This window comes from Notechis scutatus, chromosome 2 (assembly GCF_049901735.1).
Source record: "Notechis scutatus isolate UNSWTSFEM ecotype Mainland chromosome 2, rNotScu1.2, whole genome shotgun sequence".
Lineage (NCBI taxonomy): Eukaryota > Metazoa > Chordata > Lepidosauria > Squamata > Elapidae > Notechis > Notechis scutatus.
This window is the reverse complement of record NC_142010.1, coordinates 32,800,625-33,302,211: the sequence shown is the minus strand read 5'-3', so window position 1 is coordinate 33,302,211 and position 501,587 is coordinate 32,800,625. Positions and strand designations below refer to the sequence as shown.

The following is a 501,587-nucleotide window of genomic DNA, read 5'->3' as shown; positions in this document are numbered from 1 at the left end:
TATTTTCCTTTTTCCTTTTGGGTCAGTAAAAGAAAGGGATAAATAATGTTTCGGTGATTTTCCTTTGTTGACCATATTGTGCTGCATTGGATAGGTGCTTTCCTATGGACAAAAACAAAATGTATACATAGGATGAATAAAATGAATTTTAAAAAAAAGTATATGGTTGTAGCCCTATTTGTTCTTGATAAAGAAAATAAATGTCGACAGTACTGGGTAACGCAATCAAAATTCAGGGATTCAGGGTCTGGATGTCTGCCAAGATACATATTCCATAAAGGAGAGCACCACGGAAATCCATGCAGTCAGAATGACCGTGTGGCTGAATAAGTGACCCTCATACTGAAGTTTGTTTTCAAACATCTACATTCAATGTGGTCTATCTATTCACAAAGCATGGACAGACTCAACCATAGTTTCAGTTGGGAAACTGAGCATCCTAGACCAAGACCAATCCAAAACCACTAGGGAATTCCTGGAAGCTTAGCATTCAGGCATATCAGCCATCAATAGGCATATAGAGGTGAAACACATTTACAGACCACTTCAAAAGAGGCCATAGAAAAGCTAAGGAGGAAACAAAAAGGCCATGATACATCCTCTTTAGCAGCCAACATCCAGATAAGCAGGGATTAATCCCCAGCAAACAAACAAGCAAAAATATTACCCTAATCAAGTAATTACTGAGGACCCCACAGTTCTAATCTGAGTTGGAAATAGCGAAACAAGCTACTATTGATAAACAAGGAGCAAACATCACTGCTGATATTACTTAGTTGGCTAATGAAACATCTGCAAGCAAACAAACAAGCTCAGAGACCATTAAGGTCTCCATAGTTGAATCCTGAGCTAAAAATACTCTTTTATTGGTATCTACATTCAATGGGTGATAGTTGGGAAAGAATCAGTCTTGAGGTAATAGGGAGAAAAACTAGCAACATTTAAGTGCTGTATGCTACATTTAAATGTTGTATGCCTAAATCAAGCCTGAATAGCAGTATCCGCAGAGTCTAGTCCTTTTTGGCCTTAGGAGAAGGAAAGGCAATCCATATACAAGTTATAACCAGGGGTGGGCTTCTCCCAGTTTGGACTGGTTCGGGCAAACCCCTTGTTCCAATGATCAGCTGGTTCCGAACCAGTTCGCTCTGACGAGCATATGGGCCCGCCTGCCCCGCTCTTTCCTGTGCTTCATGTCATTTTGATAAAGCACAGCTTATTCACGCGGCAGAGCGGTCAGCTGTTTTCTTCAGCTGCAGTTGAAGGTAAGTATTAGCTTTTTTAAATGCGGAGCACACACACACACGAGGCGCGCCCTCACCGAACCCGTTGTTATACCAGTTGGTTATAACACTACAAGCAAGTAATGAATTGGCTTGGACAGGAGGAGGGGAAGAAACAGACACTCTATGGGCAGTCATGAAGGGACGAAGCAACACCACTAAAACTCTCGAATAATGCTAAATTGGATGGTATAGTTAATAATCTAGATTTAGTAGATACAGAATTTAAAAATATTGTGATAATTTAGAGAACGATGCTAGTGTATCCTTCTCAATGCTAGAGTAGCATTCTCTCCATGTATACCCAGAGACCTAGCTCTTTCAGCAGGTCTCGGAGGCAAATGTGTTATGAAGTGTTGCCCTTGGAACACATTCTTCTGTTTGAATTGAGGTGGTTAATTGTCCCTGGCATAGAACTGCATGATACGTGTTTTGTTCTCGTCTATATTCTTAACGTTATTTTACAGAATAACCTCTCGGAGTTTGTTACAAGCGGAGCAGCTATATAAAATGCTAAATAAGAGTGCAATGTTAAAGCTAGCAATAAGCACTGACATATCCCATACATTTCCATCATTCCCCTTGAAAGAATATTTCCTGAGCTGCATCACAAATGGCTTTTGAAGTGAAAGGAGGCCTAATGTTCCCTTAGGCATGTGGAATTAATCATCATCATCTTTGGAACCAAGCCTAATGTGGGCTAAACGTTTCAATTTTTTTAAGGTTATACATGCCTTGTGGGGGGGGGGATTACTTTTCCACTGTTCTATTTTCTACTCTAAGGGTGTCCATTACAGACCTCTAAATTTGCTAGCATTCTATTCTGGAATCCATTTGTTAAAGAACAAATGATGATATGTCATCCGTTTGCCATTCATTCAGATTTGTAACCATTAGTGATAGATCAGATCCACTTTAGAAGCATTTTTTTTTTCAATTTGAACATTCTTCAGTTGCTGAGTTTCAGTCCCCCAAATCCCCCACTCAACATGGTTGCCAAGCATTCTGGAAATTGTAAGCATCCTTCAATAACCAGGTTCAAAAGTTTATTTACCTTTCTCCAGAGGAAGAAATAATAGCAAATCTTTCTTTCCACTGAGGCCCGGTGGCTCAGTGGCTCAATAGACACTAGAGAAAGTCTGCTCTGGACGTTAGAGTCTTAACACCATGTGACAGGATGAGTTCCCATTACTTGCAGTTTGAAAATATGTAAATGCAAGTACATAAATAGGTACCACTTCAGTGGGATGGTAACAGCGTTCCGTGTTTCACTGCATGGTCTGTGCTGAGGCGTGATGTTATGCTGGCCGCATGACCACTGAAATGTCTTCAGACAGTGCTGGCTCAGTGGCCTAAAAACAGATGAGCGCCACCCTCTAAATTTGGCTATGACTAGTGGAGAAAAGCCCCCAGAGATTCCTTTATCTTTCCATTAGGGTAAAACAAATTCTAAAATTCTGAGTTCTACAAAAATATTAAATGAAGCTACGTCCAAATCTCCCTGGCTTTTCCACTCTGTAACAGCCACTAGGCCTACCCTTCCAATTTCAACAATGCTGATGTCTTTTTTTTTCTTTCTTAAAGACAACCAAAATGTTGGAATGCATTTCTTTGTTTAACAAAATGCAAAATTAGGATTGTCGGATTGTGGAGCAGAAGACTGGATCCTTGCAGAAAATACAGGCTGGAGGGATTTTCAGTTTGACAAGTATGAAATAACTTGGGTGTTGCAAGGGAAGATATTAGAATTCTGGCAATGCCTTCCACCCATTTCAGCTCCACTACGCTAACAAATACATATGTAGAGATTTATAAAGGAAGCAAAAGAGATGGATGTAAAAGCAGCTGCCCTCTGGCTTCAAGAGGGTTTATATTCCTCCTTCTTGTCTCCCAAATGGCCTTTCTGGGCAATTTCCTGCTACACATGGATTAACTCCCTCATCCCTTGTGAGTGTTTATTGGCTAGGCTGAAACAACTTAAGGATGGATCACCTCATTGATCATCATAAATCTCAAGTAGAAAAGCAAAGACGTTGAAACCACAAGTCACTGGAAGTTCTTACAGCTCTCTCTGACTCCTGGATAACCTCCTCGGTGCTTCTTTTAGCATAGTGTCATGGTTTCGCTACTCTTCCAAAGAAGTGTCTTCAGTAACTTCCTGATAAATACCGGCAGAGACCAAAAGTGCCCAGAGGCATGTGACATACAGGTAGTCTTCAATTTAACAACCAGAATTGGGTCCAGAATTTCCTTTGGACAGTTGTTATGTGAGTTATGCACAATCAGTGCAACTGGGAAGTGAATCACACAGTTAATAAGTAAATCCAGATTCCCCATTAACTCTGCTTGTCAAAAGCCAGCTGTGAAGGTCATAAATAGCAATCGTGACCCTGGGACACTGAAACCATCATAAATACATGCCAGGCTCCAACTGCCCAAATTTTTATAGGGATACTGTGATGGTTGTAAATACGAAATCTAGTGATAAATACAAGGACCGGTCATAAGTCACTTTTTTCAGTGCCTCTGTAAGCAACTTGGAATGATCACTAAACAAACAGTTGCAAGTTGAGACCTGCATTCAGAATAATGTCTAAATTCTGAACTTTGTGTTTGAAGATCAGTAAAATACAAAACTAAATCATGTTGAAGAGAATATACACATGCTTTATAGGTCTTTGAGTTCACTCTCTGTAGGGCTGTCTCATAGATGCACTGATCATATGCTTGGAAAGAGATACTGGACAGAAGATGTGTTAACCAGGAGCACACATAAGTCCTGATTTATGTTTTTAAAAGTACCAGCCAGGCTGTTCACTATCATGTCTCTCCTGCAGCACAAGCAAAATGGCCGCAGAGATTCGTGCCTTGTACTTGGAGATAATGTATACCCAGTAGTCAAAGAGGGCCAATAGGAGCTGGGCAAATTCTAGCCCCTGATTGCATTTACATCACACTCTCTGCTGCTGCATCAAGAGAAGATGGAAGACATCACTCTAACATTAGATAGTCACCCCTGCTATAATAGAGATGAGGCAGCATCCAGTTTGGGTTGCCACAATGTAAAAAAAGATGTGGACACTCTAGAAAGAGTGCAGAGAAGAGCAACAAAGATGATTAGGGGACTGGAGGTTAAAACATATAAAGAACGGTTGATGGAAGTAGGCATGTCTAGTCTAACGAAAAGAAGGACTAGGGGAGACATGATAACAGTGTCCCAATATCTCGGGGCTGCCACAAAGAAGAGGGAGTCAAGCTATTCTCCAAAGCACCCGAAGGCAGGACAAGAAGCAATGGGTGGAAACTAATCAAGGAGAGAAGCAACTTAGAACTAAGGAGAAATTTCCTGACAGAACAATTAATCAGTGGAATAACTTGCCTCCAGAAGTTGTAAATGCTCCAAAAATGGAAGTTTTTAAGAAGAGATTGGACAATCATTTGTCTGAAGTGGTGTAGGGTTTCCAGCCTAAGCAGGGGGTTGGACTAGAAGACTTCCTTTCCAGCTCTGTTATTCTTTTCTATCCTGAGGACCTTCAAGAATAATTAGTGAAGCATCTTCAAAGGGCCATTAGGAAAGCCTATAGATAACCTCTATGTATCTGAGAACTCCCATCTTGCTGGACAAGGTACTTGAGAAGATGACGGGTAACTAATTTCATGCTGTACTTAAAGGATACAAATCATCTGGGACTGGGTCTAGTCCAATCAGATTTCAGACCATATTTTAGCATTGGAACTGCATAGGTCATACTCACAGATCACCCATTCTAGAGAAAAGACCGTGGAAGTTCAATTCTTGATCATCCTATTAAAAGTTTTGAAAGTATGACCTTATATTAGCTTTGATTGAAACCCTTCCTCCCTGGATAACGCATCAGAAGCCATGACAATGGCTCTTCAGTCAGTTCCCTTCCAAGAAAGCATTTAACTAATAACCATGTTACTTTTAAGCACTTTTCCAAAGTAGGACTATTTCACAGGAAAACACTCTGTAAAGGTAGTAAAGAGGTTGGCTTGTTTAGCAAGCTTCAGTCTCTCAACCCAAGCTGAATTACTGAAATTCTGTAATGCAATCTCTGCAGTTTTGTGAGAAAATCCAAGGAACTTCCTGATGCCCTCCAACATTTTCTTTATCTCTCCTTCCAAAGATAAAATCAATCCTGTGTGCCTGCATACAGATCAGAGCCTAATTTATAGCCATTTTATAAGAGTCCTCCTTATGAACTCTTGACTGCAGCAGTTTAATTTTAACCTCCGTGCTTAGTGTATTTGCTCAGGCAGGCAGGAACCTCGACAGTCATAAATTTGCTTAGCTATTAAGTCTTTAGATTATGTTGGCTTAAATAGTCCCTGTTTAACCTTACCTTGCCTTTAATTTGTGGGTTTATCACTTCTCACTTTTGACCATGGTATCCTATTGAGCCAATAGCTTAGAGCTGCAACAGGAAATCCCGATCTTCAGCACTTTCATTCCAGCTGCAAAATCAGTGCCAGAAGGAGTCATTAGGTAAATTAACCTGGCCTCGGGATTGTTAGACCATAGCTTAAACAGGAGTGTATTCAGTCACCCTTGTTTATGAAGTCACTAAATAAGGCTATCAGGAAGCTTGGGGTTTATTACCTGGCTAGGTGATAAGTGCATGGGAGAGTGGAGTTTTGCTAGTCCTTTATACATAATAGCTTGGCCTGCCCGCTTTGGTTGCTATGTGCTTTATTTCCTTAATTGTTCTTCCCTTTATCTGATGCTCTTTCCTGCTCTTTGGTATCATGAAGAAAGAAACCAGACATCAAGAACTCATAGTTCAACCATGAGCTAACTAGTTCCAAAGGTACTTTTCAAAAAGGCAAGTGGACTTCCTCAGTCTTTCCCTTTGAAAACGTTTCTCATCCAAGAAGCTTTTCCAGTTCAAGACCAAGAAAGTCCACTTGCCTTTTGGAAAACCACTTTGGGGACAACCATGACCTGGATGATTGAGAATTTCCATAGACCCCTAAAAGTTAAAAAAAATATATTCCGTACTGTTGATATTTCTGAATAGTCATAGGATTTGCAGAAAGTCATTTGAGACAGGGAAAAAAAGTACACTTGGCATTAGGTTTTGTTGATTAATGTAGTTTGCTGTTATAGACATGGCTAGCACTTGTTAAGCTGGTAACATAACAAGCTAAGGCTAACTTTATTCTGTACTTTACTTATGCTGAAAAATGCTGGAAGTCTGCTTACCTACCTTTTCTTTTCCTTCCCCATTTTCCAATCACCTTTATTTTCATTTGCATTTATATAATGATGATTTTAATAAAATTCTTGAAATAGAAAAAGAAATATGAGATATAGTGGATTTCATTATAGTCCATTCCATTCTTTTTGTTCTGGGAGAAGGAAAAAGGCTGATCTTTTCCTGAAAAATGAAAAGTGTTTAAGAGCCATAAAAATCCCCCTCTTTCTATGACTATGACTCAGCTGTTTTTCTTTTCTTTTCTGCCTCTCTATGGGTTTGTAATGAGTTCTTCACCATATGTATCCATGTGTCTTCAAGATTTAAGACTGTAGCTTCTGGATTCCAGTCCTACAAACTTTTCTCACCATATGTATCCATGTGTCTTCAAGATTTAAGACTGTAGCTTCTGGATTCCATTCCTACAAACTTTTCTCATTCACAATTAAGAGATGGTTCTTTCAACGGGCTTCAGATGTGGTGGAATGTAGTCTGGATTCCCATGAGGGAGGGACTGCATTCCAGAGGACCAAGAGATAGCGAAGTTTAGGTGTTTTGCTTGGGAGAAAGAGAGTTATGAGGGCTCCTACCTAGAAATTCTCAAAGAATATCTTTAATGAAGTAAGAAGTCTTTACTTCGCCAAGATTTCTGTCTATAGATGAGGAACAATAAAAGAAACTGCTCAGAGACAACCTTGCATGTCTTTCTCGGTTTTGAAAGCCTGGCATACATTGCGCAATGATATTAAGCTCTTTCCTTATGAGCTGAGGTGGCACAGTAGTTACAATGCAGTATTGCAGGCTAACTCACTGCCCATAGCTAGGAATTCAATCCTGTCTGGCTGAAGGTTGACTCAGCCTTCAATCTTTCTGAACTCAGTAAAATGAGGAGCAAGATTGTCGGGTGCAATATGCTGACTCTGTAAAGTGCTTAGAAAGGGCTGTAAGGCACTGTGAAGCAGTATGTAAGTCTAAGTGCTATTGCTATCCCTTTCTCCAGCACATATTCTGCCTCTCAAGGGCTAAAAGAATTAGAATTAGAATTCTTTATTGGCCAAGTCTGGTTGGACACACAAGGAATTTGTCTTGGTGCAAATGCTCTCCGTGTACATAAAAGAAAAGATACATTCGTCAGGAGTCAAGAATCATCAGGTACAACACTTAATAATAGTCATAAGGTACAATAAGCAATCAAATCATACCAGGAAACAATCCATATAAATTGTAAGGATACAAGTGACAAAGTTGCAGTCATACAGTCACAAGTGGGAGGGGATGAGTGATAAGGAATGATGAGAAGATTAACAGTAAGAATACCAATAGAGGGAGAATATTTGAAGCTCAGGGTTGAAATGAGGGTTCCTTGGTGCTCTATGAGCTTGGTTGTTTTCATGCAGACATTTCATTATCCAAACTAGGTAACAGCATTGCTATCACTGTTGAGGTTACCTAATTTAAGTAATGAAACATCTGCAACAAAACAATCAAGCTCAGAGGACATCAAGGACCCCTCTATATAAGAATAGTTTTGTACTGGTAATCCAAAAATGTTTTCCTTGTGACAGCCCAATTTTGGGAAAGGTTTTGAAGGCCACGTATTCATTTTGTTGAGGCCAGGTTACAGAAGCACTTTCATTCTCTTCAGCCAGCATATAACCTTGGAGAATTCTTATTCAGATGACCAGCCATGCTTACCTTCCAAGCTCAAGACAAGCCAAGAAGGCCATCTGCTGAGAAATAAAGGAACTTGCTGAAGATGACACCATCATCAGGTTATCTTTGCCCTTCATTGGCTGAAAAATATTTTTTTTTAATATAAATTTTATTTGGGTTTTCACAAAAAAGTTAACATAATACAAATAAAACATCTTTTTTTGAGAATAGATTATCACGGGTTGTCACTTCTTCATACAGACTCAAACTCAATTTCATGTTCATCTTTGTGTTCTATTCCATATCTTATTACTGTTTAACATTTTCTACATAGTTTTTCCCATCCTTTTCTCAACTTTATTTTTAATTATCTCATATCTCAATTCAAATCATTATATTTGTACTTTTGTCTGTCCTGTTTCAATTTCATATTATCTTTTCTCATTAAACAAATTTTCCCCTGTAGTTACTAATTGGAGTATGACACCTTTATATCTTTTGATTTTGTCCATTCAACTCTTACTTAAACTTCAATTTATACCTTTAAGATTATAACATTCAATATAATACATAACTTCCAATCAAATTCTGCTTGGTACATTCTTAAAATACACACTATATCCTTAAAAAATTATATATATATATATATAATTTTATATTATAAAGTTGCTACAACTTTAAAAGCACAACTATAATGACGTGGGAAAATACCCGAACAAAGCTGAATACCATACATGTAAGTACCCGTGAAAACTTAAGAAAACATATACATATATATGTATATATTTGTTTTCTTAAGTTTTCGCGGGTACTTACATGTATGGTATTCAGCTTTGTTCGGGTATTTTCCCACGTCATTGTAGTTGTGCTTTTAAAGTTGTAGCAACGTTTTGGCAGAATCTCATCTGCCATCATCAGGCTTCTGTATTGTGTTCGTCTGTGAGTCAGACTTTTACAGTGCACGATCGTGGATTTCAGTCCGTCGCCGAAAGAGCTCAAATCGGAAGATTGGCTGAAAAATATTATGCTTCCAGGAACAGGAAGAAGACCAACTCTCTATGGAAAAAATAGACATTAAAAGCCTTCTGCAGGGAGCAAATAAAAATAATGAAAGCCTAGGAAAAACGAGGTGAAATCTTGAAAAGAAGCATACTGCTTCCAGCTATTTGGGACTGAGGCATGTTATCCAGCAATCTAGGAAATATCCAATTATAGCTTTAAAAAAAAGAACATGACCTTTATATTAGATACACTTAGAAGAATGTCATGTTCCTTGGTGAAATATTGAAGAGTGTCAGGCCATTGTTAAACTATAGTAAAGGAGTATTCTTAGCTTTAGAGGAGGAGCGGGAGGATCAACACACAAGTAGATTGAAATATTTAAACCACAATCAGGAAGCTATTAAGATGCTATTAAGCTGAGCTAGTCACCTGGTGATTGCACAGAGACTTCTGCTTCAACCCACAATGACTGTAAGGTTATTATGAAATAATCATGCCAATAATGTGAATGATGGAACTTATGTCTAAATAACACAATTCAGAGACCTTTGCCTGAGAACATCTTGACTCATCACTGACACACAAATCACTCCTTGGACAGTCAGGAAGACTCCTTTCTCAGCCACAAAATTAAGAGATAATTGCAGAAGCTAGTTTCCAAATCCCAAAAAAGATTGGGAATGTAACGTGTGATTAATAACTTAGCATGAAGTCAGAATGAAGGTTCTGATGGCTTACACAATGAAGTTCAGTATGATGGAATAACAGGTGGGAGACCATTAAAGAGAGAACCAACCTAGAACTAAGGAGAAAGATCCTAACAGAACAATAAATCAGTGGAATAGCTTGCCTCCAGGAGTTTGGGTGCTCCAACACTGGAGATTTTCAAGAAGAGGTTGGACAGCCTTTTGTCTGGAATAGTATAGGGCAGGGTTGTCAAACTCAATTTCATCGAGGGCTGGCTCAGCATTGTGGTTATCCTTTGGGGGCTGGAGGGGGGGGAGGAGGATGTGGCTGAGGTGGTCACAGCCGACTGGGCATGGGCCAGCTTGACATCACTCACATGGTCCCCCTGTGTTCCCCTAATCCACAAGGAAGAGGAGGAGAAGGTGGCGACCAAGGGGTGACCAATGGATGAGGCAACGCTGACCAGCCATCTCCTGTGTGCCTGTGCACCTGCTAGATGGTGTGAAGAGTAACACAGGCTGGCCCCTTACAATTTCCAGGATGGCAGCATGGGCCGGATCCAACCACGTCATGGGCTGTACCCTGCCTATGGGCCTTGAGTTTGACACCCCAGTATAGGGTCTCCTGGTATAGGGTCTCCGTAAGCAGTGGGTTGGACTAGAAGACATCCAGTCCCCCAAGGTTTATATATTTATTTTTATTTATTTATTTATTTATTTGATTTGCCAATTGTTTACAAGATAATAAGTATAAGTGTATACATAGTTGTGAATACATGAAATGGGTACATATAAGAAAAATAAAAGAAGAATAAGAGAAACAATAGGACAGGGACGGTAGGCACGTTGGTGCGCTTATGCACGCCCCCTACAGACCTCTTAGGAAAGGGGTGAGGTCAATAGTAGACAGTCTAAGGTTAAAGTTTTTGGGGTTTGGGGAAGAAACTACAGAGTCAGGTAGAGTATTCCAGACATTGACCACTCTGTTGCTGAAGTTGTATTTCCTGCAATCAAGTTTGGTGCGGTTAACCTTGAGTTTGTATCTATTGTGTGCTCTTGTGTTGTTATGGTTGAAGCTGAAGTATTCATTGACAGGTAGGACATTGCAATGTATGATTTTATATACCATGCTTAAATCAGACCGAAGACGGCGTAATTCAAGGTTTTCTAGTTCTAGAATTTCAAGTCTGGTGGCATAAGGTATTCTACAACGAGTAGAAGAGTGGAGAACTCTTCTTGTGAAATATTTCTGGACTTTCTCAATTGTGCTAATATCAGATATGTAGTGTGGGTTCCAGACTGATGAACTGTATTCGAGTATTGGTCTAGCAAATGTTTTGTATGCTCTGGTTAGTAGTGTGATATTACCAGAGAAAAAGCTACGTAGGATTAGGTTAACAACTCTTAATGCCTTTTTGGCTATGTAGTTGCAGTGAGCTCTAGCACTTAGATCATTAGAGGTGAGTATTCCAGGGTCATCAACAAGATCTTGACTATTCAGCTTGTATTTTATTTTCTGATTTTTTTTGCCAATATGTAAGACAGAGCATTTATTTGTTGAGATTTGAAGTTGCCATTTGTTTGATCATTCTGATACATAGTCAAGATCTTTTTGTAGAGTAGCAGTATTGTCTGTGGTATTGAACAGCTTTATATCATCAGCGAAAAGAACGCAATTGCTCTTAATATGATCACAGAGGTCATTTATGTAGAGTGTGAAGAGAGTTGGTCCTAGAACACTGCCTTGGGGGACACCACTATTGACAGGTACAGAATTTGATAGGACACTTCCAATTTTGACCATTTGTTGTCTGTTTGCCAGGAATGCTTCTATCCAGTTATTCAGTTGTCCAGAGATACCATAGGATTTTATTTTTAGGAGTAGTTTGTCGTGTACCACTGAATCAAAGGCTTTACAGAAGTCTATGTAGATTGCGTCTATTGCTTTGCCCTGGTCGAGTTGTGTCGTCCATATGTTTTTGCAGTGTAAGAGTTGCAGATTACAGGATAGTTTTTTTCTGAAACCAAATTGTTTATTGGAGAGTAGGTTGTTTGTCTCTAAGTGGAGGATGATGGATTGGTTAATAATTGATTCCATGACTTTACAGGTGACGCAGCATAAGGAGATTGGTCTGTAATTTTCAACTAGGCTTGGGTCTCCCTTTTTGAAGATGGGGATGACTGTGGCTTGTGACCATAGGTTAGGCAAGGAGCTGGTCCTGAAAGATTTTTCAAAGATTATGCTTAGAGGTTTGGCTATGGCAGTGGATAGCTTTTTTAAGAAGTAGGCACATATTCCATCCGGTCCAATAGATAGAGATGGTTTTAGATTGCGTAGTGCTTTTTCAACATTGTCTTCTGTAAAATCGATATGTATTAGATCATTGTTGTTATCTGTGGTACGGCTAGGAAATACTGGGCATGATCCATTGCTGTTTACAAATACTGAGCCGAAGAATGTGTTAAAGAGGTTGGCTTTAATGGTGTCGTCGTTGCAGTCTTTACCATCAGGTCCTATCAAGGGTGGGATGGACCTTGAGTCTTTTAGTTTGTTGTTTACAAAATTGTAAAAAGCACGGGTGGAATTGGTGCTTAGAAGGTTTTCCTCTTGTTTAATGTGATAATTGGTGCATTCGGTCTTTATCTGGTGGCATAAATTTTTGTATCGGCTTTTGAAATTGGCAACGTGACCAGATTTGTTTTTCTGCCAGAGTGTTCTCTTTTTGGATTGAAGTTTCCTTATTGTTATGGGTAATCTGTTTTTTGTTTTGTTTTGGGAGTTGTTGTTGGTACATATAGTTTGATGACTCTTTTGACTTCAAGTAAAAATATGTTGTAATGGTCTTCAACAGTATTGCATCCAGTGAATAGAGATTGCCAATCAAGGGATGAGAGATCGTTGTCTATAAGATCATAGTTGCCTTTTTGAAGTTACAATTGGGGATTACATCATTGTGGTGATTTTTGTGTGGGCGTATGTTGAGACAAAAGTCAATCATATTGTGGTCACTGCTGGAAAAGGGTTCTTTAGTTTGTATTCCGTAAATTAAATTCAAACTATTGCAGAAGATGAGATCGAGGCAGTTGTTTAGTCTAGTGTTGTTGGTTACTAGTTGTTCCAGTCCCAGATTTGTAATAGCATTGTAGAAGGTTGTGTGTATGATTTCAGTTGTACATTCATTTAGGGTCCAATCAATATGAGGTAGATTGAAATCACCAAGAAAGATAAAAGGGTATGGGCAGCCCATGTTAGTAATGTATTTAGCTTGTTTACATGTTCGATATCATAATCAGGTGCTCTGTAACATAGTAAGAATCGAATTGTGATATTTAAGGATAGTTCACAGATTATGGTCTCAGGAAGAGCAAGCTCCTGGGTAACTTGGATATTTTTTAGATGTAAGGACTTTTTATAGAAGATAGCAACACCACCTCCTCTATGAATTTCACGATCTGATCGGTAAACATGATAGTCCCTTACTGTGGTAATGGAGTCAGGGAGAGATGCATTGAGCCATGTTTCACAGACAAATATAATGTCAAATTTAGCCAAATTTAGTAGGAGGAAAAATTCAGGTATTTTATTCACGAGGCTTCTTGCATTGAGTAGTTTGCATTTAAGGCCAGTAGTAGTTGGAATTGAGGTAGTTGGGGCGTGCATGCCTAGTCTTGGGTGATGGTGGATCGGTTGAGGTAGGGTTGTGGTTGAGGGTTAAAGCCAAGTTGCGTGTTGTGTGGCTTACTTTTGATACAGTCAGCATGGTAGTCAATGTACAGGTCCTTCTCTCCATTGTCTAGATGTTTTTGAGTTCAGTGCGGAGTATACGGGAGCGGGCACGTTGCTGTATGGTTAGGTCAGGGCGACAACGGAGGTTCTTATGGTTGGTGTTGGTTTTGCGAGTGAATTTATAGTGTAAATGAATTTATGTTTGCTTGATTCATTTTTGCAAATGACCCTGCACAAGCGTGGGGCCACAGAGCCGTCTCTATTTTTGAGCTCTCGGTCAATGGGAAATGTCAAGTATTTCATCAGCGGAGATGGTTGATGCTTGATAATCGCTGATGATGTTTCGGACAGTTGTGATGTCATCATTGACATTGATGTCCTCTAGACCAAATAAGATGGCATTTGGACGTTTCCGTTCACGCTCAACGGCTTCTCTGATGAGGATTGGGATATCAATATTTGTCTGGGTTGTGTTTATTTGTGGATTGGATTTTGGATTGGGTTGTGGTTGTTGGGTAGAAATGTGGTTTGTAGCTATTGGATGTTCAGGTTTTTTGCGTTGTGTCTTTTTTTCAAGGTTGGATATTCTTTCTTTTACGGCATCCAGGGATGCTACTATGGTGTTAAGGGATGTTTCAATGGTTTCGATGGTAAGGGATGTTTCAATGGTTTCGATGGTATCAACTCTTTCAGACAGATCCAGTTTGGGTCTGCATGATTTGCAGAAATATGGAAACTCATTGGATGATTCTAGGTATTGAATCATTTGCTCAGGTAATCCCAAGCAGTCATGATGAGCGTATTTTTACACAGAGAACATTTGATGGAGTTTTCATTATCCTTTAGATTTTTGTAGCATTTAAGGCATGTGCAGGAGTCTTGTGGTTCATTGGTGGGGATTATCTTCTCTTTAGGTTGTGGTTTGGCATAGGATTTTCTTTTTGGCATGGTAGGTTTGTTAAAATAGTACGTAGATTGAATTAATTAAAGGAACAATTTTGGGTAATCTATATAGCCAATATTACATCAAACAATCAATTGCAGTAATCTCTCTAGTCAGATAATATTCCTGAGCAACAATCAGCCTAATCAATTAATTACTCTAATCACTAATCAATTAATTACACTAATCATTAATCACACTGTTCATTTAAATTCACTAAATCATTGATTTTACTATTCAATTAAATTACATGAATTTTGATCTTTTAAACTAGTCAGTAATCACACTATTTGCACTAAACACTCTAATCACACTAATCAATTAAAACAATAAATCAATTAAACCATTAATAAAATATTTTATAGAAATTGATTATCTAATCGTTGATATAGGTGATGAGGTAGAAAAGTTGTAAGTTTTGAGGTAATGAATTAATCAGTGTTTGATTAAAGTAATGAGGTAGTATTAAGAGTCTGCAAGGAACGGGTTAATTGTTTTACTAGCAGCTGTAGTTGACTGAATTAGAGGAATTTATTGCTCTTTGAATAGCAGATGCTATTACTCTGTAAACAGGAAGTTGTAACACAATGTTCAAAGGGTTTTTATCCGAGTGAAGGAAAGGGCTTCACTTCTAAGAACAGAGGAAACCAACTATTCTTCTCTCCTTTTTGCAAGCAGACTTTGATTCAGCAGAGACAAATTGAACAGCTCACAGGAGGCAACAGGAAAGTTTTTGTTTTTGTTTTCCCTTGATGAATGAGATTTCTGGGCCCCTCCTAGTTAACTGAATACACTTTCAAAGTTTGTTGCTTTTAAGAGAAAGAGGCACGTCTTGCACTGGCAATTCGAACAGTTTATATTTTTACTGTGTAGACTCAGATTTGTATTGAGCATTCACTCCTGGCTTCAATATACTTCTGCTTCTATCACTCCTGGCTTCAATATACTTCTGCTTCTATCACAGGGAATAAAATTGCTTCCAATCTTCTCAGGAGTTCAGTTATAACAATACTTCCCTACTTATTGGAAGTCCAAAGTTACTGTCCTTTTAAAAGATGGAGTCCGGATTAGCAATTTGGTGAAGAGAAAAGAGGGAAGAGGGAAGTGGGGGCGGCAGGGAGGAAGCAGTCTGCTTCACACCCTGGCTGCAAACTTCTGAAGACAGACTAACAACTCCCAGTGCTCACCGCCCTGCAAGGATGGGATGAATCTCACCAACTCACCGCACTCCAAGGATGATCGTTCTCTGGGCTGGGTCGCTCCTGGGAAAAGTCGGATTCCCACTCAGCAGTCGGGGAAAACTCTCAAGTCGAGGGAAAAGCCACAGTTGGAGCGCTCTCGCTCAGCGATCCTCCCAGCCGGCGCTCCTCGGGTTTTCTCCTCGGCTTTGCGCCGAGCCGTCCCATGAGCCCGAGGGCTAAGCCGGGAAGCTGCCAAAAGGGCGCTGAGCGAAGAAGACTCGGCTGGCGGCGGAGCGGCATCCTCGGCCGGGAGAGCCACGAGGGCCGGGATAGCGGAGCCTTTTTCCTCCGCGGGCCCCGGTGGGGCGAGCCACCGGCTCCTCCTTTCCGTGGCCTTCGGGGAGGCCGAGGCCGCCCGCAGAGCAAGAAGCCCCCGCTGCGCCCGGCCGGAGTCTCCAGCCCGAGACGGGCAGCACTTCCGGGCGCGCGGCTGCTGCTGCTGCCCTCGGATCCGGCGCTTCGTCTGAGGGGGGCTCGCCGGGAGGCGCCCTTTGGCTCTGCTTGCGCGGCCCGGGACTCTGCCAGGCGCCTCAATCGGCCGCCGGCCTCCCTGCTATATATTCATATATATGCTATATGTTCTATATTCAATGTTCTAATCCCTTTTCCTTTTGCTAACAGAAAGTTACTACAGTGATAAAAATGGAGAGAACCATGCCTGTGTTACCTTCAGCTCCAAAAACAGCAAAAGTGAATCCATGGGCAGGTTTGGGCTTTTCTACAGATACCACTGTTCAGATATCAGTTGCTTGAAGTGCCTGAAATGGTCAAATGTCAGAGACACAAGTACATGATTTGTTGATGGAGACACAGTATGGGCATGAAGTCTTCAACTTACATCGCCATTCATTTAGCGATTGTTCCAAATTAAAGAAGCACTGAAAATAGTTACGTACAACTGGTCCTCACACTTACAACCGTTGCAGCAGCATTCCCATGGTCACTTGATCATAGTTTGTGTGTTTGACAACCAGCATGTATTTACAATGGTTACAATTTCTTGGCATCATATAATCACCATTTGCAACCATTCCTAGCCAGCTTCTAACAAAGAAAGTCAGTGGGGAAGCCAGATTTGCTGAACAACCATATGATTCACTTAACAGCTGTGGTGATTCACTTAACTATGGCCAAAAAACGTTGTAAAATCAAACACTTAACAACTGCCTTGCTTAGCAATAGAAATTCTGGTCCTAATTGTGATGGCATGGCAAGATAATAAGTATAAGTGTATACATAGTTGTGAATACATGAAATGGGTACATATAAGAAAAATAAAAAGAAGAATAAGAGAAACAATAGGACAGGGACGGTAGGCACGTTGGTGCGCTTATGCACGCCCCTACAGACCTCTTAGGAAAGGGTGAGGTCAATAGTAGACAGTCTAAGGTTAAAGTTTTTGGGGTTTGGGGAAGAAACTACAGAGTCAGGTAGAGTATTCCAGACATTGACCACTCTGTTGCTGAAGTTGTATTTCCTGCAATCAAGTTTGGTGCGGTTAACCTTGAGTTTGTATCTATTGTGTGCTCTTGTGTTGTTATGGTTGAAGCTGAAGTATTCATTGACAGGTAGGACATTGCAATGTATGATTTTATATACCATGCTTAAATCAGACCGAAGACGGCGTAATTCAAGGTTTTCTAGTTCTAGAATTTCAAGTCTGGTGGCATAAGGTATTCTACGAGTAGAAGAGTGGAGAACTCTTCTTGTGAAATATTTCTGGACTTTCTCAATTGTGCTAATATCAGATATGTAGTGTGGGTTCCAGACTGATGAACTGTATTCGAGTATTGGTCTAGCAAATGTTTTGTATGCTCTGGTTAGTAGTGTGATATTACCAGAGAAAAGCTACGTAGGATTAGGTTAACAACTCTTAATGCCTTTTTGGCTATGTAGTTGCAGTGAGCTCTAGCACTTAGATCATTAGAGGTGAGTATTCCAGGGTCATCAACAAGATCTTGACTATTCAGCTTGTATTTTATTTTCTGATTTTTTTGCCAATATGTAAGACAGAGCATTTATTTGTTGAGATTTGAAGTTGCCATTTGTTTGATCATTCTGATACATAGTCAAGATCTTTTTGTAGAGTAGCAGTATTGTCTGTGGTATTGAACAGCTTTATATCATCAGCGAAAAGAAACGCAATTGCTCTTAATATGATCACAGAGGTCATTTATGTAGAGTGTGAAGAGAGTTGGTCCTAGAACACTGCCTTGGGGGACACCACTATTGACAGGTACAGAATTTGATAGGACACTTCCAATTTTGACCATTTGTTGTCTGTTTGCCAGGAATGCTTCTATCCAGTTATTCAGTTGTCCAGAGATACCATAGGATTTTTTTTTAGGAGTAGTTTGTCGTGTACCACTGAATCAAAGGCTTTACAGAAGTCTATGTAGATTGCGTCTATTGCTTTGCCCTGGTCGAGTTGTGTCGTCCATATGTTTTTGCAGTGTAAGAGTTGCAGATTACAGGATAGTTTTTTTCTGAAACCAAATTGTTTATTGGAGAGTAGGTTGTTTGTCTCTAAGTGGAGGATGATGGATTGGTTAATAATTGATTCCATGACTTTACAGGTGACGCAGCATAAGGAGATTGGTCTGTAATTTTCAACTAGGCTTGGGTCTCCTTTTTGAAGATGGGGATGACTGTGGCTTGTGACCATAGGTTAGGCAAGGAGCTGGTCCTGAAAGATTTTCAAAGATTATGCTTAGAGGTTTGGCTATGGCAGTGGATAGCTTTTTTAAGAAGTAGGCACATATTCCATCCGGTCCAATAGATAGAGATGGTTTTAGATTGCGTAGTGCTTTTTCAACATTGTCTTCTGTAAAATCGATATGTATTAGATCATTGTTGTTATCTGTGGTACGGCTAGGAAATACTGGGCATGATCCATTGCTGTTTACAAATACTGAGCCGAAGAATGTGTTAAAGAGGTTGGCTTTAATGGTGTCGTCGTTGCAGTCTTTACCATCAGGTCCTATCAAGGGTGGGATGGACCTTGAGTCTTTTAGTTTGTTGTTTACAAAATTGTAAAAGCACGGGTGGAATTGGTGCTTAGAAGGTTTTCCTCTTGTTTAATGTGATAATTGGTGCATTCGGTCTTTATCTGGTGGCATAAATTTTTGTATCGGCTTTTGAAATTGGCAACGTGACCAGATTTGTTTTTCTGCCAGAGTGTTCTCTTTTGGATTGAAGTTTCCTTATTGTTATGGGTAATCTGTTTTTTGTTTTGTTTTGGGAGTTGTTGTTGGTACATATAGTTTGATGACTCTTTTGACTTCAAGTAAAAATATGTTGTAATGGTCTTCAACAGTATTGCATCCAGTGAATAGAGATTGCCAATCAAGGGATGAGAGATCGTTGTCTATAAGATCATAGTTGCCTTTTTGAAGTTACAATTGGGGATTACATCATTGTGGTGATTTTGTGTGGGCGTATGTTGAGACAAAAGTCAATCATATTGTGGTCACTGCTGGAAAAGGGTTCTTTAGTTTGTATTCCGTAAATTAAATTCAAACTATTGCAGAAGATGAGATCGAGGCAGTTGTTTAGTCTAGTGTTGTTGGTTACTAGTTGTTCCAGTCCCAGATTTGTAATAGCATTGTAGAAGGTTGTGTGTATGATTTCAGTTGTACATTCATTTAGGGTCCAATCAATATGAGGTAGATTGAAATCACCAAGAAAGATAAAAGGGTATGGGCAGCCCATGTTAGTAATGTATTTAGCTTGTTTACATGTTCGATATCATAATCAGGTGCTCTGTAACATAGTAAGAATCGAATTGTGATATTTAAGGATAGTTCACAGATTATGGTCTCAGGAAGAGCAAGCTCCTGGGTAACTTGGATATTTTTAGATGTAAGGACTTTTTATAGAAGATAGCAACACCACCTCCTCTATGAATTTCACGATCTGATCGGTAAACATGATAGTCCCTTACTGTGGTAATGGAGTCAGGGAGAGATGCATTGAGCCATGTTTCACAGACAAATATAATGTCAAATTTAGCCAAATTTAGTAGGAGGAAAAATTCAGGTATTTTATTCACGAGGCTTCTTGCATTGAGTAGTTTGCATTTAAGGCCAGTAGTAGTTGGAATTGAGGTAGTTGGGGGCGTGCATGCCTAGTCTTGGGTGATGGTGGATCGGTTGAGGTAGGGTTGTGGTTGAGGGTTAAAGCCAAGTTGCGTGTTGTGTGGCTTACTTTTGATACAGTCAGCATGGTAGTCAATGTACAGGTCCTTCTCTCCATTGTCTAGATGTTTTTGAGTTCAGTGCGGAGTATACGGGGCGGGCACGTTGCTGTATGGTTAGGTCAGGGCGACAACGGAGGTTCTTATGGTTGGTGTTGGTTTTGGCGAGTGAATTTATAGTGTAAATGAATTTATGTTTGCTTGATTCATTTTTGCAAATGACCCTGCACAAGCGTGGGGCCACAGAGCCGTCTCTATTTTTGAGCTCTCGGTCAATGGGAAATGTCAAGTATTTCATCAGCGGAGATGGTTGATGCTTGATAATCGCTGATGATGTTTTCGGACAGTTGTGATGTCATCATTGACATTGATGTCCTCTAGACCAAATAAGATGGCATTTGGACGTTTCCGTTCACGCTCAACGGCTTCTCTGATGAGGATTGGGATATCAATATTTGTCTGGGTTGTGTTTATTTGTGGATTGGATTTTGGATTGGGTTGTGGTTGTTGGGTAGAAATGTGGTTTGTAGCTATTGGATGTTCAGGTTTTTGCGTTGTGTCTTTTTTTCAAGGTTGGATATTCTTTCTTTTACGGCATCCAGGGATGCTACTATGGTGTTAAGGGATGTTTCAATGGTTTCGATGGTAGGGATGTTTCAATGGTTTCGATGGTATCAACTCTTTCAGACAGATCCAGTTTGGGTCTGCATGATTTGCAGAAATATGGAAACTCATTGGATGATTCTAGGTATTGAATCATTTGCTCAGGTAATCCCAAGCAGTCATGATGAGCGTATTTTTACACAGAGAACATTTGATGGAGTTTTCATTATCCTTTAGATTTTTGTAGCATTTAAGGCATGTGCAGGAGTCTTGTGGTTCATTGGTGGGGATTATCTTCTCTTTAGGTTGTGGTTTGGCATAGGATTTTCTTTTTGGCATGGTAGGTTTGTTAAAATAGTACGTAGATTGAATTAATTAAAGGAACAATTTTGGGTAATCTATATAGCCAATATTACATCAAACAATCAATTGCAGTAATCTCTCTAGTCAGATAATATTCCTGAGCAACAATCAGCCTAATCAATTAATTACTCTAATCACTAATCAATTAATTACACTAATCATTAATCACACTGTTCATTTAAATTCACTAAATCATTGATTTTACTATTCAATTAAATTACATGAATTTTGATCTTTTAAACTAGTCAGTAATCACACTATTTGCACTAAACACTCTAATCACACTAATCAATTAAAACAATAAATCAATTAAACCATTAATAAAATATTTTATAGAAATTGATTATCTAATCGTTGATATAGGTGATGAGGTAGAAAAGTTGTAAGTTTTGAGGTAATGAATTAATCAGTGTTTGATTAAAGTAATGAGGTAGTATTAAGAGTCTGCAAGGAAGCGGGTTAATTGTTTTACTAGCAGCTGTAGTTGACTGAATTAGAGGAATTTATTGCTCTTTGAATAGCAGATGCTATTACTCTGTAAACAGGAAGTTGTAACACAATGTTCAAAGGGTTTTTATCCGAGTGAAGGAAAGGGCTTCACTTCTAAGAACAGAGGAAACCAACTATTCTTCTCTCCTTTTTGCAAGCAGACTTTGATTCAGCAGAGACAAATTGAACAGCTCACAGGGAGGCAACAGGAAAGTTTTTGTTTTTGTTTTCCCTTGATGAATGAGATTTCTGGGCCCCTCCTAGTTAACTGAATACACTTTCAAAGTTTGTTGCTTTTAAGAGAAAGAGGCACGTCTTGCACTGGCAATTCGAACAGTTTATATTTTTACTGTGTAGACTCAGATTTGTATTGAGCATTCACTCCTGGCTTCAATATACTTCTGCTTCTATCACTCCTGGCTTCAATATACTTCTGCTTCTATCACAGGGAATAAAATTGCTTCCAATCTTCTCAGGAGTTCAGTTATAACAATACTTCCCTACTTATTGGAAGTCCAAAGTTACTGTCCTTTTAAAAGATGGAGTCCGGATTAGCAATTTGGTGAAGAGAAAAGAGGAAGAGGGAAGTGGGGGCGGCAGGGAGGAAGCAGTCTGCTTCACACCCTGGCTGCAAACTTCTGAAGACAGACTAACAACTCCCAGTGCTCACCGCCCTGCAAGGATGGGATGAATCTCACCAACTCACCGCACTCCAAGGATGATCGTTCTCTGGGCTGGGTCGCTCCTGGGAAAAGTCGGATTCCCACTCAGCAGTCGGGAAAACTCTCGAAGTCGGGGAAAAGCCACAGTTGGAGCGCTCTCGCTCAGCGATCCTCCCAGCCGGCGCTCCTCGGGTTTTCTCCTCGGCTTTGCGCCGAGCCGTCCATGAGCCCGAGGGCTAAGCCGGGGAAGCTGCCAAAAGGCGCTGAGCGAAGAAGACTCGGCTGGCGGCGGAGCGGCATCCTCGGCCGGGAGAGCCACGAGGGGCCGGGATAGCGGAGCCTTTTTCCCTCCGCGGGCCCGGTGGGGCGAGCCACCGCTCCTCCTTTCCCGTGGCCTTCGGGAGGCGAGGCCGCCCGCAGAGCAAGAAGCCCCGGCGCTGCGCCCGGCCGGAGTCTCCAGCCCGAGGCGGGCAGCACTTCCGGCGCGCGGCTGCTGCTGCTGCCCTCGGATCCGGCGCTTCGTCTGAGGGCGGCTCGCCGGGAGGCGCCCCAGCTCTGCTTGCGCGGCCCGGGACTCTGCCAGGCGCCTCAATCGGCCGCCGGCCTCCCTGCTATATATTCATATATATGCTATATGTTCTATATTCAATGTTCTAATCCCTTTTCCTTTTGCTAACAGAAAGTTACTACAGTGATAAAAATGGAGAGGACCATGCCTGTGTTACCTTCAGCTCCAAAAACAGCAAAAGTGAATCCATGGGCAGGTTTGGGCTTTTCTACAGATACCACTGTTCAGATATCAGTTGCTTGAAGTGCCTGAAATGGTCAAATGTCAGAGACACAAGTAAATGAATTGTTGATGGAGACACAGTATGGGCAGTCTTCAACTTACATCGCCATTCATTTAGCGATTGTTCCAAATTAAAGAAGCACTGAAAATAGTTATGTACAACTGGTCCTCACATTTACAACTGTTGCAGCAGCATTCCCATGGTCACTTGATCATAGTTTGTGTGTTTGACAACCAGCATGTATTTACAATGGTTACAATTTCCTGGCATCATATAATCACCATTTGCAACCATACCTAGCCATCTTCTAACAAAGAAAGTCAGTGGGGGAAGCCAGATTTGCTTAACAACCGTATGATTCACTTAACAGCTGTGGTGATTCACTTAACTATGGCCAAAAAAAGTTGTAAAATCAAACACTTAACAACTGCCTTGCTTAGCAATGGAAATTCTGGTCCTAATTGTGATGGCATGTTGAGGACTACCTGTTAGGAATGTAAGTCACCTAACAGTTATTTGGGTTGGAAATATATAAACTAGGATAGACATTTTAATACTATGTCTTTAAGAAAATGCTAAAACTGTAATTGGGTGTGGTTTCTCAAACGGCCATAAGATGGAGCCAGAAACCTGGGTTATTTAGTCTCAGTGTGTGTTTGAGTCTCTATTCCTTCTGTTGGAGAGAGTTGCCGTTCCTCCTAATGACTGTTACTGATCGTTGATGTAAGTCTGTTACTGAACTGTTTTTGATACTGGACTTTGATATTTGGATTATCCCTGAACTGAACACTGACTGCTTTACCTGTGCATGACTTGGACTGCTTATCTTGAACTTTGCTTAAATGTTTATTGGAAGTAAAAACCTACATTTACTGTACAGTGTATCTGTGTGCTGTGTGTGTGTGTATATTATTCTTCACTACTCTCACTACGTCTCCCTGTATGCGCTCATTCTCCTAACAGGGAATTACCTCAACACTACCTATAGTTCATTGGGAAGTTTGACCGCATCTGGTTATTGATGTCATCCTCTCTTTTAGCGGAGAGATTGCGTGACTCCACTCAGATGCTAATTAATCTTCTGCATTCCCCATCAGTGTGTTGCAGCCACCCAAAAAAGTTCTAGGCTGCATAAACAGAGTGATAGAATCAAGATCACATGAAGTGTTAGTACCACGTTATACTGACTTGGCAAGGCCACACTTGGAATACTGCAGCCAGTTTTGGTTGCCATGATATAAAAACAGATGTTGAGACTCTAGAACAGTGGCGTCAAACTGGAAGCTGGTGGACCGGATGCATCACGCACAGGCCACACCCACCCCAGCTCTGTGAAAGCAAAAAACATTGTGATATATCACATGACATCAATGTGACATCAGAATTTGACATCCGTACTCTAAAAAGAGTGCAAGTAATATCCAAAATGGTGATTAGGGGACTGGAGGCTAAAACATATGAAGAACAGTTGCAGAAATTAAGTATGTCTAGTCCAGGAGTGTCAAACTGGCAGCCTGTGGGCCAGTTGTGTCATGCACAGGCCACACCCACCCCAGCTCTGCAAAAGCAAAAAATATTGTCATATATTATGTGACATCAATATGACACGGTGAGTCAAAAAGAGGGCTATGAAAATATCTACAGACCTCTCACATCCTAGACATAAATTGTTTCAACTCCTACCCTCAAAACGACACTATAGAGCACTGCACACCAGAACAACTAGACACAAGGACAGTTTTTTCCTGAATGCCATCACTCTGCTAAACAAATAATTCCCTCAACACTGTCCAACTATGTACTAATACTGTATTACTATTATTACTCTCATCCTTCCTAGTACCTATCTCTTCCCACTTTTGACTATTACTGTGTTGCTTGTATCTTTACAATTTATATTGTTTTATTTGTTTCTTAATATGATTTGATTGCTTATTAGTAACCTATGACTATCACTAAGTGTTGTATCTTATGATTCTTGATGAATGTATCTTTTCCTTTATGTACACTGAGAGCATATGCACCAAAGACAAATTCCTTGTGTGTCCAACCATACATGGCCAATAAAGAATTCTATTCTATCTATCTATTCTATTGACTAGACACCTGTGGTCTAGTCTAATGAAAAGAAAGACTAGGGAGTGACATGATAGCAGTGTTCCAATATCTCAGGGGCTTCCACAAAGAAGAGGCAGTCAAGCTATTCTCCAAAGCACCTGAGGGCAGGACAAGAAGCAATGGATGGAAACTAATCAAGGAGGAAACCAAGCTAGAACTAAGGAGAAATTTCCTGACAGTTGAAGAGGAATGGAAAAGCTTATCTCCATAAATTGTGAGTGTTCCATCACTGCAGATTTTTTTAAGATTGGGCAGCCATTTGTCTTAACCAGTGTATGGTCTCCTGCTGCTTGAGCAGGAGGCTGGATGAGAAGACTTCCATGGTCCCTTCCAAATCTATTATTCTGTTTTCTATAATTGTGCAGCACTCGAGGGGGGGAAGGGGAACTACAAGGTGTGGTCCACAAAAGCAAGATGGTAGCTCTGGTGGGTGTAAAGTACATAAAAAAAGTGAGGTGGAGCTTTGATCAGACTTTGTAGCCGCCATTTTGGCTGTGAAGACAGACTGTGGATACCCCTCAACTCTGATTCAGTTTTTCACTCATTTGCTGCTGATGACTCTTTCTAAGCTTCCCTCGCCTGCTGTGTCTGATTTTCCCCTTTGACACTGTTCTGTGTTGCAGATGGATTTTTTTTTCCTCCCTCTTTTCAGAGAACCAAAGAAATCCTCTCTCAGCAAAATTATTTCCTTGTTCTTACTCATTATGATGAACGGCTCTGGATGACTTCAAAGGGATTAAATGACCACCGAGCTGCAAATGTTATGGACACATAATTTTTTAGTTATATGCCAAAAGTTAGTAATGCTGATTTCCTTTTATTTTGGGAGGCAGTCCAGAATTGATTATTATTATCAGCATCTGTTTTTATTCACAGTTTCAAATTTTATAAAAACAGACATTTCTGCCCTTCCTGCAAACCCTCATCTCGTTTTCTTGTGTTTTAGTAAAACACAAGTGAATTTATCAGTAACTATATGTTTTCTCCAGATTCCTTAAAGAGAGAGAGAGAGAGAGAGAGAGAGAGAGAGAGAGAGAGAGAGATATTCTGGTGTAGTGATTAACGTCAGTAAACTAGAAACAGGGAGAAAATGAGTTCTAATCCTGCCTTAGGCATGAAGCCAGTTGGTTGACATTGGGCCAGCCACTTTTGTTTTGGTCCCAGAAAGAGGCAATGGCATACACTTCTGAAAACAGTGCCAAAAAACCTGCAGGGACTTGTTCAAGATGTCAGGAATCACAACTAACTTGATTTCCAATTTTTTTCCTACTTTGGCTATTTATTTAAAAAATGTGTACATTTTAGCAGCTTGTATAAAAAGAAACATAACCGAACAATTTTTTTCCACCCACCTACTGCCACCTATTGCTACAATTACCTATCTTCTTAAAGTTCTTCACATACCTGAAATTAGCTCCTAATTCAGGTGACAGATCTGATGGGAAATAGTTTGTGTCATTTTCATAATGCCATCGTGATGTGTATAGCCCTTGCCCCCTTCAAACTTCATGGCTTCTCCAGGGCTGGAAAGCAGTAATTGACCTCATAGGCATCATGATGCCATCATCTTGGAAATGAGGCCAATGATGTAATTTGCATTATTTGTGCAAAGATGTCAAGACACATCCTTGTGGCTTCCACTGAGCAGCTATGTGAGGATCCCCAGCGCAAACATTGAAAGGTTATTATACCCTCCAAGCTCTCTCTCTGGTTTGATGTCTGACACTTTCTGTCCAAATGCAAAATTGGGCAAGTTCTTTATTTTTTTTTTAAAAAAAGAAACATAATACCCGCTGGTCCTAGTGTGATTCAACGGTTGGGTGGGATGGGGTGTGTGTACAAAACTGAGAACTGGGAGATCAAGGTTCTAGTCCATAGAAGCTCAGCGAGTAATTTTCAGACGTTCATTCGTTCTCATCCCAACTTATCTCCCAGGGTTTTTGTTCTGGAAAAAAACAGGAGGAACAGATGTGTGTTCCATCTTAAACTCCTGAATTACAGGTAGTCCTCAACTTAGGACCTCAATTCAGCCAAAAAAAATTCCATTCTAAGCAAAACAGTTTTGAGTGAGCCTTGACTCATTTTATGACTTTTCTTGACTCAGTCATTAAGTGAATCGCTGCATTTGTTAAGTGAGTAAGATGCTTGTTAAGTGAACCTGGCTTCCCCATTGACTTTGCTTGTCAAAAGGTCGCAAAGGATGATCACATGACCCCAAGATACTGCAACCGCCATAAATACATCTTGGTTGTGAAGCATCTGAATTTTGTTCACAGGACCAGCGGGATATTGCAATGGTGTTAAGCGAAAAATACTCACTTTTTTTCAGTGAGTTATAACTTGGAATGGTCATCAAACGAGTGGTTCTAAGTCGAGGACCACCTGTAAAGGCAGGATGTAATTTCAAAAAGTCAATACCATCTTGTTCCATTTACAAGGCACTCCCCCCTCACTTTTCTTACCCAAAATTCAGAAATCAGGCGAAAACTGTCTCAGTCGGTGGGAACAGGGCCTGCGCATAAGGCGGCAGCCCAGGGCCAAAGCGCCAGCAGAGCTCCAGAAGGTCAGGGAGGGTGCTGAAGCAAGCCGGCATCCTGCCTACAGCACCCATGCCGGCTGCCCCTTCCCCAGCAGAGCTGGGATGCCACCGCGTTTAAGTGCCGGTAGATGCCAGCCTTCTCTCCGGTGGGCCTGGGCAGCTGCTGGAGACAGACTAGTCCATTTCAGTGCCAGATGCTTTTGCTTCCTCCAAGCATTTCTTTGCCTACCTGATTTCTAGCTCAGTCACATTTGTCCGTTGGCGAGGGCATCTGGGCAGTGGTGGGTGGGGCATCCTCTGTGGCATGGCGCTGCACTGCAATGGAGAAGTGGGCAATGGAGCGGCTAGTGCTTTTCCCTGCTCCTCCTCCTTCCCTCATGCTAGCTGCTCCATTTCTTGTTTCTCCATTGCAGCACAGCACCCAGGATCCACTTTGATAGTGTGTGTGTGGTGGGGGTTAATTTAACAACCAGTTCGCCAGGTTTAGGTTGGCTGTCAGTTCTCCTCTCGACCCCCCCCCCCCATGTATAAGACTCCATTGTTAGAGAAATATTTTAAAGAAAAAGTATCGTCTTATTCACGGGAAAATACGGTAAATTAGTACATAATGCCGTGGCCATTGAAAACCAGAACAGAATAGTAACTTTCGAGTTTTTCCAGCTGTGCTTGCTGAAATGTCTCCTTTTCCGGCACTGTCCAAAGGCACAACAGATTTACTTTCTATTACATGCGGTCATTAGATTTAATAGCTGTTCCTTCCCTACCAACATCTGTATTCCAAGTTGATCAATTATGCACCTTTAGCTACTGATCCAGTAAATTGGAGTGAAGGAGATTGATTAATGCTCACCAATGCTTCAAGCAATCAGCTCTGATCCATGATACCTTAGACAGAGTTCATGAATTTCGACGTGAAGAGCTTACAGATTGAAGTGGAAGTACCTCTATGTATACACACAATGTTCAAAGGGTTGCCCGGTCCATCAGCCCTGCCCTCCTCCATAATATTCCAAAAAGTCCCACCACTTTTCAAGATCTCAGAGGATGTAAGTATGCATGCATTTGTATATGTGTGTGTATGTATAGATAGTAGTCCTCCACTTACAGCAATCCACTTAGTGACCATTCAAAGTTGCAACGGCACTGAAAAAAGTGACTTATGACCATTTTTCACACTTATGACCATTGCAGCATCCCCATGGTCACGTGATTTACATTTGGACGCTTGGCCATTGACTCACCTTTATGACGTTTGCACTTTCCCAGGGTCAAGTCATAAAAGTCATAAAATGGGGCAAAGTTTACTTAAATTTCTCACTTAGCAACATACATTTTGGGCTCCATTGTGGCCACACATTCAGGATTACCACTAGTGAGCACAGTGAATGGTTAATATCTGATATATAAGGCTGCAATCTTTTAAAAAATCATGGAACTAATATTTTGGTTTTATTTGTATTTGTTATTTTACCTTTATTATTTGTTTATAAATAACTCTAATGCTCCTTCCTCCTTCTATTTTCCCCATAACAGCAATCCTATGGGTTGGGCTGGGAGGAAGCAATTGGCCCAAGGTCACCCAGCTGGCTTTCGTGCCTGAGGCGGCACTAGAACTCACAGTCGCTTGCTTTCTAGCTTGGTGCCTTAACCATAAGATCAAATGGAGACAGGACACGAATATACAATATGTTGAAAATGCCTATGGAGCTTCTCAGTCATCCAGATCATAGTTGTCTCAAAGGTGCTTTTTCCTTCAAGTCAACTGGACTGTCCTTTCACTTCATATTGTAGAAAGTTAGCACCCACCTCTCTCCTAGAAGAATGAAATGTTTTGAGAAATATTAAAAAGGCAGAATATTATAGTTCCCTAAAGGAGAAACATGCTCTTGGAAAGCATCCCCCATCTTTCTTAATAGGTCTAGCAGAGCTGGGCCAATCTATTTACAAGGCAAAAGATGTTCACTTGCAGGATGATGGGATTATCCTTCAGGGCAAAGCCATTCAGCCACAATAGGAATTACCCAACAAGCCCCTTCATTGCATCAGCAAGCTTCAACCAAACCTGGGGCACTGACAGCCTACAAAGCAGGCATGATATTCCCCTCTGAAAAAAAAATTGGGGCCGGCCAAAAGAGACCCCCCCACCGCGCGCCAAGAAATCGCTGCCCAGCTCCCTTTTCCTGCTGCTCAGCGGCCTCCGCTCGCACCGCCCGCCCGCCCGGGCTCCGCTCAGGTATCCGGCTGGGGCTGTCAGGAGTTGCTACCGCTGGCGCGGCTCCGCGCGGCTCCAGTCCCGCGTTGCCTCGGGAAGGGAAAGGCAAAACAAGGAGCTGCTGCTGCCGTTGCAAAGCGCCGCCGCGGCTCTTCCTTTTTGCCTTTCCCTTCCTGAGGCAACGCGGGACTGGAGCCACGCGCCAACGGTAGCAACTCCTGACTCGGGGCCTCCGAGGGGAGGGGAAGGAGGAGAAGAAGGGGGGGGCGATTCCCAAAAAAATCGGAATTCCGATTTTAATCGGAAGAATATCATGTCTGCTACAAAGTTAGCTATGACCCAAGTTAGCTATGACCCCTGCATAGCAGTGGTTGGATTCAAATTTTTTTACTGCCGATTCTGTGGGTATGGCTTGGTGGGCATGGTGTGGTTTGGTGAGTGTGGCAGGGGAAGGATACTATAAAATCTTCATTCCCACCCCACTCCAGGGGAAGGATATAAAATCCCCATTCTCTCCCCACCCCACTAACCTGCTTTCCAGCTCTGCTCTCCTGTACAGGGCAACAAAAGAAGACCCAGCCGATCAGCTGGGACTCGGGAAGCAAAGAATAGATGTGGGCGGAGCCAGTCAGAGGTGGTATTCCAAACAACTCAAAATTTCCACTACCGGTTCTCCAGAGCTGGTTAGAACCTGCTGAATACCACATCTGCTGCATAGCCCCCTGGGAGTCTGACAACAACCAATAGAATACATTTCTTGCACAGGAACAAGAAGCTCAAGGGCAAGACCCAAGAGAGGATATAAATACCTTTCTCTCTCAATTCCATGTGTTCAGCTACCCAGAATCACATGCGCTTGGTGGTCCTGTTCACCATTAAACCATCTTTCCAATCAGCCCACATGTTTCCAGTGTCTTTCTCCCCACTTGGAACTGAACCAGATGGATACTTCTTCTAACAATAGGCTTATATTTTATATGTTCAAATGCTTATATGCTGAAAATTTATTTTAGCAGAAATAGAGTCTTTATTACGGCATACATTTTCACAAAGCAGAATCCACGTGACAGCTCAGGGCGTTATATTTTTCTCTTACGCCAAGTAAGTTCCTTGTGTGTCCAATCACACTTGGCCAATAAAGAATTCTATTCTATTCTCTTTCAGGTGCTACAAGATGCACTTATGCTGTGCTTGCCAAAATGTTGAAATATATAGCTAAGCATTTATGTTAAGTGACACTAGGGGGCAATAAAGATCTGCTTCTAATGCAAAGAGGACTTCAGAAATGCATGATACGTTTTTCCGTTCAGGGGCACTCTTCCTGAGTTTGGGACCCGTCTTTCTCTTTTATGAGTTCCAGAATTAGGTTTCTGGGCCTTTTTATCCTGATCTGTGGAAACCAGCTAGGAGTTTTAGGGCACACCAGTGTATCCTCCTCCTCCAAATGTTTATTTTACAGCCCAGCCCTTGCTTTTACAAACTCAACAATAGATGACTATAAATCTCACTCAGTTCCCTAGCAACTAACACAATAAAAATCTAAAGGTTAGGCAGAGAGAGGTTGCGTGGTAGATACATGGGGGCTGATTTCTCATTTAAGTTAGACCGGCCAGGGACATGGCATGAAAACTGGCAGAAGTAGATACTGGACCCTGTGTGATAGTTAGATATAATTATATCTAGCTGGTTAATTGGAAGCAGAGGATACCAGCATGTGAAAACATTGTTCCTCTCTCTAGCTGGGAAAATGAAGGGAATTGCAAATATTTTTTTATGGCAACCTAAGCAATGAAATTATATTTGCTGCCTTGAGTTATTTGTAAAAATAACAAAGGTGTGATAAAAATCAAATCAATCAATAAATAAAATTAGGCTGGTCCGTAGCTCACCATTTCAGTCTGTCTCCAGTTGGTAGGTTCTCTGATGACGTTCTTATAATGCCTTTGATCTCAACATGGACTTCATCCATTTTTCCCCTTCTTTATTTCTCTCAATCTTGCCACTGTTGGAAGAATTATCCTTCTGGGTTCAGTTCCAAGTGGGAAAAAGACACTGGAAACATGGAGGCTGTTTGGAAAGATGGTTTAATGGTGGACAACAGGACCACATGGCTTGGAGCTCCAAAGAAGGAAGGATAATCACATGCTTCAAGATGTTGGGTGAAGAAAAAAGAGAAGGGGAGGGCTGAGATGCCGAGAGTCCCTTTTATACCCTCTGTTGGACTCCACCTTTCCTGTTTCCTGTTCCTGTGTAAGGAATGTATCCCATTAGCTGTCAGAGTCCCAGGGCCAGGGGTCTTAGTTAACTTTGTAGGCTTTGTCTGGACCACATGGCTTCACCTGAGTGCTGGCTGATACAATCTTCCCAGGCCAGATGGTGAGATGGGCAGAGGCCTTTATTATGTAGAACAGGGGTCCCCAACCACCGGTCCGCGGACCGGTACCGGTCCGTGGAACAAGTCCTACTGGGCCGCTGGCTTGCTGGGCGCCGCCATCTTTTGATGAAAAGTGCTTCCGGTGAGCTTTTCCGGGTAGAAAGCTCACCGGAAGCACTTTTTCATCAAAAAGATGGCGGCGCCCAGCTAATGCCGGTACCGGGCCGCGCCATAAAAAAGGTTGGGGATACCGGGCCGCGGCGTAAAAAAGGTTGGGGATCACTGATGTAGAATACTCTAGCCTAGGCCTTAATGGCTCATTAGCAAAGGTGGGGGGAGCTGAGTTTCTGCTTCTCTGAGTTTCTACTTTACTCTTTTTAGAGGAAACATTCTGTCTTTTTAATATTTCCTAGGATATTTCATTTTTCTCGGAGAGGGGTGAGTGCTAACTTCCTACACCACCATTAGGGTAAATTAACGTGGTCATGTTTCTCTAGAACATCTTATACTCATATCACATGCCTAACATCGCATCAAAGGAGCAGCCAGTCTTTATTTGATCTACCATAGCAGTGATGGATTGGTTCTTCTTATATGGTCCATATTATTCTCAATAACCATCTCCAGATCCACAATATGGAATGGAATGGAATAGTTCATTGGCAAAGTATGATTAGACATACAAGGAATTTGTTTCTGGTGAATAAGCTCTCGGGGTACATGCAAAACAAAAAACGTAATAATAATCATAATAATGATACAATAAGGAAAATGAAGCCAATTAGGAAAAGAATTCAAATGCACAGGCACCTAATTGCCTTCCAAACACTGTAATATAACAGTCTTGGATACATAAGATTGTAGGCTGAATGGAGGTCTTCCAATCCAACCCATTACTCAAACAAAAGACCCTATACCAGCGGTCACCAACTGGTGGGCCGTGGCCCACTGGTGACCCATGAGAAAATGTTGGTGATCTGCAGAGAAATGTCACCCCCAGAGCACCCCCCAAAGCAATTAATCCAGGCTGCACAGGAACACAAGGCTGCGCCGCCCACATGGCCCGCAGGAACCCTCCCCGTCCACTCACTCCTTACCTGGTAACTTGCCTGCTAAAATTGCTATTTTTTCCTTTTTCCGACTATCATCTGTTCTGCTGTGCCGGGAGATTTAGATTAGCTAGGAAGCAGGAAATGGTTGGATTTCTTGCTTTCTAGCTAGTCTTTAGATGAGCCGAATCTTCCTTAGGAGTGAAGCAGTTCAGACTGAGCTAGCCGATGGCAGAAACACAGATCTCTAAGTGAATCTGTGCTTCTGTGAGCAACTCAATCTGCCTGCCTGCTTTGCCTGATTTTGAGTAAAAGTTGCTCTTTTTTATAAAAAATTCAATATTTATATAAATATTTATAATATTTACATACAAGCCATGCCCAGCCAGTCACATGACCACCAAGCCACACCCACAAATTAGGCCATGCCCACAGAACCAGGTAGTGGTCCCCGGGATTTAAAATTATGAGTTTGGTGGTCCCTGAGGTCCAAAAGGTTGGCGACCCCTGCCCTATACCATTTTAGACAAATGGTTGTACCAATCTCTTCTTAATGAAAGCCTGCATCTTCTTACTCTTAGGATCCAGCTTTCGTAGCCATACTTTACACTAAAAGGGTCATTGCTTTATTCTGATCTTTGTGATTACAGAAATATCAAGGAATAAAAATGAGATGGAAAATCTAATCCAATCCCCCGTTCAATACAGATTATGCAAAGTTTTTCAGACAGATGGCTAAAAAAGCCTCTATCAGAAAGCTTGCACTGATGGGAAACATGCTATTTCCTGAGGCAATATGTTACGATGATCGACAACTCTTACCATCAAGAAATTCATTCTAATATCAATTCTAGAACATTCTCTGCATTACAACCCTTTAGATTCTGGAAGGTACTGTAGATTGCTATCATATCTCCCCGCGGTCTTCTCTCAACTTCCTTCAATCAACATCCATCAAGTTTCTTTAATTTTCCTAAGGCTGGTGTGTTCTCACTAGCCTGGCAACTCTGTTCTGAACCTGCTCCAGTTAAATAATTCCTTTTTGAGGAGTCCTTGGTGCTCCTTGAGTTTGATTGTTTTCTTGCAGACATTTCATTATCCAAACTAGGTAACATCATCAGTGCTAAAAGTTTGTACAGATTCTCAGTCATTCAGGTCATGGTTGTCCCAAAGGTGCTTTTGTCAGGAGGCAACTGGACTTTCTTGGTTGTTTTTTTTCTTTTAAGTCATTTTGCTACTCATCCAAGAAGTTTCTTCAGCTCTGATAGGATAGTGGGGAATGGAAGATTTATACTCCTTGCAGACAGCTGACCATTTGCATCCTTTTGGAGTGTCGTTGAAGCACTTGGTTTATCTGTGTCCTCAGGGTCACCTGAGTAGTGTTCCTGGTTCCTGTAGTCTGCAATTTTTTCTCTGGAAATCCATTCCTACTCTCCCACCATTCAAAGAGTGTCCATCCCAAATTATATAACTAAAAGTCTGTAGAGATTCTCAGTCATCCAGGTCATGGTGATTCTGAAGACACAGATAAACCTCCAAGTGCTTCAATGACCCTCTAAAAGAATGCAAATGACCAACTGTCTGCAAGGAGTATAACTCTTCCATTCCCCACTATCCTGTCAGAGCTGAAGAAGCTTCTTGGATGAAAAGCGAAATGTCTTCAAAAGAAAAAACAAGAACGTCCAGTTGCCTCCTGAAAAAAGCACCTTTGGGAGCATCAGTGCTAAATTCCTTTTTAATGATTCCCTTTTAGACTAAGGTACCCAGAATGATACCTTGGTCTTAAAGGTACTCAGACACACATGCTAAGTGACACCTGCTCAAAGAGAACAGAAAGAACCTCTGTGATCTAGGCCAGGAGTCTCCAACCTTGGCCACTTTAAGACTTGTGGACTTCAACGCCCAGGAGTTGAAGTCCACAAGTCTTAAAGTAGCCAAGATTGGAGACCCCTGGGCTAGGCTCTAGGCTCCTTTTAACACAGCTCCGATAAATGGCTGAAAAAGCACAACCCACCTTAGAGTAGTCGGTGTCCTGTACTTTGGAATGAGAGAGGATATATCTTGACCCACTGTGGGGTACACTTCCAGCTATTTTGTGACTGCCATCCTATCCTATTCAGTTTTCTTTTCTTAGAGCTAAACATACCCAATTCCCTCAGTCACTCCTTGTCCGACTTCCATTTTGATCTCTCAATCATCCTCATATTCATTCTTTCCATTTGTTCCAGATCTCTGACTTTTTATTAAAATGTCATAGCCAGATCTGGGCACAATATTTGAAGTACAGGCTGAATTATTGCTTTCCATGATGTTGAAATTATCCTTTGATTGATGCATCCTAAAATTGCATTTCCAGAGCCACATCATGCTGATGACTCACATTCTATTTGTGACAAACTGAAATCCCAAGGCATTTTCAGATATACCCTCTTAATTTAGTTCAGAAACACCCAACATAATACTTGTGCATTCGATTTCATTATCCCAAGTGATGATCTTCACTTTTGCCTTTGTTAAATTTGAGTGCTACACTCCACCCATTTCATTAAACAATCAACAGTGTTTTGATTTTTCCTCCTGTCAGAGGGTTAATCATTTCATCCAGTTTTGTGTTACCTGGAAATTGGATAAGTATTCCCTTCCTGACTGAAATTTTCAGAAAGTACTTTTGTCGAGGTCAGGATTGATCCTCTGGCCTTCAACTTGATACCTTAGTCCAGTTTCATGATGAACTTTATGACCATCTGTGATTGGTTTTTTAGCTACCCATAGGCCAATGAACTAGAATCACTCTCTGTACATGTCTGGTTTGCTATTAGCATGTAATCGGGTAGTTTGTTAAATGCTTTTGTTGAAGTCAGGATGTTATATCGACAGAATTTCCATAATCTGTCTAGGTCAAATAAAAATGAAACAAGGTTTCATCGGTCTAGCAAGATTTGCTTTTGAAAAATCCATAGTGAATTTTAGTCATCATTGATTTTTTTCCCCAAGATGTTTGCAAATTGATTGCTTTATTATCTGTTTAGAATCTTCCCAGGTATTGATGGTGGACTGACAAGTCTATAGCTTTTTTTTTTGTCTTCCCTTTTGATGATGGGGACGTTTGCCCTTCTCTGCTTGTTTCCTAGGATATCAATATTGTTCAACAACGCTATCAGCAGGTTATCTCAGTACTTTAGGATGCAATCTATCGGCAGTCAAGGTCAGTAATTTCCTGACTACCTTTTTGGTCAACTTGGAGGTAGTATCTTGCTCCTCCTGCTTTTTCCAATTGCAAAACACCCACCCTCTTTTTAGGGAAGGTTGAAGCAGAATAAAGGCTGAGTAGTTCAGCCTTTATTTGGCTTCAACCTTCCCTAGGGAACCATGCATCATTTTGGGACTTAGTGGCTCAGTGGCTAAGACGCTGAGCTTGTCAATCAGAAAGGTTGGCAGTTCGCCAGTTCGAATCCCTAGTGCTGCATACTGGAGTGAGCTCCCATTACTTGTCCCAGCTTCTGTCAACCTAGCAGTTGGAAAGCACATAAAAAATGCAAGTAGAAAAATAGGGACCACTTTGGTGGGAAGGTAACAGTGTTGCATGCGCCTTCGGCATTTAGTCATGCTGGCCACATGACCACGGAGACGTCTTCGCACAGCGCTGGCTCTTTGACTTTGTAACGGAGATGAGCACAGCCCCCTAGAGCCAGAAACGACTAGCACATATGTGCGAGGGGAACCTTTACCTTTAGTTCAGCCTTATCATCCTTAGCTAATACCTCTTTGCCCAATCAACTGGTGGGCTATTGGCTAATCAGCCTTTCAGACTTAGATTTACAAAGAAACTGTTTTTCTTAATGCTAGAATTCTTCACTAATCGAAGCTCATTCAGAGCTTTACCTTCCTTGGCATTTTTACAAACCCAAGTCATTTGTCTGTACTTTTATTTGGTGACCTGGCTTTCTAGCCATGTTCTGTGTTTCCATTTGGATTTTTTTATTTTCACTAAACTTTGTTTTTAATTTATTTTTCCTGTTGTCTACCATTTTTTCCCGTTAATGATTATGTTTTCAGCTATTTTTCCTCAACTCTCAGGCATTTTTCTCCTTAGCATTTCCTGGCATAGTTTTCTACTTACCATGGCGTTGAGTTTATCAAATCTTCTGAACTCTAAAATGTGTGCCAAACTATCACCACCCATAATATTGTTTGTGGGTGTACCCATATAATATAAATCCATATAATATTAGCCAATGGGTGTCCATATAAGATTGAAGAGAACTCCAGAATTATTTAGCTGCTTTCTTCCAGAGGTGGTATTCAGCAGGTTCTGACTAGTTCTGGATAACCAGTAGCAGAAATTTTGAGTAGTTCTGAGAACTGAAAAATAGCACCTCTGACTGGAAATTTTACAGTACCCTTCCTCTGCCATGCCCACCAAGCCACGCCCACAGAACTGGTAGTAAAAAAAATTGAATCCCACCACTGCTTTCTTCCACATGGGTAGAATTAACTCAAGGATGGGGGAACCTACAGTGCCTTCTTCCATTTATTCATTCATATCCCATCTTTAGTATTTTTATAAACAATTCAAGGTGGCCAACATACCAAAGTTACCTTCCTCCTCCTATTTTTCCCACAGCTACAACCCTGAAGGTGAGTTGGGGGAAGAGAGAGAGGGAGAGGGAGAGGGAGAGGGAGAAGGGAGGGGGGGGAAGGGAGAGGGAGAGAGGGAGAGGAGAGAGGGAGAGGAGAGGAGAGAGGGAGAGGGAGAGGGAGAGGGAGAGGGAGGGAGAGAGAGAGAGAGAGAGAGAGAGAGAGAGAGAGACTGGTTCAAAGTCTCCCAGTTGACTTTCATGTCTAAGGTGGGACTAAAATTCACAGTCTCTTGCTGATTGGTCCAAAATCACCCAGGCAACTTTCATGGCTAAGGCAAGACTAGAACTCATGGTCTCCTGCTCTCTAGCCTGGATGCCTTAACCATTATACTAATCTCTCTCTCTCTCTCTCTCTCTCTCTCTCTCTCTCTATCTATCCTATCTATCTATCCCTCCCTCCCTCCCTCCCTCCCTCCCTCCCTCCCTCTCTCTCTCTCTCTCTCTCTCTCCTCTGAAATGAAAGCAAGACAAGTCAAGGGCTGATTGAAATATCACAATTTTTGTCTCTCTTCAGATGTCAGAGTAATTAGAAGTCCCCTGTCACTATTACTGCATGCTTCATTTGAAAGATCTGAATTTTGGTTTTGGAAGGAAACATCTACAACTGCTCCCTGATTGAACAATCAGCAACACCAACAACAGTACAGCTTTTATCCCAACTTCCCTGTTCTGTCTTCACTATACGTTAGTCTGTGTGCAGCTCAACATGCAGCTAAACCCACCTATCCTCCAATAAAACAGACCATGTGGGTAGATCTGGATGCTTAATCTGTGCCACAGATTAAGATGGAGTCTTCTTTGTGCTTCTGCCTTTTCTAAATGCTAAAGGAAATAGAGACTGACTTCCCAGCATGCACTTGTTTTGAGAGTACAGGCTGATGGATAAAGAGGTTGGGTCAGCTTCAAACAATATAACTGGTATTTGCCTCTCCAGCCACTAGATGGGGCTAGAGAGCAACAACAGTATATAAAAGTTATATGCTGGGGCATGATATTCTCTTTATTTGAATTCAAAATCTCAGCAGGACCACCAACTTGATCCCCACAAATTCTCTGCAGGTGTTGATATTTGTAGCAATGCTCTCCCCATTTCAATTCTTCCTACGCTTTTTAGACAACCTGTATTCTTCAACTGCTTCATTCCAGGCATGAGCAACATCCCACCAGGTTTCAACTGTACCTGTTCAATAATGTTTATCTTCTTTCTGTAAGCATTCTAGTTCCTATTATTCCCTATACTCTAAGCCAGGGATGTCAAACACAAGGTCCGATCAGGCCCATGGGGCTGTCCTGAGAAATGTAAGTGTCACTTTGGCCCGGCCTACCCACTGCAAAAAGGAAATGTGCCAGCAGTTTGGGGAGTGGCTTCAAGCTGGCCATGCCCACCCAGTCATCCATGCCCACCTGGCCCCCTGAGGTCAACCACAGCCCTGATGCGGCACTCAGTGAAACTGTATTTGATATCCCTGTTCTAAGCCATTGTTACCAGTGGTGGGATTCAAATTTTTTTACTACTGGTTCTGTGGGCGTGGCTTGGTGGGCGTGGTATGGCATGGCTTGGTGGGCATGGCAGGGGAAGGATACTGTAAAATCTCCACTCTCACCCCACTTCAGGAGAAGGTTACTTCAAAATCCCATTCCCTCCCCACCCCACTAACCTGCTTTGCAGCTCCGTTCTCCTGTGCAGGGCAACAAAAGAAGACCCAGCCAATCAGCTGGGACTCAGGAGGCAGAGAATAGATGGGGACGGGGCCAGACAGAGGTGGTATTGTGAACTACTCAAAATTTCCGCTACCTGTTCTCCAGAACTGGTCAGAACCTGCTGAATACCACCTCTGATTGTTTCTCAACTTTGGCAGCTTTAAGATATGTGGACTTCAATTCCCAGAATTCCCCCAGCAGCATGGAATTCTGGGGGTTGAAGTCCAAACATTTTAAAGATTGAGTAACACTGCTGGTAAGCCTTAGCAGGTAGACAATGGTGACCATGGATTTTATTCATCAATTTATTCCCAGATTTTCGAGGGATTCTTTGGCCTTGTGTTTCATGGTGAACCTAAGCTTGCTAATTCTTGTCACACACTTCCCTTTTCTGAGGTTCTTATTCCCAAATTTCCATTTCCAACTCCTATGGGGTACAGCTTAAAATCCCCTTGACCAAGTACGGTACGCACCAGGCAAACACATTGTTCCAATTCTTATAAAGCAAACACTTTGCAGTGAACTGAATAGATGATCGTGAATATCCTGAACGCAGGCCTTTTAATCTCGCTCATGGAATAAGGAAGGAGTGGGAGAGAAATAAGTGCTGCCTTTTGTTTCCTTACCGGTACAACTTAATTCCTTTGGAAAACAGAAATGGAAAACAATTGTGCCAGTTGGATGCTAACAGCATGAACTTAGTAGGCTTCTTCATCAAAGAGAAGAATTCCTCCCCCCCACCTCAATATTGAAACAGAGAGTTCATGTAATAGGTAGTTTGGACTTTTATTTACAATATGGATTCAACAGTAATAGGTTTTTAAATCTATATTCTGTTAGAACGAGAATTTTCCATTCCAACAAAGAGCACCACAATGCAGCTTAATTTTTTTTTAAAAGTAGATGATAGCCCATAGCTGATCTTGGATGATCTAAGAAAACTAAGCTGGATCAGACATGGTTAGAAATGGGATGGGAGGCCACTAGGAAATACCATGTTTGTCAGCGAAGAAGGAAAAAATAGTCTCAGAAGAAGGCAGTGGTACTGATTCCATGTTGTTAAGAAAATAGCATGTCCATGCGCAGAAATTGATAAATTAACACTGGAACTAAAAAATAAGAGATGAATCTGAATATTACAAAGTATGGGAAAAGCTTTACCACTGGTTGGGAAAAAGGAAGGACTTAAAATTTAAATTAAAATAAGATAAGGATGTTAAGATGACAGACTAGGAATATATAAGAATTGTTGATCTTGATGTATATATTATGTAAATATGTATTATTTATTATCCGAAATAGCTATGTAAGACAACTAGATGTGTCAGGATGATTACACCACATTCAATGTTTTGAAATGTTTTTCTTTTTTGTTCAATAAAATTGTTAAAAAAGAAAGAAAGAAAGAAAGAAAGAAAGAAAGAAAGAAAGAAAGAAAGAAAGAAAGAAAGAAAGAAAGAAAGAAAGAAAGAAAGAAAGAAAGAAAATGGCATGTCCACATAGTCAGCAAAAATTAAACTTGAGTCAGGGGAGACTTTAGCATTATTTTATTAATCACTGGTACCATTAGAAAGTCAAAGATATGAGTGTTCTCCATGAAAGTACGGCTCAGGAACTGTACTCGCTACTCAAAAAGCTGGGTTCACCTATTACCTGAAGCCTTGATGTAGTTTGTTGAAGTAGCATGTAGCATGAACCAGGCATTCTGGTTTATAAGCTCAAATTTGTTTGAAGTGATAACCAAATCGAATCATCATGAAAACGAACTATACCTTAGCCCAGGGGTGTTCAACTCAATTTCATTGAGGGCCACATCAGGGTTGTGTTTGGGTGGGCATGGCCCAGGTGGGCGTGGCCACCCGTCATCACTCGTGTTGGGGACACCTGTGCTGGCCCAGGTGGGGCTGGGAGGGGGGGGTCCATTGTCTCCAGCAGAGGAAGGAGAGCCCAGGGAGAGCTCTGTTTTGGGGCTCTGTTTTCGACTGCGATGGCCTCCTGCGGCCTTCTGCCAGTGAAAACAGAGCTCCTTCATTGTTTCCAGAGGGGCCTCCCGGGCCAGATCTAAGCATCTCACTGGCCGGATCTGACCTGCAGGCCTTGGGTTTGACACCCCTGCCTTAGCACATGACTGAACCCAGTTAAGACAAAGAACATAATAACAGCTTATAGTACAGAAGGTTACAGGTGCCACAAAATCCCTAAACGGGCATAGTCATAAACTCACCAGGAACTGAGCATGGCTTGAAGGAGATATTACCATTTTATTGCTACTTTGATATATTTTTTTTAAATGTTGTTTCAATTTGTCAAACTGCTGGCTTTAATCAATAAGGTTTGTTATTACTTTCCTGCAGCACTGATTCTGCCTGACCATTTCTCTCTTTCTGGTACCACAGATTAGAAGCTAAACTTTCATTACTAAGGTTGTGGACTTCCACTTGCTTAGCTGATTAGACGCCATTGAGTTGGAGATTTCAACCAAGAGATACTATTCAGAAAAACTAGTACACTAGTCATAATTTTCTAACCAGCACATCTATCTGACAGATAGGGTGATTAACAATTTCATTTGTTAATTATTGCTTTAATGTATGTTGTATAGTATACATTAGCAAAATCCCTCTATCAAATCCCTCTAAAAGCTGAGGTGGCAACTGCTCCTGGCTACAATGAAATCAAGAACTTTATGGGTCAAGTAATAAGTAGACATGACTTCACAGACCATTCCTGTAGCTTTCTTGCGAATTATATGGAACTGATTTGCCACTGCTTTTTTTCAGGGATTTGGTTGGTTAGTTTATCTTCCAGTCTGTTCTATAACCCTGGAATTTCCTGATTAACTCCGACCGATAACTAACTTAGCATTTCAAGATCACCAGCTATTTAAATACCACTCAGCCATCACTAATGTGGTATGATGTCCTTCCAATCATCATTTAACAAACTATATGGGTTCCCCTTACTTTCCTCATGCTTGCTCCTCCCACACCCCACCAATACGCTCCAGTGGGCTTCCAAACTTCCACAGCAGGCATTGGTTTTTAATTGGGGAGGGACAGTACATAAAGGATATGTCAGCATTCTGAGTGATGTACCCACCAAAGCCAGAACTCCGAGGCAGGTAGATTCCTCAAAGAGCATGTTTATTGGACACATCATATTGGCACAGCTAGTGAAAACCAACTCTGAAAGTTTTCCCACACTTGTGACATAATTAATAGAACAACTGTCTCCCCCCCCCTCAAGTGTCACAGGTCACATTGTCCAATTAAGACATTTGATGAGTTCCTTGGTCATTCCTCTCATCATCCAGCTGCCATCTGTTGGGATGACCTTGGTTCCCACAAGAAAGCTTTTTGTTTTGACTGCTAGCCAGTCCATCTACTTCCCACTCCTTTACCCATCAGAGTTCGTGGCAACTATGAGGCAGCAAAAGATGGCTTCATCCAGGTTCACATCAGAGTTGACAGGATGGAGGAATGGAAATATCTGCTGCAATAGACTATCCATAACTGGAGACCAATGCCAATACAACTCAAAATGTAACCATCATTTTGTGAGCTTATTATCCAGAGAACCAACCTAGAACTAAGCAGAAATTTCCTAAGAACAATTAACGAGTAGAAGGGCATGTCTTCAGAAGTTGTGGGTTGCTCCATAACTGGAGTTTTTTTTAAAAAAGAGATTGGACAGACATTTATCTGAAGTGGTATAGGGTCCTCTGCTTGGGTGGCTGGTTGTACTGGAGGACCTCTGGGGTCCCTTCCAACCCTGTTATTCTACTCTGTTATTGTTATTCTTCCTATGATCACATTTATCCATCCCATCAAGCCCATATAAAGTCTGGAATGGTATAAGATCTCCTGCCATGTCACTAGAAGACGTCCAAGATGCCTTCCAACCCTGTTATTCTACGTTCTCTATATAGAATGTAGAACTTATTGCCTGACAATGCCTTGACAAGCTGTTTAGCAATGCATTTTGCCCGTTTGATATACTGCTTGCATTTGAAATCTTAATCTTTCATTCTATTTCGGTAGTATGTGTTGGAATAGATTCTGAAGTACAAGTATCTGCGTCACAGCTCTGTAAAATTACTAAGGTAGCTGAACATCTGAATATCTGGCAATTGGGAAGAAATAGAAAAGCTCTTTCAAGGTTTCTTCTGTCTTTACCTATCTGTCTTTGCATTACTGTATTCCAACACAAAGCATGTGAGAAAATATATATATATATCAGTCCAAGCAATACAGGCTAGTCAAGTTTATGTACTGGTAAAGTAAATCAAACTGGTGAAAATCAGTTACCTAATGAAATAATTAAAAACACACACACACACATTTTTACAGCAAATGAAAATTGTACTAAGAGCCTCTCATGCGACCCCACCAAGAGTTAGTTAAAGTTATAGTTTTAAGGATGACAGAAGGGAAGATAATATTTAGCTGTAATTACATTTAAACACTAAATCAAATGTAGTTTTGTGTTTTTTTGCCCAGCCCTACAATTTTTGGAGTACAGCCCTTAATATGTGATTCAGAAGATGTGGGTGTTTTCAGCCCCACCATCTCCATGGACATCTCCCACTTTTACAGGCGTTGGTTTTTGTTTTTTTTTCTTGGTGAAGCAATATAAACATGCCAGTTGGGTTTTGTTGATTTGTTTGTCTTTATTAGAACAATTTACATGCTGTTCAATTTCAGAAGACTCCAAAGTGACTTAGTTAAAAACAAAAATCAATTAATACAATTGCAGATTGACGCATCATTGCTCCACGGTAACAGCATGAACTTAGTCAGCATCAAATGCCTTTCTGAGGAGTCATGTTTTTACAGCTTTCCAAAAAACTGTAATAAGTAGGGGGTGTTGATTTAAATACTTGTAGATAAGCTCCTCCAAAGGAAACTCAAGCCAAGAATGCTTGAGTCTGGGAACACTGGAATTCTTCTACAAACTCTGTCTTTTAGGCCCTACTGGATGGACAGATTCAACTTGGAGAACTTGGACAACAACAGGCACCTCCAGGCCCTAAGCCACAAATGGCTTTAAAGATGAGAAATGGGACCTTGACTTGACAAATGAAGTTCCTATAGTTTTAAAAGGGTGATCAACCATAATTACATTTGCTGCAATCCCCGCATCAGCAAAAATATTCCAGATGATCTTCAAGGGCTTGTAGACCACATTATAATAATCCACTGTAGGGGAAGATGAGGCAGCTTCTGCCTATCTAATAAGAGTTGTTTGAGAAGACAACCTTCTGTTTCATCCTTAAAGCACTGTCATCATTGGAGACTTTGCAGATGAGCCTTGGTATTTATTTATTTATTGTAATACTTGAACTACCTAATAGTTCTATGGGTGGTTTATAGAAAAGCACACTGCTATTTGAAATAAAGGCATGGACCATAAAATCAAAGAAAATTCAAAACAAAAATGCTTTGGTTGAGTTGGTAGAAGAGTTCCCCGAACCTTATGATACCAGAGAACTTTGATTTGCTTTCCCTAGGAACAGAGTTGGAGGCAGTTTGGAGTTCCTGGTGATCATGACAACTGTGGACCCGATCCAGATCAGTTAGGGTGGTCCCACATTAGATTTAGTATTTGCTTTAGACTCAATGGCCATGTGATCTGGAGGTGGAAGAAGTGGTGGATATTCAGATTAGCCCCTGTTTGTTTGCCTTTATTGGCCAACTCCTTACAATAGTGAAGAAGGACCTCAGCAATTGGTCTGTCCAGGATGAAACCCTTTTGAGTTTCAGAGGGAATTAGGGGTTGTTTTTGAGGTTCTGATGCACTGTTTGGCTGGGAGCTTAGTGGAGCAAGGGAAAGCGAAACACTGCATTGGACTGTGCCTATGTGGATACTTGTGGCTTTTGGGAAGCTCCCTGATTTTCAGAGGAACCCTGGGAGATAAAACAGCACAAGAGATACCTAGAGCATCAGTGGAGGAAGACAAAGGGGAAAACCAATAGAACATGGCTAACTTGCTTGGATCCACTCCGAACTGGAATCTGGCTATGTGGGTCCTATGAAATTGGCTGAAGAAAAGTCTATGTTTGGCCCTCTGAGCTGGGTTGTTGTCTTGAAAATGTTTCTTTACCAAACCAGATAACATCACCAGTGCTGGTAGGGAGTAGGGTTTGCTCTCATTTTATACCAGTGGCTTATCCTTTCAGTTTTGGTGCGAGTGGTCTTGGCAGTTACTTGATTGGGCTGTTGCTTACTATTAGCTCATTTGTCTGAGTTGGTGGTTCCTTGATTGGGATATTGTGTGCTTCTTGATTGTTGGTCTACATCAGGGGTGTCAAACTCAGCGCCAACGTGTCGGGACCGAAACAGGTGTGCCACTTGACATCATCGGGACTTCCCCTTGCTCAAAAACCAGGTCCTGGGGGCTTTATTGGCCACCTGCACATTGGAACCAGGATATTTACCTGGTATTTAAGACAGACGCATCTGGCCCATGGGCCGGGATTTTGACAGCCCTGGTCTACACTCTTTATCAAGAGAGAACAGGTCCTTGGGGCTTTAATTGTGGCCACCTGCACATTGGAACCAGGATATTTACCTGGTATTCTAAAAGTCAGAAGAACAACATCTATCCATCCGTTCATCCATTCTCTTATTTCAGCTTGCTTCCTTTGGGGTGGGGGTGACTCTTCTGGATTAAGGGGCAGGGGAGACCAAACAGAAAAACCATCCCATCAATCTAATACAATCCTGAGCTGGACCAAGATGGGGAATTGCAGAGAGAGGGAGAGAGACGAAGGAAGAAAACGGATGCTGCGGTTGGACCATTTGTGGCAAGCCTGCATAAAGGATGCCATTCATTCTGGGCTGGAGTGGCAGCTGGGCTCATACAGTGCACTCAAGCAGTAACCCAGATTAAGAGAATGCAATAGCTAGGCTCCCATAGCATACTATTGTGAACTTCTAGATCCCATTTAATGTACGGTAATGTGCAAACTCAACCAGCATGTGAGAATGACTGAATATGAACAAGGCTAGACCCAAAGGGCTTTTTCAGGAGGCAACTGGACTTTCTTGTTTTTTCTTTGAAGAGGTTTCACTTCTCATCCAAGAAGCTTCTTCAGCTCGGACTGGATGTTAGGGAATAAAAGGATTTATAGGTCATTTGCAGCCTTTTAGAGGGTCATTGAAGCACTTGGAGGTTTATCTGTATCCACAGGGTCGCCTGAATAGTGCCAATGGTTCCTGTAGTCTGCAATTATTTCAGGAAATCCTTTCATACTCTTACATCCTTCGACAGGTGTTCATCCCAAATTGCATAGCTAAAAGTCTGTAGAGAGTCATTCAGGTCCTCTCCAGACTTGTGCTAAGCTAGACTAAATGGAGATAGTACTAGGGTACTTTGTGGCTCAGCAAGTTGTGTGTGAATTGAGCCAAGTGCAATGAGATCTAAAGCGGTTTATTGAAAGCCCAGTGTGTTATAGGGACATAGCAGTGATGATTTGCTAACCCAAAATTAACAATTGGGGTTTAATGAGTTGTGTGGATTCACCTAGTAAATACAGGGATTGGAAATAAATGAGGAGGGCAATTTTAACCTCTGAGAGGTGAGAGTGGGGAAACATTTATTAGGGTTCCCAGATCGCTTTCTTTCCACTGCCTCTGTGTCAGTTATCATTGGCTGACTTCTTCATCGCTTTGGGAAGCCAGGGGCTTTAGTAAACGGGAGAACTATTATAGCTTCCATCATTTGTTCTATTTCTCCGAATTAAAACGCATCGATTCATTCGATCGTTTCCCAACGCGCAATTATAGGTTTTTTTTCCCCCCTTTACCACGTCCCATCCTCAGGGATTGGCTTCCATCGCCAGCCCCGTCCGGTTGGGTTTATGAAGGGAAAACAACAACAACCGCGCTGAGATTGCGCTACTGAGCGAAACCGGCAAGCCTAGCGCAGACCTAGCCAGCAGGCGGCTGCTTAATTAAGGCCGGGAGGGAAAGCGAAACGTTAAGGCGCTAGAGCGCATGAAGGAAGGAGGGAGAGAGAGAGAGAGAGAGAGAGAGAGAGAGAGAGGCGCGGGCCCAGTCCCAGAGGGAGCCCAAGACACGTGAGGTCAGCAGGCAGCACGAAGCCATCCCGGGGCCGAGGGGGAGGGGACCAGTCGCCCAGGGCTGCGCGGCGGGCGAGTGGAAAGCCAGCACGTCTCTCGAGCCTCCCCGGCTAAGACGCACCTCGCTGCTTCGCCGCCCAAGGGCCAGCCGGCTTCCTCGAGGTCTCCCACGCTCTCGGGGGCGACTCCCACAGCCCGCCGGCGTCCCACCCGCCAGCTCGACGCTCGCCTTTCGCCGGTGAGGAGCCGCTGCCATGTTCAGCCGGAGCTCTCGGAAGCGCTTCTCCAGCAAATCGGTGAGGGACTCCTCCTTCCCCCCCCCCCCCACCCGGGCGCTTGCTGAGGGGAGACGCGGGGCGGGCGGCGGCGGCGGCGGGGTTGGGATGTGGCGGGGAATCCCCTGTTCCTCAGCCACGCGTCCCACTTGGCGGATCGGCTGCCCTTTTCAAACCCCGAGCATTGTTGTCTGGGCACCTTCGGGACAGGACGCTGCCCTCCCTCTCCCCCTCCCCCTCCCCTAAAGTCATTAAGCGGGTCACCTCATCCCTCAATAGCGAAGTCAAAAGCCCGTTGACTCGCGACTCCCTTTATGCGGAAAGAATCGCGCCGGGGTCTCAGCTGGACACCCACCTGAGCCCAGTGGGCTCTCGGCTTCTCCCCTTCTGCCTCCCTCACCCCTTCTCTGGAGAAGGCCGGTTCTCTGTCCCCCTGTGAGCAGTTACTCCCTCAGTTTACCTCTCGTGGAATCAACACATTGTTGCTGGGTTTTATTGATTTATTAATTTTAAAAGATCTCAGGTCAGTCTAGCTCCCCCCAACCTTTTCCCTTTCGTCAGTAGGCAGGTGTCATCCATCATCTGCCGGGGTTCTTGCAAGGAGAATAGGCTGCTTTTCTGTTATTGATGGAAAAAAATTTTTTTCTTCTTTTCTTAATTGAAGTTGACGGCCTTGGGGGAGTTGAAAAGGGAGCAGCCTTGCAACACCTGCAGGGACCAGTGTCCGGGCTTTGCGCTTCACAAATGGAGGTAAGAAAGTGCACAACTGGTACACACAAAGCCTCCCCCACCCGCCCTTTTCCCGGAGTTGTGAAAACAAAGAAGGGCACACCCACTCTCTGAAAAGAATAAGGTAGGAAGGAGGGTGCTTGGTGTGCTTTAAATGTGACAAACCCCCCCCCCCCACCTTCCCCCCCCCCCCAGTGCACCAAGGAGGTTCTTGGTTGGGTTGTTATTTTTGCAAAGTCAGGTTATTCAGCCTTCGGAAATCATGGACGAGATTGCTCAGGCTTGTGGCTTTTGTTTTAAACAAAGTTTCCTGCGACGATTGGCTTCGTTTGTATGGCAGGCCTGCATAGGCAACCTGTGGATCTTCTCTAATTTTACCATTGTGAGATCTGGTATTTACTTGTGACTTCCTTCTAACAGAAGTTCCCAAATTCGAGATCATTGCAACTTGAATAGGTATACTTGAGACCTGTCTGCTTCAATTTCTTTAAAAGTTCACTTCCTTCTCCCCTCCCATGCTTCAATCACTTTCTGGGTGTCTTCTCCAAATCAAATGAAAGTCCTTGTTTTGGATTCTCTTGGGTGTCTTCTCCAAATCGGATGAAAGTCCTTCTGTTTGTGGAGGCTTCTCTGGATTCATCAATTAAGGATGTTCTCTCCTTCCGTGTTTTGCAACGTTGGGCAGAGAAGTACAGAATTGCTTCCCTCCCCATCCCCCAACGTAGTTCATGTTCAGTCTGATGAAACAGGATTTTGAAGGAGAAAAAAAAAATAGAGTCACTAATCAAGGAGAGAACCAACCTAGAAATAAGGAGAAGTTTCACGACAGAACAATTAATCTCAGTGGGAAGGCTTTCTTCTAGAAGTTGTGGTGAGTGCTCCAACACTGGAGATTTTTAAAAAGAGGTCGGACAACTATTTATCTGAAATAGTATAAGGGTTAGGGTTGATCAGGGGGTTGGACTAGAAGACCTCCAAGGTTCCTTCCAACTCTTTTATTCTTGGGTGCATTTTATTGTATGATAGCTAAATGGTGTGTCATCTGTCTATAGGAACAATTTGGGCTATTCTATTCTTGCTAAGGAAGAGTTTGACTGTCAAAAATGCTGAACAACCACTCCTTTTTCTTGAGAAATTTGAAGAAACTGGTACTTCCATATATTTTGGACATATTTAGAAGGGCCATTTCTGCCCAGCATTAACTTTCAGACCTTCACTTTTGCAAGCCTAGTTATTCCTTAGAAGGCTAAAAAACATGAAGGTTGCAAATGTGCACATGGGATCCGTCTGGGTTTGCAGCTCTCTGTAAAATACATTTTCTTTGGAAGCCAGATTTGTCATTGGGTGGTATGTGAAATATTTATCAGGTTTTGCCCTTTACAATAGTCAAACATGATCATTCACCTGCCTTTTGACAATGAATTTAAAGCCCTTGAGCATTAAGGCTACAGTGCTAATGCTGCTTGAATTTGGAATCAATTCCAATAGGATTTCTGAATGAGTACTGGTCAGATTTCATCCAGGAGATGAATATACTTCTGCCACAGGAAAGTCACACTTTCACATTGTTTTTGTCATATTTGAATCTATTATTTTGAATAGGTTGGCATGTTAGGAAAGTGCCTGGAGTTAAAGCTAGTAATCTCTTTGTTTTTCATGCCTTTGGTGGGATAGTGTAATAAGCCATTGAACCTATAGGTTCAACAGTAGGATATTTGAAATGGTCCTATCCTGTTTAAGGATTATTAGATCCTCTAAGACAGGGGTGTCAAACTCACATCATCACGGTGTTGTCATGTGACGTATTGGGACTTTCCCCCCCTTCGCTAAACTGTGCGTGGGTGTGGTCAGCACATGACCCATCTAGCCCGTGAGCCAGGAGTTTGACAGCCCTGCTCTAAGACATTGGATTCTCCTGATTATAGAGAGATAGAAAGGCAGGGGTGCATGGCCGTAAGTACATGTGGCCCCAGTTGCACTAGCAATTTTCAGCCTTGCAGAGAGGTTAATATGATTTAGTATTATTCACCAGTTTATTCCATCCTTTATCTGACAGCTTAAGGTAGCACACATGAAGATCTCCCTTCACTTTCCCTCCACAAGAATAACCTTGTTGAATAAATTGGTGTTATGAGCTCCACAGCTGAGTGAGATGTGAATCTTGATTTCCAGGGCCTAGTCCATTATAATAAATCACTCATTCCCTGGTCACTTCTCACCTGGATTACTGCAATACATTCTACATGAGCTATCCTGGAAGAGTACCTACACAGAAGCTACCGTTGATTCAGACTACAGCAGCACAGATAGTTCTGAAGGCCCCTAGGCTGGTACATGTAGCCCTACTGTTACATGAGTTGCACTGGCTGCTGATTGGGTTCCAAGTCCATTTCAAGGTGTTGGTTATCACCTTTAAACTCACCCCACTCATTCTGGCAGAAGGAGATCACTGACACCAAGTTGGGGAGGAAATTGCCAATATGCCAGAAGATAGATTCAGAATTCAGAAAGATCTGACAAACAACCCCCCCCACAACACCCCACACCCCCCCCCCCCCCCCCCCCCCCCCTTTGACAGACTCCCCCCCCCGAACTTATGTTGCATGGACCGTTTGATTATATATATACCTTTCGGGAAAAAAAACTATTTAACTTCTTGTATTTCTTTTTTTCCTTAGTATAACCCTACCACCCCCCCTTCCCCCCCCCCCCCCCCCCCCCCCCACCCCCCCCCACCCCCCTCCCCCTTATTTTTTTTCTAATCCTTGAGCATTGGGCCCTATCCAGAAAGGTGCAGTTCAGTGGTAAGAAAAGTAAGGTCTTATACTTAGGCAGGAAAAACCAACTGCACAGGTACCAGATAGGCAGTACCTGGCTCAGCAGTAGTGTCTGGGAGAGGGATCTAGGTGTCTTGATTGACCACCCTTAAGTACGAGTCAACAGCGTGCTGCAGTGGGTCTAGGACAACTTGCTGCAGTCAACTTGATGTGGACATCTTGCTGCAGCCAGCCTAGTGTGGCCATCTCCTCGCTGTGGACAATCCATACAAAATAACTCAATGTGATAAATGTTATCCAATGTTTCTTCTACATTGTTTCCATTTTTTTTCAATGGAAATAATGTCAAAGAAGCAATGGGGGATAATATTGCATTGAATTATTTGGCATGGAATTGTTCTGCAGCGAGTTTTCCCACGGAGAGTTTGCCATGATGTTTCCCATGGTGAGTTCGCCATGTCTTGTGGCAAGCTGGCCACAGCAAGATGGCTGCAGGGAGATGACCATGCTGGATTGGCTGTAGCAAGATAGCCACTGTGAGTTGCCCACAAGAGATGGCGGTGTTGAGTTGGCCAGGCAAAATGACTATGGCCACAGTGAGTTAGCTTGCAGTTAGTTGCCCCATTCTGGCTGCAGCTGCCCCAGAAGCCAAAACATCAAGTTCTAGGCCGCATCAGCAGAGGTATAACATCAAGATCTCATGAACTGATAATCTTGCTCCACACTGCATGAGTGAGACCACCTTTGGAATACTGTGTACAGTTCTAGTCACCATGATACAAAAATGATGCTGGGGCCCTAGAAAGAGTGCAGAGAAAAACAGCAAAAATGATAAGGGTTCCAGAGGCAAAATTGTATGATGAATGGCTAAGGAAACTAGGTTTGTCTGGCCTGACTAAAATAAGGCTTTGGGGTGACATGGTTGCAGTCCTCCAATGCTTGAATGGCTGTCACAGGGAAGAGGGCGTTGATTTATTCTCCATAGCATCTGAGGATAGACCTAGAAGCAATGGCTGGAAGCTCATCAGAGGGAGATCCAATTTGGAAACAAGGAGGAATTTCTTGACAGTGAAAACAATTAATCAATGGAGCAGGTTGCCTCCTGGAAGTTGTGGGTGCTCCATCATTGGAGGTTTTCAAGAAAAGATTGGACAGCCATTTTGTCTGAAATGGTATAAGGATTTCTGCCTTGGGCAGGGGGTTAGACTAGAAGACCTCCAAGGTGCCTTACAGCTCTGTGCATTCTACTGTGGATCCTGTCAGTCAAGGAATTTAGGAATATCTTGCTGCCAGTGGTGAGGTCTATCCCCATCCTTCTAGCCTTCAGGTAGGGCCTTAAAACTTGACTCTGCCAGTTGGCAGGGGCCCTGACTGAGAGGCCTCGGGCTGTGAATGATTGATGCAATGACAGAGGTTTTTTTTTTTAAGTCTGTATTTAATCCTTGTAATTATAATTGTTCTTATATTTGGAATCATTTTTCAATTTCTATTTTCATTACATTGTAAGCCGCCTAGACTTGCTTTACATACGTAGTGAGATGGGTGGCATAGAAATTTTATAAATAACTGAACGAGAGTAATTCTATCTAATTGCATTTTTTAAAAATGAAATTCTACTTTAATTGCATTCAAACTATATTACATTATAATTATTTTTTTGTCTTACCCCTCCCCATTTCTTTGCAAGAACCCACCTACTTAATTGCACCATGGTTCTCACATACTCTTGGACAAGAGAAGGTTATACATCACAATCAGTGGAGGATTCCTGTTTGGTCAAGCCTCACCTAAGCTAAAAGATCTTTGAAGCTTTGCTTTGGTCTTCCCACTTCCTGACTTAATTGTCATTTTGCCTAGAGCTCTGCCTTAACTTCCAGCTAGTGTTTTCTCCTAAATACCTTCATGTTTCTGTGCACAGGCATGTCCTCGCCTTCAGTTTTATTAGAATGGGAATCTCCTCTAGCCCTATCCCATATTCCTCCCTTTCGTTGTGCTTCAACACGGACTGTGTGGGTGCATTGGCAGTTGATGTAAAAGCTTCTATTCACTTCAGGCTACAATTCCTACTTATCATATTTATCAGTCTTTCAGTAGGACTGCACTTTTGTAATTGTGCTACTGGGCGAGACTTTAGGTCTAATGTTTTTCTTACTCCTTTTTTTTTTTTCCATAGAGACATGCCATTCCTTCTGTGCAGATCAAAATGCAGGCTAGAACACCTTTTACAGAGGTGGAAAATAATGAAATAATCAGAATAACTTTTTCAAACAATCTCTCTTTCTACCTGTCCGTCAGAGGCCAAAAACGTTTAATAATTATTTTTATATAAGAAGATAAATATGATTTAACGTATCTCAAGATATTTTATATTTTAAAGGGTATTATTTTAGTGGTGAATAGATATCATTAGGTTTTAGAATTCATTGTGGCAAATAATGGAAGCATTATTTCCATTATATTCAAGTTTCCTGATTTGGGTTTTCATTTTAAGTAATTTGTCAGGGTTTCGACCAATGCCCTAATTAAATCATGAGCCTCAAGCCAAGCTTCAAAAAAAATTCCAGTTATTTATTAGGAGCTTCATGTCTGCACAGACCAAGTGGAGCCAACTCTGACCTCAGTTAATGAGCACTTTGCCTCTGACCCTGTTTCCCCCTCCCCCCAAGATGTGTCATCAGTCACATTCCCCAACGAAGCAATTTCACAGGTTGTAGAAGTCACTCCCTCGAGCCGCTGTGGGTTTCTGTAGAGATGACCTTGATGTGTCGGCTGGAATGTGCTTTATTTTGACTGAGATGCAAGTTCCTTGATGCAGCTGTGAGTTCAATTCTCCATCCCCCTTGCCTATGGCAACTTGAGAGCAGGTCAGGGATGCTTCGCGAGTTGACTTAATCATCCTCTTCTTCAATTTTTTATGAAAATTGACTGGCAGTAGCAGTCTGTATGAACTACCAAATCCAAGTAGATAGCAGGCTAGATTGGGAAGGCTTTGAAAAATTGTTATAACAAAAGACCACAACACCATTCAAATGCTGTGTTTAGAACAGCTGGCAAACATTAAATGTTGTTTCTAGAATGGGACCAAACCAGAGTCCTTTGCGTTCTGAGCTGGAAAAGGCTGCTTTGATGTTCTAAACATCTTCAGCTTAGATTACTTTTGCTCTCTAAGGAGAATAATTGTAGCTCAGGGTTGAAATGAGGGATCCTTGGTGTTCTCGTTTGGTTGATTTCTCAAAGGTTTCATTACTAGGTAACACTATCAGTGCTAATCTAGCAGCACCAGCACTGATGATGTTACCTAGTTTGGGTAATGAAATGTCTGCAAGAAAACAACCAAGCTCAGAGAGTACCAAGAACCCCCTCATTTTGTACTCTCTTGTCCATTAAGACAAATAGCAATTCTCACATACTCAAGTAGGCAGGCAGGACTTGCTTACTTGCATATGTGGGAATTGGAGCCATGCCTTTAGCCCATTACAGGTCATTCTTATGTCCTTGAACTTTCCATTCGTCTCGTTGGAGTACAGTGAGGAAGAAAGCATGGAGGATCATTGCTTCCTGTGACTTGGTTGAACAAGCTAAGTTTGGCAGTACCTAACTGAGCACTGAGAAGGTTCTGGGCAGTGGGAAGGATGAGGGGAAGATGAATTCCAAATGTACAAAGACAGAAGATCAAAGCCTGTATACTTCAGTGAAGTTGTTGGGGGCCTTTTTCATCTTGGAGTGTCTTCATCTTGGAGTCACCCTGTATCTTTGTGGGTAGAAACAGATATGGCTTTGTGGGAGACAGACAGCATAGGAAGGATGAATGGAATGCTATAATGTGAACGCCAGAGGAACAGTGGAGACATGTGATAGGAAAGGTGGGAATGAGTGAATGGGAGTGAAATTACTCCAAAGACACAAATACTGTATAAACCATACCTTTTGAAATGCTCATCGTCATTAATGTCGACTTATGTTCCTCAGATGTGGGCAAGTAGGGTCTGGGTGGGTGTTGCTATTTTTGACAAAAGCTGCATACTCTTTACAGTTCTATTAATATGCATGACAGAAATAGAAAATAGAACAAAATAAAACCAAAGATTTCAGGGGAATGAACAGCTTCAGAGAACAAGACTAGATCAGTTAACCACTGGGGCTCTCACGCTTGATTTTCCCTCAGTCTCTTATCTGTACAGTTTTGCTGTTAAATGTAAATTGGGCCTGGGCTTCAGAGATGGAAATTTACGGGATACCTTGGGGAGATTAGAGTTCCAAAGCCCACAATACATTCAAAAAGCAAACCATCCCACTTGCTTATGCAAGCATTTTGCATTTATCATCATCATGTAGAACCTTATGTTTTCTGATTAGCTGTGATTTCTGTTTAGGAATGAGCTGGGAAACCCTGATATATCGACCTGGTAAAAAATTGCTTTCGGTAAAACATTAAAAGGGCTATTTAAAAGTAAACTCTGAAAATTGGAGTCTGCTTTGATTGGACCCTTCTGCTCTTTTTTACTGCTTTTTAAAAGGAAAAAAAAAGGATCAAATATATTCTTTTCAGAGAGATACATTAAAAGCATAATTTTCTTCGGTTCCTTTTTTGAATAGAGCCATTAAGACTGTATCCTTTGTGTAGGTTTACAACATGTATAGAAATCACTCTATTCTTCCCTTAAATTGTTTTTCAAATGTTCTGAAAGAACAGTTCAATTGGGGAAAAATGATCTATATCAAAATTGATGGGGAGAATCATGTATAATCCCATGTTATAATCAAGTTGGACAGGACCAGCAGCAGAAAGAATTTCCATTTTTTGTTTTCCCTTCCATTTCTGTTGCGCTTGCTATTGGTCTTACCAAAATATATTTTCTTCCAGAGTAGCCTGTAAGAAGTTGGAATGGTAGCAAGGTAGGAGAGAGGGCTGAGGCAAGGTGAAAAAAAGGACTAGGGAGTGACATGATAGCAGTGTTCCAATATCTCAGGGGCTGCCACAAAGAAGAGGGAGTCACGCTATTCTTCAAAACAGGGGTCTCCAACCTTGGCAACTTTAAGACTTGTGGACCTCAACTCCCAGAATTCCTCAGCCAGCAAATCTAGCTGAGGAATTCTGGGAGCTGAAATCCACAAGTCTTAAAGTCGTCAAGATTGGAGACCCCTGCTCCAAAGCACCTGAGGGCAGGACAAGAAGCAACGGGTGGAAATTAATCAAAGAGAGAAGCAACCTAGAACTAAGGAGAAACTTCCTAACAGTCAGGACAATTAACCAGTGGAACAACTTGCCCACAGAAGTTGTAAATGCTCCAACACTGGAAGTTTTTAAGAAGAGATTAGATAGCCATTTGTCTGAAGTGGTGTAGGGCAGTGATCCCCAACCTTTTTTATGCCGCGGCCCGGTATCCCCAACCTTTTTTATGGCGCGGCCCGGTACCGACATCAGCTGGGCGCCGCCATCTTGTTTTGATGAAAAAGTGCTTCCGGTGAGCTCACCGGAAGCACTTTTTCATCAAAACAAGATGGCGGCGCCCAGCAAGCCAGCGGCCCAGTAGGACTTGTTCCACGGACCGGTACCGGTCCGCGGACCGGTGGTTGGGGACCCCTTGTGTAGGGTTTCCTGCCTAGGCAGAGGGTTGGAGTAGAAGACCTCCAAGGTCCCTTCCAACTATTCTATTCTATTCTATTCTATTCTATTCTATTCCATTCCATTCCATTCCATTCCATTCCATTCCACTGCCATAATTTACCATCAGGCTGTGATGCCCCAGAGTGTAACACAATCGTAACAAAATCCAAAATGTAAATAAATGTCCTTTAATGCCTCCAACTTGGCCCCACTGTTCAATAATACTCAGTTGCAGATAAAACTTACTCAAAAATAGCCTTCAAAAGAAAGCAATACAGTCCGAACTTAATGAGCAGATAGAGGTGAAATAAAAAACCAAACAAACTACAATGATGAAATTTCCACAACGGAACAGGAGAAATATTTACCAAATTCAAGGAAATAACAAGGCACAGTCTGTTGGAAGGACACCAACCAAGATAACTTCAGACCAAAATAAAACATGCTTTGTTTCCAGTGTTTGCCAGTACGTGGGTCCAAATTCTTATTCAGTTATCACAGCTGCAGCCCATGAAGAGGATCAAGGCCCTCTCCTCCCAAGTAGACCACGTCTCTCCTTTATCCTCTCCTCCCTGCATGCCCTAGGATGGATAGGGGCTGGGCCTGGGTCCTCTTCTCACTGCTCAGCCAGCCTCTACCCTTCCCCAGCCTCGTCCACAACCTCTGGAGCCACACCTCCACTCCCTATCTGCTGTTCCTCCTCTCCCTCAGAGTCAGTCTCCAGGGGCATGACACAGGCCCTCAAGAAAGACGATTGATGACGATTGATGATGATTCTTCCAAGGGGAGGTCTTTATTGTTTCCATGCCTATAGATAGAAACTTGCTGACTAAGCACTCTAACTATGTGCATGTACCATATACTCTGAGAACTGTTAGGGAGGATCTGTCTTCACCCTCTTTCTCTCACATGTAATATCTGGACAATAGATGCAAACTCAAGGTTAACTGCACCACACTTGATTGCAGGAAATACGACTTCAGCAACAGAGTGGTCAATGTCTGGAATACTCTACCTGACTCTGTGGTTTCTTCCCCAATCCCCAAAAACTTTAACCTTAGACTGTCTACTATTGACCTCACCCCTTTCCTAAGAGGTCTGTAGGGGGTGTGCATAAGCGCACCAATGTGCCTACCGTTCCTGTCCTATTGTTTCTTTTATTTTTCTTTTATGTACCCATTTCATGTATTCATAACTGTTAAGCCTGGATTCCCCAACAGGTGTTAAGGAAAACAAACTAAACAGAACGTGCAGCAAAGTCAGATAGGAAGACAGGTAAATGTGTGAGATAAGTTTTCTCGTTAACACGCAGTAAAAATACAGATACGCTTGTGCTATCAAAATTATAATTTATTCCATTTAAGAATTATAGCATAGTCAAAATAAACAGTCCATTAGTCATATATCAATTTCAGTCAAGTCTTGTCAGGGATACTCTATTTGCAAAGTCCGTGTTGAATAGCCAGTGTCAGTACACATATAATAAATCTGTCCAAAACTTATCTTCTCTCCGTTGAGAAATATCTTCAAAGTAATCCAACACTTCTTCTCCTCCCCGATCCAGCAAGAACGCAGTCTTCATTAAGCCAGCCAGTAAGAGCCAGAGAGTGCCTTGCTGCTTATATAGTACTTTTACAGCTGCACCCTTAATTACATTCCTTTAGCTTAAAGTCACATACACTTTATGTGACAAACCATGATTCATCGTTTTATTATCTTTACCCAAAACAGTTAGGGTAAAACAATGTTATCCCTAACAATAACTATGTATATACTTATACCTATTATCTTGTAAGAGATTGACAAATCTGAATGAATGAATGAATGATATTGATATTGAAAGACATAATTTGTGGGATGCTGTAGATCAGTGGCTTGAACAGCAGTGAACCATATCACCTTTTGGTAACTATTTTGCAGGAAGGCTTGGAATCACCAATGACATTGAAATTTACCAGGTTAGTTGCCCTATCCAAAATTATCACAGCAAGTGCAGGAAAAGAGAAAATTGGACAATGGGTGGAAAGTATATTAATACTATCCCAGCTATCTAAATATATCAACGACATAACAAAATATCAGATGAAACATCTGATCAATGAGTTAGAATTTCTGTAGACCACAGTCATTTTGTAGCCTGCCCTTGTTTCCTTACAATGGCTAGGTTTTGAAACTTATTGTGGTCCAAAATCTGCTATTGGGAAGTAGGAAATAGAATCGATCACATGACCTTTCTCCCCCATCTGTGCCAGAATTGTCAACTAGATAATTGTCAACTAGAAACAGCAGTTCTGCAGAATCTCAGGAGTGCTGATCTTTTCCAGTTCTGGTACCTTAGATCTTTATCCTTGGATTCGCTATTTGTTAAAGTTGGGCCCTTATTAATACAAAGCAGAGGGGCCCAAATCTGTCATCCTAGATCTTCCATGCAGTCGTGACTCTAGATGGCTTGGCAACCATCAGGCTTCCATTTGGATTAATTAATGATCAAATTAGGCAGATTGCATAAATCTGTTTTCAGCCTGATGGTAGCAATAGCAATAGCACTTAGACTGGTATCAGCCCTCTCTAAGTGGTTTAAAGTCAGCTTATTTTCCCCAATTATCTGGGTCCTCATTTTACAAACCTCGGAAGGATGGAAGGCTGAGTCAACCTCGAGCCAATCAGGATTAAATTCCTGGCACTGGGCAGAGTCAGCCTGCAATACTGCATTCTAACCACTGCAATGGTATCACATCAGTATAACAAGAAATAAAGAGGAGATGGTGGAAAATTTTCTGGAAATTTCCAGAGTTTCTCATTTAGTCATGCTACTTTAAAAAAAATAGTTTGCATTTCTGGAGGTATTTTTCATTTTTAAAGCTTTGATCTACATTTCTGATACATTTAAGGTAACTGAACATATATTCATGATGTACCTATTTGAGGGTAACTTACCATTGTTTCTTAGATGTCCATCTTTAAAAGTAAAAATAATGTGATGTCTTTCAATGGTTAAAATAGTTGTTGTTAGTCGCGAAGTCGTATCTGACCTATCGCGACTCCATGGACCATGTTTCTCCAAGCCTTCCTGTCCTCTACCATCTTCTGGAGTCCATTTAAGCTCATGCCTACTGCTTCAGTGACTCCATCCAGCCCCCTCATTCTCTTTCGTCCCCTTCTTCTTTTGCCCTCAATCTTTCCCAGCATTAGACTCTTCTCCAGTGAGTCCTTCCTTCTCATTAGGTGGCCAAAGTGAGTTTCATCTTCAGGATCTGGCCTTCCAAAGAGCAGTAAGGGTTGATCTTCTCTAGGACTGGCTGATTTGATCGCAGGAGTCTTCTCCAGCACCATAGTTCAATTCTTTGATGCTCAGCCTTCCTTGTGGTTCAACTTTCACAGCTAAAATAGTTAGCTTAAAACAAATTAAAATAGTTACCTTAAAACAAGTTGATTAGAATCTAGAACATGCTGGAATTTGTACACACATTGTGGGTGAACGGAGTCCTAATGTTGTGCATTTTGAAATCTAAAACACTTGTGACTACAGTGGAACCTCAGATCACGAACCCTTCTGACCACGACCAAAATTTCAGAAAATGTTTGCATCTGGTTGCAAACACATCTTCGGGTGGTGACTAAACACTGCCGTGGCAAAAAAAAATTTGTCCGTGCATGTGCAGTCAGTCTTGCTTCCGGTCACGACCAAATCGGGTTGCGACTGAAGTCCTGCAACAGATTACAGTCGTGACCGGAGGCTCCACTGTATTTCATATCAAGCCCATGGCGAATGTGGCCTTATGGAATGAAATGAAATTCAGCCAAAAAATAAAATAAAAAATTGGGGTGGGATGGGGGTGTTGCTGTGTTCTAAGCAGATCTGTTTTGCATTAAACTGCTAGCCATTCAGCTTGTTAACAAGCTTTGGTCCTTAAATAAAGCTGTCACGGAAGCCCAGTGACTGAATAGCTATTAGGAGTGCTTTTTTGCATAATGTCCTCCTTTCTACACTAAAAAAAAACCCCAACCCATAAAAAGCCCTTCTCTAACAAGGGAATGGAGAAGGGGATTTATAGCCTGTCCCTAATGCAATTAGAATGAATAGCTCAGCCTTTAAGGGCAAACAAATGGAAGAAACAAGCTGCAACTGCCACCATAAAAGCCTTTGATTAAAATCGCCTTTTCGGCAAGATCCTGCCTAAATGTACAAACAACTTTTGGATAAGCTGTCCAGTATTCTAGGAAATTAAATTTTTTTTTAAAAAGATATATTTTCTCATCAGTTTGCTGTGTGTGCACGCATCTTGGCCCTGGATTGTATATTTTTGCTCTTGCTGGGAATTTTGTTGCTATAGTTTCCTCTTCTCTTCTCTTCCTCTTTTTTGTCAGTAGCTTAAAATATCAAAATAGTCTCTTTAGTGATGTATAAGAATCCCATTAGAGTTCTGTTTCCCTCCCCTATGGGTGGTTTCGGGGGGGGGGGAATCTATGATCTTCCTTCCTCTCCCTTTTATCGCATTTTGATGATGTGTCACATTTGTAGGTTCTTACTGTTCTGTTTTATCTTGGGGAACTTGCATCTTTGGTTTTGAATAAGTATTTCAAGAGGGTGATTTGAATAGATCTGGGCCGGAGGAAATTGAGCATGCTTAAGCAGCCCTTCAGCTAATTTTCCTATCTTTTCATGTTTCGATTCTTGCCTTTGGGGCCTTTGTATGAATGAATGTTACCCTGTTGATCATGAATGTTCTTGGGAACTGGAATGTTCTTGCAATCCTGTGCCTTCAAATTCAGATGCTGGAATTACAGAGATTTTGGTTTTAGGCATATTGCAATGAATGTAATTAAATCAAGAGAACATCATGGGGGAAAGGTTTATATTTCTGGGTTTGAAATGTTTGTGCGAAGACCAACATTAAATCTTGACTTTGACTAAAGAACCAGTTGATCAAGTACAGTATAAAGTGTTATCCATATGGGATCATATATATATAGGTGGACTTGTGTGTCTCAGTGGATGGATCACATACATTTCCAAGTACAGAATGTTGAATTTTGTGCAAAATTCTGATTTGAATTCATATGTTCAGCTCTATTTTTCCAGCTCCTCAGACTAACAGACTTTATGACTAGTTTTGAATGATGTCTAGTTTTGAATACTGTTGAATGCTTTTGAATACAGCTACATATGACACTTTATCACTGGTGGGTCTATCTGTCTGTATCTGGTGTGTTAGGACGTAATGTATTTTCCAGTTTTCTTCCTGTGTGTCAGAGGCTTCTCTTTTCTACCTTATGTTAAGAATATTTTAGAATTTCCATAGAAATATTTCCATAGAAATATTATTCTACAGTTTCCCCACTTTTGTTTTTAGAAAGTCCCAAGGAAGACTAGCCTCATAATATCTTCATCTGGGATTTGATTGAAGAATGGAACCCAGGAAAGGCAAAATATTAATGGAGAAATAGTTATGCTATTTTACACTCATCCACCCACACCAATAAAAACACATCACAAAACAAAGTAGAAGCAAGCATTTATATTTTAGATATTTTTATTCACCTTTATTATCATTTTGATAGATAAGGCAGCTAGCATATTAATATTGGGTTGAGAGAAAGTGAGTGGCCCAAAATTTCAATAATATTCAGCTGCTAAATTCATTTGCTGTTTGCTTCGACTAATACAACAGGATTTTAAAGCTAAAAATTAGCTTCCTTTATAAAGACATAAGACATAAGAATTTATTTGTCATTACACTCGCAAGCGGGTGCAACGAAATGAGGTGCTCTTCCACAAAGTAAAACTGGACAAACACCACTAAAAAGAAAAAAAAAAGGTTGTTCTCCAGAAAAAAACTGTGAAAAAGTAAGAAAAGTTCTTAAGTAAAATTACCGGAATTAACTTAATTTCAGTTTTTTATATTTTTTCCCACACCCTCAATTATCTGTGGTTGATTGTGGCTTTTAGAACAGGTTACTTAAATTGCTTTGGTTTAATTTGATTTAATTTAGAACAGATGTTTAATGTTTAAAAATACAGCATACTTTGCCTTCAATACCATATCAGATAGTGTATTGGGGCCAGATTTGGTACATATTTCCAAGAGAATGTTCTTGTGATTTAGGATGTTGTCTCTGCTTTAAAAGACCTTCTTTTCCAGAAGAAGATTGACTTCCTCAGAATAAAATGCAATAGATCTTTTCTGGTGTTTCACTTACAATCCGTAGAGTTCCCAGCGGGGGGGCAATTTGCCAATAGCTGAAATGTATTTTGATTGAATGTAAAAAGATGCATATGGTCTGCTGTGTGTGTTCCCAAATTTCTCTCTAATTATACTGTAGACATTTTGGTAATATTATTTTCTGCAATTTTGAGGCAGATCATATTAGCATACTCAGTAGTGGGATTCATTTTTTTTTTACTACCAGTTTTGTGGGCGTGGCTTGGGGGCGTGGCAGGGGAAGAATACTGTAAAATCTCCAGTCAGAGGTGGTATTTGCCGGTTTATTTATTTATTTATTTATTTAATTTATTTATTTGATTTGCCAATTGTTTACAAGATAATAAGTATAAGTGTATACATAGTTGCGAATACATGAAATGGGTACATATAAGAAAAATAAAAGAATAAGAGAAACAATAGGACAGGGACGGTAGGTAGGACGGTAGGTAGACGGTAGACGGTTCTCTGAACTACTAAAAATTTCCACTACCGGTTTTCCAGAACTGCTCAAAACCTGCTGAATACCACCTCTGTGCATACTGTAACCAAAGTAAAAGCCCTGAAACTAGCTTAAAAAAACCACATAACCCCGCCTCCTCTCCAAATGGGATTTCTCTCTAAAAGCCCAAAAGAAAATTTCCCCAAATTTCATTTGTGTTCCTTTTCTGCTCCAATGTCCTGTCCATCACCTTTACACACCCAAACCAACTTAAGTGTGTCTCACAACTACCAAATATAGTCCTCAACCTACAACCACAATTGAGCCCAAAATTGATGTTGTTAATAGCAATAGCATTTAGACTTATACACCGCTTCATAGTGCTTTACAGCCCTCTCTAAGCAGATTACAGAATCAGCATATTGCCTCCAACAATTTGGGTCCTCGTTTTACCCACCTCAGAAGGAGGGAAGGCTGAGTCAACCTTGAGGCTGCTGAGATTCGATCTGCCAAATTGCAGGCAGATGGCAGTCAGCAGAAGTAGCCTGCAGTACTGCGCTCTAACCACTGCGCCACCGTGGCTCTTCTCTAAATGAGAAATTTGTTAAACAAGTTTTGCCCCATTTTATGACTTTTCTTGCCCCATTTGTTAAGTGAACCACTGGTTGTTCAATTAGTAACATGGTTGTTAAGTGAATCTGGCTTCTCAATTGACTTTGCTTGTCAGAAAGTCGCAAAAGGGGATCACATGACCCCAGGATGCTGCAAGATCATAAATGTGAATCACTTGTCCAGCATCCAAATGTAAATCACGTGATCATGAGGATGCTGCAACGGTCACGGTAAGTGTGGAAAATGATCATAAGTCCCTTTTTTCAGTGCTGTTATAATTTTTAATAGTCATTAAGTGAACTGTTGTAAGTCAAGGACGATCTGTGTATTATTTTGTTTCTCCAGAAATTCCTAGCTTGAACTTTCTGTTTCTTTTGTTGATGACACGCTTCCCTCTATTAGAAGTCTTGGCTGGATTAATAAACAAAATGGAACTGTTGAATTTGATTCCAGAGGCCAACAAATCATGGTAGCTCTTTCAAAAGTTCTCCAGCAGCTAAGATCAATTGCTATTTTGGCAATGCAACATTCACCTTTAAATATGCAAGTGCATTTGCTGTGTTAGAGTTATTACTTCCCAAGGGCTCTGTCACTGTGCAATTCCTAAAGGTACAAATTTTAGTGACGGGTAGCTTCGGCTACCATTGTTTGATTTTGCAGTCATTCAGCAGCAATTGCTTTTTATTTTCTATTTTTCCCTGCAGAGGACTTAGAGGGTTTTTAATTATTATTGTAGGGCAAAAGGGAAACAAAAGCACAAGTGTATCATGCATTCTTTGCACATGACATATACAAGGAGACCCTGTTTAACTAAAATATTTGACTAGTTCCATGTTACTCTGCATTATTTTACAAGGAGTTAAGAGGCTTTGAAAAGACCCTTGATTGAATTACTTTTGAGATCAATTGTGCAAATCCACAGCTGGTGTCACACAATGGATTCAGGAACATTACACCAACAGCCTCTTAGTAAACATTTGGCACCTTGAATTTTGCCTGGTACTTAAAATAAGGAGATAGAATTCTTTCTCTTGTGTTTGATGTCAATGAATGTTCTTACTGTTTGAACTTACCTTATATCTGGGAATGTACTTTAACAAAGAATAAATAAACAGAGCTTTCCAAGAACAGCAGTTCATGCCACGTGTGTTAACACTTTGGGTGTGGAAGAACATCCGGAGCTATTCCGACATCATCTGCTGCTGTTCCCCTGCTAGTTTAAGCTTCCCTCTCCCTGACTTTTCCTTATGGCAAGATCCAATTTCCTAAAGATCCCAATCCGATAATGATACTTCATTTGCCTGCATGAATCTGTCGCAAATGGTTGAACTACAGTTTCCCTATCTCTTTTCCTTTCTCCAGGCTTAGCTTTAAATAAAAGTATCCAGTGTTATCGGATATTGTTCCCTTTACTGTTGCATCAGTAGGATGATCAAATAAGGGCTTCTAAAATCCAGACGATACCTAGACAATTAACTATCGACTGTCATCTGGATTTTTGCTGCTCAGTTCTGGTTAGCCTTAGCTTACAAGGTTCTCGGCTTCATGGTCTCCTGTTTCATCATTCCTTGCTGTTTGGTTGACATGCTGAGCAAATATTTTTGGTCAGTGCACAGCTTGGGAGACATGAAGGCTTATTATGGGTGAAGTGTTTACCGTATAAACCCACCACCACCACGTTGGGTATCGCCATTAAAAAATACTTGAGCTGCTCCAAGTTATCTTTTCTAGCCCTGTAGAAGTTCTTGACGGTTCCAGTTTGACTTTGTCTTCTTTCTGGGCAGGCGGGCAGACTTCCAAACAAAGCACTGAGCTGAAGCCACCCACCATGGCCCTCTGTGGGAAACAGGAAGATAAACAGAGCCTTCCTGTTCCTGCTCCATTCTGTCCTACACATATGGGAGCCAGATTATCTGAAGGCGTCAATAATTGGATGTGGAAGGACATGAAAAATCAATACTATATCTGATTCTAGAAAGGTTTGGCTGTAGCATTAGAACACCGTGACCCATTTTTGTTCCTGCAGCTTCCAAAGCTATCACCCGGGGTTCTGTGTTTCACTGACTTGTGAAAAATACAGATAGAGATGTTCATCTTTGGATAAGCTTATGTACCTCCCACGGATTTAATTATCAGCTGTGAATTCAGGCCATGCTAGATTGGCTTCCCAGATACTAACATGAAGCTGTAAAATCAAAGATGGGAAATAGGACTAGGTCCAAAACTTGGATTATTTCTCCTTGCAGGGGAAATGGAGAAATGATCCAAGTTTTGGACTGAGTCCTATTCTCCATCTTACAGGGTCAGATGACTTTATTCTGGATTGGGTGACTGGAATGGAAGTTCAAGTTTTCCTCCCTATTATGCCATTCAGATTTAGAAAAAAGTTGTTTCAGGAAGGGGGCATGTGGATAAGGAGTTCCCCTTTCTAACTTGGTGCCTACAACCATGAGTAAAATTGATTTCATTTCTTGGTTTCCCCTTCCGCCTTCCCCTCTGTCTTTTCCTTCTCCTTCTTCAACCAACTAGTAGCTGGAAGGTGCCAGTTCATCTCAATTGGCAAGGTATCTTCTGCCAGTTCCAGTTCCTGCAGAGAATTGACATATTGAACTAAATAATCTGAGCTGGTATGAAGCAGTTGCCAAGTTCGCGTCTCTGTGTGTGAAATTGGTGTAGCGTCTTTGAGTGAGAAGTCTTTCTAGGAAAATCATATTCTTAGCTAGGAAAAATCCTAAGATCCATCCGGAATCAGCAACTTTTTAAAGCTGGAATATATTTTCAATGCCGATAAGATAAATTGGCTGCAATTAGGAAATGGCTGCCATGACAGAAAAAAATAATAATTGCCATTATAGTATGGGTAGTCACAAAACCCCTATTTGCTAAAGAAGTCTCCAGGATGTGTTTTTTGGGGCCATTCTTGTAAGTAAATATGACACTTTGATTCATTTTGCAATATCTCAGCTTATTTCGTTATTTAAAGAAGTTAAAGAAAAATTTGCAATAGGTATATATAAATCACTGTGTGATTTTCATGCTCAGCCTAAACACACAGAGACACATTCTTCATTAATACGTTATGGAGTAAGCTGTATTTCACTTAGCTGCCACAACATACTATATGGGAGATTCACACATATTGTTGCTGCTGCTGCAAAGATTTAATAACAATTATTTCTAAAGGGGAGGATTCCAGTCACTGTATAGGAACACAGGTTTGTTTGTTTTTTCACAAGAAAGGAAAGTTAAAATATATCTTGGTTGGATGAACAATCTCTTAGCTGTGTAGTTCTCCAGACTCCAGGCACTTGTTTGACCTGTAGCTACTACACAGCCTATCAGAGGTGGTATCCAATCCTCCTTCTCTGTTCCTCCCCCATTCCAGAACTTAACCAGCTGTTATGTGGCCATAGAGGCACAGCTGTAAGCAATTAGAAACCAGTGCAAGCCCTTTTCCCTGATCCTCCTTTCTGCTCCTTTCTTGACACCAACCTTCTGCAACTTATAAGAAAAGGATAAACAGGGGTGCCTAGTGATCCCATCCGCTAGATGAAAGTGTTCATGCTGGGTTGCAGGCAAGTCACATAAAGGACACTCTTTACTCAGAGGGCCTCTGCTTAGTAATTCAGGGAAAGTGCTCTTTTTTTGCATGAGATGGTGAGACAATCTTATTCATTCTTCTGGATGTGTCTGTACAGATAGAATAGAATAGAATAACAGAGTTGGAAGGGACCTTGGATGTCTTTAGTCCAGTGGTCACCAACTGGTGGGCAGGGGACCACTGGTGGTCCGCGAGAAAATTTTGGTGGTCCACAGAGAAATGTCCCCCCCAAAGCAATTAATCCAGGCTGCATGGGAACACAAGGCTGCGCCACCCACATGGCCCGCCCACCCGTTGGCCCCCACCCTTCAGCCAAGTGCAAACCTTACCTTGAGTAGAGCCACGCAAGCTGGAACTGAAAGGGAAGACCAACAGCGGGGGAGGGAAATCTGCCGTGGAGTGGCTTGCTGACATTAGTGGGAAAGTCAGCCCCATATTCTAGAGCTGCAGTAGTCACAGGACTTGCCCTTTGGTCATCTCGGAGCAGCTCCTCCAGTGCATGGCAGGCCGGTGCACCCGTGTGGAGGAGCAGCTAATTTGTCCTAATTTAAACCTGATGTCTTTCCTCTGTCAAATTCCTGGAGAATATTGATCTTGATTCCACTAACGTGAATCAATTCACCAATGTGAAGTTGATTGCATATTCAGGAATTAGACATTCAGATAAATGTACTGAATTTCACCATTGGGTAATACAATAATAAATGGTGTTCTCTGAGCTTGGTTGTTTTCTTGCAGAGGTTTTATTACCCAAACTAGGTAACATCATCAGTGCTGGTGTTGATAGATTAGCACTGATGATGTTCCATTGGGTAATGGAACCTCTGCAAGAAATGAACCAAGCTCAGAGACCACCAAGGCCCCCTCATTGCAACCTTGAGCTACAATGTTCTTTATTGGTACAGTAATAAATGAATTTAATAAATCATACCCTTTCCAGCTTGAGTTTCTTGTGAATAGATGCTCCATCTTATCTACTCACTGATCATCCTGGCTGAAAATAGAGGGGGTTATAATCCAAAATATTTGGAGGACTCAAATTGAAAAATCTGGCTAGCACTTAGCTTCTGTTTAAGGCATATTAATAAAATTATCTCAATTACCAACCCGTCACTTTAATAAAAGATTTCAATCATCAAATCAGATCTGAACACAGCAATATTTTATTCCTTTGATATTTTGTCCTTCAGGTTTAATTTTAAAAAGGCTGACATAAAAGCGCAGTTCCCACTTTCATTTGAATACTGTGTTGATGGTAAGATATCCATGGTAGCAGTAATCATGAGGAGAATCTAAAATATCTCTTTCTTCCTGCTTCTTCTTCTCTTGTTTAAATTGCCTCCTGAATTTTAATTGTTTGCTTTCTAAACGAGAATGCAAACTTTACAAGCCAGCCCTGCAACAATGAGAACAGCCAAGAATGTTTATGTGGTCTTTAGGGTGATGAGAGTGTCACACATTTCTCATGTTATGTTCTAGGATGTTCTCATTTGGATTTGCTGGAGAATGAGAGAGAAAAAGGCTGAAGTCCTATGTCTTTAGCAGTAGATCAGTTCTGGTTTTCAATGAGGCTCCCAAAGGAGTGGGGCAGGCAGATTCTAGGTTTATGACATCTATTTTCCCTTTCTAGTTCCAAGCTTCACTCAAAAGGTGCAAAGGAATTGCTCAGAGCTGATTATGTATCCTATTCCATGAATATAAACTGGGTGGATTTCAATTACCTTCTCAATGTCTGAGCTACTACAGATCGTAGAGGTTAACCTACTTCAGAGCTAAAGTTCCTATCATTAATCAGTTGGGAATTGTTCTACTCTGTATCCTCAGAGGGTCTAATTTATTTGCTGCCCGTCTTTGATTTATATTGATGAGATGCCTATGAAACAGATCTTTTAAAGTTTCATACAGCCATTTTAAAGATGAACAGAATGTTTTAAAAATCCAATTAAGAACCCAAAGTTGCAGTAACTGGCATGCCCTGGTCACCTCGTGACTGGATTATTGCAATGGGCTCTACTTGAGGCTGCCTTGAAAACCCCCCAGAAAGCTGGTTCAAAATGCAAGAGCATGAACAGTGGTGGGCAATTGTCACCCTGTCCATCACTGCTATGGAGCTGCATTGGTTTCCAGTTGGCTTCTGAGTACAATTCAAGGTGCTGCTTATTACCTATAAAACTCCATACGACATAGGGCAGGGGTGTCAAACTCGATTTCATTGAGGGCTGCGTCAGGGTTGTGTTTGACCTTATGGGGCAAAGGTGGGTGTGGCCAGGGTGGGCATGGCCAACTCAATGTCACTCATGTCAGGGATGTCTGTGGTGGCCCGAGCACTCTGCCACTCTGCCGGGCTCCCGAGCTCTGTTTTCAGCTGTGATGGCCTCCTGCAACCCACTGCCAGAGAGAATAGAGCTTGGGAGAGCTGCGTACAGCCCTCCGGGACTCCATTTTCACTGGCAGAGGCACTGTGGCCCAGTCCAGGGTGACCCTGTGGGCCAGTCCTAAGCACCCCGTGGACTGGATCCAGCCCCCGGGCCTTGAGTTTGATACCCCTGACATAGGGCCTGGATATCTGAGGGACCATTTATTGCATCTCCAACCGTTTCTACTTAACCAGGAAGTACTGGCACAATAGGTGCACTACAGGTCCTCTCTATTTAAATGCTATCTTGTGAGACTGAGGAAGTGTGTGCCTTCTGTGTTACACCCTTCACCATCTTATGAACAACATCTCCCTCCCCCAGAGATAAGGGCAGCATCTTCTCTTAGGATTCCAGAAAACTCTGAAGAACTGGCTTTGGTCACAGGCCCGGGGTTAATATATTGGAGGCATTTTGTGCATCCGTCTTGTTTTATTTTGTGTCTTCTGTGTCTTCAGGTCTGTGTGGTTTAGGTTTATCTGTTTTTAAGGAGGTTTCTTTTTTGGGAAGGGACTGTACACTGCTCAAAGTTCTTTGAAGTTGAGTGGCTATAATAAATTTTAATAATAATAAATAATAATAAAACCCAAATCTGCCAAAATGTCAAAGGAATTAAAAATACCGTTCTTAATTTGATTCTGAAAACAAGAGTGCAGGCGATATTTTTGTTCACTGAATATAATTTTTAATTAAGAATTTTGATTACAGCTGACTTCCGGTTTGAGCTTCTTCAGCGACAAACCGAAACCTCGTCTCTGCGAGGCTTCGATCCGTGCTCGCCACTGGAGCGCCCCGAGCTGGCTGGTTTCGGGGCTAAACCACCCTGTAGAGGTGGTGAAGAGGGGGGAGACTGCCAGCATGGTTGAGGAGAGCCGCATCTCTCCTCCCCAGCTGGCCATTACTCCCTTTCCTGAAGGCAGTTGCAGCGGTGGTCAGAAATGGCCACCACAAAGAAGAACTCAACTGGAAAAGAATGTGCAGGAGGAAGATAAGAAGAGAAAGTTTTGGTTGACCGGGTCAAACAGCCAAAGCAACAAATAAGGTACCCTGGAATTGAAACTGTTAAAAAACAATAACATTGTTCCCTAAGAAGATTTTTAAGCTGCGAAGGAGAGAGAAAAGCGAAAAGATTTGGTTTTCTCCTTTTCCTATACTGACAGCTAAGAGACTTAAGCAAGAAATTGAAAAAAAAATCCACTTTGACATCAATAGGCATTTAATGCTGAAAATAAAAAGTCAAAGGGATAATAAAGATTTCTGGATAATTAAAAGCTTTTGAAAACAGGAAAGGAGAGAAAAAGAATACAAGGGTAGGATCTGGAAGGGAGGAGACTGCCTGGAATTAAAAAAGAACTTACAGCAAAATCTCAACAAGACTTCCAAAAGATACATTCTAACTGAAATATTGCAACAAAAACCCCAGGAAGAGAAAGTCGAAAAAGAAATAAGAAGATATAACTCGGGACTATCTGGATTACTTGATGATTTCTGGATTCTTGGTTATTGTTTTGAATGACTAAAATCAATCGGGTGGTTGTTTAAAACTGTTTAAAATGGCTTTACTTTTAGAAGAACTGAAAATGGAACTTAAAAAGTACAAAGAAGATGCACAAAAAGGGAGAGGTTCTTTTGGCTTCGTATTTCAGTTTTTAGAAATGGAGATTTGGAATTATGAGAAACAACAAGAAATGCCTGCAGAACAAGAAGATTGTGACAAAGAAGAAGCCATCTTTAATGAACAAGTAATCTTAGATGGGGGGAAAAAAGGAAAGGGGGGAAAGAGAATGGAAAGTTTAAGATTGGGAAAAACAACTCCAAAAAAAATAGAGTGAAAAAATAAGTATAAAATCAGAAAGCAACAGAAGAGGGAAATGCAGAAGAGAGAATTAGAAGTAGAGAGACAAGGGGGTAAAAAGGAGAGGGAGAAGATGAGAGGGAAGAAAGAAAGGAAAAGAAGTTATAAAGGACAGAAGCAAAACATAGAGAAACAGGGCCTATTTAGAGAGAATGGGTGAAAACTTAACGGAAAAAGGGATTCTGCAAAGGTACATAAGATAGTATGGTTATATTAGAAGCAGAAATAATTTTAGAAAATATGAAACAATGTATGATTAAAATGTCTGATAAAATAGCTATTGTAATTCAGTGGAATGCTTGTCAATAAATAAATGTAACAAAAGATATATTTAATGATTTATAAAACATGTGAAGAGAAATAAGGGAAAAATTAATTATGGAGATTATATGTGTCTTTAAGGAAGTATGATATTTAATTGAAAAGAAGTGTTAAAGATGTTAAGATTTTAATGATTATTAATGATAGAACTGAACTGGAATGGAATGAGGGTTTATAATTACATATATTTACAATCTTTCTTTTTTTAAAAAAGAATATAGTGTGTATTATAAGAATGTGCCAAGCAGAATTCGATTGGAAGTTATGTATTATGTATTATATTGAAGGTCGTAAACTTAAGGTATATATTGAAGTTTAAATAAGAGTTGAATGGATGTAATTAAAAGATATAAAGGTGTCATACTCCAATTAGTTACTACAGGAGAAAATCTGTTTAATGAGAAAAGATAATATGAAATTGAAACAGAACAGACAAAAGTATAAATATAATGATTTGAATTGAGATGAGATAATCAAAATAAAATTGAGAAAATTAAAAGAGGGGAAAAACTATATAGAAAATGTAAAATAGTATAAGATATGGAATAGAATACAAAAAGGAGCATGAAATTGAGTTTTGTGTCTGTATAAAGAAGTTCAACCTGGGACCATGCTATTTTTAAAAAAAATGTTTTACTTGTATTTTGTGTGTGAAAACCCAAATAAAACTTTATTTAAAAAAAAAAGAATTTTGATTACAATCGTAACTGCTTGATATATTTCTTGAAAGGGAATGTACTATTGAAAAGCACACATCTTGATTGGCTATTACTTTAAATAGGCTATTTAAAGGATTCATAGATGATATTAAGAAACAGCTAAAAGCTTAATCTATATTTGAACAGACTCTTAGGTCTATGGAGATTCTCAGTCAACTAGGACATAGTTGTCCCAAAGGTGCTTTTGGGTTTCCAGAAAGTCTAGTTGCTTTGACCTTTGGAATATCTGAGCTTATTACTTCTGGGACTGCAGCATGCTTCAAGATTTTATATTTTTGAAAATCATCTGAAGATTCCAGATGATTTTGAAAAATATACATCTCAAGTAGACATTTTAGGCTAAGGAAAAGGAACATCTTTCAGCATAGTAGTGCAGTTTAAATGTGCTCCTGGATTTGAGGATTGTCGCTAATATCTGACAATCATATATAGATTATATCCATTTTGAACTATTGCATTGTATTGTTCTAGATGCGGATGTTTGGAAGTAAATAAAATTAGAATATATCAGCAAGTGCTTTTAATTTGAGCATGCTACTTCAGCCTACTTTCATTTCTTATTAGTTACCAGGTCCAGGTAAGAAAAAGAGATTTTTTTAAAAAAATTTAACAATGTAAATCAGGGGTGTCAAACTCATGGCCTGCAGGCCGGTTACATCACATACTGGCCACCCTCACCCCCATTTTAGCGAAAGGGAAAAAAGTTGTGATACGTCACGTGATGACAACGTGCCGTCCCAAGTTTCACACCCCTGAGGTAAATCATATGACTCTAGAACTCTCTTCTTCCACAAAATTTTACCCAAATTTCTTTCTCAGAAGTGTAGAGCATTTTCTATAAAAGCCAAGCCTTTTATTTAGGTGGTTGGCACCTAAATAAAAGAAGCTGCCTGCTTTTCTTGTTGATGGGTTCAGACACCAAACTGAGAACCAAAAGGCACTTGTAATACTGGAAAGGTACTTTGTGTTTCTATTTGTTCTTGTGAATTCATTGCTCTTTTGAAGAACAGAACGGGAGGTGGGAAGAATGCTTGCCAATTTCCTTTGGCCGAACAGCACTATGTTCTTTCTAAAAGTATTTTCTGGAGCTAAGAGAAGAATGAGGTTGGTGGGAGGTGGATTTGAAGGGGGGGACCTGTATCAGCATAGCATTCTCTCTCTTTTTACCAGCAGGAGTCTCTGCTTGATTGTAAGACTTTCTATTTAGGATTAAAAATGGTGTCTTTGTTCTATTGCTTCCTTTTGTGTGTGTGTGAGTGCTGCTTTAATACTGTAGTTTTATTATACAATAGAGTAAAGCAAGTCCTTTGAAAGGGAGGGTGAGATATATGGTAAACACTAGAAACAGAGTTGGAGGAGTCTCTTAAGGTCATCAAGACTGATCTTCTGCTCAATGCAAGAATCCAAAGTGTGGCATTTTGGACAGATGGCTGTCCTACCTCTATTTGAAAACATCCATTCATTGAAGGGAAGCTCACCCTTTCTCTGGGTAATTGATTCTATTGTTGAACTATTCTATGAGCCATGCTGGCGCAGTGGTTAGAATGCAGTACTGCAGGCTACTTCTGCTGATTGCTGGCTGCAGTTCAGCAGTTCAATTCTCAGTGGCTCAGGGTTAACTCAGCCTTCCATCCTTCTGAGGTCAGTAAAATGAGGACCCAGATTGTTGGAGGCCATATGCAAACTCTGTAAAACCGCTTATTTTTGTTAGGGATTTTTGTTAGCTAGAGATGATCAGCAGTATTTTCCAATTCATGGAAAAAAATAAATCCATCTGGTTGCTAAGAGTCCACAATGACTTGTCAATATATAATCAATCAATAAATTTTCCAGTAAAAACTATAACTCCTAAAACTTTTAGTCAACAAAGCAATTTTTAGAATTTCAACTTGGGTGAAAAGCATCAGCCTGGGGAAGGTAATGTAAACGTAAACTCATTTTATTTTTTTCTTATAGTAGAGCTAGTTACAACTAATAGTAGGTGATCAACCTGTTAATGAAACACATAATGATCATTTTAAAATGTGATTAAACTCTTCATTTAACCAAACTTAGGTTAGTGGCTGCAACTGGCAAAATCTCTATACTGCAGTTTTGCGTATGTATAAAACCCTATTTGCTATTTTACACACAAATAAAATATGCAAACTGCATATATGCAACATTTGGATATACTGTAATGGATCTTCTGCTTTAACAGAAGATATATCACCATTTATTTTCTTATAGCATTGTTATATTTTTATTGTAGTTCTATAGTGTGTTTTCTCTATGTGAGCTGCCAAGAATTGTTTTTGATTGCATCCTAGGCTACATTAACAGAGAGATAGACTCAAGATCCCGTGAAGTGTTATTACTACTTTATAATGCCTGAGTAAGACCACACTTGGAGTATTAAAAAAGATATTGAGACTCTAAGAAGAGTGCAGAGAAGAACAACAAAGATGGACTGGAGGCTAAGTCATATGAAAATCAGTTGCAGGAATTGGATATATCTAGTTTAATGAAAAGAAGGACGAGGAGTTACACAGTAGCAGTGTTCCAATATTTGAGGAGTTGCCACAAGGAAGAGGAGGTCAACCTATTTCTCAAAGCATCAAAGGGTTTCCAAAGGGTTTCCTGCCTGAGCAGGGGGTTGGACTAGAGGACCTCCAAGGTCCCTTCCAACTCTGTTATTCTGTTATTCTTTCCTTTTCTTTCTCAGGGCGGGGAGGATGTGATATTTTCCCCCTTAGTAATAATTTTAAAAAGTATTTACTGCAGAATGCACATAATATTCCTAGTAACAAAATTCTATCATAAAAATTTTATTAAATTTTAGCAGCTTCCCTTGAAGTACCATTACTTCTGCCTATCCCTTTGTTGCTTTAATACTTTTCATTCCTGTAAAACTAGTATAAATATTAGTTCTCTGTAAAAAGGAATATTTATGCAAGTATGCACCAGATGGCAGTCTACGATGCTTAACTGAATGTTTTAATGCTTTCATTTATGCATATAAATAAAATATACAACTATAAATAAAGTATATGGATGTGGAACATAAAATTCCTTTTGAGGAGAGACTTGGGCCATAATTTCTCTAGCTGGTTTAATGACAAGTTGTGCTTGCTATTGTTTAATTTCCTCTATTGGGAAATATAAAATTAACTCTAAGTTCATGTACAAAGAGGTGGATTTAAGAGCACTTACCTATTGTACGTGTAGGAGCTATATTATGCAATCTAGGTGGGATAATTAATTTGCTACTTTACAACAAATCAGTGTATGAAATTAATAAAGGTAATGTGTTCCTGTTGAACAATAAATAGCTCCAACCAGATGATACGTACAAGGAAGCCATCTGGGGAAAACAATATTAGTGCATATGCATACACATACAAATGCAAACAATTGTAAAGGTAACAAAGAAGATAATTTATTCCCACGTTTTCTGTGAGTTTTCTTGATGGGAGGGTCTGCCCATATTTTTATACTCGTCATAGTAGGAGCCCTTTGAGTTAGGTCGTCACTGATAACTCAACCAGGGCCAGAGTCAACAACAACCTGGTCAAACTATTTATTGATTCAATTATTAATGTCTTCCATTTGTATTTTCCCCATTGAACTGGGGAAGGTACAGAGCAAGGTACTGAGAAGTACAGAGCAAAGCACTTCCAAACAAACATTTCTTGGGTGGATTTGCACCCCACTTTTCAGTGGAAGTTATCAGAAATTCTCAGCCTAAAATAACATGAATATAATATAATTCTTTAATGGCCAAGTGAGATTGGACACACAAGGAATTTGTCTCTGGTGCGTAAGTTCTCAGGATAATAACCAACCAAGCAATAACCAACCCAACGTAGGAGGAACAAGTTATTACCGTATTTCTGCTCTCAACCTCACTCTTGTATACTCTCATACACTAATTGCAGAAACCACAGTCATTTTCCTAAGTGGATATTAGGTTTTAGAACACAGAAATTCATAGCAGAAATTCATCATTCAGCTGCACTTTGTTTCTTCAGTTGAAGTGGCAGTGCAGAAGATCATTTTTATTTCAAGGAGCTTAGTGGTAGATTTTGATTTCTCCTTCTTATTAAGAAAAGTCTGGAAGTTTAGAGCTCATTCCGTGTGTGTGTGTGTGTGTGTGTGTGTGTGTGTGTGTGTTTTACTCTTGTTTACTGAATAAAAGAGGAAGAGGGGAGAATGCTCACATAGCTGCAAACCTGTGAAAATCTCAGACTTTTGGTTCCCATCCCAGAATCATGTGCCACCTGGTTCAAGGCCAGGTCTTGCAGTGTGGTAACCATAGCAGGGCCATGATGCCTTGGGGTCAGGTTTTAATAAAAAACCTTGTGATGTTCTTGTTTATTGGGAGCTTCCCAAAACCCAACACTGGGTGCTGTGGAAATTGGCTGCCCTTGAGGTATCTCTGCTGTTGTTATTAAGGAGCTCTTGGCATTTTGTAAGAACCGGTAGTAAAAAAAATTGAATCCCACCACTAGGCCAGGGATGTCAAACTGGCAGCCCGTGAGCCGGATGAGTGACGCTCAGGCCACACCCATGCCAGCTCTGCAAAGGCAAAAACTTGTGATACATTACAATACGTCACGTGATACGATTGAGTTTGACACCCGTGTTGTCGGTTATCATCTTGCTTGGTATGCATGCTGTTATGCTTTTAAATCTGTTTGCTTGAGCTAATAATAAATTCAATTCAATTTATTGCAGCCAAAGATCAGTACATTGAGCTGATAATAAAACTTAAAATCCCTTTATTTTTCTGGAGTGTTTGTTATCTCTGGATCCAAAAGAATCATTTGCCTGGGCATCTGATCATTGCTCTGACAAAACATCATTTTAACATAAATGTTGTATTGTTAATTCTGAATTTCATTTTCACATGCAGGCCAATTATAGTCTTAAATCTAGATGGCTACTTATTTCTTAATACAAGTACAATCCAGTAGTATTCATGGGGGGCGGGGAGGATTAAAATATTTAAGAAAATTGTCACTTTACTGTAGTTGAAGTCTGGCCCCATTGTACATGCACACATAGCCATCTTGCCACTAAGTTGCCTCTTTTTACACATATACACACAAAAAACCATACACATATACCACGAAGATGTTGCCATCACCATTATTAACCTAGATATTTTGCTAGCTGTAAGGCAACATATAAACTACCCAGACCTGTAATTTGATTTTTACCAAGGTCTTATTAGTTGGTTGTAATTAGTAGTAATTATTAATTTATTGATTTTACATTTCAGTAAAAAAAAAAAAAAACAATGGGGTAAATGGAGTGTACTCCAGAGTTACAGGAGGGCTGAGAGATAGCAAAACTTGGAATATCTAGTGGGCAGGAAGAGGTTGGACGCTTCCTAGTACATCTATACTTATTGCAGGTAATTTACTTTAGTCTGGCAAGATTCTGTTTGTAGGCCAGGGCAGAGGTGGTTATTCAGCAGGTTCTGACCAGTTCTGGAGAACCTGTAGCAGAAATGTTGAGTGGTTTGGAGAACTGGCAAATATCACCTCTGACTGGCCCCACTCCCATCTATTCTCTGCCTCTCAGCTCTGAGTCCCAGCTGATCGACCGGGTCTTCTTTTGTTGCCCTGGACAGGAGAAGGGAGCTGGAAAGCAGGTTAGTGGGGTGGAGAGGCAATGACCTTCCCTCGGAGTGTGGTGGAGGGTGGTACAGTATTCTTCCCCTGCCACGCCTACTAAGCCATGCCCAACAAGCCATGTCCACAGAACCGGTAGTAAAAAAAATTGAATCCCACCACTAGGCCAGGGATGTCAAACTGGCAGCCCGTGAGCCGGATGAGTGACGCTCAGGCCACACCCATGCCAGCTCTGCAAAGGCAAAAAACATTGTGATACATTACAATACGTCACGTGATACGATTGAGTTTGACACCCGTGTTGTCGGCAATCAACAATAAAGGAATTACTCAGATGCAATTCCATGTGTTGTTCTTGGTTCTTTGGACCTAACAATAGCTCAGGGCTTTAGATGTCCTCGCAGATACTTTTCTTCTTTTATCAGAGTTGTGGGAGGATGCCTTCTCTTTTAAAGTGGTGTTAGCTTTGGCTGGATATGTTGCTGATATGGTTGTATCCTATTATTTCTTCCTGAAAGGGCATTCAGGTGGCAAGTGTTGATTGGATCATCTGGATCTGGATCGAGACAGAACTATCACAAGTATTGTACAGTTTGCTCTCCTTCCTGCCAAAGGAAGTTGAATGGTAGTTGTAACGAAAACAGAAAGTTGACAGAAGGTTATACTTTTATTTCAGGGCCCTCTTATTTAACCCCCTAAATTGAAACATGGCATTATATTTTCAAACCAACAAATTTTATACACGTTCCTGAGCTGCAGCTCTCTTCATCTGTTAAATCTGATGAAGGAAACTACAGCTCATGACAGCTTATGCCTTTTAATAAAATTTGTTACTTGGAAAATATGTCGCAAAACTCCTGATTTTCTGCCACCATAGATTAACATAGCTCTCCTCCTGTCAGGACCCAAGAACCAAGAATAATATGTGGAGTTGCTTCAAAATGTTTATTGTTTTTCGCATTTAGACATAAAGACAGCTATCTACATGACTATAGATGGGGAGGCGTGGTTTTAAGGCTCCTCCTTCCAACCAAATTTTCCAAGCTCCACTGGTTCTTGCCTCTGGGAACCACCCCCGCTCAGGAATCCAGACTATATTTACCACACTTCTAATTTGTTTGACTAAATCATCTTTTAAGCTTAGTACTGTAATAGTACTGTAATAATCCACATTTAAGATCATTCATTAGCAATGTATTAGTTATATTTCTTTCCTTATTAGCACAAAACCAGCAAGATGCAATTGTCAGTTGCACAATCACAGGAGGCGATACCCAAATCAAGGAAACTCACCCTCCTAAAAGAAATATCCAAGGAGTTTGTGTGTATATCACCAAACTAATACTGAATTGTTATAAAGTCCAATAAAAATTAACTGGTGATAAATATTCCCTGCTCACATCATGCAAGTTTAGCAGAGTAACATGTGGAGGGGATGTATCTTCAGAGCAATTACTTATAATAGCAGGGAGGAAAATACTTAATTTGTTATCTTAAAAAGCTGTGAACATAAGAGTGATGAATTAAGTAAGCCTATTGAGGGAACCTAGCAGAATAAAGAGTTTTTAATGGCATTTAACATTTGAATTCTGCCTTCCAAATTAACATTACTGTAAGCCAACTGCTAAAAAAAAGTCACCTTGGAGAATTCACTTCAGTGAAAACGATGCATAATTTCTGAACTTAATCGCATCAAAGGTGTTTCTTGTTTTCTCAAGTTTTCTGCCTAGTCTGTGAGGTTGGGTTAATTTAGGTTTGGTTCACCGGCCATACAGAACTATGATTTGATGTTCTACGAACAACTCTAGAAGAACCTTCCCTTCTTTAAAAGTGCACAAGGATTTCTTCAACTCCCTGGACTTGTTGCAAGCCGCTATTTTCCAAATGTTTGAATTCTGATTCTGCGTTTGCCCTGCAAACAAAATTGGAATTACTCTAACCTTTGGAGAAAATTTAAAAATATTATCCTGTCTCAAACTACAAACAATAAATAGAGGAGTATTCAACATTCTTGAATAGCGACTAGCTCTGACGATGTTCCTTAGTTCAGATAATGAAACGTCTGCAAAAAAAACCCAAGCAAGTTCAGAGAGCACCAGTGACCCCTCATTTCAAACCTGAGCTACAAATATTCTCCTTTATTGATACTCAAGATTCATTTTTCTTACAAGGATAAAGTAAGAGAATGTATGCCTTCAATATCTTGTCAGATTTTATTTGTTTATTTATTTGGGTACCAAGACATCTTGCTTTGCAAATACAAGTAATCCTTCACTTAAAACAGTTCATTTAGTGACTGTTCAAAGTTACAACAGCCCTGAAAAAAGGGACTTACGACTAGAGGTGGTATTCAGCGGGTTCTGACTGGTTCAGGAGAACCGGAAGTGGAAATTTTGAGTAGTTTGGAGAACCAGCAAATACCATCTCTGACTGGCCCCACCCACATCTATTCTCTGCCTCCTGAGGCCCAACTGATCAGCTGGGTCCTCTCTTGTTGCCCTGCACAGGAGAACAGAGCTGGAAAGCAGGTTAGTGGGGTGGGGTGGGGTGGGAATAGGGATTTTACAGTATATCCTTCCCCTACCACACCCACCAAGCCATGCCTACTAAGCCACGCCCACAGAACTGGAAGTAAAATAATTTGAATCCCACCACTGCTTATAACCATTTTTCACAGTTACAACTTTTGCAGCATCCCTAGGGTCATGTGATGCTTTGCAGCTGGTTCACATTTACGACAGTTGCTGTGTCACAGAGTCCTGTGACTCCCTTTTACGACCTTCTTACAAGCAAAGTCAATGGGGGGAAGCCAGATTCAATTAATAACCAGCTTACTAACTTGACAAGTTGCAGTGATTCACTTAACACCTGTGGCAAGAAAGGTTATAAAATGGGACAAAACTCATGTAACAAGTGTCTTGTTACATGATGATAATGATAACAACAGACATTTTGGGCTCAATTGTAGTCATTAGTTGAGGACTACCTATATAATTTTCTCTCCTTACATGGAAACTTCTTTTGTTTAATTTTGAAAAGGCTTTGTTGCTTCACAGAGGGTGAAAATTAAAAGTGAATGTGCAAAATGACGGCATCAGGTATGATGAGATAGCATTAATCTGGATTTAGTAACACAATACAAAGCTGTCGTTTTGTGTTTTAGTCTTCATATACGGCATGCATGGCTTCCCCAGTCTCCTGGTTTCTAAGATAGCAACTTTAACTATTACACCAAACTCTTGTGACAGGACATAGTATTCTGTAGTATAGCATTGTATCCAGCCAGGCAAGAGGTGGGTCAGCACATATCAAGCCATGACTGAAGATTGTCATAATCCTAGTTGTTCTACAAAGAACTTCATATTTTCATTTTGCCAACAGCTGTACAGAGCTGTCCTGCAGTTTGATGCAAGACGCCATACTGTTTTATTCAAGGTCAGAAAAGCAGCCTTATTCTGAACATGAAATATGCTATTATTTGTCTTTTGGACTAATAACAATCCAAAATGCTGCAGACAAAATGTTTTGGCAAAAATTCTTTTGATGAGGGAGAATTAACCCTGTATTTAGCTTTTCATCTCTATTCTGCCCATGACATAGGTAGGGTAGGTAGGAAGGTAGAGAGTTGATTGTTGAGTTTTGTTTGATTTTTGTTTTTAAAAATCCCCTATATTTTAGAGAAGGGAGTTGTAGTTGTTAGGGTTTTTGTTTTTGTTGTTGATGTTTCTTTTACGAGTAGCTATGAAATTGTTAAAATGCCAAGTTCAATTTTCCTTTGCAATGGTAAAATTAGCCAGAATTCCTGAGGTTCCAATATTATACATTCCATCATACATTTTATGGCTGAACTATAAACATTCTGAACGAAATTTTAGAATATTAACCACTTAAATGAAATGAGTTTGTCACTCAGGATTTACAGATCTTAGCTCTTCCTTACTGACTGTCATTTAAGCCAAATACTTCTGGAAAGGTAGTGTCAATCAATATTTTGAAAAGGTGCTAATCTTAAACAAGACTGGAATAAACAGATGTTTCTTCTAAAATCACCATCTTATCCTCATTTACTTATCAATAAGCCCATTTAACCCAAAGGCTTCACTTTTTAAAAATATACCTGCATTGTTAATTTCATATTTCCTCAGTGGTATGTTTTACTTATTTTTTTATTTTATTGTTGAGTTTTAAAGATTATTTTGAGAGGGTTTTTTTTAATGAAGAACAGATTTGACAGAGATGGTAGGATATCAAAACAATGAAACATTGAAGTAAATAGAATTGAGACAATAAGAAATGGGAAATTGTGTTTTTATATTGAAGTGAAAAGAGGGTATCAGGACCTTAGGAAGTCTGATTAGAAGAAATGAATTTTGAGGAGGGATATGAAATAAATAAAGATGGAAGTCACATGGAGACATTTTGTGAAGCATTCCATGCATATATAGCTAAAGAAAAAGATGACCAACTAATTGCTTCCTACTGAATCAGCAAATGTTGTTCGAGAAAAGAATTATAATGCATTGGTTTCCCAGGGAGACAACTCAGCAAAAAAGAAAATAGGGATTGCTAATAGGAGTTTGATACCAGACCTCAATCTAACTCTCTCTAACTGGATAGTGCAAGGAAGAGAAGAGAAAATAAGATGGACCTAAAATGTTTGTGGTATATTTATGTTCTTACCTGAAAATTATATGGTATAAATGTACAGGGAAAGCCAACATATTGCAGTACTTGGGGAATAAAATAGGATTGGAGCAGCAAGTATCTACATACCAGTTTATAAGAGAGGACAGAGATATTGTGGACAAAGCAAAGGTGTACAAAAGCACAGGAAGCAACTCTCTGTTGTGGCCTGCCAGCAGCGAGCAGAGCTGGTGGAAGACTCGGACAGTGAGGAGGTTGGAGAGTAACATGGGCCAGTTCTGGAGTCTGGGGAAGGCTCTGATGAGGTCTCTATATCGGAGGCAGAGATGGGGCCAGGGCTGTCCGACAGTTATCAGATGCCTTTGGAGTCGGAGATCAGTGGGGCAGAAAAACAGCTGGAGCCTGTTCCGATGTGTGCATGCGCAGAGCTGCCAGGAGAAGGGAACATTTAAGGAACAAGGGTCCATTCAGGAGTAAAGGCACAAAAGGCAGTGAATGGCCCCTCCCATAGGGAATAAATAGGAACGAAAGGGGAGTGGTGTTTGCAGGAGACAATTAGTTCATTTAATTAGTGTGAAGATTTGTTTATCTGAGTTCGTGACTCACAGAGACTCCTTGCCAAGTATTTTCTTGTACAGCGTTGCGCTTGGAAGCTATCAGCCTGGCAACTCTCCAAGCTTGATTAGGTCTGTGGTTGCAATTCATCCTTGAAAGACTGTTTGCTGGGACTTTGCTGGATGTGAATGATAGGAATTCACATTAGCCAAATAAAAAGGGGTTTTGTTGGGACAAAGAGTCTGTTTCGTGATTCCTAGGTCAGAACACTCTCTGCAAGGAATTCAGAGAAGCAAATCCAGTGGATGAGAATTAAAATCAGAAACATGAGTTCAGAGGATAATCTTTACCACTGAAACTCAGAAACACATTTTAGCCCTCAGAGAAGAAATAGGATGCAAGTGTCTAGGGAAGGGGAAAAAAGTTAAAAAGAAGATGAGGGGCTGGAAACAGGAAAAGAAAAGATGCAGGATTTATGCATTGCAGCACCATAGACGAGCACAAAACTGCTGAGTCTATTAAAACCACTCAATTAAGAAGTTGGAAGAACTTTTGATTGTAAAAAAAAATCACTTTCATTGTCTGTGTACTAATGCTCAGAGAATGTAAATACCCTGATTAGAGTCCTTGGAAATTGACTTGGTTTATAAATCTCATAACTAAGTAAGTAAGAAATAAATAAACAGGAACAAGATGCTTGAATTATATGTTATATATTAATAGGTTCTTATATGTTAATATATTAACAGGTATAACTGAGAACAGATGGAATGCTTCTTGGGATTACAACATTGCAGTTGGAAGAATATTAACCTGTTAAAAAGGAAAAGAAGCAGTAGAAAGGGAGCAAAAATTGCAGCATGTTGAAAGCATCTACATCTTCCCACAAACCCAAAGGGGATGATTTTTGTGGCACTAATTGGAGCATTTGGGTTAAGAAAGGGGAAAAAGAAATAAACACGTTTTCAGAGCTTTCAAACAAGGCATGTCGTAGTAGCACTGGGGGTGAGGGTTAATTACTCCCAACATCTTTTGAAAGACACATATTGCCAAGCTTGATCCTCTCAGGATCATCTTGTTGACAACTTCCTTATTCTTCAGAGAATAAAGGAAAGGGAAAACATAAGGTGTTCAGCTATCCTTGACTTGATCCTAAGCAAGTAAGTAATAAAGCAAAAGCAGTGGGATCCTTGGAGGTTAAAAAAAAACCCAACCCTATAATGCTTGATATTGTAGTCAAACACATCAAAGAAACAGATGTTTAAGAAACGCAGAGCGGTAATAAGTAGAAATACGTGGCAGGAGAATCTGGTAGGAAAGGGGCCAAAGATGGATGAGAATCCCCCCCCCCCGAAAAGATGCTAAAAGCATAAAACACAAAGAGTTTCAATAGCAAGGAAAATGGAAGAAGCAGAAAAAGCCAATGTGGTTTTTTTTTAAAAAAAATATTTATTTAGAATAATATATATTACAGTAGCTCGATTTTGGGAAAGCTGTAGACATAATATATCTTAATTTCAGGAAATCATTTGGCAAAGTAATCCATGATGTTTTGACTGGCAAGCTAATTAAATATGGACCGTTAGGTAAATCCACAGCTCAAAAACTATTCCAAACATGCTTGTCAACATAGTTCTTTGTCTAATGGGAGAAAAATATCAGAGCTGATTTGTGTCCTGAGGCCTGTTCTCTTACCGTCTCAGAGAGCAGGGCATGGAACACTGCTCTTTATGTTATAGGAAGATACATCTGGACTGAATTTTCTTACATAAGAACAGTTCATTATGAACCAATTATTGAGTGGTACTGTAACAGTCTCTGATGGGGATGTTTCCTCCACTGAGCAAAAGCTTTTAGACACGATCATTTGAAAGGACTCCTTATCCAACTCCGCAGTTCTGGCACCGTAGCCGCCTTCAAACTTTTTCATGGATGTGACACTCGTAACAGTAAATGAATTTCCCTTCCTCCAGCTTTCTAAAGTAACCATGTTTATGGAAGTTAGAAATGCCCCCGTTTAGAAATAGAGAACCGTAATATTTCAGGCTATTTCAAAAATGCCCACAGTGGAGAAATGAAAGAGAATCGTAATATTTTTAGGCCATCTCAAAAAATGAAACTTTTAAGGGTCTTTCAAGAAGAACACCTTATGCTGCTGTTATTTATAAACACCCATTTACTTGGGTAATAGCCGAGTTAATGGAAGCTTTGTGCAGGTCTTCTGACCTCTCCTAGCCAAGAATGTGCTTGTGCCAATGTCAATAGAAGAGGATTACTAAAATACACAGTTAAAATATTTTACAGTATTACATTGTAGACCACCAGGCAAAGTTACTGCATAAAATTGGATATCCCTTGCAAAGCTCATGCCCCTCTTCAAGCAGCGCTGTTTAAAGGCTTTGCAAATGAAACATGTTACAATAAATTCACCATAAGGTTAAGATGCTGTTTAAACATGCGTGTGTGTGTGTGTGTGTGTGTGTGTGTGTGTGTGTGAGAGAGAGAGAGAGAGAGAGAGAGAGAGAGAGAGAGAGAGAGAGAAGACCAATTTATTGTAGCCCAAAGTGTTTTTGTAAAAGAAAAGAAAAAGGAATTGAAGTTGTATGTCAGGCTTAAAAAATGTACTTTTTCCTACCTTTATATCCTGGATTTCTTCTAAGGTGGCAACTATGGGAGGTTTTATCCCGTGAGGTGTGTCGGTTTAAAGAAAAAGAATGGACCAAAGCCCCTAGTGAAATCCATGAGTGCATGCTGGTAGTCCTCAGTTTACAACAGTTTGTTCAGTGACCGTTCAAAGTTAGAGCATCACTGAAAAAAGAGTCTTATGATCCTTTTTCATACTTATGACCATTGCAGCATCCCACCATGGTCCCATGATTAAAATTCAGATGCTTGGCAACTGACTCATATTTATGACCATTGCTGTGTCCCACGGTCATGTGATCTTCTTTTGCAACCTTCTGACAAGCAAAGTCAATGGGGAAGTCATATTCACTTAACAACCATGATACAAACTTAACAACCTCAGTGATTCACTTAACAAGTACGGCAAGAAAGATTGTAAAATGGGGCAGGGCAAGACTCACTTAATAACTGTCTTGTTTTGCAACGGAAAATTTGGGGCTCAATTGTGGTCGTAAGTCGAGGACTACTGTAGTCCCTCAATTTCAGCCCAACATCTTGAGTGGAGTTCAGAAGTGTCCTATCACAACTAAATGGATGTCATGCCCCGTTAGAATCTGACTCCAAGTGTTCTGACCCACGCCCTTTTCCAACAAATCGAACACATTCCAAAGGGAACAGAAACCTTGTAATGCTTCTGCAAAATAATTAGCTGTGATAAGCACAAGCCTTGCCAAACTGTGCAAGTCTTGGCAAAAGATAACAGACAAGAAATAATTTGCAATACAAGAATCTTCAAATACAAACTCAGGATACTGGAGTGTCCACGAGGCTGGAGTTTCAAAACGACTTTGCCTGCTGCAAAGAACATTCGTTTCACAGCTGGCTTTTGTCTTCTTGAAGGAGGGGCCCTTACCTTGCAGCCTTACTCCCGAGTTGCCCATGCTGTTGTAGCTGCTCTTTCCTATGAGCAATCCTGCATGCACAGGCTCCTCGGGAACCTCCTCATCACTGCTGCCAGCCCCACAATCTCTAAAGGCAGCAGTCCACTCCCTAATGGTCCTGACCCCTCATCTGAGCCATCACTGCTGCCGGCTAACCACAATGCCACAACACTGAGGGAGAGGAGGAACAACTGACAGGGAGTGGGAGTGTGGCTCCAGAGGTTGTGGAGGAAACTGGGGAAGGGCACAGACCAGCTAAGCATTCAGAGGAAGACCCAGGCCCATCCCGTCTTCATCCTAGGGCACGCAGGGACGAGCGGATAAGGGAGAAACATGAAAGGCATGGTCTATGGGGGAGGAAAGGGCCTTGATCCCCTTCATGGGCTGCAGCTGTGAGGACTGTTTAAAAGGACAAACTGCGCATGGGCCAGTGCTGGAAGCAAAGCATGAAAATATTTCTAGTCTGTCAGTTCTTATCTGAGTTCTGGCATCCTTCCCAGTGTGTGTATTTCGATATCTGTGGACGTCTTCAAGCCCTTATCCTGCCTTGTCTCATTAATTCTTCAGTGTGGTTTGTGTTGTTTTTTTCTATTTATAATTTATATGTATTTTGAGTTTGAACGGAAGTTCTTCCTTTTCGCAACTGTTTGTGGGGGAGTTTTGTCTCCAGTCAACGATAATTGGACCTTTAAAGCCAAGTTGAAGGAATTAAAGGGGACTTACCTGTTTTTGTGACTTTGTTGCTTTTGTATCCCACCCTGGGTCATCACAACAGATCTCTTGCTGCACTGGTTTCCAAATTGTGGACAAAAGTGAAACAAGATGCAATTTCAGTGCAAATCTCACTGATGCCTCAGGTTTTAGTACAAATAGTCCTCGACTTATGACCACAATTGAGGCCAAAATTTCTGTTGCTCACTGAGACAGTTGTTAAGTGAATTTTGCCCCATTTTACGACCTTTCTTGCCACAGTTGTTAACTGAATCACTGCAGTTATGAAGTTAGTAACACGGCTGTCAGCTTTCCAGCAACCCTCCATTCTGCCCAATAATTCCAAGACAGACATCTTCTCAAAAGTTCCTTTTTATTTGGATAGTAAACTGGCACAACTGTGGAATCCCGAATCTGAACATTCTGGGCTTCCTTACAAAAAAGTAAAACTACAAACTCCATCCCCTGCACCCATTACCACATCACATGGCCCAATCACCATCCATCCCAAGTTAAGACTTCTCCTCAGTTATGCGCAACACAACCTGACCTTGAATCAGAAAAAGAATGTTGTTTTGTCTGACTAGATATACTCCAATAAATTCCCCCCCTCCGCCCTCCAACTTTCCCAGGCTCAGATGTGGCAGCGTGGGAGCATCTAATCTCAATATGGCTTCCAAAGCTGACAGCAGTTGTTAAATGAATCTGGCTTCCCCCATTGACTTTGCATGTCAAAAAGTCATATAAGAGAAAATCACATGACCTCAGGACATTGTGACTGTCATAAATACATGCTAGTTATCAAGCTTTCGAATTTAGATCACGTGATGATAGGAATGCTGCAACAGTTATAAGTGTGAAAAACAGTTGTAAGTCACTTTTTTCTGTGCCATCGTACCTTTGAATAATCATTACACGTATAGTTATAAGTCAAGGACTACCTGTAATACTATGCTCTCAGTTGCCTTTTTATCAGGATTTCAACTCCTTCTCTGAGGAACTCTTAAATGTGCACCTCAGCAGAATTTGTTAGATAAATTTAAATTGCTATGGCTTCTGCTACACTCGATGGCTGAAGCAAGCTCAGTGCTAACAGTTTTTATGTTTATAACCTTGGCAGCAGATGCAATGGAACTTAAATGGATGACAGAAATATTTCCTTTGAATCTAAGGTTAATTTTGCTTTTACGCTTTTCTTTAGGAGATAATTTTTTTGGAAAGATTGTTGAATACATTTTAAGTGAATCAGAAGCTTCTTTCTCTGTTCCTTAAATAACAGAATAAAACTGCCAAACCTTAGATTACTTCCTTGTGTCGATTATAGGAGTTTCATGGGTTTTCACAAGATGCCAAGAATCTACCAATAATAGTTGTTTAGTTTCCATATAGATGGAGAGTTTGTTCGAATGATATCTGGACATACGAATTGATTATGTGCCAGTAAGTTGGAATGGACTCTTATCTAAGCTTATATATATGTTTTCTCCATGATGATTTATCCCTAACTTTGCCCTTCAGGTCTTCCAACAGTGTATCCATCGCAGTGGTAATTCAGCCCAACCACCATGTAGCTATATTGGAAACATATTGACTCAGGGGTGGAAAGAAATAAGGTAGAACTTGGTGATTCGGGAAAGAGTCTGGAGAAACTGAGTAATTTGAGGATCTTCAAAGGAGTACTTGACAGTTTTATAATGAAGTAGAACAGTTTTTGGATCCTACTTGCAGATTTCAGTTTTAATGGTGAGCCAGTTAGTAGCATTTGGGCTAACAATACTTCTTGTATTATTCCTTTTTTCTCTTCCAGAATGGGCAGGGAAATCTTTAAGGACTAGGAAGCATAATTATTATGTTTAAGGAGATTAGGGTGCTGGGGAGAGTTCCTTGGACTGCCAGGAAATTCAATCTATCATTCCTAAAAGAAATCAACCCTGACAGTTCTTTGATACTGAAGCTGAAGCTCAAATACTTTGGCTACTTAAGGAGAAGAAAGGACTTGTTGGAAAGGACCTTGATGTTGGGAAAGATGGAAGGCCAATGAGATGGTGTCATTGATGCAATGAACATGAATTTGGGCAAACTCCAGGTGACAGTGGAGGACCAGAAAACCTAGCGTACTATGTAGTGGTGGTATTCAATTTTTTTTTTACTACCGGTTCTGTGGGCGTGTAAAATCTCCATTCCCTCCCCACCCCACTAACCTGCTTTCCAGCTCTGTTCTCCTGTGCCGGGCAACAAAAGAAGACCCAGCCAATCAGATGGGACTCGGGAGGCAGAGAATAGAGGGGGCGGGGCCAGTCAAAAGTGGTATTTGCCAGTTCTCCGAACTACTCAAAATTTCTGCTACCTGTTCTCCAGAACTGGTCAAAACCTGCTGAATACCACCTCTGGTACTATGGTCTATGGGGTGGCAAAGAGTTGGACATGACCTAATGACTGTACAACAGCACCAAGCAACAGGAGTTTGATGGCTATAGTGAGTAGAGCAAGGATGCAAGATGGGTGACATGACTCCAATGCATGTGAGCAGAAGCAGGATTTTTTTAAAAAGCTGGGTTTTATATATATATATATATATATATATATATATATATATATATATATATATATATATATACACACACACACACACACACACATACATACATACATACATACAGTATTTGTTTTTATGACTATGTTAAGGCCAGTTTGGAGTTTATATCAGAGTTTTTGTGTGTCTTATCTCAAGATTATTAGGAAATTCTCCCCACCCCCTTTTGGAAATTGGGAAAAATCTCAGGGGTTGTAATAAAAACTTGAAAGAGGATGTGATCCTAAGTGTTAGCTTGTCCATATTTAATTTATAAAAATAAATTTGCTTGCTCTTTGGTCAGTCAGAAATAGTTTTACTGCAATCAATAACATTTATAATATATAAATACATTTATATATAGTATATTTATATATAAAATTATATTTATTATATAATATATAATACATTGGAATAACTTGTAAAGGCTTAAAACATTTTTTTTCTTTTGCTTGTACAACTGTTGCTGCTTCCTCTTAATCAGAAAGCAACAGTCTTTGGATGAGGCTATAGTTATAATCTGAGAAGTGAAATAGCAATAGCACTTAGACTTATATACTCTTCACAGTGCTTTACTGCCCTCTCTAAGCAGTTTACAGAGTCAGTATATGGCCCCGAATGATTTGGGTTCTCAATTTTACTGACTTGAGAAGGACGGAAGGCTGAGTCAATCTTGAGCTGGTCAGAGTTGAACTCCTGGCAGCGGTCAGAGTTAACCTGCAATACTGCATTCTAACCACTTTCACCACCTTGACTCATAGTTTTAATATCTTGGCTTGTTCCAAAATTCCTAAGTGTACTTTCCCAGTTCAGACCTTTTGCAGAAGGCAGTATTTGTCTGTCCCTTTTTAAGCAACAATATTCTTAACTGAGAAGTATTGATTCCAGGAGCCACAGAAGTTACAAAAATAATAGAATGCATTGCAGTAATGCCAGGAATTTACTGTTGCTTTCAACCTGGAACAAAGAATTCAATCAACCCCACTGTAGGACCGGCGAGAAAAAAAAAGTCTATTTTTTTTTTAACAAAACAAAGAAAAAAAGCTTGACAAGAAAGGAGTAAAGTAAATATCTGAAATGTAACTGAAGAGTTAAAGTAAATAATGTTTCCCTTTTTTGTGCTTCAGAAAAAGTAAGAAAAGGTTGATTTCCTCCCCCCACCTTTTTTTTTTTTTTGCTGTTGAATTGGGCTACGAGCCAACAGAACAAAAACATTTCTCCCAACACCTAATGAGAGAAAAAAATTCAGTGCAGTCCTCTTAAATGCACTGCTAAGGGAATGAAGAATACATTCTCTGCGCACCAGCAGTGTACGTGTCACAGATTTTGACTGTACTTGACCTTTTTAGTGTGTAGGCAGATAAATATGTTGATGAAATTTCACTAGGGTATTGAGTGCCAAAGATGTTCCTTGCCAACATTTAAAGTGATTTTGTTTGGAGGATGGCAGTGCAAGAAAATAAAGCAAGCAAGCATGCAATACCGTTGTATAATTTTATCATTTAGCCTAAACAATGCTGGTCTGGCATCTTTCCCTTGTCTCTTTTCTGTGCTCAGTCACAAGCCATTTCAATTATCTTTAAGAAAAGGGTAGTAAGAAAAATGAGGCTGCCTATGTGTCATATCCGCTGCTAAGGGAAAAAAAACCAAAGTTATTAATAACCAGAACATTTCTTTAGCATCTGAAGTTTACTGCAATGCAAGAATACATTGGTACAATCTACAAGGAAATTGTTATTTACTAACTATTTAATCTGTTTTTTTTTCAAAGTGTAAGCTGTGTTGCTGTAGAATCTGTAAGTTACATTATGGATCTCAAAGTTCTGACTAGCCCTCATACAGCTTGTAAAGAATCAAGTAGATAATCTATAACAGAAGCAGGGGTGGGACTGGCGGCTAAAACAAAGAATGGTTGCAGGAATTAGATATGCCTAGTTTAATAAAAAGAAGGACTAGGGGGTGACATGATAGCAATATCCCAATATCCAAGGAGCTTCCACAAAGAAGAGGGGGTCAAGTTCAACCTATTCTCCAAAGCACCTAAAGGCAGGACAAAAAGCAGTGGATGCAAAGAGGTGAGAAGCAACCTGAACTAAGGAGAAATTTCCTGACAAAACAATTAACCAGTGGAATGACTCGCTTCCAGATTTTGTGGGTGCTCCAAAACTGGAAATTTTAAAGAAAAGATTGGACAACCATTTGTCTGAAATGGTGTACGGGGTGGGAGTGGAAGATCTTCAAGGTCAAGGATGAACTTCAGGACTGAAATTTCTACAACCAGAGGCACCCATTTCACTTCTTTTTTTTTTTTTTAAGCAAGTTTTATTAATTTCAAAAACAAACAAATCATCATCAACCATTACATATTTGAACCTTTTTCCATTATAGATTTAACAAGTCAGATAAAACCTTATCTTATACAATACATTTCTATATTATTTCATCTATTTCTTTCTGACTTGATTATCATCACTCTCTTTCTATGTTTCTACAAGGTTTCACCAATACTCTCAAAGACATAAACAAACACAAACATACATATAAAAAATCTTTTAGTAAAGTAACTTGGCCCCAGGTACCTCTCTTTATATGGGCTTTAATTATATTCATGCTCATCTTACAGATCATTACCTATTTTATTTACCATTCTATATCTTCTATATAAACTTCTCCACACATTTCACTCTTCATAATTCTATCTTATTCAATCCATCTTAATTTAAATCATTATATTTGTATCTTTTGCCCATCCTTTATTATCCCTCTATCTCATTCCTTATAATGGAAAAAAAAAGAATTTCTCCTGAAATCACTAATCAGAGCATGATGCCTTTCTATCCTCTCCCTAAATTAATTAGATTAACATTTAAAAACACCTAATACCCAATTTGATTCTGCTTGGTACATTCTATCTACTAATTTTTACTTTTAATAACAATAAAAACAGAGTAAAAATCAAAAATGTTTAAATACATAATATCCTCCTAAATACGCAGTTAAATAATAAAACTAAATAATAAATCTTATAGCATTCTCATTGCCTTTCCCTTCAATATTTTATTACATTTTAAAAATCAATCATTATTAAACATTTCAACATTTTAATTTCTTATTAACTCTTAAGCCATTCTAATTTTCTATTTCCAATACAAATGTTACAATACCATCTTGTGTACCTTGCAGAATCTTTTTTAAGAAAATTTATGCTTTACCCATTATCCCTAAAAAAGATTCCTCTTTTCCCATCTAATTTTAAAACTTTGTGGCTTTTCTCCGCCTTTCCCCTTTCTTTCTTCCCCCACCAAATCTTCCTACCCCCCCTTCTTCTAACCTCTGTCTTGCCGGCATCCCTTCTCTGTTGTATTCCCTTTTTCTCTTGTTTGCTATCATTGTATTTATTTTGCATCATATTTTTCTCTTTCCCAAATGTTTTTTTAGATCTTAAGTCCTTCATTTTCCTCGCTTTCTTCCTTCCTTCTTTCTTAAATGAATTCTGGGATTCATTGAAGATGGCGTCTTCATCTTCTTCTTGTTGTTCTTCAGCTTCCATCTGTATTGTCTGTTCATAGTTAACCAACGCCATTTCTAAAAAAAGAAAAGCTTTTTCCATACCATCTTTACAGGCTGCTTTTATTTGCTCATATTCATCCCTCAGTTCCTCAAAGGAAAAATCCATTGTAGATCTTTTCTTTTCTTTTTTTTCCCCTCTTTCTTCTCACACCAACCAAAATATTCCAAAAGAAAAATAAGACAATCCCAAGGTCCACAATCCTCAATCAATCCAAGCCAAGCCAAAATTCCCCCTTTCTCTTCCAGGGGTAGTATCAGACAAAGAAAAAAAGAAAATTCAAATCTGTATTTTGAAGCCTTATTAAGATTTTATTTCTGTTTTCAAATCCTTAAGGCATCTCCTCCAACAAAGTCCAACCAGATAAATATATTTTTTGTCCTCTCCCTTCCAACTTATCCCAAAAAGCTAGTTTTACCTGAAAAAAAAAACAGGTTTCTCAATATCCATTTATTAATTCCGTCGGGGGGGAGAGTAAACTTTCCTTTCAGCACCTCAGAATTGCCGCTTATTTTCTCTTGTGGAAAGAATCACCCAAAAAGCCATCATTTTCAGGAATTAAATTAAATATATCTTAGAGTCCTGGGTCAACCAAGAAGACTTTCACTTTTAAAAACTTTCTCCTCTTCCTCCAGCACATACTTGCCCAGCTGCCGGCTTCTTTGTGGCGGCCATTACGGACCGCCGCTGCACCGTCTTGGTAAAGGGAGGTTCTGCCGGCTAGGGAGGGGGTCTGCAGCACCCCCAAACCTTTTCCCGGATCCCCCCTACCTTCAGCTGCCCCTGCAGGGCAGCCTTGCTCCGCACCCTTTCGGATCGGAGCCCCAAAAACGGCTAGCGCGGCAGGGATCACGCAGCTTCGCGAATCCCTACCGCTCGCAAAGCCGACAAACCGAAAATCCAGGCACCCATTTCACTTCTAATCCCTCCAAATGAGCCTACGGATCCCATATGGTGAAGCATTAAAGGAGCGTCGTTTCCCATTCTCCAAAAAAAGGGGACACTAATATTGATCCAAACCTCCACTGTGACCTAATGATTTCATTCACCACCCCATGCTGCCCCAGGAACCTTCTTCTCCAAATTAAAGTATATCCCATTCCTTCTGAGATATACACCCTGAATTCTCATTTAATAAACTTGAAGGTAGTCACATCAAATATCAAGGTGGAATAGTTCCAGGTTAAAAGGTTTGGAAGGAATGCAAACTTTTTTTTTTAATTCACAGGAACTTTATGATATAGCTAGGTAACATCATCAGTGCTAGTCACCCAGGGTTAGTCTGGTCAACTTGTCATTATTGCTAGTGACAGCTGATTTTACCTACCTTAGTTTGGGTAATGAAACATCTGCAAGTAAGCAACGAAGCCAAGGACTCCTCATTTTAACTCTGAGCTACAAATATTTTCCTTTATTGGCATCACCTCTCTTGCAGCCTTCAAGGCAGAGTAGTAGTAGTAGTAGTAGCAGTAGTAGTAGTAGTAGTAGTAATTGTGGAAAATGCTGGTATCCCCGGTCAGCAGAAAACCTGCTGTCAAGGCTCCAACTAATGAACCCAAGTAAATCAGAACTCAGAGTTGGCTTCTTCTCAAAGATCTTCTTTACTGAGTACATCATATTGGCAGAGCTGCAATGGAAAACCAATTCTAAATCTTTCCCACAGTTTCAGCATAATTAAACTAGGAAGTAACCCCACCCCCAAGTGTTACAGGTCACGTTGGCCAATTGGATTAATTTTGGCGGGCTCTTCAGGCACTCCTTCCCCAACCTTATCTGTTGTCAGTAGAGATGACCTTGGTTCTCACGAGAAAGTTCTCTGTTGTGTCTAGTAAGACTTTCCAACCTCCTTCCCACCTTCCCTTTCTGTGTAGCAGCCAGGTTTGATTTGAAGTTGACACCTCTATTAAGTTGTGGTTTCAGGTTTAGAGGTCTTAAACATGACACAGTGGCAGGCTTAAGTCCCAACATTAAAAAAAAAAACCTATGGCTTAACTAACATTCTATTATTATAAGTCCTAAGTTGACTCATTTGAATTAACTCACTTCAGTTTAAATTAGTAAATTTACATTCTTTGGGTTTTTCTTCACTGATTAATAGATAATTATTTTTGCCAGACTGGTGTTATGGTATAGTTGACTTAATTTTACTACGGAATAATATATATGAATTCAGTCACTGGATTTTTAAGCCATGGTTTATATCTTTGCAATCCCCATGTGAAGTTGAAACTGTTCAATTTTTTTTAGCAAACTATAGTTCTAACGAACTATGGCTTCTTGTGTTAAGTGAATTGATTCACCAACAAGGCAAATTTGTGCTGTATAGTTCTTTTGACTTTCAGAAGTTAAACTAAAGAGCTGTGAGTATACTTTTTATGAGCTTTGTGACATATCTAAATGGCCTTTTGTGAAGTGAGTGAAAAAAGAGTCAGATAATATTTTGCCACTTTGTTATTTTAAATGGGGAGTGGGGTACACATGCCTGTCTGAAGACATTGCTTTAGCTATGAGATTGTTGTGACCCACCTGCGGCTGGTGAAGCTAGCAGCAGAGTCGAACAGCGAGGAGGTTGGGGAGGAACCTGGGCCAGTCCTGGAGGCTGAGGAAGACTTGGATGAGGGATCTGCTTCAGAGGCAGTTATGGGGCCAAGGCAGGCTGGCAGTCATCAGCTGCCTCCGGGATCAACAGCAATGAGGCAGGGAAGCAGCTGGAACCAGTTCCCAGCATGCACAGAGCTGCCAAAAGGAAAGAACAATTACAAACTCAGGGTCGGCGTAGGAGTAAGGTCACAGGTGGACGATGAATGACCCCTCCCATAAGGATTAAAAGAGGAGCAAAAGGGGAGGGTTTTTTTTGCAGGAAACAATTCGTTTGTTCCATCATTGTGAAGATCTGTCTGTGCATCTTAGAGATTCTGTGCTAAGCCCTTCCTTGTCAGCACTTTGTTTGGAAATATTTACCAGGCAGCTTTCTAAGAGAGATAACGTTTGAGCTCCTAATTATACCCTTGAAAGACTGTTTGCCAGGCCATTGGCTGAATGTGAACGCAAGAAATTCACATTCGTTTAATACAAGGTGTTTGGGACAAAGAGTCTGCTTAGTGCTTTTTGGGGAAGCCTAGGACAAAACAGAGATATGCACACATGATTCATATATACTGTTGCCAGAGAATGGGCATGTCTTATGCTTTTTACAGGTAGTCCTCAACTTACGACCATAATCGAACCCAGAATTTATGTTGCCAAGTGAGACATTTGTTAAGTGAGTTTTGCCCCATTTTATGACTTTTCTTGTCACATTTGTTAAGTGAATCACTGCAGTTGTTAAATTGGTAACATGGTTGTTAAGTAAATCTGGCTTCCCCCTTAACTCTGCTTGTTAGAAGGTCTCAAAAAGAGATCATGTGACCCCAGGACACTGCAACCATCGTAAGTACGAACCAGTTGTCAATTATCCAAATTTTGATCATGTGACCAAGGGGATGCTGCAACGGTCATAAGTGTGAAAAATGGTCATAAGTCACTTTTTTCAGTGCTGTTGTAACTTTGAATGGTTACTAAATGAACTGTGGTAAGTCCAGGATTACCTGTATTCTGCTTATGGTAGGTATGCCTCCCAATTTGCTTCTTAATACCTACCACAAAAAAAGAACAGAGAAAAAAAATCAGTTAACTTCAAGTAATGCTATACGGTCATTTTAATGGCCTTAATTGCTTCTCAGTTAATCACATGAATCAGCTATTATACTGTAGTTTTATGAATTAATTGCAAATAACTAAGACTGCTCTTTAGTTGTTTCTCTTCCCCTGTAAATTAGTGTCCATTAAAGGCATAATTGCTGATAGCTGGCTATTAAGTATCCTATAATGTTGATAGGATCCAAACTGAGAAAAGTGTTTGGCCGTTACTTGTTCTTAATGAGTTGGGCTGCAAAAATACAGATGACCACTAGACAGCAGCAAGAAGACACATAAAAACTTTTTGTAGTTCATACCTTTGTGCCAGAGAACAGGATTTCATTGTTATAGGGTCCAAAATGAATCAGATGCAATAATTTCCCTTAAATAAATTCATCAGAAGTGGATGATACCCACTCTGAATTTGTTATTGGAGCAGTAGATATCTGAGGACAGGTAACCAGTGTTCTTGTTTAAGATAGTCTGGATCTTCTGACAAAATTTACTCAGCGGTTTAGTTGCACAGCTACTCCGAGGAATATGCTAAGCATCTGTCAGATGAAGTAGCTCAAATTCTCACCAAGTTGGACTCTAGCCTTAAAGCAGAGGTGTCAAAACTCAATTTCATTGAGGGCCGTATTGGGGCTGGGCAGGCATGACTGACTGCGTGGATGTGGCCAACTGGCTGGGCGTGGCCAGCTTGACGCTATTCAGTGGGCGTGGGCAACTGGATGGGCGTGGCCAGCTTGACGCCAGTCCCCAAACTGCTGGCATGTTTCCTCTTTGCACTGGGTAGACCAGGCTGAAGCAACGCTGGTCCAATGTTTCCCCTTTGCACTGAGTAGACTGGGCCAAAGTGACACGGGCCAAACCCTTACATTTTTCAGGACAGCCCCGCGGGCCGGTCCAATCACATCATGGGCTGCATCCGGCCCCCTTGTGTTTGACACCCCTGCCTTAAAACATATCCCATGGAGGCAAATGAGGCTTCAGTCTTGCTTAATTATGTAGGAGTAGCTTCAGCCCGTTGGTTCTAATGAAGTAGACAGGATTCTTGGGACAACTTGCTCAGCCGCAAATCCCTCTTAGTTGGCTATCGATTTCCCATTCTTTTTGTAAAAAAAATATATCTGGTGATGGAGGTGATAGAGTAGAACTGTCTGGGGAGGTAAATGTGTATGTATTTTACTATACAGACAGTACCATTGATAGCCATGAACCTGAATGATCTGCAGTCATTGTGAGATTGCAGTCAATATTAGCTAATGTGCAATGAGGATATAATAGATTTTGCAAATGGGGAATTCTTCCTTGAGAGAGGGGGTGGTTCTACTGTAACTTAAACAGGCGATAATTCACCCACTTCTTTTTTTTTTTTTTTGAACAAATTGTATTGATTTTAAAGACAAACAAACCATCATTAACCATTGAATACATAAAACCTCTTTCCATTATTAATTTTACAAGTCAAGTAAAATATTATTTTATACAGCATAATTCTGTTTTACACCATTTCGATATGGACATATAAATATCTCTTAGCAAATTTCTCATTGTTTCTCTTTTCGTATTCAATTTCATTATTATTATTATTATTTTCTATATTTATCCAGTTTATAATCATCATCTACATTTCTCTCTGACTTAATTACCATTATTCTCATCCAACATTCCTCCGAGGTTTTATTAATTCTCAAACAAACGTGAACACACAAAACACAAAAATATAAAACTTCTTTTAAGAAAGTAGTTTGGCCCCAGATTACCTCTCTTTATATGGACTTCAATTAAATTTGTGCTCATCTTATATACCATTACCTATCTTATTTACCATTCTATATCTTCTATATAACTTCTCACCGCTTTTCATTCTTCTTAATTCTATTTTATTTAATTCATTTTAATTTAAATCATTATATTTGTATTTTTTGTCCATTCTTTCCAAATTATCCATTTATCTCATTCCCTACAGTAAGAAAAAAAGGATTTCTCCTGAAATCACTGATCAGAGTATGATGCCTTTCTATCCTCCCCCTAAGTTAATATTTAAAATAACACCTAGTACCCAATCTGATTCTGCTTAGTACATTCTACCTGCTAACCTTTAAAAAGAGAAAAAAATAATAAGTCCATACTAATTAATATAATTAGGTAATAAATCTAAATGTTGAATCTTATAACATTCCAATTATCTATTTCAAAGAACAAATGCTACAATAATAAGTTTATAGTAGAATCAAGACAATAGTCAATTAAACCTTTTAATTAAACTCAATATTTTAAACATTCCTTTTAATATTTTATTAGATTTTAAAATCTGTCATTACTAAACATTTCAATATTTTAGCCTTTTATTAATTCTTATAACATTCTAGTTTTCTATTTCTAATACAAATACTACAATACCATCTTATGTACCTTGCAGAATCTTCTTTTTTAAAGAAATTATACATTACCCTTTATCCCTAAAAAAAATTCCTTTTTTCCCATCTTGTTTCATACCTTTGTGGCTTTTTCCTCCCTTTTCCCTTCCTTTCTTATCCCACCTGGCCTTTTTACCCCCTCCTCTACTAACCTCCGCCTTTTTAGCTTCCCCTCTCTGTTGTATTCCTTTTTCCTTTTGCTTAATAACATTGTGTTGATTTTGCATCTTATTTTTCTCTTTCTTGAATGTTTTTTTAAGTCTTAAGTCCTTCATTTTCCTTCCTCTCTTTCTCCTTTCTCTCTTAATTAAATTTTTAGATTCATTGAAGATGGCGTCTTCTTCTTCTATTTCCTCCATCTGTTGTTGTGTTTGCTGATAAATAGCAAGCGCCATTTCTAAAAAAAGGAAGGCTTCTTTCACAGCGTCCTTGCTTTCTTTCTTTATTTTCTCATATTCCTTTCTAAGTTCATCAACAGGTAAAGCCATTATAAATCTTTTCTTTGTTCTTCTTCTTAAAGCAACCAAGATGTTTCAAAAGTTAAAACAGTTCCCCAAAGTCCCAGAGACATCAATCAGTCCAGACAAAGCACAAAGTTCTCACTTTCTCTTTGGGGTGGTATCAGTAAAAAGGAAAAGAAAAAAAGCCCAATCTGTATTTTAGAGCCTTGTTGCAATTAATTCTTAGTCTCAAAATCTTCAAGACATCTCCTCCAGCAAAATCTTAATATATTTTTTTTTGTCCTCTCCCTTCCCACTTGTAACAAGAAGCCAAGTTTTTACCTTTTATAAAAGACAACAGGTTTCTCAATAGCAATTTGTTGATTCCACAGGGAAGGAGAGTAAACTTTCCCTTTCAGCACCTCAGTTTTGCCGCTTGAAATTCTCCTCTGGAAACAAAGTATCATTCAAGGAGTCATAGTTTTCAGGATTAGACGTCTCTTAAAGTCCTGGGTCAGCCAAAAAAACTTTCTCTTGGAAACTTTCTCCCCTCTTCCTCCTGCTCAGTCTTACCCAACTGCCGGCTTCTTTGTGACGGCCATTACAAACCGCTGCTCGACCGCCTTGAGAAAAGGGGGGTTTTGCCGGCTGGAGAGGGGGTCTGCAACACCCCCAAACCCCTCACCAGCTCCCCCTGTCTTTGGCTGCCTCTGCGGGGCAGCCTTAGCCTCCAGATCCGTCAGGATCGGAGGCACCAAGACGGCTAGCGCCACAGGGATCGCGCAGGATCGCGAATCCCTGCCGCTGGCGAAGCCGACAAACCAGAAGTTTCCGATAATTCACCCACTTCTGAGGATGCCATTACTAGACCTAATCATGATGGATAATTTCCATCCAGCCTCTTAACCTTCCTGTTTTAGGAAAGGTCATGAGAAGGTAGGTGCTTGTGTGGTAGCTCCATAGAATCCTGAAGGAAATAGATTGTTTGAACTCCTTTCAGTTGGGATTTAGATCTGAATCTGGACCAAAATGGCATTGATTGTGCTTATAGATGACCTCTGGTGGGAGCAGGACAGGGTTGGTAGGTTCACTAGTGTTCTTCTTCATCTCTCAGCAGCCTTCAGTACCATTGACCACAGTAACTCATTGGACAATCTTTTGGAATTGGTGGTGGGATGGCATGGTTTGCTTTCTTTGGAGCTGGTTCTAGTTGGTGTTGATACAATGGGCAGAGTCTAATTTGCTGCCCCTGCATTGCGATGTTCCACAGAGACATTTCTACTTGTGTTGAACATTTAACTTGAAGCCACTGGATGAGGTCATCATAAATAAGGCTGCATAAACAGAGGGATAGAATCAAGATCATGTGAAGTGTTAATACCATTTTATAATGCCTTGGTAAGGCGACACTTGGAATACTGCATTCAGTTTTGGTTGCCACGATGTAAAAAAAAGATGTGGAGACTCTAGAAAGAGTCAATTCAGCGTTGACTTGAACAATCATTGCAAACTAGAGGCCACACAATTCCATTACAGCATATAGAATTTAACAAATTCCTTAACCTATAAAATGTTGAATGCAAGTTTTTGATTTTATTATTCAATTTGGGTTGGGTTGTTGAAGCAATGGTATAAATAGGAGTAAACCTCTACTCTTGCCTTAGATTGAAGGTCTTTGAAATTATTGATTTCCCATTCTTTTTGTAAGTAAATCTGGTGATGGAGGTGATTAAGATGAACTGACTGGGGAGGTAAATATGTATATGTTTTTGTATACAGACAATACCATTGATAGCCGTGAACCTGAATGATCTATAGGAATTGTGAGATTGCAGTGAATATTAGACAGAGTGCAATGAGGATATAATTATATTAATGAATATTAATGTATTAAAGACCAAGTTGGTTTTGTTTGAAAGGGAAAACAGAGTGAACTAATTACAAACCATATATCAACAGTGAAAAAAACAGAGCAAGTAGGTGAATTTGGAAATGGAAGGGGAAATTCTAAGGTGTATAAATGCTTATATGAAGGTAGTGAGGTGGTTTGTGCCTGTTGTGAGGAGTTGTGTCAGAATAAATAAATATAACTACATGAGACAATATTTCTTTGCACCAGAAGAAGCACAGAGCAGAAAAGCACAAAGAATTGAGAGTTGATAAGTCAAGAGAAATATAAAAGCTGTATGCAGTGGGAATGAGACATTTAAGTAGTGTGTGTGTGACAAAGCAGAGTTAGTATAAAAAGAGTGGGTGTTGTGTTACTTTTTAAAGTAAGGATGGTTCAATGGACTGAGTTACAAGATGCAAAATGCATCACATTAGGCATAATCTGGATTGCCTACATTGGGGTTTTTGGGCTAAATGATCTAAAAATTCCTTCTTCATTTCTGCTCCTGATTATTTAAAACGTTATCTTCAGTAATTGCCAATTATCTGTGAAGACTACCAATGGCAAATTTAATCATGATTGTCACTTCCAGGGATAAGGAATTTTTTCAGAAAAGAGAGAGACTAGAGAAAGCAATTATAACACTGCTCAAGCAGGGACGAGAAACAGGGTTGTACATTAGTTGTACTCTCTGTTGATGTCATGAATACTATGAGGCAGTCAAATGGATGTCTGTCAAAGAAAGAGAAATCTGAAAAAATTAGAATACCAACTACATGGAAAATGATTTCCGAGAATCGACAGCAGTCAATCCATGGAGAATCTCAACAGAGTGGAAGTCCTCTTCAGTTGATAGTATTGCTTATCCGTAGAGGAACAATGCGATGAGAGAACAAAGTTGCCATGTTTATTTCTCCTCCCCTCCATCTTTAGAGTTTACCGGTCTCTCCAACCTGTGAACGAGGCTTGTGTGACCTTGCATTGATTGCCTCTGTATTGCTTACAGTCCCACACTTCCTAATAAAGCCTCTTGGATTTTTTCATCTCTTTTCTAGATGAGAGCCACGATGACTTGCTGATAAATTTGAGTCATACCATCCGAGCCCTGTTTGATAGGTACCCTATTCCCTTTTACTTGGCTTGTTGTTGCATCCTAATATGCTGTTTCCTCTAATAGCACACAAGAAGCAGTCATTAGTAGAATAATAAATATTCTCTCCCTCCCCCCCCGCCACTTTGAGCCTAAATGCTCTTTTGCTAATACCACCCCATGATTAGTTTCAGGATTGTTTAGTGATTAACACAAGAAGGAAAGACAAGCCTCTCTTCCCCGTATCCTACTCTCACCCTGCCAGAGAGCTGCAGCGCTGTGATGGTACTACTTTAAAATATGACTGTTGCTGTTCCTTGCTAAAACAGAGCTGGTATCTGTTGCTATAGAAACCAGCAAACTAATTATAAGGAGCCTGAGTCAAAGAAGGTAATAAGTCAGCCTACCCTTATAAAATATATATGAGAGAGAATAGGCACAGGTCACAAAGATGATGAACCAGGGATGATACTGAATTCATTTCAGGAGTTTGGCATGTCGTGGCGCTTGAAGAAGACACAAAAGAGAATTTGGAGGGGAAGCAGCATCAAGACTAGCTATTCATGTGGAAGTGATGTAAGGACCAAGAAGGCCATGCTTTAGAGCAGGGCTGTCAAAACTTGTGGCCTGCGGGCTGGATGCATCACATCCTGGCCACGTCCATGCCCGGTTTAGCGCAGGGGAAAAAGTGATGCCGCCATGACGACGTGTGTTTGACAACTCTGCTTTAAGCCCCACCTGACTTGATGCTGTAATCTCCTCTAGACAACCCTTTGTCCATGCAAGGAGTGTGGAAGAGTAACAGTAACAGAAGGGCCCTGTTCTCAAAGTTAACAGCTATGGTTGTGAACAGGATCACAAGCAAGGTGACAGTGGAATGGACTACAAATATCATACTGAAGGCTCTCGGGAGAACTGCTGCTGCTGCTGCTCCTCGTCCTCCTCCTCTTCATCCTCTTCCTCCTCGTCCTCCTTCCTCTTCCTCCTCCTCCCAAGCTAAAGGGTGTTTTAATATCATGTGGCAAGGTATCATTGGTATTGAATATCTGTATTTCATCTGTTGTATTATGTCAACTTGATCTGCCATGATGTACTCATCTAGCCCAGAGGTCCCCGACCTTTCTGGTTTTGCAGGAGAGGAGATGGTTTCATGCATGCGCCTACTGCTTGCCCAAATAGAGCTTTGTAGGTTTGCCCACCACTTGTGTGGCACAGTTCCCAACAGTGCGTGGACCAGTACCGGGCCGTAGACTGGAGATTGGGGATCAAGCATCTTGCTGTCTTCTTTCTGCATGTTGGGAATTCAGTGTCTACAGAAGGATCCAGAACAGCACTTGACATGTGCTACACAGCAACAATCTGGTCTCTGCCATTTGAGGCTCAGTCCTGTAACCTCGATAGATAATGTCGCTATCTCTATGCTATTGCCAAAGTAAGAGGTATGTTCTTTAAATGCAAGTCTTGGAAAACCAGCAGTACATCTTTGGTGTCATCAGTTCTGGCACTGTGCGTAATAAGTACAAATATATTCACTTGGTATCAGAGAGCCGCTATTTGTGAGAACATGACCTTTCTCCATATGTCTAGACTTCACTGGTGACTCATGAAGGGATGAGTCCATTTCAAATGTTGGTGTAAGTATCACCATGTATCAGTTTCATCATGAAGAATAGTTCTGAGTTTCTGGAAACAGAATTCAATAATACATTAACAGAATGACAGAGTTGGAAGGGACCTTGGAGGTCTTCTAGTCCAACTCCCTGCTCAGGCAGGGGACCCTATACCATTTCAGACAAATGGTTGTCCAATCTCCTCTTAAAAACCTCCAGTGATAAAGCACCCACAATTTATGAGGCGAGCTGTTCCACTGATTAATTGTTCTAACTGTCAGGAATAAATAATCTTGGATGAATTTGGTACTTAGCTAGTAAATAGCTATTTTAGAAGATTTTTTCAAATGAAACATTATCAGCAAGAAAACCACCATGCACTAGTCAACATGATTTATTCACACTTCTCCATCAGCAACAAAATAGTACAAAACAGCAAAGAAGCTGTAGCTGAATCTGTGATTTTGCTCCACAATTTTGAACAAACCAGATGCTTGTGGGGAAAAATTATGGTAGATCTGTCATTAAAATAGAATCAAATTGTTAACTACTTTGCCATGAATGTGTAGCCAAGGCACGCCTCAGCAACAAATCCGTGTCAGCAAATTAATGTAACCAAAAGTAGAATGAGGTATCCACAATGGACCTTCCTTCCTAACAGACAGGAAGCAGCAGGTGAAGCTAGGCAGAATCACCTATACAATTAACACAGGGCCCCCCCAAGGCTGTGTGCTTTCTCCACTTCTCTTCTCCTTATATACCAATGACTGCATCTCAAACGATCCATCTGTTAAAATACTGAAGTTTGCACATGATACAACAGTGATTGGTCTCATTCGAGACAATGACGAATCCACATACAGATAGAAGGTTGTACAACTTGCTTCGTGGTGTAACCGGAACAATCTGGAACTGAACACACTCAAAACCATAGAAATGGTGATAGACTTTAGAAGAAACCCGCCCATACTACCACGTCTTACAATACTAGACAATATAGTATCAACAGTAGAGACCTTCAAATTTCTAAGTTCTACTATATCACATGACCTAAAATGGACACCTAACATCAAAAATGTCATTAAAAAGGCACAACAAGGAATGTTCTTTCTGCACCATCTCAGAAAGTTCAAACTGCCCACGGAGCTGCTGATACAGTTCTAAGAGGAATTATTGAGTCTATCATCTGCACCTCTATAACTATCTGGTTTGGTTCTGCAACCCAACAAGACAGACATAGACTCCAGAGAGTAATCAGGACTGCAGAAAAAACAGTTAAACTACCAACCTGCCTTCCATGGAGGACCTGTATACTGCAGTAGTTAAAAAGAGGGCTGTGAAAATATTTACAGACCCCTCACATCCCGGAGATAAACTGTTTCAACTCCTACCCTCAAAACGAGGCTATAGAGCACTGCACATCAGAACAACTAGACTCAAGGACAGTTTTTTTCCCGAAGGCCATGCTAAACAAATAATTCCCTCAACACTGTCCAACTATTTATAAAGTCTGCATTGCTATTACTATTAACCTTCTCATCACTCCTTATCACCCATCCCCTCCCATTTATGCCTGTATGACTGTGACTTTGTCGCTTGTATCCTTACGATTTATATTGACTGCTTCCTAGTATAATTTGATTGCTTATTGTACCCTATGACTATTATTAAGTGTTGTACCTGATGATTCTTGACTCTTGACGAATGTATCTTTTCTTTTATGTACACTGAGAGTATTTGCACCGAGACAAATTCCTTGTATGTCCAATTACACTTGGCCAACAAAGAATTCACCACTGGGTGTTTTTTTTCTGATTCCGCTAAAAGGTAACAATGCAAAATGCTGCACTAAACTTGTCTTTTTCCTTGACCCATGGTTATACTTCTTCTCATGAGAGTTTCGTGGCATTTAATTGGTCTTTGTGTCTTTTAATTGGTATGAATCAGCCAGGTACTGAGACAGATTTGCTAGATGGATCCAATTTTAATCCAATCACACTCTTTGTACAACATTTATTTTGTAGAGCAAAGACACAATGCTGTTTTGATGTATTGAGTTGAAACAATCAATTGCCTTTATTACAAACACTCTGTTCTTTCCAGAAAGATGCACATTGTTCAACAAGAGATTCTAGTAGATAAGTCAGGATTTGAGGACACCTGTGATTGATGCTTATAGGTCTTCTGTTAAATCATTTTGGGTCTCCTTAAAGCAGTAATGTGTAAAGGAGTGTACGTTTGAATGGAGTTGAGCTGCCCTATACCTTTACAATATTTCATTGTATTATCCGTTTTATTCTCCCATGAGCTGTTCAGAGCATCCAGTAGTGGGAGGTGCTTCAGTCTCTGCATGTCTAGGCTGGGCTTAATTTCTGGAATGCTCCTCCTCCCCCACGAGACTCCTCCCCAGCGTTCCCCAGTTTTGGCTCAGCCTCGTGAGGGATAGCCAGTGCTTGTGATTCTTCCTTGGCCGAAACAGGAAAATTCGTTTCTATTAGCAAGTTTGAAAATTGACCAGTTTGTCTGTAGGACTCTTTAGCCTCCTAATCGCATTACGATCTCTCGACATTGGCTCTTTAACATCAGGCAGTCAGAGATCACTCGCATTATAGGGAAGCGCTGATTCGTGCCCCGAAGCGGAGGGAGGGAAAGAAGATAACTCCCTGGACCCGACCCCCATTGGCGAATGCCTTAAATTATTCACGGACCAATGGGACTCCTCGACCTCTGATTCCTGGGTCAGAGACATGATTAGATTTGGCCTTGCGCTGGAGTTTCAATCCACTCCCCCAGATTTTTTCATGTCATGCCCTCTCTCCAGAGACCCGGTTAAACGTAATCTCATGGAAACAGCTATCCAACACCTACTGGACATACGAGCCATCCAGCCAGTAGCCACCAACCAATGAGGGCGAGGTTTCTATTCACATCTTTTTGTTGTTCCCAAAAGTTCGGGGCGGTGGAGAGCAATATTGGATCTGAAACGTCTCAACCATTTCTTAGTATATTGCAAGTTTAAAATGCACACTCTGCAATCTATCTTACTTTGCATCAGAAAGGGTGACGTCCTTACGTCCATAGATCTGACGGAGGCGTACCTACATATTGCTATTCGGCCTTCCCACTATAAATTTCTGAGATTCTGTTATAATAACCACCATTTCGAATATGTGGCCCTTCCTTTCAGACTAGCTTCTGCCCCCAGGACCTTCACGAAGGTTCTCGCAGTGCTAGCTGTTCATCTCCGTGATATCCCCATATGACTCCAGTGTTATCTTGATGACATCTTGATTTTGTCATCTTCCGATCATCAAGCAGTCAGAGATACTCAGAACACATTACAATCCCTACAACAACACGGGTTCTCAATAAATTGGAAAAAGAGTAATTTAACACCATCGACTTGGTTAACCCATCTGGGGGCAGTCATAGATATGGTGGAAGGCAAAGTTTACCTGTCACCAGATAGACTAAATAGCATTCAACAATTAGTTAAGGAGATCAGGGGTCTTAAGTGGGTGTCCCTAGCTGGACTATCAAAATTGTTAGGCAAGATGATCTCATGTATATCTATCATCCCTTGGGCCTGGCTCCACACTAGATCTCTCCAGTGGTTCCTGCTCCCGTACCAGCGTTCCGGCCGAAGCAACTCCAAATACAAGGTCAAAGGTCCTCATATCTCTCCTCTGGTGGACCAGACCAGTCATCAACAGAGGTTGCCTCTTCAAAGAGCCACACAGACTTACCATCACCACCGATGCCAGCCTGTTTGGATGGGGAGTGCACGTTCAATCACTCACAACCCAAGGCCGTTGGTCAGCCATAGAACAGTCGTGCAGCATAAACTGGCTGGAGCTTCGAGCAGTACACCTGGCTCTCCGCAGCTTCCTTCCACAGGTACACAATCAGCACATACTAATATTGACCGACAACGTAACAGCCAAAGCTCACATAAACAAACAGGGGGGCACACAGTCGGAACATCTCATGTGGGAAGCGGAGCGCTTGTGTCGTTGGGCAGAGAGCAACCTACTTTCCATCAGAGCAGAGCACATTTCGGGCCTGTTGAATACACAGGCAGACTGGCTAAGCAGGGCCACGATCGATCAATCGGAGTGGCGCCTCCATCCGACCCTGTTTCAAGAGGCGGTCAGGACATTTGGACAGCTGGCGGTGGACCTGTTTGCTTCATCCCTCAACGCTCAGCTCCTGAGATTTTTTTTCCAGGTACCCCTTGCAAGGAGCGGAGAACTTCAATTTGCTCCGCTGTCGTTGGCCCCCGGGACTTCTGTATGCATTCCCGCCACTTCCACTGCTTCCCAAGGTCATCCAGAAACTGCTAGTCGAGAGGGCGGAGCTGCTTCTAGTAGATGGCCTTGGTTTGCAGACCTCCGCAGTCTATCCTTATCAACACCATGGAGAATTCCGCCAGACAGGGTTTTGCTAACCCAGGGACGCCTTCAACATCCGGACCCTCAATGGTTGCACCTGACCGTCTGGAGGTTGAGCAGAGACATCTGAAGAGCGAAAAGTTTTCCAACAGAGTTATTGCCACCATCCAAGCTCCCAGATGCCCCTCAACAACTCGCATTTACAATGCCACGTGGTCCAGTTTCTGCAAATTGTGTACTAAGTCTCAAACTGATCCCATCTATCCATCAGTGGCTCAAATCCTAGAGTTTCTACAAGAGGGGCTTGACAGGGGATTATCACCTAATACATTGAAAAGGCAGGTGGCGGCCTTGGCATCGGTTGTCACTTCTGAGGGTCTACTGTCTCTTTCTCATCACCCACACATACGGAGTTTCCTTCGAGGAGCCACAAATTTACACCCGCCAGTGGTTCACCGTTATCCCACTTGGGACCTTAACAAAGTCCTCGTTGCACTCACTAAGTACCCTTTCGAACCCTTGAAATCATCAAGTCTCCAATTTCTGATGTATAAAGTAGTTTTCCTTGTAGCGATCACTTCCGCTCGTCGTATTTCGGAACTGGCAGCTTTGTCGATCAGAAAGGACCTTTGTGTCTTCCATTCTGACTAGGTGGTCCTTTGTCCTGATCTTACGTTTATTCCTAAAATTAATTTGGCGTTTCACGGGGCATAAGAGCTGATACTTCCTAACTCTTGTACCAGGCCATCTCAAAGGTTGGAACTACAATGGCATCGGCTTGATGTGAGGCGAGCATTGCAAATATATATTCACCGCACAGTGACTTTAAAAAAAAAGGAAGCTTTATTTGTGTCGTTTCAGCTAAACACTCAGGGATGCAAGGTCTCATCTTCCACAATAGGCCGTTGCCTACGGGCTGCGATAGTGAAAACGTATCAGATTCAATCACTACAGGTCCCCAGGGGTATAACAGCTCATTCAACAAGGAGTGCAGCAACATCGGCAGCATGGGCCACTCAGGCACCAATAACTGATATTTGTCGAGCCGCAACCTGGGCCTCTCCATCGCCCTTCATTAGGCATTATAAAATAGATGTGTTTGCATTCACTGAGGCCTCCTTTGGCAGAAGAGTTCTGCAATGGGTCCACAGGGACCAGGAGGGGACTCCACTCCAGATGGAGACCCTCCCATAGGACAGGCCAAGCTTTGGTATGTCCCACTACTGGATGCTCTGAACAGCTCATGGGAGAAAGGGCGTTGGTACTTACCTGACACGCCCGTTCTCTTTGAGCTGTGAAGAGCATCCAGCCCCACCCCCTTTTTTCCCATCTGGTGGGGTCCTGTTTCGGCCAACGAATCGGTAAGGCGTTGAGGGCGAGGGTGTTTATTCTCTCATCTTCGCCAAAACTGGGGAACGCTGGGGAGGAGTCCCGTGGAGGAGGAGGAGCATTCCAGAAATTAAGCCCAGCCTAGACGTGCAGAGACTGAAGCACCTCCCACTACTTGATGCTCTTCACAGCTCAAAGAGAACGGGCATATCAGATAAGTACCAACGCCCTTTTCAGTCTGCCTCTGGTGCTTAAATAAACTGGATTAGAAGAATGCAACTAGAAATGATAACATCCTAAGAGAAGCCACAATTATTAAGTGCCTAATTCTTTCTTCTTCTACAGAAGCATGGGCTTCCAGTTTTCAACTAACCATAATCCCAAAATCAGGAATTATGGATTAGGAAGAAGTTGGTACTTAAAGCCACAGTTCTTACTAATTGCAATTTGCCGTTGTTTAAACCATTTAGGCAACGTGATTAGTTTAAAATCAACATTTGTTTAAATTCTGACTCCTTCTCCCTCCCCACTCTGGCTGTAAAAAAGAAAAGGACATGGAAGCTCATTAGAGTAGCAGAAAACCTGGTTCCCCTTTAAATGTGATTCTGACTTCTGAATTTTAAAATCTTGCAATCAGGGACGTGTTATTTTTAATTTTGGTTTGGTGCCTAGTGAATTTAGTTGCATTATAAATATGGCTCACATAATCATATATGAATAGATGCAGTGTGTGAATAAACTATATACAGCTCCCATCAGGCCAACTGCACTTCTAGAAATAGGAAGTAAATTAAACATTTATACATTAAATATTAACATATAAAAGTAATGCACGAACAATTGATGCCTAAAGCCTGAGAAATAAAAAAGGTGAGTTTCTTGGCTTAAATTATATATGACCAATCCTTTTTAGAAATAATTCCTCCCAACATCTGGCTATCGGAAACTCACAATTATAGCCTTTCAGAATCATGTCCTTCAGATGTTGTTGACATGTAATTTCAATTGTTGTTGGAGGGCACAAGCTAGAAGAAGGCTATTTGTGCTGTAATTTTGGAAAATAAAATTAGAAACATCTACTTGTCTGATCTTTAAATTACTGACCAGGTAGTATTTTTAAGGTTAGCAATGCATAGCTTTGAATCCATGTAATTATTTTAACTATTAATTAGTAATTATTGATACTATTAATTAGTTACATTAGGTCTGGATAGATACTTGAAATTAGTTTAATTTATTTGCATTTAGTCAGTTTTCCCCCTTTATGCTTTATGTGTGATGAGTTGTATCCACTGGTTACAACAACAAACATTAATTATTGTTTTCATTGGATAATTGGAATAACTTCTCTGTTTGATGATTGATGTACAGCTAATGTGATAATGGAGCAGGTTTCTCTCTTTTTCTTTACAATATCCTCTTCTGTCAAGGAAACTATTAGCGAAACAAGTTTGAATAACCTGCAACATGTTGGTACAGATAGTTCTTGACTTATTATCATAATTGAGCCCAAGATTTATGTTGCCAAGTGGGACAGTTAAGTGAATTTTTGCTCCATTTTACGCCCTTTCTTGCCACAGCTGTTAAAGTGAATCACTGCAGTTGTTAAGTGAATCTTTGCTTCTCAGAAGATCACAAAAGGAGATCATATGACCCTGGGACACTGCAACTGTCATAAATACGAGTCAGTTGTCAACCATCCTGATTTTGATTGTGTGATCCTGGGAGATGCTGCAACAGTCATAAGTGTGAAAAATGGTCACAAGTCCCTTTTGTCAGTGCCATTGTAACGTTGAACAGTCACTAAATGAATGTTTAAGTCAAGAACTGTCTATAATCATTTTGGATGTAACATGCAATGTTTGTGTCAACTAAAAAGATACTCCTTTGGTCTTTTTAGCTGCCAGAAAAAGGGAGTGGGGGAAAACAAGGCATTCCTTAAATGCCTAGATAATCAACTCTGCAGCCCAAAGTTGTCGGAACATAAGAAGGTTATTGGAGAGCATGATGGATGACTCTCGGAGACGGATGTGTCCCATTGGAGAAGTCACATCCACGGGGTGGGGGGAAGACCAGGGTCAAGGGAGAAATGTATGATGTAATTTAGTATCGGCTGCACCCAGCCATGCACCAACATGGCAATTTCTAATAAACCAGTTTACTTTTTCTGAGATGCAGCTAGAAACTTTTGCTTTGAATGAGGGTGGATTTGTTGTAGCCCTGACAGTTTGCTTTGCAACATTTCAGAACCAAAGCTCTAGTTTTGTACCTGATTTGAGACGTGAAAAGAATCGGTAGCAATATTCACTCATCTTCTTACCTTCCCATCACCTCTAATGTTTCTAATAACCCCTTCAGAACAATTGGGGTGAATTCACCTTTTAACCGGAGTCACCTATGATGACTACTTACAAGGCTAAAGCCGGCCCATAATGATTCAGTCGCCTTTGTCATTTCAGTTAAAAATAATAATAATAGCACAATACAGCCTTTGATCTCTTCTCTAAGTACTGCTCTTCAGTTATATACTTTTGGTCTTTAGCAGTAATAGTACATATAGAATGTTGGAGGCATGAACTCGAGGCAGGAAGTTACAAATTTCTTCTCTCCTGCTGGAAATTAAAACACCACTGACATTTTTGGTCTTATATACAAAGACTGCTATCATTTATCCAGGAACATGTAATTGGTGTTGAAAAAATATTTAAACATTTGGGACTCATAAATATAACAATATAAAATATATCTTATGTTTATACATATTTCACGCTCTATTTATATCTGAAGGTTAGCTTCCCCCCCACACTTTAAAAAAAAAACTTTTACATGTTTTTCTTGGGCTGAGTCAACCATATGTTACAATCAATGAAGTTTGCCAGTGGTAACATTTACATCTTAATAAAATGGTGGGTGAGTAGTAAAAACAGGCTGATTATATCCCTCGAGTGCACTGAAGCTATGGATCCTTTACTCAAATTGATCTCTATTACAGATTACATCAGTTATTGTTCTGTTTTATTTATTTTTTTCCTGGCTGCTTCAGCTGCACATTGCCACATTTGGATGGACCTTGCAAAGGTCTCCTTCCAAGGAGTATTCAACACTTTGTCCTTCCAAAGGGACGTTCTTAGAAGTAGCCTCCTATGAGGGACAGGAAATAGTCTCCCGCTTATAGGAAGAGAGCAGGGGTAGGATTCTACCAGTTTGCACCTATTCGCTAGAACCAGTTGTTAACATTCTAAGCAGTTGGGAGAACCGGTTGTTAGAAGAAATTACTGGCCTAATCCTGTAAGGAAGGCAGGAAGGAAACATTCTGGCGTTGCTTACAGAAACTGCCTCTCCGTTAACCCTTATTACATTCTTGGCAGGACTAGACTTCCTGTCTCAGGAACTTCTCTGGAGTTTTTTCCCCCTCCTTTGCTGGTACTTTGCTTGTGTGGAGTGACCATTTAAAGTTACACTGGCACTGAAACAAGTGACTTATGACCATTTTTCACACTTACGACTGTTGCAGCATCCCCACAGTCATGAGAGGCCAGGCGAGGAGATGTGTGCCTCGATGTGAGTGATGTTGAGTTGGCCACGCCCAGCCAATAACATGACCACCAAGCCATGTCCACCCAGTCACATGACCACCAAGCCATGCCCACCAACTAAGCCACGCCCACAGAACCGGTTGTTAAAAAATTTGAATCCCACCCCTGGAAGAGAGACATATGTAAGTTCCTTACATTTATTTATTCATAAAATCTATATGCTGCCCAATTCAGTGTTGCAGTAACTTGGTGTGGCTTACAGAAGATAAAAGAGTTTATACAGTACAATTAAAATGAAGAAAGATTAGGTAAAGATCAAAAACCAAGAGGACAGACAACATGAGGGTGAGGATTTTCTGTCTATTCTATCAGCTGCTCCAGGCCAGCCAGCAGAGATAGGTTTTAAGGCTTTCCAGAACACCAAGAGAGTGGTGAAGATGGAGGAGATGAGAGTAAACTCATCTCCAGTGGGACAATAGTCTAAAGCAGGGGGTCTTCAAACTTGACAGCTTTAAGATTTGTGGACTTCAACTCCCAGAATTCCTCCTCCAGTCATGTTAGCTCGGGAATTCTGGGAGTTGAAGTCCACAAGGCTTAAACTTGCCAAGTTGGAAGACCCTTGGTCTAAATGACAGAGGCCACAGCAGAAAAGTTTCCTGGACTCCACCAGCTGAAATTCTGAAGATCTCTTCCTTAAGGATATGGGGATCTGTGGCCTTCCAGATATAACTTTCATTAATGTCAAAGAAGCAGCTTTAAATTTCATCGGACACATCAAGAAAGTTCTCCTATATAAATTATCACCAACCATAGCTCTGACCAGTTTTCCTGAAGAACTTAATGTCTGGGTAAGCTTCCTTCCAATAGTTTGGCCCTCAGTTATGTGGTGCTTTATGGAAAAAAAAATTGGGCTCAATTGTGGTCGTAGGTCGAGGAATACCTGTAGTAGGTAGATAAGTAAATAGATACATAGAAGAAGGGAGAATCTTTCTTGCTCTATCAAGACATTTTCAACCCTCAGATAAAGTTTTCATTCAGAGCATATTTACTATCCCTGACAGTGTTGTTGAGTTAAATGGGATCCAGAAGGGGGATGATCAATTTAGCTATTCTATTTTATTTTATTTTCTATTTTATGATTTTTCATACAACTATAGGTTATTTCTTGAAGTTCACACAACCATAGGTTATTTCTAGGTCTTAGAAACTTCTCTCCAAGGCGTAATAGCCAAAGAATATTGTTTGGCTTCTTTGCTCAGACCACACTTACTGTTAACTTGCCTGGCCTATATGTTTTAAGAAACGACTGGGGGAAATTGAAAAATAAAACCTCTTGAATTCTTCAGAATGGTAGCCTTTGATTGATTACTTTAACTTTGCTGTCTGGTTCAGAGTAAGAAGTGATGAGAGAATTATTATTGTTGTTTTGGTGGACCATGCTATGCTAATTGTTTTGGCCAATCCTATGCAATTGGATAGAGTTGGCATGCTTGGAGCCACATATTTCATGCCATCTGATGAGACCAAGGAAGTGGGCCTTCTCTGCCATGGTTCCTGCCTTTGGCAAAGTATCTCTCTAGAGATATAGCCTTCACCCTGCTCTCCTTTATATGAGCGTTGAAGATTTGGCTCTTTTCTAGTCTTTGGGCTAGAATAAACAGATGGCTCTTTGAAGATGTCATTTTGTTGGAAAAGCGTAGCTTTCTTCTTCAGGATTAACCATCATTCTTTGTTGATTGGCTTGTTTCCATGCTTTGTTTCTTGTATGCCATCCAGAGTTTTCTGGAATTGATTGGCCTTGTTACTATTATTTATATATAAAGAAATGAACTGAAATTCAGAGATCTTTGCTGATTTGCTGCATCTCTTGATATCCTTCTGAAATATTAAATTCAACTCCCTTAATTCCCAGGCTGAACTAATACAAAGTACTCTTCAGATCTACCAGTTGAGACAAATATTCTTTCTGACTACTATTGATTTAGGACAGAACATAAATCTTAAATTGTGCCCAGACACTGACAAGTCTGTCTATGTAAAATAATTTTGATTAACTATACAAGAAAAAAAATCTTGGATATGCACTAATATCTGCAAAAAACCAAAATAAAACCATAAAACTAACAAATCAAGTGATCACTTAACAGGATGTCCAAGGTTGGACAAGCTGATAATATCTATATATTTTGGACCACAAAGGCTCATAATTCTTTGCCATTGTCAGTGCTATCAGGATTGATGGAAATTAAATTCAAAACAGTTGGGAACACCAAATGATCTCTTACACAGAGAGGAGAACTTTATCATTATATTATGTTATATTCCTTCCCTTGAATTTCTGTAGGCGAAAGTACCAGTGCTAGTTTTCTAGAACCAATGCTGAGGAACTAGAAAAGAAAGAGAAGGAGAGAGAGGGAGGAGAAAGGGAGAGAAGGGGAGAGGGAGAGAGAAAGAACTATTTGTCCAACTAACCATTAATTTTGTAGGTCTTGGACTCGGGACAGGGAGTTTTGAATGGTGGCAGCCATCTACAATTGGGCTTTTTTCTGTAGCAGTATGTTGAAATACGTTCATATAAACATTTTATAATTTCAGAGATTTGGCCAAAATACATGACTGCCTTTGTTGTTAATTTTAGACAGTTGTATCCATGTTATGTTATTAATTGCAGTTCCATTGCTTCACTTTTATTTTTAGTTTACATTTTGCCATTGTATGGTATTTACAAATGTGATTTTACTTATGTACTAAACATTTTAAAAATGAATTACGGATTTTTTTTTTTAAGCTACTGCTTTGCTTCCAACAATCAAGTCCTTTTTTTCTGATTTTTTTTCTTTCCTCTAAAGTAATATTGGAAAGCGGGGAACAGTCAGATGCTTTTTAAGATCGATAAATTAAAGAGCTTGCTGATAGATCATACAAAGAAAATAAGAATTGCTCATCCTCCAGCTCAGCAGCCATCCAAGTAAATTATACATATATACTCACACAGAGAAAAGATCCTTCAACTGAAGAAGTGAAAATTGTACCTAATATTTGAATTTAGGTAACCTTTCAGTGAATAGCAAGCAAAAGCTTTTTGACTGTGACTCATCCTCAGTGGCAAAGTGTTATTGTACGAGTGCAAATTAATGGTAGACTGGAGATGGTCAAAAAGGGGGGGAAAAAGGCCAGTTCTAAAAATAGCAGCACTTATTTCCATAAAGCTAATAGAAGTATGATTTTGGATGTTTATTCCCACTTCAACTTCAGAAATTGAGGTCATTGCCCAGCAAACTCCCTCCCTGAGAATCAGGGCTGGGCACTGGAAACAATGCAGAAGAAGAGCTTCACTTAGTCATTAAAGGTGTTGCTTTCCATAGAAGAAGCTCCTGCTGCTGAAAGATTTTAATGGATAATTTCCTAAGGACAATTACAGCCATGGATGATGGAAACCTGTAAAGGATTTCCTGAAAAACCTGTGTTGAGCTGCTATAAGATCCAGAGCAATTGTCTTTGGAGATTCTCAGTCATCCAGGTCACAGTTGCTTCTTCAAAAGGCAACTGGACTTTCCTTGTTTTGCTTGAAGACATTTCGCTTTTTCATCCCGAAAGCTTCTTCAGTTCTGCCAGAATGTCCTCAAGCAAAAACAAAGAAAGTCCAGTTGCCTGTTGAAAAGGCACCTTTAGGACATCCAGAGCAATTCTTCTGAATAATCTTGGAAGCATTGCTGAGAAGGTGAGATAGTTTACTGAAAGCCTATCGATTAACACAATAAATACAAATTCCTAAAGACATCTCAGTATTTTGCTTTGAACTGAGAAGCGCAAAATGTTTGGAGCGCATACATTATTTAGGATTGATTGGTACATTAGCCTGGGAGATGTTGCATAGATGAGTTGATATTAAAGTTCATGAAGATCAAACTCCTTAATTATTGGTTTAAAGGTGTGAGTAGTCTAATAATGACTTTTTAAGACAGTGCCTTTCCCGTTTATTTGAAAGAGGAGCTATCAAAAATCTAAGAACATTCTTCATAAAACCTCTTTTGATAGTTGATCTGTATGAAGTATGGAGGATTTTAACATGGTGACTTAAGCTCATACTTAGCCTACAGAGGCGTTAGTATGTTCATGTCAGGTATTCCAAACGCTTTCAGAAATGAGTATTTAACCCAAAGCTTGTTTGTATTCATAGATAAGTGAACTCCAGTAAATACAATGGTACCTCAGGTTTTCCATCTTTGTGAATTTGCGAGAGAAAGCTTGCTTATTCCATTGAGTTACATAAACTTAAAAAAAAATGCAGCAGTAATCTTGGGAAGGGCATAGGTAGTTGTGATTAAGCAGCTGCTGTTTAGACTTTGCCTAAGAGGAGATAATGACAAGAGTTGTTAAAAGATGCCATTCACAAAGGGTGGGCCTCAGGCTTGTTCACAACCCTTTCAATACACTCAGTAGGTCTGCATACTCATTGCTGAATCTCTGGGTAGGTTTGCCATCATTTGACTCCTGCCCTTCCGGAACCATTTCAATCACCAATCAACACTCATTTACTTAAGAATGGGAAGTGGAGATTGAGTATTTTTCCCACAGGTTTGACTGGGATCATCCATTGTCTTTTGATCCTCCTCTTCCGTAACTATCAGTGCCTTACAGTAGCCCGCCTGCCACTATTATTTTAAAGGGAAAACTGCCTTGAAAGTTAAAGTTTGAAATAATTTCCATTTATACATATGTGGCATGGGAAGACTTATTCAGAATCATTTAAAGTAATTTGAACATATCTATGTAGCTTGCTGACAACAATATTGAAAACATTTTAGAACTGGATTAAGATTTTTTAACTTCATTTACTACTATACTGGTATTCAATCATCCAGTTATAAGCCAGGTCTAATCATAATTCACTATTTCAAGCTCAGCCATAGCCTATTTAAGGAGTGCCATTGATTGTATCTTCCCTGTAGATTCTAATTCCTATACAAATATTCCAAATATTAATTAAATTTGTATGTCACCCATTTCCCTTACAAGGTGACTCTGAATCAGGGGTATCAAACTCACGGCGTCATGGCGGCATCAGGGGACATATTGGGACTCCCCCCACCCCCTTGCTAAACTGGGCGTGGGCATGGCCAGCGGACCGGGAGTTTGACTGCCCTGCTCTAAATCAACTATGGATGGGATATTTCTAAATCTGCAGTTTTCTGCAAATGGGAACTTTGTAATAGTTTCTCACTGCAAGCTTATTTTTGGACACCCTCATTTATCTGTGGGATGCTCTCTGAACTTGGTTATTTTATGCTGGTGTAGAACTGATTATGTTACCTAGTTGAGTTATGAAATATCAACAAGAAAGCAACCAGAAAGAACATCAGTGATCCCATAGTTCAACCCTAAGCTACAATTATTCTCTAGCTCAGCATTTATATATCTTTTATCCTGCTTAATATGCAAGCAGCAGTCTAAATCCTGTTCATATGTATGTAGCAACTTATTACTTGTAATGGATAAGCAGAGGAATGGGTCTGTAAATATTATATAGTAACTTCTTTATTTAAACCACTTCTTCTTGTTGTGCCATATCCGTCATCGGTCCTTGGTGATCATGTTGGCGATCCTATTTTTTATCAACATTTAAACCCCTACTTTGTTTATTTTATTTATCATCAATTTTATAATTTGATTATAAATTGTAGAATTATAAATTTATTTATTTTTATATAAAATAATGTATTTATTAATCTAAATAAATAAATGTTTACAAGGATCATAAAGATAAAATGTATCTGTTCTGAAGTCTTATCTAAAACCCATAGATAGGTTGGTCACTTCAGGAGCAAAAACTCATAGAGGCTTAAGGCTCTCTAATAATAATTAAATATTTGCAAACTCAGTTAAATCCATCTCCCCCATTTGACTTGCAGCCCTGTATAATTCCCTCCCCTCCATCCACTTAAACTTCCTATCTACACCCCAATCTCCTGTCGCATATTTAATTTATCCAGTCTTTAACATGAGCAGATCGTTTAATTGTTGGCACTTCAGTGTGGTTGGGGTAAACTCAAGACAGATGGTACTTCAGAATGGACCACACAGGGAGAATGGTTACCTTGGTCTTCTTGGTTTAGCTGTCCAAGCCCTCAGCACAGGAAAGAGGGACCGGCTTCCTCTAAAGAAGATAGCAAAGTTCACAAAAATAAAAAAAATGAAGAAGCCAGGAATTGGCAGAGATCCAATTGAATCTCTTTCTGCCTGGCTGAGGATTAGGATTGTTTTGAGGAGAGGCAGAAGGACAAAGGAGCCTGTAGCTGAAAGTAAACCAAGTTTCTTGGTGCTTAATCTGTTAGTTTTGAGAATGTATGCATTTGTAAAATATGTTCATCCCATCTGGGATTTGCTGAATCCCTCTGCAGTATATCTTTGCTGTTGACTTCCTGCTATCAGAACTTCACAAGAGTCCTACTGATATATCAAGGGTGTCTCAGTGAACAAATAATATCAAAATTTGGTGCTTGTTTCATTTATTTCGTAAATGAAGTCACCATGAGCTTGTTTTCTTGCAGAGGTTTCATTGCCCTAACTAGGTAATATCATCAGTGCTAGTAAGGAGTGCTGTTTGCTGTCAGTTTATATTCTGGTATCTCTTGCCTGTCTGTGTGGATGGGAGGCAATCTTAGATATTCTTTGATTGGGATTTTACTGATGGCTGTTTCACAGTGCCTTGATCGGGGTATTATTTATTTGATTGTTGGTCTGAAGTTAACCTTGGAGTTCATCTATGCTGATCTGGGTGCCGATTACTGGTGGGGAGGTGCTGGAGTCTTTTTGCTCTCTTTTGGGTTGGTTGCTTCTTTTTCATAGTCTATAGATGTTGTTAATGTCTATGTGTCTGTGGATGGTTGATTTGTCAGAGTGCCAGGCTTCTAGAAGTTCCCTGGCATTTTTGGACTTGGCCTGGTTGTCACATTTTTCCAATTGAAACTATGGCTATGGTCATTTCATCCCTGAATATTCTCCTTTATTGGAAGTCACCTAGCATGATGTGTTACTGTGACAAGACATTTGCCTCCTTAAATCCAGTTTTAGCTACAATAGATACATCCAAGGTCTTCCCACAAAAGATGGTCAGCCTTTTTTTAAAGAATAGAATAGAATTATTTATTGGCGGAGTATGATTGGACACACAAGGAATTTGTCTTGGTGCAAATGCTCTCAGTATTTAGTATAAAGTAGTATAAAGAAAAGATACATTCATCAAGAGACAAGAATCATAAGGTATGACACTTATTGATAGTCATAGGGTACAATAAGCAATCAAATCATACTAGGAAACAGCCTTTTTCACTGCTGTGTAGGAATTTGGGTCCATTCTTCCATAACCATCCTGGTGTCCTTATTGAAAAGGTAAAGTGAGCACATTTTGTTTATGCGTTTATTAAATTTGTAGATTCTCAGCAGTCTACCACACTGGCAATAACATAAGCAATCCTAATTAAGACATCCGTGGTAAATAATTTAAAATTAGATTGACTCATTAAACCAAAACAAAATACATGACTCACTGAATCAACAAAATATCAGCAACTCGATCCCCAGGAATGGTCGAATAAAACGTATTTTTCTGAACATTTTGGAAGGTTAAAATGTTGGGGCTAAGTTGGTAGTTTCTAGTGGGAGAATATGCCATAGCATAGGCATACACTGGGAGGAGTAATGCTTCTGAGCCTTAGCTCCTCTTGAGCACCCAACAGCAGCATCTTCCAGGACACATCAATTAGCCCAAATCAGATCCAGATTTTTCTCCAAGAACATCAAGTCTAGTAGGGTTTATACCTAAAACCGGCACTTTGAATAAAACACAGAAACCAATAGGGACCTAGAAGTGCAGGTAGAACTCACTCATTGTGTTCCATGCCAAACGAAGGCCATTTCAATGTTGGTGATCAGCTGTAGTCTCAAAGGTGCTTTCTCAGGAGGCAACGGGACTTTCTTGTTTTTCTTTGAAGATGTTTCACTTCTCATCCAAGAAGTTTCTTCAGCTCTGACTGGATGATGGGGAATGGAAGGATTTATGTTCCTTGCAGATAGCTGGTCATATGCGTTCTTTTAAAGAGTTGTTGAGACTATTTGGAGGTTGACTTGTGTCCTCAGAGTCACCTGAATATTGTAAAAGTATGTGGAGCCTTCTTAGCTGCAGGATGTTTTCTGACCTGTGTCCATTCACTGTTGAAGACAGGCGCAGGCTGTTGGGGATCAGTATGTGTTGTCTGCATCTCAAACTGAAGTGCAAATGGCTCCTGTAGTCTGCAATGTTTTCTGGAAATCCATTCATACTCCTGCACCATTTGAAGGGTGCTCGTCCCAAAGTGCTTAGCTAAATGTCTATGGAGATTCTCAGTCATCCAGGTCACAGTTGCCCCAAAGGTGCTTTTTCAGGAGGCAACTGGACTTTCCTTTTTTTTTCCTTTGGAGACATTGAATGAATTGTGGTAGGCCAATAATGATAAAGTCTGTGTCATAAGGTTTTCCAGTGATAGGTAAGGCACAGTAATTGAAACTGGACAAAGGCTTCCCTGGTTGGTTGCCATATGGATTAAGAATGGTACGTGATGGAGTAAAAGATGTATGGGAATATGTGGCATGCTCAGTCAGTGGTTTGGTACTGAGTAGATTAATCAGGCAAGGATATGTGATGACTCTTTGTTTTTAATATATGTGTTGATAAATGTATAGGAATGTTTGTGGTAATGGTAGGGATATATTGGAAGGGGATTATGTATTTGGGGCAGATAAATGATGTATTCAGGCATGTTGCCATGATGGCAAAAGGTAAAAAAAAAAAAAAAGGAATCCTACAGGGACATGAAATCTAAGATGCAAATGACACTCTGGTTTAAAATTTGATCTAAAATTGGCTTTTAACGAGGGATCTCTAAGCCTTGCAAATAATTCTGTAGCTTCCTAGATTAAAAAAAAAAGCCCCACAGAAATGCATCTGTGTTCAATCTTTAATCCCACCTGTCATTGAAAGAGCCAACACAAAGACAAAGCAATGGGTTTTTGAATCAAGCATATGGAGAAATTGGCTTTCTATATATTGTAATCATTACTGTACCAAGGGTCATGAGAACAGCTGATGGGCGGATTCTGAAAGACCTCCTGTATGGAGAATTAGTGCAGGGAAAGCGCCCTAGAGCAGGGGTCACCAACCTTTTGGACCTCAGGGACCACCAAACTCATAATTTTAAATCCTGCAGACCAGAGACCCTGGGAAAATCCCCCCAAAAATCTGTAGGAAAATTCCCCACCGAGTTTTCCTACTGATCAATCATTCTTTTTTTTGGGATTGCAGAATACCATCTCCAGCTCCGTTCTCAGGGAGAGAGAGAGAGAGAGAGAGAGAAAGAGAGAGAGAGAGACTTTTGGTTTCATGCAAGGAAAGCAGCAGAAGTCTTTCTTTCTCTTCCCCAAACTCGGCCAGAAATGAGTCTTTATTGTTGTGAGACTTGTTGTGCTGGCGCAGCCTCTTTGAGAAGGATGCCTTGCAGGGTCCCAAAGATTCATCTCTGGTGGAGTTTGGGGGACAGAAGTAAAGACTTTTGCTGCTTTCCTTGCATGCAGCCAAAAGCAGAAGAAGAAAGAAGCAGAAAGAAGCAGCCCGGTGGCCAGGCAAGGCCCGTGGGACAAATGGGGCAAGTTTCCCACTCCCCTCACTACCTTGTGCTGTTTGCAATGCAAACGATGCAAGCCTTGTGTTCCCGTGGGCCAGGTGGGTGGCGCAGCCTTGTGTTCCCACGCAGCCTGGATTAATTGCTTTGGGTGGAGCTTTTGGGGTGACACTTCTCTGCAGACCACCAAAATTTTCTCACGGACCACCAGTGGTCTCCGGCCCACTGGTTGGTGACCACTGCCCTAGAGGGAGACCACAGTTGCGATATAAGGATATCTGCAAGAGGGATCTAAAGGCCTTGGGAATGGACATCAACAGCTGGAAAACCTTGACCTCTGATCATTCAGCTTGGAGGTTAAAGACGCAGCACAGCATTCTCCAATTCGAAGAGACACTCCTTTGGCAGGCTGAGGCAAAGAGGCAGTCCCGGAACCAGTGAAAACTGGAGGCTGGACAGGTAACAGACTATATCTGTCCTCAGTGTGGAAGGGATTGCCACTCTTGAATTGGCCTTTTTAGCCACACTAGATGCTGTTTTAGGACCTCTTTTCAGAGCACGATACCATCGTCTTTTGAGACTGAAGGATGCCAATATAAAACAAGGGTCTGCTTGGAAGTCAGCTGTTCCACCTAATTATTTTATTAATACCTTCTGTGAGCTATTTTGGAGAACCTTCAGAATGCCAGGATTCATAAGTTACCATCTATAATGAAAGAAGGCCAGTTCACTAATTCTCAGGTTCAAGCTGCCCTTTATCCATGCCCAGCTGGATAGATCAACTGAGTCACACACATTTTGTTCTCTTGCCTATTTTATCTGACCTTGAGTACTAATGTAATAATACCTCTGCTATCCAACCACGCTAACAGTTCAAATGAGGACAATGTATCTTTTCTACTAGCAGAAGAGTGGCCAAAATCTTATTATATCACCATTGCTGTCCGGAAGATTTGGATATTTGGGGGTTATATTTATTTGATATATAAATACGATACATCTTATGCGAAACTACAGCATATAATATAGTAACTCTTCAAGTTTTTATATATTTGTTGAAGTTTTGAAATTTATGGAATATAACATGTAGTGAATATCTGGTCTTTGACCATAAATCAAGTATCTGTAGTTCTGTATGTGGACAAAGCTGTTTAGTTGCCTAAGAACCTGGATGATTTACAGTGAAAATCAAGTCAAATGAAAGATTCAGCAAAGCGCATGGAGCTGAAAATGAATGCGTAAGAGAATGAGATAGTTCTGTTTGACTGAGGTGCAGTGAATGATTGGAAATTATGCTAAATGCCCTCCAAAAAACAAGCAGACAATTAGATGAATGTGTGTACCTTGGGAGAATGTTATAGATGGGGAAATGGAAAGAAAAATGTTAAGATGTGGAAATCCTGATTAAAAAAAAAAAGTAGTGAATTATTTGAATCAGTCTCTAAGATCCCATGCAAAAATTGTAGAATTGCGCATTCCCAGGCAGTTGAGCAACCCTGATTAATTGTAGAAGAGTCCTCTTCAAATTGAAAGAATGGTGTAATCTGATGCACTCTTCTCTGAGAAAAGAGAGGCAATAATTCTATCCCTGCTCTGTCATAAATGTGTAGTTCTCAAAATGAAATGTGTAAATAGTGGGGCAATTTATGGCACCGCCAAACCATAGCTTGATAGTATGTGTATGGTTTTGGAAGAACTCTCATTCATTCATACATATGTACATTTGTATGCTTCTAGATACTAAGTAATTTACACCCATAAAACAATTAAAATGTACATAAAACCACAATATAGATAGTAATTAAATAGCATCATGTTAGCCACACCCTAAGCCTAATGTAACATTTTTTTCTCTCCAAAAACTTTACAGAAAAGCAGAGTTTTTCTGCTTCCCTTGATCAAAATGAAGAAGGTCCATCCTTTAAGGGAGGAAAGCTGTAGGCTCTTGCTATCTTACCTCCCAAGAGGTAAGAATCAACAGTGTAATTAATAAATCGCATTTATTAATTAGGCAGATTCTACTTAGATTAAATTGTCTGCTAATGAGGACCCAGGAAGTAGTATTGTATCTTAAAGACTAATATTCCCAGGTCAGTCCTGGGTTCACTGATTGCTAGCCATGATGATTGCATGCCCTTTCTCCAACGTTCATTTCTCTGAACATTGGTGCTGAAGAAATAGCAAAAGAATCCATAGTATTCATAGTGTTTGTGGGCTTCCCAAAGGTATTGGGTTGGTCATGTGATGCCTGTAGGGAAGGTAGCCAAGAAAGACAAGATGGAGGAGGCATTATTTCAGTTCAAACCCTTTCCTATGTGTTAACACCATATGTAGAGAAGGAGTTGGGTTCCATCGTGAGACATCTTCTACCTTGCCTTCCACTGATTAGTTAGAGGTTCCACTGATTAATTGTTCTAACTAAAAAATAAGTAGGCTTTTGATCTGATCCATCTAGGCCAGGATATCAAACTCAAGGCCCGGGGTCTGGATTCGACCCATGGAGTGTTTAGATCTGGCCTGCGGGGTCATCCTGGAAACAGCGAAGGACCAGCCCATAGTGCCTCTGCTAGCGAAAATGGAGCTCGGGAGGTCTGCGCACAGTCCTCCCGAGCTCCATTTTCATTGGCAGAGTGTTGCAGGAGGCCATCCCAGCCAAATGCGGAGCTCACAAGAGCCGTGTGTGCGCCACCTCCCCGGAGCTCTGATTCTGGCAGAGGGTTGCAGAAGGCTGTCACAGCTGAAAATAGAACTCAGGAGCCCATTTTCCCTGGTAGAGCACTTGGGCCACCACAGGTGCTCTCCCCCAACATGAATGACATCACGCTGGGCAATGCCCATCCCGGCCATGCCTGCCCTGGCTTCCCAAGGTCAAAACACAACCCTGATGCGTCCCCAGGGGTGGGATTCTACCAGTTTGCACCTATTTGCTAGAACTGGTTGTTAACATTCTAAGCAGTTCGGAGAACCGGTTGTTAGAAGAAATTACTGGCCTAATCCTGTAAGGAAGGCAGGAAGGAAACATTCTGGTGTTGCTTACAGAAACTGCCTCTCCATTAACCCTTATTACATTCTTGGCAGGACTAGACTTCCTGTCTCTGGAACTTCTCTGGAGTTTTTTTCCTCCTTTGCTGGTACTTTGCTTGTGCGGAGTGACCATTCAAAATTACAATGGCACTGAAAAAAGTGACTTATGACCATTTTCCACACTTACAACTGTTGCAACATTCCCACGGTCATGAGAGGCCAGGCGAGGAGATGCGTGCCTCGATGTGAGTGATATTGAGTTGGCCACGCCCAGCCAATAACATGACCACCAAGCCATGTCCACCCAGTCACCTGACCACCAAGCCACACCCACCACCTAAGCCACACCCACAGAACCGGTTGTTAAAAAATTTGAATCCCACCCCTGTGCATCCCTCAATGAAATCGAGTTTGACACCTCTGATCTAGGCCTTCCTAACAATAGTGGATATTTTTTGTTTATTGGAAATTTTTGCCCAATGTAATACAAGGCAGATTTGCAGCTTTCATGGCAAATCTAGAAGCCAGAGGAATCATCAGTGGGCACTCTTAGTAGTGCCTTTTCAAATCCTCTGGCAGTTCTGCTGCTCTTCCAAGGCTTAAATTAAATCTATTCAAAATCATTCTGGTTATCTTAATGCCAGCTCTCAGCCGATGAGTCATGTAAATTTTGTGTGGAAACTCAGAAAGAATCACTAGGAAAAAAAACAAACAGAAATAGCCTCTATAATGGCTCTCTTTCCCTTGTCTTACTTGACACAGGATACAGGAAAATTACTTCCAATATGTTACATAGCAGGACTGTGCCAATCCTGTGACTAGAATTGCTTTGTTTCCAGGTAAAGGGCCTTTTCACTCACTTTGTATAGACATGGCCCCATCAGTTTGCTGTCAATTGCCTGTACAATTGCTTTAATTTGAGATTGCCAATACATTATATTGTAGTAATACTTTTTGTTTGGCAGAGTCTCGTTTTTGAAACTAAATTGGATAGGAATTGTTTTCTTGTTTTTCCCCATGTGTCAAACACATTAATTTCACTGCGTTTCATATTCCCTAATGACTAAACCAGGGCTACTTTTTTAAAGACTATGTTTCAAGAAACCTGGAATGTCTCGCAAATTTATCAGACTAGCCTCAAAAAGAGAAGAAAAAAACAAAGATTCCAGAATGACATCTGATTTGTCACTGGAGTGGGAACCCTGGGCAGGGAGGCAGGTATTAGTCCAGAGGCCTTCAAAACTTGGCAGACTTGTGGACTTCAACTCCCAGAATTCCTCAGCTAGCATAGTGTTAGGCTGTGTATCATGGTGTTGGTAGTTTGTTCTCCTAGCTTGTTGTTTGGTTTCCGAAGGTTTCGTCACCAGGCTAAGTAACATCATCAGCATAACCCATCAGTGGGTAGAAGTGTCTTGTTTCAGTTCTCTTCTGCTTTTATATAAGCCTTATAAGGTGACCAACTTGTCACGCTGTATGTATCATAATATTGTAACCCAAAACTCGGCATCTTGGATATTTGCGTGTGATATGATACAAGTACAAACAGTAGAGTTTGTGTCATCATATAACACATATTTCAATGTCATTTAGTGCAGCACTGTGACCAGCTGCCTCCTATGACTCGTGGCTATTTCAAACCAGAGAGTAGTGCTAGGATTTGGCCACTCTTGAGATGTTTGGTATTAAACCTGTAAGGATTTCTCCCTTCTCCTTCTATGTTAGGTTTATGACATGTAGAAGGCAAACTAGGAATTCTTCAGTCTTCTTGCTTGAGCACTTTGGCTAGTCTCTTTCAAAATACCTCCGGTGTGGTCATATCCCATTCCTCAAACCCTCATTGTGTCCTTTTCTGCTATACCCTCAGTTTCCAGGAGATAGGAAAGACGTCTAATAGGAATATCAATAGGATTCAAACTTGTGTTGAAAACTCAGTTTTCAGATATTGCACATCTTCATTCAAATCTTGGTATCAACTTTGGGCAGGCCTGCCTCCAGGCAGAATGGTTCAAAAAATATAGAGCAAGTTATTGGAAGAAGTATCTTGAAAACTTTGGGTAGACTTAATCGAAGGAATCTTATTTCCTAATTGCATCCCTTAAAAAAAGTTGGAGTAGAAGTTTGGGTGTAAAAAAAATCCCCTTCAGGGCAGCTGCAATATCCCATGTTTCTCTTGAATAGAAAAATGACAGAATAACTGTGCTTCTGCTTTGGACTTTTTGCGAGGTGTTGAAGGAGATGTGGGGATTTCTGTTTGACTCAAAAATACATCCCAAGGCAGTTAAAACAAGCCACCTAGGTAAATTTCTGCCCATTGATGACCAAGCTTAGACTTGGGGGCCTTTTTGGGTTAACCAACATTTTTGTTTTGTTGCAGTTCAGTTGTATATGGTGATCCCAATGGAAGAAAAATAGAGAACGGAACAGAGAACAAAAGGTCCTTTTTGGTCCTATAGGAGACAAGGATAAGGATAGTACAAGTGAGTCATCTCTATAAAAAGGGAGATTGATTTCTGCCTGCCTGCAATATTTGATTGGTAAATAATTGGTCAGTTTAACTTTAAAAATAGTTATCTGTTGTAATTCCTATTTAATTCATCTACAAGGCTGACATCAATCATGCAAGTCTGAAAGCACAATTCTGCCCCCTTTTGTGCAGCCCAAGAAAGTAGGGAAGATCTCTTGCCCTGCCCATTAAGCAGCTGTGGGATGTACTGTCCCTTATCTGACCATTCCTATGGCAGCATTGTTTTTTCCAAGACTCCCAAGGTCTTTCCCACATGTCATTATATCAGTTATTTTCAATTGAAACCATTTCCCTTTGGAACAGGAGTCCCAGTTTGCTTCACTTAGCCCCTGTCTACAGGGTGGCAGCATAATAGAGTTCTTCATCCATTTTTGTTCAACATCATTATATCTGTTCCATATGCTCATTTCTTCTGATACTTTTTATAAGAAAGCCCTGTTCTAAAGAATCGTAATGCCTGATGGACCAATTGAAGATAGTAAATGAATGGTGCCAGGAAGGTCATTTACTTAATCTCTACATTCAGGTAGATAAATTTCACATTCATCAATAATAGGCTGTTATCCAAATTGTTATATATCATAAGCGTGATATTAGAAATTTTGATTTGTGTTTGGTTTAGAATTTAGTTCAGCAGGCTCTTCTTCTCAAGCATAAACTGTACCGTTTCATCCAAGTCACTAGGATGAATGGGTTTTTATAATACTCTGTAGTTCCATAATAAGAAGCTATGTCGTTCCAAATAATAAGGCTGTTACCTAAGATCATTGATTAAGCATTATGGACACGCTGAGTTCCCCACTCAGTTTAGCAATGAATTATTAATGCCATAGAAAAGGCATAAAAAGATCTTAGATCTTACTGAGAAATAAGGATGGGAACCTCAATTCTATATTGTCGATAAATCTATGAATACAGGAGAGGCAACTTAGAACTTCCAGCTTTTACAAATTCAGTTTGTAAAATATTGTTGAAAATTGCAAGTCAAGGTTGCAAGCATCTTCTTATTACTACAGGTTTACTGTCCTTCCTTTATGCGTTCAGAAATCCAGGGGAAATCCTCAGTAGCTGGATTTGTTCACTGCACTGTGATAATCCTTGCTTGGTTTCAGCTTAGCAAGTTCTGTGAACCAGCCATTGTGACTGTTAAACCATAGTTGATGGCATCTAGTATTGTGCCAATTCAGCCATTTATGCCACTATTAAGTCATGGCTTAGAGCCATATGTGGATTTAGCATCTTAGATCCCCAACTAATTCTCTCTGGATGTGTTTAAGCAATTGCTTAGTGTATATATTAGCTTCTGGTTCTGAAATATTCATCAATTCCTCTGAGTCCCAAAGCAAAAAAGATTGACAAGTCCTCATGCATTTGCAAAATAAAATTTTACTTTGCAGGATGCAATCAGTTAGTATTTTGTAGAGTTCACCTCTGCACTGAGGATGTTATTTATGCTAGCTTGATTATAGTAAAGATTGACCACTCCAGACCTGCTCTTTACATGAAAATGATAGGGAAGCCGAAAAGCTCAGGAAACGAGCTTCTTTCTGTTCAGAGGAAATTGACTGATCCCTACTGCAGATTTCATCTCCTGCAGTGAAGAATCTCCTGTGCAATCACTGTAGAAATGGGGAAGAACTGTTCCTGCTTGTAGCCTCGACCAATTGTGTGTTTAGGGCTAGGTGAGCAAAAAATTACTCATCCTTGAAATAGGAGTTTCCATTTCCTTTCGAGGTGAAGCAATACTTCCATTTAAATAAAGCCAGATTGAAGGTATGGCCTCCTCAGTGTCATTTTCAGTTCTCAGAAGAATGGATGGAGAGGAAGAAAGGATGTGGGGTTACGTGTCTTCTCTCTCCAGTAGAAAGATGGTTGCAGGCGTAGTCCTTACATCCTCATTCTATTTATTTATTTATTTTATTTGGTTTGTCAATTGCTTACAAGATAATAGGTATAAGTATAAACATAGTTATGAATACATGGATACATATAAGAAAAATAAAAGAAACAATAGGACAGGGATGGTAGGCACATTGGTGCGCTTATGCACGCCCCCTACAGACCTCTTAGGAAAGGGGTGAGGTCAATAGTAGACAGTCTAAGGTTAAAGTTTTGGGGGTTTGGGGAAGAAACCACAGAGTCAGGTAGAATATTCCAGACATTGACATTCTCTGATCTCTCAGATAAGCATTTAGTTTTGGGGAAGTAGATATGTTGATGTATTAGTTAATTATCAAGCTGGAGAGGTGAATATCCTTATACCTTTGAGACTGACTGCCATTCGTGGCCAGTTCCACTAACACACATCAGGTAAAATTGTTCACCTTCAGCAACGTCATTGCTTGATTTCTCACAGCACCCTTACTTTTTTTTTCTTTGCATAACTTGCCTGAGAAATGAGACTCATACGTCTATCTCCAGTGAACATTATATTGAAAAGGCACATGTTAACAACCCTTTTCAATAGCAGGAAACATGTTGGGAAAGATAGCTGTAGCCTTTCTGATAATACTGTTCATGGTTTAAGGTTCTGTTTCCTCCCACATTTTTATGACACTGATAGGTAGATCTTATATTCCTGTTTATAGAAGTGTTTTGAATTGGGTTTTTTTTTCCCCAGAAGGCAATCTTTGTTAAACAAATCTTTGCTTCAGTTTCCATTTTTAGACCATCTTACAAACTTGGAAAATCACAGTGTTAGGAAAACAGAAAACATCAAGTAGTTAAACAAGCTATGATAGATGAACACAAAGGACTCCCTGCAGATTTTACTCTGCTAATCATTGCCAACTATAGGGGGTAGTGCTTGTCTCCATTTTAAGTCCATTGAGTCAGCATTGTCCTAAGACATTTCTGCAGTCATGTGGCCAGTATGATGTCACAGAGTGCTATTACCTTCCCACAGAAGTGGTACCTATTTATCTACTCATATTTGCATACTTTCAAACTGCTAGGTTGGCAGCAGCTGGGACAAGAACAGGAGTATACCCTGTTGTGTGGTTCTTGGGTCTTAAACCTGGGCTGCTGGGTTTCCAGCCAACAAGTGCAGCATCTTAAATACTGAGCCACTGCTCCGCGCCATGATAACTTAAAGCAATAGCCAAACTCTTACTATACTGTCACCCTTGAGATTCTAGGGAGGGGCTAACCAAACTCTCTTTCTCTCTCTCCTATCCATATCTGGGCTGGGCTGCCTCTTGTCTCAACCCTTCCTTGAAATGTGCTCCCTCCATCCTGGGAAACCGATCTCTCATTGTAGTCCTTCACACCAGCTCCCACTCTGTGGACATCATCTCTTACATCTAATGATATTCAAAATTAAAAACAATTCACCTGGATTTTTTAAAAAATGCAACACAAGTTTTATGATTTTTTAAACAAATTCCATACCTAGTTATTCCATTCTCTCATGCTAAGAATCAATAAACTAATTACCATCCATCCATCCATCCATCCATCCATCTATCCATATCTCATACACACATGCATGCATAAAGGCAAAAACAAAATTGGGTAAAAACATGAGTAGATATGATCCAATTTACTGTTTAATTTTTATTAGATGGGAATAATTCCCAAAGTGGAGGAAAGCTCGCCCCCTCCATTTCAAAGAAAATTAAGGATACAGCGTCAGATCTTATTTGAAGTGGAGAAAATGGTATCTAGGGAGAACTTGAGAAAAGGTTTGTAGTGCAGCAGCCCAAGAAAGTGAGCCTGAATACATTATTTCCCACTCTGGATCTTAAATAACTGTAGTTGATGCTACAAATGAATGTAGGGAATGTATCACAGTCATTGTAGGAGATGACCAGGCTGAGCCCGAAGGAGGGATGAAACGCACCATCAGTCTCGAGTCCCTTTGAAGCCACAAGAGATCTAAGTCCAACCGACCTTGAATTCCTTTGATTCTCATCTATCGCCAAATTCCTTTGACCATTAGTAGTTCAGATTCTTGTAGAGTGCTTAAGCGTGCAATAAATCTTTATTTGAACTGCCTGGATCTCCTGATAGGAGTTCTAACAGTAGGAGTTGTAACATCCCAACTAAAGGGGCAGCTTTCTCCACATTCTTAGGCCTGGTGTATCTTTTTAGTACACACCTACCTATTGAACTGGAGGGTAGGTTGTCCATTTTGGGATCAAAAAGAGAGCAGCAAGGAAAATGTGTACAAGGGGCTTTGTATGTTTGTCACATGTATGCGCCAAAGGGTCATGATGCCATTTCCACCATCTGCTTTGATCCCCTCCCCCAGTCCTGCTACTAGAGTGTGCTCCCACTGTTGTATGTTGACATGCATATGACATACCGTTTGGCATAAATGTAAACTTTATGATCGGAAAGCAAAACAGGAGTGGAGCACTTTAAAATAGCAGTGGATTATTCTGATTAGATCTGCATGGAGCCGGCAGAACGCTTGGTGTGGTGTTCAGATAGATAAAACAGCATTTTAATTGCCTCTCAATTGCTTCCTGCAGTGGTATTTCCAAGGGCCTTGCAAGCATGTGGAAACACACTGAGGCCACAGTTGAAATTATATAAGGCAAACATTTTAATCTATTCTAGGAATTGTTATAATAGCACCTTTAAAGAACTGATCAAATACATTCAGATCAATGAAATCCATTTAAACTGGGTACTGTTTGATATTTTGAGGAAGAAATAGATTTTGATCATTGATCTGGAGTGTGTATCAGAGGGGTTTCACTAGAATTAATGTTCCTCACTCTTATCTCACAGCCTGGGAGTCTCCAGCCATGTCAGTATTAGAAGAATTCTCCTTTAATATCGGCAGTCTTTTATCCTGTTTACAAATCTTATGCCTGATTATGGATAGCCACAATTATTGCCTAGCAGTGTGTGCTTCGTTATGAGCCTATTGGCTTATTTTTGTCCTTTTGAACAAGGGAACTTACGTACAGCTGCTTCCAAGCAAGGTTGTTGCTAGTGACATAAGTATATGGAAGTAGAACAATTAGATACAAAGAAAACCTGCAGACAGAGGCAGAAAAGTGTTTTTTTTCAAGTGCAGAGAGAGGCCATCTGTAGTTTTCCCAAGCTACATCTCACCATTAACTTTATTTTCTGGCCTTCTGGAAATCTCCCGAGAAGCACTGGAAAACAGGAATCACATCCCAGAGTTAAAAAAAAATTAGGGCAGCCTGTGCTTTTTGACACGGAACACAACTGAGATCATCATGTGTGTGATTTATTTGATCTTGGCAACAGGGCGTTTGGGCAGGTTTACCCAGCAATTCATGCCCAGTTTCCCTACTCCTCTTTCATTATCCTCATCTGCTGATGCATTAATATCAATGTTATAGTATTTATATATATTTGTGTGTGTGTGTGTGTGTGTAGTGGTTAAAGCTAGAGACTGGGAGTTCTAGTTCTGCCTTAGACATTGCAGTGATCGCTTAACAACCATAGTAAAATGGTCATAAAATCAGGTATCACTCAGCTAAAAACTGCCTTTTTAGCAAAGAAAAAGTTGGTTGACAGCTACCTGTACATTTTGCTATTAAGGAGTCACCAAGAGATACAGGAAAATGCATATACAAGTCATCGGGTTTTGCAAAGGGTTGTTTATTGGGTCTGGAGCAACTGAGATTGACTAATCTAATGCAGGGCTGTTAAACTCGTGGCCCGTGGGCTGGATGCATCATGTACTGGCCATGCACACTCCCGGTTTAGCGAAGGGGAAAAAGTCTTGATACATCAGGTGATGATGCTGAGTTTGACACCCCTGGACTAATGCCTTGATTGCTTTTAATGGATTTTTCCTAGCGATATTGTCTTGAGTTTGCATGCCTTGCAGACTGAAAAGCTACCTGTTTCAGGTGGAGACCAAGGAAGAAGCCAGCCTTTTACAACTTTTGGCTCAAAGAGAACAGACATGCCATTTGGACTTTTCTCAGCAGGTGGCAGTATCTGGCTCACCTTATCCAACTCAACAGGACCAACCTGGTTAGGACTTGGAAGGAGATCACAGGAGGACCCAGTATTGTAGGTTAGAGTAGAAAATTGGGAGGGGGAGAGAGAAATAGACAAACCATTTCTGGATTGCTGCCCAAAAAGACTATATGGATTCATCTATTTATGAAGTCACTGGAAGCTGATCTTGAAAGAGACTGGACTTTTAATTCATTTTAGGCTGTAAAACATTTTGGCTCTGCACGGCTTAATGCTTGACTTAGCAAAATGGTGACACAGCCGTTAGAATGCAGTATTGCAAGCCAACTCTGCCCACAGCCTGGAGTTTGAGCCTAACTGGCTCAAGGTTGACTCAAACTTCCACCCTTCTGAGATTGGTAAAATGTGATTGTTGGGAGCAATACGCTGACATTGTAAGCTGCTCAGAGAGTGCTGTAAAACAGTGATCCCTGAGCATTCCAGCTTGGCGGCCCAGTGTACGGCAGGGGGAAGAGGAGATGGTTCTATACAAGAGGCAGGCACACGCACAACACCTATTTGTGCAAGTGGTACTTCTGGCACAAGGGGAACTGCAGACACATGCGCCCTCGCTCAACGCTTTTCATGGCCCAGTTCAGAACAGGCTGCGGCTGGTACATTGTATTGAACTCATCCAGAAGGTATCTGCTGAAAGGATACATTATGTGAAACAGTATTTGCCATGTTTCAGATATTTTTCTGAATTTTTGCATAAAATAAACTATGATGGACAATTCAGTGGTCTTCAGATCCATTGGATAAAATGTGTTCATACGCTGTAAATTTTATGTGTATTGTACACATATTGTAAAATACTTGTCCACCATTTTACCCATACATAAAATGCCATGTGGATTTAACATAGCTTGGGTGTAAAGATACCCCTTTCTCCCAGGATCAGTTGAATTGGGGACTTTCCGTTGTTGTTTTTTTAATCAGAATTTAATGAGTCCTTTACTCCTACAGATATGAAAAAGGAGTCAGAATGAAGAACTAACACCAAGGTTTGATGGTTGTTTTACTTATACCATAAAATAATCCAATATGTCATGTGGCACTATGAAAAATTTATCAAGTCATTTAAAGGCATAACTAGCTCTCATTGTTTGTATACTTCATTAAACACTCAAGACTGATTTGATATCTGTACTCCAGAAATTTCACAAGCTTTGGCTCCCTTCCCCATGCAGTTTCTAAAGGCATAACACACCTGCTCAAATAAAAGAAAACAAAACTTGAACATCTTTTAAAGAAAAACATTGATGTCTATCAGTCTGGAAATGGGAACAAAATTATTTCTAAAACTTTGAGCCTTCACCAATTCATAGTCAGAGAGTCTCTTTGTACCACAAAATTGTCCTGGAGAATATTAAACATCTGTCAATATAGTGCAGGGGTGTCAATCTCAAAGCCCATGGGCTGGATATGGCCAAGGGGTGCTTAGATCTGGCCCATGGGGCCACCCTGAAAACAGCGAAGGACCATTCTGTGGTGCCTCTGCCAGCAAAAATGGACCTTGGGAGCGCCATGCACCCAGCCCTCCTGAGCTTCGTTTTCAGCTAGGACCTCCTGCAGCCGTCTGCCACATGCAGTCCTCCCAAGCTCCATTTTCACTGGCAGAGGGCCGCCCGGGCCACCACAGGTGCCCCCAATACAAGTGATTCAAGATGGCCACACTCACCCTGGCCACACATGCCCTGCCCCCCCCCCCCAAGGTCAAACAACCCCGATGCAGCCCTCAATAAAATCAAGTTTGACACCCCTGATATAGTGATACAATAATGTAAGCTGGTTCTATGAAGAATGTATTTAATGCTCTGGGATAGCCAAATCAAAGTTTAGATCTAAAGAAATGTTGTGAGACGAGCTGAAATATGCCGTTCATGTTAGAAAACCCTCAGATGATATTGGATGGATGCAATTTACCATGGAGGAAATGAGCCAGAATTCCTACAGGTTGTGTGAGCGACTGATCATCAGTTCCAGGAAATATCTGTTTGCATCTAAAGACGGTGCAACCAGTTATTGGATTTTGCCAACTCGCTTGTTAGATGACTTTGATTAAATGAAGCAAGCAACAAATGTTTGTGTTTGTTTATACATCAGTTATTTTCTAGCCATCCGGTGAGATAATGAAGACAGGGTATTTTCTGGGTGCTGTCAATTAAACATTGGCATCTCTTGAAATGTAGGGAGTGTGCCTTCTCTGTGGTGGAGCTTGCCCTTTGGACTGACATCTCCCCAGAGATACATACAGTCACCAGTTTAAAGACATTCAGAAAATCATAAAAACTTGTTCATACAGATGATGGGAGAAGGTAATTGTGGAGTCTCTATGCTTTTGGTTTTTTACTTTTTCTACCTATGTTCTTTTTCTCTGTTTTAACTGTAAGCTGCTCGGAGTCATGAAAGAGACACATGGCCTTGAAAATGAAATGAATAAATGCACAAACATCAGTATAGTAAAACCCACGTGAAGTACTCAAAACCGTTCAGTGGCAAAGAAAAGCAGAAGACACATATTAATTCAAAGAGCTGTTATGTAACATATGGCTCGTGTAATTTTTATGCTTTATTTGCTCTTTGTCACGCAAGACGCAATGAGTTTCTGGATGAATGCTTTGACCTCATCTTTCCTATTGCTTGCTGGGATCCTTGTAAAGGGGTCTCTCTTCCATGCAGTGCAACGTTAATCTGCTACTAACAGAGAAATGGGCTAGTAGAGGTGGAGGGTATCTAATAGGCTTTGATTTTAGCCCAAGAATCCAGAACTAAGACATCCCACAGCAGTTCTAAACTTCTGCTTAGTTCAGAGAAGGACATAAACATTCTTCTAGGTAGGTGTGGAGAAATTATCTGCTACAGTGTCCTACCAGTTAATGACTACTTCAGCTTCAACTGCAACAATACAAGAGCACACAACAGAAACAAACTCAATGTAAACCGCTCCAAACTTGATTGCAGAAAGTACTTCAGCAACAGTGGTCAGTGCCTGGAATGCACTATCTGACTATGTTGTTACATCCTCTAACCCCCATTCCTTTAATCTCAAACTATCCACTATTGATCTCCCTCCATTCCTAAGAGGTCTGTAAGAGGCGTGCATAAGTGCACAATCCTGCCTACAGTCCCTGTCCTATTGTCCCCATTTATTCGTACCTATTTCCTATATTCTTACTCATGTTTACACTTCTACCTATTATCTTTTAAACGATTGACAAGTCAAATCAAATCAATCAATCAATAAAAACTTTGATTGGATAGCTGCATTTTTTCCTGTGCCTGCCCAGAATTTCAAGCCATATGGCTGGTATCCAAAAGGTGCTTTTTTTCAAGAGGCAGTTGCACTTTCTTGTTTTTCTTTGATAGCTGGTCATTTGCATTCTTTTATTGAGTCGTTAAACTTCCAGGTGGCCTTAACGACTTACTAAAAGAATGCAAATGACCAGCTGTCTGCATTCCTTCCATTCCCCACCATCCAGTCAGAGCTGAAGAAGCTTCTTGGATGAAGTCTTCAAAGAGAAACCAGAAAGTCCAGTTGACTCTTGAAAAAAAGCATGACTTGGATGACTGAGAATCTCCATAGACATGTGGCTGGTGATTTCATGGTCACTTGATGGGACAAGGTTAAAACGTTTAGCCTCCGGTTTGGCCATTTTGGGAATTTTAAGAGGTTAAATAAGGATCTCTTCCCCTTTAAATCCTAAGAGTAAACTTATCACAAATTTTGGGGGATAATGGGTTTCCCCTGCAAGCCACATATGTTCAATTTGAAGCATTTCTATCCTGTTCTATTCCCTGAAAGAGTTATAGGCTTGCAGTCAACTTCTGTTTACAGGCTAAACATGTAAAATGTCCTGTCACAAAAAAATGGGCAGGCAGTTGGAAAAGGAAAACAAGGTAAATTTTGCACAAGCCTCCTTATGATAGTGGATGAAAATGAAGCCCAGACAACACTGTTAGCCCCAGAGTTATTGTTTTTCCCCCACGTAGATCAGTCAGTTTTCTCCAAGGAGGAGCAAGAAATCATTCAGCAGGCAAATAGAGTTTGAAAGCTTTTCCCCACTCATTCTATTTTCTCTTTTTCCTCACATGGCAGTTGTTTTTATTGCTTTTGTGAAGATGGAAGGACCATTCTGCATGAAGGTTGGCACTGACTTGCCCCAATCAATTTAGAAGATAACTTTTGAAAGGAAGAGAAAGAGAAGACCATGTTATATATGGGCAGGTATAATGTAGTGGTCAGGGTTGGACTGGGATGAAAGAGATGCCCACTCAATTTCTCATCCAACCATGAAAGTCAACAAGTGACTTTGGGCCAATCATTCTCTTGCGATCTGTTCTACTTTAAGCTTGTTGTTGTGGTAGGAATAAAAAGTAGTGTAGGCCACATGGCTTTTTGTTCTTGAAGGAAAGACTAAACTTGAGTAGAAAGGAAAAGCAATTGAGGAAATGGACCACAGTTGTGTACAAAAATGCAAAGGAGATTCCAAAAGTGTTTGGTTTGTACTTGTGAGCCATGACATCTCTCAAAGGCGATTATCATTAAGATTCTGCTGGATATCTTCAGGGCAGTGAACCACCCAGAATGTCAAAGGACACTATAAGAACAGTAATACTATAAATGGTTATTTCTTCTTAACTGGTTGCTGTTGTTGTTAGCTGAGAAGTCATGTCCAATCCATCGCAACCCCATGGACAACCTTCCTTCGGGCCTTCCTGTCCTCTACTATCTTCTGGAGTCCATTTAAGCTCACACCAACTCCTTCCGTGACTCCATCCAGCCACCTCATTCCCTTCTTCTATTGCCCTCAGTCGTTCCCAGCATCAGGCTCTTCTCCAGTGAGTCCTTCCTGTTCATTAGGTGGCCAAAGTATTTGAGTTTCTCTTAACTGGTTGGTTCTGCTCTATTGCTGAAAATGCTACAGAAAGGTGTGGGGGTGGGGTGGGGTGGGGAAATGGAAGTGAAATAAATATAAATTTACTGAATGTGCCCATTCATGCTTATTTCAGAAGTAAACCTCACTGTTAGCCCTAAGCTCTGGGGTGGGAGGAGACATCATCACGGCAAGCTTGGTGGAAGTTCAAGAATACCAGATACCCAATTTTCTCTCCTCAATTTTCTTCATTTCCAAATTTTGGACAGAGTGGGGATTATGGAACAAATATCAAATGCCCCAACCTTTGTCACCCCATGCTTCTTCATTTGGACGTTTCTTTTACTTTGTTCTTTCAACCTTACAAAGTCAGATGCCTGCAATCCTCACACCGTTGACCTATGTGCCTCCCGAGGAGCACCAGCCAACATGAAAGGGAGCTGCTATAATTGGAACAATTAATCTTGGATGTAACCACTGGCCTTTCTCTGGCCCTCTGTATGCTGTAGATGGCAAGGAAGAGGCATGCTTTCCATAAGGTTTCAAAGCATGGCTTACTAGTACGCCATAAAGTTGGTTTGGTCCAATGGATTCCTTCACCTCTGCTTTTGATCTCTTTTCCGTGCTGCTTTGTGGAGACGGGTGAGAATGCTGCAACGCCCTGTTGCAGCAAAATGATCCAGGAAAATGCAAAGCATGCAGTTTTTGAGAGAAGTCAGAAACCTTCTGGATCTACATATCAGGGATTTTGTTGTACAAGCAGCTGCTTTGAGAGGAAGAGTATCTTGAATGTTGCATTCCCCGTGAGTTTATCACTGTGGGAGCCAACTGTGTGATCTCAAAGTAATAAGGTGGTTCCAAGTGCAAAGGCAATATAATAGGGGTGTCAAACTCTATTTCCTTGAGGGCCTCATCAGGGTTGTGTTTGACCACAGGTGGGCTGGGGTGGTGTGACCCAATGGGCAAGGCTAGCTTGACATCACCCATGTCAGAGGGGTGCCTGTGGGGGCACAAGCGCTCTGCCAGCGAAAACAGGCTCCCGAACTCCGTTTTTGGCTGTGACAGCCTCCTGCAACCTTCTGTCAATGAAAACGGAACTCGGGAGGGATGCGCGCGGCCCTTGAAAGCTCTGTTTTTCGTTAGGCCAGTCTTCTGCAATTCTCTGCTAGCGAAAACAGAGCTTGGGATAACCAAGCGTGGCCCTTGTGAGCTCCGTTTTCAGCTGGGTTGGCCTCCTGCAACTCTCTGCCAGTGAAAATGGAGCTCAGGAGGGCTGTGCTCCATTTTCGCTGGCAGAGGTACCACTGACCAGTTCTTCGCTATTTTCAGGGTGGCCCAGCGGGCCAGATCTAAGCACCCTGCGAGCCAAATCTGGCTCCTGGGCCTTGAGTTTGACACCCCTACAGTATTACACAAGGTTTAGATTTTACTTTTTTAAAAAAAGAATTCTGACTTGTTTATTTTGGAATTCTTAAAAAGGGTTAGCCTTCCCCCTCCCATACTTTATTGGGAAATTGAAGACCTTATCAAACAGTATTCCTGAATTGTAATTCAGGAGCTCCTGTTCCTGAAGGAATTACTGAATATCCAGCTCGACACAAGAAGAATACTGTTGAGGATCTAAATGAGGTGCCTTTTACCTGAAGAATATGCACCGATCACTGATTTATGGTCCTGAAGCTGCATTAAATCAAACAATTGATCCATACTCTTATATATCCCATGTCATGGTTCTCGGACAGAAATTCTTCCAAATCTACTTCCAAATCTAAGGTCTAACCAGGAATATTTTACATGTCTTGTCATTCACATTGACTCATCCCCACTAAAGGGACAAGGCACGGGACACAAGTGTACTTAATAGCAGACCAAGGACTTTGAAAATTATCAACTTGGCCTATTTCATACAAACATTAAAAGTGAATTAGTTGATGTGGATTAGCCTTCCCAACCTGATTTCATTCAGATGTGCTCCACCCAACACATCTGGATAGCACCAGGTTGAGGAATGCTGCTGTATAGGTCCATGCTTTCTAAATTCACTTGAATGTAAATAAGTCTTCCTTAAAATGATGCTATCCAAATGTGCTGGACAAACTTCCGTAATTATGGAAGCTGCTGTCCAACACATCTGGACAGCACCAGTTGGAGGAAGTGCTGATGTAGAGGAATCAGATCCTTATGGTTGCTGTCATACTTGGACATAGTACAATCAAACCATATTTATTCTTTTTTTAAAAAATCCTTTAAACAATTACAGTAACTGCAATCCTTTAATAATTTGGCAGGGTCACTAACACAGCCTTTTTAAAATAACAACTTGCATCGTATCTCCTAATGGATAAATTGACCTTCATATATGTATGAAAACTGATGGATTGATTTGTCCTCCAACTAGTGTCTTGATTAAATTATAATATGCAGAAATTGGGATGGACTGTATTAAGGGTCATTATTAAACAAGAAACAATAGTTTCAGAATTTGATCAGGTGTACCCACCTAATCAGTTTTTTTAAAAGAAGAGCATTATGTGAAATATATGTGATGTAGCTTCATTTTCATTTCTATGAAGGTCTTAGGAAGAATGACATTGAATTAATTAGAAATATGGAGGGGATAAATATCTACATAAGGCTGCAGTAATGTAGAATGTTCCAAAAATTGAGGGCAGGGTGAACTTGAACACTGAAGATATTTAAATAACTAATAATAGACACCTTGCCTTTGAAGACATGCTGGTAATGGGAACGATGACATGCACACATCAAATCAAAAACAACTCAGGATGTAGTTTTATTTATTCTGTCACTTGATATTAAGTCTCCCAAGAACATAAATTGAATCAGAAGCAACAATGCATGACAGACTTGTAAACTGGGAGAGCAGCATTGATCAGCAAGAACGCCTTCACTTGCAGTGTTCATACATTATGCTAAGCCATTGTTTGTTTAACAAGCTGGAGCCAGACAGGGTTGGTTGGTTGGTTGGTTATTTATTTCTTTACAAATATTCTAACCTGCCCTTCTAATTCAAATGCATTACTTGGGGTCTGAACATTCTTTCAACTATAGCTTGTTTAATGAAGTGATCAATAAATTACAGTCCATGTGGTCATAATCTATGGTTTACAATCCACAGTCATGCAATCAGCATGCTAATCAAACAAACATATTAGCACAAAGGAGTAAGTAGTCTTACAGATAATTGAAAAAAGAATTTGTGAGTTCTTTTGCCAGTCTCTGGCTTTCTTTCTTCTTTTAAGCTGCTCTTGTTTTGCCTTTTTTTATAAAAAGCACTCTAGATTCAGGCTAGACTGCAGAACCAAGAGTAAACTAAAAACTCAGAAAGAAGTTTTGTGTTTCTGTTCCATACATCAAATAAGCCACAGCTTAATTATAAATTATACAGTTTCATAATTAAAACAGTGTAACTAGTAATTAAATTAGTGTTATTGAATTAATAACTAAATAGTACTAAGTAGTCATTAGTATGGTATATGGTTAAATTTTCATAGAGGTTTAAATTTTCATAGAGGTTTAACAGGATGATTTTAGATCAGTTACCTATGTCTATGGCATCCATTGGATTGCTGCTGTGGGCTAAAAAGAGGGGGGGGAGATTAATCCACATAAATCATATTGTGTCCTCAGAGACAAAGTGGGCTATATTTGTAGTAAATAAATAATAAGGGGGGAAAAGCTGCTGTGGTTTCAAATCAATCATCCATGCAGAGGAAATGTGAGAAAAATCAAGGTACAAGTTGGTTACAATTCCCAACTTGAACTTTTTCACTCAACCTCTTCTGAACGTCTCTGTCTGAAACTTTTAAAAAATATGTTGTAGTGACTCACTGACCAATTATATAACCAGCAAAGTACATTATAGCTTAGTATACACTCTTGGTTCACTATATGCATTCTGTAAATTCGTATGGATGGATGGATGGATGGATGAATGGATGGATGGATGAATGGATGGATTGTATAGGCTGTCCATCTTACCTCAAGGTCACTCTAGATTTGCTTTTCTTTTTATGGGCCCTCTCTTTGGGAGAGGAAAATACACAGTAACTTCCTGTGATAGAATGGCAACCATATCATGCTATGAAATAGGGGTTCTTCAATGGCACAGTTCATGTTCATATTCAAAGACCCCAATTTTTTCCTGACATTTCAAAATGCACTAGCCTCATTTAGAATATAGGTAATTGTCGCTTAATGACCCTAACTGAGATTGAAATATTCATCTCTAAGTGAAGCACTTGTTAGGCAAAACATCACATGACTGCACTGTTTAGCAATAATAGTAATCCCGGCTGTTAGACAAGAACCTCACACTTCTTCTGCCCTGCCATACTCACCTCTGCTTCAGTATTTTTCCCCGCCCCCAATGACAAATGAGATAAGGAAGCATTTGTGTGAACTGAAGCATTCTTGTATGTCTAGTCTAATGAAGAGAAGGACTAGGGGTGACATGCTAGCAGTCTTCCAATATTTGAAGGGCTGCCAAAGGAAGAGGTAGTCACCTATTGTACTAAGCACCTGGAGTCAGAACAAGAAGCAATGGATGGGAAATAATTAAGGAGAAACCAAGGTAGAATTAAGGAGAAATTTCCTGATAGTACAATGGAACAACTTGTCCGCAGAAGTTGTGGATATTGTGTACTGAAGGTTTTAAAGAAGATATTGGACAGCCAATATTGTTTGGAATGGTATAGAGCAGGGGTGTCAAATTCAAGGCCTGCGGGCTGAATCTGGCCCATGGGGTGCTTAGATCTGGCCCACGGGGCAGCCCTGGAAACAGAATGACCGGCCCATGGTGCTTCTGCCAGCAAAAACGGAGTTCTTGAGGGCCGTGTGCAGCCCTCCCAAGCTCTGTTTTCAGCAGCGATGATCAAGCTGGACACGCCCACCCCAGCCATGCCTACTTGGCTCCCGAGGTCAAACACAACCCTGATGCAGCCCTCAATGAAATCGAGTTTGGCACCCTTGGTACAGGGTCTTCTGCTTAAGCAGAGGGTTGGACTGGAAGACCTCCAAGGCACCTTCCAATTCTGCTATTCCATCATATTTTTGCCAAAGGACTTGCCTGAATTGCAATTAAAGTGTAGGAAATAACCAGGCTGAGCCTGAGGGAGGGGTTAAATGCATCATCAATCATGAGTTCCTGCATGCCCACAAGAGATCTAAGTCCAGCCCACCTTGAATTCCTTTCTATTCTTAACTGCTGCTAATTTCCTTTGACCATTAGAAGTTTAGATTCTTGTGGAGAGCTTAACCTTTCAATAAACCTTTACACTCATTTGAACTGCCTTGAGCTCTTGATTTCCCTGTACATGATATAACAGAAGCAGAGTATTTCTGTCAGAAATGTTTTGGGCTGTAGTGTCCATCCTCTTAAAGTCTCACCACTTGTTGGTTATAGTTTAGTATAACTACACACATATAAAACAAAAATAACATTCAGATGTTATGTAAATGCACCATCTAATCTTTAATACATCCAGCTAAGCATGTTTTATCTTCAAAGCCAGTGTGTTATATGACAACAGATGCTAAAAAGCACTTGCACTACCAATGAACAATATCTTCATGCATTTTCCCCCACCCCCTCACAAAAGCGATGATTACCTAGAACAGTTATGCAAGAGACATTTTGCTTTTTAGAACTTAGTGTATTCACCAAACTTTCCATGGACTGAATAAACTTAAGTCTTGTTTAAAGAGTGCTTTCATTTTAAGAATATAAGCATTGCTTTTTTATATATATGAGAAACCCAGGAGCTTTTTCACCTCCAGGTAGAAAATCAAATTCAACAGCGTTTGGTTTTGGCCATGAAGATGGAAGATAATTTTCTGTTGTCCTTCTGAGAAAGCAGTGTGAAGCCGTATCCTCATCAGCCAATTCAGTTTTGCTCCAAAATATATTTTTTAATCTGTCATGGTGGCATGACAGCATGCAATTACTTCCTGAATGGTCTCCCATAGAGGAAAGTGTTTTCAATATTTTAAAAATGGTTACATACAATGCTAGCAGAGCAAGAACGTGTAGCATGAAAATAATGACTGACATTGGACTACTCCAATAAAGAAATATGAGGAAGCTGAAGCTTTCTCATATTTTTACAAAGCAAAGATGTTAGATTCTGAGCTTGGGGGTTAAATGTGCATAATGAAGTTACATTTTAGCATGCAAGATTTTTAGCAGTATGTTTAGAAAGATGTGCTACTGTTTACATTCGCATCATATGTTCTTAATTATTTTTAATTGTGATATGTTTCTTCCTGATTTAAACCCCCATGAAAAATGTAATAACTGTGTGAATAATATTTCTTCCTTAGCATTATAAGGTCAATAGCATGCATGTGTGAATTTCATGGGCTGTGATATGAAACAATCTGATGAATGGATGAATTCTGTTTAACTATAGCTTATTAAATGTAATGCACCAGGCTGTTATGCTAAACCATAAACTTGTCATTTGCACACCAGAGCTCAATTCATACATACTCTAAGCCAACATCAAAGAAATAATAATACGGTTTACCGTATTATCTGCACCATATTATCTGCACCAATGTGCTCATCTTTTTGAATACAGATGATGTTGTCTATCCCAAATGTTTACCACAATTTCAAATTATTGGATGAGGCAGTGATGAGCATGGATGTGAAAATTAATGTATCAAAACCATGATAGTTACATTTGACAGGGAAAATTATACATGTTATGCAAGTTATACAAAAATAAACAAGAGCCGGTACGGAGCAGCGGGGAAGGCCTCAGGCTAGAAATCAGGAGACTGTGGTTCTAGTCCTGCCTTGGACATAAGCCAGCTGGTGACTGTGGGCCAGTCACTTTCTCTCAGCCCTAGGAAGAAGGCAATGGCAAATAACTTCCGAATAACTGAATAACCAAGGATAACCAAGAAAACTTGCCAAGAAAATTGCAAGGACTTGTCCAGATAGTTTTCAAGAATCAGTCATGATAGAATGGAAGGGAAAAAAATACATAAATAGGTAAAAAAAAACTAAAGCAAGGACATGAATTTGTATGGTTTTGTATACCTTGCGTACTTTGACAGAATGTTTATTTAAGATGGGGAAATGGATGGAGAAATGTTAAGATATGCAAATGCTGGTAGAAGGATAGCAGGTAATATGTTCTATTTGAGAATGAATATTTTTAATGTTTATTCTCAAATATTAAAATTCTTAAATGTTTCTAATATTTCTAATTTTTAGAAAATATATTTCTAAATTTCTATATGCAAGAGCATGCTTCTGCCTATCTTGTTATATGGAAGTGAGAGTTGGATATATTAGGATAAACATAAATATCAGTTGAATGTGATGGAGTACTTAGAGATTAGTGCTAATTTTATGTAGCAATAGCAACAGCACTTGGATTGATCTACCACTTCACAGTGCTTTACAGCCCCCTCTAATCAGTTTACAGAATCAATATATTGCCCCCAACAATCTGGGTCCTCGTTTTACTGACCTCGGAAGGATGGAAAGCTGAGTCAACCATATAGTTATGAATGGATGGAGCCCATTAAATGGCTCATATGATGTGTTGTCGCCAGGGTTGGGGGGTTATTTTATTATATTAATTTATCATATGATTGTCTCTTTTATTAGTTTTATTGTTTTATACGATGTTTTTATATTTTTGTAAGCCACCTTGAGTCACCATGTGTGAATAGGCAGCAAATCAATCAAACAAACAAACAAACAAACAAATAAATAAATGAAAGAAAGCTTTAAAGAACTGTTTTGAAAAAGGCACAACAGAAAATCCTAATTGAATTATGAGTGCATCTTTTGTTAATTTTCTTTGCCCATTTGTATATCACAATGTCTTATCTTTCAGTTTCCTGTTAAAACATACCTTTTTATATAGATTTGTGTATACCATGAGCTTCTAACTTGCCTTGATCCCTTTGTTTAATATTGGTTTAGTGGATCAGAGAGCTGTATTCTTCCTTTATTATTAAACATTGGGATTTCATAACTGCTGGGAATTCTAAAAATATAACTGTGCAAATATGAATGTATACGTTGAGATTAGCCATGTCGATTTTCAAAATATAACAGCTGTTCCATTTGAGTAGCATTCTTTTTTCTACGAGGCTATTGAAATGGCAGTGTTCGAATCATGTCCCATGGCAAAACCTTAATCCTGCAAGGATATTAATATAAATTCACTTCCGTGTGTGAATCACCTCTCGCCTCGTTTAGGTATTTTTCTGTCCATCCACCTTTTATATACAACATAGACCTAGGCAAGGGAGTGCAATTCTGTTTGGAACCTATTCCTGATTAAATTACATTTGTGACTTCTTTCTGCTAACACTGGTCTTGAAATGGTGTTAAGTACTAGTTTGTAGCTCTGATGCAACTTGCTGTAGCTGTTTTTTAGCTACAGCAGGTTCCAGTTGCTGTTTTGTCATCTCAGAAAAATTGCAGTTACCGCTAAAGTGGGAAGAAAAACAGATACCAGTCGGATGTTCCATGGATAAATGTCAAGATTCAAGTTTTCCAACAAAGTTGAACTTGGGGCTGGAGGAATATTATACAGGGATCCAACCTGTCAGCATAGAGAAGAACCTTATAATTCTCCAGATGTTGTTGAACTCTACGGACGGTTTTAGAGTTTTCTAAGCTGAGGGAAGGATAATAGAAGCTACAATTGAATGACATGTGGGGCCCCACAATTGCTCATTCATTCCTCTTATAGTCTGAAATCTAGCCCAAAGGAGCAACTAGCTGCACATAGAAATCAGCTAGATGAGGAATAGCCCACTTCCAGCCATATGGCAGTTCCCATGAAGTCATGGAAACTTGACAGCATCTGAACCCAACAATTAATGTCTTGTGCGAAGGAGGTTCAGAGGAACATCTGGGAGAGAACAAACTCCAGACCAATCTCAAAAGCCTCAGATTCATATCACCAATTATTCTGATAGCTTGGTGGGTATGATTTTTTGGTATAGTTCTCTCTTCTTTCTGTCTTAATCTTCCTCATAGGCTATTTTGGTACTCATACAAGCAGGATTGGTTAGGAAAAGGCATACTGTATGTGCTTCCTGAGTTTTGGGGAGCTGTTGCAATGATTAGCCTTGGATTTCACTCTGCGGATTTAACCAGTTTATCACTGGAATCAAATATGCTCTTCCTCTCTCGGCAACCGTGTTTATAGTTATGGAACTCCGACTGTAGGTGCCTTCAACCATTGATATGTGAACTAGAATGGTTTCACTGTACTGCTCAAACATAAAAACTTAATTCAAAACATGTATGTTTTTGTACGAAGGCAGATGCAGATTCAAGTATTCTGCTTTCCCTTGAAAAATGGATCGTTCGAAGATGTTACCGGCATAGCACTTATGCCACATGAATGTTTATAGGACGTCTAATGTTTCTTAGGGAGATTAAGTGTGACTTGTCATCAGGCTATTTCCTCTGTAAGGAGTAACATGCTGATATTTTAAAGCCAGGGCACAAAGCTGCTGATACGTTAAGCCCCTTTGCATTTTTTTTTCTGATTGGAGACTCCAGCAATTAGTTTCAACTCCCCTCCCTTTCTCGTTTTGGGAAAGGAAATTCTTCTTTTCCGTCATACAACATGGAATCAGATACATTAAATAGCAGGTTCGGTTTACTGAGTGTCTAGACTGTTGCTGGTTTTGGCTTTCAGCTGGAGAATATCATTAACTCTCCTTACCAGCAAATGCTTTCCAAAATAGGCTGGGCAGGGCCAGGTTGCTCAGAAGAAGAAAAAATCTGCATTCCAGGTTTTCATCAACAACATGATCCTTGCACCGGCCTTGTGCTAATGACTCCTTTCTTCACTATTTCTTCATCATTTTTTTGAGCTTGGATTTGGAGTGACGGACTCGAGGCTGCACTTCAAAAAAAGTGGAAGAATCCTAACCTAAAATGGATTAGAGGTATGACCAATTATGGTTGTGTGTAATGAGAGTCATAAAGCAGATCATCGCGGGACCATACCAGAGGTGGTATTCAGCAGGTTTTGACCGGTTCTGGAGAACCAGTAGCGGAAATTTTGAGTAGTTCCAAGAACTGGCAAATATCACCTCTGACTGGAGACTACAGTATCCTACCCCTGCCACACCCACCAAGCCACGTCCACAGAACCGGTAATAAAAAAAAATTTGAATCCCACCACTGGACCATACCCAATTTTTACGATTTTTTTTGTGATGGTCATGAAGTGAATCAAGACCAAGTGAGGTACAAATACCACTCTATAAAGCCTTACTAAGACCACACCTAGAATACGGCATCAGTTTTGTTCACCACATTACAAAAAAGAAGTTGAGACTCTAGAAAAAGTACAGAGAAGAACAACGAGGATGATTAGAGGACTGGAGACTAAAACATATGAAGAATGGTTACAGGAACTGGGCATGGCTAGTCTAGTGAAGAGAAGGACCACGGGAGATATGATAGCAATGTTGCAATATTTGAGGTGCTGCCACAGAGAAGAAGGGGTCAGATACAAGCAACATGGTTATAGTCATAAGTGGGAAGAGATAGGTAATAGGATGGGTGAGAAGAATAATAGTAATATAGTCTTACTAAGTAGTTTGACAGTGTGGGAATTAGTTGTTTAGCAGAGTGATGGCGTTGTTGCTTGAACAATGGAATTCAAGAGTAGCTGGACTTGGAGCGTTTGAGGATACATAACAATTCTAGGCTGAGTCCTATCTTGACTGTGCCTTCTTGACTCCAGCTCTCCCTGCTCTTCTGGTCTCATTGGCCAAATATGCATGCACGAAGTTGACAAGCTTGCATGTTTGATATTGTATCTCCTCCTTTTGTTACTTTGAACTTTGAAACTGTGCGGTACACAGCTTACCCACCAAACTGCAGCAGTCTTGTGCCTTAAGTTACTTTGACTACTTAAATACTACTTAAATATGATTGCTCTTGTATAGATAAAAGTTTCAGTTTGTTGCACTTAAAATTTTAGTTTAGTAATTTTTAGAGAGCCTTTGGCAGGCCGAGTAGATGACAGGAAGGATATGCTGACATGAGATAGAAGACAGTGTTGGAATGTGTTTCCTTCACATAAATCCCACTGAAACTTGTTGAACTTACAGAATACAGAATAACAGGGTTGGAAGGGACCTTAGAGTCTTCTAGTCAAGCCACCTACTTGAGAACGAGACCCTATATCTGTGATGGCGAACCTATGGCACGTGTGCCAAAAGTGGCACGCAGAGCCATCTCTGCCGGCTTGCGAGTGGTCACCCCAACTCAGTTCCATTGCTCATGCACCTTTCACCAGCCAGCTGATTTTCGGGACTCTGCTGTGCATGCACAGGGGGCGGGGTGCATACGGAACATGTGTGCGCATGTGCAGGGGGTGGAGGAGCACGGGGGTCGCGTGCACACACGGGGTAGGGGGAGCACAGGGGTCGTGCATGCACTGCATTATGGGCACACGTGCACTTTTGGCATGCAACAACAAAAAGTTTAGCCATCACTGTCCTATACCATTCTGGACAAATGGTCATCCAGTCTCTTCTTTAAAACCTCTAATGATGGAGGACCTATGCCTTCTGGAGACAAGTCGTTCCACTGGTTAATTGTTTTCATGTCAGGAAATTTCTCCTTCCTTTTAGGTTGGATCTCTCCTTGATTGCTTTCCATCCATTTCAGCACGGGTGTCAAACTCTGGTCCTCAGGGCGTCGTCACATGACATATCAGGACTTTTCCCCCCTTCACTAAACTGCACGTGGCCATGGCCAGCATGTGACGCATCCGGCCTGTGGGCCACAAGTTTAACAGCCCTACATTACAGGATTCATTGTTGCAGGTTTAATATTACATTTTGGTATAAGTGAGTTTTCAGCTTCATGAAGTATGGCTAGTTCCTATGAACATTTAGCATGTTTATGTTACCTCCACCCAACCCCCGCCCTGCTTTATTTATTTTTTTTGCTTTTATTACAATTCTGATCTTTCCCCCATTTCCCAAAACACATTAAATTCTAATCCCCCCTCCTCTCAAGTAATGGACAAAGTCCTTCTTGTGCCACAGGACCTGTATGCCTCATTGGTGGATATTCAGAATGCAGGTCTAAAAATAGTTGCGCAAAATGGGCGATTGCTTTTGAAAGTTTACATTGACAGATTGACACTGGTTAAAGCCAGGGCACAAAACTGATTGGCTGTCTTTTAGCAGCAGATATCCTGGTTAAACTATGTACTCAAGCCAGCGTTGTCCTTTTGGCTAACCATTTGCTTGGGAAAAATAATAATAGAGATGTCAACAGGCAAGCCTCAACTTACAATCATTCATTTAATGACCATTCAAAGTTACGATGACATTGAAGAAAGTGACTTATGATTGTGCACAAATGTTTACCTTCTTTGTATATACTTCTAACTGAGAATCTTCTGTTTTGCACTGTTTAGAGATCATAGCTATTGATAGAGCAGTACTGGTTTATACTACAAAATATGGGCTGCAAACAACTAGTTAGATCTTGTTTGCATCTACGATAGATAGCAGCAAAATGTTAGAATGTTCTTTTGGAGGCCATCTTATGGCTGCCCAGTGAAACTTAAGGATATAGTTCAGTACAAAAATATATGGTAGCTTTCCATCTTTTGTATTAAATATAATGATTAGAGTGACACTGAAGGAAAACATACTGATTTTGTACCAATGGAATAGATAATACTAACTAGAGATACCATTATTTGGAGACAGCTTAATTTTGGAACAGTCAATTTAGCTTGGTTACAGTGATTGGCTTCATTACATTTTAGAAGTTTTGATATGTGACCTTTCTGCCAATTCCTGGTTGGATTTCTTTGGTTTTTGACTCTTCATGTTGTCTGAATGTAGTCATTGTGGGTTTATATATGTAACAGCTGAATCTCAGCAACTGTGGCTCATTTACCAACTCATGGTTAAACAAAAATTGACTCTAATCTTGACAAACTCTGGCCAGGTAGCAACAGGAAAAACCTATGATATGAAGGGGGGGGGAGAAAGAAAGGGTGCTAAATAAGAATTAAAAACCTAATATCAAGGGACATAAACAATTAAAATAAAAAACACATTGGAATAGAATAGATTTAACTTGTATATGTAAAAAACATAGGGATGACTCTGTCCAAACTTATGAGGAGGGAGAAAGTTTATCATAATATGTGAATCTAACTTCTGTGTGTTTGGGTGTACATGGTTATTGTTATAAATACGTTTTATCAGGTTGAGCTGGCTATTTTAAGTTTGCCTCTACATATTTACATTATGCAGATCAACACATCATTTTGTTAGCTTTCGGTAGTTCCATAGATTCATTGAATCCTCTTGAGCTCAGGATGATAATATTCCAAAGTCAGAAAATTAATTTCCACCCACTGGTCTCCACAGTACATACAAGTCACAAAATCCAGACTTTGATTTTCAAGAAGAGAAGATGAGAAACAGAATTCTTGGGTAAATTGGATGATCTTCACTAAACCAAACCAAACATATCATCATAGGCTAACTGTCACCAGGAGGCTAAAAATGTAGGAGACAACCCATGACCTGACAGGTCAACATTTCAGTGGTATTTCCATATTAGATTCCTCAATGCCAGGGAAACAGGTAAAGCATCTAATAAGCTCTTAAAAATTCAGGAAGCTATGCAGAGATATGCCTTTCTTGAATAGAATAGAATAGAATAGAATAGAATAGAATAGAATAGAATTTTTTATTGGCCAAGTGTGATTGGATGCACAGGAATTTGTCTTTGGTGAATATTCTGTCAGTGTACATAAAGAAAAAATAAAATATATTCACCAAGAATCATAAGATACAACACTGAGTAATAGGTTATTAATAAGTAATCAAATCATGCTAGAAAACAAATAAAACTATATAAATTGTAAATATACAAGCAACACGGTTATAGTCATAAGTGGGAGGAGATAGGTAATAGGAAGAATGAGAGGAATAATAGTAATACAGTTTTAGTAAATAATTTGACAGGGTTGTGGGAATTAGTTGTTTAGCAGAAAGTAGCTCATGTTGAATTCTACGGCACAGTGAAATATTAGGAGATGACTACAGGAAATAGTTTTTAAAAATTATATTATGCCATAAAATGTTTTATGATAATGTTCATGTCATAAACTGATTATAAAATGTTCCATATTTCAATTCCATGGGAGTCATTAGTGTAAGTTAGCCCATTTGACCTAGCTTGGTTGACAAAGTTTTGCCCTATTGTGCTCTGTTTCACCCGGTTAAAGATTACATACATGAAGAGTTTTAATAGTATATAGAAGTTGTAGAAATACTGGCAATATAGGTAATCTTCAACTTACAACTGTTCATTTAGTGACCATTCGAAGTTACAATGGCACCGACAAAAGTCACTTAGGAACGTTTTTCACACTTACGCCTGTTATAGCATTCCCGATCAAAATTCGGATGCTTAGCAACTCGCTTCATATTTATGATGGTTGCCAGAGGTGGTATTCAGCAGGTTCTGACCAGTTCTGGAGAACCGGTAGCGGAAATGTTGAGTGGTTAAGAGAACCAGCAAATTCCACCTCTGCCTGGCCCTGCCCCCATCTATTCCCTGCCTCCCAAGTCCCAGCTGATCAGTTGGGCCTTATTTTGTTGCCCTGCACAGGAGAACGGAGCTGCAAAGCAGGTTAGTGGAGTGAGGAGGGAATGGATATTTTACAGTGTCCTTCCCCTGCCATGCCCACCAAGCCAAGCCCACAGAACCGGTAGTAAAAACTTTCAAATCCCACCACTGATGGTTGCAGGAATGATTGTAAAATGGGGCAAAGTTCACTTAACAATTATCTCATAGCAGCAGAAATTTTGGGTTCAGTTGTGGTTGTAAGTTGAGGTCTACCTGTAATCAAATTCTACAAAGCTTGTAAATGACCTCTTTTAGATGTTCAAGGGATGAAGTTCTATATGTTAGGAGAAATGCTGGGACTGGAAGCAGATCCTTGATTCTCCAAGTGGCTAGTATAACCTCTATTGAGGAAAGAGGCAGAAAATCTTCCTTGTAATGATTGTTTCAGTACTTTCCAGTACTTTGTTTTTATATGAGGTTAGTTGAATTACAGTGTGGCTTTAAATACCTTTTCATCTCTTTTAATGATTATATAGGGGCTGGTGTTCCCCTCCTCTGGTGTTTCTTAATTGTTTCTACAAACCCATTTAAGCTGATGGGTAGGATTATAATTGACAAAATAAATCCTGTGTTATAATCTAAAACAAAGTGTTATTTTATCTCATAACAACGCATTGTTATGGCACCATCGGAGCAAATGCTACATAATGCTCTGCTGCTTTATAATAGCATTGTGCAAGCTGAGTTTCTTGATTTCATCTGAATTTTTGACATAGCATCCTGTCTGCAAGACTACACACAGGTTTGTACTTGAGGCCAGCAAATCCACCTGATTCCCCACTCAGATAGATGACCTCATTATCTTGTCTGTATAGTAGGAGAAGGAGTGGCAGGTGGGTGTGGCCTAGTCAGCCTCCTGCACGGGGGGGGGAAGCGTTTTTGCCCTCCCTGGGCTCCAGAGGCTCTCTGAAAGCCGGAAACGGGCCTGAGGGTGAGAGTTAAAACCTGAGGGTGGAGTTAAAAGAGGGATCAGCCTAGAATCTCCACCTCATGGATATCGGACTCTATCGCGTCACATGATCGTTTTTTGCCTTTGCGATGCTGGGTGGGCGTGGCCTGCATGTGATGCATGCGGCCCATGGACCGCCAGTTTGACACCCCTGCTCTACGTAGTCACAAGCGAACTAAGCCCGATCCCCCCTTGAATTCGACTGACCCGTATCTAATTCTTAGCAAGTGGTAACCGTTAGTTGAGAACATTCCTGTGTATAAGCATGAGTAGCAATAAACCTTCATGTGTGGATCTGATCTATTGCGTTTGACAGCTCAGGTATCTAAGAACCAACCAGATAGCCAATAAAAGTCATTTCCCTCTACAGATTCCTATGGTGCTGTGCATATGTAACTTGCACAGGCCTGCAAGAATTCCCTAAAACAAAGTTTTCACCCCACAGTGGTGGGAGCTTACTCTGATACTACATCCTTTCTTCTCTTACTTTATTTTATGGATTAGTCCTTGGGCCATATCAAAGTGCAGAGTTCCAGGCACAAGTTTTTACTAAAATCTGATGAAAACAATTTAAAATGGAATTGGATAAAATACAATTTAAAATGAAATTGAAATAAAATACAATTTAAAATGAAATTGGAATAAAATGCAATAATTTAATATGTAAATAAATAAAATATGACAAAATTATATTTTGATTTCACCCCTACAATCTACCCCAATCAGTCCCGCATATGCCTGTCTCAACCAAACCATTTTGCTTAAGTACTATTCAGTGTTATTTTCAGATTCTGGTGGCACATAAGGTAAGTTGCTTTGATATGGGGATCCCCAATGGGTCATTTGTATGGTATATAAGACAAGGTATCTCTTATACACACAACAATCAAATAGGATGTGTGAACCAGGTCTTCTCACTTCTGTTGCTTCTTACTTCTCAATAAGCAAAGCACTAGGATTTGGGCTGTTTCTTGTGCTGTAAAGGTGCCCAGTCATGGAACTAGTATTGCTGTGAGTGAAATGTGAGTTTTGGAAGCTTATTCCAAAACTTCTGAAAGAAAAGAGAATCAAAGCTACTCTCTAGGGTTTACCCCCTTTGACTTGTACCCTTCCTGTTTTCATTTGGACCCACCACCATGAGCAGAAAGACCTCAGGATTATTTCAAAATTATAGCACATAGCTCAGATTGAAAAATTACATTCTTTACCTTTACCTTATGGGAGTAATAATTCTCTGCAGGCAAATCCTCTTGAACATAGCTAGTTATGGGGATGAGATGGAGAAAGGAACTGTACATAGTAGAAAAATAGCAGCCCTGGCAGAAATGTCACAGAATTCAAACCTCCACCCCTGTTTAACTCAGTGGGCCCTGCCAAGTAAGTTTCAGAATATTATACAAGTAGTCCTGAATGTACAACTATTTGCTTAATGACCATTCAAAGTTACAACAGCACTGAAAAAAAGCGACTTATGACCAGTTCTCACACTTGCAACCATTGTAGCACCCCACCACCCTCGCAACAGCCATGGGATCAAACCTTAGGCTCAACAGCCATGGCAAAAAAAAAAGTCATAAAATGGGACACAAATCATTTAACAACTGCTCTGTTGTGATTGTAAGTCGAGGGCTACTTGTCATCCAAATGTTTAAAAAAGGAGTTTTTGTAGGCGTTCGAAAGCAAAAATACATTTTATTAGTTAAAATTCTGTCATTTATCAAATTAAACCCAACAATTCCACTCTTACGAAGGGTTGAATTGAACCGAGTGAGTGGAGGGTCCTAGGCTAGACTTTACTTTTAATTCTGCAACTGTTCTTACTTCTTTATTATTCATAGCATTGGCACTATTATTATGCCAATAGTATCCACTCTGTATAGTATAGCAGTAGTATACTGCTGTGTGGGAATACATGTGGCCACCTCTTGGCAAGGTATTTTTTTGTGTGTGTGATAGTATAAAATGGTTCTAAAATTGAAGTATAGAACTCATTTTGTAGACAGATAATATACAGGTGTTAACACTGGTTAAATGTCTTCAAGACTGTGCTTAACCTCTCCTATTGTGGATTAAATAAGGATATTTCTCTCCAACATAAGGTCAGCAGGGTGGAGTTTGAGAGTACACTGGCCTTTGTAGGCGCAGGAGATTGTATCAGCAAAGCGATTAAAGGAAACCCCCCTACCACCCTTCAATTGTTATTCACAGTAACTACAAGAAAGGCAGTGTGTAACAAGCACCCTTTGCCTTTGTTTGCTGGCTGACCTTTCCAGAAGTTCAGGAAAGGATAATGGTAACTGGGTCTATTTCCCAAGTTGACATTTGTATGCTAGATCAGAGATCCATCAACCTTCATCTGACAGGCTTTGAGAAGGGAAAACATTATCAAGGGAAGGCAATTTTTATTACGGGTCTCAACAAGCATCCTTTATATATTGACATTTTGATAGCCAGTCCTCTTCAGATCTCTGACTGCTTCTGAAATTTGCCAGGCCAGATTTTCAGGATGTTGTTCCCTTGATACGTTAGATCATATACGCACCATCCAGAACAATACAATCGAATCTCTCTGGGTTCAAAGAGCTGGTGGAATGATCGGGCAGTTGTAGAGTATCTGCACTTCGCACAAAAGGTACAGCCTCAGTCCTGTCAGACCCTGAAAAAAATTGTTCTCTGAAGACACGGAGTGATGCTGCCAATTTGCAACAATACTGATATAGATGGACCAATACTGATCTAGTATAAAGTAGTTCTTATGTTTCTAGTGTCAAGAGAAGACTCCAACTGAAATTACAGATCACCTGGACCAGGGGTCTCCAACCTTGGCAACTTTAAGCCTGGAGGACTTCAACACCCAGAATTCCCTAGCCAGCTTTGCAGGTTGGAGACTCCTGACCTAGACCTCAGTACGTAAGTTGAGCTCATAAATTGTAACATACATTACAGAGCTGAAGAAGCTTCTTGGATGACATGCAAAATGTCTTCAAAGAAAAACGAGAAAGTCTATTTGCCTCTTGAAAAAAAAGCACTTTTGGGACAGCCATGACCTGGATAAGATGAGAATATCCATAGAATATAACATACAGTATTCAGGTTTATATATATATAAAAATAACAGAGTAACAGAGTTGGAAGGGACCTTGGAGGTCTTCTAGTCCAACTCCCCTACTCAAGAATGAAATCCTATACCATTTCTGACTGGTGGCTGTCCAATTTCTTCTTAAAAACCTCTAGTGTTGGAACAACCACAACTTCTAGAGGCAAACCGTTCCGATGATTAATTGCCCTAACCATCAGGAAATTTCTCCTAAACCAGGTTTCTTAATCAGAGCATCATAAAAATAGTTGAATGTTTAAAAGTTTATTACAGTCAAAGTATCCAGTTTCGGATGACAATAGGCGATTGATAGTAACAGATTAATATTTAAAAGAATCTTCTTAGACAGCAGTTAAATGGATTTCTTACACAGAGCGTCCTTGATTTACAACCATGCATTTAGTGGCCATTCGAAGTTGCAGTGGCACTGAAAAATAGTGACCCATGATCATTTTTCACGCTTGAGACCATTGCCACTTCCCTATCGTCATATGACCAAAATTCAGATGCTTGGCAACTTGGATTTATTTACTTATGACACTTGCAAGTGTCCCCAGTTTTGCGACTTTCTGACATGCAAAGTCAATGGGGAAACCAGATTCACTTAACAATTATATTACTAACTGCAGGGATTCACTGAACACCTGTTGTAAGAAAGGTCATAAAATGGGGCAAAACTCACTAACAGCTCTTTTGCTTAACAATTAACATTTTGGGCTCAACTGCGGTTGTTAAGTCAAAGACTACCAATATAAACAAAAGTATGGACAAGATTGTGGGTGGGGAAACCTCTGGTCTTCCAGATAGTTCTGCAGTTATGACTCCCAATATCCATGGCCACTGGCACCCTAATCTGCACAAGCTGCCTTTGCCCTCTGACCCTTTGCACTATTATCCTGCTTAAGGCTCTGCTTGTTGTGGCTGTATATGAAAACCAGGTACACATTTATTGGGAAGCAATTTATTGTTAAGACATGAATAATAGTAATATGTCTAAAATCAAGAATAAAAGCTGAAAACCTTAGGCAATCTAATTTTCTTTTTTTTTCTTTTTCTTTGTGCTGTCTTAGGTCTAACACACTTTGTATGAATTTTATGGACACCGTTAAGCAAGGTTCCTTTAATAAAGCTTAAAGACACAATTAGTAACCAATTTTCTAATTATAAAGCATGCTTTAGGCGATGGTGCAGAGCAGTTTCTTAAATGGAAAGGAGATTAAATTAACTTCAAAAGCTAACTGCATTTTCATTCAAGAAACTTGGTCGGTTTTCAAAACGTAATTTTGTTCAGGTTTAAGATCTTAACACCTTTTTTGTTCTCTTCACTAAAAAAACACCTTTGTTTTCTTTTTTCTTTGTTGATTATTTTTTTAAAACAATGCAATCCATAGAATATTGGAAGTAGACCCCACTACGTTGCATTGGTTATATTCTTATAAAAGTGCATCTGGCTTACAACCTAAATGGGTATGCACATATCTGGAAAAGTACCTTCCAGCCTTTCAGCAATTACTAAGAAACCAGCAATTTAAAAAAAAATATTTTATTGATATTCCAAAGTTTAAAAACATAAAATAAAACTATATGCATTGTTATCAACATCAAGACATCTTTTACATTTCCTTACATCTTTCAACATATTACTTATTCCACTACCATTACATCTTACTCTTGTTACAAATCAATATATTTCATCTTACACTTCAATCTTTTCTATAACATATATACATATTTACATATTTCCTCATTCTTTTACTAATTGCTATTTTATTTTCTTTTTATTTCTAAACCATTCATCCCAGGCACCCCAAGCTCTATAATACCGTATATTGAATCTTCTTTGTCTTTTAATTTCAACGTTAACTTGTCTCTATATAATCTATTATTTTCTTTATAACCATGCCCTCTGATGGTATCCTTTTCTCCTTCCAAAGTTGTGCATACGAAATCCTTGCAGCTGTTAGTATATGTAATATAATGTAGAAAAACCAGCAATTTTAAACTGGGTTGCTGGAAGGGCTAAGAAAAGCCTATTCACTTACCCAACCCTACCGCTGATTCTGCTCAAAACTGAAGAAAATCAGGAACTGTAAAGCAAAATCATTGGAAAGGGTCTAGGACTTTTGTAAGTCATTGAATTCACACTTCTGTTAGTCTTCAAAATCCAGCAGTCTGATTCTCAGAGGGAAAAAACCAAAACATTAGTCAGGGTAATCAGCAGATGGCAAAAACAACAACAACAACAACAACAACAACAACAACAACAACAAAAAGTGGCAAGTCAGAGGGAAACCAATAGTCCAGCAGCTTCCCCAAACTACATTTGTATGCTGATCAGGTAGGAAATAGGAAAAGTTCCCCGTTGGGCCATACTTTTATCCGAACTGGATACAAATTGCCTGCCCAGGAAACAGGGAATTGTGCAGATTGGAAAAATGGGAAAAGATCTATTTCCTTCCAAGTTAATGGAAGAGCGATCTAAGGACTTTTGCAGTTTTAAACCTCTAATGTTAGCATAAATTGTTTGCATGAGTAAACATGATAGCTGTCTTCCATTGCTTGAAGGGCTGTCTTGGGGAAGAGGGCATTACCTGAAGAAGCAATGGATGGAAGCTGGTCAGAAGAAAGCCAACCTGGGAATAAGAAGGAGTTTTCCTGACAGTAAGAACGATTAATCGATAGAACAGGTTGTCTCTCTGAGTTGTAGTTGCTCCATCACCAGAGGTCCCCAAGCAAAGATGAGATAATCATTTGTCTGGAATATTATAGGGACTCCTCCTTTGGGTAGGTGGTCAGAGTAGAAGATCTCCAAGGTCCATTCTAGGTCTGTGATTCTATGTTTGATGACTCTCTCACCTGCATCAGCAGTTATTTATTTCAGTGAGGTAACAACCAGTCATTAGACCAGTCTGTCAGCACTGCATCCATGCTGAATTTAATTGCAATAGTTTAAGTAGAACTATTGCAACTCTTTAGTTTACTTTATTGTCATTGCACCTTGTACAACGAAATCAAACACCCTCTTCAGTGCACATCATGACCATGAAAATAAACACAAACACATATCCTTCATACTCCACACCAACCGGAAAACCGGAAAACCCCGACACCACACCAACACTGTATACAGTAGAATTCAACAGAGCTACTGCCCTGGGATAGAAGCTGTTTTTCAGCCTATTTGTCCTTGTTTTTATTATTCTGTACTGTCTGCCAGATGGTAATAGTTCAAAAAAAGGGTGCCCGGGATGAGATGGATCTTTGAGGATGCTTTGAACTTTCTTAAGGCAGTGGGAGCTATAAAGCTCTTCCAAAGAGGGGAGAGAGCAACCAATGATCTTCTGGGCAATGATGTTAACTCTCTGAGGTGCTTTTCTATCTGCCACTGTGCAATTGGCAAACCATACAGAGGTGCAGTAAGTTAAGATACTCTCTATGGTGCAGTGGCAGAAGGTCACCAGCACTTTTCATTCAGTTGTTGTTTTCTGAGAAGTCTCAGGTAGTATAATCTCTGCTGGGTCCTTAGAGTAACCAAGCTGGTGTAGTTCTTCAGCTATTCCATAATTCCAAATTCCATAATCTGAAAGTTAGCATTCTTGTTGGGTAAATTCACAAAGTTTCCTTGATTAAAGATTCTTCTCTAGAGGTGACAGAACTAAAGGGCCACTTTAATGTTACAAACACCAATAAATTCCTACTCTTGCTTTCCTAATAGAAATATAATCCCATAAAGCATTAACTTTTATCCCTATCTTGAATGGAAAAAAGAGAGGTTTTTTTTACCCTTCCATTTTTTCTTAATCCAAGGGAAAATAGCACTCACTTTCTATTGTGCACATCTATGCAAGTGTAAGTAAATATTGCAAAGTAGATAGATAGATAGATAGATAGATAGATAGATAGATAGATAGATAGAGATGGATAGATGGATATTACTTTTCTAACTGAATTATATTTCCACCAATACCTTATTGTATACATATTTTTTTAAAGAAAAACCCTAGAGAATGAAAAGTTTTAAATTCATTCTATTTATAAGATAAGCCTCCAACAAGATGCCACAATGCTAGTGAAACAGCTGCCAATGAAACCCTCTTGTGTGTGGTAGAAAATTCGTAAACAGAGTTCTGCAATGCTACGCTTTGGGTTTCAGACTGATTAGCATTAAAACAACTTACAAAAAGAGATTACCTTCTCATATAAATGAAATGAAATGGATATCAATGAAACTTCTCGAATTTAATTTCACCTAGTCTAGAGCTACAGTGAGGTGTGTCATGGGAAATAATGTTCTGAACAGGTAAATGGAAAGGGTTGGTTTTTATTTGAAAGAAACACACACACATACACAAAACACATGCATATGCACACCAAGACACATAGAGAGATTTTGCTGAATTTATCCACTCCTTTCTAAGATGTCCTGTTTAAGAAAAATGGAGGAATAGGATGGAGAGCGAAAGATACAGAAGTTGCACAGTTACTAGACCACTGCAGTGTTTCCCTCTTAGATAATCTGTACAATAAAAAAAAACATGTCACCAAATTATTTTAAAAATAAATGAATGGGAATACAAATCTCAATTTCTCTCATGATCCCCAACATATAACAGAATGAACCAGACACCTTTATTGTTGACTAATATTTCCTCAGTCTATCCTTAAATCAAAAGACAAAAACAATTACATGCCTTGGGATCTACATCAGCATTTTAAGACACTTTCATACGTTCTGAAGAAGAAGAAAGCAAAATAGACAAAGCCACTAAATTTGACCATGTAATTTTCCTTACCAGCATTCTGTTTGTGCTTTTACTGCATTATTTTGATAGTCACTTTTTGTTTCCTGTACAATTCAGTAAGTTCCGATTTTCAAATTGCATCCGTGCTTGTTCTTGGCTGTCTTTTACATAATCATACAGTGTATGCTTTTCTTTTTTTGACATTTTGTTTGGCTCGAAGTGAATCTCTATCTCCATTTCTGTAGGGTGGGTGTAATCAGGGGTGGGATTCAATTTTTTTAACAACCGGTTCTGTGGGCGTGGCTTAGTTGGTGGGCATAGCTTGGTGGTCATGTGACTGGTTGGACGTGGCTTGGTGGTCATGTTGTTGGCTGGGTGTGGCCAACTCAATATCACATACATCGAGGCACCATCTCCTCGCCTGGCCTCTCAAGACTGTGGGGATGTTGCAACAGTCGTAAGTGTGAAAAACGATCATAAGTTACTTTTTTCAGCGCCATTGTAACTTTGAATAGTCACTCCACACAAGCAAAGTACCAGCAAAGGAGGGGGGGAAAACTCCAGAGAAGTTCCTGAGACAGGAAGTCTAGTCCTGCCAAGAATGTAATAAGGGTTAACAGAGAGGCAGTTTCTGTAAGCAACACAAGAATGTTTCCTTCCTGCCTTCCTTACAGGATTAGGCCAGTAATTTCTTCTAACAACCAGTTCTCCAAACTGCTTAGAATGTTAACAACCGGTTCTAGCGAATAGGTACGAACTGGCAGAATCCCACCCCTGGGTGTAATCAATATCACTATGGGGATGTAATGCATGATGAATAGTTTTCTTATTTTTTTTGAACCGAGCTGTCCAGTTCAGCTTGGGTCCAGTTATTATTTGCATCCCCTCCTATCATCCCACGTATGTTCGAAATTGTCTCCCAGGAACAGAGACAGAAGGAAGAGTAAGCTTATAAGCATTTATTTAGCAAAGAAAAGCAAGAGACAGGACAAATTGAACAAGTAAATTTGACTTATTGGCATTTTGTCTTGAGAAAAGGTCAGTGCTGGGAATGTGAATAATTGAAAATGCATGAACAGTTTTTTTAGGTAGAAAAACAATTTTAATATAGAAATACCAAGAGCAAAAAAGGAGTTGATTCCATTATGGGCTGAAATTATTTTGCTACCTATCCCCCCCATCCCCTTCTCACTGTGCTTCAGTTCTTTTAATGTATACAAGTCACTTTTGCCTCTTTAGGTGAATATTCCCCAAATGGTGTTTCTGGCTAAATATAGTGCCATGTTATTGTGTCACAGTAATACTGGAACATGGGACATGCCAACCTGTGATTCTATCTGCGAAAGTGGAGAAAACTGTCAAATGCAACTTAACTGTTAGAGGAGAATATTTCTAGCTTAGAGTTATTTAATCAGAACAGAGCTGGAAGGGACCTTTGGAGGTCTTCTAGTCTAACCCCCAGTTTAAGCAGGAGACCATTTCAGACAAAGAGGCTATCCAGTCTTTTTTTAAAAACCTCCAGTGATGGAGCACCTATGATTTCTGAAGGCAAGCTGTTCCACTGGTTAATTGTCCTCACTGTTAGTAAGTTTCTCTTTAATTCCAGGTTGCTTCTTTCCTTGATTAGTTTCCATCCATTGTTTCTTGTCCTGCCCTCTGGTGCCTTGGAAAATAAATTGATCTCCTCTTCTTTGTGGCAGCCCTTCAAATACTGAAATACTGCTATCATGTCACCACTAGTCCTTCTTTCCTCTAGACTGGTCATACCCAATTCCTGCAACCGTTCTTTATATGTTTTAGTCAGGGGTGGGATTGAACCAGCATTACTACTGGTTCGGTAATTACATTTTGCTGCACGTGCGTGTAGTGCACCATAAGCTGTGCCACCCGGACAGCTGATAAGCGCTGAGCGCGGGTGCGCAGCATTTGTAAAGCACTTTTTCCTGCTTTTTCAACCTCAGCTGTGCCGCACAAAGCAGCTGAGGTTGAAAAAAGCAGGAAATAAAAGTCAGCTAAGAGCCCGGGCAGGCGGGCAGGCCAAACAGCAGCAGACACAGAACCGGTTCTGTAGAGCGGGCAGAACCCGTAGTATCCCATCCCTGGTTTTAGTCTCCAGGCCTTTTAATTGTCTTAGTTGCTCTTCTCTGCACTTTTTCCAAAGTCTCAACATCTTTTTTGTAATGCGATGACCAAAACTGGATGCAGTATTCCAAACGTGGCCTTATGAAGGCTTTATGAAGCAGTACTAATGCTTCATGTGGTTTTGGTTCTATGCCTCTGTTATACAACCAAGGATTGTATTAGTGTATTTGGCTGCTGCAACACACCGCTGGCTGGTGTTTAAGTGATGGTGACCAAACTAGAAAACGTCAGCACTGATGATGTTGCCTAGTTTGGGTAATGAATCATCTGCAAAAAAAAACAACAACCAAGATCAGAGAGCACCAAGGATCCCTTAAATGCAACTTAAACAGATAAAAGCAGTTGATGGTTTTCAGATACTTGAGCTTTCATCTCCAGCCAGTTCCAATCAGCATAGCCAGGGGGAACAGATAAGGAGAGGTTTTTTTAGACAAAAATGTCTAGACTGCACCCTGTTGTTACTTCTGGTTTATCAGATGCATGCAGGTGCCCAGGGAATGTGCTGGAGAATATATCCAATGCAGGAATCAGGTAATTACTCCCCCCCACACACACACCAGCTTTATTAACAGCACTGTTTCTAAGAAGCAGGTAAGAATTGGATACAGTTCTTCTCGCTTTGGGAGCTGACTCACATTCACTCCATCACACCTGTCTTTATAAACTGAGAAGTATAACAAGAACAGAGGGGAGGATGCAGGAGAAGGAAGCATCTGTATGTCTGAATTCTGAATTCCTCTTTCAGGTTTGAAAGAGATTTTTGACTTGCAAAATTCACAGGTCTGTGAGGGGGTCTGTGAAGGCTCATGTGCTTCCTAAAAACTAAGAACTCGAAAACCAATAAACCAGTGAAGTAGCTCAGGGTTGCATATGGCACACAGTGCTACCATGAGCTCGGTATACGTCCCTGCAATTTTATTTTTGGAAAAGTATATTTAGGAAGCATTGCAGATATCATTAAAATGCCAGTCCCAACTGTCCCACTGTTCAGAAATGTTTAGATGTTTGGAATTTGGTTGAGAATGCATAATGGAGCCTGGTAATTAAAACAAGATTTGCACTGGGTAGCTTATTGGCTTCTTTTTCACATTCACATTGACACACACACATACACGCACACATAGAGTAATAGCCAACATCTGCCTGTTGTTGATATTGGCTCATTTCTACTGTTCCATAGAAATTGAAAGTGTCCTTGGATAGTGAGATTTGAGTCCGGTCTTAGATTCCTTTTTGCTTGTATTATCACAAAGATTAATTTGAGAGAGTGTTGGAAGAAATATCCTTCTGGGTTCAGTTCCAAGGGGGGGAAAAGACATGGAGGTGTTTGGAAAGATGGTTTAATGGTGGACAGGACCACATGGCTTGGAGCTCCAAAGTGAAAAGGACGATCACATGCCTCAAGATGTTGGGTGAAGAAAAAGAAGAAGGGCCAAGATGCTAAGAGACCCTTGGTTTTATACCCTCTGTTATGCCCCACCTTTGTGTTTCCTGTTCCTGTATAAGAAATACATCCCATTGGCTATCAGATTCCCAGGGGGCGGGAGTCTTATCTAACTTTATAGGCTTTGTCTGGACCAAATGGCTTTACTTGAGTGCTGGCTGATGCAATCTTCCCAGGCCAGGTGGTGAGATGGGTAGAGGCCTTTGTTATGTAGAATACTCTGGCCCGGGCCTTAATGGCCCGCCCATTAACAAAGGTTGGTTCTGACTCTCTGAGTTTCTACTTCCCTTTTAGGGGAAATATTCTGCCTTTTTAATACATCCTAAAATATTTCATTTTTCTAGGTGAGGGGTGGGTGCTAACTTCCTACAAGAAATTGTTCTACAAATAGGCATGCTTATATGATTATGAACTAATTACAGGCATGGTCCAAGACCTTTAATTTTGTAGATGTAAAAAATAGAGATGGAGTACCTTTACTCCAGGGATGTGAAAAAGTGCTGCTTTCCAAACGTTGCCACCCTACAGATCCCAGCAATTCTGGCAAAAATGGCCAATAGTGAGAGGGCTATTAAGGCTGTTCAGCAACCTCTGTAGGGTCCACCCATTCTACTTTTTTGAGCAAACATGCATGTTGTTCCTTCCACCCCTCATTTGGTTTTCTGTCCAGAGAAATATCCAATTTTTCTTCTCCATATTTCTGCTTCTCTGTTGTTCTGTATTTATTTAAGTAGACATAACTCATTTGTTGGGTCTAAGCATGTGCTGTCTTTCCCATAATAACAGAACAGTGGGGTTTTCAGAATAAACAGAAGGAAATACTTCTGTATATGGTTAAACAAAGGAACTTAACTGCCATGAGATGTAGCTGATACTCATGAACTTGAATGACTTAATGTTGTATATCAGTCAGAGTACAAAGAACAGAAAATTAGAAAATAAATATTTAGTCAATACTGTAAAGTTTTAGTAGATTTCTTTTCTCTCTTTTCCCTTGTTTTTTCTGTAAGGCAATTTGTCTTTAAATAATAAAACAATGGAAATATTGACATTCAACTCAGAAATTTAATTCTCTTTTTGTTAAAGGTAACTGTGTATTCACCAACAATCCACTCAATGCCAGGTGATTTCTGTTACAATTCCTCTATCTGATTATTGATATTATGCCTTTGCATTAATTTCTTTTCTGTCTCTCTTATTTTTAATGTTTAATTGTAGTTAAGTAATAGGTGGTAGGATTCTAAAATAGAAGGCAATCTCACACACATGTATTTTTTAATGAAATATGTAGTTTGCTTTTCATTCTAATTATAATGCATAAGTCATTGGCATTATCTGTACAAGCCTATAATATTCTGTGTACTTGATACTGCTTTTCTATGATCTAGCAGAGTAGCATCTTGTTTGGAACATAATATTTTGGTTCGAGTATAAAGAATTTCCCCATTCACTATTTCAGAATCCAAAAATTCAATCCTGTGGCTATCCAGAAATAAGTCTGACCTCTGGAAAAAGACTAATGTTCTAGTAAAACATATTTAGTTTTGCTACTGTGCCCAGTAATGAATGTCATGAAATAAGCCAAACTCAAATACACTCTTGTGTTCCACATCCACCAGTCCTCTTATGTAGAAAAGCATGTTGATTAGTCTGTCTACCATGTGTGAATCTTGGTTTTTTTGCAGAGCTTCATGTTACAAAAATAACCTTGCTTTCACCTCCACCCTTACATGAAGCACAGTCAAAAGGCAACAGTAACTTAACATCACACAGCAAACTATAACAACACTTTAAGGAAACCACTAACAAGAAAGAAGCAATAAAGCTTTCCCCCTCCTTTGCTGTATTTATAGATTTCGTGCCCAAAGCCTTTGATCCTTTTGCATAAAATAGGTATATATAAAAAGTAAGTTCTGTTTACATTAAAAGGTGCTGGTTTTTGTTAGCCTTTTGGGCTTTTAAGCCTAAAATAAAGAGTTTATTAAAAGGTTCTGAGAAAGATGCAAAGTGAGGGATCTGTTTGTAGAGGAAGAGCAAACAAGCAAGACACAGTTAGGAAAACAAAATGTAACATGGACATGGTTCTAAATGATTTCAGAGGCATAGTACTGAGATGTAAATGTAATCCTCATAGATTAGGTGTTTGGGCCAGTCCAGAAGTTTGATGCAAATGCTAAGAACTGAGAAGCTGTAACTTTACAGCAGAAGCTTGCAATACTGACTTAAGTTTATTCTATAATCATGTATGGGATTTCTCTCATTCATCTTTCAAGGAGCTTCCATCTCTTATATTCTCTAGATCTCCAAATTCTATGAACGAGGGTATTGACAAGGGGTGTGTGTGTGTGTGTGTGTGTAGAAAGTCAAGATGGTGGGCATAAGCATGATCATGTGAAGGAAGCCCCCACTCCCTACTGCTTTTATACATGCATTTCTTTTGGCTTTGGTGGCCATTTTGACCTCCCCATCCTCACCCCATGGGATGCCTCTATCTATAATTAGATAGCTAGGCTGAAAAACAGTAACTGAACTCAAGTCAATCCACCATGAGGGGTTTGGTACTTCTACCTGTAATCTAGTACTGTATCTCAACCAAGATGGGAATGTCACTCCAAAGTCACTTCAACTTCAGGCAATAAAAATGGCAGTCTTGAAGCAAGAAAATGATTTAAAAAATGAAATATGAGATACATGTTAAGGTTAACAATTTTTTTTTAAAAAAAAAATCATTACTTTTCCAAACTTAGCAAAGTAAAAGCAAATTTGTTTATGTCCCATCTTTATTTTATTTTTTTACAAATAACTCATAACATATCCAACACACCTATCTCTCCCTTTTTCCTCACAAAAACAATCTTGAGTTGAGCTGAGAGAGAATGATTGACCCGAAGTCACCCAGCTGGCTTTCATGGTTAAGGCGGGACTAGAACTCCTGGTTTCTAGTTTGGTACCTTAATCACTAGACCAGACTAAATCTTGGAACCTGTGCCTGTCTTTAACGCACCTATTGCAGTCTTCTAAAAATGTTAAGTGCAGTTGTCCTCTCATCCATTACTCTAGTCTCCAGAATATTGTCTCAGAAAAACCTAGCTGGTGACTGAGGAAATACTGTTACAGTATGGTGAGAATTTCACTCATACATACATACATAGCCACATACAGCACATATATTTATAGGAATATTGTGAGATGTTTCATGTATGTTGTGTTGGCCTAGAGGTGGAGCTCTCACCTCACAATCAGGAGGCTGTGAGTTCGATCCTAGGTAGAGGCAGTTATTTCTCTCTGGGCACGATGAGAATATATCGGCTGAATATAACTCCACATTGGCGACAGGAAAGGCATCTGGCCAGTAAACACGCAGCTCCATTCAGTTGCCCAGACTCCACCCCGATGCAGGGGGTTATGAGGTCATGATGATTGTGAGGTGTTTCACATCTCTTGGTGCCTCTACCTAATGTTCTCTTTGACAGCAGATTTCCACCATTTCTTACAGCAGCTGGTTGTCACAGAATTTTTGGAGGATCTTCTAGACACTGAACTGGAGATAATAGAAAGAAACTTGATAAGATAAATACAAGTTTAATAAATTATAGTGTGGTACACAGTCAGCTGGATGCTCAGACTGAACATGGCATTTTTATCCCCCTATCGTGTCTTTTTTGAGGACCTGGGGTAGGCAAATATGGATGTTTTGATGGTGTTAAAGGCATGATTGCAGGGATGTAAACTATTCCAAGCAAAGCATCCCATTTCTTTCAGGGAAGTTGCCTCAAACCAAGGGCAAATTATTTACAGCAATGGAATTTAAATAACCAGAAAACTAAATAAGAACAGCAGACAAGTGTCATTTTAACATTCTGCCTGAAGTAAATGCAAAGACTTTCCTAAAAAGCTGTGCCATAATTGCTCTTCGAAAAAGTAAAGTAGCAGTTTCAACTGAATCCATGGTCCTGTGTGAGGTGCACACAAAAAGCAGCAGCAGCATTTTTTTTTCTCCTGACCCCTAAAAGACAACAACAAATGTTTGGGGAAGTTATTCCTTGATCAAGCACCCCTTTGGTTATGTAGAGATTGCAATTTCCAAACAGGATACTGGTGGATTTCAATTTGGGGCAAGTTGTTGTAGATAGTATATACAGTATCTATGGAGATTCTCAATCATTCAGGTCACAAAGGTGCTTTTTCTATAAGGCAGCTGGACTTTCTTGTTTGCTTGTTTTTTCCTTTGAAAATGTTTCACTTCTCATCCAAGAAGAAGAACCGAAGAAGCTTCTGGGATGAGAAGCAAAATGTTTTCAAAGGGGAAAAAAAACAACACAGGAAAATCCAGTTGCCTTTTGGAAAAAGCAGCTTTGTGGCCTGAATGATTGAGAATCTCCATATTAGATTTTATAGTTGAAATGAAACATACATATGATACATACATACATACATACATGTTATGTCTCACCTGTGCCCACGAGGTGAGAGTCCAAGTTTCCAAAGGAATATAAACAAGCAGACAAGACCAGTAACGACAGGGTTAAATTCCTTTGGCTGGAGAAGTCCTTGGCAGTCTCCCACAAGCTGCCTGCCAAGTCCGATAATAAAGCAAGAACATAAATCACAGGCAAACGCCACATCCAGAATTTGTCGAAGCTTCTATCCCAAATTAACAAATTGTCCCGAACGAGAATCCAGAGCTAACACGCCCACTTTTATTCCCTGAGGGGCGTGTCAGTCTCATCTCAGTCCCTGATCTGTCCTTTCCTTCTACGTTGCATCTCACGCCTATGCCTGCGTCTTTGCCTCGCATCAAACCAACATTCCTCAGTTTGATCCTCAGCCAGAGGCTCCGCTACGCTCTCCTGATTATCTGCCAACACCTGAGGCACAACCAGGGAGGAAGGTCCTGGGGAGGGAGGCAATTCCAAATCCTCCAGCAAAGCAGGCTCAAACCTCCGAGCCAAATCCTCCTCTTCCTCATGGCTCAAGTCTGTGTCCTCCAGCAAGCAGGCTCAAACCTCCGAGTCACAACACTTGCATACTGTACATACATACATGATATTATAATTGAAAGCCCCAAATTCCTCCTCACTTGCCAGTCTCCATAAAGCAGAGAAGCTTAGGGCACAAAAGTCAGTGACCAACTGGTCTTTGACAATAATTTATTTTTTATTTTATTTATTTATTACATTTATATGCCACCCATCTTGCTGTCCAGCCAATACTCCGTCTCCAGACCTTTGATGGCCTTAAACTTAAATCTATTCCTACATTTGTTCCAGAGGCACACTGATAAATGCTGCAGCTATAACGATAACAAAGTGATGAGTTAATACATCTCTTGCTTTTTTTTTCCCGAGACATTCCAAGCCTTTTTCAATGACCAGCATGTTGTAACAATCTAACAATCTGGATGTCACAAGGTCCCGGGCTCCCAGCTTAATGTGGAAAATTTGGTGGAGCTGCCATCTAAGCCCCTTATAGCATTCCTACACAGAAAACATCTGGTCATAGGAAACTGAAATCCTTGTACATAAATCATGCTATAAAATAATCCTGCATGTGTGTATACATAAAGACTGAGACCCTGGGACAAATTGTCTGTACATGACACACTACGGGCAGGAACTTTTTCTTCACCAAGGGAAAGTCTGTTATTTCTAAAAGATGGCCCAGCAATCTCTACAAATCCAGAGTTGGGTCAATATTTCATCTTCGGCTGGCTCTTATTCAAGCTGCAACTCCTGTCAGCTTGCAGTCAATTGAAATAACGGAGGGAGATAAAGGTAAATAATGCACAGACGCATACTGAAATGCTGACGGCCATATATCTGGTAATTTGATGCTTCATAAATGCAATCATCTTGTTCAGTATTTGACAGGCCTGGCTGTCTCATTTATCTGTCTGCGTGTTCATGCAGCAATATATATTATATGCCAGTGCAAGGCTTTGTGGGGGCGAGGTGTGAAAAATAAAAATAACAGCTAAGGAGGGAACAGCGTTGCTCAGGCAAAATGGTTTTGGTACTCTAGTTCGTTCTCTTTCTTTCTTTCTTTCTTTCTTTCTTTCTTTCTTTCTTTCTTTCTTTCTTTCTTTCTTTCTTTCTTTCTTTCTTTCTTTCTTTCTTTCTCTTTCTTTCTTTCTCTCTCTCTCTCTCTCTCTCTCTCTCTCTCTCTCTCCCTCCCTCCCTCCCTCCCTCCCCCTCCCTCCCTCTCTCTCTCTCTCTCTCTCCTGAGTTGGGGTGAGATCAGAGAAGCTGTTTTAATCCTCAAGGAAGAGGAATTACAATGCTCTCAAAGACCCCAGTAGATTGCATCTTTCAGAGCATAAGCTGAAAACACAGGTGCAATTAATGCTCCACACTATCAGCAGTTTCTCCCCTCTGCACAGGCATAAACATTTTAAAATACAAAATAGGCTGAGCATCAAGTCATTGCACCGTTAGGGAACTTTTGGTTACGCGTATGCATACATTATGATAAAAGAGCTTAATCTGAGGCTGGATTTGGCCTTAGAAACGGAGTGAAATGGAAGATTTCAGCACATGATAACAGTAATAAGTGCCCGCAGATTTGTCACTCCTCTGTGTTTTTCTTCATCAGTCTCCACACCACCAAATAGATACTTGGGTTTATAGAGCTTTTTTGGCAGATGTTGGCTGCCATAGTTGTCTTCGAGAATCAAGCACAAATTATCATCATCCTGGGCCAGGACCTCAGAAAAATTATGCAAACATAAGGAGAGGGTTTGCTTTGAATTATGTTTTTCTGAAGACAGCATTCTGGAGTCCTTTCAAATGGTTGGTCATTCTCTGTCTTTCATTTCTTGTGCTTTCTTCACTCACAATGCATCAACAGGAATAGTTAAAACAAAAAGAAACAGATCAAAGAGGGTGTACAGACTGATACCAGCATAATGTCTTATACCTCAGTTTGCTGACAATGACAGAAGTAACAAACTCCCAACATATTTGGAAAGGATGATGTGTGAAACGTGAATCATATATTTCAGCACATGTCAAGCTTCTGAATCATTTTTTTTTTTTTTGGTATCCTGAGATTTCATGCACGAGGGAGTGCCGGGTCTCAGAGATTTTTCAAAATAACAAATAAAGACTTCCTCAATTTGACTGTATACAGGTAGTCCTCGATTTACGACCACAGTTGAGCCCCAAATTTCTGTTGTTAAGTGAGACATTTGTTAAGTGAGTTTTGCCCCATATTACAACCTTCCTTCCCACAGTTGTTAAATGAATCACCGCAGTTGGATTAGGATCAGAAGTGATGCCTATGAGCTAGAGGTGACCTATGTGATTGGGATGAGTTTTTAAGAAAGGATCTTGGGTGGTAGAGCCTCAAAACAAAACAAAACTCTGTTGTGTTAGAGCTGTTTGGAGAGATTGTCAATTAAACAGCCTAGAAAAACATAACTTCATACATTGCATTTCATATAGAAGATCCAGGAGCACTGTAACGAAATGTAACATTTCATTTAACATGCAGGGAAGAAGGTATGGGGCATTTTTGTATGTCTTCCAAAACGGAAGCCTCGTTTGTATGGTACATTTGCTGATATCTTTGTTTTGCTGTAAATAGCCCAGAAAACTTGTGGTGGATTAAATGACATTATTTATTTTGTAATTTATTAATGTCTATTTTAGTTTTAGATTTAGACATATAGAGATGTAGATGAATAGAGGTAGGTAAGTAGGGGGAGAGAGAGAGATAGGCAGGCAGGCAGGCAGTGTCATAATAAAGTGCTAAGCTGTCAAGAGTCAGAAGATTCTGTTATTAATATTAGGCAAGATGGCCAGGTTTGTCTAACATAAGTTTGTTTGATCTGTGCCAAGTTTATAGATGCTGCTTTATCTTGCATAGTTTACATCAGTCCCTGCTATAACTTTAGTGTCTCATCCGGGCAATGATCCATTCAACATATGTATGAAAATCAAACTTTAAACAAACTCTTGCTGTAATTGCAAGTTCATAGGAACTTGAAGATGTTTTCCAATAAAACTGTTACAAATACTGTAGCAAACATAAGCCTTTTCTAACCAAATCTTGTACTGTAACAAACATTTTCCTGATGTTAACTTTGATGAATTATGAACTTGTGAACCCAAAAAAACACTGGAACAGATTTCATCTGCAATCCTTTGGTTTTTGTTTAATGACTTTGTTTATTTCACTTATCTTTAGTGATTCACAGCGTAGAATAAACATGCATTTGGGCATTGTGATAAATATATGCAAGAAGGTAACTTTTAAAGAAAAAAAGCAACAACTGTCAGTAAAAAAACCATGCAAGCCAAATGTAGAAAATCTAGGAGAAAGCTTCAAAGGAATTTAGATCTTAAGCATTTTGAAGAGCATTTTATGACTGTTCCTGGCTAGCTTTTATCTCCATCTGCCTCTCATGGGGTGGAACCATTGATTAATGACACCTATTAAAGTAAGCAGAGGTGATTTTGGGTCATTTTGAGGTTTCCAGATGCCCCAGGCAAAAGAGCCATATAACCTCCGCTTTTTCTCACCCCAATTTCCCACCTCCTTTGTCACATTTTCTCCAACTATTTTTGTGAATATCTGCAACAGCACAACATTGACACGGAACACATATTTTCTTGAAAAGCAGTATCTCCAAAGGACATGGGAACAACTCCCAGTTAAGTGCTTTGAATTGCAACCAAAAATTTCAAATGCAACCATAGATTCTTTTCCTGGAGTGAATTACCATATAAATTGTCTGTGCATGAAAAAAACAAGTCTTTTTCTGAAAAGAAAAGCATATTTTCAAATAAGTGTTGTCACCTGAATTTATCATCCAACAGCATTTACAGTAGATTACAAATAGTAAGTTATAGTTTATTGGGTTTTCAAGATAGAAGTGGATGGTAAGATAGTTGCGTTTTTATTGCCAAAAACCCAATAATAACAGTACCTCATCCAAAAAAGAGAATATGCTGCAAGGTGTTGTTCTTTATAGTATTACTTTATAATATGCAGTTAGATAGCATCAAGCATGGACAAGTTTTGAAGAATATATTCAAAGAGTGAGAGAATTGTTACAAGAAACAATTGAATAGGTGAAATACCATCAAAGCCATTACTATCTGGGTCAGAGGTCTCCAAACTTGACAACTTTAAGACTTATGGACTTCAATTCCCAGAATTCTCCAGCCAGAGCTGGCTGGAGAATTCTGGGAGTTGAAGATCACAAGTCTTAAAGTTGCCAAGTTTGGGGACCCCTGATCTGGGCGATACCTATGATATGATACACTGATGGAATTATTAACTGAACACAAGCCGAACTAAAAGGTTTGGACTGAAAAAAAAAAAAAAAAGAAGGCTACTCATTCATTACATCCCTGTGATGATATTAATAGATTATACTTGCCCAATAGAAATGGAAGCAAAGGGTTACTTCGACTCAAATAAAATATTAAATAAGAAAAGCATGCACTGACTAATCATGTAAAAGACAGCCAAGAACAAGCCTTGATGCAAGTTGAAAACCAGAATTGTACAGGAAACAAAAAGTGACTAACAAAATCATGCAATAAAAGCATAAACAGAATGCTGACAAGGAAAACATTACATGGCCAAATTTAGTGGCTTTGCCTAATTTACTTTTTGTCTTAAATGGTATGAAAGATTCTTAAATGGCAGGTGCAGATCCCAAGGTATTTAATTGTTTTGTCGTTTGGTTTAAGGATGGACTAAGGAAATATTATATCAATTATTAAGGTATGTGGTTATACATTTCCTAAACAAAGATGATTAGGGGACTAGAGGCTAAAACATATAAAGAACGGTTGCTAAAGCTGGATATGTCTAGTCTGATGAGAAAAAGGACTAGGGGAGACCTGATAGCAGTGTTCCAATATCTCAGGGGCTGCCGCAAAGAAGACAGAGTCAAGCTATTCTCCAAAGCACCTGAGGGCAGGACAAGAAGCAATGGGTGGAGACTAATCAAGGAGAGAAGCAACCTAGAACTAAGGAGAAATTTACTGACAGAGTAATTAATAAATGGAACAACTTGCCTCCAGAGGTTGTGAATGCTCCAACACTGGAAACTTTAAAGAAAAGATTATTAGATAACCATTTGTCTGAAATGGTATAGGGTTTCCTGCCTGAGCAGGGGGTTGGACTAGAGGACCTCCAAGGTCCCTTCCAACTCTGTTTTTCTATTCTATTCTATTCTATTCTATTCTATTCTATTCTATTCTATTCTATTCTATTCTATTCTATTCTATTCTATTCTATTCTATTCTATTCTATTCTATTCTGTTTGGTAAGCCAGGTGGGTGACCTTGAATCAGTTCCTCCCTATTGATGGATTTATTAAATTGTAATCCTCTTGGACATAGGAAGATGACAAGGACTAACCACCAACCACATCTCAAAAATCTTGTTAAGAAAACTGGCAGGATTAGTTTTTAGGTTGGTGCCAGGAGTCTACGGTGCAATAATGTGGAAGACACACATTTCCTCTTTCCCCCCTATATTATAAAATATAACTCACACTAGATTTTGCTAATGTCTCATTCATTGGTCATTAGTCAAAAGGCATTGGTCAAGGCTTCACAATAAAAAATAAATTAGAACCCAGTTCACAGCTGGCTCCAATATGGTAAGGAATTAAACAGCTCATAATTTTGCCTCTTTTTAATTACCCCAAATTCCTTAGCAGAAGTGTCTTTCTTGCATACAGTCTACCTAAATTAATATGAATATTGGGCATGTGCGATTACAATATATGAAAACAAAAGCTTGTCTTGTTTATTAAATAATGACAAGTTTTCAACTTTAATTTTTTTGCATTTTTAGGCACTAATTAAATTTAGAATAGATGTACAGTAGAATAAATAAATATGTTTCATTTATTGCAGTAAGTGAAAAAGGAGAACAACACTTAATAAAAGGGAAAATAACTCGTAGTAAAATCGGGATTCCTGCATCTCAAGACAAGTGATGATGTAAACAAGAGCAAACAATAGATACAAATTCAAGGTTAATCGCATCAAACGTGATTGCAGGAAATACAACTTTAGCAACAGAGTGGTCAATGTCTGGAATACTCTATCAGTCTCTGTGGTTTCTTTCCCAAAGCCCAAAAACTTTAACCTTAGACTGTCTACTATTGACCTCACCCCTTTCCTAAGAGGTCTGTTGGTGCATAAGCGCACCAACGTGCCTACCGTCCCTGTCCTATTGTTTCTTTTATTTTTTTATTTTTCTTACATGTATCCATGTATTCACAACTATGTTTTTACTTATACCTATTATCTTGTAAGCAATTGACAAACCAAATAAAATAAATAAATAAAAATAAATAAATAAACCAAGGAAGTCAAACTCCCGGCCTGCGGGCTGGATGGATCACGCACTGGCCACACCCACACCCAGTTTAGCGAAGGGGAAGAAAAGTCCCAATACATCCCGTGATGCTGCCATGACGACATGAGTTTGGCACCCCTGATGTAAACCATCTCTCTATGCAATAGAGAGGGGAGGACAGACCAGTCTTGCATGCAACAGGAACATGTAGACACATGACATGCTTGCCCACGATGATAGAAATCGGTATTCACAATAAAAATCATGAGTAAGCAACCACAGGAATCCTTTCAAATCTGTCTCTCCTCCCCCCCCTTTTTTTTGATTGCTGATTTTAGAAGTTTTTCGAATGTTGTTTCAACCTTTTCACCTCTTGGATCTCCACGAGTTCTGAAAATTGCATTTCCACACTTTGAACCAGTATGAGAGAGAGAGATTCTTGTAATGCTACTTCGCCTGCTCCCAACCTTGCAACAGTGGCTCCTGCAGTTTTCTAATCAGCATATTTCTTTCTTTTGAGAGAGCAGGGTTTGTCTGTGTGAATGGAGCACAGGATGGAGAGCAAAGATTATGGCCAAAGCAGGGGAGAACAGGAAGATTGCAGTATCTTCAACAGACTCAAAGAACCATCAGCTGCTCAGGGTAGAGAGCTGATAAGTCTTGGTGAGGATGGATTTTGCATAATTATTCCCTTTCTGGTCTACGTAGATAATTTTTGACATCCATACACTTCTGAACTCTGCCTACTGGCATTGTTGGAAGTCTTGATAATCAAAATAGAAATTAATTCAAAATTAAAATAATCCAGCCAGAAGCCACTCAAGAAGTAATTAATTGAAAGGCCCAGAGGGGAGTATATGAGTAAAGTTGCAAATATTGTCCTTACAACTGCAGATAAAAAAAATCGTTGCCATCTAACACAAGGGAAGTTGGAGAGAAAATTACGTGGCTCGTAGCTTATTCCTTTATTGTTTGAATATGTAATGGCCTTAGCTATGCACATCCTCTTTCTCCAATCAGTGGTAGTGCTGTCTGTAGTTGATGGAAATTATACTTGTGGAAGCCACCAGATTGGCAGAGGTTGAGTTACACAAACACACTGAGAAAGCAACATTTTCAGGCCAGGAGAAAAACAAACAAACAGAGCTTTTGGTATCTCAAGTCAGCTTATCAGAAAGTCCTGCTGTGGTAATTTGGCTGGGCTAATCACTTTAGCAGAAAGCCCTGGGTCGCATTTCCCTTTAAGTGTAATTTGGGGGACGGGACGGGATGAAGGGTGAATTCCAGTGCTGCACCTTTTAAACAATGATGATTTATCATTTTACGTTGTTCAGTTCACTATGGTTTGCTTATAAGACGGACTGCCGTTTGGTCCTGCGGACTCCTGCCAATTTATTTCTGTTCCCAAACCTCTCCTGTGTTCTAGTGATGATGATGATCAAGGAGACAAACAAGCCTCGATAGAGACCGAGAAAGAGGCAAGGACCACAGAATAGGTAGTAAGCTCCTGGGATTTCGGGAACTAGAGGATTACAACTTTATTTTGTTAACATTATCATTCCATAATTTTTATTATGGTGGGATTGCTATGCAGGTCGTTCTTGACTTAACAACAGTTCATTTAGTGACCGATTGAAGATTCAGCAGCACTGAAAAAAGCGACTGGTGACTGTTTTTCACAATTACCACCACAGTCATACAATCAAAATTCAGATGCTTGGCATCTGGCTCATATTTATAATGGTTGCAGCATCCTGGGGCCATGCGATTGCCTTTTCTGACCTTCTGACAAGCAAAGTCAATAGGGAAGCCAGATTCACTTAACAACCGGGTTACTAACTTAGCAACTGCAGTGATTTGCCGAACGACTGTGGCAAGAAAGGTCGTAAAACGGAGCAAAACTCACTTAACAAATGTTTCTCTTAGCAACAGAAATTTTGGGCTCAATTGTGGTCATAGGTTGAGGATTACTTATAGCGAGATATATAGCAATAAAAATATCTTGTACTGAGCAGCAATTTAAGCCCCAATTTATGAATGTCCTAATGATTCTTTTTCCTCTTTTGGCTCCAATCTTTAAATTTCTGGTTTTCAGAAACTTCAACCAGTTGCTCTGTTTAATATCATGGGATTGACAAGTGATCGCCTTGTTGTAGCAATTTGTAGCAATTGTAACACCTTGTTGTAGCAATTCAGCAGCAGTGCCTCAGATAGAAAGTCCATTCAGAGCGTGGTAAGGATAGCCGAGAAGATTATAGGAAGTTTGTTTCCTGTCATTCAGGATACTGCTTATAAGTGTTATGTCCTTAGAGCTTGAAGCATTGTTAGAGACCCCGCACACCCACTTCACGGTCTGTTTCTGTTGCTTCCCTCTGAGGGGAGGTTTCGAAGTACGGTATAGCCTCGGGTTGCGACCGTAATCCATTCCAGGACTATGGTTGCAACCCGATTTGGTTGTGACCAGAAACAGAATCAACTGCAGATACGCAGGCAAAAAAAAATTGGCACCGAAGGGAAAATTGCCGTGACTGTGTTTGGTCGCCACCTAAACACGTGTTCATGACCAGAAGTAAAACTTTCCCGAAAATTCTAGTCATCACCCAATTTGGTCGTGGACAGAAGCATTCATGAACCGAGTTTCCACTGTATGTCTAGCAGGACTACCAGATTCTGTAACAGCTTTGTTCCCTATGCCATCCGTCTGGTAAACTTGCAAGATTTGTTTTTCTCGCCATGTACATGTATACATCCGAACTAGACTGTGTTGTTTTTCTCTGTGTCATATAATATATATGGGTATATGCATATTTATTTATTTATTTCAGAGGTCTCCAAACTTGGCAACTTTAAGACTTGTGGACTTCAACTCTCAGAATTCTCCAGCCAGCATAGCATAGTTGGCTGGAGAATTCTGGGAGTTGAAGTCCACAAATCTTAAAGTTGCCAAGTTTGGGGACCCCTGATTTATTTAGTCACGTTTATGTGGTGTGTATTGGAAGTGGTGACCCTTTGAGAGCTGTGTGCAATGAAATTTCATTTTTAATGTATGCCGATTAGTATACATTCAAAGTGACAATAAAGTTATTCTAAGTTCTAAATTGTTCTTTGCTCTTTGTTCCTGAATTGTCTAAGCACAGACAACAGGCATCTAGAAACAGTTGAGAGAGAGAGTAGGCAGATTGTAAGCATCAGAAATGTCCCCCCCCCCCTTTTTTTTAATCCTTCTATGCAGAATCCATGCTGCTTGCTGATTTTTTTTTCTTGGAAAAAAACACATTTCTCCACATTAGGGCAAAGTACACTGCTTGGACATTTAAATGGATTTCCCTGTAGGTCTTCTTCCACATCTAAAACATGCACTCCTAGTGTCCTACAGGGTCACTGAATATTTTCACTGGAATTATAGGAATGAAGCTCCAGTATTTTCCCTGAGTTACAATCAGGCTTTGGTTAAATTAGCTCTGCTCTCCAAGTGACAACTTTTTCAGCTTGCCTGTGTTTTTTCTTGCTGTCCACCCCAGAGGGTGTCGGTAAGCATTTGCTGTTTGCTTCAGTCCTCAGACTTTTCTCATTAAGGAAAGTTTCCCTTTCTTGCCCCCTCTCCTCTTCTCCCCCTCCCATTTCCTTCTTTCTTTATGTTAGTCTTCACTCCCATCCCTGGGGTTGTGGAGTTTTCCCTCACCTGTTCTTGCTTATGAAATTAAATCCCAATTTAGCCTGGCTCAGTAACAGAATTCCAATTTGTATTCCAATTCTGCAAATCCATAAAATTTTTGAAGCTTAAAATAATTTATGATTAGGGCTTCCTTTCCTTTCCTTTCCCTTTCCCTCCCCTTCCCTTTCCCTCCCCTTTCCTTCCCTTTCCTTCCTTTCCTTCCCTTCCCTTCCTTCCTTCCCTTCCCTTCCCTTCCCTTTCCTTCCCTTCCCTTTCCTTCCTTCCCTTCCCTTCCCTTCCCTTCCCTTCCCTTCCCTTTCCCTTCCTTCCCTTCCCTTCCCTTTCCCTTCCCTTTCCCTTTCCCTTCCCTTCCCTTTCCCTTCCCTTCCCTTCCCTTCCCTTCCCTTTCCCTTCCTTCCCTTCCCTTCCCTTCCCTTTCCCTTCCCTTTCCCTTCCCTTCCCTTCCCTTTCCCTTCCCTTCCCTTTCCCTTCCCTTCCCTTCCTTTCCCTTCCCTTCCCTTTCCCTTCCCTTGCCTTCCCTTGCCTTCCCTTCCCTTCCCTTTCCCTTCCCTTCCCTTCCCTTCCCTTCCCTTGCCTTCCCTTCCCTTTCCCTTCCCTTGCCTTCCCTTTCCCTTCCCTCCACTCCATTCCACTCCCCTTTCCCTTTTCCAATTGCAGTTTTCTCTCTCTGCTTTAAAACTTTGTGACTGGAAAGGCAGGGAAAGGAGGACAACTTGCTAAAAAGTCTCCAAATACTTTTTAAGCTACCATTTATCTTCTTGTGCCATTTCAGCTCTTCAAGGGATTCCTGGGGAATTGCAAAACTCCTGACTGGAACTTTTGGCAGCTGCTTTTCTTGTGACTGGAACTTTGTTTAAATTATCTCAACTTCGGTTTTCTTAATTAAAATCAGCATTTAAGAAGAGGTGCATTGTTTGTGTCATTTAACAAGAATTTTCTGAATGTACCTGGCAATAATTTAATTCAATACGCTTAAAAACATTTGGGATTTTCAATTTATTTATTTAGAAATAAGTGGTACATTTCTGTATGGGAAAAAAAGGTTTTGAAGAAAAATGTACCACATCAAATAAGTGAGTAGTAGTTTTTATTTGTTTATTTCTCTCTCTTGTTTGGCAGAGGAATCATTCACAGTTTGCAAATAATCTGTATGCCTTGATATATATTTTTTCTTAATCATTAAACAGACATTTTGATCTAGGCAGCTGATCAATTACTGCAGTTCCATGTGTCAAAGACATATAATAAAGAAGTAAAAAGAACTAGATAGACTATTTAGGGTGAAATAATCCTTGCTCTCTTTGTGTGTGTGTATATGCGTGTGTGTCTGTAGGTCTTTAAGTCAGTATTGTCTCTTGGTGACTGCATGGAATAGTATTTGCGGGTTTCTTGGCAGGATTTTCAGAAGTAGTTTGCCCTTGACTTCCTCCTTAGAGCTAAGAGAGAGGAACTGGGCCAAGTTGACATTGTGCGACATTATGTTCCAGGTCCTGCCCTTAAGTGCTTTGGAGAATAGATTGACTCCCTCTTCTTTGTGGCAGTCTCTCAAATACTGGAACACAGCTATCATTTCTTATTTTCTCTAGACTAGACGTACCCAATTCCTGCAATCATTCTTTGTATGTTTTAGCTTCCGCCTCCCTAGTCATCATTGTTGCTGTTCTCTGGTACTCATTTTAGAGTCTCAACATCTTTTTTATATTGTGGTGACTGAAACTGGATGCAGTATTCCAAGTGTTATAATACTGGCAGTAAATGATTATATGCGCTGGTTTCGAATAAGCTCTATTTTTTCCCCAGGATGTCATGTAAGCTGGACTGTTTTCATTAAGTATTGTACATTTCCAACTAACTTGATCACTTGTCTCTGAATTGGAGGGTCTTGAAGATCTGAGAGAAGCCAATTCCCATAATCTGTAGCTAAAGCTCTGGATTATGGAATCCTCTCCTGATGGTCTCTTTCAGATCCCTTTCCTACAGAACTGAGATATTTATTAGATCTACAACAGGTTTATGAAATTTTCTTCCAACATCATCTTTGTTACTATTTTGACACCAGGAACATGTTCCTTTTATTTCCCAGGCTATAATAATATTATCATTCCCAGCCTTTTATTTGTTGTTTTTATTTCATAATCTTATTCTTCTTAGCATTTTGTAAGAATAATCTTTTTTAAAAAATAAAAACTGCTTCCTGGCATAGCTACCTTTTCTGGTTTAGGTTAGATTGGAAAGACCTCTTTAATGTCATCTACTGCTTGTCGAGACTTTTGCCATCCAAATCTGGCAGGCTTTCCAAAGGAAACATTTAATTCCCCAATCTTAGGACCTACATCTCACATCGTTTTAATTAATATCTACATTGGCCAGAAAACAAGAAACTGTAACTACCTTAAATGCATTAAAGACCAATATTGATAAATAGGATTTCCAAAAGTAATTTTGCCAATTAAAATGGCCTGCTGGAGTTGAGATTTCTAAAATATGTATCATGAAATAAAGCAAGACTATAAAATATGGAGGTAAGAAGTAATAGTGGAGTCCTGTAGGATAAAGATAACATGGAATATGAAAGGTAATATGATTATATAAATCCTTACGTTCCAAAGCACCAGTGGGCAAAACAAAATGTATTGGATGGAAACTTATCAAAGATAGATCCAACTAGAATCAAGGAGAAATTTCCTAATAGTGGGAATAATTCATTAATGGAATGGTTGGCCTTCAGAAGTTGTGAGTGCTCCAAAACTGGAGACTTTTAAGAACAGATTGGATAGCCATTTGTCCAGAATGGTATGAATCCTTCTGTTTGAGCAGAGGGTTGAACTAAAAGACCAAGGTACCTTCCAACTCTTTTGTACTGTTACTGAATCAGAAGACAAATCACCTCTCGAAAGAAAAACTAGATGCATTTGGCCCTAAGCACTGCTGAGTAGAATTGAAAACTGGTCATGCTGACTTCATTTTTGGTGGAAAACATAAGATTATCTGACTTGCAAGCAAAACAGAATCACTTGTCCTTTGACCAAAGAGCTGGACTCTGCTTCTCATCAACACATGATTCTGAGAACTTGAATCACCAACTTGGATTCTTGTGTGGTGAGTTTCGGGATGGTTAAATGCTCTGCCTGCGGGAATTTACCGGGAGGGGGTTTCACAGTTTTCTGAATCAGTCTCAGTTGTGCACACAACTTTTCTAGGGACTTATAAGAGAAGCTCCTTTATGACATACTTTGCTGGCTAGGGATTAAGCCGACGCTAATTGAAAAGAGGAGGAAGAACATACATTTTGCAGAGTCTTTTTTTTTTATTTTCCCCTGTTATCTTTATCAAGGAGCTAAATGAGTTCTTTAAATAAGCTTTCTTCTAACTGATTTACCACCACCCCTTTTAATGACCTTCTTTTAATAAAAATGAGTAGGAGAAATTAAAGCATCTCCATATTACCTGACAAGCTCATAAGGATTCGCTTTAGGGTAGATGTCTGTGATGCCTTGTTTGTTCTCAGAGTAATTAGAATTATGCTTCTGATAAATATCAACCTACCTTTAAAATCCTATTTACCTACTTGCTGTAAATTTCAGTTGCTATATATAGAGAAAAAAATATAAATATGATGAATTTCGCTACACGGGAGGGAAGTTTAGTTATCTGACATTTCTGCAACCAAAAATGAATTTATTTAGAATAGAATAGAATAGAATAGAATAGAATAGAATAGAATAGAATAGAATAGAATAGAATAGAATAGAATAGAATAACAGAGTTGGAAAGGATCTTGGAGTCCATGTCATCCAAGTATTGAGTGATGCAAACTCAGTGCACATTTGTATTGGGTGAAGGTCATTGTGTAGTGAAGGGGTACAAAAAGTATGGCCCACCAGTCCTCTGGTTTCCTGAATGTCTGGGCCCCAAAATCCATCAATTTGAGTATTGTTGGTTTTTTTTAAATAGTCATCTTCAGTTCCTTAGTCAGAACAGCGAGGTGCCTAGAGGTGAGGACACTTGCCTCCCTCTTGGAAGGTTGAGAGTTCAATCCTAGGTAGCGACAGATGTTTCTCCACCAGGGCAAAGAGAATATCTGCTGTGAACTCCACTTAGGCATCAGGAAGGGCATCCAGCCAGTAAACCTGCAGTTCTATTCAATCGCCCCGACTCCACCCTGATAAAATAGGATTACGGGGTCATTTAAAAAAGTTCCTTAGCCAATGCAGATTTGTAAGTGTGGGAGAAAAAAAGATGCGACTGAAAGACTGGAAGACGCAGCACTGAAATGGCTGAAATAGCCCCCTTTTCTCAACCTCACCTTATTACCCCCTCCCCAAAAGGCTAGGAAACCCACTGAAGGAGTTTGATACTTCCCCAACCTGTTGAAAGCAGCATAGACCCACCTTGGTGGCTTTCACTCTGGCATTCCAGCCGGTTGCTTGGTTACACTCACCTCTTTGACAGGCATCCACAACTGGCTAGTTCAGCCACGTTGTGATCTTTTCAGGAATATATTGATGTTCTTAGTCAGCCAGGTTAGTTCACTTTGCTCTCCCCCCCCTCCCCATGTCTTCAGCGTAGAAAAGAGAAACTAACCCAGAGGGTAGAGGGGAGAACAGGAGAGGAGAGAAAGGTAGGCTGCAACTGAATGAGAAAGCCACCGCGTACCTTCAGCAGCGAAAGGCAATAAACCGGGCTGATATCCAGTTGAAAAGACCATAGGTAAGCAGCGACTGTTCTGCTTCAAACCCTGCCTGGAGCTTGGCTTGATACTCAGCAGCAAGAGAATTGGCATCAACTGCTGCTTGACATACATAAGAAGCAGCCAAGCTGAAGCAACACAAAGCCTTCCACGGGTGCATAGACATTTCAAGCAGGCGAAGTTTGTATGTTACCTACTGATAAGACAGAAAAGAGCCCACTAAGCCAAAGCTCTCTTCCTAAAATGTCTCCTGGCTCTACCCACTCTGAAGCATGGCCCTTGGGATGCTATGCCAAGCTTGCCGTGGCCCTTGAGGTTAGAATATATGATCATAAGGGAGAGGCGATTTTTTCTCTATCGACGTTTTTTCTCTAAGGCTAAGCCGAACTTCAGAGGAAGAAGAGGCCCAGCCCCTGTTTGCAAGCTCAAATCTTTTCTTCTAGGGGTAGCTCTTAAACAAAACAAAACCAAAACATGGAGAGGGAGAAGGAAAGAAAAAGAATTACAATAGGCTGTAGTGAAGTTGGTTGTTTTGGCCCTGGCCCTGGGAATGAGGAAGCCAAAGCATCCTCAATCTCGATTTTCTTTGGTATAAGAAGAGGCAGAGAGAAATCCTCTGATAGACTTGAAAATTACTTTGTTATTGTATTGTACAACATCACACAACATTCCTGAAACCCTTACTATCGCTGGTTCTTGACCTTTGCCTACCTCAAAGGGCTGGCATGGGTTAAACCCCAGCTGGGGAATTTTAAGCAGTCTGCCAACAGCTTTTGCTGTTAATCCAAATGAACTGTGCATAACTCTGCACATAAAGGGAATAGATGTGAGAATCTACTTTTGTGCAGAAAAGAAGTCTTTAAGGGGGAAAACCTCTTTTAAATCATGCAGTCAAATGTCCCCTTATCAAATCAAATTAACTTGGGAAAGAGCAAATCGGCAAGAGAAAGCAGCATAGAATTATAAAATAAGTCAATTACACTTGAATAGGAATTGGAATTTTAAAATATACAGACAGAAAGGATGGTCTGAGAGCAAACTTGCTTAACTCTCAGTATTTCACCCTTCCTTACAGGTACAATAATCCTCAGTTTATGATAGATTGTTTAATGAATCTTCAAAAGTATGATGTTTTGGGAAAGTTTGGCTGTTGTAAAACATCACTCCTCGCACCCATGGTCCCGTGATTGCAATCTGGGTGCTTGGCAATCTGTTCACATTTACAGTGAGTTGCCAGGCACCTGTGATCACACGATCACTATTTGCAATTCCTCTGCCAGCTTCCCCTGGAAGTCAATGGGGAAGTCAGCAGGGAAGGTTGCAATCTGCCCCTACCTAGTGAAGAATCTCCCTTCCCTTCCATGCAAGGGGCGGTGGGCAGGCAGGGACGGAAATCATTCATTGGGATGCAGAACAAAGCTAGGAGCTTCAGGATCCCTACCTCATCTCTCCAACCCAAGGCACAAATTCTCTCCCCTTTGTGAGCAGGAGGGAGATTGTGCCTTGGGCCTGAGAAATAAGATGGGGATCACAAGGAGCCCTGCTTCATTCCTCTGGTCCAGCACAGGAGTTGCTCTGAAGAAAACTTGTGCATTATATTGGAGTAACAAATAAGATGACTAAAGACTTGGAGACTAAAACATGAAGAACGGTTTCAGGAATTGGGTATGGCTAGTCTAGAGAAAAGAAGGACTAGGAGGCAATATGAAAGCAGTATCATTTGGCAGGCTGCTGTTCTGACCTAGGCTTCATCAAATCATGAAACAGACTCCTTGTCCCAACAAAACCCTTTTTTATTAGGCTAATGTGAATTCCTATCATTCACATCCAGCAAAGTCCCGGCAAACAGTCTTTCAAGGGTGAATTACAACCACAGACCTTATCAGGCTTGGAGAGTTGCCAGGCCGATAGCTTCCAAGCACAATGCTGTACAAGAAAGTACTTGCCAAGGAGTCCCTGAGAGTCACGAACAAATCTTCACACTAATTAAACAAACTAGTTGTCTCCTGCAAACACCACTCCCCTTTTGCTCCTCTTTATGGGAGAGGCCATTTACCATCCACCTGTGCCTTTACTCCTGAATTGACCCTTGTCCCTTAACTGTTCCCTTCTCCTGGCAGCTCTGTGCATGTGCAGATCAGGAACAGGCTCCAGCTGTTCTTCTGCCCCACTGATCTCTGACTTCGAAGGCAGCTGGTAACTGTCGGACAGCCCTGGCCCCATCTCTGCCTCTGATGCCGAGCAGTCGTCAGAGCGTTCCCAAGACTTTAGGACTGGTCCATGTTTGTCCCCAACCTCCTCACTGTCTGAGTCTGCTGAGTCTGTGGGCCACAACAGCTGCTTTTTGCTCCATCCATTAAATTCAGGGGTGTCAAACTGGTGGCCCATGGGCTGGATGCGTCATGTGTAGACCATGCCCATGGCAACATGATAGCAATATGCTGCGAGTTTGATACCCCTGCACTAAATGATCAATGTGGTTGCATAACAACTATAACTGGGAGAGCTGAGATTGCGATTATTGATGAAGCAGTCACCTAGCTATCTTGCTTAATGATCACTTCACTCAATATCTGAGATGCCACTCCCAATTGCGTTGGTAATTCAAGGACTACATTTCTTTCATTTCTCCTTATATTAAGAATGGCTTGTTGTTTCTTAAAGTTTTAAGAAACTATAGAGGCAAGTGAAAGATAGCCTTTTGGAAAGCTGGACTACTGGGTTACTCATTCAAGTAATATGTTCCATGTCTGACCACAGGTTCTTCAATGTCTACTGAAGGACAAATGGTTTATCCAGCTTCTCAGCATGAGGTAAACTGACCAGATGTTCTAAGGGCTTTGTTGAGCTTTCTCATAGGATAGGACTGTCGCGTATATTTTCAGAGTAGAAATATGCAGATTTCATTAACAGCTGAAGCAGATTGGTTAAAAATATTCTTTTCTACAGGAGGTCCTGGAAACTTGCTCTTAAAGAAGAATACGGTAATGCAGGATTGGTTGACAAATTGTACAAGGCAAAATTCCTCTGAAGAAAAAAAAAATCAAGGTATAAATATATAAAAAAATAACATGCAATAATGAATATTATTTGAATATATGAATATGATTGAACTCTTTGCACATTTAATTAGTCTACATAACCAACAAATTACCAGTGCCAGGGGTGGGCTCCTGGGGGTTCGCAGGGGTTCAGGAGACCCCCTAGCTAAGATTCTGTGCAGTTCAGAGAACCCCCAAATCCCACTCCTGGCTGGCCCCAACCACCCCACCCTACCCCTCCCAGGAGTCCCCACATGAATGCATGGGAGTTCAGGGTGTGCATGGAGGCTCAGGGAGGGCGAAAAACAGGCCTCCCAGAAGTTCGGGAAGGCTGGAAATGGGCCCATTTCCGCCTTCCAGAGATCCTCCAGAGCCCGGGGAGGGCAAAAACTCCCCCCGTCGGTTATGGTGCAGGAGGCCAACTAGGCCACACCACCCAGCAACCAGGCAGAGAACCCTTGGTTAAAATTTTGAAGCTCACCCCTGATTACCACTCATTCTCATGCTGATTCTTCGGATTGGTTTTGCCCCTCCTCATCTTCCATTTGCTTGCTATTAGGTATTATCTTACAATTTTCTCTCTTACTACTAGTGGAGATAAGGTTCTGTTCTATGTCTTGTGTCTTTGTTGACAGACCAGGGCAACTTCTTTCTCCAATTTAACTCATAAGTCAAGTATACTTTGACTACTATGTCTCTAAACTATACTTTATGCACTTGTATATATGTACAAACACACACACACACACATATTAGGGAACTGAATATGGGCTGGATCACAATTTACCCCTTCCTCTGTAAACATTCCACTGGAGATCTTTTCAAAGGCAGAATTTAACTTTCCTTCCATAGGAGATTGTAGATTAGCATGGAATAATCAACTTGTTAAACTTTGAAATAGAATTCATATAGCTACGGTTACAAAATCTGGGATGCAAAATCACAACAACTACTAGATTAGAGAAAAAGAATACAGGGAACGCTAACGCCTTGCTGTTATCTACTAATCATCCAGATTTTTGCAGCTCAGTTCTGGTAGCACAGTACAAAACAGCTTTTTTATCGGGACTAAAACTTACTGTGTTTTAGCTGGAATGAGAAAACAGACTCTTGAGAAAGCGTAATAGAAGCAAGATGTACAGAACTTAGTCTGGTGACTCATAATATAAGCAGGCATGTGATAGAATTGCAATAATTAATTAGTGCATCATCCCATAGATGGCTTTCAGAAGAAATCTGTGCTGAAATCACATGCAGGGATGGATAATTTTGTCTGTGTGTGTGCCTTCAAGTCAGTTTTTAATTCCTAGTGACTACCTGGATTAGTCCTTGAAGTTTTCTTGGTAAGGTTGTTTTTTTTTTTTTTTTTTGGGTGGAAGTGGGTTGCTGTTGCCTCCTTCCTGGGGCTGAAAGAGAAAGGTTAGTCCAAGCTGGCTTCGTACCTAAGGCAGGACTAGAATTCCTAGTCTCCCAGTTTCTAGCCTGACTGCTTAACCATTACATCAAGTGGATGAATATTTGCCTTCTGGATAGTAGGTGGCTTTTGAGATATGTGAAATTCCCAAATTCTCAGCGAGAACAATCAACCAATGGAACAGCTTGCCCTTGGAAGCCCTTGGAAGTTGTGGCAGCTTCATCACTGGAGGCTTTCAAGAAGAGATTGGACTTCCATTTGTCAGAAATGGTGTAGGGTCTCCTGCTTGGGTGGGGTTGGACTAGATGACCTACAAGATCCCTTCCAACTGTGATTATCTGTTATCTGTGAAAAGGTAGTCCTTGAATTATGGCCATAATTGAGCCCGGAATTACAGTTATAAGTAATTGTGGTTGGAAGTCAAGGCATCACAGAATCATAGAATCATAGGGCTGGAAGAGATTTTGGAGGCGACTAGATTCAAAATTATGACTGGCTTTTTTTATGAGGGTTGTTAAGTGAATGCCACAGGCGTTCAAGCAACCAATGCAATCATTAAGCTATTTTTCCCAATGGGTGTTTTTGCTGGAAACCAGAAGTAAAAAACCAGCAAACAATATCAAAAATTGTGGTGACAAGACCGCAGGACACTGCGAGTCACCCTAAAGGAGATTGCCGGTTGCCAAAGCACCCCAAGTGCAAATACATGACTGCAGGAAGTAGGTGTGTCCATCATAACTCTGAAAAATGTTGTAAGTATCTCTGGGGAGATCTGTTGTATGTTCAAATGACCCATGAATGCTGCTTATAAGTTGAGGACTGCCAGCACTGACAAATGAAGCCATGGGTTATGATGACACAGTGTATTGATAGAGGTGTTGCTGTTTTATATATTGCTTGTTTGGATTGTGATACCTGGTGGTGTAAGCCAGCCAGAGTCAATTAGATTGAAGTGGTACAGAAGTCATAGCAATAAATAGTTCTGCTGCTACCTCTGTGTTAGCTGCATGAGGTAAAATGGACCTTGTGATTTATTTGCTTGTAGAAACTGCTCAGCATGTAGCAAAAGATTTCATTAGAATGTAAACCTATCAAAGAGGAAGAGAAAGGAAACATTTCTTCTGCTTTAACAAAGGACAGGAGGACATGCCTTAATTCGTTTGGTTTTCATATATCGTCAGGGAGGCTCTCTGCTTTGAATCACAATATCAGAATATTACTAGTAGATGGGCAAATATAGAATCTAAAGATGGACGCTTACGGAGGCTCAAAGCTTGGCCCTTCCATATGTCTTATTACACAGTGCGCACAGCACACTCTGGCTGTGTGTTTTTTTCTCTGCCTTTGGTAGGAAGACAGATTATCTCCCCTCATGAGGAGGTTCAAAACAAAGAACTATGCTCTGCATATTTTTTCACTTAAGCGGGCGACTTGTTATCACAATGTTTGTAGCCGTAGAGAGGCACGCTGATGCTACAGAACAATGCCTAATAGAAATCCAAGAATGGCATGTTTTCCACTCCTAGCGATGCCTGAGGATTCCTAACTGGCATTCGGTGCTTAGCAGAAGCTGAACAGAATTTTCCGATCTAATTATTCAAAACTGAAAGAAAGCCTGCAATTTTCGAGCCTGTTTAGGTTTATATCCAAAGGGTACAATAGAAGCTTGGAAGCATTTGCATGCTTGTCTGATAGTTGGTGGTGGAAAAGTTATGCAAAATAGTTGGCTTTGCTTTATTAATTATTATTATTATTATTATTATTCGGGTAACTTTTGATGTACCAGATGGCAAGGGAAAAAAATTCTTTTTTATTTTCTTTTTCTGTTCTTTAAATACATCTCATGAAGAGATTTATAATTTATAACAAGGGGTGTCAAACTGGCAGCCCCAGCAGGCTGCCTGCATCATGCACAGGCTACGCCCACCCCAGCTCCACGAATGGGAAAAATGTCACGAAATGTCACATGACGGCAACGTGATCCGGCGACTTTAACACCTGAGATTTATAGAAGGACGGGAATCTCTGGGATGATAGAGTTAGTCCTTAACTTTGGACCACAATTGGAAGCAGGATATCTGTTGCTAAGCCAGGCTGTTGTAAAGTGAGACACACCCAATTTGACCACATTTTTTGCCATGGTTGTTGAATCACTGCAGTGACTCATGCTGTCATTAAGTGAATCTCCCATTAAATTTGCTCATCAGAAACCGCCTGGGAAGATCGTAAATGGCAGTCATATGACCCTGGGACACTGCAACTGCTTTGAATACCTGCCACTTATACCAATTGCCTGAATTTTGATCACGTGACCAAAGGGATGCAGCAATGGCCGTAAGTGTGAGGGCTGGTTGTAAGTCACTTGTTTCAGTCCTGTTGTAACTTCAGATGGTCTATTTGCATAATGGTTGTAAATTGAGGACTACCTCTAATATATATATATTTTGTCAAGGGAGCCTAAAGTATGGGTTGGCTTCTGGGATGTTATATTGTTTTGACATTATTTCTAGTTCTGCATAGAGATGAGGAACCTATGGCCCTGGGCTAAATCCAGCCCACCATATCTTAAACATCCCCAGTCTCTACCTTTCCTCCAGTGGTGGGATTCAAAAATTTTTTTTTACTACCTGTTCTGTGGGCGTGGCTTGGTGGGCATGGCAGGGGAAGAATACTGCAACATCTCCATTCCCACCCCATTCCAGGGGGAAGGTTACTGCAAAATCCCCATTCCCTCCCCATCCCACTAACCTGCTTTCCAGCTCCGTTCTCCTGTGCAGGGCAACCAAAAGAAGACCCAGCCGATCAGCTGGGACTCAATGGGAGGCAGAGAATAGATGGGGGTGGGGCCAGTCAGAGGTCTCAAAATTTCCACTACCGGTTCTCCGAACTACTCAAAATTTCTGCTACTGGTTCTCCAGAAATGGTCAGAACCTGTTGAATACCACCTCTGTTTTCCTCCTTCCCTTCCCTTTATTAGGAACCTGTTGAAGGATCTTACTAACTTCTCTGAGAGTGCAAGGTCAGCGCAACAGGCCGTTTCTATCTATCAATCAATCAGAATAGAACTGGAGGGGACGTTGGAGATCTTGTAATCCAGCCTCCTGTTCAGGCAGGAGACTGGATACAATTTGAGACGAGTTAGCTGTCCAATCTCTTCTTTAAAAAAAAACAACAGTTGAATACTAACTAATTCAGCTCTAGAATCTGGAATCCCCAAGGCCTCAATCAGAGAGGCCCATTTTAGCTCTACTGAGCAAGATTTTTATAGTTGGGGGGAAAAAAAGAAAGAATTGAACTTGGAATGTTTTGCATGACACATATCTTCCACCAAGATTCTAGTCTCTTCTTACATTTCCTGCTGAGCAGTCTCAACTACAAAAGTAATATAGTGTTAATTTGATCTATTTGCATAATTCATAATAGTTGCCAAGTCCATGTTTTAAATTGCACGGTCTAAAACCAGTTTCTTTTAAAAATTAAAAGGAGAGAATGAAATATGTATCTGATTCCTTTATGTAATATGAAGCTGTTATCTTCTGTATGCCAGAGATTGGAATAAACTCAGAATATTTTTTTTTCTGTGCTTGGCTCATATTACAATCATCTAGAATGCTTTTTTTAAAAAAAAAATAACAATAATATAATAAGGTCACCACTTAATCACATGAGGTCTTCCTCAAAGGAACATCCATATATTAGATATTTATTGAATTGTATTCATTACCATTTGCATTGTGTTTGCAATAAGCAAGGGAAGCTATTTGGATAATTGAAGCTCTTGTCACGTAGCCAAGTGGCTGAAAAAAACAGGTTCACGCTGGAAGCTTGCAAGGAGTCCTGTGATATATCTCCCAGACTTTAAGCTCTAATCTCATCAACTCTTTGGCAATGTAACAGAGACTCAGTATGTCACACATCCACACATTATTCCTCAGAATGTCCTTGAGAGTAACCGGTCAAGATTTTGCACTGCTTCTTGATACAGATAGTTCTTGACTTACAACTATTCGTTTAGTTAGATCATTAAAAGTTGGAACACACTGGAAAAAAAGTGACGTATGACCATTTTTTGCACTTACGACTGTTATGGCATTCCTATGATTATGTAATCAAAATTTGGGACCAAATATCTAAGGGGCTGCCACAAAGAAGAGGGAGTCAACCGATTCTTCACGTTCAAGGCAGGACAAAAACCAAAGGATGGAAACTAATCAAGGAGAGAATCAACTTAAAAATAAGGAGAAATTTCCTGAAGGTGAGAACAATTAATCCCTGGAGCGACTTTATTTATTTTATTTTTATTTATTTGATTTGCCAATTGTTTACAAGATAATAAGTATAAGAGTATACATAGTTGTGAATACATGAAATGGGTACATATAAGAAAAATAAAAATATATAAAAGAAACAATAGGACAGGGACGGTAGGTACATTGGTGCGCTTATGCACGCCCCCTACAGACCTCTTAGGAAAGGGGTGAGGTCAATAGTAGACAGTCTAAGGTTAAAGTTTTTGGGGTTTGGGGAAGAAACTACAGAGTCAGGTAGAGTATTCCAGACATTGACCACTCTATTGCTGAAGTCGTATTTCCTGCAATCAAGTTTGGTGCGGTTTACTTTGAGTTTGTATCTATTGTGTGTATTGTTTGTATCTATTGTGTATCTATTGTGTGTATCTATTGTATCTATTGTGTATCTATTGTTTGTATCTATTGACTTACCTCCAGAAGTTGTGAATGCTCCAATGCTGGAGGGTTTAAATAAGAGAATGGACAGCCACCTGTCTGAAATGGCATGGGATTTGCTGCTTGAGCGGAGAGTTTGACTAGAAGACCTCCAAGGTCCCTTCCAACTCTGTTATTCTGGGCTTTTGGCAAATGGCATATATAGGTAGTCCTCACCTTATAACATATTCGCTTAGTGGGTCATTCAGAATTACAACGCCACTGGAAAAAAATGATCTATGAGCATTTTTCACACTTATGACGGTTGTAGCATTCCTGTGGTCATGTGATTTACATTCAGATACTTGACAACTGACTCACATTTATGACGGTTGCAGGATCCTGAGGTCATGTGATCACCTTTTATGACTTTCTAACACTCCACTATGCAAAGTCAATGGGGAAGCCAGATAATGTCAACTCAAAAAACATGTTGTATACACGTTTTATAGTTGACAACAGAAAGAAGGGGGGGAATTTCAAAGAGCAGGCAACAGTGTGGAATCGAAAGTACATTCCATTCATATTTTCTTCAAAGACTGATTAGATGACTGAAGCTTCTGCCATGCAAAAATCTAATTGGAGAGCATGATTGATGAGTCTTGGCTATGGACGTTTTTTATTGGATGATACACCCAGAGGGGTGGGGGGAAAGCAGGATCAAGGGTGACAGTGAATTACGTATCTCAGTTGGCTACGCCCAGGTTAGTGCCAGATGTAGAATGGTAGCTTCAAATAAATCCTCTTTAGTTTTGGGAGTGTGGCTCGAGGCTCATGATTTAATTGGAGTAACTGCCGGAGCCCTGACAGATTCACTTAACAACTGTGTGACTAATTTAACAACTGCAGTGATTCGCTTAACAAATGTGGAAAGAAAGGGGGCAAGACTCACTTAACACACTTCTCACTTAGCAACATAAATTCTGGGCTCAATTGTGGTCATAAGTCAAGGACTACCTGTATTTATGATATTTGCAGTGTCCCAGGGTCATGTGATCATCAATTGCAACCTTCCCAGACAGCTTCTGACAAGCAACGTCGGGGGGGGGGGCAGATTCGCTTAACAATCATACGATTCTCTTAATAACTGCAGTGATTCGCTTAACAACGATGACCAAAAATGGTTATAAAATGAGGCGCAACTTACGTTCATCAATTGGGCCCAAAATTTCCATTTGCTTAGCAATGGAAATTTTGGGCCCAATTGATGGACATAAACTGAGGAGAACCTGTAATCTGTTGCCCTCTACGTGTTAGAACTGCAGTTTTCGGAGTTCCAGTATTTTGGGCCTAGTAGCCCCAAAATAATCTCCAGTTGGGGGAAGGGCTAAAAGCAAAGAAAACCACATCTTCTGTAAATGGAGATTTAGAAAATAATTCATCACATTAACTTCTTAGTGGCCAGGTGAGAATACAGGGAGTGTTTTGAGGGCCAATGATTGATCCTTTAAAAAAAACACTTTGAAAAAAAGCCAGTTGTTGCCTGTATTGAACTAAAATGAATCTTAAATTATTTTGGGATTCTCTGAAATAGAATGTCAAGTAATTAAGAGGAATTGGGTATCTTAACCTTTAAGAACAGACATGACAGAGGTCTTTTAAGTATTTAAAGGCTGAGTATGTAAAACCTGAGTCAGATTTATACTCCAGGATTAAGCAAATGGAATTTCAGAGAAGTAAATTTCAGCTAAAGATTAGGAGACATTTTCTAAGGGTAACTCCTGTTTCACAATGGCTTCTTAGGAGCACTTTCTTAAAGGGTTAAGCTGAAACATGTCCTTTTAGTTTAGGAAATACTCCTCCCAAGCTTCTTACTCCATGCTACTGAAAATTGGTTGAAAGTGGGGGAGGGGGGAAGGAAGATAATTTCAAAATGCTTAAAGCTTAAAGGCCAGGAGTCCAATCTTTTAGCTTGCCTGGGCCACATTGAGTGAAGAGGAATGATCTTGGGCTGCACATAAAACATATAATATAGTTAAAGTAAGTCACGTAATAATATTAAAAGTTTAACATTCAATCATTACAGGTAGTCCTCAAGTTAAAACAGTCCACTTACTGACCGTTCAAAGTTACAACAGCACTGAAAAAAAGTGACTTACGACCGTTTTTCGCAGTTACAACTTTTGCAGCATCCTCATGGTCATGTGATCAAAATTCAGATCGATAGAGAAGCCAGATTCACTTAACAACCCGTGTTATTAATTTAACAACTGCAGTAATTCACTTAACAAATGTGACAAGTAAAGGGGAACAAAACTCGACAAATTTCAGCAACATAAATTCTGGGCTCAGTTGTGGTCATAAGTCCAGGACTACCTGTATTACTAGGTATCCAGAGCTTCATGCAACCTGTGGGCTATGGACTGGACATGCTTGTTTAAAGACTATCCAATATGGTCCATATCTGGAAACGGCACAATAACTGACTCTTAAGTTTGATCTTAGAGCAAACCAAAGACTCATCATTTGAAAGTTCTGTCCTGGAAATCTTCAGTGAAGGAGAGTAAGCAGAATTAAAAATGGCACAGTAGAAAGGTAGAAAAAGAAAAAGAAAGGTTTTCTACAGTATTTCAGTCTAATGGAGTATTTGCAAAAATATATCTAAAGCAGGGGTGTCAAACACAAGGCCCGCTGGCGAATCTGGCCCGGGGGGTGCTTAAATCTGGCCCATGGAGCCAGCCTGGAAATATCTAAGGGCCAGCCCGCGATGCCTCTGCCGGCCTCAGAGGCCCCCGCGCGGCCCGTTTTCAGCCTCCTCACTGTGCTGGCTGCGTGAAGGACCCGCGTGCCCTTTTTTGGGCCTGGAGAGTGCTGCAGGAGGCCATGGAGGCTGAAAACGTACTGGGGGCTCGTTTTGGTCATCGGGGTGGTGAAAGAGGCCAGACTCCCATCTCCCCCCCCCTCCACTCTCCCCCCTCAACTGACCAGCGGAGGAGAACTACAGTGCTGATCCAACCCTTGGAGAAATCCAGTTTGAGACCCCTGATCTAGAAAGAGGCCAGGTTGGGAAAGGCCAGCTGTGCCTGAAAATTAACGATGTCACATCCCCTGATTCTTAGTACAAAAAAGAGTTCCTCACCAACCATCCAGTTTACAAATAGGAGAACTTTTATTTACTGAAGTCTTCATTTTGCTTCAGGTTAAATATACATAGCAAAATGTATAGATAGTCCTCGACTTGCAACAGTTCATTTAGCGACCATTTGTAGTTACAACAGCACCAGTGGTGGGATTCAAAAAAAAATTATTACCGGTTCTATGGGCGGGTCTTGGTGGGCATGGTGGGGTCTTGGTGGGCGGGGCAGGGGAAGGTTACTGCAAAATCCCCATTCCCTCCCAATCCCACTAACCTGCTTTCCAGCTCCATTCTCCTGTGCAGGGCTACCAAAGAAGACCCAGCCGATCAGCTGGGACTCGGGAGGCAGAGAATAGATGGGGGTGGGGCCAGTCAGACATGGTATTTGCCTGTTCTCTGAACTACTCAAAGTTTCCGCTACTGGCTCTCCAGAACTGGTCAGAACCTGCTGAATACCACCTCTGAACAGCACAGAAAAAAAAGTGACATGACTATTTTTCACACGGCCTTTGCAGCTTCCCTTTAGTCACGTGATCAAAATTCAACCGCTTGGCAACTGACTCATATTTATGACGGTTGCAGTGTCCAGGGGTGATGTGATCATCTTTTGTGACCTTCAGACAAGCAAAGACAATGGGGAAGCCAGATTTGGGGAACTGATTCATTTAACAGCTGTGGTAAGAATGGTCATAAAATGGGGCAAAATTAACTTAACAGCTGTCTCACAGAAATTTTGGGCTCAATTGTGTTCGTTTAAGTCGAGGACTACTTGTACAGCCATCTATCCAAGAATGGTAATTTTAGATTTGAATGCCTGATTAATTGGTGTACGTTTTTCAGCTGAAGATGGAAAAAAACCCTCTCTATCCTGTGTTAAGTTTATTGGAAACTATATGACCCATTCTTCTCACATTACTCACAGGTTTCTCAGAATTTCTATTATGCCTCATTTTGTCATTTCTTGTAAACCCACCCCAGGATAACACAGAAGAGATAACAGCCCTTCCCTCCCTTGTTTTCTCTCCTTCCTGGAGAAAATCAGCAGTTAACAACAATGACATGAGAGTGAATTTGGGGAAGCAAAAGATCATCTTTCTTTGAGGTGGTTGGAATTTTTTTGGAAGGTTGTAACAAAGATAAAAGCAACAGAAATTCTCCCCAGACCTCAGATTCTTACTCATTGATGAAAACATAATTATCACACTGGGAGCCTTGAATGTTTAGCATGAAATGGCAATATTTATTCTTAAACCTTGCACAAACACTGCTTATTTTCAGTATTTGCCAGCTCTCAGATGTCTTATTTTAATCCAGATGCTTACTGTAGCACTGCTAAATTCATTCCTCTAGATTTCTCAGCAGGAGTGGACATCTTTAACATACAGTACAATTCTTTCTCCTTTTTTATTGCTACTTTTTTTTCTTTTGAAGCAACGTTATCCCACAGTTGATGTGTTCCAATCAAGAGAGTCATCCACATGGTCTCTGTTACATCTATTACTAAGTCAGAAGAGAATGGAGAAACACAGATGTCTTGCTCTTATTTCCATCCTGTTGGTCTATTGTTGGAAGGGCTTTTCAGCATTTTTGTAACAGATTTAACAGAACGGAGTTGGAAGGGACCTTGTAGGTCATCTCATCCAACCCCCTGCCCAAGCAGGAGACCTTACACCATTTCTGACAAATGGCAGTCCAATCTCTTCTTGAAGTGATGATACTCCCACAACTTCTGAGGGCAAGCTGTTCCATTGGTTGATAGTTCTCAATGTCAGAAAATTTCTCCTTATTTCCAGGTTAAATCTCTCCTTCTTCAGTTTCCATCCATTATTCCTTGTCTGGCCTTCTGGTGCCTTGGAAAATAGCTTGACCCCTTCTTCCCTGTGGCAGCCCCTCAAATATTGGAAGACTGCTATCATGCCTCCCCTGGTCCTTCTCTTTACTAGACTAGCCAAGCCCAGTTCCTGTAACCATTCTTCGTATGTTTTAGTCTCCAGTCCCCTAATCATCCTGGTTGCTTCTTCTCTGTACTTTTTCTACAGTCTCAACATCTTTTTTATAGTGTGGTGGAAAAAAACCATCACTGGTTTACCGACAGAATATGAGATGGAACTGGAGGGAAGTTGTGATTTTTGTATGACTCTGTATGATTAAAACAAAACAAAACCACACAACACTGTTGTCAATGTTTTTACAGAGCACTTATGTCTTTGGACTGCAATAAGCTATAACTATCTCAGTTATACAATCAAAAAGAGAACCAACCTAGAACCAAGGAGAAATTTCCTGATGGTTTGAACAATTAATCAGCCTCCAGAAATTGTGGGTGCTCCAACTGCTTGAGCAGAGGGTTGGACTAGAAGGCCTCTAAAGTCCCTTCCAACTCTGTTATTCCGGAAAATTTTTGTCATCATAACAAATCTGGAAAAGCAGAAACGCAAGGATGAGGATGCTAAACTGTGAACAAGTGCTTGGTTGCAATCCAGAACGGTTAATGTTATCTTCATTTCAACCAAAATGAATGAAAATGTTAAAAGAACAGATCTTGCTAAAGCTTTATTCACACATCATTCAGTTTGAAAAATGGCATTTTTAATATAGTTTTATTTACACTAAGTCAGGGCTGTCAAACTCTTGGCCCGTGGGCCAGACACGTCGTGCACTGGCCACACCCATGACCAATTTAGTGAAGGGGTAAAAATCATGTGATGCCACCGTGTACATACACACACACACACACACACACACACACACACACACACCAAAATGGATTATGTCAAAAACAACTCTTAACAACCACATAGATAGATTTTTCTCTATAATGATTTATCCACAGCATGGTTCTTCAGGTCTTCCAACCGTGCAGCCATCACCACTTTAATTGAGTCTGTTTTGCTGCTGATATCCCTCTTTTTTTTCCCCTTCAGAACAACCAAATACATATAACCTTATTTAATGAAATCACCTAGGAACCTAGCATTGTATAGTAAACAATAACTTTCCTTTCTTTTTCTTTTTGCACATAATAGGATAAAGGCATCATCTAAAGTATAAATATAAAGGTCTTTTTTTCTGTCAATTTTTGACAGAAATTTAGTTTTTTTAACATATTTCTTACCACATGGAAATACTCAAATTCTCTGCAGTTTTCCAAGAGCTTGATAGGTCTTCTTTGATTGCAATCAGTTAAAATAACAATCATTCAGGTATTATTTGATTATTTAACAATTAAGTCCATGTTATATAAAATTAAACAAGAAGATTGAACATTACAAGGCCACCATATATATAAGAAAGCATAAGAAAACACACACACACACACACACACACACACACACACACATATATATATTCTTAAGTTTTTGCGGGTACTTACATATATGGTATTCAGCTTTGTTTGGGTATTTTCCCACATCATTATAGTTGTGCTTTTAAAGTTGTAGCAACGTTTCGGCAGAATAATGACGTGGGAAAATACCCGAACAAAGCTGAATAACATACATGTAAGTACTTGCGAAAACTTAAGAAAACAAATACTGAACATTTTAACAGGAGAATAATCAGGGAAGCCATCGAAATAGAGAAACACCCCCATAACATGAATAAACAGGACGATACCTCCCGCCTACCAGACATCTGGAAACTAGCCCTTATCAAGAAACAAGTCACAGCCATGAAAACCAACACTGGACCACATGACGCCACCACCAATCCCAGCCACGAAAACCAACACTGGACCACATGACGCCACCACCAATCTCCCTCACCAGACTCAAACCCAAACCCACCCCATAGACAAAAGGCAACCACTGTGCAGAAACCAGATCACGGCTTCATCACCAGTTGCCACACACCCCGACCCCCCAACTAAGCAAACTGACACATGCCATGAACACATAGCCAGGCCTCAAACTCGGAGCCAAACCAAAACCTGTAACGTCACATCACAGTCACCCGCCCAAGATATCACATCACGAAACTCAGGAGGTTATACCATAAAACCTCAGGATGTTACAACACAACCAATGACCCAGGAGATTACAGCACAAGACCCAGGATGTCACAACAAAAGAACTCAGAAGGTCATCACACAGCTCATTACCCAGGTCATTACAACACAGGAGGCTGATAGACACACAGCCAATACCTCAGCGACACATGTTCTTACGAAAAAGCCAACCAATCTGCAAACATCAACTCTGGGCACAAACAGACCCCCCCTGATACCTCCAGCTCAAACACACCCCAACCAGGCACCCAGATGAAACCTAGCTTCCTAATAAATGATAGCCGTCCGTTTACCCAAAGCCAAGCCGCACAAAAAGCCTCCAATACAGGAAACACAATGTTCCCAGCCAATCAAGACAAAAAAAGCCACAAAACAGACAGAAGATATTAGAAACACCAATCAAGCAGAACACAGCAAACTCCAAGACCAATAAACAGAGACCAAACTCCCAACCAGTCAGGATGAAGAAAAAACCATTCTGGCACAGCGTAGGCTAGCACCAAATTTAAAAGAAAAACGGCTGTGAAAGCCTGACTCACAGACGAACACTATACAGAAGCCTGATGATGGCAGATGAGATTCTGCCGAAACGTTGCTACAACTTTAAAAATACAGCTATAATGATGTGGGAAAATACCCGAACAAAGCTGAATACCATACATACGTACATACATACATACATACATACATACATACATACATATGCCTATTTCTTCACATTTCTTTTATACTTCAGATTTATTTAGTAAGGTATGTTTCCTTAGAATTTAATACTGTCTATCAAAATTTGCACAGGATTTCCCCTAATTTTAGCCAAAATCAGAGTTTTCTTATGCCAATTTCATAACCGTAAACTCTCAGGCAAAAGAGGCTTTTATAACTGATTCCATTATTGCTTTCAATCCTTTCAAGACATTTTATAATAAAAAGGAATCTTGCTTGTATTCAGTGTACATTATCTGCTTTTTATTTATTTTCCATAAGGAAAATAAAGCATCGTCTATTGTCCCTTTGATGAATAGCCTAATCCAGGTACCAGAATTATCACTGAATTTCAAAATAGCTGATCTTACTTTGTTTGCAAATAGCTATATATGCTTTGGTGGATTATATAGACTGTGTTTAGTTATTACCTTTGAAGACTGTAATGGCATGTCCATGGTACAGAGAAAATAAGAGAAGTGATTTTTTTCATTATTTTCACCGAAGATACATTGCAGCAAATACATCAAAGTTCACTCTCTTCAGCTGCGGGAATTTTGAGGGATAAAGGTTTGGAACAGAGGTTTAAAAAATTGTAACATTTGCTGTATTTCCAGATACAGATAGTCTTCGAGTTACTTCCACTTGTTTAGTGACTGTTCAAAATTAAATTGGCCACTGAAAAAAGTGAGTTTTGGCAGTTTTTTTGCACTTTGCGACTGTTGCAGCATCCCTGTGATCACATGATCAAAATTTGGAACCATGTTCTAACTAAGGGGTGTCAAACTCAAGACTGCGGGCCAAATCCAGCCCGTCGGGTGCTTAAATCTGGCCTGTGGGGCTGGCTTGGAAATATCAAAGGACCGACCCGCAGTGCTCTGCTGGCCAAAATGGGCCACGCGGAAGCCTCAAAAGGACCCCGCGAGGCCTGTTTTAAGCCTCCCAAGCCTCCAGCAGGACTTTGCTGGCCAAAACGGGCCTCACAGAGGGCCTCCACATGGCCCATTTTTTGGCCAGCAGAATCCTGCTGGAGACCGGGGAGGTTGAAAATGGGCCACGTGCGGGCCTTGTTGGGCCTCTGCACTGCCTGTTTTGGGCCAGCAGAGTGCTGAAGGAGGCCATGGAGACCAAAAATGAGGCTCGGGAGGTCTCGCGTGCACCCCCCGGCACCCATTTTGGCCAGCAGGGTGCTGCAGGAGTCGTCCCGTCCCATCTCCCGCTGCTCCCCGCCGACCCCCCCCCGGCCCGTTGAGGAGAACTACAATGCTGATCCAGCCCTTGAAGAAATCCAGTTTGACACCCCCTGTTCTAACTTAAGAACTGCCTTGATTGAATTAGCAATTGTGGCAAGAAAGGTTATAGCAACAGAAATTTGGGGCTCAGTTGTAGTCATAAATAGAGGACTATCTGTGTGCAAGCAGAACATGTTTGAGACAAAATATATTTCTGTTGGGGGACACTTCAGAGCCTGTGATTAAATTTTCTAGAAAATGTCATGTGATCTGTCTCACAAGAGTTGAAATTTTCAAAACACTTTGGATTTTGAGAACTGTGATCTCACTTTATTTGAAAAGCAGCACCTGGAACTTTTTGAAGGATGTTTCAAAATCGGTAAAAGATTACTTTCTTCCCTCAGATTTCTTTCTTTCTGACTTCTGATTCCACATTGGTGGAGCATTATCGTCTCATACAACTGCTGGTGAACTGTCCATTTTATTGAATTTTCCAGATATCAGAAGCTTTATCATTTTTTTTGTCATGGTGCCTATTACTCAATTGGAGTAATCAAATGAACCAACAGGCAGAACAATAAAATCTAGCTCTTCTTTTCTGTCCTTTGAAGAACGAGGACCAATTCTAAGTTTACTTTATCAGTTTGGTCAATCTGCTACTTCCTTCACAGAAGTCAGTGTAGTGGCATCGCAACCTTGGGAGGTCAGACAATTGCAGCACTTGTTTTCATAGCCTTGACCTTACATGGATGTTTTGAGATGTTGTTATAAACAAAAAGTGGCAGAAATAGATGCTTTTAGCTGCCTTTATCAGTTATCCTTTTATGCTGTAGGCGGGATCATGAGGAGTCTTGTGAATTCTTTCTCCTATTGGACAGCTGAAGGCTTGATCAGTATTTCATTCAGGCTGGATTTGGGCCAGCCTGAGACTTGTTTAAGATTTCCCTTCCCTTCCTTCTCTTACCTTTGAGTCAGTGTTGAGTCTCCTGGAGGCTGCCTGCAAGCCCCTGCAGTTTTCTTGGAAAGATTTTGAAAGTGAACTGCCTGCTTCCTAGGAATGGGAGAGAGTGTTCGGCCCAAGTTGACATAGCACAGGGGTCCCCAAACTGTGGGCCATGACCCATTACCAGGCCATGTCCTATTCAGAATCGAGATGTGCGTGTGCTGGGTGCCAGCACTCGCAGCCCCTCTCATGTGAGCCCGGACGCTGCTTGCACAAATAAAGATGTGCCATGCCTTCTTCCCCACCCCCACGCCAGGCCACCAGCCCAGAAAGGTTGGGGAGGGCTGACAAAGCAGGCTTTGTGCCTCAGGCAGGACTCAAACTCACAGTCTCTCTGTTTCTAGCCTATGCCTTAACCATTACACCACAAGGTCTCTCTAAGAGGTTCTAGGTGCTCCTTCATGCTGATTAATGCACTTAAAGACTGCTGAGCAATTTGCATCCTAAAAACTTAGAAGCTAGTTGTTGTTGCTTTTTTTAAAAAATAAAAATAAAAATGGGTGAACCACATGTGGAGTCCCTGGTGCTCTCTGAGCTTGATTGTTTATTGGCAGATGTTTTATTACCGAAATAGGTAACCCTTACCCACACTGATTATGTTAAATACTTGAGTAATGAAACATCTGCAAATAAACAACCAAGCTCATAGAACACCAAGGACTTCACAGTTGTACCTTGAGCTACAAATATGATCTTCTATTGGAATGAACCACAAAGCAGAGTCACCAGGTTCTGACCAGAGGTGGTATTCAGCCAGTTCTGACAGGTTCTGGAGAACTGGTAGCGGAAATTTTGAGTAGTCTGGAAAACCGGCAAATACCACCACTGACTGGCCCTGCACCCATCTATTCTCTGCCTCTTGAGTCCCAGCTGATCGTCTGGGTCTTCTTTTGTTGCCCTGCACAGGAGAACGGAGCTAGAAAGCAGGTTAGTGGGGTGGGGAGGGAATGGGGATTTTGCAGTATCCTTCCCAGGGGTGGGATTCAAATTTTTTAACAACCGGTTCTGTGGGCGTGGCTTAGTTGGTGGGCGTGGCTTGTTGGTCATGTTATTGGCTGGGTATGGCCAACTCAATATCACTCACATCGAGGCATGCATCTCCTCGCCTGGCCTCTCATGACTTGGGGATGCTGCAACAGTTGTAAGTGTGAAAAATGTTCATAAGTCACTTTTTTCAGTGCCATTGTAACTTTGAATGGTCACTCCACACAAGCAAAGTACCACTAAAGGAGGGGAAAAAAACTCCAGAGACGTTCCTGAGACAGGAAGTCTAGTCCTGCCAAGAATGTAATAAGAGTTAACGGAGAGGCAGTTTCTTTCTGTAAGCAATGCCAGAATGTTTCCTTCCTGCCTTCCTTACAGGATTAGGCCAGAGATTTTACAGTATCCTTCCCCTGCCATGACCACCAAGCCACGCCCACCAAGCCACGCCCACAGAACCAGTAGTAAAAAAAATTGAATCCCACCACTGGTTCTGACCATCCATGTCCATGCCTTGACTCACCAAATAGATAAGGCATTTTTTTAAAAAAAGATAGTTGAGTAGAATCACAGGGGCTGGAAGGACATCAGAGGTATTACACATACTACCCTTGCAGTTTTTCGTTGCAGTTTTGGCACTTGTGATTTGAAACCTTTTTTTGCTAAATTTCCAGGAAAAAAAAATCCACTGGGGAATTTGAATTAACTTGACAACCATGCTGATTCACTTAATGACTGCAATAAAAATTGTTATAAAGTCAGAGTGATTTATTTTTGACCACTATGACTTAGAATGGACATCCCACTACCAATTGTGGTGGCAGGTTGAAGGCTTCTTGTAGATGGGGAAAAAAATTGAGCCATTTGTTTCGTCTGAATTCCCTTTCTGTATTTCATTCCCAGGACCCGGTATGATTTCTCTTGTTTATATACTATATATTATACTCCCATATAATTTATCTTCTTGTATAGGACATTTTGCAACAACGAGGGATGGGTTTTCAGCCGACGCTTAAAAAGCGGGATCTTTCTGAAAATGATATTTAGATTTCCTGCAGAGCTCTCCTATTGATTTCCCTTTAGTCACATTTGAACAGTTTGATTGATCTGCATGCTGAACAATCAGACTTCTGACAGATGAAAACATTGACCTTTCTCTCAATTGCTAGAAAGAGGATTTAATGATCGTGATGTGGGCTGACCATTTAAGTGTATTTTAAACAAGTTCCAAATGTAGCTACCTAAGAGATGCTAAGGAAAGACAACATCTCCCCTAATTAAAAACTTTGGGGGATGCAGTTATTTTTTTATATTGGCAGGATAACATCTTGCTTAATTACCAATAAATAGTGCTTGAAAAGAAATCTTATCACTTGGACTTAGTTTTCACATTAAAAAACAGGTGAACTACCTTCTGAATATTGCATCAAAAAGAGGGTTTTCCCCCTTCCCCCAGAATATGTAGAACAAATAGTTAATATTTAACACATCATTTTTATTCAGAATATAATATGCAGTCTGTTAAGGAGTAGAAAGCAATGATTTTTTTAAAAAAACAATTGAATCTTTTTAGAATACTTCGTTCTCATAGAAGCTTCATAGAATATTTACCTTCCCAGTGGCAACAATTGTGAAATTTGTTGTGTCTTCTGAGTTAATTTTAAAACCTAGAGATCAATTCATTTAAAACCTTTAAAAATATAAACACACTAAAGTGTCAAGTGTTATTTTTTATTTTTTAAAATATAAAAATAAGGAGATTGGAACCAATGTCCTGTGATTGGCACTACTGTCAATTTGGACCTTAGTAGTGTTAATTATGTTTAAAGTTTGATCACTGGTGTTTGCTATAATAGGCTATTAAAGCCCAGAGGTGGCCCTATAACTTTTTTATGTCTACCTTGCTATAAGACAGGTAGGAGGACCAGTGGTATAATTTATATCAGGATTGGGGAGACCTTGATTTATGTAAAGTTTTAGCCACAGAAGTTACTGGGACAGTCTTCTCTCATTTTAGCCTACCACATAGAAGAGAAAATTACAGGTGACCCACTGACATCAGCTCCTGGAGGAAAAGCAAGATATAAATTTAAGGAGTAGATAAAAGAGTTTTTCAGAATAACTCTTGGACCGTGGAGACAATCAAACTATTATTTGGGGGAAGAGAGAGAGGGAGAGGGAGAAGGAGGAAGAGAGAGAGAGATCGGTCAATTTACAAACTCATAATGATTTTCATTGTGCAAACCTTTCTTCTTTCCATTCTTAACTGAATGTCTAAATGTTAGCCCTTCATTTCAAGCATCTGTTTTTTTAAATATGTGCTTCTACAAAGAAGCATGTACATTTTTGACATGCATGGGTACAGAGATGTGATCAAGCCTGTGTCAATACCAACTTCAACAGATGTTGACACAGAAGTATTCTTCTCCCAGAATAACCCCAACATTACAACAAACAGGACATGTACTCAAACTAAGGAGCTGTTCCTGGGAGTAGTGGACATTTCCTGATGTAAAGTGGAAGTACAGTAGTCTTAGGTCAGCCTGTAAGTAAAAACAGTAGCAGCAATAATTGACAATATATGTACCATTGTCCCAAAACAATTTAGTGATCAAAGTAAAGAGGTATGTTTTGATAACCTTTCTTAATACAGATAGGAGAGGCCTGGATTTCCCCAAGGAGTGAGATCCAAGAAGAAGGAATGATACAAAGAAGTAAACAAATTGCCAGTAAGAAGAAACACAGTGCTAAGGAGGTGGTGTTCTGATTTTGGAAGTCGGGCAGGGGCTATATTTCTACTGACTTGCTTTAGGTGAATTTTGGGCAACAGTATTATTATTCCTCCAGGTCTGTGGAGCTGCCGATACCATTACAGATAGTCTTCGACATACAAATGAGCCCAAAATTTCTGTTGCGAGACGAGATAGTTGTTAAGTGGGTTTTGTCCCATTTTATGACCTTCCTTTCCACAGCTGTCAAGTGAATCACTGCAGTTGTTAATTTAAAAATATGCTTTTGTTAAGTAAATCTGGATTCCCCATCAACTTTGCTTTCACATGGTCACAAAAAGTGAGCACATGAGCCCAGGACATTACAAGCATAATAAATAGGAAGCAGTTGCCAAGCATCTGAATTTTGATCACATGTCCATGGGGATCCCAAAGGTGCTCTTTTCAGGAGGCAAGTGGACTTCCTTGTTTTGTTTTTTTCTTTTGAAGGTGTTTCGCTTCTCATCCAAGAAGATTCTTCAACTCTGAGAGGACAGTGGGGAATGGAAGGATTTATACTCCTTGAAGACTACTGTTAGTCTGCATCCTTTTAGAGAGTTATTGAAGCACTTGGGGGTTCAAGAAAGGATGAAGATTAACAGCTGTCTGCAAGGAATATAAATCCTTCCATTCCCCACTGTCCTGTCAGAGCTGAAGAAGATGAGAAGCAAAACATCTTCAAAAGGAAAAAAACAAGAAGGTCCAGTTGCCTCATGAAAAAGCCCTTTGGGACAACCATGACTTGGAAGACTGAGAATCTCTACAGACTGTCCATGGGGATGTTGCAACAATCGTAAGTTTGAAAAAAGGTCATAAGTCACTTTTTTCAGGGCCGGTCCCTAAACGAATGGTTGTAAGTGGAGCACCACCTGTATCCGATGTTCAGATTTGTGACATATGTTTGCAGAGTTGTCCACAAACAAGCAAAATGAATATGTGACGTTATGGAATATTTTTTCTCTGCCAGCCTCTATTTTACCACTTGGAAAGTATGGTATTCGTGTCAAACGGTTATCAGGAAGGAACCTTTACATAAAAGGAAGGGGGAAGGTTTATCGTGTCCCTTTCTATCACTTTCATTTAGGAACATGTGGTATTTGTAAGAAGGGAAATTACTCTTCTCAGTTTGTACTGTGTTGTGTTCCTGGAGTCAAAGGTGGCTTCTTCTCTCAATGTTTGCCATTCTCCAGACAATCACAGTGGGCTGTTTCTCCCCTTTGAGATTCATTGTGGCCTTTAGATTATAGCTCGGGACTCTATTCTCTTTGTTAAAGCAAGCAAATCAATGCATTTCTGTCATTTCTTTTGTCTGCGGTGTTTCCCATTAGAGTCTACCTTTAAGAAAGCAGCTTTGGATAATTCTTCTTTGGACAAGGAGGTAGGGAAGGAAATGCAGCATCTGTCTATAAATTGTGCCTTGGAAAAATGACCAGGCTTCCTTCTAATGACTTCAATCAACATTTCTGAGCTTGGAGTGAGAAGCAGGAAGAAGACAAGATAGTTCAGGAAGGTTATCTGCTACAAAGGCAGAAGAGTGAAGTGTATGCCCCCTGGAGACCTTGCACATTGGACCAACTATTTACTTAGAAACGTTATTTATTGTCGAACTATTTGCTTAACCTCAAGGCTAAGAAAGCTGTAATGCTCTCCATGTGCGATTGTCCTTGATCTGCTCACTCAAGTATGTAATTGGAGTGAAGGCTGTGCACAGTCCCTTTTAAGGCAGACTCTGGGTGCAGCTCCTTATTTTTATTTATTTGCTTGCATCTGTGGTTTGAAAGTACTTTTCATCTCAGGACTTCTTCCACATAAAAACAAGACACAAAAGAAAAAATTGAAACCATCCAGCATGAGAAATATGAAAAGGAAAGAACACAAAATGGCAACCAAATGACCTCCAACTAGGAAAACACAGCCGTAAACCATTCCAGTAACAAATCAGTCCAGAGCAAACATCTAAAAAAAATTAAAACAGTATTTTCAAACTTGTCTCAAAAGCTCTTGTATGGATGGGGGTGGGGGGAATTGAAACCTTTGAAGAATTAAAGGTCCATAATTTAGACCAGTGGTCGCCAACTGGTAGACCGGGGACCACAAGAAAAATGTGATGGTCCGGAGAGAAATGTCCCCCCCAAAGCAATTAACACAAGGATGTGCCACTCACATGACCCACCCATCTGCTGGCTCCCACCCTTTGGCCAAGTGCAAACCTTACCTTAAGTAGAGCCAGGCAATCTGGAACTGGAAGGTAAGACCAACAGCAGGGGAGGGAAATCCACCATGGGGTGGCTTGCTGATGTTGGTGGGAAAGTCGGTCCCATATTCCGGAGCTGCAGCAGTCACAAGACTGGTCCCTTTGGTCATGCTGGAGCAGCTCTTCCAGTCCACGGCAGGCCGGTGCACCCGGGTGGAGTAGCAGCTGTTCCGGGATGACCAAAGGGCCAGTCCTGTGACTACTGCAGCTCAGGAATATGGGACCGACTTTCCCACCAACATCAGCAAGCCACCGTCAGCCAAAATTCATATTAGTGGTCTGCGGGATTTAAAATTATGAGTTTGGTGATCCCTGAGGTTCAAAAGGTTGGCGACCCCTGATTTAGACATCATTATGCAGTGTTGATCTATGGAGAAGAAGAAGGTACTTCATGTAGAATAAAATCTTGATGACACTGGAAGTCTCATGTTGATAACACAGATATACAGCTAGTCCTCGACATATAACCATTTGTTACAACTGTTTGAGGTTACAACAGCATTGAAAAAAATTAGTTGTGGCCAGTCCTTGCATTTACAACCGTTGCAGCATCCTCAGTGATCAAAATTTGGGTGCTTGGCAATCAGCACGTAGGTATAACATTGTAGTATCTCAGGACTATGTAATCAACCATTTGCAAACTTCCCAGTTGGCCTCCAATGTGCAAGGTCAATGGGGAAGCTGGATTCACTTAACAATCATGTGACTCACTTAACAATTGCAGTGATTCGCTTAACAATGATAGCAAAAGGACCCTAAAATTGGACGCAACTCACTTAACAACTGCTTTGCTTAGCAATAAACATTCTGGTTACAATTGTGTCCATAAGCCAAGGACTCTTATCTGTATGTAGGATTGAACTCTCTGCAGGAAAAGCTGGTGTTCTGCCAGTAAGCTATGGCCTCTGCCTTGTTTTGTGTTGAGTCATCACCAACTCCACCTCTGACGTGACATGATATATGGTGACATGACATGATATATGGTGCTAGACCTGTTGTAAGCACGAGTCTTTGCTAGACTTTCTAAATATATTTCCCGTCTGAATATCCTGCCAGGGGAAGCACCAATTTTGAATGTTTTTCCTTAGTTTGATGTGTTTTCACTTGACCAATTTGTTCTCACATGAGTAATAGATGCTTGCTGGCCTTTCTTCCCCGTAGTTTCTTTTTTATCAGCAGAACAGCTAGGATTTTTTTTTTTTGAAATTTGCAGAAGAGTGGGGTATTTTTCATGGGTGGGGGAGGTACATTTGTGTTACCTGCTTTGAAAAGACAAATAATGCATTTTCTGGCAAGCAGCCATGCCCTGTGTGAGAAGCAGAGTCTCTGCTTTTAGACTTTGCCACTTCAAAAATGTGACAATGAATCAGCCCATTCTTCGCATGCTGAAAAGTACTCCTAGATAGAATAGGATCACAGCAAAAGATGTACAGCGTGATTGGGTAGAATACAGGTAGTCCTCATCTAACACCAGTTCATATAGTGACCATTCAAAGTTACGTCACTGAAGAAAGTGACTTATGACCATTTGTCACAGTTACAACCTTTGCAGCATCCCCACGATCATCACGTGATCAGGTGCTTGACAACTGGTTCATACTTATGACCCTTGCTGTGTCCCAAGGTCACTGTGCTCATTGTTTGCAACCTTTTGACAAGCAAAGTCATTGGGGAAGCCAGATTAACTTAACAACTCGGTTTCTAACTCATCAACTGCAGTAAGTTCACTTAACAACTATGGCAAGAAAGGTTGTAAAATGGGGCAAAACTCACTTAACAAAATGGCTCACTTAACAACAGAAATATTGTGCTCAATTGCGGTCGTAAATCGAAGACTACCTGTATTATTCATAATGTGATATTTCTTAGGGTGACAATGTTACTGATACTCAACTTTTCTTTCAAACGTGTTGTTGAGTAAGGTCAAACAATTTCATCCAATCCACAACTGGTATCAAAAACGGTGACAAATAAAAGATTCTTTCATGTGGTATACATACTGAGCACAACATAGGAAAAGACTCTTTCAAAGGCCATTAATTCCACTCTAACTGGAACCTTGCATTGGTATAAATGAAGAATTAATGATCAAAAAGCAAGACATTAAAAAAAGACATCCCAAGATAAGCTTGAAGATTAATGGGTTTCCACCATAACCTATGTTTGAAAATACTTTTGGGGTCATGGAATAGCCCCAAGACAAAGATTTAATTAAATATATACAGAGCTGGGTTTATTCATCAGTTGAGGTACTCTGTTTCAACAGGACTTTGGAAAACATTATTAACAAGATCTCCTCTTTCAGTGAAAAGCTATTATTGAGCTAAGCTCACTCTATTGTTGTAATCATGTTAGAAATGCAGATTTAAATGCAGAATAAGGAAAGTGGGCAGTGTTATAGCTAATGACGAAGAGTTTATTGTGTGACAACATTCTCGCTCTATAAATGGGAACAAGTACAAAGTACAAGTTGATTGACTGACAGTTTTGAAGTTGCCCAGTTGTGCCAAACAGAAACTATGATCCATGATATTGGATTTCATTTAGAAGCTGATGCTGCTTGTAGAGTGTCTGCTATACAGCTACTAATATCCTCTAATCAAAACCAGACTCTATTTAAGTGAGCTTTCCACACTCTGTTTTTCTGATGAGTCCCCTTCTCTGATATGGTGGAAAGATTATTGGGTATTAATAGCAATTGCACTTAGACGTATATACCGTATATACTGTATCACAGTGCTTTACAGCCCTCTCTAAGCGGTTTACAGAGTCAGCATATTGCCCCCAACAATCTGGCTCCTCCTTTTATGGAAGGCTGAGTCAAGCTTGAGACAGTCAGGATCGAACTCCTGGAGTGAGCAATGAGTTAGCCTGCAGTACTGCATTTTAACCACTGCGCCACCACGGCTCTTAGTAGCAATATTCTGTAATTTAATTTGTCACAAATTTGCTAACCTAATGTCAGAATGCACCAAAGACAAATTCCTTGTGTGTCCAATCACACTTGGCCAATAAAGAATTCTATTCTATTCTATTCTATTCTATTCTATTCTATTCTATTCTATTCTATTCTATTCTATTCTATTCTATTATTGGGCAAGTAGCACTTAGACTTACATACTGCCCCATGGTGCTTTATGTTTACAGAGTCAGTATATTGCCTGCAACAGTCTGGGTTCTCATTTTACCAACCTTGGAAGGATGGAAGGCTGAGTCAACTTCAAACATCCAACTTCAATTGTTAAAATTCCCCAGCCAATGTAGGGAATTCTGAAAGAGGAAGGCTATATAGCTGGAGGACATTTAAATAGTTAGACCAAATTGCTTAAGATGCTGTTTTTTTAAAAAAAAAAAAAAGGAGAGGAAGAAACAAGCAGCTGGCAAAGACTGTCAGGTGTTGGTCCACATTCCCCCATAACAGCCTACATTTTTTTTCTCAAGGAGGAAAGGATTACTTCAACTTGCATGGTTTGAGTTGAGCATGGCCAAAGAACACTTATCTTTCCTAGTGTAGAAATGTACAGGTATGTCCAGTAGACTTTGGGAGAATTGCAAAGCAACTGAATTTTGAAATCTTTGCAAATGATTTGCAGCTCTGAGGGGAGGAAGGGAAGGGACTGGAAGGAGGGAGGTGGGGAGGAAGGAAACCAGTAGTTGGTAGCAGAACTTCAGGGTAAATTGCCTTACCTTAGCTTTCTATAGTTTGCATAGTATGTTCTTCCATCTTTAATACCCTACTCTAGTGTCAGTCTTCTTGAAGGAGATTGTAACAATCAAAATAGAACCCTTAAATTCCATCCCAAAAAAAGTTGCTCCTTTTCTGTACAAATAAAAGTTGGGGATTTCAGATTTGTGAGTAGATTGCCACAGTGATGTCCCATTGTTTGGGAACTATTTGTTTCTATAATGTTGTTATTTATCTTCTTTTTTTTTTTTTTGAATGACCACCATTTATAACAAGAATTGGAGTCCTTTAGGCAAACATACAGCCAGATATTTCTTTTCGGAAAAGTAGTTTTGCAAATGTCTATTTTTTGTTTAAAAAAAAAAGATCATTGATTTGAATAGCTCGGCAACCTAATCTACCAATTTGATGTAGGATGCTCCTTTTAATGCCCATATAAATTAAAATGATCTACTCCCACCGATCCCAGTATAAAATTGTAATTGTCCCACGTTCGTGTAATCTGTACTTTGTAACAGTATGGGATCCTTTGGTGTGGGTAGTTCTGGTTGGAGATACTTAAAGAGCCCTTTAAGATCTTTCTTAGTGAGATGGCTGATGGCCAAGTGGTGAATATTAGTCACTCTGTTGTGGGCAACTGTAATAATAAAAATGATACAGAGAAACGGCGGATGCATACAAATCTATGGTTGTTACAGGCTCAGCTGTATAATTGTATTAGTTGCCTAAAGCCTCACTGAAGATGAAAGTAGAGATTGGCAATCACAACTCTGCAGTCATGGAACAAGGAATGTCTCTCATGCTGGGCTTTACCTTCTCCGTTCCAGAGACAATGATTTATGTGACTTTCACTCCGTGTGTGCTCATTTTTTTCTGTTGAACTACTAACACATATATCCAGTAAGGGATAGCTATTTATGTCATGGTCACATGGTGAATCTTTCCTTGCCTGAAGAATTCAGAATAAATGTCTGTCCAAGGATAATACTGCTGGCTCTGTTCCATGGAAGTTCTTGCACACTGAATTGTGCAACTGTGTTTCGTTGTTTGCCGAAAGAAGTAATGAGCCATGCCTTCCTTATTGAAAACTGGGAAATTGGTCTGATTCTCCTGGTATCTTGTTTTCTCTAGGGTCATATAATTGCTAACAAAGATGGCCCAGCAGGAGACAGAACAAGAAAAGCCTTTTCCATAGAATCATGTGTTTACGATTCCATAGTTTTAAAAAGTATTCCAGGCCTATTTATTTTTAATCAATTTTTAACGAATGGATTTGGCCATATGTACTCCATCAGAATACAAAAGTAGCACACAAAAAAGTAAAATAAAACCATCCATAAAATGCAACATCCTTTGCCCGCCCCCTCAAAAGGGGGGGGGATAAGCAGTCATCCTAGTATAATTTATGAAAGCCTTAGCAAAATCTACTGAAGTTAGCAAAGCAGTTGCTTCCATGAAAATTGCAAAAATGACCCCAGGAAGCAGATCTTTAAAGTCCCCCAATGAATGAATGCTGATATAATGATGGTTGTTTTTAAAGTACTTCTGTAGTTTTTTTTTTTTTTAAGTATCCAAAAGGGATTTAAGTGAACAGTAATAAAGTTAGCTAATTTTAGATTCAGGAGGTCAGAGTCTTAGGCATCACTTTCTAAATCATAAAATTGGAGGCAAGATGGAACTATTTAAGCCAGGGGTCTCCAACCTTGGCAACTTTAAGATCTGTGGACTTCAACTCCCAGAATTCCCCAGCCAGTATGACTGGCTGGGGAATTCTGGGAGTTGAAGTCCACAAGTTTTAAAGTTGCCAAGGTTGGACACCTCTGAATTAGGCCATCAGGGCAAGCCATTTCTCAGTGCGGGATTCCAAATGAAAGTCTTGGGGCAGTTGGCTAGCTTGCCTCTCAGTAAAGAGAACTCAACATGTTTCAAAGCAAGAATTTCTTTTACTTAGTGTAGAATGTACTAGTCTTGCAGATTTTGACAATCCTTCTGATGGTTTTGCTGAGTAGGACCTTCATTGTTTTTTTTTATCTTGACAGCACAACTGTGAATCTTAGGTATTTTTTTAGTGCTCTGTCAAAATATATGTTTTCCTTTTGAGTTGTGTTGATTCCACATTAATCAGCAATTGTGCTTATGGGGTCACATATGTCCCTTGGCTTAACGCTTGTATCTTAATGTCTGATTTCAAAAGCTCTGTGTGAGCTATTAGTTCAGACCTCTGGCAGAAGCTATCTGTTCTCTTTCATGGGAGAAAGAAAAAAAAAGAAAATATTGTGAAGAGGAAAAAGGAAAAGAATACATCAGAAATATAGAGAATATTGATTCTAGCCTTAACTGGTTTGCTTCAGCTCAGCTTTGGTTTTTGCTTATTGACAGAAGACACTCTACAAATGTCCTGTCCCATGTCAAATTTCTAGCCAGGCATCAAAAGGGTTTCCTATCTCAAGCAAGAGCAGGACATTGTCTGTTCAATTGGATGTCATAAATGGACATTAGAAAGATTGAGTTGACTTCCTGAGAATGAATAGGCTTAGTTTGTGTCACTGCCTGGATGGAAGATTATAGGAATTCCATATAAGGCAGGGGTGTCAAACTCACATCATCACAGCGGTGTCACGTGACATATTGGGACTTCCCCCTCCCCACTTTGCTAAACCGGGTGTGGGTGTGGCCCAGCCTGTGACGCATCTGGCCCACAGGCTGGGAGTTTGACAGCCCTGATGTAAGGGGGTTTGGATTTCATAATGGGAGAAAGATGGGATGGAAATCAAGACCTGCTAGAGTCAAGCCTCTCCTGGCTCTGAAAAAGGGCTCGGAGTCATCTGTAGCTCCCACCCCGGTATTCCTTGTGCAACTATAATCTTTCCAGCCTACAGCTGCAATTGCATTTTAAGAATCTGTGACCACAGGCACAATCTTCAAGAAGAACCGTACCTGAGTAGACTATTAAATCAAAGACAGCGCTCACAGAGAAATGAAAAATAAAGGCGTCTTTCCACAAGGTCAGGCATTAACCAGCCCAGGAATGTCAAAAGTTTTGATTCAAAGGATTCTCAAAAGGCAGGCTTATGAATTTGTGCTTTAAACTTCATCCTTCTTCTTCTTTTTTTTCTTTCTAGAGTTAATGAGAAAAGGATCTGGGTTTTTTTTTTTTTTAAGTAGAAGTAGCAGGGGGGCATCAGGTTGCTTTGAATCTAGCTAGGCAGGATAAAAAGAAGAAGAAAAGAGCATTGTAATATTTGACCTAGTTAAAAATATTCATCCTCCCTATTTCAAAGCATGCAATCTAATCAATTAAAGAGTCCTTTTTTTGTTTCTGGTTCTCTTTTTCCTTCTCTTGCGTTATGTATTAAATTTTCTTTAGGCTCCAGAGCTGGGTTTTGGTTTAGTTTTGATTTTTTTTTAAAAAAAAAAAGCATTCTGGGTTTCCTGAGCACTTGTTAATGAGCATCAGTTTCATCAAGCAAGCTGCTACATGGGGCCTTGTGCCAGCCTAGGGAATTGATCCCAGATGCAGCAATGGTACAGAATACATCCTGTGTCTCCAAAAGGCCATTTGTATGGTGGCGAGTGTTGGTGACTATGTGGCCTTGGCAGCTTATCTGATGCCACATCCTGTTCAAGAAGCATGGATTCTGGGCCCATTGCCACAACAGACTTTTTTTTTTTTTGGTATCCAGCTTATTGGCTCTAATTCGTTTCTGGGCACAATTCAAGTGCCTTGGATATTTAAAGGACGTCTTAGTTTACCATCCGCCTATCCATTCTCGAAGGCCTTCTTCAGGAGTCCTGATCCTCCTGGACATTCTCTGTATTGGAGGTCATAGTTGACAACACTTTTTGCTTCCTTAAATATTTCAAATGTTGCGTCACTCACTTTTATGAATACTTGCCAAATCCGTATGTGTTGTTTACAAATTTTATTCCGCTGAAAATCTGTTTCAAATGCTTGCTGAAGATACTTTCCCCCCCTCCCCCAGTGTTTTAAAACACTACTAAATACCTCCAGAGTATTTGGCTTAGGAAATGAAATGGAAATATGAAGTTTTTAGGGTTTTTGGGCAGAGATAGCAGAGATAAAGGTGGGAAAAGGCTCTTGTATTAGGCAAATACAAAGATGGCTTTTATTGGGAAGAAAGGGAATTTTTAAAATACCATTTTTGGGTATGTGGTATTAAATTTGAAGACTTAGATTTTCCTTCGTTCCTCTTAAGTTTCAGAGAAAGGAATATAAAAACCTCCACTGGACTGGGCTAAAAACCAAGAACCTAGCGTTCTTCTCAGAGTGATCAACTAGATGTCTCTGGGAAATTCACCAACAGAACAAAAATGCAAAATACTTTCCCATCTGTATTCCCCAACAACTGGGAAATTTCAGGAGCTGTTACTCGCCATTGCACCCATGAATTTGTCCAAATGTGTTTGTTTGTTTGTTTAGAGAATTTATATGGCCACCCACCTTAGCCAAGTAACTTTCTGGGCAGCTACTTTAGCACAGTCCACTAATTTCTTCTTGAATTCAATCGTGAACCGTGGGAATTTTTCCCCCCTGCTGAAAATGTAGCAATATTCTCTGTTTGAGAAAAGCTGGGAATGGATCACCAATTAAATTTGGTTTTAATGTTCTCTTCCCTCTCCCCCCCCCTTTTCTTCTTACTTGGTGCTTGGGAATGTTTAAACAGCCCTGTGGTTTTTGCCTAATCTAAATAGTATTCACCACCAAGCAAGTGTCAAGTCATCAAGACATGAACTGTCCCTTAAGCTGCTGTTTAAAGAACTTCTAGAAACCATGCATCAGCTGTTTTCCTGCAGCAGCTCCATCTGTCTCCATAAAGGATGTTCACTAAATAATTCAGCAGGGCGACTTGATCTCTCATCCATCTACCTGATTACCCCAGTGACCTGATGGTAACAGCTCGCTTGTTGATGTTACAGCTTTGCAGTTTCACGAAAGTTGTTGCATTCTGAGAAATAAACAGAGTAATGCAATCCCTGACCTCCCCTTAGCATTCTCCAGGGCTCAGAAACTGATGTTCAAGATTTTGGATACCTTCAAAAAAAAAAGTAATAAAATTATGAATGTTCTAACAGAGAGGATATGGTTTTTTCCCCTAAGGGTGATCTTCATTTTGCTTGGAAACAAGAATGCCTCTAATCATCATGATTTGTGCGTAGAAAATGTGCCACCTATGATGTATTAGCTCAGAAACTGAATGTCAAATTGCCTGGCAACTAACTCTGTGCCCTGTTGGTAGCAGCTTTGGAACAGTGGGTGCTTAAATGAATGCCATATCCCTCCAAACTAAGGAAACCACATCACTATGACATTCTGCTCCCCCTCACTGGTTTAATAAAATGTATGTTTATCGCATAGGATAGGGACTGTTATTGTTTATGTTTACCTTCTCCCAAGAAATGGGGGGGAGGAGAGAATAATGACTCTGATAACTCTCCTACAGTTAAGAAACAACCTCTACCCAAACCAAGGATATTCATCAAAAACCCAAAGGTGTTCTCTCTCTCTCTCTCTCTCTCTCTCTCTCTCTCTCTCTCTCTCTCTCTCTCTCTCTCTCTCCCCCCTCCCCCACATAGCTTTTTCTTTTTTTTTACATATATTTTTTATTGTTTACAACTATAAGTTTCAAACACAGTGCAATTGTTTTGGCATTATTCTGCCATACATACAAAAATATTACTAAACCATTAACATTCATATTATTGATACAGTATTTTCATTCTAGATCTATTTCTCCTAGCTATTTTTGTTCCTACCTCCCCCTCTTTTTTGCGGCCATTGATGAAACTTCTTCCAAGTATCATAATATTCTGATTCCCCTTATTTTTGAGTTCTAAAGTTAGTCTATCAGATTCTGCACAAGCCATTATTTTCCTTATTTCTTCTATAGCTTTCTAATGTATCATTTCCCCCTTATGAACAACAATTCAAGTAGACAATTTGTCATGCCTTGTTTAAAGTTTGGTTGGATAAACATTATCACAGCAGTAATCTGACTTGGATGCCATTTTGCCATTTTCATCCATTCCATGGCACAGATAAGGAGATTTTTTTTTTAAAAAAAATCCTGTTTTATGACTTATCATCTTAGTTATTCAGTTTAAAAAAAAAAAAACCACCAAAGCAGTAGACTCATCTCCTGAGTTTTAACATCATACACTTCATTGGCTGTGAAAGTCATCAAATCAACCCTTATCAAGGGTGGTCTTTTGGCTCAACCTATACTTGGTCTCTTAATGAAACACCCTTTGAAACCTGTGGCAAATTGCAGTAGCCACATGAAATGCAGGCTGTCCTCTTGTGTTTTCTTAAGTCAAGAGAAGGCAATCGCAGGCCAAGGAGAAAATATCGTAGGAACAAAAGAATCAAGAATGGTCTGACTGGAAATTATTGGGAAGAATTCCATTAGCTTTAGCTGCTCTGCAATGTTTAACACCCTGCTGGGGCCTTCAAATTGGAATGAGCTGCATTTTCCCAAAATATCCCCACAATGGTTACTACAGTAGAGCTGGGGCAGTCCCCAACAACCCTAGAGTACTGCGTCCAGTTTTGGTTACCACACTATAAAAAAGATGTTGAGACTCTAGGAAAAGTACAGAGAAGAGCAACCAGGATGATTAGTGGACTGGAGACTAAAACATATGAAGAACGGTTACAGGAACTGGGCATGGCTAGTCTAGTGAAGAGAAGAACCAGGGGAGACATAATAGCAGTCTTCCAATATTTGAGGGGTTGCCACAGAAAGGAAGGGGTCAAGCCATTTTCTAAAGCGCCTGTAGGCCAGACAAGGAATAATGGATGGAAACTGAAGAAGGAGAGATTTAATCTGGAAATAAGGAGAAACTTTCTGACAGTGAGAACAATCAACCAACGGAACAGCTTGCCCTTGGAAGTTGTGGGAGAGCCATCACTTGAGACTTTTGAGAAGAGATTGGACTAACATCTGTCAGAAATGGTGTAGGGTCTCCTGCTTGGCAGGGGGTTGGACTAGATGACCCACAAGGTCCTTTCCAACTCTGATTATCTGTTATCTGTTAACCCATGGAGTCCTAGGGCACCCTGGAGGAAATAGGAATAGGAGCCTCTGGTGTTGGCCTTTGGGTGGTCTCAAGGGACTCATTGTTTTTCCCATCAAGAAAAGGAACCGCAAGATCACTTTTTCCCTGAATTTCCCATCCCATCCCAACCCAGATTGACAGTGTTGATTGACTGCACTCTGCTAATACTATGATGTGAATAGTCATGTTTTTGGCACACCTGCTAACACCTGTGCATGGCTGTTTCAATGCTGCCTAGTACAACTTGGAAACATAAAAGTACTCCTCTCTCTTCCTCGGGGCAGATATTCTGTGCTTACAGTTCTAGATAATCTTTGTAGTAATCAAATAAAGATATCCAAATAGTGGTTTTTTTTTTTCTTTTGAAAATTCTTACAGGTAGTCTTCATTTATCAACTGCCCTCCATAGGAACCCTTTCAAAAATACAGTAATAAATAGTAACTTTAAAAATCACTTTCTGCCCAATCTGTGCAAATGTAGGACAACAAAAGCCTTCAATGTGAAACTGAATAAGATCTGGTCAGTTTCTGGCAGCTGCTGCCAGCCCAAAGGATTCTAATCAATTAATTAAGGTTACAGAACTGAGCTTTCTTTACTTGCACTTGGCTGAGGAGAGAAACAGCTACGGAAGCAGTCTCTCTATCCATGGGGGAAGGGGAGACGGGGAAAAAAACTTGGGGTAGGTACAGGACACTGTATAACACAATTTTATGTCACTGAGATGGCCATTGCAGTCAACTGCAAAAAGGCAGAGTTGTTTAAAACAGGTTACATCCTGTGAGAATACCTTTAGCTCCATCAAACAACGTCTGCCTACCACAGATCCTTGGGAAGGTGGATAAAAATGCCAAATATAGCCTAAACATCTGGTTGATTTGCAACCATAATAACAAAAACAAGAATTTAGGCAAGGCTAGGAACAGATGTGATATTGGATAACTTCAAATATGTCTAGAATACGGGTGTCAAACTCGATTGTGTCACGTGACGTATTTTGACGTATCACATTTTTTTTTTTGCCTTTGCGTAGCCGGGGTGGGTGTGGCCTGCGCATGATGTATCTAGGCTGCGGGCCACCAATTTGACACTCCTGGTCTAGAAGGGGGTTCAGAAGCCAAAAAATTCAGTGAAGATGGAAGGAGCCGAGTATCCTTTACTTAAGGTTCAAAATAAGGGAGGAGAAATTCTTTGAGCTCCGGGTTGAAATATTTCAGCTAATTCTTTCATTTTGGTCAAGCTTTTCCTTGCTAGTTTCCGATGTGTCCTTTCCGAAGCCGGCTTTTGCTCTTTTAATTAGCCATTCTATTTGTTCCTGCTGTGTCCTTAGTTGAAGATTTCTCCTTCCTCTGTGGATTCAACTTTTCCTCAATTCACTTTGCACCTGGAGTCCACAAAGCCAACAACCTCCTCTATCTTAATTATCTTTTTGTTAAAGGCTGATCTGCATGGTCACAGGTGTCTTCATTAAGCAAATAGAAGGTTTTTTTTTTTGTCTCCATGTGACACTTTCCATGGAGCTGGCCAATAGACTAAAGTCTTAATTTTTAAGCCAATTCTATCATTTCCATCCATCATCCAGCCACCCACGTCTTTATAATTGATGCCTTAAGTTGCAGGCATCAGAACTTTACCAAAGATAGCTAGGCTCACTCATAAATCTCTCCTAGCTAGTTCACAAGCAAAGCATGAGCAACTTATAGGTCTTGGTTGAAAAAAGAAAATACTGTAGCCGATCCCAAAATGCAAATGAGAGAGCTGAACTAGATGCACTGTGGGAAAGCAAATCGGCCGTGGAAGCTACTTTTGGATAATATGAAACACTGAATACTTTCCACTGAATGCTAAATTAGTTCAGGCTAAATGAATGTAGCCTCTGCGTCTCAACAATGCTTTGTTTAGTCTCTGAAGATAGATACGAGGGCAGATGTTCCCTGCCTCTTGTCTTTGGTTTTGTGCAGGTAGTTTTCCATTGTAGCTACTATCGCTGAAGTAGGAATTGCTTTTACGAGTTCTTTGAAGAAGCTTGTTTCTTGTTCCCAGCATAGCTATGAAGCAATGCCTCAAGAGCTCGTTTTTGTAATGGACAATTAGCTTTATTTATTTATTTATTTATTGATTGATTGATTGATTGATTGGAGGGGAGAGATGGTGGTCACTCTAACTGTATGAAAGAACTGAGAGGGAAATACACACACACAAAGAGTTTGATTTGTTATTGAAGTAATGTACAATAATATAGTAACCAGGTGTTTAATGAAACATGTCTGCACACATATGTATGCATGCCGTAGTATAGCCAACCATTCATTCCTTTCCGATAGCTGGCAAGATTTAAAAATAACATTTATAATAGTCCTTTTTCGAATTATCAAACTGCTTCATCCTCATTATCTGTCTGCAGAAATTAGGTCAGGATTATTATCCTAGGGGTGGGATAAGGGGAGAGGAAGGATGGTGGTGTGGAATTTGAACATCTGAGCCTCAATTTAAGAACGACAAAAAAGCAGGGCTAGATGTTTTTGCTTTATGACGTTTTTATTTCTATTTTAGACTGCTCTCTTGTCCTAGATAGATAGTACAAGGGCAACCTGGTTAGTCATAAAGCAGTTACCACCCTGTTACAGTTGGCTGTTGCATCTCAAGCGGCCAAACGTCCTACTTTTGTGAGGACAATCTCTCCTGTCCAGTCGAAAGCTATGGCAAAGAACAGAAAGTATGAAAAGAAGACACGGGGGCCTTGGCATTCACTCTTGAGTACTTAGTACATGGACAACAGACTGAACTGCTTGCTTGTTTACATAATTTTCCTTAGAGGAGTGTGATTGGGTCTATGTGGTATATAGTTTAGATTAAATTTGATATATCTTCATATCATATGGCAATGATTGCTTATGCAAATTCTATTCAAATGTGTGTCATCTTCCTTTTCCCTGAGGGAATGATGCCATCCCTCCTTTATATAGTATAGCACTATATATTCAGCCTGTCAGAAAGCCATCCTGGATAGGGAGAGGGAGAGGAGAAGCAAATATGTGAAAGGTTGCTTTGTAGACCAGCCAAATGCTGTTGGAGGGAGTAACTCATCAATCATCCCTGTGCCCTCCCTAGTCTCACTGGATCACATCATCTAAGCTTTCAGACTCCCGGTGTCTCCATCTGAGAAATCTCCTACCAAGATCTGAATCTCCATATTGCCTACATCCTCCAGCCATTGTATGTGTGGTGGCTACCCATCTGCCCCGTGACAGTATATTCCATAAATTAGTGATGTGTGTCCATCCTGAAGGAGTTGTTGCTTTTGTTTCTTCTTAATCTCCTGCCAGTTGCCAATTGCTAGGTTTATAGCAGAGGTGGGGAATAATGGCCCCCTTTATGACCTGTGAACAGAATTCAGGAATTCTGGGAGTTGAAGTCCACAGATCATAAAGGGGCCATAGTTCCCTATCCGTTTTACAAAAAAAAAAGGAAGAAAATCCCTTTTCTCTGCACTAAGCTTCATTTTAAAGATCTCTCCCTCTCCCCCTCTCTCTCCTTCTCCTTTCCTCCCTCCTTCTCTTCCTCCAAGTTGCATTTTTTAACTGTAGAAATTGAGCAGATGATAGCAAAGAAGGTGGAATCTGCTGTCCCAGGCCGAGATAAAGCTAGCAATTGCTTTTCTGTGGCTCCGGAGTTCTCCTGAGACTGTGCCTCTAAACTTCAGTGGCAGGGGTTAGCAACCTCAGAAAACTTATTAGCCTCACATTTCGTAGTCTCACGTTTTGGTGAACTGAACTCACAAGCCCTAAGATAGAGCACCACTGTTTTAAAAGCAAGAGACTCTCCCTCCCTCGCCAAAGGTCCAGGAAGAAATGAAAAAACCGTAGTCTGTGCAATATTGCTCTGCTTCTCCAGCCCTCATCCCCTCCTCCTCCACACACACACACACATACAAAGGCCATTTAACACAAGACTCCCTATCCCTGCTATAAACTGATGTGAGATGTTTTGCCACAGCTGCTGTAAACAAAGGGGACAGTGATGGGTGTCCATTTCAGGAGCGGGCCAGCTGCTGATCGCACCCAGCCCAGCTCTTAGATTTTGTAATACCTTAAAGAAATAGGCTCATCTGTTGGCTGCCTTAATAAATAACCCTGACGGAGCTGGGCTTCATGAATTTGCCTTAGGATTTTGTGAGTCCTCTAATCTATGCTGTCTTTTCCTACGTAAATTCTTAATGAGTTCCAGAGTTTTCATACTCTAGCGGTATGAAAAAAACACACCAATGAATAATCTTTTTCTGTTCCTTTTATCCATGCCGTTCCTGGTTTATATCATTATATAATTCCTGGTTTTATATACAATTGCTTCAGTGAAGCTACTCAAATGTGAGGTTCAGGTGTGTTGGTCTATACCCAGAATGGGGTGAATATAGACTGAAATACAGTTGTTCCAGGCAGAAATGGTTTAAGAGTAGAAAAACTAAACATGGTGGCAGCAGCTGAAGAAACGATGAACAGGAAGGTGTTGGGGAAATTGAAGGGAGGACAGACAGTGAGAATATGTACACTGGGATACCGGAAATAGATGAAGGGAGGAAGGGGGAGGAAAGAATAGCAATAGCAATAGCACTTAAACTTATATACCACTTTACAGAGCTTTACAGCCCTTTCTAAGAGGTTTACAGAGTCAGCATATTGCCTCCTGGGTCCTCATTTTACCTACCTCGGAAGGATGGAAGGCTGAGTCAACCTTGAGCCTGGTGAGATTTGAACTGCCAAATTGCAGGCAGCTGGCAGTCAGCAAAAGTAGCCTGCAGTACTGCATTCTAACCACTGTGCCACCATGGCTCAAGAAGGAGTAATTTTGGGAAGATGGGGGAAGGGAAGAAAGCAGGCAGGTGAGCTATGCTGTTCTGGGATAATGGTGGTGGCTTTACTGTTCTACCTTGATGATATTTTTTTGTATTTTACTCATTGCATTGTATTACAGTTTTATAAATTATGGCCTGTCGCACAATCAGCCAGATGTTTAGACTATCTCTGGCATTTTTGCCTACCTATTGAGTCCTTCCCAAGGTCCTGGGATAGGCAGTGGTTGTTCGATGGTGTTAAATATCCCAATGCAGGCTGTAAGCTGTTCCAAGTAAAGTCAATTGCAAACTGCCTTCAGATGTGGGTGCTTCATCACTGGAGGTTTTTAAGAAGAGACTGGACAGTCACTTGTCTGAAATGGTATAGGGTCTCCTGCTTGAGCAGGGGGCTGGACTAGAAGACCTCCAAGGTCCCTTCCAGCTCTGTTCTGATTCTGCCTTTTACAATTGACTGATGGTGGTTTTGTCAATGTCAGTGGCTTTGAAGTGGTGCTAATGATGTTTTGGGACTGCATCCCAGGCCCCTATTTCTATTACTATTGGCACTATCTTTATTGTCTTTTGGCAGTGTCATTCTGTTTACAGCTTTTTGTATTTTTTTTCTTTCTGTTCTCTTCCACAGTCTCCAGTATTACAATGTCCACTATCCAGACTTTTTTTTTCTCATCAACAATTCTTAAGTGTTATTAACATTGCTTTAAAATTCATATCATAACCTTTCCCAATGGATTTTGCTCACAGAATTCACAAACACTGCCTTCATCAAAATTCAGTTTTATGTTTGAAAAGCAATGAATTACAAATAAAATCAGAACTAGTAGGGTGGGCTGGTGCCTTACTGCATGTCAAGGAGTCACAGCTGCTTGTCGATTCGCTCACCTGCATAGATGGTTCACAACTGGATCTTTCATCTCACCTCCCAAAAAGGTTACCAATGGGAAATGGGAAATGCTAGAGATTTGCACCAATGGCAAGTCATTTTCTCCACTTCCTAGATCTGCCTTCTATAGCCTAGGTTCTCTTCAGATGTTGGGTCAACTCCCAGAATTCTCAGTGTTAACAAAGTTGCCTACAGAATTCTGGGAACATAATTCCCCATATCTAGAGGGCAATCAATTTGGAGAAGGCTGCTCTAGCAATGGGATAAGAAGCACCTGGCTTAAATACAAACTTTTTGTATGGAATGGTACAACTCACCACAATGAAGTCGCTGTGGCCAACTCACCATGGCCACCTTGCCATGGCCAACTCACTGTGGCCAACTTGCCACAGGACAACTTGCCATGGCCAAATCCCTCTGGGACAACTCATTGTGGAACAAGAATTACATTAATATTGAAGAAATAGTGGAATAGAGTAATTAAGGAAAGGATGCCAAAGAAGGGAGTGAATGCAATGTGAATGAGAAAAATTAAAATATTTTAAAATTATGTTAAATAATTAAATTGAATTGTTGAATTGTCCTGCAGCGAGTTATCCTATGGCAAGTTGGCCATGGCATGTTTTTCTGTGGTGAACTGGCTGCAACGAACTGAAATTTAAAATTTGTACTTAAGCCAGGTTCTTGTGATTCCCTGTGCTAGAACAGCTTTCTGCAAATTAATCGCCCTGTAAATGTGGGGAATTCTGTTCCCAGAATTCTGTAGGCAACTATGTATCTGAAGAACAATGGAAAGAACTCTAAAATGAGATGCTGGAGAAAAATGCCAATCTTTTTTTTCCAGTGAAAACTTGAATTTTGAAAAATTTAGTTGCAAGTTTAGTCGTTGACTTATCACCCTCGCTGCACTTCATTCAGAATGGGAACAGCTATTCTTCTGTATCTGAAATTTAAAAAAAAGACAACAAGAATCTAATTAACACATTTTAGAAACAGATACTTTTCAATCAAAAACTGACACCCATTCTCCAAAATGCTTGATTTGAAAAATACATGTTCATCTGTGCCTCCCCCTCCAGCAAAAGTGGGCATTAACTTGCTATCGAATCCTATGACTATATACTGTTCATTCAGATGTTCTTTCCTACTCTAGCTTGCATCTCTTTTTTACATAAGTTTTCACAAATATGCTCCTTTCCCCGATTTTTCTATGATAGACTATTTCCTACTATGTGCTAATTTATGTAATAAATGGTAGCCTGAGCTACATGCTGTTCTATTAGATGGTGGATCATCATTGTCTAAGCCAAAGTGTGTGGCTTAAGCAAGGTTTCCGAAGATGATTACTGCTCTAAGGGACTTATAATTTGTTCCTGTTTTAAATTACAATTTTGCAAACAAAATTCTTGCTTGCTTTTGCCTGTTTGAGTTTCAGTCCATTTTTTCTGTGCTTCAATTAATATACTTTGGGTGACTATATAAACCCCATCATGAGAGGGAGAGATTTGCAAGGAGGCAGAGCAGGGCTCTATATCAAATTCTTGTCTTTAGTCCAGATTAAGCATTCCAGGCTTAATTTTTAAATCAGACTTACATCTTTGACTGCCAGGAATGAAGGAGGCTGAAGTGGGAGTTAAGGCACGCCTGAATGTTGGTTTGTGTGTTCAAGGAAGGATGCTTTCTTGGAACAAATTATTCTGACCCATAAGTGGCAATTCATACTCCATGTTTAAATTGATTCCTCATACCAGTTAAAATTTTGCATGATCACTGTTGCAGAAGAGAAAAAAACCTATTTAAAATCACTCTCTTTGTTTGTCCTTGCAGCTTTAGTGAGAGTTAGTCTGCAGTTATAACCAATAAATTAGTGACAGTATTCAACAAAAACAGCACTAAGATTTTCACTACAGTCCCTTAAGAAATCACAATGGCTTGGATCTTTCAAAAGACTAAATCATTATGAATGGGTTCGCATGTTGTAATACATTGGCGCTAAACCATAATATGATTTAATGCAAACCCAACCAATAGTTTAAGATTATACCTGCTAAAAGTATACCTGTGGTCAATGGATTCATATCTACTATGCAATCAGTGGCCATTTTCACAGCTAGAGCCTGAATGAAATCAAGTGGAATAATAATAATACATTTAAAAATCACTGGATCGTGTGTAATTGGCTATTTCTGGCTCCACTGCTTTCTCTTCTCTTTATTGACAGAATGCTATCCATAGAAACTGCTCCTAGTGTATTTTTTTTGGCGACTGGTGCTCTGGTTTTAAGCCAAGATTGGGCTAAGTCTGGGTTGTTTATAGAGTATTATTAATGGTGGCTTTCGGTTTTTTTTTTTTTTTTTTGCAAATTGAAGACTTTTTTGAATTTCACTATTTTTGCATCAGGCCATAAAATAATGGATCCCCCATGCCTCAAGACCCCCATTATTACTCAACTGAAATATCAAGCAATACTGGCCAGTGAAGGATTAGATATGAATATATTTTAAAATACATTCATATGTGGAAATGTGGAAGAAGATATAGTGAGAAAGTAATCCTTTAGCTTCGGGGAGTAATATATTCTATAGATTTGGCCTTGTGCCTTTCAAGTTTGGCTGCCTTAAGGGAGTAAGACTTCACTGAAAATAAAGGGGCTTACTCCTAAAAAAAACAAACCCAAACATGTCTAGGGTTGTGCTGCAAATCCATATAATTAAAATAAGAAAACTTCATAAGGTCATCAAACATTCACCAAATGTTCACTGAGTATTCTGAGATTCTGTTTGTATAACTATTCTCTTGTTATAATACCATCGTCTCTGACACTTTGCCAGGAGTCTGGTGTATATGAATGTGATGATAGATAGATGGATGGATGGATGGATGGATGGATGGATGGATGGATGGATGGATGGATAGATAGATAGATAGATAGATAGATAGATAGATAGATAGATAGATAGATAGATGATAGATAGATAGATAGATAGATAGATAGATAGATAGATAGATAGATAGATAGACAGACAGACAGACAGACAGACAGACAGACAGACAGAGTATATGCATTATTTGGCATGTGCACTGCCTCAGATTTGGTTCCAAAAAGTGGAGCAAAAATGTAGGAGCATCTGCCTACACAGTCCTTTAAAGCAGCTTCACCTTTGGGCAGGGGAGGGAGAGGGAGGATTGCAGAATTCCCTTTGGCAACTGCTAGATGTTCCCAGAAAAGACATAACTGCTTTAAAGAGCTGCAAACAAGTGCTAGGTGGGCACTTCTACAGCCCGGAGCTCCTTTCAGGAAATGAACACAAATCTTTGCACATATTAACGCCAATGGGATATCTCTATGGATTGATCTATTTGTGCAATTTATCCTTATCTGAACATCAAAAGTTACAGAATTCTAGAGAGTTCATTTATGAAAAAAAAAGATAATTAAGGCAATCCCCCCCAAATCCTGCTATGCTGCCTCTTCGTGGCAGAGTGGTTGCTCCTAGGAGACCTCAGGTGATGACTTCAGGTGATGCCCTCAGGTGATGACCTTAGGTGACTCTGCTGGGAGCTTACAGTCTTGGCATCCACGCCCAAAATTCTTCATTCACCTCAGCTGCCCAACTAAAGCAGCAACATAAATTTCAAAAGAGAAAGATGCTGGAGGCAAAATATCATTTGATTAACAATAGCAAAGACATCATTTCATATTGTATGGGAGAAGGCAGTAGGAAACAATTCCAGAAACCACACCCATAGGCAATATACTAATGAGGTAGTGCCAGATAATGGCCCCTTGGGTGGATGGCATTGAACATATTACTGAGGAAGAGATGAGGATTTTTCTAAGGACAGGTAATCCTCAACTTAGGACCGCAACTGAGCCCAAAATGTCCATTGCTAAGTGAGTTTTGCCCCATTTTTGACCTTTCCTGCCACAGTTGTTAAGTGAATCACTACAGTTAGTAACACAGTTGTTGAGTGAATCTGATTTCCCCCATTGACTTTGCTTGTCAGATGGTTGCAAAAAGTGATTGTGTGACCCTGGGACACTGCAACCATCATAAATACATGCCAGTTACCAAGTGTCTGAATTTTGATCCTATGATCAAAAGGATGCTGCAATGGTCATCATCGTGAAAAACAGTTGTAAGTCAATATTTTTCAGTGCCTTTTTAACTTTGAACAGTCATTAAATGAATGGTTGCAAGTTGAGGACTACCTGTACTAAAGGTGCTCATGATCTGGGTAGATTCCAGTTGATAGGATATCTAATTCCAATGATGTGAACAACAGCATTACAAAGGGAACGTGGAATGTAAGAAACAGAAGAAACATAAACATGGGAAGTTCAGCACCATTGATGTCTTAGGCATTACACCAGCAAATTGAAATGAACTGGAATTGGGGACTTTTGAGTCAGAAGATAATAGTGTATGTTGTTCAGAACAAGAAAGTTAAAGAAGGAACAATTGTTTTCAGAGTCAGGAAAGATATAGAAAACACAATACATGGGTACAACTGAATAACGTATTTTGTTCCTTTTAAGTGTGACTCTTGTGTTTTATCTGCTAGTCTACGATTGAATAAAGATTTATTTGATTTGATATCAGTTAGACCACAGGAAATCTTTTAATGTGGCAATTATCCAGGTTTATGCTCTGATCACTGATGCAGAAGAAGAAGCTGATGAGCTTTTTGGTCAAGTTCAATATGAAATTAACAGAATAAGAGTAAAATGGGCTGCTTGTGGTCTATTTATTTATTTAGAAAATCTATATTGCTGCCTACTTGCACACATGGCAACTCAAGGCAGCTTACAAGGATATAAGGTTGAAGACTGAAATGCCGAAATTAGAAATACTAAAGAGAAAAACTAAAGAGAAATGGTTGGGCTGAATAGCCCAGGAAAAGAAGCAGGAGAATGACTTACCAATTTCTACTAATCCAATCATTTCTTCCTTGTCAACAGTGTTTTCACACAACCCAAAACTACAATTATCCCTACATGCATTGCCATTTGAAATATAGCAAATTGAAATTGGCTGCATTATTGGGCAAAGATTTTGAAAGGTTCAGTTATAATAGCAATGATGGGGGAGCTGGGGAGATTAACTGAGGAACAAATCAAAAACTGCTCATGTGTACGTTCCAAGTCAAGCTAAAGAGGAAGAAAACCAGCCATTTTCCTCTATAGGAAATTGAGCCTCTGCCCAGTATTTTTAAGGAGAACATCAGGAATCACTTTGAAGTCCTGAACCTCACTGACAGAGAATAGGAAGAACTGTGGATTGAAATCAAAGAAGGGCCAATATGAAAAGACAGTGTCAAATACCTAGAAACAAGAAAGCAGACTTGATATCAATGGAATTGCCAGTAGAGGTTGCCAAGAAGAGAAAAGAAGCCAATTCTAGGAAAGACAAAGAACTTAGGAACGAACTTAATAAAGAATCTCAGAACACTGTAAGAAAAGACAAGAAGCAATATTGCAGCATTTCTAGAAACATCAAAGATGAAAAATATAAATGCCAGACATTCAAACCAGCTTTAGAAAAGGAAAAATAACAAGAGACATTATTGCTCAGGCAGACTAGATAATTCAGAAAGCCAAAGAAGTCAATATGTGCTTCATCGAGTACTGACTGAATACCTTCAACTGGCAATTAAAGCATTGAAGTGGTGGATATCTCCTGCCTTTAGACAACAGTAAAGGAACAGCAGTCAAGAAATACACTGCAGACTAGCACTTGAAAGAACAGCAATGAAATTGATATCCATGTGCCGCTTTATGTCTATGATTTAAAAATACAAAAATCACACAGGCAACTGTTTTCCCTGTGACTCTCTGTAAATGTGAAAGCTGAACTTTGAAGTAGCAGAATAGAAATATTATTTGGGCTTTTGAATTTTGGTGTTGAAGAAGACACCTGAGAATACAATGACAGCTAAGGAAAATATGGATCAGAACAAATCAATCCAGAATTCTTAATTTGAGGTACAAATGATTACATTCAAGTTGTTATAGTTTGCACTTATTATGCAGTGATACAACTTTCACGAGAAGTCTATTTTTACTGGGAAATGCGGAAGGAAGGAGAAGAGAACAATTACTAGCAAGGTGTAAGCACAATTAGAAGTCCAGAAAAAACTGGTACAGATTATTATCCTGAAGAAGGTCTTTCTGTCTATTGCCATGAGTCGATCCTGTTAGAGGGCATTTAATCAAAACTTAATATAATGCTAAATAAAATACCTCCATAATCAATAACATCCAACCCATTGAACACTGACATTTTTTTTTTCTATGCTGGATTTGAGAATCTGAACTGCTTATAGAGACCATTCCTAAATAAGTAACTGAAAAATAAGTAAGTCCTTTGCAATTCTACAATGATTTTGCTAATTTGGAGGGGGGTTTCCTAGAATTTGGCTGAATTGTCTTAGATGATGTGGTGCTGGTCAATTGTTTGCTTTGTTGTTATTGGTTTTTTTTTAAAGGAAAGAAGTGTCTTGTTCTTGCTTGTGACATGCAGTATATATTTTGCCTCTGTTTAGCTCCTTAGAAGGTCTTGTCTGGCACAGCAGGGTTTTTAACTGCCTCCCTTGCCTATGCCCTAATAATTGTATTTATGGATATTATAAACAGACCAATGCTGCTTTCTGCTATTCACGCTGCTGGCTGGCTCTTCCTACCACTTCTTCTCCTCTTCTTCTCCTAGGGAAAATTTTAATAGCCTTATCTAAACATTGGTATCCATCTTTTTTTTATTTTTATTTAGTAGCAATAAGCAATAGAATTAGGCTCCCCCCGAACCTATTTTGCTAGACTTGCAGCTTCAGATATTCTGACAATCCTAATTTCTGTTATTAAAAAAATCCTATTGATTTGCAGAGAAATGGAGATATGGAAAGAAACAGGGTTTGTGGGATTCTTTTAACATATTGATCTTATTTTGCTATGCTTTGTTTTTGAGATATCTACTTGGAATCTTAGCAAAGGAGGATGTAAATATTTTAAAAGGTTTTCAAAATGGGAAAGTGTATTTACTGGGGGAAATAGTCCAGGGAAAATATGGATGGAGTTGAGAACAAGCCCTGTTCAGTTGGGAGCTTTCAAGTGAAAAATGCTGCCTTAGGTTACTGCGACTGGCAAATCCTAACATAATATTGCTCGTGCAGATGATTCTTTTTAGATAACACTACAGACAGGCTGCTAGACAAGTAGAACATAGGCAGGGCGAGGGTCACAGGTCCGGACCTTAGGTCTAAAATCCAGAGCTCAAAACTCCTGGGACGGCAGATGAAACGTGTCTTTAACACCTGAGAAATCGTAAACAAACCAGGCAACTGCACCACCAGGGGTCCCCCCCCCAATTCACTGCATCTTATTTTTAAGCATGTAGTCAGTGGGCCACCTAAATTTAAGAAAGTTATTTTATTCTTTTTTTGCTTAGAAACATTCTTATCCCTTTCCATATCCTGTACATTTAATGGCAAGATGTTCACCTCAGGCTTAGCAGAAACAGCCTCAATTTTATTTGTGCAGTGCTGTGGGACTTTGAAAGGTGAGCTGCCTGCACAGAGAGAGCATTTCTTCTGTTTTAGTCAAGGTTATTAAAGCCTGGCTCGTTTCTTTGTTAGTTGTATTAGCAGTTCTGAAAATTGGACAGCAGCGGCCTTTTCAAAAGGATGTGGAGCGGAGCAGAAGTTTTTGCATCTAGTAACTAACCATAACTATTAACTGTACCATTGCACGGAATACCTTCAATTAAAAGGATCTGGCACCTTCCGTTAGCAGATGGTAGACGGGCTTAGGCTTAGATCCATCTTTCCCTAACCAGATGTAATCCATGTGGGCCGGGTTCCAACCCCCCCCCCCCAAGGTGTGTTTTGCCAGCTCAAATCCAAGCAAGACAGAGATGCAAGACAGAGGTAGTCCTCCCCTTATCACCATTCATTTAGTGACCACTCAAGTTACAACCCCATTGGGGAAAAAAGGTGATTTGCAATTGGTCTGTGCACTTACGACCATCACAGTGGCAGTCACAGGATCAAAATTTGGGAGTTTGGCAACTGACATGTATTTGTAACTGTTGCAACGTCCTGAGGTCATGGGAATTCCATTTGAGACCTTCCCAGCTGGCTTCCAACAAGTGGAATTGATGAAGAAATTTCACTTAACAACCACATGATTCACTTAATAACTGCAGTGTTCTGCTTAACAGCCATAGCAAAAAAAAAAGGTCATACAAAGGCCCAACTCACTTAACTATCAACGTGGCTTTTCAACAGAAATTCTGGTCCCAATTGTGATTGTAAGTTAAGGACGCAGTAACACTTAGACTTATATACTGCTTCACAGTGCTTTACCGCCCCACCCCCACAAGTGGTTTACAGAGTCAGCATATAGCCCCCTCCCAACAGTCTGGGTCCTCATTTTACCCACCTTGGAAGGATGGAAGGCCGAGTCAACCTTGACCCGGTGAGAATTGAACTGAGGACAGTGGGCAGAATTAGCCTGCATTACTGCATTCTATAGCATTGCTCAATTGCTTGTTTGATATAGAGTTGAACCTCCTGAAAAAGAAGGTCCATTGGGGAGTACTTTTTGATTCCCAGTTATCTCTGAATTCTCCCGTGGTGATGATGGCAGGAGGTAGATGCACATCATGCAGCTGTTTCTGAGATGATTGATCTTAACATTTTTTGTCCTATAGTGAGGCTTGAATACCGAAGTAGGTTCTACATAGGATTAATTCTGAGGGATGCCTAGAAGCTTCATATCTATAGAGATTCTCAGTCACTCAGGTCATGGTTGTCCCAAGAAGCAACTGGTTTTTCTTCAAAGACTTTTCGTTTCTCAACCAAGATGAGCTGGAAGAGCTGAAGAAGCTTCTTGGATGAGAAGCAAAAAGTCTTCAAAGAAAAACCCAGAAAGTCCAGTTGCACCTTTGGGTCTAGGAGCTTCAGTTAATATAAAATGCAACTGCCAGGCTATTGACATGATACAGAAAGACTTGCATTGTTGACAGTCCTGTTCTGGAAAAGAACCAAAGTTTTTTTTTTCTCCATCATGTAACTTTCCCCCTCTGCATTAAGTGATAGTGACTTTTTAACTAGTTTTATCCTAGTCTAAACTTTAAAAAAAAAAAAAAAGATTGTTAAACTTTGAGTGGCCTTTGGGTTTTAAAAAGCAGGCATTAATAATGAGGATTAATTTTGCAAATATCAAGCTGTAGTAAACTACATCGTATGTTCTAATTTGGAAGGCAGCATCAGAGATCTCCCCAGGAGTGTTATAGAAATTTGGGTTGATAAGATGTGCATTCATTAAATCAGGCTCTTTTATAAAAGAGCCTGCAGCATTTTTCATCTTTGCTCAAGTCTTGCGGGAATTCACTGCTGAATTCAGTGCCCCCCCCACCCCACCCCCACCCCCGTACAGAGAGAATCACTACCGAAAAGAAGGCCAGTGTGCCAGATTTCTATTTACCTGTTATTCTGTACCTCCGAGACACTGAATTAATAATAGCCACTTAATAAAAACACTGGCCACATTTGCACAGAATGCTTAAAGTGAAATAGCCTGTTTTCTGAGCTCATGCAAAATATTGAATCAGAAATTAACCCAACAGGCAAAATCTACACAAGACTCTTAAGCACAGAAAATAAATCGTATTTCAAGTGAATGCAGGTACACATAAACACATTTTGCAACTGCACCCACTGAATGGGTGCAGTTGCAAATGCGTGTGTGAATAGGAAAAGTATGAGAATGCAAATGCACCCAGGTTTGTCCAACCCACCCGAGTTTTGTGTGATGCTAAATCCTTGTACCTTTCTGAGCCCGGAAATCCAAAACCCTGCAGGGCTGGAGAGCAGGATCTTTGAAGGATAGTCTCCCTCCATAGGGACTGCAAAGAACCCCAAGACAACAACAACTGCCATTCTGCCCACTTTGCAAAGGGCAACTAATTGGCAATCAAGGGACTGACCCGTCCTGTCCTTTGGGCTGTAGAAGCTCAACCAGCTTGCCTAATTGATGCGCATCCTAGCTCTATCTCCCCCTTCCCCATTCTTTGATGAAAGGTTTACACACACACACACACACACACACACACACACACACACACACACACACGTTTTCTTAAGTTTTCACGGGTACTTACATGTATGGTATTCAGCTTTGTTGAGTATTTTCCACGTCATTGTAGTTGTGCTTTTAAAGTTGTAGCACGTTTCGGCATAATCTCATCTGCCATCATCAGGCTTCTGGTTGTGTCCGTCTGTGAGTCAGGCCCTGTGAGTCAGCCACTGTGGGGGCCTGACTCACAGACGGACACAACCAGAAGCCTGATGATGGCAGATGAGATTATGCCGAAACGTTGCTACAACTTTAAAAGCACAACTACAATGACGTGGGAAAATACCCGAACAAAGTTGAATGCCATACATACATACATACATACATACCTACATACATACATACATATCGGTATTACTAGTACTCTCATCTGTCCTAGTACCTATCTCTTCCCACTTATGACTATAACCGTGTTGCTTGTATCTTTACAATTTATATTGTTTTATTTGTTTTCTAGTATGATTTGATTGCTTATTAGTAACTAATACTATATGACTATCACTGTGTGTTGTATCTTATGATTCTTGGGGAATGTATTTTATTTTTTCTTTATGTACACTGAGAGTATATGCACCAAAGACAAATTCACTTGCCAATAAAGAATTCTATTCTATTCTATTCTATTCTATTCTATTCTATTCCATTCTAATTATATCATATCATATATATGTGTGTGTGTGTGTGTGTGTGTATGCATGTATATTTATATCATTCTGCTAAATAAATAATTCCCTCAACACTGTTCAACTATTACAAAGTCTGCGTTACTATTACTGTTAATCTTCTCATCACTCCTTATCACCCATCTCCTCCCATTTGTGACTGTATGACTGCAACTTTGTCGCTTGTATCCTTACAATCTATATTGACTGTTTCCTGGTATGATTTGATTGCTCATTGTACCCTATGACTATTATTAAGTGTTGTACCTGATGATTCTTGACTCTTGATGAATATATCTTTTCTTTTATGTACACTGAGAATATTTATACCAAGACAAATTCCTTGTGTGTCCAACTACACTTGGCCAATAAAGTATCCTATTCCTATTCTATTCTATTCTATTCTATTCTATTTTCTATTCTATTTTCTATTCTATTCTATTCTATTCTATTCTATTCTATTCTATTCTATTCCATTCCATTCCATTCCATTCCATTCTATAAAATGTGTGTGTTTGTATACACACACACATACACACGTGTATATACGGTGTGTGTGTCTATACACACATATACATACATAGACACATACATATATATTCCCTCCTTCACTTGTTTCCCCCACCCCTTTCCACTGCGCGTCTGAGCGGCCAACGCAGAGGAGGAGGGGGGGGGGGAAGCGTGAAGGGCCAGCGGAGAGAAGCGGGCGTTAACCCAGACCGGGGAAAAAAAAAAAGGACAACCTGATTTGCATGTAAATATAAACCCGAGGCTCTTGGCCAGCCAATTCGCTGAACTGCCCGAACGAGCTTTTTGACTTGCTGACATCACGCGGACTCATTAGCATGCAGGCCTGCCGAGCTCTGCATCGGCGAGGGTTCTGAGCCCCGGCGCGCGCGAGCCCGCCCCGGGCCCTTTTGGGGGAGAGGCTGCTCGAGCCGTTCCGATTCGGCGAAGGAGGGAGGGGCTCCACACTGGACCCAGCCTCGCTGGCTGGGCTGGCTGGCTGGCTCGCTCGCTCGGGCGGTCACTCGCTATAATCCAAACCGGACTGCTTGGGGTCGCTGGAAGAGGCAGCCGACTTGTAAGGAAAAAGCAGGACAGGAACGGAGCGCGCGAGCGAGGGAGACAGGGAGAAAACCCCAACCCCACCAGCTCGGATCGCGGGGAAAAGCGATGCTGGGCTGTGGAGCCGAAGCGAGTGCCGAGGCGCGGGCTCCCTCGCCCCCACCGCCCCGCTGACGGCCCCCCGCTTTCAATCCACCCTATGCTTTCGGTGTGTGTGGCTGTGTGTGTGTGTGTGTGTTAAATCTGCCTGCCTGCCTCCCGAGAGGCTGCTGCTGCTTCTTTTTTTGACAAGAAGCCTGCTGCTGTTGCTCATTTCGAGAAAACCTCCCGCTAGCAAACCCGAGCCTTCTGCAAGAATACACAGAGAGAGAGAGACAGACAGAGAGAGAGAGAGAGGAACGAGATACTTTATAAGGCTGCGCTTTTTGGGGGGAGGGGGCTTTGTGAGCAAAGTCCTCCCCGAAGAAAAGTAAAGTCTGTTTGAAGAAAAAAAAAAAAAGGAGTCCTAATAACAATAGTAATTTAAAAAAAAAAGACAGAGAAAAAGGGAAGATTTCGTGGGATTGTAGAGAGAAGGAAAAAAAACAAAAACATCCTGACGTTGGGAGTTTGGAGCGACCTGAGGAAAAACAGGTAAGGGATGCTGCCGTTTCGGGAGTTCGGTTTCTGAGGTTGGGGGCGGGGGAAGCTTCGCGGTCGTAGAACAGGAGCGAGTCACGTGACCAGTCAGTTGGGCTTTACTTCTCCAGCGGACCCGCTCCTCCATTCCCGGAGCGCGGTCCGTTTTGGACGAAGGCTTCGGGAGGATTCGGAAAAAGCAGCCGCGGTCGAGGATGGCCGCTTAAATCAAGCGGGGGGAGCGAGGAGACACGGCTAGGTATCTTTCCGTCGCTCTCGTCGCCAGCTCGGGTCTTCCTTGAGCGGCAAAGCAAGAGTTTTTCGGGAGGACGAGCGGGTTTTGGATTTCTGCGAAGGGCCTGGCGGGGTGCCAAACGTGCAGAAGTTCCCCCTCAGGAGCAGCCGTCTTCCTCCCCTCGGGCCGGGCTGCTGTACTGACTGGCATTTGCCATCCTTCATCCCGGAAGGCACCAGGTGGGGGAAAAGATTCTGTTACATATTTTGTGGGTGATACTTGGGGGCGGGGTGTGGGGGTGTGTGTTCTGGTTTCATCTAATCTATTCGTTTTGGTTTCCTGAAAGATTTCCTCCTCAGAAATGTTAAGAGAGATTTTAAGAGTCCCTCATGTCGTGATTTTATATTTATACAAGCAAGCCCTGTGGCGGTTTGGTAAGGATGGGCAAACCTTTTTCCTGAAACAAGCTATGTTCAGCTATGTTCTCTGGAGTTTCGGAAGCTTAGGGAGTTGTTTCCCCCTGCCTGCCCCAGGGGTTTGTTTGTCCTGCCTTTTCTCCCAGACTCTGAAGTGTATTGGAAACCAACTCCCATGATTTGAATTACAGAAGGTGTGAAGAGGCCAATTAGCCTAGCTTGAAAAGCGCTCCTTCCTAGGACTTGTCTTGTGGTAGTGTCACTGTTTTTTGTTTTTAAACCCAGTTGTTCCTTGTTAGTGGTCTGTCTTGAACTTATTCTGCTCTTCTTTAATGATGTTTCACATTCCGCAGAGCAGTGCCTGGAGGAGAGAGAAGGGGGAATTCTCATGCCAAGAGTTAAATTGGGTGATCAGAGATAGTTGTGTAGCTTTTCCATCCGAGGGAGAAAAGTCTGTGCATGTTTCATCTGATGGTTGAAGGATGCTTTTCCATTATCTTCTTGTCATGATCCTGAGGTACCTCAAGAGCGTAATTTCCATTTGCTCCAGGTGATGTGCGAGTTGTATCAAAACTATTTTTTTCCCCTGAATGTATTCAACAACCCTGCTCATCATAAGGGACAGCACATTTTTCAAATAAATAACTATACTTAAAATACTCTTGTAGCTTTTTAATATTTCTGAGTAAGTCCCTAAGCAGGAACCTTCACAAAGGTTGATATCTTTTGTTAATCTTAAGTATCAGGAAGGTTTAAAGGCACAATCTTCCACTATCTTGCACATGAAGACTGTTTATTCTTGTGGTGGTTTTAAAATCAAGAATAGCGCTGAGGCTGTGGGGAGGGGTGGGTGGGCTCAGTCCTTGCAAAACAATTTCCGAGAAGAATTGCCAGAGCAAACATTCGGAATGGAATGTCTATGGCTGTAAAACCGTTTGGAGGAAGAGAAGTAATGCTGGGAACAATTGCAGAGTAGTAGGAAAGGCATCTGATGCTGATAGAGGCTAACAGAGAGTGGCTAAAAGCTTTTCTGCAGCTTGTCATCGTTCTAATGCAATATGGCTTCCAAACAAGAGTTTTGTGTCTGGTTCTGATTCGAGAATGCTCCTTCATCTCACCTTCTGAAGTGCCAGCATAGGTGACGGGGCACTGGGGAACTCATTGCTTTGGTGATCCGAAGTCTGCTGTGTGTGCCAGGGTAGCCCAGTGAGATACCACTGCTGTTGTGTGCAATTGTTGAACTCCCAACTTTCTTTCCTTACCCTTTAGCATGTGTGCACTTTTAAAGCTTGCGGTCTATCCCCCCCCAGCTTTCTTCCTTGGCAGCATCAGCTTTGAAAAATGTTAAGCGCCTGCATGCTAAACGTGTAGATGGACTCCAGTTATGTTTAAAACAAAACAGGAATCTGGAAGATGGAATCATTCATTCGTGGGGGAGGGCAAATGGCTCTGTTTATTTAGCAACGAAGGACTTTATTGAGTTGGAATGCTACCTTGCTGATTCGGAAAGTAGGATTAAAAAATATGCCCCTACCCTCGCCAGGATTGCAAGCCTTTCAGAGCACGCTCATGCTAGACAAATTGATGTGGAAATAAGGTTTATCCACAGGTCCATTACTCCCTAAGTTTCCTTCCTCTCCCCCCCCCAAAAAAAAAAATTTCTGCTTCCCTGCTAAAAAAAGTGGACTTAAATGCTAGCATCTGCTCAGGGCACATGGTGGTGTGGTTTGCATTGCTGGTAGATATATGACAGCTCCTGCTAAGTTGCTTGAGTTTGCGTTTTTTTCAGCCCTCCCATATGAACATTTTTAACAGTGCCTGCCTTGGAAAGCCCAGCCTTCGGAACCTTTGGGACAAACCTGGCATAAGATTATGAGAACAGTTAAAAGGATACAGAATCACGGTCTGATAGATAAATTAGACCGGGAGGCTGGCAAATAGATATTATTCTCCAGTGCGTAGGCTACAGTTCCCATTTGTGCTAAAGAGCTATGCTAACTTCACACCCAACTTCATTGGTGGGAACGCTTCGTAAGTTTGCAACGTTTAAAGCATCTCGTTTAAAGTGTGTCCTTTTGAAACTTGGAGAGCAGGCTGAACTATCTCCCAACCACATCTGTCATGTCGCTCTGCTTTCACCGTCGCCACCATTTGCCAAAGTTACCCTAGCATGTAGGCACAAGAAACAAAAATACAGGGTTGGGTTGGAGAGCATCATTAAGATGCCTTTTGTTCTACGAGATGCGCCGTGGTTGTAGTGGCAACAGGCTCTGTTATGACACTGCTTTTGAAGCTGTCTGGCAGAGAACTGCTAAGTAGGACATTCCTTCCTGTTCCCAGCTGTGAACCCAATCAGACTCTCATTTCCCAACAGCAATAGTGCTTTCCAGCCTGCCCCCCTCTCTCCTGCCCCCCCCACAAAATTATAACTGCAGAGGATACTGCTTTCAAATCTTGCTATCTCTGACTCAAGACCAAATGTAAAGGAGTTTAACTAGACATTTTCTGGCTTTCACATATGATTTGGAGAAAAGCTTTCAATGCTACAGCCAAGGTCTTATTGTTTCCTTGGTCCCTGGACAATAGGCTCTACTGTAAAAAATGTGAGAGAATTAAAGCGAGATAACCACAAAGATTATTAGGGAATGCAACAAAAAAAGAAAGCACTAAGGAATCATGTCTAATGAGAAGTCCAACTGAGGTCCATTGTATGAAAAAGAACTCCACATTTTGTTCCGATCATTTTGGCCCATGAGGTCAAAATCCATTTGTTTATTTAATAATAAATATCTTAGATAAAAGTCATGGAATATAGCAGAGATAACCTGTGTTTCAGACATTTTGAATTTCAGCTTCTCTAGATTCCAGTAAGTAATTCCATTGGCCAAGGATCATGGGTATTATGGGTATTACTAAATGGGGATTGCAGCTTACTTATGTTTGGCATGTAGCAATGCCTATACATGTAAGATCAAGATGTCCTTGAATTCTGAACAGTATTTTTGGCAACAATATGGAAGTGGCTTTCAATTGTCCATATATGACAGCAGGTAAATTTCGTTACAAACTGTATTTTCTCAGAAGGAAGATCTCTGTTTGTTTCTGAAAAGTCTGGAAAATGAAAGAGGTCTCTTCAGTTAACCAAGAATACAATATTGGAAGTAAATATTTTTTTCCTCTTCAGTCTCTCTTTATTGGGGTTCATATTAAACTCCAGGTCATCTGGCATTTCAGTTAATATGGCTTAAAATAATTTATTGGCCCTGAACTATAGCCAAAACAGAGACATTTGACAGGATTTCAGCAGCTAGTGTTAATTGGTTTTGGGAAAGTCACGTCAGTAAGAGACAGGTTGAAATCTTGTAGGAAGATAATTGGATGGTGTTGGACCACTCATGTTTCCTTAGGATGAGCTACTTCTTATGATAGTAAAATGGGCAAATCTAGGATTATTGCCTTCTGAAGGTCATTTATTTAAGTTACCTCTACTATCTTAACTAGTATTCATACAGCCAAGAATTTAGCAGTAGAAGAGGCAGAATAAAAATTATAACAGAGAGAAAAGCCAAATTGCAAATGATAGCAGCAGCCAAAGACAATGTAAGTCAGAACACTTTTTAATGTATTTTTAAGCAGTGAATAATTGTTGCAACCTATTGCCCAGGCTAGGTTGAAAAGGTTGAAAACCTAGCCTGGGCAATAATTTTAAAAATGTCAGATCTCTCATTTCCCTTCACTGTATATCACCATGGCCTAGGCAATCAGCTATAGAATTGGGCCTCTGATCTTTGCAATTAGGTGAGCAAATTTTTCTTTCATGAAACAGAGGTGTACATAAACGATTGCAGTGCTTCTGATAAATGCTGTGAGATGAGCTGGCCCCTAAAATATGCAACCCTTTTCTTCAAACTGTTTCTTAGTCTCTTTCTACTCTCTCATCACTATTTGCAAATCTATTTGAAGCTGACCTTATTTGCCAGCAAACCTTTTGGGGCAATGCACAATTTCTGAAAGCAACTTGCAGGTGTCATCTGGCTTGCTTTCTCACAAAACAACAATTATGGGGAGTGCAGTTTTTAGCAATAAACTGATTAGATAGTTCTGGCTTTGCTCCTTTAATCTGCCAGATTTGATTACCTTGTTCTGCAGCACATATGCGCGCGCGCACCCACCCACACATACACACCACACACAACTCCTCCAAATTTGATTACCTTTTTCTGCACGCACACACACAAACACATTTATACGCTAACATACATAAGTGTGTGTGTGTGTTTGTGTCTAAAATAAAGAGAATAATTATAAAGGAATTAGAACGTAGCAAGAAGAGTATAGCATGATCCATCTATAATCAATATATCCACTAAAATAGATTTTCTAAAAGTTGGTCATTTAACAGTGAAATAATCTTAAGTATGTATAAACTACTTTTTATTCTATGAGATACTACTTTACTATTGCCAGTTGCCATATAATTTCAGACCAGCTTTTAATTGTGTATCAGTTTTTCTTTCCAAGCATAAGTTATAATGCTCTCTTTCAACCCAACCCACCTCACCAGATTGTTGTTGTGAAGAAAATAGGAGGGGGGGGAGGTGTGTTGGATATGTTCACTGCCTTGAGTTATTTGTAAAAAATAATAAAGACAGGAAACAAATAATAAACAAACAAACAAATAAATAATGTCTAATAGATTTTTGTTTGGACCTTCAAACAATGATAAAGAGAGTTCCATGTGCATAATGATTACATTTGGAATAATTACACTCCATTCCTGAGAAGTTATTTTCCAAAAAATTTGAATAGATGAACATTGCCACCAAAGATGATAGTGAATTTCTTCTTGTATACAGTTTGTTCACCAGCATTTCTTAAGTTACTGTATCTGATTAAGCATAATAGAGGTTAAATGACATCTGTGTGCAACCTTTAATTATTTTCTCTTTGGCTGAAACTGATTTTGTAGGTTTAGCATGCCAGATTAAAACCCATTTAGCTCTCCCAGCGTGGGAATGTAAATCTTTTTCTGAGATTGCTGTTGACTCCCTTGATAGTATATTTGCAGTCATGTAAAAAAAAAGTCAGTACATCCTCTTGGAGTTCTATGATTTTATGTATCAGAACATAGTAAAAATCATCCAGTCCTCACAATTCTTAAAAGCAGGTAAAGACAATGCATGATATAAACACATGGTATGCACCATGTCATCATTTATTTTGCAAAAAGAAAGCTAAAATGGAGAAGCTATGAAAAACTAAGTACACCTGATGATCCAGTAGCTTGTAGACCCATCTTTAGCAGCAATAACTTGAAGTAATAGTTTTCTGTATGGCTTTATTAGTGTCTCACATGGTTGTGGAATCACGTGAAAAAGTAAGAGAACCCTTTACCATGCTTAGTTTTCTCCATTTTGGCTTTCTTTTTTTCTAAAATAAATAACAATATGGTATAATATATCATGTGTTATTGTTCATCTGTGGTTGTATTTACCTCCTTTTAAGAATTGCTAAGGACCAGATGATTTTTACTATGTCCCGACATGTAAAACCATAGAACTCAAAGAGGGTTCACTTTACTTTTTCCCATGACTTTACGTGTGGACCCAGGGGTGGGATACAGCCGGTTGGGGCAAACCAAATGTTAAATTTACATCTGGTTCGCCAAACCGGTAGTTGAACCGACCGGCTGGCCCCTCCCAGGAGTTTCCACGTGGCCCATTCTGGATGCAGGTAAGTGCAGGATCCGCATGGAGGCTCTGGGAGGGTGAAAAATGGCCCTTTCCAGAAGTCCGGAAATGTGCCTGTTTTCAGCTTCTGGATGGCTTCTGGAGCCTGGGGGAGGCCGTTTTTGCCCTCCCAGAGGCCCAAGGGAAACCTCCAGACTCTGGGGAAGGCAAAAAATGGCCCTCCCAGAAGTTCCGGTAGGCCATGGCCACGCCCAACCAGCAACCAGGCAGAGAACCGGTTGTTGAGATATTTGGATCCCACCCCAGTGTGGACCATATCAACTCAGCTATAGTAAAGATCAACCTTTCATAGTTAAGTTGCAAGTCAATCAGTATCCATTGTTCAATTTCTGTTGAAGACCTACATAGTCGCTTGGCTGAAATGGACAACCATAGAAATAAAATAAAATAATAGAAGTAAAGGAATTCCGTTTTCAATGTTGCAGTGAAATGAATCGGCTGTAAAACATTTTGCTTGGTGTTAACTAAAAGACTACTGAAATGCGCCCATGTTGTAGGTTTACCATTGTTGTACAATTCTTGGAATTACTTCAGCTTACTTTTCCCCAGTCCTTAAACTGAGCATACTGTATTTATTTGCATAAAACGACAAAGCCTAAAATGTGAATGGGAACAGACATTTCAAGAGTCTGCTATTTCTATATGTAATTGTAGTTTATTGGGATCATCTTGGGAAAAGATTATGTTTGCATGTCCTAATGTGTGCATGTGATGCAAAATGTCCCAAGTATGTCCTTGGCAGAAGGATGTCATGGCACTATGCAGACATCATGTTGACACTGTTGTAGTTTTTTTGAGGATGTCTCTAAGATCCTGCCATTTGGGTCTAAATAGTAGTTTAACTTGAATTCTAATTCTTATTCTAATTTGGGTCAAATTTTTGCCTGCATGGCTGAATACTTTCAAGAAATGTTCCTACCCTTTTAAATTTATGTTTCAAGTTTTTTTAAAGCATTATCGTTATTGCATCTCCAACGAAATGCTGTTCAGACAGCCCTTTTCTATATAAACATCATGGAGTCCAATAAATTTCAAATATTTTTGTTTTATAAATCATAATTACCACTCTAGCTGTAAAACTTAAGATATTCTTCTATTGTCGAGACAATATAGGGACCTCTAATTTATTATCCCATGCATTTCTTAACATCAGCTTTTCAAACTGATTTATTGATATCTATAAAAACGAATAGTAGGTTTTTTAAGTTTTAAGGTTGTTCTAGTTAATATCTCAGGGATGTCAGAAGCTGAAAATGCTGCTCATCCAAACAATATTGTTAACAAACGTAGTATTTGTAAATGCATCCATTTTATTACATCCAAACAGTATTGTTAACAAATGCATTTGTAAATGTAATCATTTTATTACATCTGTTAGATCAGTGGTCCCCAACCTTTTTTGTACCAGGGACCAGTTTCAAGCACAAACACTTTTTCAAGGACCGGGCGGGGGAGAATCCGAGTTTGGTTGTTTGCTTGCAGACGTTTCATTACCTGACTAGGTAACATCTGATGTTGTTACCTAGTCGGGTAATAAAACGTGTGCCAGCAAACCACCAAGTTCAGGGAGCGCCTCGGCCCTGCCTCCCTCAGCCCCATCCCTCAGGTGTCTCCCTCCCTCCCTCAGGTGTCTCCCTCCCTCCCTCAGGTGTCTGCCTCGTTCCTCTCTCAGTCGCTCTCTCGCTGCTCCACCAGCCCAGGAAGAAACTGCTTCAAAGAAGCCGGGTGGCTTTTCCTGTCGCGCAGCTCCTCCGAGCGCCCGTTTACCCCACCCCGCCCGCCCGCGCGCACTTCAATCCACAGTGCTCCGTTCTGCCTGCCTGTCTGCCTTCTTCGTTTCGGAGCAGGTTCGGCTGATAAAAAGAGGCGAATAGTTATTATTCTCACCAGAAACGAAGAAGGCAGGCAGGCAGGCAGAACGGAGCACTGTGGATTGAAGCGCGCGCGGGCGGGCGGGGTGGGGGTGAACGGGCGCTTCGGAGGAGCTGCGGCGACAGGAAAAGCCACCTCCCCCGCTTCTTTGAAGCAGTTTCTTCCTGGGCTGGTGGAGCAGCGAGAGAGCGACTGAGAGAGGAACGAGGCAGGAGGAAACCGAAGCCGCTGAGCCAGAGAGCAGGACAGGCTTTGGTTGCTTCCTCCCTCCCCTTCTTTCATTTGTGTCCTTGATCCCCGATCCCAGCAGCATTCACCGAAGACGAAGAAAGCCGCCATTTTTTTATTTTATTTTTCTTTGCGGCCCGTTACAGAGTGCTCCACGGACCGGGACCGGTCCGCGGCCCGGTGGTTGAGGACCCCTGTGTTAGATGATAACATTTTTATTTCTGACTAATCTTTTAAGACTTTGCTTAGTCAGCAGTTTGCTTTTCCATGGGTTATCCAACAAAACAAAAACAAGATATTTAACTGGAACAAAAGGGAGTTTTCTTAATCCCTATGAGTTTTGAAGTATTATGTCCAAAAAAGATTCTGTAGAGTTGTTTGCTTTAAACAATCCAATCGTTAATAAGGGAAAATTGTTTGTAGAATAAATATTCAGCAAGTGGAAAATTTTGTCCAGTCTACAAATCAGATCCTTTTGAGCTTCTACTGGTAAGATTCCAGATTTCAGACTTTGGGGGGGGGGGGTAAGTTTTTCTTTTTTAAAAAAATCATTAAATGAAGATGGAGATTTCACATTGGTTTAATTGTATTAAAAGATACAGCTGATTTTTTTTGGTGAGGGGAGTGGGTATTATGTCAGTTGAGGCTGAAAGTATTAGATAAATATTCCAATCACAAATACTAGCTGGACTGAGTTGGAAAAAAAGATGAAGTGGACCTCATTTTTGTTAACATGCTTGAAATGGTTGAATGGCCAAATATGTTAAAAGAATCCTTGTCTCTTATACTTAAGGAGCCTTTAGACTTAATCAAATCAGTGTAAAGGCATTTGTATCCAAAGAGCTGGCTCAGAGATCACCCAACACTTATTGCTTATATCATTAAATGCATTTCTTCAACTTCAGCTGATTATTGTAAGTAGTGTCAAAGCTCTTTATCTCCCGTGCAGCTGTGATTTACTGCCACCTAAGCAAATAAGGTCCCAATAAACATCATACCTCTCCTTATTCCTAATGAAATATTTAAGCATATTCCCCAATGAATGAAAATTGAAATCTTTCTGATCTGAACTTTCTTGATCAGATCAAAAGAGGTCCAGTTTCTTTGCTCATAAGCTCAAAATGTTAAAACTGTAATTGCCACTGTTAATAATCATCACTAAACTTGTAATATCATTCCCAATCAATAGCATATATGTATAAAAATGAATACTATAAAAATAAATACATATGAAATACAGGTACAGACTAAATGACCTACTTACAGATGCTAGATAAATCAGCAATAATCATTTGGCTGCTTTATTTGGCCAGCACACAGAGCCTAGATAACCTGTCAGGAATAACAGATTGCTTATCTGAGTTTTTTTTTTAATGAAAATCCTCTGAAAGTCCAGAAAATAAGATAAATATGGCAACAGGTATCTCTCTATAAAAAATGTAGTGGTCTGGACAATCATATCTCCTGGATAGTTTAATTGGTTTTCCTGCACAACTGCAGAGGGTTAGCCCAGATAAGAGTTTTTGAACTTTTTCAGGCTGTCTTTTTAAAATAATTTTTAAAAAAACCCTTGACTGAGAGACCTTCCAACTCTAGAATTCAACATTTATGTGATTCACTATGAGAGAACAGGGCCAACTGTTTCAGCAGCTCCAGAGCCTCAAGGAAAAATGCATTCATTAAAAGGCAAATTATTAAATCTGCCATCTAAGGAAACAGATGGCAGGACGTCAAAGATCCTCAGGAAAATGCTTTCCAGTTGGGCAGAAATAAATCAGTATGGCAACAGGATAATTCAAGGCAGAGTTACAGGTTCCTATATTTTAAATTTTGGTTTTGTTTTTTTACTTAATGCATTTCTGATTCTTTACAGCCAAATAGTCTAGCACTGTTGCTGTTCATGGAAGTTTTGGGGCAAGACAATTTGACATAAGTTTCTCTGGAATGGCCTTCATCCAATTCAACTGGAAATTATCAATAAATATCAGAGGAGCCAGCCCAGGCACAGGATATTTAACCTTAACCAGAAGTAAGGAATGGCCATCCAAATTCTTCCTTCAGTGCTGAAGAATTCAATGTCAAAGCAAAAAGCTGTACTGGAAAGATATCTGAAACATTAAAATGCAATGCACTCTACATGGAGCTGCCCTTGAAAAAGTATCCAGAAGCTTCAATTGGTTCAAAGTGCAGCAGCCCACACGGTTTTGTGTAAGTCTAAATTTGCACACCTGTTTTGCTGGAGCTGCATTGTTTGGTGATTTCCTTCCAGGTCCAATTCAAGGTGCTAGTTGTCACCTTTAAATCTCTACATGGCTTGGGACTAGGTTATTTACAGGACAGTTTTTTTCCCCCAGTTACATCTACCTGACCCAGAGAGGCAGGATATGTTACGGGTTCCCTCTCTTAAGGAGGGTCATTTAGTGGGACCAAGAAGAAGAAACTTCTCTGTGGTGGCTCCCTCCCTGAGGAACATCTTCCTTGTGAAGATAAGATTGGCCCCACCTTGATATTCTTTTGAAGACAAGATTTTGCTAATGGCCTTGTGGACCCCAGGATAGTATGAAGTCCATCAAATGGTTAGTTTGATTTTTGTTGCCAGGAGAGGGCAAGTTTATTGCATTTGTATTTAGGGTTTTATTTCTGTAAGCCAGCTGGAGTCACGGTGAGTGAGTTGGACAGCCCTATGCATTTTATAGATAAAAACAAAGCAAGAAAATATTATACTCTCTCACTCAAACCCCTAGTCCATTTGTAGCCTTATTTGGATTTTGCAAAGAAGTTGAGGTAACAATCTTTCCATAAACAATTTCATGGTGGAAAATTGCCTTACTTCAAGTAGAGATAAACACTAATTTGTTATTGGGTTCCATTAACATTTTCCCCCCAAGCTCCTGATCTTGAGATTCTGAGAAGAGAAAATCTCCCTGTAGGATGTCACTTTTCTAAGGCCCAAAGTCTATGATTGTAAGATTTTCAAAAGTTGCAATGTTTAGCATATTATCCTCATTTGGAGACAAAAAAAAATACTTCAGAAGCAATAATTTAACAATTTGGCAGGTACATAATGTTTTTGTGCTACCTTTTCTGTATCATACCAAAGTTTTACTTCTTAAAAAAGAGATTTAAAAAAAATGAAGCTCTTTCTAAGTAGTTCAGTGGTGCAGAAAGTCTGCAAGACAGCAATAAAATACAATGCGTGCATGAAAAATAGAACTGAAAAATCTGTCATATAAACCATAAAAAAGGTACAAGCAGAAGATATGTTTTCACAGTCAGCTATAAAAAAACATTCTAAACAATATTAAAAGAACTGAAGAGCAGATGATTATTTATTCCATCACCATCTTTATCATACTTCACAATCATTTAGCTGGACAGCTGGACACAATTCTTCATTTTTATTTTCCAAACATATTTCTGGGGTTTATGACCTCACATTTTTTGGGGGGAGTTGATAAATACAATAATTTATAACAATAATAAAAACATGGTCTAGAGATTAAGACCATGATTTAATTCATGCCAACTTTCCATTTATATAAATAAAAAACAACACAAGAAGCTTTAAAAAGAATAAAGTCAGTTAGCCAATAATAGGGCCGAGGACCCTGAGGGTCAACAAGAGGTACGTTGAACCCCTGTGTACCCCATTAGTTCTGTGTGGTTTAGACATTAAATCCAGTTACTGCCAACCTAGTAATAAGGAACATTTTATTGGCAATGAACATAGTTTGCAATACATGTAGCAGATTAAGCCAATCCCCACTGTCTCCAGATAGGGCTGAGAAAAATTCCTGTCTGTAGCCTGGGAAGGCCGCTACCATTGAGAACAGATAAGTACTCAGCCAGATGGACGAATGGCCTGGTTTAACATAAGCCAGTGTCTAGTGTTTTAGCATCCCACTCAGCAGTTTATTTCCTGTGACTTGCAAGTCACAGGAACATACCCCAGTTGGAATAGTCATTGGCTCACAGTTTGCTTATTCAAAGGTCTTCATGAGAATCTTAACTGAGTTTTCTGGATTTAATATAGCTCTTGGACAGCGTTTCACATCTGATGCAGAACAGTTATGAGTTTCTGTATTTCATTTCCATGACAGACCAATGAGGAAGGCCAATCAAGAATTTACAGTTTACATTATATAGATAATGCATTCTGAGATTTAAGTGCAGTTCTTTATTTCCAGATGTGCAGGACTTCAGTTCCTGTAATCCCCTAGCCGGTATGTACAAATATTAAAAAACAGGCACTTTTGGCTGGCAAGGCGCGTACTCTTAAAAAAAAAAATGACAGAAAAGAATAAACAAAGAAGAATGTTGGAGGGAGGGAAGTATTTAAAAAAAATTACATGAATCTTTATTCGCCGTTATGGAATAGATTTTCAGAAGCAGATCTGCCTGTATTGAGATTAAAAACAGGCCTCCTATTGCATTTACCTTTTCTGAGTCTTTAACCTTTGCCTTCATTTTAAACAAGCACATTTCGAACAAAGAATAATTATTATAATAATCTTTATAAATCTGTCAAGAGGCCAAGGGCTGTTGCTCCAATTTTGGAACAACTGGACAACCTCATTTCCATAAGTATTATAACTATAGGAAACACTCCCCCGCCCCGAAAACTGGGACTTACTTCAATGCATCTCCTTTCTTTCAAGTTTCTGTATTTCTAATATGAAATATTGTATAGGTGGTCCTTGACATACCACCACAATTGGACCAGAATTTCTGTTGCTAAATGAGGCTATTGTTGAATGAGTTGCGCCTGGTTTTTCGATTTTTTTAACCATGGTTGTTAAGCAAATCATTGCATTTGTTAAGTGAAACATGAGGTTGTTAAGGGAATCCGGCTCCTCCTATTGACTTCACTTATCGGAAGCCAGCTGAGAAATTGCAATTGGTGATCACATGATCCCAGGATGCTGCAACCATCATAAACACATGCTGGTTGCTAAGTGCCTGAATTTTGATCACATGACCATGGAGATGCTGCGGCAGTCGTAAATGTGAGGACTGCTCATAAGTCATTTGTTTCAGAGCTGTTGTAACTTCAAACAGTCGCCAAACAAATGGTTGTAAGCCGAGGACTATCACAGAGAGATGGGCAGCAAATTAATTTAATAAATAAATAAAATATGCTTGCCAGAACTTGCATTACAATATGAATCCATTTTGCATTTATGTGTAATCTATTGATTTTTTTTTACTCTTCTGTTAGTTCTGAGGTTAGATGATGATGGATTAGTACATACATGTTTGTTATTGTGGTTTACAAACTGTATAAACCATTACCATGAAAAAGCATATTGGGCTGCAAAAGACATAGCAATAGCACTTAGACTTACGCACCGCTTCGTAGTGCTTTACAGCCCTCTCTAAGCAGTTTATAGAGTCAGCTGTTCCGATCCAGCTCCCCAAAAATGACAAACCCTCTGACGCGAACTCAAAAGATTCCTTTATTAGGAATGCCGGCAGCCCCAGCAAAAAGTTTCTCCTGCAGGCTAACAAATCCGTCCAGCCGGAAGACAAATAGTTGTGTGCCACACCTATTCATCTCCGCCCCCTGCCTTTTATCCCCAGAGCCAGGGTGGGGCCTCATTAGCAACGGTGGGTGCAGGATCAGCCCACGGCTTTCCACTGCTTTCCTCTGCCTTCTTTGCAGCCATGTGTCAGGCACTGGACCCAGCTGTTCCTCTTCTTCTTCTTCTTCATCAACCACCTCCAGATCTGGGGGCAGTTGACTCTCCATATGAGGGCTGGCGGATGGTCCATGCTCTGCCCCTCTCCTGATGCCTTTCATTCATATCAATCCCATATCAATCCCTAAAGGAACGACTTTGTGCGTACTGTTTTGTGGCTACCGCGTGATACTTGGCCTCGGTCTAGCATGGTAATCCTTTCAAGTAAACACAGGTTCATTAGAGTCCTATTCTCCTACCTGGTTCTGCTGTGGATCTTTTATCGTGTCTATTGTGTGCAGAATTACATTTTCTTTATGCAGGTGACAATTTTCATGCAACCTTGGCAGCTTTTCTGGATGTAACATCTTCAAGGGCAGGTTTGTCTGTACAACCCAACTAATGAATTTTTAATGAATCTTCACAAGTTGTCTAACCCAAGTAGAGTGGTGACATGAAATATGATTTTTTCCCCAGTGATAATCAGTTTCTCTGGCTTTTTTAAAATACGTTTTGGGTAAGGACACTGTTACATATGTTTATGATTATTATGATTCATTTGTTTCTGAAATTTGGTGTCTTGAACTATCACTGTTTTCCAAAATGAAAACTGAAGGCATGGTACAAAAGACGGAACTTTCTCATTTGTAAGATAAATCAAATTACCTAGGATTGCCTTGGAGGGAAAAATAACAAAAAATACAATTGGAACAGCATTTGTCTCTGTACTTTCTTATTTCAATTTTTGGATCTGCAGCTCCCAAAATTGTCATTATGACCAGAATAGAAGCTAGATTTGATTTGATCTCATATTAAAGTTAAATGTACAGAAGTTATGATGATGGATATTTAATGGGGTGTTTAACAAGTTTCCCCTCTTTGCCATTAAATATTTCATGTTGTCAATAATTTTTGAGGTCATTTACAAGGCTTTTAAAGTGTGCATTCCATAGAGCTTTAATTTTCTAGATAGCTTAGGTCAGATTTTTATCTCTAAGCAGGGTGGATAAAAATCGATGATTTTAAAAAAATGGATTTTTATTTAAATCGGAGGTTTTTTTTTATTTTTATCAAATTTATTTTAATAAAATGCTTTTGGAGTAAAAAAATCTGTCTAAAATACTTTTCTATTTAAGATACATTAATAATTTAGTTTATTCAGCATGAAATGGAGCTTACTTCTGTAGCATGAGGCTATATAGTCTGCAATATTGAGATTATTGATGAGTCAACAGTAAGTCAGAGGAGGAGCTGCTGCGGGACAGAGATGATAGTTGCTCTTTAAAAATTATGATTTAAATCGAGTTGATTTAAATCAAATCCAGCCTATCTCTAAGTTAGGAATTCAAACATGAGGTGCTACTCAAAAGAAGGCACTTTTCTCTTGCTATCACCTACAGAATGCTTACAGAAAACAAAATACAAAAAATAAATTCCTCTTCTCAGTAGATGATATATGAGAAGCACACAGCCTGGCCCAGACCTATTAATTTTTAGAAAGCCAAGTCCTCAATCATGGTAAATGCTACAGCTGTTAAAGCATCTAAATTTATAATTACTTAGATTTTTTTTAAATCAATATTTTGCCTTCAAGGCAGGAAAACAGCTGGTGCACTTGCTGCATTCTCACCTTAGGAACCACCCATGCATAAATGCTATGAAACAATATTTGGTTTTTTTTGGGGGGGGTGGGGTCAGTTGGAACCAAAGTAAGTTAGAGGAAAAAGCTGGGAACATATCCTTAATCAGGAGATGAATGATAATGATGACCCAACCCCAAAAAGCTTTTGTTTTATAACAAGAGAACTTGTTTGCATAGCACAGCAGTTATGCTCTTTTCTAGTCATTCAGTCATTTCTATCTATCATTAGTGTATGATCCAGATGAGTGAGGATCTTTCTCTATTAGTATGTAAACAGTAATATCTTTCTTTTCTGCCCTGTCCCATAATATTGCTTTTATCTTCTCCCCAAACCAGGAGTGAGGCAATCTTAGGATGACTGTAGCTGTATTGAGGTTAAACCTCGTAAACCAATAGTGTTGGACAATTTCTTCCAGGCACATTCCGAGATGGAATTAGAGACCAGCTGAAGATGAAATGGTCCATAGAAGGAGACGCACTGGAAAGAGCCTAGAGAGTTGAAAGGGATGTTCTGCAGCCAGATGCATTCTATAGTTCAGGGGTGTTCAAACTCCATTTCATTGAGGGCCACATCAGGGTTGTGTTTGACCTTGGACGCCAGGGTGGGCATGGCCAGCTTGATGTCACTCATGTCATGGGGCAGCTGTGGTGGGCAGGGCTGGGGGGATCCTCCTGCAGCATCTGCCAGCGAAAACAGAGCCTGGCAGAGGCACCGTGGACTGGTCCTTCGCTATTTCCAGGGCGGCCCCGTGGGCCAGATCTAAGCACCCACGGGTCTTGAGTTTGACACCCCTGCTGTAGATAGTCCTCAGCTTACAACCGGTTGCTTAACAGTTGTTCAAAGTTACAATAGACCTCCCCAGAGTGTTTTCATAACACACTACCCCTTGCCCTTCCCTCTTCCCCATGACACTGTTCATTATGTTGTGTGAACAGGGCCCAAGTATTTTAATTTGCTTCTCCTGCTTGAGATTTTCTTGGTGTTTGCAAATCTCACTTTTTCTTTGTTTAAGATATTAAGGGACCTGAAGTTACCAAATAGTATTAACCAGATTTAGACATAGAGCATTAGAGCTTACCAATAGAAATCTCTAAATGGGGCAAAAGACAGAAGTGTGATAAAGAGGGCAAGGTTGGCAACCCATTGACAGTGTTAAATAATATGTATTTAAAGGTTGTATTTCTCTGAAGAACAAGGTGGCTGATAATTTGTTAAAAGTTAAAAAGCTATAAAAAGAGAAGTGCTATGTCAATAAATAATTTATCTTCCTAAATAATCAAGAGCTCACTTGGTAATTTTTCACCTTTTCAGCTTTGATGAATTCTTGAACACACAAATCAGACTGAAAAATGCCAAGGCAATTAAGGCAGCTAATTCTCAGTTCAGTCTGACAGCCAATGTCAAACCTTGTCTTTCAACAAGAGCAGGCATTATCTATCTTTAGAAGTATTGCCCATGTCACAAAAGTCCTGTTCAGACTATGATGTCAATTTAGTGCCATGTGATCTTTTGACTTTTCAAGGTCATCGGACATGGCTTGTGGGCATATACACCAATTCTAGGTGTGCACAACACACTGAACCATAAATTGTTGAACTATGTTTTTACCTTCGATTATTACCCAATAATTGAAGGTAAAATATAGTTCAACAGTTTATGGTAGTCCTTGACTTACAACAGTTCATTTAGTGACCATTCAAAGTTGTCTGTGAAAATAGTGACCTAGGACCATTTTTTCACACTTGCAGCATCTCCATAGTCGTGATCAAAATTCAGAGGCTTGGCCACTGACTCCTATTTATGATGGTTGCAGTGTCCAAGGGTAATGTTTTGCAACCCTCTCACGAGCAAAGTCAATGGAGAAGCCAGATTCACTTAACAGCCATGTTACTAACTTAACAACTGAAGCGATTCACTTAACAAGTGTTGCAAGAAAGGTTGTGAAATGGTACAAAAACTCAACAAATTTTTCACTTAGCAACCTAAATTTTGGGCTCAGTTGTAAGTTAAGGACTATCTCTCTTCAATTGAAATGACTAGCTTGGTGTGAAAGGCAAATTCAGGAATCTCTGTTAACCCAACAAACTTTGACCTATGCATCAGTGAGTATATGTCTTCATGTGACCACAGTCGAAGTGCTATAATCTTGACTGGGCCATAGTTCTGTATTGATGTACCCCAAGTATATGAGACCATTTATGGAAGGTCCCAGTTATGAATAAATAAATGGGCCATGAGAAAGTAGATTTAGTAAACAACATCGAAAAGTTTATTTCTATGCTATTGAATTGCGCAAACCTGAGCAAATTTTTAAACAATTGTATACTTACAAATTCTTAAGCAGCGTGTACTGAAACATTGTTTCACTCAAACTGCCACCGCAAATAGAACTCATAACACCAGCAAGCACTTTGCTTGAATTCTGATGAAAAGCACAAAGAAGGCCAAGTGAAGGACAAGTTAGCACACCTCCAGGTTCAATAAAACATTTGCATAGATGTGTGCACAGATTACTATGCAAAGGTTCTTCATTTGCTTCTGTTTGTCAACAAAAGCTAGAGCAGAGTCCAAGCCTACAGAATAAGCCACATTTTGAAAACAGAAGGAAGGTAAGGATGAGGGAATCTGGACTCCTAAAGATTAGTGCTCAGCATTTCCCGATGTATTTTGGTAGCTTTACATGCTTTACCTTGAATGCTGGTTTTAAACAATTTCCTTGCTAATTTATTCCCTTTTAATGCGGTAATTAATTGTTCTCTCTGATGTATTTTTATCAAATTTAATTCAACAGTAATAGATTGAGAAGGAGGGAGCAAGACATCTTATTAGGGAATGTAATAATGGCTCCTTTTATAGGTAGGGTGTTTTTTTTAGCGCATAGATGGCTTGGATAGTACATTCTTTACAACTGAGTTATACCCAGCCGTGCCTCCAAGAATTCAAGACTGCATATATAGAAGGTCTCCCTTCATTTCATCTCCACAACAGCAACCCTGGAGATAGATATGACCAAGTGAGAGAGACAGAGGCATTGTCCCAAAATTACACAGTGAGTTTCCATGATTAAGGGTGGGCTTAGAGCCACGATGGTAGAGTAATTAGAATGCAGTACTGCAGGCTACTTCTGCTGATTGCCGGATGCCTGCAATTTGGCAGATCGACTCTTACCAGGCTCAAGGTTGACTTAGCCTTCCATCCTTCCAAGGTGGGTAAAATGAGGACCCAGATTGTTGGGGGCAATAGGCTGACTCTGCAAACTGCTTAGAAAAGGCTGTAAAACACTGTAAAGCGATATATAAGTCTAAATGCTATTGCTATTGCTTAAATCTGGATCTTCCCAGTTGTAATCCAATGTTTTCATCATTTACAATCGTACTTGTTCTTCCTATGCTTACAGGAAGAGCAAAACAAGAGAAGCTCCATCTTCAGAAGTTTTCCAAATGACCCATAATTGTAAGGGAAGGTCCACCTCACTGTCTTGAAGTCCTTTATCTGTCCTATAATATAATTAATCCCTACCTCCCCCTGCTTCTCCCCCCTCCCCCATCAAAAAAAGCTCTTATCTTCTGTGTGCAATGAGTGGAGATAAGAATGTTAGTGAAACTGTGATGTAGCAGCAAATGACCAATCATGGCTAATGTCAGAAAAATTAAGTAGGGTTGATGGTAGAGGATAGTTGGATGAGAGACCACCAGAAAATCTCAATAAGAGGAAGTTTTTAAAAAAGTCAATCTGATAGAAGAAAACTACACGGACCTTTTCCTTTAGTCCCAGGAGTTGAGTTTTATTTGAAAGTGTCTTCTATCTCTTATGCTCTATTTTTAAACCAGATGGCAACCAGAGGAGTTGGATTGCTTCTGAACAGCAAGGCTTTCATTTGCTTTAAGAAAAAAACAAAAAGACTAACCATTGACTCAGTAAATAAGCATTACTGTTGTATAATATATAGAGCAGCCACTAGATGGCAGATTCCTGCCCAATACCTCATGTTCCCATTAGTGGAGAAAAGTTTGTGCTGCTACAGAAGCTTCCTGCATTTTCCTTTTCGATAGACTGCAGACCTGCTCTCGCAATTACATAGCCTTCATTGTCCTGATACTTTAGCATCGAAGATCCAGCAAACATTTATCGGTTCTTACTCTCAGGTGTGAAAGTGTTGCCAGAATGAGAGGAGGAGGGTTGTGTACGAGAAGATGTGTTTTCCCAATCTTTCCTGTAGTAAACATGTTTAATTTTATTTATGTCCACAGTTGTTATTGCTGTCTTGATCTGCTGGGGTTTTCAGCATCTTCCTTCAAATGCCTGGATTATATTTTGATCATAAGGAGCTGCATGATTGGGATGGTATCCTGTTCTGATAGATCTCAATCTGAACTGGTTATATTTTGCTGCCACTGAAGGCACACCAAACCAATTCAGAGCAAGAGGGGTGAAACACGGAACATCCACCCTCAAAGCGGTACCATATTATTATTAAGAAAATTTATGCAGCTGCCCAACTCATTCATAATGATTTCAGGGCAGCTTATAGAAATAACACCCTAAAAACAAAACCTTATAAACACACACACACACACACACCCTGGTGACAATAATCAAGCAAACAACTTAATGTGCTGTGTATTAACCTGGGGTCCCCAAGCCTGCTGGCAAAGCCATGTCTTCAAGGCCTTTTGAAAGAGTACCAAGGTAGGGACCTATCTTATCTCTGTGTGGATGATGTTACATAGGGAAGGAGAGCCACTACAGAGAAGACCCTTCTTAGTTGCGTTGGATCAGAGCTGTCGGTGGGCTGGATGGGTCATGCGCTGGCCACGCCCATGCCCGATTTTTAGGGGTGGAAAGTCACAGTACGTCACGTGACGACACAAGTTTGACACCCCTGCATTAGATGGATCTGCTTAATGGGCCGGGGGGAGAACAATAGAATCCCTGCTTCCCAGCTCTGGTGGGTTGGATAGATGCAAATGGGAAAAGTGATGCTGCAAATAACTTGGCCCAAAGCCATTTGGAGCTTTAAAGTTGATAACCAGTACTTGAATCTGACCGGAACCAGATTGGCAATCTGTGCAACTCCCACAAGAGTGTAAATTTAGAACAGCTACTATTTATGACTGCTGAGATATGGAATTGGATCTCCTTCTTGATTTAGACTGCTGGTATTTAAACACAGGGGATTTCCCCTAGCAGGCATCTACGAATCCATTCATTATGTTGCCAGGGCCAAGTATCTCTAGCAAGAAAAAAAAAAAAGTTTAGTTGCCACACCAAGGCTCTGTCTTGTGCTTTGGTCTCAAGAAGAAAGCTGGCTTTTAAAAATTTCCTCTGTATCTCAGTACAAATGAGAGTGCTGCTTTCATCTCCTTCAAGTCCCCTGAGTACTCATGACAGCTTGAGAGAAAAGCAAGATCTTATTTCTGTAGTTTGGGTAAGATCAGAAACAGGGAACGTCTTTCTGTCTTTTTGTTTTCCAGCATAAATGAGAGTGCAACGTCCTTGCTTTCGCTACAATCCCGCTGCAGCTTGAGAAGAGAGTAAGGGTTAGAAACTGTATGTAGATACTTGCTATTTTTGTTTAAAATAGCTTGAAAAGTCTCCCCAGTCAAAAATAGATGCTGACTAATAAGTCAAATCAGTGTTTGTGTGTGTCGCCGTCTTAACCCTTTTAAGCTAAAACTCTAATTTCTCCCCAGAGTCAATTTAGGAGGAATTTGTGGATAAAGCATAGCACATAACTGATTTTGGCTAACCTTGAAAAAGCAATGCAAATTTAGCTCTGGTAAATTATTGGAAGAGAGGCAGCCAGCAAATCTGAGATTATAGATCAGGTTAGGGAGTCCAAGAAAGCATCTCCTATGCAAACAATATGGATGTGTCTGTCCAATCACTAGGTGTTCAGCTGAGTTTAAGGAAGCAAATATATTTATGTCCCATTATTAGGAGGGGGATAATCCAACAGAGGAACACAAGTGTGAAGTGCAGTAATTTGATAAATAAACAAATAGTTGTGCTTTATAATTGTGCTGGGATTTTGAACTTGCATTTTCTCCTCGTAATATCCCAATCTGAAGCATATTTTATTGGAAACAAGTGTTGCTGATTTCAGTGGAACAACTAATCATTCATCTCTGAAGACTCAGCCAAGCATTTTGCTTGCTGCACTGACCCTGGCACCAAATGCTTGGAGAACTCGTTTCAAAGAAACGTTAGCTAAAAAGTTAAAACTACATTAGATTAAATTAAAGCCCTGTTGATGGAGGAGAGAGGAGGAGCAGCAGCAGCTGGAGAGGGTTGTTCTGTAAAAAAAAAAAAAAAAACTAAACAGAGACTGCAGCGAGCCACAAAATATTAAATTTTGGCACACTGAAGAATGATTCATTGTCACTTAACAGTTTTGCTTCAGGAAATTCATCATTTTTGCCCACCAGGGGGAAGTTTAATTGACACACTCTGGCTCCCCAGTTATAAGGAGTTTAGAAAAAGCGTCCTTGATATCTCCTCTAAATCCCGGAGTTCCTTGTTTTGTTTTTTCTCAACCCAATTTCAGAAGGCTTCTTGTTTGAATGCTATGGCTGTTGCCTTCCATTTTCCCACTTACGTTCTTTAATGGGGCTTCCAAATCAAAACATTATTTTCATTAAATGCTGTGTGCGATTACATACGTTAAACACGAAACCCTAAGATTCATGAATATTTTGCTGGGAATCATTGGATATCGGATACGACAGGGTTAACTACCGGTTCGGGATTTACGAGCTTCCCTGCCTGCTGCTGCCCGCTGTGAGCCCTGTGAGCCGCTGCCTGCCAAGAAGCAGCCTTTGAAACAGCCCTCTTTTCTTGTTTTTTTAATTGAAGCTGTACCTCGTTCGGCAGCTGAAGTTGAAAAATCAGGAAAGAGCCCGGGTGGGCAAAAACATCAGCAGACAGAACCGGTTCTATGTCTGCTGCTCTTCAGAGCTATCGGTTCTATAGTGGGTTTCTACAGAAACCCACCCCTGGATATCGGCATTGGGAGGAACTCAGGGACCCCTCTCTGCCTAAATCTCTGCTGCTCAGAGGGAGCATATCCTTCAGTTTTATCATCTCTGATGGCTGCTGATCTTTGCAAACCCTCATAGGAAGCAATTTTAGCATTTGTTCTGAGTTATTGGGTTCTCTGCGTGCTCATCTGCCACCTTAAACCACACTTTGTTTCTTTAAATCATTTTGCATGTGGAACTTGAGGCCTGTGAAGTAATATGTCATGTTCAAGATTGCATCCAGATAAAGATCCAGAAAAGACTGTTGGCCTTGTTTGTGCTTTCCCTTCTCCCACACTCAGTATGGGATTTTCCTGACCACCCAAGGCCAATGATGTACATTTTCCCAGTGTGAGAGTTGAGAAGAGGCCACAGGGAACAAAGGAAGCACAATTCTGAAGCCCACTTTTATTACTTCCTTCATACCACCCTAAGGGAGATGGTTTTCTTCAACTCAATTGTTGCTCTTCTGGATAGAGTTAATAGTAATTCTTTCCCCTCGGAAAACAAACAAGTTCAGAGAATCAAGTTGGAGCAAAAATTGTATTTTAAGAAGTAAATACTAAGTTCCTTCTTTTTTCCTCTCCTTACTATATGGGAATAGGTCTGTGGGGTTTGTACAGCACTGCTTTGGGCTCTAAGAAAATTGGAAAAATAGATCTTCATTAGGAGATTGGATACAGAAATAATGCTGGAATTACTTGTTGTTGGAAGAACCCTGGAAAGGAAAGGCCAACTTGAGACTTCCAGATGTGCTGAGATTACAGTTCTTAGAATTTCCAGTTGAAGAAGCCAAATCAAGGAGGAGGGATTAGATTTTCCTTGCAATCTCTACGATAGTTTGTTACTCCAGTCTCTAAACTGGAATGTTGTATGGATGGTGCTAAGGGCATGTTGATAGGCATATCTGAGAGTTGCTAATCCAAACATATGCAGAAGGTCCTGTTGGGAAGGCCTGCTGGACCTGTTAAAGCAGAGGTCTCCAAACTTGGCAACTTTAAGACTTGTGGACTTCAACTCCCAGAATCCTCCAGCCAGCAGCTTAAAGTCTTAAAGTTGCCAAGTTTGGGGACCCCTGTGTTAAAGTCTATTGTTGAACTTAAATTCAATTCTGTTCCTGTGTGCTATGCAGGTATTCGTAAATTGCCCTGTTTTGCCTGCTGATCCCATTATGATTATTGACACCCCCAAAGTCTACTACAGATAGTGGCAACACAAAAGCATTTGCAGCACTTATTTCTAGTCTTAGTTGCATCCCACTGACTCATAAATCCTCCTCAGACAGGGTTGTTTTGCCAGCTTGTTAACAAGGGGCTCTTCAGGCATAAGCAGTGGGAAGGAGAGAAAAAAATATATATTTTGTTTCTCTTGTGTTCTCCTTCCTGCTGTTCATCTGGAATCGAGTTAATTGAAAGATACTACTGGGGTGATTAACAGTGTCAGGTAACAAGGAATGAAACCTTTCTCAAGCTCCTTCCCACTCCATATTCCTTACAGGAATGAGATATAGCTTTTTGGTGCCTAACTCAGTATTTTCACCCCTGTGGATGTGACCAGTCTGCTATGAATGATCCTCAAGAGATCCATTTCCCATTGACCAACTACTTTTTGTGGTCATCATGTTAAATTTGATCAAACTACTATTTGGGATTCCAGCAATGGCCCTTTGTGTTCCTCCCTATAGCTCACCTCTGACTTCTGATATTAAACAATGTGGCAATGGGTTCCACTGGATAACAGGATGAGCAGTTTCTTTAGTAGGATAAATTACTGAAGGCAGGGAGACCTGGCCTACGGAACAGGAAAGGGATGAGAAAACCATTAAAGCAGGATTTTTCAGAAAATATTGTTTCTAAGAAAGAAACTCCATCTTGATTTTGTTTAGCATAAGATGGAACAGAGATAACTTTTAACAAGCTTTCAAGATTCTCTTCTTGTATCCTACAACAATACAATAGCACTTACAAACTTACATATTGCTTCATAATGTTTTCAGCCCGCTCTTTACAGAGTCAGCATATTGCCCCCAACAATCTGGGTCCTCAGATTGTGTCCTCAATCTGCCACCTAGGCTCCTAACCTGAACATACCTTGAACATACCTTGCCTGCTACAAAGGCTGATGTGACTTACTTTTGCATGTTGTTCCTTGTATATAAGAAGCTCTAATTTTCCAGTAGAATTTTTTTCCTTATCCATGGATGTGCTCATAGGATTGACAGGTCTCTTTATATTATTGAACATTTCAGTTACCAAGAAAGAGTAATTATAACAATATCGATTACCTTTTAAAAAGTTATTACTTGCTAGAATGTTTTCAAAATGAGAGCTAGTCCTTGGCACAGAGTTCCAGAGCCTGGAACCAACTGTTGATACAATGGATGTGCTTCACAAATTGGCCTGGAACTTAGAAATTTATATCCTGAGATTCTTAAAAGCCCAACATGTTATTATGGAAGAATGTAGGCTTTCTGTTTCTGCTCTCTGCATTTGAAAATAGACTAAAGAATCCAATGCTGCCTGTATTCAATACTTCTCAATAATCTGGCCACAGCACTTTGGATCAACTGAATGTTACAAGCATTTTTTAGAGTCATCTAGAGCAGGGGTCACAAAATGCTGGTCCGTGGACTGGCACCGGTCCACGGCATGCCAGAAACCACTCCACGCAAACAGGCAAAGCTCCATCCATGGCGTGCAGGCAGCACACGAAACCATGCCCCCCCGGATCCATGGAAAAATGTCTCTCCACGGAACTGGTCCCTGGTGCCCCAAAGGTTGGGAGCCACTGATCTAGAGTGTGATTCTTCTACTACAGGTACCTTGTGTTGTTGGCCTGCATCTCTTTGAATTGTCCTCTGGAACTGAGCTTCAGTTCTCTCACTTTTGGAAGGTCTGTAGCCATCCACTTGACAGCTACCTAAATTTTCAACTCTTTTGGTGCTTAACCAAACTTGCAACCTGATCCAAAGATCTCTTAGAGTTCTCCGTAGGGACCTTCTTAAAACCTCTATTGCAGGGGTGTCAAACTCCAGACCTGGGGCCCAGATCTGGCCCACGGGGTGCTTACATCTGGCCCAGGGGGCTGCCCTAGAAACAGCAAAGGATCAGCCGGCGGTGCCTCTGCCAGTGAAAACGGAGCTCCCAGGCTCCGTTTTCAGTCACGCCATCCTACTGCCCCTCTGCCAACAAAAATGGAGCTCGGGGGCTCTGCACACTCCGTTTTTGCTGGCAGAGGGCAGCAGGAGGCAATTACAGCTGAAAACAGAGCTTGGGAGCCCATTTTCACTGGCAGAGCACTCGGGCCACCACAGACGTCCCCGACACAAGTGACGTCAAGCTGGCCACGCCCACCTGGCCACCCCAGCACCCAAGGTCAAACACAGCCCTGATGAAGCCCTCAATGAAGTCGAGTTTGATACCCCTGTTCTATTGGAAGATGTGACCGCCAAGCATCAATACTTTGAGAGCCGATGAAAACCACAGCTGTTTGGGCCTTATGATTTCTGACTTCAAATTCTTTACCACCTGCATCACCCTTCACCACCAGATTCTGATTGGAATAGAAAGGATCTTCATTTTCATTTCATCTTGTGAGTTAATCCTTTACCCCTTGGTCTTGCTATGAAACAAGCTTATTTTGATTTATGAGAAACCTTGGAACTATACTGAGTTATGCTACCTGTTAAATGATAGTTCAGTTACACTCCCATGACAGTAGGGTAATAAAACGTTCTAAATAACATATAGCCAAGGCATGAATCAGTGTAGGCGACATCAAAATCTAAAAAGCTAAGGTCCATCTTTTGCAACTCTGAAAAATATGCAAACAGTGTACTTCCAAATGACTTTCATAATGCAGGTCTCTTGCTTAGAACTCGATGGCTTTTGCTGTTTATTTCAGATTCTTTAAATTCTTAAATGTAGAATTAAAGTTTCCTCTTGGTCAGGTTAAAGACAAACTCACTCAGTGTTTTCAAACCTGTTCCTAAGATCTCTAATAGAAGTACTTACAGTTGTCTTTCTTATTTTCCGTCCCTTGCTTCCTCCGTCTCCTTTCTTATCTTCTTTCCTCCCTCCTTTTTCTCCTTCCTTCCTTCCTTCCTTCCTTCCTTCCTTCCTTCCTTCCTTCCTTCCTTCCTTCCTTCCTTCCTTCCTTCCTTCCTTCCTTCCCAGTGCAACCCTATGGAAAACACTGTCCTGTGTGTGGTCTCCTTGTGGGGAACAGCCAGCCAAAGCACATATGGGTGATCTCCTGTCCTCTTCTTATCTGGAGAAGTTCCAAAGAACTGCCTACTCACCAGTTCCTCAGTCATTGGTTTCGCCTCAGTTCACCATATCTCCCCTAGAAGCTTTGCCTTTCTAGATGCTACAGAAAATATTGAAACTGTTTTTGTGAATAGCCCTGAAGCCCTTGGTAATTGGGAATCGAAGTGGAAGGCAGAGACTTTGCTTTTTCTAATGAGCCTCTACTGATAAAAATCCTATTAATCAAAGAGCAAATATAAAATTGCATTCTTTTCCCTACCTATGAAGTTAATGGGTTCTCTCTTCGCATATTTCTCTGGTGTTTTTTTGTAACAGCATAACTTTCTCTACCCATTCCATGCTGTTATTCTTTATATGGTAATGCATTTGACATGTTAGCCAAGAATTGTGAGTTTTTCCAGACACATGCATTTTTCCTTTAAGTATTCCATGGGCTTAATGCTATCTCTGCTATACAATATAGCAGTAAAGTGTCAGATCTTTTTTTTTTAACATCCCACCCCCCAAAAAACCTCCTTTTCTTGCTTTTTAGAAGAATGTACAAATCATTATAAATGTTATTAAGCATAGCACATCCAGGGGATTCATTTTAGGAGGCCCTGATCCCGAGTTCCTGTGTTCAAAATAAGCTTTTTACACTCCCTTTACCTCATAGCTAGATTTTGAATGCTGTTCTTTTCAGCCAAATCTAACTTTGTATTCCAGCTTTTCCCCATTTGAACATAGCATAGATCTAATTTCTTTAAATCAATGGGCTGTGGATTAGACCAGGGTCTCCAACCTTTGCAACTTTAAGCCTAGGGGACTTCAACTCCCAGAATTCTAGGAGTTAAAGTTTGCTAGGCTTAAAGTTGCCAAGGTTAGAGACCCCTGGATTTGACAACAAGCATTCTCCGTGACACTTCATAAATCTCTCTGTCCTCAGATGTCTCTGGCAGCCCACATCATTTCACAAACCAACCAAGATTATATTTTTCCAGTGGCTGCTGGCTCCTAATAGTATTAACTGAAGGTATGCATCTTGTATGTTTTAATTTTGTTTTTACAATTATGCTGCTTCTTCTTTTTTTTTTTTTGCTTTATGTTTTTGCTATGTGCTGCCCCCTAGATTAGTACAGTTCATTTAGTGACCATACGAAGTTACGACGACACTGGAAAAAGTGACTTGTGACCGTTTTTCACTCTTACAAACGTTACAGCCATGGTCACGTGATCAAAATCTGGATGCTAGGCAACCAGTTCATATTTGTGACAGTTGCAGAGGTCATATGATCCCTTTTACAACCTTCTAACAAGCAAAGTCAATGGGGAAGCCAGATTCACTTACCAACCATGGTCCTCACTGAACAACTGCAGTGATTCACTTAACAACTGTGACACAAAGTGGGGAAAACTCATTTAACTGTCTCACTCAGCAACATAAATTTTGGACTCAATTTTGGTCGTATGTGGAAGACCACCCATATTTCACATACCAAACCTCAACCTATTCAAGTTTTTGTAGTAGACTGTCATAATAAACAGATAATCGGCTGCCTGAATTCTGAGAACTTAAGTTCAGGCATCTGGAGGGCGTCTAGGTTGAAGTAATATATTTTTGCCTCTTTTTTTCTTATATCATGCAGGAATCTACCTGCAGAGCAAAAGAGATTGAAGAGAGGAGATAATCTGATTAAGGGAATTTCAGACTCCTTGACTCAAAAGCTGGTCAAGAGGTTAAGAGGTTCTCTTGTTGTTTCCAATGGGAAGTAAAGGGTTTACAAAAGTAGCCTATTTTAAGTTAATTGACCAAGGATAAACATCTTACCTGAATAGATTAATCCAACTGGGTTAGTTCCAGTTTTTGCCTAGCCACTTAAGCCTCTTCCGTTGTCCGCTACATTTAGATGCACCCATTTAAACAGAGCTTAAAACCAAACTTCCCTTGCTTTGTTTAATCATTATATTTTGAACGTGTGAAAAAAAGCCCATATGACCTAACTGTTTCTTTAAAAATAGTAAAGGCGCTAGGATTCAGTTCACGTGTTGCTTGCAAAAACATAGTGTAATTTAGTATTGTTTTAAAATGTTGCACATACTAGCCATTATAGCAATATAAAACTAGCCAACCTAGTGCACATAGATTAAAACAAACCATGAATTAGCCACTAAATCAAGGGTCTTCAAACTTGGCAAGTTTAAGACTTGTGGACTTCCAACTCCCAGAATCCCTGAGCTAACATGACTGGAGGAGGAATTCTGGGAGTTGAAGTCCACAAGTCTTAAACTTGCCAAGTTTGAAGACCCCTGCATGAAATCATACAGGAATGAAGCTCACAAATATACCTGCCTTTACCATGTTTGGACCCAAGCTGCTATCTCCTGTGTATACTGTAGTTTAATAATTTAATTAAAGGTTTGTTTTTTAAACTGAAGGTATTAACTTTAGGTCATGGTGTTTGAAGATGGGTTTAAAAGTTAGGCCAGAGATTGTTGATGCATTGTTTGCCCTGGATCACAAATCTCTCCCTGTCTGGTTAGAGATGCCCTTGTATTAGAGATTATTATGTTTATTATCTTGGGGTGCTTCATCCCCATTAGGGACACTTCTGTTGCCTGGAATGGTTTAGCAATTTATAGATTTCTGATGATTAACCTTGGAAGCTAAATTTAGTTTCTGTGTCACATATCAGTGTGACTGTATGTATGCCGAAGAAGAAAATAAAATAGATTTTAAGCAATTTAGACTTCTGAGAGTGTCTAAAATAGTATCACATGCAGGAAAAGAAGTGATCTTAAGGAGATAAATCTTTTTAATTCTTTATTGAGGTGTTTTGTAGAATACAGTACTTTATCATCTGGCCTTTCCTTGCTTACATGACTTAGTTTTTCCATGAGAATGATGATTCAGTCATCATCATATAACTTCACTCGTTCCTACATTATTAGACTGCTATGAGAAGATACAAGCATTCACATGTTGACATTGCCTGTGTAGGAGACTGAACCACAATTTCTGCAAAGTGGAATAAGTTTTTTATCATATGTATTCATTTATTATTAATCCCAATGGTATTGTGCCTACTCATCAGATTTTAGAAGGCCTACAGTACTAAAAACATAAAAGTATGGCATGTATAATAATTTCCCAACCAGAACTATATCTTCATTGCTGTCAACTACTAAGAACTTTTGACTATATTCCAAAGGTTACATGAAAAAGGACTGTTTTGCCCTATTCTTGAATGCCCAAAAGGTGGGAAGCATTTTAACTGTGGGAGACAGATTACTCCTTAGAAAATCTTTTTTTTAAATAAAGTTTTATTGAGTTTTAACAAAACAAATAAAACATCTTATTTGAGTACAGCATGGTTCCGGGTTATCACATTTCCATACAGACACAATTTCATATGCATATTCATCTTATGTATTCAACTTCATATCTTATTACTCTTTCTCTAATTTCTCACTATTTCTCCCTTTACTTCTCTTAATTTTCTTTTATGGTTATCTCATTTTCTTCTTATTCAATTGTATTTCTTTTACCTAATTTTTTATATCTTTTTATTCCTTATACTTTCGTCTGTCTTGTTTACAATTTCATATGTTCTCTTCCAACATTCTTAAAAAGCAAAATTCCCCCTATGATTGCCAATCGGAGTATAACACCTTTACGTCTTATTGTTATTATCATGTGAAATCTCATTAAACATTAAATTTGTGCATTCTAAAATTATAACATTCAAATTTCTAATATCTATTTTATATCATGTAAATCTCATCATTTAGACTCTGCTTGGTACTTCCCCTTAAAAATGTAAAAAGAAAAATTCTAAAAACATAGCAAAAACAATATATATATATATATATATATATATATATATATATATATATATATATATATATATATATAAAACATTGGTAAACAAAATAATTGTTCAAATTCATTCTACTACTGGTATGAGCCTTGTAGATCTTTCATGTTTCTTTTCAATATTTATCAATCTTTGAGAACAATTGAAATGTTTTCCCTCCCTCCTTCATTATTACGTTAATTGTTAATAGGCATACCACTGGATAGTCATACAGTTTTATCTTATAAATTATTTACTATTAATAAGCAAAATAATTATTCAAATTTATTCTAGTAACCGGTATAAATTTCCTTATAAATCTTTCACATTTCTTTTCAATATTTTATCAATCTTTAGAAACAATTACAATGTTTCCCACCCTTCTTTATTATTGCATTAATTATAAATAAACATACCATTACATGACAATGCAATTTTATCTCATAGATTATTTACTTATTTCATTTCTAACTCATTACACTATTCTACTGTCACAACACTATCTTTTGTACCTTTGCAGAATCCTCACTTTTAAATTAATTTAGCCATTGTCTCTGTGTTTTCTAGCTGAGCAAATACCTTTACTCCTAGTAAGTTTCCCCTTTTTCTTTATTTCCTGCTTTTGTCCCTCATAAGTTCTTTCCCTTTCTATCTTCCCCCCACTTTTTCTCATCCTTTGTTTTATACCCTTAATAGAGAGTAGGCTTTGGCCATCTTTCCCAATGATCTAGAAAAGAATCGCAACCATTCTGCTAGAATCTGGATATAATTGTAATAGAATGGTTGAGAATCCTGGATGATACAGCTAGTGTTTGACTTACAACCACAATTGGCTCAAAATTTCCATTGCTAAGCAAGCCAGTTAAGTGGATTTTTGCTCCATTTGCAAGTTGTTAAGTGAAACACTGCTGTAGTTAAGTTAGTAACACCGTTGTTAGATGAATGTGGCTTCCCCATTGACTTTACTTGTCAGAAGGTTGTAAAAGTGGATCGTATGATCTCGGACACTGCAGCCATCATAAATACATGCCAGTTGCTAAGTGTCAATCTCGCAACCAAGGGGATGCTGCAGTGGTTATAAGTATGAAAAATGGTCATAAATCACTTTTTTCAGTGCTGTTGTGAGCACTCACTAAACAATTGGTTGTAAGTCAAGGACTACCTGTATATATCTTCAGGAGATCTTTTCACAAAATGTCGGATACTCTGACCCAAAGTTTTTTCCAGTCTGAAGCACCCTCTTTTTCTTCTTCTAGAGTTCTCATTTTCCCACTTCCTGTTCCTCCTCCCTTTTTTCAGTTGGTCGCAGTAACATACTCTTGTGGCTCTTCAGAATGAAAGAACAAAACAGGAATCAATTTCAGCATCTTCATTTCTCCAGAGTTACCTCCAAGAAGACAGTACAGGATTCTGTTTTACTTTAATGATGGGTGTAGTGATGAAGTTGCAGCCTGTCTAAGCTGCAAAGCCCTGAATTTCTGCTTGGTTTTCAGTGATTAGCTGGATAGCTGTGCTGAAGTAGTTTTTGCCTAGCAACTGCAGTATAAAAAAAGGGCATAGAGACCATTGTTAGCTATAATAAGGTAGGTACATTCTCCAACTTTGCAGTGGCTTTTTCCACTGGAAAGTATGTTGTTTTTCTTTTTCACTTTGTCTCCAAGCTCTGTAAGAACATCCATATTTTTTTTCAAATACATAAATACCGACTGTATCACCACCAGTAGTTAGTTGGCAGCAGATTTGAGTAGGCCACTTCAGAGTTGTTGGTGGATTGAGGATTGATAGAGATGCATAAAGGCTATTAAAGTGCGTGACATATTGATTTGTTCAACATTATATCATCAGCAGAGATGGGAATTATGGTTGACCTCCTTGTTCCAGAAAAAACTATGAAGCCTTCCTACAGAAGCTCATTAATTAAAGAATTCATATGAAATTGTATTCTGATTGGTTTAGAGAGTAACTGGCAGTGGACAGCCGAGATTCTGTCACTGACTAGATAGAATCCAGACACCCTACTTATATTTGCATCTGTATGTATTTAAATCTGATGAAAAGCAGGAAATGGGGGGAAATTGGCAACTTTTCCTCCTTTGGCTTAGCAAAGTCTTGAGGCATAGTGCATATTTGTGCTCTGTAGGCTGTAGAGTTTAAGTTTATATGCAGTCACTTTGATTTATTTATTTTATTTATTTACATATCAAATCTCTCAACTGCCTCCTTCCCTCCTCCCCTTTTCAACAGAGAAATGTTTGTACATTCATAAAGGATCGCAATAGGAAGAATATGTTTTACTTTGGGGTGGGAATGGTTTGTGAAACGGTTCTGGGTGTTACACTTTAATGTTAATTACTTACAATCATTCTATGCAATTACAGAGATAATTTTGTTAGGGCTCTTCCCAATGGTAAGCCAGAGCTGAAGCAAGCAGAGGATTGGGTTAGAGTTTAGATCGAGCCAAAATGGAGACACCAATTTCTCTTTTCAGTTTAATTTGTGGGAAACAAAATGGATACAACAGGTAAATAATCATAAAGGAAGGAAAGAGGGGAATAAAATAGATAACATCTTTGGAAATACTGAGATTTTCATACATAAATTGCTAAATATTCTTAAGGAGAAATTATAATAATACATATTTAATAGTTTCTAGCAAAAATACATTTGCATGTATACATAGGCTATTAAGGTGGTTAAAAATAGAAACTGAATAAAAACAATGCTTAATTGAAGGGCTTGTCCAAACTGTTTTCTGTGTTGCTAATTTTTTCACACTTTTAGATAGCATCGGTCCAAAGAAACATGTAATTTTGTTTTCCAATATTTATAATTGTAACCAACTAAAAACTAACAAGAATAGAAACTGACAGAAATATAATTGCTTATATTGCAACAATTTACAGAACTTGGAAAATATTGTCAATGAATATGAGAGATCACCTCTTAGACCTGATTTTTGCTTCATTCCTGGATTGGGAGGCATTTTTCACAGTAATTCATGCCTTGGCTATCTTCCATTTTGATTAATTACTTTAATGACCCTACATGGAACTGTACCTGAAGAACATTCAGAAGATACAATTGGTACAGAATATGGCAGCCTGGGAAGTGATGGGTAAATCCCAATATACCTGAGTGATTCAATTGCTTTGGGAACTGCACTGGTTGCCAATTAGATCATGAATGTGATGCAAGGTAGTAGTTGTTACATTTAAGGCCTTTATGGCTCCAGACCTGGTTATTTAAAAGACCACCTTCTCCCTGTCTTCCCTTCTGATCACCTTGAATACGGTCAACTTCCTCCAGGAAGCATCCTTAAGAGATTGCCTTCTGATGGCACCTTAGATGCAAGCTTTTCATGGTCACACCCACATTCCCTTCCTGCAGAGATTTGGTCGGCACCATCTCTTCTAATTTAAAGAAAGTTGCTGAGATTTGTCCTGTCTAACACAAGAGGCAGCGATGCAAAGGAGGTTTCTGAGCTCAAACATCTCTACAGGCAGTCCTTGACTTACAACCAGTCCCTTAGTGACCATTTGAAGTTCTGATGGACCTACTTAGTACTTACAACTCAGATTCAAAGTTCTGACAGACAGTTGTGCCCTCAGTCATGTGATCGTATTTTGGGCACTTGGCAACCAGGCCATGTTGGAATGTCTGGAACTCACTGCCTGATTCTGTTGTCACCTGCTCAAACCTCCACTCCTTTACCCTCAAACTAACCGTTGATCTCACCCCATTCCTAAGAGTAAGGGGCGTGCATAAGCACACAATCGTGCCTACCATCCCTGTCCTATTGTCCCCGGTTATTAGTTCCTATTTCTTGTATTTAAACTTATGTTTATTCTTGTTTCTGTTATATTGTAAGCTTTTGACAAATAAATAAAAATAAATAAATGTTTACAGCCGATGGTAATGTCCTAAAGTCATCAAGATCTGCTTTATGACCATCACAAGTTATGACCATGGTGGGTAGGCTCTGTTACAGGTAGGACTGCCTGCCTGTATTCTTTGGCTTTTATATTTGGTATTTTAGTGTACCTCTGAAGTGCTTTTCCCCTCTTTTTAAAAAAACTTTCCTTGGCATACAAATGATCAAAATAAAACAAGATAAACGGCATGATTAATTATACCTTTTTCCTAATTCATTCAAAAAAACCAAGAGTGTGGATCCAACTTAATAACTAAACCAACTTTGCCACCAGAGATAAATTCTAACTAATGTGAATACAATCCCTCCAATATAACCTAGAAAGATTTTGATTAATGTATTATTATTTTAAAGGGATTTAGGAACATCTGCAAATTATTTTATGATCAGCTCTTTGTGACTTGCCCAAACATATTCATCCAGTTCAGATACCCCAAATGTTCCATTAAAAAAAAAAAAGGACACGGAGTATATTTTTAGACTGCAGCAATTTAATTAATTTCAAGAATGTTAGCACCAGCCTAATCTTGGGCAGGGTAAAACAGCTGCCTCAGTTTTCCCAGTCTTGAATGTCATGAAAAACTGTGCTGATTATAGAGTTCTGCTTTCAAGGTTGGAGATAGTTCTGGGATTTTTTTTTGCCTGAGCTGGGGAAAAAGTAAAATTTTTGTTTTGCCTTTGATACAGTTCACATTGAAACAGAGGAGTGGGAATTGTAATCTTCTTTGGCTCAAACTGCAAAATACTACAGCTGGCCCTGAAAATGGTAGCTGATACGATTTTAGCTCTTAAGACACAGAAATTGGAGTCTCATTATTGCTTTTCATTGTATATTTATTGGATGGGTAAATTGTTTAATCAAAGAATATATAGCATATGAATCAAAAGGATCTTTCTTTTAATTTCAACCCATTCAGCTATGCTGTGACCTTGGCTTTAGAAGGGCAGATTCCTACCTCTTTTTGCACAGAAAAGCCTTTCAGATATTAGATTTTTTCCCCTCCATTGACAATGTTTAACTCCTCATCCAAGAAGCTTTAGTTCTGAGCTGAAGAAGCTTCTGGGATGAGAAATATAATGTTTTCATAGGGGGGAAAAAACCCAAGAAAGTCCAGTTGGAAGAAGCACCTTTGAAATAACCATGACCTGGATAATTGAGAATCTCCATACATTTAGTGGATCACTATTCTTAGTCTTCCCTTTCCAGAAGTAAATATAACCAGCTCCTTTAATCTTTCTGCAGACAACATGGTTTGTAAACTCTTTTCCAACCTGGTACTTTCCTTTTGAACCCAGTACAAACTTTCCCTTTTAAAGTGTCCTTTCCAGAACTAATACATTCCAAGCCCATCTTAAGTACTTCCCATAATCTAGGCACCATGTTTCTTCTGTTCTTTGCTTCATTACACTGAGAGCTCATATTTAGCCCCTGATCCATTTAGGATCACATGGCCATTTTCACATTCATTGTTGACAAGCCCAGCTCTGTATCTGTTCCTTCAATATTTGATATCTACTAAGGTATGCAAAGTCTCATCCTTCCTTCCATCAAAGTCAACCAACAGCTCAACCAAGAATTCCTAACTAAAGGATGGAGAGTCTTAGTTCTTTTCAAACCAGTCTGGCGCCTGCAGATTTGCTGCAAAACAACTCCAAATAGCATAGCTGTACCATCAAGGTTCCAAGGTTAGAGGGCACCTGGTTAGACAAGGCTATCTTGAAGGAGACAAATATTGTAGAATATGGGTAGCGGGATTTAGAATAGATTAGGACAGATTAGGAGATTCATTTTGACTGGCACCCTTAAGGTTTTTTTCTGTCCTAGGTCACTGCAGTTTCATTGACTAGGTCAACCATCACAGTTTCAAGATTTGGCTCTCCTCTACTTGTTTGGAGTCTGATCAGATATTTCCTTTCTGCAGGAGCTGTTACTGTCCATGAAATGGCCTTCTGAGAAGGGAATAAGAAAAACTAGCCGAAAGGAAATGAATTATGAAGAGAGATCCTTGTTGAACAAGGCAGTTTTATTTACCTTCACTTGGGATCAAATTTAGGAACATCATATGTAGGAGATATCTACTGAGCTTTAGCCTTGTTCTCTGAAAAGCAGGCTTGTGATAATCTTATGGCAGTTGCTAGTGAACAACTTTCATCACTGCCTTTATTTAGCACAACCCTGTCTATGATGTTCTGTCATTGTTAAGGAATTTGCTGCTCTGAAGTTTCTCTTTACATTGGCATTTTGCATACTGTATATGACAGCCTTTCTGCTTGCTGAACTGGATGTGCTGATGATCTGGCACTCTTGGCATATTTATGGGTGCTGTCAAAGGAGGGAAAATGAAGAGGTGTATCCCAGATCGTCTATCAAATGCATTTGATCCTTAAATCCTTACTGCCAGTTCTGTATGGGTGGTCTGGAGCTCGCTGTATGTTTTTTCCCCCTTCTTTCCAAATGAAAGAATTATGCTTGGGTTTAGAAAACTGCTTTGGGGCTCTGGCATTTTGTCAAGGACAGGTTGTTGTTTATATGTAGACATTGCATTTCACTTATCCCATGCAGGGTTATTGCTGACAGCTGCTTTATCCAAGGCACCTCCATCCAATAACCATTTCCCATGGATATAGATAGCACAGTGACCACAGCAGATATAATATCTCAAGTTATGTTAGTACAAATTAGTTTGCACCAGTGTTCCTCAGTTGCTGTTTTCATTTCCATTTTCTTTTGAAACTGGCACACAAAAATATATTAAATGCTCTCTGCCTACTGTACATCCACAGAGTAGTCAAGACCTAGCTCTTATGGAGGGCTTTTGGGGACAAGAATGAAATCATGATTCTATGCCAAGAATATTGGTGCTATTGATTGATAGCAATGAGTTGGGTTGGGTTTTTGTATTATTTAATCTTACTTACCGGAATAGGAATTGTGAGCCATTCAGAGCCTTCACACTGACTCATGAAGGAAGGGGAAGAAAGGAAGAACAAATTCTGCAAAAACATACATCTGTTATGTATGAAACAAAACTTATTGTGTGTGTGAGAGAGAGAGAGGGGGGGGGAGAAAGAGAGAGAGAGTCATATTGCATAATAACGTGGCATGGATATAATTAACTATTATATTTAAGCCAGCTCAAAGAAAAAAATAGCCAGATTTCCAAACAGTCCTTCAGATGGGATCCCTGATGGTACATTGTATGTTCAGATATAGAAAGGGAAGAGATTTCTTTAGACAGCTGTATAATTGAGGAAAAATGCATGTATCAATGTTTTTGTGATCACAAAATATGCATTATACATTGTTCCCTTGTACTTGCCAAACCAGGGATATGTAATTCAAAAGATGAGCTTCCAAAGTAAAGTTAATATGTGAAATTATTTACATTGAAAAGAAAGCCACTATATGTGTTCTCAACATATAATTGTATTTTGATAATCTTATGTTCAACTATTAGCCAAACCCATCAGTTTCTTTCAGGAAAGTGATTAGATAGGTGTGAATTCATAATTTTCAGTAGGTGTGAATTCATAATTTTGTTTATATAATTGTAAAATAACAGATAACAGATAATCAGAGTTGGAAGGGACCTTGTAGATCATCTAGTCCAACTCCCTGCCCAAGCGGGAGACCCTACACCATTTCTGACAGATGGCAGTCCAATCTCTTCTTGAAAGTCTCCAGTGATGGTGCTCACACAACTTCTGAGGGCAAGGTGTTCCATTGGTTGATTGTTCTCACTGTCAGAAAGTTTCTCCTTATTTCCAGGTTAAATCTCTCCTTCTTCAGTTTCCATCCATTATTCCTTGTCTGGCCTACAGGCACTTTAGAAAATAGCTTGACCCCTTCCTCTCTGTGGCAGCCCCTCAAATATTGGAAGACTGCTATCATGTCTCCCCTGGTCCTTTTCTTTACTAAAACTATGGAGACATGGCTTTTGGATGCCAGATGACCTTCATTGATATTTATACTCCCAAACATTCTAATCTCTATTTCATACATCCTTAAATAGAGGATAACTGTTGGCTTTTTACTTCATATCCCCAGAAAAATTTGCCGCCACTGTAAGTGTCCACAGTCAGAACACTTTGAAACAGTGATGCCTTTAGAAATGGAGAAGACAGTGACCAAGCTGATGTTTGACTTCCAGAGGAATTCAACTTCTGATGATGATTCTGGCTGTGCCTTGGAAGAATACGCATGGGTCCCTCCTGGACTGAAACCAGAGCAGGTATTTGCTTTCATTGCTTGTGCATGATATATGTGTTTGGAAATGCTACCATCTCATCAATTTATAATGCTTTATCTTTAGCTTTCTCAGATGAGACAAGATCGTTAGTCCTTGAACAGTCATTGCTTACCACCATGTTGAAACATATCAGGCAGGGATAGAGTCCACAAAGCTGACATGATTAAGGCACCAGGCTAGAAACCAGTAGATGGTGAGTTCTAGTCCCACCATAGCCATGAAAGCCAGCTGGGTGATCTCAAGCCAGTCCCTCTCTCTTAGCCCAATTCACTTCACAGAGCTGGTGTTGTGAGGAAAATAGGAGAAGGAAAGAATATTAGATATGTTCACCATCTTGAGTTGTTTATAAGAATAATAAAGGCGTGATTTTAGATAGGCAGGCAGACAGACAAACTGACAGATAATAGCTGATAGAATGTCATTTGAGCTTTGAATGGTTTATTTTCCAAAACAATTGCCTGTCATCTGACCTCAAAAAACAAAGGAAAGGAAAGGAAAGTAACATCTGTAACCAAAATGTTGGTTCTATATCTAGCAATGTCATCTAGTAAAAAAAAAAGAAAACAAAAAGCAAAAGCCGCAAACAATTTTTTCTCCTTTGTAATCTACCATAAATTCAGTAGATGAAATTGTTGTATTACCACCAAACAATCACAGGGCAGATAATTGCACCCTAGGCAGGAAAACCACATACCGCTTATCTGGGTTTCAATTAACATCATTCAGAGGGACAATGGGTATCTGCTCTGGTCCACATACACATCCCTTGCCCCTTCCTTTTCTGATAAGACAACAAAGTCCTTTCAGAATCTAAGCCTGGGGGCGGAGGCGTGGAGATAGGGAGAAGAGCTCCAGGCAGAGACAGAGAAGAACAGCTGGGATCTTTAGGAAGGGATCCAGAGTAAACGAATAAGGAAATCTGTCAGGGAACAATTACCTAGGAAACAAAGATTACAGTGAAAAAAGTATCATGATGAAAAGTTCTCTTTAAGACTCTGAATTAAGTTTGCAGTTAACCTGATTTAGGGATTATCCAGGAAAATCTGACAGGAATAGGTCATTTCTGATTTATTGATTTACAAGCAATGTTTGTACCCAAGATTCTGCATTTAGATATCTGATTTACTTTAATAGGAGTACTGGTTAAAATATTTGATAGTTATTGTATCTGAGTTGTATTTGTGCAAGTTTATCTACATATCCATTATTTCTTGAGCTCTTTCAGCAGCAGATCCTGCCCTCCTTGAATTTGACCAAGTGTATGTTATCCCTGTTTTTGATATTTTCAGTGCTTTCTTTTCTATGTTATTGCCATTTGCATCTGACTGACTGACTGACTGATGACTCTATGTGCCATCAAGTGTCAACTCTTACAAAGATAAATTTTCTCCAAGACAATCTGTCCCAACCTGGTCCTTTAGATCTTCCAATGGTGTGTCCATTGCCAGTACAATTGCAGTTGTTCGTCTTACTCATGACAACATAAAGTTTAAAAGGATACTTTTTCTCTCTTTAAATAAAATTAATAAAACTTTGGGTTATTGAACTAATTAACCAAAGGAAGGCATTTTGTTTTGTCTAATAATATTTTCCAAAAGCTACAGGTTCAACAATTGGCTTCAGAGTCTATTTCCTTTTGTTGTTGTTACTTGTTACGTTAATAAGTACTTGTTCTGCTGGATCCCAATTTCTCCCATACAAATGGGAAGAGGAAGATGACAGAAGATAATTACTACTGACAGGGTATACCAAGCACTGCATCAAGGTAGGCCAAAGTATACAAAACCCAGAGAAAAGGATTTAGTTCTTCCATCTTTCACCCCATAGATTGTTTCCTCAGAATTTCTAACAAAGAGATTCTCTGTTGATTTTCTTCCACATATGGACAAATGGTCAGGCACTTTGATGTTACCCCATTACATTGTGCGATCATTTCTAAAATCAAATCTCTGTACTTTGAATCTCAAGATCTTGCTAGAACAAGAGTAGAACTAAAATCTTGCTGTCTTTCGATTCAGTTTGGATCTGGGCTTGGAACAGCTAGTGAATCAGAAACATATTTAATGTAGCATTACGTGCCCATTCAATTATAGAGCAACATTTAAATAAGTAATACAAATAATATTAATAAATATTGTAAAATTAAGTGACATGATACTAGTGTTCCGATATCTCAGGGGTTACCACAAAGAAGAGGGAATCAAACTATTCTCCAAAGCACCCCAGGATAGAACAAGAAGCAATGGGTGGAAATTAATCAAGGAGAGAAGCAACCTAGAACTAGGGAGAAATTTCCTGACAGTTAGAACAATTAATCAGTGGAACAACTTGCCTCCAGAAGGTGTGAATCCTCCAACACTGGAAGTTTTGAAGTGGTATAGAGTTTCCTGCCTAAGTAGGGGGTTGGACTAGAAGACCTCCAAGGTCCCTTCCAACTCTGTTATTCTATTCTATTCTAAGTACAGGTTGTCCTTGTTTAGTAACCACAATTGGGATTGGCAACTTGGCTGTTAAGCAAAGCAGTTGCTAAGTGAAGCTGCACTTATGGTCTTATTCCATTGGTCCTTTTCTTTATAGACCTACAAAGGAGGTAAATGCAAGGATTGTTCATAAGATATTTTTTTTCATTATTATAACTGCTAAATGAGGCAATTACTAAACCAGGAGTGCCCCTCTATATACACTAATATACAGTGTAATATTAAAGCCTACCAAAAGAAATCCTAATACGAACAATTGCAAAAATAAAATTGAACATCCACATTGTGCCAAGAAATGGAGTGATTCATTTGTTGTGTATTTTCAACAATAATGGTCAAAAAACATGATTAAAACAGGAACCATCCAGGCACCAATCAATACCAGTAATTTTCTTTGTAGTTGGCTTCAGAGCCTCTCTCTGGAACACCAGATGGAGAAGGGTTATTCAGAGGAATAAGACTCAGTCGATGGTCTTAACTTCAGCAACTGTCAAATCCCTGCATATGCAGATCTAACAGAGAACAAACCAGGCCTCATGCAGTGCGCTGTATATTTCAGTCTTCCCGAAGAAATATCCGCGTATCTAAAATGAAAATTTCCTGTAATCATTCAGGACATTAATAAGATGGATGTGGCATGTGGTTTATTATCAGTATAAAGTGTATTTTTATTATTTACATTTGGCTTGTTTTATTCATCTTTTCTCCTAGTCATTTTTTAATGTCTGAAATTGATGACTTAATTTGCAAAGGACATTGTAAAAAGTGGCTTGCAGGGATAATTGCTCTAGTAATTGTTTTTTAAAAAATCATTCATGGAGGCCAGAAATCTTTCATTCAAATTGTTATCCTGTGTATGATGCATATGAATCTGATATTCTTTCTTAGGCTTGAGTTTAAAACTCCAAAACTGATTTGGTAATCCATTTCCCCACAGGGTGCAAATTTTATTAGATTAGAGAAAGTCAAATTCTGCTTCCCTTCCTTCACTTTTTCCTATAAAATGTAATAATGGGGTGTTATGTTTTTGACTCATTATCTTATGATTATTTCAAGTTGGCATCTTGTAAATTTAAAGATAACCTCTAATAATCTATACTAATACAATTTATTAAATAATAATTGAGTATGCTTGTAGAATGATTGCAAGCAGGAAGGGAATATAGATTTGAGAAGCATAGATATCCTTAGATTTTCTTTCATATTTCCAAAGGCACTGCAGAAGATCCACTTTGCATGACCCACCAAAGTCCATTTAAGCTCCTGAGTTAATGCTAAACTTGAACATCTGGTGTTAGCTTTTTTAAAACCAAGGGAAATAGAAAAAGAAACTGTAAATGGGATGGTAGCACTTCTGTCTTTATTGTATCCTAGTAATTGAGAGTCTCAAGGTTTTTGAGTAGTCTGTGAATTGAAGGCATGAGAAGAGCAAATGAAGCTGCATTACCAGCTGCTTAGCAACATATAGAGGAGGTAGATGCTTAGCAACAGGTGATCTTCAGTTCCTAAGTTACAGGCACTTAGATTCCTGCATATTAACAGGATTTATTGGACCAGAAGCTTGCACAAGAATTGAGCCGTATAGGAGATTTAGGCTCAAATGATTTGTTTCAAGATCTATAGGATATCCTGCAAATGAGGCAGAGATGCATCCTTCGGCAACCCAATAACTCAGACTTTTCATGTAGAGGTTTTGGAGATATTTTTTTCTTTTTTTCCAACTTTAGCAGATAACATCAGATTGCTTTTTATGTTGAACCATAATAGCCAACTCTATGATTAACATAAGAACTGGAAAACTAAAGCTCAAAATTTTGCTGGCCATCACAGTTGGGAAACCTTGGGGTGAGATAGAGTGGAGAAGTGGGCCATGGACCACCTTATCTTTTTGGCCACAGATACCACTTACCCAACCCAGTACAAGCAATTCCAACATCTTCTTTTGCATGCAGTAATAACAAGGAGGAGGAGATGAGATCAGAGATAAAAACAAAACCTTTTAATGCTTCTCTGTGAATTCCATTCATTCACAGTAAAAACACTATTAAAACTAATTGTCCCAGATAAGAACAAGCCTTGCTAAGGTTGTGCAAGGCTGCCAAGAACACTAGATTAAATTGCAAGGAAATAATCAAAACCAAAAGTCTCTAAACACAAACCAGGATTGTCCAAACTTCCACAAGACTTGAAGTTCAAAAACTTCTTTGCTTCCTGCAAAGAATCCCACCTCTGAGGGCTGGCTTTTATCCCTTATGGGATAAAAGGGGCCATCACCTTGCAGCCTTACTCCTGAGTCACCCGTGCTGCTGCAGCTGCTCTTTCCTATGAGCAGCCCTGCGCACACGCGCACTGGGCACAGGCTCCTCAGGGTCCTCGGCATCACTGCTGCCAGCCTCCATAAGCTCCGAAGGCAGCAGTCCACTCTCTGACAGTCCTGGCCCCATCCCTGCATCACACGCAGGCCCCTCATCTGAGTCCTCGCTCTCCGAGACCTCAGCCGTCTGCACCTGCTGCCAGCAAACCACAACACAACATGTGTTCTAGGTTTGGATTTGCCCTAGTGTAGAGCTTACTTTCCTAGGACTGCAGATTGATCAAAACAGTGATTTGCAGTTCAGAAATAAAGCATCAAATTGCACAAATTCACGCAGCAATGATGAGCATGAATCAAGTATGGAAAAGCAAGGGCATCAGCCTAGCAACCAAATGCAGATTAGTCTGTACTATATTGCCTTTCCCACAGTTAGTTATGGTTGTTGAAAGTTGGACCAGGAAAACAACTAGACAGGAGGAAAAACCACTTGTTCAAGCTGTAGGTGTTGCACATTCCTTGAACTGCAGAGGTGACAAGCAATCAAGTACTGGAGTGTATAAATCCGAACATATTGCTAGAAGGCAAAACCACAAAATTCTGCCTTACTTATTCTGGCCATGTCATGCAAACATGCTCACTGGGAAAAGGCAGTTATGCTTTGAATGTTCAACAGATAAAAGGAAATGAGACACAAAAAACATGATGACTACACCCCCCCTCAAAGCTGACACTAGCCAGAGCATAAAACAACTGAAAGTAGCCCTGCAATATCAGAAATATAGACAGGGAGCTGGTCTACAAAATCTCTGTGAATTGGACATGATTGAATGGATATTATCATCAAGCTATTGTGGCCTGTAAGTCATGTTCAGCTTATCATGTGGTTTTAATGAATTCTGCCAGCTTTGGTTGAATCCAGCAATATGAATAGCTTGCGTAACTATGCCAACTTCATGGGGTTTTGTTTTAATCGCAAAAAATTATGTTTGCTCTACAATCTTGCCTCTTTTATTTTCCTCTATCACTTCATTTTCTTAATCCACTTATTCTAGTCATTGTGACTCCTTCATCTTTTTCCTTTATTTCTCTGTTTGGAGGCCTTTTTCTTAGTTCTCTTCTGCGAGGAACATATTTTTTTTTATTTTTATACACACACACACACACACACACACACCTTTTTTTCAAAGCAAGATAGTTCATCTTTCCTCTAGTACCTAGATATGTTGTCTTCTCATTATCTTCATGGAACATGTATAATTTCTCAACATTTTATAGCTGGGGAATTGTTTTTAGTATTGAAAATTTCCAATTAGGAGTATGATCCTACTTGAGATGATTGTGGTATCAATCATTCTTAAATACATCTCTCAGTGGTCATCAGATTCTCTTGATTCACTTCTCAAAGGTGCAACTGGACATTCTTGATTTTTGTTGAAGACATTTCACTTCTCATTCAAGAAGCTTCTTAGTTCATTTTTCAGTTCATAATTGAAGAAGTTTCTTGGATGACATGATATGTCTTCAAAATTAAATAAGTCCAGTTGCTATTTGAAAAAAAAGTGCCTTTGGGACAACCATGACCCGGATGACTGAGAATATCACATGATTTTTTTTCTACTTAAAAATAGGGCTCACAATATAGCTATAAAATACAGGAGGTGGCAGGTAGCAGTATTTCTACTAAACCTGTGTAATTTTTGCCTCATATATTTTATCCCACATATTTTGAAAATGGGCTAACCTGCCTCACAACAATTTGAGGAGAATGCTTGCAAATTTTAACAGTTCCAAATGTGTCTTTGGGGACCTCTGATTTAGGTCTTTGGGTCTAATTCCCACAAATTCAGATTAATTCTTATTCGATACATGACATTGCTTCAGTTATTTGAAAATTGCTATTCTATTCCCTTTAGTCTTTTTGAAGATAAATATGCTGAATTTCTTCAGTCTCACAATAGCATAGCAGTCCAATCACTGATTACATGAAACTTGTAGGTAGCAGGCAATACTTTTTAATTGATTTAATTATAACTGCAGAAATAAAGAAACAGAGAGCTTAGACCAGTAATAAAGCAAAATTTTGATTACCTCCTCAAGAACATTCTATGAATAAAATCAATTCTCCAGCTGATGTAAATAAGCTTATTTTAATAATTTGGTGGAGCAACATTGATTTATACCAGCTGAACATCTGGTTCATAATATATAATCAGACAGTTTAGGCTGGGTTGTTCAGCTGCTGAGCATCAAAGGGGTTCAAAGAGCATCTAGTAGATACACAGAATGGGTCCTCTATTAACTGAGCTAAAGAAACTCTGATTATCCAATTTTCTGCTTTTCCTTATTGCAAAATCAATGTAAATTACTTGATAGCGATTCCATTCCTTTTGCAATCTGGGTTTAAGCTATACTAGAAACAAGTTCAATCCAAATTTTGTTCCCTCAGACCTTTAAATATTTTATTATGCTCCTAATAAAAAATTTAAGTTATTTTTTTCCCAAGTGGTTTTAATTTCTGCTATATGCTGGATGCTGTTGATGATAATAACAGTCATATTTTGTATTTTAAGCTACAAATTTCTGAGTAGAATTTTAGATAATAATTTATGAAATGTAAACTGTAGGGGAAAATATTTGAGAGGCTACACATCCATTTTAATAATAAAATAATCATATTAAATTAAATTAGACTTAATGGTGTGAATCAGCATAGATAGTCCTTGACTTACAACCACAATTGAACTCAAAATTTCTGTTAAGTGAATCACTGCAGTTGATAAGTTAGTAAGATAAATTAGTTCAGTGAATCTGGCTTCCCCATTGACTTTACTTGTCAAAAGGTCACAAAGTAATCACATGATCTTGGGATATAGCAATGGTCATAAATATGAACCAGTTGCCAAGCACCTGAATTTTGATCACATGATCATGAGGATGCTAGAAAGATCATAATTGTGAAAAACCTTCATAAGTCTTGTTTTTCAGTGCCTTTGTAACTTTGAATGGTCACGAAACAAACTGTTGTAAGTCGAGGACTTCCTGTAGTTGAATCCCAGAAATTATAAGCAACTCATTCCTACCGGTCGGCTGCTCACTTGCCTCATTTATCAGGAGGAAGACTCAAATCTAGAAAGCCCCCACTGGCACTTGCACAACTTCTACCCAACAACTTTGACATTGATTCCAAATGAAAAGCCAAATGGGTCCCTGAACACCCAGACATATAAATGACGCCACAAAAAAGGTGCCAGGTTTTGAATTACCACCTCAGCAATGGACAATCCTGAATAGAATTCTCACTTCACACAGCATCTGCCAGGACTCTATAAATGGGGCAGAGTATTCTCCCCTCAGCGTGACTGTGGGATTTCACGTCGAGCTATAGCTCACACTGACTGGTTGTAAACTGAAGGCATAAACCGGTCCTTTATCTGATTTTTTTTATATAAAGCAGGGGTCCCCAACCGCCGGGCCGCGGACCGGTACCGGGCCGCGGAACAAGCCTTACCGGGCCGCTGGTTGCTGGGCGCCGCCATCTTTTTTTGGTAAAAAAGTGCTTCCGGTGAGCTTTTCCGGGTAGAAAGCTCACCGGAAGCACTTTTTCATCAAAAAAAGATGGCGGCGCCAGCGCTTCGTGAGCTTTTCCAGGTAGAAAGCCATTTCTACCCGAAAAGGTCACGGAGCGCTGGCGCCACCATCTTTTTGACGAAAAAGTGCTTCCGGTGACGCCACCGGAAGCACTTTTTCGTCAAAGATGGCGGCGCCCAGTTGACGCCGGTACCGGGCCGCGGCACCCAGCTGATGCCGGAACCGGGCCGCGGCGTCGAAAAGGTTGGGGATCACTGATATAAAGGATGCTACAAGGATTAGATGGTCTAGACATCAATATTTAGATGGTCTAGACATTGATATGTGACCCCAGATCTTTTTGACGTTTATATTTTATTGGATTTTACTAAGCTACGTGAAATGTTAATATATATTGCTAGTCCATGTATGATATGCCATACACTAAATAAATAAATAAATCCCAGAAATATCAGAACTAACTTGCTTTGCCAAATATCTCTGGGCTTCAGAGAATGGATAGAAACAAAAGAGAGCTTGGATGAACCCAGATATATATTATGAGTAGCCATTTGTGCCTCTGCATGTTCATGGAAATATCCCAAAAATTTCAGATTTCTTTTCTTATTTTTATTTAATACTCTAAGGCATTAGAGATTATTATGTCTTAATTATAAGTATAATATTAAGATACAATATTAAGAATTTTAGCATATTATACAAATTTATATAAATTATATAAATATTGTATTGAAATAACATGTACTAAAATTAAGAAGATGGAGCAATTGATGGGTCTATATGACTCGATTTAACAATACATTAAAAGATTGAGCTAGTTTTATGTTAACATTTTATGGATATGCTTTTAATTTTTACAAATGTCACTTATTCATTATCTTATATATCTTTTTCTGATTTTATTAGCACTCTAAAGTTTTGTTTGTGTCTTCTCATTATCAGTATCAATAAGCATACACACAAAATAATGTGAATAGGTTTATTAACTGGTAGTAATGGTATCTCAATTGTGCTTAGGTAATTCTTCTCCCAAATTTCTTACTTAAATTACCATCCGGTTTAAGGAAAACAGCCCTTTTCTCACCTCAGCACAAAGTAATGCTAGCCATGCTCATGCATTACACGAAATGCTTATTTCAGGCAATGTTTCTTTTAGCCTAAACCTAATAAATAACTGAGCTGCCCATTTTTCATCTTAAGTATTCAGTGCTGTTTATTCCAGAATTTATGCCCTAATGGGGCTGTCTAAAGCTCTCCTGACAATCTGTAGAACATATTTCTAATGCTTTTACCACAAATTAGCATCCTAAAAATCGGAGGCTGCCAATTTCTTTGGTGTTAGAGAATTATAGTCTATGAAACAAGCTTACCATAGATAACTAAAGACTGACTGGAAAACTCAAGGATGTCTTTATTCCTTGTGCGTTGGGGATGGGGGAGGGAAGGTAATTTTATTTTTGTCATTCCAAAGCAAAATGGAAAGGACACCAATCTGATGTAGTTCAAGATTAGTTAATACCTTGCTTTGATCTCTCTCCAGTGAGATAATTTCTCTGCTTTGACAAAAGCCACCTTCCTGACACTCATTATCGGAAGCTGATTTCTGCATTGTTTTTACTTGAAGTTATTGTCTGTTTGATTGATTAGAGAGCCAGGTCTTCAGTCTAAGGTTTCAAATCACATCCAAAATGTGATTTGAAACTGAACATTTGTGCCTCAAGTGAGAAACCTGGATTAATGTGTTCTGTGACTCATTTGTTTGTTTTCTTCAATATCCATGATATTTCCAGAAAAATTATCCCCAAGTATCTTGCTTCTTCAAAGTCCAACTTTTTCTTCCATAAAGTTTCACAAGGAAAATGTTTGCTTCAATAAATACCTTTTTCAACACCCAATGAATGTAAAGAACAAACTCCCTAGTCTGTAATGCCGGGAAAAGTTGAAGGAAAGGAAAGAGGAAGAGGATGAATGGCCTTAATTACAGTGATGGTGGGTATACCATTGGATGACCTGAAAGACCAAATTTGGGATCATCATGGAAAAAATCAATCTGTGAGGTTGCTAAGAGTCAACATCAGCTTGAAAGCACATAATCAATCCAAAGTCAAGGATTCTCAAACTGTGGATTGTCACCTAACCAAGGATCACCAACACTTGGATGTGTCTGGATAGGTGTGGGTGTTACAAAACTATATGAAAGCTGATCAGCCTCACACAAGGGAAATGGAAGCGCTGGGTGCATCAGCAATGCGGGGAAAGCCCAGAGAGTTTTGACATACAATTAAACCATGGAGTAGTCTTCTGTTTAGAACCATCTGCCAATCATAGTAGTGTTGTGATTGAAGGATGATTTCTTTCTGGCTGGTGGCTTATTGTCCTGTATCTGGGGCCTCTCTAGTAATATATACATTAATTAAATTCAGTATTTTTAAAACATTTGAAACACTCGTTCCAAATGTAAGCTTAATTCAAGAAAGCTTGATGGGAATTGGGTATCATTTAGTATAGTTATGTATTTTTTTCTTTTTTTTTTTCTTTTGCAAAACACTAATTCCTTTTAATTCATTAGTTTTATTCACGGTGTGTGTGATAAAATTATTTCAGGCAGTTTCAGTATAGCAAAGTTTGAGAGACCATGTGTGAAACGATGCTGCTCCAATTAAATATGTTTCCTGTCACCAGTGCATTTTTTTTCTCCAAAATTAATAGCTCATCTTAAATCGCTTGAATCAAATGAGCTTCATCTGTGTACATCTCCTGAATATTTAAAAGTCAATAGAGTGAATGGTGGGCAGAATATCTCCCTGCTGCTGAAATCAACCTTCCTAACTTTATCTTGACTTTTAAGGAGGTAAAACAAAGTGATAGATAGGACAGGTCTTTGGAATCACTGTTTGTCTTGAAGGCATCATCTTATCTTAATCTTGGATTTTTATTCTGGGGACATATTATTACTTGGAACCTTGACATTTTGGAGATGGAGAAAGAATTGCCCCCACTTACAGGAAGGAAGATGTTTTCTTGGTCTCCTGCTCATAAACGTCTCAGAGACATCTGGCTGTCCATAGTGAGAAAACAAATGCTGGACTGCAGAGAGCCTTGGCCTCATCCAGAGATCTGTTCTTCTGTTCTTAAGTAACTGAGTGCTCTAGATGTTTCATTGTTGACCCATTTATTTAGGTTTTAAGAGCTTCTAAGATTAGTCTCTGACCTGTTTCTTTTTGGTGTTTCAGAAAATCTGATGGAGTGAGCTGCAGCTCATGAAGCTTATGCCTTTTAATGATTTGATAAGTTGAAAAATCTGCTATCAGACTCCTTATTTTTTGTTGTACTATTGGCTAACAAGTTGAAAAATCTGCTATCAGACTCCTTATTTTTTGTTGTACTATTGGCTAACACTATAACCATTGGCTTCTAATAATATGATTAGCATAGCAGGTGATTTTAAATGTAAGAAGAAAGCTAATACATATTTTATTTTTATAGCATTGGACTTTAAAAAAAAAAACCACTGTTAGGCAAGTAACAAAAAACCCTAATTATCCAAGAGGCTGCTTTTGTATGTTATTCTGTCGCAACACTTTGTTTATAAAAAAGAGGTGATAACATACATGGCTTTTTCATTGTGATTTCACATGAGTGTAAATAAATATGCATAATAGAGCCAGTTCAGATCATCTCCTTAAAAGGTTTGAAGTAAGATAGAAAATCTTAAGCAGGTTTATAATAGTGGAACATGACATATTTTTAAACTTGGTTTGTGCTTAAGTCTCATGAACCTAGGCAGGCATTGAGCAGGTTTAAGCATTCGTTATACGAACTTCAGCCCCATTGTTTTGCTATAATATTTCTTTGTAAAAAGGTAATTGTTTCCCTATCCAGTCAAGGGCACAGTGCTTATCTTCGCTTCTTGGCCGAAGGAGCTGGCATTGTCTGAAGACTTTTGCCATGGTCATGTGACCAGCATGGCTAAACTTTGAGGTGCATACAATACTGTTACCTTCCCACTGAAGTGGTACCTATAAATCTACTCACATTTGCATTCTTTCGAACTTCTAGGTAGGCAGGAACTGGGGCAGGAACATCCTGTTGCGTGGCTCTTGGCTTTCGAACCCAGGCTGCCAGCTTTTCAGCTGATAAGCTCAACTATCTAACCGCTAATCCATAGCGGCTCCCTTTCTTTGTAAAATATACATAAGATAACAAACTGTATTCAGGCTCAAAATGCTAATAAAGCACCTTTTCTGCTAATCTGTGGTTTTTATTCACATTCTTCTATCTGTGCTGTAATTTGGGGCCTGAAATTGAAATGAGAAGGGATTTAAAAAAGAAAGAAAGAAACTTTAATAGCACCTGAGGCGTGGGATTACATGAATTCCTTCTTGTTCCTCAATTTTAATATGGATTAATGTGGTTTATGAACAACAACCTCCAATCTACAGAGTTTATTTTTGAATGATGGTTATCCTGATAGACAGGCTGATTAAATCTACTTAGGTGATCTCGTTCAGACAGTCTCTCTCTCTCTTTCTCTGGAAATGCTGTTTGGCAAGTTTGGCTGTGTTCAGTCAGTCATCTTTGTTTTTTGGTCTTCTGCTTATGGACCAGATAATAAATATTTCTCCACAAGCAAACAGCAATGTTTAACTATCAAGTTTCAGAAGCTTCTTTCCCTCCTCTCCTCTTCATCATATTGAAAACATTATATATTCTAAGTACTGTATCCAATAAGCAGAACGGGGACAAAGGCTTGCTCCATTTTGCAGATGTATTTTCTTATGTGTTTGTTTCTCTTTTCCATTAGAAAAATATCTAAACCTCTTAACGTGGATATGACACAGAAAATAAGATGTCTATAAATATCTTAGGCAACATTACGTTTTTCTCTTTAAGCGTTCAGAGATTACGTTCACCATTAAATTGTTCTACTTTACAGCTGGGATTGAAAATTGCCTATTTAGAAAGCCATGAGGATTTGTTGAAGCAAAAAAAATATTTTTTTAAATTCATCTATTTAAAACATTTCTGTACTATCTGTCTGGCAAGTGTGACACTTTTTAAATGGCTTAGCTGTTACCACTAGAAGATGTCAGTTTATGTCCTGCAGTAATTTGCCCTCCCTCTCTGTAGCAGTGAAAACGTAATCAAATGGTGGTCCTGAACCTCATTACACCTAATAGTGTATTCCTGTTTTTCTCCCTGCAAAAAAAAAGTTTGTTTTTCTGCTTCAGTGGTAATGATATTAACATGAAACAAATAGGAAGACGCCCATGCAGTTCGTAGGCAGCTTAGCAGCTGCTCATATCCATGCTGAAATTATAATGGAAATGGGAAATTAAAGATTTTTCTGCAGTGGTCCTCCCCAGTTCTGCAGTAGATTGCAATTTAAAATTACTGGGGACTTATCATTGCAATTATTTAGGAAAGAACTATACAGTCATACAGTCTTTCCTTCACTTTTTCTATAGGCTATAGTATTATTTATTGATGTTTAGTTACAATCGCAGCCTAGATTTTAGCATTGTCTGAGTTGGCTGTTTGTGAATAATGATGGTTAAATGTTGTGCTGTTTTATTATTGCACTAGAATTTATTATGTAAACAGTCATCAGAGGCCTTTATCTTTATAAGTTGAATTAGAAATATTTAAAATCCAGAATTACAATCAATGCAATAAACCTGAACTAGAGTTGGGCAACTCTTTCATTGGTAGATACATTTGGTGTGTTCTAGACACTGTTACCAGCACATGTGATTTATTCTCAAAATGGTTGATAACTGTAGATGCATTCTGTCAGCAAACATCCACGAACACCAACTAGCAGTCAGAAGACATGATAAAAACACTTCAATTTCACAACATATAGACAGACTGAAGCGTAGTTTCAATTGAGAAAATGTGACCATCCTAGACCAAGTCCAAAAATGCCAAGGAATTTCTAGAAGCCTGGCACTCTGACAAATTAGCCAACAATAGACACATAGAGATTAACATCTACAGACTATGCAAAAGAGACAATCAACCAGCCAAAAAGGGAACAAGAAAATCCAAGCATCTCTCCACCAGCAATCAGCACACAGATCAGCATAGATTAACTCCAAGATTAACATCAGACCAACAATCAAGTAAAAAATACCCCAATCGAGAAACTACGAAAGAAGCCCAACCAAAAAATCTATAAGATCAACCCAACCAACACTGACAAAGCAAGCCACTAGAGTATAAACTGGCAGCAATTCACACTCCTTACTAGCACTGATGATGTTATCTAGTTGGGGTAATAAAATGTCTGCAAGAAAACAACTTAGCTCAGAGAGCATCAACCGCGATTTCAACTGTGAGCTACAAATATTCTCCTTTATTTGCACATGTGTTGATACCACTAAGACTGGTTTATGCCATAATCTTTCAACCTTGCTTTTCAGATCATGATACTGTGTGATCTCCTCCAATTCTTTGTCTTCTACTATCCTCAAATATTGCCACATCAATTACCCACACTTTCTTCTATTTAACCACAGTTAAGTCTTATGAGCCAAGACTTTATCAGTTTGAATTCAGAAATCCACAATATTTTAACCTGCTCATTTTCGAATACTTGATCAACTATATGTTCCCATCAATTGTTCATTTCTGGCAAATGTTAACTTTTGCAGATGTTGTTATTATGGTTGGTTTCAAGATCAGCCTGCTGTTTAAACCGGATTTGGCATTTTTATCTACCTATTGAGTCCTTCCCAAGGGCTTTTGTTTCATGCAGGTGTGTTATTCCTTCCTTCTGGGGAGAGGGTCGTTAACCACTATAAAATTATTGTTTATATCATACATTTCCATTGGCTGGTGATTGTATTTTATAAAAGGTTTTCAAGTTTTTCTATTTTTCCACTTATGTAATAGATGAAATCTATGGGATTGCACTTGTACCTCTCAGATGATGCTTATCTGTTAATGTTTGCAGTGCCAGCATAAGATTATGTTTCAAAATAGTATCCTGGAGCTGATTTCTAGAAGCACATTTTACCATCTCCGAATTTTTACTGTCTTTATTATCTGTACATTACGCTCTCCTGGGTGTCATCTCTGAGGAATGTAAGACTAAAATGGTTGCTGCGGATCTAAGAAAACTTTAGTGTCAGGAAAATGACTTGCATATTGCTGGAGCCATTTTGAATTTCTTACTTTAAAATGACATCGTTGATCATATTATACAGAGTAGAGTCAAAATATCAGTGAAATGCTACGCTTGGCAATTGCTATCTTTTTCTCTAATTCCTAAGGAAGATTTTCTACTGTGAACCAAAGCTGAACACAGCATGATTACTTATCTTTCAAGAAATTATAAAGCTCTATTGATGAGTATCAGAGCATGGGTATTAGAAGACATTTAATAATCTGCTGGACTTGACTTTGATCTTGCCTCTACTTTTGCAGTGTGAGAGCAAATTTAAGTGTCACATTCAATATTATATGAGTCCATCTTATCATTTCTTCTAAAGACAGTCCAGTCAAACTTATTCTGTGTAACTGAGCAGAAGGCGAGCATAATAAAACGTATTTATTATGATTTAGCTATTATATTATGCCTTTCTTCTAGGAACACCAAAGGTTCATATGAGTTACCATTTTCATCTCTATAATAGTGGTCCTCTTGAAGTACATTGGAGGAAGAAGGTGCAAGAGGGTGATTGACTGAAAGGCATCCAGGAGGGGGATTGTTGAGGGCAGACATAAACCTAGTTCTGTCCAATCCTAGGCTTTCTTATTCATTTACATGCTTATTCATCATCTTGTTATTTATTATATTTGTAAATAACTCAAGAATTTCCCTAACTTTTTTTTCTCCTCTTTTCCTCACAACAACAACCCTGTGAGGTAGGTTGGGCTGACTGGTCAAAGTCATTCAATCAGCTTTCATATGCCAAAGGCAGGGCTGGAATTCAAAGTCTCCTAGCCTGGTGCCGTTACCAAATTGGTCTAACCTTAATCCTGATGGTTATACGGCACCGTTTCCCTTTTCTCCCCATCAGATTCTGCTTTTTCAGTCTTATTTCTGCACACTTACTGGAGAAAATAACACATATTTCTCTAGAATGATTCACTAGAACGATGATAAACCTGTGGCATAAGGGGAGCCAGATGCTTTATCCATGCAATAGAGCAAACTTTCCTTCTTTGCTCATTATAAAGATTCTCTGTGTATTTAAATCCATGTTTTTTGGAGTCAGTGATAGACAGAAATGGCAAAACCAAATCTCCCAGGAGCTGTCATCGTAAATTCTGCCCTCTCATAACAGACAGGAGAGTGGCTTTTGGTGTCATATATGTGACCATGCATGACAGCAATTACAGATAATTGCACTGGTGTCCTGTCAAGCTTTAGATAATGCATGTCAATTACCGGACCATCTAGATGGGTCAGTAAAAAGCAGTGATTTTTATTGCTATAATTGGAAGTATTTAAGGGATGTTGTTTGGCTGGGTCTAGTTATAGGTTCATTATATTCCATTCTGGTTCCAGGTCCTTGCAAAATCTAGTTTTCTTTTGGAGCATCTAGTTTTCTCTTGGAGGAACATGGAAAATGACCCACTATTTTTCCATATTTATACCCATAATTATATCATTCCCATTTTTGGATGCTGGTTTTGGCATCCTGATGAAAAGGAGATTTATAACTGTTAATGTAGATCATCATCCATGGAGAATAAAGTAAGAAACAGAGCATCTTCCATGGAGATCAACATGTTACTAACCAGAATAGAACCCACACTGAAAAAAATGGCCTAACCCACTGTCAAATTAGCCATTGTCAGGGAAAAAAATCTTTAATTTTGTAGTAACCATGCCAAATATAATGAATTTCAGAAGCAAACCAAATCTGGTTTGCTAATTGTGTGCTGAATTTGAAAGCCTCGGAACATGCGTAGAATGAATATTGAGTCACTAAATTTGGAAAAATTACTGTTATATTTCTCTTGAAGTAGCTTATGAATGTTTATATTCTGTGGAAAATGAAAATCTGATGTTCCAATCATCGTTGCTTGTTTGCAGCATATATTTATGTCAATGGTGCATTCCCAGACAGTGTCTGAATAATATGAGTGGATCCAGGGAACTGACCTGCTTCTGAATCAAAACAGATACAGCATGTCCTGAACAATAAGTCAAGGTCACCAGAATAAAATTCACTCTCTATCTATATATATATAAAAGTGACACATCATCACAAAATCTCCAGAACCGTAAAGCCTACAAACTTGAAATTTGGCACCTTTGCTCTTCTAGGTGCTCACTAAGAAAGGAGTTTTTTGAAATGACCATCAGAGCATTAGTATTTTGTATATTATTATTAATGCACTACTTCCCCTCCCCAGCTGAAAAGAAATCTGTTCCAAATGCAAAACACAAACAGAGGAGAGGAGTTTCTGTTTTAGTTTCACAGCACCAAGCAGCTTTAGTACAGAACAGTTGAGCTAAGCCACGCCCAGGCTCCTTGCTTTTTCCTTCTTGCTCACACAGCAAATACTCTTTCAGTTTCCAAACAGCCCTCAACTCTCACACACTGACAGGACGCTAGCCAGATGAATACCGATGGATACTGGTAAGCAGAGGCAGAATTTCCCCCCACCCCCCCCCTTATTTTCCTCCCCCAAAACTAAGCCTAATCACATTGTTTCATAGCAAAGCACTAGTCTAGGATAAGCTCAGTCTTACATTGGCTCTGTCCAGTGGTAGCTTAACTAAGCAAACCTCAAGAGATCCTTGCAAAATACTTTTTGGGGGGAGAAGTTGGGGGTGGCTTTGTTATTTGGTTAATGGGGGTGCATTTTTATTCCAGAAAATACAACAGAGATCCTGACATCAGTATAATGTCTCCAGACCTCTCCACAACAGTTCAAGGGTACCTTTAATTTTTAAACATTTGATGCAATAAGATGCATCGATTAAATACCCTACAGTTCGCATCACATTCTGGAACTTCACATAGCCATTGCAGTTGTTTTGCAGGAAACTTTGCACGATTTGTGATATTTCACAACCTAGCCTAACTTCCACATAAGCATATTTAAAATTGCAGTATAAGCAGAATGTTACTTCAGGCTGGTTTTAGTAATCAAGACCAGAGGCAGCTATCTTTCATAAGCCAACAGCCTGGCTAGGAAAGCATGGGAATAAATATTTAAAATGCTAAAATATGTATGGGAAAGTTGTACTTTTCAAGACACTACACATTTTGGATTTTTCTGGATGCTACTTCTGTTAGTTGGCTCCTCATATGGATCTGGCTGGCCATGGTGAACTAGATAGATTAGTCTACTGCAACAGCTGAGTGTCACTTTTCTTATGCGTAATTCTTTGCTGATGGATACCATTTCTCAGGGAAATAGTTGGAATGTCTATTTTTTAAAAAAAGATCATGTTATTAAACTTTCAAAAGAGAGAAAGAGAGAGAGACAGAGACAAAGAAAATGAACAAAAGGGATAGAATTTCTAAAGTCCCCAAGGCTTTTTAAAAAGTTTATACTATATTTATTAAATATTTTTGACAAAGGAAAAAAGACAAGAGGAAAAAATAGATACAAAACATAAAAGGGAATTTAAAAAGCACTTTACAAGGATCACAGAATTAAATAAGACTAAGTGTTAGATAAGAAAATATTTCATTAGTTTCAGACAGGGGTGGGATTCTACCGGTTCAGCCCGGTTCTATAGAACCTGTAGCTCTGAATAGAGTAGAATAGAATACTTTATTGGCCAAGTGTGATTGGACACACAAGGAATTTGTCTTGGTGTAAATGCTCTCAGTATACATAAAGAAAAGTTAAGATTCGTTAAGAATCAAGAATCATAACGTACAACACTTAATGATAGTCATAGGGTACAATCAACAATCATACTAGGAAACAGTCAAGTGGGAGGGGATGGGTGATAAGGAGTGGTGAGAAGATTAACAGTAATAGTAGTGTTCGATGTCTGCTGCTCTGTTTAGCCCAGCCACCCGCCCCGGGCTCTTGGCTGTCCTTTATTTCCTGCTTTTTCAACTTCAGCTGATTTGCGTGGAACAGCTGAGGTTGAAAAAGCAGGAAAGAAGAGGAGTTTGAAACGCTGCGCACCTGCACGCAGTGCTTGTCAGCTGTCTGGGTGGCACAGCTGAGGTTTTTTTTGGAAATGGTCTACACACACACTCAAAACACAGGGATGGGATTCTACCTGCCAGAGAACCAGCAAATCACGCCATTGGCTGGCCCTGGCCCTCCCAGCCACCTGGCATGCTAAGTTGCTATTTTTCCTTTTTTCCCCCCCGACCATCAGCTGTTCTGCTGTGCCAGAAAATTTAGATTAGCTAGAAAGCAGGAAATTGTTGCATTTCTTGCTTTCTAGCTAATCTAAAAGCAGAGCTGAACCTTCCTTAGGACCAAAGGTTCTCTTTTTCAGTGCAGACTCAGATAGCTGATTGCAGATAGATAGATCTCTAAGTGAATCTGTGATTCTGTGAGCAACTCAATCTGCCTACCTGCTTTGCCTGATTTTGGGTAAAAGTTTGTCTATTTTTATAAAAAATTCAATATTTACATATATAGCGTGTTGTGAGTTAATTTTAGAGTTTGCTTGCAAGCATAATGTTAGGTGACAGACTCTGGTAGCTGATGGCAGAAAGATAGATCTCTGAATGAATCTGTGATTCTGTGAGCAACTCAGTCTGCCTGCCTGCTTTGCCTGATTTTGGGTAAAAGTTGCTCTTTTGTATAAAAAAATCAATATTTACATAAATATTTATAATATTTACATACAAACCATACCCAGCCAGTCACATGACCACCAAGCCATGCCCAGTCAGCAATCCATGCCCAGCCAGTCACATGACCACCAAGCCACACCCACAAATTAGGCCACATCCACAGAACTGGTTGTTAAGAAATTTGAATCCCACCCTTGGTTTCAGATAACTAAATATTGTATCGTTTTTTAAAAAAAAACTGCATGCCGATATTAAAATCTAGTTGGTTTGTACATTTCAAAAGCGAATCACAAAGTAATTTCTGTCCAATCAGTGACAGTATTATCCTTATTTAATGGCTTATTAAGAGTTAAACTATTAAGACCATATTAAGAAACTTTCAGATGAGATATAAACTCATATATGGAATTATAATCCCACAAATGATTTCCAAATTGGATTAAATTATGTATGAGATTTACTTTTTAAATACAAAGATATTTTAGACGTTGAGGTATACTCCCACAACTTAATTAGCTGTTCTTTTACAGAGGAACTGTACATAACTTCCAATAAAAAGCCTCACAGCCTTTAAACATATAGAAAGCTAGTTTGGTATTCTTTATTGGAATAAAAGGTTTAGCAATTTTAAAAATAGAAGGCTGGAAAGAGAACTTCAGCTTTATTTTATTATAAATCATTTTCAAAAAGTGTTGAGCTTGACAATGTTGTCGCCAAAGATGGAAAAATAACCAAACCTGATTTTTATATTTCCAGCAATTTAGTGCAGTGATATATCAGCAGCAAAATAGTTTTGTCTAAGTATAATATTTGGTATAAATTTTATGTTTTTCCACTGAAATCCTCCATTGCTGCATATCAATTACTGTGTCTAAATTCTATATCCATTTCCCAAAGCTTTTTTAAAAAGCCCTCCAAGAGTTTAGTTCTCTCTAAGGAACATACAACTGTTAACTGAAAAATCTAAAATGAAGAAAAAACTCAGAAGTAAAATACTAAATATGACTGATAGATAACTATATGCATTACAAGCTACAGTAATTCTTTCCCTCAATTCCTTTGAATAAAATTGGCTCAAGTTGAAAGAGAATTTCCTGGTTCCTTCATTTATAAAGCTCCCACCCCCAGCTCATTTTTTCCCCTTTATGCTTGAAGGAACTATTAATTCCTAACATGCTTATTGCCTTCTTACTGCCAATATCTTCATTTAACTCCTTACTGCTTGAACTGCTTGTCTCTGTGGCAAAATGAAAAATCAGTACTTTTGGGGGGAAAGAAAAGATCAGTATTCATTTTAAAAGTTTTTGCTTTGCCTTGCTTTCCTCTGACCCATTTCTGAAACTGTTGTATGATTCTCCAGGATTTTGTTTCATGCAAGACTAGACTTGTTTTAGCAATTGTCCTCATTGCTTCCAACATTTTAAATTCTACCATGCAAAGCATTTACATTATATCAATGGCTGCATTTAATTGTGCATTTATCTGCGATGGCCTTCAGTACAAATAACATTTTGTACTGCTCCACCATTTCGTAACAATTGTCTACAAAACACAGACATGGAATTTTTTTCTCTCTGAGTTTTAAGAAATATCCCAGCTCTAAAGTCTTCTGTTTTCAATGTTGCATTTAGGATGGCAGGTTTGTCAATCTGCTTTTCATTATGTATAATTAACATTTTGAGAGAGGAAAACATTTTACAAAGATTATGGAGAACACAGCCAAATGCAATGAGCTGTGTGCTGAATTTGTTCAAACCACACTCTCTTTCCTCTGCCATTTGCTCATTCACTTTGGCAGCAATGGCAGCTACGCAGTGTATGTGATAAAATGGCCATGACAAATAGGAGAAACAACGTGGAAAGATGTTCCCATGTTCATTGTGGTACATTGATAATTGAATCTGCTTGTTTGATTTTTATTTAACTAACCATCTATTGACTTACGATGGTGCGATTCATGAATATCTAATTATTGGCTGCCTTAAGTCATCTCCCTTTATAAGAGGCATGCTAAAATGTGGAGATATTTCAATGTTGTATTATTAGCATTACTAGCAGCTAGGGTTATGCAAATGCCAGATGGAACTATAGCATATTTGTATATCAGGTCCTTGGTGTTCACTGAGCTTGGTAGTTTTCTTGCAGACATTTCATTACCAAACTAGGTAACATCATCAGTGCATATGATGACATCATCACCACATACTCTATCTGGTTGTGTATGCATTTCTGCCAGCATATATCCACCTCCAACTTATACTGGATAAAACTATTTTATTCCGCTTTCAACAATCACTTTAACTCTAATCAAACTTGCTCTTTCTGTTGTATTGATTAATGTCTTCCAGTCTGGAAGAGAAGAAGCAAAAATGTGTAGATGGCACAAAACCTCAGGATATCAGTGCAGGTTTAAATTGTTGATGGTCTGGGTATGAGCCAAAACTGGAATCTAGATAAGATACAGGCAATCTCCGGGTTAAGAATGAGTTTTGTTCCTAAGTCTGTGTTTAACCTGAATTTGTATGTACTTGTAAGTCAGAATTCATACTTTTACGGACTGCCACTGTACAGGAAGTACAATGGTGGACATCACTGAACTTCCTCAAGTCAACGAACCACGGAAACCATGCAGTGTTTTAATGAACAATTGAAATGTGTTCAAAAAGGCATGTATATATATTTTTAAAAAGTGGCTTCAGTAATTCATAAAAACATTGCCCAGCTTGAGCAGTTCAATTGTTTAATGAAAGATAACGCCATCTGCCATTTTTAGTAATAGGTAGCCCATTCTTAAGTACAAGTTGTCCATAAGTTAGATATTCTTAACCTGAGGACTACCTGTAGTCCATAAAGGGGCTTTGGGAAAGTAAACACAAAGTAGAAGAGAATACGACTTTTGTAATCTTCAGTAAATGCTTTGCTAGTATTGAAGATAAAAATGAAAACATTGTGGTTGAAGCAATTTATCTTTCCAGAAAGAAGCCATGTAGACAAACATGTATCTCACATTTCCTCAAAGCAACAAAGCCTGTTGAGATTTCCACTGACCACAAACATGGTTTATATTTATCATTTAATTCAAATGGTCAACCACCACATGATTAATTAGTTAAATAGCTCTTAGAGGTCCCATCTTTAATATTGTAGGATAGATGAATTGCTGATTAAAGGAAAGCTGATAGACTTGAATTGGTGATGCAGTATGTTATGGACAGTATTATTCTTACTCTTTAGTAACGAATTTGCAGCTTGCCTTGGAAGTTTCTTTGGATTCTAGCTTGGGTCCATTTGTTTATGCAAACACAATACAATGATCTAGCAATCAAATGTATGCACCACTCATCTCATTTTATCCAAATAGTGGAAACTGCCAGACGACTTTATCCAAATAGTGGAAACTGCCAGATGATTTTTCTGCACCTCTTTTAATTGATATCCACTTTCCAGGAGAAGACAGATCTGCTTAGCACTTCTTCCCATTCTTCCTATCTTGGTTTTGCAACTTCTCTGTGATAATTAGTTCCTTTTAATATAGTTAAAACTTAATTATATGTTAAGGTTTTAGATAAGTAAACAAAATCATTTTATTATTTGAACAAATTTAAGGAAGCATTCAACTTAGGTCATTTGTAGGTTTTATAATCTCCATCTTTATTTTTAATACTGGATTCTGTAGTTCATGGTTGACTCTCTTTTTTTTTTTTTCATTTTCTTTTAGTTGATTGTTGACCTTGATCCTTCTATTTATGGCAGGCTGTTCAGAATTTGTAAAAGATCACCTGCAGGAAAAATTAATAATAGATGGTAGTCATAGACACTTTGTAAGGGTGGATGCTCAGATTCCATGTTACCGTGGATGAGTTGAGCCGCCATATAAATTTGTTTCATAAACTAAATAATAAATAAATACCATTCTGAGAGAGAAATGTGAATGCATTTGGGTAATCCATGGGCAAAAGGAGATGGCAAGATTTATTTATTCCCAAGTGATGTAAGAACCTAGTATGAGAGAACTTAACATATCATAACTTTCATCTGGGTATTCTCTTTTAATGATGCATTCATTTTCACAGTTAAGAAAAAGGTATGTCAGATGATTCTGAGGGCGGATAAAAGTCAAAGCCTCCGAAAATGATTTAATGGAGACTTGAAGGATTTATCTATCGTAACAAGGAAATGAAATCACCCAGGGAGGCTGGGCAGGTAATTGTGCGTCAGGGAGAAAATCTATGATAGGCAACAACTGAGTTTACCTGAATAGATATTTATGGAAAGAGATCCATTTTTTTCTTAACAATCTGTAGTTCATTTTAGGTGATGAAGTACAGGTCAGGACCTACTTTCTTTACGAGGTTTTCTTTTGTCAGGTTAAATTTTCCCAACTCATTTGCCCATGCCTGTAGAGCTATATTTTTCCAGACTGTTGAGAGAGAGTTCCAGCAGACCTCTAGAAAATTTTCTAAGTGGAAATACTTAAAACCATTCTACATTGTGTTATTATTGGTTCTGTTTTGTGCCAAGAAACAAATACTTACGTGATAACCCAATTGCCTTTCAAGCATCTTGTCTTGCCAAATGTTCACTGTCTTTATAGATACTTGCCTTAGGGAGTTGCATGTCATGTTTTTGGAGCCAGTCAAGTATAATTACACCTGTGTAATGTTGGCTGCTATCTTTGCGGGTGACAATTAGAGCAACTTTCAATCTATCAGATGTGTTGAGAACTTTGTTAGATTCCTCCTTGGACTGGATTGTGGACGGAAGGAGAGAAATAAGTGGCTAAATGGACACTACAGTTATGAGGAGTAGCTATTTTAATTTTACCACCTGTGTCCCTTCCTGGGAAAATATGATTCAACCACTATTATTCAGATACCAGTCTTCCAGTTTGAATATTGTAATGTACGTCATTTGGGTTGGCCCTTGAAGAAACCTCAGAAATAATAATGGTAGGAAAAGGGGGGGTAACTGAACTTCTGTCAAATGTTTTTCAGCAGGAGCATATCACTGGTGTACTTACCTTAGTTGTCCATGTCAACTAAGTCCATGTTGTTACATATAATTCTCTACATGGTGTGAGATCTGTCTTCCTGAAAGTATCCTAAGAAACTTTGATATCCTAAGGCTTCCAATTTTGGTTATTACAGAATAACCAAAGAAAGGTTCAGAAGAAATATCGGTTGGAATCTACTGGAGGAGGACCTTCTTTGGGATGGCCCTAGCTATATGAAGTTCCCTTCCATTTGAAACTTGGATATTCGAAAATAAATATTTCAGAAGTACTATGATGCTCATGGGAACCAATTTGCCCGTAAACTCTTCTCTTTTAAAAAAGAGTTTTGAATTAAAAAACAATGGGAAGCTAGCATCAAGAGCTTCAGGCTTTATCTTTAGACCCAAGAATATCCCAAGACCTCCTGTGGATGGATGACTGCAACCCCACGTTTTGCTTTGAAATGTAGTCAGTATTCAGAAGGAGGTTAGCAAGGTAGCAAGGGTGCACCCTCAAAGCTAAAGAAGCTGGCAGAAAATAGCCAATGGTGGCAGTGGTGGGATTCAATTTTTTTTACTACCGGTTCTGTGGGCGTGGCTTGGTGGGCGTGGCAGGGGAAGGATACTATAAAATCTCCAGTCACAGGTGGTATTTGCCAGTTCTCCGAACTACTCAAAATTTCCACTGCCAGTTCTCCAGAACTGGTCAGAACCTGCTGAATACCACCTCTGAATGGTGGTGTGTTTTTTTCTGAATGTGTTCCCTCCAAAGCTATTTTGTGAAAATACAATCCCCTTGTTTACTGAGAGCATCACAACTATTCTGAAAATTCTACATGTGTGAGTTGTCAGATGCAAATCAAGCCTAAGATGTTGAGATGGCTATATTAAGAAACTTAATTTGTTCTTTCCTCTACTTCTCCCAATGTAAAATGTAGCTCTTTTGAATTCTGCTGTATAGTGCAGTGTTGGTGTGGTGTTGGGGGTTTCCGATTCAATGTGTGAAGGGTGAAGGATGTGTGTTTGTGTTTATTTTCATGGTCACGGTCATAATGTGCACTGAAGATGGTGTTTGATTTCATTGTACGAGGTGCAATGACAATAAAGTAAACTAAACTAGACTAAAACCCGAGATTACAAATTCAGTAGACATTTAATCTTTCCTCATTCTTTCACATGGTGTTAGATCCAGACCGTCTTATAGAGTGTGGACCCCCTGCAATCACAAATAACATGTCCCATTGATTTTGGTTGGTTTTTTCCAAGTATGAATGATCCTAGATCTAATCCATCAGGTTTAGAACTTCTTTACAGGAGATTGTTCTCCCTTGGTTAACATCTGTACTTCTTTCTTATAATTATTTATCCACTTTTGACCTGTTGTTTTATATATACATATATTATAATTAAAACTACAATCTGAATAGTGAATGGAGGAAGCAGAATAAAAGTCAAAGAAGAAAAGCACAAGGTTCAAAGTTCTGTAAATAGAAGTGGAATAAGTGTGGCAGAAGAAAGTGAAGATATTACAATAGAATCAGTAAGACATAAAGATAATAGATAGCAAATGTGATGAAGCAAGAGGGTTTTACTCTTGTGAAAGACTCTCATGGGTGAGGATTGTCTACATGGCCTTAGGTATCTTGGAGCCAGATTTTAAAAGTACTAATGATTTAGGCACAATTTAAAAGATTATAAGTTTCAGTTGTCGAAATGTTCACGGGAATGAGGATTTCAGTTTCAATAAATAATTGTTACATTTCCCCCATTTTGAAGAACTAGTTGTTATGTTAATAGAGATAGAAAAGTATGTCTGTCAGAGACAGAACATTCTGCAGTAAGCATCTTAATTGAGGTGAAAGATTTAACTTGGATGGCCAATTAGAGATCTTTGGCGGTATGATATTTTGAAGTTCAAGATTTGAGAAGTGTGGCCTTCTAACAAGAGGCTGACCCTCTATTGTAGAATTAGCTGCTTTTTTTTTTTTTTTTGCAGCATCAGAGCAAGATCAGTGAATACTATTCAACAATGGCAGGAGACCACTGGTATATTTTAGCAGTATCTCACATTCACTCACTCATTCAGAGCATGCATATCAACCAATTAAACTCTCCTTGATGGCCAAGATACAGTAGGATGTGAAAAATCCCCTTGGAACATTCTCAGAAGTGATTTTTGATGGACTAGAAGATGGGACTTCAAATTTCTCTTCTCTCCAGCTTTTTAATAGGCCATGGTGGCTTTTCTTGGCTGAATTATTTGTATTTCAACACCATTCATACCGTGTTCATAGTCATTCGATAAGTAGTCTGGTTAGATCTCAAGATGTTGCTTGCCATGACTGTACTATGACAGAAGGTAAAATGTTAAAAACATTTTGATATATTTGGAGATATTCTTGTACAATTCTTATTTTTATAATTTCAGATCTTTTTTTCTAGTGATCACAGGTTTTCAATTTTTGGCATCTGGCCACTAACTTATCCTGTAAAAGCTTGCTCCCTGTCCATATTTTATGTTGTCCTGACATCAGAATAGGAGGCAGAACAGATTATTCTAAATCATAGATTGTTTTACCATAGTTTACTAAAAAAAAAAAAAACACACACGAATAAAGCAAGGTTCACATAATGTTCTAAGCCAGTTTCCAAAGCACCGTGAGTACGGTACAGTAATGCCAAAATGAAGATAGCTTTATTCGGACTAGGTTGTGAAATGAAATATAACATGCCCGTAGCTAAATATTAGACCCTTCTGCAATCTGGTGGGGTATGGCATTGTAGTCAAGACTTCTTTCATGTGGGCATCAGACTACATTGTACTATTTGTTTGGAAATTTTAGCCACAGCAGTGGAATAAACAGGAGCTGTGTGTACATCATAAACGCCCGTATTATAAATGGAATTTCCTGGAACTGGCCTCGTTGCACTGCCTAGTCTGCTGCACTTTTCATGATGGTTTTTAATTACATACTCTAGGTCTTAAAGAGAACTTTTAGTCTTCCGACAGATTTTATCTGCTGATTATTTTCACAAATTGTTACAGAAAAAGCCTTCAGGGCTGCAGTGTAGGTGGAGGCTCAGTTACCCAGTCATAGATTGGATGCCAAGGAGCAGCGTCTTAACCTATGCTTACAAAGGCAGGTGCTGACAGTTCCATCTTGCCAAGGGAAACATGCTCACATTCTGGAGACTAACCGAGAAGACGGTAAAGAATCAATCTTGGCGCATTAGACAGAAAACAGCTAGTCTCTCTCGCGCGCGTTGACCCTTACGCCAAACAAATTTCCACTTCTGTCAAATGGGCTTCCTCGTAAGGAAGGTTGTCTGTCTTTGCTTGTGTGTGTGTGTGTGTGTGTGTGTTGCATGCATCTCCAGCTGTTGAGTAATTATTGCTGCTGAGAATATTTGGTGTGTTTCTTGCTATAAGCAAATATGTCCCAATCAAAATCCAAGACATTATACTGCAGCCCTCCTTTTCTATCCTTTAGGTTCATCAGTACTACAGCTGTCTACCAGAAGACAAAGTACCCTATGTCAACAGCCCTGGAGAGAAAGCCCGTATCAAACAGCTTCTGCACCAGCTGCCTCCACATGACAATGAGGTAAGTCATTCAGAAATCAGCGAAGAAATACTGGAGCTCACCTAGCAGGGGACAGGCCATCATTCTGATGGTTGGGTTGTGCGTACCAGCCAACTAGCCAGCTCACTGAGTCCTTTGGCAGAGGATTTGTTAAAGGTTTATTTTGCAAAACCCTTGGCGGTTTTGGGTGGGGTGTTAAAAAAATATGGAAGAAGTCACCGCTCTCTATAGCTGCTTTTAGTTAAATGAAAAGGCCTCAAATCCTCACATTTCAGGCAAAAAAATGCATGTTTATCTAGTGCCTCTTTGAATTGTTGTATAAATAGTTCATGCTTTAACTTTCTATGTTTTGAATTTCGATTCCAGTCCAGTTCATAAATAAATTATATTAATTTCAATAAAATTTTGAAGATCTAAAGGTACACGAAGTAGTGTATGTTCTTAGGAAAGCTTTTTAAAAGTAAGAATAGTTTACAACTTCTGAAATAAGTTGGAGAAGAATCTACAATTTGGGAATGAGTAGAGATATTGAGTTGACGTTGATGGTAATGGGATACATCTGTATTATAGGAAATGTTTTACCAGCATATAGCATATTTCTTCAGGTTTTCTAAAAATTATATGGGGTCAATTAGCCTTACAGTTGCTAAACTTTCACTTTTCTTGCTTTTGTAATAAATTGGGCAATTGAGAAAAAAAACACTTATACCAACAGTCATATTATTCCTTCTAGTCGTATATGGCTTCACCCTCAGGGCACATTAAAACAGGCAGCTTGTGCTATTTCTACAACACACAACTCTAAGTGCCAGTGCAAAGAAAGGCCCAAAAGACATCACAATAAGTGGGTGAGAAAATGTAGAGCAATTTTAATGGAAACAAGAAAACTTATTTAGGAAGTTGATGGTGCCTCCAGCAGAGGGAATTTAATTAAAAATAAAAAGGATAAAATTATTTGGGGTCAAAGCTAAATGAGGGAATGCTGGGAGGAATATTTTATTTTTGTATGGGAATGATGAATAGGGGAAATTAAATGAATGTCATAAAAATGATGGGTGGGGAGCCATAAATGCTGTTAGTATGTTGAAATGCTGGGTGGGGTATTTCTGGAAGTTAAAGTCCACGCATATTAAACTTGCTAAGGTTTAGAAATATGGAAATATGGTAAGGTGGTTCAGTTAGAGAAAGGGTTGCACATTTACAATGGTTGAGGTTGACATATCGAGCGGCTGTGAGATTTGTTTAATGTGTTTGTGCAGGATGCATGTCTGCCTGAAGAGTAGAAGAACGCTGTCCTTGTTTCCCCAATGTAAAAGAAAGAACTAGCAAGAATGAACACAGAAATATGCAAGGATTTTTGCTTGTTGCTTGACAGATTGAAAATGTACCACAGATACATTGAGTGAAATGTCAGAAGTGCATTGAGGCTTTATGCCAGGCAGGGCATGTGCAGACCAGAGTTTTTCCTCTTTTGTAGGTCATAGAAAAACATGAATGTAAAATAGTAGGCTGAGAAAAAGTGTTTGCTGAAGTGAAGAGGCCTGAATTAAGGAGTATTTTGGGTAAACATAGAGTTGAGGATTGGTTGTTGGATGCAGTAAGAATATAGGATAGAAATAAAGCATATGTAAAAATAAAGGAAATGCTCAGTGGTTTGGCATGTCTGATGTCTTCCTTAGTATTTTTTGGAAAGCTTTGCAGGTTAATGCTGTGTTTTTGGTTGAGATCTCACAGGATTGCCAGAGATAACCTGAAGGGCATGTGTGCATGCGCATATGTATCTAATGGCATATTTCTATAGGTAGCAATGTGGGATTTTTTTTTCTCAAACAGCAGACTTTTTTTTTCTAAAGTCTTTTTATTTTCTGAACTGGTCTTCCTCTTAATCCTCAGGCCTGTCAGTAGATGAATTCTGTGTGCTTTTAAAGATCTGCATGTTGATGTTTCATGCAGATGTGGAAGATGAAGTTGAAAGGATCCAAAAGATGGTAGAAACTTGACTGAGATGTTTTTGGAATTCGTCTGGTCAATAAAAGTGTATAAAATAGCTCAGTCATGAGAGACTGAAAGCCACATGAGTCCTCTCTTCTTCAGAAAGAAAGGATTAATTGGAAGAGAAACTGGAAAGAAACCTCCTTGAATCTACCTTGAAACTAATGTGGGCCTTCCTTTTTCTAATTCTGTAGTCCCACTGCATCTTGTGGGAGACTGTTGCATAGTCAATTCAACTTTTCCCATGAACTGATAGCCATCTCAGGCAGCTTGCAGAGCGAAGCAACCATTCAATCAGACACTCGGGAATTCAGTAATGGTTTCCATCTGAACCAAACGTTGTTCCTCTTTCTGTTGGCTTGATCACTGAATATGATGACGTCAATATTTCCACCTAAGGCCCAGGGGTGTTAAACTCGCATCGTCACAGTGATGTCATGTGACATATCAGGACTTCCCCCCCCCCTTTGCTAAACTGGGCGGGGCCACTATGTAACACATCCAGCCCATGGGCCTTGAGTTTGACACCACTCACCTAATGAAAGTAGTGGAAAGGAGGTGTAGGGGGAGTAAACACAGAGATGTGACCAAAGCATTAAGCCCACTACCAAAGTACCAATGTTCACCCCACACCATTGCTGTTTTATCTCACTTTCCTCCAAGAAACATAAATGATTGCTCTCCCCTCCTCTTATCTTTATGATAACACAGTGATTTAATTTAAGCGAAGAGATGGTGAATAACCTAAGATTAATAGGTAAGCTTCATGGAAAGAATGAGTGTTAAGCTTAGATTTTTCCGCACTAAGATGGGGCTCTCATCATTACTCAAACGGTTAGGGATCTGTAATAGGCAGTTGTTGCCTTGGCCACAGCATTTAGGAGCTTAACTTAACCTTGTGTCGTATTAAGAATATCATATGCTGCTGGAGTTTTGAGACTTACTACAGAAATTGAAGCTCAAAAGCATCTCTATGAAATAAGGTCATAATCATTAACATCTATTTTGTGGGGGGGGGAAGCCTTATCATTATTTAAAGATAAATAGACACTGTGGATATGGCAGAGAAAGATCTTGAAATCAAATCACACAGAAGAGGGAGGATAAGAGAAGTTTTAAAGATCACAGCTCTTCCCAATTCTGAAACAGGGTTAGTATGATTTTTTTATATTAAAACTGTGACCTGCATATCCCATTTAACTGAAGTCCTAGAACTAATGATGCATTTTCAAAACCAAGATGTCAAAAAATGGTTTTCATCACTTAGACATTTAATTGCACCTTCTTTCAAAATGTCAATCCACTCTCAGCATTCGGTGAACTTCTTAAATATTCCAGTTAGGAAAATAAAGACATAATTTATTTTAAAATGATTGAGAATAACATTTTCTGGACACTCAAAACCACCTAAAAAGCATTGTTCCTACATGCAAAGAAGTATGCAGCCTGACCAGGACGGTCACTTTTGACAGTATAAAATTATAACTTGGAAATTATAAAATTATAATTTGGAAGGACTTTCTAAAGATTTCTAGATACCCTCTGAAAACCTTGGGTGCATCCATTAGAAATCTTTAGAAAGCCCTTCCAAACTATAATTTTATAATTTCCAGGTTATAATTTTATACTGTCAAAAGTGACCGTCCTGTTTTGGTGCAGCAGTTAATAACAATTGAGTTAGAAATTAAAGGTTCTAGTCCCACCTTAGGCACAAAACAAACTGCATGACCTTGGGTCAGTCCTGTCTCAGGCCTTTGAAGAAAGTAATGGCAAATCTGAAACTCTTGCCAGGAAACCTGCAAGCAGTTCTCCAGGCAGTTGTCAGGAGACAAGACTGATCAGAAGGCATAAAAAAAGGAAAACTATGAAATATGTTACCAGATATAAACCATCATCATCAATCATTTTAGCCATTGTCTATCCAATGCAGGATGAAGGTCTCTTCTGCATGTTTCCAACCTATACCAAGTTGGTGCTGACACTTATTGATCAGAAGATAGACCTTTGGGATGTTATGTCCCCAACCTGGTCGTTCAGATCACTAAATGGTGTAATCATTACTGTTGCAATTGAGTCTACCCGCCTTGCTCTTAGTCATCCTTTCCTCTTTCCTTCCAGCTATCCCAGTTTCTGAAAAGTTCCGAGTCTTTGTCTAATGTCTCTAATGAGTCCGATGTATTTGTGTCTGAAATGAAACTCTGGCTAGATTTGGTCTCTGATCCATTTATTTGCTTTCTTGGCTACCTATGGTATTCTCAATGTCTTGTCTGACCCTAACACACTTTCGCTACTGTGCTTCTTCAAATACAAGTTTTGTTTCCATAGAATATCACAGAGAAAACCATTCAGCACATAGCTAAATATTTTTTACAAGCCTTTGTTAGTACTCTACCAAGTGCTTGCCTGGAGCATATTTCTTCCCTATTGGTTTCTTTACAGGTGATAGTCAGTCCTCAAACGCAAACACTATCATCCACTTAAGTTTCTTCGTTGTCTTGAAATAAGGAGAGAATTCCTTACTGTGAGAGGTTGAACAGCCGGCCTCTTGAAGTTTGAGTGTCCCATCACTGGAGGTTTTCAAAGATTGGACATGCATTGTCTGGGGTGGTCTGAAGATTTCTACCGGGGATAGGAGGTTTGACTACAAGAGCTCCAAGACCCCTTTCATCCCTATGGTTCTATGAAACGTAATTGCTCCACTGTGCTACTTGATTTTAATTACTAGAGCTTGCAGACAGATATCAGCATAGTGCTGTTTATTTATGATTTTATGCTATTTAATTGTCCCACTGGGCTGCTTGATTTTAATTACTAGAGCTTGCAGACAGAGTAGTAGCATCAGCATAGTTCAGGTTATTTATGTTTTTTCCCCTACAATTTTAAAATTACACTCATCTTCTAACAATCTAGCCTCTTTCAAAATATATTCATTACATAGATTGAATGAATAAGGAGAGAGTAGCCAGTTTTGTCTCAATAAGTCAAGCTGTTTTCTCAAGTTTCATCTTAACTATGGTTTCTATCCTGTCTATAGGTTTTCAAGAGGACAATGAGATGTTCTGAGATCTTATTTTCCTAAGAACATTCCACTTAACAGATAACAGATAATCAGAGTTGGAAGGGACCTTGTAGGTCATCTAATCCAACCCCCTGCCCAAGCGGGAGATGGCACTCCCACAACTTCCGAGGGCAAGCTGTTCCATTGGTTGATTGTTCTCACTGTCAGAAAGTTTCTCCTTATTTCCAGGTTAAATCTCTCCTTGTTCAGTTTCCATCCATTATTCCTTGTCTGGCTTTCGGGTGCTTTAGAAAATAGCTTGACCCCTTCCTCTCTGTGGCAGCCCCTCAAATATTTGAACACTGCTGTCATGTCTCCCCTGGTCCTTCTCTTCACTAGACTAGCCATGCCCAGTTCCTATAACCGTTCTTCATATGTTATGTTATGTTAATCATCCTGATTGCTCTGCTCTGTACTCTTTCTTGAGTCTCAACATCTTTTTTTATAGTGTGGTGATCAAAACTGGATGCAGTACTCTAAGTGTGGTCTTATTAAGGCTTTATAGAGTGGTATTAATCCTTCACTTGATCTCGATTGTATCCCTCTGTTAATGCAATTTAGGATTGCATTAGCTTTTTTGGCTGCTGCTGCACACTGCTGGCTCATATTTAGCTGGTTGTCCACTAAGACTCCAAGATCCCTCTCACAGTTACTGCTATTGAGCCTGGTTTCACCCAGTCTATATGTGTCCTTTGGGTTTTTCTTGCCTAAGTGTATTTTTCTTTTCTCTACATTGAATTTCATTTTGTTAAATATGGCCCAGTGTTCTAGTCTGTCAAGATCCATCTGGATCTTAAGCCTATCTTCTTGGGTGTTAGCTATTCCTGCCAGCTTAGTATCATCTGCAAATTTCCTAAATTCCTCATCTATTCCCTCATCTAAGACGTTAATGAAGGTATTGAAGAGTACTGGGGCTAAGGCAGAACCTTGTGGCACCCCACTGCTTACTTCCCTCCATGTAGACTTAGACCCATTAAGGACTACTCGTTGAGTACGGTTTGTCAGGCAGTTGCGAGTCCATCTAGTAGTGGTGCTATCTATTCCACTTTTTTCTAGCTTACCAAGAAGTAGGTTGTGGTCTACTTTGTCGAATGCCTTGCTGAAATCTAAATATGTTATGTCCACAGTATTTTGCTGGTCTACTAATTTAGTCACTGTGTTGAAGAATGAAATAAGATTGGTTTGGAATGATTTGTTTTTAACAAACCCGTACTGACTACTAGTTATTATTTTAATTGTTTCTAGATGTTGCAGATCTGCTTTTTTATTATCTTTTCCAGTATCCAGTATTGATGTTAGGCTGATTGGTCTATAGTTTCCTGAGTCTGTTTTTTAATCACGATAGACCCAATTAAAGGCTTTTCTGTGCTTAAATAGGCTCATATGGACTTATTTATAATATTCTTTGGATTATTCAATGTTCTAGCATGCATCAGCAATAATACCTCTTGTCCCTCAGTCTCATCTAAAAGAATATCTTATCTTCCATGATGATATCTAATTGGATGATCCCAAGTGTTTTTTGCTTACATACCAAATTGTGGATATTGTACAATAGTTTGCACACTGTTAAGTCTTTATTGCTTTTGGTTTGTAGATTAAGCTCTTCCAATCTGTGGTTCATTTTATCATTTTCCAAATCTGATGGAATAATTTGGTTAGAACCATTTATATGGTTCTTATATCACTTGCCATATTTCTATAGATATTCCATCAATTGCTGTAATCTTCCAACATGGTCAAACTGGAGTAATGCTTTATCTTCATCTTTTAGGACTAGAAATTCTTGTAAATAAGGAATATTTTCTAGGCTCACTTGAATGTTAACATGCCTATTCTATAGAATTTCAGTTATTTTCTTTTTGTTGAATTGGTTTCTGTCTGTCCATTAGCATATTTTAGCAAAGCACTATGAGATTGGTATCTCAACCTGAGTTTGGAGAACTTTTGGAAGACTTCCCTTATTTTTCCATGTTTAGCTCCAGCTTCGATGTCGTTACAGATGTAATTGTAATACTGTTTCTTGTCTCTTCCATCAGCTCTCTGAATTTTTTGTTACCATATACACTTGCAGATTAGCCAATAGTTTTAGGGTCCAAAACACATTCACGGCTTTATCCATGAGTATATACAATAATACTTTTTAAGAGATATAGTAATGGATTGGCAGATAAACTGACCCTTAGGATTTTTTGTAGGTTAATTTTTAGAACTGGATGATCTGACACTATATTATCAATTACTTTATATTTTCTGTCCATATGGTTTTCTTGACATACAGAATACAGGAGCAACTTATCATTGTCTTCTCCTGTGCAGTATGAAATTATGATTTTGCTATTGTCAGTAAAATGATAATCCACCTCCAGCATCTTCCTATTTTGCTGCTACCCAATCTAGGTACCAGTGAGCTTTAGCTGGGCAGCAGAGATGACCTTAGATGACCCTAAGTATGTGCTCTTGGGATTTACCCACATCCTGCCATGATGAAACAACAACCAGGTTGCAGTAGTGGTGGGCAGTGTATTAAATATATGCACTTGAAATTCAATCTAAATATAAATAATTTTAGTTTTCTTAGTTCTTCCAACTTTGGGTCATGGGCTCAGACACTGTTTTTTTTTTTTTTAGCATTTGACATAATCCCTAAAAATCAAGAGCAGCCTTTGGCTCAGGGAAAGTTGTACATCCATGATGAGGTCACAAAAGAAAATTGAAGTTGATGTTCCTTAATTCTGAATCCCATGGATTTTTCATGAAAGGCTTTTGTTTTTATTTTTCACTGCTGTTTCATAAAGTAGTGGATTTGTTGCAATAGGTCTTCCCAAATATACCTACACATGCACACAAACACATACACACGAAGAGCATTGAACACTTGTGGGTCTCTGGCATTGTGAAGCTAAATTGTGGCTCAGGAATTATTGCTTGCGGCATGGAATTTTGATTTGGGATTTTGTTTAGTATCTCTTTTACTATAGAAGAACCTTCATGGGAAGGAACTTAATGGAAACTTTGATATCAAAATGAAAAAAGCTCAGAACAACATTCTCTAAAATAAACTTTACTCTCGATTTCCAATTTGTTCATTTTATATTTTTTTGATATTTCCACATAGTTTTGGATTAGGATTAGGTTGTTTTAATGTACAAATAGAATAATTTTAATTGCTTTGCCCTTATATAATTACAAAAAATGGAATGCATGATACAGTCAATATGAAAGTTGCATTCACTATCATATTTTCAGACTTTGCTGGGAAAGAAAATCCTTAGTTTAAGCAGGGATGCTCTCAACATTTTCTAGAAAAATTGCATTTGGGTTTTTAGTAGTATGGCTGAGATTTCACTTCTGCATGGGTCATGACAAAATTAAGTATTCTTTCATTTAATTTACATGTGCATTAACTATATATTAAAAATATTAAGATAATTACTCTACATTTATGAGTGCAATAAACTCCTTTGGCTACGTTAAAACTTGCAGTTAGAGAACAAACTGTTACTACGACCACCTGAAATCATAAATGAAGTCATGATTTCATTGGTGTCAGGGTAGGGAAGACATAAATCAACTACATTTTGTCAGGTGTAAAAGATCAGTTCCACCCTGGGAAGGTCCAATTAAACTGATTTATTGCTACTCATGCTTATGCAGAAGATTATTCTCAACTAACAGTTAGCACCTGCTTGTAGTTAGAGAAGGGTCAACAGAATTCAGGGTGGAGTTGACTTAGTTCCCTTATATGTAGGGATTCTAGGCTGTTCCTTCGTTTAACTCTGCTCCCAGCTTCTGCCACTCCTTCTCCTACATTTTTAATGATTGCATGTTTATCTGGATATTACAGGGGATTTCATACTTCCTAATCCTGCTACTGAGCCGTGGTGGCACAGTGGTTAGAGTGTAGTACTGCAGGCTACTTCTGCTGACTGCCAGCTGCCTGCAATTTGGCAGTTCAAATCTCATCAGGCTCAAGGTCGACTCAGCCTTCCATCCTTCCGAGGTCGGTAAAATAAGAACCCAGATTGTTGGGGGCAATATGCTGACTCAGTAAACCACTTAGAGAGGGCTGTAAAGCACTGTGAAGCAGTATATAAGTCTAAGTGCTATTGCTATTGGCCTCTAGGAACAAGATTGGACCACATTTCCCTGCCTGAGTGGGCGAAGGAGGCAGCAGAGCCCACAGCAGATAACTTGGCCTTCAGAAGCCTGATCAGTACAACCCACCCTCCCAAGCTTCTTGTGATCCCCAAGAGTTCCCAACTCCAAATTTGAGAACTTCTGGCCTTGATGTTTAATAGTTTCATTTTTGCCTGAATATCATACAGAGGATGATCAGAACTGGTAGTAAATCAGAGGTGGTATTCAGCAGGTTCTGAGCAGTTCTGGAGAACCAGTGGCGGAAATTTTGAGTAGTTTGGAGAACCGGCAAATACCACCTCTGACTGCCCCTGCCCCCATCTATTCTCTGCCTCTCGAGTTCCAGCTGATCGGCTGGGTCTTCTTTTGTTGCCCTGCTCAGGAGAACAGAGCTGGAAAGCAGGTTAGTGGGGTGGGGAGGGAATGGAGTTTTTACAGTAACCTTCCCCTGCCACACCCACCAAGTCATGCCCACAGATCTGGTAGTAATTTTTTTTTGAATCCCACCACTGTAGTGAACGAAATACAATTGAGCCCAAAATTTCTGTTGCTAGGTGAAACATTAGTTGAGTTTTGCCTCATTTTATGACTTCTTGCCACAGATGTTAACCTAAAACTGGGAGGGCTAGCCCTGAATCACTGCAGTTATTAAGACAGTAACACGGTTGTTAAGTGAATCAGGTTTCCTCATTGACTCTGCTTGTCAAAACGTTGCAAAAAGTGTTGCCATGACCCTGGGACACTGCAATTGTCATAAACATGAACCAGTTGCAAAGCATCTTAATTTTGATCAGGTGACCACGAGGATGCTGCAACTGTCATAAGTGTGAAAAATGGTCATAAGTCACTTTTTTTCAGTGTCGGTGTAATTTGGAATGGTCACTAAATGAACTGTTGTAAGTCAAGGACCACCTGTATACAGTATAGGGTTTAAACAGTGAGGTGGAAGAAGATCAGTTATCACAGGATAACTGAATGGCTGATCTTATAATTGCTGCGGGATAGATAGAGTTACAAATGGATTCTCTTTTTAAAAAGTCTTTTGTAGACATTGCAAATTATTCTTGAGGTCTTCTGTAATCCAGTTAGCATAGGAAGGTTAGTTTCTTTTTTAGCGTCCCTTGTCCCTTGATATTCAGCACCTGATATTGGCAGCACCTGAATTTGTTTTCAGGTTGTTGTGTTAAGGATAAAGGTTAGAATACCCGGGCAAAGAAATAACATTTGCACATATTTTGCAGAAATACAATCATTTGCTAAAGAAAGAAGGTAGGGAAATTATTCACTTGGAACCTAACCTTGAGCAAATGTGTTTGCGAGAACCAAAATACTTATTTATTTTTTGTTGCAAAAATAGGTTTTATAAAATTACAAATAAATTGGGAACTAGAATGAATTAATTTATCATCCCAATAATCTTCAAATATAGCTTTTCTTCTAAGCTTAGAAATAACCTGGGAGAAATCCCACTGGACTGAATGCAACTTATTCTAAACAAACATATATAGGAATACATTATATACTAGTATGACGTGGCTTTGGCTGTATTATCCATAACTGTTTTGATTTTATGTATGCAAAGAGTGGGAAAGGGACCAAAATACATTAATATTATCCTGAAGCAAAATCTTTCAAGGATGTTAACCTTGTTTAGGATTTAAGATTTACAGAGGATTACAAAGAACCGTTGACTGAGGAAACAGGAACCATGACTTCCCTTGGCGGCTATGGACTGGCAAGCAGCTGTTGTGTTCCAAAGGGCTCTTTGGAGAGAGACACTATAAAAGCAGGCCCAAGGCTCTGGAACAGTAGCTAACCCTGATAGGCAGCAGCCCATGCAAAGCTTGCTAATTTCCATGGCAGTGTCTCCTTGTCTAAGTTTATTAGATATTCAATTTCACATGATGAATCAGGCCAAAATGATTTTCCTACCAAGAGGAGATTCACAAATTTCCCTGAAGCGGAAATAGGACAGTACAAAAAACAGTGCAATTTTCTATAATCTCCTTGGAACAAGAGAAGAGGTACATATTATGTGAAAAATTGAGAAATTGGCCCTTTCTAGTTTCTGATGCTTTTTGCTGAAATGTTGTAGTCTTGTAAGTGCCTCTCCTATAAACCTCTGCCAACCTAGCAGTTCGAAAGCTGTAAAAATGCAAGTAGAAAAATAGGGACCACTTTGGTCAGAAGGTAACAGGGTTCTGTGTGCCTTTGGCGTTTAGTCATGCCGGCCACATGACCGTGGAGACCTCTTTGGACAGCGCTAGCTCTTCGGCTTTGTAACGGAGATGAGCACCACCCTCTAGAGCCGGAAACGACTAGCATGTATGTGCGAGGGGAACCTTTACCTTTATCTAAGTGCCTCTCAGAGGGACACCATTCTCAGATTTTGGTTTTATGAAGTGTGTACCAAGGGGTGATATTTTGTGATAATTTAAACACATTTCTTTGGGCAAAGGCATTCAGTATCCTGTTTTTAAATAATAGGTCATTGTTTGCATTATTTGAATTTAAAAAAGAATTTTGAAAAAAAACCCTAAAAGGTATGCAAAGATTGGATACAAAATGTAAGCCAACTGGTGCAAAAAGGAATGGAAAAATTCATTTGCTTTAGGAGACACCACCTGATAAGTCAGGGATCAAATGCTGAGAGGAATCTAGAACCCAATAATTAAATGCCCTTTTAATTAATTTAGCTTTAATTAGGTACATACTAGTTACTGTATAGAGAAAAGGGGTAGGAGTACTATTAGATACACCTAAAATACAGTAGTCCTTGGCTTAAGGTCCACAATTGCTGGTAGTTCGAATCTTTAATATTATTATTTTGAAACAAAATGAAGGTTTCCTATTTAGCTTGCAGAGCTTGGATTCATTGAATGAGTTTACCGAAAATGTAAATATTGCAGAATATACAGCCTCATGCTACATAACTAAACTCCATTTCATGCTGAATATACTAAAGTATTAATGTATCTTGAATAGAAAACTATCTTTAGATAGATTTTTTTTACTCCAAAAGCATTTTATTAAAATAAATTTGATAAAAATAAAAAAAAATCTGATTTAAATTTAAAAAATCCAATTTAAATTAAAAAAAAATCGTTGATTTTTATCCACCCTGATAAAATATAACATGTCTATATAAAATATAAGTCTTTTATTATCGGTTGCATTGTTTTCTTCTTCTTTTGCAAGCTACCCAAGCCTTACAATTGAAGCAGCATAGATATCTTGTGAAGTTTAAAAAAAGAAAAACACTGCCCCTCCGACAATTACTTTCAGAGACAAATGGATTTTGAGCTAAGGAACGGAAAGCTGCAGAATTATTCCACTATAGAAAAGCTTTGTGGAGAAAAGCTTTCTTGTCTCTCACAGACTGCCAGGACTCTTCCGGGGTCATTCAGTGGAACATATGCAGAGTAGATAAAAGCCAGTATTTCTTAAAGGTAGCTTTATAAGACTTCCAGACAAATTGACTGGAGGATGTTAAGCCCTTTTTTCCTGATCAAATGTACATCTGTTCAGAAGTAAATGGTGGGGTGGGGGTGGTAGGCAGGGTTGAAGCAAACCAGTACATGAGGAGATGCCAAAGGAGTGCAAACTCCAGACACCTTCTCTCTGGCTCTCTCTGTTTCTGATCCTGTTTTTCTCTCTCAAATATGGGGGTGTAGCAAAGGGATGGAGTTCTCTTATTAGAAACTTGAGAGGATCCCTGGCGTTTGAAATTAACCCACCTGAGAGATACGGTTAGTTATATGCCGCCCTGAGGGATAATTATATTCAACTCCTGTCTGGTACTATAAAATGTGTTATGCCATTCCAGGAAAAATTTAAATATCTGATTTATTTTTAAAGTTCCATTTTCCTTGAGAGACCAGTCTACTTGAGAGAATATCTCTTTCTGTTCGGCCCTCCTCCTAACTGAGACCAGCCTGAGGGTTTGCCTGTACTTGCCACAAGCTAATATTGCAAGTTTTTTTTTTTGAGAAGAGCCTTCTCTGGTAGCCACCCCAGTTCTTTGGAACACATTTGCTGGTGAATTAAGAGATTGAACCCCCTCTGACTAATTTCTAACAAGCCCTACATGCACATTGTTTAAGCAGGCATTAAATTATTAATTTTAATCACTGGTTATATGAAGGACTTGGAGTTTTATGTTTTATTATAAACCAATATGTTTTGTTTAATGAATCAAATGATTCAGAATTCAAGGATTTGTTGAACAACTCCTATCACATCAAGTTTATATCTAAACAAATTCTTTACTGTTATGGTTATTGTTGAAACCTTTCTTCTTTCTTCTATATTTCCCCTCCACCTTCTTCCTTAGTATCAGAGAGTCACAATTCTGTTTCTCTCTTTATCAAAGGGGCTTTATTCTTGTTGCCATGTTTTGAAATATTTCAGTTGGACTTCTATAGTGTTTCCAGCACGTATCTCCCAACCTTCTCATTTTTCAGTAGAACATATTCAGCTTGCCAAGCTGCAGAAAGCCTTTTTCATTAGGAGTTCTTGAAAAGATGCCAGAGGTATATTTAGATGTGGTCATAAAGCTAACTGCCATCCTAGGAGTTCCCACCAAATCTGATGGGGCTCCATTCAGTTGGGTTACTTTAAGAGTGTGTCCTTAAGCTACAGCTATACTTTGCTCCTTGGGGTGTTGCATTTTTTGCCAGTCTAACACATGCCTTAGCAAGTTTTTGATGATTCATTAGTCAAAGGCCTTAATATCATTACTAACATCAGTCATGAGTCTGCCTTTTCACAGATACATATACTACCTTGAAACTTCCATCAAATATTTTGGTCAGTGTATACATTCATACATACATACATATAATATCACAGCAATAGACGTTGCTATATAACGTGAAACGGGTTAACTTAAGGAGTGAAGATCTCTTGTTGCCAGAGACAAGGCTGAAGTTCTGATAGGTGGACCAATAAGTCATAAATCCAAATTAGTGGTTGCCAAGAAACTTGACTAATATTACATATTGTACTACTTACATATTATTTGTGTTCATGCACGTCACGGATGTTTACTATTTTTAGGAAGATTTCAACATGATTTGCACAATTATCTAATCATGGACAATTGTTTTGGGGGCTCCAGGTCAAATGATGAATGAGTGTTAAGTTATGGGCATAAGAACAATATTTTTGACATTAAAAAAAAAAGACCAGAACAAGCATAGAAACATTAAACCCCACTAGAGTTCATATTGTTTGCATCCTATTTTCTTATTGTTTTAAAGTTGTCTCCAGAAGTTGTAAATGCTCCAACACCGGAAGTTTTTAAGAAGAGATTGGATAATCATTTGCCTGAAGTGGTATAGGGTTTCCAGCCTAAGCAGGGGGTTGGACTAGACGACCTCCAAGGTCCCTTCCAATTCTGCTATTCTATTCAAAGTCAAACACTGGCCAAGTGCTCCTTGTATTGTTTTTAGATACTTTGATTTTCCTTTTAAAAGTATGCATTCCTAAACAAATTAATGTGCACTCCCAGTTAGTTCTCAACTTCTGAATATGGCCATAGAAGGGGAGGAGTATAAGATTACTCTTTGCTTTGTGACGCTTTGAAGCGCTGGCTCTTTGGCTTTGTAACAGAGATGAGCACTGCCTCCTGGAGCCGGAAATGACTAGCATGTATGTGCAAGGGGAACCTTTACCTTTTTATAAGATGACCAAATCATGTTTATGGTAATCTAACTCTACCACGGCATGAAAGTAAATAAATAGAAATACTGAAAGTGCTCAGTCTAGGTATGGTAGCTAGGCAATTGCCTCACAGATTGCTGTAATACAGGCACTTTATAAAATACTAGGAGCTCTGGTGGCGCAATGGTTAGAATGCAGCATTGCAGTCTAATTCTGCCCACAGCCTGGAGTTTGATCCTGATGGGGCACAAAGTTGACTCAGCCTTCCATCCTTCCGAGATTGGTTAAAATGAAGACCCAGGGGGGCAATATAAATTGAATGAATGAATGAATGAATGAATGAATGAATTTTTTATTGGCCAAGTGTCACACACAAGGAATTTGTATGGGTGCATATGCTCTCAGTGTACATAAAAAGAAAAGATGCATTCGTCTGACATATGCTGACATTGTAAACAATCACTATGGGGCAGTGTACAAGTTTGTGTGTGTGTGTGTGTGTGTGTGTGTGTGTGTATGCTGGGGGGGGGAGGTGAATACCTTGTGAAAATGACCATTTTGCAACTGGTCTTGCTCACCATGGCAGTCATTTTAGGAATAGGTAAGTATCGCACAGTAATAATTTTGTGTTTATATCTATTACCAATGCTCTCACAATGTCAGACGTTGTCATGGTCCTCAGATATTGTCTAATCCTGATTAAATAATAATAATCTTGCACTTTTGAAGAAAAAAACAAGAACCAGTGCTTTTAGTGAAAAGCAAATGATTTACTGTTTGATGTCCAGGTTCGATACTGTAACTCCCTGGATGAAGAGGAAAAGAGAGAACTCAAACTTTTCAGCAACCAGAGGAAGAGGGAGAATTTGGGCAGAGGCAATGTCCGGCCATTCCCTGTCACCATGACAGGAGCCATTTGTGAACAGGTAGACCATTCTCAGTATTTTTCTCCTCCTCCTCCTCCTCCTCCTCCTCCTCCTCCTCCTCCTCCTCCTCCTCCTCCTCCTCCTCCTCCTCCTCCTCCTCCTTTTCCTTCTCCCCCTCAGCATCTTATCACCATGATATGAAAGCAGTTATGCACAGGGGTGGGATTCAATTTTTTTAACAACTGGTTCTGTGGGTGTGGCTTAGTTGGTAGGTGTGGCTAAGCGGTCATGTTACTGGCTGGGTGCGGCCAACTCAACATCACTCACATTGGGGCACGCATCTCCTCGCCTGGCCTCTTGTGACTGTGGGGATGTTGCAACCGTCATAAGTGTGAAAAACGATCATGTCACTTTTTTCAGTGCCATTGTAACTTTGAATGGTCACTCTACACAAGCAAAGTACCAGCAAAGGAGGGGGGAAAAACTCCAGAGAAGTTCCTGAGACAGGAAGTCTAGTCCTGCCAAGAATGTAATAAGGGTTAACGGAGAGGCAGTTTCTGTAAGCAACACCAGAATGTTTCCTTCCTGCCTTCATTACAGGATTAGGCCAGTAATTTCTTCTAACAACCGGTTCTCCGAACTGCTTAGAATGTTACCAACCGGTTCTAGCGAATAGGTGCGAACTGGTAAATCCCACCCCTGGTTATGCACGATGAGATATCAAAAGCCATAGCAATACATTATGGCAGCAAAAGACTTATTCTTCACTTTGGCCTTGCAAAAAAATCTTACTCATTAAAAATATCCCCAGGGGTAGGAAAATTAGGAGGTGTAGATTTAGGGTGTGTGGCAGAGTGTTAGCTTAAGGCTGCTAATAGCCAGCTGCAAAAACAGTTTCTCTTGCATAATCCCCAGGGAAAAGGCTGCTTAGGGGGTGCATTGCTCGGCCAGAAAACCAGTTAGAAGACAAAGGAGAAAAGGAATGTGTACATCACTTTGAGAAAGACTATTACATGTAGCATTCTGCATCAATATACGCAGAGGAGGGCTTTAGGTATCCTATGGAGACCAAGCAGATTTTGTACAAAAACCCTGGAATAAAATTGGGAATGCAGAATACTGTTTTCCACATTTTTGCATTACAAATTGCAACACTGAGCGTTGACAGTTTGCATTTCAGATCTGATTAATCTATTTATATTTAGTGGCTGCGTGGTAAAAAAAAACCATGTAATAAGATCATTCCAAATCTTACTTTCAATACACAAGTTTCCAATTCCCAATCTGTGGGAAAAAAATTAATCAAATATGTGCAATGATCCCTAGAGTGGATACCACAGTTTAAATTGCTAAGTATTTCAAGCTATCATCTCAGTAAATGTGCAGTGAGAAAGATATCAGAGGTTTATTTCTGGAGGCCATTCATACCACCCGTCAGAGTTGAATAAATTGCAGCGCTTCATGCCTTCTAGTACCTTCTGTTCCCAAGATGTAAATATTTAATGTTAAAAGTTCAACCCACAATCTGAGATTGAAAGTACTGTAGTTTTATTTATTCGCCACATGTAGAAACCTCTAACCTAAATGAGTTAATGGCTGGATTCACACAATACTGATAACCAGGTCAGTAGTTTGTTTTAACCTTAGATTATTTTTATTATTTTATTTTAAGGTTAGCACATTATGTAAACCCAGTCCACTTGGTTAACTCAGTTTATCCAGAAAGTTAATCACACTGTGTGAATTCTACCACAATGTAGCATAATTCTTCTGCCTCTCCTCCTCTTTTTATTTGGGGAGGGGACATATGCTAGACCCAAAGGTGCTATTTCCAAAAAGCAACTAGACTTTCTTGTTGTTGTTTTTTCCTTTGAAAACATTTCACTTCTCATCTAAGAAGCTTCATCAGTTCTTGGATGAGAAGCGAAATGTTTAAAAGGAAAGAAAACACTGAGAAAGTCCATTTGTCTTTTGGAAATAAGACCTTTGGGACAATCATGACCTGGATGATTGAGAATCTCCATAGAAATATAGTAGAGAACTCTCAATTTTCTTGAGTTTTGTATTATAATCAAAGGAACACTGCCCCAACTTCCTCTCTAAGGGAAGAATAATCGAATGGATTCAGGATCTACCATTCCCGTTCTTATTTGCTTGTTTCAAACTGTACCCATATAGGAACAGGTTGAGGAGAGAATAAATATTAATAATCTCTTGTAGATAGGAGCTGTAAAGACCTTTTGCAATCTGTCACAATTGCTTTTGTATCATCACAATCCCTATAATACTGTAGTTTCTCCATATAGTTGGAGAAAGGCTTGACTTGCGAATAACTAGAAAAGAAATTTGCTGATTTTTATCAGTGCATCACTTCAGCTTTTTCCAGATGCTGTCATTATTCAACGTTTCTCGCCTGCAAGAATTGCCCAGGGAAGGGCTTCTCTTTAATTTTTATATTTATCTTGACAGTGTGGAGGCCAAATCAATGGAGGCGACATAGCCGTCTTTGCATCCAGAGCAGGCCATGGGGTGTGCTGGCATCCATCATGCTTTATATGCAGTGTTTGCAATGAGCTGCTGGTGGATCTTATCTATTTCTATCAAGACGGGAAGATTTATTGTGGCCGGCACCATGCAGAATGCCTCAAACCTCGGTGCGCAGCCTGTGATGAGGTAAGACCTGTCAGGTGTGTTCGGTACTGGGGAAGGGGGCTTGAATAAGTGGGTAAATCATGTCAGGGATCATGTGTTAGGTAGTAAATCAGTCTAGGCTTCCAGATTTGCCTTGCCAATTCTTATCTTTGCATCTTGTGGTTTGCAAATGATGAAATGTCTGAGAGCTGCTGATCTACATATCAGCCCTGGTAGAGGTTTTTGGTTCTGACAGCCCATCCAAGTTTTTGTTGCCAAACAGCCCTCCACCTCCATCCTGCTGGTGCCTGGCCCTGTTCTATCATATAAGCTAAGACTCTCACTGCTAACCACTCTTCCCTGGAAAAGCCATTGCTCAAAAAGAATAAAAAACATTATTGAACACGGTGCTCTTTTTTTTTCCTTCTCCAGCTGCCTGTCTGCAGCTGGGAGGCGAAAGAGGAGGGAGAATTGCAGTACAGATGGATGAACTTTCTAAAATCAATTTAGGAGAAAGAGTTAAATTATACTCCTATTTTATGACTGGAGAGTGTTACAATAACTTCATATCCTTGTTATTCTCAAATGATGTGATTGAAAGTTCAAGCCTGTTGATATAACAGGATCTCACAAAAGATTCCCCTTGCAATCAACCTCAATGTGAAATACAACAGCACTTAGACTTATATACCTGCCCATAGTGTTTTATAGCACTCTTTGGGAGATTTACATAGTAGGATTGGGTCCTCATTTTATTGACCCCAGAAGGCTGAGTCAACCTGCCCCTGTCAGGATCGAACTGTGGGGTCAAAACTTGCAAAAAAAAGCCCTACCCTGATATATGCCTGCATTTAAGGAAATTGTGCATTGTTGTTGTAGTCCCATAGCCTGGGAAGACACAGCTTCTGCTACACATACACAGCCATCAGCTGAAAGAACAAAACGGCTTCTTGGTTACGATGTAAAACAAACCACTGAGAACACATAAATTCGTTAGTTTATCAGATTTCTCACACAAAGTATCTCACACGATTTAACTCTGTGCAGCGTACAATAATTGAAACAATAAATATATAAAACACTTATTAAAAGCATCTCTGGAGAAGAGATGTTGGGTAGTATGTCTACATTTAGAATTTTGTCTACTTGTCTACATTTAGAATTTTCCCCATAAAATAAGTGTCTGTGCTCTTTATTGAATTCCTGAATTGATGTAGAAGCTGATAGAGTTTTGTGTCTGATGCCTGCGGGAAGTTCTTTTAATGTACTGATACCAAGAATGTTGCTTCCTCCTATGTCTTGTTAGATAGGAAGCAGAGCAATTGTGATAGTGTGGGACAGGCTATTTGTGCATGCTGATCTTTGCAGGGTGCTTCGGTTTTACCGACATTGTTAAGAGTTTTACAATTAAGGCTTTGGATGAGTATTTGTGTTTATCGCCTGCCTGCCTTTTCTTTCTGTGAATCTCTACACCGAACATCTTGGCAAATGTTCTTCTTTTAATTATCTTTCCCCAAATCAATCAACTAACTAGCATATGGAATGTGTGGATGGCTATTGTTCACTTTCTCTTAGTTTTCTCTTTATTTCCCATGTTCTCCCTAGGAAGCGTATCACCATAGTCTTGTGTCATACATCTTAGCTTATACTTTTATCTGCTTTCATGGGAGCAACGTAAGGCTAGGTGTGGCCTAGATCTACCTGTCATCTTATGCTCCGTAATTCACCTAGGATTTATGATCCACGGTCTTCCCCTTCTGTTTCATCCATTGTATTCTCAAGTGTTGTATTTATACTTGTTCCCATCTCATGGCTTTTAGGAATCTATTTCCGATGGTTGAATGCAACATTTGTCTCCTGAGGTGGAAGTTCTGTGTTTTTAGATTATGAGCTGTCCTGAATCAGAACATAAAATTATCTAGGCAGCCTCCTGTTTCTTTCTTTTTTTATATAATAATTGTACTAAAGGTTACAATGGCAACAATAAAAAATAATACAATTAATACAAACTAAAAAAGAAAAAAAAAGTTCAGAAAAATAGAAAAGAAAGAAAAAATAAGAATGTGGTAAAGAAATATATAAAGTAATGACTTCCCTTCACCACAAGTATAAATAATTTTAGTAATTTATAATCTCTTCTAAGGTAACAGATAATTTCTCCTTCCTCTATCCTGTCTCTTATCTATAAATAAATCCATACAGCCTCATCATTTCAGTTCTGATATCAATAAAAGTTTATTAAGGATTACCATAGATAACAGCATACATATATTAATTTTGAACATATAGGTCAATATTATATTCCTTCTTTTTATTTTTTATAATATTGGTCTTTACTCTTTGGAATGCCATAGTACTCGATTTATTTTATTTAATTTTTTTCTTTGCCTTGTTTCACAAAATTCTTTGAAACTTTAACAAAGCTCTTTTGTAAATCCAGGATAGAAAAATTATCCAGGTCACTCTCTTGTTAGTTGTATATCACTTTTTATTATTAAACATCAGTGGGTTTCTTTAGTATGTCCGGTGCATTATCCATCTCATTCTTAACAGAAATCCACTGTGAAATCAATCTTAACTATCAGTCTTAACTGTGTGTGCAATCAGCCTTCCATAACATGATTTCAGCAACAGAGTGGTCAATATCTGGAACTCATTACCTGATTCTGTTGTCACCTGCTCAAACCCCCACTCCTTTACCCTCAAACTAACCTCTATTGACCTCACCCCATTCCTAAGAGGTCTGTAAGGGGCGTGCATAAGCGCATAATCGTGCCTACTGTCCCTGTCCTATTGTCCTCAATTATTAGTTCCTATTTCTTGTATTTAAACTTATTCTTCTTTCTGTTATATTGTAAGCTTTTGACAAATAAAATAAATAAATAAAAACATCTTTTGATCACAGTCTATCTGTAGAGATAGACAGCCTGAAAATTAACTTCTGGATCCAATGTTCAAAAATATCCATCAGTATCTCCAGTGTTAATATATTTTGCTTCATTCTGAATTTGTAAGTCAAGTTTGAGTGTTTGTTCTTCTTTAATTGTAATCATTGATTCCTTTGAGTTCCCTCTAGTGACAAGTTTTAAAGCCATATTTATATTAAAAAATCAAAACAAAAGCATTTTCCCAAAAGAAGGATTCCTTGTAATTAATTACAGAATCTTATTTCAAATTTATAAATTTATAAATTTTTCAGACCAAAGTTTTAATCATCCTTTTGCTGTTTATTCCACCCCACCTCCCAATAGTTTAAGTCCTTAAACCTATATTTAAAACTTACTGCTGATGATTAACTGATTTACCTGAAAATCAGTTAACAAGCAATTTCCAAAAATGATTAGAAAAGTAAGTATGCAAACTTAATGTACTTTCAAAGGGGCCAACAGCAGTTTGAGTATGATGGCTATTCCCAGGGGTGGGATGCTACCCATTCTGCTCGGCTCTATAGAACCGGTAGCTCTGAAGAGTAGCAGACACAGAACCGGTTCTGCAAAATGTAATTATCGAACCAGTAATAACACTGGTTGAATCCCACCCTTGGCTATTCCCTCATTTTCTCTGGCTGTAAATAGCCAGAGACCACAATCATGCAGTCTCCTCTCAAGGAGCAGCTGTCTGGAGCACTTGTGTGTGACCTCAAGTCCTCTCCTTATCTAGAGAGGAATTATCAACAAGATTAGAGCCGGTGTAGTCGCCAGCTCTTCATTCCCTTCATGATTATCAACTCCTTTTTTTAGCAGGGCCATCTTCAGTTCACCATTTCTTCCCCAGGAGTTGCAGCCTTCTGTTCCCTTTGTTGATCAAATAGACATCTCTAAACACCTAAATACTCAACAATCAAGGTATACATGTGATGACAAGTAGTAACCATTGGTGGTAGCTTTGTTGAAAAAAATGCACGTAATACAAATGCTCTTTATCATATGGAGTTGTGTGCTGACATTAAACAAGGGCCAACTTTAGAATTAAAACTATGCAAAAGGTTCAATCAAAGAAAGCTCTCTGGTTTTGACATTTGATCTTGAATTTCTCATTTCAAAATGCAGTGCCCTATTAATGACACAGCAGTGGTCCTCATTAGCCTGCAGTTGCAAATGCTTGAATCCCTCTTCTCTCCCCACCTCTTCACGCACCACCACCATCCCGACCCCGGCCTGCCTTGGAGATGTATATAAGCCCTAACCACAGTCAGGGCTTGTATCCTAGGAAGTCCATCTTGGTCTTCTCTTATTACAGGGGCATGTTTTCCTCTTTCAGCGCTCCATTTGCTAAACAAGGAATGTGCCATTTCAAGTTACATGTTATCCTGGAACCATATATAGCCATTTCCACAGCAACTACATGATCTGTTTATGCTGCAGAGGCAGAAAAAAAAATTGCTGTATCAAGAAGCCGAGGCAGCAGAGTCTTGAGGCAGCCCTAGTATGAAAGAAAGAAAAAAAACACAAGCCAGATAGATGATAGGAGAGCAAGGTCTGTAGAAGCAAAATAATAAATTGGATACAGTTTTCAGAGGAATTATTGAGTCTGTTATTTGTACTTCTCTAACTATCGGGTTTGGTGCAGCAACCAAACAGGACAGATGCAGACTCCAACAGATAGTTAGAATGGCAGAAAAAACAATTGCAAACAGCCTGCCATCCATAGAAAACCTGTATATTGTGCAGGTCAGAAGGAAGGGCTGAGAAAATATCTGCGGATACCTCACATCCTGGACGTAAACCATTTCAACTGTTCAACTCTTCCCTTTGGGACAGCACTATAGTACATTGCAAACCCAAACAGCTGGACATAGGGACAGTTTTTTCCCTCATGCTGAATGCTTAATTCTCACAGTGTAACTATACCTTAGTATACTTACCCATATACTGTGGCTGTGGTATTATCATTTATTCTTATTATCATTTTTACTCCCCCTTTTTATTGGTATTAGTATTATGATGATTAATCATTACACAGTCAGCCAGATGTTCAGACTGGGTTTAGCACTTTTGTCTACCTATTGAGTCCTTACCAAGGACCTGGGATAGGCAGATCTGGATGTTTGACAGTGTTAACAGATATTATTGTGGAAGCTGTTCCAAATAAAGCTGCCTTCTGCAATTTACATTATTATTGTTATTACGTTACTTTGCATGTACACTGAGAGCTTCTGTACCGGAGACAAATTCTTTGCATGTCTAATCACACTTAGACTATTCGATTCAGTTCAGTTCAGTTCAATACACATAAACAAATCCTGAGTCCTCTTTTTGTCTTTTACAGATTATCTTTGCTGACGAATGCACAGAAGCTGAAGGAAGGCATTGGCACATGAAGCACTTTTGCTGTTTTGAATGTGAAACTGTGCTGGGGGGCCAGCGCTACATCATGAAGGAAGGGCGTCCGTATTGCTGCAACTGCTTCGAGTCCTTATATGCAGAGTATTGTGACACCTGCGCTCAACACATCGGTAAGGGAACCGTTTAGAAATGCCACCTTTTGCTGCCAGTTGGCTGGTTTGAAGTGGGAAAGTCTCAGCCCTTGATGTGAAACAAAAATTTTGTGTGCAGAACCCAAAACATGATAGGGCCTGTCAATATACCGTTGCATTATATTGTTTAAGGTGATGTGCGCCTGTAGGCTATCGGTTGAAACTGTTGTGTTTTAGAAGTACACGACAGGCCTTGGCATTTGCTTCTGTCAAGCCTGCAGTAACTCCTTGGCAGATGTAGGCAGGCACCTAGCTGGGTCCGCAGTCTAGATGCTGGGACCATTGCTTTTGGCAGAGATCAGCTGAAGCCAAGGCCAACCACTGGTGGGTCTCCTTTTTGCATCGATTCAAAGAAGCCATAGATGTTTCCAAATCACTCAGAGAAAAAGAATGAAGAAGGAAAAAGAAGAGATGGTCAGTAAATGAGAAAGAAATAAGCATGTTTAAAAAGAAGATGGCCTCTTCAGCCCATAATAACAATTCCATTATTACTTTGCTCAGAAAATATTTGCTATTCAAAAGCCAGCTGTGAAGTAAAGGTTACTTTTGAAAAATGTGAGAGAGGGAGGAAGGAAGGAAGGAAGGCTTTTATGAAATATGTAATACATGCATGACAAAAACGAAAAACTAAATCCCAATTAAAACCAAATTCCCTGAAACTAAGGTTTGAAATACATGGACACAGGTCCTTCTGAGTCCTTTTTTTCTTTTCCTGTGACTCTTAGAGGCTCACAACCAAATTCAGTGACACACTGTTCATCATGAGAATATCCCAGTATGGGGTAGAAAGGAAACAAGGACGCATGTTAAACCCTGCCTCCTGAAAGTAATAACAAATGGAAATACCATTTCTTCCAGTGAAGTGATTTATCACTGTCCCACTCATTTCACCATTTGGCAAGAAGAAATGCCCGCCTTTGCTCTTCAGTTTATAACATAGCTTGAGAAAGCTATTCATTTCTTTAGAAAAAAAAAGTTCAGTTCTGGGTCTGGTTCATTAGAATTTCATTGAAGAACTAGAAGGCTTGTGACTGAATATTTTAGTGTTCTGAATTAACAGCCATTTTTTAAGATAGAATTTCACTTACAGGCATGAGTAGCTTATACTGTATTTAATTCATGGTTCCATCTAGCTCAGTATCACTGACACAGACTAACAGCTGCTTTCCCAGTTATCAAGTAGGAATATTTCTAAGCTTGTTTGGAGACTTAAAGGATAAAGACAATTACATTCAAGTTGCCCATCCTGGACTAATGGGAAGGAAGAAGGAGATTGTGATGAAGTATCCTTCTACAACTATATTCTGTCACTGAGCTATGGTTCCTCCATTGGAGCATATTATTATGAAGACAAATTCAGCCAATTTGAATGTAAATGAACTGAAAAAGCTTCTTGGATGAGAAGTGAAACATCTTCAAGCATAAACAAAGAAAATCCAGTTACCTTTTGAACAAACATCTTTGGGGCAACCATGACTTGGATGACTGAGAATCTCCATAGACATTTAGTTGATAGAAAGTTGGTGTCATGGTATTCTGCCCATCTGAGCTTTCTAGAATTCAAAAGCAATTACATTCAAGTTGCCCATCCTGGGCTAATGGGAAGGTAGACAGAGATTATGATGTACCATCCTTCCAGCAACTGAAAGAAATGCATAGGCACTCATGGCCCAAAATTGAAATCCAACTGTCTGCATAATTAACATTTTCCCTCTATCAGTTGACAAACAATGGTAGAAGATATTTCTGCTTTCCCAGATCCTTGACGTAGCTTTATAAATGCACATTGTTCCTATGTTTTATTCCTTCTGTCTATTGCACATAATTATTACCCTTTTTAAAAGTCTCTTGACAAATAGCAATGCTTTATTTTTCAGTTCCTTGATTACTGATTAGCAATGGGCGGTGGATTTTTAAGAATTATTATATGCTGTTATATTCATTCCAAAAGAGATTTCCAGTGATACTAGCTGTGTGGGAACACCTATGTAAAAAGGGGGAGAAAAAAAGGGGGTATTAATGAGTGGCTCAATAGTATACTGTTTAGATGGTATAGATCAGTGTTTTTCAACTTTGGCAACTTTAAGAGATGTGGACTTCAACTCCCAGAATTCCCTAGCTGCTGGCTGGGGAATTCTGGGAGTTGAAAGTTCACATCTCTTAAAGTTGCCACGGTTGAGAAAATTGGCATAGATTATTTGCAATGAAGAACAATGGAAGAATGGGGTTGTGCTAGCACAATCTTGGTCCGCCTTCCGTTGAAGGAGCATAAAATGTTACAGCATTTCAAAATGGCTGAAAAGCACTAGAAATCCTACATCTAAATATATTATCTTACACCTGGGAGTACGAGTCAATTAAATTCAGTGGGACAGTAAGCATGTCTAGCTAGCAGGATAATTTAGGAACAAATAATGGTGAGAAGGGGAGGGGAATCATCCATGTGCTAAATCTTTCAGCTGTTGGAATTGAGACTAGCTATAATTATGTTATTAAAATAAAACATAAATATCACAATTTCACCTATTGGGAACAATGGTGCCTCTAAACTGTTTCAAAAATAACCCTTTTTCCTCTAGAAATATGAACACACATTATCATGAGGATGTAAGGATTTTGCTTTATTTGCCAGAATGACTAAAGCTGTAGTCTAGCAACACACTGCAAGCTCCACCCCTTTCATGCATGTATGCAGTGCTGCAGTGCATGTAGAAAAGAGGCAGAGCCTGCATCGCAATGCTATACCTCTGCTTTTTTCTTTCTGCCCCGCTCTTGAGTCCCCTGTGGGTACCACTGTACACTCTGCTTTATAAAGAAAATGCACAAGCATTTCAATGAGAAACTTCACCACCACAGTCACCGGGTTCCTGTTGAAGATAATAGAAATTAAATTTTACATGGATATCAAAGAAATTGAACGGGCAAACCGACTTAATTTTCTTTCGAAGTTGCTCCATGCCACTTTTTGAATAATGTTATGTGTACTAGCATGGTGGTCTAGCAAAAACTTATCAGCCTTAATACATTGTGAATTTAATCTGAATTAAAATCAGCCCTCGGTTAACCCAGACTTACTATGACCCAGTACTTTGTGTGGATAGTGTGTTTTTATGTGTGTCACTCCTGGTGACTTTCAGGATAAGTCCCTGCAGTTTTCTTGGCAAGATTTTCAGAAGTGGCTTCCATTGCCTGCTTCCTAGGGCTAAGATAGAGTGACTATTCTCTTTTGCCAACTTGGCTGATCATGATGACTAAAGGTCACTACAATTATAGTCCAAGACAGCAGAGCATAGATTGTATGTACATTTTTCAGTGACTATTGAGAATTTAACCAACTAGAACTAATTGTGAAATAGTGGATAATAGTATAACCCACCTGTGGAATTAAAGGGTAGACATTTCTTAAGAATAATAGAACAGGTTATTTTTAAGCAGATGATCAGTATTTGTTCTAGGTGTAAAAACTGAGCTTTCAGCCCCTTCAAATACTTTATTTCTTAATTAATCCTCAAAACATCTTCTATCACCAACTTATTTTTTTTTTTCAAAAGAAGGAACACCTTATTTGCAGCAAAATATAATCTTTTTCAAATTTTGTGTTAGTGTGTATATGTGCCTGTTATGGATGAAGGCCAGTGTGGTATAGTGGTGCTGGTTTGGAAGTGAGGAGCCCCAGTGTTGTGGCCCGCTGGCAGCTAGCGGAGCTGGCAGCAGAGTCAGACATTGAGGAGATTGGGGAGGAAACTGGGCCGGTCCTGGAGGCTGAGGAAGGCTCGGATGAGGGCTCTGTGTCAGAGGCAGAGATGGGGCCTGGAGCAGACTGGCAGTTATCAGCTGCCTTCAGACTCAGACAGCAGTGAGGCGGAGGAGCAGCTGGAGCCAGTTCCCAGCCTACACATGTGCAGAGCTGCCAAGAGAAAAGAACAATTACAAACTAAGTGTTGAGGTTGGAGTAAGGCCACAATGAATGGTGAATGGCCCCTTCCATAGGGATTAAAAGAGGAGGGGGCTTTTGCAGGAAACAATTCGTTTGTTGCAGCAGTGTGAAAATCTATCTGTGTATCTCAGAGACTTTGTGCCAAGCCCTTCCTTGTCAGCACTGCGTTTGAAAATATTTATTTGGCAGCTCTCCAAGCTAGATAAGGTCTGTGCTCCTAATTAGACCCTTGAAAGACTGTTTGCCAGGCCTTTGGATGAATGTGAATGCAAGAAATTCACCTTCGTTTAATAAAATGAATTCACCTTCGTTTTGCCAGGACAAAAAGTCTGCTTAGTGCTTTTTGGGGAAGCCTAGGTCAGAACATCCAGATCCTTGTCCTCCCTTAGGGATAGAAGCCAACTTGGGGACAATTTGTTTTCTCTTAGTCTTAGAAAAACATTTAATTACCAACTTTCATTGAATTTACCATGGTAGATTATAATCCATAACTTTCGATAAAGGGATTGCCACCTTGCAGTGGATTGTCTTGGATGGATGGATGGATGGATGGATGGATGGATGGATGGATGGATATTCATTCCAGGATTTTTTATCATCTTTCTTCAGTTCCTTTATGGCGTATTATCTTGGCAATTTAAAGGGGTCTAAATATCCCGTTCACGCTGACTTATCCTATTGGTGATGTAAATTCTCAGAAAGGGGAAAGAATACAAGAGAGAATATAATATAATATATCTCTCCTTTGCCTTTCTATGTTTCCCCTTTCAGATTAAAAAAAATCCTATTCATGTTATGGTTCCTATTCATATTATTAGAATTCATATTAGGCCTGTAGAAAAATCCAGATTCAGCTGAAACTTTCAGTTCTGAACAGATTAATATATGAGGTACAATACTGGCCAAATGAAATAATTAGAAATGTTTTATTGTGCAACCTATGGTGGAACATTTCAGGACTGAATTGTGGTTTGGATCTCTCTTTTGCTGCAAGGAAAGAAGTAACATAATACCATGGCCATTAACATTATTTGTATTAAATTTTTGCATATGCTGGAGGAAGTAGAACCATTATTATTCATCTGTTTTGACTATCTGTCTCCTGTTCTTATGAGCTTGCCAACAATCTTTCTCCCATTTAGGGGAAAGTAAGAGAAACTGACAAATTAAGGTTGGGCAAATATTCATTAAAATTTCTGCTAATGGAAAGTTCATTTAATTTACGGAACACCTAAAAAAAATACTGGATTCTTTGTATCTGGATTTGTGAAATCATTAGTTATTATGAGGAATGAAAGCTTATTTCTAGATATTTAGTTCACTTCTTGAACTTACAGGTCTTGGATTTAGCTATTTTCCGTTTTATTTATTGCATTTATATGCTGGCCTATCACTGTTGAGTGACTTTCCTGAACAGTTGACTTTCCCAAAAGTGCTTTTTTTCAAGAGGCAACTTGACTTTCTAGTTTTTCTTTGAAGAAGTTTCGTTTCTCATCCAAGAAGCTTCTTCAGCTCTGACTGGATGCGTTCCTCACCATCCAGTCAGAGCTGAAGAAGCTTCTTGGATGAGAAGTAAAATGTCTTCAAAAGAAAAACAAGAAAGTCCAGTTGCCTCTTGAAAAAAAGCACTTTGGGACAATCATGTCCTGGATGACTGAGAGTCCCCATAGATGGAACAATTGACTTGTTACCAATGTTGATGGATAACTAACATGTTTTATTGATTAGTCAACACAATTGGCAACAGCCCGGCTGTTTAAATCTATTTGTAGATAAATTGTTTTGATTTTGGTGTACTGGCTTTGCATAAAATTGCAAGTTTTTACTAGTCCATTCAAACTTTTGCTAGCCTTTTGAAGCAATTTAAAGAAACATAATTGTTATTCACTCTGAGCAATTGGAAGGAGAATCAGTTTTAGGCCCGCTTTTCCAATCTAATGGGGATATTTTTCTCATTGTCACAAATTTGCATGTGTTTGATTAAATCTCACAGCCTTCTTTGGGTAAAAAGAAATTACTACTACTATTATTATTATAGAAATGGTGTCCCTGTTAATATAAGTAACTGGATTTAGGAGATAGACTCACTGAAGAGCAGTGAGGATAAAATTGATTCTGCATTATGAAAAGTCATAATAATTAGTGACTCATTGCTATTAGTAATTGACTCATAAAAGAGTGTGTGGTCTGCCAGGAACACAGATTAGGGATATGACAGAACAATTTTCAAGATTTACCAAGTTCATTGACATTTATCCCTTCATGTTAATCCAAACGGGAGAAATGAAGAGCATGCATTCAGTTTATGTACACATTCATTGGCTGGCTCCCCACATCACACTTTGTCATTGTGGGGGTTTTGTTTGTTTGTTTTGGCTTAGCATGTTGCACCAACTCAGCCATTATGGTTTTGTAATGCATAGATTACAGTTTAGTTTGCCATGCAAACTTAGCTAATAATAGTTTTTCAACAGTTAGAAAACCATAGCTTAACAGTGTATGAAGTAGTCACTTCTCAATCTTCTCAGGGGCCTATCTTTCTGTGTCATAGTGGATCACTAGAAAGTTAGCTTTAGATCAACTCTGTAACTCAATGATCACGATCAACTCAACTCAATTATATTTTACATATAAGTTGGTCAGAGATGTTTACTGCACATTTCTAACCTTCCTCTCATTCTGTAATGTATCAGGACCTGCTGAGCACAATTTATGCTAGCAGCTGCATTTCAGCTTTGAGTATCAACTGGTGACCACTTTCCCAACATAGGTGTCAAGTTCTAGACAGAGAATTGACACGGCAAAGGCAACAACTAAAACTGAATTAATTCATTAATATGAGTACTTCCAATTGACTTGCCCTAGCTCTGATTAAAGCTTGCCCTCCAGTTATCTAGATCAAACCTTCTTCAAGCTAATGTTAGACTATAATTTTTCAATATTGATTAAGATTCCTTATCATGAGTTCATATGGTCAGTATCATCTTACACATCTGGAGGGTGTCAAGTGGGGAACTTTGTCCATTGCCCTTTACAAATACATCCCCCTGAGGCCTGAGAATCTAGGTGGTTTTTTTTTGGTTTTACTGCAAAGTAAAAACCACTGGATCAAAGGGAGGTGGCAAGGAGTTGTGTTAATTTTATGAACAGCTGGCCTGACCCATGGCAGGTAAGCTTCAGGATCCTTTCTGATTGAAAACAGTGTTTCTCATTGTTGAAATGCCAATCAGCCTAATTCTTTTTAATAATCCCCAAGGGGTCCTGAATGATGAGCAAGGCACATTGTGTTTTTCTTTCTTTTTTTCCTGCTGTTTCATGGCAGAAGATTGATGACAAAGCTAGCAAATGGGATAATTCTCTGAAGGCTCCATTTTCTTTCTGCTTCATCAGACAGACAGACTAGAGAAAATGATTAGTATTTTTTTATTTTTTTTTTTGCACTCTGGAACCTGATATAAAACCAGAGCAAACATATTTAGTGATGAGTTCATGTACTGAATGTTTCTTTCTCTGAAACAAGACGTTACTATATTATTCCAGAAAAGCCGTGTAGAATTCCAATAGGAGAGAATATATTTAGCTTTGGGTTGAATTGTGGAACCCTTGATGCTGTCTGAGCTTGGTTGTTTTCTTGAGGATGTTTCATTACACTGATGTTCTCTAGTTGTATATTAATGAAACATCTGCAAACAGACAAGCTCAGGGACCACCATGGACTCCACAAGCTATAGAATGCGTGTAATATATAATTTCAACAAAATGTTTCATATTGGAACTGTTATCCCCAAACTAGACTGTATATATTGTGAAATAATGGAGCGATGTGATCAACGCATTCTGCTTCCCCATATAGACATATAGGTTCTTCTACCTATAGAAATCTTTAGCTCTCCATTACAAACGTTCCATTTTTGCATGTTCATGTGCATGGAAAATTTCCTGGGTAAAAGAACTGCATGTACTGCCTAATGTGCTTAAGTAATAAATTGGATCAGACCACTCTTTTGAATTATAGCAGAATAACAAGATAATGTCAGAATCGTGATAAATGTTACTACTCTTTGCTTAGTAGATACGATGGGGGGGAGGAGAGAAATAGCTTGCTAAATGTCTCATCTGATTTGCTTCAAATTGTGGTATGATAGACACTTACGGTATTTCTCTCCCTTATTATCTAAAGGCATCGACCAGGGTCAGATGACGTATGATGGCCAACACTGGCATGCTACAGAGACCTGCTTTTGCTGCGCCCAATGTAAGAAATCTCTGCTTGGCCGACCATTCTTGCCAAAACAAGGGCAGATTTTTTGCTCCAGGGCGTGCAGCATGGGAGATGATCCAAACGGTTCGGATTCATCGGACTCAGCCTTCCAAAGTGCCAGAGCCAAAGAATCCCGCCGTAGTGCTAAGATTGGGAAGAACAGGAACAAAGGAGAAGAGAATGCCGGCAGCCAGAATAATCAATTACAGGTGACCTCCAGCAGACTGTCTGCAGATGTGGACCCTCTGTCCTTGCAGATGGACTTGCTGAGTTTGTCCAGCCAAACTCCGAGCCTAAACAGGGACCATGTGTGGAGGAGCAGAGATGAACTCTACCACTACGGGAACAAAATGGAGCAAAGTCCATCGCAAAGCCCTTTGCAGCTGCTCAGTCAGTGTAATGTCAGGACGCCCTACAACCCAGCCCAGACTCCAGGGCCTCAACAAGAAATGTGGGGTAAACATTTCAACAACCCAAAGAGAAGCTCCTCTCTAGCCATGAAAGGACATGGTAACAGTTTCGCTCAGGAATGCCGAGAAGATTATTACTCAGGAAGGCTTCGGTCACAGGAGAGTTACAGTGACATGTCCAACCAGAGTTTTAGTGAAACCAGAGGGAGTTACAAGTATGACCAAGAAGAAGATAGTACCATGACAGAACAACATTGTCGGACCAGGCATCCACTCAGTGCACTGAAATTCACTGAAAAATTGTCACGCACAGAACAAACTCCTCGGGGTTCAATGGAGTCGCTGGCTCTTTCCAATGCAACAGGTAAGATCTCTGTGTAATCAGCTAATAGAGTATGGTTTCATGTCAGGGAATGCAAAGAAAAAATTGAGGTTCATTTTAGTACTAGCTCTACAGTTAGTGAAAGAGAAGGGAATCTTCCTACTCTTGTGACAGGCAAAATGCCTTGGATAATAATTTCCTCGTGTTGCTTAAATACATTTTTATTTCCAAGTGCCTGAGAACAAGAGCTTAATTGAAAGAACAAATCTTCAAACAGGCAACATAGGTTAGTGGCAAGTTAACATGATCTCACACTTGGAATATGCCAGCTGATTTCTCTTATCCTCTGTGAAGGAGAAAATTAGGGTATGGGTAGTAAAAGAAGGAGGAATTGTCAAAGAAAGATTCAGCACAAAGGCAGAGCTTTGTGGAAGAGTTCTGCTTAAAGTCACCCGTCAGTGGGCCAAACTAGGCATGTTGGATCATTGCTATTTGCCAGCAGTTCTTTATCTTCTCCTTAGGATCTTGATGCAGAATAATTGAATGATATTGTTTCACTGCTTTTCTCTCTTCCTCTCCCTCCAAACATTATTCAGAGATTTGATAGAGATGCATAACTTTCTATCAAACTCTCTCGAGCATTAACCATATTCTTAGAGACTCGGTGATAATAGCCACAGCTTTGATGACTTGTACAGTAGCACCTACCATAAAGCAGAATAGAACAGTTATCTCAGGTGGCAGATTTTGGATGACCTCAGGCAGCAAATATTTTTTTTTGGTATTTACTATTATTATAATTATTGTCAAGGATAGGAAGGTGTGCATTGTCATTTTGTGCCTCAGACAACAAAGCAATTTGGCCCGCCTTGGGGTACTTTGCAGGTGGGGGGGCGGTGTTCGCTTGGTGCTTAACCTCTGCAGCAAAACTTCTTGCCTCGTTTTTGATCAGATGAAGTGAAATAAGGAAGAGAAAAATCCACACCCTGAATGTTAATTCAGAAGGAAAAGAAAAATATTGGATCTTTGAGCAATGCTCAGTGAAAAAGATCAATCCTTGGTATGATGGGCAGGAGATGTGTGGGAATTGGAGCTCTGTATGAATGTCTGCAATTGCACTTTTTTTTTTTTATCAAGTTGAATCAAACTTGGGTAGGCATTAAAACAAGTTGTGGTTTCATGCTGCTCCAGGCCTTGCTTTTTCTTTCGTGAATATGGACTTCGCTTGTCAACTTTCATGAGTTTAAAAAAATAGTATGAAATGTCTGTTTCTCCCAAGAAGTTACAACTGAAAAATGAGGACTGAAGAGAAAACATTGGGATAACAGTGGAAATTGAACCCAATTTACACCTAGAATTTCATGGCCAAATATGGGTACTTCTACCACCTGCCAGCTTATGAGGGGGCATGTATATATGGTGCCACAGCCATTAAAAAAATTGCTCGTGTTTTGTTTGATTGTCAACGATATGTCCCTCTTAAGCTTAGTTGCTTAACATCCCTCTTGAAAGAAGAGCCGCTGGGAACTGAATTGCAGTTTATCTGATTTCCTCCTGGGCTCTAATCTATAGATGTGAGCAGAATTGCTCAGTTTGAAATTAAGGCAATTGAACTAAGGACCTGTCACATTGAACAGATTGGGAAATCATGTAAATGTGATGCAATTTTTCTGGATGTTGATTCTTTGTATTTACCACATATGTATTTTATTACAGATAGTCCCAGGCTTAAAACCATTCATTTAATGACTGTTCAAAGTTATAACAGCTCTGAAAAAACTCACTTCTGACATTATATTTACAATCATTGCAGTGTCCCCATGGACACATGTTCAAAATTCAGATGGTTGGCAACTGGTTCATATTTATGACAATTTAAGTGTCATGTGATTTTACCTTTTCGAACCCTCTGACAAGCAAAGTCAATAGACAAGCCAAATTCACTTAACAACTGGTGTGCCTTTAGAACTTTTTTGCTGACCCTTCTCATCCCTTTTTAAAAGAATACAAATAAATGTGTTTCACCTTTGACATGCACAATGACATGCCGGGTGGACAGAGGTCACTGCTCAACAGCATACAGACTATCAACTTGGAGAAGACTAACTTCGCCCCTTAATCCTTAGTCAAAGACTACCTGTAGTGTATCATCGTTTATGTATTTTATCCTGGAATTATATCCGATATTTGACTTTTGTTTTATATTTTTGATATGATTGTAAAACTAATTGATTAATAAACTATTTAAACTATCTACCTAGAATTAGAAGTAAGGATTAAGGGGCGAAGTTAGTCTTCTCCAAGTTGATAGTCTGTATGCTGTTGAGCAGTGACCTCTGTCCACCCGGCATGTCATTGTGCATGTCAAAGGTGAAACACGTTTATTTGTATTCTTTTAAAAAGGGATAAGAAGGGTCAGCAAAAAAGTTCTAAATGCACACTTTAAAAAGAACTAATCTCTCCAATAAAATGGTTTCAGTGCATTACAAAAAAATTATAGATCTTGCCTGAAGAGCTGGGTTTTGCTTTTAACTAATAGAATATATGTATGTATGTATGTATGTATCTTTAAATTGCCATTGTCAGTTTGGGAGCTAAGAGATAAACAGGATATGCCATTTAAGATAGTCTAGTTGGAGGAAGGGAAGTAGTCTGGTTCTGTGAAATTAATCTTTTGAAATGGCATTTTAACAGAAGGGGGAAGTGGGTGATGGAGTGGACCAATGAAAGAGCTGCCTTAGATTTGGCTTATTTGTCATGCCAACATCTGGTGCTTTTTATTCCTTCTCCTGAAGGAGATAGCATTTCTGAGCTTCTTCTCAAGTCAGATGAATCCAATGGCAGCACAACCATGATAATCGGCAAAATAACTGTCCAGAAATTACTGTCATAACTCAGCAGCTGTCATGGTGAATGCAACAATTCTGTAGCTGGGTCTTTACCTGATAACTAACACACACATGCACGCGCACACACACACACACACACACACACAGAAGGAGGGAGGGAGATCCTCTTAAAAGAGCAGTAATTGGAACAGAAAGTAGACAACATCCTTCAGAGACTGCAGGTAATATTATTTTAAGAGGAAAAACCAAACGCGGAATATAATTCCAGGTTAAAACAGATAAAAGATAATACAATACAGGTAGTAAGTCGAGTCAATGGAGCCTAAAATTTCTGTTGCTAAGTGAGAAAAGTGTTTTGCCCCATTTTACGATCTTTCTTGCCACCGTCGTTAAGTGAATCACTGCAGTTGTTAAGTTAGCAACATGGTTGTTAGGTGACCCTGGCTTCCTCATTGACTTTGCTTGTCAGAAGGTCACAAAAGATAATCGCACGACCGCAGGACACTGCAACTGTCATAAATGTGAGTCGGTTGCCAAACATCCGAATTTTGATCATGTGACCATGGAGATGCTGCAACGTCTTAAGTGTGAAAAATGATCATAAGTCACTTTTTGCAGTGCCTCTGTAACTTCAAACGGTCATTCGGAACATTATTATTAGTGCTATTAATTACAGAGATGCTTCTATCAGATCATGCACTGAATGACAAAATCACACAGCCTTTCTTGGCTACACATGAACTTCTCCTGCTCTTCTTAATAGGCACCTGAAAATGTTAATTGTTGGATTGCAAATACAGAGGCCAGCCATCTTTGTGGTTGTAAGAGCCACTTTTCCAGCCAGGGCTGTTGTTGCCACTCACATATATAATCTGTCCGTTTTGCTATTTTTGTTGCTGCCTGTCCACTACAGACAGAATTGCTTTGCTGAAATCCTGACCACCTGCAACATTTGATGAAATGCTTTTCTTCTCAAAGCTGCGTCTTCTGTTACCTCTCTGGTGTGCAATCCAATTATAGTGGTGGGGGCAGGGGGGAAGAATCAAACTCTTGTTCTGTCTTGCTTGCCTGCTTGCAGTCTTTTCCTAGCCTTGTGTGAGCTCTTGTGGTGTCAAAGGAGGTTTGTGATCACGTAAAGCTCCTGAGAGTAGAACGCTTGCAAATAATGTACCTGATTAAATAACAAGAGTTGTATTTTTAAGAAACTTTACATAGGATACAGGAATAGAATGTGATGTTGAAGCTGATGAGACAATGGTCTCTGATAAATCTGGGGTTTTATTTTCCCTAATTTTGACACTAGGTAATGAGTATATAGAGTTGCAATTTGAATCCCACGTCCCTAAATTCTGTAAAATGGCGTTGAAGCCTAAGAGTTTTCTGAAAAGATCCTGTAAGAAATTGGGAAGGGTGATCATTTAAAAATCTCACTGGCAGTAGTTTTCTTCCAAGGATTCCATAGTTTTTAAAAAAATACTAATCATGGACTATGATAAGTTGGGACGAACCTCTTGACATTCCCTAGTTTTTCCAGATAAGGATTTCTGAGTAGTTCTACCAGGATCTACTTCATTTAGTAGTTGGAAGATACTACTCGTTCAACCTAAGTTTAGAAAAAGAAAAAAGATGACTTGAATGTTCCTGCCCAACTCTGAGAATTTCAGAACTTTTGCAACATTTGGCAATTTTGAAAGAAGAAAAGATGGTTGTATAACTTGTGTGGAGACTTGTAATGTGGGGTCCCAAAGGTGCTTTTTCAAAAGGCAACTGGACTTTGTTTTTCTTTCAAGATGTTTCAGTTCTCATCCAAGGAGATTCTTCAGTTCTGATTGAGAGAGAGTTCAATACCCCCCAAAGCCCAAGGAAAGTCAACAGTGGCACAGAATTCCAAATGAAATTAATCATCCTAGTTAAAAGTTTATTATTATTTTATTGCTCACCTAAATAAGCTTGGGGATTTGGGTATCAGTACGGAGAGCATTAGAAAGCAAACAATGTAAACCATCCAGGGTCATTGAAAGCTGCCCAGAATCTTGCTGGATAGCAAGGTGAACAGCATGTAAATTAAAAAACAAACAAACATAAATCTGGGGCATGTGCTTGATAGGCATTACTTGCTCCTCCATCATAGTCATTTCTTCCTCTCCCACCTCTATGAGCATGATCTAAAATGTGAACAAACATAGAGGATAATGAAAATTAGCTTCTTTGACAGGACTGATGGTTGCTTTGACCAAACCAGGTTAGTGCTCCATATATGATGGTCAGAGACTAAGCAAGAAATCAGTAATTACCTAATGGGTAAATCTGCCACCCTAACAAACCAGTTGAAATTTTAGAATCAAAGTCTAACTTTCAGCAGTTGTGTCACTGGGTTATGTGGAAGAAACTTCAGGAGGAGATTAAGGGGGCGGATTCCATCTGTCCAAGCATCTTAGTTAAGGGTCAATTTATCAAAAGCTACAGGGTTACATTAGATATCACACTGAAAGTTGGGATTTCTCATGTGCCCTTTTATGAAATACATAATCCATTTTGGTTCAATGTGACCTTCATTTCAGTTGTTACAGACGCCTCTGTATTAGATGACCCTAGGCAGCTCGCAACATAAAGAAAAACAAGAGAGAATTGCAATCAGTTCAATAAAAATAGAGTGAAAGAAATAAGCTGGAAACTCCAGACAGCCTCCCGCAAAATGTACAAAATATGACAATGCTGGTAGGTTCTATCCAACTCACCCTAAAACCAACAAAATGGTGAGGTTGTTAAGGCCTTCCACAATATCGTAATGATGGGAGCCATTCAGATATCAGGGGACACCTCATTCCAGAGGGAGGATGCTATGATACAGTAGGTGCACTTCCTGGATTGCAAAAAAATAAAATAAAAAACATACAGTTTAATTGAGGAGACCTGGAGCCTTGTCAGTTCATTCTGACCAGACAAAAACCACAGGAAAGAGGCAATTCTGCAAATAATCAGGCCTTATGCCATGTAAGGCAGAGATCTCCAACCCCTGGTTCGTGGACCAGCACTGGGCCACGGCATGCCAGAAACCGGGCCATGCAAACAAGTGAATGGGATGCAGGCATCATGCAAAACCACATTCCCTCCAGTCCTCAGAAAAACCTTCTCTCCACGGAACTGGTCCCTGGTGCCCAAAAGGTTGGGGGCCGCTGAGGTAAGGGGTTTATAGGCAATAACCGGCTTCATGAATCACACCTGGAAGCACACTGTCTACCAGTGCAGCTCACAAACCAGCAGTATCCCATGAATATGCTAAGGCAAGCCCACCACTGCCCAGGGTACTGCATTCTGAACACGCTGAAACTCTTCTGGGTTGTTTCCAAGGGCAGCTCTATATAGAGCACATCGCAGTAGTAGTTGAGCGGTGAGGTGATTGACTACTTTGTGACTGAGGCATTCTATTTGTTAAGTGGTTTCATGAGGGAACTTTGGTCCAGAACTTGCAGTATACATTACAGGTAGTCCTCAACTTAAGACCAAAATTGGGACCCAGAATTTCTGTTGCTAAGCAAGGTGGTTGTTAGGTGAGATGCAACCATTTTTATGACCTTCTTTGCCATGGTTGTTCAGCAAATCAGTGCAGTAGTTAAATGAATCATGAGGTCATTAAGCAAACCCAGCTTCCCCCATTATCTTGCTGGTCACAATCTGGTTGGGAAGGTCTCCAATAGCAATCCCATGATCCACGCTGCAACTGTCTTAAATACATGCCAGTTTGCTAAGTGCCTTAATTTTGATAACGTGGCCATGGGGGATGCTGCATCAGTCACAAGCGTGAGAACCATAAGTCACTTTTTTTCAGTACTGTTGTAAGTTCAAATGATTGCTAAACAAACAGTTGTTAAGTTGGGAACTACCAGTTATTCTGAACAGTCCTCATTTTCTCCCATTCTTCCATCCACAGTAGGGATTTCCTCTGGCTTTCTTTTTGCTCCTGACCCCTAACCTTGGCTCTGATTTTTAAGGCTCTGTGGTTAGCCATTCCCCACTCCTATCTTGCTGTGATCCTGTTTATATAGAATGATGAGTAGGACAGGAGTGTCTTTTCCTTTCCTGTTTTTTTTTTCCTTTTTGCACTTTGCTCCTTCCTATATGCATTTTTTTTCTCCCAGGATCTGAGTCTTTCCCATTATGGGATTCCCTTCCTACTCTGGCTGCACATATTCTTGGATGCACTTAAGAGGATTTAAAAACATATTTATTGAACAGAGCAGAGTGCTGGGAGTGGTTATGAACAGATGGTGAGAATGGCACTAGGGCTGTTTTGATGTAAATCTTATTAGCCAAGTTAAATGTCAGATAGCTTTAGGATTTTATAATTGTGTAAGAGTGGCTGCAAATACATCATGGTATGTTTTGATTTTATTTTTATGCAGTTTTAACTGCTGTGTAGTTTTTGTTAGTATTTTTTTTTATTGCGGTTGAACGGCAGCCCATGAGAGGAAGATTATAAAAAGGGTGGTGTTTTTTTTTGTTTCTTTGTATTTCTTTAGTTTATTGTTTAAGGTGCAGCCAGATAGCCAAACTAAGCATATAGCTAAACAGATCAGATCTTTCCTGTCCTGGCACCCTCTGAATACTGGACTGCTATTCCCATCACCCTCAGCCAGCACTCAACATGGATTCTGCTTTTCTTCCTGGCTGCTTTTTATCTACATACTTCTCCGGAGTGTCTTCCTTGCCAAAAGCTTTTCCTTTCATGCTCAACAGTTGTTTATTATTGCACTTTTCAGAGTTTTAAGGCACTTCGGCTATGGAAAATACACTTCCAAGTCATGAGGAATTTCTTAAGCTCTTTACACTGGGCGGGGTGTGTGTGTGTGTGTACTTCCTATGCATGCAGTGATAGACTTGAATGTTGATGAAAAATTACTTCTTCCCAAGAGAGTATATATGGGTGCTCAGTTTTACCATGCAGCCCATCACGGCATGCTTGTGCTACAAAGCTCCTTAATGGTAAATGGTAACATTTTCCCTTTCTAGTCGTATCGGACTCTAGAACACAGTGCTCGTCTCTGTTTCTTGGCCAGCATTGTCTGAAAACGTTTTCTGTGGTCCTATGGCCAGCTAAATGCTAAAGGCACAGGGAACACTGTTGCCTTCCCACCAAAGTGGTACCCATTATCACATTTGCATGTTTTCGAACCATGGTGAGCACAGTGGTTAGAATGCAGTACTGCAGGCTACTTCTGCCGGCTGCCTGCAGTTTGGCAATTTGAATCTCACCAGGCTCAAAGTTGACTCAGCCTTCTATCCTTCCAAGGTGGGTAAAATGAGGACCCAGATAGTTGGGGGCAATAGGCTGACTCTGTAAACCGCTTAGAGAGGGCTAAAAAGCACTGTGAAGCGTTATATAAGTCTAAGTACTATTGTTATTGCTAGGTAGGCAGGAGCTGGGGCTAGGAAAAGGAGCTTACCCTGTTGCGTGGCACTTGGATCTTAAACCCAGGCTGTCGGCTGAGACGTCATGCCCACTAATTAGTTCAGTAGAATTCCCTCCAAATTCATGTTGGAGGGTTACTGCAAGATGACACCATGCATGTCACCTTAGTCATTGTGTGGCTTTTGTTGTAGTTTGAAAATCTCCTTCATAAGGGAAAGACAGTAATCAGAACATAGTTGCTCAAGATACATATCCCGACTCATCCATCTGCTTTTAATCCATCTCCAAAAACAGTTAAAGGGCATTTTGCTGTCTGTGGTGAACAGCAAGATGTCAGTGGTGGGATTCAAGTTTTTTTACTACCAGTTCTGTGGGCGTGGCTTGGTGGGTATGGCAGGGGAAGAATACTGTAAGATCTCCAGTCAGAGGTGGTATGTGCTGGTTCTCTGAACTACTCAAAATTTCCGCTACCGGTTCTCCAGAACTGGTCAGAACCTGCTGAATGCCACCTCTGCTTTCCTCTCTTTTCATAGTCTGAAGCTAATTGCATTTGAGTTGAATTTTCCTCTAACATGAGCAATGGGGCAACTATACCTGAAATAGGGTAGGCTAGATATTTCTAGTTAGATAGTGTGGCACTGTCTTCTCCCAATGTTACTGGCCAATGTTTCATTGACTCCTACTTGAGAAGACTCCCTTCTCATTTCTAACGATAGGGTCTTCAGAAACATTACCATGGGCTACTTCAGAGGTGGTTCAGCAGGTTCTGACCAGTTCTGGAGAACCGGAAGTGGAAATTTTGAGTAGTTCGGAGAACCGGCAAATACCACCTCTGACTGGAGATTTGACAGTATCCTTCCCCTGCCAGGCCCACCAAGCCACAGAATCAGTAGTAAAAAAAAAAAAAATAAATCCTACCACTGAGCTATTTATAATATGTCAGGGAGAGAGAGTTAACCATGGACCTGGTGGAGTTTGGCCTCACCAGGCCCATGGTAACGGAGGACCTGCACTGAGGATGGGTTGAAAATGGTTTTTTATGTGACTTTGTGACATATAAGAAATAATTTACGAACAAAAAGTTTATTAATGGCATCTTTTTGTGCCAGATTCTCCAGGTGTTTGTTTCTAAATCATGTGAGCTGCTATTTTTGGCACTAGCACAGCACTATGTAGGTAACTTGTTTTAGCTCAGGAAGTTGGACCAGTGTTACAACAGGTGTTTCATCTACCTGTTTACAGAAAGCTGAATGAATTTTTTGGCGGCTGAGAAGGCCTGGAGTTCCTTCATTCTGAACCAATGTACATGTTAGAACAAATCTATGATGCTCCATGAGTTAATAATTAGAAAGAGGAATAGCGGTTGCATGATTCTTGAAGCAAACTTTATAGGTCAAATCAAATGTAAGAATCTTCATATATACTGTGTGACCCTATTGTTTATCTGTTTATACATCTAATACATATAATCTAATTGGGGTAGGGATTAAAATAGATGCAGCTTTATTGACTATGCCAATTGTGTATCTTGAGCCAAGGCTTTGCTGATGTTTACATGCTCTATTATGTCCATTGTGAGGTACAAATATCAAGATTCAGGAAGTATTCCAAAAAATATCTGAGCAGGTGCCACTAAGTGGATCTTTTGTGACCAAGATATTCCATTTTATGAAGCAGCCTTCCCAAAGTTCCTCTTAATCACTTGTCTTTGGAGAGACTTTTAATATAATTCTCATTTCTTAGTAGAATGAATATATTTTTCTTTTCAAAGTAAATTTTTATTAATCATATTTCAACTAAAATACCACATTTACATTCATCACACCGTTCAGGTGATGGTATTCAGTCATAATGACATAATTGTTACTATTCTATATGTTATATAGTTTTTTCTACTTTTAACTTATAGCAGTATTTACAAATACAATATTTCCCCATTTTAGAATGAATACATTCTTAAGTACTCGTTCCTATTGCAAGATATTAAAAGAATGGTCCCTTAATTCTAGTTGAAGTTGGCAAGCCATTTCCAATACCATAGCTGTTTATAGTAGAAATCCCTTCAAATAATTCCAAAGTACATTTTTACAAATATTTGGGATTTGTTATTCAGGTCTGTATTTGATTTTACAACTTCTGCAGTGGTTAGCAAGTTAAACCTTTTGCTTTTCATAGGATATTGTTGTGAATTGCTTTGACAATAAATAAATTAACTATCTCAACAATTTTTCATGGGGATGATGAATATGATATGATTTGACCTTGATTTTTATGAAAAAGTTTTTTAAAATGCTACCATCACCATTCGGCCACAATTATCTGCAACAATATTTCTTCAACTCAGTAGCAGCCTGGAGAATTGACTTCCTTTAGAACTGATTTTTGAATTTTTCTTAAGTGCCATTTAATTTAACTTCCTCCATGGGTCATCTTCTAGATGAAAGAAATTTGAAACTTTCACAATTAAGTTTGGGTGTTTAACTTGCAAATGAATCCAGCTTTCCAGATTGTGCAAGAAATGCATGATAGTCATTAATTACCACATAGTTTTAAAATGCAATTATGCTATTTCTTATAATTATGTAATTATAATTTATAATTATCAAAACACATTTGATGTGTTTAGGTTTGACAAGCACAAGAGGATAGGCCAATCTTTTGTAATATTTTTAATATCTTAGGGGTAAACGAGTTAGAAGCTAAAATTTGGCAAATTGACAGTAGTAGTTTAACAAACATGAGAAAGTACAGATTGTGTTTCTTATGTTAAATTAACATAATCTGTGACACAAAGCAGTGCATTGCCCTGTAGGCAGTGAGTAGCTAATCCTGATTCCAGGGTAAATTTTATGCATTGGACGTGAATGAGCAACTAATCCAGATTCTGATGTGAGTCCTATACATTGGATGTGAATGAGCGGCTAATCCAGATTCTGAAATGAATTTTATACATTGGATGTGAATGGACAGTTAATCCAGATTCCGGTTAGATCTTATATATTGGATATGCAGCATGGAATGGAAAGAAGGTGACTCGGTGTCCATAGTGTCCACACTCATCTCTCATTCAACTTTTAAAGATGCTGACCCATGGAAATCAGGCAAGCTGCCCTTTACAAAGAGAACTTAGTTATACAAAAAATGTGACCACATAGATAGGAGAAGGGGAAAAATGGGATGGAAAGAAAGGCAAAAAGAAGACAAAAAATTTGGAGAAGAGTGAAGAAGAGTTAGAAGTTGGAAAAAAGAAGAAGAAAGAAGAAGCCAAAAAAAAGAAGGGAATTTAAATCTGGAAGATGCAAAAAGAGAGCTTAAGAATGTCAGTGGCAAACAGTAAAGTGAAGCACATCCATCCCAGAAGGTTGGATGGAAAATAAATATAATGATTATCGGGGAAAGTCCCCGGGCTCTAGCTTACTTGGCCATGAGGCCTCAACAAACATTAAACAGCCCTATTCCCTCTCCCATTGTCTTTAGCAAGCCTTACAAATAACAATGGCAGTGTGACCCTAGACTTTTAGTTGCCTTGGACAGAAAGATGGATGGCATATAAATTTAATAAATAAAGAAATAAAATATAACGGAATATAAAGCGGAATATACCATTTAGCAGCAGGAAGTAAATAATAAAATAATAACATAATAGAACTGAGGACTAAATTGTATAATAATGGCAGAGCTGTAGATGCACTTTATTTATAAAAGAAAGGTATAAGATATGGTCAGGGGGTCTGCAGCGACTGTCACTAGCTTCAAAATTGTGATATTGCATACATGAGTGCACTGTTGAGCCTCCCCTCGATTCCAGCTGTCATTGTGAAGCCAACAACTGTGTCTTTGCTCTCCCCTGCATAAGATTCTAAATACAACTTTTAAAAAGAAAAAGAAAAACTTTTTTAAAAAACAACCTTTATGTTTTGTAACATTTTTCTATAAATACCCATTTACATAGGAATTATTCCTTGCCTTCTCTCACTCTGTTTAGTACTATCCTATAGTTGAGGCTTCAAAACACATAACAAAATGATACAGATAGTCCTCAAGTTACGACCGTAATTCAGCCTGCAATAACAGTTGTAAGAAGGTCCCTGTGTGACCAGACCCAATTTTACAATCTTTTGAGGGTTGGTCATTAAGCAATTTTGCCAGAAACCAAAAGTAAATGCCTGTTTCCAGAAAAATTGTAAATCACAGCCATGTGATGGGTGGAGAGAAGCTATTGGAACTTTGTAATTGGGTCATAAATAGCATTTTTAAGGGTCTTGTCAATTTTGAACCGAACCTGGCAGAAGCCATTTTCCTGCCCCTCAGTTGCCACACAGAGGGGGAAGGAGGTTGTGTTAGGAATGATAGTCACCTAACAGTTGGGTTGGCAATATATAAACCAGGATAGTCATGTAATACTGTTGTATCTTTAAGAGAATGCTGTAATTGTGATTGGCTGAGGTTCCTCCAATGGCCATAAGATGGAGCCAGAAACCCGGTTTGTTCTCGCTTGCATTTCCCTATTGCCTTTTTCCTGAACATTGTTCTGCTTGGATTGCTGTGAGTCTTGCAACTGTTAGCAAACTCCGTTTACTGAATTTTGTTTATGATACTGGATTTCATTTTTGGATTGTCCCTGGACTGATTGTATTGAATACTAACTGGTTTAACCATGTATGATTTGGACTGTTTGTTGGAGTTTGTTTACCCGTTTACTGGAAGTAAAACCTACATTTTACTATTCAGTGTATCTGTATGCTGGTTGTGTGTTATTCCTCACCATTCTCACTATGTTTCCCTGAGTGCACTCATTCTCCTAACGGGGAATACCTCAACACTGGTTATGGGCCCAGTCCATACCAGCTCAGATAATGAGAGTTAGTGTGAATACACAGTACCGTATAGAGACATCTGTTTACTGTTTAATTGTGGGTTACTGTCCTGATAAAGATGGCACAAGACCCGTCAACAAGTTTATCACTGATAACCCAGTTAGATGGAGCAAACTATGTGTCCTGGTCTATGAAGTGTAGTCTACTTCTGCGTAGGGAAGGGTTATGGGCTGCAGTTCAGGATCCACTGGATGTAAATGCTTGGGATCCAAATAATGAGGACAATGCCAAAAAGTTAGCTGACTTTAAACGGACCAACGAACGAGCTGTTTGTATAATTGGACTAACACTGAGTGACCAGCAGCTAGTCCATATTCATGGAGAAGAGTCTGCTGCTAGGTGTTGGGAGAAATTGAAGAGGATTTATGTTCATGACAGTGTAGTTGCACACATACATCTTACATGTAAACTGTTTAGAGCACGTCTTCTAAAAGGTGGAGATATGTTAACTCATTTGAACTTCATGAAAAGAATTTTTCAAGAGCTACATGAAAAGGAACTGATTTTTTCAGAGCTGCATCAGGTTTACATCATTCTTTCCTCATTGGATGAAAGTTATGATGATTACGTATCTTCACTGGAAGTCCTGACCAGAAATGAACTGATATTAACTGAAATAACCGGACAATTATTAGAAGAGGCAAGAAGAAGGCAGGAAAGAGACCAACTGAGAGAAAAACAAACACAAGAAGAGGATTTGTTTTCAACTGCCTATATTGTTAGGAAATGTTTTTCTTGTGGGGCTAGGGGACATATAGCTAGATTCTGTAAGAAGGTAAAACAACAGAATACTGGTAATCACCAGAAGGCTAAGAAGAATGTTAATTTAGCTATGTCTGGTAATTCAACTGTAAACCATGATTTTTGGGTAGTTGATAGTGGAGCATCGTAGTGCATTACTAGAAATAGAGACAGGTTTGTAAAGATGTCTACAAGTAAGCAACATGTACCATTGGCAAATTGATAGAAGATGAAAGCATCTGATGAAGGTACTGCATATTCATGTGTAAATGAGCATTTATCTATGTGAAATGTATCTAAACTGAAATTTAATTTGTTATCATTAAGGGCTGTAGTTAATATTGGTTATGTAGTAACCTTTAGGGGAGATAACTGTATAATAGAGAAAGAGGGTAAAAGTGTTACTGCTACTTTAAAGAATGATTTATATGTTAAACATGACGACCAGTTGCAGATGGCTAACTCGGTTTATAACAATGTTAAGCCACATGACGAATGTATACATTTACTACATAGACGTCCGGGGCACATTAATTTCAAGATGCTGAAACAAACTGTCTAATTGTCAGAGGGAGTAAAATTGAAACCCTGTAGCAAGTACTTAAACTGTAATGCCTGTAATCAGGAGAAAAGCAAGGTTACTCCAGCAAACAGACTGAATGGGTTTAAGACCAAAGAACCTTTAGAAGTTGTTTTTGCTGACATAATTGGTTCTAAGAAACACAGTTTGGGAGGTGCCTGCTATGTTTTGAGTATAATGGATCATTACTCACGGTACAGTTTCTGCTATCTAATGAAAAACAAAACAAACATTCCAACATTTCTTTAACTGGCTAAGATTTGCTGAGAGAAAAATGAGACATAGGGTAATTACTTTAGTTACAGATAACGGGACTGAGTTTATTAATAATAAATTCCAAACAATGTTGAAATTGGCTGGTATCGAGCATATGCGTTCTGCACTTTACAGGCCACAACATAAGAGGGAAAACGTTACAAGCCATGGCTCACACTATGTTATCTGATTCAGATTTGCCTGAAACACTGTCGGGTAAAGCCATAATGTGTAGCAACCACGTGTTAAAACAATGCGGTGAAACAACAACTGGTGAATTGCCATTCACTCGTTAGCATGGCAGAAAACCAGATTTAACTTATCTATACACATTTGGAACTCCAGCATGTGTGCATATTCCCTCACAAGTAAAACTGAAAGGGCAACATAGAGCTAGGAAATTATTTTTCATAGGTTACGAGGCCAAACATAGATCGTTTAGATTTTTGGATCCAGGCACAGCTAATATTTACTGTAGCACTAGTGCTAAATTTCTTGAGCATGTTGGGTGGCATAAACTAGAACAGGAATCTAACAATGATGTTGTTATCGACACCCAAATAGTCCCTAATGATGAGATAGTTAAACCATCAATAGCCATTAAAGAGGAAGAACAGGTACAGGAGGAGGTAGAAGAACAGGAGCAGGTGGAACAGGAGAGTCCACCAGTAAGCCCTGAGTTACTAGATGTTCAACCCATGTAACACAACCACCAGATAGAGATATCAGGCTAGTATAGTATGCCAAGTAAATATAGTTCCTACTAATTATAATGAACTGAAGCTGTATCCTGCTAAGGATCAGGCTGCTTGGCAGGAAGCAATGGATAAGGAACTGAAATCCTTACAAAGGTTGGAGGTATATGAAAATATCAGGTTACCACCGGGTGAGCATGCTATAGGGTGTAAGTGGATTTATAAAATTAAGACAGGTGTGGATGGGACTGTTACCTATAAAGCCAAGTTAGTAGCACAAGGGTTCGATCAGTCAGCCAACGACTACGACGAGGTGTTTGCACCTAGTCTGAAAGCTACCACATTATGAGAAGCATTAGTGTGGGCAGCTAAGAACAAATACATACTAAACCATTTAGATGTTGAGACAGCATATCTGCATGCATCGCTCCAACATACTATATATTTAAAAAAGCCTTTGGGGATAAAAACTGATAACAAAACTGATTGCTGGAGATTTAAAAAGAGTCTTTATGGCTTGAAGCAATCAGGCTATGAATGGAACCAGTGCATAGTGAAGGAATTAACAAAGATGGGTTTTGTAGCTGGCATGGCTGATCCATGTTTATTCAAAAAGGAAAGTGATGGTGTAGTTTCATTGTTGCTATTGTTCACTGATGACATAGCATTAATCATTAAGACTGAGCAAGAAGCTACTGAGATTATTTCACTGTTAGAGAAGAAATTTAAAATAAAACATTTAGGTGAGATTAAACGGCATCTTGGTTTGAAAATAGATAAAACTAAGGGAGGCTACAAAATCTCACAGGCAGATAAAATTAACTAGTTACTGAAGAACTTTAAAATGGAATTTTGTAAACTGGCTAAAACACCAATGAGCCAGGAGTTTAGCCACAGTGATGTGCAAAGTCCTGTTTTTGATAAAGTCATTTATCAATCATTGATTGGTAGCTTAGCCTATATCAGTAATTGGTCTAGGCCAGACATAGCATACTGTGTTAACCAATTAGCGAGATTCAACACTGAGCCAACTGAAAGGCACTGGCAAGCTGCTAAGCATGTGTTGAGATATCTTAAACAAACAATGCATTATGCATTATATTTGGAGCCTAAGGATGAACTAAGTTTAACTGCATATGCCGATGCAAGTTTCACTACAGACGTACCTACACGTAAATCAACGTCAGGTACTGTAGTGTTATTAGGAAAGGTGTTAATTGGATGGCGGTCTATTCGACAAAAACATCTAAGCTTATCAACAATGGAAGCTGAATTCTCATGTTTGTCTCTATTATGTACGGACTTAGTATGTTATAAACAACTAATGATAGACATGGGAAGTAATGTAAAGGAACCTATTGTTGTATATGAAGACAACCAATCAGCAATTCAGATGGCTTCCAATCTTGCTGTAAAGACAAGATCAAAACACACCGATCTACAATATCTGAATGTGAGACAATGTGTTCAAAGTAAAATGAAAACTGGACTACTGCATGTCAGAGAATAACATTGCAGATCATTTTACGAAAGCCCAAGGCACTATAAAACATCAGGCTAGCTGTGAGGAATATGGACTTAAACTGTAAGGTTTTATATATTTTCCTACCCAAAGGGGACAATGTTAGGAATGATAGTCACCTAACAGTTGGGTTGGCAATATATAAACCAGGATAGTCATGTAATACTGTTGTATCTTTAAGAGAATGCTGTAAATGTGATTGGCTGAGGTTCCTCCAACGGCCATAAGATGGAGCCAGAAACCCGGTTTGTTCTCGCTTGCATTTCCCTATTGCCTTTTTCCTGAACGTTGTTCTGCTTAGATTGCTGTGAGTCTTGCAATTGTTAGCAAACTCCATTTACTGAATTTTGTTTATGATACTGGATTTCATTTTTGGATTATCCCTGGACTGATTGTCTTGAATACTAACTGCTTTAACCGTGTGTGATTTGGACTGTTTGTTGGACTTTGTTTACCCATTTACTGGAAGTAAAACCTACATTTTACTATTCAGTGTATCTGTATGCTGGCTGTGTGTTATTCCTCACCATTCTCACTATGTTTCCCTGAGTGCACTCATTCTCCTAACGGGGAATACCTCAACAGGTTGGAATGCCTTATTAGACACAACAGAGGGCTTTCTCATGGGAACCAAGGTCATCTCTACTGTTAATGGATAAAGTCAGTGAAGAAGTGCCTGGAGAACCCGCTAATTGGCTAATGTGACCTGTGACACTTGGGGGTGGGGTTATTTCCTATTTTAATTATACTGAAACCATGGGAATTAGTTAGAGTTGGTTTTCCTTTAAGCCATGATATACTCAACAAAGAAGTTCTTTGAGGAGGAGTTCTGATTTGCTTGGGTTCATTAGTCGGAACCTTAACTTCAAATGCTCACTGCAACTTGTCATAAGCTGAGGGCTACCTGTATGAGGATGTTAGTTTGTAAAAAGCAGTACCTTCACTTGTGGAAATGGATATTCCAATCCTCCAAATTCCCAAAGCTGTTTTGTGAACTGTTGCATAAGGAAGTTAGTAGAGCAATTGATGATACCATTTTGCAGGCACCCAAACCTGGTGATAAGATCTGGGTTGTGGTTGTAGTTTGGAAGAAAGTGGCTAGGATGCTGCTGCAGTTGTGTAAAGGAATCTGCTTTTTGAGTTAATGCCACAATCAAGAGATGGCTTTAACTCTGGCTCATTTGAATGAAACCGCCGTGAGTTAAAGGGACCAATTTTACTGCTGTAGAATGTGGTTGAGTTTCTTAAGCCAAAGAAGGGACTCTGTGTAAGAGAGAAAAAGAGCGAGCTGGTCCTGATTTTCAAACTTTTTTTTTTTTTTTGCTATAGTTAAGTAAATCATGTGTTTATGGAGCACATGCAGCTTCCAAAATGACTTTGCTTGTAGGAATTGCATCATATGACCCACACACCCCACCCCAGGATGCTGCAGTTGTCATAAATACATGGTTGTCAAGCACCCGAATTTTGCTCACATAACTGTGGCGATAGTGCAATGGCCATAATTGTGAGGACTAGTCATAAGTCACTTTTTCCAGCACCATTGTCATTTGAACAGTTGCTAAATGAGTGTTTGTAAAGTCGAGGGCTTCCTATACAACAAAACGTATTTTTGCTGTAAGCTTAAAATACACAAACCCATATCCAGTCCATAACTGGTGAATGTATCTTGCATGTTCTCTTTTTGTGTTCCTCTGTATCCCAAAAGGCAGAGCTGAATTGAGAGTCTAGATCAGGGGTCGGCAACTTGCGGCTCTGGGGCCGCATGTGGCTCTTTCATCCCTCTGCTGCAGCTCCCTGTCACCCGTCGGCTCCTGAATTGATCGGGCTTTCAGTTAGGACAGGTAGAGGATGCTGTGCTAGGAGGAGACACTGTGGTGGGGGAACCGGACTTCCGGGCAGCTCCAGAAGTCAGGAAGCCCTCCAGGGGGCTTCTGGTTAGGACCTTTGTGACTCTTTGGGTGTTTGGTGACCCCTGATCTAGATCTTGAAAGCTAAATCTGTCATCCCTAATCCTCACCGTTAAAAGTGGTTATTAGAGTGGTTATCAGGTTCTACATTCTTTTATTATGGAGTTGGTTGCAGGTCAGACCGAATGCAGAAAAAGCATTATTAAAGGCTCCCTTCAAGAAATCTTTCCTTTTTGGAACCCATCACATCTGTTTTATTGTTGAATGCCTTCATGCCAGAGAGAGAGAGAGAGGAGGTGGAAGAGAAGGAATACATTTATTTTCCACCACGGAATGGAGCCAGCCTCTTCTCAGTGGGGAAAATCAAATGCCTTCTTTGCACTAAGATCAGAAGTGGGCAGTTGTAGAGAAATTCCACTCTGGATTGCCTGTTCCAAAATTCAGTGTCCCAGAAAAAGTAGACTTTGCAACCTTCTTTATTTCCTGTTACACAGCATGCCCATCCTTCTTTCTCTGGTAAGCTTTACATAAGAGACACTGAATGTTTAAAAGCCTCATTCATTTGAATCCTTTGGAGCAAAAGGAATACCTGGCATGCTTGCAAAAGACCAAACCGCAAGACAAGTTGGAGAAGAGAATGCATGTGGTTGAGTCCCAGCAAGATCAGACTTTTTCCAAAGCTTAATTCTTTGCAAAGATCAAAACATTACAATAATGATGTCTTTTCCTACCAGTTCCTCAAAGTTAATTTCTTAATCCTTTAGAAAAGATAATTACAGAAGCCTCATTTGCAAACTTTTTTCAATGCATCCCTTTTTGAGTTCAGAACTTTAGGTAGAATATGCCAGGCACGTTATTGTTTCCACTTCAAAAATAAAATATCAGTCTGGGTTTTGTAAAATTTTGCTGTAGCTGCCTTCCAATAAATATGTGTCTTTTTAAAGATTTTGTACAGTACTTAGCTATTTTTCCTGGCTGTTGTTCTGTCTGACTGCTGTTCCCAGCTACATCATTACAATGGGGATAGTAGCTGATTAGGACTTACTTAATCAGTAGGATGACTTCATAGCCAATCCAATGTAACGTGCTGCTGACATCAAAAGTACAAGTGAAGGTGATTGACAGCAAGAGCATATAGATTCCCTGTAAACATTTCCTCAAAGGGTAATAAAAACAACACAAATATGAAATGTTGGCACTGATGAAAATGCTAAGAGAAGTTTGAGTTCAGCCTTAAATATTAAGCAACTGCTGTAATGATATAACTCTGATCAAAGCTTTAAAAATATGACAGCTGCAGCTGATCAGAATAACATTGCAATTATCCTAGGCAGGGGCTGCTACTGGAACGCGGCATCCCCTTCCACTTTCTCATTTTGTCTGCCTTAGATTATCCAGCAGCCACTTTCATATCAAATTAGTTTCCTTCCAGTACAATTGCTAGGTTAACTTACATCCCATGACAGTTCTTTTGAATAATAAATCCAGTAGGGAATGTGGATCGGGGTACAATCTCTCATGCAGAAAGAGATTGGGTTGGACAGAGTGATTGGCACTTACAAAACGGAGAGGTCTTGTGCAAGAATATGCCGGTGGCGTGACAAGTGCTTTGACTTATGACACAAGCGGGGACACACACAACCCTCTGGATAAGAATCATAAGTGTTAACATTTGTACGTATTAAACATTTAAGAAGACAAAATGTTTCACATCCCTGCCTAATGTGGGCAGCAAACCACCTATAAATTTCAGTATTCAATTGCCCCCGGGTGAAAGGAATTGAGGAGGGGATCTTGAACACTTACGAGACTATGAAGAGGCTTAGCTATAAAGAAGGTAAGACAGAAATACAACTAAAAATAACGTGGGGGGAATGTGGGGGGAAAAAATCCATCTGTTATTCTCATAGCCACTGGAGGTTTTTTAAAAAAAAAACACATACACACACACACACACACATGAATTCATTCCCTCTCCTATGCGGGGGCTCAATGCAGTTACTTGGCGGTGAGAGAGGAAAAAATGCAGTGTGCATCTGTTCTGGATCAATGTAATCTATTTCGCTTTCCAATAGCGGAGAATGGAGCTGATGCTCTTGAAAGTGGGTGCCAGATCTGATCCTGGCTACCCCAGCCTCGCTGTCTTGTTACATACATGAGCGTAACCCTTGCATTAGAAATTTCAGTTCATCCTTCAACCATGTTGTTTGGCTGCTGTGAATGCAACAGAAATTGCAGTTCTGGCTTTTTCAGAAACCCCGGAAGCGAGTCATTACCAAACGTCTGGAGAGAAACACGTAGACACAATTAACTCCCTCTCCACGGCACACCCCGCAGACCCAGAGCTGTTCAAAGCCTGAAGAGTAAGTTGTTCTCACTGTAAGGACCCTGAGAAGAATGTGCAGCTAGCTACCCACCCCTGACGGATGTGATCATTGCTAACTCAGCAGCCGCTCATACTGACACTGAAGAGGCAGAACAAACCTTTTGGGGAGACGAGGCATCCTTTTAAGATGAATTTATCTGCGTAACCATCAAGCCAGGAAAATGCTCGCTTTCATTTCATCCCTGGGCCTGGCTGGCAATAGGTTGCAAGCAAAATGCCAGATAGGATCGTAGGGCAAGCGGTCGCCTTCCAAAGAAACCCAAACAAACATGTCTGAAACTGAACAATGGCTGAATTGTCAAGCATGTTGTTTCTGGATCCTACTTCTACACCGGGAGTCCTCGGCTTACAACCACAATCTGCAACCAAAATATCTGTTGCTCAGTGAAACATTTGTTAAGTGAGTTTTGTCCCCCCTCCCCCATCGTACGACCTTTCTGACCCCGGTTGTTAAGTGGAATCACTGCAGTTGTTAAGTTAGGAACACGGTTGTAACGTGAACCTGGCTTCCCGATTGACTTTGCGCGGTCAGATGGTTGCAAAAAGTGTAAAATCACATGACTCTGGAGCTGCCCTTGGAAGATAGCAGGATCTGTTAACATGGCCCCCAAGGCACCGCAACTGTCGTAAGTATGAATCAGTTGCCAAGCTTCTGAATTTTGATCACGTGATCATGAGGATGCTGCAACGGTCGTAAGTGTGAAAATAGGGCATAAGTCACTTTTTTCAGTACCGTTGTAACTTTGAATGGTTGCTCAGTGAACTGTTGTAAGTCAAGGACTACCTGTATGAGTCTTAAGTGATATTGCTGTTGAGAGAGAGAGAAAGATAAAGAGAAAGAGAGACAGAGAGAGAATGAGAAAGATACAGGGAGAGAAAGGGATAGGGGGAATTCCCATACAGGCTCACCTTGAAGCCACGTGAAGTTTCCTCACTGTGAATTGAAAATTTAGCGTTTTGCTATCTGAGCTTTGTGCTACAACTGAGCCAGAAGGAAATTGCCCCATACCAAGAGCAGCATGGGTTTGCTGAGATGCAGCCCTACTCCAGGAGTAATGCCAAAGTCCCAGGCAGAAGTGTAACGACGACTCCTCATACCTTATGCCACCAGACTCAAAATTCTAGACCTAGAAAATCTAGAACTAGACTAGAAAACCTAGAGCATTCAGTCCGATCTAAGTATAGTATATAAAATCATGCATTGCAATGTCCTACCCGTCAATGAATACTTCAGCTTCAACCATAACAACACAAGAGCAAACAATAGATGCAAACTCAAGGTTAATCGCAACAAACTTGATTGCAGGAAATACGACTGCAGCAACAGAGTGGTCAATGTCTGGAATACTCTACCTGACTCTGTGGTTTCTTCCTCAAACCCCAAAAGTTTAACCCAGGTGTCCCCCTGGAGGATTCAACTCCCAGATTCCCAGCCAGCTTTGCTGGCTGGGAATCTGGGAGTTTAAGGTTGACTTAGACTGTCTACTATTGACCTCACCTCTTTCCTAAGAGGTCTGTAGAGGGCGTGCATAAGCGCACCAACGTGCCTACTGTCCCTGTCCTATTGTTTCTTTTATTTTTATTTTTCTTAATATGTATCCATGTATACATAACTATGTTTTTACTTATACCTATTATTTTGTAAGCAATTGACAAAAATAAATAAATAAAATAAAATAATAAATAAATATTGAATCCTCCAGCTGCTGTTGGAAAAGAGCATAGTTTGGCGTTAGGTTATCTGCTTTGCATACAAAGCAATTTCAATTGGATACCTGGAGTCTCCAGCTAGACTTGGGAATCGCATATTAATTTCTAGAGCAGCCTTCAAGAATGAGTGATTAAAGGGATGGGATGTGTTTAGTTCTGACAAGCAAAAGATTGAGGGGGACTCGGGGGTAATACAGAGAATAAGAATGTAACCTGTTCTTTATCATTGCATTAGGTCATAATTGGTTAAAGTTACAGGAAGGAAATTTGAACATCAGGGAAAACCTGATAATGATAAGGACAGCTTGAATAATGAAACCAATTCTTGGGGTGATTGTGAGCTCTTCATCATTGGTTGTAATCAAGCAGAGACAGGGCAAACACAGGTCAAGAATAGTTGGGAGTCCATTTCAGTTGGAGTCCTGCAATCAGCAGGCGGTAGGAATCAATAGACTGAATGGCTCCTTCAAACCTTCAGATTCTGGGCTCTCCTTATAGACCGTACCATACTGAGATAACAGATCAATTGACTGACCTATCAGTTTCTAATACTCTTAAAATGAGCCATAAAGATTGATCACTCTGTGTGTGTACAGGTGAAGTATACAGAGTTTGAATGAGCCCAGCTTTGGACTAGTCTGAACATCGGAATTGAGAACAAGTTGACTCAGCTGTCTCCCTGGTTTTCTCTTTTGTCTCTTGGCCCTCCATGATTTTCCTTTTTTCTTCTCCTACTGAGCTCTTGTTTATATCTTTGTGTTTTCTTTTATATATTGGCTCTCTGTTAATTTCTGCAGATTCCAAGTTTGGTCTCAAATGAAGCATTGTTCTGAGGTAAACAAGTCACAGGCAGACTTACATCGGAACATTCCTGACATAGGGAACAAAGCCAACCAGAATTCAGAATTCTATTACTTTAGTTTGTGTGTACGTGTGTGTGTGTTTGTTGTTTGTATGTACAAGTTCGATGCAAACCATAAGGGAGATAAAAAAAATATCCTTACAGGAAACCTTTCTCTAAAAGGTCTATTCTTCATAAAAAGTAGCTATTGATAAGTGGCAGATATAGTGTGAAATGCTTCTAAAATGGTTCTTCACATTAGTTAGAATTTGTAAAATGTAAGATCACTTAACAGATTAACATAACAGAGTTGAAAGGGACCTTGTAGATCATCTTGTCCAACCCTCCACCCAAGCAGCAGTCCCTACACCATTGCTGACAGATGGCAGTCCGGTCTCTTCTTGAAAGCTTCCAGTGATGAAGCTCCCACAATTTCTGAAGGCAAGCTGTTCAATGGTTGATTGTTCTCACTGTCAGAAAATTTCTCCTTATTTCCAGGTTAAATCTCTCCTTGTTCAGTTTCCTTCCATTATTCCTTGTCTGGCCTTCAAGTGCTTTGGAAAATAGCTTGAGCCCTTCCTCTCTGTGGCAGCCCCTCAAATATTGGAACACTGCTATCATGTCTCCCCTGGTCCTTCTCTTCACTAGACTAGCCTTGCCCAGTTCCTGCAACCATTCATTGTATGTTTTTCCTCCAGTCCCCTAAGTAATCTTGGTTGCTGTTCTCTGCAATCTTTGTAGAGTCTCAACTCTAGAGTCTCGAGATGTCTGAGCATAGGAGATGAATATGCATGGACCAGAAGTGTCAGTGGGCTTCTGATGGGCTTCTATGAAGCGGTAGATAAGTGCTATTGCTATTGCTATAGGTACACATGTAGGCAGAGTTGATGCGATCTCAACTGTCAGTTGTCATATTGTCAGATTAAGGACTTGTGCAATCCCTGCCTTCAGGAACCACCCTCCCTCCACAATGTATATGTCTCTCACCTCATAAATGTTACATAAGTATCTAGAGACCTGGTTCTATTCCCACACTTAGGTTGTTTGTCTGATGAATACTTTTTGAATGATATTAGGGTTTGTTTTTTTTTAGGTGGGAGTCTAGACAGTCATTCATTTTAAATTGTATGTTTTAAATATTGCAAAATGCCCAGAGTGTTTTTGGAGTTGGGTGCAGTGGTGGGATTCAAATTGTTATACCACTGGTTTGGTGGGTGTGGCTTGGTGGGCGTGCTTTGCCTAACGCCTGTGTGCAGCTTTCCCCACACCAACTGAGACCTGCAGCGCCAATCAGCTAAGAGGATAAAGAAGAGAAAAGCGCAGGGGCGGATGGGAGGGCCAATCCTGCGCTTTTCTCTTATTTTTCCTCTCAGCTGAATGTGGGAGGATTTTTTTCCTCCTCTCAGCTGATCATCGGCTTTTTTTTTTTACTACCAGTTCAGATGAGAACCGGTCCGAACTGGTAGCATACTACCACTGGTTGGATGGCCTTAAAATAATAAGCAAGTTGGGGATGTTTTTGCACATACTGAATAGCTAGAAAGGAAAAGCAAAGTGTTGAAATTATTTAGAATTATAAAGAATGAGAAGTAATTCTCATATATATTTTTTTCCTTGTGGTCAATCTTTGTTGTGTGTTTCAACTGCAATCTGCTTCCAGAAATTTCCATATACCACATTTTTTTGCACTATAAGATGCTCCAGACCATAAGATACACCTAGCTTTTAGGGAGGAAAACAAGAAAACAAAATGGTCTCTGCCTCCCAGCAATTTGCCTCCTTGAAGCAAACAACCTGGTCAGCTTTAGCACAGCCTGATTTAGCACAAGCAGCTAATTGGTGGTTGGATCAGCCTCCCGGAATATTGCCAATCAGCTGTCCCAGGCTGTGGGGATCGCCGCCACGCGCGCCCCATTTTTGGCCTCCATGTGTCACGTTTTGTACCCTCTCTGCCCCATTTTTGGCCTTCACATGTCTCGTTTTTGGCCCGTTGCAGGCACCACCGCCTGGAATGGGCTAAAAACAGAATGCCTGGAGGCCAACATTGGGGAGTGCAGATGGCAAAAATGGGGCGCACGGAGGCCAAAAATGGCCAAAGGGTTCAGCAACATTCCCTCTATAAGACACACAGATATTTCCATCCATTTTTGGGGGGAAGTGTGTCTTATAGTGCGAAAAATACGGTAATCCATGAATCTGGTGAATTCTGATAAACTTGGTGAAATTTTCAAAAATATTTTGAAAATCTTTCATTTTGTCACGGCATTTCTGTTCCATCTTTCCTCCGGGTATATTTAGAATGGCATTCACAATGGTTGTTATATGATAAGCACCACAAATAGCTGTTATTGAGTGATATATTTTTTATGTTTTAAATGTAATAAAAATTCAATAAAGTTTATTTTAAAAGATAGAATGGCATTCTCATTATAACGTATTTGCAGAATCAGGATCTTGTGAAGAAGTTAAACTGTTGTGCAAGAGCAGTCACAGTTGAGTAACACTTGAGCCTAGAAATCCACATTCTGCTTAACAATGTGCATAAATGTGTCTGCTCTCAGGGAAACCTGAGGGCAATTATGGTAAGCAAAGTCAGAGGATGAAAACACCACCCATTATTTAAAAGGTCTTACAGAAAGTCATTTTTCATTCTACATGATTCTAAATTATTAGTGAACTGAAGTCAAATTGTTGCAAAATATGGTATATGCCCAAATATTACCGTGCCAAATTATTGTGCATTTTCATTGGCAGGGTGCTTTAAAATATACCTTTACCTCAGAGGATGTGCCCATGTGTGTCTGCTGATGTTAAACTCATAAAACACATACTGTTGTAGTTTGTTGTCCTATAAAGGTGCCACAGTACCGAAGTAACAGAATAACAGAATTGGAAGGTACCTTGGGGGTTTTCTAGTCCAATCCCCAGCTAAGACCATATTATTTCAGACAAATCGTTGTCCAATCTCTTCTTAAAAACCTCCAGTATTAGAGCATCCACAATTTCTGGAGACAAATCGTTCCACTGATTAATTGTTCTATTTGTAAGGAAATATCTCCTTAGTTCTAAGTTGCTTCTCTTCTTGATTAGTTTCCATCTATTGCTGCTGCTTCTACCTTCCAGTGCTTTGGAGAATAGCTTGACTCCCTCTTCTTCTTCCCTTCAAAACTGGATGCAGTATTTCAAGTGTGGTCTTACCAAGGCTTTATAAAGTAGTAGTAACACTTCACATAATCTTGGTTCTATCCCTTTGTTATTGCAGCCTAGTCATGCATTAGCTTTTTTGGCAGCTACAGCACACTGCTGGCTGGTATTTACCGTAAGTGGTTTAAGATTCCTCTTGAAGTTACTGTTATTGAGCCAGGTACCACCTATACTATACCTTTGGTTTTTCTTGTCTATATGTAGAATCTTACTTTTCTCACCAGTGAATTTTTAGCTGAAGTTACTTATAGATCTGATGAGCATCTCAGAAATAGCTGTCAGGCTAGGTCTATGTTAGACGTGACTATTAAAGTCACCAAATCTCCAAATATTGCAATTAATAAAACAAAAATTGCCGATAGCAGTCTTGTAAACAATGCTTTAACCTTAATTCTTGAATTTAGTCAGCTTAGTAATAGATGCAGAATGATGGATTTTTAGAAGGGTATCATATTTCTGAAACTGCTTGAGACTATTCTTTGTTCGTTTCTATATAAAACGTCTAATATTTTGACACCCATATTTATTGTCTCTATGACGCCCAGTCGTTGTGTGGTCTTTCAGCTTAGAACTTCTTCATAGCAGGATTCTCTTTAAAAAGGACCAGATCAGCATCATGTTGAGGATGTGCCAGAACTTTATATTTTCCTTGGAGGTTCTTTTATGTTGGAATTTAAGATCTGAACAAATCTGTATTTTCATCTCTTTTTGCCACTCTTTTCCTGTTAGGAGCCAAAAGGGAATTTTTGCATGCATCTTTTTTCTTTTAAACAAAAAAACAAAGTTACTCTTTTCCTTTTTGGGAGACTGAAGAAGAAAGGGGAAAGATAAAGGAGAGAATTATTTCATAATTACAGTTCCTGGATGCCTTTATCTTGATTTCTGGCTGTGCTAATAAAATGGACTGTCTTTGTTTTAGGATTCTTTGCTCAAAAATTGTCATTCCTGGATTGCACCCTGTGGATTTCAATTCATGTTGAATCATTAGAAAATGAGTTTTTCCAGACTCAGTACAATAGGGAGAAGTTTGCATTCCCAAACCTCAAACGCTTTCCCCATCTCCTACAGATTTCAGTTTACAGAACTTGAAATAAGTCTTAGATGTCTTGTGTCATTATGCAGCCCCACTTTAATTCTCAAAGCCAAATTGTTATTTATTGGTTTTAATGGATTGGATGATGAGTTCCTAACTCTAAATGTTTTTTGAGATTAGGAGAGAGTTTGTAATCTGTAGAATCCAAGTCTTGTCATATTGTCTTTCGCAATAGCAGAAATGTATGCCAACCCTGTCATCGCTAAAATAATATTCTTTAGGGACCAATATATCATATGCCATCTTGCCACTTGTAAAATTTTAAATTTAAAACAAATGGAAATTCATAATAGGACATTATGGATTTTATTTGGAAGAAATTCTGAAGTAAAACTAGGGCCTATCAGTGTGCATGTTGGCCTCAAAATGTCAAAGATCTCATTTGTTTGGATAAGGAATCACCCTTCCATGAATTCAGTAATTCCTTCCATTCATGAAAGGCCTCTGATGTTCTGCCTGGAACAGCTCTTTTATTTATTCCTCTCCTTCATTTTATTTGCTAGTCTTTGGTTACCTGGGGTTTTTTTTTCTGGAGGATTGATGGATTATCTGAAATGATAGGAGATACACACCAAGACAAATTCCTTGTGTGTCTAATCACACTTGGCCAATAAAGAATTCATTCATTCATGTGCAAGAAGCAGCTTATCTCTACAAACATTTCCTTCCACTTTGAATTCTGATCCAAATTCCAAATTTGGATACATTCATTGGACTGAAATTCTGAATCCAGTCTCATGAGGAATAGGGTATTATGAAGAACAAACGCACTGTGCTTTTGTTGTCTCTTGAAGAACAAAGGCACTTTTCAACAAAACAAGGTTGTGATAATCCAAGTGTTTTCATAGTTCATGTTTTTTTTTCTTTTCATTCCACTGAAATTGCGAGGAGACAGTGGGCAGATTCACACTGAGATTTTCTGACCACTAATATTTGATCTTAATAAAATGTTCCTGACAGAACTACATGCCAAAACTCAGTATCTAGAAAATCGTATTTGCAAAACAGGCAACTTGCATTCTGTTCTCCCTTTTTTTTTTGTCTTACTTCCCAAAAGCCTGTAAATGGAACTCTAGGCAGAGTTACTGATGGGATGCATGGCTTGGGTTTAGTACAGATGATGAAGAATTTGCAAATGAGTTTATTCAGAGAGTTTTTGGAAAAAGACAAAAGACGAAGAAGGACAAGTGCCAAAATAAACATTCTGTGTTTGATTTTGAAAGTGCAGGGTGGGGAGAGGGGGGAAAGAGATTCTGTTCTAAGCTGAAATACTTTCTGAGCTCCGTCATCTTCATAGCCCATGAGCTTCACACCACTGCCAAAAAACAAATCCAGCCCTCCAAGTAATCAGAGAAATCCCCGTGTGTCTGCTTTTGGGGATGGGGTGAATTATAGGATGTTAGTTTGTGACGAGAAAGAAGAACGTTCACCCAGTCGGTTATGGCTGCTTGGATTCCTTCTACAGAAGATTTCACCCGTCAATACTTCTAGCCTGCCCGCCCCATCCCTATCTGTTGTCTGATGTGCTCTGAAGGACATTTTCACAAAATGATTTTTCAGCAGAACTACATGGGAGATGAAAGAAGGGAAGAGTTGACAAGAAGGAGCAGACAGACTGACTACTTTGCTTCCTGGGGAGGTGTGGTTTGTGCTTACAGGCTGGAATTAGTTGTAAAGAACAGCATACATGGCTGTTAGCCAAGATGGCAACCTCAGGTCTTTTCCTTCATAATGTGAAGAAATAGTAATGAATAGTTCAGTGTGTTTAAGAAGTTCCCCCATTATCTGGGGGCAGCCAGTGACACAGAAGGAATCAGAACATAGGTTTTTTTCTTTTTCTTTAATGTGGTCAATCCACCCAGATAATATTCTTTTCTGATTAATAGCCTGAGTTGTTTTCTTTTGGCTCACAAGCTAATCTTCATATTTATTTATCTACATAGCTGCTTGACAATCCAGCTCAGGGTGTTGCACATAATTACCATAGAGCACGCACATTAACAGAGGAGGTCTCACCAGGTAATAGTGCTTGAATGACAGGACCTGGAGCATGCCAACTCTGTCAGATCTTATTGGATAGACAGACACAATTAGAGGTTTATAATTTTTTATGTTGTTAATGTTTTGTTTATATTGGTGGAGCTTATTCATTATTTCCGTGGTGACTATAGATTTTTTGGTAGGGATTCTGAACATGATTTGAACTATTAGCTGCCCAGAGCTAAAGAAATAGATGAAGTCTAATACTATATCTGTAACCTAAAACCAACTCAACTACAAGCTTTCCTCTCATAAGATAGATAGATAGATTGATGATAGATGGAAAGTTGGTTAGATGGATGAATGGATGATAGGTAGACAGATTAGATAGATAGTTAGATAGATAGATGAATGGATAGATAGGTAGACAGATTAGATAGATAGATAGATAGATAGATAGATAGATAGATAGATAGATAGATAGATAGACAGACAGACAGACAGACTGACTGACTGACTGACATTAAAAAGGAGGGGAATCCTGAGAGAGGCCAGATACTCTTTAGCACATTTACTTCCTTTCTAGGAACCTACAAAGAAATGTATCATATTTCAGAGAGATTCTTAATACATCTTGAAACTTAGAGCAAAGTTATATAAGTTGTTTATTACTATGAAGTTATTGAAACTACTGAGAAGACCATCTTCCATGTATTCTACTAATTCTTTCTAAAATCTATGTATGGTTTTCCCCAGTTATTGAGGACCTAGAAAATGCTTTTATGTTCAAACTAACTGTTCTATATGGTCATCTTATTTCCTGTGTGGAAACTAAGAGTTGAAGTGGCTACCTGCAACTTCTCAAATCTTTAGTAGACTTTAAAAAAAACCTGAAAAGTTGAATTTAGCAAAAATTCCAATGTATGGAAAATTCCTCCTGGATCAGGGGGAACTTGGGAGCTATCAAACCAAGCATTTTCAGATCATATTCCAGGCCAATTGCTTTAAATTATATATAAGGGTTGTTACAATTTCTCAAAAGATAAAAAAGTCAAATCATGGGGCTTCCCAAATAAAGCAGATTTTTAACATACAAAATCAGTAGTTCTATGTAACTGATTCTTTCTCTTACTCCAAAATGAGAAGGGAGTTCAGGCAATAAAAATATTATTAGTGCTTTATCAATGGCTTTTATCCTAGCTTATGTACTAAATAATGTACTAAAGGATGAACAAGAGTTCTTGGTTCTGCTCTTAACGTTTGAAACATTTCAATTTGCAACTGATAAATATCAACCGATTGGGAAAAAATAGAATCATAACCCTGTTAGCTCTACATAAATCAGAAAGTACCCATCCAGGGAAAGTAAAGTCTGGTTTTTCCATACAATTAAAATGAACATTATATCAGTGATTCCCTTTCCCCCAAGTTAAGCTTAAACTGGATAATTCAGAAATCATGTGCTGTGTATTGTTTTACTGCTTTATGGAATGATAATGAAGACATTATCATTCCATAAAGCAGTAAAACAATACCCAGCACATACACCAGGAGTTCCTCAGCGTAAAGATCAGGAATGGATTTCCCTTAAACCTATTTGCCCACCAAAGAGCAACTGACATGATTAAAGCCTGGAGACTAAAACATATGAAGAACGGTTGCAGGAATTGGGAATGGCTTGTCTAGAGAAAAGAAGGACTAGGGGTGACATGATAGCAGTATTCCAGTATTTTAGGGGCTGCCAACAAAGAAGAGGGGGCCAACTTGTTTTCCAAAGCACCAGGAGGAAAGACAAGAAACAATGGATGGAAATTAATCAAGGAGAGAAGCAACTTAGAACTAAGAAGAAAATTCCTAACAGTGAGAACAATTAACCAGTGGAACACCTTACCTTCAGAAGTTGTGGTTTCTCCATCACTAGAGATTGGACAACCACTTGTCTCAAATAGTATAGGGCAGTGATGGCTAACCTTTTCGGCACTAAGTGCCCAAAGCACGCACATGCACCAAAATGCAATGCACGTGCGCCCTGTGCATGCGCCTCGTCCCCCTTGCATGCGTGCATGATCCCCCTGCACGTGTGCCCCACCCTGTGCATGCAAGTGTGACCCCCCCATGCATGTGCCCACCCCACATGTGCATGAGACACCCTGTGCATGCACCCAGAGATCCGAAGATCGGCTGACCGGCAAGAGGCATGTGTGCATGCACGGCAGAGCGGAGCTGGGTGATGGCTCGCGTGCCCAGAGAGAGGGCTCTGGCACATGTGCCATAGGTTCACCATCACAGGTATAGGGTATCCTGCTTGAGCAGAGGATTAGACTAGAACAGTGGTCTCCAACCTTGGCAACTTTAAGACTTGTGGACTTCAACTCCCAAAATTCTCCAGTCAACAAAGCTGGCTGAGGAATTCTGGGAATTGAAGTCTACAAGTCTTAAAGTTGCCACAGTTGGAGACCACTGGACTAGAAGACTTCCAAAGTCCCTTCCAGCTCGATCTTGATTGACCACCATTTTTCTCCTCTATGGAATGGAACACAGACAAGGGGTCTGGTTGAGTTCAGGGTGCAGATCCTCCAATCTGAATGAACTGATGAATTAGAATTACTTTTAGTAATTTAGTAATGCATTAGAATTACTTTTTCAGTTGTGCAGCAAAGAAAGAGATAGTGTGACATTGTGGCTAGGGATTTTTCAACAAGCAGAGATATATGGGGAAAAGTTTCTTGAACATCTCCCCCCCTGTTAGCTTGATACTGTGTTTAGGTTTATTTGGGGATACATTTTTTTAAATTGTTAGCTTTCAGAAGCCTTCATTTATGGAAAGAAAGAAGGCAGTTTGAAGTCAACATGGAGTTACAGCCTTCTGGCTTTAGTTTTTAGGCTGTAGTAGAAAGAAAAATAAACACCCCTGTTTCAAGATCCTCTCGAGAGGAACACTTTTATTCAAATATTTTGAGCTGCATATGTGTAAATATAGTGAGTTAAGTACCAAATCAATTGATAGATCTTAGGTTGATACATTTTATGACCTAAAATATCCTTATATAATGGTTTTAATGTAGCGGCAGGTTTTTATAACTAGTAATTCCTGAAGTTCACAGAAATTTACAGGTAAAACCTTTCCATTTTCCAGGACTCAGTTACAGAAAATGTCAGGAAGGGAAGCCTCCTGATAATAGAGACAGACGGTGCAATATCTGTCAGCTTAAGGTTCACAACAAGCTGTGTGTGACATATTGAGGGCCACACTCCAAAAGGAAACTGAGACAGGATCTGAGAGTAGGAAGATGTTGAAATACCAAAATTAGTTCTTTTGAGTATATAGAATGCTTAAAGTTCCAAGGTTCTTTTTGATACTCCCAGAAATTTAAACAAAAAATAACAAACAGCCCCATTTTTAGGGCTTTGGACAGAATGCTGGCAGGCCATATAGTCTGCACTTTTTGTCCCTAACATAATATTATTTCCATTAGTAGCCATTCTGATTATTTTTTTAAAAGGCATTTTGAAAGCATTCCACTTTAGTCAGGAAGTTCAAATTTTACTTATTCTCATTGCAACCTCAAACAGTGCTTCATATACTTATATATTTTCTCAATAATATAGATCCATCTTTGTGATATTGAATGCATAGGGTTGCCAGCATAAAAAGTTAACTTGCCCCAAACTAATCATCCTTTTTCAATCACAAACCAATCTTTATTCTAGAAATACTATGTATCCCCATTGTCTATATAGGAAATTGGTAATTTATCCCAGCTTTTTCCATATTGCAATCTCAGGATACTCGGGGAGCATCAGGTACGGAAAAACTGCTATATAGTATAAACTGAAGGTGGAAAACAAACTGTTTAATAAGAACAAAGCCATGACCGAGCAGAATTTTGTTTCTCTGTTCATATGACAGATCATTTGAATTGAATGGAGATTATCTGTGATTATTGACTGTGGGCATCATATTTTCAGACTTATATTCATAACAAAGGTATTCTATTTTGGTTTATATCTCACCCTTCTGATTATTGGGTTCTCATAGATTGATGATTGGTAATAATAAAGAGTTGGTAAATGTTTTCATTCATTGTGTGTTTGAGCACTACTGCCCTCTGCTGCGCAGGGATAAAACTATTCCTTATACCCTTTTTCAAATTATAGGAGGTTTTGTTTGTTTCCTTTAAAAAGGATAGCTCCCCATACTCCATCACAAGGGTATACAAACTTGGCAAGTTTAAGACTTGTGGACTTCAACTCCCAGAATTCCTGAGCTAACATGACTGGAGGAGGAATTCGGGGAATTGAAGTCCACAAGTCTTAAAACTTTCAACTTTGAAGACCCCCTGCTCCATCTCATGACTGAAAATCAAACTTAGATTTTATCATTGTGCTTCTTTCTAGGTCAGAGATCCATTTAAGAAGGATGCAATGAAATACTTAATTCTCCATATAATTATAGCAGCAAGAATTGGGTTGGCACAATGCTGGAAGGGTGACCAAATGCCAACAAACAATTTGATAATTCAGAAGGTTTTTGATTGTGCTGAAATGGACGTACTTACCCAAAAATTAAAGGATGAGGTAGACTCAAAATATAGTATAGTTTGGGAAAAATGGTACAATTGGATTAAAGATAAAAACCTGGTAATAAAAAGATAAGGAATGGAAAAATAAAGTGGTTAGATTAAGAGTATTTACCAGAAACAGGAAATGAACATTAGTAAAATTGTTTTCGAGAAAGGAACACACCGTCTAATTGATAAGAAATATATATGTTTTATGTTTATTCATTATGTTTTTCATATTGATTTCATTTGTAATGAAATGTCATATATTACGTATTGTACATACTTTTTTTAACCTTTAATAAAGTTTATTTTTAAATTTAAAAAAATAAGGGTGCAATGAAACTCAGTGGCATGACATAGGTGAATTTAGATGAAAGTATTAATATTTATTGTTTTACAGATTTTATTAGCAACTACCTTTAGGAAAGGAACAAGTTCTAATATGATCAAGGATTCTTTCATAAGAAGCACCCTTCTATGTGTTATTCAATTGAGAATGCAAAGTGTCCAAGAAAATGTCTATCACTACTAGTATATCCATTCTAGTCTGTAAATTTGCTAATAAATTCAACAAATATACCATGACCCTTATTCTATTCAGTGTATATTTTAGATTGAATTTCGTACAAAAAAAGTGTTTGTCGTGGTTTATTATTAGCAACCAGATACTACTCATCTGCCACACACAACTTATGAGTTAAGTATGGTCATTGACAGAATCACTATTAAATGCCCTGTTAATTTGCCGTGAGTATTTGGACAATCAGCAGCAAAATAGATGGATTCGGTTACTGTCACCCTTGCAAGGTAGCACAAACAAGAAGCACACTAGCTCTAACTTTATTGTAAAGGTTACATTGACAGAATCTGTCAAGTCTGGAAGTGTATCTCTCCCTCCTCACCTTTCTTCTTCTTGTTGTGCCCTATCTGTCATCGAACGTTGGCGATCCTGTTTTTATCAACAGCCGCACGAAAAAGTGCTGCTGAGTTTTGTCCAAACCAGTCCTTAGATTTTGAAGCCCATGATGTTCTTCTTCTGATTGGACCTTCAATCTTTCCCTGGAGGATTAAGTGAAGTATGCCGTGTTTTTCTGGGTGTCGCATCACACGTCCGAAATATTCTAACTTTAGCTTTTTAATGGTTTTTATGATTTCCCTTGGCTTTCCTAGGAGGCTTATCATTTCCTCATTTCTGATTTTGTCAACCCAACTTATATGTAACAGCCGCCTGTAAATCCACCCTCACCTTTACAGTCCAAAAAAATAGGGAAGGTCCCTTATGAGATGTTTGCTGCACCCATATTCCTTCTGCAGACTCAGTGGCCATTTGTCTAACAGTTGCCTAGTCTGCAGCTCTTCCACTTGTCTCCCAAGGTCATCCCACATACCGTTACAGTGGCAGTGGGTACACTGTTACAAGATCTGATGGATCAGGTTAGATCATCATGCAGAAAATTAAAGTAGTCACAACCTGACATCAGTCAATTAGTCACTCAATCAATTAGTCAATCAATTTTGGCAAATAGTCAATTAGTCAATCAATCTGGCAAAACTGCAGGGCACAGTCTTCTTTTGTTGCCATGCCCAGATTTTCGAAAACTTTGTTGTAATGTAGGAGATCTATTTGGCTGCCGCCTTGTTCGTATTAGCAACAATTTTGCTGTAGTGTTTGGATCAGCTTTCGATGTTGGGTGTAGTTATTTTCTTGTCTAATTCCTCGCCGTTATGTGGTTGATATTATTTATTACCCTGCATTTCTTTTTAGCTTTGGGGGTTTTTATATGAACACTTCAAAAAGGAACAACACACATGTCAATCAAATATACAGCATAAAGCAAGATAACATTCATTGCCAAGAAGAATAGGTAGCCTATAACGAGCCTCAGATAATTTGTATTTTTAAGTGATTCATATGACTTAATTGGGGCCAAGGATCCATTTTTGTTCATTTCTTTATTATATGTTTTCAAAGAGCACAGGAGGTAGAAATAAGAAAATCAGATGCACATAGAAAAAGGTGGGATAAGCAACAAATCTGAAAGATAATAAAGCTAAGATATTCCAATATGTCATTTGATGCTTATGGTATTATGAGATATTTCATATCCATTTTCTGTCAAAATCCATTGATATTAAAGGATGGATACTGCTGGAAAAGCAAAATCTCAGTATATCAGGTTGTGATTATCTGCTTCCTTAGAGAGGAGATAAACTTATCTATCAAGATGGACCCAGAATGTTCCCTAGAGAATTTGCTTCATCCAGAAACTAAGACAAGAAAAGAAAGCCAGCCTAATTCTACCCATGTGGGGGCATTGGAAGTTGAGTAAGGGAAACATGTTGTGGCTTTTAGGAATTCTGATTTATGAATCTTAATTCCGCTTTATGAATCTGATTAATAGGAGGTTTGAAGTATTCTTGTAAATACACAACCAAGCACCCTACAGCATCAAGCTCAGAACTTTAGCTTTAAAAATTATAATTGCTGCTGGGACATAGTTATTACCAAGTTGAGTTGCACATCAGTAATCAGAAGGGATGATCTTTAAGCTCTAATTTTAAGCTCACTAGATTGGCTGGTCCAGCAGGTGGAAGAATGAATGTAAACACTTAAGTACTTACAGGTTTTAGCCCACTTGATAAGTCTCCCATTGATATTCCAACTAATTGGAGATTTTAAAGTGCTTTCGTGAGAACACTAAACCTTCATTTTAGAGAAAATGGTATTCCTTAGAGCAATATGGTATTAATGCTTTAAGGCATTGGTGAATACCCACATGAGTTATAGATGGAATGGCTATATCATTGGTGTGTGTGTGTGTGTGTGTGTGTGTGTGTGTGTGTGTGTGTGTGTGTATATATATATATATATATATATATATATATATATATATATATATATATATATAATATGGATCTTTGGTTATTCGGGTTTTCTCCATGTAAAATTGGAAGTTTCTAGGCGACGTTTCGATGAAGTCTCATTCATCATCTTCAGGCTTGTATCTTCAGTTTTGTGCTTCTCGGAATAATGTGAGCTTGCAGCTGCTTCTTCCTTTTAACTGCTAGTGGGGGTGTGACTTGATTGGGTGGGGGCTTGGCTGTGTTCTGATTGGGTGGGGGGTGTTCTGATTGGTTGGGGGGTTGGCTGTGTTCTGATTGGCTGGGGTGTGTTCTGTTCAGGTGGGGGCTTGGTTGTGCTCAGGTTAGTCTTAGTTGCCGGGGGATTTGAGCTGGTGAGCTGTGATCCTGTTGTTTGGCTTCGTGTTTGTGGTTGTGCCATATCTTCATGGTGGGCGTCCACATACAAATACCCACGAAAACCTCAGAAAACAAATATTGCACCTCTATGGGGAGGAAACCCACCATCTGACCAGGACTTATGAAAAACTTGAAGTCCAAAGAGCTTCCATTTTATGTGACCTCGCATTCCTATGCACGGACGCCCACCATGAAGATATGGCACAACCACGAACCGAAGCCAAACAACAGGATCACAGCTCACCAGCTCAAATCCCCCGGCAACTAAGACTAACCTGAGCACAACCAAGCCCCCACCTGAATAGGACACACCCCCAGCCAATCAGAACACAGCCAACCCCCCAACCAATCAGAACACAGCCAAACCCCCAACCAATCAGAACACACCACCACCCAATCAGAACACAGCCAAGCCCCCACCCAATCAAGTCACACCCCCACTAGCAGTTAAAAGGAAGAAGCAGCTGCAAGCTCACATAATTCCAAGAAGCACAAAGCTGAAGACACAAGCCTGAAGATGATGAATGAGACTTCATCGAAATGTCCCCTAGATACTTCCAATTTTACGCAGGAGAAAACCCGAATAACCAAAGATACGTGTGTGTGTGTGTGTGTGTGTGTGTGTGTGTGTGTGTGTGTGTGTGTGTAGGTCTAGGTGTGTTTGGGTCTTTTCCCATGTAAGATTAAGAGTATCTTGGTGACGTTTTGGCGAGGTCCCACTCGCCATCCTCAGGCTGGTGCTTTCGACTTCGTGCCAGTGCAAGCAGTGTGTGATCAGAGCTGCCGTCTCTCTATAAATACTGGTGGTGGGGGCTGGTGTGCTGGGCTGGTTGGCTGGTTTGCTTTGTTTTCAAAACAACACAGGACACCACCGCCAATCCCCCTCATCAGGCCCAAGCCCATCCTATAAACGAAGGCAACCACCATCCAGAAAACAGACCATGGCTGCTTCGCCAGCTGTCGCACCCCCCTGATCCCAAAACCAAACAAGCTGACATACACCAAGAACACAGACCCAGACCCCAAACTCGAAGCCAGACTAAAACCCAGAATGCTACATCACAGCCGCCCGCTCGGGATATCATATCAGAAAACACGGGAAATTACACAACAAGAACTCAAGAAGTTGCAACACAGCAAATGACCCAGGATATCACAGCCCAAGACCAAGGATACCACAGCAATAAGTCTCACAAGGTCATCACACAACCCATTACCCAAGCCATTACTACACAGGAGGCTAATGGAAAAGAGATCAAAACACAAACGACCCAGGAGATTACAACGCAGGACCCAGGATACCACAACAAAAGAACTCGCAAGCCCATCACACAACCCATTACCCAAGCTGTTAAAACACGAGAGGCTAATGGAAAAAAGATCACTACAAAACAAACGACCCAGGAGATTACAGCACAAGATCCAGGATATCTCCACAACAAAACTCACAAGGCCATCACACAGCCCATGAAACCAACATCAACTCCGCAGCGCAGCCAACCAGCAGCCCCCACCACCAGTATGTCTAGAAAGACGGCAGCTCCGATCACACACTGCTTGCACTGGCACGAAGCCGAAAGCACCAGCCTGTGGATGGCGAGTGGGACCTCGCCGAAACGTCACCAAGACACTCTTAATCTTACACAGGAAAAGACCTGAACACACCTAGACCTACATACCTGTACCTGTGAAAATCTACAAAAACAAATATATATATATATATATATATATATATATATATATATATATATATATATATATATATATATATATATATATATATATATATATATATATGTTTTCTTAAGTTTTCCGGGTACTTACATGTATGGTATTCAGCTTTGTTCAGGTATTTTCCCACGTCATTATAGTTGTGCTTTTAAAGTTGTAGCAACGTTTCAGCAGAATCCCATCTGCCATCATCAGGCTTCTGCATTGTGTGTGTGTGTGTGTATATACACACACACACACATATACAGAGAGAGAGAGCTTAGCAAGTCTCAGCAATATCAACAATTAAATAGGTTTTTGCTGTGGAATTAAGAACTAAACATGGACAGAGATACCGAATTCAGCCTTGAATTAGCCATTATTGTTCCTTACATTCTGTGTTTCATCTGACACGAGATCATGAACTTTATAACATTAATGTACTTGTCTTTGTCAGCTGTACAATCACTTAATTAATTTAATATGTGCTATTTGCAACAATCTCCAAATTGAATATATGTGTCCTCAGTATGGGCTTAGCGGCTATGCTTGAGAGCAAGCTTTATTAGTGATTTTTTTTAAAAAAAATTGCTTATTTTTTATTAGCACAAAGTATATGTATTTTTCTTCAAAAAAAATGGGAGATACAAACTGTAAATACTGAAAAAGAAAATCTGTCAACTTTGATGAAAAGGCTAAGATTAAAAAGAAAAGAAAAAGTGGCGTGAACCATAGGATGAAACCATGGAACACCCATGGTTTCAAATGGATTGTTCAAACAGGAATATCTTGCAAAGTTATAAGATGAAATTGCTTCAGGTATTTGTCTTCCACTATTAATGATTGAACAGGATAAGGGTACAAATGCAAGGTATATGTCATATTTTCATTACATGAAATGTTTGAAACACCTTGAATTCTTCCACACTCTCTTAAAATTACCTGACAGATTGAAAAAAATGACTATTACTACTGTCAGATATATTGTTTTATTATTAGATCTCCGTCTCTCTCTTCTTTTTTTTTCATATTACATCTGATGAAAAGTTATACACGATCCTACTTGAGCCAAAACCGGGTACAGACAGTTTTACTTCCGTTCTCAATTCCCACAGAAAAAAACATTTTATTGTTCTCCAAATAATATTATTAGATGGATATTCATATATTTTTATGATTATTAGGTGGATATTCATATATCTTTAAACATGATTTATTATTAGGTGGATTTTCATAACTTTTTAAACCTGTTTTTTTTTTTTAAAAAAAAAAAGGATAGATCGTTTTATGGGAAGAGAATGGAATTCAGCTGTTGCTAAATTTGATTGTATCCTGACTTCCTTCCTCCTCTCTCTATCTCTTTTAGCTATTCTCTTTTGGGGTAAGATTGATAATTAGTACTTCCACTGAGGTGGCATTCAGGAATTACCTCATCTATCTGATATTGAATAATTTGTTCTTCTTTGGTTTATAACTATTCTCAACTCTGTTCTCCAGCACTAAAACTCAAAGATGTCCATTTGTCCTCTTTCTGTTGGTCCAGCTCTCAAAATGATTTTATAGCTGGGAAACTGGGGCTTCGATATTCATCCTATGGTTCACGCCACTTTTTCTTTTCTTTTTAATCTTAGCCTTTTCATCAAAGTTGACAGATTTTCTTTGTTGTCAATATCACATTTTTCCATCTTAATATTTTGACAGACTTGATTATCCCATTCTATCTCCCATATTTCAGATATTTCTTTAGTTAATGCCTATGATCACTATTTCTGCGAATTTTTGAGCCTTGGAAAATAATAACCTGTTATTACTTAAACTCTAACTATTTGAATTGGATTGATATTTCCTATTGAGGTGATCTTAGTATGTACTTTAATATTGAATATCAAATTGCTTGCACTCAGAGTGGTAAATGCATACGTCTGGTTGATAATGTTTCTCCTAGCAATTTTAGTTCCAATTTTTATTTCCTTTCAGTATTCATTTCCATCATTTGATGTCACTCAGTTCTAAAACGGCTCAGAGTGGCAGACAAATGATGCAAAATACCAAGAAACTTAAAACTTAAAAGAAACAAAACAAAGAAACTTAAAAGAAACAAAAAAATAATTTTCTCCTAATCAGTAATAATCTATGAAAATTGCCTTTGCACATTTTCCCAATTTCATTGTGCTGGATTCTTGTCTAACTGTTGCTTCCTGGCCATCATTCAGATTCTTCAGTAAGCCTTAACATATAGAAGTTGCCTTCTATAATTTGCCATGGTCTACACAACAGATACAAAAATTAATAGAGCCAGATGGTCTAATGGTTAAGGCATCAGGCTAGAAAGTGGAGATCATGGGTTCTAGTCCCACCTTAGACAAAAAAATAATAATCTGTGTGATTTTGGACTAGTTACTCACTTCACAGAGTTGTTGTTATTGGGAAAAGAGGAGGAAGACCGTGTGTTGGATATGTTTGCTGTCTTCTGCATCCATCAGTTGTGTTTTTGGATATTGCTGAAGTATGGAAGGAAAAACTGGAGAATTTTCTTAGCATATGAAATAATGCAATTGAATGGTAGTTTTATGATTAGAACACTTTATTTGGCCAAGACACACAAGAAATTTGTCTTTCGTGCCAAAGTTCTCAATGTACATGCAAATCAACAAAGTAATAATAATCATAATATGATACCAATAAGAGGGGGTCGTAGAGAAGATGAGAAGGATAAATACTACAACTGTACAACATGGGTAAATATACTTAGACATAGAACAATACTCAGTGGAAGGCAGGCTGGTTGTAATTGTTTTTTCTGCAGTTCTGAGTATCAATTGGAGTCTGTACCTGTCCTTTTTGGTTGCTGTACCAAACCAAACTATTATTGAAGTACAGATGAGACTCAATAATTCCTCTGTAGAACTGGGTCAACAGCTTCCGGGGCAGTCTGAACTTCCTAAGTTGGTGTAGGAAGAACATTCTTTGTTGTACCTTTGTAATGATAGTTCTAATGTTCATTTCAAACCCTGAGAGGTTACAGAACCCAATAATTTTTTGGTTCATGATAAGGATTCTTTGTCACTTTTGGGGGGTACCAGAAAAGATCCCAAAGATGCGATTTTTTAAAAAAGGAGGCAACTGGACTTTCTTGTTTTTCTTTGAAGATGCTTCGCTTCTCATATGAGAAGCTTCTTCAGCTCTGACTGGATGGTGAGGAATGGAAGGATTCAAAGCTTTTGAGTTGAAGAAGCTTTTTAGATGAGAAGCGAAACGTCTTCAGAGAAAAACAAGAAAGACCAGTCACCTCCTGGGGGGGAAAAAAGCACCTTTGGGACAACCATGACCTGAGTGACTGAGAATTTCCATAGAAATTTACTGGAAAAGAAATTGATATTTCAAGGCCCTAGCTCACTTCTTTGCTTTCCTTGATTTACGACTATTTGCATAGCGGTCATTTGAGGTTACAACGCACCTCAAGAGATTTACAATATGGATTTGAAGTTCTGACAGCACCCACCCTACCCACCCCCATGTAGCTATGTGACCACATTTTGGGCACATGGCAATCAGTAGTACTTATATTCACATGACCATATTTTATTCTGGTTTTGCCAGGAACTTGTTTTTAGTTTTGGTTTCTGACCCCCCCACCCTCCCCAAAAAGACCCATAGAGAACAATAAGTTGGCTTAACAACCATGGTATTCACTTTACAAGTACTTTGCTTTATGACTGCTGCAAAAATGTCACTGATATATGGTGACCCGCTTAACAACTATCATGTTTTATGACCGAAATTGCAGACTCCATTACAGTTGTACGTTGAGGTCTACCTGGAAATAAAATAGATATATAATGTATCTATGGAGATTCTCAATCATCCAGGTCATGGTTGTCTCAAAGGGTAACTGGACTTTCTGGTTTTTCTTTGAAGACATTTCACTTCTCATCTAAGAAGGTTCTTCAACTCTGAATCCTTCCATTCCCCACCGTCTAGTCAAAGCTGAAGAAGCTTTTTGGGTGAGAAGTGAAACGTCTTCAAAGAAAAAAACAGAAAGTCCAGTTGCTTCTTGAAAAAAGCACCTTTGGCAGCTAAAAATATATGTTAGAAAACATGAATTGATGCCCTCTAGATTATCGGCAGTAATCAATTCAATTCCTAAAGATAGGATTTGGGCAAAGCTGGCAGCGCCTTCTGTTGATTAAAAACTCTTTAATTTTAATGGTGGCATTTCATGAAAGCATTTCAGAACAAGTGAGATTTCCCCCCCAGGATGCCTCCCTACCCAGAAGAACATAAAGCAGACTTCACGCTAGCTTCTTTTCTTTTTAGGATTGACATTAATATAAATTTATGTTATCCAGAATTGGCTAATAAATCCATTTCAGATTATTTTTATATTTATTTTGGGTGGTAAAAAAATGCAAGTTGGTTTAAGGCAGTGTGTTCAAGCCTTGTTCTCTGGAAAAAGTATCCCATTATTCTTTCTTTTTTTAAACTGTACTCTTTGGTGGGAAAGCTTGCCGACTTTATCCGCCAATGGAAAATAAATAGCAACGGTGTAGGGCAAACTAAGGCCTTTAAATATCTGTGAATTATTTTTCAACCCTTCTTTGCTGCCTGAAAAAAAAAAATAAAAGCTGTCGCAGATTAGACCCATAGGACTGTCAATGTAATTTAGTATTTGCTGGTAGCATAAATTATTATTGTGTACTCGTTGCTTTAAATATCTGCAAAACTGAAGTGATTCCCCTTTTGTTTTCTGGTTCCCAAATTTGCATTTCTAAAAACTCAAATTCTCACAAATGGTCCAATCCAAAGGTTTAGGATCGATACGTTCTGAGGAACCTCAAGTATAAAACTCATTAGGTTAGGAATCCTGGCTACTTCACTTAAGGAGATTTTAGGTACTTTGACACCTTAGATTTTGGTTTAAATGGATGCTTAAGGAAACATTTCCCTTGATTCTTTTACAGTTTTCAGTCATCCTGGGGAAAAAAAAAGAAAATGCAGTTTTCAATTCTTGACTACTACAGTCTTACAACCTGGTATTTGGTTTCATTGGTTCATTCAGGAGAGTCAATATAAAGTTAAAAGAGAAAACACAGATCTTTAAAGCGATTGAAGCTTAGTCCCTATGGGAGTAATTTGGGGTGGAACACCGTTGCCTTTCTAATTCGGATTGGCTTTTCTTCCTCCTAAACTGTCTTGGCAGGTCTGATGAAGAGAAAGCTTGCCATCAGTTGGCCAAAGTATCTGCAGAAATACCTAGAAAGATGGCTAATTTTTGCACAGGTGCTATTACTATTAATGCTATGCTATACTTGATTATTAATTGCATACATTTGTCTAATCTTCTTGTGACCTTAAAAAAAGTTAAAGGAGTTCCCAGTGGATTTTACTATGCTAGTTGTTGACTACTTTAAGGGGTGGTGCTCCTCTCTGTTTCAAGGCCATTAACTCAAAGTCATTTTTGTGATCATGTGACCACCATGACACCATAGAATGCTGTTACCTTCCCACCAAAGTGGTACCTATTTATCTACTCACATTTGCATGCTGTCAAACTGCTAGGTTGGCAGGAGCTATGGCAAGTAACGGGAGCTCACCCCGTCGTGTGGTGAGTTCCCGTTACTTGAACCCGGGCTGCTAGCTTTCCATTCAACAAGCCCAACATTTTAACTGCTTAGCCGCGGTGTCTTCTTGTGATATGGTCAGAATTAATTGGTTTCCACATACCTTTGTGAATTTCAAGTATTTTTTTTAAAATAAAGGTTTTATATTTTGTACTCTGCCTCTCTTTGTTTTTTGACAGCTCATCTTTGACCATAACTCAAAATTAAATCTAGATTGCAGTAAGTTCATGTGAAAGTAAGAATTCATAGGATGAATGATACTGCTCATACAGCATTGGATGGTGATAGTTTCAAGTTTTCCAACAAATGATTGGGATAGAATCATTTGCTGGAAACGATAGAATCTGGAATAAGCTTTGGAGAAAAATAATGCAATGTTCTACAATGTATCTTTCTCTCATATTGCCATGAATGCAATATGGAGAAAGTTATAAATATAGATATAATTATATTTTGTTAGTTGACAAGATGGATGGGTGAGAATAAAACAATACAGAAAAAGTGAGTCATGTGGAGAACCAAGAATAGATAAAAATGGTGATAGTTTGGTCAGCATCTTTTTAGAAAAAGGTTTGTTATCAATATGGGCTTTTAAGCATATATTTTTGATGGAAAGGGATGAACATGATAAAAGCATGATTGAATTGATTTAATATTTTGAAGATTTTTGGGAGAATTGGTGAAGGTTTAACAGTACTGACGGAAGAGAATAGCTCAGGGTCCTTGGTGCTCTCTGACTTTGGTTGTTTTCTTGCACACATTTCATTACCAAACTATGTAACACCATCAGTGTTAGAAGGAAGTGGCATTTGCTCTCTTGATATAAGCTTAATGAGAGATTCATAATGTGGGCAGACCTAAAGGCAATGTGAACCTAGAAGAAAAGGAAAGTAGTAAAAGAAACAAGAATAAGAGTAGAAAGATTGCAAGAAGAGAAAGTATTAAACCTGTACAGAAAAGTATAGATGGTAGGATAGGAAAATGAATGGGAAATGGATGTAAGGAAAGAAAGGCTGCATGGAACAGAATAAAAATAACTATTTTACGAAGTGCCACATTTATATGTAGTTATACTAATGGAAAATGAAAATGGATCTGGTGGAATAATAGGCTTTGGGTAAGAAAAATAATACATACATTATAGGAGAATGAGCAGTGTGTGTGTGTGTGTGTGTGTGTGTGTGTGTGTGATAAACATATTCTATAATGTATAGGGATGAAGAATTAGTGGGAGACTGAGTTCTAATCCCATCTTAGGCTCAAAGCCAGGTGTGTGACTTTGGGCCAATCACTCTGTCTCAGCCCTAGCAAGGAGGCAATGACAAACTATTTCCCAAAACCTTTGGAAATAAAACAGCAGAAACTTGTCCCTGCAATTACTAGGAGCTAAAAAAACTGACTTGAAGGCAATATAGGTAGATACAGATACACGGAGAGATAAAGTTAATTGGCAAGACTATAGTGTAAGACAGGGTGTCAAAGTCAAGGCTCAGGGGCCGGATCCAGCCTGCAGGGTTCTCAGGGTTCTGGCCCACGACGCCACCCTGGAAACAGTTAAGGACCGGCACACAGTGCCTCTGCCAGTGAAAACAGAGCTTGCCAGGACCCTCGGGAGCCCATTTTCGCTGGCAGAGCGCTTGGGCCACCACAGACACCCCCAACACGAGTGATGTCAAGCTGGCCATGCTCCCCCCCCGGCCCCCCTGAGGTCAAACACAACCCTGATGCAGCCCTCAATGAAATTGAGTTTGACATCCCTGGTGTAAGAGAACAAAAGTCTATTTCTAATGACAGAAGTTTAGAATTTCAGTTGAAAGATTGATTAAAGTTGTACTCTAGAATATCTAAATTTACATCTCTTTATTAGCATCATTATCACCCTCTAGCGTTTGGGTCTCAGTTAATAGATCAAAAGAATATGAAGTCATTCTGGATATCACATATACCTAAAAAGTACAAAGAGTCACAGGAATTGGCAGTGTGTCTTCATTTAAAATTTTAAACACATCAAAGATCCAATAATAATTTTAAAACGAATTGAGCATGTGGATAAGAATCACTATATCTTTTTGTTCCTCTCTCTTTTTTTGAAAAGGTCTGTCTGCAGATGGTGGTGCCAAGCGACAAGAACACCTGTCCCGATTCTCCATGCCAGATCTCAGCAAAGATTCAGGAATGAACGTCTCAGAGAAGATGAGTAACATGGGGACCCTCAATTCCTCTGTACAGTTTAGAAGTGCCGAATCTGTCCGCAGCCTAATTTCTGTTCAGCAGTACCAAGATGTCGACGCCAACCTACACAATCTTGCCAATCCCATTGGATACAGGGACACCTCATCTCATGGAAGGATGCACCAGAGCTTTGATTATGAAGGTGGGATGGCCAGTAAAAAATTAGCTGGGCAAGACAATATCAGACATCCCCCGATGAGCGAACGCACACCCAGACGAACTAACATCCGAGAGGATGATCGGCGTTACCGCCCCCACCGGCCCCGACGGTCCAGGCGTTCCCGGTCAGATAATGCTCTTCATCTCACTAGTGAACAAAACTATAAGTTGAAAGAGAGGCCCTCTCTACGAGCCAGAGAGGACTACGACCAGTTTTTGCAGCAGAGAAGTTGCCGGGAGACCATGGAGCAGAACACCCGGAGAAACCTGTACGGTCAGTGTCCAAGGACTGTCTCAGACCTGGCTTTGCAAAATCACTTTGGTGAGAGATGGGGACCCTACTTTGCTGAATACGACTGGTGCTCCACCTGCTCCTCCTCCTCCGAATCTGACAATGAAGGCTACTTCCTTGGAGAACCGATTCCACAACCAAGCCGACTCCAGTACGTCACTAATGAAGATCTTCTTCACAAATACGGCTCGTACAGCATGCCTAAGTCTTCTACGCTGGGTGGCCGAGGACAGTTACACAGCCGAAAAAGGCAAAAGAGTAAAAACTGTACCATAGCATAGCCGCGTGATCCAAGCACAGTGTTAGAGAATGTAATTATTTCATCAACTTGCACTGCTGTAGGTTTTCAAGCGCTTTTTATTGTAACAAAACAATCCAGGCAAATCAGGGAGCTGTTAAGAGGAGGTCATAGACAAAAGGTCTATAAATAGTCATAATTGTTGGCATGGTGAATATATTTTGCACATTTAATTTTGGGGAGGAAGGGAGGGAGGGATAAAAATTTATTTTAGCATGTTATAGTTACCAATTTACCTCCTTCCCATAAGTAGCTGCCATCCATTTAATACCCCGTTCACCCATATGTTTTTAGTTGATGTTGTTTTCTGTAATGAGCAGTTAGCTACTCGTTTAATCTCTCCTTTTTTTTTTCCTTTCTTTCTCTTGGGTTTTTTTATTTTCAACATCTCTCTAAGGGGGCCATTTCCCCCACCAGATTGCAAAGAAGCAGATGTTAATTCCCACATTCGTTCGGTCAATGAGAGTTTGGGAAAAATACTTTCGTATTTGGTAATGTCAGAAGAATGTCTTCCTCATAGGAGTCACTGGGCTATCCAGGGACATCTATTGTGGTTTTGGGACAGAGCTAGGCAAAAGATTGTTTCAGAACCCTTGATCTTCTTTTTTTTTTTTTTTTTGCCATCTCATTCCTTCAGACCAGCAGAATTTTATCTTTTCTCCCTGCTTACAAGTATGTCATCTTTTTTAAAAAAATCCTGAATTCTCAGGCTGTGCAGGATACTTTTCCTATCAGTCCATATCACAAACATAAAGTAGGAAATGAGGATTGTTGGGTTTCTTTTTAAAAAAAAAATATAGAAACGTACAGATACATTTACACACACCATTAAGTGTAAACGTGAAAGGACCCAGGTCTGAGAATAAAGTTTACATCTCTTTAGAGAAGGGAAAGTCACTAAAATTTCAACTTTTTTTGGGGGGGGGGGAGGGAGGGTTACAACCAAAAGAATTGTAAATGGTTCTGTAATGTCAGCATGAGCTTGTTTTGAGTATAGAATTGTTTACTGGTGCTCTGGTTTCCTGGCATATGTTAACTGCTGTTCATTACCAAGAGATATCTTTTTTCTGAAAGTCATAATACAATGAATACAACCTAATCATATTACACTTACCTTCTACCCTTGGGTGATGACCACTTCAAGCCTGTGACGAAGGCCGTTTGAAGAACCCATACTCAGGGTAGAACGGACTTCATTCTTTGGAAGTAGAAGAACACAACAATAGCTTCAACATTGGGTAGTTTATATATATAGGGCTCACAATGTATTGTGTAGTATGGTGGACGTGAGGTTTCTCTCTCTCTCTCTCTCACTCTCTCTCTCTCTCTTTGTGCTTTAAATAATTGGGAGACTGACATCAAGACGTGTTCTTTATTGTTTCCAGACAAATGCAGTCAGAAAGAAGGAAATACGTTTCTGTTATTGTATATTTTTATTATAGGGTTGTAAAACGGGTTTCAGTAGATTCCGAGGTAAGTCAGATCTGGACAGCTGACAATACCTGTAATGTGGGTTCTCCAGAGAATGTAAAGACTCTGTTAATACAAACGTCTATTGAACAGATGGCAAAATACAAACTCAGTGCGAGTGGGATTTTCAGAAGCAGATGTGAGGGTCCCAGGAGCTTCTGCTGGACTTCAGAAGCAGAGGCTTTGGGCCCAATCCACCCGCGCCACTGGCAGACAAAGCCCTGATGCAGTATTACTCCAACCATGAGGGACAGTCAAGATTGTGATTTGAAACGCGATGACTGGGAAGGGAATCTCAGATGATGATGATGTATCCGTAACACAGCTAGCAATCTTTTGTTGTGTGAAAGGAGAATGTGATGATGATTTTTTTCCCCAAAAAAATAAAAAAGAAGGAAAAAGAAAAAAGGTGTGGTGATGTGTAAAAGCAAAAAAAATCTAAGCTTCAACAAATACCTACGACAATGGCCCCAATAGAAACTGAGTCTTCCTTAGTTAAAATAGATTTTATTTACGGTGGTCTCATCAGGGTTTACATGATTACCTTTATTTTTCTTCAATGGTCTCTTCACAGAGATGGAATTTCCATTACATTTCATTATAAGGGGCACCCCACCCGTGGGAGGAATGGAAGGAGAGAAATAGATAGGCAGATAATGGATGGAAAGATAGGCAGAGGGACAATACAAATAAAAAAGGCATGTTCTACTCCTCGTATAAATTATTTCGGAGTCATGCAACTTCTCATTGGTTTAAGTTCAGATGAAACCAATAATCTGGAAACTATTATAGGATTAGTTATTTAGAGTAACATTTGGAACGTTAGAAATAGTTTTATGGTTTCTCTTATTACACACCTTTATATTATTATATTATAAAATATGTAATATATAAAATATATTATACAATTTTTAAAAATTAGGATCTGTGAGTAAGCCACCATCACTATCATGCTAAGTCATGATTCACAAACCGTGTCTCGCTTTTACACATTGCAATTAGCCAGCATCGAAAAACAACAACATTGCAGCATAGTTTGTCATGAGGATCCAGGAAATGGCTGAATCCAGATATTTATCTTTGCAGTGGTGAGCCCTGCAGCAAAATTCAAGGTTACATCTCTCTCTTCTCCTTTGCATTTAAAAAAATAGGGAGTTTCTATTTGGAATTTAATAGGGTTTGCCTTTTTCCCAAATATGGACAATAGACCAACTTAACAAACTATAAACAAACCAAGTATGGTCACCTAGTTTGTAAAGGAGAATATATAACTTGTTACACATCAAGAAAAGGAAACAAACTATAAGAACATTGGTGGGTTGCTGTGGAATGTACACTGTATATGTGGGATGACTTCTGAATAGAATAGAATTAGAATTTAGAATAGAATAGAATAGAATAGAATAGAATTCTTTATTGGCCAAATGTGATTGGACACACAAGGAATTTGTCTTGGTGTAAATACTCTTAGTATACATAAAGAAAACATACATTCGTTAAGAATCAAGAGTCATAACGTACAACACTTAATAATAGTCATAGGGTACAATGCAGTTGATGAAAAACTAGGAAGCTTATTGATTGCTTGACCATGAAAACCACATATATCACATGATGGTAAATATAAAGTAAGCAGAATGATATAATTAAATTTATGAAAAAGTATTTTGGTGGTCGGGTTATATTTGAAGAAGGACAGTAGATACAGCCATAACATAACAGCAAAATAACATCAAAAGTGGAAAATTTCCAGGTGCTGTCCTAGACTCCTAGATTTTTAAAGGATAGATGAATTGGTTAATTAATTAATATGCTTCCTATCTCATAATCAAGTAGCTCTGGGTAGCTAGTTAAACCGATTGTGTTTACATGGATTTTTTTTTTATGTGTCTTCCTTTTCAATCATGCCATTGATTTCTGGTAATCACAATAAAGGTATCTCCCGGACATACATGAAATTTGGAGTTTATTGTGATTTGGGGACTCCAAGTTCTCACTTCATTTTTCATGATGTGATTTAATTATTTCTGTTCTTGGACTTTTATCAAGTCCTAGTGAAATGAATCACATATTAAACAACTAAAGGGAATATTCATATTATACATTGTTCTGTCATTCATAGCCAGTTTAGTGTAGTGGTTAAGGTGCCAGTCTAGAAGCCAGGAAATGGTCAGTTGTTGTACCAGATTAGGCATGAAAGCCAACTGGGTGATTGGGCCAGTCACTTTGTCTCAGCCCAACTTAACTCACAAAAAATGTGTGGAAAATAGGAGGAAAGGATATTAGGTATGTTAACTGGCTTTCAACTACTTATAAAGTAATAAAGGCAAAAGAAAAATATAATAAATACTTATCAATGAACTACAGTATATATTCAAAATGTGCATATTAAACAATATTGTCAATAGTAACATTTTAATTACCCCTGTTAGAATATGGTCAAGTATTATGCAGTTGAGGCTACTTTAAATGTCCATTTTAATACAAGACATTTTGATGCACTTTATCAAGGAACTATTGTCAGAATCAAAATCCCCCCCAAAAATCATACCCATTTACCTGAGAATAAGACCCCTGAACTGTATGGGTTGAACCTCTAGCAAAGTAAGCATAGCAATGCATTGCAAATCATCTTTTATATAGCTTTAGTAAGCCACAAAGAGTGGCTTGTATTTTGAAGATGTATGCATATGACCTAACTGATCATCTATAATTGTCAATAATTATGCTTAATTACTTCTGAAAATTATAGCTAGAGGACAGGCGGTTAATTGACGTTAATCAACATGTTACAGGGAGATTCGGAGATGAATTCTTATGGAGGATTTTGGCACCGCATCAAGAGGAAGAATAAAAAGCAGGAGTTTGAAATATGGGGAGTCTGGTGTGTTTAAGTACCTTTCACACAAGCCCAGGCAGCAGGTTAAGAGAATTTCAGCTTTCTCAAGCTGTTGTCTGGAATGAACCAGTTTAACCCTTGACCTGAATTACCTAACAAAATCTGCCTTCATCCTTTGACGTGCAGACAAATCCATTGTGCTATTCTCTATCCAGGTAAGTATGCAAAGCAGAGAAAAGGAATGAATAATAACATCTGAAAATGATGGGAGATGAGAAAAGGAAATAAATATAGCCAAGTCTAGTTTTCCGCATTGACAGTAGCTTTCCATATCTTTCTGGTCTGACACACCATTCATTCTTCCCACCACTTCATACTTTACATTTATACTTTTCCCCCTTTTGTAAATTCCCTTTTTTCAGAGGATCTTATCCTCTCCACTGAACAATTTTCTCAATCTTCTCATTTCCCTTAAACCATTTGCAATTTCACCTTCATTCATTCTCTTTAAATGGCCAACCCACCCAGGGGTGGAATTCAAAATATTTTACTACTGGTTCTGTGGGCGCGCACGGAGCATTCTAAAATGGGCAATTTTAAGCATGAAAACTTCCTGTCAGCGCTAGTGAGGTAAAACAGTTGAGGGGGCGGCAATCCGCTCTGCCACGCCTATCAGCTGAGCTACAAAGGACAGGAAAGGGTGGGGGTGGGTGGGTGGGCAGGGCCAACTGCTGACTGGCGGTATCGGATTGCTAAAACCGGTGAGAACCAGCAGCAGACCACTACTGAACCCACTTCAGTAATGTGCTGCTTTCATCCTCTTCACACACCTCTGCAATCAATCCCCATTTATTCAGCAGCCATCTATCCTTCAGCCTACCTCCATATACAGTATGCCAATACTTAAGCAATCTTTTCCCATTGCATTCAACTTTTTTTTTTATCCTGACACACAAAATCTTACTTCCACTTGTCCAAATGGGCAGAAGTCTGCTCTGATACGTATATTTTCCATTCTTTACAACTTGTTCTTTTGAGACTACCCCCTCCCAATTATTCCACTACTATTTATGTATCTCAAATCTGTTTATTCCACCAGTATTTAAATATATCAAAACTTTTTGATTATTTTCCTGCCTGTACTAAAGGTACATAGTTCAATTGAGTATATATATTTTTGCTTTGTTTTTACATTTATACATTAAGTGTTTCTTAACATTGGCAACTTGAGGACGTGTGAACCTCAACTCCCAGAATTTTCCAGCAAGCTTGTTGGCTGGAGAATTCTAGGAGTTGGAGCCCACACAACTTCAAGTTGCCAAGGTCAAAAAAGACTGTATTAAATCATAATTGCTCATTCCGTTTTCTGGATCAAACCCAGCCACCATGGTTTCTGAGATATTCATTCAATTATTACCAGGGGTGGGATTCTACAGGTTCACACCTATTCACTACAACCGGTTGTTAACATTCTAAGCAGTTTGGAGAACCGGTCGTTAGAAGAAATTACTGGCAGTAATCTGGCAGGAAGGAAACATTCTGGTGTTGCTTACAGAAACTGCCTCTCCGTTAACCCTTATTACATTCTTGGCAGGACTAGACTTCCTGTCTCAGGAACTTCTCTGGAGTTTTTTTCCCCTCCTTTGCTGGTACTTTGCTTGTGTGGAGTGACCATTCAAAGTTACAATGGCACTGAAAAAAGTGACTTATGACCATTTTTCACACTTACGACTGTTGCAGCATCCCCACAGTCATGAGAGGCCAGGCGAGGAGATGCGTGCCTCGATGTGAGTGATATTGAGTTGGCCATACCCAGCCAGTCACATGACCACCAAGCCACACCCACCACCTAAGCCACACCCACCACCTAAGCCACACCCACCACCTAAGCCACGCCCACAGAACCGGTTCTTAAAAAATTTGAATCCCACCCCTGACTATTACCACTTCATAAAACCTTACTAAGACCACACCTGGAATACTGCAACAATTTTGGTCACCACACTACAAAAAAGATGTTGAGAATTTAGAAAGAGTTCAGAGAAAAGCAACTAGGACACTAAAACATATGAAGAACAGTTGAAGGATTTGGGTGTGGCTAGTCTAGAGAAAAGAAGAACTGGGGGGGGGTGATATAATAGCAGTATTCCAATATTTGAGGAGCTGCCACTAGAAGAGGGGGGCAAATTATTCTCCAAAGCACCTGAGGGCAGGACAAGAAACAATGGTTGGAAACTAATCAAGGAGAGAAGCAACTTGGAATTGAGAAACTTCCTAACAGTGGGAACAATTAACTAGTGGAACAGCTTGCCTTCAGAAATGGTGGGCGCTTCCTCACTGGAGGTTTTTAAGAAGAGAGTAGACAGACACTTGTCTGAAATGGTATAGGGTCTCCTGCTTGAGCTGGGGGCTGGACTAGAAGACCTCCAAGGTCCCTTCCAGCTCTATTCTATTCTAATTTCTATAGATGCCTATCTTAGTCAATGACACTATACACACCTTATACGGCTATCAGCAAGCAAAGCTGTTTCAACATGGGCGTATATGTAACTTCCAGAAAGCAGCATTCAACATTTATGTGGTTGCGCATAAAGAATCTAACCTTGAGCTTGGTAGCCTATGAATAATTAAAACCAACCATTTTCCAGAGAGGGAGAATACTTGAGTTATCAGCTGAGGTGAAAGGCATTCCTTGCTACCAAGGTTATTTGGCTGTCCAATATCAATGCTGGATCCAAAAACACATATCAGGCTGTAAACTTGTCCTTATTGCGGGAGGCAATTTCCCTTCCCATCTGGAATCCTGAAGTCAAGATTCCAGGATTGTTTACAACAGGGGTCTCCAACCTTGGCAACTTGAAGACTTGTGGACTTCAACTCCCAGAGTTCCTCAGCCAGCAAAGCTGGCTGAGGAATTCTGGGAGTTGAAGTCCACAAGTCTTCAAGTTGTCAAGGTTGGAGACCCCTGGTTTACAACATTCTCTTCTCTGCACTTAATTGTTCTCCTGCATCTATCTTGAGATGTCTGAGCTCAGGAGCTGGGAATTATTATATCATTCTTGATAACTAACTACAGCAGCATCATGTTGATATGAAAATAAAAGATAAAGTAATATTTTTCTGGATGCCCCTTCCGATTGTTCTCCAAGGGCTAAAGAATAATTTTCCAATACTACTTTCTGAGTACTTGGAGGTAGGAACAGAATCATGACAAAGCATTTGTGCCAGTCCTCAAAATGCTATTCATGATCAAAAGCTGTGATCAAAAGCCCAGAAGTATCAACAGAATTCTGTTCCCTCTTTTGTACCCCACTATAGATCATCCTATGCAGGGTATAGTGCCAAGGTGGAAGGAAGCTGTTGAGTCTATGCAGTGGTGAGATTCAAAAAAAATTACTATTGGTTCTGTGGGCGTGGCTTGGTGGGTGTGGTGTGGCTTGGTGGGCATGGAAGGGAAAGGATACTGCAAAATCTCCATTCCCTCCCCACTCGTGGGGGAAGTTTACTGCAAAATCCCATTCCCTCCCCACCCCACTAACCTGCTTTCCAGCTCCGTTCTCCTGTGCAGGGCAACAAAAGAAGACCCAGCCGATTAGCTGGGACTCAGAAGGCAGAGAATAGATGGGGGCGGGGCCAAGCAGAGGTGGTATTTGCCGGTTCTCCAAACTACTCAAAATTTCTGCTACCGGTTTTCCAGAAATGGACAGAACCTGCTGAATACCGCCTCTGGGTCTAGATCAGTGATCCCCAACCTTTTTTGCGCCGCGGCCCGGTACCGGCATCAGCTGGGCGCCGCCATCTTTTTGATGAAAAAGTGCTTCCGGTGACCTCACGGAAGCACGTTCATCAAAGAAAGGGCGCATAGCGCTCGTGAGCTTTTCCGGGTAGAAATGGCTTTCTACCCGGAAAAGCTCACCGAAGCGCTGCGCCGCCATCTTTTTGATGAAACGTGCTTCCAGTGAGCTTTCTACGGAAAAGCTCACTGGAAGCGCTGGCGCCGCCATCTTTTTTGATGAAGCGTGCTTCCGGTGAGCTTTCTACCCGGAAAAGCTCACCGGAAGCACTTTTCATCAAAAAGATGGCGGCGCCCAGCAAGCCAGCGGCTCGGTAGGAGTTGTTCCACGGACGGTACCGGTCCGCGGACCGGTGGTTGGGGACCTCTGGTCTAGATTATGGGATTTGTTTTAAGTTTAGGGAAGATGAATGACCCACACTAGACCTTGGAAGTCTGTGAGTTAAAGGCTTTGTTTTGCAGCAAGACATCTACAGAGAGAGAAAATCAAAGTAATCGCTTCATCAACAGAGAAAAAGACACCCTACAGATAGTCACACAAACAGACTAAGACTCTGAACCATGTCTTCTGGAAATAAGAAACAAAACTGAATCAAACCAAACATCTGAAATACAGCATGAAGTGATAGCAAAAGCAGCATGAATCTGAGAGGCCCTATCTATAAAAACCTGCCTGGATTGTTTACTTCAACCCCAGTATTTCTCAATCTTAGCAATTCTAGGGTTTGTGGAGTTTGACTTCCAGGATTTCCCACCAGCATGTTGAACTCCACATGTCTTTAAAGTGCTTTTTCAAAAGGCAACTGGACTTCCTTTGTTTTTCCTTGAAGACATTTTGCTTCTCATCCAAGAAGCCTCTTCAATTTATTTGGGACAGCCCTTTGGGACAACCATGACTGAGAATCTCCATAGACCAGGGGTCCCCAAACTTGGCAACTTTAAGACTTGTGGACTTCAACTCCCAGAATTCCTCAACTATGTTGGCTGAGGAATTCTGGGAGTTGAAGTCTACAAGTCTTAAAGTTGCCACATTTGGAGACCTCTGCTATAGACCATGTCTTAAAGTTACCAAGTTTTGGAAATACAATTTCAGCTAAATAGTTAAAAGATGGATCATCTACCTGGCAACTTAAAAGAGTTGAGTAACTCTTTTCTTGATTGTTACAGCAAAAATATCCTATGATGGTGCTCTGCTCATCCTTGGAGTTTTCTTAAACCTTTATGATAGTTGCTCAACCACCTTTTAGCTTCATCCCTCACAATTGCTCCATACACTACTGTGCATTCAAGGCTCAAACAATGGGATGGGTTGAAGAGTCTGGGAGACTTCAATATTTCTCATTTCAGCAACCAGCTCAATTTGAGAAATTTTCAATAAAGCTGCCTTTAATCCAGCAAAATTTCCAGCTGCATGAATTGATAGTGATATTCATTACTACGAAAAAGGAATTGGTTTTTTTGGGTCTATATTTTCTATTTATACACACTGTTCATTCTCTGTACTCAGGCAAAGCACAATCTATGAACATAACGAGGCTAAGGACACATAAAGCTAAAGAAAAAAAGTTAACAGAAGATTCACCTTTTCTGAATGGGTAAAATGGGGAAGAGTTGGCAAAGCATGTTACATTCATGCTGTTAAACTATCTCTACTTCAAAGAAAGGGACATCACAATGGGTAAAATAAATTGAGAAAGCAATTAACTAGCCCAGCAGTTACTTATTTGAAAGTAAATTCCATTCCACTGAACTCAGATGAAATTTTAAAGTATGTTTGTATAGAATTTTGTTCTGACATATACCCATGTCCAGGGCCAAACCATCAACATCTGGATTACTTATTGTTTTGCGTTCATCCATGTTTTTTCCTCTCTCTCTCTCTCCTCTCTCTCGCCACCCCTCTCTTAAAATAATAGCTTTTTTATATGGTATGCTTCCTGCACCTTGTATTGTTTAATTTCATCAACTACCAAAAAAACATACACCAGTACTTTTGATAAATGTCTCTTCCAATACAGGTAGTCCTCAACCTATGACCACAATTGAGCCCAAAATTTATGTTGCTAAGTGAGAAATTTGTTAAGTGAGTTTTGCCCCATTTTGTGACCTTTCCTCCCACATTTGTTAAGTGAGCCACTGCAGTTCTTAAGTTAGTAACATGGTTGTTAAATGAATTTGGCTTCCCCATTGACTTTGCATGTCAGAATAGCAATAGTAATAGCACTTAGACTTATATGCCGCTTCATAGTGCTTTACAGCCCTCTCTAAGTGGTTTTACAGAGTCAGCCTATTGCCCCCAACAATCTGGGTCCTCATTTTACCCACCTTGGAAGGATGGAAGGCTGAGTCAATCCTGAGCCTGGTGAGATTCGATCTGCCAAATTGCAGGCAGCCGGCAGGCAGCACAAGTAGCCTGCAATACTGCATTCTAACCACTGCACCACTGAAAGTTGCAGAAAGTTTCAAAAGGGGATCACATGACCCCAGGATACTCTAACCTTCATAAATATGAGCCAGTTGTCAAGCATCTGAATGTAAATCACATGACCATGGGGATGCTGCAATGGTCATAAGTGTGAAAATTGGTCATAAGCCACTTTTTTCAGTGCCATTGTAACTTCAAACAGTCACTAAATGAACTGTTGTAAGTTGAGGACTACCTGTATTCAATAACCTGTTGTGGGATAACAGTTCTGCATCCAATGAGTAAAGGAGGCCAATGGTTATTGTCTCCAAGAGATGCAACAGCAGCTACCTCTATTTCTCCATTCTCTGAGACCTGGAGATTTCCTAGAATCACCAGATCTGCTTCCCAAACATTGTGACCAATCAAAGAAGACATGGTGCAGCCATAACTAAACCATCCATCCTGCTGTTGTATCAATCTGTAAATCCTAATACCAAAAAAAAGGGGGGGGGTGTTTCCTTTTTCTGTTAGGCACCATTGAATAAGTTGAATTACACAGATTAAAAAACAGATCTGTGAACATCTAGAAACAAATAAGGCTGTCACTAGTAGCCATCACAGGTTTGTTAAAAACAGATCATGCCAAACCAATCTTATTTTGACAAAGCGACTAAATTAGTAGATCAGTGAAATGCTGTATATTTAGACTTCAGCAAGGCATTTGACAAAATAGACCACAACCTACTTCTTGGTAAGCTAGAAAAATATGGGATAGACAGCATCACCACCAGGTGGATTCATAACTAGCTAACAAACCATACTCAACGAGTAGTCCTTAACGGGTCTAAGTCTACATGGAGGGAAGTAAGCAGTGGGGTACCACAAGGTTCTGTCTTAGGCCCAGTACTCTTCAATATCTTCATAAATGACTTAGATGAGGGAATAGAGGGGAACTCATCAAATTTGCCAATGACAACACTAAGCTGGCAGGAATAGACAACACCCCAGAAGACAAGCTCAAGATCCAAAAAGATCTTGACAGACTTGAACAATGGGATCTATCCAACAAAATGAAATTTAATGTGGAGAAAAGCAAAGTTTTACACCTGGGCAGGAAAAACCAAAGGTACAAGTACAGATATTGGGCAAAACTTGGCTCCAACACAGTAATTGTGAGAGAGACCTTGGAGTCAAGTGGACGATCACTTAAACATGAGTCAGCAGTGTGCGGCAGCGGCAGCCAAAAAAGCTAACACAATCCTTGGTTGTATGAACACAGATATAGAATTAAAATCACGTGATGTACTAATACCGCTTTATAAAGCCTTAGTAAGACCACACCTGGAACACTGCATCCAGTTTTGATCACCACATTACAAAAAAGATGTTGAGACTTTGGAAAAAGTGCCAAGAAGAGCAACTAAGGTGATTAAAAGCCTGGACAGTAAAACATATGAAGAACAGTTGCAGCATTTGGGTTTGGCTCGTCTAGAAAAAAGAAGGACTAAGTGGGACATGGTAGCAGTATTCCAGTATTTGAGGGGGCTGCTACAAAGATGAGGGGATCAATTTATTTTCCAAAGCACCAGAGACCAGGACAAGAAACGATGGAAACTTAGCAAGGAAAGAAGCAACATGGAATTAAGGAGAAACTTCCGAACAGTGAGGACAATTAACCAGTAGATCAGCTTGCCTTCAATCATTATGACTGCTTCATCACTGGAGGCTTTTAAGAAGAGACTGGAAAGGCCCTTGTCTGAAATGGTTTTGGATCTCCTGAGTCAGCAGGGGGTTGGACTAGATAAAGGGATCCAAGGTCCCTTCCAGTTCTATTTGGATTCTGATTCTAATGTAGAAGCCAGTCCAAGTGTTGTTAACATGATTGGGGAACCAAGAATGGAGTCCTGAACGAAAGTATTCAAAGATTCAAGGGATTTGGGACCTTCGGGATTCTTCCAGCTGCTCTTAACAGGCTGAACAAAATTCTAGGACGCTGGACTTTTCAACCTCCCATTTCTCCACATCAAAAGCAAACTTGTAGGAACTAGCTGCCAGGGACCTTGACTACAGTGGAAACCACTGTGTCTTTGTCCTCTTGCTATGAGGGGGGAAATTCTAAACCAGATGTTTGGAATGAGCATTTCCCCATTGGTTGGAAGGATGTGGTCCGGAGGACCCTGAGGCTTTCTGTGTCGTTTTCCTTTTCAGTTTCCAATTGTCTAACATAATGAGGAGTAACACTCAGCATTGAATCAGGACTTTGGCTTTCCCAATTAACTTTGATGAGCTCAGCTTGAAAGGAAACGTCTGGTAAGAGACCATTTACAAAAGAGCCGTAAGAGCTCGCGAGGCCATTTCTAATTGTACCGGAATGTCAGAATGCTGTTGGAACACTTTTAAAAGCTGCTCATAATTGTTTTCACTAGAGTTTTGCTTCCAGGCATTAATTCTAACCCAATCCGAATGCACCAGAAATAGTTTGTCAATCGCATTTAATAAGCCAGTGTGATTGTGCAAGATCCTGAGGTTGAGGGACTTAAGAGAGCCAGTGTATTTAATAGGTTTAAGGCAAGCAACCTAACTCCACAGTTCACATCTGTAGCATTAAGAAATTAGTTAACATCTACTTATTAACATCTGCATCATAAACATCCGAGGGAGCTTGTAATTCCTTTTTAATATTTTATAGATCCTGACTTAGTTTAGGGAACTGCAAAATCATACGACAGGTAGTCCTTGACTTACAACCACAATTAAGCCCAAGTTTTGTGTTGTTAAGTGAGACATTTTTGCCCCACTGTACAACCTTTTTTGTCTCAGTTGTTAAGTGAATCGCTGCAGATGATAAGCCAGTAACCTGGTTGTTAAATGAATCCGGCTTCCCCATTGACTTGGCTGGTCAGAAGATTGCAAAAGGAGATCCTGTGACCTTGGGACATAGCAATGGTCACAAATATGAACCAGTTCCCAAGCATCTGAATTTTGATCATGTGATCATGTGGATGCTGCAAAGGTCATAAGTGTGAAAAATGGTCCTAAGTCACTTTTTTCAGGGCCATTGTAACGCTGAACAGTCACTAAATGGACTGCAATAAGTTGAGGACTACCTATATATAGGTGACAAAATATCCTTGGGGTACAGAGGCATCAATATGCTACTCCCAAATTTGATGCAAAAGCCACCCACTGTTAGGAATCTGTCCACCAATTAGTTGGGTTGGCAATATATAAACCAACAATTTATGTTTGTAGCTTTAAGACAAAATCACTGTATTGATTTATACTATATTCCGATTGGTTGATTATATTGCAAATTACCATAAGAGAGAGCTAGAGATCATAGCTTGTTCTCTCTGACATTCTGTCTCTCTGTCTCTCTGACATTCTGTTGCTATCTAAGGTTCTCTATTGTATTTCTGCTGTGCTTATACTTTGATATTTGTGTTTACTGGAAATGACAAAGGCAACCAGTAAGAAGACTTTGTAATTGGATATTCTCTGGACTGTAAAACGTATATGACCTGGACCGTTTATTGGACTGTGCTATTTCTTTTTTCTTTTTTTAATAAAAGTTTTATTTAAGTTTTCACAAAACATACAAATACTAATAAAATATATTTTTTTGAGAACAGTGTGGCCCCAGGTTATCACTTCTCCATACAGACATAAACTCAATACATATTTATCTTATACATTCTAATCCATATCTTATAACTATTTTCACATTTTTTTTCAATAGCTTTTCCCTTTCTTTACTTCCTATAGCCTTATTTTAAATTATCTCATTCCTTTCTTAATTCAATTACATATCTTTTTCTAATTTTTAAAATCTTTCTAATCAATGTTTTTATACTTTTGTCTGTCCTGTTTACAATTTCATATTATCTTTTCTCATAAAACAAATTTCCCCCCGTAATTACTAGGCTGGAGTGTAACACCTTTGTATCTTTTTTCAAATTTTATTTAAGTTACATCCTTACAGTTATAACATTCATTTTCTAACCTCTATTTTATAACACATACCTATTTTCAATCAAATTCCGCTTGGTACATTCCCTTAAAATACACACTAAATTCTTAAAAGAAAAAAGTATATATGTATATATATATATCTGTAGGTCTAGGTGTGTTTGGGTCTTTTCCCATGTAAGATTAAGAGTATCTTGGTGACATTTCAGGGAGGTCCCTTTCGCCATCCTTAGGCTGGTGCTTTTGGCTTCGTGCCAGTGCAAGCAGTGTGTGATTGAAGCTCTATAAATACTGGTGGTGGGGGCTGCTGTGCTGGGCTGGTTGGCTGCGCTGCCTCTTGATTGGTTGATGGAGTTGGTGTTGGTATAATGGGCTGTGTGATGGCCTTGTGAGTTTTGTTGTGGAAATATCCTGGATCTTGTGCTGTAATCTCCTGGGTCGTTTGTTTTGGGAAAGGGAGTAATGGCCAGCCGAGGAGGAGAGATGCGGCTCTCCCCACTGACAGCTCCCCCTTCTTCACCACCCCTACCGGGTGGCTTCAGCCCCGAATCCGGGCGGCTCGGGGCGCTCCAGCGGCAAGCATGGATCAAAACCGCGGACGATCGCGATTTTAGTCTGTCACTGAAGAAACCCAAACCAGAAGTCAACTGTGCTATTTCTTAAAATAAACTTTAACTCAATTCAGTGTATCTGTGTATGACTGAATAATTATTCATAACTACTCTCATAAACATTTCTATGTGCATATCCTTGTTACTCAAGGGTTATTCTGTACATATCATAACACCCACCATTGTTTGTTCAATTTCTTCTGTAGCTGCAATCCAGCCATCTCAACATTTTAGAATGGGTTGGAGATTGTATCAAAATTGCCGCAAACAGTTCAAATTAATAATTTAGTCTGTTATGGAGAAAGCATAAAAAGTAAAGGTTCCCCTCGCACATATATGCTAGTTGTTTCTGGCTCTAGAGGGCGGTGCTCATCTCTGTTACAAAGCCAAAGAGCCAGCACTGTCCAAAGATGTCTCCGTGGTCATGTGGCCATCATGACTAAATGCCAAAGGTGAACAGGATGCTGTTACCTTCCCACCAAAGGTGGTCCCTATTTTTCTACTTGCATTTTTACATGCTTTCAAACTGCTAGGCTGGCAGAAGCTGGGACAAGTAACGGGAGCTCATTCCGTTACGCGGCGCTAGGGATTCGAACCGCCGAACTGTCAACCTTTCTGATCAAAGGTCTCACATCCAATTTTCAATCTTTCTGATCAAAGCTCTCACATCCAAGCTCCTGAAAGCCATCGCTGTCTCCCAAATGGCCAAATGCATCCTTTCTCCTTTGCCCTGGTGTGGTGGCTGGTGCCAACCATGGAACTTAACAGACCACATCTCTGGGAGGGGAACCTCCCTTCTGAGCCCAGCCTGATCTCAACTCTACAAACCAGACCAGTTGACTTCTCCATGATCTAGTCATGGAGAAGGAGGAATTAAATCACACAGTGATCTGCCATTTCATAGCAGCAGCAGAGCCACCCCAAGGATCTAGTGACCTAACTGGAGGAGTGAACAGTGAGGGCTGGAAGGCAGACACATGATCTACTGATATCATCTCACTTTTTGGAGATTGTTGTGCTTTATTGATCCAGGATTGGATAAGAAATTGACAAGGGCAAGATAGTAATAATAATGAAATAGATTTAGAATTTAGAAGAGACAGAGTTGGAAGGGACCTTGGAGGTCTTCTAGTCCAACCCCCTGCTTAGGCTGGAAACCCTACACCACTTCAGACAAATGGCTGTCCAATCTTTTCTTGAAAACTTCCAGTGTTGGAGCATTCACAACTTCTGGAGGCAAGTTGTTCCACTGATTAATTGTTCTGTCAGGAAATTTATCCTTAGTTCTAAGTTGCTTCTCTCCTTGATTAGTTTCCATCCTTTGCTTCTTGTCCTGCCCTCAGATGCTTTGGAGAATATATTGACCTCTTCTCCTTTGTGGCAGCCCCTTAGATACTGGAACACTGTTATCATGTCACCCCTAGCCCTTCTTTTCATCAAACTAGACATACCCAGTTCCAGCAACCTTTCTTTATATGTTTTAGCCTGAAATGGTTCAGTTGTACATGTTCCCACTTCCTGAATTAATTACCGACCATTGTTTTTGATTTCTTTTCTGGTACGGCATTGTAAAATAAGGATTCTATGCCCCAAGAATAAAGACGACCCAACAGGTGAAGAAAAAAGAAAATCACTGACAACCATTGGGTCTCTTCTTCTTTGAACTGAAGAAGCTTTTCGGATGAGAAGTGAAATGTTTTCAAAGAAAACAATAACAAGGAAGTCCAGTTGTCTTTTGGAGAAAAAAGCACCTTTGGGACAACCATGGCCTGGATGATTGAGAATCTCCATAGATCTGTCCCATAGGATAAAATAACACTATCAGAATTGTGATAGTAAAGGACTTATAAACATGCCTAGCAGAATGCCATGTCTCATTAATGGATTGTATGTGTTTTCTGATATAATTAAGTTTCATATGGCCAAAAAGCACATTGTTTCTTACATGGTCTTTACAATATTCCAACCTGTGTACTGATGTAGCTGATCTGTCCATTTAGGGATGACCTTTTATTTGTTTGTACAATATGAGAGGCATACAGAGCTTGTAATGAATTGTTAGTCAAGAATGAGGCAACAAATCCTCTCCAAATTCCTGCTGTGAATGTGTCAGTGGGGTTAAATCTTCACTTTATCCGTGAATAGATCAACAACAGAAGAGGTTGAAAAATTGCTGGATGGGAACAAATCAGAATGGAGAGTTCTTTTTAAAAAATACTAATTAACTGAAATTAGATCAGTTCTTCTGAACTAGACTTGTTTATGTCCACAACATTACTCACAGTTTCGTTAAAGCTTTTCTGCTGCTAATATCAGCAAACTCATCTTGCATTAGTACCCTGATTCCCTGAAAATAAGACTGGGTCTTATTTTCTTCTGGGTCCCAAAATAAACACCAGGACTTATTTTTGGGGGTGTGTGTGTGTGTTATTTTTTCATGTACAGGAAGCCCACTTCTTCTGCTTGCTTCTGGGACAGGAGGCCTCATGGCGTGCCAGTGCTGCCACCATGAGGTGGGGGGGTGTATGGAACTGCCCCACACACCCCGCACAGACTTATTTCAGGACCCCTGCAGCCAGGCCACCCAAGCCCCAACACCTGCCATGCTTTGCACCCATGGCACAGGCACACTGCTCAGCTTCCTGTTCCGTTGTGGCCACTAGCAAGCAGAAGTGGGCCGGTGGCCACATGGGCTTCTGCTGCACGTGTCTGCTGGTGCTGCCGCTGTGAGGCAGATGTCGGGATATGGTTGGCCTGGCTGTGGGGCCCTGAGGTGAGCTGGTATAGAGCACATGCGGGAGCTCCTCCACCCTACTCACATCATGGCCGTGGCATCGCAAGCAACCAGATGGAATGGGTGGGTGGGCAGCTGTGTAGGCTCTTAAGTAGGGCTTATTTTGGGAGTAGGACTTATATTAGGTGCACACATAAAAAAACCCATGCTAGGGCTTATTTTGGGGAAAATGGGGTATTATTGTCCAGAATAATGCCAACAGTCAAGAAGATATTTGTGTCTAAACATATACTTTTAACAATCACTTTGAGATTCATCAATTCAATTAAAGAACCCTCAATATTACGGTGCATTCTTAAAAAGAATAACAACAATATTGCTAAAGTTACAGAAAATTAATTTAAAGACAACAGTAAATGTTCAATTATAAGTTTGAGATTGATCTGTTTATACATGGAGTAGCATCATCAGAGGTTTTCATGGTGAAGAGAACACATTATAAAATATAAAAATGCACAGCAATGCACTCTCCTCAATCCAGCCTCAGTATTCGGCTATTTCTGTTCAGTCACTATATCTAGCATGTACCAGTCTAGATTGGAAATTCATACACAGGCCCAAATAGTCATATTCCTTAGTTTGATTCTGTACCTGCTTCACAGTCCTTAAAACTCTGTCACAGTTAAGAAATCCAATCATCTGGGTGTGGTTTCTGGAAGAGAGGAGAAGCTGCTTGCAGAGAAAAAAGTATACATGCAATAGCGTGCAAAGATAATTGAATCCAGATTTGCAATTACTAAAACATGCCAAACAATAGTGAAGCATCAGAGGTATCCAAACACTCAATCAGTAACTAAGGATGGATTCTACTCCAAATCAACATTCAGCTCCAGTGATTTCATAGGATAACAGCATTTTTATCTGTCGACCTTCTATATTTCAGGATTTATTAAAACACATTTACACCAGAAGGACCAGGTTAGGGATAGATCTTCATGGAGAAAAAATTATTTATTGTGGTTGCTAGGAGTGAACAGCAAACTTGATGTCACCTAATCAATATTTGCACAATGTGGTAAATCCTAAGACTTGGATAGAGCTACTGATTCTTGTCTCCAAGCTGATGAAGTATATGTCATGGTTCTGTTTAGTTAAGTATGTGATTAATACCTGCTCCTTGTGATGGGAGTTAACCACAGAAAGTAACCATGATTCTTTCCAGAAGCAAGAAATACAATGTCTATGGAGATTCTCAGTCATTCATCTCAAAGGTGCTTTTCAAAAGGCTTTCTTTGTTTTTCCTTGAAGATGTTTCTCTTCTTGTCCAAGAAACTTCTTCAATTCTGACTGAATGTTGTAGGATGGAAGATTCCTTGCAGCAGTGGTGGTATTCATCAGGGCAAAGCAATAGACGCAATCTACATAGACTTCTGTAAAGCCTTTGATTCAGTGGTACACAACAAACTACTCCTAAAACGAAAATCTTACGGTATCTCTGGACACCTGCATAACTGGATAGAAGCATTCCTATCAAACAGACAACAAATGGTCAAAATTAGGAGCGTCCTATCAAATTCTGTGCCTGTCAACAGTGGTATCCCCCAAGGCAGTATTCTAGGACCAACTCTCTTCATACTCTACATAAATTACCTCTGTGATCATATTAAGAGCAACTGTGTTCTCTTCGCTGATGATGTAAAGCTATTCAACACCACAGACAATATTGCTGCCCTTCAAAAAGACCTCGACTATGTATCAGAATGGTCAAACAAATGGCAACTTCAAATCTCAACAAATAAATGCTCTGTTTTACATATTGGCAAAAAAAATCAGAAAATAAAATACAAGCTGAATAGTCAAAACCTTGTTGATGATTGAAACTCTATCAAGGACCTTGGAGTACTCATCTCTAATGATCTAAGTGCTAGAGCCCACTGTAACTACATAGCCAAAAAGGCATTAAGAGTTGTTAACCTAATCTTACGTAGCTTTTTCTCTGGTAATATCACACTACTAACTAGAGCATACAAAACATTTGCTAGACCAATCCTTGAATACAGCTCATCAGTCTGGAACCCACATAACATATCTGATATTAACACAGTAGAGAAAGTCCAGAAATATTTCACAAGAGTTCTCCACTCCTCTACTCATTGCAGAATACCTTATGCCACCAGACTCGAAACTCTAGACCTAGAAAACCTAGAACTACGCCGCCTTTGGTCCGATCTAAGTATAGTATGTAAAATCATACATTGCAATGTCCTACCCGTCAATGAATACTTCAGCTTCAACCATAACAACACAAGAGCACACAATAGATACAAACTCAAGGTTAACCACGCCAAACTTGATTGCAGGAAATACGACTTCAGCAACAAAGTGGTCAATGTCTGGAACACTCTACCTGACTCTGTGGTTTCTTCCCCAAAGCCCAAAATCTTTAACCTTAGACTGTCTACTATTGACCTCACCCCTTTCCTAAGAGGTCTGTAGGGGGCATGCATAAGCGCACCAATGTGCCTACCATCCCTGTCCTATTGTTTCTTTTATATTTCTTATATCTATCTATGTATTCATAACTATGTTTTTACTTATACCTATTATCTTGTAAGCAATTGACAAAAATTAAATAAATAAATAAATAAATAAATAAATAAATAAATAAATAAATAAATAAATAAATAAATTCTAGAAGTTTGGCCCGGTTCTGGCGAGCCGGTAGCAGTGATGAGCAGTGGAGACTAAACTGGTTCTCTCCACCACTCTGCTGTTGGGCCCACCCGCCTGCCCGGGCTCCCATACTCACCTTTATCCGCTGAATTTAAAGCATAGCTGATTTGCGCATCACAGAAGAGTGCCGCACAGCAGCTGCTGAAGCGACCGGGATCGTGCAGGCTTTCAGGAGGCAAGTTATAATGCCTATGCGCCTGCGCAAAGGACGCATTTGGCACACACGTGCACACAAAGTGTGTGTATGCACACAAAGCACATCCACCAAAGCACACCCACCAAAGCACATCCACCAAACCAGTGGCAACAATATTTGATTCTCACCACTGCTTTGTGGTCATCTGGTTGTTAGTACTCTTTCTGAGAGTCATCTACATTAAGATCGAACAACCCTCACCCTCTCTCAGCAGAGGGGAGGAATACGATGCCCCCTATTTCCTGTTTACAACCCTTTCAGCAGTTCGAAGAAGGCCCTACATCCATTTGCACTATTCAGGTGACCCTAAAGGAGAGATAAGCCTCCAAGCCTACAACTCTCAGAAAGAATGCTAACAATCAGATGACTGCAAAAAATATAAATCTTTCCATCCTCCACCATTCAGGCAGAACTGAAGAAACTTCTTGGATGAGAAGTGAAACATCTTCAAGGAAGAACAAAGCCCAGTTGCCTTTTGAGAAAACATCTTTGGGAGAAGAAATACAATGTGTATGTAGAGTGTATCTTTGGACCACAAACTTAAAATGTTTTTTCTGTAACACTTTCCACTTAGAAATAATGTTAAGAATATACCTCTTCAGTTACTCAAAGTTTCATGAAGATTTAGAAAACAATGAGGGTTTTGTGGGGGGAAATGAATTTAAGGAAAGTGCCATCCATGTCTATGCCTGGATTCATAACTCAGGCTAACTTGTACTAACTTGTGATGAGAACATAATTTTATGTGACAAACAACAAAGTAATATTGGCTGGTTGCACTTGCTGGGACAATAAACTACACAGCAATAAATATTTATGTATAGAAACCTAATTCAACCTTTTGACTGTTTTTATATATTCTTGAGTTATGTAGGTCTTTAATAGATAGAAAGGGTAAATAATTGAAAGATTGCCCAAGATAGATCTTCAGTCTACAACACAGTCCTTTCAACAGTTCCAAGAAGGCTCCACACCCATTTGCACCACTCAGGTTACCCTGAGGACACAGACAAACCTCCAGGTGGCCTCAATGACTCTCTAAAATAATGCAAATGACCAGCTGTCTGCAAGAAGTATAAATCCTTCCATTCCCCACCATTCTGTCAGAGCTGAAGAAGCTTTTTAGATGAGAAGTGAAACGTCTTCAAAGAGAAACCAGAAAGTCCAGTTGCCTCTTGAAAAAGCACCTTTGGGAAAACCATGACCTGGATGACTGAGAATCTCCATAGACATAATTGGAAGATTGGGCATCTTTTCCAATAGTATTACTGGAGAAGGTATCTTATTTTGGAAGAGCTACAGTACCTCTAGTGGTTATACAGCAGGGATGTTCAACCTTGGCAACTTTAAGACTTCAATTCCCAGAAATGCAAAAAAAAAATATCAAGAACACGGGGGCATAACCTCAAACTGACAGGAGGGAAGTTCAAAAGTAATGTTGAAAAATATTACTTCACTTAAAAAATAGTAGAATCTTGGAACCAACTTCCAACCGAGATAATGCGTCAAACATCAGTAACTGAGTTTAAACATGCTTGGGATAATTATGTTTTATCATCTGACAAAAATGTTAAAAACCCTTCAAAGGGCAGACTTGATGAATTACTAGGTCTTTTTCTACCTTCCATTTTTTATGTTTCTATTCAGCAAAATCTTGGTCAAAACAAATGGTTCGCTCTGATGCATGAATATAATGAGAGAACAAGTATTCAAAATATTCCAGTTTTGATCATTAGCATCCTTTAAATAGGATGGAAAACTAGCATATAGAAAGCCCCTGTTTGGAGCTAGAGACAAGACTAAGATAGGATTCTGTAGAGTCATGGTTGTCCCAAAGGTGAGAAGCAAAATGTCTTCAAAAGTAAAAAAAAAGAAGTAAGGCCAGTTGACTCCTGAAAAAACACCTTTGGGACTAAGCTAGAATGGACCAATTTTTTTCAAAGTAACTAAGAGGACTCTAGAGCAGGTCATCCTCGTATCACATCAATTCCTCTTTTCAGTGGCACCATTTCACTCATTAGGAAGGAACACACAATATTTTTTGCATGAACCTCTAAAACAATTCCCTACTATTCACATCACGTGGACCCAACACCTCCCCCCCCCCAAAAAAACCACCCCACAACCTTGAAAATACTTGATTTCTCTTTCACATCCAGCAGATCACATCCAGGAGCAAACTAATAGCAGGGGTCATCCAAGATGCAAGCTTAATTTTAGAAGTTCTGCACATATGTAGCCTAGCAACCAACTAGCACTGGGGAAGTTTATGCTGAGTGTTGTATGGATGTAATACAGTCTGCTGTGTTTTTTGTGACTTGTTCCCAAGTGTCTCTTGCTTCTGGTTTGCTATGTTTCCAGATGACTCTTTTTCTATTGCGTTACTCATGTAGCAGTGTTGGTTGTACTGAATCTGTTTTACTTCTAAATCAAATAAGGTTTGCCAAGTTCTTAACCAATTCAAGACACTCTTTTTATTCAAAGATAGATAAAACACAGAGTGATTTATATTACATTATTAATTCAATGTATTACTTTCCTTTTATGACACAGTATCTTTTTTTTTGAATGGCCTAAAATTGTGCCAATAGCTTCAAACAAATCAATGCCAACTATATTTAGAAAACCAAAAGCCACCTCTAGAAAACAAAATACAGCTCCATTTTAGATCAACGGTAGCTTCTGAATGATTTTCAAGGGTCGTTCCAGATACAGTGAATTATAGTGCTCTAAGCAATGAGATGACAAGGGCTTGAAGGATTATCCTGTCTAGAAACGATCACAACTGCCACAAAAGAACATAAGGTATATGAGCTGTGCATAGACTTCTTCTGATGTTCCAGGAGGAGAAGTGAGTCCATGAAGACTCTCAGATTGTGAATCTGTTCTCAATAGGAGATCAGAATCCATCTAGAATCAAAGTTGGAAATCTTCTAGAAGCAGAGGGTTTATAACAGCCTTATTGGGATTAGCCTAAACCTGTTTTCTCCCCAGCCAGATCCTAACAACCTCCATCAGGTAAGAGCTTAAATTGCATCTCTTAATTAATCAGTTCTATTAAAGTTATTTTAAATTAATTTAAAAGTGTCCTAATGAAACGGTGAAAAACAAAAGCAATAGCTATATCTATCATTTTTTAAGACAAAGTATGTTGTCTGTGCCTGGCTTCTTAATTCATACCTTAGGCTGAAACATATTCCATGCTCATATTCATAGAGGTACATAGCAGTAGGTGAGTTAAAGCTTGGAGTTGATAAATGGAATAATTTCCATGGCCTTTTGGAACACCACGACCTAAAGATACGGTGTTATTTGGACATGATGAAGGAAACTCAACATTTGGGGAGTAATGGAATTTCTAAGAGCTGTGGTGGCACAGAGTGGCAGTACTGTAGGCTACTTCTGCTGACTGCCACTGACTACAATTTGATAGTTCAAATCTCACCAGGCTCAAGGTTGACTCAACCTTCCAACCTTCCGAGGTGGGTAAAATGAGGACCCAGATTGTTGGGGGCAATTATGCTGACTCTGTAAACCGCTTAGAGAGGGCTATAGAGCACTGTAAAATGGTATATAAGTCTAAGTGTTATTGCTAGTGAGGATAAAGGTCAGCACAAATATGAAAAGAAAGAATATCTGAGTAAAATGAATCAAACGAAAGGGCAGCTCTACTGTGCATATTATACAGATGGCCACTACTTTTTATTTTTTCAAGAATAGCCCATTTTTTTCAATGATAGCCTGATCCAGATATGGACTGCCATATATAGAGTGGGGAAAACCAAATGCTTCCCACAGCTCTTTTAATTAGAAAAATCCATACATTGGATCCCTAGAAGAATGAAGAAGTGGTTTAAAAATACTAGAAATATTTTTTTTTTAAAAAAATGCTAAAACAAGCAGGGGAAGGGGGCTATGGAAAGAAGTTATGGAGAAGGATTAAGTTACCCCATTCCATGGCCACCAGGCATTTTCCTCCATCATCATCATCATCATCATCATCATCATCTTATTGTGTATACAGACTGACAAAGTTTTGGAACATAATATCCCGGATATCACGATTGTGGAGAAGAAAAAAGTGTGGATCGTCGACATTGCCATACCTGATGACAGCAGAACCGACAAGAAACAACTTGAAAAAGTCACCAGATATCAGGACTTGAGAATCAAACTGCAGAGACTCTGGCATAAACCAGTGCAGGTGGTTCCAGTGGTACTCGGCACACTGGGTGCTGTGCCTAAAGTCCTAGGCAAGCACTTAAAAACAATTGGTGCTGACAAGATCATCATTGGTCAGCTGCAGAAGGCCACCTTACTGGGATCCGCTCGCATAATCCGCCGATACATCATGCAGTCCTGAACACTTGGGAAGTGTTCGACTAGTGATTTGTGATACGAAACCCAGCATGGTTATCTCATTTGCTGTGTATACTGTAATAATAATAATAATAATAATCATAATCATAATCATAATCATAATCATAATAATCATAATAATAATAATAATCATCATCATCATCATCATCATAATCATAATCATCATAATGGAGGGCCAGCAGTGGTACAATTTTATATTTTACCTCTTCTGCAAAGCTTATCTCTTAAGGGAAAGAGTTGGATTTTCACTGAACAAATCTCCTCTCACAATTAAAGTCTATGCAGGTGAGCAGCATGTACATCAAGGAATCTTATCACAGCTCTGTGAGATGAAGGTCAACATTTCCATTTCAGAAAGTTCCTGGCGTAGTTTAGGTCTCTGCTTCTGTCTGGAGTCTTTCCACAGCAGAGAAACTCAGAGGAACCCTGGCTTGTTGGCATGATGAATAATTCTCCTTTAGTTTCCACCCTTGGTTTTTGCAGCATAAAAAAAAAAACCCAGTAGGATAAGACCAACTAACAAAATCAGGACCTGGGGATGAAGCAAACTAGAATGTGGAAGGGATGAAATTGGGATTATGGTATCCTTGGGGCTCTCTAGGCTTGGTTATTCTCCTGCAGACCTTTCCTTAGCAAACTATGTAACATCATCAGCACAAATGGGGTTACTGGACTGTCCAATTGTACTGCAAATAAGGATTCTCCATGCTTCAAGAATCCAGGAAGCTCCTTGCTTCAGGAAATGTCCTTGCCATTTGTGGGAGAAGGGGGGGGAGAAGGGGGGGGCTGCGCTTGACAGCGGGGGGGGGATGGGGGACGGGACGGGATGTGCAGAGCAACATCACATCTCAAGGCACCCCCTCTCTCCCTCATTTAAATTTTAATTATAGGAAAACTTCTGAAGAACAGCTTAGCCTTGAAGTGTCTGCCTTTGATTGTTGCCAGAGAAGATTCTTGAATGCAAAAAAGGTTTAGGGCTGGCTGACAATACTAAGCTGGAACGCAAGGGGTTAAGCCACACCGTTGTTTTCACAGGGGTGAGACATTCATCATCACAGACGTGAGAAAACTATTAATGTTTGCTGTTCATCTATGATTAACTACTTCTGACACAATGGATGATAGAATCAAACAAGCTGGCTACACTTTGCTTTGTGATCACCTGGCCTGGTTTTGCCTCATTCTTTTTCCACAAGCTGTGTACTTGCCCGACCCAAATATGGGCAAAGGTTTGCCCCTGAATGGCATAATAACTTCCTTCCTACAGGAAACGGGGAACGTTATTGTTGCCGCATTTAAACAATGGTTCCTTTGGAAGCATAATGCTAATTGAACATTCGTGCGTCAAGGTCACAGTCACCTCGCTGGGTGATTCTCAAGGTTACTCTGACACCCTACATTTCAGATCAGCTTTGCTGAAGACAAGCTGTAAAGTGCCTGTAAAGCCAGCACAAGCAAGAAGATGATTAGATGTCCATTTCTCATTTTCAAAAAAAGCTCTTCTATTTGTCATCCTGCTTATTTGCAGCACGTTATTTAAAAATGAGGCACGAGATTATTTTTCCTATTACGTAATTAATGAAAAGGTCAAAAAGCGTCAGATTTTGATGACTCCTGAATCCAGATGGGAAGTGTCACAAGTTGGGCAGATATTTGGGGATTAGTAAATCTGGTGGGTTGGCAACCCAGTTCAGCTTTCGATCCCTAATAACTCCGGATCTCATTTCTTTCAAAAACACAAAGTGAATATTTGTAGCTCAGGGTTGAACTGTGTGCTAGCACTGATGATGTTACCTAGTTGGGTAATGAAACGTCTGCAAGAAAATGTCCATGCTCAGAGAGCATCAAGGGGCTCACACTTCTCCTTTTTCTTGTTTTCCTATGTGCAATAGTGCCCTTTGTTAGCCAGTGGAAAGAAGGGGAAAGAGACCTGGAGAGATGATTGATTGACACATATCCTTTCAGTTCAGAGAATTTGAACTCACGGTCCTAGAATTATGGGTATGATGTATAATTTAGTTTGTAAAGATATATTTTGCTGGATGGTGCTTATTCTCAGCAGACCCGTGAGGCTGAATGTTAACTATTCTCAGTTGCTGCATTGTGATTTTTTATTACAAATTTATTTTGCCTTCTGTCATTCGCTTTGCCCTTCTCACTGAGTATGATTTATGCCGTATTCCTCTACTGTTGCAAGCTTTTGTCTTTTTGTACCTGATACAGTTTAAACAGAAAAGCAATTTCAAGGAAAGGTGGGTTTTTTTTTAAATATTCTTGTTCTTCTGTCCTTGTGTTTATGTATGCGCACTTAACTCTCCAAAATCTGTTCCGCCACATGGAAAATAGAGCAAAAATACTCCTGATGAATATTTTGCAGCATCTACTGTCTGAAATTTGGCATGAGTGCTCTCCTTAAAAGAGACTGCTCTTGTTGCAATTTTCATCTTGTTCAGTCCCAAATGTCATAGTACCCACCACAACAAAGAAGCTTAGTTTAAAACCATAATGTAGGGGAAGGAGTGGCAGAACTTGGTGGTGGAGTTAAAAAAGCCTAGAATCTCTACATAGCCACCAGAAAGCTAAGTTCAACCTCCCCCTTGAATTCTGTTGACCCTTATCTAATTCTAGTGGGTGCTCACCATTAGTTGAGAAGATTCCTGTAAATTGGAGTGAGTTTAATTGGACCTTCATGTTTGAACCTGACACCTAACCCTGCACTACTTTTTAAAAAAATTGATTGGCTTCACTCTCACACTCTTTGAGGTGATAGTGTTTAATCTCTGATGATTATCTCCAGCAGGAGGGGGTCCCATTTGCTAAAGATCTGATGGGATCCATCGCACACAACAGATACAAACTCAATGTAAACTGCTCCAAACTTGACTGCAGAAAGTATGACTTCAGCAACAGAATGCCTGGAATATACTACCTGACTCAGTTGTTACATCCTCTAACCCCCACTCCTTTAACCTCAAACTATCCACTATTGACCTCACCCCATTCCTAAGAGGTCTGTAAGGGGTGTGCATAAGTGCACCATCATGCCTACTGTCCCTGTCCTATTGTCCCCATTTATTCGTACCTATTTCCTGTATTCACACTCATGTTTATACTTATACCTATTATCTTATAAGCGATTGACAAATCAAATAAATAAATAAATAAAAAATAAAAATAAACGAGACTTTTCTGTGGTGGCTCCCACCCTCTGGAATCTCATTCCTCTGGAGGTAAATTTAGCCCTTCCCTATCAACCTTGTGGAAAGCCCTTAAAACATGGTTTTCCCAACAACCTTGTTATCCCATGGGAATAGGGAGACTGCAAGATAGTTCTACTGTGTTAAGAATGTTTCCATTCTCCCATAATCTGGGTTTTTATTTATACCTAATTATTTTTAATAGTTGTTTCTATTTGTTTTTAACTGTTTTTGTTGTTTGCCACCCAGATTAATGTCTGTGAGATGGCCAACTATATAAATGTGCTAAATAAATGAATGGCATTATATATCTATTATATTGATCCTATATTAAGCAATAGGGCAAAATGTTTAAATTAACATTGTGTCAAGACTGAACTGCTTTGCTTCTTTCAAACCATATCTCTATTCAACTTGCCAATGAACTAGAGCAGGGGTGGGCAAACTACGGCCCGCGGGCCACATCCGGCCCGTTGGTCTTTTTAATCCGGCCCGCCGAAGATTGGTACAGAATTAAGGTTTGATGTGAATGATTGAATGATTGCATTCATTTGATTTTGACTTGTAATGACAGGCATTTTGACACCAGGTGGCGGACCGTCTGTCAAATTTTAAAAGTCAATGAGGCCCCCGAGCCAAAAAGTTTGCCCACCCCTGAACTAGAGGGAGGGAAGGGTAGAATTTGTGGATTTTGTGCATGGATCATGAGAGCCTGGAAACCATCAAGGTCACCCCTGCAGGTATTTGAGAAGGAGGTGGACTATTCCCATAACAAAAGGACATCCATAATTGGACAATGTGATCAGCCGGGGTGGGAAGAAAGGGAAGCCATTATTTAATTAGGCAAGCATTTGCGCGGGAAAACCAGAACTGGTTTTGATTCTTCAGTACCCAAATGGTGTATCCAATAAAGTTTTACTTTTGGGAATTCAAAGCTCCTGAGAGCGTTTACTTATTTTGAGTTTACTAGTTGGACAGTTGACACATTGTTCCAGAGTTGAGTGCTTGGGTAAAAAATTGAATACAGAAATTTCTAAACCAGCATCCTCCAAAAATGACAACTCAATTCCAGTTTAAACACTTTCAGCAAAGAAGGGGCAACCCCTTCATAAGGCAGCCTGCTCATTGACGTTGTTAGGAATTAGTTTACTGAAAAGAACTTCCTTTTAATTTAAACCTGTTATTCCTTCTACTGTCTTCTGGGACAATTCTGCCCTGTCTTCCACGTGACAGCCTTTCCGATACTTGAAGACAGCTCTTTGCAAAGTATCTCCTTGCAGCCTTCTTTAAACATACCCAGTCCCTCCAACATTTCTCATTTTTCCTTCCACCTGTTTATCACCTTAATTCCTATCAAGAGGAATATAGTTGGAAGGGACCTTGGAGATCTTCTAGTCCAATCCCCTGGTCAAGCAGGAGACCCTATACCATTTCAGATAACCCCTGGAAACAGTGAAGGACTGGTCCAGGGTGCCTCTGCCAGTGAAAATGGAGCTCAGTGAGGCTGTGCAAGACCCACCTGGGCTCCGTTTTTGTCCAAAATGGCCTCCTGCAGCCCTCTGCCCAGTGGTGAGATTCAAATTTTTTTACTACTGGTTCTGTAGGTGTGGCTTGGTGGGCGTGGCATGGCTTGATGGGCGTGGCAGGGGAAGGATACTGTAAAATCTCCATTCCCTCCCCACTCCTGGGAGTTACCACTGGTTCTCCAAACTACTCAAAATTCCTGCTACCGGTTCTCCAGAACTGGTCAGAACCTGCTGAATACTACCTCTGCCTCTACCAGTGAGAAAGGAGGCCCAGGGAGGCCGCCCACTCCATTTTCTCTGGCAGAGGGCTGCAGGAGGCCATCATGGTCGAAAACAGAGCCTCAGTGAGTGACGTCAAGCTGGCCACGTGCCCCCTGGCCACATGCCCCCTGGCCACGTGCCCCCTCACCCCCCAAAATCAAACACAACCCTGATGCAGCCCTCAATGAAATCAAGTTTGACACCCATAGTGTAGATGGACTGGTTGAAGCAGGCTTAAGACTATATTGGTTGAAGTCATTTCTGCTCTCCTTCACCACTTGCTTCAGGATGACTTCAGCCAGTATTGTCTTCCAGCCTGCTTCAACCAGTCCATCTACAGGGGAAGCTCTAAGGGGTGACTTCTCTCTCTCTCCTAATCCATTCAATAGGAAAATAATATCCAAACCAAGTTTTTATAGCTTATAATATTAGGAAGCAACATTCAGACTCTTGTATTCTATACACACTGATATGATAGGAACTGTATGCTAAATAATTACATTATCAAAATACAATAACGAAACGATTCTCTTCCATCATCTCTTACTCTAATTGTCACTATCACTAGTGTCCCTGTGCCCCAGTACCAAATTTCTTCTGTTCGTCTTTTTCAAACCCTCTTTCCTCCTTCCGTAAATAAATCTCCACAAAATTTGTCGTAATCGTAAAGCCAGCTTGATGTAGTGGTAAAACCAGGACTCAGACTCAGGGCGAGTCTAAAATGTGGAGAATAATGGGTGGCTTCAGCGCCAGTCATCTTCTTTTGCTCCACTTCATAGGATTATTGTTGGGATTAAATGAAGGGAGATATGCATGTATGTCACCTTGAACTCCTAGAGAAAAGCAGAAGTTAAAAATAAAAATAAACTTTCAGAAACCTTAAACACAACAGGAAAAGTAATGAATGTGGGAGGTTAGCATTAAAGGGAAAGATTGTAGATAATACTTGTAATAAAAAGAGAAATGCCAATGAATAGAAAAAGGCAAAAGAACATGAGTTTAATGGCTATCATGGGATGAATACTGAAAAGAACAAAAGAATTCAAGGAGGACATTTACATATGCTTTACTGAGTGCATCAAGGCCTCAATTGTGTAAATGTGAAACACTAATGGATATGCAAAAATTCTTTTGATGAAACCTTTAAAATGGACAAGCAATTCCTGTAAAAATTGAGTCTGAAAACTATGGTGGCTCAGAATAGACTGAGAATAAACAAGGACACAAATTGTTGCATGACTGGCTCAAGGTTGCCTCAGCCTTCCAACCTTCCATGGCTGGTAGAATGAGGAGCCAAATTGTTGGAGGCAATAGCCAGATTCTGTAACGTGCCTAGAGAAGGCTGTAAAGCCCTGTGAAGTAGTATATAAGTCTAAGTGCTATTGCTATGTGTTGAAACAGTAAGGCAGGATTAAAAGGATAAGAATCAAAGCAGAGGTCAAAGAAACACCACAACATTCTTAGTTGTGTAGCAAACACATACAACAGCAAAAATTTAAAAAAATGAAAGCCTGAAGCAATGTTGAAGATTAAAGAGACAATAGTAATGTTGCTCAGTGTACATTGTGAATTCACACTTCATGCCAAAGAAATGAAGGGGAAGTCAATAGTTTTCTTGGCTATACTAATAGAAAAAGATTGGCAGAATGCTTGCTTAATTAATCCTATGGCAATGTGACAGTTGTCCTGAAGGATTAAGACAAACAAGAACAGAATTCAATGTTTGGTTCAGTGACAATGTATAAGAGCTCAAAAATGATATACAAAAACTTGGAAAAAGAGAAGACCACTTCAGTATTGCTGCAAAGTGACAACACGGGGAGAAAGACTAACTCTGAAGCTTACAGGTGCTTGGTGGATGAAACTCTAATTTCCTTCAATAAAAAAGTATTTTCAACTTCTGTAGACTCCAATGAGTATCCATCCAACCATAAAATATCCTGAGAGTGGCATATGACAATTCATGATACTCCCCTTTAGTATGTCTTCAGCACCACGGACAACACTCACATGTGTGGTGAGCTTCCAAAATGTTATTCCCACTCTTCCATCTCCATTGAAGAAGGGATGGTTAATGCTCTTCCTGTAACTAAGGTTGTCTTCTTCCCTTCCCTTTCTTTCAGACTTCAAGGATTTTTCATTTGGCTAAAAAAAAGAAGAAGAAGCCCAAAGCGGCATGCAGTCTAAGGGATAGAGACTGATTATGAGCCTCGGTGGTGCAGTGGTTGGAGTGCAGTACTGAAAAATACTTCTGCTGGCTGCCGGCTGCCTGCAATTTGGCAGATCGAATCCCACCAGGTTCAAGGCTGACTCACCCTTCCATCCTTCCAATGTGGGGGCAATATGCTGATTCTGTAAACTGCTTAGAGAGGGCTATAAAGCACTGTAAAGTGGTATATAAGTCTAAGTGCTATTGTCATTTCTATTGTTATTATCCGTAAGTATAATTATTTTAACATTCTGGTTAAAACACATGCTTCTTCTCAGCTTGATCCTAAGCATCTGAACCCAGAAAGAAATCCAGAAGATAATGGTATATGTTGCGCAATACATAATATTACAGATATTTCGTCCTTTAGCTAGAGGCCCTTGAAAGACATGTTTTCCTAATGTATGAGGAATGAATTTTAGATCCAACATAATATATGTCGCATCCTTGTTTCTTCAGGAACAAAGAAAGTGGGTATGGATCACAGGGAGGAGAAGACAACCATCTCAGTGTGATGAGTTGCGGCATAAAAGCTGGTATCTGGTCCCATTTTAAAACTAGTTCCCGAGCATAACAATACAGGACAAATGATGCCATTAGCACTGTAAGATCACCTTTACCAGCTGACTCCATGTTCATACTTGGATGCAGCAGTTTTTTTTAATTAAAATGTTTTGATAATACAAAAGAAAAGCCCACTTGGGTCATTCTAAAGTTCATCTTCTGTTCCCATGGTTATCAAGCAGATATTTACAGGCATCCACAAGTAAATAATTCATGCAGGAGCATTGTGGGACACCTCTTGATATTCCCAGATATTAGCACTGATACCTATTTCCTCAAATACTGGGAGAAACCACCATTAATGGCCTTCCATATATGGAAGTACTCTTAACTTCAGAAAGTATTAGAATATGATGTATAGACAATAATATTACTATTGAATAACAATTGTAACATTACTCAATAGAACTATTGTTGTCTATACATCACATTCTACCATGTTTTCCCCAAAATAAGGCCCAGTCTTATATTTTTTTTACCACCAAAAAAGGCACCAGGTCTTACTTTTGAGGGATATCTTTTATTGATTCACCTTGCAGTGGTGGCACTAACAGCCCTACCCAGCAGGGGTCTGCTGCCAGCCTACATCTTCTGCGGCCTCTTGTTGCAGCTTGTATGTGTCATCCCTGGCCTCCGGTTCACCATCAGAGGCCCTTCAGGAAAGACCTTTGCAGCCGATAACAGAGTGTGTGTGTAGCATGTATATATGTGTGTTATGTATGTGTATGGATATGTATATATATTTCATTTTTAATGTGTGCCAGTGTACTTACAGTAAAAAAAATGACAATAAAAGTTATCTTGTCCGATCTTCCTTCTTTCCTTCCCAACCCCATTCCTCCCCACACCCTATTTTGTATTGGCTTCCCAGCCAAGTACTTACCAGGTCTGATCCTGTTTAGCTTTCTAAAATCAGCCTACTGAAGTAAATACCAAACTAAACTGCCCAATAATTTACCTACCATCACTATCTTGCACCTGATTTCAATGTAAACAGCCAATCTGCAGTATTACTAAATTTTGCTAGGCATCTGCTGCATGTTATTCTCTCTTCCTTGATAATCTAGATTCTAGTCTTAATTGGGCAAAACAGTGTGGAGTCACTGGCAAGAGCAGCTCATATTCCTTTCCCTGCGAGCAGCCTTGTCCTCTCCTCATTTGTGAAGTGCACTAAGTTTAAAGGTGCTGCGAGAGGCTGCTCACTGAGAGAGGAATATGGGAAGATGCACGGCTTTTCTCCACACCAAGAGGGCTGCTCTCTCTCTCTCTCTCCTCCATTCTTGGCATGGAGAAAAGTTGGTGGGAGCAGCAGTTGAGGTGGTCGGTCACCTGTCCTGGGGCTCACGCTCACCATATCTGCAGGGGGTGGGGGATGCAGCGGCAACGAGGCGGCAATGGCTATGGTGGCGATTCCAGTGGCGTTGGGGCTTTCAGGACCAGCTCTCCCCCTGCCACCCATGTGGCTGCAAACATGGTGCATCGGGGCTTCCAGGCTCTGCTCCCTGCAGCCACTGTCAGCTGTCCTGGACTCAATCAAGGGGTGCCTTGCCAACACTAACCTCTCCACGTGTTCCTTCCTGCTGCTCTTGCTGGGAGAGTGAGCTGGGACTTGCAAGCTTTTTGCTGTGCCAGGAAAGACCCCCTTGCTCTCCCAGCTGGAGCAGCAGGTGAGAGAAACAGCTGCTAACCTACACTAGCCTACACTAGCCTCTCCACATGTTCCTTCCTGCTGCTCTTGCTGGGAGAGCAAGAGAGTCTTTCCCGACACAGCGAAAAGCTTCAAGTCCCCCTCCCATTGGAAATGGCTCCAGGCAGCAGAGGAGCAACCAGGTTGAATCCTGCTTCTCTCTGTTGCCTGGGAGCTGCTTCCCAATGGGAGGGGGAATTGCAAGTTTTTCACTGTGCTGGGAAAGACTCTCTTGCTCTCCCAGCTGGAGCAGCAGGTGAGAATAGTAGCCGCTGACCTGGCCAGAACCTACACTAGCCTCTCCATGTGTTCCCTGGTGGAAGGCAAGTGGTGGCGGAAAGGCGACCGGAGGCAGCGGCAAAAAGCAAGTGGTGGTAGTGGGAGAAAGGCAACCAGCAGCAATGGCAAAAGTGGTGTGAGGGAGGGGGAAAGGCAACCAGTGGTGGCAGATAGGCGACCAGGCCTTGCAGAGCCTCACTCACCCAGGAAGATCAGTTCAGGCAGGGCCATAGTAGAAGACAGGCAGCAATGGCTGGCCTAGCGGGTGCGCTAAAGCAGGCTGCAGGCAGCGATATCACGCATGCACTTGATGTCGCACATGCATGATAAGGACTGACTGAGCAGGGAGCAGAGAAGCAGCCAGAGAGGGGCGGGGCCAGCCAGAGGCACGATTCACTGGTTATCCGAACTATGGAGAATCGTAACAACCGGTTCTATCGAACCGGTCCAAACCAGTAGAATCCCACCCCTGGGCAGCAAGCAGCTGCAGAAAAAGTGGGTCGGTAAGGCAAGGCAAGGATCATGGTGTGTGAGGCCTGGCTGCAACTGTACAAAGGTAAGTAGTAGGGCAGCTGTACCCCCATCCCACCCTAGCTTAATTTTTACCTGTGTGCCTCACCCCACCCCATGTATCTCAGAGTGGGCAGGGTCTTAACTAGTGTTTATTTGTGGGGTAAGGTTTATTCAGTTCTGAGATATTTAGAACTGTCACAAACCAGTCTTTTCTTTGAAATCCTGGATCTCCGGATTTTCCAGTGATCTATTTCCCCAATCTGTATGGATCTTTGTCTCATTCTGCTTACTTCTGATTTAACTGACCTAAAAAACCTTTGAAGAGGAACACTGGCTTGACAGTTTTGCAGAACCCTTCACATAAAAAATTGCTTGTGTGGGTGTGGGTGTTTATGTATTTGTGCACATATGTGTATAACAGAAAAATGCAAATAGCAAGTGCCCATGAATTAAGGAGAGGAGCATGGATGGGCACTGAAAGCAATTGATTTATATTTTCAGTGAGATGGTTTATTCAAGTGGAGCATTAAAGCGAGATGGATATTAAATCTTATATTAGTTAATCTTTGATTTCCTTTGTGGGATTAGGAAATAGGAGTGGTAGCAGCGTAGAAATACAATGTGAATGCAAGTGTGGATTTTGTGATGCAGTTTTTCCTCTTCCTTCTGCAGGACATTGTTATGAATTTGGTGGGGATTTGGCTAGAAAGGAATTAATAGGATTAGAATGATTATAGGGTAAAGTGAGTTTCCTTGGCAATTATATGAAAATGCCCAAGACGTCTAAGAGGCCATGAAGAAGCTGAATCATCATTATTTCTCCAAATCCATAGAAAAGTTTCATTTTGGAGAAAGGCAAATCTGAGAACATACAGACCACAAAAACGATGTTCCACAAAACCATGAAACCCTGGCTTGTCTCCTTGAGCTTAGGATAGGTTGGATGAAGTCCTTCGTTTCATCTCATCTACCTATTGGGCAGATGCTATCTTGTTCATTTTTACTGTTAGCTGTTAATATTGTGAGCTACCTAGAATCATTTTGGCATCGGGCAGTGCCTAAATCTAAGGAAAACAAACCAATATAACGTTGGAAGCATTGGACCATATGAGAACACAGAGTGTTCCGGTTGTTTTGCAAATAAGGAAATGGCACAAAAGCTCTGAAACCTGTATTATTTCCCTTCGATGGGAAGCCCATCTAAGATACAACCCTGACATTTGTCACAGTTGAGAGATGTGGCTTTCATCAAATTCTCCCCTAAAGATGTGCTTTATCTGCTAAATCTGCCGTTTCTCCCCATTCCTTAGAACTTTCTTTTAGCAGTTTGATATTACAGGAGGACATTAGTTATGCAAAAGAAACCAGACTCTCGATAAAATCCGTCAAAGCAGTGCTGAGCTTGCGGAAAAGAATGAACAAACAGGGCAGCTGCAATATTCAATATTCAATCTAAATGACACATGTTGAAGAATGGCCTCCTTATCATACAAATGCTTCATTCGGTCCATCACGGCCAAGTAGGCTGATAATATCCAGCTATTATTTTAACTCCTGGTCAGCCAGGCAACAATGTGGAGTGTCTGGAGGCTGAGTGGGTCTAGATGGAACAGGCTCAGATTCAACATTAGCAAGACAACGAGGCCTTTGAGGCCACCTAGATCCAGAGTCTTTTCATCCTTGATTTCTGAGCTGACTTACACTGCCTCAATTTAACCACTTGTGACATCTGGGGATCCTTCTAGATCAGTGGTGGCAAAGCTTTTGGGCTTGGGGCAGAGGTGGTATTCAGCCAGTTCTGAACAGTTCTGGAGAACTGATAGTGGAAATTTGGAGTAGTTTGGAGAACTGGCAAATACCGCCTCTGACTAGCCCCACTCCCATCTATTCTCTGCCTCCCGAGTCCCAGCTGATCGGCCGGGTCTTCTTTTGTTGCCCTGGACAGAAGAATGGAGCTGGAAAGCAGGTTAGTGGGGTGGGGAGGGAATGGGCATTTTGCAGTATATCCTTCCCCTGGAGTGGGGTGAAAATTGGGATTTTACAATATCCTTCCCCTGCTCTGCCCACCAAACCATACCCACAGAACTGATAGTAAAAAATTTTGAATACCACCACTGGCTCGGTGTATCAAAATTTCAGAAAATGCCTAACTTGACTCTGCTGGTATGTCATACCGAACCAACACTCCACCATCTAGGCCAGGGGTGTCAAACTTGATTTCATTGACGGCCACATCAGAGTTGTGTCTGACCTTGGGGGTGCAGGGTGGGTGTGACCAAGGTGGGTGAGGTCAGCTTGACGTCACTCATGTTGGGGCCACCTGTGGTGATTTGAGTGCTCTGCCAGTAAAAACAAGCTCCTGGTCTCCATTTTGGCTCCTGCAACCCTCTGCCAGAGAAAATAGAGCTTGTGAGGGCCACACATGGACCTTCTGAGCTCCATTTTCACTGGCAGAGGTACCTCAGGGTGGTCCTTTGCTATTTCCAAGGCAACTCCGCAGGCCAGATCTAAGCACCCCACGGGCTGGATTCAGCCCCCAGGCCTTGAGTTTGGCAACCCTGATCTAGGCCATCCTGAACAGAGTCACTTGGCAGTAGCACCAAGACTGGGCCTGAAGGAGAAGCCCGGGCCTCAACTTCATCTCTAGTGCCACTGCTGCCATTTAAAAATGCCACCTCGCGTTGTCCCCCAGGGTGCATGAGCATTGGGGGACAGCATGATTGGCCCTGTGGCCCATCCTTCCCCAGGATCTCTTATGTGTTGCTTACTTTTAGGCAGTGTACCCTGAGAACTGGACTGCCAATATGTGTTTGTAGCGTAGTTATTGCATTGCATTGCATTTGTCATTTGTTGTTCCTAGTTGCATGTTGAATGGTTGAGTGCATTGAATGAATGAATGAATGAATGAATGAATGAATGAATGAATGAGTGAATGAGTGAATGAATGAATGGAATACCAATTAGTAGCTCAGGATTGAAATGTGGGGTCCTTGGTGCTCTCTGAGCTTGCTTGTTTTCTTGCAGATGTTTCATTACCCTAACTAGGTAACATCTCAGTGCTACTAGCAATGAAACATCTGCAAGAAAATAAGCAAGCTCAGGATCACAATGTAATCCTACATAACAATGTCCTTTCAAGCTACAGTATTCTGTCTTCTATCAGGCTGCAGGCTAATATAGTGATAAGAGAAGGCTAGGAAACATCCTAACGTTGAATGAAGATTGGGCCAATAGCCCTATTTGTTCTTAGAAAGCCTTCTGTAAACTGGCACCTTCCAGATACATTGGGACTAAAACTCCAGTGTTTAGGAGTTAGGTGATGCAGGGATGGGATCTGACCGGTATAAATATTGGTTCTGTCGCTTTGCGTCGCACGCGCATGCGTGAGTTGTGCGAGTTGCGTGAGTGCAATTTATGACCTGCTGAGCTGCCCGGACAGCTGAGCAGAGCTGCGTGCAAGTGCGCAGCGGTTGGAAAAGCCCTTTTTCCCTGCTTTTTCAACCGCAGCTGTGTCATGCAAAGCAGTTGCGGTTGAAAAAGCAGGAAATAAAGGTCAGGTAAGAGCCCGGGCGGGTGGTTGGGCCAAAAGAGCAGCAGACACAGAACTGGTTCTATGTATACCCTCTGTTTACTGCTTATCAGAGCAACTGGTTTTACAGAAGTGGACAGAACTGGTAGAATCCCACCCCTGAGGTGATGGGGAGAAACTGAACTGAGCCTCAGATATTATAAAGGGAGGTAGCATCGAACTTTGCAGAAATCTCATTCCTTTTCCATGGATGGTTCTTACTGGGCACCTGGGAAGGCATCCTACACACTGGATCCTACAAAGCTATTTCAGGAAGCCCAAATGCAATAGCTCTCCTACTTCTTCCAGGGAACAGCGTGACACCTTCTTTTAGAACGGGGTCGCCAGCCTTTTGGACCTCGGGGACCACCAAAGTCATAATTTTAGATCCCAGGGACCACTAACCAGTTGTGTGGGCATGGCCTAATTTGTGGGTGTGGCTTGGTGGTCATGTGACGGCATGGCTTGTATGTAAATATTATAAATATTTATATAAATATTGAATTTTTTATTTTAAAAAAGAGCAACTTTTACCCAAAATCAGGCAAAGCAGGCAGGCAGATTGAGTTGCTCACAGGATCACAGATTCATTCAGGAATCTATCTATCTGCCATTGGCTAGCTCAGTCTGTCACCTAACATTTGCTTGCAAGCAAACTCACAAAATTAACTCACAACACACCATGTATGTAAATATTGAATTTTTTATATAAAAAAGCAACTTTTATCCAAAATCCGGCAAAGCAGGCAGATTGAGTTGCTCACAGAATCATTGAGTGATCTATCTATCTGCCATTGGCTAGCTCAGTCTCTCAAATGTGCTCGCCGTGAGTCTGCACTGAATTTGCTTGCAAGCAAACCTTCCGTCCTAAGGGAGGTTCGGCTGTGCTTAGCTAGAAAGCAAGAAATCCAACCATTTCCAGCTTCCTAGCTAATCTAAGTCTCTCGGCAGAGCAGAACAGATGATGGTCGGTGTCGTGTCCGTCGCGGGAAGGAAACTCGGAGTCAGTGACTTAGTTCAGCTCTTTATTGGCTCCGGATACAGCTTAAGCTTGAAGGGAAAAACTGCGGCTTTTTATTTCCGAGCCGCGGCGCGCGACCAATGACACGCGCCGAATCTCCCGCGATTAGTTTCCACCAATCGCGGGGGATTATCGTGAACGGCCAATCAGTGCGGCTCGCTCGACCAATCCGTCGCCGCGCGCTTTAGCCAATCGCGACGCGGGGCTACAGTATGTAAATTGACTTGTACAGAACACCCCTCCCTCTTGGTTCGGTCCACGTAACGTAGTCCCGTAGGTAGGCGGGGCTTCGTACTTGTCTACTTGACTTGCGCAGCTTAGTTGTTGTTTGGCTCCCGACCGGTTCGGTCGGGACTTCTGTTTCTCTTGGCCCTGTCGATGGAACCCCCTGGAAGGTGTCGCTGGGCCTCTTGTTGCAGCTCCCTCCTGGTCTACCCGGGTTGGTCGAGCTGCGACTTTCGCCGCTCCTGCCTGGTCTTTCCGGGCTGGTTGAGCTGGCCTGGCTGTTCCTTCTTGGTGAGACTTCGGGCTGGCTGTTGACTGGTGAGTATTGCTGGTTATTTCCTATTTGATCCCCTGTATCTTCCCTCCCCTCTTGGTTTGTGTTATCGGGGTCGTCTGTGTTTGGTTGCGTGTCGGTTGTGTTTTTTGTTCTTGATCTTATTTGATCGATGTGGCGTTTCCATGTTTGTCCGTCGGTTGTCTGTAGCCGGTAGGAGTGGGGTCCTGTCAGTTGGGTTATAGTTGCGGTACCCATAGTGGGTCTCCGGTAAGGTTTTTGCATAGACTGCGTCGCCTGGTGCAAAAACCCGGTGCTTGCTAGATGAGTCCGGGGTTTTTCCGGGTTGTATGTGGGGTGTAGTCTGTCGAGTGGTGACCTTAGTTTTCTCCCCATTAGTAATTCTGCCGGGCTTTTGTTTGTCGTTGTGTTTGGGGTGATATGTTGTATTAGGAGCATTTTATTTATTTTTCTTGTATGTCCCGTGTTCGATCTTTTGGAGGTTCTTTTTGTAAATTGAACCATCCGTTCTGCCCTACCATTGGCCGCCGGATGCGCCGTCGCTGTCAGTGCGTGTCGTATGCCTCGTTCCGCTAGGAATCTTTCGAATTCCAGCGAGGTGAACTGGGGTCCGTTGTCTGACACGATGACATCCGGGAGACCGTGGGTTGCGAAAAGTTTGTTTAAGACCTTGGTTACTGCATCTGTTGTGGTGGTCTTCATGTTGCTTACCTCCAGCCAGTTGGAGTAAGCATCCACCGTGATTAGGAATGTGTTCCCTTTTGTGGGCCCGGCAAAATCTATATGGAGTCTCGACCATGGTCCCTGGGCGTTTCCCATTCTAATATTGGTGCTGCGGGGGATTTGGTCTGGTTTCTTGTGCAGCGCGAGCACTTGGCTACCCAGGCCTCGATCTCCTTGTCCATACCTGGCCACCAAGCATAGCTTCTGGCCAAAGCTTTAGTCCTCACAATCCCGGGTGCCCTTCGTGTAATAATTTTAATACCTTCCCTTGCAGTTTTTCGGTATGACCACCCTGTCCCCCATAGCAAACAACCTTTCTGTAGTGACAGTTCTGTTTGCCGGTTTCGGAATGTCCTGAATGCTTCATCGTTGTCTTTCTCTGGCCATCCCTTTTCTACCCAATGTAATACCCGCGCCAGACGCTTGTCTTTATTAGTCTCTCGGGCAATGTCTGCGCGGTTATGGGTAGGTCGGGCAATGTCTCTATGGTGAGGGTGGTCGTCGTGGGAGCTGGATCGTCGTCTAGGTCGGGAAGCGGCGAGCGGCTCAACGCGTCTGCATGGGAGATCGTCTTACCGGGTCTGTGTGTGAGCCGGTAGTCGTGGCGGCGAGGAACTCAGACCACCTTGTCATCCTGGGGGATAGGATGTTCGGGGTGGCCTTGTTCCCGCCAGGATGCCCAGCAGCGGCTTGTGGTCCGTGATGAGGGTGAATCGGCGGCCGTAGAGGTACTAGTGGAACTTCTTTACTGCTGCGGCGATAGCCAGTGCCTCCTTATCTAATTGGCTGTAGTTTCTTTCGGGTTTGCTGAGTGTTCTTGAAAAGAAAGCGATGGGTGCTTCTTTTCCGTCTGGGAGTGTATGGCTGAGGACGGCGCCGGCGCAAATGGTGAGGCGTCGCATGTGACGGCGATGGGTAGGGTCTCATTATACTGAATGAGAACGGCATCCGAGGTGAGCAGGTCTTTGATATTCTTGAATGCGGTGTCCTCCCGTTTCCCCAGGTCCATTTGGCCGTCCTGTCCAGGAGCCTATGCAAAGGCTCTGCCGCGTCGCCTTTTGGGGCAAGAACACATTGTAAAATTTAGCAGTCCCAGAAATGCCTGCAGCTCTGTTTTGTTCTTGGGTGTGGGGGCTTCCTTTATGGCTTTGACCTTGCTTCCGGTTGGGTGGATGCCATGTCGGTCTAGGAGGTACCCCAGGAACTCGACTTGCTCTGTGCATAGCTGGCATTTCTCTTTCTTCACCTTTAGCCCGGCCCCTTTGAATTTTCTAGTACCTCCCTTAGGCGACCCTCTAGTTCCTCCTGGTTGGCTGCCGACACTAATACATCGTCAAAATAGGGAACCACCCCTCGATTCCTCGCAGCAGTCTCTCCATGAGGCTCTGGAAAATTCCTGGGGCTACGCTGACTCCAAACTGGAGTCGGTTACAACAAACGCTCCCGGTGGGTGACTATTGTTTGCGCCTCGGCGGTTTCTTCATCGACCGGCAGTTGCTGATAGGCTTGCGCCAGGTCGAGCCGCAAAGACCTTGCCCCCAGCGAGTGTAATAGGTGTTGCACTACTGGGACGGGGTGGCGCTTTGTTGCAGGGCGCAATTGAGGGTGGCCTTATAGTCCCCGCAGATCCTTACTGACCCATCTGGCTTGACTGGGGTGACTATGGGGGTCTCCCACCGGGCGTGGTCGATTGGCTGCAAAACCCCCTGCTTGACGAGCTTGTCAATCTGCTCGTCTATTTTCTTCCAGTGCAAAAGGCACCCGTCTGGGTTTTAGGCGTATGGGGCGACATTTGGGTCTAGGCTGAAAGAGATAGGGGGCCCTTTGTACTTGCCTAGGGTGCCGTCGAATACTTCTTGGAAATCCCTCGCCAGCTGCTGCTCCCAGTCGGCCTCTGTGGTGTGGTTTATTCCCGTGACCTCGATCCCGAGTGGCGCGAACCATTGGAGTCCTAAGAGGCTGGGTCGGTTCCGGTCCACGATAGTCAGGGGAAGTTTCGCGGTGCGGTTTTGAAAGTCACCTCGAACTGTCCGGTCCCAATGACGGGGATGCGGTTCCCCTGATAGTCCTTGATGATCAGCTTCTGGTTCTCCAGTCCTCTTTTCTGGATGTTTGGCACCAGTCGGCTTGAGTTCTTTCAGGCGACCATGGAGAGAGTAGGATCCGGAGTCTACCTCCATCTGGCATGGCTCGCCCTCGATGCTCACCTCCACGTAGACCTTCCGGGCATCCGTGGTTTCGGCATGGCCGATGGTGACCGTCTGGTGGGTTTCTTCTCTCTGGCGGCCTTCCCCACTCCGTCGTCCTCGGTTGTCTCGGTTCCAGCGATAGTCGGCTTGGCGATCTCTGGTCCTCGGGGGTGTCGTCTCGTCCCGGTTGCTTGGTCTCGCCGGCGGGGCTGTGTGTCTTTCTGAGTCGGCAGACTCGGGCGATGTGGCCCTTCTTGTTGCAATGCCGGCAGATCGCGTCGATAAAGCGGCACTCTGATCGGAAGGTGATTTCCCCGCACCGGCGCACTGGTTCCCCGACTTACGACCCGTTGATCTCGCCGGTCCCGTCCTGTTTGTAGTCGGTGGACGTCTTCCTCCTCGTCCGTGGTATCGGAGGCGGAGTCCAGGTCCCCGTGGTGTGTGGTGGTCTCTCGTCGGCTTGTCTCGGGGTTTCAGTGCGGTCCCCGTTGTCTGCCCTCCGAAGTCTGGCTGCTGACTTCCGGGTGGCTTCGGCTGCGGAAGCTTCGGCCAGGGCATCCCGAGGTCGATGTTGCCTTTTGCCATCAGTCGACTTTTAGTGCCTGATCCCTGAGGCCTAGGACCACGCGGTCTCGGAGGACATCGTCCAGGTCCCTGAACTCGCACATCCCCCTAGGTCTCGCAAGGCGGCTATGAAGTCGCTAATGCTCTCGTCCTGCCGCTGGTTCGCCGATAGAACTCATCCCGCCGGATGAGGATGGGCACAGCGGGGCGTAGTGGTTCGAAGGAGTGGCTCGAGGTCGGCCCAGTCCATCGCCTTCACATCCTCGGGCTTGCGAGGGCTTTGGCCATCTTAAACACTGCGGGCCCGCAGTGTGTGAGGAAGACGGCCCTTTTTTCTTCTGCCCGTTCGCATCCTTCAAATTGCTACTTTCGAGGAACATCAGGAATCTATCCGTGTACGATTCCCAGTCCTCGGTAGCGGGGTTGAAGGGTGCTGGTGGGGTCATGCTGGCCATCTCGTCGGTCTTTGTCTTCCTCGGGACACGTGCTCGGTGGTTATTCTCTGAATCCCACCTTCGTCGCCAGTGTCGTGTCCGTCAGCGGGAAGGAAACTCGAGTCAGTGACTTAGTTCAGCTCTTTATTGGCTCCGGATACAGCTTAAGCTTGAAGGGGAAAAACTGCGGCTTTTTATTTCCGAGCAGCGGCGGCTGCCAATGACACCGCTTGAATCTCCGCGATTAGTTTCCACCAATCGCGGGGATTTAACGGGCCAATCAGTGCGGCTCGCTCGACCAATCCGGTCGCCGCGCGCTTTAGCCAATCGCGACGCAGGCTACGAGTATGTAAATTGACTTGTACAGAACAGTCGGAAAAAAGGAAAAATAGCAACTTAGCAGACAAGTTTGCCGGGTAAGGAGTGAGTGGGTGGGGAGGATTCCTGCGGGCCATGTGGGCGGTGCAGCCTTGTGTTTCTGCGCAGCCTGGATTAATTGCTTTGGGGGCAGCCCACCAAAATTTTCTCATGGTCCACCAGTGGGCTGCAGCCCACCGGTTGGCGACCGCTGTTTTAGAAGATTGGGGTAAGTAGGCAAAAATTCCTTGAACCTGATCACAAGTGGGGTCCTCAGGAACAAGTTGGGACTGTGAGTATGAATTCTATCAAAAAAAGTCCTGCCTTATGGATCCCACGCACAGCCTGGTTTAGCACCCATAGCTCAACAAGGGTGAGCAAGAATGAGTTCTAGTATCTAAGAGGCTGCCACAAAGAAGAGAGGGTCAATCTATTCTCCAAAGTCCCTGAAGGCAAAACAAGAAGCGATGGATGGTAATCAAGGAGAGAAGCAACCTAGAACTACGGAGAAATTTCCTGACAGTTAGAACAATTAATCTGCTGCATCACTGGAGATTTTTCAGAAAAGATTGGACAGCCATTTGTCTGAAATGGTATTCAACCCCCCTTGAGTGGAGGGTTGGACTAGAAGACCTCTAAGGTCCCTTCAAACTCTGTTATTCTGAGTATGACCCTCCTCATATTTACTGATGATGCCCTAGGGGATTGCAACCTCTAATTTAAAGCCCCTTGCTATAACCTTAACCTGCCAACCTGATGCTTTCCTAATGAGTCAAGACTACAGTTCCCAGAATTCCTAATTCTTGCCTTATGGAGAATGGGGAATTCTAAGAGTTAAAATCCAGTTTAAGGCCACTGGACTGAAAAACTGCAATCTGGATTTACAGTCTTAACTGGCTGCCCCACCATCTTTTCTGTCAGTCCTTTTCTTAAGTGTTGTGTTAATTTATTATATCCACTTAGATTTTAAAGGTGTAAAGGCCTATACACAGCTGCATGGAAGGATTTTCTTCTGTAAATCAAAGCCTTTAATATTAAATTAGGTTTTCCATAAATATTCTTTCTAGACTGAGATGGGATTAGAGTCAAGCCGCTTTATTTTGCTGCTTGGTTTAATTAGTTTGCTTTTATGTCTGAGTCATTCTTATGCTATCTCACAAATTCATTGTTTACAGTTTAGCATCTCCAGCAACAAAGCCTTATTGATGTGGAAAAAATAAAGGAAGATAAACTCAGGTCAAACATCTGGAGAGGTTCCAGTTAACAATTACCATTTGACTTGTTTTGAAAATATTCCAAATTTTAAACGATGACTGAGAAGGAGCTTCCTCTGAATCTATTGTTGATTCAAATTAGAAGAGCACTGTTGTCCCTGTGGGATAAAGTAGACGGCTCCATATAGAAAAATGAACTTTTAATATATCTGATGTGCAAGAGGTTTATTGGCTCAGCTATAAGCAGATACAATGAAACACATTTTCACAAAATGTTTTTCCTGAAAAATTTGCAAACCAATTTTTAGCTGACGTGAGTTAATCTTTTCAATGTTTAGAGTTTTTACGGTGCTTGGTTTCCGGTTGAGTCACACTACTTGCTGCAGTGCTGAAATGGTTTACCTTTTCCTGGGATGCTTTTGTTGTTGCTTTCAATTTATTTATCCATAAATCATGAGATAGTTCAAGTATTCACTATGTCCCACTCTGCTTAGCTTGCACGCCCAGGTAGAGTTGGCCAGATGCTTCCACTTGTTGAGAAAGTTTACAACATAAAGTGTAACTTTCAGAATCAAACTTTAAAAAGCCTCCTACAATGTATATTACTTAAAATTAGGAAAGAGAAAATGATAATTTCCAATATAGAATAGCAGCAAATTGTAAATAATTTTACAGTGAAAGATCAGAGAAAGGAAATGTAAATCTTTTGACCCAAGAAATGATTCCAAAGTGGATTATTGTCCTCCTATTTCCAAATGAATGCAAGAAGGTGTATACGATAATTTAACATAATAGACTTGCAGAGTCCTGCTCTTTTTTTCTTATGAGTTTGGCAACCAATGAACACTCTAGATCTGGGATGGCGAATACCAGAAGTGGCATGCAGAGCCCTCTCTGTGGGTATGCAAGCCATCCGCTTCACTCAGCTCCACTGCACATGCCGCTGCATATGCCGTGCATGCTTCCCACCGGCTAGCTGGCCGGATCTCTGCTCCGCATGCACGGGGTGCAGCGGGGTGCATGTGCAAGGCGCATGCACAGGAGGCAGGGGGCATGTGTGGAGGGGGTGTGCATGTGGAGGGGACACATGCGCATTGCATTTTGGGGATGTGTGCATGCCACTTTGGGCACTCGGTGCCAAAAAGGTTAGCCATCATTGCTCTAGATGTTCATTTTATATATATAGGCTCTCTCTATATATATAGGCTATAAATTCCTTGCTAAGGTTGATTTCCAGATATTATGGATAGCACAGTGTTGTTATCTTTGGGTTTCTTAGAAGTTCAAAGATCTTTGATTGAGTAAGAATTTCATTATGCATTCTAATTTATTCCCCCATCCCACACCCATTGGTTCCATTGAAACATTTGGCCTTTCAGAGATTAACCAATAAGGAAAAAGGCAGGATTGGAAACACAGCTACAGGAAGAGATTTTTTTAAAGCATGGTTGCAAGCCATTTCTCTCTCTCTAAGCTTGCAACGCATCCTACAAATGGAAGTTGAAATGCTATTTCTCGACTCAGCCTTCTAGAATGGAAAGCTGCGAAAACAAAAGAGGTTGTTTGAAATACACGTTAAGACTAAGCCAGCATGGCATATGTCACACAGAAGACTTGAAAGCCCAAGGAATTGGATCTTTGCAAATTCAGATGTATATACCAGCCTGAGCCACACCTTGCAGAACAGAGCATGCTTACTGATCTTCTCACTTTCCAAATGTTCTAACACAGTTCTCTATTTGGGAAATAAAAACACTTAGCAATGCATATATTTAGAGAACAGTTAGAGAACAGTCTTTTTTAAAATACATTTTTTATTCAACATTTAAATAGTTTGTGGGAAAATGGGAAAGAAATATGAGTGAAATCGGAAGACATTTTTCAGAGTGGGAATATATTAATTCTCCCTTCCCACATATATTTATATCTATATCTCCTTCCTTCCTTCCTTCCTTCCTTCCTTCCTTCCTTCCTTCCTCCCTCCCTCCCTCCCTCCCTCCCTCCCTCCCTCCCTCTTTCTTTCTTTCTTTCTTTCTTTCTTTCTTTCTTTCTTTCTTTCTTTCTTTCTTTCTTTCTTTCTTTCTTTCTTTCTTTCTTTCTTTCTTTCTGCAAAAAACCAGTAGTTAAAGCTGAGGAAAACACTTGCCCATAAAGGAGAACAGTGAATTGGTCCATTTTAATTCTGTGTCAAAGTCTGTCTTCCAATTTCTCATGTCCCCCCCCTGCCCCCACCTGCAAAAAAAGGCCTTGCATTTTCATCAACACATTCTCAAGGAACCTTGCAATAATATTATGAGGTGTTTTGAACAGTATTTTATGTATTGCTGTTTGGTATAATTTGTATTTATTTATTTTTTTGCTTTCTTTTACATATTTCTCCATCATACTAAACCCCTCACTTATTGAATGCATCAAACATGTGGAGAAAGTTCCTTCTTGATGCCTTCTCATAGGCTTTATCTGAAATGAGGGAGACGGCAGTGAGGCTTCAAAGCATTTGAGGGAAGACTCTAAACTTCCTGGCCATTGTATAATCACTCATGGAGGTTGCTCAATTTCTTTTTCCTCTAAGAGGAGAATAACACGTTCCAGAAAAGGAAAGTCTCTATTGAATTCACCTCGAGTTCAGGGATATGTCTGTGTATTTTTCTTGGTAATAGAATTAGAATTCTTTATTGGCCAAGTAGGGTTGGACACACAAGGAATTTGTCTTGGTGCAAATGCTCTCAGTGTGCATAATAATAGAGAAGTGACCCATAGCACGAGCATCTCTTCTTCCAAGTTGATTTTTGAGATTCCTCAGTTCCCTGGATTTTACATGGGTGGGAAAGACTAGAGTGGGAGGTCAACGCATCATCATCATCATCTTGAAAGAAGGCAAGGAGAGCCATGCTTGGCTTTTTCAAGTTCAGCAAAAGTCAGCTAAGTACAGGTAGTCCTCAACTTGTGACCACCACTGAGCCCAAAATTTAAGTCCTTAAGCAAGACATTGGTTAAGTGAGTTTTGCCCCATTTTTACGACTTTTCTCGCCGTATTTGCGAAGTGAATCATTGCATTTGTTAAATTCGTAACCCGGTTGTTAAGTGAAACTGGTTTCCCCATTGACTTTGCTTGTCAGAAGGTCGCAAAAGGGGATCATGTGACTCTGGGACACTGCAACCATCATAAATGCGAGTCAGCTGTCGAGCATCCGAATATACAGTAAATCACGTGACTGTGGAGATGCTGCGACAATCATCAGTGTGAGAAAATGGTCATAAGTCATTTTTTTTCAGTGCCGTTATAACTTTGAACGGTCGCTAAATAAACAGTTGTATGTCGAAACCACCTGCATTGCCACCCGTTAAGATTAAAGTGAAGGAAAACTACTGTGAGACAAATTTAGAAATAAATTCTCTTGATACAACATTTGTTTGAATGTACGTATCTGCATATGGATAGTTGTCATTGGAATGGATAGGATACAAATACACACACAAACACTTTCAATTCTGCCAGTATGATTTTATTTTTTTAAAAAAGCAGTAAAAATACTTTGTATTCTTTAGACAGTCAGTAAAGATGAAAGAATCATAATCATAATCAGAAATTATCCCTTGAGCTGGCAAGAAAGAATCTCGAAGTCATAAAATGTAGCCCAGGAAAACATCAATCCAATGTATGAATGCTGCTGAAAATCAAAAGACAAGGTAATTTCCACATTTGGAAATAACACCAGGAATGAAAGTGAAAATAAATTGTCAGTACATCGCTTTATAAAATACCATTTGTCAGCTTGGCTTTACGCAAATACAATTCCCTTATTAAAGCCCTACAGAGAAAACAGATAGGGGAATAGTGTAAAGTTGGGAAATGGGCAGAGAAGGCAACCGAAATCATTAGGTAGATCAAGCTCTTGCCTTGAAAGATAAAACTGTGAAGATATTTTAGTTTAGAGTGAAGGAGCATCAGGGAAGAAGTAATGTAAGAATAAACATGAATACCGCATGAGACAAGCTTTGATCTGTGACACACCGTAATATATCTTGGGCCATCCCAAAGGTGATTTTTCAAGATGTTTGCTTTTCATCCAAGAAGCTTCTTCAGTTCTGACTGATGCTTCTTGGATAAGAAATGAAATGTCTTCAAGGAGAAACAAAGAATAGAATAGAGTAGAGTAGAGTAGAGTAGAGTAGAGTAGAGCAGGGCAGGGCAGGGTGGGGTAGGGTGGGGTAGGGTGGGATAGAGAATATAAAATATAGAATATAGAGTGGAGTGGAGTGGGGTGGGGTGGGGTGGGGTGGAGTGGAGTGGAGTAGAGTAGAGTAGAGTAGAGTAGAGGAGAGTAGAGTGAGAGTAGAGTAGAGTAGAGGTAGAGTAGAGTAGGGTAGGGTAGGGCAGGGCAGGGCAGGGCAGGGTAGGGTAGGGTAGGGTGGGATAGAGAATATAAAATATAGAATATAGAGTGGAGTGGAGTGGGGTGGGGTGGGGTGGGGTGGAGTGGAGTGGAGTAGAGTAGAGTAGAGTAGAGTAGAGTGAGTAGAGTAGAGTAGAGTAGAGTTGAGTAGAGTAGAGTAGGGCAGGGCAGGGCAGGGCAGGGTAGGGTAGAATATAGAATATAGAATATAGAATATAGAATATAGAATATAGAATATAGAATATAGAATATAGAATATAGAATATAGAATATAGAATATAGAATATAGAATATAGAATATAGAATATAGAGTGGAGTGGTGTGGAATGGAATGAAGTAGAGTAGAGGGTAGAGTAGAGTAGAGTAGAGTAGAGTAGAGTAGAGTAGAGTAGAGTAGAACAGAACAGAACAGAACAGAACAGAACAGAACAGAATAGAATAGAATAGAATAGAATAGAATAGAATAGAATAGAACAGAACAGAATTCTTTATTGGCCAAGTGTGATTGGACACACAAGGAATTTAGCACCTTTGGGACAACTATGACCTGAATGACTGAGAATCTCTGTAGACATCTTGGACCATCAATGAAAGTTAAAAGCAAATTAATCTTCATAGCTATGCTGTACCTCCTGGATCACAAGCAAGACTCCTCCAGCCCCTCCATAGCCACAGCAAAAGAGACTGCTATCCTTCTGTAACAAGAGCGTCCAGCTGGCAATTTTTGAATGAAGAACAGCGAACGAAATAGGGCCCTTCATTGCCTGTTATAGCCCCGCTTTGAAGATCTTGCTTCCTTTTTTCCTACTGATGCTTTCCCTTAATTACTTTCCTCCAATTTATGTTCTCCACCATCACTAAATAGGAGCTTTCTGCCATAGGGCTTGTTTTTAATGTTTTGCTGTGAGCCAAGCTGACAACTGGTGTATTATAAAGCAATGTATTTTTCATAGGCTTCTCTGTGAAATTGTCAAGAAATGAAGGCTGCGACATATGGAATGCAAGATGACCAGCTGTGGAGTGGAGTGTGTTCCTGTTTGTCGACACATACTACCCCTTTTCAGGCATCGCTCTTAGGGTGTATTTTTGGTGAAATTCAGAAACCTCAGTCCTCAGGAATTGGTTTCTTTTAGCTCTCCTTGTTACACCTACATACATTCCATCCAATCATTCTCCCCAACAGGTAGCCCTTGACTTACGACCACAACTGAGCACCAAAATTCCATTGCTAAGCAAGATATGTGTTTAGTGAGTTTTGTCCCATTTTATGACCATTCTTGCCAGGTGTTTAGAATAGAATAGAATAGAATAGAATAGAATAGAATAGAATAGAATAGAATAGAATAGAATAGAATAGAATAGAATAGAATTCTTTATTGGCCAAATGTGATTGGACACACAAGGAATTTGTCTTGGTGCAAATACTCTCAGTGTACATAAAAGAAAAGATATATTTATCAAGAATTATAAGGTACAACACTTAATAATAGTCATAGGGTACAATAAGCAATCAAATCATACTAGGAAGCAGTCAATATAAATCGTAAGGATACAAGTGACAAATTTACAGTCATACAGTCACAAGTGGGAGGGGATGGGTGATATGAGAAGATTAACAGTAATAGTAGTGCAGACTTTGTAAATAGTTGGACAGTGAACAGGGAGTTATTTGTTTAGCAGTTTAAGTGAATGACTGCAGTTGCTAAGTTAGTAACGTGATTGTTAAATGAATCTGGCTTCCCCATTAACATTGCTTGTCAGAAGATCACAAAAGGGGATCGTATAAGCCCAAGACACTGCAACCGTCATCAGTATGAGTTGGTTGCCAACCCTCTGAATGTTGGCCATGTGATCCTGGGGGTGCTCCAATGGTTATAAGTGTGAAAAATGACCATAAGCCACTTTTTAAGTGCTGTTGTAATTTTGAACAGTGACTAAGTGAATGGTTGTAAGTCAAGACTACCTGTATTAATATCTGGTATCTCTTCACATAGTCTAGGAAGCCTGATCTATAGGCTTAAAGATGCAGACCTACATGGACTTTCTTAGGAATATGTTCCACATTGAACTCTTTGGAAACTTCATCTAATTATACTGCCATGCACAAGATGGCATTAGTTGTACTTACTATATAAGGGTAAAGGTTCTCCTTGCACATATATGCTAGTCGATCCCAACTCTTGGGGGCGGTGCTTATCTCCATTACAAAGCTGAAGAGCCAGCACTGTCTGAAGACATGTCCGTGGTCATGTGGCCAGCATAACTAAATGCTGAAGGTGCACAGAATGCTGTTACCTTCCCACCAAAGTAGTTCCTTATTTTTCTACTTGCATTTTTACATGCTTTCGAACTGCTAGGTTGGCAGAAGCTGGGACAAGTAACGGGAGCTCACTCTGTTACATGGTGCTACGGATTTGAACCACCGTACTGCCGACCTTTCTGATCTACCACCGCATCTCTTTTATTACCGTATACTTTCTCTCATTTCCTGCTTCTCAGATTCACATGGAAGCCTGAAATGCACAATCTGTTGTGTAATCACAAAATGATTTCCTAATGCAACGAAAAGTTAGATCTTGCATGATGATAACTCACAGAGAATAAATGAAGATTCCACAGAATCTTAAAGTAGGCTTGCTAGGAAGTTCTGCCAACTCTCTCTCACAAGCACACCCCACACATAAAACTGCCCCAGTGATCTGAAGCAACTAAGCTCTTTAGTCCACAATATTAAGATATATATTATCTCCAGGGCCATTGCCAAGCTTGGCCTCTCCAAAAAAACAAATGCTTCAAATTGCAAGTTCCAATCAGCCATTCCACAGATTTCTTCCCTTCCTCTTAAGTGTGAAAAGATCTTCCAAAGTTAGCTCTAGTTGTACTAAAACTCACACAGAGATCCCAGTGCCAATGAAGGAGCACATTTGTAGCTTAGGTTTGACATGGGGGGTCCTTGGTGCTCTCTGACTGGGTTGTTTTCCTGCAGACATTTCATTACTTGAACTAGGGAACCTCATCAATGCTGGTCCAGAGATACCATTGGTCTAATAACTGCATTTGAAAGTCTCATCAGTGAAAGCAATATGGGAGGGGGGGAAGGAAGGTTGGGTTCAGTGTTTTGGGCTTGTTATTGTTATTGTCATCTCTGCCTCCTGGTGACTACAGGTATAAATGTCAGCTCTTCAAGCTAGACCAGACTAGGAAGCCAAAGTCTGAATGGGCTTCCCCCTCTCTCTTTTTCTTTATGACAACAAGGGAGGGTCTCATCTAAGATGCTTATCAGTATTAGAGTTCTGGCCCAGACTCAGATTTCTTTTATCCAGCCACTTTCTTGGTTGCAGCTCTTCCTCCTGTTCCTCAAGGTCAGATATCTCCAAACTTGGCAAATATGACTTTTGGATTTCAACTCCCAGAATTCCTCTGCCAGCCATGTCTTAAAGTTGCCAAGTTTGGAGATCTCTTCTCAGGGTTACTCCTTCTTCCTGTGGAAAGAAAAACCCAATCCAGTTCCAAGCCAGGAGAAAGATGCTGGAAATAAAATGCAGGCTGGATGGTTGGAAAGAAAGTCTCTATTTGGTTTCCAGAAACTTCAATGACAGCATTTCTGGGGTGGTGACAAAATGGCTGATTGAGTGGATGGATTTTAATAGGGTTCTGGGGTTTAGGGATTGAGATGCTCCAGGGGGGTTGTGCAATGAAGTGAGTCTTGTGTCTTTTGCTATTCTAATAGTGGTGGGTAAATCCTATTATGTTCTAAAGGTCATGTCCTGTCTTTAGAATTTGGGTGGGGGAATGTAAATTCTTAATCCCATCAGCACTAGCCTGGGGAAGCTGTGGCTGAAGATGTTTTGTTTGTGAATAGGCTGGTCTGGATTTCTGTAAATGGATACTGAATTCAATACTCCCATTTTCTCAATAGATAGAAAAGTATCTCGTTCATAAAATTTAACTATTGGAGGGACTGCCTGGAGTGTTTTTCTGGTAGTGGAGTGAAGTGAATGATTTCAGAGGACGTGTGTGTGTGTGTGTGTGTGTGTGTGTGTGTGTGTGTGTTGACTTCCTACATTCCCATTACATCAGGTCCCTACAGTTGTCTTTGCAGTGTTGTCAGAAGTTGCTTGTGTCAGTACCTTCTTCCAGGAGCTAAGTGAGAGTGACATGGCCAGAGTTACTCAAGCAGCTTCTGTGCTTGAGGCAGGCCTGGGATTCACCATTCTCAATTTCTAATCCAGATCCTTAACCACTTGACCACCTCTCAGTACCCTTGGTATGGTTTGCAGAACCAGTAAATGGTGATGTGGCAGAGCTCACATACGCCCAAATGTGTCTGACTGTGAGAGACACATCCAGGAAGAGATAGCTCAAAATGTCAAAGAAAGTAACAAGCATACTGGTTCCTCTGGCTGAGGTAAATCATAGCTTAGTGACAGACATAGAAACTGGAGCACTTTCTAAAAGAATGTTTCATGAGTAATTGGTTTTGTGAGCTGGCAAACAAGCCAGGTGCATAAATAACTTTCAGCAGGGGTACAACTGAAAAACATGCTTTAGCTTTGATCGTTGTTGGCAGCTGCAAGGAATATTTCACACTATTTAGCATGGCGACTTCTTTTTTTTTTTTTCAAAAAAGAAGTTGATGATGTGTGGTGAGGCCTATTGATCTAAGTATGTTCTTGATTTGCCATACTTCTAGTTTTTCTTGCTGAGAAAAGACACTTCTAATTTTCTTCTTTTCATATGAAAAGTATGTGGGGATACTTTTCAACCAGTCAACTCCTGGCAATTCCTGTGTTTCTCTGAAAATACGACTGACCCCAAAGGTAAGCCCTAGCTAGATTTTTAAACGTGTGCCTAATATGAGCCCTACCCCCGCCCCCCAATAAGCCCTAATTATGACTCCACCTACTCCAGGGTGCACAGGTAACAATTAAGCTAGGGTGGGATGGGGGTGTATTTGGAGCTGGCCTACTAGTTACCTTTGGACAGTTGCAGCCAGGTCATGTACACCTCGACACCTGCCTTGCCTGCCCATTTCTTCTGCAGCTCTGTTATTGGTTGCGCAGACATTCAGGAAAATCTTGCCGGCCTTGCTGGCTACAGAAGACATTCCTGAAGGCCTCTGATAGTGAAAAGGAGGCCGGGGGTGACTCACGCAAGTGAGGTGAGTCAGTGGAAAACATCCTCCCTGAAAATAAAAGACCTGGTGCCTTTTTTGGTGGCAAAAAATGTAAGACAGGGTCTTATTTTCAGGAAAACACGGGTACCTGTATAAAACTACCAGCAGTTTTGTTCTGTAAGCATCCACTTAAGCAACCAACGCCCCAGGCACCGAAACGGAAACACAAAAGTGTGTCAGCAGAAACTGTGTATTTGGTATTAGGACAGCACCCAAAACACGAGGCGCTCTTGTGTCACGTATCCTGGTTGTAGAACCCTGACTTTTCCCAACACCCCCCCCTTTGAAACAGCAAAAGGGAAGCGACAGGGCGGACCATCCACGCCCCAAGCGAGGTTCCCACCCAAAGAAACATGTTGTGTCTTTTCTTTGTGCCTTGGCCCACCTCAGAGGGCTAATTTTTGAAGACACAACAGACTGGAGGACAGCCGACGTATTAACATACTCCAAAAGGTAAATTCTGATTGGTCCATACGAACTGCATTCTGATTGGCTGACTCAACAACTGTGATTGGCTCACTTAGAATCAACCGCGATTGGCCGAGCCGATCGCGGGAGATTCAAAGTGCTGTCATTGGCCGACGAGCCCCGAGCAACCCCTATATGAAGGGCTGCCGCGGCTCCAAGATCTTGTACAGATCTTAACAAAATTAAGAGCTTGAAGTACACTGGTCTCGCGTCTCCTTTGTACCCAATCTAACAAGTTTTCTTGCCAATATTTTCAGAAGTTGTTTGCTATTGCTTCCTTTGAGTAAGAGAGAGGGATGGGTCCAAAATCACCAAGCTGGTTTATATGCCTAAAGCAGGACTAGAAATCAAAATCTCCCAGTTTCTAGCCCAGTATCTTAACTACTACACCAAATCGGCTCTTTGTCTGCAAGCCTGATCTGTCAAACTTAGTTTTATCGTTGGTGTCTTAAGATGTTCCTTTATTTATTTATCTTTCTTATTTATCTGCCTCTTCTAGTTGTTTCTTTTTTATTATGATGGTGTCATCAACATACCAAATCCACACTTTCGGCTATATGTGTCAACAGTCTGACTAGTGAACCCAAAATAAGGAAACACTCTTGGGAGCTTTGAATTCCCCAAAACAAAACTTGAATGGATGCACCATTTTGGTACTGAAGAATCGAAACCAGCTCTGGTTTTCCCATGCAAATGCTTGTTTAGTTAAACAATAGCTCTTCTATCTCCTCACCCCTGGGTGATCACACTGTCCAATTATGAGATGTCCTTTCATTATGGGAACAGTCCATCTCTTTCTCAAGCACCTGCCATGGAGACCTTGATGGTTGCCAGGCTCTTCTGGTCCACACACACATTCTCAGCGTCCTATTTTCCCCTTCCCTCCCCCCAGTTTATTGGCAAGTTGAAAACCATTAAGGTTTGAAAGAAGCAAAGTGATTCAATCTTGACAGTATGAACGGGAGTGCTACAATTTCTAGACGGTGTACTCTAATCTCTGCTATGAGTCCTGAGAGTGGTGATCCATGGGTGTCCCTCTGATTTTCGATACTGTAAGTTTGTTCATCAAACTGAAAATAAGTGGTGAGGCAGAAGTTGATAAGGTCCATGATTCTGGGTATTCTGATTTCAACCTTAGTGTATTTGGCAAGCTCAGAAATCAGCAGGCATTGTCAATGGTTTATATTCTTTAATTGCCATCTGGTAAGCCTTTCACATTCCTATTTGAATCTGTTGGGCTGTTCTCCACGGAACAGCTTACAATTTGTACCTATCACTAAGTCAGTACATTCTGTTTTCCTTTTAAAATAAGGACTTAATAGGTAGAAAACATATGCCTCAATTTGAGGCTGAATGCTGTGAGCAAAGAACAATATTTCCCCTAACAGTTAGATCTCTAGTAGTTTCCTAAGCCTGTAGCTTTATTGCCTTTTGTAGACAAAACACTTGTAGTTACAATGCCTATATAACACAACCGCCGGTCCGCGGACCGGTACCGAACGACAAGCCTACCAGGCCGCTGGTTGCTGGCCCGCCATCTTTTGGTAAAAAGTGCTTCCGGTGAGCTTTTCGGGTAGAAAGCTCACCGGAAGCTTTCATCAAAGATGGCGCTAACGCCCAGTGAGCTTTTCGGGTAGAAAGCATTCTACCCGGCTCACCGGGCGTTCAGCCATCTTTTCGTCAAAAAAGATGGCGGCGCCCAGTTAACGATGCCGGGCCGCGGCGCCCAGCTGATGCGAACCGGGCAAGGTTGGGATCCCTGCTATATAATACCAAAGATAAATCAAAGGACAAATGTAGGTGAATAGAAACTTTTAACCTCTCCAAGGGTCTCTGACCTAATATTTTAATTGTGACATCACATTGATTACTATTATACTTGAATGTATGCATTTAGTTTGGGCATAAAAGAATGAAATCTTAGTGGCCTAGAGGTGGAGCTCTTGCCTCACAATCAGGAGGTTGTGAGTTCGATCCTAGGTAGAGGCAGATATTTCTCTCTCTGGGCAGAATGAGAATATATCTAGTGCGAACTCTGCATTGGTTGACAGGAAGGGCATCCGGCCAGTAAACACTCAGTCAGCTCCATTCCGTTGCCCTGACTCAACTCTGCAAGGGATTATGGGGTTGTTAAAAGAGGATGATGATAAAAGAATGAAATCTTCAATGATGTCTTTAAAAGACATTTTTATTTTACTTTGTCCTAGTTTTTCCCAATTACTCCCACAATTCATGCATCATTGTCTTACATATAACCTCTCACGTTATTTTTTAATCTGAAATAAAGGATAAAATGAAAGTTCAGAATCTTTTTTTAATGCTCCAGGAGGAACAGGAGCTTCTGTGGTTTTTTTTTTTTAATAAAAACCTCCATCCATTCTTATCTCTCATTCCCCTAATTAGGTCTCTTCCCTCTTTATGAGAGTTTCTGTTCCAGCGTCCTGACCCCTTTTCCATTCTTGTAATATACTTTCCAAAGATCTTGAAGAGTGATAGATAGCCTCAACCTTCAAATCACCCAAGTCATAAGCAGTGAACACGTTTTATTAAAAAAAGCCAGGTGGCATTTGAGGCATGACAAACATGATATTAAAGTTAAGCCACGTGACAGTAAGAAGTTGGGCTCTTATAAGACAGATCGGTTAGAGGCGATTGAGAACGAAATGCAGATTTGATAGGACTTCAGACTGATCTCACACAGCTCTGCTTGTATTTTTTGGTGAAGTATTCCAAGATGCATAGTGACAGCTGAAGCCACAGTGGAGACAGCAGGCATGCAAAGAGTATATAGACAAATTATGCACAATTTGTCTGGCTTCAAGTTCAGTAGTTTGAAGCCATGAATAAATATTAAAGGTCTACCAGACAGATAATGGTGGTTGCCAAGTCCAAAGAAGGAACACAATTGTGTTCGTGAAGCAAGGCATTTTCAGAGGTTCAGTTCTTTACCACAGTAGATATTAAAACTAATGGAACAGAATAGAGTAGAGTGGAGTGGAGTGGAGTGGAGTGGAGTGGAGTGGAGTAGAGTAGAGTAGAGTAGAGTAGAGTAGAGTAGAGTAGAGTAGAGTAGAGTAGAGTAGAATAATAGAGTAGAATAGAATAGAATACTAGAGTAAAATAGACTAATAGAATGTAGATAGAATAGAATAGAATAGAATAGAATAGAATAGAATAGAATAGAATAGAATAGAATAGAATAGAATAGAATAGAATAGAATAGAATAATGAGGTAGAATAGAATAGAAAAATAAGTAGAATGGAATAAAATAATAGAATAGAATAGAATAGAATAGAATAGAATAGAATAGAATAGAATAGAATAGAGTAGAATAGAATAGAAAAATAGAGTAGAATGGAATAAAATCATTGAGTAGAATAGAATAGAATAGATAGAATAGAATAGAATAGAATAGAATAGAATAGAATAATAGAGTAGAATAGAATAGAAAAATAGAGTAGAATGGAATAAAATCATTGAGTAGAATAGAATAGAATAGAATAGAATAGAATAGAATAGAATAACAGAGTTGGAAGGGACCTTGGAGGTCTTCTAGTCCAATCCCCTGCTTTGGCAGGAAACCCTATAAAAGCTAGCCATCTTTCTTAGGAATTATATTTTTCAGGCAGAATTACCAGATGAGTTTCTGAATAACAACTCTGCAGGAGAGATTCAGAGAATACCTTTAATTATATATACATATACATATAAATTGTACATTTATATAGCTTCTTCATCTGATTATGTTCCAATGCTCCCCCCCCCCCCAAGGTTATTGCAGACAATGCCAAACTTTTTTGTGAACATCAATCCTTGCAGGTGTGCATTTTTCAAACCAGGTGCCCCTCACGCTGATTTGCATGTCGCTCCTTCTGAAAGATCATGCATCGAAATGCATCAGGCTGCCAGGTCACACAAAGCACGAACTACTCCTACAAACTGCAGTGCTTTCAAATGCTCAATGGAAGCATTCCTCTCCGAGACTCCATTTCTGCCATAGCAACTTGCTCAGCCTATAACTAACCCATGAAATCTCAGGTCATTCCTCCTGCTGACCCTCATGTATTTAAAAGAGCAGTGCTCTCCAGACATACACAGGTAGTCTTCAACGTATGATGGTAGTTGAGCCCAGGATTAGAGTTGTAAGTCATGCTGGTCATTAAGTGGGTCATCATAGGACCCTGATTTTAAGACTTTTTTTTTTTGGTTATTAAGCAAATCACCATAGGCATTAAGTGGCTCCCTGGTCGTTAAGCAAATGCCACAGGTGTTTTTCATTAGAAAGCAAGAATTGGTTTGCACTTACTACAGAGAAGGTTGAATTCTTCCTGTTTAATTCCACTTTCGGTTCCCATTTGCTCTTCGATCCATTTTCAACTCCATCTTGTACAGTAACACAATTAGCACTTGGAGAGGAAGCTTCTCCAATTCTCCATGAAGAATCTGACAAGTTTGTGAAGGCCTGGGACATATGCATGTTCAAGAACAGGAAAAATAAATAAAAGGAAGATTCTGCCCAACCATCACAGGCAATGCATATTATAAGGCCAATCTTTGATGATTTTCAAAAGCAGGATTTTAAATCTGCTTTGCATCAATCCTGGTGATAAAAGGAAAGGGAGCAAACTCAAACCCAACTTTAACCTTCTCTCAGCCAGCCCTTGAGTATTGAAGATTTGTCTTTAAATGAATCAAAACTCCAGCTCCTCTTTAAGACAATGATGATTTGTTCAATATAGCATCAAACAACAAATACAGGCAAGAATGGCTAAAAGCTAGGCAAGGTTAGAGTTGGGTTTGAGTTTGCTCCCTTTCCTCTTATCACCATTATCATGAAACACACCCAACTACACCCAGGCCTATAGTTCTAATTCTGGCCATGCCTAACCTATTATCCCTAAATGCTATTAACCCTATAACATGTCTACATTCCTACCCTATTCCGACCCTCACTAACTGATCCCCACCTGGTGCTACCTTCACCATGTTTTAACCTAAGTCCTAATTACCACCTATATGTGCCCCAACCCAGGGGTGGGATTCAAATTTTTTAACAACCAGTTCTGTTGTCGTGGTTTAGTTGGTGGGCGTGGCTTGGTGGTCATGTTATTGCCTGGGTGTGGCCAACTCAAGATCATTCACATTGAGGAATGCATCTCCTCGCCTGGCCTCTCATGACTGTGGGGATGCTGCAACAGTCGTAAGTGTGAAAAATGGTCATAAGTCACTTTTTTCAGTGCCATTGTAACTTTGAATGGTCACTCCACACAAGCAAAGTACCAGCAAAGGAGGGGAAAAAAATTCCAGAGAAGTTCCTGAGACAGGAAGTCTAGTCCTGCCAAGAACATAATAAGGGTTAACAGAGAGGCAGTTTCTGTAAGCAACACCAGAATGTTTCTTTCCTGCCTTCCTTACAGGATTAGGCCAGTAATTTCTACTAACAACTGGTTCTCCGAACTGCTTAGAATGTTACCAACCGGTTCTAGCGAATAGGTGTGAACTGGTAGAATCCCACTCCTGCCCCAACCCCCCTTTAACAATATGCACCACATCAATAAAGAGCCAGTACCAGCAGCCCTGCAGCTGTTGCAGAATCCATCCTGCAGCCCCGCAGTTGTTGCAGAATCCATCCTCAGCTCTGCTGAGTCATTCCAAAGCCATCGGCCAGCACACAAGCAGAAATACAGATCCGGCAGCAGCAGAGATAAGGTGACATGGCCAGCTGACTTGCTGCGAGGCATACTCAGAGCTGATGGGCTCTGGGTGAACTCAGAGCCCGACACCTATCATGAATCCACTGGTAGTTGTGGTTTGCTGACAGCCTGTGCAGACGGCAGCAGAATCAGACAGTGGGGAAGAACAGGGATCAGTCCGGGAGTCTGGAGAGGACTTGGATGAGGGTCCTGCATCCAATGCAGACATGGGGCCAGGACCATCTGGGAGTGGGGTGCTGCCTTTGGAGCCTCTGGAGTCTGTCAGCAGTGAGGCAGAGGAACCAGGGGAGCCTGTTCCCAGTGCAATGTGTGCACAGAGCTGCTAGAAGGCGAGAGCAGCTGAAATAAAAGGGGAAACTCGGGAGTAAGGCTGGGAGGTGATTGGTGAAGGAGAAGGAGAAGGAGGAGGAGAAGGAGAAGGAGAAGGAGAAGGAGAAGGAGAAGGAGAAGGAGGAGAAGAAAATAATCTGCAGAAAGAAGTGAGAAATAATTCTGATGAGCTATACACAATACAATGGGGATTCTCCCCTCCCTTCCATATGCATGTAGCACCATATAGCAAAAGAGTTAGTGGAAAAGATGCCAAAGCAATTCTGCATTTTTAAATAAATCCCATCACTGATTAATGTGTGAAAATATGTTCAACTGTAGAAGCAGTGCAAGCATCAAGCACAATGCAAAAAAAAAAAAATAGTAATAATACAAAGAAGCAAATGCCAGGTCTAAGAATAGACTAACCATGTGTGTGTCAAATGGCTTGCCTTTCTATCCCTTGATTTCATAAAGATAAAATAAAGGGGGTGCCAGGGGCTGTTAAATAGCAAATGCCAGCTGCTTTCAAATAACAAGCTTTGCTGTGCACCAAAATAAACAGGGCACCAGCTAATAATCCATTATGCAACTTCTGTGTTGTTGTTTTTTTTTTACTGAAGAATAATGGAAGGACATGGATTTTCAGACAGGAAGACTTTCTTTGAACCTCTTGTTGTAATCCCTCTTGGTTGAGGCCGAATATCATTTGCTACCATTTAATATCTTTCCATACTTGTTATTTTTACAGTAGGAATGGTTACAATAATAAACTTCTGCCTAACATTTATTTTCCATTGAAAAAAGAGTTTGTCAACCTTGGTAATTTTAAGATGTGTGGAGTTTTGGTTCCAAAATTCCTCAGCCAAGGATTCTGGGAACAGATGCCCACACGTCTTAAACTTGCCAACTTTGATAAACAGTGATCTAAAGGATGGGATGGGTGGCTTTGTCTTCATCTTGGTTGTGTCCTTTTTCTGCTTAGAAGTCCCAGAGGTGCTTTTTTCAAGAGGCAACTGGGCTTTCTGATTTTTCTTTGAAGATGTTTTGCTTCTCATCCAAGAAGCTTCTTCAGCTCTGTATCACTAAATGTCTATGGAGATTCTCAGTCATCCAGGTCATGGCTGTCCCAAAGGTACTTTTTCAAGAGGCAACTGGACAGAGCTGAAGAAGCTTCTTGGATGAGAAGCAAAACGTCTTCAAAAAAAAAAAAAAAAAAAACACCAGAAAGTCCAGTTACCTCTTGAAAAAAAGCACCTTCGGGACAACTATGACCTGGAAGACTGAGAATCTCCATAAGACTTACTGCTTAGAACTTTCGAAACCCTTCATCCCTATTCCTTATGTGAGCTCTTCATATGCAATTAGAAATGTTATTTGTAATATTTCATACTTATATCTGGTGAAGTGATCTGGTAGCTTTCCCCAAGCCGGTGTCCTTCAAAAGTCAATTGAACCAAATGCAAAATGTCATCATGAAATACTGTTAGGAATGTAAGTTAGGAATGTAAGTTGGGTTGGAAATATATAAACCAGGATAGACATTTTAATACTGTCTCTTTAAGGGAATGCTAAAATTGTAATTGGGTGTGGTTCCTCAAACGGCCATAAGATGGAGCCAGAAACTTGGTTTCTCAGAGAGTGTTGCTAGTTGCTAGTTGATCGATGTTCGCTGTTTTTGGTTCCTGCATTTTCCCTATTGACTGTTGCTGATCGTTGTTATTCTTGGATTTGATGTGAGTCTGATTACTGAACTGTTTATGATACTGGACTTTGTTATTTGGATTATCCCTGGACTGACAACTGACTCCTATAACCATGTATGACTTGGACTGTTTGTTGGATTTTGCTTAACCATTTACTGGAAGTAAAAACCTACATTTTACTGTACAGTGTATCTGTGTGCTGGTTGTATGTTATTCTTCACCACTCTCACTATGTCTCCCTGTGAGCACTCATTCTTCTAACGGGGAATTACCTCAATAAATACGACGGAAGAACAAATCTTCCAAGGGCCTGATCTGAGAGAGGACATTCTGGTCATTAAGGACACTCCCACCCACACTGACAGGGAAAGCCACTGGAATATAAACAGAGAGCAAACCCCACGCCCTCCTAGCACTGATGATGTTACCTAGTCAGGTAATGAAAAGTCTGCAAGAAAAGAACCAAGCTCAGAGAGAATCAAGGATCTCACATTCTGACTACTAAATCCCACTGAGACAATGATGGACAATGAGTACAAATACACATTCTGACAATGGCCAATCAGCCTAAAGAACATGACATCTCTTGGTGCTGACATAAAACGGAATGTGCTTTCTGTATTTCCCTTTCCAGTGATTAATATATATATTTTTGCTGACATAGGCAGGAGTGTGATATTAGCATATTTTCCTAACCTCCAAGGCAATACACTTCATAAATACAATAAAAGGTGAAGGCTGCAGCTTTTGGGATGTTTTCCTCCCCCAGTTCCTAAAAGAAACCTTTCAGTGACTGGGATCAGAACATTTTTACTGCTAATAAATGCATTGTTCAGAGAGCAGAAATCCTTCAGAAAGGACCTCTTCTGACCTTCATTTTCTCATCGGTGTGAGAAATGAGACACATTTCTGGGTACAGAAGCGTACCCCAAGGAAGCACCTTTGCAGGAACTGAAGTGGTTAATCAAATCTGACATTACCATAGCAACCTGAACAGCTGCAGTATTTTAAAAACATACACTCCTATGGAAGCACATGTGTTTGCTGTGCACACACAAGGCTTAGAAGCACTTGCGAGTTTCTCCTGGCTACCTCTGATCAGATGGCAGCATTTTATGACTTATGTGAAAATAGGAAAGAATATTAATTGGGCATATTAATTGCTTGGCCTTTTTCAGGATGGAATGTTTTCATACCGTGTGTACATACTGCATTATTTTCATGTTACTTTCATTTATTGATTTTATATAGCTGCCCATCTCATGCAGGTGCCTCTGGGCAGAATAAACAATTAGGACACAAAGCTACACAATCAACATAATTCAAATACAACCATGAATAAAATCCAAATAAAAACTATGTAACAGAGAGACAGGAGAGAGTGCATTCTAAATTCATACCCACAGTGCAGCTGTTTGAGGATCTCCACACTTCCATGGGATCTCTAAGCCTAATGGCAAAAATCAAGTTTTGAGAGCCTTTGGGAAGACCAGATGGGACCAAATGTAGATCGGGAGAATTATGTTCTGTTGGAAGTTCAAACCCACCCCTCTTCTAGAAAAATGAAATATTTTACAATATACTAAAAAGGCAGAAAATTTCCCCTAAAAGAGAAGTAGAAACTCAGAGAGGCAGAAACTCAGCTTCCCACCCTGTTAATGGGACATTAAGGCCTGGGCCAGTCTATTCTACATAACAAAAATCTACCTCCTTCAGGCAGAGCCATTGAATTGCCCTTCATTGCACCACCCACCAGGTTTCAACCAAATTCAGCACACAGACAACCTACAATGCTAGCTATGACCTTGGACAGCAACCAATCAGGATACTCTTCCTGTGCCCCAGGAAATTCAAAGCCAGAGAGGGTATAAAACCCAGCGACTCTCATCATCTCTTCCCTTTTTCTTTGCCCAAGAGCTCTAAGGCATGTGACCTTGTCCACCATTAAACCATCTTTCCAAACAGCCTCCATGTTTCTAGTGTCTTTCTTCCCCACTTGGAACTGAACCCGGAAGGATATTTCTTCCAACAGTTCCAAAGGGCAGGGTGCCGTAGAAATAGGTCTCCTCCTGGGGCCTACAAAACAAAGGTCCTTGTCCAACAGGGTGGTATTCAGCAGGTTCTGACCAGTTCTGGAGAACCGATAGCGGAAATTTGGGGTAATTCAGAGAACCGGCAAATACCACTTCTGACTGGCCCCGCCCCCATCTATTCTCTGCCTCCTGAGTCCCAGCTGATCGGCTGGGTCTTCTTTTGTTGCTCTGCATAACATGCCCTCCTGCTGGACCTGATAGGATGGGTAGATACAGATAGGGAGAGATGAACCCTCAGATAAGCAGGGCCCATGCCATGTGGGACTTTAAAGGTGACAACCAGGACCTTGACATGGACTTGGAAGCAAACTGGCAACCAATGTAGCTCGTAGAGCAGAGGTATTTTGTTGCATAAAAGCTCTCAAAGAGACTCCACCTTGAATATACACTATGCAAACATGACAAAATAAATAAATAAATACAAAATTATGCATATACCCATATATATTATATGACACAGAGAAAAATAACACAGTCTAGTTTGGATGTATAGATGTACATGGCAAGAGAAACGAGTCTTGCAACTTTACCAGACGGATGGCATAGGGAACCGGTTACAGAATCTGGAAGTCCTGCTAGAAATACTTCAAAACCTCCTCCCAGAGGGGAGCAACAGAAACAGACCATGACGTGGGTTTGTGGGGTCTCTAACAATGCTTTGAACTCTAGCACATAGCGCTTATAAACAGTAGCCTGAATGACAGGAAGTAAGCTTTCTATGATATTCTCAGCTGTCCTTACCACTCTCTGTAGGGACTTTCTATCTGAGGCACTGCTGCTACCAAACCAAATAGTGATGCAGTTTGTCAAAAAGCTCTCAGTTGTGCCTCTGTAAAAAGTAGCCAGGATAGAAGAAGAAAGATGTTCTCTCCTCATCCAATGCAGGAAATGCAGGCACTGGTTTGCATGCTTCATTAAGGATGAGGAGAGACCAGTTCGGATTGTTAGTTATCTGCACCCCCACATGATTTGGTCAGGGCATTGGGCTGCATTTTTCTAGCTTTTCCCAAATGTACATTGCCATTCTTTTCCAAACCCGCAAATGTGTTCTGAAATGCCATGTTATTTGATTTCTAGTGTGAAACACTAGGGGCGTTTTAAACATCATTTGAAAGCTGTGCTTTTTGCCAAAATAGGCTACCCAAACATTTAAAAATAAAATGTCTTTCCTCAAGAACAGTTAAAAAAAAAATCCCTTTGGTGCCTTTGCATTGTTTCCAAAATATAATGCTGACTCTTTAATATCGATGCATTTCAGAAATTTGACCTTGAGTGCTGGAATTATTTAGCTTTTGATGGATTCAGCCTACACATTTACCAAACCAAAGAAGTGAAGCTTCACCCCTATGATTTTCCTTTCAGGGGTCAGTAATCACAACCCATCTGTAAACGTTGAAGGATTTGGGCTTTCAGCTTCAAATATTTCACACATGCCTTTTAAAATAATGTTATCACTCAGAGCACCATAACTCTGAGGCACATTCGTGCTTCTTGACAGCAAAGACCCAAAGGCCGCTTAAGGACCTTTTCATGCTCTGCTGGCTTGTACGGGAGAAGATCCCCCTTGGGCCACAGATCTGCCTAGAGTTTCCCCCCACCACCAAAACACACAGCCTCGAGGTCAAAGCAGAAGGTGGAGAGATAAAAAATAAAATAAAATAGACTCTACAACTTTTTAAGCCACTCTCTCCAGTCACCGCTAGGATGGCTCCAGCAATTGAATTCAAGGAATTTGGTAGTTTATGCAAACTTTAATCAGTGAAAAAAAAAAGTAATAAATAAGGCCCAAGGGAGAAAAATGACACGACGAAGAAAAGAAAAACATCAGGAAAACATATGAGGGTATGGATAGTATGTGCTGCACAGATGTGCCAGATGTAGCAGTAGTAGTACCAGGATAAAAATATGTTTTTTTAAAAAAAATCACATTGTTGTATGGTAGAATCAGTCTTTGTTTTGATCTGGCAATAAATAAACCCTAATTGTTGAGAATTACGGTATGCTTCCAATTAAAATGACATTTTTTGGTGCCCCTAAATATTGTTTTCAAATCTCTCTTTTACTGAAATGCTTCATGGGCTATTTGTACTTTCTAAAGGAGTCTATAAGTCTATGAGAATAGATATTGCTTCTTAGGTTTGATGATCTGTGTTATTTATATTTCCCCACCCTAGGTTTTCCACAACTCTCATATTGGTAAGTAAAAACACAACCAGGCGTAATCATCACACAATCCTGTTTCACTAGTTGCAGTTTGTGGAACCCAGCCCAGATGTTTTGTTTTTCCATGTACTGTAGCCAGGGGTGGGATTCAAATTTTTTAACAACAGGTTCTGTGGCGTGGCTTAAGTGGTAGGCGTGGCTTGGTGGTCATGTGACTGGGTGGACATGTCTTGGTGGTCATGTTATTAGCTGGGTGTGGCCAATTCAATATCACTCACATCGAGGCACACATCTCCTCACCTGGGCTCTCATGACTGTGGGGATGCTGCAACAGTCATATGTGTGAAAAATGGTTATAAGTCACTTTTTTCAGTGCCATTGTAACTTTGAATGGTCACTCCACACAAGCAAAGTACCAGCAAAGGAGGGGAAAAAACTCCAGAAGTTCCTGAGACAGGAAATCTAGTCCTGCCAAGAATGTAATAAGGGTTAATGGAGAGGTAGTTTCTGTAAGCAACACCAGAATGTTTCCTTCCTACCTTCCTTACAGGATTAGGCCATAATTTCTTCTAACAACCGGTTCTCTGAACTGCTTAGAAAGTTAACAACTGGTACTAGCAAATAGGTGTGAACTGGTAGAATCCCACCCCTGACTATATATAGCCTTTTCTATAGTAAACAGATAAACGTATCCTTAATATGTGATTTCTGAAACCACAATGCAGCAGGGGCATGTGGTTGGTGGAATGGTGGCGGCAACTGTGTGCTTGAAGGCCTTCCCCCCTTTTTGTTTTGCATGTGCAATTGCGTGTAAAGAGGAGGAGTGGCCTAGAGGTGAAGTCGTTGTGTCATAATCAGGAGTCTGTGAGTTCGATCCTCAGTAGAGGCAGATATTTCTCTCTCTGGGCACAATGAGAATATATCTGCTGAACAAAACTCCACATTGGCAACAAGAAGGGCATCTGGCTAGCTCCATTCAGTTGCCCAGACTCCATGCCGCAAGGGATTATGGGGTTGTTAAAATGAGATGATGAATTGTATGTAAAGACGAATGGTGCCTTGACTGTGATGTTACTGCAATCTGTAATGATCCCTGTTGCAGTTGTCCCTGCATCCAATGCTGCCAGTGTGATGTACAGGTAGTACATCGATGTATGACCACAATCGAGCCCAGAATGCATGTTACTAAGTGAGAAATTTGCTGTAAGTTCAGGACTACCTGCATTTATTGCAGCCATGGCATGAACTGCAATTTTCTGTTGACAGAAAATGTTCTGTTTTCATATGTCAGGTGTTTAGAATTGTGGGATTGATGTGACAGATAACAGTAGAAGCGCCATTTCCGGGTGAATTCTCCTTACTGAATAATGGAGTTTATCGTGGTTGGTTTGGTCAATGGAACACAATAAAGCTCTGGCAATGACAAACTGCAGTGCCCTCATTGATAACTACAGGTAGTTGCAGTTCTTGTTTGGTGACCATGATTGGGACCGGCAACTCCGTCGTTTCGCTAAGTGAAACCACAATGTTGTTTAAGGTCTTATTTCAGCTTTCTTTATAGACTTGACAACACAAAGATTGGTCAACAAGTTATTTTCTCATCCCCCACCGTCAATGTGAATGGGTTGCTCAAGGAGGCAGTTGCTAAACGAGGAGAATGAGTAAATTTGTATAACACAATCTGAAATATTTGGGGAAGGCTAATTTATTATTTTACGCTAATTATGTTGAACACTGGAAGACAGCACATGAGTGGTTTCATCCTGCTTGGGACTCATCAGATGTCATGTAAAAAGCTGATACATGAACACAAGACAATGAAATGTCTATACAGCTAGTCCTCAACTTACAACCACAATTGAGCCAGAGGTGGTATTCAGCAGGTTCTGACCAGTTCTGGAGAACCAGCAGTGGAAATTTTGAATAGTTTGGAGAACCGGCAAATACCACCTCTGACTGGCCCCACCCCCTAATTGGTGGGTGTGGCTTGGTGGTCATGTGGCTGGGTGTGGCTTGCTGACTGGGCATGGCTTGGTGATCATATGATTGGCTGGACATGGATTGTATGTAAATATTATAAATATTTATGTAAATATTGAATTTTTTATTAAATAAGAGCAAACTTTTACCCAAAATCAGGCAAAGCAGGCAGGCAGATTGAGTTGCTCACAGAATCACAGATTCACTTAGAGATCTGTGTTTCTGCTATTGTCTATCTGAGTCTGCAACTGAATAATAGAACCTTCAATCCTAAGGGAGGTTCAGCTCTGCTTTTAGATTAGCTAGAAAGCAAGAAATTCAAGGATTTCTTACTTTCTAGTTAATCTAAATCTCTCAGCACAGCAGAACAGTTGATGGTCGGGGGCCGGGGGGAGGAAAAATAGCAGGCAAGTTTGATAGTGTGCATGCTAGGTAAGGAGTAAGTGGGTAGGGCGGGGCCAGCCAGTGGCGAGATTTGCCGGTTCTCTGGCAGGTAGAATCCCACCCCTGGTGAGAGTGCATTTTGCGCCTATGTGTAGACCATTTCCAAAAAAACCTCAGCTGTGTTGCCCAACAGCTGACAAGTGCTGCGTGCAGGGGTGCAGTGTTTCAAACTCCTCTTCTTTCCTATTTTTTCAACCTCAGCTGTGCCGCGCAAAGCAGCTGAGGTTGAAAAAGGAAATAAAGGACAGCCAAGAGTCCGGGCGGGTGGCTGGGCCAAACAGAGCAGCAGACATTGAACCGGTTTGGTGTCTGCTGCTCTTCAGAGCTACAGGTTCTATAGGAACAAGCCGAACTGGTAGCATCCCACCCCTGAACGTAACTGAAGTGGGATTGCATACATTGGGTGTCAGCAACCCGTGGCTCTGGAGCCGCATGCGGCTCTTTGGGCCCTCTGCTATGGCTTCCTGTTGGGTGATCCCACCACTGGCTGGCCCCTTCCCTCAACCTCCCCTCCCAGTCACTCCTTGCCTGGCCTGAGAAGGTAAAACACAAAAAACAGAAATGAGAGGGAGGGAGGGAGAGAGAGACACCCATATCCCACACTGGGGGCCATAAAACCTGGGTAGGTGTGGCGGGGGGTCATGTGACTGGGTGGGAGTGATGTTGAACTGGCCACGCCCACCAAGTTTTTGAAGATCTCTCGGTATTTTCTTTTCTGTGGGAAATGGATCCAAATGGCTCTTTGAGTGTTTGAGGTTGCAGACCCCAGGGGTACACCAATAAATGGCTGAGATTTTGCTAACTTGTACTAACACATTCATTGCTATTTGCCTTTTTTCCCCACTGATCGCCTCTCGCCTATTTTCCCAGATACTGGCATAGTGAATTGACAGGTTGCTATTCCATTTCTTGGCCATCTGCCTATCATCCATTTCAGTCCAGACACCAAGTTGCTGGCTGAGAACAGCCTTCAAGGAAGATTACTCAAAAGATCCCCCCACCTCTTTCTGCTGCAGAAAAAGTATTTTATCTAAATCCAAACCAGAATGCGGGTATGCAGCCTGGGAAAAAATGAGAGGGAGTATTTCTCTCTTAAGTATCTGAGGTAACTATAAGAATCTGGAGAATAAAAAAAAAACCTGGAAAAGCAAACAGGAATTGTTTGTTGCAGTGACTCTCTATTACTAAGGTATAGATAAATATTTTTGTCAGGAGTCTGCTGTTAGGCCTCTGTTTTACCTTGATGTGTAAATTGTTTGTGTATTGTTTCTGGTAAACTAGGGGTCTTTTATATTTTCTATATAAAGTCGATAATTATGAATATTTGAATGAATATTCAAACCTCACTGAACAGTCATTTTAAACCTAGAAGCAGATCACTATCACCTTGTGATCTACCCATGACTTTGCAGATTCCTTTTTTTCCCCTTTTGGGAATCTTTTTATAGGCAGACCTTGGGTTACGAAGGGAAAAGGGGCCAGGATTCCTGTTGCTAAGTGATGTCATTGCATAGTACTGTAGAAAGTTAGCACCCACCGCTTTCCTAGAATAATAAAATATTTTGAGAAATGTTAAAAAGGCAGAATATTATATATTATGCTGACTAATCTTATATATGATGTTTCTCTAAAGGAGAAACATGTTCTTGGAAAGCAATCCCCTCCTTTCTTAATAGCCCCAGCAGGACTGGGCCAGCTTATCTACAAGACAAAAAACCTTCAGCTCCAGGGTGATGGGATTAAGATACAGTACTTTAAGACATAATAGGACCATTTAGCAGAAAACACAGAGCTCACTGCATTGTACAATCTCCTAAGGACATTGCATCACTCAGCAAGCTTCAACCAAAACCTGGCAACTGAGACAAAGATGACTCCACATGGCTCCATGGGAGTTTGACAGCAGCCAATAGAATACATGTTCTTGCACAGGAACAGGAAGTTCAAGTGCAAAGCCCAAAGAAGGTATAAAAACCCCTCACTCTCAACTCCATGTGGTCAGCTGCCCAGAAACACACATGTACTTCTGCTTCATCAATAAATGGACCCTCTTTCCAATCAGCCTCCAGCCTCCATTTTGTCTCCAGTGTCTTTCTCCTGGCTTGGAACTGAACCAGATGGATATTTCTTCCAGCAATATCAAGTCATATGTGTCACTTGGTGACAATAACCCAAACAGTCCTGGTTGCCAGCATAAAACCAAGATGCACAGGTTGTTGAGCAGGTAAAGGCGCCAACAGGGTGGAGGAGGTACTGCAGAATGGGTGGGGGGAATGGTGGATGGAGGAAGCCTGAGACGGGCTGCATGTGAGTTGGGGGAGGCCGGGAGAGATGATGCTGTGGTGTCGCACAAGCACAGGAAACCTGTGGAACGGATGGTGCAGCAAAGTATGAGCACTGGAAAGCTGACAGGTGACTTGGGGAAAGCAATCACATGACCGTGGCTCCCTGTGATGTCATAATCATGAGCCAAGCTCCTCTGTGCCTGGATCATGATCATGGGACTGCAGGGATGCTGCAATGGGCAGAACTTCAAGAATTGGTCACTTAGCATTCAAAGTTCTCACAGGCCTACTCTGAAGCTATGTATGACCGAAATCTGAAGTTCTGAGAGTTGCCCCCCACCAGCCCATGTTCAAATGACCACACTTTGGATGTTTGGCAATAGGGCCACATTTGTGGCTGTTTGCAGCACCCTAAGGTCATGTGACTGTGTTTTAACAGAGCTGGAAGGGAAATTGTAGGTCATCTAGTCCAACTACCCCCCGCCGCCCAAGCAGGAGACCCTACACCATTTCTGACAAATGGCAGTCCAATATTTAATATATTATTTTTTTTTGAAAGCTTTCAATGATGAAGCTCCCACAACTTTTGAAGCAAGCTGTTCCATTGGTTGAGTGTTCTCAGAAAATTTCTCTTTATTTCCAAGTTGAATCTCCTTGTCCAGTTTCCATCCATTATTTTTTGTCTGGCCTACAGGTGCTTTAGAAAATAGCTTGAGCCCTGTGGCAACCCCTCAAATATTGGAAGACTGCTATCATGTCTCCCCTGGTCCTTCTCTTCACTAGACTAGCCATGCCCAGTTCCTGTAACCGTTCTTCATAAGTTTTAGTCTCCAGTTTTACAATAGTTTTGCAGAAAACTGGAAGTTACTTCTGTTTGGGGGGCAAAACTGACCCCATAACAAGCCAGTGATTCACTTAATGATTGTGGTGGTTCACTTAATGACCACTACAAAAAGGTTGTAAAACTGGGTTGGTCATGTCAGTGACTTGCATTATGACCATCATGACTTACAACAGTATTAGGCAAGCTCTATTATAGTCATAACTTGAGGACTACCTGCACCAACTAGTTACAGGAAGACCGGAAAGCTGGGCCAGAAGATGGAGACCCAAAGAGTTTCTGGAAGAAGGTGATAGAGACCATCTTCCACTGTACAGACTCAGCTCTCCTGTTACAACTGTCAGGTTTTTTTTCTCTCCTGGAGAGTTTATCCTGTTAAGATCCCTTCAGACCTTACTCCCACCGCGTCTCACTTACTACTTGTAAATGCTAAGCAGATTTTGCCACCTTATTATGGAGCATTCATTAATTTTAAGTACCCTTATCAGAGATATATGCCATCTCTTTGAGATTCACATTTTGAACAATTAGGAATTACAGGGAAATGTGTCATTTTACGACTCACATTTTTGGTCCAATGAATAAGTGTGGTAGCAATACAGATCTCTGGTGATCCTTCAATGCTCCATGTTGTTTCAATGGCAGTTTTTCTGGACTCCATATTGTACTTTTTTACTGGACTCCAACCCTGGTATACAAAGAAACACATGCTTCATCCATGCAACTTGATGCCCTTTATAGTTTTTATAACCTGAGATATTTATATCCCACCAATTTTTCATTTTCCCAGCAGATGTCTGATATGTCTACTGCATCCATGTTCTCTTTCAGAATAAACAACTGTTTATTGGTATTAGTCTATAAGTACCAATACACTAGATAAGGTTGTACATCATTTACATACTGAGAACACCCCGTGAGAGGAGAAAAGACCCGGGGCGAGGGGAAGAGCACAAACAAGCAGGGTGGATTGCAGAACCAACCCCCCAAAAAAAGAACAACAAATCAAAAAAATTCAAGGCGAAAAAACCCCCAACCAACCAAAACCACACAACCCTCCCTTCTTTTATAGAAAAACCCACAAACCAAAAAAAACAAAAAAAAAACCCAACCCAAACCCACCCCCCCCACCCCCCCGATTGTGATATTGGTTATATACTGAAAAGGCAGAAAAAAAGTTTGGAATAACATAGAATAAAAAGCTGGAAGGGACCTTGGAGGTCTTCTAGTCCATCCCCCTGTTCAAGCAGGACACCTTATACCATTCTGGATAAACAGTTGTCCAATATTTTCTTGAAAACTTCCAGTGATGGGGCACCACAACTTCCAGATGTAAATCATTCCACTGATTAATTGTTTCCACCGTCAGGGAATTTCTCCTTAGTTCTAGCTTGGATCTTTCTTTAATGATCTTCCACCTATTACTTCTTGTCCTGATCTCAGTGCTTCAGAGAATAGATGGTCCCTCTCTTCTCTGTGACAGCTCCTGAAGTACTGGAAGACTGCTATCATATCACCCCTATTAGTCTGTAGAGATTCTCAGGTCACGATTGTCCCAAAGGTGCTCTTTTCAGGAGGCAACTGGACTTCCTTGTTTTTTTCCTTTTGAAGACATTTTGCTTCTCATCCAAGAAGCTTCTTCAGCACTTCCATTCCCCGCTACCCTGTGAGAGCTGAAGGAACTTCTTGCATGACAAGCGAAACATCTTCAAAAGGGAAAAAAAAACCAAGACAGTCCAGTTGTCTCATGAAAAAAACACCTTTGGGTATCACCACTATTGTTTTTCATTAGACCAAACATACCTACAGTACTTCTCTCAACTGTTCATATTGTGCTTTATCCTCCAGATCTGTTATTATCTTTATTGCTCTTCTTTGCACATTTTCTAAAGCCTCAACAACCTTTTTGTATCATGGTGACCAGAACTGGATGCATTGTGGTCTCATTAATGCAGTATAAAGCGGGCAATATCTCTTGATCTTTGGCTGTTTTTTCTCCTTCTGCAAGTTAGCAAATTAAATCCATCCATCAGTAATTCATTGCTTGTTCCAACAAGGTAGTGCCATCAGTAACACTGTTCACTTGGCTAAGATTGTAAAGGAAATCTGACTGCCAAAGAACACAATAGCTGGACACCATCAATGCTAACACCAGCCAGAGCATAGAAAAATTCAAAGAAGCAATGCAAGATTGGAAGATGTGGAGAGACCTGGCCCATAGAATCCGCCAGTCAGGAGATGACTGAATGGATAATACCAGCTGCCAACAGTTTGGCAGTTCGAGTCTCATCAGGGTCAAGGTTGACTCAGCCTTCCATGCTTCCGACGTTGGTAAAATGAAGACCCAAATTGTTGGGGGCAAAATGCTGACTCTGTAAACCACCTAGAGAGGGCTATAAAGCACTATAAAGTGGTATATAAGTCTAAGTGCTATTGCTACCGCTATCCTGGCTAAAATTGGAGGCAGAAAGTTAATGTTATTGTGAGGAAAAAAAGAACTTTGCTATCACTTATCTAAGGGTGATCTAAGATCTCTAACTGTTCTATGGGAAAATGTTCAGAATCACAGAAACAGGGTGCATGTAGCAAAAATACAGTTAATTAGATTCATCTATAAGGCTTCAACAGCTGCTTCACAGACAAAATCCTTGCCATTTCTCTCAGCTCTATGGAGACAGCGAGGTTGGTTTTCCATCCCCTTTTTGGCCCCAACCAAGGATGTCTTTTAGTACACATGATTATTATCTGTTGCTGGGTTTCAGAAAAGGCAGGACACACAAACAGAGAGAGGGCAAGAGAGAAAGGACAAAACATTTTTGCATAGATTATTTTCAGCCTCAGAGTCTCAGCTTTTCCTTTTGAAAATCCTTGGGTAGTTTATTTTGCAAAAGATTGGAATGAAGCCTGACACAGCATGTTATTATTTAAAGGAAGTCAACCCAACAAACAAACATCTGCATCTATCTCTATCTTGAGGATGTTTTTCTCTTCTTCAAATGGAAGAAGGGATTTATTTTTCCCTGTTAGCAAATACTGAAAACATTAAAGTGCACATACAGGCACGTACTGGAAGATCACCATGCCAAATTAAACATTCCCTCCTTGATTCTCAAAGATATTTGTATTGTTTCACACAGCTGGTCTCTTTCTAATCTTAGTTTCAGGATATTAGGACCTGTCTAACGATAGAGACAGATGACAGTGATTTGAGAGCGATTCTATTTCTATCTAAGCATCCACACACATTTCTGTAGACTCAAGGCCACCTTGGTCAAAGAGATTTCATAAGCCTAGAGAGGTCATCCATACCAAACACAGATAGTCGACAGCTGACAGTGCTCCAATTAATACACTCATTGAAGGCAGAACTCCGAGGCACGTAGATTCCTCAAAGAACAATTTATTGGCACAATTGGTGAAAACTGACTTTGAAGGTTCCTGCATTTTTCACCTAATTATAATGTAAAAGTTCCCCCTTTCCCCCCAGATTACCGGTCACATTGTCCATTAGTGGTGCTGGCGGGTTGACTAGTTACGCCACTCCTCTTCTCAGCCATCTGTTGGAATGACCTTGGTTCCCACAGGTAAACTTTTTATTTTGATGGCCAAGCTGAGCTATTTAAAATTCCTCCCTTCCTCCTATGCTTGGGGGCAACCATGAAGCCTCAAAGATGGCCTCAGCCAGGCCACGTCAGGTTTAGAATAGAATAGAATAACAGAGTTGGAAGGGACCTTGGAGGTCTTCTAGTCCAACCCCCTGCTTAGGCAGGAAACCCAACACCACTTCAGGCAAATGACTATCTAATTTCTTAAAAACTTCCAGGGTTGGAGCATTTACAACTTTTGGAGGCAAGTTATTCCACTGATTAATTGTTCTGTCAGGAAATTTCTCCTTAGTTCTAATTTGCTTCTCTCCTTGATTAATTTCCACCCATTGCTTCTTGTCCTGCCCTCTGGTGCTTTGGAGAATAGCTTGACTCCCTCTTCTTTGTGGCAGCCCCTGAGGTATTGGAAGACTGCTATCATGTTACCCCCTAGTCCTTTTTTTCATCAGACTGGACATACCCAGTTCCTGCAACCATTCCTTATATGTTTTAGCCTTTCAGTCCTCTCATCATCTTGGTTGCTCTTCTCTGCATTCTTTTTAGAGTCTCAACATCTTTTTTTACATTGTGGCGACCAAAACTGGATGCAGTATTCCAAGTGTGTCCTTACCAAGGCATTATAAGGTGGTATTAACACTTCACGTGATCTTGATTCTATCCCTCTGTTAATGCAGCCTAGAAGTGTGTTGGCTTTTATGGCAGCTGCAGCAGGTTGACAATAGCCATTCATTTTGAGACTGTTTGAAGTTACAACTGTGCTGAAAAATATGACTTCTGACCAGTCCTCACACTTATGCCCATTGTAGCATAGACACGTGATCAAAATTCAGGTGCTTGGCAACTGGCATGTATTTGTGATGCTTGCTGCATCCCTGGGTCGTATGATCACCATTTGCATTTTTCTCAACTGATTTCTGACAAAGTCAATGGGGGAAGCTGGATTCACTTAATGATTATGTGATTTACTTAACATCTGTAGTGATTCGCTTAACAACCATAACAAAAAATATCATAAAATTGGGTGTGACTCACTTAACAAATGCCTTTCTCCAAACATATGCACCCCCTTTATTGGCAATTTTCCTAATGCACTGTATCGTTGAACAGATTGTTTCCTAAAATACTTTTTCAAAACTTCGCAAAATTGGGAAAAATCTAGATTTTGAATGATTATTAAGGCTTGGATCATATATAGGCACTTCTCCTTTAGTAACCACGATTGGGACCAACAACTCGGTCACTGAACAATGTGGTTGCTAAGAGAGATCCTGCTGCTGGTCTTACTACAGTTTCCTTTCCATTACAGGCCCAAATGCAAGGACTGGTTGCAAAATTACTTTTTCATCAGTGTTGTAACTGCAAACTGTCTCTCAACAAGAACTGCAGTGCTTGTATCAGTTTTCAAAATGAGAAATTAATATGAATACAAATACAGCGAATTTCTCCTTCCTCCCTAACACATACGTGGCAAAATGGGAATAGTCTCTATGGTTGTTTTTGTAAACAACTGCCAAATGACACAACAGTGATTGGTCTCATTCGAGACAACGATGAATCCGCATGCAGACAGGAAGTTATACAACTTGCCTCGTAGTGTAACCGGAACAATCTGGAACTGAACACACTCAACATAGAAATGGTGGTAGACTTTAGAAGAAACCCTCCCATACTACCACCTCTTACAATACTAGACAACACAGTATCAAGAGACCTTCAAATTTCTAGGTTCTATTATATTACATGACCTAAAATGGACACCTAAACATCAAAAACATCATCAAAAAAGCACAACAAAGAATGTTCTTTCTGCACCAACTCAGAAAGCTCAAACTGCCCAAGTAGCTGCTGATACAGTTCCACAGAGGAATTATTGAGTCTGTCATCTGCACCTCTATAACTTCTGGTTTGGTTCTGCAATCCAACAGGACAGACACAGACTTCAGAGGGTAATTAGGATTGCAGAAAAAAAAAATACTACCAACCTGCCTTCAATCGAGGACCTGTATACTGTACGAGTCAAAAGAGGGGTGTGAAAACCCCTCACATCCCGGACATAAACTATTTCAACTCCTTTCCTCAAAACGACACTATAGAGGACTGCACATCAGAACAACTAGACACAAGGACAGTTTTTTTTCCTGAAAGCTCTGCTAAACAAATAATTCCCTCAACACTGTTCAACTATTACAAAATCTGCACTACTATTACTGTTAATCTTGTCATCACTCCTTATCACCCATCCCCTCCCACTTGTGACTGTAGGACTGTAACTTTGTCGCTTGTATCCTTACGATTTATATTGACTGTTTCCTAGTATGATTTGATTGCTTATTGTACCCTATGACTATCATTAAGTGTTGTACCTTATAATTCTTGATGAATGTATCTTTTCTTTTATGTACACTGAGAGTATTTGCACCAAGACAAATTCCTTGTGTGTCCAACCACACTTGGTCAATAAAGAATTCTATTCTATTCTAAACCCAGTTTTCTAGGTTGTGAGTGACATGAGATGCCCAAACAGCATTCCTCTCTCTTCCCTTTCAAATATAACCAAATAGTAGAGTTGGAAGAGACCTTGGAGATCTTCTAGTCCAACCCTCTGATCAGGCAGGAAGCCCTCTACCATACCAGATAAATGGTTGTCCAGTCTCTTCTTAAAAACCTCCAGTGTTGCAGTACCTTCTGGAGGCAAGCTGTTCCACTAATTAATTGTTCTGACTTTCAGACATACATGTTCTCTTTCACACATACATCTTGTACTGATTCCCTTCTAAAGTCCTAATATAAATTACAAGGAGGAAGTCAGGAATTTGGCTTTGCTAGTCAACTGAGGTTGGCTAATAGGGACCAGATTTCTTGGAGCCTTGGTCATTAGTGGCAGCAAGACACCAGAAACCCATCCTCTGCCAGCCACCTGGCCAAGATAATTAACTGACCCTTGGGAAACTGGATGAGGTCCCTATGGTTCTCCAGTCTGTGCTTTTGGCTGGGTGGGAGATGGATGAGGCAAGGATGAGCGGAGGAACTCTCCCTTAATTTCCCCCCAAAATTATCTCTCTTTAGCCTGAATTATTCTTAACTGTTGGTTTGAGTTAAGGAAATAAATGAGCATGTGGAATTCGTAAGTAGGGTAAGGCACTGAGACCATGATCTTACAAAGGAGACAAAGCACTTCTGAACACTTCAGGAAGCCAGAAAGGGGCATCTGCATATCGAGGCTGTTAGGGTGTGATGGCTTATTTATATACACACTTTCGTTTGCAAATGTACAGACGTGGTATAAAATAAGCTTTCCCGTTCCAATGGAGTTAGATTTCCATGGGAACCCAAGAGTGCCAGAGAATATGCATGGAGACAAAGCCAACGCTGTGCCTTCTTCTCAAGCACAAATTGCTTTGGCTTCAAGCACAGGTTTCATTTCTTCCTTCCCTTCATCAGAAGGGAAGAAAAAAGGAGACTAATCCACTCTCCCACCAGAGAACCACAGGATCGTAAGGCTGGGAGGAACCTTGGAGGTCTTCTTCTCTAACCCCTGCTCAAGGTAGGAATCCTTATACAAGGGTGTCAAACTCAAGGTCTGGGGGCCAGATCCAACCCATGGGGTGCTTAGATCTGGCCTGTGGAGCCACCCTGGAAACAGCAAAGGACTGGCCCGCGGTGCTTCTGCTAGCGAAAACAGGTTCCCAAGCTCTGTTTTCAGCTGCCATTGGCTTCCAGCAACCCTCTGCCAGTGAAAACCGAGCGGCCCTCCGTTTTCACTGGCAGAGGGTTGCAGGAAGCTGTGGCAGCTGAAAACAGAGCTTGGGAGCCTGTTTTCTCTGACAGAGCATGTGGGCAACCACAGGGTCCCCTGACAGGAGTGATGTTGAACTGGCCAGGCCCATCCCAGCGACACACACCTGCCCCTCCTGAGGTCAAATACAACCTTGATGCAGCCTCAATGAAATCGACTTTGACACCCTGCCTTATACCATCCCAGACAAATGGTTGTCCAATCTTTTCTTGAAATCCTCCAGTGATGCAGCACCCACAACTCCAGGAGGCAAGCTACTCCGTTGATTAATTGTTCTCACTGTCATAAAATTTCTCTTTCCTACAAGATTGGATCTCTCCTTGATCTCTCTCTCACTCTCTCCTTGATCTCCCATTGCTTCTCATCCCACCCTCAGATCAATGGTGGTATTCTACCAGTTCGGCCCGGTTCTACCGAGCTGGTAGCAACGATGAGCAGCGGAGACCGAACTGGTTCTCTCCGCCATTCTGCTGTTGGGCCCACTGACCCTCCCAGTTCCCATACTCACTTTTATCCTCTGAATTTGAAGCGCAGCTGCTTTGCGAGGCACAGAAGAGTGCCGTGCAGCAGCTGCGGAAGCGATCGGGATCGTGAAGGCTTGCAGGAGGTAAGTTAGAACACTTCTGCACATGTACAAAGTGCGTGTTCGGTGCATGCGCATACGCGAAGTGTGTGCATGCACGCAATGCGCACGCACCAAGCCACATCCACCGAACTGGTGGTAAAAATATTTGAATCCCACCACTGCCTCAGATGCTTTGGAGCAGGAGTCCCCAACCCACGGGCAACAACCCAGTACTGGGCCACAGCCTATTCAGAACTGGGCCGCATAAGCAGCAGGTGAGCGCACACATGTACTTGCTTACTGCTTGTGCAGAACCATTTCCTCCCCCGTCCCGACCAATCCGCAAAACCAGAATGGTTGGGGAACTCTGATTTGGAGCATAAGTCAATCCCCTCTTTTCTGTGGTAAACCCTCAAGTACTGAAATTACCCTCGATCTTAAAGGCGCACCAAGTTTATACCATGTGATCTGCTATTCCAACAGCCGCTCAACTGTTCAGAATATATTGGAATCCACAACCTCGTAGACTAGAGGAAGTTATTTGTGCTTCATCGGGACTCGGTCTCAAAAAGTGCTATGAATGCCTGCCTTTTAATTTCACGAAATTGTGCTCTTTGAGGCAGACCATTGTTTGTGACATTTGCAGAAAAGATCCCAGTTTTGAAATTTTATAGGAAAAGCTCATTTCACTGCAAGCCTGAGATTCCATTTTCTTTTCCTTTCTTTTTCTCCTCTCTCTTTTCTTTTAATTGGCACAAGTCAATGCTTTCAAGAGCCAGAGCAAATATTTCTCTGGGCCTCCACTTACATCCAGTATGTTTCTTATTACCCTTTAGACAATTTGAAGGACACAGCTGAAAGGAAAGAAGTTTTCAGAACCAAATAAAAGAAAAATCCTTAAGTTTGAAGAGACGGAGAGTGAAAAGACCCATGGAGAAGCAGAGACAAGATTTCTACAGTTTTTAAAAGGTGGCATTCCATGCACCAGAATGAACAAAAATGATATTTCAGGTTATGGATGTCTTGTAGCGAAGACTGAAGCAACTGGAGAAAAGTTTACAAGAATGGTTGAGAAAACACAAAGATGCTGATATCACAAAGCCCCAAGCTATCTGAACACACAAGGCTGAAGGTTATTAAACCTAATCACAAATTTGGCAGAAGGGAAGTAAAAAAAGACAGTATTGATGGATTTTTGCTGGCAGCTTTATATTTGGGTTCAGGCTTCTAATGGTGCCAAGGGAAACAAATAATGAAATTGCTAACATGCATATGGGAGAGTGTGATTTGTAAAGCATTCCAGAAAGACATCAGTTTAAAAGGTCCAGGGTGGGAATTATTTTCTAGCTGTTATTGTTACTTAGCTGGGCATTAAAAAAAAACTTGTGGTTTTTGGAGTCACCCTACCCTCATCTGTCTTTGGGACAAGGGAGTGAATTTTTGGACATCTGGCAGCCTGGACAAAGATTTCTAGAACATGCATAGAATATAAAACTGCTGTGAGCTCATTTCCTGATTGCAGCGTGTTTTCCCTGATGCTGGGGCTAATGTGGAACAGCCATGCAATCAACCAAATAAGACCTTTTCCCGTAGCTACTTGATATTAGAGATGGGTGAATTTTCCAGATTCAATTTCTCATTATTTCAGGGAAATTGAGTTTTTTTTAAAAAAACAAAACAAAACAAAAATCAGTACAATTCATCAGTATTTTAATTTGCATTTTTCTTCAACGATCATTCTCGTTTGCCTTGTGTACATGGTTTTAACACAGTCTTTTCCCTGATTTTTATTTATTTATTATTTAATTTGATTTGTCCATTGCTTACAAGATAATAGGTATAAGTATAAACATGAGTAAGAATACAGGAAATAGGTATGAATAAATGGGGACAATAGGACAGGGACGGTAGGCACGATGGTGCACTTATGCACGCCCCTTACAGACCTCTTAGGAATGGGGTGGAGGTCAATAGTGGTTAGTTTGAGGTTAAAGGAGTGGGGGGTTAGAGGATGTAACAACAGAGTCAGGTAGTGCATTCCAGGCATTGACCAGTCTGTTGCTGAAGTCGTACTTTCTGCAATCAAGTTTGGAGCAGTTTACATTGAGTTTGTATCTGTTGTGTGCTCTTGTATTGTTGTGGTTGAAGCTGAAGTAGTCATTGACGGGTAGGACAATGTAGTTGATAATTTTGTGTATTATGCTTAAGTCCAACTGTAGGCTGATAAATTTTTGTGCATTGCTTTCCTAAACGCATGCATTGTTGTACAGTTTTTCCCATAAAAAAGCTTTAAGAAATTAATAGAGGTAGCATTGCAAACTTCAGATACAGGTAGTTTCTCAACTTACAATAGTTCATGTAGTCACCAAAGTTACAATGGCACTGACAAAAAGTGATTTTTATGACCATTTTGTCACAGTTATGACCATTGCAATGTCGCCGTGGTCATCTGATCAAAATTCAGATGCTTGGCAGCTGACTCTATTTACGACGGATGCAGTGTCCCAGGGTCATCTGATCACCTTTTGCAACCTTCTGACAAGCAAAATCAATGGAGAGGCCGGATTCACTTAGCAACCATGTTACTAACTTAACAACTGCAGTGATTCCCTTAACAATTGTGGTGAGAAAGTTTGCAAAATGGGACAAAGCTCACTTAACAACATGTCTCACTTTACCAACAAAAACCTTGGGCACAGTTGTGATCCTAAGTCAAGACTACCTGTAACTGAAATTTGGCCAGTTAGTTAGTTAGTCTCCCATTTAGCAAAAAGTAGTTAACTTTGCATTTAAAAGTGTATTAATGATATTTCTTTCTTATCAGTATTTGGGATTAAACTGACACAGGCATTGTGCAGAACCAGCATTTTCTGGAGAGCACTAAGTTTGGGAATCTGATAACATGAATGCCTTTGGGGGACAGATGCAATTTAATTGGAAGACCTCCTAATCATATTATGACTAATCATATTAGCTTGGCTAATGTGCAGTTTACGAGCCATGGATTTATCAGTTTATGAGAGACAGAGTAGAGCAGAGCACAACTGGTGAATAATATGTACTGTTAAGCCTGGATTCCCCAACGGGTGTTAAGGAAAACAAACTAAACAGAATGTGCAGTGAAGTCAGATAGGAAGACAGGTAAATGTGTGAGATAAGTTTTCTAGTTAACACGCAGTAAAAATACAGATATGCTTGTGCTATCAAAAATATTGTTTATTCCATTTAAGAATTATAGCATAGTCATTATAAACAGTCCAGTAGTCATATATCATATCAGTCAAGTCTTGTCAGGGATACTCTATTTGCAAAGTCCGTGTTGAATAGCCAGTGTCAGTACACATATAATAAATCTGTCCAAAACTTATCTTCTCTCCGTTGAGAAATATCTTCAAAGTAATCCAACACTTCTTCTCCTCCCCGATCCAGCAAGAACGCAGTCTTCATTAAGCCAGCCAGTAAGAGCCAGAGAGTGCCTTGCTGCTTATATAGTACTTTTACAGCTGCACCCTTAATTACATTCCTTTAGCTTAAAGTCACATACACTTTATCTGACAAACCATGATTCATCATTTTATTATCTTTACCCAAAACAGTTAGGGTAAAACAATGTTATCCCTAACATGTACCTAAATTTATTTTGGAAGCAGTTTGCTCTCCAAGCTGGCTTCAATTTAATTTCTGAACGTTTCGTTACCAGACTACGTAACTTCATCAGCGGGATTTTCTTGTCCTATTCTTCTTCACTTATAAATGTCTTGTGTGTCAGAACTCCATTCCGAAATTCTCATTAGCTTTTTGTTTTGTTCATTCACTCAGCATGGAGAGTCACCCAATAAAACGAAGCGGCAAGTGTACTTCTCATACCAGACTGAAATGTGACATCTTCTCACAAGATGGTTACTTAAACGGGGTGAATGTAAAAGGAAGAAAAAAAAAAACAAAGCTTCTTGGATGAGAAGTGAAACTTCTTCCTCTTCCTCCTCCTCAAGGAAAAAAAATAATCCAGCCGCCTTTTGAAAAAGTACCTTTGAGAAAATTAACTGTTGGTAACAGTGGTGGTAATGCTACTGGTTCGGCCGGGTTCGACTGAACCAGTAGCAAAAATTGCTATCGGTTCGGCCAACCGGTAGTAAAAAATGACAATCAGCTGAGAGGAGGGGAAAAAGCCTATCTGCACTTTTCTGCACTTTTCTCTTCTTTATCCTGTCAGCTTATTGGCATTGCAGGCCTCAGGTGGTGTGTGGAAAACTGCGTGCGCACATTAGGTGCACGCATGCGCACGATCACTAAAACGGTAGTGGAATGGTAGGATCCCACTGCTGGATGGTAAGGCAAGCTAAACCTTGAAGATCAGAACCTGTATGCCTTTGAATGCGAGTTGCTCGGTACATTACAGGACAAGGTACGACATGGTAGCCAGCCAGCAGGTGTCAACTCTGAAGCAAACCTGGCTGAAGCCATCTTTTCCTGCCTCAAAGTTGCCACAAACCGTGAGAGGGGGAAGGGAGGGAGGAAGTAGATAGACCAACTGATAGTCAAAACAAAAAATTTTCTTGTGGGAACCAAGGTCATCCCAACTGTTGGCAGTTGAAGGAGGAGATAAGTGACCAAGCAACCTGCCAACTACTTTTATTGGACAATGTGACTGGGGACATTTGGAGAGGGATTATTTGCTCTTTTAATTAGGGAGGAAACCGCAGGAACTTTCAGAGTTGGTTTTCATTAGCTGTGCCGATATGAAGTATCCAATGTTCCTTTGAGGAATCCACCTGCCTTGGAGTTCTGCTTTTGGCGGATGTGTTACTCAGGACACTAACACAGGGTTGAATTGTATGCAGGTAGTTCTCAACTTACAATCATTCATTTAGTGATCATTCAAAGTTACAATGGTATTTTAAAAAGTGATGCTTATAACTGTTGCAGCACCCCCAAGGTCACGTGATCAAAAACCAGGCCCTTGGCAACCAGCTGATATTTATGATGGTTGCAGCATCCTGAGGTCATGGTCACCTTTTGTGACCTTCTGACAGAAAAGTCAATGGGGAAGCCATATTCACTTAACAACCATGTCACCAATTTATTTAACAACTGCTGTGATTCACTTAACAACAACTGTGGAAATAAAGGTTGTAAAATGGGGCAGAACTCACTGAACTATAGTATGAATTATTAGAAGATAGTTTAGATGGGAAGGAGATGCAATTTGCAACAGAATTTTCCGTTTTTTATTCAGAGGGGCCGCCAAAGCCTTAGAAGAGTCAATAACTTCTTGGAGGACAAGCCTATTACAGTGCACACTGTACACTGTACAAATGGGTACACACTGTTTTCACTATCAAAGCCAATATGTGTCCTAATATGAATAGCTGAGTATTATGCTGAATGGATGTGATCAACTCCAATTAGGCCCCGTGGGTGGGCTTCTTAGTTGCATGTCTTTGCAAAGAGAGAAATTTCAATGGCCTAGCTCTTTCTTCTGTTTTCATAACAAAACATACTAGAAACGAAACTTCAGAATGTAATTTGATGCAATCAATACACACACATCCAAACATACTCTGGGTAATGATCAAGGCAGAAATAAGATGATCGATGGCAATTCTTCAGTGTGTGATAAAAGAGAAGATCAAAATTGAAGCACTCTCAGCTAATCATTGATTCAAATACAAGACATGAGGAATACTTACAAAAAGGACGAATAATTGAAATGGATCATAGAGACTAATGACATAGATTTCCATTATATTGTCAAAACAGCAAGGTAGAAATGGTCATTCCTTCTATCAAATAACAAGCCTCACTTAACTGCACACACACAAAAGAGTCAGTTTTTTTACACTTTCTTAAAATTACTTTAAAAAAAAAAAAAGCTAGTTTTGCTGCCACAATCCCATGTTCATATGCTTTCCTGATAAAGATGTACATAAACACATTTGACAAACCACTAAAAACGTATTGAATAGATGAAAAATAATGTAAAATGGCATCGTGAAGAAAATTTTCCTTCTTGTTCTTTTATCGTGCCTATATTATTTTAGATGGTCTATTGGGATGAACAAAATGAATGAATGTTTTGTTGAAAGAAGCAAAAAAAAAAAACAACAACCAAACAACCCTCTGAATAATGGCATGTTTCTACCCTTTTGGCTATATGGGAATGAGCGTTTGGGTATGTCAGGAGAAATAAGGAAGTAAAATGAATGCTTTGGGAAGGGGGCATCTTGTGTAATAAAACAAGAGGAATTAGGGTCAAGAGTGAATGGATGCTGAATTAATGTAGTCTGAATGCAATAGAGCAGGGGTGTCAAACTCACGGCATCACGGCAGCATCACATGACGTATCGCAGTGGTGGGATTCAAAAATTGTTGCCACTGGTTCGGTGGGCATGGTATGGTGGGCGCGCTTTCTATGCACACACGTTGCGTGCAGGCGCATGCCAAATGCGCACTTTGCAAAGGCACAGAGGCATTTGAGCAGGTGCAGAGGCATTCTACCTTGCCTCCTGCAAGCCTGCAAGATCTCTCGATCGCTTCAGCAGCCGCTGCACAGCACTCTTCTGTGCCGTGTAAAGCAGCTTGAGCTTCAAATTCAGCGGATAAAGGGAGCCCAGGCAGGCAGGTGGGCCCAACAGCAGAACCATTAGAGCAGTGGAGATAACCGGTTTGGTCTCCGCTGCTCATCGCTCCTACCGGTTCTCCAGAACCTGGCAGAACCGGTCGAATACCACTACTGACGTATCGGACTTTCCCCCACCTTTGTTAAACTGGGTGAGGGCAGAGCCAACACATGATGCATCTGGGCCACGAGTTTGACACCCCTGCAATAGAGCATGAACAGTTCAAAAGAAGCATAACAAAAGAAAAGAGTTGGAAGGGACCCTGGGGGTCTTATAGTCACTGCTCACGCAGGAGATCCTATACCATTCCAGACAAGTGACTGTCCAGTCTTTTCTTAAAAGCTTCCAGTGATGAAGCACCCAAAACTTATGAAGGCAAGCTGTTCCACTGGTTAATGGTCCTCACTGATAGGAAATTTCTCCTTTGTTCTCGGTTGCTTCTCTCCCTGATTAGTTTCCATCCACCATTTCTCGTCTTGCCTTCTGATGCTTTGGAGAATAGGTTGCCCCCCTCTCCTATGTGGCAGCCCCTCAAATATTGGAACACTGTTATCATGTCACCCCTAGTCCTTCTTTTCACTAGACTAGACAATTTCTGCAACTGTTCTTTATATGTTTTAGCCTCCAGGACCCTTATCACCTTTGTTGGTCTTTTCTGCATTCTCTCTTTCTCATAATATGGTGACCAAAAAAGATGCTGAATGTCTGGAAAGAGTACAGATGATTGAAACCTCCAATAGAGAGTTGGCACATCAATAAAAAAAAATTGAAACCTCAAAAGCACAAAAAACAAGGTGAAATAGCAAAACATTGTTGATGTTAAGATGATTTATCCTATGGAGGCAATGAATTGTGCAACAAATATATGAAGGAAGAGTGAATAAGTCAAGACATAGGGGAAAGACTAACAAAGATGAAATCTTAAAAATCAAAGGTGAGCAGTTTAAAGAGTGAATGATAACATAAGGACAGGATAGATGTTAGGTAGCTGGCAAGAACAGAAAAGTGTGACGAGATAACATGAACAATGGCATATAAACAAGATTGAAGTATGTTTTCTTCTCCTTTTCTTGTCTTCCTTCCTTCCCTTATTTTTTAGAGCTTAAAATTCCTTTCCCCAGAAAGAATAACGTAATGACTATTTTCACACACATATATGTAGTGGTAAGCGGCATGGTGGCTGAGAGATGGAGCTCTGTCTCACAATCAGGAGGCTGTGAGTTCAATCCTAGGTAGGGGAAGATATTTGGGCGTGATGAGTAATCGTCTGGTGCAAACTCCACATTGGCATCAGGATGGACATCTGGCTAGTAAACGCTCGAGTTCTGTTCAATTGACTCCACCCGATGCAAGGGATTACATGGTTGTTAAAAGAAAAACAAAACATGAGGAGTTGGTGAGGATAGTGGTGAGTGCAAAGTTGTTAGACCTGAAAAACCAGGTTAGGGACAAATCATCATGGAGAAAACAAACTTCTGTGGTCACTAAGCAGTCAATACCAGTTTGATAGCATTTAATCAATCTTTATATATGAATGAGCAAGGAACGTATTTATGGAGCCATACATTATCAAACAAAATTCTCAAGCAAACAAGTGATCAAACATTGCTTTCATTTTTTCAAGCCAGCACACCTCTGTGATGACCCGGGGCATGGCACAAAGGAAACACAGTCAGATAATCAATAAGAATCCCTTTGTTAGCTCCAACTTTGCCCCCAATGTCCAGGTTACTTTCTGGCTGGAGAAGAACTCTCCCAGGAACAGCCTTTGGCTGCAGAGAATCAAGTCCAAAACATGGTCAACAAAAATTGTAACTTTAAGTCCAAACAAACCAAACTGAGGTAATTAGTTTGGTAGGGCAGGAGCAAGAATTCCAGACATGAAGGCACGACAAAACTCACATGGTTGGGAAGACACCAGGAACACAGATAAGCAACAACAACATAGAATAAAATCACATTTTCTCCCAGCAGGTGCTGCAGTCAGCATTCAGTTCTTATAAACTTTCATCCCAGGTGTGTCTAATGAAGGGAATCAGGGCCCTTTCCTCCCCCGTAAGCCATGCAACCCACTTTGTTCTCTTCTCCATTCCTCCCTGCGTGCCTTAGGATGAAGAAGGGGGGGGGGCTGGGTCTTCCTCTGAACTCCCTCTCCCTTGTTTTATCTCTCCCCTGCTCTGCCCATCCGGACTTTGCCCTTCCCCAGCCTCTTCCACAGCCAATGGAGCTACACTCCCATCCCCTGTCAGCTGTTCATCTTCCTCTCTCTCTCAGCCAAGATGGCACTGACGACGGCTGCCTCGGTGAAATGCTCTCTAATGGTTTCTTTATTCCTTATTATTATCTGCAATTCACTATGGATTTCATACTCACGAGACCATCTGCTAAGAATTAGGCAATGTTTCCTTAAGGAGCAGCTTTCTGATTCCCTACCCCCACCTGTCTTTGCAAACGCGGAGGAGATTCTAACCAATTCCCCGGTGCTATGGATTACAACAAAGAAAGCAAAGAAGCGACCACGCCGGAAGAGGAGACAAGGTAAACGAGCGGGAATTTTAAACAGATTAAGTAATAGGGGGGGGGGGAAACTCCTCTCCCTTCAATCTTTCTGACTAATTTATGCTCACTAGCTAACAAGATGGATGAAATTCATCTCTTAAATAGATGGAATTCTGATTTTCATAATTCAGCTGTTCTTTGTTTTACTGAAACCTGGCTTAATCCACAAATTCATGGGGACAACTCCATATACATCCCAGGATTGTATTCTATATTCTATTCTGTTCTGTTCTGTTCTGTTCTATTCTATTCCTCCTTGGATTTAGACTCTGACAGGGGCATGACAGCCTCTCTCAGCTGAGGACACAGAACTTTCACATTCATTTTAGAATAAGATAGAAAACTGGTGAATATAAATTGCAAAATAAAAAAAATATTACTTTGACATATGCTAATTGTTTGCAGAGTTTACACACAGATCTTTTGAAAATTGTTTAGTTTTTCCTAGACACTTGCTGAACCTTACTCTTGAACTTTCAGCAGCCTGTTTCAGTTTGTACCGGTAATTGTAGAGCTTTGGAGCATGAAGAATTAGTCCCTGAGTTTTTCTTTTTTTTTCCTCCCTATCTCTTTTACTTTCTGGGCCATTTCCTGTAGTTTTGGGTTGTAGGCCTGACAGCAGAAAGCTTTTTTTAGAATTCATCTTTGTCTCTCTCTGGCTCCTTTTTGGGCAAAGAACAGGTTATAAATGCTCCCAATAAATATAAACGTGCTTTGTCTGCAGCATTTCAAAGGTTCACAATGTCACAGATGCAGAATGGAAAGTGCCACACTGGAAATTGCCCAGACATGCCCATGCCTGTGGTAGAATCTTCTACAAAGCAGATCCCAAGAGCTTTTATAAACTCTCCAGTGCCCTGAGCCAATTAATCCTGCAAAGATCTCAAAGGTAAGAAATCTACTTTTCACCAGGTAAGAAAAGACTTCCTTTTAACCCAGAAACCAAGAAAGGAGAAACTACCTTATGACCTTTCAAACTGCAGGGATACAAGATAATTCCAGCTTGGCTGAGCCATATGGATAATTCATTAGGGCTTCAGGTGAGTCAATTGTACCTTTCTGATACAATACTTTGGATTGAATTTAAAGGATTGTGCTATCATTGTTATCACAGTTTTACAAGACACAGCTGTTCTCCTGAGATTAGCATACACATTTGGATAATGTGATAAAAGACCAAACTTAAATAGAATTTATATAACACTTCTCCTGGAGGGGGGGGGCTCCTATCTTTTTAGCAGAGTGAAGGAGCAGTTTTGTTTCATTTTGGTAAGAAAGAGGGAAGAACAATGGAAGTTCCATTTCTTTAACCCAGAGGGAGAGCTGGAAAGAACTGGATGGAAAGAACTGGTCTTCATCTATCTGGGTTAGCAAGAAGCAGACTGTAGGTCAGGGTTGAGCAAGGCTGGCAACTTTAAGACTTGTGGACTTCAACTCTCAGAATTCTCCAGCCAGCATGGCTGTCTGAGGAATTCTGGGAATTGAAGTCCACAAGTCTTAAAGTTGTGAAGGTTGGACACCCCTGCTCTAGGCTGAAGCACAGCAGGTAAGCGCATGCATGTGATCAGAAGAAAACAAGCATCAAGTCTGGCCAGATGAAGGAAGCACACAAGTGGGAAGGAAAACAGCAGGGCAAAAACTCCCATCCTGTTTGCCTCAGAGGTACCATTTAAGGGGCTTCTGGGTTGAAAGGATTAGACACAGTGGTGGTATTCTACCGGTTCAGCCTGGTTCTGCCGAGCTGGTAGCAGCGATGAGGAGCGGAGACTGAACCAGTTCTTTCCGACGCTCTGTGTTGGGCCTACTCACCCGCCCGGGCTCCCATAGTACTGCTTTTGAAGTGCAACTGCTTTGCGCAGCACAGCAATTGCTTGCGCGGCAGCTGCTGAAGCATCAGGGAGACTGCGGGACTGCAGGAGGTGACTAAAATGCCTCTGTGCCTGCGCAAAGTGTGTGTTTGGTGTGTGCATGCACGCCACGTATGTGCACGCGTGCAAATCATGCCCACCAAGCCACGCCCACCGAACCAGTGGTAAAAATATTTGAAACGCACCACTGATTAGACATCATCATTGCCTGGGGATGTCTGTGGGGGCTCCTTTCGTATCCCCATCAAGGAGCTGGAGCAAATTACAGGAGCTCACACTGCCAAGCAGCAGCACTGGGGTCTCGAACTCAGCTTGTTAACCTTCAGTCCAAAGTCCTGACAACATGAGCCAGCATGCCTATTGTTTATTAGGAATATTTCAGAGGGACCCCACCATTAAGTTTGACCTGTGTTTATAGTAGCTTATTAGAGAAAAATTCTTCCTTCAATTTTTCAGGGTGATATCCATGACTGTCCTAATTGTGAAATCTGGAATTGATTTATTAATTGAATTTATACCTAAACATTCTGCGTATTGCCAAGTATAGAGTATCAACACTGTTTATGTGTCATTAAGTTGTTTTCCATTCTTGTTGACCATACAGGTAGGTAGATATTCTCCCTGACATTTTCTCCATTTCAATATTTGTTTTAAAATTTCCACGGTGTTCTTCAAAACCAAGTTCCCTCAAGGAATCTTATAAAATACATTACAATCACAGGATAATGCTTGAAAATTAAAATGGGGTGTGTATACATATGTCAGTGATATTACTGGCCACACAATCAGTATCTAGATACAGGGGTCTCCAACCTTGGCAACTTTAAGACTTGTGGACTTCAACTCAAGGTCCATCCCATCCCTGAAAGGACCTAATGGCAAAGACTGCAATGATGACACCATCAAAGCAAACCTCTTTAACACATTCTTTGGCTCAATATTTGTAAACAGCAATGGATCATGCCCAGTATTTCCTAGTCGAACCACAGAAAACTACAATGATCTAATACATATTGATTTTACAGAAGACATTGTTGAAAAAGCACTGCGCAATCTAAAATCATCCCTATCTATTGGACCGGACAGAGTTTGTGCCTATTTCTTAAAAAAGCTATCCACTGCCACAGCTGAACCTCTAAGCATAATCTTTGAAAAATCTTTCAGGACCAACTCCTTACCAAAACTATGGTCACAAGCCACGGTCATCCCCATCTTCGAAAAGGGAGACCCCAGCCTAAGTTGAAAATTACAGACCAATCTCCTTATGCTGCGTCACCTGTAAAGTCATGGAATCAATTATTAACCAATCCATTATCCTCCACTTAGAGACAAACAATCTACTCTCTAATAAACAATTTGGTTTCAGAAAAAAACTATCCGGTAATCTGCAACTCTTACACTGCAAAAACATATGGACTACACAACTCGATCAGGGCAAAGCAACAGACGTAATCTACATAGACTTCTGTAAAGCCTTTGATTCAGTGGTACACGACAAACTATTACTAAAACTAAAATCTTATGGTATCTCTGGACACCTACATAACTGGATAGAAGCATTCCTGTCAAACAGACAACAAATGGTCAAAATTGGGAGCGTCCTAGCAAATTCTGTACCTGTCAACAGTGGTGTCCCCCAAGGCAGTGTTTTAGGACCAATTCTCTTCATACTCTACATAAATGACCTCTATGATCATATTAAGGGCAACTGTGTTCTCTTCGCTGATGATGTAAAGCTATTCAACACCACAGACAATACTACTACCCTCCAAAAAGACCTTGACTATGTATCAGAATGGTCAATCAAATGGCAACTTCAAATCTCAACAAATAAATGCTCTGTCTTACACATTGGCAGAAAAAGTCAGAAAATAAAATACAAGCTAAATAGTCAAAACCTTGTTGATGATCCAAACTCTGTCAAGGATCTTGAGTACTCATCTCTAATGATCTAAGTGCTACAGTCAACTGTAATTACATAGCCAATAAGAGTTGTTAATCTAATCCTACGTAGCTTTTTCTCTGGTAATATCACACTACTAACTAGAGCATACAAAACATTTGCTAGACCTATACTTGAATACAGCTCATCAGTCTGAAACCCATATCATGTATCTGATATTAACACAATTGAAAAAGTCCAGAAATATTTCACAACAGTTCTCCACTCCTCTACTCATTGTAGCATACCTTATGCCACCAGACTTGAAACGCTAGACCTAGAAAACCTAGAACTACGCCTCCTCCGGTCCGATCTAAATATAGTATATAAAATCATACATTGCAATGTCCTACCTGCAAATGAATACTTCAGCTTCAATCATAACAATACAAGATACAAACTCAAGGTTAACCACACCAAACTTGACTGCAGAAAATACGATTTCAGCAACAGAGTGGTCAATGTTTGGAATACTCTACCTGACTCTGTGGTTTCTTCCCCAAACCCCAAAAACTTTAACCTTAGACTGTCTACTATTGACCTCACCCCCTTCTTAAGTGGCCTGTAGGGGGCGTGCATAAGCACACCAATCGTGCCTACCGTCCCTGTCCTGTTGTTTCTTTTATTTTTCTTATAAGTATCTATCGCATGTATTCAAAACTATATTTATTCTTATACCTGTCTCTTGTAAGTGATTGACAAATCAAATAAATACTAAAATACGAAATACTAACTCCCAGAATTCCTATGGGAGGAAGCTGGATGAGGAATTCTGGGAGTTGAAGTCCATAAATCTTAAAGTTGCCAAGTTTGGAGACCCCTAATCTAGAATATACTGTAGTTTAGGTCCTGTAAAGGAAGGGGAGAAAAGATGGATCTTGGACCATACTACATGGGGAGGGGTGAAGAGAGGAGAAGAAGAATCGTTTTCCTTTGGACAACTGAAAAGCAAATGCAATCAGTGAGAGCTTCTGAAGACCTTTGGAGTCATCCAGACTCGATGAAAAGCATGAAATTAAAAGTAAATGTGGCCAAACCTCTCTCCTTAATTATACAGTAAAAGATTTGGAATGAACTAACCTGTGGATGCAACTGATGTGATTGTAATCAATCATCATTTAAAGTGTTCAGGGGGAAAAGGGGGGGGGGAAGGAAACAATTCTCCACAGCAAAAGTAACATTCCAAAACTAGTGTCGAGAGGCAAGGAAGAAAGACGCCAGGATCCAAAGGCTAATCACACCTTCAGGCCCCTTTTGCTTTGATGCAGCCCCTTTTACCGAGAGTTTTTACAAACTTACTGGGCGAATTCCAAGGATGTGTTTCTGTTGTTCCTCTAATGAAAATGTCTTCTGTTTTTTCTTAGCCATGCTTCAATTATTTTCTCTCCAATTTTCTCTCCCAAGCAGTGAAATGATAAGGAGTTGGGTACGAATTCTTGAACTTTCATAGTTATGAGTCTTCGGTTGAATGAATATCTCTAGGGGGCGTCTGGTGGGGAGGGGATGAAAAAAAGGCAAAATGGCAACCATAACCATGTCATCAAAATCCCATCTCCCCTTTTTATGGGTGTTGCTCAGTTCATATAAACACTAGCTGGGGCCCCAGTCATTTGCTTGCAGTCTTTCCATATATATATATATATATTGAGCCTCTGTGGATGCCCTTGAAATCTCTCTGATGTTGTGCTGCCTTTCTTTCTATTAACATTTTATTTATAAAGTATTATGAAATACAAAATACAAAGTAAATAGAAAAGCAGTGGGTGGTGGAAAGGGAAAGAGACACGAGGACAGATAAGAAAAAAGAAAGAAAAAGAAGCATTGACTTCCGACTCTCTCTGTTACAGTAAAATAAGGCATTAACATCCAATCACAACTTTTTGCTTTTTCATAATAATATGAAGCCATTTCTTTTTTCTTTTTTTATTGGTTTTTAAAACAAACATAAACAAACAAAACATAAAAACATCAGGCCATCTTCCATATATGTACATACAGTGTGCCGGTTGGTTTACAAATTGTTTTGTGCTTCCATTTCGTAGTCTTCAATTACAATTACATTGTATATGATCTCGTATTTTCAATCCAATATTAAATATTAAATATTAAGTTCTCTGTGTAAAAAATACACTCATCATGACTGCTTGGGATTACCTGAGCAGATGATTCAATACCTAAAATCATCCAATGAGTTTCCACATATCTGCAAATCATGCAGACCCAAACTGGATCTGTCTGAAAGAGTTGATACCATTGAAACCATTGAAACATCCCCTACCATCGAAACCATTACAACATCCCTCAACATCATAGTAGCATCCCTGGACGCCGTAAAAGAAAGAATATCCAACCTTGAAAAAAAGGACACAACGCAAAAACCTGAACATCCAATAGCTACTAACCACATCTCTACCAATCAACCACAATCCAATCCACAACCCAATCCACAAATAAACACAACCCAGACAAATATTGATATCCCATTCTCATCAGAGAAGCCGTTGAGCGTGAACGGAAACGCCCAAACGCCATCTTATTTGGTCTAGAAGACATCAATGTCAATGATGACATCACAACTGTCCAAACATCATCAGAAATTATCAAGCATCAACCATCTCCGCTGATGAAATACTTGACATTTCCCGCATTGACCGAGAGCTCAAAAATAGAGATGGCTCTGTGGCCCCACGCTTGTGCAGGGTCATTTGCAAAATGAATCAAGCAAACGTAAATTCATTTATACTATAAACTCACTCGCCAAAACCAACACCATCCATAAGAACCTCCGTTGCCGCCCTGACCTAACCATACAGCAACGTGCCCGCTCCCATGCACTCCGCATCGAACTCAAAAACCGTCTAGACAATGGAGAGAAGGACCTGTACATTGACTACCATGCTGACTGTATCAAAAGTAAACCACTCAACCCAATACTCAGCTTTACCCTCAACCACAACCCTACCTCAACCCATCCACCATCACCCAAGACTAGGCACGCACGCCCCAACTACCTCAATTCCAACTACTGCCGGCCTTAAATGCAAACTACTCAATGCAAGAAGCCTCGTGAATAAAATACCTGAATTTCTCTTCCTCCTAAATATGGCTAACTTCGACATTATATTTGTCTGTGAAACATGGCTCAATGCATCTCTCCCGACTCCATTACCACAGTAAGAGACTATCATGTTTACAGATCAGATCGTGAAAATCGCCGAGGAGGTGGAGTTGCTATATTCTATAAAAATCCTTACATCTAAAAATATCCAAGTTACCCAGGAGTTTGCCCTTCCTGAAACCATCATCTGTGAACTATCCTCAAATATCACAATTCGATTCTTACTATGTTACAGAGCACCTGATTATGACATCGAACATGTAAACAAGCTAAATACATTACTAACATGGGCTGCATCCTGCCCATACCCTTTTATCCTTCTTGGTGATTTCAATCTACCTCATATTAACTGGACCCTAAATGATTGTACAACTGAAATCATACACACAACCTTCTACAATGCTATTACAAATCTGGGACTGGAACAACTAGTAACCAACAACACTAGACTAAACAACTGCCTCGATCTCATCTTCTGCAACAGTTTGAACCTAATCTACGGAATACAATCTAAAGAACCCTTTTCCAGTAGTGACCACAATATGATCGACTTTTGTCTCAACATACATCCACACAAAAATCACCACAATGATGTAATCCCCTATTGTAACTTCAAAAAGGCAACTATGATCTTATAGACAACCATCTCTCATCCCTTGATTGGCAATCTCTATTCACTGGATGCAATACCGTTGAAGACCATTATAACATATTTTTACTTGAAGTCAAAAGAGTCATCAAACTATATGTACCAACAACAACTCCCAAAACAAAACAAAAAGCAGATTACCCATATCAATAAGGAAACTTCAATCCAAAAAGAGATCACTCTGGCGGAAAAACAAATCTGGTCACGCTGCCAATTTCAAAAACCGATACAAAAATCTATGCCACCAGATAAAGACCGAATGCACCAATTATCACATTAAACAAGAGGAAAACCTTCTAAGCACCAATTCCTCCCGCTTTTTACAATTTTGTAAACAACAAACTAAAAGACTCAAGGTCCATCCCTCCCTTGATAGGACCTGATGGTAAAGACTGCAACGACGACACCATTAAAGCCAACATCTTTAACACATTCTTTGGCTCAGTATTTGTAAACAGCAATGGATCATGCCCAATATTTCCTAGCCGTATCACAGATAACAACAATGATCTAATACATATCGATTTCACAGAAGACAATGTTGAAAAAGCAATACGCAACCTAAAACCATCTCTATCTATTGGACCGGATGGAATATGTGCCTACTTCTTAAGAAAGCTATCCACTGCCATAGCCAAACCTCTAAGCATAATCTTTGAAAAATCTTTCAGAACCAGCTCCTTGCCTAACCTATGGTCACAAGCCACAGTCATCCCCATCTTCAAAAAGGAGACCCAAGCCTAGTTGAAAACTACAGGCCAATCTCCTTATGCTGCGTCACCTGTAAAGTCATGGAATCAATTATTAACCAATCCATCATCCTTCACTTAGAGACAAATAACCTACTCTCCAATAAACAATTTGGTTTCAGGAAAAACTATCCTGTAATCTGCAACTCTTACACTGCAAAAACATATGGACGACACAACTCGACCAGGGCAAAACAATAGACGCAATCTACATAGACTTCTGTAAAGCCTTTGATTCAGTGGTACACGACAAACTACTCCTAAAAATAAAATCCTATGGTATCTCTGGACAACTGAATAACTGGATAGAAGCATTCCTGTCAAACAGACAACAAATGGTCAAAATCGGGAGCGCCCTATCAAATCCAGTACCTGTCAATAGTGGTGTTCCCCAAGGCAGTGTTCTAGGACCAACTCTCTTCATACTCTACATAAACGACCTCTGTGATCATATTAAGAGCAATTGCGTTCTCTTCGCTGATGATGTAAAGCTGTTCAATACCACAGACAATACTGCTACCCTACAAAAAGATCTTGACTATGTATCCGAATGGTCAAACAAATGGCAACTTCAAATCTCAACAAATAAATGCTCTGTCTTACATATTGGCAAAAAAATCAGAAAATAAAATACAAGCTGAATAGTCAAGATCTTGTTGATGACCCAAGCTCTGTAAAGGACCTTGGAATACTCACCTCTAATGATCTAAGTGCTAGAGCACACTGCAACTACATAGCCAAAAAGGCATTAAGAGTTGTTAACCTAATATTACGTAGCTTTTTCTCTGGTAATATCACACTACTAACCAGAGCATACAAAACATTTGCTAGACCAATACTCGAATACAGTTCATCAGTCTGGAACCCACACTACGTATCTGATATTAGCACAATTGAGAAAGTCCAGAAATATTTCACAAGAAGAGTTCTCCACTCCTCTACTCGCTGTAGAATACCTTATGCCACCAGACTTGAAATTCTAGAACTAGAAAACCTTGAATTACCGCCGTCTTCGGTCTGACTTAAGCATGGTATACAAAATCATACATTGCAATGTCCTACCTGTCAATGAATACTTCAGCTTCAACCATAACAACACAAGAGCACACAATAGATACAAACTCAAAGTAAACCGCACCAAACTTGATTGCAGGAAATACGACTTCAGCAATAGAGTGGTCAATGTCTGGAATACTCTACCCGACTCTGTAGTTTCTTCCCCAAACCCCAAAAACTTTAACCTTAGACTGTCTACTATTGACCTCACCCCTTTCCTAAGAGGTCTGTAGGGGGCGTGCATAAGCGCACCAACGTGCCTACCGTCCCTGTCCTATTGTTTCTCTTATTCTTTTATTTTTCTTATATGTAACCATTTCATGTATTCACAACTATGTATACATTTATACTTATTATCTTGTAAACAATTGGCAAATCAAATCAAATAAATAAATAAATAAATAAATAAATAAATACATTGGTATCATTATTAATCAATCATTTGACTATACTTTTATTCATTCATGCTTTAGGAAATAATCATATTTTACTTAATTTATTTTGTGACAATTCATATTATCATCCCAAATCTATCCTAAAATCATTTTGTAGATATAATAAGGAAAGAATACATCTTTATATATTTAGTATTTTCTAAAAGTCTACATATTTCATTACTATACTTTATTGTCTAACCATTGATAGAATAGATCCCAAACTTTATAAAATTGTTTATCATCCTGCTCTCTAATTTCAAATGTCAATCTGCTCATTTCAGCAGATTCCAATATTTTCTTAATGATTTCTTCCTGTGATGGTGTTTTCTCATTTTTCCAGTTTTTGGTAAATACAATCCTAGCCGGTGTTAATACATTTACAATCAGATATTTCAAGTCTTTACTATATATTTCAGGTAAAATTCCCAATAAAAATATCTCTGGTTTCAAATCTATATGTTTTTTTGTCATTTTTTCCAACCACGTGTGGATTTTAGTCCAGTATTTTTTAGCATCCGCACAAGTCCACCACATATGGTAATATGAGCCAGGTGTCTGATGACATTTCCAACATTTTTCGGATTTATTCTTGAACATTCTTGCTATTCTTGTCGGGGGGAAATGCCACCTGTAAAACATGTTATACAAATTTTCTTTATACGCTGTTGACATTGTCATTTTATAATTTTGAGACCACAATTTTTGCCATTTCTCTAGATCAATCCCATATCCAAAATTCTTCCCCCAAGCAATCATCGTTTCTTTAACTTGTTCTTCTTCTAGTTTAATTTCTAATAAGTATCCATACAATTTTTTAATCACCTTTTCATCAGTACCTGTCAAAATCTTATCTAAATCAGTCAGTTTATCATAGAAACCTTCTGTTTTAGAATCTTTATCATACCTTGAATGTATTTGCGCATATGAAAACCAATTCATCTTTATACCTTGTTCCTCTAGTTTTTGTATAGATTTAAGTTCACCCTTTTCATTCAACATTTCACCATATCTAACTGTTTGTTCCTTTTTGTATATTATAGGATAAGAAAATGCTTCAATAGTCGATAGCCAGACTGGAATTTTCAAATAACATTGTGTTAAGTTTGGAGAATAATGGAGACCAGACATCTGACCAGTGACTTCAACTCTTTAATAACAGTAGATAGAATAGAACAGAGCAAGGCTATGGGCAGCAGTAACCCTTTTATAGGGTTGGCTGCTAACTTATTAACCAATAATATGTGCAACAAGTTCAACTAATACCCAATAAGAAGTGTCCTAATATGGGCCAATCAGGGACTTGTTATGGACCAATCCTTGTTCGTTGTTTAAGGACCAATCAGGTGTGCAGGCTTTCAAAACCCGCTTTGCATTTGGGCTTAGTTACTTTTTTATTGATTCACAACACCCCTCCCCCTTGGGCTCCGTTTGAGGGGAGCTGTAACAAAATCCTCAAGATAGACAGGCCGTTTGGTCTGTCTGGATGATTTCTGTGGTTCCACCGGGTTTGGCCTAAAGTCCGGTTCCGTGGAGCGTTTGGATGATCTCTGTTAAGCTCGTTTCGCTGCACGGAAATTCCGTGTTGCTTTCGTTGTGGTTGCCCCACCAATCAGTGTTTCTTCGGGGTTTCGCAGTTCGGTTTCCCCGTGTTCACGTCCCATGGGAAAGTCAACTCTCTCCCTGCTTCGATTCCGGTACTTCGCTGGGCCGTAGGGTTTCCGTTGGCCTGCTATCTGTCATATCGAAGTCAGTTTCCTCGATATTTCCTCCCCCTCAGTTGGTGAACCCGGGAGCCATGGGCGCTGGGTGGTAATCTCGAACGGAGTTGGTCTATGTGGCGTTTCCACACCCTCCCATCGTCTGTTAGCAGGCGGTAAGATCTAGGCCCTGTGAGGTGGGTGACGGTTGCGGGTATCCATAAAGGGTCGCCGGAGAAGTTTTTGGCAAAGATTAAATCGCCTACCTTAAATTCCTGGCATTTGCTGCTGGAGCCAAAGGCTTTTCGGTGTGTATGCGGGGTGGAGCCGGTCAAGGTGCGATCGTAGTTTCCGCCCCATGAGAAGTTCGGCGGGCGTTTTGTTGGTAACGCTGTGGGGCGTGATGTGCTGCAACAATAAAATTCGATTGATTTTTTTCATCGATGTCGCCGAATTCCATTTTGTGGAGGGTCTTTTTTACAAACTGTACCATGCGCTCTGCACGTCCGTTCGCTGCAGGGTGCACGGGCGAGGTTAGCGCATGGCGAATGCCCCGGTCAGCGAGATATTGTTCAAATGGTAATGCTGTGAACTGTGGGCCGTTATCCGAGACCAGAACGTCTGGAAAACCATGTGTGCCAAATAACCTGTTTAATTTGTTGATAACTGAGTCCGTTGTAGTTGTGTTCATTTGATGGATCTCGAGCCAATTTGAATAGGCGTCGACTGTAATAAGGAAAGTGTGCCCTTTTGTAGGCCCCGCAAAGTCAATATGAATACGGGACCATGGTCCCCCGGAGTTTCCCATTCGGTTGGGCTTGCTTTAGGTGGGGCGTTGCTGACGTCCTGGCAACGTTGACAAGTAGCGACCCAGGCCTCGATTCTTTTGTCGATTCCCGGCCACCAGGCGTAGCTCCGTGCGAGTGCTTTCATCCGCACGATGCCCGGATGTCCGTCGTGCAATACCGCTAAAACAGTTTGTTGCAGTTTGCCCAGGATTACGACTCTATCGCCCCACAAGATGCAGCCCTTTTGGGAAAACAGTTCGGTTTGGCGGGCTTTGAAAGGCGCCCATTCTGGTGATAGTTGTTCTGTTGGCCAACCACGTTCAACCCAATGTAGGATGTGTTGCAGGACCGGATCTCGTTTTGTTTCGAGGCCAATGTCTCTCGCTGTCAATGGCGGCGCATGTAGAGCCTCAATTTGTAGCGTTGTGATGGTTGGGGCTGGATCTTCAACCGAATCTGGGAGCGGTGTTCTGCTCAATGCATCAGCGTGAGAATTGATTTCCCGGGCGGTGTTGCAAGGTGTAGTTGTACGCCGCCAAGAATTCAGACCAGCGGGTCATTCTGGGGGACAATATATACGGGGTTGGTTTATTACCCGCAATAATCCCCAGTAGTGGTTTATGATCAGTAATTATTGTAAACGCTCGCCCATACACATATTCATGAAATCGTTTAACTGCAGCCACAATAGCTAAAGCTTCTTTATCCAGCTGACTATAATTTCTTTTCAGCTTTAGCTAAAGTTTGCGAAAAAAACGCGACGGGAGCTTCTGCTCCGTTCGGTAATACGTGGGCCAGGATTGCTCCAACCCCAAAAGGTGAAGCGTCACAGGTAATAGTTAACGGCAGAGTCTCGTTGTACTGCATAAGTACAGAATCAGAAGTTAGCAATTTCTTTACTTGTTGGAAAGCGTATTGTTCACGTTGTCCCCAAACCCACGTTGCTTTTTTGTCTAAGAGTCTATGTAATGGTTCAGCTACCGTTGCTTTATTGGGTAAAAAGACGTTATAAAAATTGATAAGTCCAAGGAACGCCTGTAGATCTGCCTTGTTCCTTGGAGTGGGGGCCTTCTTAATTGCCTTTAATTTGTCCTCAGTGGGATGGATTCCTTGACTGTCCAGGAGGTATCCTAAGAACTCCACCCTTTCGGTACATAACTGGCATTTATTTTTTTTAACTTTGAGGCCAGCGTTTTGGAACCTTTTTAAGACCATTCGGAGTCGTTTTTCTAGAATGTCTCTGTTAGGGGCGGCGATGAGTACATCGTCGAAATACGGTACGACCCCTCTTATTCCTTGTAATAGCCTTTCCATTAAGCTCTGAAAGATTCCTGGAGCGACGCTCACCCCGAACTGGAGCCGGTTGCATTTAAATGCGCCCCTATGCATGACGATAGTTTGCGCCTCCGCGGTGGCCGGGTCTACAGGCAATTGTTGATACGCCTGCGCTAGGTCTAGTTTAGCGAAAACTTTCCCGCCGCCCAGGGAATGGAGCAGGTGTTGCACTACTGGCACTGGATATGCACTTTGCTGAAGTGCGTGGTTTAGGGTGGCCCGGTAGTCTCCGCAAATTCTCAGTGACCCATCAGGCTTGATAGGCGTCACTATTGGGGTTTCCCACCGGGCGTGGTCGGTGGGTTCCAGCACGCCCTGTGCTATTAGCTTATCGAGTTGTTCGTCGATTTTAGGTTTTAGGGGCGAACGGCACCCGGCGCGGCTTAAGGCGGATGGGTGCTACCTCGGGTTCAAGTTAAATGAGATCGGGGTCCCCTTGTACTTGCCTAGTCCGTTCGCAAAACGTCTTGGAATTCTTGCACGAGGCTTCCTCCCAATCGTTGCTCTCGGCACGGTGGACTCCGGCTACAGTGATTCCGAGCGGTCTGAACCATTGCAGGCCTAAAAGACTAGGCCGGTCACGGTCAACGACAGTCAGTGGCAGTGCGACGGTGCAGTCCTTGAAAGAGACCTGGAATTGGCAGGACCCGACAACGGGAATTCGGTTACCCTGGTAATCTTTGAGTATAACCCTTTGAGGGTTGAGGTCTTGGCGGCAATCGTCGGAACGAGCTGTTGGAGCGTCTTCCAGGACACCATCGAGAGGGATGATCCTGAGTCCACCTCCATCACACAAGGTTTGTTTTCGATAGCGACCTTCACTCTGATTTTCCCGGCATCTAGGGATGTAGCGTGGCCTATGGTAATTGTCTGGTGGGTCTCTTCCCGCCTGGTTTCTTCCCGCCTGGTTGAAGTGGTGGACGGTTTGTTTCTGTAGGAGTGGCTTCCCCATTGGTGATTCAGTTTGTCTCGGGTGTGCCGATGAATCCTGAAGACTGACATTCGGCCTGTTGGGGTTTGGAGTTGGAGTTTTGTTTGCTTCTGCAAACCTTTGCGATGTGACCTCTTTTCGCAAACGCGGCAGAGTGCGTCGAGGAATTTACAGCTGGATCGTGGGTGATTCGCTCCACATCCTGCACAAGGTCGAAGTGAGCGTTGTGTGAACTGGTCTCGTTCCGCTCGGAGTCGGTTGACCTCTTCCTCATCACTTTCTGACGGGGATTCTAGGTCTTCGTGGTGAGTTGATACCGGGTGTCTCTCTGAGCGAGGCGAGGTATCATTGGCGAGTTGACGTGAGCAGTGCGCTGGTGTGGCGCATTCGGGCTGCCGACTTCTTGGTTGCCTCTGCTGCAGTGGCTTCTTTAAGGGCATCGGTGAGGCTGATGTCCCCCTTAGCCATGATTTTGCTCTGGATCGTGCAGTCTTCTAGGCCCAGAACTAGGCGGTCTCGGAGGGCTTCTTCTAAGTTAGAGAATCCGCAGAGGCCTCCAAGGTTGCGGAGGTCTGCGACGTAGTTGGCAAGGCTTTCGCCTTTCCGCTGGACCCTCTGGTAATATTCGTGCCTTCTGACTAAGGTTGGCACGGTGGGCGCGTAGTGGGCCCGTAGCAAAGGCTCGAGGACGTCCCAGTCCATTGCTTTTACTTGGCTGGCTTGGCAAGTGATTTTGCCATTTTAAACACGGTAGGCCCGCAGTGGGTTAGAAATACAGCTTTTTTTTGCTGGCTGTTGCATCTTTCAAGTTGTTGGTCTCCAGAAACATCTGGAACCTATCCATGTACGACTCCCAGTCTTCGGTTTCTGGGTCGAATGGAGCGGGTGGTACGGCACCGCTGGCCATGTTGCCATTGATAGTGCGTGTTCGACCACGTGCTCTGTTGGTTGCTCTGTAGATCAGTCAGCTCTTCGGTCTCCGCATCCCACCTTCGTCGCCAGTGTTAAGTTTGGAGAATAATGGAGACCAGACATCTGACCAGTGACTTCAACTCTTTAATAACAGTAGATAGAATAGAACAGAGTAAGGCTATGGGCAGCAGTAACCCTTTTATAGGGTTGGCTGCTACCTTATTAACCAATAATATGTGCAACAAGTTCAACTAATACCCAATAAGAAGTGTCCTAATATGGGCCAATCAGGGACTTGTTATGGACCAATCCTTGTTCGTTGTTTAAGGACCAATCAGGTGTGCAGGCTTTCAAAACCCGCTTTGCATTTGGGCTTAGTTACTTTTTTATTGATTCACAACACATTGTCTTTTAATCTTCTCCCAGTTTAACCACAGAGACTCCCATATATAATGTCTTCTAAAGTACCCCTGTGTTTTAGTTATGAAGCCATTTCTATTAAATCTATCAGTCTTAATCGGTAAAACCCAAAGTCAGTGTTTCGTTCCTTTTTCCACATCAAGCACGAAGTTCAGAAGCAGTCTCCCTGTGGAAACAAAAGTACTTTCTTTAATCAAAGTCGTCAATTTTGCCATTTCAGCCAACTCCATCAACTTCTGCAACCATTCATCCATAGTAGGAATCAAAGTGTCCTTTCATTTTTGTGCATATAATAGTCTTTTTGCAATCAACATTTTTCTCCAGTTCTTTTTCCATTAAACCTAAAAGGAAAAGTTCTGGTTTCATTGTTGTGCTGCCTTTCTGACTTCGCATGATTTTCCATTAAGGAGGGAATTCTTACCTTGCATTCCCCCCGCCCCCATATTCATAATTCACAATTCACTGAAAAGGCCTGCACACAATCGCAAAATTCTCTCCACTTTGTAGCAAGAATGGAATTCCAAGACACCACTAAAATAAACCCTAAATCATTTTGAGAATGAGATAAAAATAAAAATCTGAAACTCCTTTCTTAAGAGGAAACACACCAATGACTCTCCACAACTATGCCATTTTGGGCCTACTCCAGAGGAATCGTAGCTAAATCCCACATCTGTGTTAGATGAGTGGGAGGAAAGAAACTCACAAAAAAAAAAACACCTACTCCCTCCTTTTGCTTACCCACTTGAAGATGATGGAGTTTAAGATCGTAAGTTAAGGTTTGGGGCTCACTGCACTCAACAACAATCACACGTGAAGCCAAATGACATAATCATGGCTGATCATACACATTAGGTATCTATAGAAACTCGCAAAAAGAGACGGATGCCATCTCATCATGGGTGCTGATTATTGTACTAAAAGCAATTTCTTGTTTTATTTTTTGTACCTGCCATAGGCTGAAATTTCAGGCAGCCACAATGACATAAAAAAATACCACTGTCTCCAAAGGATTTTTTATTTTTATTTTTGGTCTAATACTTTAGGGATGCAACAGGTCCTGTCAGTCGAAGAATGTCGGTTGGTGGAGACCAGGAGATGTAGCTTCTTGGCAGTAGCCCCTCCCCTCTGGAATATCCTTCCTTTGGAGTTTAAGATGGCCCCAACCTTGTCAGGCTTTCATGAGACTCTAAAGCAGAGGTGGTACTCAGCAGGTTCTGACCAGTTCTGGAGAACCGGTAGCGGAAATTTTGAGTAGTTCAGAGAACCAGCAAATACCACCTCTGACTGGAGATTTTACAGTATCCTTCTCCTTCCCCTTCCACCAAGCCACGCCCACAGAACCGGTAGTAAAAACATTTGAATCCCACCACTGCTCCCAAGATCTGGCTATGTGGATGAGCCTAGGATTTATTTATTTTGATTTATTTGATTTATTTGATTTTGTCAATTGCTTACAAGATAATAGGTATAAGTATAGACATGAGTAAGAATACAGGAAATAGGTACAAATAAAGGGGACAATAGGACAGGGACAGCAGGCACGATTGTGCACTTATGCACGCCCCTTAGAAATGGGGTGAGGTCAATAGTGGATAGTTTGAGGTTAAAGGAGTGGGGGTTAGAGGATGTAACAACAGAGTCAGGTAGTACATTCCAGGCATTGACCAGTCTGTTGCTGAAGTCGTACTTTCTGCAATCAAGTTTGGAGCGGTTTACATTGAGTTTGTATCTGTTGTGTGCTCTTGCATTGTTGTGGTTGAAGCTGAAGTAGTCATTGACGGGTAGGAAATTGTAGCAGATAATTTTGTGTACTATGCTTAAGTCCAACCGTAGGCAGTATAGTTCAAGATTGTCCAAGCCTAAAATCTCAAGCCTGGTGATAGGGTATTCTGTTGCAAGCAGAGGAATGTAGTACTCTCCTTGTGAAATATTTCTGGACTTGCTCAATTGTATTAATGTCCAATATACAGTGCAGATTCCAGACAGATGAGCTATATTTGAGTATTGGTCTAGCAAAGGTTTTGTATGCCCTAGTTCAGGGATCCCCAACCTTTTCGCCGCCCGGTACCGGCATCAACTGGCGCCGCCATCTTTTTGATGAAAAAGTGCTTCCGGTGACCTCACCGGAAGCACTTTTTCGCAAAAGATGGCGGCATGCGCCCAGTGAGCTTTTTCGGTAGCTCACGGAAAAGCTCACCGGAAGCGCTGGCGCTGCCATCTTTTTGATGAAAAAGTGCTTCCGTGAGCTTTCTACCCGGAAAAGCTCACCGGAAGCACTTTTTACCAAAAAGATGGCGGCGCCCAGCAACCAGCGGCCTGGTAAGAGTTGTTCCGCAGACCGGTATCGGTCCATGGACCGGCGTGATTGGGGACCCCTGCCCTAGTTAGCAATTCAATATTTCCGGAGAAGAAGCTTCGTAAGATTACATTTACAACTCTTAATGCCTTTTTGGCAATGCTGTCACAGTATGCTGTCACTGGCGCTTAGGTCATTTGATATGAGTACTCCAAGATCCTTGACAGAGTGAGGGCTGTCAACCAAGTCATACCTAGCTTGTATTTGGTGTACTGATTTTTTTTTTTTTACCAATGTGTAGGACAGAGCATTTGTTCGTTGAGTTTTGGAATTGCCAATTGTTTGACCATTCAGATACATAATTAAGGTTGCTTTGGAAGACAGTAACATTGTCGGTGGTGTTGAATAGCTTTACGTCATCCCCTAACACTTTCATTCTGAAAGTATTAGGGGCCCTGTTACCTGGTTGTGTTATTAATAGTAATGTAATTGTCCTGATAATTTTCAGTTGCCTGTATGTATATTTTGCAACTGTTTTAATGGTTTTAATTGTTGTGATATTGATCGCCACCAAGAATCAATTGGATTGAGCTGGACGGCTATAGAAATTGAATGAATGAATGAATTAAAAATTAGTTACTGAAACTGAGGAGGAAAACTATAGAAGAGGGGAGAGGGTTAGAAACAGGCAAGGGCCTTACCCCTTCAGACAAGTGTCCTGTTCTCCGAACATTTCAGCCCTAGTAAAATCTGAGATTACAGTTGTAGCATCTTGCTGATACTAAGGACTAAGGATAAATCTGAATAGCTACTACTGGGCTGGAGTTATTCCCGTTGGCCTTCGCCATGGACTTCTGAAAGCAACGAAGAAGGCCTGTAGACTAAAGGCAAGCTGCTTTAGCAAACGTATGCGAAGTTTTAAATCACCCAGACTTGAAAAGAAAATCTTATCAGTAAAGTTGCAGCCTTAAAATTAAATAAAAAGCATTGATTGTCTCAACTGAACGAAAGTTATGAAGCTATCTCATAAAAATAATATCTAATAAGATTTAATCAAATCACATGACAGGTCCTGATAAATATCCTCCATCTCTTATCCCTGCCAAATTTCATATCTGTTAAATTGCACTATTACAAAGGAATGGTTTTTTTTCCTCCTCAAGAAGATTATTAGATTGAATATAATTGTGGATTTAAGAGAATGTGGTTAAACTCTCTTGGCTTAACGCCATCAAAACCAATAGAGTTATAATGCCAACAGAGTGTTTTGCTCAGCACATCTAAGTTTATAACAATTAAACAGTATTATTTTTGGATGTGAACACTTCCATGGATTGTAAAATGTCAACAATAATTAGTTATTTAAACAGACAGTAATCTTCTAGAAGCCTTTCTCAGAATATTTCAGCATGAAATACATCATTTGGGTTTAAAAAAATGATGCAGAGATATACATTTATTAGACATGAAACATAGATCAGGGCACAGTGTTATTTTTCAGTGTCTTTAAAAGCATGAAGTGAAAGAAGAAAACAAGAATGAAAAATGGATTTTGAATATCATTTGGGTCACACTCCCTTTCCCCTGAATTGAAGGACGTTTCAGGGCAGCTTCAGAAGATCAATATGATTACTATGCTTTTATGGACTATGTAGTAAATGAAACACATGGGTCCAATTGTCTAGAATAGATGATACAAAGCTTTGGTGATGCAAACAATTCTAGGCTACATTGTTGTGCTTTCTTATTCTTTTGGATTTCATTGTCCACACAGACTGGGCAAATTTTTTTTAATCCTCCTTGTCCCAAAGGTGCTTTTTCAAAAAGCAACTGGGCTTTGTTTTTTCCTTGAAGAGATTTCACTTCTCATCCAAGAAATCAGAACTGAAGAAGCTTCTTGGATGAGAAGTGAAACGCCTTCAAGGAAAAACAAAGAAAGTCCAGTTGCCTTTTGAAAATTGCACCTTTGAGGCAATCATGACTTGGATGACTGAGAACCTCCACAGTGAGAACAATCAACCAATGGAACAACTTAGGGGCGTGCATAAGCGCACCAACGTGCCTACCGTCCCTGTCCTATTGTTTCTCTTATTCTTCTTTTATTTTTCTTATATGTACCCATTTCATGTATTCACAACTATGTATACACTTATACTTATTATCTTGTAAACAATTGGCAAATCAAATAAATAAATAAAATAATAAATAAACTTGCCTTTGCAAG

The 501,587-nt window shown here is 40.2% G+C and overlaps 1 protein-coding gene across 3 annotated transcripts; it reads left to right on the top strand.

Moving 5' to 3' along the window:
* Nucleotides 1-47,628: 47,628 nt before the first annotated feature.
* Nucleotides 47,629-392,360, top strand: PRICKLE2 (prickle planar cell polarity protein 2). 3 transcript variants are annotated; one of them, XM_087954550.1, is made up of 9 exons: nt 47,629-47,864; nt 48,508-48,593; nt 280,637-280,820; nt 309,442-309,555; nt 325,177-325,314; nt 327,724-327,927; nt 333,154-333,340; nt 341,479-342,333; nt 389,597-392,360. In XM_087954550.1, the coding sequence occupies exons 1-9, from the start codon at nt 47,823-47,825 to the stop codon at nt 390,463-390,465; spliced, it is 2,679 nt and encodes an 892-aa protein (XP_087810676.1). In that variant the 5' UTR covers nt 47,629-47,822; the 3' UTR covers nt 390,466-392,360. The 3 variants fall into 3 exon arrangements, with proteins under 3 accessions (XP_087810676.1, XP_026535234.2, XP_087810677.1); XM_026679449.2 differs by lacking the exons at nt 47,629-47,864; nt 48,508-48,593 and adding an exon at nt 240,899-241,730; XM_087954551.1 differs by lacking the exons at nt 47,629-47,864; nt 48,508-48,593 and adding an exon at nt 242,085-242,189.
* The last annotated feature ends 109,227 nt before the right edge of the window (nt 392,361-501,587 follow it).

Excerpts from the sequence above, each read along its gene's own strand:
- PRICKLE2 (XM_087954550.1), top strand. The coding sequence starts at position 47,823 with ATGTTCAGCCGGAGCTCTCGGAAGCGCTTCTCCAGCAAATCG. Across the intron at positions 47,865-48,507 it reads AGCGCTTCTCCAGCAAATCG|TTGACGGCCTTGGGGGAGTT; the intron begins GTGAGGGACTCC and ends TCTTAATTGAAG. Across the intron at positions 280,821-309,441 it reads CTGGACTGAAACCAGAGCAG|GTTCATCAGTACTACAGCTG; the intron begins GTATTTGCTTTC and ends TCTATCCTTTAG.